Genomic DNA, 513,377 nt, shown 5'->3' with positions numbered 1-513,377 from the left:
TCTGCCTGTCCCTCTCTCTCTCTCTCTCTCTCTCTGCCTGTCCCTCTCTCTCTCTCTCTCTGCCTGTCCCTCTCTCTCTCTCTCTCTCTCTCTCTGCCTGTCCCTCTCTCTCTCTCTCTCTGCCTGTCCCTCTCTCTCTCTCTCTCTCTCTCTGCCTGTCCCTCTCTCTCTCTCTCTCTCTCTGCCTGTCCCTCTCTCTCTCTCTCTGCCTGTCCCTCTCTCTCTCTCTCTCTCTCTCTGCCTGTCCCTCTCTCTCTCTCTCTGCCTGTCCCTCTCTCTCTCTCTCTGCCTGTCCCTCTCTCTCTCTCTCTCTGCCTGTCCCTCTCTCTCTCTCTCTCTGCCTGTCCCTCTCTCTCTCTCTCTCTCTCTCTCTGCCTGTCCCTCTCTCTCTCTCTCTCTCTGCCTGTCCCTCTCTCTCTCTCTCTCTCTGCCTGTCCCTCTCTCTCTCTCTCTCTCTCTCTCTGCCTGTCCCTCTCTCTCTCTCTCTCTCTGCCTGTCCCTCTCTCTCTCTCTCTCTCTGCCTGTCCCTCTCTCTCTCTCTCTCTCTCTGCCTGTCCCTCTATCTATCTCTCTCTCTCTCTCTCTGCCTGCTCCCCCTCTCTCTCTCTCTGCCTGCCCCTCTCTCTCTCTCTCTCTCTCTGCCTGTCCCTCTCTCTCTCTCTCTCTCTCCCTCTCTCTCTGCCTGCCCCCTCTCTCTCTCTCTCTGCCTGCCCCCCTCTCTCTCTCTCTCTCTGCCTGCTCCCCCACTCTCTCTCTCTCTCTCTCTCTCTCTCTGCCTGCTCCCCCACTCTCTCTCTCTCTCTCTCTCTCTGCCTGCTCCCCTCTATCTCTCTCTCTCTCTGCCTGCTCCCCTCTATCTCTCTCTCTCTCTGCCTGCTCCCCTCTATCTCGCTCTCTCTCTGCCTGCCCCCCTCTATCTCTCTCTCTCTCTGCCTGCCCCCCTCTATCTCTCTCTCTCTCTCTCTGCCTGCCCCCCTCTATCTCTCTCTCTCTCTCTGCCTGCCCCCCTCTATCTCTCTCTCTCTCTCTGCCTGCCCCCCTCTCTCTCTCTCTCTGCCTGCCCCCCTCTATCTCTCTCTCTCTCTCTGCCTGCCCCCCTCTATCTCTCTCTCTCTCTCTGCCTGCCCCCCTCTATCTCTCTCTCTCTCTCTGCCTGCCCCCCTCTATCTCTCTCTCTCTCTCTCTCTCTGCCTGCCCCCCTCTATCTCTCTCTCTCTCTCTCTCTCTCTGCCTGCCCCCCTCTATCTCTCTCTCTCTCTCTGCCTGCCCCCCTCTATCTCTCTCTCTCTCTCTCTGCCTGCCCCCCTCTATCTCTCTCTCTCTCTCTCTCTCTGCCTGCCCCCCTCTATCTATCTCTCTCTCTCTCTGCCTGCCCCCCTCTATCTCTCTCTCTCTCTCTCTCTGCCTGCCCCCCTCTATCTCTCTCTCTCTCTCTCTCTCTCTCTGCCTGCCCCCCTCTATCTCTCTCTCTCTCTCTCTCTCTCTGCCTGCCCCCCTCTATCTCTCTCTCTCTCTCTCTCTCTCTGCCTGCCCCCCTCTATCTCTCTCTCTCACACAAGTTAATAGCTTGGTTGGTTGCCTGAAGAATTCGCTCCTTCATTATTCAGGGTCTAATTATCAGTGGTGAGTAACTGACCCCCCTGCAAGTATCTCACAAGCCTCACACCCAGTCCTGGCTGGTTTGCAGCGACGACGCGGGGACTGATTTTGTGGCTGATTAGATTTTCCACGAGCTGCCAGCTTTGCCTTTCCCAGGCCGATTTTGTTTGTTCAGGACACAGCCTGCCGGAAGCTCCCGTCCGAAATATTTTGGAAGCGAGCAGTTCCCCTGGAGACGGGCAGCGCAGTGTAAACACAGCTGGGGGCTGAGGTTTGCCAGGTGCCGAGGCTCAGGATTGGGCCCCTCTGCCCACCGAGCCTGCTGCAGCTCTGGGGGAGGCAGCACAGCGGTTAGCGCTGCTGCCTCGCAGCGCCAGGGAGCCGGGTTCGATTCCCAGCACGGGGCACTGTCTGTGCAGAGCCTGCACAATCTCCCCATGTCGGCGTGGGTTTCGTCCCACAGTCTGAAAGAGGTGCTGGTTAGGGTGCAAATTCTCCCGCGGTGTTACCCGAACAAGCACCGGAGTGTGGCGACTAGGGGCTTTTCACAGTAACTTCATTGCAGTGTTAATGTAAGCCTACTTGTGACTATGAATAACTTTTTTAAAATCCCTTAGTATTCAAAGATGTGCAGGTTAGGTGGATTGACCATGCTAAATTGTCCCTTAGTGTCCAAAGATGTGCAGGTTAGGTGGATTGACCATGCTAAATTGTCCCTTAGTGTCCAAAGATTGCAGGTTAGGTGGATTGGCCATGCTAAATTTCCCTTGGTATCCAAAGATGTGCAGGTTAGGTGGATTGGCCATGCTAAATTGCCCCTTAGCGTCCAAAGATGTGCAGGTTAGGTGGATTGGCCATGCTAAATTGCCCCTTAGTGTCCAAAGATGTGCAGGTTAGGTGGATTGGCCATGCTAAATTGCCCCTTGGTATCCAAAGATGTGCAGGTTAGGTGGATTGGCCATGCTAAATTGCCCCTTAGCGTCCAAAGACGTGATGGTTAGGTGGATTGGCCATGCTAAATTGCCCCTTAGCGTCCAAAGACGTGACGGTTAGGTGGATTGGCCATGCTAAATTGTCCCTTAGCATCCAAAGATGTGCAGGTTAGGTGGATTGGCCATGCTAAATTGTCCCTTAGTGTCCAAAGGTGTGCAGGTTAGGTGGATTGGCCATGCTAAATTGTCCCTTAGCGTCCAAAGGTGTGCAGGTCAGGTGGATTGGCCATGCTAAATTGTCCCTTAGCGTCCAAAGATGTGCAGGTTAGGTGGATTGGCCATGCTAAATTGTCCCTTAGTGTCCAAAGATGTGTAGGTTAGGTGGATTGGCCATGCTAAATTGTCCCTTAGTGTCCAAAGGTGTGCAGGTCAGGTGGATTGGCCATGCTAAATTGTCCCTTAGCGTCCAAAGATGTGCAGGTTAGATGGATTGGTCATGCTAAATTGCCTCTTAGTGGGATAATTGTCTGGGGGATAGGCAGGGGAGAGACCCTGGGTAAGATGCTTTGTCAGAGAGTCAGTACAGACTCGATGGGTCGATTGGCCTCTTCTGCACTGCGGGGATTGTATGAACCTTGGGTTTGAGAGAGTTGCCTGTGTACCATTCTCGCTGGTTGATGCTTGAACTCTGGTGGTTGGGAGGGTAGTTTGTGATACACTTTGAGACCCTTTCCCGACATTGGGGTACCCCAAAGCCCTTAAACTAACAAAGCCTTTCTGTTCAAGTGTAGCAAACAACACACAGCGAACCCCCACCAACATCCACAATGTCCACCCCGTCTGTTTTTCCCAGGAGATTTGGGGGATAAATATCATCCAGGGGAAAACTCAAACAGAAAATGCTGGAAAACCTAAGTGGGTCTCCATGGAGAGAGGAACGGAGTTAACACTTTGAGTTCAGAGAGGGTGAATTGTGGGCGGCACAGTGGGTTAGCACTGCTGCCTCACAGTTCCAGGGACCTGGGTTCGATTCCCGGCTTGGGTCACTGTTTCTGTGGAGCACATTCTCCTCCGTGTCTGCGTGAGTTTCCTCCGGGTGCTCTGTTTTTTTCCCCCAACGTTCGAAAGATGTGCGGGTTCGGTGGATTGGCTATGCTAAATTGCCCCTTAGTGTCGGGGGACTAGCTGGGGTAAATGCATGGGGATTGTGGCCGGTGCAGACTCGATGGGCTGAACGGTCGCCTTCTCCACTGTGAGATTCTAAGGTGGATTTTATTATTTGGAAGAAGAGGAGTTGACATTAAATTGAGGCTCGGTAATGGGCTGGAAGCTCGGGGGGGGGGAATGGACAGAGATGTCCTGGGTACGTAACAAAGGGAGTGTCAATGGCGGTGTTAAGGACTAAAGCTGGTATTAATAGCGGCACCTAAGTGAGCTGGCAGGACTGAAAAGACTGAGGGCAGGATGGTGAAATGAAGGGTGTACAGCCGACCTCTGCTCCTATTTTCTCTCTCGGTTAAGCTGTGCTGGGAGAAAGAATTCACTTGCGTGTCTGTTCTTGCACGGGGCAGGCTGATGTCCTGAGGAGAATGGTATTGTGTTGCACAAGTTTGGAGTGGAGTTCCCTGCCAAATCGATCGAACTTTGTTCCCTTTGCATTTTGCACGGAGAAAGTTTTATTCCAGGAAGTTACTTGTTCTTTTCTCCCCTCCTTTTGTTCATTATTTGGTCTCCTCCCACAGTCTGAAAGATATGCTGGTTAGGGTGTGTTGGTTGTGCTAAGTTCTCCCCACGGTGTGACCCGAACAGGCGCCAGAGTGTGGCGACGAGGGGATTTTCACAGTAACTTCATTGCAGTGTAAATGTCAGCCTACTTGTGACAAATAAATAAACTTTGAACTTTCAAACTTATTTAAAACTTTAATAAACCAATTTGAGTAACCCAGAGAGCCCATGAAAGGATAATTTTTGTTACAGTCTGATTTCTTCCCCTCCTGCAACACATCTCCTGAAATGTTGCTCCATCCCAGTTTTAGTAGCCTGACCCAGAGGTTTGATACACAGGGAGGGGGGGGCACTAAGAAAGAAATCCAAATTTGGTAGTTTCTGTGTATGAAGCAAGATTTTTCCCTTTTAATGAGGTCTCGGGGGCTTTTGTTCTGAGGTGCGTGTTCTAGTCATTCCCCACCCCCTGGGGTAGTGGACCAGAGGGTGACTAATTCCCTTGCAACACAATACCATGTATCCCGGACATTCTCTCTCCCATATTTTTGCGTCGGGAAAAAGATACAAAAGTCTGAGGTCACGTACCGACCGACTCAAGAACAGCTTCTTCCCTGCTGCCGTCAGACTTTTGAATGGACCCACCTCGCATTAAGTTGATCTTTCTCTGCACCCTCGCTATGACTGGAACATCACATTCTGCCACCCTCTCCTTTCCTTCTCTATGAACGGTATGCTTTGTCCGTATGGAGCGCCGGAAGCGATACTTTTTCACTGTATCTGTGTGGAATTTGCACATTCCCCTCGTGTCCACGTGGGTTTCCTCCGGGTGCTCCGGTTTCCTCCCACAGTCCAAAGATGTTAAAATTGCCCCTTTAGTGTACTAAGATGCTCAGGTTAGAGGGGTTAGCGGGTAGGGATGTAGGGGTAGGGCCTGGCTGGGATTGTGATCAGGGCAGATTTGATGGGCCAAGGGCCTGTTTCTGCACTGTAGGGTTCTATGATGATGACATGGGACAATAATAAATCAAATCCTTCTCCCCTACATACCCTATGAATGGTATGCTTTGTATAGCACGCAGGAAACAATACTTTTCACTGTATCCCAATACATGTGGCAATAATAAATCAAATCCTTCTCCCCTATATACTCTATGAACGGTATGCTTTGTCTGTATAGTGCGCAAGAAACAATACTTTTCACTGTATCCCGATACATGTGGCAATAATAAATCAATTCAAAGTCGTAAGGTCAAGTTGCAGTCCAGAGTTCGCGGTCTCCCACCCCCTGCACAATAGTGGTGGGTTTGGGTGGAGCCCGAATCAAAACTTCTTTGAATCCCTCCACTCATGTTCTGGGGACCCGGGTTCGAGTCCTGCCACGGCAGACGGTGGAATTTGAATTCAATAATAAAAAAATCTGGAATGAAGAATTTACTGATGACCATGAGACACAGATTATAGAATCCCTACACTGCAGAAGGAGGCTATTCAGCCCATCGAGTTTGCACCGACCACAATCCCATCCAGGCCCTATCCCCATAACCCCATACATTTAGCCTACCAGCCCCTGACACTAAGGGGCAATTTAGCATGGCCAATCCACCTAACCTGCGCATCTTTGGATACTAAAGGGGCAATTTAGCAAGGCCAATCCACCTAACCTGCACATCTTTGGATACTAAAGGGCAATTTAGCATGGCCAATCCACCTAACCTACACATCTTTGGATACTAAAGGGCAATTTAGAATGGCCAATCCACCTAACCTGCACATCTTTGGATACTAAAGGGCAATTTAGCATGGCCAATCCACCTAACCTGCACATCTTTGGATACTAAAGGGCAATTTAGCATGGCCAATCCACCTAACCTGCACATCTTTAGACACTAAGGGGCAATTTAGCATGGCCAATCCACCTAACCTGCACATCTTTAGACTGTGGGAGGAAACGCACACAGACGGTGACCCAAGCCAGGAATCGAACTTGGGTCCCTGGCGCTGAGAGGCAGCTGTGCTAACCATTGTGCCGCATGCTTTTAAAAAAAAAACTGTGGGGAAAAACCCATCTGGTTCACTACTGTCCCCTTTTTAGGGGAGGAAATCTGCCGTCCTTGCCTGGTCTGGTCTATATGAGCCGCAGCAATGTGGTTGACCCTCGCTTGTCTTCCAGGGGAACTGGGGGTAAGTAATAAATGCTGGCCCAGCAAGCAATGCCCATGTCCCAGGAAGGAAATAAAAGTTCCCTGTTTTGATGGGAAGGAGGAAGTTGAATTCTGCTTTCAACAACTGTTTGTTTAGGTTAAAAATAGGCTTGGATGGAGAAATAGCAGATAGAATTTAATCCGGACAAATGCGAGGTGGTGCATTTTGGAAGGTCTAATGCAGGCGGGGAGTAGACAGTAAATAAGTTTGTAAGATATGGGAGCAGAATTAGGCCATTCGGCCCATCGAGTCCCTTCCACTGCTGGGACGTGGCTGAGGTGCTCCTCATCCCCATTTTCCTGCCTTTTTCCTTCAACCCATTCCCAATTAAAAATCTGCCTAACTCCTCCTCAAATGTGCTCACTGTCCCAGCATCCACCACACTTTGGGGGAGTGAATTTCACAGATTCACAACCCCTTGGGAAAAATCCTTTCTCCTCAACTCTTTCCTAAATTTGCTACCCCTTATCCTAAGACTGTGACCTCTCTCTTCCTAGAATGTCCCACCAGAGGAAGCATCCACTTTATCCAGACCTTTTATCATCTTGTAAACCTCAATTTGATCTCCCCTCATTCTTCTACATTCCAGAGAGCGTAGGCCCAAACTGTTCAATCTCTCTTCATACGACCAACCCCCTCATCTCTGGAATCGATCTAGTGAACTTCCTCTGAACTGCCTCCAAGGGCACTGCATCTCCTCTCAAATAAGGGAACCAAAACTGTGCACAATACTCCCAGTGCGGCCTCACCATAGAACATAGAACATTACAGCGCAGAACAGGCCCTTTGGCCCACAATGTTGCGCCGACCAGTTTAAAAAAAAACAACAATGACCCACTAACCTAAACCAATCCCTTCTCGTCCATAAACCTATCCACGGATCTCTTAAACGCCCCCAAACTAGGCGCATTTACAACTGCAGCAGGCAGGGCATTCCAATCCCTCACCACCCTCTGGGTAAAGAACCTACCCCTGACATCCGTCCTATAACTACCCCCCCTTATTTAAAGCCATGCCCCCTCGTGCTAGATTTCTCCATCCGAGGAAAAAGGCTATTCCTATCCACCCTATCTAAACCTCTAATCATCTTGTATGTTTCAATAAGATCCCCTCTTAGCCGCCTTCTTTCCAGCGAAAACAACCCCAAATCCCTCAGCCTCTCCTCATAGGACCTCCCCTCCATAGCAGGCAACATCCTGGTAAACCTCCTCTGCACCCTCCCCAAAGCCTCCACATCCTTCCTATAATGTGGGGACCAGAACTGCACACAGTACTCCAAGTGCGGCCGCACCAGAGTTGTATACAGTTGCAACATGACGCTGCGACTCCTAAATTCCAATGCCTTGTATAGTTGCGAAAGTACTTCCTTATCTTTATATTCTATTCCTTTAGCTATCGATGCCAACATTTCATAAGCTTTCTTTATTATCTGCTGTAGCTGCATGCTAGTTTTCATGCAATCCAATGACAGAAGCCTTCGAAGTATTGACATGCAGAGGGATCTGGGCGTACAGGTCCACCATTCCTTGCAAGTGGCAGCACAAGTGGATAAGGTGGTCAAGAAGGCATATGGCGTTCTTGCCTTCATCAGTCAGGGCACAGAGTATAAAAATTGACAAGTTGCATCTGTATAGAACTTTAGTTAAGCCACATTTGGGATATTGCGTGCAGTTTCTGGCTCGCCACACTGCCAGAAGGACATGGAGGCTTTGGAGAGGGTACAGGATGTGGCTTGGTTTAGACCATAAGATATAGGAGCAGAATGCAGCCATTCGGCCCATTAAATGGCAGAGCAGACTCAATCATGTGCTGTTAAGTTTCTCATCCCCATTCTCCTGTCTTCTCCCCATAACCCCTGATCGCCTTGTTGCTCAAGAACCTATCTATCTTTACGACACTCAACAACTCGGCCTCCACAGCCCTCTGTGGCATGAATTCCATCGATTCATATCCTCTGGCTGAAGAAATTCCCCCTCCTCTCAGTAATAAGGGAGTGTCCCTCCCCTCTGAGGTTGTACCCTTGAGTTCCAGTAGTGGAAACGTCCTGTCTACATCCACTCTATCCAGACCTCTCAGTATTAGAACTGTAGAAAATTACATCTCAGAAAGAGGCCTTTTAAGAACATAAGAAATAGGAGCAGGAGTAGGCCATCCAGCCCTTCGAGCCTGCCCCGCCAGTCAATAAGATCATGGCTGATCTGTCGTGTCTCAGTTCCACATTCCCGCCCTCTCCCCATAACCCTTAATCCCCTCTCTTATCAAAAACCCATCAACCCGCGTCTTAAAAATATTTAGCGAGGCAGCCTCCACCACTTCAACGGGCAGAGAATTCCAGAGATTCACCACCCTTTGAGTGAAGAAGTTCCTCCTCAACTCCATTCTAAACCGCCCCCCCCCCCCCTTATCTTGAGGCTGTGCCCCCTAGTCCTACTGTCCTTTCTGAGCGGGAAGAGTCTCTCCACCTCTATCCTATCCATCCCATTCATCATCTTATACGTCTCAATGAGATCTCCCCTCATTCTTCTAAACTCTAACGAGTACAAGCCTAGTTTATTCAGCCTCTCCTCAGCTCAACCCCCTCAACTCTGGCATCAGCCTAGTAAACCTCCTCTGCACTCCCTCCAAGGCCAAAATATCTTTGCGCAGGTGCGGCGCCCAAAACTGCACACAGTACTCCAGCTGCGGCCTCACCAATGCCCTATACAGCTGCAGCAAGACCTCCCTACTTTTATATTCAATCCCCCTCGCTATGAAGGCCAGCATCCCATTCGCCTTCCTGACCACCTGCTGCACCTGCAAGCTGGGTTTTTGTGACTCATGCACAAGGACGCCCAGGTCCCTCTGCACCGTCGCCTGCTGCAGTTTTTCGCCCCGTAAGTAATAATCCTTCCTACCAAAGAGGCCTTTTGGCCCTTCTTGTCTGTGCTGAACCATTTTTTGTCTAGTCCCACTGACCTGCACTTGGACCATACCCCTCCACACCCCTCTCGTCCATGTACCTGTCCAAGTTTTTCTTAAATGTTAAAAGTGACCCTGCATTTACCACTTTATCCTCATTCCACACTCCCACCACTCTCTGCGTGAAGAAGCCCCCCCCTCTAATATTCCCTTTAAACTTTCCTCCTTTCACCCTTAACCCATGCCCTCTGTTTTTTTTTCTCCCCTAGCCTCAGTAGAAAAAGCCTGCTTGCATTCACTCTATCTATACCCATCTGTTCTCTAAATTACAATGAGATCCCTCCCCTCGTCCTTCTAAACTTCAGTGATGTACACCCACACTCCTCAAATGCTCCTCATATGACAAGCTCTTCATTCTAGGGTTCATTCTTATGAACATCCTCTGGACCCTTTCCAAGGCCAGTACACCCTTCCTTAGATACAGGGCCCAAAACTGCTCACAATGCTCCAAATGGGGTCTGCCCAGAGCCTTATACAGCCTCAGAAGTACATCCCTGCTCTTGTATTCTAGCCCTCTCGACATGAATGCTAACATTGCATTTGCCTTCCTAACTGCCCACTGAACCTGCACGTTAACCTCAAGAGAATCTTGAACCAGGATTCCCAAGTTCCTTTGGGTTTGATTTCTGAAGCCTTTCCCCATTGAGAAAATAATCTCCACCCATGTTCTTCCTCCCAAAGTGCATAACCTCGCACCTTCCCACATGGTATTCCCATCTGGTTTGGAGGGTATTAGCTGTGAGGAGAGATTGGACAATGGGATGGGATTTACCCTAGGGTTCTCTGGGAGGCTAGGGAGCAGCAATGTATAAGAGGCTTCTTGACAGATATGTGTATGGGCAGGGATTAGAAATATGAACAGTGTAGAGGCAAAAGGCCTTTAATTTAGAAAGACGTCATGTATTGGCACAGGCTTGGTGGGCTGAAGGGCCTGTCCTTCTGCTGTACTGTTCTTTGGAGGTGAGAAGGGTTCATCAAGTTTGCATTGACTCTCTCTGAAAGACTATCCCAGCCAGGCAGCACCTCTACCCTATCCCTGTAATCGCGTGCACTTAGCACGGCCAATCCACCTAACGTACCCACCTTTGGACACTAAGGGACAATTTAGCATGGCCGATCCACCTAACGTACCCACCTTTGGACACTAAGGGACAATTTAGCATGGCTAATCCACCTAACCTGCACATCTTTGGACACTAAGGGACAATTTAGCATGGCCAATCCACCTAACCCGCACATCTTTGGACACTAAGGGACAATTTAGCATGGCCAATCCACCTAACCCGCACATCTTTGGACACTAAGAGACAATTTAGCATGGCCAATCCACCTAACGTACCCACCTTTGGACACTAAGGGACAATTTAGCACGGCCAGTCTCCCTAACCTGCACATCTTTGGACACTTAGTGGCAATCTACCGTTGCCAATCCACTTAACCCACACATCTTTGGAGTTTGAAGTTTACTTAGTAGTGTCACAAGTAGGTTTACATTAACTCTGCAATAAAGTTACTGTGAAAATCCCCTCCGGCGCTTGTTCAGATAACACTGAGGGAGAATTTAGCGTGGCCGATGCGCCCTAACCAGCGCGTCTTTCGGACTGTGGGAGGAAACCGGAGCGCCCGGAGGAAACCCACGCAGACACGGGGAGAATGTGCAGACTCCACACAGACAGGGACCCGAGCCGGGAATCGAACCCGGATCCCTGGCGCCGTGAGGCAGCAGTGCTAACCCACTGTGGCGCCCCCATTGGCGTACTTCTGAAGTGTCATCACTGCATGGCTAATGGCACGCAGCAGTCAAAGGGAATTGGTAATTATTTTTGACAATTCTTTTTAGTGGGCGTGGGTTTCCGAATGTGGGAAACACAGTTCCCAATTGTGGCTTGACTCCATTATCCACACTTCCAGGGATTGTTGATAACCATCAGGAATTGCTCTCCACCTGGTTATTCCTGTCACTGTGCCAAGTAACAGCCCCACAAGGGCCCTAACTGGGTGTGGTCAAATCGCCGGGCCTTTCCATGAGGCTTTCACAACCTCAGGGTGGCAAATGCGGGGGTAATTGGGAAGCTTCGGAAGAGTCAATTTGTGCACAGCAAGCTCCCATAAACAAGCAGTGGATGAAGGAGCATAAAATCAATCTGTCGGTAGGTAGGTAGAGGGGTATAAATGCGACGGTGCAGAGGGACCTGGGCGTCCTTGTGCACGAGTTGCAAAAACCCAGCCTGCAGGTGCAGCAGGTGGTCAGGAAGGCGAATGGGATGCTGGCCTTCATAGAACATAGAACATTACAGCGTGGAACAGGCCCTTCGGCCCACAATGTTGCGCCGACCAGTCTTATTTTTTTAAAAAAAAACATTGACCCACTAATCTAAACCAATCCCTTTTCGTCCATAAACCTATCCACCAATCTCTTAAACGCCCCCAAACTAGGCGCATTTACAACTGCAGCAGGCAGGGCATTCCAGTCCCTCACCACCCTCTGGGTAAAGAACTGCCCCTGACATCCGTCCTATAACTACCCCCCCTTAATTTAAAGCCATAGCGAGGGGGATTGAATATAAAAGTAGGGAGGTCTTGCTGCAACTGTACAGGGCACTGGTGAGGCCGCAGCTGGAGTACTGTGTGCAGTTTTGGTCGCCGCACTTACGCAAGGATATTTTGGCCTTGGAGGGAGTGCAGAGGAGGTTTACTAGGCTGATACCGGAGCTGAGGGGGTTGAGCTATGAGGAGAGGCTGAATAAAGTAGGCTTGTACTCGTTAGAGTTTAGAAGAATGAGGGGAGATCTCATTGAACATAAGAACATAAGAAATAGGAGCAGGAGTAGGCCATCTAGCCCTTCGAGCCTGCCCCGCCATTCAATAAGATCATGGCTGATCTGAAGTGGATCAGTTTCACTTTCCCACTTTCTCCCCATAACCCTTAATTCCCTTGTCTATCAGAAATCTATCTACCTGTGACTTAAAGTTAGTGACATGTCCATTGACACAAATACCTGTCTTCCAGAATGTATACCTGGGGTCTTTGACGTATAAGATGATGAATGGGATGGATAGGATAGAGGTGGAGAGACTCTTCCCGCTCAGAAAGGACAGTAGGACTAGGGGGCACAGCCTCAAGATAAAGGGAGGGGGGGGCGGTTTAGAACGGAGTTGAGGAGGAACTTCTTCACTCAAAGGGTGGTGAATCTCTGGAATTCTCTGCCCGTTGAAGTGGTGGAGGCTGCCTCGCTCAATATTTTTAAGACGCGGGTTGATGGGTTTTTGATAAGAGAGGGGATTAAGGGTTATGGGGAGAGGGCGGGAATGTGGAACTGAGCCACGACAGATCAGCCATGATCTTATTGAATGGCGGGGCAGGCTCGAAGGGCTAGATGGCCGACTCCTGCTCCTATTTCTTATGTCCTTAAATAGCGGCCAGGACACCGAGGGGGTGGGTCAGCGTGGAGACGGAGGGAGCACTCCCGTTCAAAGCAGTGGGCAGAGAGGGCGAACGTTTGCCTAACAGGCCTCTGACTGTTCTGCACTATGGGGGACTGTGGGGGGAGCGCGCGAGGGAGTTTCCCATGTTCCATATTTAACCCTCAGTTTATTATTGCCAGAGGCACCCCTGCAGTGCCACGTGTAGGAACAGATGTGGCAACTCACGTGGAGGGATAGGAGCAGGAAGAGGCCATTCGGCCCTCTGAGTCTGTTTCTCCATTCGTTCTGATCACAGCGGATCATCAAATTCAAAATCCTGATCCCGTCTCTCTCAGTGGGCGGCACGGTGACTGCACCACAATGCCAGGGACCCGGATTCGATTCCCGGCTCGGGAATCACTGTCTTTGCGAAGGTTATACAGCCCCTCGCCCTGTGCCTGTGAGGGCTTCCTCCGGGTGCTCCGGTTTCATCCCACGGTCCAAAGATGCGCGGGTTAGGTGCATTGGCCATGCTAAATTGCCCCTTAGTATTCAAAGATAGAAACTGGAAGCAAGGGGAGGCCTTTTGAGCCTGCTTCACCATTCATTATAATCATGGCTGATCATCCAACCCAATATCCTGTTTTCCCCTCTCTCCCTTTCCCTCCCACATCTCTCGATCCCTTTAGCCCAAAGAGCTTTATCTAATTTATTCTTGAAATCAACCAACATAGGGCTAACGGGAGGACTTTGAATAGTGTGGATGAACAGAGGGATCTAGGTGTATGTGTACATAGATCCCTGAAAGTTGGGAATCAAGTAGATAAGGTTGTTAAGAAGGCGTACGGTGTCTTGGCGTTTATTGGCAGGGGGATTGAATTTAGGAGTCGCAGCGTCATGTTGCAACTGTACACAACTCTGGTGCGGCCGCACTTGGAGTACTGTGTGCAGTTCTGGTCCCCACATTACAAGAAGGATGTGGAGGCTTTGGAGAGGGTGCAGAGGAGGTTTACCAGGATGTTGCCTGGTATGGAGGGGAGGTCCTATGAGGAGAGACTGAGGGATTTAGGGTTGTTTTCGTTGGAAAGAAGGCGGCTAAGAGGGGATCTTATTGAAACATATAAGATGATTTAGAGGTTTAGATAGGGTGGATAGTGATAGCCTTTTTCCTCTGATGGAGAAATCTAGCACGAGGGGGCATGGCTTTAAATTAAGGGGGGGTAGCTACAGGACGGATGTCAGGGGTAGGTTCTTTACCCAGAGGGTGGTGAGGGATTGGAATGCCCTGCCTGCTGCAGTTGTAAATGCGCCTAGTTTGGCGGCGTTTAAGAGATCTATGGATAGGTTTATGGACGGAAAGGGATTGGTATAGGCTAGTGGGTCATTGTTTTTGTAACTGGTCAGCGCAACATCGTGGGCCGAAGGGCCTGTTCTGCGCTGTTATGTTCTATGTTCTATTTTCTCCTCAACTACTTTCTGTGGGAGTGAATTCCACACACCACCCTCTGGGTGAAGAAATTTCTCTCCACCTCAGTTCTAAAAGGTTTATCCCTTATCCTCAAACTCTGACCCCCTAGTTCTGGAGTCCCCCCACCAATGGGAACACTCTTTCTGAACCTAACCTTGTAAAAGTTTCTATGAAGTTCATTCTTCTAAACACAATCCTAACCAACTCGATCCCTCCTCCATAAGACAGACCTGCCATCTCAAGAATCAACCTGGTAAACATTTGCTGTACTCCCTGTATAGCAACGACATCCTTCCTCAGATAAGGACTCCAAAACTGTGTGCAAAGATACACAGGTTAGGTGGATTGGCCATGCTAAATTACCCCTTAGTGTCCAAAGATGTGCAGGTTAGGTGGATTGGCCATGCTAAATTACCCCTTAGTGTCCAAAGATGTGTAGGTTAGGTGGATTGGCCATGCTAAATTGTCCCTTAGTGTCCAAAGATGTGCAGGTTAGGTGGATTGGCCATGCTAAATTACCCCTTAGTGTCCAAAGATGTGTAGGTTAGGTGGATTGGCCATGCTAAATTGTCCCTTAGTGTCCAAAGACACAGGTTAGGTGGATTGGCCATGCTAAATTGCCCCTTAGTGTCCAAAGATGTGTAGGTTAGGTGGATTGGCCATGCTAAATTGTCCCTTAGTGTCCAAAGACACAGGTTAGGTGGATTGGCCATGCTAAATTGCCCCTTAGTGTCCAAAGATGTGTAGGTTAGGTGGATTGGCCATGCTAAATTGTCCCTTAGTGTCCAAAGATGTGTAGGTTAGGTGGATTGGCCATGCTAAATTGTCCCTTAGTGTCCAAAGACACAGGTTAGGTGGATTGACCATGCTAAATTACCCCTTAGTGTCCAAAGATGTGTAGGTTAGGTGGATTGACCATGCTAAATTGCCCTTAGTGTCCAAAGATGTGCAGGTTAGGTGGATTGGCCATGCTAAATTGCCCCTTAGTATCCAAAGATGTGTAGGTTAGGTGGATTGGCCGTGCTAAATTACCCCTTAGTATCCAAAGATGTGTAGGTTAGGTGGATTGGCCGTGCTAAATTGCCCCTTAGTGTCCAAAGATGTGCAGGTTAGGTGGATTGGCCGTGCTAAATTGCCCCTTAGTGTCCAAAGATGTGTGGGTTAGGTGGATTGGCCATGCTAAATTGCCCCTTTTGTACCTACAATTGAGTATGTCAGGGGGATTAGCAGGGTAAATACTTGGAGCTGCAGGGATGCGGCCTGGGTGAGGTGATCAGTTGGAGAGCTGGAGCTGACTCGGTGGGCCGAATGGCCTCTTCATGCACTAGAGGTCGTCTGTAGTTGACGTACCATCTGAAAGATGGCATCTCGGACCGCACAGCACTCCCTGGGGACTGACACTGGCAGTGCCAGCCTGGGTCATACCAGCCTCCAGAGTGGGATTGGAATCTCCAAGCCTCTGACTCTGAGGCCAGAGAGGGTGACCCATTGACTCGGTGCCCCGACTATGGGGTGAGGGGCAGCCGCAGGCCAGAGAGTTCTTTGCAAAAATGTTTTCCAATGCAGAGAAAAGCTGCTCGGATAGATTGGAGAATGAAAGAAGATTTAACTGGGAGAAAAGCCAGTTTAATCCCCCTCTTTGGCAGGATTACAATGTCTTTGCTACTTTCTGAGTACATTAGTCCCAGCCCAGCTGATAATCTGGAGAGATTTAACCCACCATTTGGACTCCTGGGAAAGGGCAATTTAGCATGGCTAATTCACCTAACCCACCCAGCTTTGGACTGTGAGGGGAACACAGTGAGAACATAGAACATTCCAGCGCAGTACAGGCCCTTTGGCCCTCGATGTTGCGCCGACCAGTGGAACCAATCTAATGACCCTCTAACCTAAACTATTCCAATGTTATCCATATGCCTATCCACTGACCATTTGAACGCCCTTAAAGTTGGCGAGTCCACAACTGCAGGGCATTCCACACCCTTACTACCCTCTGAGCAAAGAACCTACCTCTGACATCCGTCCTGTAATTACCACCCGTTAATTTAAAGCTATGCCCCCTCGTGTTAGCCATCACCATCCGAGGAAACACCATTCTTTGGAATGGTGTTTAACTTGGAACAATAGAGATAGCTAGCTGTTATATTTTGTATCTTGTAATTGGTAAAAGTTATGCTAATTTTCTTACTATACATGTTAACTGTATTTTTAAATAAACTTTGTCCACCCTGTCCAACCCTCTGATCATCTTCTATGCCTCAATTAGGTCACCTCTTAACCACTTTCTCTCTGATGAAAATAACCTCAAGTCCCTCAGCCTTTCCTCATAAGACCTTCCCACCATACCAGGCAACAGGTACCAGAGTGTGGTGACTGGGGGATTTTCACAATAACTTCATTGCAGTGTTAACGTGAGCCTACTTGTCTGCAGTGACTTTAATCAGGCAACTGAGGTGGGCCTGTTAGAATATGAGCTCCCTGATTAAGAGTCAAATTGATGGGCTAATAAGCCAATCTCTTGCTTTGTACTTAACCAGATGTGTCAGTTCCTCTGTGGCTCTTAGTGTAAGCTGCTAACTGAAAGCACTCTATGCTAAAGTCAGACTTGTAAATAAAGGAATTTTGGTGAATTCTGCCCTCCAAGGACTGATTACAGTGTAACTGATAAATAAACTTTAAATAAACGTTCAGTCTCAAAGGGTATATATCTTTGGAATGGTGTTTAACTTGGAACAATAGAGATAGCTAGCTGTTATATTTTGTATCTTGTAATTGGTAAAAGTTATGCTAATTTTCTTACTATACATGTTAACTGTATTTTTAAATAAACTTTGATAAAAGCTCCCTAGTGGGTCACTTGATTCATACCTGGAGTGAAACACTTAATGCTCACCCTAATGCCAAAATCAAATGTAGACACTAGGGTCTTGGCTAATTTCACAAAATCGCTTGGAGTTTCTCATCTGGTTCTTAACAGTTGCAACATAGAAATACTTGGTTTATTTTGTTGTTTAAAATCTCAAACTGTGAATCCTTCCCAAGTGGGCTTTGGTTCAGTGTTGGAATTTTTTTTGATTTATTACTGTCACATGTATTGGGATGCAGTGAAAAGTATTGTTTCTTGCGCGCTATACAGACAAAGCATACCGTTCATAGAGTACATAGGGGAGAAGGATTTGATTTATTATTGTCACATGTATTGGGATACAGTGAAAAGTATTATTTCTTGTGTGCTATACAGACAAAGCATACCGTTCATAGAGTACATAGGGGAGAAGGATTTGATTTATTAATGTCACGTATTAGGATACAGTGAAAAGTATTGTTTCTTGTGCACTATACAGACAAAGCATACCGCTCGTAGAGAAAGAAAGGAGAGTGCGCAGAATTTAGTGTTACAGTCACAGCGAGGGTGTAGAGAAAGATCAGCTTAGTGCGAGGTAGGTCCATTCAAAAGTCTGATGGCAGCAGGGAAGAAGCTGTTCTTGAGTCAGTTGGTACGTGACCTCAGACTTTTGTATCTTTTTCCCGATGGAAGAAGGTGGAAGAGAGAATGTCCGGGGTGTGTGGGGTCCTTGATTATGCTGGCTGCTTTTCCCCGAGGCAGTGGGAAGTGTAGACAGAGTCAATGGATGGGAGGCTGGTTTGTGTGATGGATTGGGCTACATTCACGACCTCTTGTAGTTTCTTGTGGTCTTGGGCAGAGCAGGAGCCCAGACCAAGCTGTGATACAACCCAGAAAGAATGGTGCACCTGTAAAATTTGGTGAGAGCCACAGCTAACGTGCCAAATTTCCTGACTCTTCTGAGAAAGTAGAGGCGTTGGTGAACTTTCTTAACTATGGTGTCGGCATGGGGGGGGACCAGGACAGGTTGGTGATCTGGGCATCAAAAACTTGAAGCTCTCGACCATTGACTCTATTGGTGTAGACAGGGCAAGATTATCTTTAGCTTCCTGAAGTCGATGCCAATTTCCTTCGTTTTGTTGACACTGAGGGAGAGATTATTGTTGCTGTACCAGTTCACCAGACTCTCTATCTCATTTGGATGATAAGCATTCCCTCTCTCTCTCCCTGCCTCTGTTAGGTCCCTTAATGAGCTGCATACGCTAAGGTGCGGAGAATGGCTCAGGAAGACACCCCTGTGTTGAGCTTGGAGCCCACGCCGTCGTTCGATCTGGAAGAGCTCCAGGAGTACGAGGATGAGATAGACCACATTGAGTGGGAGGATCATGAAGGTGAGCTGTGCAAACACCAGTAGGCAGCTGCTGGCAATGTGCACTTAACATCCTGGGGCATGTAACACACCAACAGAATCCATGTGGTACATGGCTGGCACAGTGGTTAGCACTGCTGCCTCACAGCGCCAGGGACCTGGGTTCCATTCCCAGTTTGGGTCATTGTCTGCACAGAGTTTGCACATTCTCCCCATGTCTATGTGGGTTTCCTCCGTACAGTACAGAAGTAGGCCATTCCGCCCATCTGTACCGAGCGCAATCCCACCCAGGCCCTATCCCCTTAACCCGCACTTTTACCTTGCTAATTTCCTGATGCTCGGGTCAATTTAGCATGGCCAATCCACCTAACCCACACATCTTTGGATGCCAAGGGGCAATTTAGCATGGCCAATCCACCTAACCCGCGCCTCTTTGGGGTGTGGGAGGAAACAGGAGCACCTGGAGGAAATCCACGCAGTTATGGGTAAGAACATGCCCACTCTGCACAGACAGTGACCAATGCCAGGAATCGAACCCGAGTCCCTGGTGCCGTGAGGCAGCAGTGCTAGCCACTGTGCCACCATGTCACCTGGGTGCTCCAGTTTCCTCCTACAGTCTGTAAGACGCGCTGTTTAGGTGCATTGACCAGGCTAAATTCTGCCTCAGTTACTGGAACAGGCGCCTGTGTGTGGCAACTAGGGGATTTTCACAGTAACTTCATTGCAGTGTGAATGTAAGCCTCCTAGTGATACTAACAAATAAACTTGAACTTTGCCACAGAGGGGGTGCAACCAAGGGTCACCAAGCTGGTTCCTGAAATGGCAGGATTGTTGTATGGGGAGAGATTGGGTCAACTGGTCCTGTTTAGAGGGGATTTGGTTTATTATTGCCACATTATAACGGGACAATAATAGTCAATGGATGGGAGGCTGGTTTGAGCGATGGACTGGGTTGCGTTCACAGTTCTTTGTAGTTTCCTGCGATGTTGGTCAGAGCAGGAGCCGTCCTAAGCTGTGATACATCCAGGAAGGGGTGACCTCCTGTTGGATACACCCTGACCGCCTCAGCCTTATAAACTGGCCAGCTTTCCCGAACGGAAAATCCTTATGGGTTGGCAAACCCTCTGTTAGCACCTCGAGGCCTAAACTCTAGAATTCTTGCACTTCTGTCGCGCGGCCCTCTGGACATGTGCTCTCTCCCTCGTAAAATTGGAGTTTAGAAGGATGAGGGGGGATCTTATAGAGACGTATAAGATAATGAAGGGGATGGATAGGGTAGAGGTAGAGAGATTCTTCCCGCTTAGAAAGGACAGTAGGACTAGAGGGCACAGCCTCAAGATAAAGGGGGGGCAGTTTAGATCGGAGTTGAGGAGGAACTTCTTCACTCAAAGGGTGGTGAATCTCTGGAATTCTTTGCCCGTTGAAGTGGTGGAGGCTACCTCGCTAAATATATTGAAGTCACGGGTAGATCGGTTTCTGATAGATAAGGGAATTGAGGGTTATGGGGAGAAAATGGAACTGATCCACTTCAGATCAGCCATGATCTTATTGAATGGCGGGGCAGGCTCGAGGGGCTAGATGGCCGACTCCTGCTCCTATTTCTTATGTTCTTAGAGCGCTTTTACCAAGCATTTTTTTTCTCCAAGCTTCTATACCCGATACCACCTCATATGGCCAGCTGTTGTCTGTCCATCAGTGGGTGGGAACTTCTGTTTTGCTGCTAAGCGGCGCTATGTGAATGCGAGATGTTAACTTTTTTTTTGTTTGTTTCTCCCTCCCGTCCTTCCAGAGGAGCTGCTCCCCAGCCCCTATCTCCTGGTCTACCACATTAAACCCTTCAAGGAGCGAAACCGCCAGGTGTTTCAGAGGGGCGTGCCGGTGACTGTCCACATTGAAGGCACAGAACGCCACCTGCGTGGGTTCAAGGTAAGAGCGCCCACCATTCCTCCTCCTCCTCTCACCCACCCTAATCCCTTCCACAACGCCACCGAGAGCAGTGGTAGGGAGAGTTACAGGACAAAGAGATCTCGGGGTACAGATTCATAGCTCTCCTGGAAAGCGGAGTCACAGGTGGACAGAGTGGTGAAGAAAGCATGCTGGGTTTCATTGGTCAGAACATTGAATACAGGAGTTGGGACGTCTTGTTGAAGTTGTACAACATAAGAAATAGGAGCAGGAGTAGGCCATCTAGCCCTTCGAGCCTGCCCCGCCATTCAATAAGATCATGGCTGATCTGTCGTGGCTCAGTTCCACATTCCTGCCCTCTCCCCATAACCCTTAATCCCCTCGCTTATCAAAAACCCATCAACCCACGTCTTAAATATATTTAGCGAGGCAGCCTCCACCACTTCAACGGGCAGAGAATTCCAGAGATTCACCACCCTTTGAGTGAAGAAGTTCCTCCTCAGCTCCAATCTAAACTGCACCCCCTTTATCTTGAGGCTGTGCCCCCTAGTCCTACTGTCCTTTCTGAGCGGGAAGAGTCTCTCCACCTCTATCCTATCCATCCCATTCATCATCTTATACGTCTCAATGAGATCTCCCCTCATTCTTCTAAACTCTAACGAGTACAAGCCTAGTTTAGACATTGGTAAGGCCACACTTGGAATATCCTGTACAGTTCTGCTCACCCTGTTATAGAACATAGAACATTACAGCGCAGTAAAGGCCCTCGATGTTGCGCCGACCAGTGGAACCAATCTAATGACCCTCTAACCTAAACTATTCCAATGTTATCCATATGCCCATCCACTGACCATTTGATCGCCCTTAAAGTTGGCGAGTCCACAACTGCTGCAGGCAGGGGCATTCCATGCCCTGACTACCCTCTGAGTAAAGAAAGAATATTCTTAAACTAGAAAGGGTGCAGAAAAGATTTACTAGGATGCTACCGGGACTTGATGGATTGAGTTATAAGGAGAGGCTGGATAGACTGGGACTTTTTTCTCTGGAGCGTTGGAGGCTGAGGGGTGATCTTATAGAGGTCTATAAAATAATGAGGGGCACAGATCAGCTAGATAGTCAATATCTTTTCCCCAAAGGTAGGGGAGTCTAAAACTAGAGGGCAGAGGTTTAAGGTGAGAGGGGAGAGATACAAAAGGGTCCAAGAGGGGCAATTTTTTTCACACAGAGGGTGGTGAGTGTCTGGAACGAGCTGCTAGAGGTAGTAGTAGAGGCGGGTACAATTTTGTCTTTTGAGAAGCATTTAGATAGTTACGTGGGTAAGATGGGTATAGAGGGATATGGGCCAAATGTGGGCAATTGGAATTAGCTTAGGGGTTTCCAAATAAAAAGGCAGCATGGAGAAGTTGAGCGAAGGGTCTGTTTCCATGCTGTAAACCTCTATGATTTCCTGACCTGGGAACTTAAAAACAAGCCATAGGCCCAGGATGCAAACTGGACGGTTTTGTAAATTTACCACCTCCCCGCCATCTCACTGCATCATTGGGCGACAGAGGAAAGGTGTCCACAGCAGCGCAAAGAGCATCATTGAAGTTTTTTTTTAACCGCAACACTGGGGGGAAAAGTCAGACTAACTTGGATTTTTTTTTGTTATTCATTCGTGGAACAGTGGTAATCACTGCTGCCTCACAGCACCAGGGATCTGGGTTCAATCCCGGCCTCCAGTCACTGTCTGTGTGGAGTTTGCACATTCTCCCCGGTGTCAGCGTGGGTTTCCTCCAGTTTCCTCCCACAGTCCAAAAGATGTGCAGGTTAAGTGGATTGGCCATGCTAAATTGTCCCTTAGTGTCCAAAGATGTGTAGGTTAGGCAGATTGGCTGTGCTAAATTGCCCCTTCATGTCCAAAGATGTGCAGGTTAGGTGGATTGGCCATGCTAAATTGCCCCTTCGTGTCCAAAGATGTGCAGGTTAGGTGGAACGGCCTAGCTAAATTGCCTCTTAGTGTCCAAAGATATATGGAGGTTAGGTGGATTGGCCATGCTAAATTACCTCTGTGTCCAAAGATGGGTTGGTTAGGTGGATTGGCCGTGCTAAATTGTCCCTTCGTGTCCAAAGATGTGCGGGTTAGGTGGATTGGCCATGCTAAATTGTCCCTTCGTGTCCAAAGATGTGCGGGTTAGGTGGATTGGCCATGCTAAATAGCCCCTTAGTGTCCAAAAATGTGAAGGTTAGGCAGATCAGCCATGCATACCTTTTTCCCTAATGGAAGAAAGTGCTTGGGGTTCTTGATTTCCCAGAGGCAGCGGGAAGTGTGGACGGAGTCAATGGATGGGAGGCTGGTTTGTGTGATGGATTGGGCTACATTCACAGCCTATTGTAGTTCCTTGCGGTCTTGGGCAGAGCAGGAGCCCATACCAAGCTGTGATACAACCCAGAAAGAATGCTTTCTACGGGGCACCTGTAAAAGTTGGTGAGAGTCGTAGCGGACATGCCAAATTTCCTCAGTCTCCTGATAAAGTAGAGGCGTTGGTGGGGCTTTCTTAACTATAGTGTTGGCATGGAGGGGGGGGACGAGGACAGGTTGTTGGTGACCTGGACACCTTGGAAATGGTTCTTGGTAGATTTTTTTTTTTCCCCTCTCTGTTTCTCTCTCTCTCGCCACACTCCCCCCTCCTGCTCCCTCCCCCCCACCGCTGTCACACCCAAGGTCCGTCCCAACACCGTGTACATGATAAGGATAACACACGGAGACTTCTCCTGGATGCTGAAGAAGAAATTCAAACACTTCGAGGAGCTCCATCGAGATCTTCTGAAGCACAAGTTCAAAATTCGGGTCATTCGCCCCTTAGCCAGGTGAGACCGCCTCCCTTCCTTTTTATGAAAGCCTAGGCTGCTTTTGTGGGATCTTGCTGTGTCTGGTGGGTGGCACGAATCCAGTTTTCTGAAGGCAGATCACAGCCGGAGTATCGCGTGTGTCCACCTCGGAGTGTGTCAGCCCTGGGGGCGATGTCTAATCCCTTTAAGGTGCATCAGGAACACACGTTGTTTGCTGTGAGCTGGAGGGCACTGCCTGAAAGCGTGGTGGGAGCAGGTTAGGACGGCACAGTGGGTTAGCACTGCTGCCTCACAGCGCCAGGGACCCAGGTTCAATTCCCCACCTCGGGTCAGTGTCCGTGTGGAGCCTGCACGTTCTCCCCATGTCTGCGTGGGTTTCCTCCCGCAGTACGAAAGACTTTTGCTGGTGAAGTGCAAAATTCTCCCTCGGTGTTACCCGAACAGGCGCAGGAGTGTGGCCACTGGGGGATTTTCGCAGTAACTTCATTGTGCTGTTAATGTAAGCCGACTTGTGACACTAATAAATACATTTTTGAAGACACTCCAAAGATGTATAGGATAGCTGGATTGACCAGGCTAAGTTGCCCCTTAGTGTACAAAGATGTGCAGGTTAGGTGTATTGGCCATGCTAAATTGCCCCTTAGTGTCCAAAGATGTGCAGTTTAGGTGGATTGGCCATGCTAAATTGCCCCTTAGTGTCAAAGATGTATAGGTCAGGTGGATTGGCCATGCTAAATTGTCCCTTAGTGTCAAAGATGTATAGGATAGGTGGATTGGTCATGCTAAATTGCCCCTTAGTGTCCAAAGATGTGTAGGTTAGGTGGATTGGCCATGCTAAATTGCCCCTTAGTGTCCAAAGATGTGTAGGTTAGGTGGATTGGCCATGCTAAATTGTCCCTTAGTGTCAAAGATGTGTAGGTTAGGTGGATTGGCCATGCTAAATTGCCCCTTAGTGTCCAAAGATGTGTAGGTTAGGTGGATTGGCCATGCTAAATTGTCCCTTAGTGTCAAAGATGTATAGGATAGGTGGATTGGTCATGCTAAATTGCCCCTTAGTGTCCAAAGATGTGTAGGTTAGGTGGATTGGCCATGCTAAATTGCCCCTTAGTGTCCAAAGATGTGTAGGTCAGGTGGATTGGCCATGCTAAATTGTCCCTTAGTGTCAAAGATGTATAGGATAGGTGGATTGGTCATGCTAAATTGCCCCTTAGTGTCCAAAGATGTGTAGGTTAGGTGGATTGGCCATGCTAAACGTGCGGTGTCACATTGATAGGCCAGCGGGGTGGGTCTGTTTTGGATGCTCTTTCGGAGAGTTGGTACAGGCTCGATGGGCCAAATGGCCTCCTTCTGCACTGGAGGGATTCTGTGGTTCGAAGAGGGGTGGGAGGGGGAGTCGGGCTAATTGGATGAATCTTTCAAAGGATGAGCAGGGGCAAGTTGGGCTGAATAGCTGTGTCCAGCACTGTTAGATTCTGTGCCCCTCTCACTTGTGCTCATTGCGATAGATCCAACCAGGAATTTGGGAGAAATCTCTATTGTCAGAAACAGTGCTTAGAACAGATTTAATCATCAATGGAAGGCTTGAATTGAGTAGAACAGATATGTTTAAGGATACAGACAAAGCATACCATTCATAGAGTACATAGGGGAGAAGGATTTGATTTATTATTGTCGCGTGTATTGGGATACAGTGAAAAGTATTGTTCCTTGCGTGCTATACAGACAAAGCATACCGTTCATAGAGTACGTAGGGGAGAAGGAAAAGAGAGGGTGCAGAATGTAGCGTTGCAATCATAGCTAGGGTGTAGAGAACGATCAGTTTAAGAGAGAATTCGTTTATAAAATCTATAGTGCACAAAGAGGCCATTTGGCCCGTCAAGCCCATACCGACACACCACCTGACACTGAGGGGCAATTTAGCATAGCCAGGAAAGGAAGGGTGGTGGGGGTCTTGACAGCACTGCCAAGTGAGGTGTTTGAGGCAGATACATTAGCGACATTTAAGACTTACTTTGATGGGCAAATGAATAGAGATATAAGCAGTTGGTTTAGATAGGCCAACATGATAGGAGCAGGCTCGGAGGGCCGAAGGGCCTGTTCCTTTGCAGTAATGTTCTCTGTTCTTTAATTCCTGGGATGGCAGGTCTGTCATATGAGGAGAGACTAAGTGGGTTTGGATTACATTCACTGGCGTTTAGAAGAGAGAGGGGATCTCATCGAAACTTATAAAATCCTAATAGGATTACGCAGGGTAGGCTCAGAAAGAATGTTTATTTTATTTATTATTAGTGTCACAATAATGACACAGTGAGTTAGCACTGCTGCTTCACGGCTCCAGGGTCCTGGGTTCGATTCCCGGCTTGGGTCGTTGTCTGTGTGGAGTTTGCACATTCTCCTCGTGTCTGTGTGGGTTTCCTCCGGGTGCTCTGGTTTCTTCCCACAGTCCAAAGATGTGTGGGGTTAGGGTGATTGGCCGTGCTAAGAAATTGCCCCTTAGTGTCCCGGGATGTGTAGGTTAGAGGGATTAGTGGGTATAATATGTAGGGATATGGGGGTAGGGCCTGGGTGGGATTGTGTTCAGTGCAGACTCGATGGGCCAAAGGGCCTCTTTCTGCACTGTAGGGTCTATGATTCTATGACAACTAGGCTTACATTAACACTGCAATGAAGTTACTGTGAAAATCCCCTAGTCGCCACACTCCGGCGCCTGTTCAGGTAACAGGGAGAACTTAGCACGGCCAATGCACCCTAACCAGCACGTCTTTCGGACTGTGGGAGGAAACCAGAGCACCCGGAGGAAACCCATGCAGACACTGGGAGAATGTACAGACTCTGCACAAGCCGGGAATCGAACCTGGGTCCCCGGTGCTGAGAGGCCGCAGTGCTAACCGCTGTGTCACCCCAATAGTCGGGCGGGGGGGGGTCATAGTTTGAGGATAAGGAGTAAACCTTTTAGTTGGGGAGAAATTTCTTCACCCAGAGGGTGGTGAATGTGTGGAGTTCACTCCCACAGAAAGCAGTGGAGGCCAAAACATTGTGTGATTTTCAAGAAGAAATTAGGTGTTGCTCTTGGGGCTAAAGGGATCGAGGGGAAGGGGGGAGGATCAAACTAAATGGCGGAGCAAGCTTGAAGGGCCCAACACCTCCTGCTTCTAGTTTCTACTATCTGGCCAATGGTTCACCCACTGCCTCCTCTCCCACTGTCCTGCAGGCTGGCGGCAACGCAGGGGCTCAGACGGGAGCCTGGCGTTACCATGACGATGCCCGCCCTCCCCCACCAGCCGGAGTGGGCCTCCATGAGACAAGCATCGAGCAAGCAGGTAAGACTAGGCCCCAGGCCTCGCTGCCAGGGGGGGGTCGCCTGGGAACATGTCGGGAGGCAGGATCGGGACGTTGGGTGGGTGAATCGCGCTTGGCACGACTGAGTCAGAAGATTATGGAGGAGGTGGGGGGGAGACGGGGAGGGGGGACTCCATTCCTGAGGCTGCGAGGCCTGAAACCAGGTCAACACTCCCAGCCAGGACCTGGGGTGGGCCAATCCACCTAACCTGCACATCTTTGGACACTAAGGGGCAATTTAGCATGGCCAATCCACCTAACCTACACATCTTTGGATACTAAGGGGCAATTTAGCATGGCCAATCCACCTAACCTACACATCTTTGGATACTAAGGGGCAATTTAGCATGGCCAATCCACCTAACCTACACATCTTTGGATACTAAGGGGCAATTTAGCATGGCCAATCCACCTAACCTACACATCTTTGGACACTAAGGGGCAATTTAGCATGGCCAATCCACCTAACCTGCACATCTTTGGATACTAAGGGGCAATTTAGCATGGCCAATCCACCTAACCTACACATCTTTGGACACTAAGGGGCAATTTAGCATGGCCAATCCACCTAACCTACACATCTTTGGATGCTAAGGGGCAATTTAGCATGGCCAATCCATCTAACCTGCGTATCTCTGGACACTGGAGCTGTCGACCCTTGCTTTGGACGGTAAACGCTTCCGCTATCAGGAGGGGGATGTTCCGGCAAGTGCCCTGGATCCAAAATCTATCCCCATTCGACGGCAGGAGCAGAATTTTCCTCGTCTTCCCACCTCAGACCTTGGGATTCATGTTTCTGCGGGATCCTGCTGTGCACTGACTGGCCACCAATGGCATCAGGCTTGGAAAGACCTGATGGGACGATCTGGGGTTGTAAATAGCGCCAAGGGAGAAGCGTTTTCGTTTAGTCGCTCAGTAATACAGATCTCGAATATTATCGAAAAGGGAGACGTGCTGCTGAAGTTTTTCCTCTGAGACTCATCAGAACAAACGCAAGAGTGTGGAATTTCAAATGCACCTTGCGTCCAAAGTTTGGGGTGTGCGTCATTTTTGGCAGGTATACATCGGCCACGTTACCAACTTGACCGCTTTATCTTCAGTTGGTTGCAGCTATTGGCTGGAAGTGAGATCTTCATACCCAAGGAGACATTGTCCACAAACAAGCAGAATATGCTCAAGACTAGCACATTTCTTTCGAGTTATAGAATCCCTACAGTACAGAATGAGGACATTCGGCCCATCAAGCCTCATTGACTCTCTGAAAGAGATTTTTACCCAGGCCCACAACATATCCCCATAGCCCCATACATTTAGCATGGCCAATCCACCTAATCTGTGCGTATTTGGACGCTAAGGGGAATTTAGCATGGCCAATCCACCTAACCCCATCTTTGGGCACTAAGGGGCAATTTAGCACGGCCAATCCACCTAACCCGCACAGCTTTGGACTGTGGGAGGAAACCCTCACAGACACGAGGTGAAAGTGTAAACTCCAGACAGGAAGTCGCTGAAGCCAGGAATTGAACCCAGGTCCTTGGCGCTGTGAGGCAGCAGTGCCAGCCACTGTGCCACCATGCCCACATCCGTAAGCTTGCAGAGTCTCAATTTCCCCATTTGCTTTCTCCCTGGCAACAGCTCGGCCGGTCTGAGTCAGCCCTGGCGACCAATCGGCACCCTACTTTCTTGCGGTAGAAATTGTTGTGAGAGTGTTTGAAATTTTGAGATTCTTGCGTTTGTCCTGATGAGCGCGAGGTGGGAAAGACTCTGGCGCGTGCGTCTCTCTTCAGCGACTGTCACGTAGGTTCTGTCAGGTAGTGGGGCGGGGGGGGGCGGCATTGATTTGTTTTTCAGAGTTGGGGAAGGGGGAAGATGGCGTGTAAAAATAAAGGAGATGAGAAAGGGAGCACACGTTGTGACAGGAGCCAGTGAGATGCTGAATAACAATCTTCCGCTCTTTCTACCTAAATCTCCAGAAACGCCTTGAGGAATACTTAAACAAGTTGCTCGAGAAATCCGTCTACCGTAACTACCACGGAATGGTAACTACAAACTTCTAAACTTCTCCTCCTGATCTCTGTCCTACAATCCCTTTGTGGGTGACTTTGAACATACTCATTTGATTTATTATTGTCACATGTATTGGGATACAGTGAAAAGTATTGTTTCTTGTGCACTATACAGACAAAGCATACCATTCATAGAGTACACAGGGGAGAAGGATTTGATTTATTATTGTCACATGTATTGGGATACAGTGAAAAGTATTGTTTCTTGCGCGCTATACAGACAAAGCATACCGTTCATAGAGTACATAGGGGAGAAGGATTTGATTTATTATTGTCACATGTATTGGGGTACAGTGAAAAGTCTTGTTTCTTGTGCACTATACAGACAAAGCATACCGTTCATTGAGAAGGAAAGGGGAGAGAGTGCAGAATGTAGTGTTACAGTCATAGCTAGGGTGTAGAGAAAGATGAACTTTATGAATAGTATGTTTTATATATTAAGTTCGTCTTCCTCTACACCCTAGCTATGACTGTAACACTACATTCTGCACTCTCTCCTCTTTCCTTCTCAATGAACAGTATGCTTTGTCTGTATAGCGCACAAGAAAATACTTTTCACTGTATCCCAATAGATGTGACAATAATAAATCAAATCCTTCTCCCCTATGTACTCTATGAATATTATGTTTTATATATTGAGTACATAGGGGAGAAGGATTTGATTTGATTTATTATTGTCACGTGTAATGGGATACAGTGAAAAATATTGTTTCTTGCGCGCTACACAAAGCATACCGTTCATAGAGTACAGGGAGAAGGATTTGATTTGGTTTACTACTATCACATATTGGGATACAGTGAAAAGTATTGCTTCTTGCGCACTATACAGACAAAGCATACCATTCATAGGGTACACGGGAGAAGGATTTGATTTGATTTATTATTGTCACATGTATTGGGACACGGTGAAAAGTATTGTTTCTTACGCGCTATACAGACAAAGCATACCGTTCATAGAGAAGGAAAGGAGAGGGTGCAGAATGTAGTGTTACAGTCATAGCTAGGGTGTAGAGAAAGATCAACTTAATGCGAGGTAGGTCCATTCAAAACTCTGATGGCAGCAGGGAAGAAGCTGTTCTTGAGTTGGTTAGTATGCATCCTCAGACTTTTGTATCCTTTTCCCAGTGGAAGAAGAGAGAATGTCCAGGATGCATGGGGTCCTTAATTATTCTGGCTGCTTTTTCCCGAGGCAGCGGGAAGTGTAGACAGAGTCAATGGATGGGAGGCTGGTTTGTGTGATGGATTGGGGCTACATTCACGACCCTTTGTAGTTCCTTGCGGTCTTGGGCAGAGCAGGAGCCCAGACCGAGCTGTGATACAACCAGAAAGAATGTATAGAATTGTACAGCACAGGAACAGGCTCATCATGTGTGCCGAACATGACTCCAAGTTAAACTAATCCTTTCTGCCTGTCCTTGCTCCCTATCCCTCTATATTTCTTGCATTTTCTTGTGCTTAAAATTGCCCCTTAGTGTCCAGGGATGTGTAGGTTAGAGGGATTAGTGGGTATAATATGTAGGGATATGGGGATAGGGCCTGGGTGGGATTGTGTTCAGTGCAGACTCGATGGGCCAAAGGGCCTCTTTCTGCACTGTAGGGTTTCTATGATACTATGAAGCTTATCTAAAAGCCCTTTAAATGCCCCTATCCTATCTTCTACTTCCACCTGCTCTCTCCCCCCCACTCCCTCTCCCTCAAGTGCATGTCCCCTACTCTGGGATAAAGGTTCTGATGTTAACCCTACCTGTGCCTCTCATCATTTAGAACATAGAACACTACAGCACAAACAGGCCCTTCAGCCCACAAGTTGCGCTGATCATATCCATACCTACCAAGCCATAGAACTATCTGTAACTCCCAATCCCATTAGATCCCATATACTCATCCAGAAGTCCCAGACCCCAGCGAGTTCACCACCAACGGCAGCCGATTCCACTCACTCACCACCCTCTGAGTGAAAAACTTACCCCTGACATCTCCTCTACCTGCTCCCCAGCACCTTAAACCTGTGTCCTCTCGTAGCGACCATTTCAGCCCTGGGAAATAGCCTCTGAGAATCCACCCTATCTATTCCTCTCAACGTCTTATAAACCTCTATCAGGTCGCCTCTCAACCTTCGTCTCTCCAGGGAGAAGAGTCCCAGCTCCCTCAACCTAACTTCATGAGGCATGCCTCCCAATCCAGGCAACATCCTTGTAAATCTCCTCTGCACCCTCTCAATAGCTTCCACATCCTTCCTGTAGTGAGGCGACCAGAACTGCGCACAGTACTCCAAGTGGAGTCTGACAAGGGTCTTATAAAGTTGCAGCATTACCTCCCGACTCCTAAACTCAATCCCTCGATTAATGAAGGCCAGTACACCATACGCCTTCTTGACCACATCCTCCACCTGCGAGGCCCATTTAAGAGTCCTGTGGACCCGGACCCCAAGCTCCTTCTGCTCTTCAACACAGCTAAGACTCCTGCCCTTGAAAGACTTCTACCAGGTCTCCCCTCAGCCTCCAGAGAAAACAAGCGTAGTCTATCCGGCCTCTCCTTTATAGCTCATCCCCTCTAATCCAGGCAGCTTCCGGGTAAAACCCTCCTGCGCCCTCTCCAAAGCCTCCACATCCTTCCCGTAATGTGGCGACTGGAACTGAACGCAATATCCTTTAAGTGTGGCCTAACCAAGACTTCCTCTTACTAAGTTTGCCGCTGCCCCCTCGCTCCTGTCTGTGTGCGAGTCTCTTTAAAAGATGCCGGGGCAAGAGCGAGGCGGGGGGGGGGGGGTCTTTATCCGGGAGGGAGGTCAGACCTGGAGTCTCTGCGGAGTTTGCCTGTTATATTCCAGCCTTTGTGACTCACAGGATTGGCGTCCCGCTCTCTGACTCCCTCCGCGTTATCCCTCAGTTGCGTCTGTTTTATTGACTCTCTCTGCACGATAATTGTCCATTAGACCGGCCGTGGGATCTGTAAATACCTCATTAGAGATGTTTTAACAGGGGTGAAGTGATTCATGTCCTGACCGCAAAGAGAACAGTCTGAACCGTGGGCAGCCACAGAGAGTGAATTCTTCACACAGATTTAAATGGCAGATGGTCAGGCTTTCTGCTCTCACCTTTCTCTAGCTCTTAATTCTCTCGATTTTTCTTTTTCTTTTTATTTCTTCTTTAGGTTTTGACTTTCCCTCAGCTCCTGCTCACTGCTTCTCTCCACTCAGCTTTTCCTCTCCCCTCACTCTTTTTCCCTCTTTTTTTCCCCCCCGTTCTATTTCCCTATTTCCCTCTTCCCCCCCCCCACTCTATTTCCCTTTTTTCCCCCCTCACTCTTTTTCCCTTTTTTCCCCCCTCACTCTATTTCCCTCTTTCCCCCCACTCTTTTTCCCTCTTTTTTCCCCCCTCACTCTATTTCCCTCTTTTCCCCCCTCACTCTATTTCCCTCTTTTCCCCCCTCACTCTATTTCCCTCTTTTCCCCCCTCACTCTATTTCCCTCTTTTCCCCCCTCACTCTATTTCCCTCTTTTTCCCCCCTCACTCTATTTCCCTTTTTCTCCCCCCTCACTCTATTTCCCTCTTTTCTCCCCCCTCACTCTATTTCCCTCTTTTCTCCCCCCTCACTCTATTTCCCTCTTTTCTCCCCCCTCACTCTATTTCCCCCTTTTCTCCCCCCTCACTCTATTTCCCCCTTTTCTCCCCCCTCACTCTATTTCCCTCTTTTCTCCCCCCTCACTCTATTTCCCTCTTTTCTCCCCCCTCACTCTATTTCCCTCTTTTCTCCCCCCTCACTCTATTTCCCTCTTTTCTCCCCCCTCACTCTATTTCCCTCTTTTCTCCCCCCTCACTCTATTTCCCTCTTTTCTCCCCCCTCACTCTATTTCCCTCTTTTCTCCCCCCTCACTCTATTTCCCTCTTTTCTCCCCCCTCACTCTATTTCCCTCTTTTCTCCCCCCTCACTCTATTTCCCTCTTTTCTCCCCCCTCACTCTATTTCCCTCTTTTCTCCCCCCTCACTCTATTTCCCTCTTTTCTCCCCCCTCACTCTATTTCCCTCTTTTCTCCCCCCTCACTCTATTTCCCTCTTTTCTCCCCCCTCACTCTATTTCCCTCTTTTTCTCCCCCCTCACTCTATTTCCCTCTTTTCTCCCCCCTCACTCTATTTCCCTCTTTTTTTCCCCCCTCACTCTATTTCCCTCTTTTTTTCCCCCCCTCACTCTATTTCCCCCTTTTCTCCCCCCTCACTCTATTTCCCCCTTTTCTCCCCCCTCACTCTATTTCCCTCTTTTCTCCCCCCTCACTCTATTTCCCTCTTTTCTCCCCCCTCACTCTATTTCCCTCTTTTCTCCCCCCTCACTCTATTTCCCTCTTTTTTTCCCCCCCTCACTCTATTTCCCTCTTTTTTTTCCCCCCCTCACTCTATTTCCCCCTTTTCTCCCCCCTCACTCTATTTCCCCGTCTAGTGCAATCCTGCCGACCAATGTAGCGACCAGAACTGCACACAATACTCTACTCTGTGGCCTCACCAGTGTTTTGTATAGCTCCATCATCACCTCCCTGATCTTATAGTTTATGTCTCGGCTAACAAAGGCAAGTATCCCGTGTGCCTTCGTAACCACCTTGGGCGGAATTACATGGCCTTGTTTGTCCCTAAGCGGTAATATCCCACCTGAGACCAACAGACCTTTGCATTTTCCATCCCTCGCCCACTCCGAACCCCGTGATGGGCAAGATGGTAAAATTCCAGCCTTGTCTACTGTCCTGCTGCCTTCAGGGATCTTTGGACATGCGCCCCGCTGTCCTGTTCTTCATTATGTATTCCCTTGCCTTGTTAATTCTTTCAAAAATGCAACACATCAGTTTTCAGGGTTAAATTCTATTTGCCACCGCTCTGCCCATCTGTATCATCCTGTAGTCTAAACCTTTGTTCCTCACTATTGACCACACCACCAAGTATTGTATCTCAGTGTCCTCTAACTAGTTGACTATTTGGTCTGTTAAAGATGTTTCATGTTGGTTCCTTTCCTTTGATTTGATTTATTATTGCCACATGTATTGGGATACAGTGAAAAGTATTGTTTCTTGCGCACTATACAGACAAAGCATACTGTTCATAGAGTACATAGGGGAGAAGGATTTGATTTATTATTGTCACATGTATTGGGATACAGTGAAAAGTATTGTTTGCGCACTATACAGACAGAGCATACCGTTCATAGAGTACATAGGGGAGAAGGATTTGATTTATTATTGTCACATGTATTGGGACACAGTGAAAAGTATTGTTTCTTGTGCACTATACAAACAGTATTGTCACAAGTAAGGCTTACATTAACACCGCAATGAAGTTACTGTGAAAATCCCCTACAGCCACAATCCAGTGCCTGTTCTGGAAACGCCGAGGCAGAAATCAGCACGGCCAATGTACCCTAACCAGCACATCTTTCGCACAGTGGGAGGAAACCAGAGCACCTGGAGGAAACCCACGCAGAGACGGGGAGAACATGCAGACTCTGCACAGACAGTGACCTGAGCCAGGAATCGAACCTGGGTCCCTGGCGCTGTGAGGCAGCAATGCTAACCACTGTGTTACCATGCTGCCCACACCATTCATAGAGTACATAGGAGAGAAGGAAAGGAGAGAGTGCAGAATGTAGTGTTACAGTCATAGCTAAGGTGTAGAGAAAGACAAACTTAATGGTGGGTTCATTCAAAAGTCTGACAGCAGCAGGGAAGAAGCTGTTCTTGAGTCGGTCGGTACGGGACCTCAGACTTTTGTATCTTTTTCCCGACGGAAGAAGGTGGAAGAGAGAATGTCCGGGGTGCGTGGGGTCCTTAATGCTGGCTGCTTTTCCCCGAGGCAGTGGGAAGTGTAGACAGAGTCAATGGATGGGAGGCTGGTTTGCGCGATGGATTGGGCTACATTCACAACCTTTGCAGTTTCTTGTGCCCTGGGACAGAGCAAGAGCCCACACCAAGCTGTGATACAACCAGAAAGGATGTTTTCCCTGGTGCATCAGTAAAAATAGGTGAAAATCGTAGCTCACATCCCAAATTTCCTTCACCTCCTGCCAAAGTAAAGGCATTGGAGGGCTTTCTTAACTGTAGTGTTGGCACTGGGGGACCAGAACAGTTTGGTGATCTGGACACGTAAAAACCTGAATCTCTTGACCCTTTCTACTTCATCCCCACTGATGTAGACAGGGGCATGATAAGAACATAAGAAATAGGAGCAGGAGTAGGCCACCTAGCCCTTCGAGCCTGCCCCGCCATTCAATAAGATCATGGCTGATCTGAAGTGGATCAGTTCCACTTTCCCGCCCTCTCCCCATAACCCTTAATTCCCTCGCCTACCAATAACCTATCAACCCGTGTCTTAAATATATTTAGCGAGGTAGCCTCCACCACTTCAACAGGCAGAGAATTCCAGAGATTCACCACCCTTTGAGTGAAGAAGTTCCTCCTCAACTCCGTTCTAAACCCCCCCCCCCCCCCCCCCCCCCCCCTTATTTTGAGGCTGTGCCCCCTAGTTCTGGTTTCCTTTCTAAGCGGGAAGAATCTCTCTACCTCTATCCTATCCATCCCGTTCATTATCTTGTAAGTCTCTATAAGATCCCCCCCTCAGCCTTCTAAACTCCAACGAGTACAGACCCAGTCTATTCAATCTCTCCTCATAGTCCAACCCCCTCATTTCCGGTATCAGCCTGGTGAACCTTCTCTGTACTCCCTCCAAGGCCAATATATCCTTACGCATCCTGATCTCCTTTACGCTTCTGGAAGTCGATGACAATCTCCCTCATTTTGCTGATATTAAGGGAGAGATTATTGGTGCTACTTGAGTGGAAATGCATTTTCCCAGTGATTTGTGTGATATAATTTAGAAGTGTACTGGTTACAAATTCTGAGCAATTGACCAGGAGCAAGATGGACAGTAACAACTCCCACCTGCTCTGCAAATATAATCTCGATGTTCGGAATTTGAGCTTTGATTTTAATCTCTCTCGAGGTTAATGAAGTTGTGTTTTATTTCAGATGGCCTTCCTGGATGTGAGTGAACTGTCCTTCATCCAAGACTTGGGTCCGAAAGGCTTGTAAGTGACTTGAATTCTTTGCTCATGATAATTAAAAAGCTGATTTAACAACTGGCCGGTGCAGTAAGTCAGTGCAGCAACATAGTGTCACGATGCGGAGATTGTTCCCCTTTAAAACATGACGCTGAATCGCCCAAAGAGGAATCCCTCGCCCCATAATCTGTTCAAAGTGAGCGGGAAGGTGTGATCTGCCCTTCAGTAATGTTCAATGGGTTACTAACACTCACTTGAAAAATAACTCTTAATTTAGTTATTTAACTAACCGGGAGCTTTAACCAAACAAGTAATATGTTGAATAAAATAAGATTCCTCTGGAATGCTGTTCAAATATTCATTCATTAATCAAAAAATATAACAACTGAATTCCATCATTCTGGGGGAAAAGAAAACACAACCAGGTTTTGTGACTTTCTGAAACGTTTGGAGTCCTTCTGTGGATTCCCTCTGAGTTCTTTCTGATTTGGTACCTTTCGCTAGTGAGATGGTGCGTTCTCTTAAGAGATACGTACGGCTGGCAGGGTGGAGACTTGCTCGCTCCCCCTCGACTTGAGAAGCAGCAGTTGCTAACTAGCTGTTTTTTTTCCCTCTTTGCACTGTTTTATACCTGCGATGGCCTATCAATTTTCCCACAATTGGATTGGGTCTGCTGTATTCAACAACATCGGATTCAAATCTTATAGGTTCTTGGTCGCTGAGTGCTTGCTTTCAATTGATTGGGCAAAATTCAAAAACATTCAAAAGCCTCAAGACTGTTACCTAGGCAACCCTGCTGCCTTGCTTTGGGTGCAAATGTTTCAGTTTGGGACTCTGTGTGTACTTTAAACCCCCAAAGCATTGAAACCAAACCAGCTTTTAAAGGGACCACACAATGTTTTGTCCCTCTGGAATTTTCTTTACATTCTTCACATCTTTATAAACTCAACTTTGCAACAATAGGCATATAGGAATTAGGAGCAGAAGGAGGCCATTTAGCCCTTTGAGCCTGCTCTGCCACTCAATCAGATCCCTGGTCTCAAATCCACCCCTCCACCTGTTCCCCATATCCCTTTAAGCCATTTATCATCAAAAATATATCTGTTTCCTCCTTGAACCCATTTAATGATTCAGACTCTACCGCTCCACGGGACAGAGAGTTCCACAAATACACCACCCTCAGCGAGAAGTAGTTCCTCCTCATCGCAGTTTTAAATCTACCGCCTCTCAACCTATACCTGTGTCCTCTTGTTCGAGATTACCCCACAAGAGGTAACATTTGGTCTGTATTTATCTATTCTTTTTAGTATTTTACTAAAATTAGATCCCCTTTCGTCCTTCTAAACTCCAGCGGTGTGCTGGTTAGGTGGATTGGCCGTGCTAAATTGCCCCTTAGTGTCCAAAGATGTGCAGGTTAGGTGGATTGGCCATGCTAAATTGCCCCTTAGTGTCCAAAGATGTGCAGGTTAGGTGGATTGGCCATGCTAAATTGCCCCTTAGTGTCTAAAGATGTGCAGGTTAGGTGGATTGGCTGTGCTAAATTGCCCCTTAGTGTCCAAAGATGTGCAGGTTAGGTGGATTGGCCATGCTAAATTGCCCCTTAGTGTCTAAAGATGTGTAGGTTAGGGGGATTGGCCATGCTAAATTGCCCCTTAGTGACCAAAGATGTGTAGGTTAGGTGGATTGGCCATGCTAAATTGCCCCTTAGTGTCTAAAGATGTGTAGGTTAGGTGGATTGGCCATGCTAAATTGCCCCTTAGTGTCTAAAGATGTGTAGGTTAGGTGGATTGGCCATGCTAAATTGCCCCTTAGTGTCCAAAGATGTGCAGGTTAGATGGATTGGCCAAGTTAAATTGCCCCTTGGTGTCAGGGGGATTAGCAGGGTTTTGGGGATAGAGCCTGGGTGGGATTGTTGTCGGTGCAGATTGGTGCGCTGTCGGGATTCTGTAAACGTAATGCGTCATCCATTTCCTTCAAACTCATGAGTTCAGAAGGATGAGAGGGGATCATATCGAGGTATATAAAATACTAAAAGGGATTGATAGAGTAAATGTAAACCAAATGTTTCCTCTTATGGGGCAATCTCGAACAAGTGGTTACAGGTATGGGTCAGAGGTGGTGGATTTTAACTGAGGTGAGAGGGAACTGCTTCTCACCATCATCAGGTTTGATATTAAGCACTAAAATTCCAACAGAGAGTGGTGAATTTGTGGAACCTGTTGTCCAGTAGCACAGTGGAGTCTGAATCCTTTATATGGGTTGAAGAAGGAGATAGATATATTCCTGGTTTTAAAAACGGGTTAAAGGGACATGGGGAGCAGCTGGGGAGATGGATTCGAGACCAGGGAGAGATCAGCCATGATCTGATTGAATGGCCACCTTCTGCTCCTCATTCCCACGATCCTGAGGAATGTCTCGAGGTTGCCAGGTAACTTGGGAGTTGGTAGCTGTTACCACCAAAGGAGCAAGTCCTGCCACGGGTTCTATTCATTCGGCATGGTGGTACAGTGGTTAGCACTGCTGCCTCACAGCGCCAGGGACCCGGGTTCGATTCCCAGCCTTGTGTCATTGTCTCTATGTTCTGCCCCCCATGTCTGTGTGGGTTACCTCTGGGTGCTCCGGTTTCCTCCCACAGTCTGAAAGATGTGCAGGTTAGGTGGATTGGCCATGCTAAATTGTCCCTTAGGTTAGGTGGATTGGCCATGCTAAATTGCCCCTTAGGTTAGGTGGATTGGCCATGCTAAATTGCCCCTTAGGTTAGGTGGATTGGCCATGCTAAATTGTCCCTTAGTGTCCAAAGATGTGTAGGTTAGGGTGGATTGACCGTGCTAAATTGTCCCTTAGTGTCCAAAGATGTGTAGGTTAGGTGGATTGACCATGCTAAATTGCCCCTTAGTGTCCAAAGATGTGCAGGTTAGGTGGATTGGCCATGCTAAATTGCCCCTTAGTGTCCAAAGATGTGCAGGTTAGGTGGATTGACCATGCTAAATTGCCCCTTAGTGTCCAAAGATGTGCAGGTTAGGTGGATTGGCCATGTTAAATTGTCCCTTAGTGTCCAAAGATGTGCAGGTTAGGTGGATTGGCCATGCTAAATTGTCCCTTAGTGTCCAAAGATGTGCGGGTTAGGTGGATTGGTCATGTTAAATTGCTTTTTAGTGTCAGGGGGACTAGCTAGGGTAAATGGGGATAGGGCCTGGGTGGGATTGTGGTTGGTGCAGACTCGATGGGCTGAATGACCTCACTCTGCATCATGGGGAATCTGTCATCCTATGGTAGCGATACCTGGGTGGTGGAGCTACATTGTGAGCCGGTGAGGGTGAAGGAACCTGTTTTCTTTTCCCCTGGAAGTGAGTTTCAATTGCATCGCTCTGTCTCCGCAGGGAGGGGATGATTGTGAAGAGATCGGGAGGGCATCGCATTCCGGGCTTGAACTGCTGTGGGCGAGACAACATCTGCTATCGCTGGTCCAAGAGGTCAGTGGGTGCCAGGGGACACGGTTTCCCACGCCGCGACTCGCTCCTGCTCTGTACGGGAGAATCGGCCCCCACCTGATGGACGTAACCCTGAGATTTCCACCTTTCCAGCCCTTCCAAATATCTCTGCACCCTCCCCACCCCAGCGCCACACCTACCCGCTCTCACATGGCGCTATCTCAGGCAGCCCTTTAGACAGTTTACACCCTGTGCCCGTTACCAAATTGGATTATTCTTCACCACTAATCTACCCACAATTCCCGGCTCGGGTCACTGTCTGTGTGGCGCCTGCGCATTCTCCTCGTGTCTGCGTGGGTTTCCTCAGAGTGCTCCGATTCCCTCCCACAGTCCAGAGGTGTACTGGTTAGGTGGATTGGCCGTGCTAAATTACCCCTTAGTGTCCAAAGATGTGTGGGTTAGGTGGATTGGCCATGCTAAATTGCTCCTTAGTATCCAAAGACGTGTACATTAGGTGGATTGGCCATGCTAAATTGCCCCTTAGTGTCCAAAGATGTGTAGGTTAGGTGGATTGGCCATGCTAAATTGCCCCTTAGCGTCCAAAGATGTGCAGGTTAGGTGGATTGGCCATGCTAAATTGCCCCTTAGTATCCAAAGATGTGCAGGTTAGGTGGATTGGCCATGCTAAATTGCCCCTTAGTATCCAAAGATGTGTAGGTTAGGTGGATTGGCCATGCTAAATTGCCCCTTAGTATCCAAAGATGTGTAGGTTAGGTGGATTGGCCATGCTAAATTGCCCCTTAGTATCCAAAGATGTGTAGGTTAGGTGGATTGGCCATGCTAAATTGCCCCTTAGTATCCAAAGATGTGTAGGTTAGGTGGATTGGCCATGCTAAATTGCCCCTTAGTATCCAAAGATGTGTAGGTTAGGTGGATTGGCCATGCTAAATTGCCCCTTAGTATCCAAAGATGTGCAGGTTAGGTGGATTGGCCATGCTAAATTGCCCCTTAGTATCCAAAGATGTGCAGGTTAGGTGGATTGGCCATGCTAAATTAACTTAGTGTTCGGGGGATTTGCAGGTTAAACCGCAGGGTTATGGGGATAGGATGGGATTGTGGTTGGTGCAGACTTGATGGGCCAAATGGCCGCCTCCTGCACTGTAGGGATTATATTCTACTCTCTTAGCCCTCAACATTTAAATTGATGGCCTAGTGGTATTAACCCTTGACAATTAATCCCGAAACACAGCCAATGTTCTGGAGGATCCGGGCTCGGATCCCGCCACAGCAGATGGTGGAATTTGAATAAAATAAAAAAAAATCTGGAGTTCAGAATCTGCTGTTGACCCATGAAACTATTGTCGGAAAAACCCCCTGGTTCACTGCTGCCCTTCAGGGATGGAAATCTGCTGTCCTTACCCAGTCTGGCCTACATGTGAGTCCAGAGCCATGGCAATGTAGCTCTCCTTGGGCACCTAGGGATGGGCAATAAACACAGGCCAGCAAGTGACATGCCAAGTGCTCATCCAGGTACTTCTTAAAGGATGTGAGGCAACCCGCCTCTCCCACCCTCCCAGACAGCGCATTCCAGACCGTCACCACCCTCTGGGTAAAAAGGTTTTTCTCCTCATGTTTTCCCCCACTAAACCTCCTGTCCCTCTCCTTGGTCTTACGTCCCCTCGTGACGGACCTTTCGAATAGAGAGAACAGCTGCTCCTTGTTCACTCCATCCTTTATGCCCCTCATAATCTTGTACATCTTAATCAGCTCACCCCTCGGTCTTCAACCCAAGCCTATCCAGCCTTTCCTTATAGCTTTGGTGCTCCATAAGAACATAAGAAATAGGAGCAGGAGTAGGCCATCCAGCCCTTCGAGCCTGCCCCGCCATTCAATAAGATCATGGCTGATCTGTCGTGGCTCAGTTCCACATTCCCGCCCTCTCCCCATAACCCTTAATCCCCTCGCTTATCAAGAACCCATCAACCCGCTTCTTAAATATATTTAGTGAGGCAGCCTCCACCACTTCAACGGGCAGAGAATTCCAGAGATTCACCACCCTTTGAGTGAAGAAGTTCCTCCTCAACTCCGTTCTAAACTGCCCCCGCTTTATCTTGAGGCTGTGCCCCCTAGTCCTACTGTCCTTTCTGAGCGGGAAGAGCCTCTCCACCTCTATCCTATCCATCCCATTCATCATCATATACGTCTCAATGAGATCTCCCCTCATTCTTCTAAACTCTAACGAGTACAAGCCTAGTTTATTCAGCCTCTCCTCATAGCTCAACCCCCTCAACTCTGGCATCAGCCTAGTAAACCTCCTCTGCACTCCCTCCAAGGCCAAAATATCCCTGCGTAAGTACGGCGCCCAAAACTGCACACAGTACTCCAGCTGCGGCCTCACCAATGCCCTATACAGCCGCAGCAAGACCTCCCTACTTTTCCCAGCCAGCATCCTGGTGGATCTCCCCTGCACCCCCTCCAGCGCCATCACACCCTTCCTATAATGTGGTGACCAGAACTGCGCACAGTACCCCAGCTGTGGCCTCACCCAAGTTCTACACAACTCCAACATGACCTCCCTGGCTTTGTAATCTAAGCCTTGACTGATAACAACAGCAAGCGTCCCTTTCTCGGCCAAAAACGGCCTTTTCCACCAACCGACTAACATAGCTTTCCGCCTTCAGAGATCTGTGGACAACCACGGCAAGGTCCCTTTGTTCCACAGAACTTGCTAGTGTCCTATCGTTCATAGATTACTTTCTTGTCAAATTACTCCTTCCATAGTGTATCACCTCACACTTTTTCAGGGTTAAATTCCACCTGCCACTTATCTGCCCATTTGATCGTTGTGTCCATATCTTCCTGTAACTCAAGACATTCCACCTCACTGTTAGGCACCCAGCTCATCTTTGTGCCATCCGCAAACTTACTGATTCTACCCACTCCCACCCCACGTGGTCATCTTTTGATTTGATTTATTATTGTCACGTTTTGGGATACAGTGAAAAGCATTGTTTCTTGCGCACCATACAAAGCATACTGTTCGTAGAGTACTTAAGGGAGAAGGATTTGATTTGATTTATTATTGCCATGTTTTGGGATACAGTGAAAAGTATTGTTTCTTGCGTGCCATACAAAGCATACTGTTCGTAGAGTACTTAGGGGAGAAGGATTTGATTTGATTTATTGTTGTCACATAGTGAAAAATATTGATTCTTGCACTATACAGACAAAGCATACCCTTCATAGAGAAGGAAAGGAGAGAGTGCAGAATGTAGTGTTACAGTCATAGCTAGGGTGTAGAGAAAGATCAACTTAATGCGAGGTAGGTCCATTCAAAAGTCTGACAGCAGCAGGGAAGAAGCTGTTCTTGAGTCGGTCGGTACGGGACCTCAGACTTTTGTATCTTTTTCCCGATGGAAGAAGGTGGAAGAGAGAATGTCCGGGGTGTGGGGGGGTCCTTGATTATGCCGGCTGCTTTTCCCCGAGGCAGCGGGAAGTGTAGACAGAGTCAATGGATGGGAGGCTGGTTTGTGTGATGGATTGGGCTACATTCACCACCCTTTTGTAGTTCCTTGCGGTCTTGGGCAGAGCAGGAGCCAAGACCGAGCTGTGATACAACCAGAAAGAATGCTTTCTATGGGGCATCTGTAAAAGTTGGTGAGAGTCGTAGCGGACATGCCCAAATTTCCTTAGTCTTCTGAGAAAGTAGAGGCGTGACTGGCCTTCTTAAATAGCGGAATCACATTAGCTTTCTCCAGTCTGGCATCTTATCCATGATGTGGCGATGCCGGCGCTGGACTGGGGTAAGCTCGGTAAGAAGTCTCGCAATACCAGGTTGAAGTCCAACAGGTTTATGTGGTAGCATAAGCTTGTTGGACTTTAACCGGGTGTTGTGGGACTTCTTCCTGACCTCGCTGTGGCCAGGGAGGAATTGAAAATTTGTGTCAGAGACTTATGTACCATTAAATTAAATACTATTAAATTGTACCATGTTGTGATCGCTATCACCAAAATGCTCCTCCGTCACCTCAAACTGGCTTCAATCCCCAGAATCAGGTCCAGCATCACTCCTCCTCTTGTTGAACCCTCCACGTGTTGAATTTAAAACGTTCTCCTGTACATAAATTCTCCTCCCTTGCTTCCCATAGCAAGCCTAGGGCACAATTCATCTGGACCTGGAGTTTTAGCCACTTCTAAGGCTGCCAATACCTTGTCCTTCCCTCTGTCAATTTGCTTAAGAGCCTCGCAGTTTCTCTCCCCGAATTCCATACCATTGCCCTCGTTCTCTTGGGTAAAGTCAGATATGAAACTCTCGTTCAACCAATGTCATCCGATTCCACCCACAGATTTCCCCCTTCGCCCCTAATAGGCCTGGTTATCCTCTTCCCATTGATATACTTAGAGAATATCTGAGGATTTTCCCTACTTTTACCAGCCAGAGCTGTCTCATATCCCCTCTTTTGCATCCCTAATTGCTTTCTTCAGCACCACCCTGCACTTTCTATACCTCACTGACGCCTCCACTGATTTACTCCCCTTTATACTTTTTTTTCCAAGGCCGTTCCTTTCCTTCTCATTGTATCCTCAACACCTCTGCTCGTCCGTGTCTTGTTATTCCTACCTCTCACCCGGGAATATGCTGGGCTTGCACCCTCCCCATTTCCTTTCCCCCCACTGCTCTGCCATAGCCATTCCCAGTCCATGTTGACCAGATCCTGTCTTATTTTACTGAAATCCGCCCTCCCCCAATCCAAAATTTTTTTTTTTTTACAGCTTGTCTATTTCCTTGTCCATGACGAGCTTAAATTGTACCATGTTGTGATCGCTATCACCAAAATGCTCCTCCATCACCTCAAACTGGCTTCATTCCCCAGAATCAGGTCCAGCATCACTCCTCCTCTTGTTGAACCCTCCACATGTTGAATTTAAAATGTTCTCCTGTACATATTTCAAGAAATCTACTCCATCCAAGTCCTTAACACTATGTACATTCCAATTAATGTTGGAAAAGTTGAAAGAACCTAATATAATAACCCTTCTCTTGTTGTATTTACACAGCTCCACAAACTGAGCACATCTTTGCTCCCCAATATTTGGAGGTCTATAACAAACACCTAGCAATGTAGCTGCCCCTTATTGCTAAGCCCTACACACACAGTTTCATTTGATGTCCCCTCCAAGGTATCATCTTTCCTTTACAGTAACTAACTCTTGAACTAATAATGCAATGCCTTCTCCTCTTTTACCTCCTTCCCAACTTCGAGTGAAGATTCTATATCCCAGAGTGTTGAGTTGTCAACCATGTCTCTGTGATGACTCCTATATTCCATGTGTTAATCATTGCCCTCAACTCATCCAGATGTGCAGGTTAGGTGTTAAATTGCCCCTTAGTGTCCAACGATGTGTAGCTTAGATGGATTGGCCACGCTAAATTGCCCCTTAGTGTCCAAAGATGTGCAGGTTAGATGGATTGGCCATGCTAAATTGCCCCTTAGTGTCCAAAGATGTGTAGGTTAGGTGGATTGGCCGTGCTAAATTGCCCCTTAGTGCCCAAAGATGTGTAGGTTAGGTGGATTGGCCGTGCTAAATTGCCCCTTAGTGCCCAAAGATGTGTGGGTTAGGTGGATTGGCCATGCTAAATTGCCCCTTAGTGTCCAAAGATGTGCAACTTAGGTTAATTTGCCCATGCTATATTGCCCCTTAGTGCCCAAAGATGTGCGGGTTAGATGGATTGGCCATGCTAAATTGCCCCTTAGTGCCCAAAGATGTGCAGGTTAGATGGATTGGCCGTGCTAAATTGCCCCTTAGTGCCCAAAGATGTGCAGGTTAGGTGGATTGGCCGTGCTAAATTGCCCCTTAGTGTCCAAAGATGTGCAGGTTAGATGGATTGGCCATGCTAAATTGCCCCTTAGTGTCCAAAGATGTGCCACTTAGGTTAATTTGCCCATGCTATATTGCCCCTTAGTGACAGAGGGATTAGCAGCGTAAATATGTAGGGTTATGGTGTCATAGCTCGGAGAGAAAGATTAACTCAGTGTAAGGTAGTCCATTCAAAAGCCTGATGGCAGCAGGGAAGACGCTTTTCTTGAGTTGGTAGGTACGTGACCTCAGATTTTCTCCCAGCGGAAGAGAGACTGTCTGAGGTGTGTGAGGTCCTTAATTATGCTGGCTGCTTTGCTGAGGGAAGTATAGACAGTATCAATGGATGGGAGGCTGGTTTGTGTGATTGATTGGGCTACATTCACAATCCTTTTGTAGTTCCTTGCGGTCTTGAGCAGAGCAGGAGCCCATACCAAGCTGTGATCCAACCAGAAAGAATGCTTTCTATGGGGCATCTGTAAAAGTTGGTGAGAGTCGTAGCGGACAAGCCAAATTTCCTTAGTCTTCTGAGAAAGTAGAGGCGTTGGGGGGGCTTTCTTAACTGTAGTGTCGGCATGGGGGGGGACCAGGACAGGTGGTTGGTGATCTGGAAACCTAGAAACATGAAGCTCTTGAACATTTCTACTTCATCCCCATTGATGTAGACGGGGACACGTTCTCCTTTTACGTGTCCTCAAGTCGATGACAATCTCCTTGGTTTTATTCTTCAGGTGGATGGTCATCAAGGATTCCTTCCTCCTCTACATGCGGCCTTCCAATGGCGTCATCTCCTTCGTGTTACTCTTCGACAAAGGCTTCAACGTCCAAGTTGGCAGCAAGGACACGGGCACCAAATACGGGGTGATGATCGAGAACCTTTCCAGGTTCGATCGCTCTCTGCCTCTCTCTCGCCTGCTTGTTTGTCTTTCCGAGGGGAAATGGGAACAGGAATCGGGAAGAGGCCCCCTTCGCCCCTGTTAGATATGTTTGTGGCCTCTTCGTAATTCCTGGTAAACATCTCCCAAAAATGCCTGACTAAAATCTGACTGGCGGTGCGGGGGTTAACCTCCAAGTCAGAACTCTCAGAATCGCACTCCGACCTGAAAAGATCCCTTTCGCTTTTATCCATCTCTCTCCGACAGACCTGTTGAGTGTTCCCAATGTTTTCTATTCTGGAATTTCCATCCTGAGATATTTTTGCTGTTTTTTAAATTAAAAAAAAAACTAGTTTTGATTTTCACATTTTCAATTGAGTCGGGAGGATGTGGGACTCGATCCCACGGGGGGAGTGGGGGAGAATGTGGGACTCGCTCCCACGGGGGGAGTGGGGGAGAATGTGGGACTCGCTCCCACGGGGGGAGTGGGGGAGAATGTGGGACTCACTCCCACGGGGGAGTGGGGGAGAATGTGGGACTCGCTCCCACGGGGGGAGTGGGGGAGAATGTGGGACTCGCTCCCACGGGGGGAGTGGGGGAGAATGTGGGACTCGCTCCCACGGGGGGAGTGGGGGAGAATGTGGGACTCGCTCCCACGGGGAGTGGGGGAGAATGTGGGACTCGCTCCCACGGGGGGAGTGGGGAGAATGTGGGACTCACTCCCACGGAGGGGGGACAGTGGGGGAGATGCTGGATAAATACACGAGGCTGGAAGAAATGGCAGGCTATGGGGATGGTGTGAGATGGAGAGGAGGTGGGATGAGACTGTGGTAGAACAGAAACACCAGCGCGGAGTAGATGGGCTGCAATTTGGGGGTCAGTTTGCACTGTGGAGATCTCCAGCGGGGAGGAAAGGATCTTTCAACGCAAACGCGTAATAATCGTTCCGATCGAGGCTCTCAGTCTCCCGCTAACCCTCTCCCTTTCGTTCCTTTCTGTCCAGGACTCTGATTATTAAGTGCAGCAGTTATCGGCAGGCCTGTTGGTGGAAACAGGAAATAACTAACTTGGCCGAGAGGCACGGGCAGGATTTCCTCACCGAGCATCGCTTCGATTCCTTTGTTCCAGCTCGCCACGACATCCTGGCCCGCTGGTAACTATCGAACCCGCTGCCCCCACCCCCAACCTCCCCTCCCTCCCTCCCTTAGACAACCTCCACTCCCTCTCCCACCCCCTTCACCACTCCACCTCCCCTCCCTCCCCCGACCACCTCCCCTCCCTCCATTCCCCCACCTCCCCTCCCTCCATTCCCCCACCTCCCCTCCCTCCCTCCCCCGACCACCTCCCCTCCCTCCCTCCCTCCATTCCCCCACCTCCCCTCCCTCCATTCCCCCACCTCCCCTCCCTCCCTCCCTCCCCCGACCACCTCCCCTCCCTCCCTCCCTCCATTCCCCCACCTCTTCTCCCTCCCTCCCTCCATTCCCCCACCTCTTCTCCCTCCCTCCTTCCATTCCCCCACCTCTTCTCCCGCCCTCCATGCCCTCCATGCCCTCCATGCCCTCCATGCCCTCCATGCCCTCCATGCCCTCCATGCCCTCCATGCCCTCCATGCCCTCCATGCCCTCCATGCCCTCCATGCCCTCCATGCCCTGGTCCGTCCATCCCTCCATTCCATTTGTCCATGAAAACCACGGGCCCCACCTCCTCACCCGATTTCTGAAAGTGGGGGGCGGGTAACGACATGGGTTGGCATGGGGCAAGGTCACGGCCTCCTCGTGCCTTTCTCGACAGCCCCCCCCCCCCTCAAATAGCACAGCCATCTTGTACTCACACTCAACTTTGGTAGTGGGGGGGGCAGGGTTTGGGGAGACCCATCAGTGCACAGCAAGGTCCCGCTATAAAGGGCTAAGTTGCCCCTTAGTGTCACGGATGTGTGGGGTTACTGGTATAGCGCCTGACTGGGATTGTTGTCGGTGCAGGCTCGATGGACTGAATGGCCTCCTTCTGCACTGTCGGGATTCTATGATCCCGCAGCAATGATGGGGACGGCCTAGTGGTATTATTGCCCCACTATTAATCCCGAAACTCAGCGGATGTTCTGGGGGGACCCGGGTTCGAATCCCGCCACCGCAGATGGTAGAATTTGGATTCAATAAAAAAAAAATCTGGGATTAAGAATCTACTGAGGACCCATTGTAGGAAAAACCCATCTGGTTCCCTTTAGGGAAGGAAATCTGCCATCCTTGCCCAGTCTGGCCAGTGTATGACTCCAGAGCTACAGCCAATGTGGTTGACTCTCAACTGCCCTCAAATGGTTGGGTGAGACACTCAGCTCAAGGGTAACTAGAGATGGGCAACAAATGTTGACCCAACCAACGATGCCCACGTCCCACCACTGAATACAAAAAAGATGTGGCAGAGATTCCTAAGAGCCTCTTTGGAAGACATTGATGGTTCAATACCAAATCCATCTACTTGGCCACCGGCGCATCCATTGGATGTGGGTAAAGGAGTGGGGGGGACGTGGTCTAAGCAGAGAGCTGGCACTCCCCAACCCGCTCCTTGGCAATGCGGCACTCTTGCAGTGCTAGGCGCACCAGCGGTCTCAGGGTGGGCTTGTGAAGTGGAACCGTGGACCCCCGTTGTTGACCCTTGACCCTATGGATCCCGATCAGCGCTGCTTTCGATGGGTGAAGTTGGAACATCTCGGCCTAAAGCCCAGATGGTTCTCTCGGCTTGGCCGCCCCATCCTGACGTCAGTCTCTCTCTCTCTCTGTCTCTCCGCAGGTTTGTAAATGGCAGTGGATATTTCTCTACCCTTGCCGAAGCTTTGGAACAAGCCAAGGAAGAGATCTTTATTGCTGATTGGTGGTGAGTCAACAGTTGTCTTAACTCTGGGCGATCGTACAGCACAGAAAGAGGCCATTTGCCCCATCCTGCCTGTGCTATCCCTTTTCCAAGAACTATCCCACTGCTCCCCAACTCTTTCCCTTACCCCCCACCCAACATCTTTCTCTACACCCTAGCTTTGACTGTAACGCAAGATCTACACTCTCTCATTTCCTTCTCTATGAACGGTATGCTTTGTCTGTATAGCGTGCAAGAAACAATACTTTTCACTGTATCCCAATACATGTGACAATAATAAATCAAATTAAATCTTTGTACAACTTTAACAGGACGCCCCAACTCCTGTATTCAATGTTCTGACCAATGTAACCAAGCATGCCGAATGCCGCCTTCACCACTCTGTCCACCTGTGACTCCACTTTCAGGGAGCTGTGAACGTGTACCCCTAGATCTCTTTGTTCTATAACTCTTCCCAATACCCTATCATTAACTGAGTAAGTCCTGCCCTGGTTCAGTCAACCAAAATGCATCACCTCCTTCACTGTCTACTATGCCACCAAGCACGTCATCTGCAAACTTACTAACCATGCCTACTAGATTTTCATCCGAATCATTAATATAAACAGCAATTCCTCCCAGGCCTTATCCCATTAACCTCGCGTATTTACCCTGCTAATCTCCTTGACCCTTGGGGCAATTTAGCATGGCCAATCCACCTAACCTGCACATCTTTGGATATTGAGTGACAATTTAGCATGGCCAATCCACCTAACCTACACATCTTTGGGTACTGAGTGACAATTTAGCATGGCCAATCCACCTAACCTGCACGTCTTTGGACACTAAGGGGCAATTTAGCATGGCCAATCCACCTAACCTGCACGTCTTTGGACACTAAGGGGCAATTTAGCATGGCCAATCCACCTAACCTACACATCTTTGGATACTGAGTGACAATTTAGCACGGCCAATCCACCTAACCTACACATCTTTGGATACTAAGGGACAATTTAGCATGGCCAATCCACCCTAACCTACACACCTTTGGAATGCAGGAGGACACCAGAGCATCTGAAGGTGGACCATTCTAGCTTCTTAACTGAGGTCCCTCATCCCGGGGACCGTTCCCGTGGTTCACATCCACACTCCAAAGGCTTCCAACATCCGTTGTGCAGGGTGTAGGTGAGGCCTCGCCTGGAATTCTGCGTACGGTTTTTGTCCCCTTACCTAAGAAAAGGATATAGTAACACTGGAGGCAGTGCAAAGGAGATTCACCAGGCTAATTCCTGGGATCAGAAGGTTGTCCTATCGAGAGAAACTAAATAGTCTGGCTCTATCGCTTGGGAGTGAGTATGAGGGGTGACCTTATTCAAAGGTGCAAGATGCTGAGGGGGTTATACAGGTGGCACAGATTGTGGACACTTGTGTACAATTTGAGGTTTGTGTAGCATCCTAACGATATAAGGAGTTGTGGGTTTTAAAGAAAATGTGTGCACGTGTAGATTCAAAGTAACATGCAACACATTTATTCTAGGAGATACTTTAAATTTTGTTTTGAAGTTTTTATTTATTAGTCGCAAGTAGGCTCATCTTTAAACTGCAACGGGGTGGCACAGTGATGGGCACTCTCAGCGCCGGGGACCCAGGTTCGATTCCGGGCTTGTGTCACTGCCTGTGTGGGATATGCACCTTCTCCCCGTGTTTACTCCGGGAGTTCCGGTTTCCTCCCACAGTCTGAAAGACGTGCTGGTTAGGCACATTAGCACGCTAAATTCTCCCTCAGTGTTACCCGAACAGGTGCCGAGTGGATTTTCACAGTAACTTTATTGCAGTGTCAGTGTAAGTCTACTTGTGACACTGTGTAAAGTTTTATTTAATTAATGAAGTTACTGTAAAAATCCCCCAGTCACCACACCCTGGCGCCTATTTGGGTAACGCTGAGGGAGAATTTAGCACTTAACTTAGGAGGAAACCCACACAGACACAGGGGAGAACGTGCAAACGCCACGCAATGACCCTATGCATCCCCGGTGCTGTGAGGCAGCAGCGCTAACCACTGCACCACCGTGCCACCACCACCAACCACCCCCCCCCCCCCCAGTACAGAGTGAAACTGAATCCTCTTCAAACACCCTAACAACACCATCACCATCAAACATTGTGATCGGTTCTCAAAGCAATCGCGCAACCATTTAAATATTGATTTATTTTCTGATGCTCGGCACTGAAGGGATTTGATTTCTTCTCAATTCTTGATAGGCTGAGCCCGGAGATACATCTGAAAAGACCAGCAAAGGACAACTACTGGAGGCTGGACGTCATACTGAAACGCAAAGCAGTGAGTCGCCCATACAGCTGTTAACATTTACTACTGCTGTCATTCCACTAGATTGTTACCTTGTGGGACAAGGCATCGTTGGCAAGACCAGTCCTAATTGCCCCTTGCTGCTTGAGTGTATCTATTGCCCATACATCCTGTGCACTGTGAGCTGGTTAATTAACCCATTAACTTGATCTAATAGTGAATGATAGAATCCTTACTATACAGAAGGTGGCCATTTCGCCCATCAAGTTTGTACTAACCCTCTGTCAGAGCATCTTACCCAGATCCTTCCTCCTGCCCTATCCCCATACACTTACCATGCCAATCCACCTGTGCCTGTGGACACTAAGGGGCAATTTAGCATGGCCAATCCATCTAACCTGCACATCTTTGGACACTAAGGAACAATTTAGCATGGCCAATCCATCTAACCTGCACATCTTTGGACACTAAGGGGCAATTTAGCATGGCCAATCCACCTAACCTGCACATCTTTGGACACTAAGGGACAATTTAGCATGGCCAATCCACCTAACCTGCACATCTTTGGGACACTAAGGGACAATTTAGCATGGCCAATCCCCCTAACCTGCACATCTTTGGACACTAAGGGACAATTTAGCATGGCCAATCCACCTAACCTGCACATCTTTGGACACTAAGGGACAATTTAGCATGGCCAATCCACCTAACCTGCACATCTTTGGGACACTAAGGGACAATTTAGCATGGCCAATCCCCCTAACCTGCACATCTTTGGACACTAAGGGACAATTTAGCATGGCCAATCCACCTAACCTGCACATCTTTGGACACTAAGGGACAATTTAGCATGGCCAATCCACCTAACCTACACATCTTTGGACACTAAGGGACAATTTAGCATGGCAAAACCTACATTGTTGCTGTGAAAATCCCCTAGTTGCCATACTCCAGTGCCTACTTGGGTAACACTGAGGGAGAATTTAGCACGGCCAATGCACCCTAACCAGCACATCTTTCGGAGTGTGGGAGGAAACCGGAGCACCCAGGGGAAACACGTGCAGAGTCCGCACGGACAGCAACCCGAGCCGGGAATCAAACCCGGCTCCCTGGTGCTGTAAGACAGCAGTGTTCACCAGCTGGCCACCACAACCAATTGTGTGATCGTTAACCCTTTCAGTCTTGTTCCAGCATTGAACCCACCTGAGACAATTTGAACTCTGAACCTTGGTCATGTCAGCTGACTAAATATCTTTCCTGCCCTCTGTGCCCCCAGGAACAAGGAGTGAGGATCTTTGTTCTGCTCTATAAAGAAGTGGAGCTTGCCTTGGGCATTAACAGTGAATACAGCAAGAGAACATTGACATCTCTTCATTCAAATATCACGGTACGATTACTGTTCCTGAAATATCCGTCTCTGTTTTTTTTGCCCCTTCCTGGTGAGCCTAACACCATATTTTTATTTCGAAAATTGAATCACAGAGGTTCTTTAATTTAATTTGTTGTCACGTGTTGGGATACAGTGAAAAGTATTGTTTCTTGCGCGCTATCCAGACAAAGCATACCGTTCATAGAGTACGTAGGGGAGAAGGATTTGATTTATTATTGTCACATGTATTGGGATACAGTGAAAAGTATTGTTTCTTGTGCGCTATCCAGACAAAGCATACCGTTCATAGAGTACATAGGGGAGAAGGATTTGATTTATTATTGTCACATGTATTGGGAGACAGTGAAAAGTATTGTTTCTTGCGCGCTATCCAGACAAAGCATACCATTCATAGAGTACATAGGGGAGAAGGATTTGATTTATTATTGTCACATGTATTGGGATACAGTGAAAAGTATTGTTTCTTGCGCGCTATCCAGACAAAGCATACCATTCATAGAGTATATAGGGGAGCAGGATTTGATTTGATTTATTATTGTCACATGTATTGGGATACAGTGAAAAGTATTGTTTCTTGTGCGCTATACAGGCTGATCATACCGTTCATAGAGAAGGAAAGGAGAGGGTGCGGAATGTAGTGTTACAGTCATAGCTAGGGTGTAGAGAAAGATCAACTTAACGCGAGGTAGGTCCATTCAAAATTCTGACAGCAGCAGGGAAGAAGCTGTTCTTGAGTCGGTCGGTACGTGACCTCAGACTTTTGTATCTTTTTCCCGATGGAAGAAGGTGGAAGAGAGAATGTCCGGGGTGTGTGGGGGGGTCCTTAATTACGCTGGCTGCTTTTCCCCGAGGCAGCGGGAAGTGTAGACAGAGTCAATGGATGGGAGGCTGGTTTGTGTGATGGGATTGGGCTGCATTCACCACCCTTTTGTAGTTCCTTGTGGTCTTGGGCAGAGCAGGAGCCCAGACCGAGCTGTGATACAACCCAGAAAGAATGCTTTCTATGGTGCATCTGTAGGTGGGGCGGGGGGTGGGGGTCGCAATTAGAGATGGGCAATAAATGCTGTGCCTGGCCAGCGATGCCCACATCACATCAATGAGTATAAACAGATGCCATCTTCTGCTTGTTGGACACAGTGGGCTGGATTTTTTGGCTACGCTCGCCTCGGAAAATCCCACCCGATGTCAATGGACCTTTGCATTGTCCGCTCCCCCGCCCACTACGATCACCGTGGGAGTGGGTTTGGGAAAACTCTCCCCTGTCTGTTGTTAGACCATAAGATTTGGGGGGAGGATTAGCCCATTGAGTCTGCCCTACCATTTGATCATGTCAGGATTATGTTCACTGGAGTTTAGCAGAGTGGGGAGGGGGACCTTGTAGAAACTTATACAATTCTAACAGGGTTAGACAAGGGTAGATTCAGAAAGAATGTTCCCGGTGGTGGGAGAGCCCAGAACTTGAGGGGGGGTCATAGTTTGAGAATAAGGGGGTAAACCTTTGAGGTGAGGAGAAATTTCTTCACCCAGAGGGTGGTGAGTGTGTGGAATTCACCCCCACAGAAAGTAGTTGAGGACAAAGTGTTGTGTGATTGTGAGAAGAAATTAGATGTCGATCTTGGGGCGAAAGGGATCGAGGGATATGGGGGGTGGGGGAAGGATTAGGATATTGAATTCGATCAGCCATGATCAGAATGAATGGCGGAGCAGGCTCAAAGGGCTGAATGGCCTCCTCCTCCTTCTAGTTTCTATGTTTCGACATGTTTCTTAACCCCATTCTCCCGCCTTTTCCCCATAACCTTTGATTCCCCTTCCCAGTTCAAGGTGGGGTGATTTTTTTTTATTTTGGAACCAATTCTGATAAAGGTTTCTCTCAGCTCCAAGCAGCTTCTGACAAACAAAACTACGCTGGAATTCTCTCAAGTGTTTGGCTGTCCCCAGATATGACCCGACCTGTCCATCACACCATCAAACTCTACTCTGCCATCCCAGGGAAACACTGAAACAACAGAACGCTGATTTTCACTAACTTCATTGTAGTGTTAATGTAAGCCGACTTGTGACGCTAATGAATAAACTTTACTGCATTAGTTCAGATTACAACCAACGTGATGTCAATTATATCATGTTGCTTGTAATCTGAACTAATGCAGTAAAAAGTTTATTTATTACTGTCACAAGTCGGCTTATATACTAACTTCATTAACACTGCAATGAAGTTAGTATGTAAGCCGACTTGTGACAGTAATAAGTAAACTTTACTGCATTAGTTCAGATTACAAGCAACATGATATAATTGACATCACGTTGGTTGTAATCTGAACTAACGCAGTAAAAAGTTTATTTATTAGTGTCACAAGTCGGCTTACATTAACACTGCAATGAAGTTAGTATGTAAGCCGACTTGTGACACTAATAAATAAACTTTACTGCGTTAGTTCAGATTACAACCAATGTGATGTCAATTATATCATGTTGCTTGTAATCTGAACTAATGCAATAATGTAACAATAGAGGACACCAGCTACAGACAACATGGCACCGACAATATTTTAAGGACTGCTAGGAACATCCAGCAGAGACTGTTCTTAAAGGCACAGTTTTGTCAGAAGCTGTTAAGGCTCATCGGCCTCTGAGATGAGATTTGGCTGATGTTCTTGATCTTGTTTTTGTTTTCCGATTTGGAAGCCACGTGACTTTCTCTCTCGCTTGCTGTGAGACAGGTGATGAGGCACCCGGATCATGTCTCGTCCACCGTGCTGCTCTGGGCTCACCACGAGAAGTTGGTCGTGATCGATCAGTCGGTGGCCTTCCTCGGAGGGCTGGACCTGGCCTACGGAAGATGGGATGACCAGGAGTACCGCCTGACGGACGTGGGCACCGCTCAGCTGGCCAATCACACCTCGGGACAGGTACGAGCAGCTGCCTCCGCTCTCCGCAGTGCTCGTTCGCTGGGGGGGGGGGGCGGAGCTGGCGGGGCCAAGATTGAGTTGGTAATCAAGGGTCGGATTGGGATCAGTTAGGGTGGCACAGTGGGTTAGCACTGCTGCCTCACAGCACTGAGGACCCGGGTTCAATTCCCGGTCTCGGGGTCACTGTGTGGAGTCTGCACATTCTCCCCGTGTCTGCGTGGGTTTCCTCCCACAGTCCAAAAAATGTGTAGGTTGGGTGGATTGACCGTGCTAAATTGTCCCTTAAGGCAATTGTCCTTAATGGCCACTTTATACCCATTTGACAGCGGGAAAATGTTGTAAGATGGGGTTGGACAGCAGTTACTGCAGTTGGCACTGCTTTTCGTGTCCAACCCAATTTTACGATGCCTGGATAGCCTTTTGACAGGAATGGGCGCGAGGCTGGCTCACTTATTCAGATATGGATTTCCACGTGTTTAGTGAACCTGGGGCAATTGGTCAGCCCTCCAGACTCACTTCCCTTTCTGGTCTCACAGAGAGAAGTCCTCTCTGGCAAGGAAAACATCTGCTCTCCGTGAACGGGGATCAATCGGGTTGGCCTCATCGTGGAACGTAGAACATTCCAGCGCAGTGCAGGCCCTTTGGCCCTCGATGTTGTGCCGACCAGTGGAACCAATCTAATGACCCTCTAACCTAAACTAAACTTCTGTGGATAGGTTTATGGACAAAATGGGATTGGTTTAGATTAGTGGGTTAGTGTTGTTTTTTTTTTAAAAGCTGGTCGGCGCAACATCGTGGGCCGAAGGGCCTGTTCTGCGCTGTAATGTTCTATGTTCTATGTATTCCAATGTTATCCATGTGCCTATCCACTGACCATTTGAACGCCCTTAAAGTTGGCGAGTCCACAACTGCTGCAGGCAGGGCATTCCACACCCTCTGAGTAAAGAACCTACCTCTGACATCTGTCCTATAATTACCACCCCTTAATTTAAAGCTATGCCCCCTCGTGTTAGCCATCACCATCTGAGGAAAAAGGCTCTCACTGCCCACCCTGTCTAACCCTCTGATCATCTTCTATGCCTCAATTAGGTCACCTCGTAACCTTCTTCTCTCTAACAAAAATAACCTCAAGTCCCTCAGCCTTTCCTCATAAGACCTTCCCACCATACCAGGCAACATCCTGGTAAACCTCCTCTGCACCCTCTCCAATGCCTCCACATCCTTCTTATAATGCAGCGACCAGAACTGCCGCACCAGAGTTTTGTACAGTTGTAACATGACCTCATGGCTCCGAAATTCAATCCCTCTACCAATAAAAGCTAACACACCTTCTTAACAACCTTATCAACCTGGGTGCCAACTTTCAGGGAGCTATGCCCACGTACCCCGAGATCTCTCTGCTCGTCAACACTACTAAGAGCCCTTCCATTAGCCCTATGGTGGCCCATCGGTGGAGCCAAAGGCCTTTGAGGCCTCCCCGGGGAGGCCATGTGGAAGGATTGTAATTAACTGAGGTGTTTAAATTGATCGGAGGAGCAGGACGGAACAGGTCCTCTTGATAAGTGGGCCCGAATTTAAAATTAACTTGGGGCTGCTAAAAGTTCCGTTTTGATATTGGTTTTGGAATAAATTTGTCACTGAAATAGTAGCCATGGGAAAGGAAAGGCCTGGTATGGGGTTAAAAGATGGCATGTCTGACAGTGCAGCACCCCCTGGGAGTGTCGGCCTAGATTATAGGCTCACGTGTCTGAGCCCTGACACAGAGGGGGGAGAGAGTCCAAAGAATTACAGCACAGATATAGGCCCTCCAAGCCTGCACCGACTGTGCTGCCTGTCTGAACTAAAACCCCCTTCCCTTCCGGGGACCGTATCCCTTCATTCCCATCCTATTCATCTATTTGTCTAGACGTCCCTTAAGAGTCACTGGTGTATCCGCTTCCACTACCTCCCCTGGCAGTGAGTTCCAGGCACCCACCACCCTCTGTGTATATAAAACAAAAACCGGCTTCATACATCTCTTAGCCCCTCACATCTTAAATCTATGTCCTCTAGAAATTGACTCTTCCACCCTGAGAAAAAGCTTCTGACTATCCACTCTGTCCATGCCACTCGTAATCTTGTAGACTTCTATCAGGTCGCTCCTCAACCTCCAGTGAGAACAAACCAAGTTTCTCCAACCTCTCCTCATAGCTAATGCCCTCCACACCAGGCAACATCCTGGTAAATCTTTTCTGTACCCTCTCCAAAGCCTCCACATCCTTCTGGTAGTGTGGTGACCAGAATTGAACACTATATTCCAAGTGCGGCCTAACTAAGGTTCTATAAAGCTGCAACATGACTTGCCAATTTTTAAACTCAATGCCCCGGCCGATGAAAGCAAGCATGCCGTATGCCTTCTTGACCACCTTCTCCACCTGCATTGCCACTTCCAGTGACCTGTGCATCTGTACACCCAGATCCCTCTGCCTATCAATACTCTTAAGGATTCTGCCATTTACTGTATATATCCTATTTGCAATAGACCTTCCGAAATGCATTACCACACATTTATCCGGAATGTTCCTCACAGAGCTCGGGATGACGCGCGCGGGAGCGCACTCGCGCACACACACACAAAGCAATATTGACAATCTTTTCCCCCTCAGGTGAGTAATCCCAATGAGGCGGAACTTCCGGAGAAACCTCCGGAGGACGGGGGTGCCTGGGTTGAGGAACGGAAGGAGTGCCCATCTCGCTGCCAGCTGGACACCACGGACTGCAACGCCACTGGACAAATCTGGCTGGGGAAAGACTATTGTAACTTCATTCAGAAGGACTGGGTGGAGTTGGACAAGCCTTTTGAAGGTAAAGTCAGCTTCCTATTGGCTCGCCTTTGACCATTCTCCCAGCATTCTTAGCAGTATTACCATAATGCCCCTTCTGTGCCACAGGCACTTGTTCCCTTAGGCTACCCACTGGATTCTGAGTCACCCACCTGTTTTTGTTTTTGTGGGATATGTCCTGGGTGGAACTTTCTCGGAGGAATTCTAAATGCGAAACGGTTTCTCTGGCCCATTTCTGTCAGTGTTGGGGACTGGGGGTAATTTACAGAACGCAGAGGCAGCAATCTAAATCTCACCAGTAGGGGGCGGGGGTGGCGGAGTATAGATTCAGCTCGCTGGGAAGCCGGCTGCTGAGCACTAGGGGCGTCAGTGCGCAGGCGCCTCGATCTTCAATTATACTGTGTACACCATATACTGGGACATCTGTCACTGTCCCCAGGGACATCGACCCCAACTCCCCACCGCATGGACAGCACACCCCCCTCCGATACATAAGAACATAAGAAATAGGAGCAGGAGTAGGCCATCTGGCCCTTCGAGCCTGCCCCGCCATTCAATAAGATCATGGCTGATCTGAAGTGGATCAGTTCCACACTCCCGCCCTCTCCCCATAACCCTTAATTCCCCTGTCTATCAGAAACCTACCTACCCGTGACTTAAATATACTTAGCGAGGTAGCCTCCACCACTTCAACGGGCAGAGAATTCCAGAGATTCACCACCCTTTAGTGAAAAAGTTCCTCCTCAACTCCGATCTAAACTGCCTCCCCTTTATCTTGAGGCTGTGCCCTCTAGTCCTGTTGTCCTTTCTAAGCGGGAAGAATCTCTCTACCTCTACCCTATCCATCCCCTTCATTATCTTATACGTCTCTGTAAGATCCCCCCTCATCCTTCTAAACTCCAACGAGTACAGACCCAGTCTATTTAGTCTCTCTTCATAGTCCAACCCCCTCATCTCCGGTATCAGCCTAGTGAACCTCCTCTGCACTCCCTCCTAGGCCAAAATATCCTTGCGCAAGTGCGGCGACCAAAACTGCACACAGTACTCCAGCTGCGGCCTCACCAGTGCCCTGTACGGTCGCAGCAAGACCTCCCTGCTTTTATATTCTATCCCTCTCGCTATGAAGGACAGCATCCCATTCGCCTTCCTGACCACCTGCTGCACCTGCAAGCTGGGTTTTTGCGACTCATGCACAAGGACGCCCAGGTCCCTCTGCACCGTAGCATGCTGCAGCTTTTCACCCTTTAAATAGTAATCCCTCCTACTATTATTCCTTCTCTCTCCTCAATCACCATTCCCACACCCCCCCCCCCCCCCCCCCCCATGATCAGACCCCACTGCTCGATGCCGAGCCCCCTCCCCTGCCCACCTACACACCTTCCCCTCGAACCACTCCCCCACTGATGAGTCGCCGCCCCCCCCCCCCCCAAATCAGACCCCACCCTCCGGATGCAAAGCTACCCGCACTTCTCTCCCTGCCAACGGACCTCCCCCTCAAACACTGCCACCCCCGCCCCTCTGGACCTGCCTGTGACCCCAATCAGGCCCTGCCCCCTTGGTGGTGCCTGGTGGGTGCAGCAGTGCCAGGGTGCCTGGTGGGCAATGCAGTGCCAGTGTGCCAGGCTGGCATTGCCCAAGAGGCTCGGTGCGCTCCTGTCCGCAACCACCCTGGGGGTGCTGCAATGGCTTCCATTCCCACCAGCAAGGCTGTCACATCTGGTCCCCATAGAGGGGGAGCGGCTGTGATCCTCAGCAACAGAGGCCCGGACTGGGGAGGTAGGAAAGGTGAGTGAGCCTGGACTATTACTCCCCAGGCTTGTCGATGACATGCTAATCGTATCATTAACATGAAAGGGAACGAGGCGAATTTCTCCGGCAGTGTGTGGCCGACAATATCGCGAGGGGCGACATTTTTCTCTCTCATATTTCCCGTCCCCTACACTACTCGAACAGCGCAGCAGAGCGGAAAACACCTGCCCCCTGCGTTCCTGTCATTTATCTGGTATTCCATATAGAAATGTGAAGAATGGGATACAGTGAGGGAAGGAGCTCAAGTCATTCCGGAGTACACTACGCCCAGTGGAGCATCACGGTGGTTAGCGCTGCTGCCTCACAGCGCCAGGGACCTGGGTTCGATTCCCGGCTCGGGTCACTGTCTGTCTGGAGTCTGTACGTTCTACCTGTATCTGTGTGGGTTTCCTCCAGTTTCTCCCACACTCCAAAAGACAGGCAGGTCAGGTTGATTGGCCGTGCTGAATTTGCCCTTTTAGTGTCAGGAGGACTAGCTAGTGTAAATGTATGGGGATTAAGCCTGGGGAGATTGTGTTCAGTGCAGGCTCGATGGGTTGAATGGCCTCCTACGTTGTAGGGATTCTATGATCAGTATGATCTTGGGATTGGACGTAGCTCGGCACAACATTAAGGGCCTGTACTGTGCTGTAATGTTCTATGTTTCTAAAGTTTTTTTAAAATGAATGATAAAGTAGGGTGGCACAGTGGGCGGGCAGCACAGTCATACAGTGGTTGGCACTGCTGCCTCTCAGTGCTAGGGACCCGGGTTCAATTCCTGTTTTGAGTCGCTGTCTGTGCGCACTCTGCATGTTCTCCCCATGTCTGCATGGGTTTCCTCCTGGTGCTCCGGTTTCCTCCCATACTATAAAGATGTGCAGGTTAGGTGGATTGGCCATGCTAAATTGCCCCTTAGTGCCCAAAGATGTGCAGGTTAGGTGGATTGGCTGTGCTAAATTGCCCCTTGGTGTCCAAAGCTGTGCAGGTTAGGTGGATTGGCCATGCTAAATTGCCCCTTGGTGTCCAAAGATGTGTAGGTTAGGTGGATTGGCCATGCTAAATTGTCCCTTGGTGTCCAAAGATGTGTAGGTTAGGTGGATTGGCCGTGCTAAATTGTCCCTTGGTGTCCAAAGATGTGTAGGTTAGGTGGATTGGCCATGCTAAATTGCCCCTTAGTGCCCAAAGATGTGTAGGTTAGGTGGATTGGCCATGCTAAATTGTCCCTTGGTGTCCAAAGATGTGCAGGTTAGGTGGATTGGCCATGCTAAACTGTCCCTTGGTGTCCAAAGATGTGCAGGTTAGGGTGGATTGGCCATGCTAAATTGCCCCTTAGTTCGGGGGGTTAGCAGGGTAGTAGAGGGTGGGATTGTGGTTGATGCAGACATGATGGGCCAAATGGCATCCTACTGCACTGTAGCGATTTCTATGAATGCACTCTTGTGAGCAAACAGGTTAGATAATTTGAGCATAGCAAGATCCCACAAATTGCAGCGAGGTCATAGAAACCCTACAGGGCAGAAAGAGGACATTCAGCCCATCGAGTCTGTACCGACCACAATCCCACCCAGGCCCTACCCCCCCCCATATCCCTGTACATTTACCCGCTAACCTGTGCATCTCAGGACACTAAGGGGCAATTTTTAGCATAGCCAATCAACCTAACCCACACATCTTCGGACTGGTCATCACCAGGCCACCTTTCTTTTTTCAAATCTCAGTATTGTTTGAGGGGTAAATTTTGACCACGCCGCTGAAAAAAAAAATCCTTCATTCTTCTACGAATAGGGCATCTTCTGTGCCAACTTACTGGAGCCTCAACCTGACATCCCGTTAGAGAGCCAGCACCGCTCGACAGTGCAGCACTCCCTCGGGGGTGGCACTGAGCCTGCGTGATGGCGCTCAGTTTACTCCGCTGGGACCCGACCCCCACCATCTTCAGACTGGGGACCGTAGCTGACCTTTGCAGTGACAGGCTAAGAACCGAGAAAGGGAATTTATTCGCAGAGTATGAGATTACGCGGAGCAAGTACCACTTCACGCCAGTAAAGAATTCTTTCTCCCTCCGCCTGCAGATTTCATCGACCGGAACGCAACCCCACGGATGCCGTGGCGTGACATTGGCGTGGTCGTCCACGGAGGGGCGGCGCGCGATGTGGCACGGCACTTCATCCAGCGATGGAACTTCACCAAGGTTCGGCAGCAGAAATGCCAAATATTTGTCGGGCGGTTTGCCATTGACTGTTTTGTGTCTCACTTGACTCTGAGCTTCCGTACCCTGCCCCCATTGCCCAGAGGGCATGCTTGCTTTTCTATAAAGTGTGCAGGTTAGGTGGGTTGGCCGTACTAAATTGCCCCTTAGTGTCCAAAGATGTGCAGGTTAGAGCATAGAACATTACAGCGCAGTACAGGCCCTTCGGCCCTCGATGTTGTGCCGACCAGTGGAACCAATCTAATGACTCTCTATTCCAATTATCCATGTGCCTATCCACTGACCATTTGAACGCCCTTAAAGTTGGCGAGTCCACAACTGCAGGGCATTCCACGCCCTTACTACCCTCTGAGTAAAGAATTGTGGTGAAGAGAGGTGAATTGACGGCACTAAATTGCCCCTTAGGGTCCAAAGATGTGTGGATTTGGTGGATTGGCTATGCTAAGTTGTCCCTTAGTGTCCAAAGATGTGCAGATTAGGTGGATTGGCCATGCTAAATTGTCCCCTTAGTGTCAGGGTGACCTGCTAGGGTAAATTGCATAGAGTTACAGGGATAGGGTCTAGGTGGGATTATGATCAGTGCAGTCACAATGGGCCGAATGGCCTCCTTTTGCACTGTAAGATTCTATGAATTCTCGGCTTGGGTCACTGTCTATGTGGAGTCTGTACGCCTCCCTGTGTCCATGCGGGTTTCCTCCGCGTGTTCCGGTTTCCTCCCACACTCCAAACATGTGCGGGTTAGGCGCATTGGTCAGCTAAATTGCCCCTTCGTGTTCCAAGGTGTGTAGGTGAGGTGGAGGGGGTGGCACGGTGGTTAGCACTGCCACCTCACAGCGCCAAGGATCCAGGTCCGATTCCCGGCTTGGGTGGCTGTGTGGAGTCTGCACATTCTTCCCGTGTCTGCGTGGGTTTCCTCTGGGTGCTCCGGTTTCCCCCCACAGTCTAAAAGATGCACTGGTTAGGTACTTTGACCTGAACAGGTTCTGGAGTGTGGCGACTAGGGGAATTTCACAGTAACTTCATTGCGGTGTTAATGTAAGCCTTACTTGTGACTAATAAAAAAAAACTTTAAGCTTTTAAATTGCCTGTTATTGTCCCAAGATGTGCAGGTTAGGTGCATTGGCCATGCTAAATTGCCCCTTAGTATCCAAAGATGTGTAGGTTAGGTGGATTGGCCATGCTAAATTGCCCCTTAATGTCCAAAGGTGTGTAGGTTTGGGGAATTGGCCATGCTAAATTGCCCATTAGTGTCCAAAGATGTGTAGGTTAGGTAGATTGGCCATGCTAAATTGCCCCTTAGTGTCCAAAAATGTGCAGGTTAGGTGGATTGGCCATGCTAAATTGCCCCTTAGTGTCCAAAGATGTGCAGGTTAGGTGGATTGACCACGCTAAATTGCCCCTTTCCTTGGTATATATATATATATATATATATATATATATACTTGGAGTACTGTGTGCAGTTCTGGTCCCCGCATTACAAGAAGGATGTGGAGGCGTTGGAGAGGGTGCAGAGGAGGTTTACTAGGATGTTGCCTGGTATGGTGGGGAGGTCCTACGAGGAGAGACTGAGGGATTTAGGGTTGTTTTCGTTGGAAAGAAGGCGGCTAAGAGGGGATCTTATTGAAACATATAAGATGATTAGAGGTTTAGATAGGGTGGATAGTGATAGCCTTTTTCCTCGGATGGAGAAAGCTAGCACGAGGGGGCATGGCTTTAAATTAAGGGGGGGTAGCTACAGGATGGATGTCAGGGGTAGGTTCTTTACCCAGCGGGTGGTGAGGGATTGGAATGCCCTGCCTGCTGCGGTTGTAAATGCGTCTAGTTTGGGGGCGTTTAAGAGATCTCTGGATAGGTTTATGGACGAAAAGGGATTGGTATAGGCTAGTGGGTCATTGTTTTTGTAGCTGGTCGGCGCAACATCGTGGGCCGAAGGGCCTGTTCTGCGCTGTAATGTTCTATGTTCTATGTTCTATGTAAAAGTACAGAGATGGCGATTGATATCAATTCAGTGTGCCTGGAGATGAAGATGTGCTTAAAACAAAAAAATTGGAAATGTTGTAACCCAAAATATTACTTTTTGATTTTTCAGACTGTGAAGCCCAAGTATAAGCCCGCGTGTTTCCCCTACCTGCTTCCAAAATCTCTCACCACCGCTGACCAGCTTCCCTTTGTCATTCCCGACTCCGTTCCCACTAATCTTCAGGTGAGTAGCGAAGACCCGGAACATCCATGAAGTTTACCTGCTGGTCCTGTGCTTTTTCTTTTAATTCATTTGTGGGACATGGGCATCGCTGGCTGGCCAGCATTTATTGCCCATCCCTGGTTGTCCTTGAGAAGGTGGCAGTGAGATGCCTTCTCGAGCGTCTTGCTCGGCTATTTCAGAGGGCATTTGAGGGTTATCCACATTGGCTCTGGAGTTGCATGTACGCCAGACCGGGTAAGGACGACAGATGCTTGGTTTCATTGGTCAGAACATTGAATACAGGAGTTTGGGACATCTTGTAGAAGACATTGGTAAGGCCACACTTGGAATACTGCGTACAGATCTGGTCACCCTATTATAGAAAGGATATTATTAAACTAGAAAGAGTGCAGAAGAGATTTACTAGGATGCTACTGGGACTTGATGTTTTGAGTTACAAAGACAGCCTAGATAGACTGGGGGCTTTTTTCCTCTGGAACGTAGGAGGCTGAGGGATGATCTTATAGAGGTCTATAAAATAATAAGGGGCACAGATCAGCTAGATAGTCAATATCTTTTCCCCAAAGGTAGGGGAGTCTAAAACTAGAGGGCAGAGGTTTAAGGTGAGAGGGGAGAGATACAAAAGGGTCCAGAGGGGCAATGCCCTCACACAGAGGGTGGCGAGTGTGTGGAACGAGCTGCCAGAGGTGGTAGTAGTAGAGGCGGGTACAAATTTGCCTTTTAAAAAGCATTGAGAGAGTTACATGGGTAAGATGGGTATGGAGGGATATGGGCCAAATGTGGGCAATTGGGACTAGCTTTGTAGTTTTAAAAACTGGGTGGCGTAGACAAGTTGGGCCAAAGGGCCTGGGGGTGGGGGGGGGGTTAGTCCAGAACAACATGCGAGCAGATCTCTTTAAAGTCCAAACCTGGCCATTCACTTCCAAACCTGCCCCCCCACAGCCCTTCTCACTGACCACAAAGAAATCTGCAGAGACGAAAGGAGGGTAATAAATGCTCAAGGCTTGAGATGGGTGGGGAGCGGGTTTAAGGATTATGTGATGGGTAGGTGGATTTGCGGCAGGGAATGGAAACGGCGTGGTGGAACAGCTTCCCGGGGCTCCTCCGAATGGATCCATCGGGATTGAGACACCGGGGGACTGATCCTCGCCAAAGAACAGATGGGATTTATCCTCCAGCTTTGGGAGTCCTCCCTTTGGCAGTGTTGGAATTAGAACATAAGAAATAGGAGCAGGAGTAGGCCATCTGGCCCTTCGAGCCTGCCCCGCCATTCAATAAGATCATGGCTGATCTGTCGTGGCTCAGTTCCACATTCCCGCCCTCTCCCCATAACCCTTAATCCCCTCTCTTATCAAGAACCCATCAACCCGCGTCTTAAAAATATTCAGCGAGGCAGCCTCCACCACTTCAACGGGCAGAGAATTCCAGAGATTCACCACCCTTTGAGTGAAGAAGTTCCTCCTCAACTCCGATCTAAACGGAGTTCTAATTCACGGCTGTTCACCCGATTCCGAAGGTCAGGGTCACTTCAGAACTGGATATTGAATCCTCCTTCCCCGTCTCCTCTTCCAGGTGCTCCGCTCAGTGGAATGTTGGTCTGCGGGATCGAGCGAACATTCCATCTACAATGCCTACCTTCACACCATCCGCGACAGCCAACATTTCGTGTACATTGAGGTAGAAACTATTTACAGCCATTTGATCGGTGAACTCGGGTCTCCCGCTGCGCAGAAATTAGCACGAGATTTGATTTATTATCGGGATAATAAATCAGTATTGTTGCACTGGTTTATTGTATTGTATTTTATATTGTATTTTTAAGAAGTATTGTTTCTTGTGTGCTATACAGACAAAGCATACCATTCATAGAGTACACAGGGGAGAAGGATTTGATTTATTATTGTCACATGTATTGGGATACAGTGAAAAGTATTGTTTCTTGCGCTATAAGACAAAGCATGCCATTCATAGAGTACACAGGGGAGAAGGATTTGATTTGATTTATTATTGTCACATGTATTGAGATACAGTGAAAAGTATTGTTTCTTGCACACTATACAGACAAAGCATACTGTTCATAGAGTACATAGGGGAGAAGGATTTGATTTGATTTATTATTGTCACATGTATTGAGATACAGTGAAAAGTGTTAAAATAGAAGCCCTACAGTGCAGAAGGGGGCCATTTGGCCCATCGAGTCTCGACCGGCCACAATCCCCACCAGGCCCTATCCCGATAACCCCATGCATTTACCGCAGCTACTTCCCTTGACGGTAAGTGGCAACTTAGCACGGCCAATCCACCTAACTCGCACAACTTTGGACTGTGGGAGGAAACTGCAGCACCCGGAGGAAACCCACGCAGTCACGGGGAGAAGGTGCAGACTCTGCACAGACAGTGACCCACGGCTGGGAATCGAACCCGGGTCCCTGGCGCTGTGAGGCAGCAGTGTGAACAACTGTGCCACCGTGCCACTATGTTTCTTGAGCGCCACGCAGAGAAAGCATACTGTTCATAGACTACATAGGGGAGAAGGATTTGATTTATTGTCACATGTATTGGGATACAGTAAAAAAAAATTGTTTCTTTGCGCGCTATACAGGCAAGGCATACCGTTCATAGAGTCCATAGGGGAGAAGGAAAGGGGAATGTAGTGTTACAGTCATAGCTAGGGTGCAGAGAAAGAGCGAATTAATACAAGGTAGGTCCATTCAAAAGTCTGATAGCAGGAAAGAAGCTGTTCTTGAGTTGGTTGGTGCGGGACCTCAGACTTTTGTATCTTTTTCCTGGTGGAAGAGAGAATGTCCGGGATGCGTGGGGTCCTTAATTGTGCTGGCTGCTTGGCTGAGGCAGCGGGAAAGGTAGACGGGGCCAATGGATGGGAGGGTGGTTTGTGTGATGGATTGGGCTACATTCACGACCCTTTGTAGTTTCTCTTGTGGTCTTGGGCAGAGCAGGAGCCCGTACCAAGCTGTGATACAACCAGAAAGAATGCTTTCTATGGTGCACCTGTAAAGGTTGGTGAAGCAGACATACTGAAATGTCTTAGCCTACTGAGAAATCAGAGGCGTTGGTGGGCTTTCTTAATTATAGCGTTGGCATGGAGGGGACAATTGGCAACAGGGACTGCGTTGGTTCAAGAAGGTGGCACCTCACCACCTTTTACAAGGAGCAATTAAGGATGGGCAATAAATGTTGGCCAAGCCAGCAACGCCTGCAGCCTGACAATGAAGGGGACGGCACGGTGGCACAGTGGTTAGCACTGCTGCCTCACGATGCCAGGGACCGGGGTTCGATTCCCAGCTTGGGTCACTGTCTGTCCGGACTCTGAGTGGGTTTACTCTCACAGTCCAAACGGCACGCTGGTTAGGTGCGTTAGAGAGGCCGTGGCTGAGTGGTATTATTGCTAGACTATTAATCCAGAAACTCAGCTAATGCTCCGGGGGACCCGGGTTCGAATCCCGCCACAGCAGATGGTGGAATTTGAATTCAATAAAAAAAAACCTCTGGAATTAAGAATCTACTGATGACCCATTGTCGGAAAAACCCGTCTGGTTCATTAATAGCCTTTAGGGAAGGAAATCGGCCATCCTTACCCCGGTCTGGCCTACGGGTGACTCTAGAGTCACAGCAATGTGGTTGCCTCCCAACTGCCCTCTGAACAAGGGCTACTAGGGATGGCTAATAAATGTTGGCCCAGCCACTGACGTTTGTGTCCCGTGAATTCATTTTTCAAAAATAATAATAAAATTTGGCTAAATTCTCCCTCAGTGTTACCCAAACGGGTACCGGAGTGTGACGACGAGAGGATTTTCACAGCAACTTCCTTGCAGTGTTAGTGTAAGCCTACTCGTAAATAAATTTTAAACCTGAGTAATTGAAACCAAATTGGGTTTGTATTCCATGAGGAATTGGGCTGTGGGGGTAGGGGTGAGCATGCGTGGAGGGTGGGGGAGGAAGTCTCTGTGGATTTTTTACCCCTGTTGACTTACTGCAGGCCCTTTTGCCTTGCCTGTGGTTCACCCCCTGCTGTGTGTCTCTCTATCTCTCTCTCTGCTTCCTCCCAGAATCAGTTCTTCATCACCTGCGCAGACGAAAGCAGCGTCTACAACCAGGTTGGAGACGCTATCGTGGAAAGAATTCTCAAAGCGCACAGGTGAGGTTTTTGACATTCCCTTTCCCTGCCGTTTCCCCCATCTCTCCCAGCAGCAGGGAGAAGCTGGCCTGGAGGACTTTCCATTGTCATGCATCGGATCGCTGAGGGCCGGGACATGGGAAGCTCCAATAGTCCCGGCTTTGAGGCTTAACACTGACACCAATTTAAAACCTAGTTTACTCTGCCTTGGGTCTGCCTACCTCCCTATCTCTGTAATTTCCTCCAGCTCCCACACCCCTCCTTCTCTCTGTAACCTCCTCCAGCCCCTGTAATCCTCCCTATCTCTGTAACCTCCTCCATCCCCACAACTTCCTATCTCTGTAACCTGCTGGAACCCTTCTATCTCTGTAACCTCCTCCAGCCCCTACGCCCCTCCCTATCTCTGTAACCTCCTCCAGCCTCTACGCCCCTCCCTATTCTGTAACCACCTCCAGCCTCTATGCCCCTCCCGATCTCTATAACCTCCTCCAGCCCCTACACCCCTCCCTATCTCTGTAACCTCCTCCAGCCTCCTACACCCCTCCCTATCTCTGTAACCTCCTCCAGCCTCCTACACCCCTCCCTATCTCTGTAACCTCCTCCAGTCCCTACACCCCTCCCTATCTCTGTAACCTCCTCCAGCCCCCTACACCCCTCCCTATCTCTGTAACCTCCTCCAGCCCCTAACACCCCTCCCTATCTCTGTAACCACCTCCAGCCTCTACGCCCCTCCCTATTCTGTAACCACCTCCAGCCTCTACGCCCCTCCCTATCTCTATAACCTCCTCCAGCCCCTACACCCCTCCCTATCTCTGTAACCTCCTCCAGCCTCCTACACCCCTCCCTATCTCTGTAACCTCCTCCAGCCTCCTACACCCCTCCCTATCTCTGTAACCTCCTCCAGCCCCTACACCCCTCCCTATTTCTGTAACCTCCTCCAGCCCCCTACACCCCTCCCTATCTCTGTAACATCCTCCAGCCCCAACACCCCTCCCTATCTCTGTAACCTCCTCCAGCCCCCTACAATCCGAGCTCACTAACCTGTCGGGGTTCTCCCCTTTCACAAGGGGCCATGAGGCAGGGGATAACAGATGCTGAGCAAGCTTCTTGGCTCCGACTGAAATCTCAGTATCAATGGGGTTGGTGTTGAGTTGAGGGTTCGGTGTATAGTTCCGAGGTAGTATCGTAGCACTGTCAATAATTTAGTTAGAGTTCTTGCTGCAAATGACCACCAACTTGTACATGTGTGTGTTTTTTTTCTGATTTCTACAGAGCAAAGAAGAGATACCGTGTCTACGTCGTGCTTCCACTGTTACCCGGATTCCAAGGGGATTTGTCGACTGGTGGGGGGAATGCTATCCAGACCATCCTACACTTCACATTCAGGTGAATGGAAAATCGATGGAGAATTAATCGTTCATTTACTTCCTTCGTGGGACGTGGGCATTGCTGGCTGGGTCAGCATTTATTACCCATCCCTTGTCGCCCTTGGAGGGCAGTTGAGAGTCAACCAATTGCTGTGGTGAAAAGTATTGTTTCTTGCACACCATACGGGCAAAGCATACCGTTCATAGAGTACATAGGGGAGAAGGATTTGATTTGATTTATTATTGTCACAAGTATTGGGATACGGTGAAAAGTATTGTTTCTTGTGCACTATACGTCTAGTTTGGGGGCGTTTAAGAGATCTCTGGATAGGTTTATGGACGAAATGGGATTGGTATAGGCTAGTGGGTCATTGTTTTTGTAACTGGTCGGCGCAACATCGTGGGCCGAAGGGCCTGTTCTGCGCTGTAATGTTCTATGTTCTATGTTCTATGTTCTATACAGACAAAGCATACCATTCATAGAGTACATAGGGGAGAAGGATTTGATTTGATTTATTATTGTCACGTGTATTGGGATACAGTGAAAAGTATTGTTTCTTGAACACCATATGGACAAAGATACCGTTCATAGAGTACATAGGGGAGAAGGATTTGATTTATTATTGTCACACGTATTGGGATTCAGTGAAAAGTATTGTTTCTTGTGCACTATACAGACAAAGCATACCGTTCATAGAGAAGGAAAGGAGAGAGTGCAGAATGTAGTGTTACAGTCATAGCTGGGGTGCCGAGAAAGATCAACTTAATGCGAGGCAGGTCCATTCAAAAGTCTGACAGCAGCAGGGAAGAAGCTGTTCTTGAGTCGGTCGGTACGTGACCTCAGACTTTTGTATCTTTTTCCCAGTAGAAGAGAGAATGTCCGGGGTCTGGGGGGGGTCCTTGATTATGACTAATTGGCCTTGCTTCAAATTCTATCACGGGCGGCATAGTGGCTAGCGCTGTTTTAGGCCTGGGTTTGGACCGCTAACTATTTGGAGTCTGTACGTTCTCCCTGTGTCTGCGTGGGTTTCGTCCGGGTGCTCCGGTTTCCTCCCACAGCCTGAAAGACGTGCTGGTTCGGGGGGGGGTGCATTGGCCACGCTAAGTTCTCCCTCAGTGTACCTGGAGTGTGGCGACTAGGGGATTTTCACAGTAACTTCATTGCCCTTTTGAGTGTAAGCCTACTTGAGACACTAATAAATAAACAAACTCAAATTAGTTGTGGCGGGATTTGAACCCAGATCCCCAGAACATGAGCTGAGTTTCTGGATTAATAGTGTAGCGATTATACCACTTGACCATCGTCCCCCTGTGTAGAGGTATAGACAGTAAAAAGTCTGACAACACTAGGTTTTAGTCCAACCTATTTATTTGATAATATACTCGCAAGCTTTCGGGGTTAGCCCCTTCGTCAGGTGAATGGAGACGAAGGGGCTAACCCCGAAAGCTTGCGAGTATATTATCAAATAAATAGGTTGGACTAAAACCTGGTGTTGTCAGACTTTTTACTGTGTTTACGCCAGTCCAACGCCGGCATACCCACATCATGACTACTAGAGGTATAGAGGCATAGGCCAGAATTTTATAGGCTCACGCGCCACGGGAATCGGAGCGGGCGAGGGCCGGAGCATGAGGTCTCTTGATCTCGGACAAGATATTGCGGGGTTTTGAGGTGAGCAAGGCCACGTTGAAAATATTACAATTCCGTTTCATTTCCTGAGTTTTATAATCCTTTTCTTTTCAATTTTCCGGCATTTAGGTCCATATGCCGAGGCGAATATTCCATAGTTGAACGTTTAAAGAAACACAGTAAGTACATCTTTGCCTCTGTTGTCTGTCGCTATGGCAATCTCGCCACGTCAGGCACAACTCTTGTAAAAAAAATCAGGAGAGGTACCTGGTGAGTGTCTAGCTGATCCCCAACAAGTTTCTTGAAGTCCAATGGGATGCAGGAGTACAATATCAAGGGTAAGAGCCTTAGCAGTGTTGAGGAACAGAAGGATCTTGGGGTCCGGGTCCGTAGGACTCTTAAATGGGCCTCGCAGGTGGAGGATGTGGTCAAGAAGGCGTATGGTGTACTGGCCTTCATTAATCGAGGGATTGAGTTTAGGAGTCAGGAGGTAATGCTGCAACTTTATAAGACCCTTGTCAGGCCCCACTTGGAGTACTGTGCGCAGTTCTGGTCGCCTCACTACAGGAAGGATGTGAAAGCTATTGAGAGGGTGCAGAGGAGATTTACAAGGATGTTGCCTGGATTGGGAGGCATGCCTTATGAGGATAGGTTGAGGGAGCTGGGACTCTTCTCCCTGGAGAGACGAAGGTTGAGAGGCGACCTGATAGAGGTTTATAAGATGTTGAGAGGAATAGATAGGGTGGATTCTCAGAGGCTATTTCCCAGGGCTGAAATGGTCGCTACGAGAGGACACAGGTTTAAGGTGCTGGGGAGCAAGTACAGAGGAGATGTTAGGGGTAAGTTTTTCACTCAGAGGGTGGTGAGTGAGTGGAATCGGCGGTGGTGGTAGAGGTGAACTCGCTGGGGTCTTTTAAGAGACTTCTGGATGAGTATATGGGATCTAATGGGATTGGAAGTTATAGATAGTTCTATGGCCTGGTAGGTATGGATATGATCGGTGCAACTTGTGGGCCAAAGGGCCTGTTTGTGCTGTTATGTTCTACATAAGTCTTCCAGGGGATGTGGGTGTCGCTGACTGGGATCCAGAATTTTTGCCCATCCCTAATTGCCCCTTGAACTGAGTGTCTCGATTTCAGAGGGCAGTTGAGAGCCAACCCCATTGCTGTGGCTCCAGAGTCACGTAAGTTTACTCGCACATAAGGCTTACATTAACACTGCAATGAAGTTACTGTGAAAATCCCCTAGTCGCCACGCTCTGGCGCCTGTTCAGGTAACACTGAGGGAGAACTTAGCGCGGCCGATGCACCCTAACCAGCACGTCTTTTGGACTGTGGGAGGAAACCCACACAGACTTGGGGAGAATGTGCAGACTCCACGCAGACAGTGACCCGAGCTGGGAGTCGAACCTGGGTCCCTGGTGCTGTGAGGCAGCAGTGCTAACCACTGCGCTACCGTGCTGCCCATGTAGGGTCTGTAAGGACGGCGGATCCCCTTCCCTACAGGGGACATGAGCGCACCAGATGGAGTTTTTTTCTGACGTAATTTATCCTTAGAGGCAGCATGATGGCCCAGTGGTTAGCACTGCTGCCTCACAGCACTGGGGCCGGGGTTCAATTCCCAGCTCGGGTCCCTGTCTGTGCGGAGTCTGCATGTTCTCTGCGTGGGTTTCCCCAGGATGCTCCGGTTTCCTCCCGCAGGATGTGCTGGTTAGATGTAACGGCCGTGCTAAATTCTCTATTTGGTTTGGTGAGGAGAGTGTTGGGTGCCCTTCAGCGTTTGATGAGGGAACTTTCCTGCAAACCATGTGAACTGGACGGAGGAATAAAGCAGGCAGCGTTAGATTGGGATCAGCCTTGTTTTCAGGAGGGTGAACGTCAAACCAAGTACAGGTAGAGGATCCCAAACCCCACCCGCCTCAGACCCAGAGCGGATTTTGAATAATGTCCGTTCGCATCAGGCAACCTGGTCAAGGGTCACTTGGAGCGTGAGATCTTGCGACAAGAGGACAATTAGTCTGTGGTCGCACCAATACGGCACTGGTTGAATGGCCCAGGTGATTATTATTATTATTATTCTATTACTTTTTGGACATTTTTACTTGAATTGAAATTGAGGTCAGGAATATCAGAAAAGTGTCCTCACTTGGAACGCTGCTGGGTATTTTTTTGGTGGCTGTATTTGTAACTGAACCTATCCACCAATCCCAAGTCTCCTGAGACTGTTCCGATCGGCTGTCTATGATTGCTTGAAATCTGCCCGCTTCGTGGAGGGCATTGCAAATTGGTCATTACGGTGCTGCTGTTTTTGGGAGCTTGCTGTGCGCGGGGGGGTGAATTCTCCTGCCTCTTGAACGTAAGCAGGCCCCTCACCTTGTCGCTTTCTCCTTCGCAGTGGGGGATGAGTGGGTGAATTACATCTCATTCGGCAGCCTGCGGACTCACGCGGAGCTCAGCGGCAACTTGGTCTCGGAGTTAATCTACATCCACAGCAAGATGATGATTGTAGATGACCGACAAGTCATCATAGGTGAGGAGCCAAGGGATGGTGCGTGCTTCCCCGCACCCCTTTAACCAATGTTTGGCATCAGTATTCACCCCAGCCAATAAAAAGAGAATGCTCGCTTTCCTGTGCGTAGGCCAAACATCTGTATCCAAATTGCATAGGCATATCTCTCGGAAGGAATGTGTTGTTGAAGCTTTTTCATTTTCACTCATCAGGACAATTGCCAAATTTCAAACACTCGCAATCGTGTCTACTGCACAAGAAAAGGGTGCTGCTTTGTTGGCCAATTGCCTCTTATTGGCTGAGTTATTGCCATAGAGAAAGCAATTACAGGCTCCCCAAGCTCCTCTGTAATTCAATTACGGCTGAATAAGGCAAGTATTTCCCTCCTTAACCATTTTATCCACCAATATACAGTTTAAATTGCCGTGATAGTCTGAAATTTTGCATTCTTGCAAGACCGCAAAAAAAAACTACAAAGGCTCATGAACGTAGCCCAGTCCTTCACGCAAACCAGCCTCACACCCGTTCGCTCTGTCCACACTTCCCGCTGCCTCGGGGAAAAGCAGCCAGCGTAATCAAGGACCCCACTCACCCCGGACATCCTCTCTTCCGTCGTCTTCCGTTGGGAACAAGATACAGAGGTCTGAGGTCACGTACCAACCCTGCTTCTTCCCTGCTGCTGTCAAACCTTTGAATGGACCTACCTCGCGTTAAGCTGACCTTTCTCTGCACCCTGGTTACGACTGTAGAACATTCTGCACCCTCTCTTTTCCTTCTCCCCTATGTACTCTATGAACAGTATGCTTTGTCTCTATAGCACGCAAGAAACGATACTTTTCACTGTAGCCCAATACATGCGACGATAATAGATCAATTCAATTGTCCTGATGAGTGCAAGACTAAAATCTTCTACAGCATGTCTTTTTTTCAATGAGATTTAACTTCTGTGCTATTGGGGGTAGGGTTATCCACTGGGCTTAGGCTGGTTACCTTGCTGGATAGTGGAAACCTGCAACTCTCTCCCTTAAAAGTATCATCAATTCTGGGGGTCAGTGATAGAGGTTAAGGGTCGGTTGATGAAATGCTGATAGATGTGGGTTCTAAGGGATGTGGAAATGAAGCGTGTTAAGATCATCCCTGACTGGATGGCAGAACGGGTTTGCGTGGCCACCTCAATATTTTTCTAAACTGACCCACAGAAGAGATTGGTGGGAGCAGGGTTGGGAGGATTTGTTGATGTGTGTTTGTACACGGTGCCACACTGGAATAGAATGGATAGGGGAGGTTTGGCAGACTAACTGGGTGGCAAGGCAGCACAACGGTTAGCACTGCTGCTTCCCAGTGCCCAGGTCCAATTCCAGTCACTGTCTGTGTGGAGTTTGCACATTCTCCCTTGCCTGTGTGGGATTCCTCTGGGTGCCCTGGTTTCCTCCCACAGTCCAAAGATGCGTCGGTGGATTGGCCATGCTAAATTGTCCCTTAGTATCCAAAGATGTGCAGGTTAGGTGGATTGGCCATGCTAAATTGTCCCTTAGTATCCAAAGATGTGTGGGTTAGGTGGATTGGCCATGCTAAATTATCCTTCAGTGTCCAGAGATTTGCAGGTTCGGTGGATTGGCCATGTTAAATTTCCCTTAATAGCCAAAGATGTATAGGTTAGGGTGGATTGGCCACGCTAAATTGTCCCTTAGTATCCAAAGATGTGCAGGTTAGATGGAATGGCCATGCTAAATTGCCCCTTAGTGTCCAAAGATTTGCAGGTTAGGTGGATTGGCCATGCTAAATTATCCTTCAGTGTCCAAAGATTTGCAGGTTAGGTGGATTGGCCATGCTAAATTGTCCCTTAGTGTCCAAAGATGTGCAGGTTAGGTGGATTGGCCATGCTAAATTGCCCCTTAGTGTCCAAAGATATGTGGGTTAGATGGGTTGACCATGGTAAAGGCGTGGGGTTCGTGGGATGAGGGGGCAATTGGGCCCAGGTAAGATGCTGTTTTGGAGGGTTGGTACAGGCTCGATGGGCCGAAGGACCTCCTTCTGCACTGTCGGGATTCTTTGGCTCTACTCTGTCTTCACACCCTTCGCCTTGCCATCCTTTGCCTTCTTGTGATCAGGTTCAGCAAACATCAATGACCGCAGCCTGCTGGGCAAACGGGACAGTGAGATGGCCATTCTGGTGGAAGATACTGAGATGGAGACGTCGGTAATGGATGGTGAAGAATACCAGGCAGGGAAATTCGCCCATCGTCTCCGGCTGCAATGTTTCAAGTACGTCTGTGAAATCTCTTGTTCCTCTGCAGGGTACAGGCATAGCTGGCTGGGGCAGGGTTTGTTCCCCGTCCCTAATTGCCCCTTAAGAAGGTGGAGGCACGTTGGAGAAGGGGGCAGGGAAATGGCTGGAATCAAACAACAACCTGTCAATCCACCGGGGACAAAACTCCCCACTGGCAGCTGGCTCACCTAACCCCCACGTTTCTAAACACTAAGGGGCAATTTAGCATGGCCAATCCACCTAACCTGCGCATCTCAAAACACTAAGGGACAATTTAGCATGGCCAATCCACCTAACCTGCGCATCTCAAAACACTAAGGGGCAATTTAGCATGGCCAATCCACCTAACCTGCGCATCTCAAAACACTAAGGGGCAATTTAGCATGGCCAATCCACCTAACCTGCACATCTTTGGACACCTAAGGGGCAATTTAGTATTGCCAATCCACCTAACCTGCACTTCTTTGGACACTAAGAGGCAATTTGGCATGGCCCATCCACCTAACCAGCACATCTTTGGACACTGGCCATGCTAAATAGCCCCTTAGTATCTAAAGGTGTGTGGGCTAGGTAGATGGCCAATTTTTCAACCTAGCCTGTGGAGTGTGGGAGGAAACCGGAGCACCTGGAGGAAACCCAAGCAGACACGGGGAGAATAAGTAGATTCCACACGGATAATCACTCAAGGTGGAGTTAAACCTGGGTCCCTGGCGCTGAGAGGTAGCAGTGCTAACCACTGTGCCACCAAAAGGTGTCCACCATCAGCCAGTGGTTGACCGTATGCACAGAAACACTGTGCCAATCAACAATATACACTTCCTGGAACTGTCAGATTCAATCATACTCTCTCATACTCTGTGTCTCTGCAGGATGCACCTTGGACTTACCGATGACCAGATGGATGATGTGGCGGACCCTGTTAGTGACCGATGTTTCCAGGAGATCTGGAATGCTATAGCGACCACCAATTCAACCATTTATGACCAGGTGAGTTCTATTCTGGGGTGTATCTGAGCACGGCAGCCATCTTGAAATGTTGGAGCTTGTGCATTGCAGTGCATGATGGTATAGCACCGTACTCCCGCACAAGGACACCCAATTATGCAGGAATCTCAAGGAGTTGGTTTGCAAGTACAGCAGGTCATTAAGAAGGCAAATGGAATTTTGCCCTTCATTGCCCAAGGGATGGAGTTTAAAAGCAGCAAGGTTATGTTGCAGCTGTATAAGGTGCTGGTGAGGCCACACTTGGAGTACCCTGTACAGTTTTGGTCTCCTTACTTGAGAAAGGATAGACTGGCACTGGGGAGGGGGCGCAGAGGAGACTCACTAGATTGATTCTGCGGTTGAGAGGGTTGGCTTGTGAGGAGAGACTGAGTAGACTGGGGCTATACTCATTGGAATGAGGGAAGAATCTTCTAGAAATATAGAAGATTATGAAGGGAATAGATAAGATAGAAGCAAGGAAGTTGTTTCCACTGGTGGGTGAGTATAGAACTAGGGGGCGTGGCCTCAAAATAAGGGGAAGCAGATTTAGGACTGAGTTGAGGAGGAACTTCTTCATACAAAGGGTTGTGAATCTGTGGAACTCCCTTCCCAGTGAAGCAGTTGAGGTTACCTCATTGAGTGCTTTTAAGGCGCGATAGATTTTTGAACAGTAAAGGTGGGTAAGTGGAGCTAAGTCCACAAAAAAATCAGCCATGATCTTATTGAATGGCGGAGCAGGCTCGAGGTGCCAGATGGCCTACTCCTGCTCCTACTTCTAATGTTCATGTTCTTGTTCTTGTTCTTGTGCTTTGTTCTCCAGTGTAGAATTGCCCTTTTGCAATGGGCCTGAATAAATCTGTCACTGCCTCTGACCAACTTTCTTGTTTCCTTTTCCCCCTCTCACCCCGCCTCAGGTTTTTAAATCCCTGCCCTCAAACTCAGCCCCGAGCCTGGTGGCATTGCGGGAGTTTGTGTCGACGCCCGGTCTGGTCTCCGAGGATCCCGAGGAAGCCCGGGAGAAACTGCAGGGGCTGCGCGGCATCCTGGTCCTGTTCCCCCTCTACTTCCTGTGCGAGGAACATCTCCTTCCCCCGCTCAGCAGCCGAGAAGGAATGGTTCCGATGGAGGTTTGGACTTGACGGGGGCAGAGAAGGGAGAGGAGACGCCACACGAGTTCTTGCCACCAGGAAGACTCTCATTCCCAAAGTTCCGACTTTGGGATTTCCGGAACTGCCTTGCCTCTCTGGCGACTCTGAATTCTCACTCAATGACGTTTGGGATGGCCCTTTTCCACAGCCAATTGGAAGATTGCTAATCGTTGACTGGATCACTAATTGGAGAGTCTTCCCTGATTGGAATTAAGAGAGATATTGAATGTCACACCCTTGCCAGCTCCCAATCACCAAGTTGTGCTTTATATTTCGAAACCGTGACCAGGTTGGCCCAGGCTGTTATCTGGAAAGTTCTGGAAAGACAATCCAATCCTCAAGATAAGAGATCATCACTGTCATCTCATCTTCTGATGTTTTGTTCTGCCTGCATTTTTATTTTTTGCTTTGCGTCATCACTTTTATAACACGCGTATGTCTTTTTTTTTAAAAAAGGAAAGAAATGTAACCTCTTATTCAATCTCACACACACACACACCTAAAGGTGAGGAGACGATCTTCGCCAGGAGCTCTTCATCCCGGTGGCAAGCGCTTGAGGATTCCGGGTGTTCCGGGGGCCTTGTCTCGGGAATCTCGGTGAAGGCCGGAGATTTATCGTCAGCCAACTCGAGAGTTAGTGTTTTCTCACAGGGAGATTCTGATCTTCCAAGCGCACTGTCTTCCACTCACGTCAATCACCTTGTGAGACCAAGACATCTCTGAGAGAGCGTTGTACTGGGCACTAAATCAGTTTGATGAGTTATCGGTTCTTCACACCAGCAGGAAGGGACACGCTCGTAGCCCATCTGTGGACACACATTTGTGTTCCATTTTAATCATGGATAATGTAGTTCCAGTTAGGACAAGATATTAATAAAACAGCTGGAGTTTATACTGACATGTACAGTTGACGTGTGTTGGCCTTTTCATTAGTCGCTGTGGGAAGGACTTGCATTTAAATAGCACTTCCACAAGGCTGTCCTTCCAACCCATGATGTGGAGATGCTGACGTTGGACTGGGGTAAACACAGTCAGCTGTCTCTCAACACCAGGTTAAAGTCCAACAGGTTTATTTGTTGGCAAAAGCCACTAGCTTTTGGAGCGCTGCCCCTTCGTCAGGTAAGTGGGAGTTCTGCTCGCAAACAGGGCATAGAAAGACACAAACTCAATTTACAAAATAATGGTTGGAATGCGAGTCTTTACAGGTAATCAAGTCTTAAAGGTACAGACAACGTGAGTGGAGAGAGCATTAAGCATGGGTTAAAGAGATGTGTATCGTCTCCGGACAGGACAGTTGGTGAGATTTTTCAAGCCCAGACGAGTGCTGGGGGTTACAGACAGTGCGACGTGAACCCAAGATCCCGGTTGAAGCCGTCCTCGTGTGATCCATCCCCACGACTCGCCTGGGGCTTGCAAAATCTCACTAACTGCCCTGTCCGGAGACAGTACACATTTCTTTAACCTGTGCTTAACACTCTCTCCACTCACATTGTCTGAGACTTGAGATTACCTGTAAAGACTCGCATTCCAACCATTATTTTGTAAATTGAGTTTGTGTCTTTATGTGCCCTACTTGAACGCAGAACTCCCATTTACCTGACAAAGGAGCAGCACTCCGAAAGCTAGTGGCTTTTGCTACCAAATAAACCTGTTGGACTTTAACCTGATGTTGTGAGACTGACTTCCAACCCATGGCAGGAACCTAAAAGAGGTCAACCCATGGCAGGGGGGTTTTTGAGCTATTCGGGAATCGGAACAAAAATTCATCCCAAAGAGGAGGAAACATGCTAAGGGGAGGACGAGGCATCCATGGCTGACGAGGGAAGTCAAGGACAGCATAAGAGCAAAAGAAGAAGCATACAAAGTGGTGAGGATTAGTGGGAAGGCAGAGGATTGGGAAAGCTTTAGAAGCGAGCAGAGGACAACTAAAAAAGCAATAAGTGGCTGGAAGGAAGATGAAATATGAGCGTAAGCTGGCTAGTAATGTAAAAGAAGATAGGAAAAGTTTTTTTTTGATTATATAAAAGGTAAGAGAGGCAAAAATAGCCATTGGACCTCTAGAAAATGAGGCTGGGGAAGGAGTAATAGGAAACAAAGGAATGGCAGAGGAACTGAATAGTTACTTTGCATCAGTCTCCACGGTGGAAGATGCCAGTAGATGCCAGAGTTTCAGGAGAGCCGGGGGCACAGAAGTGAGTGTAGTGACCATCACTAAGACAAGGTACTGGGCAAACTGGAAGGTCTGAAAGTGGATAAGTCATCTGGATCGGATGGATTCCACTGAGGCTAGGGGAGAAGAACATCAGACAGTGTAGGTTAAGGGTGAAAGGAGAAAAGTTTTTAAAGGGAATATTGGGGGAGGGGGGGCTTCTTCACGCAGAGAGTGGTGGGAGTGAGGGATGAGCTGCAGGATTAAGTGGTAAACGCGGGGTCACTTTTAAGGAAAAACTTGGGGAGTTTCGTGGATGAGAGGGGTGTGGAGGGATATGGTCCAAGTGCAGGTCAGTGGGAACTAGGCAAAAAAAGGTTTGGCACAGACAGACAGGGCCAAAAGGCCTGTTTCTGAGCTGTAATTTTCTATGGTTCTATTACAACCCAGAGTTCTAGAAGAACTGAGGAAATTGTGGAGACATTGGTGATCTTTCAGCAATCACTGGAGGCAGGGAGGGTCCCAGAGGACTAGAAAGTAGCTCATGTCACACCGCTGCTTAAGAAGGGATGGAGGCAGCGGACAGGGAAGTTATCGGCCAGTTAGCCTGACTTCAGTCATTGGCAAGGTTTTAGAGTCCATTATTAAAGATGAGATTGCGGAGAACTTGGAAGTGCCTGATAAAGTAGGACTGAGTCAGCACGGCTTTGTCAAGGGGAGGTCATGCCTGAAAAATCTGTTAAAGTTCCTTGAGCAGGTAACAAGGACGTTAGATAAAAGAGGACGTGATTTATTTAGATTTCCAGAAGTTCTTTGACAAGGTGCCGCATGGGAGGCTGTTAAATAAGTTAAGAGCCCATGGTGTTAAGGGTAAGATCCTGGCATGGATAAAGGACTGGTTGACTGGCAGAAGGCAGAGAGGTGGGGATAAAGGGTCTTTTGCAGTTAGGAAGGCAAATGTGATGTTAGCATGGCAGCCGGTGACTAGTGGTGTGCCTCAGGAGTCAGTGCTGGGACCACAACTTTTCATAATATACATTAACGATTTGGAGGATGGAACTGAAGGCACTGTCGCTAAGTTTGCAGATGATATAAAGATATGTAGAGGGACAGGTAGTATTGAGGAAGCGGGGTGGGGTTGCAGAAGGACTTGGACAGGTTAGGAGAGTGGGCCAAAAAGTGGCAGATGGAAGTATGAGATTATGGACTTTGGAAGGAGGAATGGAAGCATAGACCATTTACTAAATGGGAAAATGCTTAGGGAATCAGAAACGCAAAGGGACTTGGGAGTCATTGTTTGAATCTCATGGGGTCAAAGGTGAACTAGCTAGATGGGTACAGAACTGGCTTGGCCATAGAAGACAGAGGATATCAGTGGAGGGGTCTTTTTCTGATTGGAGGTCTGTGACTAGTGGTGTTCCGCAGGGCTCTGTACTGGGACCTTTCATATTGGAAGAAGATAGCTGGTCTAATTAGTAAGTTTGCAGACGACACAAAGATTGCTGGAGTTGCGGATAGTGATAAACATTGTCAGAGATTAAAGCAGGATATAGATGGGCTGGAAAATTGGGCGGAGAAATGGCAGATGGAATTTAATCCAGATAAATGCGAAGTGATGCATTTTGGTAGATCTAATGCATATAGACACAGAGGGATCTGGGTGCGCAAGTCCACAGATCCTTAAAGGTGGCAGCAGATGGAAAAGGCAGTGAAGAAGGCATATGGCATGCTTGCCTTTATTGGACGGGGCATAGATTATAAAAGTTGGCATATGGTGTTGCAGCTATATAGAACATTGGTTAGGCCAGTTCTGGACGCCACACTACCAGAAGGGCGCGGAGGCTTTGGAGAGAGTGCAGAAAAGGTTTACCAGGATGTTTGCTGGAATGGAGGGTCTTAGCTATGAGGTGAGATTGAGTAAATTAGGGTTGTTCTCCCTGGAAAGACAGAGGTTGAGGGGGCGACCTAATAGAAGTTTATAAAATTATGAAGAGCATAGACAGGGTGAACAGTTGGAAGCTTTTTCCCAGGTTAGAAATGACAAACACAAGGGGTCACAAGTTCAAGGTAAGGTGGGGGGGCAAGGTTCAATATAGATATGTTTTTTACACAAAGGGTGTTGGGAGTTTGGAATGTGTTACCAAGAAAGGTGTTTGAGGTGCACATGCTAGGGTCGTTTAAGACTTATCTAGATAGCCACATGAACAGATTGGGAATGCGTTTAAGACTTATCTAGATAGCCACATGAACAGATTGGGAATGGAGGGATACAAATGGATGGTCTAGTTAGGAACACATGATCGGTCCAGGCTTGGAAGGCCGAAGGGCCTGTTCCTGTGCTGTATTGTTCTTTGTTCTCTATTCTCTGAAGGCTAACATGCAGGTTCAGTCAGCAATTAGGAAGGCAAATGAAATGTTATCATTCGTGTCGAGAGGGCTAGAATACAAGAGCAGAGATGTAACTCTGAGGCTTGTAAAAGGCTCTGGTCAGACCCCCATTTGGAGAATTGTGAGCAGTTTTGGGCCCTGTATCTAAGGAAGGATGTGCCAGCCTTGGAAAGGGTCCAGAGGAGGTTCACAAGAGTGATCCCTGGAATGGAGAGCTTGTTATATGAGGAACGGTTGAGGACTCTGGGTCTGTACTTGTTGGAGTTTAGAAGGATGAGGGGGGGATCTTATTGAAACTTACAGGATACTGCGGGACCTGGATAGAGTGGACATAGAGAGGATGTTCCCACTAGTAGGAAAAACTAGAACCAGAGGGCACAACCTCAGGCTAAAGGGACGATCCTTTAAAAAAGATGAGGAGGAATTTCTTCAGCCAGAGAGTGGTGAATCTGTGGAACTCTTTGCTGCAGAAGGCTGTGGAAGCCAGGAGATAGGTTCTTGATTGATAAAGCAATCTATCAGGGTTATGGGGATGAGAAAAATATCAGCCATGATTGAATAGTGGAGCAGATTTGAATGGCCGAGTGGCCTAATTCTGCTTATGTCTTATGACGTATTTTCTCAAATGTAGACACTGTTACAATGTCAGCAGCACAGTGATGCAGTGGTTAGCACTGCTGCCTCACAGCACCAGGGACCTGGGTTTGATTCCTGGCTTGGGTCAATCCGTGTGGAGTTTCCCTGTGTCTGTGTGTGGGTTTCCTCCGGGTGCTCCAGTTTCCAGTGCAGGTTAGGTGGGTTGGCCATGCTAAATTGCTCCTTAGTATCCAAAGATGTGTGGGTTAGGTTGATTGGCCATGCTAAATTGCTCCTTAGTGTAGATTCAGAAAGAATGTTCCTGATGGTGGGGGAGTCTAGAACTAGGCCCCATTCCTTGAGGATAAGGGGTACACCATTTAGGATTGAGGTGAGGAGAAATTTGTTCACCCGGAGGATGGTGAATGTGTGGAATTCACTCCCACAGAAAGTAGCTGAGGCCAAAACATTGTGTGATTTCAAGAAGAAATTAGAGATAGCTCTTGGGGCTAAAGGGATCGAGGGATATGAGGGGGGGGGGCGGAAGGGAGAATCAAGAGACATGGGGAGAACAGGATATTGAATTTGATGATCTGCCATGATCATAATGAACAGAAGAGCAGGCTCAAACAGCCGAATAGCCTCCCCTTGCTTCTAGTTTCTAGTAGCTTTTGGGGGAGTGAGGTGGGTGAGAGACCTGTCTCAACACCAGGATCATTGGCAGCAAAGGGTTCAGTCAAAGTGAAAGCAGCAGCAATCGGATCAGTTCAGTTTTAACCCCTTGCTGCTCACCTCTCCCTCTTGGAGGAGAATGTTAATCAATGGCTTACACGTTACCACAGGGACTGGATACCAAAGCAAAGGGAAACTTGACACTGCAGGTGCGGACAGTGATTGTAAATATTCACCATTGAATCTCATTAAAAGAATATTTGCTCAGGAAATAATGGCCTTAAACAAGCCTCATTCTCACTCTGTGACTATCTCTCCCTCATCTCCCTCTCCGGCTCTTTGTTACTCAGCCCTCCCCAGTCTCTTTCCACCATTCCCCTCTCTCCTTCCATCTGTCCATTCTCTCTCTCTCTCTCTCCCTCCTTACAGATCTCTTCCCATCTCTCTCCTCCCTTTGTCTCTCCTCACTCTCCTGCTCTCTCTTTCTCTCTGTCTCTCTCTTTCACCCAGTCTTTCTTGCTGTTTTTCACTCTCTCCCGTTTCACTCTCTTTTTCATCCTGCTCTGTGTTTCACCCACTCTTTCTCTCCCTCTGTTTCACTCTCTCTCTCTCTGTTATTCACCCACTCTTTCTCTGTTATTCACCCACTCTTTCTCTGTTATTCACCCACTCTTTCTCTGTTATTCACCCACTCTTTCTCTGTTATTCACCCACTCTTTCTCTGTTATTCACCCACTCTTTCTCTGTTATTCACCCACTCTTTCTCTGTTATTCACCCACTCTTTCTCTGTTATTCACCCACTCTTTCTCTGTTATTCACCCACTCTTTCTCTGTTATTCACCCACTCTTTCTCTGTTATTCACCCACTCTTTCTCTGTTATTCACCCACTCTTTCTCTGTTATTCACCCACTCTTTCTCTGTTATTCACCCACTCTTTCTCTGTTATTCACCCACTCTTTCTCTGTTATTCACCCACTCTTTCTCTGTTATTCACCCACTCTTTCTCTGTTATTCACCCACTCTTTCTCTGTTATTCACCCACTCTTTTTCTCTCCCTCTCTCACTCTCTCCTTTTTCATCCTCCCTCTCTCCTCCTATCTCTGTGTTTCACTCTCACCCTCTGTTATTCACCCACCCTCTCTTCCCCTCTCTCAGCTTGGTGGTGCAATGGTTAGCACTCACTCTGTTTCATTCTCCCTCTCTCCTCCTCTCTCCCTCTTTGTAAGAAGTCTCACAACACCAGGTTAAAGTCTGACACGTTTACTTGGTAGCACGAGCTTTTGGAGCACTACTCCTTCAGGTAAGTGAAGAGTTGTGTTTCACAAACAGGACACAGACTCAATTACAAGATAATGGTTGGAATGTGAGTCTTAACAGCTAATCAAGTCTTTACTTTTTTCCTCTCTCTGTGATTCACTCACTCTCTCTTCCTGTTTTTCTCTCTCTCTCTCTCCCTCTTCTCCTCACTCTTTCCGTCAGGTTTCTCTCTTACGAGTGGGCATTAAATGTCCCAAAGCTCATTTGTAGGGCAGGGACCTCTCGCAATGTAAGCCCTGATCCCTTACCACCCATAAATATAGCCATGAACGATATTGACCAGTACCTCTGAGGGTGCACGGACAAATATCCCACACCAGTTGCTGTACTCAATGGTACACAGTACTTATTACAGTGACCCACTGCAGTGCAGTAGAGGGTGAAATTACACTGTTCCATCACCACTCTGCAACAACAACATCTCCGTGAGCAAGTTTCCGATCAGGAGACATACTGAGATTTATAAATAGGTTTGCAGCACGTTTATTTACTCTCTGTCTCGGTGGAAATGAGTCACTGTGACAGGAGCAGAGAATTGTTTGGTGGGAGGACTGGCAAAGACTGATGATCGCACTTGGAAATCTAAAGGGACTTGGGCTACTGATCAGAGACCCCAGGGTACATTTGATTTATTATTGTCACATGTATTTGTATACAGTGAAAAGTATTGTTTCTTGTGCGCTATACAGACAAAGCATACCGTTCATAGGGTACATAGGGGAGAAGGATTTGTTTTGATTTTTTATTATTGTCACGTGTTGGGATACAGTGAAAAGTATTGTTTCTCGTGCCACTATACAGAGAAAGCATACTGTTCATAGAGTACATAGGGGAGAAGGATTTGATTTGATTTATTATTGTCACGTGTATTGGGACACAGTGAAAAGTATTATTTCTTGTGTGCCATGCAGAGACAGCGTACCTTTTCCAGCATCTGTTGTATTCCTGCCAGACAAACTGACTGCTTATAACAAAACACTGCATCTTGAACCAGTCCCCCTTGATATCAAATACATTTAATGGCACTGTTCCACTTTCTCCCCACTGCCCATGGGAGCGAGCTGCATGTTCTCCCCCGCTCACCGTGTAAGCAAGTTCCACTTTCCACTTTCTCTCTGCTGTGGAAGCAAGTCCCACATTCTTCCCGCACCCCGCACACTCTCCCTCTGGAAGCGAGTCCCACGTTCTTCCAAGACCCTCCCACCACCCCCCCTCCCCCCCCCCCCCCTTCACTCCCGATGGAGTGAGTTCACATTCTCCCCCACACCACGTGATCAAGTTCCACGTTCTTGCCCACTCCCTGTGGGAACGAGTTCCACATTCTTGCCCACTCTCCGTATGAGCTAGTTCAACATCCTCCACACACCCCACGGGAGTGAGTCTCAAATTCTCCCTCATTCCCTGTGGGAGAGACTCCCACGTTTTCCGCTACATCTCGTGGGAGCCGGTCCCACATTCTCCCTGTGGGACCGACTCCCACGTTCTCCCCGCTCCCACGGGAGCTGGTCCCACGTTCTCCCCCGCAGCCCTCCCTCTGTAATCTCTTCCAGTCTCCACAGCCCTGCGAGAGCTCTGCGCTCCTTTGAAAGTCATAAAATTGTACCCGTCTCTACTACCTCCTCTGGCAGCTCGTTCCAGACACTCGCCACGCTCTGTATGAAAAAAAACTGTCCCTCTGGACGCTTTTGTATCTTTTCCCTCTCACCTTAGAGCAATATTGCCTAACTTTAGACTCCCCTACTTTTGGGAAAAGATATTGACTATCTAGCTAATCTGTGCCCCTCATTATCTTATAGATTTCTATAAGATTCCCTCAGCCTCCTACGCTCCAGAGAAAAAAGTCCCAGTCTATTCAGCCTCTCCTCATAACTCAATCCATCAAGTCCTGGTAGCATCCTAGTAAATCTCTGTCCCACTTCAACCGCAGCCATGTTACGAGGGATGCAAAGCAAGAAGTCCCGAGTGTCACATTTGACCTCAAGTTGAGCTCCCAGCACAGCGCCTGCGCCTCTTGGGAGGCCCTACCCCGATTCCCATCACAGTGTCACTGGTGGCTGTGCCTTCAACTAGCTGCCTGCTTAATAATAGTTTTGATTTATTATTGTCACATGTATTGGGATACAGTGAAAAGTATTGTTTCTTGCGCACTATACAGACAATGCATTACCATTCATAGAGTACATAGGGGAGAAGGATTTGATTTGATTTATTATTGTCACATGTAGTGGGATACAGTGAAAAGTATTGTTTCTTGCTTCATCATTTACAGACAAAGCATACTGTTCATAGAGAAGGGAATGAAAGCAGAATGTAGTGTTATAGTCATAGCTAAGGTAGATAAAGATCAGCTTAATGTGAGGTAAGTCCATTCAAAAGTCTGATGGCAGCAGGGAAGAAGCTGTTCTTGAGTCGGTCGGTACGGGACCTCAGACTTTTGTATCTTTTTCCTGGCGGAAGAAGGTGGAAGAGAGAATGTCCGGGGTGTGTGTGGGGGTCCTTGATTATGCCGGCTGCTTTTCCCCGAGGCAGCGGGAAGTGTAGACAGAGTCAATGGATGGGAGGCTGGTTTGCGTGATGGATTGGGCTACGTTCACGATCTTTTGTAGTTTCTTGCAGTCCTGGTCAGAGCAGGAGCCCATACCAAGCTGTGATACAACCAGAAAGAATGCTTTCTATGGTGCATCTGTAAACACAGTAAAAAGTCTGACAACACCAGGTTTTAGTCCAACCTATTTATTTGATAATATACTCACTAGCTTTCGGGGTTACCCCCTTCGTCAGGTGAATGGAGAGTTCTGGCCTCAGACAGAGCATATAAAGCACAGACAGTTTAGAGATTACTGATTAAAATGCGAATCCTTACACCTAACCTGCTGTTCAAGACCTGAAGTGGCTGATAATGTGAGTGGAAGGAGCACTGATCACAGTTTACAGAGATGTGTATTGTCTCCAGACAGTACAGTAAGTGAGGTTTTGCAAACCCAGGCAAGTCATGGGGGTTACAGATAGTGCGACATGAACCCAAGATCCCTGTTGAGACCATCCTCATGTGTGTGGAACTTGGCTATCAGTCTCTGCTCAGCGACTCTGCGCTGTCGTGTGTCGTGAAGGCCGCCTTGGAGAATGCTTACCCGAAGGTCAGAGGCTGAATGCCCGTGACCACTGAAGTGTTCGCCAACAGGAAGGGAACAGTCTTGCCTGGTGACTGTCGAGCGATGTTCATTCATCCGTTGTCGTAGCGTCTGCATGGTCTCCCCAATGTACCATGCTTCGGGACATCCTTTCTTGCAACGTATCAGGTAGACAATGTTGGCCGAGTTGCAAGAGTATTTACCATGTACCTGGTGGATGGTATTCTCACGTGTGATGATGGTATCCATGTCGATGATCCGGCATGTCTTGCAGAGGTTGCTGTGACAGGGTTGTGTGGTATTGTGGTCACTGTTCTCCTGAAGGCTGGGTAGTTTGCTGCGAACAATGGTCTGTTTGAGGTTGTGTGGTTGTCTGAAAGCAAGAAGTGGGGGTGTGGGGATAGCCCTGGCGAGATGTTCGTCTTCATCAATGATATGTTGAAGACTCCGGAGAAGATGTCGTAGCTTCTCCGCTCCGGGGAAGTACTGGACGACGAAGGGTACTCTGTCCACTGTGTCCTGTGTTTGCCTTCTGAGGAGATCGGTGCTCTGTGTGAGAACCTCTCCGGCTACGTCGAGGGCATCCTGAAACCCATTGTACAAAGAACCCCCAGCTTTTGTCGCGACACTACGGACTTCCTACTGAAACTCAGCACACACGGAGCAGTTGAACCAGGGACACTCCTCGTCACAATGGATGTCTCAGCACTCTACACCAACATCCCCCACAACGATGGCATTGCTGCGACTGCCTCAGTACTCAATGCTGACAACTGCCAGTTTCCAGATGCAATTTTACAACTCATCCGCTTTATCCTGGACCACAATGTCTTCACCTTCAACAACCAGTTTTTCATCCAGACACATGGAACAGCCATGGGGACCAAATTTGCACCTCAATATGCCAACATCTTCATGCACAGGTTCGAACAAGACTTCTTCACTGCACAGAATCTTCAACCGATGCTATACACTAGATACATCGATGACATTTTCTTCCTTTGGCCTCATGGTGAACAATCACTGAAACAACTATATGATGATATCAACAAATTCCACCCCACCATCAGACTCACCATGGACTATTCCCCAGAATCAGTTGCATTCTTGGACACACGCATCTCCATTAAGGACGGTCACCTCAGCACCTCACTGTACCGCAAGCCCACAGACAATCTCACAATGCTCCACTTCTCCAGTTTCCACCCTAAACATGTTAAAGAAGCCATTCCCTATGGACAAGCCCTCCGTATACACAGGATTTGCTCAGATGAGGAGGATCGTGACAGACACCTCCAGACCCTGAAAGATGCCCTCATAAGAACAGGATATGGTGCTCGACTCATAGATCGGCAGTTCCGATGCACCACAGCGAAAAACCGCACCGATCTCCTCAGAAGGCAAACACAGGACACAGTGGACAGAGTACCCTTCGTCGTCCAGTACTTCCCCGGAGCGGAGAAGCTACGACATCTTCTCCGGAGTCTTCAACATATCATTGATGAAGACGAACATCTCGCCAGGGCTATCCCCACACCCCCACTTCTTGCTTTCAGACAACCACACAACCTCAAACAGACCATTGTTCGCAGCAAACTACCCAGCCTTCAGGAGAACAGTGACCACAATACCACACAACCCTGTCACAGCAACCTCTGCAAGACATGCCGGATCATCGACATGGATACCATCATCACACGTGAGAATACCATCCACCAGGTACATGGTAAATACTCTTGCAACTCGGCCAACATTGTCTACCTGATACGTTGCAAGAAAGGATGTCCCGAAGCATGGTACATTGGGGAGACCATGCAGACGCTACGACAACGGATGAATGAACATCGCTCGACAGTCACCAGGCAAGACTGTTCCCTTCCTGTTGGCGAACACTTCAGTGGTCACGGGCATTCAGCCTCTGACCTTCGGGTAAGCATTCTCCAAGGCGGCCTTCACGACACACGACATCGCAGAGTCGCTGAGCAGAGACTGATAGCCAAGTTCCGCACACATGAGGACGGTCTCAACAGGGATCTTGGGTTCATGTCGCACTATCTGTAACCCCCATGACTTGCCTGGGTTTGCAAAACCTCACTTACTGTACTGTCTGGAGACAATACACATCTCTGTAAACTGTGATCAGTGCTCCTACCACTCACATTATCAGCCACTTCAGGTCTTGAACAGCAGGTTAGGTGTAAGGATTCGCATTTTAATCAGTAATCTCTAAACTGTCTGTGCTTTATATGCTCTGTCTGAGGCCAGAACTCTCCATTCACCTGACGAAGGGGGTAACCCCGAAAGCTAGTGAGTATATTATCAAATAAATAGGTTGGACTAAAACCTGGTGTTGTCAGACTTTTTACTGTGTTTACGCCAGTCCAACGCCGGCATACCCACATCATGACTACGCATCTGTAAACGACAGTGTCGTAGCGGACATGCCAAATCTCCTTAGTCTTCTGAGAAAGTAGAGGCATTGGTGGGTTTCTTAACTATAGTGTCGACATGGGGGGGGACCAGGACAGGTTGCTGGTGATTTGAGCACCTTGAAACTTGAAGCTCTCGACCATTTCTACTTCGTCCCCGTTGATGTAGACAGGGGCACGTTCTCTACAACGCTTCCTAAAGTCGATGGCTATCTCCTTCGTTTTGTTGACATTGAGGGAGAAATTATTGTTGCTGCTCCAATTCACCAGGTTCTGTATTTCTTTCCTGTACTCCGTCTCATTGTTTGAGATCTAACCGACAACAGTAGTGTCATCAACAAAGTTGAAAATCCTGGTGGTGGGTGCACAGTCTCAGGATGGGTGGTGTGGGGTGGGGGGTTAACTTAGGACTGAGATCAGGAGAAATTTCTTCACTCAAACGTTGTGATTCTCTGGAATTCTCTACCTCGGGGGAATGTGGCTGCTTCATCATTGAATACGTTTAAGGCAGCGGTAGACAAATTTTAGGATAATTAAGATATATGGGGTGCATGCAGGAAATAGAGTTAAAACCCCAATGTAAAGCATAATCCTATTGAATAATGGAGCCAGCTTGGGCGAAATGGTCTGCTCCTTCTCCTGTTTCTAGTGTTCTTCTGGTCACCCTACTGTTCCCTTCCATCTCCTCCCTATCAGCAGATCTTTCTATTCCTTTCTCCCTCATGTGTTTATCCAGCTACCCTCCTCCGCTCCCCCCCCCACCCTCCACCCCCCAACCTTAAATATCTATACTATTCACCTCAACCTCTCCCGTTGGCATCAAGTGCTACATATTCCCATGGGGAGCGAGTCCTACATTCTCCCCTCACCCCCCCCACCGTGGGAGCGAGTCCCACATTCTCCTCCACTTCTATTTTGGCATAAATCACATTTCTCTGTCATCCTTTTAGCTGCTCCTTTGTACCTACAGCTTTGACCGGGAACCTCTTATTCATATTTGTTAAATCAAATACTTGCCTTGTGCCAACATGCAGTGCCTTGCTGTCATATTAAAGGCACTGTATAAATGTAAGTTGTTTCATTCTATTCTCCTGCATGTGTTTATCCAGCTTTGAATGTTAATTCATCTCCATCATGCACAATTGGGGTGACTCATCATTGCCCTCTACAGTTCACATTCAAAAGTCTGAGGTCAAAAACAGCTTCTTCCCTGCTGCTATCAGCCTTTTGAATAGACCTATCTCACGTTAAGTTGATCTTTCTTGATACCCTAGCTATGACTGTAACACAACATTCTGCACTCTGCCCTTTACTTACTGTAGTCTCATCCTGCACTGCAGGGCTTCTATTCGCCCCATTGAGTCTGTACCGACCATAGTTTCACCCATAAACCCCATTAATTTACCCCAGCTAGACCTCCCCTGATACTAAGGATCAATTTACTGTGGCCAATCAATCTAACCCACACATCTTTGGATGGTGGGAGGGAACTGGAGCACCTGGAGTAAACCCACACAGACATGGGGAGAACGTACACAGACCGTGCCACCCAGTGACGCGAGGCCAGGATTGAACCGGGGTCCCTGGTGCTGTGAGGCAGCATTGTACCACCATGCCTTCTCTCCTATGTCCTCTATGGATGGTATGCTTTGCCTGTATAGCACAAGAAACCATATCTTTCATTGTAAAAAAATACATGTGACAATAATAAATCAAATCAAATCCTTATACCCTATCTACTCAAGAACAGTATACTTTGTCAAGCGCGCAAGAAACAATACTTTTTAGTGTATCCCAATAGCTGTGCCAATAATAAATCAAATCAAAAACAAGAGGAAAATAATGTGACACTAATCAATCAATTCAATAGAATTCAACAGACTGAATTAAATTCCGTCAATTCAATAAATCAATTGAATTAAATTTAATTCTTCCATATCAATCTACTGCATCCAAACAATTCTATTCAATTGAAAGCCTCTTGCAGTTCACTAGACTCGCCGCTAGAGGCTGTTCCCCGCGAAACGACCCGAGAACGCATGCGCGACCTCCGCCGCTGAGGACGCGGGTGGCGTGCGGGGGGGATCGGAGAGCGCAGGCGCGCAGGTGAGCGACCAGTCAGCTGGTCGTCACGTGGGGACAGATGGCCTGAGGGGAAGGAGTGGCGCAAGCGCGAGTGTTTGGTCAGCCAGAGGGGAGGGGCCGAGGCGGCGGGGCGGGCTCACCACAGGGAAAAACGAGGGTGGCGGGGAATGCGCAGGCGCATGGCGGAGCTGGTGGAGGGGAATGCGCAGGCGCGCGGCGGAGCTGCTGGAAAGGAGTGCGCATGCGCACTTCGGAGTGGTGGAAGGATGAGTCAAGGAGGCGGTCGGAGGGGGCGGGGCTTGATCGAGGGGGCGGTACCAAGGGGAAGACATCACCTTTGTGACGGGGGGGCGGGCAGAGGGAGGCCACATGGGGAGAGCACTCAGTCAGCCAAATTTGACGGGGGGGGGGGACGGGGAGTGTCGGGTGGGTGGAGTTGAATCAGGGAGAGTGCACAGAGGGGGGGCGAAGCAGGGAATTGTCAAATGGGCGAAAGTGTTGAAGTGCGCAGGTGCGACCACGAGGCTGTCAATCAGTTAGGGAAGAGGAGGAGCCAATGGGGTTGGGCGAGGGAAGCAGAGTGCGCACGCGCACAGGCGGCGAGTCGGTTCGTCAGTCAGAACAGAGGGCGGGAAGGATTGCGGGAGGCCATTCCACGTGAGGGGCGTGGCCAAGCGGGGGCTGGGTCACGTGGGCTAAGTGGGGGGAGAGGGAGTTGCGCAGCAGGGGCGAGAAACAGGACTTGTTGGGCAAATAAAAAGGCGGGGAAGAGAGCCAAGTGAAGGAGAGTGCGCAGGCGCAAGTGGAGGCCAAGCACTCAGCTGGTCAATGGGTCAGAGTGAAAGGGAGCGGCTCAGCTGGGACGTAGGGGGAGTGAGTGCGTGGTGACGTAACGCTGGGTGGAGCCGGACTAGCGGCGAGGTTACGCAGGCACGGGGACGTGACGCACGAGGGGAGGGGACGCAGAGGCACGCACAGGTTGGTGACGCCTGCACGCACGATACGAGGAAGTGACGCAGGCACGTTGAGCGGAAGCGCGGCAGAGTCACACACGAGGGGGGACGCAGGCGCACGCGCGGGGAGGTGACGGAGGCACGCACGTTCGGGGAGGTTACGAAGGGACACACGCTCGGGGACGTGACGCAGGCACGTACGAACGGGTCAGGGGCGCAGGCACGTTCGCACGGGGCAGGACGCATGCACGCAGGTTAGGGTCGGTGACGCAGCACGTACGCTCGGGGAGGCTGGGCAGGCAGCGTTGCTCCTGGTTACCGGGCGGACTGGTTGAGGGGGGCGGACGGGGCCGCCATTGATGTGCGCGCTGGAGCCGGGAATGGAGGCGGAGGAGCGGCAGCGGCGGTGTTGGCGGCTCCGGAGCAGCGGGCGGCGGCTGCTGCTGCCCTGAGTGTGTGTGAGAGAGAGAGAGAGTGTGCAGTGAGTGAGGAGAGTGCGGGGCCGGATCGCCCTCCCCTCCTTCCCCCGGAGCCCAGCCGCTTAACCCTTTCCTTCCCCACCACCCCCTTCACCAGCACCGCCGGCAGAAGATGGCGAGTGAGCCGCCGGCCCGCAGCCTGGATGATATCGACCTGTCTGCACTCCGGGTAAGGGCGAGTGTGAGAGGAACGGGCAGCGCGGCGGGGGAGGGAGGATAACAGTGTAAATCATCAAGTGTTAAACCACCCGGTGCCAGGGTGTAAACCACCCGGTGCCAGGGTGTGAACCACCCGGTGCCAGGGTGTAAACCACCCGGTGCCAGGGTGTGAATCGCCCGGTGCCAGGGTGTGAACCGCCCGGTGCCAGGGTGTGAACCGCCCGGTGCCAGGGTGTGAACCGCCCGGTGCCAGGGTGTGAACCGCCCGGTGCCAGGGTGTGAACCGCCCGGTGCCAGGGTGTGAACCGCCCGGTGCCAGGGTGTGAACCGCCCGGTGCCAGGGTGTGAACCGCCCGGTGCCAGGGTGTGAACCGCCCGGTGCCAGGGTGTGAACCGCCCGGTGCCAGGGTGTGAACCGCCCGGTGCCAGGGTGTGAATCGGCACTAGGTGATTTACACGCTCAATGATTCGCACCCCGGCACCGGGCGGTTCGCACCCCGGCACCGGGCGGTTCGCACCCCGGCACCGGGCGGTTCGCACCCCGGCACCGGGCGGTTCGCACCCCGGGTGTGAATCGCCCGGTGCCAGGGTGTAAACCACCCGGTGCCAGGGTGTGAATCGCCCGGTGCCAGGGTGTAAACCGCCCGGTGCCAGGGTGTGAATCGCCCGGTGCCAGGGTGTAAACCGCCCGGTGCCGGGGTGTGAATCGCCCGGTGCCAGGGTGTAAACCGCCCGGTGCTAGGGTGTGAACCGCCCGGTGCCGGGGTGCGAACCGCCCGGTGCCGGGGTGCGAACCGCCCGGTGCCGGGGTGCGAACCGCCCGGTGCCGGGGTGCGAACCGCCCGGTGCCGGGGTGCGAACCGCCCGGTGCCGGGGTGCGAATCATTGAGCGTGTAAATCACCTAGTGCCAGGGTGTGAACCACCCAGTGTGTAACTCATCAAGTGTGTGAACCACTTAGTGCCCAGGTGTGAATCACCCAGCGTGTAAATCACCCAGTGCCCACGTGCAAATCAGCCAGTGCTAATGTGTGAATCACCCAGCGCCAGGGTGTAAATCACCCAATGTGTAAATCACACAGTGCTAGGGTGTAAATCAATCGCCCAGCGTGTAAATCACTGGGTGTAAAGCACCCAGTGTGTAAATCATCCAGCGCCAGGATGCCAGTCGCCCGGTGCGCCAGGGTGCCACTTGCCCCTGGTACAGGTGTGTCAGTCACCCACTGCCGACTTGCAAATCACCTCTGGCGATGGGGCGCAGGTTGCTCCTGGTGCCGGTGTGTATATCCCAGCCCCCACTTCCCAGTGCCACTGTGTAAATTCCTTCGTTGCTAGTGTGTAAACCTGCCCAGTGCCTGCATGCAAATCCCCACACCCCCCACCCCCCTCGGGTACCGGTGTGTAAATCCCCTCCCCCTCTGGAGTTGATCTGTGGGTACCCACGCCCCCCCCCCCACCCCATTGCCAGCGTGTGGATCTCCCCCCCCCCCCCCCCCCAAGGTGCCAGTGCCTTGATCACCCCCACCCCTTGGCAACAGTGCATGGATCCCCCCCCCCCCGGCGCCAGCACCAGTGCATGAATCTCCCCGCACCTCCCCCTCCCCCCCCAGCACCAGTGCAGCCCCCCGCCTACCTGGCGCCAGTGCACGAATGCTCCTCCCGGATGCCAGTGTGTAAACACCCCCTCCCGGGTGCCAGTGCCCCTCCTGGGTGCCAGTGTGCCAGTGCCCCTCCCGGGTGCCAGTGTGCCAATGCCCCCGGGCGCCAGTAGCGCCTCCTGCCAGAGTGCCAGTGCTGCCCCCGGGCACCAGTGTGTAACCCCTCCCCCATGCCAGCGTACAAATCCTCTGCCCCAGTGCCGGTGTGAATCCCCGCCGCACCCACCCCCGAGTGCCAGTGAGCGAACCCGCGCCAGTGTGAACCCCCCCCGCCTATCTGGCGACAGTGCGCAAATTCCCCAGTTGTTAATGTGCCCACCCCTGGGCGCCAGTGTGTCAATGCCCCCCCGGGCACCAGTGTCAATGCCACCTGGGCGCCAGTGTGTCGATGCCCCCCGGGCGCCAGTGTGTCGATGCCCGCCCGGGCGCCAGTGTGTCGATGCCCACCCGGGCGCCAGTGTGTCGATGCCCGCCCGGGCGCCAGTGTGTCGATGCCCGCCCGGGCGCCAGTGTGTCGATGCCCGCCCGGGCGCCAGTGTGTCGATGCCCGCCCGGGCGCCAGTGTGTCGATGCCCGCCCGGGCGCCAGTGTGTCGATGCCCGCCCGGGCGCCAGTGTGTCGATGCCCGCCCGGGCGCCAGTGTGTCGATGCCCTCCCGCGCCAGTGTGTCAATGCCGCCCCCTCGGGTGCCAGTGTTTCAGTGTGCCCTGCCCTCCCCCCCCCACCGGGTACCAGAGTGCAAATCCCCCCTCACCTCGGCTCGAGTGTGCGGTTCCCCCCGGGCATCAGTGTGTCAGCGCCCCCCACCCAGGGTGCCAGTGTGTCAGCGCCCCGCTCCCCCCCCCGGGGTGCATGTGTGTCAGCCCCGCCCCCCCCGGGAGCCAGTGTGTCAGCGACCCCACCCCCTCCGGTGCCAGTGTGCGGGTTTGCCCCTCCCCCTGTGCCAGTGTGCGAATCCCTGCCCCTCCCCCGGTGCCAGTGTGCGAATCCCTGCCCCTCCCCCTGTGCCAGTGTGCGAATCCCTGCCCCTCCCCCTGTGCCAGTGTGCGAATCCCTGCCCCTCCCCCTGTGCCAGTGTGCGAATCCCTGCCCCTCCCCTGTGCCAGTGTGCGAATCCCTGCCCCTCCCCCTGTGCCAGTGTGCGAATCCCTGCCCCTCCCCCTGTGCCAGTGTGCGAATCCCTGCCCCTCCCCCTGTGCCAGTGTGCGAATCCCTGCCCCTCCCCCTGTGCCAGTGTGCGAATCCCTGCCCCTCCCCCTGTGCCAGTGTGCGAATCCCTGCCCCTCCCCCTGTGCCAGTGTGCGAATCCCTGCCCCTCCCCCTGTGCCAGTGTGCGAATCCCTGCCCCTCCCCCCGGTGCCAGTGAGCGAATCCCTGCCCCTCCCCCCGGTGCCAGTGAGCGAATCCCTGCCCCTCCCCCGGTGCCAGTGAGCGAATCCCTGCCCCTCCCCCGGTGCCAGTGTGCGAATCCCTGCCCCTCCCCCCGTGCCAGTGAGCGAATCCCTGCCCCTCCCCCGGTGCCAGTGTGCGAATCCCTGCCCCTCCCCCGGTGCCAGTGTGCGAATCCCTGCCCCTCCCCTGGTGCCAGTGTGCGAATCCCTGCCCCTCCCCCGGTGCCAGTGTGCGAATCCCTGCCCCTCCCCCCGGTGCCAGTGTGCGAATCCCTGCCCCTCCCCCGGTGCCAGTGAGCGAATGCCTGCCCCTCCCCTGGTGCCAGTGTGCGAATCCCTGCCCCTCCCCCGGTGCCAGTGAGCGAATCCCTGCCCCTCCCCCGGTGCCAGTGTGCGAATCCCTGCCCCTCCCCCGGTGCCAGTGTGCGAATCCCTGCCCCTCCCCCGGTGCCAGTGTGCGAATCCCTGCCCCTCCCCCGGTGCCAGTGTGCGAATCCCTGCCCCTCCCCCGGTGCCAGTGTGCGAATCCCTGCCCCTCCCCCGGTGCCAATGTGCCAAACCCTGCCCCTCCCCCGGTGCCAATGTGCCAAACCCTGCCCAATGCTAGTGTGCCAATGCCCTCCCCCGGGACCATTGTCCAATTGCCCCCCCTACCCCCCTACCCCCAATGTGAGTGTGTAAGCCAGTGTATTAATCTCCCTCCGCCAATGTGTAAATTTGTGTGTGCGTGTGTGTCAATCCTCCCCCCGCCTCTCTCTCTGTCTCTGTGTGCCTCTCTCTGTCTCTGTGTGCCTCTCTCTCTCTCTCTGTGCCTCTCCCTCTCTGTGTGCCTCTCCCTCTCTCTCTGTGTGCCTCTCCCTCTCTCTCTATCTGTGCCTCTCCCTCTCTCTCTCTCTCTGTGTGCCTCTCCCTCTCTCTCTCTCTGTGTGCCTCTCCCTCTCTCTCTCTCTGTGTGCCTCTCCCTCTCTCTCTCTCTGTGTGCCTCTCCCTCTCTCTCTCTCTCTCTGTGTGCCTCTCCCTCTCTCTCTGTGTGCCTCTCCCTCTCTCTCTCTGTGTGCCTCTCCCTCTCTCTCTGTGTGCCTCTCCCTCTCTCTCTCTCTCTCTGTGTGCCTCTCCCTCTCTCTCTCTCTCTGTGTGCCTCTCCCTCTCTCCCTCTCTCTTTGTGCCTCTCCCTCTCTCTCTCTCTCTGTGTGCCTCTCTCTCTCTCTCTGTGTGCCTCTCCCTCTCTCTCTCTCTCTGTGTGCCTCTCTCTCTCTGTGTGCCTCTCTCTCTCTGTGTGCCTCTCTCTCTCTGTGTGCCTCTCTCTCTCTGTGTGCCTCTCTCTCTCTGTGTGCCTCTCTCTCTCTCTGTGTGCCTCTCCCTCTCTCTCTCCCTGTGTGTGCCTCTCTCTCTCTGTGTGTGCCTCTCTCTCTCTGTGTGTGCCTCTCTCTCTCTGTGTGCCTCTCTCTCTGTGTGTGCCTCTCTCTCTCTGTGTGTGCCTCTCTCTCTCTGTGTGTGCCTCTCTCTCTCTGTGTGCCTCTCTCTCTCTGTGTGCCTCTCTCTCTCTGTGTGCCTCTCTCTCTGTGTGCCTCTCTCTCTGTGTGCCTCTCTCTCTGTGTGCCTCTCTCTCTGTGTGCCTCTCTCTCTGTGTGCCTCTCTCTCTGTGTGCCTCTCTCTCTCTGTGCCTCTCTCTCTGTGTGCCTCTCTCTCTCTGTGTGCCCCCCTCTCTCTCTCTGTGTGCCCCCCTCTCTCTCTCTGTGTGCCCCCCTCTCTCTCTCTGTGTGCCCCCCTCTCTCTCTCTGTGTGCCCCCCTCTCTCTCTCTGTGTGCCCCCCTCTCTCTCTCTGTGTGCCCCCCTCTCTCTCTCTGTGTGCCCCCCTCTCTCTCTCTGTGTGCCCCCCTCTCTCTCTCTGTGTGCCCCCCTCTCTCTCTCTGTGTGCCCCCCTCTCTCTCTCTGTGTGCCCCCCTCTCTCTCTCTGTGTGCCCCCCTCTCTCTCTCTGTGTGCCCCCCTCTCTCTCTCTGTGTGCCCCCCTCTCTCTCTCTGTGTGCCCCCCTCTCTCTCTCTGTGTGCCCCCCTCTCTCTCTCTGTGTGCCCCCCTCTCTCTCTCTGTGTGCCCCCCTCTCTCTCTCTGTGTGCCCCCCTCTCTCTCTCTGTGTGCCCCCCTCTCTCTCTCTGTGTGCCCCCCTCTCTCTCTCTGTGTGCCCCCCTCTCTCTCTCTGTGTGCCCCCCTCTCTCTCTCTGTGTGCCCCCCTCTCTCTCTCTGTGTGCCCCCCTCTCTCTCTCTGTGTGCCCCCCTCTCTCTCTCTGTGTGCCCCCCTCTCTCTCTCTGTGTGCCCCCCTCTCTCTCTCTGTGTGCCCCCCTCTCTCTCTCTGTGTGCCCCCCTCTCTCTCTCTGTGTGCCCCCCTCTCTCTCTCTGTGTGCCCCCCTCTCTCTCTCTGTGTGCCCCCCTCTCTCTCTCTGTGTGCCCCCCTCTCTCTCTCTGTGTGCCCCCCTCTCTCTCTCTGTGTGCCCCCCTCTCTCTCTCTGTGTGCCCCCCTCTCTCTCTCTGTGTGCCCCCCTCTCTCTCTCTGTGTGCCCCCCTCTCTCTCTCTGTGTGCCCCCCTCTCTCTCTCTGTGTGCCCCCCTCTCTCTCTCTGTGTGCCCCCCTCTCTCTCTCTGTGTGCCCCCCTCTCTCTCTCTGTGTGCCCCCCTCTCTCTCTCTGTGTGCCCCCCTCTCTCTCTCTGTGTGCCCCCCTCTCTCTCTCTGTGTGCCCCCCTCTCTCTCTCTGTGTGCCCCCCTCTCTCTCTCTGTGTGCCCCCCTCTCTCTCTCTGTGTGCCCCCCTCTCTCTCTCTGTGTGCCCCCCTCTCTCTCTCTGTGTGCCCCCCTCTCTCTCTCTGTGTGCCCCCCTCTCTCTCTCTGTGTGCCCCCCTCTCTCTCTCTGTGTGCCCCCCTCTCTCTCTCTGTGTGCCCCCCTCTCTCTCTCTGTGTGCCCCCCTCTCTCTCTCTGTGTGCCCCCCTCTCTCTCTCTGTGTGCCCCCCTCTCTCTCTCTGTGTGCCCCCCTCTCTCTCTCTGTGTGCCCCCCTCTCTCTCTCTGTGTGCCCCCCTCTCTCTCTCTGTGTGCCCCCCTCTCTCTCTCTGTGTGCCCCCCTCTCTCTCTCTGTGTGCCCCCCTCTCTCTCTCTGTGTGCCCCCCTCTCTCTCTCTGTGTGCCCCCCTCTCTCTCTCTGTGTGCCCCCCTCTCTCTCTCTGTGTGCCCCCCTCTCTCTCTCTGTGTGCCCCCCTCTCTCTCTCTGTGTGCCCCCCTCTCTCTCTCTGTGTGCCCCCCTCTCTCTCTCTGTGTGCCCCCCTCTCTCTCTCTGTGTGCCCCCCTCTCTCTCTCTGTGTGCCCCCCTCTCTCTCTCTGTGTGCCCCCCTCTCTCTCTCTGTGTGCCCCCCTCTCTCTCTCTGTGTGCCCCCCTCTCTCTCTCTGTGTGCCCCCCTCTCTCTCTCTGTGTGCCCCCCTCTCTCTCTCTGTGTGCCCCCCTCTCTCTCTCTGTGTGCCCCCCTCTCTCTCTCTGTGTGCCCCCCTCTCTCTCTCTGTGTGCCCCCCTCTCTCTCTCTCTGTGTGCCCCCCTCTCTCTCTCTCTGTGTGCCCCCCTCTCTCTCTCTGTGTGCCCCCCTCTCTCTCTCTGTGTGCCTCTCACTCTGTCTCTTCTCCGCCCGCCTGCCTGTCTGTCTGATTCTCTCCCCCCCTTCTCTGCCCGCCGCTCCCCCCATCATTTAAAGGGAGAGGCGGATAGAGATTGCGCAATTGTTTCTACAATTTATTAAATATGTTATGTTTACAATGTCTGGGTCACAAAGATAAATGTTTATTTGCAATTCTGTTAGTGTTAGGATCTTTCATTTAATAAATTGCATTTCCATGTTACAAGGGCATCTTGTATACTTTTGCATCAACTGCTGGCAAATGTTTTATACTGTTATATGTGTGAATGATTCATATGGATTCAGTGTCCCTTAGGGTTAGATCTATTACAATGAGGGGCACCCAACTCTTATTGTAACGTGGCTTATTACTTTTTTGCAATCGATTTTCATTCAGCGAAAATGTAAATTAGTTTTATTGTGTAAATAGCTGCCTTGATAGCTGACGCTGCATCCCCGGTGCTTTTTAAAAATTGGTTTGTGTGACATGGGTGTTGCTGGCTGGCCAGCATTTATTGCCCATCCTAAGTTGCCCCTTGAGAAGGTGGTGGTGAGCTGCCTTCTTGAATCGCTGCAGTCCATGTGCTGTGGGTTCACCCACAATGCCATTAGGGAGAGAATTCCAGGATTTTGACTCAGTGACTGGGAAGTAACGGCTGATATACTTCCAAGTTAGGATGGTGAGAGGCTCGGAGAGAAACTTGCAGGTGCTGGTGTTCCTATATCTGCTGCCCTTACCCTTCCGGATGGAGATGGTTATGGGTTTGGTAGGTGTTATCTAAGGATCTTTGGTGAATTGCTGCAGAACATTTGGTAGATAGTACATGCGGCTACTACTGAGAGCCGGTGGAGGGAGTGGATGTTTGTGGATGGCGTGCCAATCAAGTAGGCTGCTGTGTCCTAGGTAGTGTCAAACTTCTTGAGTGTTGATGGAGCTGCACCCATCCAGGCAAGTGGGGAGCATTCCATCACACTCCTGACTTGTGCCTTGTAGATGGTGGATAGGCTTTCGGGAGTCAGGAGGTGAGTTACTCGTCGCAGTATTCCCTGCCTCTGACCTGCTTTTGTAGCCACTATTTATATATGGTGAGCATGATGTGGAGATGACGACAGTAAGAAACCTCAAAATGCCAGGTTAAAGTCCAACATATGTGGTGAATCCAGTTGAGTTTCTGGTCAATGGTAGCCCCAAGGATATTGACGACGGGGAAATTCATTGATTGTGATTGAATGCCAAGGGGCGGTGGTTAGATCGCCTCTTGTTGGTGATAGTCATTGCCTGGTGTTTGTGTGGCGCGAATGTTGCTTTCTAGTTTATGTGCCATCAACTTTGTTTATATCCACTGCTGACGTGGACCAGATGGGCTGAATGGCCTATGCTGTATTGACTCTATCGAGGCACAGAGGCTCTTGGTAAGCCATTGGAAACATGATCTTCTGGAGATTTACATTTTCCATTGCACTGTGCTGCAGTTTGTCAGAAGTGCCACTTTTTGTTAGGAATTTCAGATAAATCAAATTCCATTTTTATTTACTAGGGTTTCCAAGATTTTTGTTGGCACTTGAGGAATCTCTGACCGCAGTCGGTTGATTTATATGTGCTGAAGTTGGCTTACAGCACTTGATTAAGATAACATTCTTTTAGTGTGCCTGGATTTTCCCAGGAATTTCATTGGGATTTGTATTTCTATCCACTTTTATCATTCGGCCTATGGGTAGCAATTTGCACCCTCCCCACCCACCCCGGGTCACCCTTTCTGACTATGTTAGCTGGTCTAATGGTTGTCTTTCCAGACTGACCCCTCTTCTCAGCTTTCAGCGCAACTCCTGACTCCCAAGGGGAAATACTGGCACCTTGCAAATTCGATGGAAGCAGGTGGAAGTGAGAATGTTCGGGGTGTATGGGGTCCTTGATTATGCTGGCTGCTTTTCCAAGGCAGCAGGAAACGTAGATGGAGTCAGTGGTTGGGAGGCTGGTTTGCATAATGGATTGGGCTTCGTTCACAAGCCTTTGTAGTTTTTTGCGGTCTTGGGCAGAGCAGGAGCCATGCCAAGTTTATAACCCCTCCCACCAGGCTTTCTACCCCTGCCCCAGCTCTGAGGTGCCCTTTATTGACTTCATCAGTGATGTCCAAACTGGCTGTAACCACAATCTACCAGATCCCATCCCCTGGACCTGTTTGCACCCTTTGATGTGTTTGACCAAACCATTCCCCTCTTATAATAAAAGCAAAATACTGCTGATGCTGGAATCTGAAGCAGAAAAAGCTGCTATTCCTCTCCTGCATTGTGGCACTGCCCAAACCAGATTACTGACAGTTGGTTGATCCTGCCCACCACCTTTTCCCACCATACCCATGGCGGTTCCTTAAGACTCCAGCCTCACTCCTCTTCTATTTCTCAGCTGCACGGTGTCCCTTGGTGAATCCTTTTGAAAACACGGCATCATTTTTCACACGTTTATAGTTGTCACTAACCTCCCCATCATAGTCTTCTCCCTCCCCTCCTCCCCATGCCTTTTGTTACCTCCTGTCCTGGTTCCTCTATGCTGACGCTATAGTTAAGAACGCCCACCAACACCTCTGTTTTCTCAGGAGGCTAAGGAAATTCAGCATGTCTGCTATGATTCTCGAATTTTTTACAGATACATCATAGAAAGCATTCTTTCTGGTTGTATCACAGCTTGGTATGGCTCCTGCTCTGGCCAAGACCACTAGGAACTACAAAGGGTTGTGAATTTAGTCCAATCCATCACGCAAACCAGTCTCCCATCCGTTGACTCTGTCTACACCTTCTGCTGCCTCGGAAAAGCAGCCAGCATAATCAAGGACCCCATGCACCCCGAACATACTTTCTTCCACCATCTTCCGTCGGGAAAAAGATATAAAAGTCTGAGGTCACATACCAACTGACTCAAGAACAGCTTCTTCCCTGCTGCTGTCAGACTTTTGAATGGATCTGCCTTACACTAAGTTGATCTTTCTCTACACCCTAGCTATGACTGTAATACTACCTTATGCACCCTCTCCTTTCCTTCTCTCCTATGTACTCCATGAATGGTATGCTTTGTCTGTATAGTGCGCAAGAAACAATACTTTCCCAATACATGTGATAATAATAAATCAAATCAAACCTCCAGACTGCACTTTTCCAGTGGTCTCCCATCTAGTCTCCAGCCCCCTTCGGCTTGAGCTCATTGGAAACTGTTCTGTCCGCAGCAAGTTCTGTCCACTTCGCACTCGTGCTTGCTGCTGTGTCTCAGTTTTGTCACTTTCATATCCCTCCATGGCCTTGCCTCCTGAGAAGTCTCAGCACCCCTCTAATCCTAACCTTTTTGCTGCTCCATTGGCAGCCATGAGCACTTGCAATTTGCTCCCTCGGTTCCTATGTCAGTCACCTGTCCTAATGTCTCCTTGTAATGCTTGGACTCTTGAGTTGACAGGAGGGCAAATGCAATGTTAGCATTCATTTCGAGAGGACTAGAATACAGAAACATGGATGTACTGCTGAGGCTTTATAAGGCTCTGGTCAGATCACATTTAGAATATTGTGAGCAATTTTGGGCCTCGTATCTAAGGAAGAATGTGCTAGCCTTGGAGATGATCCAGAAGAGGTTCACAAGAGTGACCTCTGGAATGAAGAGCTTGACATACAAGGAATATTTGAAGATTCTGGGTCTGTACTTGATGAAGTTTAGAAGGATGAGGAGGGGATATTATTGAAACTTATAGGATACTGCAAGGCCTGGATAGAGTGGACGTGGGGAAACTGTTTCGATTAGAAGAGACTAGGATCTGAGGGTACAGCGTCAGAGTAAAGGGACTACCCTTTCAAACCGAGATGAGGAGAAATATCTTCAGCCAGAGGGTGGTGAATCTGTGAAACTCTTTGCCACTGAAGGCTGTGGCGGTTGAGACATTGAGTGCATTTTTAAGACAGAGATGGATCGGTTCTTGATTGGCAAGGAGATCAAAGGTTATAGGGAAAAGGCAGGACAGTGGGGTTGAGAAACTTATCAGCAGTGATTGAATGGCAGAGCGAATCTGATGGGCTGAATAGCCTAATTCTGCTTCTATATGTTATGGGCTTATGGACTCCATTTTAAAAAAAAGTCACGTTGTTTGAAAGGCATCAGAAAAGGCCATTCAGTCCCTCTATGCCCATTCCACCACTCGGTGTGATTAATCTGTCACTTGATCACATCAAATCATCTTGGCAATGCATCTGCCAAGTTCCTTGGGTATTTTAGCCACATTGAAGGTGCTTTATGAATACAAGGCTTTGCTTCTCATGCTACAGGGTGAGACTTGCATGAGAAGAATAATGTTTGATTGCGACATCTCGTCTTCTTAACCTCAAGTGCAAAGTACATGGCGTGATCCGTGTGTGTCTGTCCAGAGGCGAGCAGTTTTTCTTTCAAATACCGAAGTGTTTAATTCAAAAAGAAAGCTGTGGTTAATTTTAACATACCAAGAGGAAACCAATCAAGAGACTTTCCTCCTGCTTACACAGTACTGAAACTGTTTGGTTATACAGGGAACAAATTCTGGACTTTGTATATTCCCTGTGCCTTTTACAAGCCGTTGCTTAGTTTGATAAGAAAGGTGTAATATTTATAATGCAATTCGGTTGCTTGTATTGTTCACCTGGGGCTTTCTGACTGACTAATTTTTAAAGCTTCTCTGTGTGATCGTTCAATAATAAGTGAAAGACTTCAGTTGTGTGCCGAATATTAGGGTGGAATTGCAAGCTTGAATCTGTTTGGAAAGTTTGGGCGATTTGCTTAGAGAACATGGGCGGCACAGTGGTTAGCACTGCTGCCTCATATCACCAGGGGCCTGGATTCAATTTTGACCTTGAATGATTGTGTGGAGTCTACACGTTTTCCCCCATGTCTGCATCTTCCAGCTTCCTGCCACCCTGCAAAGATGTGCGGGTTAGGTGGATTGACTATACTAAATTGTCCCTTGGTGACCAAAGATGTGCAGGTTAGGTGGATTGACTATGCTAAATTGCCCCTTGGTGACCAAAGATGTGCAGGTTAGGTGGATTGACTATGCTAAATTGCCCCTTGGTGACCAAAGGTGTTCAGGTTAGATAGATTGGCCATGCTGTGTTGCCCCTTAATGTCAGGGGAATTAACAGGGAAATATGTGGGGTTATGGGGATAGGGCCTGGGTGGGATTGTTGTTGGCGCAGGTTTGATGGGCCGAATAGCCTGCTGCACTGTGCGGATCCTATCAGGGATGAATTCTGCTGCCATGCCTCATTGAGAGTGGCTGAAACCAAGTGAAGGCCTCGTGACATATGCATTGAGAAACTGAATGGTGTGTCAGCAAATCTATTGGTGATGACGCTGTGGCACCTGTGACCTTTACAAACTGTGTTGAAGTTTCCCTGCTATTGGTATTTCATGTTGAAGGAAAGAACTGATTGGTAAAATGTGTGCTTGGCTCTCTGACAAGAGTTTCTGATTAAAAGTAGAGATATCGTTGATGTGTTCAGTATGATGCTTATGGGTGAATTAGATCTATATCTCACACACAGGTGTTGCGTTTGTGCCCAGTCTGCCACAGAGCCAGGCAGCAATGCGTCTATCTGTTAATTTGTGTAATATAAGTGTGGAGGGATTTTTAACTGACAATCTGGCACTCTAACCATGTGGGTGATGTGGTAGCTGTGTTTTTATATTCATTCATGGGAGTTGCTGACATTTATTGCCCGTCCCTAATTGCCCTGAAGAAGGTGGTAGTGAACCGCTTCTTGAAACACTGCAGTCTGTGTGCTGTAAGTACACTCACAGTGCAGTTAGGGAGGGGGGCGGAGAGTGATCCGTGGCTCGGGCGGGGCGTAAGAGGGGTGAAGAGTGTGTTCCGTGGCTCAGGGGGTGGGGGGAAGCATTCTGTGGCTCAGGCGGGGGCTAAGAGGGGTGAAGAGTGTGTTCTGTGGCTCAGGGGGTGGGGGGAAGCATTCTGTGGCTCAGGCGGGGGCTAAGAGGGGTGGAGAGTGTGTTCTGTGGCTCAGGGGGTGGGGGGAAGCATTCTGTGGCTCAGGCGGGGGCTAAGAGGGGCAGAGAGTGTGTTCCATGGCTCGGAGGGGTGGGGAGGAAGCATTCCGTGGCTCCAGGGGGCGGTGGGGAGAGTTTAGTGGTGCAGGGGGGGAGAAAAGTTCCATGGCTTGGCAGGGACACTCTGGGGCTCGGGTTGGGTGGGAGGCATCCATGGCTCGGAGGAGCAACTCGATGGGCCAAATGACCTCCTGCACTGTGCGGCTCCTATGAGGGATGAATTCTGCTGCCATGCCTCATTGAGAATGGCCGAAACCAAGTGAAGGCCTAGTGACATATGCATTGAGAAATTGAATGGTGTGTCAGCAAGTCTGTTGGCAATGACTGTGGCACCTGTGACCTTTACAAACATAGTTGAAGTTTCCCTGCTATTGGTCTTTTGGGGGGAGAGGAGTGCACTAAGGGACCTGCATTTGATTCCTGGTCTTAGGTCGTTGCCTGTGTGGAATCAGCAAGTTCTCCCCTAGTCTGTGTCGGTTTCCCCCGGGTGCTCGGGTTTCTTCCCATAGTCTGATGCATTCGCCAGGCTAAATTCTCCCTCAGTGTTACCCGAACAAGCGCCGGAGTGTGGCAACTAGGAGACTTTTCACAGTAGCTTCATTGCAGTGTTAATGTCAACCTACTTGTGACACTAATAAACTTTAACTTTCCTAGTATTCACTGAGGAAATTTCTACTGTGCTGTCACTGGGTGTCTGACAAGCCGTCCTTTGACAGCACCTTCCATACTCATTGGCGGGCGAGCACAGCTGTCGTGCAAGTTCCCCTCCAGGCCTCACACTGTCCTGATTTGAACTGTGTTGCCTTTTCTGTCATAAGATAATTACAGCAGGGAAGGAGGCTATTTGGCCTAGTGTGTCAATGCTAGCTCTCTAAAGGATCAATTCACCTGGTGCCACTCTGCTGCCTTTTCCCCGAAACCCTGCATGCTATTACTTTTCAGATAATCTCAATCCCTCCGAAAAGCCTTGATTGAATCTGCCTCCACCACAGTTTCAAGCAGTACATTCCCAATCCCAACCACTTCCTGAGTGGGAAAAACGATTTTTCTCTTGTTTTTGATTTAATGTATTATTGCCACATGTATTGGGATACAGTGAAAAGTATTGTTTCTTGCGTGCTATACAGACAAAGCATACCATTCATAGAGTACAAGGAGGGTAAGGAAAGGAGAGGCTGCAGAATGTAGTGCTACAGTCACAGCTAGGGTGCAAAGAAAGATCAGCTTAATGCGAGGTAGGTTCATTCAAAAGTCTGACAACGGGGAAGAAACTGTCTATAAAATAATGAGGGGCACAGGTCAGCAAGATAGTCAATATCTTTTCCCAAAGGTAGGGGAGTCTAAAGCTAGAGGGCACAGGTTTAAGGTGAGAGGGGAGAGATACAAAAGTGTCCAGAGGGGCATTTTTTTTCACAGAGGGTGGTGAGTGTCTGGAACAAGCTACCAGAAGTAGTACTAGAGGTGGATACAACTTTGACTTTTAAAAAGCATTTAGATAGTCACATGGATAAGATGGGTATAGAGGGATATGGGCCAAATGTGGGCAATTGGGATTAGCTTAGGGGTTTTAAAAAAAAGAGTGGTATGGACAAATTGGGCCGATGGGGCTGTTTCCATGCTGTAAACCTCTGTGACTGAACTGTTGAGTCGATTGGTATGTGACTTCAGACCTTTGTATCGTTTTCCTCACCCAAAAGTGGATTAATTTAAACCCAGTGTCAAAGGTTGGCCTTCATCTGAAGCCAAAAATTGATTTAAGTTTCAAGGCAAGGACCTAGCTTCCTGATCTGCAACACTAGCGGTGTTTCTCCTTCCACAGATGCTGCCTTGCCCGGTGGAGGTGTACGATGTTATGAGGGATTGAACCTAGAGTAGATGAGAAGAAATTTTTTCCCTAATTTGGGGGGTGGGGAGGTGGATGGTGGTGGTTGGTACCAAGGCACACAGATTTAAAGTATGGGAACAGGAGATTTAGAGAATTTGACGAAAGACCTTTTCAGTTGGAGGGTTGTGAGGATCTGGAACTCAACGCCTGAAAGTGGCAGAGGCGGGAACCCTCACAGCATTTGAGAATCACTTGAAATGCCACAGTTTATAAGGCTACCAACTAAACGCTACAAAATTGAATTCGAATAGACGCATGTTTGATGGTTGGTGCACAGAAGATGGGCCAAAGGGCTTCTCTTTGTGCTGTAAAACTCTGTAATGAAGGAGAGATGTTGAAGGACAGTGGTTTGGTCAGCTGAGTGAAAGCCCAGTTGAGAAGTATAAATAAACATTAACCACCATTTCCCCTCCCCTTCCCCGTCACTGTATAGTGGCCGCTTGCAAAACGCAGCAGACAAGATGCCTGTGGAGCTGACCAACAACTTAATTTTACAGACTTGATTCCTTTTTAAAGGAACCTTTTAACTGTACAGCACTTTGACCGTATTCTTGGAGCTCCCTGAGATGCTTCGCCAGCAACAAGTTATTTTTGAAGTGTGGCCACTGTTGTTGCAGCAAAGCAAAGCACCTCAAACTGCGCTACTGTGCTGAGCTGACAGACCCGTTCGTTGGAGCTGATGGTTTTAGCGGGTTTGGGGGGGGCGGCGGGAGATCGCAAATGTTGGTTAGGACATTCGGAGGCCGGACTGCTCATCCTTGACTTGTGGGTGTCATCTTCTGACACCCACCTGAAGGGCGAAATAAAAAGCGCTGGTTTACTCTGAAAGGTGATATCTCTGAAAAAAATATTGTTCTTTCAGTGCTGCACCAGGAGTTTCAGTACTCAGGTTTCTGCTATTATTCAATACAAAAGTGAATAAAAAAATGTTCTAAGTGCACTGTCCTTGTAGAATCATGGAATCCTGACAGTGCAGAAGGAGGATACTTGGCTCATCGAGCATGCATCAACAACAATCTCACCCAGGCCTCATCCCCATAACCCCATGTAATCCCCCTGACACAATGGGGCGACCCCACCCAGACCTGGTCCTCGTAACCCCAAGTATTTATCCCGCTAATCCCCCAACCTGCACATCTTGGACACTAAGGGGCAATTTAGCATGGACAGTCTACCTAATCTACACATCTTTGGAGTGTGGAAGGAAACTGGAGCACTGGAGGAAACACACGCAGACGCAGTGCGAAAACTCTGGACTACTATTCCGGTGAAGCAAATAACCAGAGAAGAAAATAACCTGATGGGTTTCACAGTGGTTAGCACTGCTGCCTCACAGCGCCAGGGACCCGGGTTTGATTCCCGGCTTGGGCCAGTGTCTGTGTGGAGTCTGCACGCTCTGTCTCCTGTCTGTGTCGGTTTCCTCCGGGTGCTCCGGTTTCCTTCCACAGTCTAAAAGGAGAGAATGTACAAACTCCACACGGACTTTCATCCAAGGCTGGAGTTGAACCAGGCCCCTGGGGCGATGAGGCAGCAGTGCTAACTACCATAAAGTTAAAGTCTATTTACTAGTTAAAAGGTTTACATGAATACTGCAATGGAGATACTGTGAAATTCCTCTAGTCGCCACACTCCGGCGCCTGTTCGGGTCAATGCACCTAGTCGGCACTGTGGGAGGAAACTGGAGCACCCGGAGGAAACCTGCACACGGGGAGAGAGCGTGCAGAGTCCACACAGACACTGACCCAAGCTGGGAATCGAACCCGGGTCCCTGGCACTGTGAGGCAGCAGTGCTAACCACTGTGCCACCATGTCACCCATCACGTTATTTTCTTCTCTGGTTATTTGCTTCACCAGGACTGTAGTTTTTGCATTGCATCTGTAAGATTAAGCATTAAAGGTGATTAAAACGTTAAAGGAGCAAATAAATGGGGTTGTCCTGCTCACTTTCTGTGTGATGTCCTCCTGGTTATTTATTTCTTCAATGTGCACCTATTGCACTGTGCAATTCAGTGAGCATTATGGCTGAGTCTTCCCCCCTCTATCAACCTTGCGTTGCTAAGCACAAAAGTCATGGGAGAACATGTTGTTACATGATCTTCAGTAACATTCGAGGGAACAAAAGATTTAGCTCGGTGTGAATAAGAGAGGCCTGCAGAAGGCCAGTCTCCACCTCTTCACTGACAAATGGCCACAGCATTGAATCCAATTAACTTCAATAACCTTATCATACTGAACCTGTAAAACGTGGTTAAATCGCTTTTTTAAGACAAGTTTTCAAGTGCAATATAAATCATGTGATGGAGGCAGCACAGTAGTTAGCAGTGCTGCCTCGCTGCACCAGGGACCCGCGTTTGATTCCCGGCTTGGGTACTGTCTATGTGGAGCCTGCACGTTCTCTCCATGTCTGTGTGGGTTCCCTCCGGGTGCTCCGATTTCCTCCCACAGTCTGAAAGATGTGCTGGTTAGGTGCATTGACCTGAACAGGGGCCCGAGTGTGGCGACTCGGGGAATTTCACAGTAACTTCATTGCAGTATTAATGTATGCCTTACTTGCAACTAATAAAGAAAGGACAAACAGTAGCATTATTTAAAGGTTTTGATTTGATTGATTATTGTCGCATATATTGGAATGCAGTGAAAAGTATTGTTTCTTGCGCGCTATACAGACAAAGCATACCGTTCATAGAATACACAGGGGAGAAGGATTTAATTTGATTTATTGTTACATGTATTGGGATACAGTGAAAAGTATTGTTTCTTGTGCACTACGTAGAAAAGTGTACGTTCATAGAGTACATAGGGGAGAAGGAAAGGAGAGGGTGCAGAATGTAGTGTTACAGTCACAGCTGGGTGTAGAGAAAGATCAGCTTAATGTTAGATAGGTCCATTCAAAAGTTTGATGGAAGAGTCGGTTCTTGAGTCGGTGGGTATGTGACCTCAGACTTTTGTATCTTTTTCCTGATGGACGAAGGTAGAAGAGAGAATGTCCGGGGTGCGTGGGGTCCTTGATTATGCTGGTTGCTTTCCCAAGGCAGCGGGAATTGTAGACAGAGTCAATGGATGGGAGACTGGTTTGGGGCTGGGACTACGTTTGCAACCCTTTGTGGTTTCTCGCGGTCTTGGTCAGGTTTTCAGAATATCTTGGGTGCACTTACATAAGGAATGCAAAACGTTAACGTGTGGGAAAGCAAGCAATTAGGAAGTCAAGCAGCATGTTGGCCTTTCTTGTAAAAGGACTGGAGCATTGTAATAAATATGTATTGCTGTGCGGCGTTTTAATGAGACCATGTGTGAAGTCCTGTGGTTTTGATCTCCACATTTAAGAAATATAACTCCCCGTGTATTGATTCAGCGAAGGTTTAATAAATTGGCCACCGAGATGAGGAGGTTCCTGTGATGAGAGACTGAAAAAATTGGGCCTACCTTCTCTGGAGTTGAGAGGAATGAGAGGCGATCGCATTGAAACGTACAAGCTTCTGAAGGCGTTTGACAGGGTGGTTGGACACTGGGAAATACTCCCTAGGCTGGGGAATCTAGAACAGGAGGTGGGGGCAACAGTTTCAGGATTGGGGTGGGAGGATGTGGTGGCGATCATTGAGAACTGAGATAAGGAGAAATTTCTTCACTCAAAGGGGTAAATCTTTGGGATTCTCTGCCCTGGAGGGATGTGGGTGCTCCATCATTGAATATGTGAAAGGCTGGGGTAGACAGATTTTTTTGGTGTCTCAAGGAATCAAGGGATGCAGGGAATGGGCAGAGTAGTGGGATTTAAATCCGAGGGCAGCCATGATTGTATTGAATGGTGGAGCTGTGTCAAAGGGTCTACACCTGCAACTGTTTCTTTCCCGTGTTCATTGACGAGGGACAACATAGTAAACTGGTCAGAAAACTAAAATCTCCAAAGGATCAAGTTGGACCCAAAGTTGGATGAGAGGCAGGAAGTCAAGGCTTATAGTTGTGGATACCTTTGTGACTGGAAGGTTGTTCCCAGTGGTTTTCACAGGGCTTTGGTACTTCATTATTTGTGGTATACATCAGTGATTTAAGCATAAACGTGGGGGGAGGGGGTGGGGGTGTGGAATTGGCATGTACCTGATCACGAGGAAGTGAAATGTAGACTGCACAAAGATTAGTTTTTGGTATTGTTAGTTTGTTGTTTTTTTTCACTTTTATTTTGGATTATTTGGACTGGGCAGGTGGGCGGCAAAGTAGCAAGTAGAGTTAAATTTGGAGACAATGTCCAAAATATCTGGGGAGAGCAAGCAAGGCAAGGATGGATGGCAAGATTCTGAGGAGCATAGAGAAATGTGTGGACCGTAAAGTGCATATTCATGAATTCCTGAAGGGAGTAGATGAATAAGGGATTAAGAAGGAATACTGGAATGTTTTTATTCATTTGTGGAACATGGGTGTCATTGGCTGACCAGCATATATTGCGCTTGGAGGGCAGTTGTGAGTCAACCACATTGCTGTGGCTCTGGAGTCACATGTAGGCCAGAACGGGTAAGGATGGCAGATTTCCGTCCCTAAAGGACATTAGTGAATCAGATGAGTTTTTCCGACAATCATTTTTTTCATGGTCATCAGTAGATTCTTAATTCCAGATTTTTTTTTATTGAACTCAAATTCAGCTGTCTGCCCTGGGAGGATTCGAACCCGGGTCCCCAGAACGTTAGCTGAGTTCTTGCAAGTCATGCTGCAGCTTTATAGAACCCTAGTTAGGCCGCACTTGCAATACAATGTTCAGTTCTAGTTGCCACCAGAAGGACATGGAGACTTTGGAGAGGGTACAGAAAAGGCTTACAGGATGTTACCTGATATGGAGGGCATTAGCTATGAGGAAAGGTTGGATAAACTTTGCTTGTTCTCAGTGGAACGACGGAGGTTGAGGGGTGACTTTATAGAAGTCTACAAAATTATGAGGGGCATGGACAGAGTGGATAGTCAGAAGCTTTTTCCCAGGGTGGAAGAGTCAATTACTAGGGGGCATAAGTTTAAGGTGCGAGGGGCAAGGTCTAAAGGAGATGTATGAGGCAAGTTTTTTACACAGAGGGTGGTGGTGCGTGGCACTCGCTGCCAGGGGAGGTAGTGGAAGCAGATACGATAGCGACTTTTAAGCGTTGTCTGGACAAATACGTGAATAGGATGGGAATAGAGGGATATGGTCCCTGGAAGGGTAGGGGGTTTTAGTTCAGTCAGGCAGCATGGTTGGTGCAGGCTTGGAGGGCCGAAGAAAGAGGTGGCAGAGAGAGAGAGAGAGGGAGCTGAGGGGGGGTGGCGGTGTCGATTGATGGACAGGGAGAGGCTGTGCAGCCACCGCCAGGCCTGCTCCGAGCACCACAAACACAGTTGGAAGGCAGCGGGGGAATCGGCAGTGGTCCTGGGAGCTGTGCGAGAGTGGGAGAGGCTGAGCGGAATATGAGGGGGGAAGGAATGTCTTTTGATGTAATGAGCTCTCGCTGATGCATTGATGTATGATGGAAAAAAAATTGTTCAATAGGAAATGAAGATAGAGGTACTGACAGCAGAAAAGGGTGATTAATACAAGGAGGAAGGGCCTGTTCCTGTGCTGTAGTTTTCTTTGTTCCTGGATTAATAGTCTAGTGATAAGCCAGTAAGCCATCACCTCCCAGTGCTGAATTGAGTGATTTTGTGTTCTGGCACTTCTCCCATTCCATAGTGAGTTGAGGATAACTTTACAATCCCAGCAGAGCTGTAACTTTCAAAAAGATATTTGCTTTCCTCTTGCCTAAGTGGAAGGATTTCAAATTTTAAGACTCTTACAGTAACAAACTCAAATCAATTTTGACTAAACACTATTTATCTGGGCAATTTAAAATTTAGATTACAGACGGGCTTCGCCCATTTAAATTTTGAGATGACTAAAAATCCCCAACGACGAATATGTATATGTACTCTGTCCTATATATTGATGCTTCATTCTCTGAACACCAGTTGAAAGCTACTCATCTCTCCAGAGATTGCTTCCTTTTCCCTTTTCCAGCCGACTGACTTCTGACCCCCCCCCCAAACTGACTGTCACTGTGAGGGTTCCTTGGAGATTTCTTCCTCTTGCCAAAGCTAGGTGAATCTTCCAGCTTTGTTTAAACCCTCAAGAGCTTATTTTTAAAAAAACTCTTTGATGGAATGTGGCCCATCGCTAATTGCCTTTGAGCTGTTTGTGGTCTCTTCGATGTGTGAGCTCCACCCATGTTTTGGATGGTGATTAGTAGAGATTGGCTGCCTCTATCTCCCTGCTCTCTCTCCAGGACTCTCCCAAGTTCATAGAATAGTATGGAATTCCTGTAGTGCAGAAGGAGGCCAATTGGCCCATCGAGCCTGCACTGACAGTAATCCCACCCAGGCCCTATCCCTGTAACCCCATATATTTAATCTCCCTAACACAAGGGGGGGGGGGGGCTGCAATTTAGCATGGGCAATCCACCTAATCTGCACATTTTTGGACACTAAGGAGCAATTTAGCATGGCCAATCCACCTAACCTGAACATCTTTGGACACCAAGGAGCAATTTAGTATGGCAAATCCACCTAACCTGCACATCTTTGGAGTGTGGAAGGAAATCGGAGCACCCTGAGGAAACCCGTGCAAACATGGGGAGAATGTGCAGACGCTACACAGACAGGAATCAAAGCCACGTCCCTGGTACTATGAGGCAGCGATGCGAACCACTGTGGTACCCAACTTCTCAAATTAAAAATGTGCATTCCTGTTTTCAAATCCCTCCATGACATTGCCCCATTCTATCTCTCTAGTTCTTTCCAGTGCTCAGCACCACGGCTCTCTTCAACTGTGGCCCCTGTGCAACCCTGACATCCTTTGCTATGCCATTTATTGGCAGTCATACCTTTGGTTATCCAGACCCCAAGTCTGGGGGGGTCCCTTCCTAAGTCGCTTTGCCTAGAGTTGCTGTGTAAATGTTTGTTCGTGCTAACTGGCTCAGTTATTTGGCACCCAGAATAGCATAAGTCAACATATCTGCTTGGTGAAAAGTTTCATTTTCAAAACATTGTCTTAAGGTACTTGAGAAAGCCCCACAGGGCCAACTGGCCGCAAGTAAAAGCCCATGGAATCGAAATGAAAATGGCAAGTTGATTCCAAAATTGGCTCAGTGGCAGGAAACAACGGACACTAACTGACAAATTTGCTGTGATTGGAAGCCTGCTTCCAGGTATATTCCATGGGCCACAGTACTAGGTCCCTTGCTTTTTCTGCTACAAATATCAATGGTTTAGATGCAGGGTGGCGCAGTGGGTAGCACTGCTGCCTCACAGTGCCAGGGACCCAGGTCTGATTCCCGGCTTGGGTCACTGTCTGTGCAGTTGCACATTCTCCCCGTGTATGCGTGGGTTTCCTCCCACAGTCCGAAAGACGTGTTGGTTAAGTGCATTGACAGTGCTAAATTCGCCCTCAGTTTTACCTGAACAAGCAACGGGGTCTGGCGACTCGGAGATTTTCACAGTAACATCATTGTAGTGTTAATGTAAGGCTACTTGTGACTAATAAATAAACTTAGAAAAAAGATATAAGGGCAGCACAGTGGTTAGTACTGCTGCCTCACAGCGTCAGGAACCCAGGTTCAATTTCCAGCTTGGGTCACGGTCTCTTCTCCCTGTGTCAGTGTGTGTTTCCTGCCACGGTTCGAAAGATGTGCTGGTTAGGTGCATTGGCCATGCTAAATTCTCCCTTAGTGTTTCCGAACAGGTGGCAAAGTGTGGTGACTAGAGGATTTTCACAGCAATTTCATTGCAGTGTTAATGTAAGCTTACTTGTGGCACTAATAAATAAACTTTAAAACTTTTGGTTACCAGTCCTAATATCTCCTTGTGTGTCCGAAGATCAAATTTTACGGGTTGCCGTGAAGTGCCTTGGGACATTTGACTGTGTTAACTGTGTAAAAGTTATTGAGTTGTTGTTATGTCATCTGTGTTCACACAGAGTATCTTAAGATTGTTGGCTGGCTTTGTGGTGTCAGAGGACAATTGCAGGAGAGTCATGGATAAATCTTTGGGATTTGGAAATATTGGTGAAAGTGTGGCATAAATAGTAGTACAGTTCACGACCTTGCCAGTGCGTGGTTTGATGCCAAGATGTGCCACACTTAAATATTTTAAGGATGTGTATCTAGTAGAACCATATTTATCCTACACTTTATTGAATTGAATTGATTTATTATTGTCATGTGTATAGATACAATGAAAAGCATTGTTTATTGCGACCTGTAACAGACAAAGCATACCGCTCATAGAGTACACGGAAGGGGGAAAGGAGAGGGTGCAGAATGTAATATTACAGTCACAGTTTGGATGTAGAGAAAAGATCAAGTTAATACAAGGTTGGTCCATTCAAAAGTCCAATGGCACAGCGAAGAAGCTGTTCTTGAATCGTTTGGTATGTGATCTCAGACTTTTGTATCCTTTTCCCAACGGAAGAAGGTGGAAGAGAGAATGTCGGAGTATGTGGGGTCCTTGATTAGGCTGGCTGCTTTTCCTGAGGCAATGGGAAGTGTAGACAGAGTTAATGGATGGGAGGCTGGTTTGTGTGATGGACTGGGCCATGTTCATAACCCTTTGTAGTTTCTTGCAGTTTTAGTGAAAGTAGGAGCCATACGAACCTGTGATACATTTGGAAAGGATGCTTTCTATGGTGCATCTGTAAAAATTGGTGATAGTAGTAGTGGACATACTGAATTTCCTTAGCCTCCTGAGAAAGTAGAGGCACTGGTGGGTTTTCTTAACTAAAGCGATGATATGGAGGATAGTCGTACTAATGGGGATAGACATACTGTGTTACTCTAATTGTGTTTACTTGAGCAAGTTGCTATTCCTGTTATTCTGCAAATTACCTCGAGCACTGGTAGATCTTACAGAGCCCTCTCCCAACTTCCATTTGTCCAACCCAACAAAATGGGTAGCACATTGGTTAGCACTGCTGCCTCACAGCGCAGGGACCCGGGTTCGATTCCCGGCTCGGGTCACTGTCTTTGCAGAGTCTGCACTTTCTTCCCCGTGCCTGCGTGGGTTTCCTCCAGGTGCTCCGGTTTTTGCCCACACTCCAAAAGACGTACGGATTAGAGCGCATTGGCTGTGCTAAATTCTCCTTCAGTGTTACCCAACAGGCGCCAGTAACTTCATTGCAGTGTTAATATAAGCCTACTTGTGACGCTAATAAATAATAAACTTTTTAAAACCCCTTCAAATATTCAGTCTCATTGGAGGTTAAGCAGTCATGGATGTGAATCCATTTCCTGTCGCAAACACTTATGTATATTTTTATTAATCATAGAAGATAATCATCATGCAGCTCAGGCTTGGGTTTTGTAACCATGGAAACCTATCGCTTTTGTACTCCAGGTTCCTTTTTAAAATGAGTGAAGCCTATTGTGTGGCATTCACTGATATTTTCTGCTTTGTTTTTTGGATCTGAGCTTTGTGTTTTTTTTTCCCCCTTCAATGCAAAGTGATATTAATAGATTTTATTTCATAAAAGCTCAGTTGAAAAATGTTTAAACTGAGCAGAGAAGTGCAAGCTAATTAACAAGATATCTGTTCAAAACTAAATATAGACTTATGTCATGGGAAACCAGGCACAGATGGAGATTGGGTGTACTGAAAGCAGCATCATTTTTAATATGGCTATATAAGGGAGATTGACAGGGCAAGTGTTGATCTTACTGTGCTGTAGAACTGTTTCAGTTGGAGCTGCTGATGTTTTGCCCTTATAGGGTACTGAAGAGCAGGCACTCGCTGTATATTTACTCAGCCTTGTTTCGTAGAATGTGTTAATCGGTAAAGAGCCAGGGTGTATGTCAGTGATGGATCTTCAGCAAAGGGGTGTTTATCCTTACGTATCTAACCAATCAGAAGGGAAAATGAGGAAAGTGTCTTTTCACCCCGAGATTTGTGGGGATCCAGCACGTACTGTCTGAAGAGAGTAGGAGAGGCAGGAACCCTCCACTCATTTCACAGGTGTCTAGACATGCACTGCAATGCCACAACCTGCAGGGCTATGGACCAAATGCTAGAAAGTGCGATCAGGCTGGGTGGCTTATTTTTCAGCTAGCGCAGATGTAATGGGCCAGATGGTCTCTTTCTGTGTTGCAGAAATGTTCTTTGATTCAATCTCGCTATGACTATCTTAACATGGTGGCACAGTGGTTAGCACTGCTTCCTCACAGCGCCAGAGACCCGACTTTGATTTCATCCTCAGCTGACTGTGTAGAGTTGCAAACTCTCCCTGTGTCTGTGTGGGTTTCTTCTGGGTGTTCTGGTTTCCTCCCACAGTCCAAAGATGTGCAAGTTCGATGGATTGGCCATGCTAAATTGCCCCTTAGTGTCCAATGATGTATAGGTTAGGTGAATTGACTATGCTAAATTGTCCCTTTGTGTCCAATAATATGTAGGTTAGGTTGATAGGTCATGATAAATTGCTCCTTAGTGTCCAGTGGTGTGTAAGCTAGGTGGATTGGCCATGCTAAATTGCTCTTTAGTGTCCAATGATGTGTAGGTTAGGGGGATTGGCCATGCTAAATCGCCCCTTAGTGTCCAATGATGTGTAGGTTAGGTTGATTATATACTAAGAGGCAATTTAGCATGGCCAATCCCTAGCCTACATACCATTGGACGCTAAGGAGCAATTTAACATGGCGAATGATATGCGAGTTAGGTTGATTGGCCATGATAAATTGCCCCTGAGTGTTAGGGGATTAGCGGGATAAATATGTGGGATTACAGGGATAGGGCCTGATGGGATTGCTGTTGGTGCAGGCTCGACGGGCCAAATGGCTTCCTTCTGCACTGCAGGGACTCTATGATGGGTTGAGTGGCCTCTTTGATTCTATCTCGCTGTGACTTATTTTAACTTCGACCGCACTGTGCTGAGGACCCACTTTATATGCTTTAACTGGAAGTGCTACTGTAATGGCATCCATTTTTCCCTCAAATGTGAAATGTGTAACATGTTTCAGTACTATATACCTTGAGTACCATGTAGTACAAGGGTGTTAGAATTCTAGTCCAGATGTCACATAGCAGCCTGGTGCATTAAATCTAGGAACTCTGTCGTATTTCCAACAACTGCATCTCTCGTTTCCATTTCTAGACCAGAGTCTCACCTTTTCACCACTTCCACTGTGACCTCATCCGTCATGATCTCCACAACCAGGTCCAGCCCGCCAATCTCTTCATTCCTCCACTCTTTTCCATCCTTGGTTTCCTCATTGTTCTGTATTTAAAAGTACTGGTTGCTATTTCTCCCTTTGTACCTAAGCTAAATGATATTCAGGTTGACAATTCAACCTGCCATCGAGGCTGAGTGCATTTGTTTAAGCAACACGATCTACTTGAGCTTTAGAACTCCTACAGTGCAGAAGGGGACCATTTGGTCCATTCTCTGAAAGAGCACCCCAGACAAACCTTCTCTACTCTATCCCCTTAACCCCCTACACGCTTACCATAGTCAATCCACCTAACCTGCACATCTTTTGAATACCAAGGGATAATTTACCATGGCCAATCCACCTAACCTGCACATCTTTAGACACTAAAGAGCAATTTACCATGGCCTATCCACCTAACCTGCATACCTTTGGGCTGGAGGAGGAAACTGGAGGAACCCATAGGGAGAATGTGCAAACTCCACACGTGACAGTGACCAAGGCCAGAATCTAACCTGCCTCCCAGCTGCTGTGAGAGGCAGCAGTACTAACCTTTGTGCTACCGTGCCACCTAGGCTACTTTAAAGAGAAATATTAATGCAAGAGTATAATGTATACTAAATTTTCTGTGCACTGTAACAATATGTGTATATCTTGCATGTGTCAGCAAGCGCACAGCTACTGGATAAATGAGTGCATTCATCTGTTAAATGGTTGGCAACCTTTAGTTTTGATGACTGACTGAGTGATTTGTGGTAACTGGTGCTGTTTAAATCTCAATTGCAGTCTGCTCTGTAACATCCGGATGTTGTGATAATTATGGGGCAGGATTCTCCCAGAGGGCCACTGAGGTTTTTCACCACCCAGCAACTTTGAGCGAGAGTGATGGGAGGGGGGACAAGATTCCTGGGCGAAGCATGGCCTGGATGTTCTTTTGAACATGTGGCTGTTACTTACTGATGCAAATTAATTTCGACGATCAGAATAACTTCACTACCTCAACTGTTGCCAAGAGTTTTAAGTGTTTATACTTCAATGTGGGGCCGCATGGTGGCACAGTGGTTACCACTGCTGCCTCACAGCGCTAGAGACCTGAATTCAATTCCGGCCTTGGGTGACTGTGTGGAGTTAGCACATTTTCCCCACGTCTGTGTGGGTTTCCACTGGGTGCTCTGGCTTCCTCCCACAGTCAAAGATATGTAGGTTAGGTGGATTGGCCGTGCTAAGCTGTCCCTTAGTGTCCAGAGATGTGTAAGTTAGGTGGATTGGCCCTGCTAAATTGCCCCTTAATGGCCAAAGATGTGCAGGTTAGGTGGCTTGTCCATGCTAAGCTGTCCCTTAGTGTCCAGAGCTGCGAGGCTTAGGTGGATTGGCCATGCTAAATTGTCCCTCAGTGTCCAACGATGGGTACATTAGATGGGTTGGCCGTGCTAACCCTTCCCTTAGTGCCCAAAGAGGTGCAGGTTAAGTGGATTGGCCATGCTAATTGCGTGGGGCTACATGAGTTGGTGGGGGAGTTGGCCTGGGTATGATGCCCTTCAGAGAGTCAGTGCAGACTTGTTGGGCCGAATGGCCTCTTACAGTAGAGGGATTCTGTGGTCCTGTGTATTTTAGCTTCATATCTTGAGATCTCACCTGCCATTTTTTTTTTGTTCAGTCATCTTTTCGCACATTCGTACTTGCCAATTTGTCCTATTCAGTGCCTTAAGATATTTCCAACATTAATGACAGTAAATTGGGCTATATTTGAGTTTCTTTTAGTTGCAGTCAAAAGGATATGGTAGCGATCTGAGCTGGAAGGCAACAGGAGCATACCCGTAATGCACTCTGTTAACATTTCATAGAACATAGAACATTCCAGCGCAGTGCAGGCCCTTCGGCCCTCGATGTTGCGCCGACCAATGGAACCAATCTAATGACCCTCGAACCTAAACTATTCCAATGTTATCCATATGCCTATCCACTGACCATTTGAATGCCCTTAAAGTTGGCGAGTCCACAACTGCTGCAGGCATGGCATTCCACGCCCTTACTACCTTCTGAGTAAAGAACTTACCTCTGACATCCGTCCTATAATTACCACCCCTTAATTTAAAGCTATGTCCCCTCGTGTTAGCCATCACCATCTGAGGAAAAAGGCTCTCACTGCCCACCCTATCCAATCCTTTGATCATCTTGTATGCCTCAATTAGGTCACCTCGTAACCTTCTCTTTAATGAAAATAACCTCAAGTCCCTCAGCCTTTCCTCATAAGACCGTCCCACCATACCAGGCAACATCCTGGTAAACTTCCTCTGCACCCTTTCCAATGCCTCCACATCTTTTTTATAAATTGGCGACCAGAACTGTACGTAATACTCCAAGTGCGGCTGCACCAGAGTTTTGTACAGTTGCAACATGACCTCACGGCTCTGAAGTTCAATCCCTCTACCAATAAAAGCTAACACACCGTACGCCTTCTTAACAACCTTATCAACCTGGATGCCAACTTTCAGAGAGCTATGCACATGTACCCCGAGATCTCTCTGCTCGTCAACGCTACTAAGAGTCCTTCCATTAGCCCTATGTTCTGTACTCCTGTTACTCTTACCAAAGTGAATCACCTTACATTTTTCCGTATTAAAGTCCATCTGCCACCTCTCGGCCCAGCTCTGCAGCTTATCTATGTCCCTCTGCAAACTGTAACATCCATCCTCACTGTCTACAACTCCTCCAACTTCGGTGTCATCAGCAAATTTACTAACCCATCCTTCTACACCCTCATCTAGGTCATTTATGAAAATGACAAACAACAGTGGCCCCAAAACAGATCCTTGAGGTACACCTCTTGTAACTGAACTCCAGGTTGAATATTCCCCAACAACCATCACCCTCTGTCTTCTATCAGCTAGCCAATTCCTGATCCAAACTGCTAAATCACCCTCAATCCCATGCATCTGCATTTTCTGCAGTAGCCTACCATGGGGAACCTTATCAAACGCTTTGCTAAAATCCATATACACCACGTCAACTGCCTTACCCTTATCCACCTCTTTGGTCACCTTTTCAAAAAACTTGATAAGGTTTGTGAGGCACGACCTACTCTTCTCAAAACCGTGTTGACTATCCCTAATCGATTTATTTCTCTCTGGATGATCATAAATCCTATCCCTTATAATTCTTTCCAAAACTTTGCCCACAACAGAAGTAAGGCTCACCGGTCTATAACTCCCGGTCTATAATTTCAGTTTGTCTTATTTGAACCATAGCTTTTATAAATTTCCTGAAGATGCTTCCCCCTCCCCCCTGCCTTGTTCTAAGCCAGCAGATGTGTGCCCAGACCTGACCTCTGTAATTTTCCACACCTGCTCGATGATAGGTTTAAAACTTGAATCCAAAACCAGGTTTGGGAGACAAATTGTAAACCATTCATTAGCATGGTGCAGCTGGGCAGGCAGGTAATTTATTTTAAAGAGGCGGTGGTTTTCCCGCTGCCAGCTTCTCCTTCACTTCAGCTGCATTCATCTTGAAAGGCAGAACAGACAGTCGTATAATTTATCTTGAAATAAAATCCAGGGATCATGGCATTAACTTTTGCCTCCTGAACGAATGGCAGCATAAAGCAGAGTTCAGTGCACCAATTATCCATGGTATGTAATAGTTTAAGTTCCAGAATCATACAATCGCTACAGTGCAAAAGGAGGTCGTTTGGCCCATCAGGCTTGCATTGACAACAATCCCACCTAGGCCCTATCCCTGTAACCCCACTTATTTTCCCTACTTATAAAGTTAGGCAGTGGCATAATTGTATTGTCGCTAGACTATCATTGCAGAAACTGTGGCATGTTGGCACAATGGTTAGCACTGCTGCCTCAGTGCCAGGGACCCTGGTTCCATTCCCTGAATGGACTGGCTTTTGGGTGGCATGGTAGCACAGTGGTTAGCTCTGCTGTCTCACAGCACCAGGGACTCAGGTTCGATTCTCACTGTCTGTGTGGAATCTGTATGTTCTCCTTGTGCCTACGTGAGTCTCTTCTGGATGCGCTGGTTTTCTCTCTGTCTGAAAGACATGCTGGTTAGGTGCATTGATCCGAACAGGCGCCAGAGTGTGGTGCCTAGGGGAATGTCACAGTAACTTCATTGCAGTGTTAATGTAAGCCTTACTTGTGACTAATAAATAAATTTACAGTTAATGTTCAGGGGACCCGGGTTCGAATTCCGCCACAGCAGATGGTGGCATTTGATTGCAATAAAAAAAATTCCGGAATTCAGAATCTACTGGTGACCATGAAACCATTGTCAATTGTTAGAAAAACTCACCTGGTTCACTAATGCCCTTTAGGGAAGGAAATCTGCTGTCCTTACCTGGTCTGGCCTACATGTGACTCTAGAGCCACAGCAATGTGACTGACTCTCAGCTGTGGTCGAGCAGCTAGGGATGGGCAATAAATGCTGGCCCAGCCAGTGATGCCATGTCCCAGGAGTGAATAAAAGAAATTGCCCTGACACTAAGGAGTAATTTAGCATGGCCAATCAACCTAACCTATAGATCTACAATTATATAAGGTTGTGTGAGTAATGATCAAGTAACCATCAAAAATGTTTCTAGGTATTAATTATTGTCACCTAATTGCGCTGCTGTGATGTACAGCTCCCTGGGGCTAATATCCTTGGAAAGATCTTTTTTTAGTTTCGCGGCTCTTTTCAGTTTAAAGAGTCAACACATTAATGAGATTTAACAGATTCGAGTCCCTTACTTTAAAGTTCACTTGATGAGACGTGGGCATCACTGGCTCGGCCAGCCTTTATTGCCCATTGCGAGTTGCCCTCGGGGAGATGACCTTCTCGAACTGCTGCAGTGTGGGTCACCATTGTGGCACATTGCTGCCTCATAGCTCCAGGGAGCCAGGTTTGATTCCTGGCTTGAGTCACTGTATGTGCGGGAGTCATAAGAACATAAGAAATAGGAGCAGGAGTGGGAGTCTGCACGTTCTGCCCTGTGTGGGTTTCCTCTGGGTGCTCCAGTTTCCCCCCACAGTCCGAAAGACATACTGGTTAGGGTGCATTGGCCATGCTGAATTCTCCCAACACTAATCTATGAACTTAAACACCCTCAGTGCTGTTCGGAGATCCATCGAGTTTCATTCTCTTTTGTTTTTTATGTAGTGATCGGCCATTTCAGAGGGTTTAAGAGTTTTAAGCTCATTAATGTCACAGGTAGGCTTACATTAACACTGCAATGAAGTTACTGTGAAAATCCCCTGGTCACCACACTCCGGCACCTGTTCAGGTAACACTGAGGAAGAATTTAGCATGGCCAATCCACCTAACCACGTCTTTCGCCTTTGGGTCTGGAGTCAGATGTAGGCCAGACCAGGTAAGGGCATTAGTGACGCAGATGGGTTTTTATGACAATTGCCATTGGTTTTATGGTCATCATTAGATTTTGAATTCCAGATTTTTAAAAATAATTTAAATTCCACCATCTGCTGTGGTGGGATTTGAACTTGGGTCCCCAGGGTACTACCCTGGGTCTCTGAACTGCCCATCCAGCAATACCACTGTGCCAACACCTCCCCACTCCACCTGTATTCTAGTTCCTTAACAATCAACGAAGTAGACAAAACCTTGGAGGCATTGGTGACTATTTTAGCCCTTGTTGAATTCTTGTTCAAGTTCTTTCTGTCTTTGACAGTTGCTGCAGTGCTGCTTTTCTTCTCTACCTGTTTATATTTTTCAAATTTTATTTGCCTTTTATTTGAATAATTTTTGGAGGTTTAAGCGCCAAGAAATGAAGAATCACAATACTGTTGGCTTTGAATTGAAGCCTAGTAGGGGCAGTGCAAAGCTCAACTAGACAATTTTCTTTTCACAAAGCACAAACAGATGAAGGGGGTACTCAGTGTGCATGTGCCCCAATCACAATTCCATTCAGGTCTATCCTCATAACCCCATGCATTTAATCTAGCTAGTCCCCAAGCACTAAGGGGAAATTTAGCACGGCCAATTCATTAACCTGCACATCTTTGTATACCTCTTAGCATGTCTTCATTGTGCTGTTTTAACTGAATATTCTTACAGTTATACAGCTCTTTCTTGAGGTTTTTCCCTGCCTGCTTGATACAATGTAACTGCAAAACTGAAAAAGTAAATCTTTTTAAGATCTTCCATCGCATCAAGGAGGCTTCAGGCTAATCCACATCCAACAGCCTGCTCTGAAAACTCTGCTCCCATCTTGACAGCTGTGACACATTCTGCCACAGCAGCAGAGGCAATCTACAACATTCTAAAACAACAACATGCTTTAGTTTTATAAATTCAGTTTGCCTGACCTTCCAATGTTAGCAGATGCTTTAAAACAAATTGTAGTGTCCGGATTCAGCCCTTCCTTGCACTGTATGACCATACCCTATCTGTGTTTTTTGTTTATTCGTGGGTTATGGGCGTCGCTGGCTGGCTGGCAATTATTTCCCATCCCTATAGTTGTCCGAGAGCAGTTGAGAGTCAGCCTCGTTACTGTGGCTCTGGAATTACATGTAGGCCAGACCGGGTAAGAACGGCAGATTTCCTTCCCTAAAGGACAAGCGAACCAGATGGGTTTTTCCAACAATCGACAATGGTTTCATGGTCATTAATAGATTCTTAATTTCAGATATTCTTTTTATTGAATTCAAATTCCACCATCTGCTATGCGGGATTTGAACCCTGTGTACCAAGCTTTGAGATCCAATTTTAGCTTTTGAGATATGTTATTTTCAAACAAAGAAAATGACTAATCACATTGCCTCTGCCCATCTTCAGTGGTGGAGGTATTGATCATTTGAATCGTTTGTATGACCTTGCTATGCTTGGGCACAGAGCAACAATGACTATATTCAGAGGTAATTTATTGGTGACTGAAGACTTTGGGGTGTTCTGAGTTAATGAGTGGGACTATCTAAATGCTAGGTCAACTCGAATATGCAGAGCTTGGTAAAATAATTAATTATTGCCATGACCTATGACAAAAGTAAATTACTGCGGATGCTGGAATCTAAAACCAAAAGAGAAAATGCTGGAAAATCTCAGCAGATCTAGCAGCATCTGTAAGGAGAGAAAAGAGCTGACGTTTCGAGTCCGGATGGCCCTTTGCCGCAACCACTTGAACGCTTCTTTGTTCCTTTATGTCAAGATTTAATAGTCTGTATCAATGTTTATAGAATACTGAAATGAAAAGGATGGTAATGCACAGACTGAGTTGCAAATCTTCATTTGCACTGTCTTGTTCCATTGCTTCTTTCACCAGCATGGTGGCACAGCGGTTAGCACTGCTGCTTCGCAGCGCCAGGGATCCGGTTTCGATTCCGGCCTTGGGTGACTGTTTGTGCAGTGTCTGCATGTTCTCTCCGTGTGTGCATAGGCTTCCTCCGGGTGCTCCAGTTTCCTCCCACAGTCCGAAAGATGTGCAGGTTAGGTGGATTGGCTATGCTAAAATTGCCCCTTAGTGTCCAAAGATGTGTAGGTTATGTGAATTGTCTGCACTAAATTGCTGCTTAGCGTCTAAAAATATGCAGGTTAGGTGGATTGGCCATGCTAAATTGCCCTTTAGTATCCAAAGATGTGCGGGTTAAGTGGATTGGCTGTGCTAAATTGCCTCTTAGTGCCCAAAGATGTGCAGGTTAAGGGGATTAACCATGGTAAATGTGCAGGGTTATGGTGATATGCAGGAAGGGTGGAATGGGCCTGGATAATTTGCCCCCTCGGTGAGTTGGTGCAGACTCGATGGGCAAACAGCCTCTTTATGCAATATAGGGGATTCTGTAATTTGGGTAGGAATATTGGCATTGCCAAGGCAAATGGAATTTCAGCACCCTAGACACTCACAGTCCAGTTTGACCACTGGTTGCAATATTTCACCGTTCTGTGGGCTGTAAGTAACAGTTATCAAATCAATTGGTCAACTGAAATGTTATACTTTTGCGCATCGCAACAAAATGCAACGATGTGGTCGTGTTATGTAACTCCTATTTGTTATTATACGCTGACTGAACACTGACCTGAAATGAACAACCCCTTCCTGGTGCCTCTGATTTTGCGGGGTGGGGTTGGGGTGGGGTGGAGATGGCAAACGAGTAAACTTTGTTTCCCAATTCTGTTGGGGAAATTGTCCCAAGGCATACACTTCGCTGACACGAGTTAAGAGCTCGAAGTAATGGTCAGTGTATGTATGGAAGCACAAAGTGTATAATCCTCTCAATTTATCTACTAGATTACATGCTGTGAGATATGATTGTCTTGTTTGAGGGCTTAATATTTAATCCTCTTAGTTCCTGGTACTCTGATTATGTTCAGAAAAGTGGGTAAATTTTACAATGTATGTTCTTTCTTGATGTGAGCCCAAACATGAGTCACTTTTAAAAGATTCTTGAACACCAAGCATGAGTTAGTCCAGATGTATATATACGCAAAGCAATTTAAAATAATGAACTTTTAATTTTTAAACATTGGTCTTCAATTTGAATATGGAGCTCGATAAACGCTGGGAAGTAAAGGCAATCATTTTTATTTGGTTGATAAACTAACTCAATCATTCTCTATAATGGGGGCAGCACAGTGATTGGCGACTCCATTTTGTTTCCTCCCATCACGTTTAACTCTGAATCTTATAGATGCAATGTGAAAATTCTGGACTATTGTCCCAGTGAAGCAAATAACCAGAGAAGAAAATAACATGATTGTGGCACGGTGATACAGTGGTTAGCACTGCTGCCTCTCAGAACCAGGAACCCAGGTTCAATTCCTCGCTTGGGTCACTGTCTGTGTGGGGTTTGCATGTTCTCCCCGTGTCTGCATGGGTTTCCTCCGGGTGCTCTGGTTTCCTCCCAATGATGTGCAGGTTAAGTGGATTGGCTGTGCTAAATTGCCTCTTCGTGTCCAAAGATGTGCAGGTTAAGGGGATTAACCATGGTAAATGTGCAGGGTTATGGTGATGTGGGGGAAGGGTGGGATGGGCCTGGATAAGATGCCCCCTCGGCGAGTTGGTGCAGACTCGATGGGCAAAGGCCCATCGAGTCCCAAAGGTGTGCATTGACCGTGCTAAATTCTCCCTCAGTGTTACCCAAACAGGCACTGGAGTATGGCAACTAGGGTTTTTTTTACAGTAACTTCATTGCAGTGTTAATATAAGCCTACCTGTGACACTAATAAATAAAACTTTAACTGAAATGGAGGGGGAATGATCAAGGTGTTCTCAGATGGACGCTGCACAGTGGTTAGCATTGCTGACACACAGTGCCAGGGACACAGCTTCAATTCCGGCCTTGGTGACACTGTGGAGTCTGCACGTTCTCCCTGTGTCTGCATGGGTTTCCTCCGGATGCTCTGTTTTCCTCCCATAGTCCAGAAATGTGCAGGTTAGGCTGATTGGCCATGCTAAATTCTCCCTTAGTGCCAGGGGGATTGGTAGAGTAAATACGTGGGGTTACATGGATAGGACCTGGATGGGGTCATTGTTGATGCAGGTTAGATGGGCCAAGTAGCCTCCTTGTGCACTGTAGGGATACTACCCATGCCTGCTGGGCATCTGCACAAACTTTCAATATCAGGCCACTGTGACTCCTCGGTAGCTTTTGATTTGATTTATTGTCACATGTATTGGGATACAGTGAAAAGTATTGTTTCTTGTGTGCCATACAGACAAAGCATACCATTCATAGAAAAGGAAAGGAGAATGCAGAATGTAGTGTTACAGTCATAGCTAGGGTGTAGAGAAAGATTAACTTAATGCAAAGTAGATTCATTCAAAAGTCTGATGGCAGCAGGGAAGAAGCTGTTCTTGACCTCACGTTAGTAAGTGACCTCAGACTTTTGTATCTTTTTCCTGATGGAAGAAGGTAGAAGAGAGAATGTCCAGGGTGCATGGGATCCTTAGTTATGCTAGCTGCTTTGCTGAGGCAGAGGGAAGTGTAGACAATGTTAATGGATGGGAGGCTGATTTGCTTGATGGATTGGGCTACATTCATGATCTTTTCATAGAAGTAGTTTTTTGTAGTTTCTTGCGGTCTTGGGCAGAGTAGGAGCCATGCCAGGCTGTGATACAACCAGAAAGTTGGTGTTGGAAGGCAAAGGTAGCCGGGAACTGGGAGAGGGTGGGGTGAGGGGGCTGGTGAGGATGGGGGGGGAGCAGTGATCGGAAACAGGAGAAGGGGGCGACAGAAATGGGGGTGACCAGTGCCCAACAGAAGCCGATTAATTTAAAATGCACTCCTCCAACTAGTGGCTTTGTGTCCAAGCAAGTATTTTTACCCTTCCAGTCGAGGCTGGCAATTGTCCCTTTGAAGACTGTTGCTCTGAGGCAAAACAGTAGCACAAAGGGAGCATAACCTAGGCATTGGACTGTCATTGGTGGAGAGAAAGACACAAGCCTAGGGTGTTTCTTTTCATGCCGATACTCATAGTCATGCAGATAGCCAGGTTTTAGATGATGTATCACTATAGAACCCCAACAGTGCAAAAAGAGGTCACTTGGCCCACTGAGTCTGCACCGACTACAATCCCACCCAGGCCCTATTCCCGCAAGCCCACTTATTTACCCAGCTGGTCCCCCTGCCACTAAGAGGCAATTACCACAGTCAAGGAACCTAACTCACACATCTTTGGACCCTAAGGGGCAACTTAGCATGGCCAATTCCCCTAACCGACACACCTTTTGGACTATGGGAGGAAATCGGAGCACCTGGAGGAAACCTACGCAGACATAGAGAGAACTCCGCACCGGCAGTCACCTGAGGCCAGAATTGAACCCAAGTTTCTGGTTGTGCGAGTGCTAACCACTGTGCCGCCCATCAGGTGAAATACAATACACCGTTGACATGTTTAATTTGCAAGATGTAACAAAGAATGAAATTTCTTCACCCAGGGAGTGGTGAATATGTGGAATTCATTACCACAGAAAGTAGTTGAGGGCAAAACATCGTGTGATTTCAAGAAGAAATTAGATGTAGCTCTTAGGACTAAAGGGATCAAGGGATATTGGGGTCGGGGTGAGGCGGGGGTGGGGGGTAATCAGGATATTGAATTTGATGATCGGTTATGATCATAATGAATGGCGGAGTAGGTTCGATGAGTCGAATAGTCTCCTCCTGCTTCTAAATTCTATATTTCTATGTATAATTACAGCAGCCGTTTCAGTAAATCAATATTTTCAGCCTCTGTGGAGCGAATGTTGGAACTGCTTGTTTGTATCTTTAGATATTGGTAAAATCTTAATGTGTCTGGAACCTGCAGCGCTAGAATCTCAGCTTTTGAGTGAAACGCAGGTTCGGGCGGGCGGTCGGTCTAGTTGTGAACAATTGGATTTCCTGCCAGTCCCTGTTGGGAGTGTTTCTGGCCCATCAGCATTTGGCTTACGGTCAGCTGTGCAGGTTTACAAACCTGACTAATAACCGGCGGTGCAAAGTGCCTTCAAACATCAGATTGGCAGGCACAGATGAATTTTTATTGTGCTTTATTGGGCGTTGGTCTTGGCTAGCTAACGCAGTTGTACGTTTACCTTGCAAATGGCTGGCTGTGTGAGACCTGTGCTTGGGATAAATTGGCATGGATAGAATGTCAGAAAAACTTTCAGTCTAAAGTAACTCTGCAAAACAAACCTTAAACATAGACTCTGCAGCTGTGAAAAATTGCCCCTTAGTGTCAGGGGGATTAGCAGGGAAAACAAGTGGGGTTACTGGAATAGAGCTGAGGTGGGATTGTGGTTGGTGCAGATTCAATGGACCGAATGGCCTCCTTCTGCACTGCAGGGATTCTGTGGTTCACACTCGTTAGGTGTCTTGTTTTTTCCCTATAGTGGTACATCAAAAGAGCCTTTTCTGTGCTGTTGACTTCTGATTACGGCAGAAGTTGTATCCGAGATTGCCCTTTGGATTGTTTGCTTAATCTCTGAGGGTTGATAACCTCTTGTCAGTCACGTGATTCTGTTCTGGCCACATGCGCCAGCTTTGCTAACTGTTGCTATTGCTGACCTTGCATTTTGAATAAGAGGAAGTCCCACCACCTCACTGTGCCAAAGCCTAACTATTAAAAGGAGCTGTGATTTGGTTTTAAATCACGTAAGGTCAGCAAAGGCTTACCGATCTGGGAGGCAGACTCTCTGATTTGGATTTTTTTTGTGTTGTTTGCTCGTTCATGGGACGCAATGACAGAATTTTATTGCCCATCTCTTAATTGCCCTCGAGTAGCTGTTGGTGAGTCAGTGCCTTGAACCACTGTGGTTCCACGTGGTTTCGGTGTACCAACAGTGCTGTTCCGGGGAAGGAGTTCCCAGATTTAGACCCAGTGCAGTGAAGGAGCAGCAGTATCATTCCGAATTGGGACGGCGTGTGACTCAAGGGTGCAGATTTTCAGCTTCTAGTGCTGCCTGCACCTGCTGCACTTGCTCTTGGTGGTAGGAGTCACAGCTTTGGAAGCTGCTGGTGAAAGAGCTCTCGCACATTGCTGCGGTGCACCTTGTACATGGTGCTGTATGCCAGTAATACAGGAAGTGAAGTGATGGATGGAGTTCCAATCATGTAGGCTTCTTTGCCCTGGAGTTTGGTTGGCACTACACACATCCTCGGCCAGTGGAGAACATTGCGTTGTACACCTGAATGATACTTTGCAGATGGTGGATAGTATTTGGGCATCAGGAGGAGAGTTGCTTGCTGCAAAGTGTGTCTCCAACCTGCTCATTTTAGCCGCTGTATTTCTATGCTTAGTTTGGAGATGCTGATGTTGGACTGGGGTAAACACAGTAAGAAGTCTCACAACACCAGGTTAAAGTCTAACAGCTTTATTTGGTAGTAAACGCCATTAGCTTTTGGAATGCTGTTCCTTTGTCAGGTGAGTGGCAAAGGAACAGCATTCCGAAAGCTAGTGGTGTTTACTACCAAATAAACCTGTTGGACTTTAACCTGGTGTTGTGAGATTTCTTACTGTGTTTCTATGTTTGATCCAGTTGAGTGTCTAGTTCATGATTTTGATTTGATTTATTACTGTCACGTGTTGGGATGTAGTGAAAAGTATTGTTTCTTGCACGCTATGCATGTAAAGCATACTGTTCATAGAAGAGGAAAAGAGACGGTGCAGGATGTAGTGTTACAATCATAGTTAAGGTGTAGAGAAAGATAAGAGTTAAAGAGTTTTAAAAGCATAGAACAAGAGTAAAAGATAGAATTAGAGATTATGCTGGGCATAGCTGGTATAAGAAGTAGCCATGCTGCGATGCCATCTTGGATTTACCACCTCCTCACCCCAGAATGGGTGGGGATTTTTGGTGATGAAAATACTTCTAACCATCAGGGGCTGTGGTTAGATATTCTTGTGTTGGAGACAAACCTTGACTTTCACTTCTGTAGCGTTACAGTTTATTTGCCACTCAGCAGCTCAACTTGAGTGTCGCCCAGGCCTGTTTGCGCCCAGGCAGGGGGCTGCTCTAGTGTCTAATAAGTCATGGAATCCCTTAAGTATAGGAGGAGGCTATGGAATCTAACCCTAATCCATCGAACTTGCACATCTTGGGACATTAAGGGGCAAATCGTTTGCTATGGCCAATCCGTCTAACTTGCACATTTTTGGAGTTGTGGATGAGTCGGGATATTATGCAACCTTCAAAGGCCATCCTCCCTTCTGACCTTACTCCAGAAGCAGTGGAAGATGAAACCAAAAAAGAAAATTCTGGAAAACCTCAGCAGGTCTGACAGCAGGTCTGACAGCATCTGTAAGGAAAGAAAAGAGCTAATGTTTCGAGTCCAGATGACCCTTTGTTAAAGCCTAAGATGGTTGAGTCTGTGACAGTCATAGAATCCTAGAATCCCTCCCGTGCAGAAGGAGGCCATCTAGCCCATCGAGCCTGCACCAATAACAGTCCCACCCAAGACCTATCCCCGAAACCCCATGCATTTACCCTGCTAATTTCCCCGACACTAAGGGGCAATTTAGCATTTCCAATCCACCTAATCTGCACACCTTTTGAACTGTGGGAGGAAATCGGAACACCTGGAGGAAACCCGTGCAGACACGGGGCGAGCGTGCAGACTCCACACAGACAGTGACTCAAGGCCGGAATTGAACCCGGGTCCTTGGTGCTGTGAGGCAGTGGTATTAAGCACTGGGCCACCGTGCTGTGCGTTGCTGATAGTGCCCTGAGGAACACATTCCCTGCAGCTGAAATGTTTGGCTTTAGTAACCACAACTCATCTTGCTTTGTGCTAGATATAATTTCCAATGTCGTGGGGCTTTTCCATCCTCATTCCCTTTGATTTGAATTTTGCTGGGGCACTGGGGTCAAGTGCTGGCTTGATGTTGTGGGAAGTCACCCTCACTTCACTTCTGGAATTCAGCTCAGTTTGTCCCACGTTTGGAGTAGCGCTATGGTGCCAAGCAGCTGGAACCCAAACTGGGCATCAACGAGCAGGTTATTGGTGACCAAGTGCCACTTGATAATGCTGTCAACGACACATTCCAGAACTTTGCTGATCATTGGTAACAGACTGGTGGGGCGTAATTGGCTGGATTTGTCCTGCCAATTGTGACAGGACTATCCTGGGCAGTTTTCTCACATTGCCATGTGGATGCCAGTGCTGTAGCTGCACCGGAACAGTTTGGCTAAATTGCCCCTTGGTGTTAGGGGGATTAGCAAAGCCAGAGTACTGGGTTCGATTCCCGGCTTGGGTCACTGTCTGTGTGGAGTCTGCATGTTCTCTCTGTATCTGTGTGGGTTTCCTCCAGGTGCTTCGGTTTCTTCCCACAGCCCAAAGATGTGTAGGTTAGGTGGATTGGCCATGCTGAATTGTCCCTTATTGTCAGGGGGATTAGCAGGGTAAATATGTGTAGTTCATAAGCTCATAAGGCATAGGAGCAGAATTAGGCCATTTGGCTCATCGTATCCACTCTGCCATTCGATCACGGCTGATGTGCCCCTCATCCCATTTTCCTGCCTTCTCCCCATAACCCTTTATCCCATTACCAATTAAAAATCTGTCTAACTCCTCAAATTTACTTATTATCCTGGCATCCACCGCATTTTGGTATAGCGAATTCCACAGATTCACAACCCTTTGGGAGAAGTTCTTTAGAACATAGAACATTACAGCGCGGAACAGGCCCTTCGGCCCACAATGTTGCGCCGACCAGTCTTATTTTTAAAAAAAAAAATTGACCCACTAATCTAAACCAATCCCTTTTCGTCCATAAACCTATCCACCAATCTCTTAAACGCCCCCAAACTAGGCGCATTTACAACTGCAGCAGGCAGGGCATTCCAGTCCCTCACCACCCTCTGGGTAAAGAACCTGCCCCTGACATCCGTCCTATAACTACCCCCCCTTAATTTAAAGCCATGCCCCCTCGTGCTAGCTTTCTCCATCCGAGGAAACAGGCTATCACCATCCACCCTATCTAAACCTCTAATCATCTTATATGTTTCTATAAGATCCCCTCTTAGCCGCCTTCTTTCCAGTGAAAACAACCCCAAATCCCTCAGTCTCTCCTCACAGGACCTCCCCTGCATACCAGGCAACATCCTGGTAAACCTCCTCTGCACCCTCTCCAAAGCCTCCACATCCTTCCTGTGATGTGGGGACCAGAACTGCACACAGTACTCCAAGTGCGGCCGCACCAGAGTTGTGTACAGTTGCAACATGACGCTGCGACTCCTAAATTCAATCCCCCTACCAATAAACGCCAAGACACCGTATGCCTTCTTAACAACCTTATCTACTTGATTCCCAACTTTCAGGGATCTATGTACACATACACCTAGACCCCTCTGCTCCTCCACTCTATTCAAAGTCCTCCCGTTAGCCCTATACTCAACACATCTGTTATTCCTACCGAAATGGATTACCTCACACTTCTCCGCATTAAACTCCATCCGCCACCTCGCGGCCCAGCTCTGCAACCTGTCCAAGTCACCCTGCAAACTTCGACACCCTTCCTCACAATCTACCACACCTCCGACTTTGGTGTCATCAGCAAACTTACTAATCCACCCAACTATACCCTCATCCAGATCATTAATAAAGATTACAAACAGCAGTGGCCCCAAAACAGATCCCTGAGGCACACCACTCGTAACCGAACTCCATGATGAATAATTACCATCAACCACCACCCTCTGTCTCCTATCTGCTAACCAATTCCTGATCCAAGTACCTAAATTACCACCAATCCCATACATCTGCATTTTCTGCAGAAGCATACCATGGTGAACCTTATCAAACGCCTTACTAAAATCCATATATACCACGTCTACTGCCTTACCCCTATCCACCTCTTTGGTCACCTTCTCAAAGAACTCAATAAGGTTAGTAAGGCACGACCTTCCCGCTACAAAACCATGCTGACTATCTCTAATCAATTCATTACTCTCCAAATAGCTATAAATCCTATCCCTAATAATTCTTTCTAAAACCTTGCCCACTACAGAAGTAAGACTCACTGGTCTATAATTCCCAGGGAAGTCTCTGTTCCCCTTTTCTCCTCAACTCTGTTTTAAATTTGCTACTCCTTATCCTAAGACTATGACCTGTCTCTTCCTAGAATGTCCCACCAGCAGAAGCATCTGTTCCATGTCTACTTTGTCTAGACCTTTTATCATCTTGTATACCTCAACGTGATTTCCCCTCATTCTTCTAAATTCCTGAGAGTATAGACCCAAACTGTTCAATCTCGCTTCATATGACAAACCCCTCAATCGCTGGAATCAATCTAGTGAATCTCCTCTGAACTGCTTCCAAGGCCGCTACATCTTTCCTCAAATACGAGGACCAAACTGTGCACATTTTTCCCAGTATGGCCTAACCAATGCCTGTATAGTTGCAACAGTACCTTTATATTATTTGATTTAATTTATTATTGTCACATGTTTAGCATGCAGTGAAAAGTATTGTTTCTTGTGAGCTATACAGACAGAGCATATTGTTCATAGAGAAGGAAATGAGAGAGTGCAGAATGTAGTGTTACAGTCATATTTAAGGTATGGAGAAAGATCAACTTAATGTCAGGTAGGTCCATTCAAAAGTCTGTTGGCAGGAGGGAAAAGGCTGTTTTTGAGTCCGTTGGTACGTGATGTCAGATTTTTCTATCTTTTTCCCAGTGGAAGAGAGAATGTCTGGGGTGTGTGGGGTCTTTAATTACGCTGGCTGCTTTTCTGAGATTGCAGGAAGTGCAGATAGAGTCAGTGGTTGGGAGGCTGGTTTGCATGATGGATTGGGCTACATTCACAACCTTTTGTAGTTCCTTGTGGCTTCGGACGGAGCAGTAGCCATACCAAGTTATGATGCAATGAGAAAGAATGCTTTATATGTGCATCTGTAAAAGTTGGTGAGAGTCGTAGCTGACATGCCAAATTTTCTTAGTCTTAGTAGAGGTGTTGGTGGGCTTTCTTAAGTATAGTCTTGGCATGGAGGGACCAGGACAGGTTGTTAGTGATCTGGACACCTAAAAATTTGAAGCTCTCAATACTTTCTGTTTCATCCCCGTTGATGTAGACAGGGGCTGTTTTCCTCTACACTTCCTCAAGTCAATGTCCTTCGTTTTGTTGACATTGAGGGAGAGATTATTGTCGCTGCACCAGTTCACCAGATCCTCTGTCTCATTCCTGTACTCCATCTAATCATTTTATTCCTTTAGCTATCAATGCCATCATTCCATTCACTTTCTTTATTATCTGTTATACCTGCATACTAGTTTGCTGTGACTCATGAACAAGGACACCAGATCCCTCTGCACCAGAGCACCCCGAAGTGTCTCCTCTTTTAGATAATAAGTCACCTTTCCATTTTTGCAACTAAAATGCATGACCCCACACTTATCCATGTTAAACTCCACTAGGTGCACAACATTCACACTGGTGTTTATGTTCCAAACCAGCTTCCTCCCAAACATACATCACATTTTGGCCCATTCTCTTGACCTATCTATATCCATTTGTAAGGTTTCTATTTCCTCATTGCAACTTACCATTTTTGTGTCCTCTGCAAATCTGGTTATAGAGTCTTTTATCCCTGTGTCCAGTTCATTACTATAGATTGTAAATAGCTGGGGCCCAGGGATCATCTTGCCATCCAGAAGAAAACCCATTTATCTCGACTGTCTTCTGTCCATCAGCCAATCACCTATCCAAACAAATAAATTACCCTAATCACATGTGATCTAACCTCGTGAATTAACCTTTAGTGCGATACCTTGGTAAATACACACGGTTATGGGTGGAATTGTTGTTGGTGCAGCCCCGATGGGCCGAATGGCCTCTTTCTGCACTGCAGCGATCCTATGATATCTTCCTGCAGTTTCCAGTTTTCTTTGTCACTCGTGATCACTGTATTAAAGTCAGCAAGCAACCCAGGTCTGAGCCCTGCAGAATGCCGCTGGAATCCGCTTTCCAGTCATAGAAAACACCCACTGACCCTTTGCTTCCTGCCACTGAGCTCATTTTTCGATCCAACTTGCTATTTTCCCTCTGATCCCATGAACTTATAATTTTCTAATCAGCTTTGCCAACCTTGGGGCCCTGGTCAAAAATCTTGGTAAAGTCTGTGAAACTACATCAAACCTGATCAACCGTCCTTGTTACCTCCTTAAAAAGTTGGCTTGAACGAGTTAAGACTGTTCCCTAACAAATCCATGCTGAAGTGTCCCTGATTAATCTGTGCCTGTCAAAATGACAAGTTGTAGCGTTTCTCAGAAATGCGGAACTCCTTACCACAGGAAGTAGTCGAGGCTAACTAACTTGGATACATTTTAGGGAAGCTAAAGGCAGAAAGGAACAGGAGGATGTGATGATAGGGTTAGATGATGTATGGTTGGGAGGAAGCTGGTTTGGAACGTAAACACCAGTGTGAATGTTGTGCACCTCGTGGATGTTTAAATGGTTCCCCTCCCCCTTTCCAAAATCAGTGCCAACAGCAATACAGTTGTGGTTGCAGACTTGGCTGTTTAGAGATTTGCACATGCATACGCTGTGTGTGTGTGCACATATGTAAGCATGCGCTGCCTCTCGCACGCCACCCCCCCCAACACGCACGCACGCACACACAAACACAAACACAAACACACACACACACACACACACACACACAGTTTTCATGCACAATCATCCCAATACAGTGATAATGCAGTGATAAATCAAATCAAAATATGGATGGTGTCTCACTCTCTCTCTTCCAACTCTAATCTTTGGTCCATATTCAGTATTCCTTTGTTTCTATATATCTTATTCAGCTGGAGTTTAAAATTCCTCTACACAGGCCTTGTTGGTTTTGTAGGTTTATTTGGTAGCATGAGCAATTCATCAATTGAGGATTCACCTGATGAAGGGGCAGCGCTCCGAAAGCTAGTGGCTTTTGCTACCAAGTAAACCTATTGGACTTTAACCTGGTGTTGTGAGATTTCTTACTGTGCATCTCCACACCTTGTTGGACTTGCTTTCAATCTTTGTGTGTGTGAGTAGTATGCGTGAGTGTGTATCTGATTTTTGCTGCCTCCTTTGTATTCTGCAGTTTTATACATTTTCTGAGATTATTGCAAACGCAAGAGCTTGGATTGCAGTTATTACGCTGAGTAAGAATCCATTTTTGGGATTGAAAAACAGATCGGCCTTTTGAAATGCTTCATTGGGTCTAAGAGATTGGGGGGTGTTTAGCAATAATGGTATTTGGAATAGATGCTTGTTTGAAGGCAAGATTAGAGGCATTTCTAACCTTTGGCCATTTTCCCTGAAGGCATCGCTTGCTTGCTGAGTGGGACATGGTTCCACAGGCACTTGCGTCACCCAAGTGGCAATTATTCGTGTGTGAACATTGACAGAGTGCCAGATGATATCCATTTGGAGAGTACATCACAGCCCTTATATTTTATATGCTCACACTAGCAGGGTCACTTGAGAGTGTCCAGCCACCAAAACCTTGGCATATTTCTGTGAACGTTGATGCTAGTTCTGTTGATCTTGCTGTTTGACTGCCACTGCCTAATGTTAAGAGGGGAGCCAGCATCACTGATCATTTTCTTGTTTAACCACCATTCTCCTCTTGTTTTGATTGGATTTGATTTATCATTGTCACATGTATTGGGATGCAGTGAAAAGTATTGTTTCTTGCGTACTATACAGACAAAGAGTACATTCGTAGAGTACGTAGGGGAGAAGGATTTGATTTATTATTGTCACATGTATTGGGATACAGTGAGAAGTATTGTTTTTGCGTGCTATACAGATAAAGCATACCGTTCATACAGAAGGAAAGGAGAGAGTGCAGAATGTAGTGTTACAGTGATGGCTAGGGTGTGAGAAAAATCAACTTAATCTGAGGTAGGTCCATTCAAAAATCTGACAGCAGCAAGGAAGAAGCTGCCCTCGAGTCAGTTGGTACATGACCTCAGACTTGTCCAGGGTGCGTGGCGTCCTTAATAATACTGGCTGCTTTGCCCATGCAGTGGGAAGTGTAGACAGAGTCAATTGACGGAGGCTGGTTTGCGTGATGGATTGGGCTACATTTACAGCCTTTTGTGGTTTCTTGCAGTCTTGGGCAGAGCAGGAGCCATACCAAGCTGTGATACAACCAGAAAGAATGCTTTCTATGGTGCATCTGTAAAAGTTGGTGAGAGTCATAGCTGACATGCCAAATTTCCTTAGTCTTCTGAGAAAGTAGAGGCATTGGTGGGCTTTCTTAACTATTGTGTCGGCATGGGGGAAACCAGGACAGGTTGTTGGTAATCTGGACACCTAAAAACGTGAAGCTCTGTGTTTGCAAAGCCGGTAACTTGGGAATATGTCTTGATAAGGCAGTTTATGAAAAGGTCCATAGTCAGATATTGGTAATAAATGCCCTGTCTATTCAGAAATGAAATCTGTTTTGTGCGCTGTCCATGCTTTTATTGAGCCAGAGTTTTGTTGCATTCCCCTCTCTCTCCCCCTGGTTTCACTTTGACCTTGTTCTAATTTCCGTAAATTGCCAGTACAGTAGTTGCATTGTGTTCACACAAGTTGTCTCCAACAGTGGACAGAATAATAGTGCAGTCGTTGCTTTATTCAGGAGGAAGAAAATTCCGGTGATCCGTGCAAACTAAAGGTTAAGGAAACCATTAATGAATTCTCCTATTGAAGAATTTACCTCTCTTTGTTTTGAGAGAAAACAATTTTCAAAGAATTCGATCAATGCATCCTGTCATACATTGACTGGGGAGACAATGGCTGAGTGGTGTTATCGCTAGACTATTAATCCAGAAACTCAGCTGATGTACTGGGGACAAAAACAGAAAACTGCTGGAAAATCTCAGCAGGTCTGACAGCATTGACATTGACTCTGTCTATACTTACCGCTGCCTCAGGAAAAGCAGCCAGCATAATTAAGGCCCCCAGACATTCTGTCTTCCACCATCTTCTGTTGGAAAAGGGATTCAAAAATCTGAGGTCACGTACCAACCAACTCAAGAGCAGCTTCTTCCCTGCTGCCGTCAGACTTTTGAATGCACCTACCTTGCATTAAGTTGATCTTTCTCTACACCCTATCTACGCTCATAAGACATAGGAACAGAATTAGGCTACTCAGTTCATTGAGTCTGCTCCGCCATTCAATCATGGCTGATATTTTTCTCATCCCCATTCTCCTGCCTTTTCCCCCTACCCCCAATCCCTTTATTAGTCAAGAACCAATTTATCTCTGTCTTAAAGACACTCAGTGATCTGGCCTCCACACAGACTTCTGCAGTAAAAAGTTCCACAGATTCACCACTCACCCGCTGAAGAAATTCCTCCTCATCTCTGTTTTAAAGGATCATCCCTTTAGCCTGAGGTTGTGCTCTTTGGTTGTAGCTTTTCCTACTAGTGGAAACGCCCTCTCCATGTCCACTCTATCCAGGCCTCGCAGTATCCTGTAAGTTTCAATAAGATCCCCCTACACTACATTCTGCACTCTTTGTTTCCTTCTCTATGAACAGTATGCTTTCCATAGCGCACAAGAAACAATACTTTTCACTGTATGCGACAGTAATAAATCAAATCAAAGCATCTGTGGAGAGAGAGTAGAGCCAACGTTTGGAGTCGAGGTGGCCCTTCGTCAGAGCTGAGGGGAAAGGGGAGTCAGCAGAGATTTACACCATGAGGGTAAGGAGGGGTGGTGGAATGGGACAAAGGGAAGGTGTTTAAAGTGCCCATTAAGTGATTGGAATGGCAAAACCAAGGTACAAAAGGACGGCCTGAGGAATGTGGCAGTTGGCTTGAAAGGGATGGGGGAGGGGTTGGTAGTGGTGGGAGTAAAGAAGGAGAGCGATAAAATGGAGAATGAGATGAAATAAACTGAAATGGGATGGAGGGGAGAGTTCGTGCTCTGAAATGATTGAACTCCAGCCGGACGGCTGTAAAGTGCCCAATCAGAAGATGAGGTGCTGTTCCCCAACCGTTGGGATTCGCTAGAACATTGCAACAGGCCAAGGACGGACATGTGGACAGGAGAGCAGGGTGGTATGTTGAAGAGGCAAGGAAGTTCTGGGCCCTGCTTATGGATGACCGATCTTACCTCAATATTCTGGGGACCCGGGTTCAAATCCCGCCACTGCAGTTGGTGGAATTTGACTTCAATAAAAAAAATCTGGAATTAGGAATTACTGAAGACCATGAAACCATTGTCGATTGTCAGAAAAGCACAAAAGAGAAAATGCCGGAGAATCTCAGCAGGTCTGGCAGCATCTGTAAGGAGAGAAAAGAGCTGATGTTTCGAGTCCAGATAACCCTGTGTGAAAGTGGCCGACAATTTAAGACTTGAACAGCAGGTTAGGTGTAAAGATTCGCATTCTAATCAGTAATCTGTAAACTGTCTGTGCTTTATATGTTCTGTCTGAGGCCAGAACTCTCCATTCACCTGACGAAGGGACTAACCCCGAAAGCTAGTGAGTGTACTGTCAAATAAATCGGTTGGACTTAAACCTGGTGTTGTCAGACTTTTTACTGTGTTTACCCCAGTCCAACGCCAACATATCCACATTATGGGAGGGGACCAGAGCACCCGGAGGAAACCCATGGAGATGTGGGGGAGAACGTGCAGACTCCAAACAGACAGTGACCCGAGGCTGGAATTGAACCCTGTGAGGCAGCAGTACTGACCACTGTGCCACCATGCTGCCTGTGCTGTTTCCAGTCAGGATGGCCCTTTGTCAGATCCCTGACGATAGCTCATCTAGACTTGAAATGTTGGCTCTATTCTCTCTCCACTGTTGATCTCAGACCTGCTGAGGTTTTTCAGCATTTTCTGCCTTTGTTTCAGATTTTAGCATCCTCAGCATTTTGCCTTTACCTATTTTTCTTTGTCTCCCTGTTCCCACTTTCTGTCATTTTCCGTTCTTCAGAAGGTGGGAGGGAGGCTTGCTTTGGGGCCTTGTTTGACTGTGGATGCTGCCCAGATGTCGAATATGTGTCTGAGGTAGCTGGGTGTGAGTTGCGATGATGAGTGCCGCAATGTACAGCACGCCTGCCGGGGAAAGGGCCAAAAGAGAGAAAAACGCGCGCTTAGTCAAGCCTGGTTCTGTCCTCCCACTTCCCAGCGGGGATCGGTGAATGTCTTTAAAACTAGTAACTATTTCTCTTTCTAAAAGAGAAAATGCTGGAGAATCTCAGCAGGTCTGCCAGCATCGGCAAGGAGAGAAAAGAGCTGATGTTACGAGTCCAGATGATCCTTTGTTAAAGCTTTGACACAGTTTCTCTCCTTACAGATGCTGCCAGACCTGCTGAGATTTTCCAGCATTTTTGATTCCAGCTTCCGCAGTATTTTGCTTTTAACTATTTCTCTTTCATCTCTTCTGCCTGAGCTGTCTGCGGAAAACTGCATCGTAGCTCTTCAGTCTTGCTCTGCTCTACGTTCCTCATCACTTGTACAAGTGCTGTTTCGCAGTAATACTCTCTTGCCATTTGCTGTGTTCACTTATCCCTTCTGTTTTGTGGCTTTGGGTTCTGAATGTGGACAATGGGCTTAATGGTGGTTGGTGATCAACACCACTGCCGCCGCCGGCCCCCGCCCCCCCCACCGGCATAGTGCAGAAGGGGCCATTCAGCCTATCAAGATTGCACCAACTCTCTGACAGAGTAACTTACCGAGGCCCCCCTCCTATCCCCGTAACCTCCACACGTTTTCCATGGCCAATACATCGAAATGCCACATCTCTGGACATTAAGGAGCAATTCAGCTTGGGCAGTCCGCCAAAGATACCTTTGGACCCGAAGGGGCAATTTAGCATGGCCAATCCACCTAACCTGCATTTCTTTGGACTAAGAGGCAATTTACCATGGCTAATCCACCTTAGCTGCACATCTTTGGACACTAAGGGGCAAATTAGCATGGCCAGTCCACCTAACCTGCACATCTTTGGACCATAAGCGTTAATTTAACATGGCCAATCCACCTAACCTGCACACCTTTGGACACTAAGGGGCAACTTACCATGGCTAATCCATCTTAGCTGCGCATCTTTGGACACTAAGGGGCAATTTTATACAGGCAATCCACCTAACCTACACATCTTTGGACCCTAAGGGGCAATTTAGCATGGCCAATCCACCTAACCAGCACATCTTTGGACCCTAAGGGGGAATTTACCATGGCCAATTCACCTAACCCACACATCTTTGGATTGTGGGGGGGAAAACCGGAACACCCGTAGAAAACCCACGCAAATACAGGGGAATGTGCAAACTGCACACAGTCCCTCAAGGCCAGAATTGAACCCTGGCCCCTGGGGCCGTGAGGCAGCAGTGCTAACCACTGTGCCACCATAGATGAAGTCCCGAATTGCCGTGAAGCTTTACTCCGGGAGTATGGGGAAGGAATGATTTAAAACTTTTCTCACTTGTTTTGTTGAAATGGAAACCTGTTGTGTGTAGAATTAAGGGTAAACATTCATCGTTGTGTTGCTCAGCCAGTGAGTCAGTACTGGGCGAAGGAGTTAAAGTCAATATACATTATTATTAACCCAGGGTGGTCCTGTTATTTTGACTGTGTGGTGTTAGTTTTAAGTTCAGCTTCCTGGCACTATCGCAGTAACTCGACCAGTTCCTTTGATGAAGTCATCAGTTTACATTGTTCTATTGGGAGATGCAACAAAAGGCTGTTAAAGTTTGTAATATTTCCACTCCCAAAAAAGGAATGCAACTGGTGAAGACACTATTGCTGTGGTTTCTGTATTCCATTCTGCGTTGATTTGTGTGTATAGAACATAGAACACTACAGCACAAACAGGCCCTTCGGCCCACGAGTTGCGCCGATCACATCAACACCTACCAATCCATAGACCTATCTATAACCCCCAATCCCATTAAACCCCATATACTCATCCAGAAGTCTTTTAAAAGACCCCAGCGAGTTCGCCTCCACCACCACTGATGGCAGCCGATTCTATTCACTCACCACCCTCTGAGTGAAAAACTTACCCCTAACATCACTTCTGTACTTGCCTCCCTGCGCCTTCAATCTGTGTCCTTTCGTAGCGACCATTTCAACCCGGGGAAATAGCCTCTGAGAATCCACCCTATCTATTCCTCTCAACATTTTATAAACTTCTATCAGGTCGCCTCTAAACCTTCGTCTCTCCAGGGAGAAGAGTCCCAGCTCCCTCAACCTAACTTCAAAAGGGATGCCTCCCAGTCCAGGCAACATCCTTGTAAATCTCCTCTGTACCCTTTCAATAGCTTCTACGTCCTTCCTATAGTGAGGCGACCAGAACTGCGCACAGTACTCCAAGTGAGGCCTGTCAAGGGTATACATCCCTCTAAACTGATTATTTAAAACACAAGTACCTCCAGGTGCCATATCCTGATCATGTATTTGAAGGCAGGATGATTTTTCAAGCTAAAGTTCAGTAATGATTTTCTGAGGGGCCTGCCTTACTCTTACAATGCATTTGATTACGTGAAGGCTGGCAGGTCATAGAATTATATAGCACGGAAATAGGCCTAGGTTGATTGGCTATGCAAAATTGCCCCTTAGTGTCCCCAGGATGTGTAGATTGGGGGGAATTAGTGAGGTAAATACACGGGGTTATGAGGATAGGGTCTGGGTAAGATGCTCTCTGTGACAGTTGGTCCAGATTCGATGGGCCGACTGGTCTGCTTCTGCACTATGAACTCGTCCATGCCAAACAGGTTTCCTGAATGGAACTAGTGCCATTTGTCTGCGTTTGGCCTATATCCCTCTAAATCTTTCCCATCTGTGTTCCTGTCCAAATGTATTTTAACTATTGTACTTGATGTCTCTGATCGAGTGTTCGAGATCCTTAAGGGGGAGGGCAACCAGCCCCAAGTCATGGTTCACGTAGGTACCCATGACGTAGGTAGGAAAAAGGCCGGGGATGTAAGGCAGAAATTCAGGGAGTTAGGGTGGAAGCTTGGGGCTAAAACAAATAGGGTTGTTACCTCTGGTTTGTTACCTGTGCCGCGGGATAGCATGGAGAAAAATAGAGAGAGAGAACATTTGAACTTGTGGCTAAAGGGATGGTGCAGGAAGGAGAGTTTCAGATACTTGGACAATTGGGGCTCATTCTGGGGAAGGTGGGACCTCTACAAAAGGGATGGCCTGCACCCGAACCAGAGGGGTACTAATATCTTGGGGGGGAAAATTTGCCAGTGCAATTCCGGGGTGGTGTTTAAAGTGATTCAGAGGGGGGATGGGAACCTGAATTGTAGCTCCAATGTACAGGAGGATGAGAATAGGGAGGACATGGATAAGTTTCTAGGTCGCAGCAGAGTATTGGCAGGCGGGAGGGTGGGTTGAAGTGTGTATACTTCAATGTGAGGAGCATACACAATAAGGTGGATGAACTTGCAGCCTGGATTGGTGCCTGGGACTTCGATGTTGTGGCCATTTCAGAGACATGGATAGAGCAGGGACAGGAATGGTTGTTGTAGGTTCCGGGGTTCAGATGTTTCAGTTAGAGCAGAGAAGGTGGTAGAAGAGGAGGAGGCGTGGCATTGTTAGTCAAGGACTGTATTACTGTGGCAGAAAGGACGTTTGATGTGGACCTGTCTATTGAGGTAGTATGGGCTGAGATTAGAAACAAGAGAGGAGAGGTCACCCTGCTGGGAGTTTTTTATAGGCCTCCAAAATGTTCCAGCGATGTAGAGGAAAGGATTGCAAAGATGATCCTGGATAGGTGCGAAAGTAACAGGGTAGTTGTTATGGGGGACTTTAACTTTACAAATATCGATTGGAAAAGCTATAGCTCAAGCACGTTCGAGGGGTCAGTTTTTGTCCAATGTGTGCAGGAAGGTTTCATGACACAGTATGTAGATAGGCCAACAAGAGGTGAAGCTACATTGGATTTGGTACTGGGTAATGAACTAGACTTGGAGGTAGGTGAGTACTTTGGTGATAGTGACCACAATTCGGTTATGTTTACCTTAGTGATGGAAAGGGATAGGTATATACCAAAGGGCAGCAGTTATAGCTGGGGGAAAGGTAATTATGAGGCTATAAGGCAAGATTTTGGATACGTAGGTTGGACTAGGAAACTGCAGGGGCTGGGAACAACTGAAATGTGGAGCTTATTCAAGAAGCAGCTACTGCGAGTCCTTGATAAATATGTACCTGTCAGGCAGGGAGGAAGTGGTCGAGCGAGGGAACCGTGGTGTACTAAGGAAGTTGAATCTCGAGTGAAGAGGAAGAAGGAGGCTTTTGTAAAAATGAGACATGAAGGCTCAGTTAGGGCATTGGAGAGTTACAAATTAGCTAGGAAGGAGCTAAAGAGAGTGTTCAGAAAAGCTAGAAGAGGACATGAGAAGATTTTGGCAGATAGGATCAAGGAGAACCCTAAAGCTTTCTATAGGTATGTCAAGAATAAAAGATTGGTTAGGACAAGATTAGGGCCAGTCAGAGACAGTAGTGGGAAGTAGTGGGTGGAGCCTGAAGAGATAGGAGAGGCACTAAATGAATATTTTTCGTCAGTATTCACGCAGGAAAAAGTCAGTGTAGTCAAGGAGAATACTGAGAGACAGGCTTTTAGACTCGATGGGATGAGGTACATAAGGAGGAGATGTTAGCAATTCTTGAGAGTATGAAAATAGATAAGTCCCCTGGGCCGGATGGGATTTACCCTAGGATTCTCTGGGAGGCTAGGGAGGAGATTGCAGAGCCTTTGGCTTTGATCTTCATGTCGTCATTGGCTACAGGTATAGTGCCGGAAGACTGGAAGATAGCAAATGTTGTCCCCTTGTTCAAGAAGAGGAGTAGAGACCATCCTGGGAATTATAGACTGGTGAGCCTTACTTCTGTTGTGGGCAAAGTTTTGGAAAGAATTATAAGGGATAGGATTTATAATCATCTAGAGAGAAATAAATTGATTAGGGATAGTCAACACGGTTTTGAAGGGTAGGTCGTGCCTCACAAACCTTATTGAGTTTTTTGAAAAGGTGACCAAAGAGGTGGATAAGGGTAAGGCAGTTGACGTGGTGTATATGGATTTTAGCAAAGCATTTGATAAGGTTCCCCATGGCAGGCTACTGCAGAAAATGCAGATGCGTGGGATTGAGGGTGATTTAGCAGTTTGGATCAGGAATTGGCTAGCTGATAGAAGACAGCGGGTAGTGGCTGATGGGAAATATTCAACCTGGAGTTCAGTTACAAGTGGTGTACCTCAAGGATCTGTTTTGCGGCCACTGCTGTTTGTCATTTTTATAAATGACCTAGATGAGGGTGTAGAAGGATGGGTTAGTAAATTTGCTGATGACACCAAAGTTGGAGGAGTTGTAGACAGTGAGGATGGATGTTACAGTTTGCAGAGGGACATAGATAAGCTACAGAGCTGGGCCGAGAGGTGGCAAATGGAGTTTAATACGGAAAAGTGTGAGGTGATTCACTTTGGTAAGAGTAACAGGAACACAGAATATAGGGCTAATGGAAGGAGTCTTAGTAGTGTCGACGAGCAGTGAGATCTTGGTGTACATGTGCATAGATCCCTGAAAGTTGGCACCCAGGCTGATAAGGTTGTTAAGAAGGTGTACGGTGTGTAGCTTTTATTGGTAGAGGGATTGAATTTCGGAGCTGTGAGGTCATGTTGCAAGTGTACAAAACTCTGGTGTGGCTGCACATGGAGTATTGTGTACAGTTCTGGTTGCCGCATTATAAGAAGGATGTGGAGGCATTGGAAAGGGTGCAGAGGAGGTTTACCAGGATGTTGCCTGGTATGGTGGGAAGGTCTTGTGAGGAAAGGCTGAGGGACTTGAGGTTATTTTCGTTAGAGAGAAGAAGGTTAAGAGGTGACCTAATTGAGGCATAGAAGATGATCAGAGGGTTAGACAGGGTGGACAGTGAGAGCCTTTTTCCTTGGATGGTGATGGCTAATACGAGGGGGCGTAGCTTTAAATTAAGGGGTGGTAATTATAGGACGGATGTCAGAGGTAGGTTCTTTACTCAGAGGGTAGTAAGGGCATGGAATGCCCTGCCTGCAGCAGTTGTGGACTCGCCAACTTTAAGGGCGTTCAAATGGTCAGTGGATAGGCACATGGATAACAATGGAATAGTTTAGGTTAGAAGCTCATTAGATTGATTCCACAGGTTGGCACAACATCGAGGGCCGAAGGGCCTGTACTGCGCTGTTATGTTTTATGTTTTACTTGTACCTGTCTCTACCACCTCCTTTGGCAGCTCATTCCATATACACACCTCTCTCTGTGTGAAAAGGTTACCTCTCAGGTCCCTTTTAACTCTTTCCCCTCTCACCTTAAACTTATGCCCTCTAGTTTTGGACTCCCCTACCCTGGGGAAAAGACCTTGGCTATTCACCTTTTAGGGGAAGTGATGGCCTAGTGGTGTAATCGCTACACTATTAATCCAGAAACTCAGCTAATGTTCTGGGGACCCAGATTCAAATCCCCACATGGCAGGTGGTGAAATTTGAATTCAATAAAAAATATCTGGAATTAAGAATCTGCTGATGACCATGAAGCCATTGTCGATTGTTGGGAAAACCCATTTGGTTCACGAATGTCCTTTAGGGAAGGAAATTTGCCGTACTTACCTGATCTGGCCTACAAGTGACTCCAGACCCATAGCAATGTGGTTGACTCTCAACTGCCTGTGGGAGACTAGGGATGGGCAATAAATGCTGACCCAGCCAGTGACTCCCATGTCCCATGAATGAATTAAAAAATCCTTATTTATGCCTTCTTAATTTTAACAACCTCTATAAAGTCATCCCCGATCCTCTTACGCCCTAGGGAAAAAAGTCCCAGCTTATCCAACCTTTCCTTATAATTCAAAGCTTCCAGTCCCGGTAACAGATTGGTAAATCTTTTTTGCACCCTTTCCAGTTTACTAACATCCCTTCTACACAGAATAACCAGAATTGTATGCAGTGCTCCAAATATGACCATACCAACGTGTTGTGAGAACGTGGATGTTAATAAATCGAGTTTGGAGACCGGTAGAGCTTCGTAAAATGTTTGCTTTAACATGTCCCTGTCTACCGGTTGCTGTGGAATCATGCACTGTTTTGATTTGGTGGGATGTGAAATTTTTGTCTGACCCTCCACTCTGAGAGTGAGGTATCTCTGGCAAAGGCTTGGCTTATAGTCCCATGGGTAGCGGCAGTACTGCAGTCTTATTTTCGTATTCCTGGGATATGGGTGCTTCGACCAGTATTTATTTCCCATCCAGTTCAGAGCATCTGAGAGTCAACCACAGTAAAATGTTAGAATCCGTCATCAAGGAGGAAATAGCGAGGCATCTTGAGGGGAATGGCTTGATAGGACGCAACATGGTTTCGTTCAGGGGAAGTCGTGTCTGACAAATTTATTGGAGTTCTATGAGGATGTGTCTAGGGCGGTGAATAGAGGAGAGCCGGTGGATGTGGTCTTTCTTGATTTTCAGAAGGCGTTTGACAAGGTGCCTCACAAGAGGTTAGTGCAGAAGGTAAGGGGGCACGGAGTTGGGGGTAGGGTGTTAGCGTGGATAAGGGATTGGTTGTCAAATAGGAGGCAGAGAGTGGGGGTTAATGGGTGCTATTCGGATTGGCGGTCGGTGACTAGTGGAGTGCCCCAGGGGTCGGTGCTGGGGCCTCAGCTATTTACCATTTATATAGATGATCTGGAGGAGGGAACTGAGTGTATGGTGTCGAAATTTGCTGATGACACCAAGATTGGTGGAACGGCAAATTGCGTGGAGGGTGTGGAGAGTCTGCAGAAGGATCTAGATAGGCTGGGCGAATGGGCCAGGAACTGGCAAATGGAATTTAATGTTGGCAAGTGCGAGGTGGTCCGCTTTGGTAGGAATAATGGTAGGAAGGACTATTACTTACGTGGCGAAAAACTGCAGCAGGCGACGGTGCAGAGGGACCTCGGGTCCTTGTGCATGAGTCGCAAAAACCCAGCCTGCAGGTGCAGCCGGTGGTCAGGAAGGCGAATGGGATGCTGGCCTTCATAGCGAGGGGAATTGAATATAAAAGTAGGGAGGTCTTGCTGCGGCTGTACAGGGCATTGGTGAGGGCGCAGCTGGAGTACTGTGTGCAGTTTTGGTCGCCGTACTTACGCAGGGATATTTTGGCCTTGGAGGGAGTGCAGAGGAGGTTTACTAGGCTGATACCGGAGTTGAGGGGGTTGAGCTGAGGAGAGGCTGGATAAACTAGGCTTGTACTCGTTAGAGTTTAGAAGAATGAGGGGAGATCTCATTGAGACGTATAAGATGATGAATGGGATGGATAGGATAGAGGTGGAGAGGCTCTTCCCGCTCAGAAAGGACAGTAGGACTAGGGGGCACAGCCTCAAGATAAAGGGGGGGCGATTTAGAACGGAGTTGAGGAGGAACTTCTTCACTCAAAGGGTGGTGAATCTCTGGAATTCTCTGCCCGTTGAAGTGGTGGAGGCTACCTCGCTAAATATATTTAAGACGCGGGTTGATGGGTTTATGATAAGCGAGGGGATTAAGGGTTATGGGGAGAGGGCAGGAATGTGGAACTGAGCCACGACAGATCAGCCATGATCTTATTGAATGGTGGGGCAGGCTCGAAGGGCTAGATGGCCTACTCCTGCTCCTATTTCTGATGTCAGCCAGACTGGATGAGGACGGCAGTTTTCCTTCTCTAAAGAACATCAGTGAACCAGATGGGTTTTACTGACAATCAACAATGGTTTCGTGGTTATCATCAGACTCTTATTTCCTGAATTTTATTGAATTCAAATTTCATCTTTTGCTGTGGTGGGATTTGAACCCGGGTCCCCAGATCTTGCCCTGGATCTCCGGATTACTAGTCCAGTGACAATACCACTATGCCACTGCCTCCCCATCATACTCAAGTAACAAGTAAGAATCATAGAAATTCTACAATATAGAAGGAGGCCTTTTGGTCCATCGAGCCTACACCCTGATAACAAACCCAACCAATCCTTGTAAACCACTGTATTTCTCCTTGGCACTAAGGGGCAATTTAGCATGGCCAATCCACCTAATCTGCACATCTTTGGACTTGGGCAATTTAGCATGGCCAATCCACCTAACCTACACATCTTTGGATACTAAGGGGCAATTTAACATGGCCAATCCACCTAACCTGCGCATCTTTGGATACTAAGGGCAATTTCGCATGGCCAATCCACCTAACCTGCACATCTGCACTGTGGGAGGAAACCGGAGCACCAAAGGAAACCCACGCTGGCATGAGGAGAACATGTAAACTCCATACAGTCACTCGAAGTGGAACTGAACCCAGGTCCCTGATGCTGCGAGGCAGCAATGCCAATCACTGTGCCACCCTATATGAATAGTCCCAACAGATAAAAACAGCAATGGAGAGGAGGAAGCCATTACATCCAATCTAAGTTGGCTTGTGTTCTCCACCGTGTAGAGAATCGCTGCATCAAGCTGCTTTAACCCACTGTTGCTCTTTGAAAGAGCTCCCCGAATAACCCCAATTCCCTGTTCATCCATTGCCCTGCAAATTTTCCAATTCCCTTTGAAAGTATCTATTGTTTCTGCTTTCACCTTCTCCTTCAGGCAGTGTGTGCTGCAGATTGGAACTTGCTGCACAAGTTGTTTCTTTATTTCACCTCTGATTGTTTTGCCAATTGCCGAGGATCTTTATCCTCCAGTTCCCAACACGTTTACCATGTTTGTCTTCACATCCTCTGATCAAAACCTCTCTCAGGTCTCCACTTAACCTTCTGTTTTGATTTTTGATTTGATTTATTATTGTCACGTGTATTGGGATACAGGGAAAAGAATTGTTTCCTGTGTGCTATATAGACAAAACATACCGTTCATTGAGTACATAAGGGAGAAGGATTTGATTTATTATTGACACACGTATTGGGATACAGTGAAAAATATTGTTTCTTGCCCGCTATGCAGACAAAGCATACTGGGTCATAGAGTACATAGGAGAGAAGGAAAGGAGAAAATGCAGTATGTAGTGTTGCGGTCACAGCTAGGGTGTTGAGAATGATTAGCTTAATATGTGTTAGGTCCATTCAAAAGTCTAACAGCAGCAAGAAAGAAGCTGTTCTTGAGTCAGTTGATACGTGTCCTCAGACTTCCATATCTTTTTCCCAATGGAAGAAGGCAGAAGGGAGAATGTCCAGGGTGTGTGGGGTCCTTAATTACACTGGCTGCTTTAATTATAGTGTAGATGTGGCAGGACCAGGACAAATTGTTGTTATGGGAAGATGATGGCCTAGTGATATTATCGCTGAACTGTTAGTCCAGAAACTCAGCTAATGTTCTGGGAGACGTAGGTTCGAATCCCGCCGTGGCAGATGGTGGAATTTGAATTCAATAAAAAGTATCTGGAATTCAGGATCTACTGATGATCATGAAACCATTGTCGTTTGTCAGAAAAACCCGCCTGGTTCACTGATGTCTTTTGGGAAACAAAATCTGCCATCCTTACCTGGTCTGGCCTACTGCACAGCCACAGCAACGTGGTTGACTGTCGACTACCCTCTGGAATGGCCTAGCAAGCCACTCAGTTTTATTAATCACTACAAAGTCAAGGGTGACTAGGGATGGACAATAAATGCTGGCCAGCCAGTAACACCCCTGCTTCATGAATGAATTTAAAAAAACTGAACACCAGAAACCTGAAACTCTCGACCATTTCTGTGATTGAAGGAGAAAAATTCCAGCTTCTCCAGCGTCTCCACGTAACTGAAGCTCTTGATGCCTAGTTCCGTCTTGTCATCGCTGGTCCCTCTCCAAGGCCTTGACGTTCGTCCTAAGTTGCGATGCACGGATTAACCTCCAACTTTGGTTGGGCCTAACCAGCGACCTCAATGCACTTTTTGGCAGCGGTCACTGACAGGCAATGTAGGGTTGAAAGTAAAGTATATAAAGTAAAGGCTTACATTAGTGGAAAGTGGAACTGAGCCACAACAGATCAGCCATGATCTTGTTGAATGGCGGGGCAGGCTCGAAGGGCTAGATGGCCTACTCCTGCTCCTATTTCTTATGTTCTTATTATCACTGCAATGAATTTACTGGGAAAATCTCCTAGTCACTACACTCCGGCGCCTGTTTGGTTACCACTGAGGGAGAATTTAGTACCCTAACCAGCACGTCTTTCAGACTGTTGGAGGAAACCCACACAGATAGCGAGGAAGTGCGAATTCCACACACAGTGATCCAAACCGGGAATCGAGCATGGTTCCCTGGTGCTGTGAGGCAGCAGTGCTCACTATGCTGCTCACAAGATAAGATCAGAGGATTATTAGTTCTCTCCTATCTCTGCACAAGCTCAGATATTGTGGTTGGTTTTAGCCTTTTCCTTTGCTGCTCTGACTGAGGTCAGCTCAGTCCAGCTAACAAGCCAGAACCTTGATGGTATGCATGGTTATTATTGTACATTACTGATGGAGGGGAGAAGGGGAGGAGACATTGGCGCAGTGGTAATGTCAATGGACTTGTAATCCGGAAGTCCAGGTTAATCCTCGGAAGCATGGGTTCAAATCCTACCACGGCAGCTGCTGGTGGTATTAAAATTGAATTCATACCATCAGGTATCGGAAACTCATCTCAGTAACGGTGACCATTGAAACTGTCATTGATTGTCACCCTTTGCCAGTCTGAAATGTGACTGCAATAAAAGCAGTCCTGGAATAAAAGCAGTAAATGATGGAAGAACTGAGCAAGTCTGGCAGTATCTGTAGAGAGAGAAACAGAGACTGAATGTGCTTGACTCTTAACTGTGCTCAGAGCAAAGGCAGTTAGGAATGGGCACTGGATGTTGGTCTTGTCAGTGATGGAGGCACAGTGGTTAGCATTGCTACCTCACAGCACCATGGACCCGGGGGTTTGCTTCCTGGCTTGGGTCACTGTCTGTGCGGAGTCTGCACGTTCTCCCAGTGTCTGTATTGATTTCCTCCGGATGCTCCAGTTTCCTCCCACAGTCCGAAAGACGTGCGGGTTAGATGCATTGGCCATGCTAAATTCTCCCCCAGTGTTACCCAAACAGGCACCGGAGAGTGGTAACTAGGGAATTTTCACAGTAACTTCTTTGCAGTGTTAAATTAAGCCTGCTTGTGACACTATGAAACTTAAACGTGGCATCCCTTAAATTAACAATTAAAAACATGCCAAGTATTTTACTCATTTTGCTATCAACAATGCATTTCCTCCTCCCATTAGCCATCACAATTTATGCTGATTCTAATTTATTTTATTCATTGATGGAATGTGGGCATCGCTGGTTAGGCCAGCATTTATTGCTCAACCCTGATTGCCCCCTGAGAAACTACTCTTTGAATTGCTGCCATCCGTGTGGTGTGTGTTGACCCACCAGTGATGTTAAGGTGGGAATTCCAGGATTTTGACCCAGTGACAATGAAGGAATGGTTGATGTATTTCCAAGTCAAGATGATTAGATGTTTGGACGGGAGCTTGCAGATGGTGGATTTCCCATCCACATGCTGATCTTGTCCTTCGAGATGGTAGTAGTCATGGGTTTGGAAGGTTTGTCAAGGTGAGTTGTTGCTGTATATCTTGTAGATGGTGCACACGGCTGCCACTGAGCATCAGTGGTGGAGGGAGTGAATGTTTGAGGGTGGGGTGCCAGGTAAACAGGCTGAAGTTTCCTGGATGGTGTCAAGCTTCCAGAGTGTTTTTGGAGCTGCACTTGTCCAGGCAAGTGGAGAATATTCTATCACACTCTTGACTTGTGCCTTGCAGATGGTGGACAGGCTTTGGAGAGTCAGGAGGTGAGTACTCTCCACAGGATTGCCAGCCTCTGACCAGTTTTGGTACCCACAGTATTCGTATCGAATCCCTGCAGTGCAGCAGAGACCATTTTGCCCATCAACACTGATTTTCCGACAGAGTCTCTTACCCAGGGCCATCCCACTCCCTTAACCCCACACATTTACCCAGCTAATCCCCCTAACCTACGCATATTCTGGAGCGATGGAACAATTTAGCATGGCCAACGCAACTAATCTGCACATCTTTGGACACTAAGGGGCAATTTAGCATGGCCAATCCACCTAAGCTGCATGTCTTCGAACTGTGGGAAGAAACAGGAGTACCCGGCAGAAACCCACGCTGACATGGGGAAAACGTGCAGATTCCACACAGTCACCGAAGACCAGAGTTGAACCCGGGTCCCTGGCACTGTGAGGCAGCAGTTTTAACCACTCTGCCGCCATGCTGCCCTTTCTGGCTATGTGAGGTTTCACCCACTTGTTGATGAAGCTGAAGAGTTCCTGTGAAGGTCTTGAGGTCGAGATGTGACTGGGAATTGAATCTGCTGTTTATGAGGGAACTTTGCTTCCATTATTCTCTTTGAAGATGAAGGGAAGCTGAATTAATGGCGAGCTTCAATTAGGTCTTGAAACAGAATCTAATGATGTATTCACATTGGATGTGTGCCTGTTTTTTTTTTGAATGCAGTCATATGTGTGGCATAGAGTTACTGAATGTGTGGTTGGTATTTCTGGCCAAGCCAAGGTAGTCTTTGTATTAGATGGCATGACAGGAATGCAGATCAGAGTGTTGGAATGTACTGACAACGCCAGCTTTGATAGCCAGTGTTCAGCTCCCTTGCTTCAGGGGTTTATTTTCAGGAAGGGTGATTTTTAATTGGCAAACTGGTAGGTAGCATGCGGAAGTGAAGGTGGATGCACTCGTCTGAGGCATTGGAGACAGACTGTTGGGAAGCTGTGCGCTGGGTGGTAACACCGTTTGGAAATGAGTGGGAAGGTTTTGAGCTCCACGGCATTGTAGAGGCGAAATACAAACGAGCAGAAATCAGCATGCGCAGGTTCAGCAAAAACTCTTCCCCAGAACAGAGTTGTGTGGATTTTGGGGGAGATAGTATGTCACATATTAGCCCACGTTGTTAACAATATTTTCATCCAGCACAGATTTACGCTAGCTACGTTTTTACCCTGTCATCCTGCATCTCAGGCTGAGGCTTTGTACTAGTGTAATCCTGACAAATCTTTCATCCGTTTATTAAATTCTACAAGGGCTTGTTTGGCAACCACTTTCAGCTTGCACACTTCAATAAAAGCTTGCATTCATCCACAAACCCTACAGTGCAGCAGGCCGTTCTGCCCATCATGTCTGGACCCTCCATAAGAGACCCATCTCCGTAACCCCACACATTTAGCATGGCCAATTCACCTAATCTACAAATCTTTGGACACTAAGCAGCAATTTAGCATGGCCAATGCACCTAACCTGCACACCTTTGGACGCTAAGGAGCAATTTAGCATGGCCAATGCACCTAACCTGCACATCTTTGGACACTAAGGAGCAATTTAGCATGGCCAATCAACCTAACCCGTACATCTTTGTGTTAAATGTGTTCAATCTGATTCATGGGGCCATGGTTAGTGAACAAGCCTGATTTCAATCTTGCAGTCCACTGAGATAAGAGAGAGCCTTGCATGCAGCCCACTCACTAGCCGAGGTTGCCTATCACTGCATTCATCTGCCTTTTGTCTCTCCAAGCCGTGGATTGATTGATGTGTATTCATGTTTTCCAAGATTTTCTGGTTTGCCTGTTCGTCTCCAAACAAGTTTCATTCACTTGCACATTAGCCCTCAGCAGCTGTCACTTTTCATGCACAGTGCTGTTCTGTTCTCACCTCCCCTAGACAGACTACTCCATGTAATACGTTTCCTCAGCAAAATGTTTATTCATAGCTGTTGTGCAGTAGAATGCTTAAATAAGATCTGTTTTTTGACCCAGTCACTGTTGCTGTGGATTTGTAGAGATTGCTTGCGGTGATGCTTTTTTTAAAGGACAGCTGTTCGCACGCGATGGGCTGAATGGCCTCTTTCTGAACTGCAGGGATTCTATGATTTACTTGTGTCCAAATACAGTGCACTAAAAAGTGTTTGTGTGATCATGTACTGTATGAAATTGGGAGGGAATTTAGAAATGCTTGTGACAGATGTGAATGAGAAAATTCCATTTCATAAATAGGAATTCACACAGAAGATTTGTTACATTCAGGCAAATGCGTGAATAACACTGATTCTGCTTTCCCTCTTGCCTTTACTTCTAAGCACCCCATAAGTTTATTTATTAGTGTCGCAAGTAGGCTTACATTGACACTGCAATGGAGTTGCTCTGAAAATCCCCTAATCGCCACACTCCGGCACTTGTTCGGGTAACACTGAGGGAGAATTTAGCCCAGCCAATGCATGTCTTTCAGACTGTGAGAGGAAACCAGGGCACCCAGAGGAAGCCCACACAGAGAACGTGCAGGCAGTGACCCAAGCTGGGAATCGAATCAGGGTCCCTGACGCTGTGAGGCAGCAGTGCGAAAAACTGTGCTGTGGTGTTTGTCTGTGCGAGCGCCTGCGCATAAGATGTTGGGAGGGAGCTTAGAAATTCTTGTGACAGAGATATGAATGATAACAAAATTCCACTTCGTTAACAGAAAAGATTTGTTACTTTAAGACAAATGTGTGAACGACGCTTAGTCTGTTTCCTGTTTGCCTTTGCTTTACTTTTTGAGCACCCCCTCCCCCACACCTTGGTATAAATTGCCCCTACGCACACGTGTTTTCAGTATTATACAATTAAAGGAAAAAACGTTGGTTCTGTTTGAATATTTCATGTTTGGTAATTAAATGTCTCTAGTTTGGAGTGCCCCAAAGATTTATTGGACAGCACTTGTGGGCAAACTACACAGCAGCTGTGGTACATCTTCACGGCCAGTGTAAATAAAACCAAAATATAGGTAGCCGTCTTTTTCTGTCTTAAATGTTGCAGGGCTAATGGCAGTTTTATATGTATTATTCACACCTCCGCCTTGCTGCTGCTTATCTCTGGTAGCTTAACTTGATGAAGGAAGCTTGGTTTTATTGTTCTGTAGGTCTTGTCTTACTGAAGCTGATGGCCGAATTTAAAAATGTGCTCTATATCTGGTATTTATTTGCCAGTTTTCCCCCACCTTGCAGCTTACTGGCTCCTGCTGCTGAAATAGCTCTGGCACCTGGCAGCCAGAATGCATTGTGTAACCTGAGAACATGTTGGTTTCTCTGCACGCAGCACGCGCCAATTTACGATGGGAATAAACGTTAGTTTTACCCATGTCCCAATGATGGAAATGTTCCACCGTGACCAGAAAGCAGAGTCAAACATGACAGCAACACCTCTACTTTCTCAGGAGACTAAGGAAATTTGGCATGGCCGCGCTGGCTTTAAAAAAAAAATTCCTACAGTGCAGAATGAGGCCATTCAACCCATTGAGTCTGCACTGACCACAATCCCATGAAAGCCCTATTCCCGTAACCCAATGTATTTACCCTGCTCATCTCCTTGATGCTAAGGCACAATTTAACACGGCCAGTGAATCTAACCCTCGCCATCGCATTAAGTTGACCTTTCTCTACACCCTAGCTATGATTGTAACACTACGTTCTGCACCCTCTCCTTTCCTTCTCTATGAATGGTATGCTTTGTCTGTATAGCGCATAAGAAACAGTACTTTTCACTGTATCCCAATACATGTTATAATAATAAATCAAATCAAATTCTTCTCCCCATGTACTCTATGAAAGGTATGCTTGTATAGTGCGCAAGAAACAATAGTTTTCACTATATCCCAATACATGTCACAATAATTAATAAAATCAAACCCTTCTCCCCTATGTACTTTATGAACAGTATGCTTTGTCTGTATAGTGCGCAAGAAACAATACTTTTCACTGTATCCCAATACACGTGACAGTAATAAATCAGATCAAATCAAAATCAAATCATTAGAATGTTGGGGGGAAACTGGAGCACCCAGAAGAAACCCATGCAGATATGGGGAGAGCGTGCAGACTCCATACAGACAGTGACTGAAGGACGATTCCAGTTCAGGCCCTGGCACAGAGCGAGCAGTGCTTACCATTTGTGCCTCCAATGTTTACAGGTGCACCACAGAAAGCATCCTTTCTGGATATATCACAGCTTGGTATGGCTCCTGCTCTGACCAAAAGACCATAGATCATAGGAAACAGGATCAGAATTATGCCATTCAGCCCATCAGGTCTGTTCTGTCATTCAAACATGGATGATATGATTCTCATCCTCATTCTTCTCCCTGGAACCCTGTGTACAAGGTGAAGGCATGTAAAATTGCTGGCTCCAACGCACCCCTCCCTGATGAGCTCAATGCATTCTAAGCCCATTTTGAGCAAGAAGATCAGCGAGAGCATGCCTTCCACCCTGGAAGCCCTGGATGAACCTGTATCTGGGGTCACCATTGCAGATGTCAGAGCAGCCTTCTTCATTGCTGGGATCATTCTTGTAAACCTCCTCTGGTCTCCCTCCAAGGCCAGCACATTCTTCCTTAGTTATGGGGCCCAAAACTGCTCACAGTGTTGAAAAGGGGATCTGACTAGAGCTTTTTCAGCCTCAGCAGGGCATCCTTGCTCTTGCATTCTAACCCTCTAGATTAATGCTAACATTGCATTTACCTTCCTAACTGCCAACTGAACCTGCATGTTAACCTTGGGAATCCTGAACCAGGAGTTCCAAGTCCGTAAGATTCTACAAAGGTCGTGAATCTAGCCCAATCCATCATGCAAGCCAGCCTCTCACCCATTGACTCTGTCTACACTTACCCCTGCCTCTGAAAAGCAGCCAGCATAATCAAGAGCCCCATGTACCCTGGACATACTCTCTTCAGCCTTTTAGGAAAAAGATATAAAAGTCTGAGGACGTGTACCGAACGACTCGAGCAGCTTCTTTCCTGCTGCCATCAGACTTTTGAATGGACCTACCATAGATTAAGTTGATCTTTCTCTATACCCTAGCTATGACTATAACACTGCATTCTGCACCCTCTCCTTTCCTTCTCCCCTAGATACTCTTATGTACAGTATGTCTTGCTGTGTAGCTGTTGATGTGGACTTACTTGCTTTCCAGTACAGAAATTGCACCATTGTAGTCATTTTGCCCAGCACAGTGGTTAGCACTGCTGCCTCACAGCATCAGGGATCCAGGTTCGATTCTGGTCTCGGGTAACTGCCTGCGTGGAGTTTGCACATTCTCCCTCTGCCTACATGGATTTCTTCGGGTACTCCAGTTTCCTCCTACAGACCAAGGTGTGTGGGTTAGGTTGCTTGGCATTGCTCAGTTGCTCCTTAATGTCTGGGAAATTAGCAGAATAAATATATAGAGTTGTGGGAATAGGGCTTGGGTGAGATTGTTGTCGGTGCCTGCTCAATGGACCAAATTTCCTCTTTCTGCACTGTCGGGATTCTGTGATTCTCCTCTATCTGGATGGCACAATGATTACTCCCTGTGTCTGCATGTGTTTTCCCCGGGTGTTCAGGTTTTCCCCCAAAGATGTGTAGGTTAGGTGGCTTGGCCATGCCAAATCGTCCATTAGTGTTGGGGGATTGGGGGGGTAAATGTGTGGTGTTACAGGAATAGTGCCCGAGTGGGATTGTTGTCTGTGTCGACTTGATGTGCCAAATGGCCTCTTTCTGCACTGTCAGGAGTCTGTGAGCCTCTGTACAAGGCGTGTCACTTTGAGAAGTCGAACAAACTAACTAGATCACTTCAGAAATGAATCTTTGCTTAATGATGAGCGAGCCCTGCTTTACCACCTACAAGGTGCATTGCAGCAAGGGTTCTGTGACAGCACTTTCCAACCTTCAGCACCAAGAGGAAGGGTACCAGGCTCATGGGAGCACCACCACCTTGCATGCTCATTTGCTAAGTGCACACTAGCCTGACTGAATCAGTCCTTAGAATAGGAACATAGGAATTAGGAGTGGGAGTAGGCAATTCAGCCCTTTTAGCCTGCTCTGCCATTCTATATGATCATGGCTGACCTCCATCCTACCTTAAGTCCACTTCCCTGCCTTTTCCCCATTGCCCTTTATTCCGCTTTTGATCAAATAATTATCTATCTCTTTCTTGAATCCACTGATTCTGCACCCACTACACTGGGGCAGTGAGTTCCGTAGATTCACAGCTCTCTGTGAGAAGTAGCTGGTCCTTATCTCTATCTTGAGCCTCCCCCCTCTTACTCTACAACTATGACTTCTTGTTCTAGACTGTTCTGGAAGGGGGAACATTTGGTTAACATTTATTTTATCAATCCTGTTGTGTGTTTTATATACCTCAATCAAATTCCCCCTCTCATTCTTCTGCGGTCCAGTGAGTACAAGCGCAAGCTACTCAACCACTCTTCGTACAACAGCCGTTTCAAACCTGGAATCAATAGCACTGTGGGTGTGTAACCACACTGCACTTAATCGCCCGGAGTCAAAAGATCAGCTCATCACCACCTTCTCCGGGGCATTTGGGGATCTGGAATGAATGCTGGCCTTGCCAGTAATACTTGCGTCCCAGGAATAAATTGAACACGGACATTTTTCTCTGCTAACTTTGCTGAATTTAGTGCCATGTTTCTGGTACAAAAGCAAACTTTGCCACCTTTGCTTGTTTTTTTCTTTCTGTGCAAAATCCACAGAGAGAGTTTGGTTTTAAATTCTGCTTGGTCTCCAAGCACTGCTGTTATTATTAGCGTGTTCAGTAATCACCAAGCCAGGCAATAGCTTCCACAGTGACGAAATGGAACTCCCCAAGCCCTCTGTTGAATGTTGCCGAGGGGACAGTCCTCAGTGACATGAGTCATTGATTGGGGTGCACCACAGCTGCAGTCCAGGATCCCCACAAGGCGCCACTTGTTGCTGATTTGCTACACAACACTGCAGAAACGGTTCATGTTGCTGTAGCAAGTTAAAGCCGGGTAGGTGTAGACAGAGCCAATGGATGGGAGGCTGGTTTGCGTGATGCGTTGGGCTACATTCACGAACCTTTGTAGTTTCTTGTGGCCTCGGTCAGAGCAGGAGCCATACCAAGCTGTGATACAACCAGAAAGAATGTGGTGCATCTGAAAAAGTTGGCGAGAGTCGCAGCGGACATGCCAAACTTCCTTAGTCTTCAGAGAAAGTAGAGGCATTGGCATGCTTTCTTAAATATAGTGTTGGCATGGGGGGACTTCCTTGTTACAATCTCCATCTTTATGTGAAGGGAGGCGTAAGGAGTTGGGGGTGGGGGGGGGGGGGGGCGGGGGGAGGGATGGAATGTTGCTTGGGATTGAGAGCCAGGGGAGTTGAGGTGATCAGAGGGCACCTAAATTCATTGTTGCGCTGAGCTGTGTATGACTAGTGTGGGATGAGTTGTCTTGTGCTGGCTCACAACACCCGACAGGTGAAAAGATAATGGCAGGAGCTGAGGTCCTTAAGTTTTGAGCATTTGCACCCCATGAAGAGTCAGCAAGTTTGCTGAGGAAGTTCTCTCACTTTGTTGCTGTCTTGCTGGGTGTTTTTTTTGTGTCAGGCACAGGTCAAGGGTAACAGTCAAGGTAAGCAAGGATTGTTCACTTTTCAGTCTCTTGCCATTCAAGGAGATGGAAGTTCCATCTTGACACTAGCATTGTGGAGATGGAATATAATTGAGACTGTTTTGTTGCTGTTGGGCTATAGCTACAGTACTTTGTAACGTTGATATTTAGTGCTGCCTCTAGTATAGCGACAGAAAGGTCTGGGTCCTTCTTGTGGACGGACACAGTACCAGATTGGTCCTTCCAGTCGCTTGCCACTTCAGCACATCCGCCCTGTGCTCCTGTCCACATGTCCACCCTTGGCCTTTTTCAGTGTTCCAGTGAACTCCAATGCAAACTGGAGGAACAGCACTTCATCTTCCAATTGGGCACTTTTACAGCCTCCCCGACTGAACATTGTGTTCAACAACTTCAGAGCATTAACTCTCCCCTCCACCGTCACCCCTTTTGTTTTGTTTTGTTTCATCTCATTCATTCATTTTATCATTCTTCTTTCTCACTTCCATCCTTCCATCCCCCCGCCTTTCAGGGCATCTGCCACGTTCTTCAGGCAGTCCCTTTGACAGTCTGTACCTCTGTTCTGCCTTCTGATCATGGACGCTTTCAGCACCCAATCCCAACGCCCCCACTCTCATAATATAAATCTCTACTGATTCTCTTTGCTCCCAGCTCTGATGAAGGGTCATCCAGACTCAAAACGTTGGCTCTATTCTCCCCCGACAGGTGCTGTCAGACCTGCTGAGATTTTCCAGCACCTTCTGTTTTTGTTTTAGATTCCAACATCCACAGTATTTTGCTTTTAATTGACTCTGTCCACACTTCCCGCTGCCTCGGGAAAGCAGCGAATATAATCACGGATCCCACGCACCCAGGGGCATTCTCTCTTCAACCTTCTTTCATCGGCATAAAGATACAAAAGTCAGAAAACATGTACCATTCGACTCAAGAACAGCTTCTTCCCTGCTGGCATCTGACTTTTAAATGGACCTTATATATATTAAGCTGATCTTTCTGTTCCCTATGACTGTAACACTACATTCTGCAGCCTATTCTTTTCCTTCTCCCCATGTTCTGTATGGACAGTATAATTTGTTTGTATAGCATGCAAGAATACTTTTCACTGTCTCCCAATACATGTGACAATAATAAATCAAATCCTTCTCCCCATGTACTCTGAACGGTATGCTTTGTCTGTATAGTGCACAAGAAACCATACTTTTCACTGTCTCCCAATACATGTGATAAATAATAAATCAAATCAAATCCTTCTCCTCTATGTACTCTATGAATGGTATGCTTTTCTGTATAATGCACAACAAAAAAAATTTTTCACTGTATTCCAATACTGTATTCCAATTCACTGTATTCCAATAAATCAAATCGAATTAGAATCCTCTCTCATTACTCTAAACTTTTATTTTTGTGATGTACGCTTTACCTCGGTAAGGATCGTCTGAGTATGCAGTTACACGATAGGTTCGCACAGTTAAAGGCAAAAGCATAGCAGGAAATTTGCAAAGAGTGTCTACCAGATGGGATAGTTTTCCCTTTTCTCACGTATTCTTGCTTCTTTTCCCCCTCCACAACAGTCAACTAACTGTCACCTTGCGACTCGTCCAAAACGAATCTCTGCCAAAGCTGAAGATTCGAACTGGAGTCTCTGGCACAAGGAGAGGGCAGCAGGGTCCTCATTTGGAGAGATTAGAGGTTGGACTGTATGATATTGGATGAACTGCTAAGGTTTTTTAAGGCTCTGGTCAGGCCACATTTGGAATATTGTGAGCAATTTTGGACCCCGTTTCTAAGGAAGGATGTGCTGGCTCTGGAGCGGGAACAGAGGAGGTTCATGAGTGATCCCTGGAGTGAAGAGCTTGTTGTATGAGGAACGGCTGAGGACTCTGGGTCTGCACTCATTGGAAGGATGAGGAGGAATCTTATTGAAACTTACAGGATACTACGAGGCCTGGATAGACTGGACGTGGAGAGGATGTTTCCAGTAGTAGGAGAGAGACTAGGATCCGAGGGCATAGCCTCAGAACTGAGATGAGAAGAAATGTCTTCAGCCAGAGAGTGGTGAATCTGTGGAATTGAAGGCTGTGGAGGCCGGGTCATTGGCTGTATTTAAGACAATACAGCCTTGATTGGTAAAGAGATCAAAGGTTACAGAGAAAAGATGGGAGAATGGAGTTGAGAAACTTATCAGCCATGATTGAATGGCGGGCCATACTCGATGGACCAAATGTACTGGTTCTGCTCCTATATCTTGTGGTCTTATGAACTATGTAGTTGTGCTGTGCAAGCTGCAGTCCGATGTTGTCTCAGTCTCGGGACAGAATGCAGCAAGTTGGTGGCTAGCAGAAAATTAATGATTATACCTCTGGGAGGTGGGTAGTTTGATGATTGCAGTGGTGGAAAGAGCAGCCATTATTCAGTTGTTTTTCTGCTTTTTTACTCCTGAGTGGACAGGGCAGCGAGCACATCACAGAGAATTGAGTGTCCATTTGCTTTATCTGCTTAAGTGCGGATAATTGGCTTTGGAGGCAAGCATTACCATTTGAGGAAGAGAATATCCATTCCATGATATTTTACCCTCAGTAACAGACTGGATGAAGCACTTATGTCTAAAATATTGTTAAACTGTTCCACCACAGAAGAAAAATAAATTGATTCAGATTTCTGTTGGGCCTTGGCTGTTTTTTTGTTAAAAGCACAAGGCATTCCTTGGCTATGTTGATCAGGGGTTTGGTAGCAGCAATTGTATTATAAAATTATGCTACTGCTCCCCTGTGCTGGGTTTGACTATCAGAATCATAGAATCTTTACAGTGCAGAAGGAGGCCATTTGCCCCATCGGTCCTGCACTGACATTCTGTCAGAGCATCTTACCCAGGCCTTCAATGCTGTGCTATTCCCATAACCCCATGTATTTTGCCCCACTAATGCCCCTAACCTACACGTTTTGGAACACTAAGGGGCAATTTAGCATGGCCAATCCACCTAACTTGTACATCTTTGGACACTAAGGGGCAATTTGGCATGGCCAATCCACCTAACTTGTACATCTTTGGACACTACGGGGCAATTTAGCATGGCCAATCCACCTAACTTGTACACCTTTGGATACTAAGGGAAAATTTAGCATGGCCAATCTACCTAACCTGCGCATCTTTGAACTCCAAGGGGCAATTTGGCATGGCCAGTCCACAGGAATGATGCAATGGCACAGTGGTTAGCACTGCTGCCTCACAATGCCAGGGGCCTGGGTTCAATTCCTGGCTGAGGTCACTGTCTGTGCGGAGACTGCACATCCTCCCCGTGTTGGACTGTGGTTTCCTCCCACAGTCCAAAAGACGTGCTGCTTAGGTGGATCGGCCGTGCTAAATTCTCCCTCAGTGTTACCCGAACAGGCGCCGGAGCGTGGCGACTGGGGGATTTTCACAGTAACTTCATTGCAGTGTCAATGTAAGCCTACCTGTGACTAATAAATAAACTGAGCTAACCAACAAGTCTCGACCTTTGCATAGTCTGTGTCCACCTGCTACGATTCCCGTGGTGGGCGGATGGGATGGGAAAATTCTGCCCATTGAGTCAAATCAAAGCAGCCATTACTGAAGTGGTGTTACTCTGGAAAGTGGTGGTGGTTTGAAAAAGTTGCAGATTTTAGACATAGTTGTGATACCCTGAAAAACTCTGCTTTACTCAATGTATGTTTTCTTTGCTCCCCTCCCCACAGGACCCTGCGGGTATATTTGAATTGGTGGAAGTTGTTGGAAATGGCACCTACGGGCAAGTCTACAAGGTAAAACAAACAAAGTAATCTTTGCTTTTATTTTTTGGAATAATTAGAATGTACCTATTCTGCCTTCGGTGGGCACAGATTTGGGCAATGCCTTCGCAAATTCTCTGATTTAACTTTAACTTCCCTTTTTTTTGTACCAGTGGCAGCTCATCACCAGGGCTAACAGCACCCTCTCCCACTGGAGCTGATAAAATGGCGCTTATCAGATGATGAGCGTCTCACCTCCCCATCACCTATACTCTTGGCTGATGTCAGCCTGTCCATGCTTCTAAGAGCGGATCCCATCTGCTATGAGTTAGAATCATAGAATCTTTACAGTGCAGAAGGAGGCCCACCGAGTCTGCACTGACCACAGTCTCATCCAGGCCCTATCCCCATGACCCCATGCATTTACCCGAGCTAATCCCCCTGACACTAAGGGGCAATTTAGCATGGCCAGTCCACCTAACTGTTAAAATGGCGGCGCGGGCTCGTTGGGCCGAAGGGCCTGTTTCCCGGGCTGTTTTTGTTCTTTGTTCTTTCTTTGTTCTTTAACCCGCACATCTTTGGCCACTGAGGAGCAATTTAACATGGCCAATCCACTTAACCTGCACATCTTTGCCCACTAAGGGGCAATTTAACATGACCAATCCCCCTAACCTGCACTAAGGTTGGATACTAAGGGGCAATTTAGCATGACCAATCCATCTAGCCCTACTATCTTGGAGTTTAGAGGGGGGAAATGGAGCACCAGGAGGAAACCCACGCAGACGTGGGGAGCACAAGCAAACTTCACACAAGTTACTGTGGCACAATGGTTAGTACCCCTGCCTCACAGCGCCAGGGACCTGGGTTTGACTCCTGGCGTGAGTCACACTCTGTGCAGAGTCTGCATGTTTTCCCATGTCTGTGTGGGTTTCCTCCCACAGTTCAAGAGATGTGTTGGATAGGGGGATCGGCCGTGCTTAAATTCTCCCTCAGTGTACCTGAACAGGCGCCAGAGTGTGGCGACTAGGGGATTTTCACAGTAACTTCATTGTAGTGTTAATGTAAGCCTATTTGTGACACTAATAAATAAATTAAAAACCCGAGGCCAGAATTGAACCTGGGTCCCTGGCATCGTGAGGCAGCAACGCTGACCACAATGCCAACACAGCACCTTTATTGTGAACTGAGGCACTTTGTTCTTTTCTTAAACAATCACTCTAAAAAAATGTGGAAGTTTGATAAGACGAGTAATTGTTTTTTTGTTTTACTATAATTGTGCAGTGAAATAGTCTTCATTAAACATTGCACTGGAGAAAACATTATCCAATAGTGCTGGTTTTAACTCTTGTTACTGTCAGTGGTTTTTCACTGATGAATATGTTTTTAAATTCTGTGTTCAAAAGTTCTCAAGGTGAGAACTAAATCAATAACTTACATAGAATCATAGAGTGTAGAAGAGGCCCTTCAGCCCGTCAAGCCTGCACCAACACAGTAGAAACACCTGAACTTCCACCTAATCCCATTTACCATCACTTGGCCCTGAGCCCTGAATGTTATGGCATCCCAAGCGCTCATGCAGGTCCTTGTTAAAGGATGTGAGGTGTCCCGCCTCTACCACCCTCCCAGGGAGCACATTCCAGACCATCACCACCCTCTGGGTAAAAAAAAACGTTTTTCCTCACGTCCTTCCTAAACCTCCTGCCGCTCACCTTGAACCTATGTCTCCTCATGACTGAACCTTCAACTAAAGGGAATAGCTGCTCCTTATCCACTCTGTCCATGTTTCTCATAATCAGGTTACCCCCCCCCCCCCCCCCCCCCCCCCCAGTCTTCAATACTCCAGCAAAACAACCCAAGAATGGTGAATCTGTGAAACTCTTTACCACTGAAGGCTGTGGAGGCCAGGTCATTGAGTATCTTTAAGACAGAAATAGATAGGTTCTTGATTAACAAGGGGATCAGCGGTTATGGAGAAAAGGTAGGAGAATGGGGATGAGAAAAATATCAGCCATGATTGAATGGCAGAGCAGACTTGATGGGTTGAATGGCCTAATTCTGCTCTTATGTCTTATGGTCTTATCCAACCTCTCTTCATAACTTAAATGTTCCATCCCAGGCAGCATTCTGATAAATCTCCTCTGTACCCCCTCCAGTGCAATCACACCCTTCCTATAATGTGGCAACCAGAACTGCACACGGTTCTCTAACTGTGGCCTCACCAAAGTTCTATACAACTCCATCATGAATTGCTTTTGTAATCTATGCCCCAATGGTGGGAAAATGTCGCTGGCTTACACAGGGTCTATACATTGCTCTGGAATATTAGTAATAAAGCCTGAACTGTGATTGAGAGGGAGAAACCGGATCTGAATTTGGCTGCGACTCCCAACAGGAGTAGGTTGTGTGAGGGAGTTTATTGAAGTGCTTTATGAGTTGTCTTAAATGGGAGGTGAGGGAACCCACAAGTGGGAGGGCAGTGTTGGATTTCTGCCTAATTGATGGGAGTAATAGACCAGGTGACATATGGAATCTACTTTAGAAAGCTCTTAGTTTTGGTTGTAATGAAAACAGAACAAAAATAGAAGCTTAAGACGTGGTTTTCATGGTGGTAGGGGGACAGACTTTAAATGAATGAAATGCTGAGAGTAAGGAATTAACTGAAAATAACTACCTAAAAAATGGAGATGGGAATGGATAAGGGATGACTATTTTGGACTGAAATTAGGAAAAGGGATGTTTTGCTGCACTTGTACGGGGCATTGGTGAGGTCACATCTGGATTATTGTGTGCAGCTTTGGTGTTCTTATCTGAGAAAGGATGTCCTTGCTAAAGAGGGAGTACAGCAATGGTTTACCAGGCTGATACTGGGATGGAAGGCCTGTCATATGAGGAGAGGCTAAATTGGTTAGGATTGTAGTCACTGGAGTTTAGAAGAATGAGAGGGGATCTCATAGCAACTTATAAAATTCTAACAGGGGTGAGACAGAGTGGTTTCAGAAAGAATAGTCCCTTTGGTGGGAGAATCCAGAACTAGGGGTCATAGTTTGAGGATACTCCATTCAGCACCCCAGACAGTGCTGAATGTGTGGAATTCACTACACAGGATGTAGTTGAAGTCTAATTTCAAGAAGAAATTAGATATAGCTCTTGGGGGTAAAGGGATCAAGAGATATGGCAGGGAGGAAGGCAGGATCAGGATATTGAGTTGAATGATAAGCTATGATCATAATCATAGAATCCCTACAATACAGTAGGAGGCCATTTGGCCCTTTGGGTCTGCACCAACAATAATCCCACCCAGGTCCTATCCTCGTAACTCCATGTATTTAAGCTCCTAATCCCCCTGACACTAAGGGGCAATTTTGCCTGGTTAGGTGCCAGTGCACTTAACCAGCACATCTTTGGACTGTGGGAGGAAACTGGAGCACCCGGAGGAAACCCACATACACACAGAAAGAACGGGCAGACTCTGCACAGTCAGTGACTCAAGCCAGGAATCGAATATGGGTCCCCGGCACTGTGAGGCAGCAGTGTTAATCACTGTGCCGCCCCAAATAATGAATGGTGGAGCGGCCCCAAATGGTCAAATGGCCTACTTCTGTTTCTCTTTTGAATATTTCTATGAAAGTAGGGGGTGGCAAATCTTTGGAATTATGTAGCTCAGGTGCTTAACTGTTGGGTATGATCAAGGAGTGATTGAAATATCTTTAACGCCTCAGGGATGCAGCAGTTGGCGGGAAAGTGGAGTTGAGGTCAAGGATTGCCAGTGGTTTCAGCAAATGGGGGAGTGGGTTTATGAGGCAGCACAGCCTACCCCTCCCCGTTTCTTACATTTCTCTTCGCAGGTGTAAGGCAGAACAGTCCAACAAGAAAACCCCAGGAAAGTAAAAGTGACAGGGATAGAAAAAGGGATGCCGTGAAATTGGGTAGCGAGTGGATGGGTTTTGGAGGTGGGGGGTGTTGTTAGAACGGGATGCAGAAGGCTATAAAATGGATCAGTGTTCGAGCACAGGTGAATGAGAGGAATGTAGCAGAATCCCTAATGGCATTCCTCCAGATTCTGGTGATCAGAAAAATGAATACAAGATGATTTGGGAAAATTGAACCATAACAGTGTGACGATGGAACTAAGTAAGTCCCAGTAACTTCATTGCATGTTCATGTATGCTTACTTGAGGCACTAATAAATAAACTTAAACTTAAACTCAAATACAAAGTGAATTTTGATTTTCTTTTCGTGTCACTAGTAGATTTACGTCTACACTGCAGTGAAGTTACTGTGAAATCCCCCAGTTGCTACACTCCGGCGCCTGTTTGGCTAACACTGAGAATTTAGCACAGCCAATGCACCTAACCTGTCCATCACCTGGAGGAAACCCACCCAAACAGGGGAGAACATGCAAACTCCGCACAGACAGTGACCCAAGATGGGAATCAAACCCGGATCCCTGACGTTGTGAGGCAGCAGTGCTAACCAGTGTGCCACCATGCTGACACTGAAGGAGAATTTAGCATGGCCAATGGCATCTAACTAGCACGTCTTTCAGATGGGAGGAAACTGGTGCACCCGGAGGAAACCCGTGCAGACCCCACACAGACAGAGGCCCAAGCTAGCAATTGAACCAGGGTCCCTGGCATTGTGAGGCAGCAATGTTAACCACTGTGCCACTGTGCCGCCCACTATGGGAAGGATGTGATTGCACTAGAAAGGGTGCAATTAGAAAGTGAAAGGCGTGTCAAAGATGCAGAGGAGTTTGACGGAAACTTTGAACCCCATTTGTGAAGCACCTGGTTGAAAAGTTTAGTCAGTTGAAGAGGGAGTTGGAGAGTTTTACAGCACAGAAAGAGCTTTTCGGCCAATTGTCTCTGTGCCAGCCATCAAACACTTATCTGTTCTAATCCCATTTTCCAGCACTTGGTCTATAATCTTGTATACTCCAGTGTTTCAATTGCTCATTGAAGTGAAGGTTCCTGCCTCTCTTACCCTTTCAGGCAGTGAGTTCCAGATTCCCGCCACCTTCTGTGTGAAAAAGATTTTCTTCAAATCCTCTCTAAATCTCTGTCTCTTACCTTAAATGTGTGTTCCCAGATTATCACCCCCTCTACTAAGGGGAAAGGTTACTTCCTATCCATCCTGTGTCCTTCATAATTTTCGATCACCTCAGCCTTCTTTGCTCTCAAGAAAACAACCCCTTCCTAACCAGCCTCTCTTCATAGGCGAAATACTCCAGCCCAGGGAATATCCTGGTGAATCTTCTTTGCACCCTTTCGAGTGCAATCACATCCTTCCTAGTGTGGAAATCAGACTGCACAGTGTACTCTAGCTGTAGTCTCACCAGCATTTTATACAACTCCATCATCACCTCCCTGCTCTTATATTCTATGCCTCGATTAATAAAGGCAAGTATCCCATACATCTTGGTAACCATCTTATCTACCTGCCCTGCTGTCTTTTGGGATCTTTGGACATGCACCCCAAGGTCCCCTAGTCCTCTGTACTTCCTGGCGTCCTACTCTTCATTATGTATTCCCTTGCCTTGTTAGTCCTTCCAAAATGCAACACCTCTCACCTTTTGGGGTTAAATTCCATTTGCCACCATTCTGCCCATCTGACTAGCCTGTCTATCATCCTGCAATCTAAAGCTTTCCACCTCGCTATTTACCACACCACCAATTTTCATATAATCTGTGAACTTAGTGGGTTATACTTCCTACTTTCACATCTAGATCATTAATGTACACTACAAACAGCAAGGGACCTAGCACCACTGGACACAGTCTAGTCACAAAAACAAACTTCAACCATTACCCTCTGCCTTCTGCCACTAATGTAAGAAGTCTCACAACACCAGGTTAAAGTCCAACCGTTTATTTGATAGCCCACAAGTTTTCGGAAACACTGTTCTTTCGTCAGGTGTAGCTACTTTTCGATCCAATTTGCCAAATTGGCCTGGAATCCATGGGCTGTTGCTTTCTTGATCAGTCTCCCTTGTGGGGTCTTGTCAAAAGTCTTACTGAAGCCCATGAAGACGACACTGCCCTCATCTGCACACCTAGACGCCTCCTCGAACACTTCAAATAAATTTGATAGGCATAATCTCCTGCAAAGCCATGCTAACTAACCTTGATTATTCCTTGCTTCTCCAAATAGAGATTAATTCTGCCCCTCAGAATTTGTTCCAATAATTTCCCTACCATTGATGATATCATAGAATCTACAATGTGGAATGAGGCCATTTGGCCCATTGGGCCTGCACAACAACAATCCTACCCAGGTCCTATTCCCATAACCCCACGTAGTTACCCTCCTAGTCCCCCTGACACTAAGGGGCAATTTATCATGGCCAGTCAATCTAATCTGTACATCTTTGGACCCATTGGCCTTTAATTACATGTATTTTTCCTACTTCCCCTGCTGGATAGTGGTACCATGCTAGTTGTCCTCCCTTCCTCTGGCACCTCTCCTGTAACCAGAGGGGATTTGAAAATTATCATCTGAGCCCCTGCAATCTCATCCTTTGCCTTCTACAGCAGCCTAGGATACATCTCGTCACGGCCTGGGGATTTATCCACTTTTAAGCTCGCTGAAACCACTAACACCACCATCTCCTCAATGTTAATCTGTTCAATTATTTCACAGTCCTCCTGTCTGTTTCCTGTACTTACATTGTCCTTCTCCATCGTAATGACCAATACTTGTACCTCACCTACATCATTCGGTTCTACACATTGCCAATTTGGTCCCAAATGGCCTTCCTCTTTTCCCAGTTATCCTCTAGTTCTTAATATTCTTTTAAAAGACACCTTGGCATTTTCATTTATTTTGCCTGCCAGTGTTTTCTCATGCCCTCTCTTCGCTCTCCTAATTTCTTTAAGTACCCCTCTGCATTAACTATGAAAGCTGCCAAAGTCCAGCGGTCCATAGGCTGCTCTTCCCTTTTTTCAGAGGGAGAGAGAGCCAATGATTTAACCTGATTTAATCTGAGTATCACCACACTTCAGGCGAGGGGCAAGGTTGAGAAGGTGGGACATTCACGGTAACCTCGACTGGTACAGGAATTGAACCCATGCCACTCTGCATCATGAATGTGCTTTCCAGCTAACTGACCCCCACCCCCTTGGCATTACTCCAGGACATCCACTGTTGTAAGCCCCCGAATCTACTATAAGCCTCCTTTTTTTTAACCTTTTATCGAACGCTGTATATCCTTGACACCTATGGTTTTCTGGACTTATTGGACCTATCCTTTACCTTTACGGGAGCATGTTGGCATTGCGCTCTTTCTATTTTCTTTTGGAATGACTCCGCTGCTCTGATGTAGATTTTCCTACACGTTTCCTACCAGTTCATTTTGGCCAGATCCTGTCTTATTAAAAATCAACCTCCCCCAAATTCAAATTTTATTTCCAGTCCAACTTTGCCCTTTTTTCAAAAATTGCCTTAAATCTTACCAAGTTGCCCCTTTCCGAAACTGCCTTAAATCTTAGCAAGTTATGGTCACTATCACCAAAATGCTCACCTGTGACCCATCTACCACCTGCCCAGCTTCATTAACTAAACTGGGAGGCACAGTGGTTAGCACTGCTGCTTCACAGCTCCAGGGTGCTGTGTTTGATTCCTGGCTCGGGTCACTGTGTGGAGTTTGCATGTTCTCCTCGTGTCTGCGTGGGTTTCCTCCAGGTACTCCGGTTTCCTCCCACATCCCAAAGATGTGCGGGTTAGGTTGATAGGCCATTCTAAGAAATTGCCCCTTAGTGTCTAGGGATGCATAGGTTAGAGGGATTAGTGGGTAAAATATGGAGGGATATGGGGTAGGGCCTGGGCAGGATTGTGTTCGGTGCAGACTCGGTGGGCCGAAGGGCCTCTTTCTGCACTGTAGGGTTCTATGATCTATAAACCATTTAACTGCTGGTGGAGGAGCCTGGAGGGAATGTAACTTTCTTCACCAATTTCTTTGAAAGCTCATTGAGAGATCCTACATATGCTTAGCCCTGTTTATTTCAGTCTATGCTAAGACTTGACATTAAGATATTTCTGCCTATGCAACTAACACTGCTAACTAGACTACATTTTAAAACTCAGGACAAAGGTTAGCCTGGTTTACTGCATTCCTGTCCGGTACACAATTTAGGCAAACCAGTTTCTCATAATGGCAGCTGCAAGTATTGTTTCTCTAAGTTGGAAATAGCCTGTGGAAAACATTTTCAGTAACGAGATAATGGTTGACATACAGTTTGGATTTTAGTGTGTGTTTTCAGTTTGTTTTAAGCTCAGTTCAGTGTGTCTAAGTCTCAGTACAGGGCTGACAGTAAAAGCCAGTCTTCCTGTTTGCTTTTCCTTTTCACTTCTGACATATTAAATTTTTAAAGTTCTGTTCAATAAAAGAAAATCATTTTAAAAATCTTATCAGTGCTGTCCCCTCATCTATTTGAACAAATTTGATTTTGATTTATTATTGTCACATGTCACACATGTCATTATTGTCACACTGAAAATTATTGTTTCTTGTGCGCTATACAGACAAAGCATAGCGTTCATAGAATATGTAGGGGAGGAGGATTTGATTTATTATTGTTACATGTATTGGGATACATTGAAAATTATTGTTTCTCGCTCACTATACAGACAAAACATACCATTCATAGAGTACATAGGAGAGAAGGATTTGATTTGATTTATTATTGTCACATGCATTCGAATACAGTGAAAAGTATTGTTTTTTGCGCTCTATACAGTCAAAGCGTACTCTATATAGAGAAAGAAAGGAAAGTGCAGAATATAGTGTTACAGTCACAGCTAGGGTATAAAGAAAGATCAACTTAATGTAAGGTAGGTCCATTCAAAAGTCTGATGGCAGCAGGGAAGATGCTATTCTTGAGTTGGTTGGTACGTGACCTCAGATGTTTGTATCTTTTTCCTGATGGAAGAAGGTGGAAGAGAAAATACCTGAGATCCATGGGTATGCTGACCGCTTTGCTGAGGCAGCGGGAAGTGTAGACAGTGTTGATGTATGGGAGGCTAGTTTGTATGATGGAATCAATGAATGGACCCAATGCTCATCAGGAACAAATGAATTACGACCAGGGGTAGGATATGCTGTTCCTCAAGCCTACTCCATCATTCTTTCAGATTATGGCTGATCCTTGACTTCAGCTTTACTTCCCTGCCAGATTCCCATGTACTTACATTCTCTTCGTGTCTGTTGGATTGGGTAAAGCCCCAATGAGTTGGAAAGGTGATGCCCATCACTTCAAACACAATGCAGGTCAGATAGCGAAAGCCCTGTTAACTGCTGGGTGTTTCAGTGTATGTGTACCTTTTAACCAGTGTTTCAAATGACCCAACAACAGGCAGGGTGGCACAGTGGTTAGTGCTGCTGCCTCACAGGGTCAGGGACCCAGGTTCGATTCTGTCCTTGGGTCACTGTCTGTGTGGAGTTTGCGTTCTCCCTGTGCCTGCGTGGGTTTCCTCCGGGTGCTCTGGTTTCCTCCCACAGTCCAAAAGGCGTGGGTCAGCCATGCTAAATTGCCCCTTAATGTCAGGGGGATTAGCAGGATAAATAAATATATGGGGTTATAGGGATAGGACCTGGGTGGGATTGTTGTCAGTGCAGGCTGCATAGGCCAAATGGCCTCCTGCGCTGTAGGGATTTTGTCATTCGCACATATTTACATTACCTGCTTTAAGAATGTATCGAATACTATGAAACACACCTTGTACTTGGGAGTGTGCATTTTGCAACTTGTCAGTGTGTCACTTGTGTGTGACTGATCACAAAATGACATGCTGCAACTCGTAATCAATGAGCCAGTGGGTAGGAAGTGGTGAGACATTGTGCTGTAATTCAGATTGACCTGTATTTGCAGAGTGTTAGTCACTCTGTTCCCAGAGTGTGAACGTGAGAAAAGATGGGGACTGAGTAGAACACCCTTGATGCTGAACTAACTTGTAATACTGAAATAATTCTGCAGTATCAAATCTAAAAACATTTGATGCCCTAGATGATGTTGTTCATGAAATGTATTTTCTACAAGTTACACCCACCCCCTTCACCTCTTCGTTCAGTTAGTGACTAGCGCACCATTTTGACTGAGAATGCTATGCTAACAGACTTGGCCAATGCTCTGAAGCAAGCCAGCAAGGAAGAGTGTGTGTTGTAGGTAAAATGTTAGAATCCGTCATCAAGGAGGAAATAGCAAGGCATCTTGAGGGGAATTGCTTGATAGAGCAGACGCAGCACGGTTTCGTTAAGGGGAAGTCGTGCCTGACAAATTTACTGGACTTCTATGAGGATGTGTCTAGGGCGGTGGATAGAGGAGAGCCGGTGGATGTGGTCTTTCTTGATTTTCAGAAGGCGTTTGACAAGGTACCTCACAAGAGGTTATTGCAGAAGGTCAGGGGACATGGAGTTGGGGGTAGGGTGTTAGCGTGGATAAGGGATTGGTTGTCAAATAGGAGGCAGAGAGTGGGGGTCAATGGGTGCTGTTCGGATTGGTGGTTGGTAACTAGTGGAGTGCCCCAGGGGTCGGTGCTGGGGCCTCAGCTATTTACCATTTATATAGATGATCTGGAGGAGGGAACCGAGTGTATGGTGTCGAAATTTGCTGATGACACCAAGATTGGTGGAACGGCAAATTGCGCGGAGGGTGTGGAGAGTCTGCAGAAGGATCTAGATAGGCTGGGCGAATGGGCCAGGAAATGGCAAATGGAATTTAATGTTGGCAAGTGCGAGGTGGTCCACTTTGGTAGGAATAATGGTAGGAAGGATTATTACTTACGTGGCGAAAAACTGCAGCAGACGACGGTGCAGAGGGACCTCGGGGTCCTTGTGCATGAGTCGCAAAAACCCTGCCTGCAGGTGCAGCGGGTGGTCAGGAAGGCGAATGGGATGCTGGCCTTCATAGCGAGGGGGATTGAATATAAAAGTAGGGAGGTCTTGCTGCGGCCGTATAGGGCATTGGTGAGGCCGCAGCTGGAGTACTGTGTGCAGTTTTGGGCGCCGTACTTACGCAAGGATATTTTGGCCTTGGAGGGAGTGCAGAGGAGGTTTACTAGGCTGATGCCAGAGTTGAAGGGGTTGAGCTATGAGGAGAGGCTGAATAAACTAGGCTTGTACTCGTTAAAGTTTAGAAGAATGAAGGGAGATCTCATTGAGACGTATAAGATGATGAATGGGATGGATAGGATAGAGGTGGAGAGACTCTTCCCACTCAGAAAGGACAGTAGGACTAGGGGGCACAGCCTCAAGATAAAGGGTGGGCGGTTTAGAACGGAGTTGAGGAAGAACTTCTTCACTCAAAGGGTGGTGAATCTCTGGAATTCTCTGCCCGTTGAAGTGGTGGAGGCTACCTTGCTAAATATTTTTAAGACGCGGGTTGATGGGTTTTTGATAAGCGAGGGGATTAAGGGTTATGGGGAGAGGGCGGGAATGTGGAACTGAGCCACGACAGATCAGCCATGATCTTATTGAATGGCGGGGCAGGCTCGAGGGGCTAGATGGCCTACTCCTGCTCCTATTTCTTATGTTCTTATGTTATTTTCCTAAAAGTGGTAATTGTTTTTCTTTCCTCCTGTTCATCTGACTTTTTAAGATGAAGAATTCGATGAATCAGCCCATTATTTCCCCATACCCTTGCATACATCATGGGGCAGCGCAGTGGTTAGCACCACTGCCTCACAGTGCCAGGAACACGGGTTCAATTCCCGATTTGGATCACTGTCTGTGCGGAGTCTGCACATTCTCCCCCGGTTTCCTCTGGGTGCTCTGGTTTCCTCCCACGGTCTGAAAGACGTGCTGGTTGGGTGGCTTGGCCATGCTAAACTCTCCCTCAGTATTACCCGAACAGGCGCCAGAGTATGATGACTAGGGGATTTTCACAGTAACTTCATTGAGGTTAATAAAAGCCTATTTGCGATGTTAATAATTTAACTTTAAGCTTTCTGCCACAAGGGTGAGATGCATTGATAATTATCTCAACTTTCAGTGTCTTATCATTCCGTAGCACGGTGCATTGAAGTGTTAGCCTGCTTGATCATGTGAAATTCTGTGTTGCTGTCTCCTGCGGTGTGACTCATGAATGCCAGCTTTCATTCAGACTGCATGACCCCATCACAATTTATCGTCTAAATGATTCTGAGTAGCATTATTATATTCCATAATGTTTTTATGATGCATCATCAGTTTTGGGGTGAATGACTTGTTTTCCAAAAAGGAACACAATAGGCTCTTTCATAACATCACAAGATGGATGCAGATTGAGGTCATCTCCATTCATCATCCAGAAAGTTTCTATCGATCTGCTCCTATATTTCTTATTCATTCGTGGGACATGGGCATTGTTGGCTGGCCATGACCTAGTGGTCTTGTTGCCAGACTATTTGTCCAGAAACTCAGCAAATGTTCTGGGGACCCAGGTTCGAATCCTGCCACGGCTAATGGTGGAACTTGAATTCAACAAAAAAAAATCTGGAATTAAGAATCTACTAATGACCAATAAACCATCGCCAATTGTCAGAAAATCCCATTTGGTTTGCTGGTGTCCTTCAGGGAAGGAAATGTGCCGTCCTTACCTGGTCTGGTCTACATGTGACCATGATGTGGAGTTGCCGGCATTGGACTGGGGTAAGCACAGTAAGAAGCCTCAACACCAAATTAAAGTCCAACAGGTTTATTTGGTAACACAAGCTTTCGGAGTGTCACTCCTTCAGGTGAGTGAGGAGTTGTGTTCACAAACAGGACATACACAGACACAAACTCAATTTACAAGATAATGGTTGGAATGCGATTAAGTTTGTGTCTATGTATGACGAGTTTGTGCCTATATATGCCCTGTTTGTGAAGACAACTGCTCACTCGCCTGAAGAAGGAGCTTGAGGCTCTGAAAGCTAGTGCTGCCAAATAAATCTTTTGGACTTTAACCTGGTGTTGTGAGACTTCTTACTATATGTGACTCCAGAGCCACAGCCGTGTTGACTGTCAACTGCCCCTGGGCAGCTAGGGTTGTGTAGCCAGTGATGCCCATGTTCCATGAATGAATAAAGAAAAAAATTATTGCCCATCCTGACTTGCCCTCGAGAAGGTGGTGGCGAGCTGCCTTCTTCAAATGCTGCAGTCCACATACTGTGGGTTGACCCACCATGCCATTAGAACCAGATGGTCCGTCCGGTCTCATTTCTTTGTTGAGACTTGGTAGCATTTGTTACGACCAAGTGTCTCCCTTGGCCATTTTAGAGGGCAGTTAAATTTAAACGATAGTGGAGAACATAATGGGATTGAAAATAGACAAACTGCAGGACCTGATGGTTTCCATCTCCGAGTACTGGAAGGAGTCAGTGAGGAAATTATAGACGCTCGGTTCAACCTCTTCCAAAACATTTTCATCATGCTGGATTGAGTTATAAGGAAAGGCTGAATAGACTGGGACTTTTTTCCCTGGAGCGTAGGAGGCTGAAGGGTGACCTTATTAGAAGTCTGTAAAATAATGAGGGGCATAGACAACATAGATAGTCAATATCTTTTCCCAAGAGGAGGGGAGTCTAAAACTAGAGATCATAGGTTTAAGGGGAGAGGTACAAAAATGCCCAGAGGGGCAACTTTTTCACACAGAGGGTGGTGAGTGTCTGGAACAAGTTGCCAGAGATAGTAGTAGAAGCTGGTACAATTTTATCTTTTAAAAAGCATTTAGATAGCTGCATGGGTACGATGGGTGTAGAGGGATATGAGTCAAATGCAGGCAATTGGGATTAGTTTAGGGATTTAAAATAAAAGGGCGGAATGGACAAGTTGGGTTGAAGGGCCTGCTTCCATGCTGTAAACCACGATGTCTTTCGCATCAGGAATTAGGCCTTCAGATTGGAAAATTGCCAACATCACTATACTGTTTGAAAGGTGACACAGTGGTTAGCAGTTCTGTGGATTCGATGGGCCAAATGGTCTCATCTGCACTGTAGGGATTCTATGGATGGGTAACAGAGATAAACAAGAGAATGAGGCACTTGTGTTTTGCACTCATTGCATGCATTGTGTTGGCGAGCACAGGTCAGAGACAGAATTCCTGCTGTAAGGCCACATTTGGAGTACTGCGTACAATTCTGGTCACCCTGTTAAAGGAAGGATGTTATTGAACTGGAAAGGGAGGGTGCAAAAAAGCTTTATAAGGATGTTACTGAGACTATGAGGTTTGAATTATAAGGAGAGGCTGGATAGGCTGGGACTTTTTTTCCCTGGAGTGTTAGAGGATGAGGGCTGATCTTATAGATAAAATCCTGAGGGGCAGAGATAAGTTGAATAGCTGAGGTCTTTTCCCAGGTTAGGGGAGGCCAAAACTAGAGGATGCACTAAGGTGAGAGAAGAAAGGGACCTGACGGGTAACTTTTTCCACACAGAGGGTGGTGCATGTATGGAATGAGCTGCCAGAGGAGGTGGTACAGCATTTAAAATACATTTGGACAGGGATGTGGATGAGGAAGGTTTAGAGGGATATAGGCCAAACTTAGGCAAATGGGACTGGTTCAGTTTAGGGAATCTGGTGAGCATGGCCGAGGGGCCTGTTTCCGTGCTGTGACTATAATTGGTGAACAAGGTGCAAGAATCTATTGAGCACAGTGACTGAACACTTGGGAAAACGTGAACTGAATAGGGGGAGCCAACGTGGATTTGTAATGGTTAAGTATTGCTCACTGAACCCAATTTGAGAGGATTACTGAGTATCTAGGCGTCCAGAAGCTATTGAGTAAGAATCCACACAAGAGACAGCCAACTAAAAAGGAGAGGCGCATGGAATTGGTTGCAATCTATTGGCAGGGGAAGTTGGACACCGAGACGAGGGATAATGGCTATGCACTCAACTTGGTAGTGTATGTGATCAACGTTCTTTCCCAAAGAGCCATACAGGGACCTCAACTTTCGACTCTATTTAAAAAGGATTAGAGAGCAGCGGATGCCAATTTGCTGATGTCTAGTTAGACGGCAGACTAAATAGGAATTCGGTATAGATCATAGAATCATAGAAATGAAAGAAATCCCTACAGTGCAGAGGGAGGCTATGTGGCTCATCGAGTCTGCACTGTCAACAATCCCACCCAGGCCTTACCCCTGCAACCCACATATTTGGCCCGCTAATCCCGCTAACCTACGTATCCCGGGACACTTAGCGACAATTTAGTACGGCCAATGCACCTAACCCCTTGCATCTTTGGACTGTGGGAGGAAACCGGAGCACTCGGAGGAAACTCACCCAGACACAGGGAGAATATGCAAACTTCGCATAGACGGTCACCCAAGCCGGGAATCAAACCCAGGCCCTTGGCACTGTGAGGCAGCAGTGCTAACCACTGTGCCACCATGCCCCATCTTCTAACTGCTGGAAAGTGATTGGAGTATTTTCTGAATGGCAAGAGGCTAAGAACTGTGGGAGATCAGAAAGCTACAAGAGGCTAACGTCAGCAATCACTAAAGGTGGTAGGTGGTGAAAGTAATTAAAAAGGCTAAGAAAATGTTGGCCTTTTCTGAAGGGGGCTGGAATAAATGATGCAAATGATGTAAATTGCATAAAGCTCTGAGATGCACAACTCTGAGCAGATATATTGGCTTTGGAGAAGATTCATGGCAAATTCATCAGAATAATGTCAGGCTCCTTGGCCTTGAGAGAATGGGTATGTGCCAATAAGAAGTCTGACAACACCAGGTTTGAGTCCAACCGATTTATTTGATAGTAGTTTACTATCAAATAAATCGGTTGGACTCAAACCTGGTGTTGTCAGACTTCTTACTGTGTTTACCCCAGCCCAACACTGGCACCTCCACGTCATGTGCCAGTAGGCCTCAGGAGTTACCTCTTCATAACCCTTGCCTGGACGGGCTATGCGTATTGTATATATGGGGGTTCTGGGTTGCCCAAGTGTCTGAACCCTCTTCTTGGAGTTTCTGGTGGAGTCCAGGAAGTGCAAAGCATGACGTTTGGCACCAGTTTGGTTGCAGCAGCTGCCCGAATATGCTTCTTTACCAGGCACCCACGCACGCTCATGGACACACGCAAGCACACGGACACATGCAAACACATGCACATACTGGAAACATGTCCATGGACACGAACACGCACAGCGACATATACATGCACAGTAACACATACACTGGAAACATACATGCTGAGGCAGCAACACTAACCACTTTGCCACTGTGTTGCCCAACCTCAGGCTAAATGGGTTAAATTGCAAGGGCAATTTGTATAAACTAGTCTTGTATTCTGATGAGGCATGGCCGATTAAGAGGTAATCTGATTGGTGTTGAAGATGATTTCGTTGAGTAGGTGAGGAAAGATCAAAGGTGAGGTGATCAGGAAGGCGAATGGGATGCTGGCCTTCATAGCGAGGGGGATTGAATATAAAAGTAGGGAGGTCTTGCTGCGGCTGTATAGGGCATTGGTGAGGCCGCAGCTGGAGTACTGTGTGCAGTTTTGGGCGCCGTACTTACGCAAGGATATTTTGGCCTTGGAGGGAGTGCAGAGGAGGTTTACTAGGCTGATGCCGGAGTTGAGGGGGTTGAGCTATGAGGAGAGGCTGAATAAACTAGGCTTGTACTCGTTAGAGTTTAGAAGAATGAGGGGAAATCTCATTGAGACATATAAGATGATGAATGGGATGGATAGGATAGAGGTGGAGAGACTCTTCCCGCTCAGAAAGGATAATAGGACTAGGGGGCACAGCCTCAAGATAAAGGGGGGGCGGTTTAGAACGGAGTTGAGGAGGAACTTCTTCACTCAAAGGGTGGTGAATCTCTGGAATTCTCTGCCCGTTGAAGTGGTGGAGGCTACCTCGCTAAATATTTTTAAGACGCAGGTTGATGGGTTTTTGATAAGAGAGGGGATTAAGGGTTATGGGGAGAGGGCGGGAATGTGGAACTGAGCCACGACAGATCAGCCATGATCTTATTGAATGGCGGGGCAGGCTCGAAGGGCTAGATGGCCTACTCCTGCTCCTATTTCTTATGTTCTTAAGATTATTTTATACATTAAAACTATTTTGACTGAGTGAGCCCAGAACAGGGGAATATGACCTTAAAATTCCAACTAGGCTGTCTTGCATTGATGTCAGGAAGCACATCCTCGCACAAAAGGTGGCGGAAATCTGGAACTCCTCCTGTCCAACATTTCTTCACCCGTCCGGTGGTACAGTGGTTAATTCTGTTGCCCCAAAGCGCCAGGGACCTGGAATGATTCCCAGCTTGGGTCACTGTCTGTGCAGAGTCTGCATGTTCTCCTCCAGTATCTGCGTGGGCTTCCTTCTGGTGCTCCGGTTTCCTCCCACAGTCCGAAAGATGTACTGGTTAGGGTGCATTGGCCGTGCTAAATTCTCCCTCGGTATGGCCACATGGGGATTTTCACAGAATCTTCATTGCAGTAATGTAAGCCTACTTGTGACACTAATGAATAAACTTTAACTAAAAAGGGCTAATGAGAGAGGGGTGGGGGAGGGCAGCTGAAAATATTGGGATTGATGGATTTTTGTTTTAGACAAAGGCATTCAGGGATATGGAGCCAATACAGGTCAGTGCAGATGGGATACAGATTAGCCTATGATCTAATTGAATATGAACAGGTTCGAGGACTGATTGACCTACTCTTGTTCTTAAATTGTTAGGTTCTCAAAAGTGGAGCAACTGAAAGAGGTCAACGGGTGTACTTATGTGGACATTTAATCATGGATTATAGGTAGAACAGCTCGTAAATGAGGCAAATTAGGCCTCGTATTTTATATAAGGATTATCAATTATAAAATAATTTCTTCCTTGTAAAAGGAAGAAACTGAAGCTAAATTGGTTTAACAAATTGGTGGGACCACTGGTTATTCTGTTATATTCAGTGGGGAGGCGATGGCCCAGTGGTATTATCACTCAATTATTAATCCAGAAGCTCGACTAATGTTTTGGGGGCCTGGGTTCGAATCCTGCCACGGCAGATGATGGAATTTGAATCCAATAAAAAAAATCTGGAATTAAGAATCTACTGATGACCATGAAACCATTGTCGATTGTTGGAAAAACTAATGTCCTTTGGGGAAGGAAATCTGCGTCCTTACCTGGGCTGGCCTGTGTGACTCTACAGAGCCACAGCAAAATGGTTGACTCTCAACTGCCCCTCTGAAATGGCCAAGCGAGACACTCAGTTCAAGGGCAATTAGGGATGGGCAATAAATGCTGGCCAGCCAGTGATGCCTATGTCCCACAAATGAATAAAAAAAAAGTTCTGATCATCACATAACAGGAAGGATGATCACTGGAATAATACCAGGAATGAGAGTTTAAAGTTTATTTATTAGTGTCACAAGTAGACTTACATTACATTAACACTGCAATGAAGTTACTGTGAAGATCCCCTAGTTGCCACACTCTGGCGCCTGTTTGGGTACGCTGAGGGAGAATTTAGCGCAGTCAATGCACCCTAACCAGCACGACCTTCGGACTATGGGAGGAAACCAGAACACGCAAAAGAAACCCATGCAGACACGTGGAGAACGTGCAGATTCTGCACAGACAGTGACCCAAGCCTGGAATCGAACCCCCGGATCCCTGGTGCCATGAGGCAGCATTGCTAGCCACTGTGCCACCATGCCGCCCCTGATAGAATAGGATTGCACTTAGTTAGCAGCACGTATGGCTGAATGATGGACAAATGGCATTAAAACAGAGTTCCAAATTAGGAGCTAGCAGTGGCATACGCATATTGGGCTCAATGGCCACTTATAGAGTCATAGAAGTTTACAGCATGGAAACAGGCCCTTCAACCCCACTTGTCCATGCTGCCCTAATCCAGTTGCCTTCATTTGGCCCATACCCCTCTATACCTGTCTTACCCATGTAACTTCATTGCATAGGAGAAGGAAGATGGTGCTGGGAAATACAACATGTCCACTATGGCTCTCATCAGTTTTTAGAGATACACCCTAGAAAGCATCGTTTCACAGCTTGGCATGGCTGCTGCTCTATCCAAACCCATAAGAAACTACAAAGGGTGGGGAATGTAGTCCAGTCCATTATGCAAACCAGTCTCCCATCCATTGACTCTTTACATTTCCCACTGCCTTGGAAAAGCAGCCAGCATAATTAAGGACCCCATGCACTCCAGACATTCTCGTTTCCACCTTCTTCCGTTGAGAAAAAGATACAGAAGTCTGAGGTCACGTAACGCCGGACTTGAGAACACTCCTTCCCTGCTGCCATCAGACTTTTGCATGGGCCTACCTTATATTACGTTGATCTTTCTCTGTACGCTAGCTATGCTGTACATTCTGCACTCTCTCTTTTCCTCTATGTACTCTATGAACAGTATTTGAACTGTATAGTGTGCAAGAAGCATAACTTTTCACTGTATCTCAATACATGTGACGATAATAAACCAAACCAAATCCTTATGTACTCTTTGAATGATATGCTTTGTCTCTATAGCATGTAAGAAACAATACTTTTCACTATCCCAATACATGTGATGATAAATCAAATCAAAATAACATTGCAGAGAAATATGCATCGTAAAAGATATGTAGCTGAGTATTTTACTTACAATTGAACTTTATTGATGTTTCTCGTTTCTGAATCTATAAAGTGCATATTCATAGATCAGTTTTTGCATTAACCTGGGTGGCACCGTGGTAAGCATTGCTGCCTCACAGCATCAGGGACCCGGGTTCCATTCCCGACTTGGGTCACTGTGCAGAGTTTGCGCATTCTCCCCCATGTCTGTGTGAGTTTCCTCCAGGTGCTCCGGTTTCCTCCCACAGTATAAAGATGTGCAGGTTAGGTGGATTGGCCATTGTAAATTGCTCCTTTTTGTCCAAAGATGTGTAGGTTAGATGGATTAGCCATGCTGAATGCCCCTTAGTGTCCAAGGATATGTAGATTAGGCAGATTGGCCATGCTAAGTTGCCTCTTAATGTCGAGGGATTAGTTAGGGTAAATGCATGGGGTTATGGGGATAGGGCCATTGTTGTTGGTGCAGACTTGATGGGCTGAACGGCCTCCTTCTGCACTGAAGGAGCCTATGAATTTAAATCTGTGAGTTAAAAAAAAAATCAATGTAATTAAGGTACAAATCCAGTTGGGCATTTTTAAACTTTAATCCCCTTCACCTTAAATTTGAGTTTGATTTTTCTTTAAATTTACAAACTCAAATACTTAACTTTTGAAAATCAATGGCGGACTCAACTCAGCTAAATGACAAATTTAACGATTCTAGAAAAATGAACAGGGGGATCAATGGAGGTCTGCACTGGGGTGCTTTCTATTAAAAACAGCCCAGGAAAAATCCATGCTCCCTGACCAGTCATGAACCTTTAAGTTTCAGTTTACTGCAGTCAACACCGATGACGAAATGTTGTTCGTTCCTCATAATCAGGAACGTTATTCTGCATTAATGAGCAGGGAAGGATACAGTTTGTTGTTGTTCCCATGCTATAAAGGATTCACTGTGGTTGTGTCTTAAGTGATGCTTGGTTCGCTGACCTTCCCTACCCCAACTCCAGTTCACTTCACGATAGCTCTGTAAGCACGGTGGCACAGTGGTTAGCATTGATGTTTCACAGCACCAGGGACCCGGGTTCGATTCCCAGCTCTATGTGGAGTCTGCACACTGTTCCCGTGTCTGCAGGAGTTTCCTCCGGGTGCTGCAGTTTCCTCCCACAGTCTGAAAGACGTGCTAGTTAGGTGCATTGACCGTGCTAAATTCTCCCTCAGTGTTACCCAAACAGGTGCCGGAGTGTGGCGACTAGGGGATTTTCACAGTAACTTCATTGCAGTGTTAATGTAAGCCTACTTAAGACACTAATAGATAGACTTTAAACAAGGTTCATTGCTGTATCGGTGTCACAGTTGACTCCGAGATAAGTTTACAACCTCACAGTCGTGTCATCACCAAGACCATCCATTACCATCTCCATACCATCACCTGACTCAGCCCCTGTCCCAGCCTGTCAACTGCTGAAGCCTTCATCCATGCCTTAGTAACCTCGAAACTTTTCCGTTGCACTCCTTGCTGCCCTCCCACATTATATCCTCTAACTTGACATCATCCAATGCTACTCTTGTTCTTACTTGGAATTAAGTTTTGTTCCCCCATAACCCAGATGCTTGCTGAGTCTTCTGGCTCAGGTTAAATGGTGCCTGGTTAAGCAACATCTTGACTTTAAAATTCTCATCCTTGTTCTCTCATTCCTCATGGCCTCAGCCCCCTCCCGAACCTCCTCCATCCCCACATCTCTCCCTATTTCTGTAACTTCCTCCAGCCCCTACAACCCTCCCTATCTGTGTAACCTAGTCCAACTCCTACAGCCCTCCCTATACCTGCAACCTTCTCCAGTTTCTACAACCCTCCCTACATCTGCAACCTCTTCCAGCCCCTACAACTCTGCCTATCTCTGTAACCTTCTCCAGCCCTGTTACCCTCCCTATCTCTGTAACCTCCTCCAGCTCCTATACCCTTCCTTTGTAACCTCTTCCAGTCTCAACAATCTAAGCTATTTCAAAGCTCCTGCGACCTGTCCTATTTCTGTAATCACCTCCAGCCCCAGAACCATCCCTGTGTGTGGAATCCATTGGAGGACCACATGCGACCCATCGGGGTTCTGAGTGCGGCCCCACACGACATTTTGTTGTCCCTTTCCCATGCGCAAGATTTCCACATTCTGCTGATTCTCATCCATGAAGTATTTTTTTCCTGCCGGTCTGACTGAAGTAATTTGCAGGTAAAGCAAGGACAAGTGAGGTGAGGTGCATGCTGATTGCTCACAATATTGGCTGTGAGAGTCGAGCTGTGTCCAAATTATCTTTTTTTAAACATTTGAAGTTGACACCGATTCTATTAATATATAAACAATTCAGCATTATCTATAACTATTTCTGAAAAATTTGGCTTGTATTAAATGTTACTCATGGTGTTATGGTTAGTGGACGAGCCCGATTTCAATCTTGATGCCCGCTGAGATAAGGGGGAGCCACTCATGCGGTCCACTCACCAGCCTAGGGAACCCACCATTGCTGTAATCTCTTCCAGCAACACAACCCTCCTTATCTCTGTGACCTCCAGCCACACAACCCTCTCTATCTCTGTAACATCCACCAAGCTCACACACTTCTCCATCTTTGACGTTTAAAATTTATTTATTAGTCACAAGTAGTTAACACCACAATGAAGTTACTGTGAAAATCCCCTAGTTGTCACACGCCTGTTTGGATAACACTGAGGAAGAATTTAGCACAGCAAATGCACCCTAACCAGCCCGTCTTTCGGAATGTGGGAGGAAACGGAGCACCCGGAGGAAAACCCACACAAATACAGGGAGAACGTGCAAAACCCAAGCCAGGAATCAAACCCGAGTCCCTGGTGTTGTGAGACAGCAGTGTTAATAACTCTGCCACCGTGCTGCCCCTTTGTAGTGTCATCTAGCTCCTACAACCGCCCCCCCCAATCCGGTAAACTTCTCCAGCTCATAACTTGAAACCTCCAGCTCGTAACCTTGAAACCTCCACTCCTCAATTCTAGGTTCTTCAGCATTCCCGACTGTATTTGTATCCAGCACTGGTGGCAATACCTTCAATGTTGAGGATGCTTTGGAACTCCCTCTGCGAACTCATATGCTTGTCTATCCTACTTTCAGGACACTTGAGGCTTCCCTTGCTCACCAAACTTCAGTGATCTGATCTAACAATCTGAAGTGGTTCATGTCAAATTTTGTTTTCTGACACCTTTGTGAAATGCCTTGTCTCTAAAGGCGCGATAGAAATACAGATTATCCTGGCAGCCTTTCTTGAAGTTGTCATGTGTCTGTTCACACGTATTATCTGAAGCCACTGTCTGTGTTGGTAGGGCGTGCCTGTGCATTGACGCTGCTCTGTGCTGAGGTCAGCCTAGGTGAAAGGGAGATTGGCTTGATGACTTTGCGGCACACCTCCGTGCAGCCTGATAGCGTGACGCTGAGCTTCCTGCTCCTTGTCATTCCAATTCTCCACCTTTCTCCCACTTCAACCTTTCTGATCACAGCCTGCTACAGCCTTTCACTGACTGTCAACACAAGCACCTCACCTGTCGACCGGACATTGAGTTAACAATTAAGATCGTAACCTCTGCCTTCACCCCTTTCCATTTTTTTTAACCATTTTGTTTTTTTCTTCACATGTTCGGACAGTTGCCATGCAGTCACTCACACCTCACTTGGACACATCTCTTGTTTCTTTTCTATTCCCAGATCTCCTCCTTTTCATTTTTGTCCAAAGATATGCAGGTTAGATGGATTGGCCATATTATGGGCGGTTTGGCCCAGTCGTTAGCACTGCTGCCTCACAGTGCCAGGGACCTGGGTTCGAATACTGTCTATGTGGAGTTTGCACATTCTCCCTGTGTCTGCATGGGTTTCCTCCGGGTGCTCTGATTTCCTCCCACAGTCCGAAAGACGTGTTGGTTAGGTGCATTGACTGTGCTAAGTCCTCCCTCAGTGTTACCCGAATAGGCACCGGAGTGTGGCGAGTAGGGGATTTTCACAGTAACTTCATTGCAGTGTTAATGTAAGCTGACTTCTGACACAAATAAATAAATATAAATTGACCCTTAGTGTCAGAGAGATTAGCAGGGTAAATATTTGGTGTTATGGGGATAGGGCCTGGGTGTTATTGTGGTTGGTGCAGACTCGATGGGTTGAATTACCTCATTCTGCACTGTAGGGATTCTATGAAACCTTTTGCCATCGAATCCATCCTGTTCTCCCCTCTCATTGCCTTCCCTTTTGTTCTTCCTTTCCCCCTTCAACCCTTCTGCCCACTCAAATCCTATTACATCTCTACCTATCCCTAGTTCTGACAAAGGTGTTGACTGCATTGCTTTTCGCAGATGTTGTCTGACCCGCTGAGTTTTTCCAGCATTTCCTGTTTCTATTGTAGGGTGAAAGGCTGGTTGACTGAGTTTAACACCCAGCAGAGTGCAGCAGGGCGTAGGTAGCTGGTGAGGAGGCCATTTAGTGACTCACTGAAAGAGCGGCTAAACTGCTGTTGGCTGTTTAAAAAAAAATTGCCCATCTCAAATATATAACCAATAACCTGAAACTGACTGCTACATTTGCTTTTGAAGGCAGCTCAATTATCATGACTCTCTAGAGTTTACAAAAAAAAAACCCCTCCCTCCCACCCCATCTCCCTTGTTTTTGTTTGCCAATTAGGATAAATCTCTGGTTAAGATTATAAGAAATAGGGACAGGAGTAGGCCATTCGGCCTGTCGAGCCTGCCCCATCATTCAATAGGATCATGGCTGGTTTGATTTATTGTTGTCACATGTATTGGGTGTATAGTGTGAAGTACTGTTTCTTGCGTGCTATACAGACAAAGCATACTGTTTGTAGAGTACATAGGGAAGAAGGATTTGATTTATTATTGTCACATGTATTGGGAGAAAGTGAAAAGTATTGTTTCTTGTGCGCTATACAGACAAAGCATACAGTTCATAGAGTACATAGGGGCGAAGGATTTGATTTGATTTATTATTACTAGGACTCTGCCCCCACAGCTCTCTGCAGCACGGAGTTCCAAAGACTCTCAGTCCTCAGAGGAGAAATTCCTCCTCATGTCAGTCTTAAGTTGGTGCCCCTTTATTCTGAGACTGTGGCCTCTGGTCCTAAACTCCCTTGTGAGGGGAGACATCCTCTCGGCATTTACCTATCAAACCCCTTAACAATCCAACATGAGATCATTTCTCATTCTTCTAAATTCCAATGAATAGAGCCCCATCTGTTTAACCTTTGCTCACAAGACAATCCTTCCATAATAGGGATCAATAAAATTACCAGCCTGACTGCCAGTGGAGACCATTTATCTTCATATTTAGTCTGTCAAAACTCCTCACAACTTTGAACATCTCCATTGCATTTCCACTTAACCTTCTCTGTTCTAAGGTAAACTATCCCTGGTACTCTGGTCTCTTTACGTGACTGAATTCCTTCATCCCTGGTACCATTTTAAATCCTGCCTTTAAGATTTCCTCAGGCCCTGATACCATTCCTAAAATGTGATGTTTGGAATTTTCCTGGTTTAGACCTCAGCTATTCACATGATTGCCATGCTTAATAGGAAGCAAATTTTTCTTGTGTGGGGAATGAGGAACTTTTGCTTTGCACTCATTGCATGCATTGTGTTGGCCAGCGCAGGTCAGAGACGGAGTTCCTGCTGTAAGGCCACATTTGGAGCACTGCAATCAATTCTGATCACCCTGCCATAGGAAGGATGGTATTAAACTGGAAAGGGTGCCAAAAAAAATTACAAGGGTGTCACTGGAAAGTTTGAATCATAAGGAGAAGTTGGGCGGAATCAGAAAATCTATGGCATGGAGACAGGCCCTTCAGCCCAAACTGGTCCATGCCGGCCAAAAGGCCTATCTAAGCTTGCTGTATTTGCCTGCATTTGACCCATATCCCTCTATTTTTTCCCATCCATGCATCTATCCAAATGCCTTTTAAATATTGTCAATGTCCCTGCCTCAATCACTTCCTCCAACAGCTCATTCCACATACCTACCACCCTCTGTAAAAAAGTTGTCCCTCAGGTACCCATTAATTCTTTCCCCTCTTAACTTAAACCTATGCGCTTGAGTTACCGATTCCCCAAAAGACTGAGTACATTCACCCTATCCATTCCTCTCATTATCTGATACATCTCTATAAGATCACTCCTCAGTCTCCTACGCTCCAAAGAAAAAAGTCTTATCCTGTCCAATCTCTCCCTGTAACTCAGTCCCTTGAGTTCTGGCAGTATCCATATAAGTCTGCTCAGTTTAATAACATCTTTCCTAGGCAACCAAAACTGAACACATCACTTCAGTTGCGACCTCACCAATGCCCTATACATAATTTCCGAACTTCTATACTCAGTGACCTGACTGATAAACTTCAGCATGCCAAAAGCTGCCTTCGCTGCTCTATCTACCTGTGACTCGATGGGCCAAATGAACTGAAGGGATTCTTTGATTCCATCCTATGGTCTTTGGACACTAAGGAGCAATTTAGCATAGCCAATCCACCACCAATATGCCTTTTGGACTGTGGGAGGAAACTGGAGCACCCAAAGGAAACCCACGCACACAAGGGGAGAATGTGCAAACTCCACACATACAGTCACCCAAGGCCAGACTCGAACTCAGGCCCCTAGCACTGTGAGGCAATGTGTGCTCACCAATGTGCCACCCCCTAGGATAGGCTGGGACATTTTTCCCTGGAATGTAGGAGGATGAGAACTGACGTTATAGAGGTTTGTAAAATCATGAAGGGCATAGATAAGGTGAATAGCTGAGGTCTTTTCCCCAAGGTAGGGGAGTCCAAAACTAGAGGGCATGGGTTTCAGGTGAGAGAGAAGAGGGACCCGAGGAGTAACTTTTTCACACAGAGGGTGGTGGGTGTTTGGAATGAGCTGCCAGAGGAAGTGGTAAAGACGGGTACAATTACAACATTTAAAAGACATTTGGACAGGGATGTAATTGGGAAAGGTTTAGAGGGATATGGGCCAAACGCAGGTAAATGGGACTAGTTCAGTTTAGGAAATTTGGTTGGTGTGGACGAGTTGGCCAAAGGGCCTATTTCCTATTTTCTACCTCTCTGTCTCTGTGCTGCTTTTCTGCAAAAGGCACCCCCATGCTTTGAGTTTTCAATTCTCTCAGTAGTCATTGGATGGAATAAGATTGGTTAGTTTGCCTAATTGATGCATGTATCTACTGGACACAGGATTAAAACCATCCAAAATCTAACTTCCCGAAGTAAACAGTGAGAGGAAAATCTTCTTGGGTAGTAATGTAATCTTTGGATGATGCAGACTTTAAATGTGCGGGGCTTGGGTATTCAATTGGCTGGAAGGTACTCCGAGAAGGCAGTCTTGTCCCTAAAACCTGGAGATTTTACTGAAATCTCTGACAAAACTTCTTTCCTGCCCTGGACGGGTGATTCATGCCATTTCCTACAGAACTGGTTGGCGTTATTGCTTGGAAAGTGAGTCACTTTTCTTGCAGCCTTCCAGGAACATAGTTTAGATTGAACAAACCTCACCATGCAGGATCTTAGAAACCTTATGCTTAAAATGCATATTTTAAATGACTGCAGAATATTGGGCATGTTTCTTCGATGCTGCGATTTGTTCTGGTGACATTTTGCGTACAAATCTTAGCAAATATGGCCTATTGCTGTCAGACAAAGACAAGTCATACGAACTTGAAAGGTGAACTCTTGTTTCCCTCCCCACAGATGCTGCCAGATCTTACTCATTCTTGGAACATGAGCGTCGGTGGCTGGCCAGCGTTTATTGCCCATCCCTAGTTGCCCTTGTTCAGAAGGCAGTTGAGAGTCAACCGCATTGTTGTGGCTTTCGAATCACATGTTGGCCAGACTGGATAAGGACATTAAATTTCCTTCTTTAAAGGACATTAGCGAACCAAATGGGTTTTTCCAGCAATCGACAATAGCTTCATGGTCACAAGTAGATTCTTAATTCCAGCTATTTTTTATTGGAATCAAATTCCACCACCAGAATTCAAACCCGGGTCCCCAGAACATTAGCTGGGTTTCTGGATTAATAGTCTCGTGATGATACCACTTGGCTTTTCGGCTCTCCTGCTGAGCTTTTCCGGCATTTTCTGCTTTTGTTTTGGAGTTGAGCTCGGCTGACATGTTCAGTGTTGTATGTCACCCTTGCTATGAATAATCAGCGCTACAGGGAAGGTGTTGGGGGAAGCTGGAGGCTTACCAAGCTCAGCAGCAACACAATCTGCATCTCGGGGGAACCTGGGGATGAGGGAGGGGATAGAAAACCTCAACTTACCGTAAACTTGGCATTGGTTTTAATTTTTTTGAAGTTCCCGCGATCCAAGGAAAATTCCATTAGACTGGAAAGTTAGCAAACGGAGCGCCTTTATTCAAAAGGGGTGGAAGCAGAAAGCAGGAAACAATCGGCCAGTTAACCTAACATTTGTCAGAGGAAAAATATTAGAAGCCATTCTTAAAAATGTTACAGCAGGGCTGATGGGGAGCTGATGGCCTAGTGGTATTATCACTTGACTATTAATCCAGAAACTCAGCTAATGTTCTGGGGGACCCGAGTTCGAATCCCACCACGGCAGATGGTGGAATTTGATTTCAGTAAAAAAATCTGGAATTAAGAATCTACTGATGAACATGAAACCATTGTCGATTGTTGGAAAAACCCATCTGGTTCACTAATGTCTCTTTAGGGAAGGAAATCTGCCGTCCTTATCTGGTCTGGCCTACATGTGACTCCAGAGCCACAGCAATGTGGTGCTGTCAGGGATAGACTGTAAATGCTGGCTCAGCCAGCGATGCCAACATCCCCCATGAACAAATAGATTTTAAAAAAGCTTTTTATGAGAGTTTGCTGTGCAAAAACTGGTTGCTAAATGACCTACATTACTACAGCAAGTACAGTTCACTGGCTGTAAATCATTTTGGGCTATCCGGAGGTCACAAGAGGTGCTATATGAATGCAAGCCTTCCTTTCCTTCATTACAGCCTTTGGCTCAGCTGTTAGGAGCTCTGACCTAAATCAAAAGGTTGGTGGCTCCAGCTCCATTCCAGAGGTTTTACTGAGTGTGTACAGATTACTGACACTCCAGGTACTTTGAATGAGAATCGTGGATGGAAAAGGTAATGTTTTACCGTCTGCTGTGGTGGGATTTGAACCCAGGCCCCCAGATGCTGCCCTGGGTCTCTGGATTATTAGTCCATTGACCAATGCGCCACTGCCTCCCCTTTATTGATAGATATTGACCAGAGCATCCCATGATACTATAAGATCTCTTATATTCATGTGTGAGATTCAACTCAACAACCACAGGGCTGCATTTCAGCTCCCTCAGTACTGCGCTAACTTGCCGACCTAGATTCTTGTGCTGAGGTGGAGCTGGAGTGGGATTTGAACCAAGGAGCTGAATCAGAGCAACTCACTGAGCCATGGCTGGTAATAGCAAATAGAATTTGCTCTATTCTTACTAACTTAAGTAATTGGATTTTGAGATAGAGGTAAATACTGTGGATGCTGGAATCTGAAACAAAAAGAGAGAATGCTGGAAAATCTCAGCAGGTCTGACAGCATCTGTGGAGAGAGAATGGAGTAAAAAGTCTGACAACACCAGGTTTTAGTCCAACCTATTTATTTGATAATATTCTCACAAGCTTTCGAGGGGACAGCCTCTTCGTCAGGTGAATGGAGAGTTCTGGCCTCAGACAGAGCATATAAAGCACAGACAGTTTAGAGATTACTGATTAAAATGCGAATCCTTACACCTAACCTGCTGTTCAAGACCTGAAGTGGCTGACAATGTGAGTGGTAGGAGCACTGATCACAGTTTAAAGAGATGTGTATTGTCTCCAGACAGTACAGTAAGTGAGGTTTTGCAAACCCAGGCAAGTCACGGGGGTTACAGATAGTGCGACATGAACCCAAGATCCCTGTTGAGACCGTCCTCATGTGTGCGGAACTTGGCTATCAGTCTCTGCTCAGCGACTCTGCGCTGTCGTGTGTCGTGAAGGCCGCCTTGGAGAATGCTTACCCGAAGGTCAGAGGCTGAATGCCCGTGACCACTGAAGACAATACACATCTCTTTAAACTGTGATCAGTGCTCCTACCACTCACATTGTCAGCCACTTCAGGTCTTGAACAGCAGGTTAGGTGTAAGGATTCGCATTTTAATCAGTAATCTCTAAACTGTCTGTGCTTTATATGCTCTGTCTGAGGCCAGAACTCTCCATTCACCTGACGAAGAGGCTGTCCCCTCGAAAGCTAGTGAGAATATTATCAAATAAATAGGTTGGACTAAAACCTGGTGTTGTCAGACTTTTTACTGTGTTTACGCCAGTCCAACGCCGGCATACCCACATCGAGAGAGAATGGAGCCAACGTTTCGAGTCTGGATGACCCTTCATCAGAGCTGAAGAGAAGGAAAATTGGCCAAGATTTATACTAGTGAGGGTGGGGAAGGGGGTGTGTAGTTGGGTGGCTATAATTGAGAGGATTGGTGTCAATAAAAAGAGACAGCGAATGTATGTGGTTAATATAAAGGCTGAGAATGGTGCTAACAGTGTCCATTAGGAGATTGGAATGTGCGAATGGCAGAACCAAGGTGCAGATTGTCAGAGGATAACCTGAGGAATGTGGCAGTGGACCCTGGTGGGGATGGGGAGGGGGGGTGGGGTTTAAAATCAAGACAGGAAATGAGATTTTAGAAGTGGAAAACTAAAAATAAGAATTTAAAGTAATAAAAATGATGAAAAAAAAAATAAATGGAAATGGGGTGAAGGTGGAGGAGAGAATTCATGCTGTTGAACTTGATTCAAGTGTGAATTATACAGTAAATGGCAGAACCCTTAGGAGCATTGACGTACAGCGGGATCTGGACGTACAAATCCACGGATCCATGAAAGTGGCAACACAGGTGGGTAAGGGGTCAAGAAGGCATACAGCATGTTTGCCTTAATCAGCCGGGGCATCGAGTATAAAAGTTGGCAAGTTATGTTACAGCTGCATAAAACTCTTCAGTTAGGCTGGTATTTGGAATATTGCACGCAATTTTGATTGCCACACGAACAGAAGGATGTGGATCCTTTGGAGAGAGTGCAAAAAATGTTCACCAGGATGTTGCCTGGTCTTGAGTCTTTTAGGGCCAAGGACAGATTGGGGAGACACAGATTGTTTTCATCGGAAAGATGGGCGCTGAGGGGGGGACCTGATAGAAGTCTACAAAATTATGAGGCATTGACAGACTGGATAGTCAGAGGCTTTTCCCAGGATGGAATGTTCGACTACAAGAGGGCACAGGTTTAAGGTGAGTGGGGGTAAGTTTAAGAGAGATGTGCAGAGAATGTTTGTCACGCAGAGAGTGGTGGGTGCCTGGGATGCGCTGTCAGAGGACGCAGTGGAAGCAGGCATCTTGGTAACACTTGGGAGATGTCTGGATGGGTAGATGAATCGGGAGGGAATAGAGACGTGGAAACTGTATCGGCGCAAGTTTAATGGTCCAAAGAGCCTGTTCCTGTGCTGTTGTGATCATTTGAATACATTGAAACACAGGTATTTTGTTTTAAAAAAAATCATTAAAGAGCGTGGTATATATATTTGAACTCAACTACATGAGGGTGTAGCGTGTGGGAAGCACAGTGTGTGATGAGGCCTGAATGCAAAGAGGTACAAGTGCTAACTTGGGAATTGGGTGCAAGAGGGAATCTTTGATAAGTTGTTCTTGAACTATAACTTAGATTAGCAATCAGATTCTGATTTTGAACATGCAAGCTAGTTAAGGAGCCAAGTTATAAAGAAATTGCTTGGTAGTGGCAGTTATCTGTCAATCAATTAAAATTGAATAGTTGTTTGATCAGCATAACTGGAGGTTGACCTAGCATTGCGATTAGAGGGGAGCCATTAGGTCTCCATAAAAGTAGACAGGTTTTGCGATTGCACAGTGTGATGAGATTGAGTGTTAGCTTGCAAGTGGGATGTTGGCCTTTATTGCAAAGGGATGCATTACCAAAGTCGGGAAATGTTGCTACAGCTGTACGGGGGATTGGTGTGATCGCGCCAGGAGTACTGTGCATTGTTTTGGTATCCCTGAATGGGGAGTATACCTGCATTGGAAGCAGTTCAGAGGAGATTCATGAGGCTGATTGTTGGGATGAGGCGTTTGTCTTGTTGCATCTGTCCAATTCAGACACTTCAATCAACTTCTTAATCAAAGTTTTACCCAGGTGCCTATATTTATGAGAAGAACAAAGTATGGACACAGGTCTTACACAACAAACTTTATTAAATATAGTTAACCATAAATGACTCACTGTGTAGACTAGGAAACACCCAGGATTTGGCTATACTACCTGTAAAGATGGCTTGGTAGGCTGTAGATCCGGCCTGTGAGTCCTTCTGGTTTGTCTTCACGAAGGTGATTCTTGCTGGCCATTTCTTCCTTGCTTCTTTCTTTCTCTGGTCTCGGTCATCTCCCGTCTCAAGTCTTCCGGTATCTGGAATGCCTATTTTTATCCCCTGGGGCCACTTTCCCTTGGCCTTCTGCTAATGGGGTCTCAGCATCCAATGATCCGGTTGACCACTTGTTGACAGGACACCTTGAGCCCGCCCTGGTTGCCTTGGAGTCTGGCCCCATCTAGGGTGCGAACAATAGGCCGGCACATGTCAAATAGGAGCGATGATCACCTGGACTATCGGGGCTGACCCAGACATCCTCGACAATCTGTCTCAGTTCTGTACATTAGAACTTGCCCCAGGTCCGATTTTCTGCAGGCAGTTTGTGGAAACTGACTATAGTTTAATTTAGAGTGCCCGATTCTTTAATTGTCCAATTTTATTTTAGACTCAGCACCACAGTCTTTTGAGAAAAGGCTGAGCAGCTTGTGCCTATGCCCATTGGAGTTCAGAAGAATGAGAAGTGATCATGTTGAAGCATATAGTATTCGGAGGGGGCTTGACAGTGCAAATTCTGGGAGGAGTTTCCCTCTTGAGGGGTATTTTAGAGCTTCGCCAGTTACAAGATGAAGGGGTCTCCCATTTAAGATGGAGATAGAAAGCATCAGAACTAGGAGCAGGAGGGGTAGGCCATTCAGTTTTTTGAGTCTGCTTTGCCACTTCGGTATGATCATGGCTGATCCTGTATCTCAATGCCACATTCTGGCTTCCTACCCAAATGTCCCAAGGCATGGTATATTGGGGAGATCATGCAGATGCTACGACAACGGATGAATGAACACCACTCGACAATCATCAGGCAAGACTGTTCTCTTCCTATTGGCGAACACTTCAACGGTCACGGGCATTCGGCCTCTAATCTTCGGGTAAACGTTCTCCAAGGCGGCCTTCACCACAGCGCAGAGTCACTGAGCAGAAACTGATAGCCAAGTTCCACACACATGAGGACGGCCTCAACCGGGATCTTGGGTTCATGTCACGCTATTTGTAACCCCCATGACTTGCCTGGGCTTGCAACATCTCACTAACTGTCCTGTCTGGAGACAATACACATCTCTTTACCTTACACTTAATGCTTTCTCTACTCACATTCTCTGCACCTTTAAGACTTGATTAGCTGTAAAGACACGCATTCTAATCAGTATTTTGTAAACTGAATGTGTGTCTTTATATGCCCTGTTTGTGATTAGAACTCCCCACTCACCTCACAAAGGGGCAAAGCCCTGAAAGCTAGTGGCGTTTGCTGCCAAATAAAACTGTTGGACTTTAACCTGCTGTTGTGAAACTTCTTACTGTGTTCCTCCCCAAATCCACTGATGTCATCAAAATCTAAAAAAAAATCTTTCTTGAATACATTGAGCGATTTGGCCTCCACAGCCTTCTGTGGTTGAGAATCCCACAGGTTCAGTACCCTTCCAGTGAAGATATTTCTCCTCATCTCCATCCTAAATGGTCCCTTGGTACCAGATTCCCCAGCCAGGGAAACCCGTCTCCCTGCATCCAGTCTGTCCAGCCCTGTTAGAATTTTATACTTTTCGATCAGGTCTCCTCTCATCTGTCAAAACTAATCTCTCCCTCAAAGTCAACAAAACAATAGTCATCGACAACGGGGACAAAATAGAAGTGGTCGAAAGCTTCAAGTTTATAGGTGTCCAGATCGCTAACAACCTGTCCTGGTCCTCCCATGCTGACACTATGGTTAAGAAAGCCCACCAGCACCTCTACTTTCAGATGACCAAGGAAATTTGGCTACGATTCTCACCAACTTTTACAGATGCACCACAGAAAGCATTCTTTCTGGTTGTATCACAGCTTGGTATGGCTCCTGCTCTGCCCATGACCGCAAGGAACTTCAAAGGTTGCAAATGAAACCCAGGCCATCACTTAAACCAGCCTCCGATCCATTGACTCTGTCTACACTTGCCGCTCCCCGGAAAATCAGCCAGCATAATTAAGGACCCCACTCTCCCCCGACATCCTCTCTTCCGCCTTCTTCCGTCAGAAAAAGGATACAAAAGTCTGAGGTTACGTACTAACAGTTGCTTCGCTGCTGCCATCAGACTTTTGAATGGGCCTACCTCGCATTAAGTTGATCTCTCTCTTGACTCTAGCTATGATTGTAATACTACATCCTGCTTCCGCTCTGTTTCTTTTTTATGAACGGTATGCTTGGCCTGTATAGCATGCAAGAAACAATCTTTTTCACTGTATGCCAATACATGTGACAAAACTAAATCAAATCTAATCTAATGAATACAGGCCCAATCAAACCAATCTCTCCTCAAGGGACAGGAGTAGACCACGTGGCTCATCCAGTCTGCTGTGCCACTCAGTACGAACATGGAAGGCCTTGGGCTTCAACTCCACTTTCCCTGCTTGCTCTCCATATCCCCGAGAGACCAAAAATCTCAACCTTAAATATATTGAACGATGGAACATCCACAACCCAATGGGGTAGAGAGTTCCAAACATTCAAACCTTTTGAAGCAATTTCTCCTAATTTCAGCCCTAAATGATCAATCTCCTCATCCTGAGGCCGTGCTCCCATGTTTTAGATTTACCGACTAGTGGGAACAGTCTCTCAGTTTCCGGCCTATCAAGCACCTTCAGAATTTTGTAGTTCTGTGAGATCACGTCTCAGTTTTCTCAACCTCAGAGGATGTAATTAGCACTGTAAGCACGTAGCTAGGTAATCAGTGGCTAGCACTGCTGTTTCACAGCACTGGGACCTGAGTTCAGTTCCGACCTCTGTGGTTTTGCATGTTCTCTGCCGTGTCTGTAAGTGTTTCCTCTGGGTACTCCCACAGTCTGAAGATGTGCAGGTTAGATGGATTGGCTGTGGTGAATTGCCCTTTAGTGTCAGGGGGACTAGGAGGGTAAATAGATGGACTTGGGTGGGATTGTTGTCGGTGCAGACTCAGTGAGCCAGATGGCCCTTCTCTTCACTGTAGGGATTCCAAGATGCTATCAATATAGATCTGATTCACTCAACCTCATCATCAGATAAGCTCCTCCTCCCAGGGACCATTCAAGTGAACCTTCGTCACACTGCCTCCAATCATTTTTTCTGTGTGGAGTTGCCAGTGGGTGTAGGGTAAACTTTTGTTTTATCAGTGGAACATCCAGTTGTTGCAATACTTTGTCCCCATTCAATTGCTGTTGCAATGCGGCAAATCATTTGCCTTACTGGGGATTAAAACTGTGAGAAGGTTCATCACAGTAAAACCTGGTGCAGTCCCCATCGATATTGGTAGATTGCATATGTCCTCACACTCACAGTCTCTCGAAGGGGTTCACTGGATTAGGCAGATTGGCTAGCTTGGCATAGGTCAAACCTGCAATTTTCTCTGGGCCTGGTAACTAGACGTCACGTTTCTGTAGGTGCACTACCCTACTGCAACTGCAACACAACAACAGTGGGTGTTTTAGCTATTCTGCTAACTGCGCCTTCATTTTCTCTTTCCTGAAGCCTTTGAGAATTGAGGGACAGTTTCGTCAAATTTGTTTTCATTGGTGGATAGGTGTAAAATGTCTGAGAGTAATGATACGGGCATCTGTTACAGTGATATTGCGACACTCTAAATTGTCCTGATGTTGCTAATTGGGCACTTATTAAGTGACTCCCCACTGATTATTCTGCTGAAAAACATGTTTGTGTAACCACAGTATTTGAAATAATAATGACCGCTCTGAAGTACACTGGGTGGCACGGTGGTTAGCAGTGCTGCCTCACAGCGCCAGGGATCTGGGTTCGATTCCCGGCTTGGGGGTCACTGTCTGCGTGGAGTCTGCGCATTCTCTCCACCACCATCACACACACACACACACACACACACACACACACACACACCGCCGCCGCCCCCCCCCCCCCCCCCCCCCGGTGACTGTGTGGGTTTCCTCTGGGTGCTCCGGTTTCCGCATGGTCCGAAAAACGTGTTGAATTCTCCCTCTGTGTTATCCGAACAGGCGCCAGAGTGTGGCGAGCAGGGGATTTTCGCAGTAACTTCATTGCAGCGTTAACGTAAACTGACTTGTGACTAATAAATAAATAAACAAACACATGGTCACAAAGGACAGTGGCAGGGATCTTTGAGAAATTCACTGGCCTTCCATGTTCAGGGTAGAGGGACGAAACAATAAAATCAGTAGCAGATCAGTGAGGCAAAAAAAATAAGTAAACTGTTTTCAGCTACGCAGGCCCAGGGCGGCAAAAATGGTTAGTGCTGCTGCCTCACAGCACCTGGGTTTGAATCTGGCCTCAGGTGACGCACTCTGTGTGGATTTTGCACATTCTCCCCGTGTCTGCGTGGATTTCCTACAGGTGTTCCGGTTTCCTCCCACACTCCAAAGGTGTGCAGGTTTGGTTGAGTGGTCATGATAAATTGCCCCTTAGTGTCAGGGGGATTAGCAGAGTAAATATGTGGGGTTACGGGGATAAGGCCTGGGTGGGATTGTTATTGGTTCAGGCTCGATGGGCCAAATGGCCTTTTTCTGCATTGTAGGGACCCTTTGAATCATAGAATCCATACTGTGCGGAAAGATGCCATTCGGCCCATTGAATCTGCTCCTACCACACTCCCACCTAAGCCCTATCCCCATAACCCCATGCATTTATTTTAACTCGTTCCTGACTCTAAGGGGCAATTTAGCATGGCCAATCCACCTAACCCACACGCCACTGGAGCGTGGGAGGAAACTGGAACATCCAGAGGAAACCTATGGAGACATGGGAGGAACGTGCAAACACCGCACAGACGGTGACCCAAGCCAGGTATCACACCTGGGTCGCTGGTACTGTGAGGCAGCAGTGCTAACCACTGTGTCACCCAAACTATGTGATTCTTTGATTCTGAAATTTTGGAATTTTGTCCCTAATCACTCTGCGCCTCTATTGCACTCCTTAAAACTTACCTCTTTGATCAATTCTTTAACAGCCTGCACTATTTCTCCTCGTGTTTTGTTGTCATATTTAATACTGCCCAACAATCTTCAACTGCTTCATCAATGATCTTTCCTCCATCCCGAGATCGGAAGTGAGGATGTTTGTAGGTGATTGCAGCTCCTCAGATACCGCAGCTGTCTGCATCCAGATGGAGCAAGACTTGGCTAGATAATTGGCAAATAATATTCACTTCACAGAAATGCCAGGCCATGCCTTTCTCCAACGAGAGAATCTAACCATCTCCCCACGACACTGAATGGCATTACCATTGCTGAATTCCCCCACTGTCAACATCCTGGGGGTTACCATTGGTTAGAAACTGAGCTGGACTAGTCACAAAAGTACTGTGGCTACAAGACCGGGTCAGAGGTGGGAAACCTACAACCAGCTGGTGAATTGCTGAGGCTCATCATGTCGATGGTGTACACTGCTGCCACTGTACTTCAGTGATGTAAGAGGTGTACCTCATTGCAGTGTCAATCAAGCGGTGCTGCTTTGTCTTGGATGATGTTGAGGGTTGTTGGAGCTGCACACATCCAGGCAAGTGGAGGGTATTCCATTACCTCTGACCCATCTCCTCCCTCCCTGCAAAGCCCATCCACCATCTATAAGGCACAAGTCAGGAGTGCAATGGAATACTTTCCAATTGCTTGTACGAGTGCAGTTCCAACAATACTCAAGAAACTCAACACCATCCAGAACCAAGCAGCCTGTTTGATTGGCACCATCTACCACTTTAAGCATTCAATCCCTCAATCACTGAAGAACAATGGTTAGCAGTGTGTCCAATTTACAAGAGCACTGCAGCAACTCACCAAGACTCCTTCGACAACACCCTCCAAATGCAAAATCTCTCACTGTCTAGAAGGGCAAGACAGTAGACCAACGTTCTGGAATTAAGAATCTACTGATGACCACGTAACCATTATAGGAAAAACCCATCTAGTTTACTCATGTCCTTTAGGGAAGGAAATCTGCCACTCTTACCCGGTCTGGCCTACATGTGACTTCAGAGCCACGGCAATGTGGTTGACTCTCAACTGCCCCCTGATCAAGGGCAATAAATGCTGGCCCATCCATGCCCCTCAAATGAATAATAAACCACACACCATCCTGACTTCGACCTGTATCGGCCATTCTTTAACCCTTGCTGGGTCAGAATCCTGGAACACCCTTCCTGAGGCACTGAGTGTGCACCTACACTACATAGATTGCAGCGATTCAAGAAGGTGGCCCAACCACCACTACCTCAAAAGGGCGGCTAAGGATAAGAAATAAATGCTGGCTTAGCTGGCAATGCCCACATCTGACAAAATAATAAAGTGGCAGAAACTCATTGGAACATTTCAGTTTTGTTAAGAGTGCTATACAAATGCATGTTATAGAAAACAACTCTTCACAAGACAAGGGGGACACAAATGTGGAGAACTTTCCCAAAAAGCAGTAGGTGCTGCCTCAATTAAAATTAAACCTCAGATCAATGGATTTTCAGGCTATTCGGCAATATGGGGCTAACGTGGGTCGACGGAGTTTGGGTCCACGCCAGTCACGTACTAATTGAAGGTGAAACGCTTTTTCCCTCGAGCGTGGTTGAAATCTAGAATGAACTTATCGGGAGGGTGATGGAGACACGTTTGATGGAGGCATTCAAAATAAATTGGACTGCTATCCAGAGAGAGAATATGCAACATTATAGGGATAAAGCAGAGGAGTGGCACTGGGTAGAATGCTCATTCAGGGAGCCAGTGCAGTCTTGATGGGCAGAATGGCTTTCTCCTGCACTGTAAGAGATTTGGTGACCAGGCTAGAGATGATGAAGAACTTGTTTGGCTATCCCACAGCTCATCACTTGTTAGCATTGCTGCCTAACAGTGCAATGGATCCTGGTTCTTTTCTGGTCTCCGCTGATTGTCTGTGCAGAGTCTGCACGTTCTCGCCTTGTCTGCCTGGGTTTCCTCCGGGTGCTCTGGTTTCATCCCACAGTCCAAAGGTTGCAGGTTAGGTGGATTGGCCATGCTAAATTGCCCCTTAGTATCCAAAGATGTGTAGGCTATGTGGATTGGCTATGCTAAATTGCCCCTTAGTGTCAAAAGATGTGCAGATTAGGTCAATTGGTCACGCTAAATTTCCCTGTAGTGAGCAAAGATGTGCAGGTTAGGTGGATTGGCCATGCTACATTACCCCTTAATGTCGGGGAGATTAGCAGGGTAAATACGTGGGTGGGATTGTTGGTGCAACTTGCTGGGTGAATGGCTTCCTCCTGTACTGTAGGGATTCTGTGATCTGTGTGCAGAAGGTCCAATTCCTGAATGCCATTTGGATGTTCAGACATATATCTGAACATATAAGCCACAAGTTCCTCAAGAACATGAAGGCGTAACTATTCTCTGCTCATCTCAAATATATAGAAAAGGTGAGATAGTTCCAGCCACTTGCCTGCTTGGAAGCTGTGTAGTATGGTGCATGGCCTATGGTATTTGAACAAGTTGCTCGTCTATCCTCATTTGCCCTTAGTCTTACAGGTCCAACAACGCTCCTTTGCAGTGCCTATCACATGTCCTACTCCCTGCTGGTTGCTCCACTGCTATCAGCATTCATTATTGAAATAAATCCCGAATGGAGCCAAGGGGAAGAAAATCTGTTACTCTGATTCTTCTTGTCCCTTTCATTCGTTTAAAAGGGATATTGATCACAAGTCCTTTGATGCTCAGTCCAAATGAGCACCCTCCAAATTGAACATTCATAATTTAAAACTCTGCCTTGTAGAATAATCCCATATTAAAATGTTGAAAGGTTTAAATTAATTTTCTTAATGGAGTGCTCATTAGCAGCTGCAGGTTTGTTGAGTCCAATTAGTATGACCAGTCCCCTTGAATTTGTGCATGAGAAATCTGCCAGGTTTGTCTAGGATGGTGAAAAATCCGTGTGCAGAAAGAAACCCTTTCCTTGAATGTCTGAAACTGAAATGGAGAACAAGATGATGACTTCCTGAACCCCAGACTCCTCCAATTAATGTCGCTTGCTGATGAGAGAGAATGTAATTTCTCCATTATGTTCCTTACATAAGGCTACAAATTATTACAACGATCTTTCCTTCAGGCGGCACAGTGGTTTAGCACTGCTGCCTCACAGTGCCAGGGACCCAGGTTCAATTTCTGGCTTGGGTCACTGTCTGTGCGGAGTCTGCACGTTCTCCCCCCCGCCATGTCTGCTTGGGTTTCCTCTGGATGCTCTGGTTTCCTCCCACAGTCTGAAGATGTGTAGGTTCGATGAATTGGCCATGCTAAGTTGGCCCTTAGTGTCCAAAGATGTGCAGGTTAGGTGGATTGGCCGTGCTAAATTGCCCTTTAGTGTTGGGGGACTAGCTATGGTAAATGCACGGAGCTATGGGGATACGGCCTGGATGGGATTGTGGTCGGTGCAAATCTGTGGGTTGAACCTTTCTGCACTGTAGGATTCTATGATTCATCCGTATGTCCTGCGCTTATAGAGCTCCTTAAGTGAAGTAAAAAAAAATCTCGAGGCACTTCGCAGGAGAATTCTGAAGCAAAGTTTGACAAGAAGCCTCATGAGATAGAATCCCTACAGTGCAGAGGAGGCTATTCGGCCCATCGAGCATGCGCTGACAACAATCCCACCCTAGCCCGTAACCCCGCGTATTTATCCTGCTGAACTCCTGACACGAAGGGACAACTTCTCATGGCCATTCAATGTATCGTGCACATCTTTGGAGTGTGGGAGGAAACTGGAGCCCATGCAGACACAGGGAGAATGTGTAGACGCCACACATTCAGTCACCCAAGGCCAGAATCCAACCACGTGCCTCCTAATTTTAGGACAGCTTTTTAAAGCTGACGATACAGATGATAAAGCTGAAGAGGAAATTCTGGAGTTTGGGACCCTGGCAGCTGATTGTGGAAAGTGAGGTGCACAAGGATCATAGAATCTCTACCGTGCAGAACGAGGCCATTTAGCCCATTGAGCCTGCACCAACAACAATCCCACCCAAACCCTATCCCTTGAATCCTATATATTTGCCTTTCTAAACCCCTGACACGAAGGGGAATTTTTCTTGACATGACCAATTAAACTAACCCACGCATCTTTGGATGTCAGAGCTGGAGGAACGCAAAGCTCTTGGATAGTCGTAGGGCTGGAGAAGGTCATGAGGTAGGGAAGGGTTAGGCCACGAAGGATTTGCAAACTAGGATGGGAATTTTAAAATTGAAGCTATGATGGTTGAGTCAGTGTAAGCCAGTGAGCAAATGGGCAGCGGTAGGATGGGACTTCAACAGTGAAAACCTGCATTGAAACCAGGTTTCACTTTGGACAGTGAAGAAAGTTATCTCCAATTGCAACGGGATCTTGATCAATTGGGCCAGTGGGCTGACGATTGGCAGATGGTGTTTTAATTTAGACAAATGCGAGGTGATGCATTTTGGTAGATTGAACCGGAGCAGGACTTATTTAGTTAATGGTAGGGCTTTGGGGAGAGTTACAGAACAAAGAGGTCTAGGGACACATGTTCATAGCTCCTTGAAAGTGAGGTCACAAGTGGACAAGGTGGTGAAGAAGGCATTTGGTATGCTTGGTTTCATCGGTCAGAACAGTGAATACAGGAGTTGGAATATCTTGTTAAAGTTGTACAAGATATTGAACCAGCCACACTTGGAATATTGTGTGCAATTCTGGTCACCCTATTATAGAAAGAGTTCAGAAAAGATTTACTAGGATGCTACCAGGACTTGATGTTTCGAGTTATAAGGAGAGGCTGGATAGACTGGGACTTCTTTCTCTGAAGCGTAGGAGGCTGAGGGGTGATATTATAGAGATTTATGAACTAATGAGGGGCACAGATCAGTTAGATAGTCAATATCTTTTTCCAATGGTGGGGGAGTCTAAATCTAGAGAGCATAGGTTTAAGTTGAGAGGGGAGATATACAAAAGTTCCAGAGGGGCAATTTTTTCACACAGGGTGGTGAGTGTCTGTAACAAGCTGCCAGAAGTAGTGGTAGAGGCGGGTACAATTTTGTCTTTCAAAAAGCAGTTAAGTAGTTACATGGGTAAGATGAGTATAGGGATAGGGACCAAATGCGGGTAATTGGGGAATAGCTTAGGGTTTTCTTAAAAAAAGGCAGCATGGACAAGTTGGGCCGAAGGGCCTGTTTCCATGCTGTAAACCTGTATGACTCTATGATGAGTTAGGATTTTTGATTTGATTTGGTTTATTGTCACGAGTTGGTATATAGTGAAAAGTATTGTTTCTTGCATGCTACGCAGACGAAGCACACCGAGGCAGCAGCAAGAGTAGACAGAGTCAATGGATAGGAGGCTGGCTTGTGTGATGGATTGGGATACATTCACAACCTTTTGTAGCTCCTTGCGGTCTTGGGCAGAGCAGGAGCCATACCAAGCTGTGATAGAACCAGAAAGAATGTTTACTATAGTGCATCTGTAAAAGTTGGTGAGAAACATAGCAGACATGGCAAATTTCCTCAGTCTTCTGAGAAAGTAGAGGTGTTGGTGTGGGCTTTCTTAACGATAGTGCGGCATGGATGGACCAGGACAGATTGTTGGTGATCTGGATCTCTAGAAACTTGAAGCTCTCGCCCTTTCTACTTTGTGCCTGTTGATGTAGACGGGGTATGGTCCCCCTACGCTTTCTGAAGCAAATGACAATCTCCTTCGTTTAGTTGACATCGAGGGAGAGATTATTGTCACTGCACCAGTTCACCAGATTCTCTATCTCATTCTGTACTCTGTCTTGTCATTGTTTGAGATCTGACCCACTATAGTGGTGTCATCAGCAAACTTGAAAATGGAGTTGGAGGGGAATTTGACCACACAGAAGTGTATGAGGAGTATAATGGGCGGCTGAGGCCACAGCCTTGTGGGGCACTAGTATTGAGGATGATCGTGGATGATATGTTCGACCTGGTTTTGAATGATGTCCGGTTTATAGAGGGCGCAAAGCGGAAACTGACCGGGACAATGTTGGAACATTTGAGTCTGGAGGTAACGAAGCATGGATGAGGTTTTCTGCAGCGGATGAGTTGAGGCGCATAAAGTGATAGTTGTTGGGACATCTGATGGAGGCAATGTTGGGTGAGGTATTGAGCTCAGGGACAGTTAGCATCCAGGGTTATAAACAGTCTGCTTCAGCCTGAAGCAGTGGACAGGTGAATTGGTGGGTGGGATAGCAGAGTGACAATCACATCAGCCTTCTCAATGTGTAATTGGAGGAAATTTCAGCTTGCCCAGGACATGGAAGACATGAGCGGCCTGACAAAAAAGCTGCTGTTGAAGGAGGGTAGAATAGAGTGTCAGCATGCATATGGAACTTAATGTGCTTTTGGCAGATTTTCATTTGATTTATTATTGTCACATGTATTGGGATACAGTGAAAAGTATTGTTTCTTGCATGCTGTCCAGATAAAGCATACCGTTCAAAGAGTACATAGGGGAGAAGGATTTGATTTATTATTGTCACATGTATTGGGATACAGTGAAAAGTATTATTTCTTATGCATTATAGAGACAAAGCATACCGTTCATAGAGTAAATAGGATAAAGGAGAGGATCTTTCTCTGCGCCCTAGTCATAGCTAGGGTGCAGAGAAAGATCAACTTAGTATGTGGTGGGTCCATTCAAAAGCCTGATGGCAGCAGGGAAGAAGCTGTTCTTGAAGCGGTTGGTACGTGACCTTTTGTCTCTTTTTCCCTTTGGAAGAAGGTGGAAGGGAGAATGTCTGATGTGCATGGGGTCCTTGATTATGCTGGCTGCTTTTCCTGAGGCAGCGGGCAGTGCAGACACAGTCAATGGACGGTTTGCTTGATGTACTGGGCTTTGGTGCTTTGGCTGACTTTATCAAGGTGATGAGTGTACATCTTCAGGGATCTCCTGAGGTAACAGTGGGAGCAGGAAAAGAAGGCATTGCAGTGGGTTCTGTAGCAACAACGAGGAAGATAGAAATGAAACCAGGCAAGGTTCCACACAGCTGGATTACTGAGGAGAAGCGTTGGAAGAGAGTGGTTTGGCCGCTTATGTCAAAGGCTACAGTCGGTTCGAGAAGGATGAGGAGGAAGCATTTACCATGTAGATAATCAAATGGGTTATCTTTCCTGAATGTCAACAGGATTGTTTCAGTACAATAACATGGGCTAAAATTTGATTTGAAGGGCTTCAAATATTTAGCTCCCATTGGATTACAATCTTAAATCTGAATTGATAAGATTTAAAAAATCATAGGACATGAAACCTTATCTGTTTTTCTTTCCAGGTGCTGATTGAGCTGCCAGCCAGCATCTTCTGTTTATAATTCAGATTCTTATCACCCACAGTATTTTACATATGTTCCAGCAAAAGGCATACTTAGGTTCCAAGATCAGTAATGACGTTGAAGTTTATTTATTAGTGTCTCGAGTAGGCTCACAACATTTGTAACGAAGTCACTGCGTAAATCCCCCAGTCGCCACACTCCTGAGGGAGAATTTAGCACGGCCAATGCACCCTAACCCACATCTTTCGGACTGTGGGAGGAAACTGGAACATCTGGAGGAAACCCTTGCAGACATGGGGAGAATGTGCAGACTCCATACAGACAGTGACCCAAGCCACGAATGGAACCTGGGTCCCTGGAGCTGTGAGGCAGCAGTGCTAACCACTGTGCCACCCAAATCCATTTGTAAAACATCTGTAGATCTGAACTTGTCTTCTGGGTTGGATGATAGAAGTAAAGGCTTTGATTTGTTCAGGCCATCGAAAGCATCTGGCGGTGGGAATGCAACAGGATGAAAATAGTAGACCTGTCCCATCATTGGTGTCTATGGTTTTGGTGCAATGATCCTATTCTAGTAATCAAATAGTTAAAGCAACGTGAAGAAAACAAACTGCAGCCTGATGCTGCACTGCAGTATTTTTAGATGCAGGTGTGATGTAGACAATTTTCTTTCCTGAAATGAGGACAGCACTACCAACAACACTACAAGAAGCTGAATGACTTGGAAGGGAACATTTACATAACACGCAATTTGAACAATTTTAGAAATGGAACCAAACTTGAAAGCGCTGCAACTTTTAAACCTGCTGTTAGAAGCGAATCGTAGAATCCCTACGGTGCGAAAGAGGCCATTCGGCCCATCAAGCCTCCACCAGCAACAATCTCACCTATCCCCATAACCCCAAGTATTTATTCTGCTAATCCACCTGACACTAAGGAGCAATTTAGCATGGCCAATCCACCTAACCTACACATCTTTGGATGGTAAGGGACAATTTAGCAGGGCCAATCCACCTAACCTGTGCATCCTTGGAGTGTGAGAGGAAACTGGAGCAGTCATGGGAAGAATGTGCAGACTCCACACAGCCAAGGCTGGAATTGAACCTGAGTCTCTGGTGCTGAGAGGCTGCAGCGCAAACCACTGTTGCTGCAAAATCTTTGGGATAAACATTTAAATAGAGGGACAGAAGCGAGTGTGCTTTTTTACACAACTTGAGATTCTCAAGATATGAATATAGTTGCTGAAACCAATTAAATTATATCCTTCTGACAATAAACCTGTTTTGGTACTTACTGAAAGGTAACAGTACAAAATCCCAGTTACACCTTCATCTCTCAACTTTTGCTGTCTGACTGCCAAGTTCCCAGTTATCTCCTCCATCATTGTCAGGCATCACAGCCTCACCTCAAACATCACAGCTGCCTTTGTCTGTGCCTGCCTTAATTTGGCTGTTGCTGAGTTGGGTTTTTTTTCCTGGCTAGTTTTGGTGTTACTGGAGCTTTTTTTTCCCCTTGTCGTGTTTTTGAACTGATGTGGGTGTCAAAGGCTGGACCAGCATTTGATGGCCAATCCTTACTTGTCCTTGAACCGAGTGGCTTGCTAGGCCATTTCACAGGGGCATTTAAGAGTCAATCACCTTGCTGATTTGATTTGATTTATTATTGTCACATGTATTTGGATACAGTGAAAAGTATTGTTTCTTGCGCGCTATACAGACAAAGCATACCATTCATAGAGAAGGAAAGGAGAGAGTGCAGAATGTAGTGTTACAGTCATAAGAACATAAGAAATAAGAAATAGGAGCAGGAGTAGGCCAACTAGCCCTTCGAGCCTGCCCCGCCATTCAATAAGATCATGGCTGATCTGTCGTGGCTCAGTTCCACATTCCCACCCTCTCCCCATAACCCTTAATCCCCTCTCTTATCAAAAACACATCAACCCGCGTCTTAAAAATATTTAGCGAGGTAGCCTCCACCACTTCAACGGGCAGAGAATTCCAGAGATTCACCACCCTTTGAGTGAAGAAGTTCCTCCTCAACTCTGTTCTAAACCGCACCCCCCCTTTACCTTGAGGCTGTGCCCCCTAGTCCTACTGTCCTTTCTGAGCGGGAAGAGTCTCTCCACCTCTATCCTATCCATCCCATTCATCATCTTATACGTCTCAATGAGATCTCCCTTCATTCTTCTAAACTCTAACGAGTACAAGCCTAATTTAGTCAGCCTCTCCTCATAGCTCAACCCCCTCAACTCCGGCATCAGCCTAGTAAACCTCCTCTGCACTCCCTCCAAGGCCAAAATATCCTTGCGTAAGCACGGCACCCAAACCTGCACACAGTACTCCAGCTGCGGCCTCACCAATGCCCTATACAGCCGCAGCAAGACCTCCCTACTTTTATATTCAATCCCCCTCGCGATGAAGGCCAGCATCCCATTCGCCTTCCTGACCACCTACTGCACCTGCAAGCTGGGTTTTTGCGACTCATGCACAAGGACCCCGAGGTCCCTCTGCACCGTCGCCTGCTGCAGTTTTTCTCCACATAAGTAATAATCCTTCCTACCATTATTCCTACCAAAGTGGACCACCTCACACTTGCCAACATTAAATTCCATTTGCCATTTAGATCAGCTTAATGCCAGGTAGTCCATTCAAAAATGACAGCAGTAGGGAAGAAGCTGTTCTTGAGTCGGTTGGCACGTGACCTCTTTCTCCCGACATAATGCCTGGGGTGGGTGGGATCCTTGATTATGCTGGCTGCTTTGCCGAGGCAGCAGGAATGTAGACAAAGTCAAGGAATGGGAGGCTGGTTCGTGTGATGGATTGGGCTACATTTGCGACCTTTTGTAGTTCCTTGTGGTCTCGGGCAGAGCAGTAAGTACCAAGCTGTGATACAGCCAGAAAGAATGCTTTCTATGGTGCATCTGTAAAAGTTGGTGAGAGTCACAGCTGACATGCCAAATTTCCTCAGTCTTCTGAGAAAGGAGAGGTGTTGGTGGACTTTTTTAACTATAGTGTTGGCATGTGGAGACCAGGATAGGGTGTTGGGTACGTGGACATGCTCGACCCTTTCTACTTCGTCCCCATTGATGTAGACAGGGATATGTTCTTCTTTACGCTTCCTGAAGTCTGTGACGGTCTCCTTCATTTTGTTGACTTGAAGGAGAGATTATTATTGTCTTGCCAGTTCACCAGATTCTATATCTCATCTTTGTATTCTGTCTCGTCATTGTTTGAGATCCGACCTATTATGGTGGTATCGTCAGCAAACTTGAAAATCAAATTGCGGGGGGTATTTGCCCACGTAGTCATAGCTGTATAAGGTGTATACGTGGCTTTGGAGTCACATGTAAGCCAGGCAGGTAAGGATGGCAGGTTTCCTCCCCTAAAGGACATCAGTGAACTAGATGGATTTTTAAGACATTCGGCAAGGCGGGCTGAAGTTAAACCGCGAAGGGCAAGAAATGGTCTTGAAAGTGTTACTGCATCGACAGCAATGATAGAATCCCTACAGTGCAGGCGGAGGCCAACTAGCCCATCAAGTCTGCACCGACTCCCAAGGGCAACTTATCACTCCCCCACCTAGCCCATAATCCTATTCATTTTACCATAGCCAATCCACCTAATTGTGATATATTTGTACCTAAAGGGCAATTTAGCATGGCCAATCCACCTGGAGGAAACCCATGCAGACATGGGGAGAATGTGCAGACTCCAAACCGACAGTGACCTAAGCTGGGAATCAGAGGAGGTTCACATGAATGATCCCTGGAATGAAGGGCTTGTCGTATGATGAACGGTTGAAGACTCTGGGACTGTAGGAGTTTAGAAGGATGGGGGGGGGGTTTGGGGGCGGGGGATCTTATTGAAAGTTACAGGATACTGCGAGGCCTGGATAGAGTGGACGTGGAGAGGATGTTTCCACTAGTAGGAAAAACTAGAACCAGAGGGGCACAACCTCAGGCTAAAGGGATGATCCTTTAAAAAAGATGAGGAGGAATTTCTTCTGTCAGAAAGTGGTGCATCTGTGGAACTGTTTGTTGCAGAAGGTTGTGGTGGTCAGATCATTGAGTGTCTTTAAGGCAGAGATAGATCGGTTCTGGATTAATAAGGGGATCAGGGGTTGTGGGAAAAAGGCAGGAGAATGGGGATGAGAAAAATATCAGCCATGATTGAATGGTGGAGCAGACTTGATGAGCCGACTGGCCTAATTCTGCTTCTATGTTTTATGGTCTTATGGTCCCTGGCACTGTGAGGCAGCAGTGCTAACCACTGTGCCACTGTTGTGTGATTTGCAGCTTGGCCTCCTCTCCAGTGTTTCAACTCCCCATCTTCTTGAGCATTATTCATCCCAACCACTGTCAAAGAACCCATCTAAGACCATCTGTGAATTTTATAACCAGTTCCATACTTTGGCATTTGGAATAAGCTTGTAAATTAGGTTGGCAAGCATCATGCTTTCTCATAGTGCCCTCGAGTGTCTGCATTGCCAGTACATGCACTAAAGTAACACAGCCTTCAGTAGCTGTATGTTTGGTAATATTAGAGTGGAACTGTCAGGAAGCTTTGCTGCATTCCTTGTTTCACTTGAGCCAGAAGCTGAAATGTCAAGATTCCTCTCTGCAGTCCATTTTTACTACCCTCCTTTTTCAAGTTCATTTATTAGTCACAAGTAAGGCTTACATTAACACTGCAATGAAGTTACTGTGAAATTCCCCTCGTCGCCACAGTCCGGCACTTGTTGGGTAACACTGAGGGAGAATTTAGCACAGCCAATGAACCCTAACCAGCACGTGTGGGAGTAAACTGGAGCACCCGGAGGAAACCCACGCAGACACAGGGGGGAAGAACATGCAGACAATCACCCAAACTAGGAATCGAACCCAAGTCCCTGGTGCTCTGAGACATCATTGTTAGCCACTGTGCCGCCCTCCTATCGCTGATGGTCTTGTGTTGCCTTGGTTTCACTCCTCCTCCCAAGTACATTTTTCCTTCACCTTACCAGTTGAAGCATTTGCTGCAGGACATGCCCAGAGTCCATTCCCTCAATCTTGCCAACACATTTTCCAGCCATTAAATATTTGGGGCTTTGGAGAGCTGCCAGTTAAAACATGTGAAGGTCGAATTTTTTTTTAACAGAAGTTATTCCATGAACAGCAATGAAGCAAGAGAAACAAAGCACTGGATTGGTTTTCACCACATTTAATACATATTTGAATGGTCAAATAAAAACCAGCTAAGCCATATGCCAGATGGATAGCTGTATACATAGTTGTAGCACAAATTCCAACTGCACTGCTTTAATCATCTGGCTTGTAACTTGCAAGACTGCGCTCCACAATTTTCTAATTTTGTGTTAATCTTCTTGTTGAACTATTGACACTAGTTATTAAGACCATAGATGATATTCATAGGGTCAGATCAACTCCACATAGTGCTCCTGAAACAACAAACGCAAAAAGCAATATGCTACAGTGCAGGAAATCTGAAATAAAATCAGAAAATGCCGGAAATACTTTCAGATTCTGGACATTGACACCTCTGCTCACATTCTGCTTGATCTTCTGAGTATTTTCAGCCCTTTCTTATTTTATTGAATATCGTGGCATTATAGAATCCCTCCAATGCAGCAGGAGGGCATTCAGCCCATCGAGCCTGCACCGAAAACAATCCCACCCAGCTCCTGTCCTCATAACCCCACATATTTACCCTCGTAATGCCCCTGACACTAAGGGGCAATTTAGTATGGCCAATCAACCTAACCTGCACGTCTTTGGAGTGTGTGAGGAAGCTGGAGCACCCGGAGGAAACCCACGCCGACAAGGGGAGAACCTGCAGACTCCACACACACGTTCACCCAAGACCAGGATCGAACCTGTGTCTCTGACACTGTGAGGTAGCAGTGCTAACCACCGCCCGGCCCTAATTTTATTTTATTAAATAATAATATTAAATATAAATATCATAATGGAATTCTGATTATATGACACTAAGGGACAATTTAGCATAGCCAATTTCCCCTCATCTACGAATCTTTGGACTGTGGGAGGAAATCAGAACGCCCAGAGGAAACCCACGCAGACACGGGGGGAATGCCCCAACTCCACACAGACCATGACCCGAGACTGGAATTGATCCCGGGTTCCTTGGCATTGTGCTGCCCCAAATTTTATTTTCTTGAAATTACATTTTTAATTTAATGTTATTTAATAGTATAATTTTATTAAAAATTATTTAATGGAAATAAAGTTAGAAGCTCTGTCATCACTACCTCCAGATGACAACATGCATGTTAAAGTGCATATTGTCACAGCTGCTCGAGTGATCTGTAACACACCACAACTCAGTGTGAAAATGTTGAGCTCAGATGCACAACCCCGATTAACACTTTTTTGAGAGCTTGCTGCGCCGTTAAAAACAGGCTTTCGGATGAGACGTTAAGTTAATGTTCAGATGGACAGAAAATACAAAGAAAAGGTTTCCCTGGAGGCATGATCAACCCTCATTGTCCAAAACCCTGTAACAGATTAGCTGCTCATTAATCTCAACATTGGTTTGGGGGATTAGCCAGGTAAATATATGGGGTTACAGGAAAGGGCCTGGGTGGGATCTTCTGTCAGAGAGTCAGTGCAGACTTGATGGTCCAAATGGCGTCTTTTGCACTGTAGGTATTCTATGATGCTCTCCTTTGTTGTTCCTCTCGTGTAACACTCTATGCATGTCGGAGTTCATATTCGAAAGTATTTCTCAACTGTCCTTCAAAATCAATGAGAAATCACAGTTTCTCGTGGAGGAAATAACTGCAAATAACTCTATCCAGTGATCCATTTTGCATTGTTTTTCTCCTGAATATGATATTCAGGAATTGATTCTGCAGTCAATGAGTGGCACAGTGGTTAGCACTGCTGCCTCACAATGCCGGGTTCAATTCCCAGCTTGGGTCACTGCACTTTCTCCCCGTGTCTGCGTGGGTTTCCTCCGGGTACTCTGGTTTCCTCCCACAGTCCAAAAGATTTACTGGTTAGGGTGCATTGGCCGTGCTATATTGCCCCGTAGTGTCAGGGGTCTAGCTGGGGTAAATGCATGGGGTTATCAGCATAAGAATTGGGTGAGATTTTTGTCAGTGCAGAATTGATGGGCCGAATGGCCTCTTTCTGTACTGTAGAGATTCTTTGATTCTATGAGCATATCAATAATATTTGGAAAATGCAATTGCTGAGGTGAATTAGAGTCAAAACGAGTCAGGGAAGCAGGTTGCAGACCCATTCCATTCAAGGGAGGTGCCTTTATTTGGTCAGAAAGCAAGTAATATGAACTCGGTGCTGGTACTGAGGTGTTTTTGCCAGCGACATTGTCCTCCAGACACAATGTAAACTGAGGGATCAGTGCTGGGACCTCTGCTGTTTGTAATATACGTAAATGACTCAGAAGAAAACATAGCTGGGCTGATTAGCAAGTTTGCGGATGATACCAAGATTGGCGGAATTGCAGATAGTGATGAAGATTGCCAGAGAGTACAGCGGGATATAGATAGACAGGAAAATTGGGCGGAGAAATGTCAGATGGAATTTAATCTGGACAAATGTGAGGTGGTGCATTTTGGTGGATACAATTCAGGCGGGAGCTATAAAATAAATAGTAGAACCATCAGGAGCAGAGGCACACAGAGATCTGGGAATACAGGTCCACAGATCATTACAACAGCAGCACAGGTGGTAAAGGTTGTGAAGAATGCATATGGGGTGCTTGCCTTCATTGGCCGGGCCAGCAAGTATAAAAGTTGGCAAATTATGTTACAGTTACATGAAATGTTAGTTCAGCCACATTTGGAATATTGTGTCCAATTCTGGTCACCACACCACCAGAAGGATGCGGAGGCTTTGGAGAGAGTGCAGAACAGATTTACCAGAATGTTGTCTGGTATGGAGGGTATTAGCTGTGAGGAGAGAATGAATAAACTGGGATTGTTCTCCCTGGAAAGACAGAGGCTGAGGGGGTGACCTGGCTGAAGTTTATAAATTTATGAGGGGTGTAGATAGTGTGAACAGTGGAAGCTTTTTCCCAGGGCGGAAATGACAATTACAAGAAGGCTCAAGTTCGAGATGAGGGGAGAAAGATTCAATGGAGGTGTGCGCGGGAAGTTTTCTTTTACACAGAGGGTGGTGTGGGCCTGGAATGCTGTCTCAAGTGAGGTGGTTGAGGTAGTTACGTTAGTGGCATTTAAGACTTATCTGGATAGGCACATGAACAGGCAGGGAATAGAGGGATACAGGCGGTTGGTCGAGATAGGACAGGGGTATCGGCTCAGGCTCAGAGGGAAGAAGGGCCTGTTCCTGTGCTGGACTATATATTTTGAGGCTCCTAATGCTTTTGCAGTTGTAAAGTTGACTGTTAGGTTATTTTAGAAAGCAGGGAACTAGTTTGATCACCTGGGCTCACTTTATTCACTTTGGATACGACCACAAGCAGCTTATCTGCTGTGGCTTGGACTCTGACGTTTTGTTTCATGTCCCCCGGCACACCTTAGGAGGTGTTTCTTCTCCCGCCCAATATGTTAGAGGAGCTCTATAAATGTAAGTGGCTGTAGTTGGTTGTTGTTGCACCTTTAGTTTATTAGTGTCACAGGTATGTGGGGCGGCAAAGTGGCACAATAGTTAGCACTGCTGCCTCACAGCACCAGGGACCCGTGTTCGGTTCCAGCTTCGGGTCACTGCCTGTATTGAGTCTGCACGTTCTCTCCTGTGCCTGCGTAGGTTTGCCCCTTAATGTAAGGGGGACAAATTAGGGTAAATGCATGGGGTTATGGGGATAGGGCCTGACCCGGATTGTGGTCGGTGCAGACTTGATGGACCAAATGGCCTCCGAATGTCGGTTCTATGATTAAGTGTTAGTTTGATGCATTGGTGGTGCTAAACTCTCCCTCAGTGTTATCCAAACAGATGCCGGAGTGTGACGACTTAGAACCTTAGAAAACCTTAGAACCTTAGAAAATTACAGCTCAGAAAGAGGCCTTTTGGCCCTTCTTGTTTGTGCCAAACCATTTTTTGCCTAGTCCCACTGACCTGCACTTGGACCATATCCCTCCACACCCCTCTCATCCATGAACCCGTCCCAGTTTTTCTTAAATGTTAAAAGTGACCCTGCATTTACCACTTTATCCGGCAGCTCATTCCACACTCCCACCACTCTCTGCGTGAAGAAGCCCCTCCCTAATATTCCCTTTAAACTTTTCTCCTTTCACCCTTAACCCATGCCCTCTGGTTTTTTCCTCCCCTAGCCTCAGTGGAAAAAGCCTGCTTGCATTCACTCTATCTATACCCATCAAAGTCTTGTACACCTCTATCAAATCTCCCCTCATTCTTCTATGCTCCAGGGAATAAAGTCCCAACCTATTCAATCTCTCTCTGTAACTCAGCTTCTCAAGTCCCAGCAACATCCTTGTGAACCTTCTCTGCACTCTTTCAACCTTATTTATATCCTTCCTGTAACTAGGTTCCTGTACACAATACTCTAAATTCGGCCTCACCAATGCGTTCTCCAACCTTACCATAACACTCCCAACTTTTATACTCGAAACTCCAATTTATAAAGGCCAATGTGCCAAAAGCGCTCTTTACGACCCTATCCACTTGTGATGCCACTTTTAGGGAATTCTGCACCTGTATTTCCAGATCCCTCTGTTCAACTGCACTCTTCAGAGTCCTCCCATTTACCCTGTACGTTCTACTTTGGTTTGTCCTTCCAAAGTGCAATACTCACACTTGTCTGCGTTAAATCCCATTTGCCATTTTTCAGCCCATTTTTCTAGTTGGTCCAAATCCCTCTGCAAGCTTTGAAAACCTTCCTCACAGTCCACTATACCTCCAATCATCAGCAAATTTGCTGATCCAATGGGGCATTTTCACAATAACTTCATTGCAGTGTTAATGTAAGCCTACTTGTAACACTAATAAATAGCTTTACATAGGCTTACATTAACAATGCAATGAAGTTACTGTGCAAATCGTCTAGTCACCACACCCCAGCGCTTATTCAGGTAATACTGAGGAAGAATTTAGCACGGCCAATGCACCTAACCAGCACGTCTTTCGGAGAGTGGAAGCAAACCGGAGTACCTGGAGGAAACCCACACAGACACAGGGAGAAAGTGGAGACTCCGCATAGACAGTGACCCAAGCCCGGAATCGATCCCGGGTTCCTCGCGCTGTATGGTAGCAGTGCTAACAGGGAGCCACCGTGCCCCTCCAACTGTGCACAAAGTGGCTGAAATGTCGCTGCCTTTCAAAGTAATTTATGCTCCAATAACTGGTCTAAGATTTCTGAGGAGTGCTACTTAAACTCAAGACTTTCAATGGTGTAGCACTGTAACAATCAAAGCGCTGGTCTGGCAACCCTGTGCCAAATATAATGAAGCGGCTGAATGATACGATAATGTCCTACAGAGAGAAGAACTTCCTGTCCTGATTAAAATCATCGACAACTCCACAGTTGGCATGCTATTTTATACTAATCTCCTCTTGTTATCACCTCTAGCCTTCTCCCCCTCATCAGCACTGACATACTTTGGCTCCCGTCCCAATAGTTTGAATTTACAATCCTCTTATCGCGTGAAATGCGTATTGTTGTGCGTATTGCATTTCTTGTGGATGGAAGCAGAAATGATTTTCCACACTGAATCAAAACCCTTGCGCACGTTTCCACCGGGTCCTCTGGTTTTCTCCCACAGTCCAGAGATGTGCAGGTTAGGTGGATTGGCCATGCTAAATTATCCTTTAGTGTCCAAAGATACACTGGTTAGATGAATTGGCTATGCTAAATCACCCCTTAGTGTCCAAAGATATGTAGGTTAGGTGGATTAACCATGCCAGTTGACTCCTAGTGTCCAAAGATGTGTGGGTTAGGTGGATTGGCCATGCTAAATTGACCCTTAGTGTCTAATGGTGTGTAGGTTCGGTGGATTGGCCATGCTAAATTGATCCTTCGTGTCAGGCAGATTAACAGGGTAATTATGTACCGTTATGGGAATAGGGCCTGGGTGGGATTGTTGTTGCAGACTTGATGAGCCAATGGCTTCCTCCCGAACTGTCAGGATGCTATTCTGTGATGTATTACAATTTGCTCTTCCTTTAATAATAGTATTCAGAATATTTTTTTTTGCAAAACTGAGTTTTACCTCTCAAGAAAACCTCACGATGTGTTCAGTCAAGGTAAAGTTTTCCTTAAACATTTTAAATCATTTGTAAGCATAGAAAAATGCTAAACTGTATCCCATTTTGGCTACCAGTTCTACAAGTAAATACCTCAAATTTTAAAAATCCAAATATTATAGAAAATGCTGGAAAATCTCAGCACATCTGACAGCATCTGTGGAAAGAGAATAGTGCCAGCTCTGATGAAGGGTCACCCTGACTTGAAACGTTGGCTCTATTCTCTCTCCACAGGTGCTGTCAGACCTGCTGAGATTTTCCAGCATTTTTTCTTTTTGTTTCCATTTCAGGAACCTGCAGTATTTTTTGCTTTCCATTTAATATATTAATTTTAAAATTTTAAAAACCTAAACATATTTGCATCCTTCTATGGACTTGCTTCTCCCTATCTCTGTAATCTGCCGCCAAAGAATTGTGCATTCCTCCAACTCAAGCCTAGTGTTCTGGGAACAATAGGTGGATTGGCCATGCTAAATTACCCCTTAATGTCCAAAGATATGCAGGTTAGGTTCATCAAGTATGTCCCCAGTTATCATTTATCGACTCAGATCAATTATCCAGGTCATCTAGACTTCTCCGATAAAGATGCTTCTTAATACTGACTTCTTTGGCTTTTTTGTCACCTGCCCCCACTAATACATTGTGACACTGTGTCAGATTTTGTCTGATAACATTTCAGTGAAGTGCCTCGGGAAGTTTTTGCATTAAAATCATTGTAAAATTGCAAGTTGTTGTACACACCCTTGCTCACATGAACTTGATATTGATATTAGTCTCTCTATTACCTGGCTTTGGCACATGCTTCCTTTACTATCAGGAATGACTGGTTCATGCATCCATCATTAATACATCTATGCCTACCATTGACTCGATAAATACTTACACAATTCAAAGATAGCGATCTGGCTCATCAGCTCATTCCTATCATATAGCGCAGCATGGCAACAGAGTGGTTAGCACTGCTGCCTCATAGTGCCAGGGGCCCGTGTTTGATTCCTGCCTTGGGTGACTGTATGGAGTTTGCACGTTCTGTCTGCGCCTGCGTGAGTTTCCTCCCACAGTTGGTTAGGTGCATTGGCCATGCTAAATTCTACCTCGGTCTAGCCAAACAGGCGCCAGAGTGTGGCAACTAGGGGATTTTCACTGTAACTTCTTTGCAGCGTTAATGTAAGCCTGCTTGCAACACTAATAAATAAACTTAGACAAAGGTGCGAGGTTAGGTGGATTGTCCCTTAGTGTCAGGGCGGTTAAATACATGGGTGGGTTGTTATTGGTGCAAGTTTGATGGGCTGAATGGCCTCTTTCTGCACTACAGGGATTTTGGAGAGGAGGAAGATGGGTGAACCTGGGGCCTCATTTACGTATGGTATAAAAATAGAATGGAAAATGAACTGGTGGTTGCACGTGCTTGATGTTTTTTATTTTGTGTTCTGAATCTCTGATTTATTTTCCAAACCTTCTTTGCTATCTTGTACTTTGACTTTTTGGTCTTATATTTACAAAATTAATGAATGTCTGCAGAGCACGTTGCAATGATAGAAAATAGTGGAGCGATTGTTAGACTTTCGAAGCAATAGATTGTCCAAGAAAGATTAGACGATTGTAATTGAAAGCAGGAGCCTTTTTTGAAAGTTATCATTGGGGAGGAATGTTACACGTGATCTGGGCAGCAGTTTCAAGTTTCCGAACTAGCCTGAGGTTGATGGTTGATTTGAGGGTATGTGGAAAAACATGGAACATAAAGGAGCATGAATTAGCCAGTTCCACTTTGAGAAAGCAGGAACAAAGTCCCAAGATGGATACTCTTGTTTAAGTTATCGTACTGACTACAAAGTCCAAATGATGGTTCTGTGGTCCAATCAAATCTTGTGCTCTCTCTGAGTATGCTTGGGAGTTGGGGGGGTTTATTCTGACCGGCTTACATGAAGAGGGGTAGAGGAAATTCGCGTGGAGCAAGCACTGCTCCTTGATATGCTTTAAATTCAATCTCATGTTTACATGTATACTTCATTCTGGTTCTTAACCTAGTGTTTGCCCAAGGAGCAGCACGGTGGCATAATGGTTAGCATTGCTGCTTCACAGTGCACAGGAACCTGATTTCGACTCTAGTCTTGGGAGACTGTGTGGAATGTTCACCTCCTCCCCATGTCTGCGTGGGTTTCTTCTGGGTGCTCCAGTTTCCTCCCACAGTCCAAGGATGTGCCAGTTAGGTGGATTGGCCATTGTAAACTGCCCCTTAGTGTCCAAAGATGTGCAGTTTAGGTGGATTGGCCATGCTAAATTTCCCCTTAGTGCCCAAAGATGTGCAGTTTCGGTGGATTGGCTATTCTAAATTGCCCCTTTGTTTCCAAAGTTCATCATAGAACCCTACAGTGCAGAAAGAGGCAATTTGGCCCATCAAGTCTGCACCTACCATAATCTCACCCAGGACACTACCCCCATATCCTGAGGTATTTTATCCACTACTCCCTCTAACTTACACATCTCAGGACACTAAGGGGCAATTTTAGCATGGCCAATCAACCTAACCTGCACATCTTTGGACTGTGGGAGGAAACCGGAGTGCCTGGAGGAAACCCACCGAGACACAAGGAGAATGTGCAAACTCCACACAGACAGTGACCCGAGCCAGCCATCGAACCCAGGTCTCTGGAGCTGTGAAGCAGCAGTGCTAACCACTGTGCTACCGTGCCACCTGTTGTGGAGCTTGGGGGCATTAGCGGGTAAATGAATGATGTTATAGAGATAGGGCGGGAGGTGGGCCTGAGTAAGATGCTGTCAGGGAGTCAGTGCTGACTTGAAGGGCAGAATAGCCTCCTTCTGCACTGTAGGGATTCTGTGATTGTATGACTCTATGAAGTGCTCATGAACCAGTCAGTAAACTAGACTTTAATTGCTCTAGTTAATTACCCACTTTGGCTCAAAGCTCTGAAATTACCTCCAGAAAGCGCTCAATATCCCCTTTCCCCTTTTCAGACCCCCTCTACTCAAAAATGGGGGTAGAGACTAAACAGAGAGCTGCAGGCCAGTTGGCCTGATACAAGCTGTAGGGAAAATTCTAGAATCTATCTTTAGAGCTGTGATAACAAGGTACTTCAAAAATCTGGAATGATTGGGCTCAGTCAAATATTTGTGAAAGGAAAATCACACTTAACTAATTTACTGGAGTATTTTGTTGTTGTAACTGGCAGGGTGGGTAAAGAGGGACCAGTGAGTATTGTATTTGGATTTTTGAAAAGCATTCGATAAGTTGCCTTATGAGGTTATTACATTAGTGCTCATGGGATTGGGTGAAATATATTAGCATCATTTGATAATTGGTTAATGGACAATGTTATAAAGTGGAGGTTGTCATCCCCTCCTCCCCCTCCGCCACCGCAGAACTAACACCGAAACCCCCAAACAGGAGTACCTCACTCTATAATATGTAAAAAGTGTGTGTGAAGCAGGTGTGACCTGCTCCTCAGCAACTTCCAGTGGTTAAATAACAGTAAATCCCTGACACTCGCTCTAAAGTCAACACTTAACAGTTTATTTATCTAATTAACAGTGAGCAATTAACTAAACTTAACAAAGCAAATAAATCTCCTCTAACTATTAACTATTCCCAAATAAAACAAGATAACAATGGTACGCTGTTCCAATAAGTACAGTTCCCACTCATTCACAAAATGTAATTTAGTCACTCAACAAATTACTACCAGGTTTTGTGCCTTCCGGAATATTCTGGGCCTCCTCTGTTGATTCTTCTGTCGAGAACTTCTTTCTTCTTTAGTACCGTTGCTATCTTGATGGTGCTTTCTCTCAAACATAGATGAAGCAATGAGAACCAGCGATTCTCTATCTCTCTCAAGAGTTGAGAGCTGATGGTTCTAGCAGGTGGCAGTTGCTCTACTCTTTGTTCCACTACCCCCTTCTTTTATACCCATGATGACATATCAATAGGACTGGTCCTAGGTTGTCAAAACCATCAGATTAAGTTTAGTAGGTTTTTGGTATCTAAGTACCTGATTCAGATTGATTTTTTAAAAATTCATTTGTGGGACATGGGTGTTGCTGGCTGGCCAGCATTTATTGCCCATTCCTCGTTGCCTTGGACAGTTGAGAGTCAACCATATGGATGTGGCTCTGGAGTCACCTGTAGGCCATACCTGGTAAGGACAGCAGATTTCCCTCCCTAAAGGGAACAAGATGAGTTTTTATGACAATCAACAATTGTTTCATGGTCATCAGTAACGTCTTAATTCCAGATTTTTTAAAAATTGAATTCACATTCCACCATCTGCTGTGATGGGATTCGAACCTGGGTCTCCAAAACATTAACTGAGTTTCTGGATTAGTAGTCTAACAATTAAGCCACTAGACCCTCGTTTCCCAGAATTGATTGGCTAAATTCAAAAGTCTGTTGTCTTGGTAAAACTGCTGCTTGGCCTTTTTAAATGTTTCATAGAAACACATAGTCATAGAGTCACATAGTCATAGAGGTTTACAGCATAGAAACAAGCCCTTCGATCCAACTTGTCCACGCTGCCCCTTTTTTAAATGCCTAAGCTAGTCCCAATCGCCTGCGTTTGTCCTATAATCTCTCCATACTCATCTTATCCATGTAACTGTTTAAATGCTTTTTAAAAGACAAAATTGTACCTGCCTCTACTGCTACCTCTGGCAACTTGTTCCAGAACTCACCACCCTCTGTGTGAAAAAATTGCCCCTCTTGGACCCTTTTGTATCTCACCCCTCTCAGCTTAAACCTATGCCTTCTAGTTTTAGACTCCCCTACTTTTAGGAAAAGATGATGACTATCTAGCTGATCTATGTCCCTCGTTATTTTCTAGACCTCTATAAGATCACCCCTCAGCCTTCTACGCTCCAGAGGAAAAAGTCCCAGCCTCTCAAGCCTCTCCTTATAACTCAAACCATCAAGTCCCAGTAGCATCCTAGTAAATCTTTTCTGCACTCTTTCTAGTTTAACAATATCCTTTTTATAATAAGTGACCAGAACCATACACAATATTCCAAGTGTGGCCTTACCAATGTCTCGTACAACTTCAACAAGATGTCCCAACTCCTGTATTCAATGTTCTGACCAATGAAACCAAGCATGCCGAACATCATCTTCACCGCCCTGTCCGCCTGTGACTCCACTTTCAAGGAGTTGTTCAGTTTTGAGCTCTCTGTGTACTTGCAGATTGAATCCCTAAACAGCCCTGGCATTTTACAATTACTCGACCCAACTTTGCAATGAAAACAGTGAGGACAATGTAATTTTTTGCGTTGGCAGATAGTTACTTAGAGTACAACAATATTCAGCACTTGGATCTCAGCTAGTTACAATCTACGTCAATGACTGGGTTTTGAAGTATAAATTTTATTTACATTAACACTGCAATGAGGTTAATCTGAAAACCCCCTAGTCGTCACACTCCGGCACCTGTTTGGGTAACACTGAGGGAGAACTTAGCACGGCCAATGCACCTATCCAGCACTTAGAATCATATAACCATACAGTGCAGAAGGAGGCCATTCAGCCCATCAAGTCTACACCGATCGCAATCTGAGCCAGGCCCTATCCCCACAACCCCATGCATTTACTGTAGCTAGTCCCCCTGACACTAAGGAGCAATTTAGCATGGTCAATCCACCCAACCCGCACACCTTGGGACTGTGGGAAGAAACCGGAGGAAACCCACGCAGGCACAGGGAGAATGTGCTAACTCTTGACAGGCAGTGACCCAAAGTCGGGAATTTAACCCATGTCCCTGACACTGTGAGACAGCAGTGTTGTGCCAATGACTTGGCTAAGGGGACGAGGCGCAATGAGTTCGTGAATGATAAAGTTAAGAGTGAAGTAAGCTGTGAGATGGATAGCAAGGGATATGGTCCAGTTAAATGAGCAAGAAAGAATATGGCAGGAATATAATGTGGAGAAGTTTGAAGTTAAAGTTATCGACTTTGGTCAGAAAAGTAGAACATATTTTTGTTTCTTAATGGCAAGGAGCAAAGGAACGTTGATATTCCAAGGGAACTGGGCATTCTTTTACCTAACTCACAGCAAGCTAACGTGCAGGTACAACAAGCAATTAGGAAAGCAAGCAGTATGTTAGCCTTTATTTGAAAGGATTGAAGCCTGAATAAAGAAGTCTTACTGCAATAAGTAGGGCCTGGCGACCACATCAGAGTACGGTGTACAGTTTTGGTTTCCTTACTAAAGGAAGGATGTATTTGCTTTAGAGTGAGTGCAACTGATATCCGCTGCTCAGGGGATTGTCTTGTGAGAAGAGATTGGGCTTATACTCCCTAGATAAAAGCAAAATACTATGGTTGCTGGAATCTGAAACAAAAACAGAAAATGCTGGATAATCTCAGCAGGCCTGACAGCATTTGTGGAGAGAGAACAGAGCCAACATTTAGAGTCTGGATGGCCCTTCGTCAGAGCTGAAAAGAAGGAAAATCAGACAAGATTTATACTTGGGTGGGGGGTAATTGGGGTTGCTGTAATTGTTAGGACAGGCATAGACAAAAAGACAAAGAGAATGTAAATGGGGATGGTGAAGGCTGAGAATGGTGCTGAGAGCGCCCATTAAGAGATTGGAATCGACAGATCAAAGGTGTAAAGTGTAGATGCTGTCAGCCAGCTGAGGTTTTATAGCATTTTCTATATTGCCTGGAATTTAGAAGGTTGAGAGGTGATTTTAAAACACAATTCTTCAGGGACTTGACTGTGTAGCTGCTGGATTGGTATTTTGCTTCGGTGTCTAGAACTAGGGGTCATAGTATCAGAATAAGGGGTCAATCATTTAGAATCAGCCTAGAAGTGCCACAGTGCAAAAGAGGCCCATTTGGCCCATCGAGACTGCATCGACTGTCCAACAGAGCATCCTGCCCAGGCCCGATCCCCGTAGCCCCACCTATTTATCCTACTAATCCCCCTAGCCTACATAACTTGGAACATAAAGGGGCATTTTAGCAAGACCAATGCACCTCATCGACGCATCTTTGGTCACTAAGGGGCAATTTAGCATGGCCAATCCACTAAACGGCATAACAACATCAGAAACCGCACAGTGCAGAAGGAGGCCATTCAGCCCATCGAGTCTGCAGCAACAACAATTCCATTGTTCTATTCCCGTAACCCCACATATTTACCCCGCTAATCCCTCTGACCTACGCATCCCGGGACAGTAAGGGGCAATTTAGGCAAGCCAGTGCACCTAACCCGCACATCTTTGGACTGTGGGAAGAAACCAGAGCACCCGGAGGACACCCACGTGGAGATGGGGAGAATGTGCAGACTCCACACAGACGGTCACCCAAGGCCAGAATTGAACCCCGGGCCCCTGGCACTGTGAGGCAGCAGCACTAACCACTGCACCTCACTGCTGCTCAGTGGACTGGGATGAGACGGAATTTCTCAAATCCAAGGTTTGTGGGATCTTTTGGAACTTTCCACTCAATAGAGTGTGAATACTGAGCCACTGAGTACGTTCAAGATAGAGATCAAGATAGTTTTGAGCACTTAATGAATCCTGAGGTATAGCGTTGGTGCAGGAAGGCAGAATTGAGGTGGATGGTCAGGCAGACCTCACTGAATGATACAGCAGGCTTGAAGAGCCAAATGGCCCACTTTTTCTTACATTCCTCAGAAAAAGTCAATTTGCAACCAAGCTTTGTCTGCCTATCATGACTCCTACCATTGATGGTGAGCCAAAGGAATGCAGTGTTACCGCCTTAGACTCTTGAGAGGTGCCTTGAGACATTTCGTTGCAGATGTTTGTGCTTTTCAGTCACTCATTGAAAAAAAAGAGAAAATCCTTAAACTGAAAGTTTATTGTACGTCCCTCTAAATCAGAGACCGGGTCATTCTCATCTCAGTGCTGCTTTGAGGAATGCCAGTTTTGGATTTGTGCCTTGCCGCTCTATAATGACGTTAAATTACGTGGAGATTCTATCAGATGATTGATTGCTCAGTTTTTCTGCAGTTTGGAGTGAAGATGAACGGACTGTAGTTCTCCTCCCTCGCCACGGGTGCATTTAGTTGATCCCGGACCTTTGAAAACGCTGCTTTGTAATTAGCTGCCAGGCGACCGGACCAGATTGATTCTCCCTCCTGACTTTGCTTTCATTTCTGCAGAAATGTTTGGGTGTGGATCAGCCAGTGGAAAGCTGTTTGCTATCTTTATCGTCCTTCATCACGATGCAGGAGTGATCTTGTCCAATTTAGAGGCTTGAAACCAGTCACTGATAATGTCTCATTCTGACTGTCGCCTAGCCAAGCTGCTCAGAACTTGATGGCACTTCTACCCAAAGATGCCAGCGATGGAGTACGGAAAGTTCTTATCACAAGATTGTACATGTGAAATGACAATCGAGTTTGACTGCACTACATTGCGGATTTTTTTTTGGAAGACTTTTCAGGCTACGTTGTTAGAATATCCTCTGCCACTTCCATCTAATTTTGATCTCCCTGAGTTAACTTCTCCTTCGCCAAAGATCTGTCCTGGTCCCTTCATGCTGACGCTATAGTTATGAAAGCCCAGCAACGCCTCTACTTCCTCAGAAGACTGAGGAAATTTGGCACGTCAGCAGCGACTCTCACCAACTCTTACAGATGCACCATAGAAAGCATTCTTTCTGGTTGTATCACAGCTTGGTATGGCTCCTGCTCTGCCCAAGACCACAAGAAACTACAAAGGATCATGAATGAAGCCCAGTCCATCATGTAAATCAGCCTCACATCCATTGACTCTGTCTACATTTGACTCAGTGTACACTTCCTGCAGATTTGGCAAAGCAACCAGCATAATTAAGGATCCCACGCAGCCCAGACATACATGGCCTAAAATGGCAAGCCACTGGAGGTGGGGGGGGGTAATGTGGGAGGGAGTCACATTTATTTGCAGACTGGCCGGAAGAGTTCCGTAAAGTGGTCATCTAGGTTGCAGTCTCGCCGGGGTAAAGGGATATGGGGAACAGATGGGGAGATGGATTTGGGACCAGGGAAGAGATCAGCCATGTCCTGGTCGAATGGCGGGGCAGGCTCGAAGGGCTGAATGGCCTACTTATACTCCTAATTCCTCTGATCCTAGAGGGCTGCGAATACATTGCATCCTGGTGACTGCAACAGGCCTCAAAAATTGGTCAACGTTCTTTGAAAATTATCTTGGAATTAATATTTTCTCCAGTTTCAGTTCATTCCACTGTTTGGCTGTTGCAATTCCCAAAATTTGAGCAATATGAATTGTGGTAATTTATTGTCTATAATTCACTCCCTGAATAAGTATTCTATTCATACTGGACCTAGCATGTACCTTTCTAAAGTAACCACCTGGATTAAATTTTCATGAGCATTTTATTGCTCTCAATGTAGAATGTTATTGGTCGTGGCTTGATGCTTAAGTCACTTCACTCTTTCGCCACCTTTCACTCTGTCCTAAGCCAAACCTTTCCCCACTTCCATCTTGACTCTTCCCCCATTATCAAGTCATGTGATGATTATGTTTGTGTGACATCCACAGTTAAATGAACAGAAATTTCTACAGCCAAACAAGAGTAATAACAAAGTTACCAATCACCCTTCCTCCACCACATACTCCTTACCCTTGACATTGGCACGGTGGTTAGCACTGCTGCCTCGCAGGGCCAGGGGGCCCAGGTTCAATTCCTGGCTTGGGTCACTATCTGTGTGGAGTCTGCACGTGCTCCCCCTCATGTCTGCATGAGTTTCCTCCGGGTGCTCTGGTTTCCTCCCACAGTCCGAAAGATGCGCTGGTTAGGTGTGTTGGCCGTACTAAATTCTCCCTCAGGCACCGGAGTGTAGCGACTAGGGGATTTTCAGAGGTTTGCAGTGTTAATGTAAGCCTACTTGTGACTTACAAGTAAAATAAAATTTCCTTGCATAGTTATTGTCTTAGTCTGAACCAGACACACCTCGTCTCTCAGCCCACTGACTTCCATCTCTAATGTCCTCTCCTTGCTGCTGAAAACCACATCCATGCATATTGTCATCTCCATAACCTGATTGTTCCACTGCTGTCTTGACCAGCCTCCTATTCCCCCCTCCATAAACTTCTGCTTCTTGCACATTATCCTGGAGATCGTCTTGTTCATCCTTCACCAATCGCATCTCTGACTGACATTGGCTCCTGGTCTCTAATACTGAGAAAATTTAAAATGTTCATAATGTTTAAATCTGTTCGATGCTTCATCTCAGCAATTGCACCTCCTACCAATTCATAGAATCCCAACAGTGCAAAAGGATGCCTTGTGGCCATCACATCTGAACTCCAACAGAATATCCTACTCAGGCTCTATTCCTGTAAACTCATGTATTTACTCTGCTAAGCCCCCTCACCTACGTAAATTAGGAACTAAGGGGTAATTTAGCATGGCCAATCCACCTAACCTGCACATCTTTAGATACTAAGGGGCAATTTAGCATGGCCAATCCACCCAACCTGCACATCTCTGGATACTAAGGGGCAATTTAGCATGGCCAATCCACCTAACCCGCACATCTTTAGATACTAAGGGGCAATTTAGCATGGTCAATCCACCTAACCTGCAAAGATGCATTTTTGGGAGGAAATCAGAGCACCTGGATAGAACCCCATGGAGACACAGGGACAACGTGCAGACTCCACACAATCACCTGAGACCGGAATCAAATGTAGGTCCCTGGCACTGTGAGGCAGCAGTACTAACCACTGTGCCAGAGTGCTTTCCAAGATAAGATCAGATGTTGCAAAAGTAGCAAAAAGACAGAATTAAAGGCTCTATATTTGAATGAGAACAGCATTCGTAGCAAATAAGATGACTTGTTAGCAGAGATAGAAACAAAAATGTACCACCTGACAACTATGAATGCAGAGTGACCAAAGCTAGGACCTGAATGATGAATGGTAAAGTTTTTTAAAAAGGTTTATTTATTATTGTCATGACTAGGCTTACATTAACGCTGCAATGAAGTTACTGTGAAAGCCCCCCAGTGGCCACACGCCTGCGTTTTTTCGGGTAACACTGAGGGAGAATTTAGCACAGCCAATGCACCCTAACCAGTATGTCTTTCAGACTGTGGGAGGAAACTCATGCAAACAAGGGGAATGTACAATCTCCACGCGCATTGAATTGAACCTAGGTCCCTGGCGCTGTGAGGCAGCAGTGCTAACCACTGTGCCACCCCCCAGTGTTTTATACATGAAAATATACACAAGATCCCACCGTATGTTTCATTCATGCATTCGCAGGCTAAGGGTGTTGCTGGCAAGGACACATTTATTACTCATCCCCCTAAGTGTTTTTGAGAAGGTGGTGGTGAGTCACTGCCTTAAGCCACAGCAGCCTGTGGTGAAGACACTACCACAACGCCGTCTGGGCAAAGAAACAGTGATCTATTATCAAGCTGGGATGGTGTGCAAGTTGAATGGGAACTTGACATTCTCAAATGCCTGCTTTCATGTCCTGCTAGGCAGTCGAAGTTGCAGGTTTGGGAGTCAGGGTGGAAGCAGCCTTGGCTACGGTGCACCTTGTAGATACATGTTGAAGCCATGTTGCACTGATGGAGGAAGTGAAGTTTAACATGATCAAAGGTTGCTGATTTAAGCTTACTTGTGGCACTAATAAATAAACTGTCACTTTCTAATCCTCACTGTTACAGATTGGGCAGTTCTCTCGGTCAAATTAGAAAGGGTGGCTAGAGAATTTAAAAAGATTGGGCAACCTTTCATCAAGGGATGGCCTCATGGTATTATCGCTAGGCTATTAATCCGGAAACCCATCTAGGGACCCGGGTTTGAGTCCCACCACGGCAGCTAGTGGAGTTTGAATTCCAATATAAAAAAATCTGGAATTTAGAATCTACTGGTGACCATGAAATCATGATCAATCGTTGGAAAAACCCATCTGGTTCACTAACATCCTTTAGGGAAGGAAATCTGCCGTCTTTACCCAGTCTGGCCGGCATGTGACTCCAGAGCCACAGCAATGTGGTTGACTCTCAACTGCCCTCTGAACAAGGGCAACTAGAAATGGGCAATAAATGCTGGCCAGCCAGCAATGGCAATGTCCCACGAATGAATAACAAAAGTGCAGGTGTTTATTGTCCATCCCTAATTACTGTCAAAGGTGTTACAAATGAAAGCAAGGGCATGGTCTGCAGTCGGCAGGGCAACATTCCTTACATTCCATTGGATGTACAATGCCATTGATTCCATCTCCAGCAAGAGGTTGGACTCCCACGAACAGTTTTGTGTCGCATTTAAGCTAAACAGTTCACGCATCACTGAACGCAGTGTAAATGTCGATAAAAATGGTCAGGGCACCAATGATACAGGTCTATTTACTGTAGCAAATTTACCAATATTACCTCACTCTGACATGGCAGGGTCATTATAATCAACAAATAACTAGACGCTGCGCCTAGTTCCAACCACAAAAATTGGGCCTGTCTGATTTGAATTCTGAGCAATACCTCAAAAGATACAACCTCAAACGATAACGTACAATGCTATTGTGAATAACTCGCACTTATAGCTTAAGGTGAACAACATCGTCAGACACCCTGGAGACAGAAAGGAAAAGAAAGTCAACATCTGCCAAAAGAGGAGTAATCCAAAGTTTGCTTGAAGGGATGGGTTTTCAGGATTATTGACAAAGTTTGCCTGCGTCCGCGTGCACGCATGTGTCCCTGCGTCTGTGTGCGTGCGTGGCACTGCAGGGAAACGAGGGGAATTGCAGGAAATATTGGAGTGGGTTAGAAATCATAGAAACCCTACAGTACAGAAAGAGGCCATTTGGCCCATTGTGTCTGCACCGACCACAATCCCACCCAGGCCCTACCCCCATATCCCCACATGTTTACCCACTAATCCCTCTAACCTACGCATCTCAGAACACTAAGGGCAATTTTTAGCATGGCCAATCAACCTAACCTGCACATCTTTGGACTGTGGGAGGAAACCGGAGCACCCGGAGGAAACCCACGCAGACACGAGGAGAATATGTAAACTCCACACAGACAGTGACCCAAGCCAGGAATTGAACCCACAGTGCTAACCACTGTGCTACCATGCCACTGGTTCTAGATGGCTAAAGACATAACTGTCAATGCCAGTGTGAATGGGAGGTTTTGCATAAGGGTAGAATTCCAGCTCAAAGAAAGCGACGTCCCTGCTGGGTGACATGGTAGTTAGCATTGCTGCCTGTCAGTACCAGGGACCCAGGTTCAATTCCCGGCTTGAGTCGCTGTCTGTGTGGAGTCTGCAAGTTCTCTTCGTATCTGCGTGGGTTTCCTCGGGGTGCTCCGGTTTCCTCTGGAGTCCAAAGAAGTGCTAGTTAGGTGGATTAGCCATGCTAAATTGTCCCTTAGTGTACAAAAATGTATAGGTTAGGTGGATTGACTGTGCTAAATTGCCCCTTAGTGTCCAAAGATGTGCAGGTTAGGTGGATTGTCCATGCTAAATTTCCCCTTAATGTCCAAAGATGTGTAGTTTAGGTGGATTGGCCAAGGCAAATATGCTGGTTTACGGGGATAAGGTAGGATGCTCTTTCAGAGAGTCAGGTCAGACTTTATGGGCTGGGAGCCCTCCTTCTGCACTGTAGAGATTCCATCAGCTGGTTCACTCTGCTGTTTGTAAGTTCTGACTCTTTCTGCCACACTCTGATAATCATTACCCAAATTGCTACCCTACTGTCGTGCCTTGCTGTTTCCTTTTGGTTTACTCTATCTCTCTCATGAACTCTTCACCCAGCCACGCATGATTTGGTTTAAAGTCCTCTCTACCACCCTAGTTATATGACCCATCAGTACAGGTAAAGTCCTTCCCACTTTTTCCAGTTCCCCATGAATAGAAGCTTATTTCTCCCATGCCAGTTTTTGAGCCACACCAACATCTTTCTAATTAATCTTAGTGACTCTGTGCCATGTTCCTCATGGCTCAGGTGACAATACAGGGATTATTAACTGCACATCATCCTGAAGCATTATCTCCTTCCTCGTCCAGTCTGTGTTGTTGGTACCAATCCGGGTCATGACTGTTAAATCCCTCCCATCCCATTACAAGTTCCTCTCCAGCCTGATCTTGAACCCTGCACTGGGCAAGAACACAGCCATCTGGTCTCTCGCCCTCAGCTGCGGAGATCTGTGTTAATCCCTCTGATTATACTGTTCCCTATATTCTTACTAATTTCCCCCCACTTGTTGGCTCCCTGGACCATGGTGGCCTGAGTAGTTTGCTCATCCACCTTGGTTTCATCTCCACAAGCTTCTGGAGTGTGACTGCTCCTAGAATGAAGTATCTGGATGACTTTCGCTCTCCTTTAGGCATCACAGCTCAACCTCCAACTCAATGAATTTGAGCCAAGGCTGCTCAATCTTTTGACATATGTTCCAGCCTTTTGCTGTGCATTACACTGAGCTCCCACATTCTGCGATTGCAACATATCCCATACCCTGTTATTATGTGTTGATTAATTTTTAAAATTTGTAGCTAATAAACAAGACTATCGGCAATGAACTTTAATGATTGTGAGCAAGCAGCTGCACTTAGTGATGAGCTGCTGCGTTTGTGCTGTCGAATTTCATCAGATCAGATTGTTTTCCAAATACTTCAGCTATGTCAGTACTTTAGTCTGTCCCCTCTGAGTCAGAAAGTGAGGAATTCAGATCACACCTCACAAAGGCTAGAGCACGTAATCCATGTTACTCTCCCAGTGCAGTTCTGAGCGAGTGCAGCACCGTCAGAGATACTGTCTTTTGGGTTCAATGTTGAACAAAATATCACCAGGTGGATGGAAAGGCATGGCACTATTAAAGGAGGAAAAAGGTCAGTTTCCTTGATGTCTGGCCTACATTTATGCCTCAACCAAACATCACAAAAACAGAGTTTTTTTTTCATTCATGGGACATGTCATCACTGGCTGGCCAGAATTTATTGCCCATCCCTAGTTGCCCTTAAGAATCGACTGATGACCATGAAACCATGGTCGATTGCCAGAAAATCCCATCTGGTTCACTAACGTCCTTCAGGGAAGGAAATCTGCTGTCCTTACCCGGTCTGGCACACATGTGACTCCAGGGACACAGCAATGTGGTTGACTCTCAATCACCTTCAGGCAACTAGGGATTGGCAATAAATGCTGCCCAGCCAGTAACACCCATGTTCCACAAATGAATAAAAAGGTGTTGGTGAGCTGACATCTTGAATCACTGCAGTCCACGTGCTGTGGGTTGACCCACAGTGCTGTTTGGGAGAGAGCTCCAGGATTTTGACCCATGCAGGAACAGCTGATTTATCTCAAAATCAGCATGGTGAGTTACTTGGAGGTGAACTTACATGTGATGGTGTTCCCATGTATATGCTGCCTATGTCTTTCTAGATGGAAGTGGTCCTGGGTTTGGAAGGTGCTGTCTAAGGACTTTGGTGAATTTCTGCAGTGCATCTTGTAGATAGTACACACTGCTGTTGCTGAGAGTTGGTGGTGGGGGGAGTGGATGTTTGTGGATGGAGTGCCAATCAAGTGCGGGATTGCTTTGCAGAAGGATAGACAGGAAGAAAAAGGAGGCGGGGTAGCTCTGTTAATTAAGGATGACACAGTAAAAAGTCTGACAGCGCCAGGTTTTAGTCCAAAATAGGTTGGACTAAAACCTGGTGTTGTCAGACTTTTTACTGTGTTTACGCCAGTCCAACGCCGGCATACCCACATCATGATTAAGGATGACATCAGGGCAGTAGTGAGAGACGATATAGGCTCTCGGGAGCAAAATGTGGAATTGATGTGGGTGGAGATAAGGAATGGTAAGGGGAGAAAGTCACTGGTGGGCGTGGTCTATAGGCCCCCAAATAATAACTTTGAGGTGGGGCGGGCTATAAACAACCAAATAACAGATGCGTGCAACAACGGAACAGCAATAATCGTGGGGGATTTTAACCTGCATATTGATTGGTTGACTCAAGTCGGATGCGGTGGACTTGAGGAAGAGTTTTTAGAATGCTGTCGGGATAGTATCTTCGAACAGTCTGTTACAGAACCTACAAGGGAGCGAGCTAACTTGGATCCGGTCCTCTGTATTGAGACAGATAAAATTAATGATCTTCTTGTGAGGGATCCTCTTGGAATGAGTGATCACAATATGGTTGAATTTCTAATACACATGGAGGGTGAGAAAGTAGGGTCCCAAACCAGTGTCGTCTGCTTGAACAAAGGGGAGTACAATAGGATGAGGGTGGAATTGGCTAGTGTAGACTGGGAGTGCAGACTAGTTGATAGGACAGCTGAGGAACAGTGGAGGATTTTTAAGGAGATTCTTCTCAGTACTCAGCAAAAATATATTCCGATGAAAAAGATGGAATGTAAGAAAAGGGATAACCAGCCGTGGATTACTAAGGAAATAAAGGAGAGTATCAAATTAAAAATCATTGCTTACAGAGTGGCCAAAATTAGTGGGGAACTAGAAGATTGGGAAAGCTTTAAAAAACAACAAACAACTACTAAGAAAGCGATAAAGAAAGGAAAGATAGATTATGAAGCTAAACATACAAAATATAAAAACTGATGGTGAAAGTTTTTACAAATATATAAGAAGGAAAAGAGTGGCTAAAGTAAATGTTGGACCCTTAGAAGACGAGAAGGGGGATTTAATAATGGGAAGCGAGGAAATGGCCAAGGCCTTAAAGTTTTTTGTGTCGGTCTTCATGGTAGAGGACACAAATAGCATACCAATAATTGACGGTCATGGGACTGTAAGGGGTGAGGACCTTAAAACGATTACTATTACTATAGAAAGGAAACAAGAACTAGAGGGCACAGCCTCAAAATAAGGGGGAGTTAATTTAGAACAGAGTTGAGGAGGAACTTTTTCTGTCAGAGGGTAGTGAATCTTTGGAATTCTCTGCCCATTGAAGCAGTGGAGACTACCTCGTTAAATGTGTTTAAGTCACAGGTAGATAAATTTCTGACCAATAAGGGAATTAAGGGTTATGGGGAGCAGGCGGGTAAGTGGAACAAATCAAATCAGCCATGATCTTATTAAATGGCTGGGCAGGCTTGAGGGGCTAGATGGCCTACTCTTGCTCCTATTTCTTATGTTCTTATGCTTTGTCCTGGTTGGCATCAAACTGTTGTTGGAGCCATACCCACCCAGGCAAGTGGAGAGTATTCCATCACATTCTTGACCAATCAGTTCCATGTTGCTGTCTGGGTGAGTTTGTTGCATGTAAAACTTGCTGCCTCGTTACAGCAGCAACTACATTGGTTGTGACAGGCGCTACGTAAATGCAAATTGTTCTTTCTACATATATTTGCAGCTCAATTTTTGTTCTGATGCGCAAGATCATTCTGTCTGCATATTTGCTGTAAATTTCCTGTTTTACAGTCAGACACAAATTGACGTTTCCCTAGGAATGCACAACCCATTCAGACATGCCAGTGCGCATGGGTCTGCATAAATCAGTTTGTATAACAGTAATAGAAAGACCAGTTCTGGATAGTGCTTAACAAAGCTTAATTTTGAACATGTTCGGGGCATCAAATCTATTTTTTTAATGTTTATTTATTAGTGTCACAAGTAGGCGTACATTAACATTGCAATGAAGTTACTGTGAAAATCCACTAGTCGCTACACTCTGGCACCTGTTCGGGTGGACTGAGGGAGAATTTAACATGGCCAGTGCACCTAACCAGCATGTCTTTCGGATTGTGGGAGGAAACCGGAGCACCTGGAGGAAACCCACGCAGACACGGGGAGAACATGCATTCTCCCCACAGACGGTGACCCAAGCTGGATATTGAACCCAGGTCCCTGGTGCTGTAAGGCAGCAGTGCTAACCACTGTGCCAAAATCTGTTTGAATTATGAGGATAAAAATGCCCGTTGTCAGTATTAGCCCAGCTTCCCCTATTATACTTCCTCTCATCTTGTACCATTCACTGAGATTATTTATTAGTGTCACAGTAGGCTTACATTAACACTGCAGTGAAGTTACTGTGAAAATCCCCTAGTTGCCACACTCTGGTGCCTGTTCAGGTACGCTGAGGGAGAATCCAGCGTGGCCAGTGCATCTGTTGTAGGAAAAATGTTAGAATCCGTCATCAAGGAGAAAATAGCGAGGCATCTTGAGGAGAATTGTTTGGTAGAGCAGACGCAGCACGGTTTCGTGAAGGGGAAGTCGTGTCTGACGAATTTATTGGAGTTCTATGAGGATGTGTCTAGGGCGGTGGATAGAGTAGAGCCGGTGGATGTGGTGTTTCTTGATTTTCAGAAGGCGTTTGACGAGGTGCCTCACAAGAGGTTATTACAGAAGGTCAGGGGGCATGGAGTTGGGGGTAGGGTGTTAGCGTGGATAGAGGATTGGCTGTCAAATAGGAGGCAGAGAGTGGGGGTCAATGGGTGCTATTCGGATTGGCGGTTGGTGACTAGTGGAGTGCCCCAGGGGTCGGTGCTGGGGCCTCAGCTATTTACTATTTATATAGATGATCTGGAGGAGGGAACCGAGTGTATGGTGTCGAAATTTGCTGATGACACCAAGATTGGTGGAACGGCAAATTGCACGGAGGGTGTGGAGAGTCTGCAGAAGGATCTAGATAGGCTGGGCGAATGGGCCAGGAACTGGCAAATGGAATTTAATGTTGGCAAATGTGAGGTTGTCCACTTTGGTAGGAATAATGGTAGGAAGGACTATTACTTACTTGGCGAAAAACTGCAGCATGCGACGGTGCAGAGGGACCTCGGGGTCCTTGTGCATGAGTGGCAAAAACCCAGCCTGCAGGTGCAGCAGGTGGTCAGGAAGGCTAATGGGATGCTGGCCTTCATAGCGAGGGGGATTGAATATAAAAGTAGGGAGGTCTTGCTGCAGCTGTATAGGGCACTGGTGAGGCCGCAGCTGGAGTACCGTGTGCAGTTTTGGTCGCCACACTTACGCAGGGATATTTTGGCCTTGGAGGGAGTGCAGAGGAGGTTTACTAGGCTGATTCCGGAGTTGAGGGGGTTGAGCTATGAGGAGAGGCTGAATAAACTAGGCTTGTACTCGTTAGAGTTTAGAAGAATGAGGGGAGATCTCATTGAGACATATAAGATGTTGAATGGGATGGATAGGATAGAGGTGGAGAGGCTCTTCCCGCTCAGAAAGGACAGTAGGACTAGGGGGCACAGCCTCAAGATAAAGGGGGGGTGGTTTAGAACGGAGTTGAGGAGGAACTTCTTCACTCAAAGGGTGGTGAATCTCTGGAATTCTCTGCCTGTTGAGGTGGTGGAGGCTGCCTCGCTCAATATTTTTAAGACGCGGGTTGATAGGTTTTTGATAGGCAATGGGATTAAGGGTTATGGGGAGAGGGCGGGAATGTGGAACTGAGCCACGACAGATCAGCCATGATCTTATTGAATGGCGGGGCAGGCTCGAGGGGCTAGATGGCCTACTCCTGCTCCTATTTCTTATGTTCTAACTGGCACGTCTTTTAAACTGAGATGAAACCAGAGCACCCAGAGGAAACTCACGCACGCACGGGAGAAAATGTGTAGACTCCACACAGTCAATGCCTCTATTTTCTCAGGAGGCTAAGGGAGTTTGGCATGTCTGCTATGATTCTCACCAACTTTTACATGTGTACCGTAGAAAGCATTCTTTTTGTAGTATCACAGCTTGGTATGGCTCCTGATGTGTCCAAGACTGGAAAAAAAGTAAAAAGGATTGTGAATGTCGCCCAAGCCATCATGCAAACCATCCTCCCATCCATTGATTCTGAATACACTTAACACTGCCTCGGAAAAACAGTCAGCATAATTAAGGAATTTCTCTCTTCCGCCGCCTTCCATCAGGAAAAAGGTACAAAAGTCTGAGGTCACACACCAACCGACTTAACAGCTTTTTCCCTGCTGCCATCAGACTTTTGAATGGATCTACTTCGTATTAAGTTGGTCTTTCTCTACACCCTAGCTATAGTGCTAAAACTACATTCTGCACTCTCTCCTTTCCTTCTCTATGAATGGCATGTTTTGTCTGTATAGCGCGCGAGAAACAGTACTTTTCACAGTGTACTTATACATGTGACAAGAATAAAATCAAATTCTTCACTCATATGCTTTGTCTGTATAGTGCACAAGAAACAATACTTTTCACTGTATCCCAATACATGTGACAATAATAAATCAAATCCTTCTCCCCTATGTACTCTATGAACGGTATGCTTTGTCTGTACAGTGCACAAGAAACAATACTTTTCACTGTATCCCAATACATGACAATAATAAGTCAAATTTTAAAAAAAAACAGGAACCAATCCCAGATCCCTGGCATTGAGGCAGCAGTACCAACCACCGTTTTCCTGTTTTCAGTCTTACAAAATATCTCCAGTGCTTGCGTTACAGTTTGCTATGGAGGTGCTGTAATGTATGTCAGAAACCTGATATCAAGATTTGGTAACTCTCCAGTCACGCTTGGAACAAGTATTATCTTCTAATTTATGCTCAGTACAGTAGAATTATTTTTAGTTTAACCAGTTTTAGAATATACCAGCGACCTACTTTAAAACAAAAACACCCGTTAATCTTACAGCCGCCTACAGTACATCAATACTGTGGGCTGTAAATACTTTCATTGATGCAATCTTATTAAAACAAAGGGTCAAAGATCAGCAAAACCAGTATGACTGGCAGCTCAAATTGTCCTTTGTGTCTGTACGTTTAAAGATCTGGTGTTGGGAAAGTAGTGTCAGAACTCTGCTCTTGTCAATTGACTTCAGAATCGGGTCACCTGTCTCTGCGTGAAGGAGCAACGAATGTGTGTGCAAAGACATTAATTAGGCAATTGAGGTGGGCCTGTTAAAATATGAACTCCGTGATTAAGGGCCAAATTGATGGGCCAATCAGGGAGCCATTTGCTTTGTATTTAACCAGGTGTGTCAGTTCTTCTGGGACTCCTAGTGTAAGCTGCTAACTGAGAGCACTCTGTATGCTGTTGTCAGATATGTGAATAAAGTATTCTGATGAGGGGGCTTCTGCCCTCTGAGGACTTATTACAGTGTGGCTTGGTTGGCATCACCTCACCAGTCAGCTGGCCTGAGGATTGACTTCCATTCTCACAGTACCAAGTGTGCGTGATGCCGTCACAACGTTACCACACCAGTGTGCAGCAGGACTATGGCCGCAAGTCGCTTTCGAATTGCTGAGGCCCCGTGAGAAATTGTTCTTCCTTGCAGACAGTCTAAACTACTCCAAATTTGCTGCATCCACTACCTGCAGGAGATCTGGACATCTGCCCATAACCAATCATAGCAAATAGAAACAGGGGTAGGCCAGTCAGCCCTTGGAGCCTGCTTGGAGCCTCCTGCACTCCAAAGATGTGCAGGTTAGATGAATTGGCCATGCTAAATTGTCCCTTAGTGTCCTAAGATGTGTAGGTTAAATGGATTGGCCATGCTAAGTTGCCTTGTAGTGTCCCAAAATGTGCAGGTTAGGTGGATTGGCCATGCTAAATTGCTCCTTAGTGTCCAAAGATGTTCAGGCTAGATAGATTGGCCATGCTAAATTGCCCCTTAGGGTCCAAAGATGTGCAGGTTAAGTGGATTGGCCAAGCTTATTCGCCCCTTCATGTCCAAAGATGTGTGGGTCAGGGGGGTTAAATACATGGAGTTATAGGGATAGGGTTTTGAGTAAGATGCTCTGTTGGAGAGTTGTTGTAGACATGATGGACTGTAGAGATTTTATAATTCCACTTAAGGTATTGGCATCGCAGTGAATGTATTCTGGTTTTCTGAAACTTGAGGTCAAGTGTAGATTGCTGTCGGCCATTTTACACACAGAATACAAGTTCATATCTTTCATGCATGTAAATGAACTGCTGTACAAAGTGTTAGTATGAGAAGGGTGTGGGATGAAAAAGGCAGGTCTTGATCGAATGCTAAGTTGGCTCCTGGTGCCACATTGTCAATGGTTTGGAAGTGCTGTGTGTTTGACAATATTGGAATACAGTAAAACGTCTGACAACACCAGGTTTTAGTCCAACCGATTTATTTGATAGTAAACGAAGGGACTAACCCCGAAAGCTTGTGTGTTTATTATCAAATAAATCGGTTGGACTAAAACCTGGTGTTGTTAGACTTTTTACTGTGTTTACGCCAGTCCAACGCCGGCATACCTACATCATGAATATTGGAATAATCAGACTATGGAGATACCAAATGTATGTGATGGTGTTCCCATGCAGCTGCAACCCTTGTCCTTCTCGGGAATGGCCTCTTTCTCCCCACACCCTTCTCATACTTTGTACAACAGTTAATTTACATGCTTGAAAGATATCATGAAAGCTCTGTGTGTAAAATGGCCAACAGCAATGTACACTTGACCTTAAACTTGGGGATCTGGTAGGGGGTTGCTAAAGAAGCCTTGTTGATTTGCTGCGCTGTTATTTTGTGAATGGCACAATGTGCAGCTTCAATAATCTGATCATTTGGATTGTTATTGTCACGTGTATTTGGACGTAGTGAAAAGTATTATTTTTTGCGTGCTATACAGGCAAAGCATACCATTCATAGAGTATATAGGAGAGAAGGATTAAATTTGATTTATTATTGTCACATGTATTGGGATGCACTGAAAAGCATTGTTTCTTGCGCGTTATACAGATAAAGCATACCGTTCATAGAATACATAGGGGAGAAGGGTTAAATTTGATTTATTATTGTCACAAACATTGTGATACAGTGAAAAGTATTGCTTTTTGCACGCTATACAGACAAAGCATACCGTTCGTAGAGTACATTGGGGACATGGAAAGGAGAGGGTGCAGAATGCAGTGTTACAGTCACGGCTAGGATGTAGAGAAAGATTAGCAGTTCCATTCAAGAATCTGATGGCAGCAGAGAAAAAGCTGTTCTTGAGTCATTTTCTCAAACTTTTGTATCTTTTTCCTGATAGAAAAAGATGTAAGAGAGAATGTTCAGGGTGCACGGAGTCCTTGATTGTGCTGGCTGCTTTTCCAAGGCAGCGGGAGATATAGACGGAGTCAATGGATGCCTGATGGACTGGGCTATCTTCACGACCCTTTGTAGTTTCTTTCGGTCTTGGGCAGAGCAGAGATGATGGAGGGAATGGATGTTTAAGGTGGTGGATAGGATGCCAATCAAGTGATTTATACATCATATAAATTAGGAGCAGGAGTAGGCCACTGTGTCTCTTGAGCCTGTTCCACAACTCAATAAGATCATGGCTGCTCTAATTTTAACCTCGACTTCACATTCCTGCTGACCTCTGGTAACCCTTCACTCCCTTGCTTATCAAGAATCAGCCAACTTCTGCCTTGAAGATATTCAGTGATTCTGCCTCACCTTCTGAAGAAGAGAATTTCAAAGTGTCTTGGCCATCTGAGAGAAAAAAAAATTCCTCATCCCCACCTTAAATGGGCTACCATTATTTTTAAGCAGTGACCACTAATTCTAGATTCTGTCATAGGAGGAAACATCCTCTCCACATCCACCCTGTTAGGATTTTACATGTTTCAATCATGTCGCCTCTTACTCACCTAAATGCCAGTAGATACAAGTCCAGCCTTTCCTCATAAAACACATTGCGCCCATTCTACTTATTAACCTAGTGGAACCTTCTCTGAACTGCTTCCAACGTATTTACTTGTTTCCTTAAACAAGGAGTCCACTACTGTACACAATAGTCTTGATGTGGCCTCCCCAATGCCCTGGAAAGCTGAAGCATAACTTCCCTATTCTTGTGTTCCATTTCCCTTGCAATAGATGATAATATTCTACTATCTTTGCTAATTATTTGATGTTTCTGCATACTAACCTTGTGCGATTCATATGATAGGACTCCTAGTTCCCTCTATATTCCAATCTCTCTCAACTCTCATGCTGCGATAATATGCTTTTTTATTTGTCCTGTCAAAGTAGTGAGTTTTGGAAAATTAAAACCGATACATCAGCTATCTCAGCAACCACTTCTTTAACGTCCCTAGGCTGAAATCCAGCAGGATCTGGGGACTTAGCAACCCACAGTTCCAGAATCGTAGAATCCCAACTATACAGAAGGAGGCTATTCAGCCCATTGGGCCTGAACCATCAACAATTTGCTAAGTACTGCTTCCTTGGTGGTGGTAGTTTTCTTTACTCAGGCTTCAGTCTCACTTATCGAGTGTTGTGGGCGCTATGGGTGGCACGGTGGCACTGCTTCTTCACAGCACCCAGGGACCTGGTTTCGATTCCTAGTTTGGGTTACAAGTCTGCACATTGTTCCTGTGTCTGCATTTGTTTCCTCCGGGTGCTCCAGTTTCCTCACACTGTCCGAAAGACTGGTGCATTGGCCGCGCTAAATTCTCCCTCAGTGTTACCCGAACAGGCACCGGAGTGTGGCGACTAGGGGATTTTCGCAATAACTTAATTGCATTGTTAACAGAAGCCTCTTTGTGACACAGATAAGTAAAATTAAACTTAAATTGACCTTTAGTATCGGGGGATTAGCAGAGTAAATATGTGGTGTTTTGCGGATAGGGCCTAGGTAGATTATTGTTGGTATAGCTGCGATTGAATGAATGGTCTCCTTCTGCAATGTAGGGATTCTACAGTGACACCAATAAATAAAGTCAAACTGAAATCCATCAAAACCTAGGAGCTTGTCAACCCACAGTTCCAACAAGTCGCTAAGTACCCCTTCCTCGGTGATGGCGAATTTCTTTATTCAGGATTCAGAGTCACTTGAGTGTTGTGGGTGCTACGATAGCGTTGGAGATTAGTCCCCCTAAGTTCTTGACTTTTTTTTGATTTGTCGTTTCCTCAGTTGCCAGAGGGAGTGCTGCCTTGTAAAGAATCCTCACTCTAACTTCCCCTCTGGAGTTCAGCTGAGATATTTTTGGTGAATGCGAGACAAGATTAGAAATTGAAACAAAGTTTAAAAATAACAACATGAAGGATTTTTGAAACTGTCAAGATCCTGATCTTAATGATGCATGGTACGGGTGGACTGATCTTATTTTGGGGAGGAGTACCATTTGGTAGCACAAATTAGTCCCATTATACTTTTTTTTAGAAAAGAACGAAGTTTTAAAAGCTTTAAATTGTTCTGTTCAGATGAGTGTCCCTCCACTGCTATCTCCTGTAACCACAGATAGGGCGGCACGGTGGCGCAGTGGTTAGCACTGCTGCCTCACAGCGCCCGGGAACCGAGTTCAATTCCCGGCTTGGGTCACTGTCCATGTGGAGTTTGCATGTTCTCCCCGTGCCTGGATGGATTTCCTCCGTAGGAAGCCTCACAACACCAGGTTAAAGTCCAGCCAGTTTATTTGATAGTATTTATTTGATTTCCTCCCACAGTCCAAAAGTTACAGTGCTGGTTAGGGTGTATTGGCCATGTTAAATTCTCCCTTAGTGTCACCCGAACAGGCGCCAGAGTGTGGCGACTAGGGTAACTTCATTGAGTGTTAATGTAAGCTTGAGATAACAATAAATAAACTTTAAAAAAAACTTGAAGTCCTTTCCAGTGATGTAAACCATGTTTAAAAATTCAAAATCTATAATTGTGCGGTTGAGTTATTTTCCCCCACTGCAGTTCATGAACTTATAAGGAACCATTCACAGTTGTCCTTGCACTTTACAGTCCCAGCGAAGGTGTTGCTTACATCTGCATTCTTAAGTGAAAGTAACTTTGCAGCACTTATTTTTATTTGGGTACACCCAATTGATATTTCTGGTTGCTTCTCCTCCGCTTGTTCCTTTCGACTTGCAAGTGTTCCATCTACACAGCGTTTCTCCTCCCTGTGTCTGCTGAGTTGAAACATAATTTGTCACAGTTCCAGGAACTGGAACCTCTTCTCAGCCTCGGCCCTTTCTTCCTCATACAATTTTCCAACTTTAAAGAAAAAGGCAAGACTGGTCTCAGTTCATGACCGTTTTCCTCTTTAACAGCATAGTGCCACAGTGGTTATCACTGCTGTCTCACTGTGCCAGAGACCCGGGTTCAATTCCAGCCTTGGGTCACTGTCTGTGTACAGTTTACACATTCGCCCCATGTCTGCGTGGGTTTTCTCTGGATGCTCTGGTTTCCTCCCACAGTCCAAAGGTGTGCAGGTTAGGTTCATTAATCATACCATGTTGTCCTTCAGTGTCCAAAGAGGTGCAGGTTAGGTGGATTAGCCATGCTAAATGGCCCCCTATTGTCCCAAGATATATACGTTAAGGGGATTAGCGGGGTTAATACATGAGGGGTTATTTGGTAAGATTCGGTACAGACGCGACGGGCTCAGTGGCCTCCTACTACACTGTACGGACTCTGTGATTCTATCATTTTTGGTACGTTCACTACGCTCGCTGCTTGAAATGTGTAGGTTAGGTGGGTTAGATAGTAAATGGGGGGAAGTGGGGCGGGAGGGAATTACTGAGATGTTGGTGGGGTGGGAGGTGGGGCGGTGTTAGCCTGGGTAAGATGGTCAGGGAAGGATGTTGGCATAGTGGATAACACTGCTGCTTCATAGCGCCCTGGTTCCGGGGGTTCCCGGAGGCTCAGCTCCGATTCCCGGCTCGGGTCACTGTCTGTGCGGAGTCTGCATGTTCTCCCCCCGTGTTGTGTGGGTTTCCTTTGATGCTCCGGTTTCTTCCCACAGTCCTAAAGACGTGCTGGTTAGGTGCATCGGCCATGCTAAATTCTCCCTCAGTGTCATCCAAATAGACGCTGGAGTGTGGCGACTGGGAGATTTTCACTGTAACTTCATTGCAGTGTGAACGTAAGCCTTTAGTACATTCCCTCCACCTTAGATGTGTAGGTCAGGTGGATTAGCCATAGTAAATACGTGAGGCAGTTACTGGGATCGGGAGGGAGTAGGCCTGAATAAGATTGTCTTTCGGAGAGTTGGTGCAGATTCAGTGGGCCAGATGGCCCCCTCCTGCACTGTTGGGATTCTATGGGAGAGGAAGCAAAAGAGATGTGTTCTTCGTGTACTCCAGTATGCTCATGAAGATCAGACTTATCACTTATGGCAGCTGGCGAAATATGAAAAGCTAAAAATGAGCAGCAAGGAGACCGATCCATCAAAGTGTTCTGCATGGGCAGCATCGAAAAGAACTAATTTGATTCAGGAGCTGTGATAAAATCTGTTTCACGGGATGTGCTTTCACGTTTACGTATTCTGTTTAAAAGCAAAGGGTGGGATGGTGGTGGTGGGCACTGAGGTGGAGTGCACCCATCCTGGACCTTTTCTTATTACTACCACTGAATAATTGTAATTTGCTAGGTGTATGAATCTTAAAATGGCATTTGTTCTTATAGAACACAGAACACTACAGCACAGACAGGCCCTTCGGCCCACAAGTTGCGCTGATCATATCCATACCTACCAGGCCATAGAGCTATCTGTAACTCCCAATCCCATTAAATCCCATGTACTCATCTTTTAAAAGACCACAGCGAGTTCGCCTCTACCACTACCGACGGCAGCTGATTGCACTCACTCACCACCCTCTGAGTGAAAAACTTACCCCAACATCTCCTCTGTACTTGCTCCCCAGCACCTTAAACCTGTGTTCTCTCGTAGCGACCGTTTCAGCCCTGGGAAATAGCCTCTGAGAATCCACCCTATCTATACCTCTCAACATCTTATAAACCTCTACCAGGTCGCCTCTCAACCTTCGTCTCTCCAGGGAGAAGAGACCGAGCTCCCTCAACCTATCTTCATAAGTCATGCCTCCTAATCCAGGCAACATCTTTGTAAATCTCCTCTGCACCCTCTCAATAGCTTCCACATCCTTCCTGTAGTGAGGCGACCAGAAGCGTGCACAGTACTCCAAGTGGGGTCTGACAAGGGTCTTATAAAGTTGCAGCATTACCTCCTGACTCCTAAACTCAATCCCTCGATTAATGAAGGCCAGTACACCATACGCCTTCTTGACCACAGCCTCTACCTGCAAGGCCGATCTCAGAGTCCTCCGGACCCGGACCCCAAGGTCCTTCTGATCCCCTACACTGCTAAGAGTCCTACCCTTGATATTGTATTCCTTCATCCCATTGGTCCTGCCAAAATGGACCATTACACATTTATCCACGTTGAAGTCAATCTGCCACTTCTCCGCCCAGTCTTGCATCCTATCTATGTCACGCTGCAACTTCTGACATCCCTCCAGACTATCCACAACACCACCAACCTTTGTATCGTTGGCGAATCTATGATTATGGAATCATAGAATCCTTACAGTGCAGAAGGAGCCTGTTCGGCCCATTAAACCTGCACCAACGACAATCCCATCCAGCCTCTATCCCAGTAATGCCATGTATTTACCCGGCTAATCCCACTGGCACCAAGGGCCAATCAACCCAACCCACTCATCTTTGGACACTTGGGGGCAATTTAGCATTTGTCAATCCACACAACCCACACATCTTTAGACACTAAGGGGCAGTTTAGCGTGGCTAATCCACCTAACCTGCACATCTTTGGACTGCGGGAGGAAACCAGAGCACCCGAAGGAAAACAGATACTGGGAGAACTTGCAGACTCCACGCAGACAGTAACCCAAGCCGGGAATCGATCCTGGGTCCTTGGTGCTTTGAGGCAGCAGTGCTAACTACCATGCCACTGCTCCTACATCTGCATCTAAACCATTGATATGTATGGCATGAAAAGCAAGGGGCCTAGTACTATGCCCATCGAACCTAACTGGTTCCTAACTGGAAACAGCCTTCCAGTCGCACAAAGGTTGTCAGTTAGTGTCCGTTGGTTCTGGCCACTGAGCCGATCTTGGAATCAACTTCCCATTTTCATTTCGATTCTACGGACTTTTACTTCTGTGGCCAGTTGACCCTATGGGCCTTTCTCAAGTACCTTAGACAATGTTTTGAAAACGGAACTCATCGCTAAGCAGATATGTTGACTTATGCTACTGCGGATGTCAAATAACTGAGTCAGTTAGCACAAACTAACATTCACACAGCATTTCTAGACAAAGCGATTTAGGGAGGGACCTCCAGGTTTGGGGTCTGGACAGCCAAAGATATGACTGCCAATAAATAGTGTGGCAAAGGATGTCAGGGTTGCACAGGGGGCCAGAGTTGAAGAGAGAAGTACTTCTGAGCACAGTGTCCTGCATTTGCCAGACTGCTATATTGGATTGTGAGAACTGGACTTACGCAAGTCTGGCTGGATGATGAACTTACAGCACAGCAATGGCTCTTTGGCCCATCAGTTCAACACTGAGAATGAATAGCTCTAAAGTCGCACTGATCCCGTTTTTCAGCACCTGTCCCTGATCCTTGAATGTTATATTTCAAGTGCTCACCCAAATAGTTTGTAAGGTTTCTAGCCTTCCCAGGCAGTGCATTCCAGATTCCTACCACCCTCTGCGTGAAAAAAATGTTTTCTCTAATCCCTTCTAAAACTACTGTTCCTCACCCTAAAACTAAGCCCCCTCGTGATTGACCCCTCAACCTAGGGGAACAGCTACTCTCTGCCCCTCCTAACCTTATATATCTCAATCATGTCCCCCCTCAGCCTTCTCCACTCTAGAGAAAACACTCCAAGCCTATCCCATCTCCCGTTATAGCTCAAATGTTCCATCCCATGTTTCCCGTGCTGTGTTGTTCTTTGTTCTTTGTTCTTTGTAACATCCTTGGAATGATGTGAGAGGATGAGGGTTTGCGGCCTGCACCATTTACCAGAAGCAGAGCCTGTTCCTGCAGAAGCTGCTGCTGTAGGATCTCTAACTGCCTTTGCTCCTCCTCTAATTGATGCCTTATGTACTCCTGGAGACAGAGAATGTAAAACGAAGCGCAGGTAAGGGACAGGAAACAATCAGAAAAACAAAAATAGCTCTTTCCATTAGGTACTTAAACAAGTCAACATTTCTGAAGTAAAACTTAAAGGAAGCAAAGGAGGGGGGAAGCTTAACTTGCAGTTTCAGTTCAATTTTTCTCACTCTCACCTTTTGAAGGGAAATTGTCACAGATGTTTCCCATACTAGGCTGGTGTAGTGGCCCGGTGGTTAGCTCTGCTGCCTCTCAGCGCCAGGGACCTGGGTTCGACTCCTGGCTTGGGTCACTGTCTGTGCAGAGTTTGCACATTCTCCCCCTTGTCTGCGTGGGTTTCCTCCGGTTTCCTCCCATAGTCTGAAAAGACGTGCCGCTTAGGTGCATTGGGCCATGTTAAATTGCCCCTCAGTGTTAACCGAGCAGGCGCTGGAGTGCGGCAACTAGGGAATTTTCACAGTAACTTTATTGCAGTGTTGATGTAAGCCAACTTGTGACTAATAAATACACATTGTTAAACATTGCTGCAAGCGACTGAGATCAATTTTACGTACATGGCTTTCATTATATGATTATTCCGCCCTTGCTTGGATTTGCTGCAGTGTTCACCCTGCTTTTTTTTTGAAAGAGATCTTGGTATAGGTTCAGTCATGAGTTCTGTATCCTTTTGTCAGGCCAGACTCTTTAATTTGACTCTGTAGACTGTTGGCTATAACATAGACAGCAGGCGGACGCATAGGTGTGAACAGACTGTCGGTTTCCAGCAGCTTTTTGTCCCATCCATATGATCACGATTTTTTGATTTATTATTGTCACATATATTAGTTATAATGAAAAGTATTCTTTCTTACACACTAAACAAAGCATACCATTCATAAAGTACATAGAGGAAAAGGATTTGATTTGATTTATTATTGTCATGTATTGGGATACAGTGAAAAGTATTGTTTCTTGTGTGCTATACAGACAAAAATACTGTTCATAGACTCCATTGGGGAGAAGGATTTGATTTGATTTATTATTGTCACATGTATGGGGAGAAACTGATATGTATTATTTGTGCATCACACAGACAAAGCATACCGTTCAATTTTTAAAAGTTCATTAATGGGACATAGGTGTCGTTGGCTGGGCCAGCATTTATTGTCCATCCCTAGTTGCCCTTGGAGAGCAGTTGAGAGTCAACCACATTGCTGAGGCTATGGAGTCACGTGTAGGTCAGACGGGGTAAGGATGGCAGATTTCCTTCCTTAAAGAACATTTGTGAACCAGCTAGGTTTTTCCAGCAGTTGACATTGGCTTCACGGTCACGAGTAGATTCTTAATTGCAGATATCTTTTTATTGAATTCAAATTCCACCATCTGCCGTGGCGGGATTGGAACCCGGGTCCCCCAGAACATTAGCTGAGTTTCTGGATTAATAGTCTAGCGGTAATACCATTCGGCCATCGCCTCCCCAAGAGACTGCCTCCTCATAGAGTACACAGGGGAGAAGGAAAGGAGAGGGTGCAGAATGTAGTGAGGGTGCAGTGATAGCAAGAGAAAGATCAACTTAATACGAGGTAGGTCCATTCAAAAGTCTAATGACAGCAGTGAAGAAGCTGTTCTTGATTCGGTTGATACGTGATCTCAACTTTTGTATCTGTTTCCCAACGGAAGAAGGTGGAAGAGAGAATGTCCGGGGTGCATGGGGTCCTTGATTATGCTGGTTGCGTTGCCAAGGCAGCAGGAAGTGTAGACAGAGTCAGCGGACGGGAGTTTCTCACTCCATTAATCAGGTCATTGGTGACTGTAGGTTTTTATCCTGAACCCTATTGACAAACGATATCGGAAAACTGTTCCTCTGCACAGGTAAGCTCAGTTATGAGAATGTATAGATCGTTCATTCCAGGATGACGTTTGTGTAAAGCCAAAAACTGATGTCTTTTATTTCCCGTTTCCCAGGGTCGTCATGTCAAAACGGGGCAGCTTGCAGCCATCAAAGTTATGGATGTCACTGAGGTATGGAGTGCCTTTGATTATGGCAATTATAGAAATAACTGCCTGTCTTTTCTGTTATCTCACCATGCAGCTTTGGCTGGTACTGAGAGAGATTTTTATTTTTAAATCTCTTCCAGCATTTTCAAGGAACATTTTTAAAAGATATTTATAATAGCAATTGCTAGATTATAAAAATGGCTGAGGTTCATCATATTTACTGGCTACCAGCCTAGTGGTCACAGATAGCAAGAATGGCGTTGACAAATCATAGTAATTGATCATTATCCCTTAGTCTGCAAAACTCCCAGGAGTTGAGAGAAACCAATGACGTGGGGCGGCACGGTGACCCAGTGGTTAGTGCTGCTGCCTCTCAGCGTCAGGGACCCAGGTTCGATTTCTGGCTTGGGTCACTGTCTGTGTGGAGTCTGCACATTCTCCCCGTGTCTCCATGGGTTTCCTCTGGGTGCTCTGGTTTCCTCCCACAGTCCGAAAGGCGTGCTGTTTAGGTGCATTAGCCGTGCTTAATTCTCCCTTACTGTACCCAAATAGGCGCTGGAGTGTGGCGACTAGGGGATTGTTACAGTAACTTCATTGCTGTGTTAATGTAAACCTACTTGTGCCACTAATAAATAAACTTCAAAAACTTTAAAGTTTTGGAATCTATAGATCCAAAAAGCAACTCCCCCCAAACATGCTCTACACACCATGTCATTGCCGCAAATTAATTATACTGCATCCCAAAGCTGTATTTTATGAAAGAAATCTATCATCTCGTATTTGAATGAATCAGTTCTATGGGGGAACTTGTATTATAGATTGACTGCGCAGAATCTGAAATAATGTTTTCACAGGACAGCTCTGCATTATTCCCTACTGCTCTCTTCTAGCACAGTTTCTGTGCTCTGTTTCTACAGTTCTTACTGCTGTTTCGCTGAGTCTTTTATGTGAGCAAGGGTTTGGGAGAGGAGCAACAAGCAGGAGGAAATAAGTGGAGTGCTAAATGGAGAGCACATGGATAGCAATCACACTAAAGTGCTGGTGTTACTTGGACAAGTTTCCCAAGTTTACTTTCGTATGTTTAGGGGTGGTACGGTGGCACATTGGGTAGCAATGCTGCCTCACAGCGCCAGGGACCCACGTTCGATTCCGGCCATGTCTGTGTGGAGTTTGCACATTCTCCCGTGTCTGAAGGGTTTCTTCCGGGTGCTGCGGTTTCTTTCCACAGTCCAAAAAACGTGGTGACAAGGCACGTTGACCATGCTAAATTGCCCCTTAGTGTCCAAAGATGTCTAGCTTAGTTGGATGGCCATACTAAATTGCCCTTTAGTGTCCAAAGATGTGCAAGTTAGGCTCATTGGCCATGCCAAATTGTCCCTTAGAGTGCAAAGATGTGCAAGTTTGGTGGATTGGCCATGCTAAATTGCCCATTAGTATCAGTGAGATTAGCAGGATAATGCTGCAACTTTATAAGACCCTTGTCAGACCCCACTTGGAGGACTGTGTGCAGGTCTGGTCGCCTCACTACAGGAAGGATGTGGAAGCTATTGAAAGGGTGCAGAGGAGATTTACAAGGATGTTGCCTGGATTGGGTGACATGCCTTATGAGGATAGGTTGAAGGAGCTAGGTCTTTTCTTCCTGGAGAGACAAAGGATGAGAGGCGACCTGATAAAGGTTTATAAGGTGTTGAGAGGTATAGATAGGGTGGATTCTCAGAGGCTATTTCCCAGGGTTGACATGGTCGCTACAAGATGATACAGGTTTAAGGTGCTGGGGAATAGGTACAGAGGAGATGTCAGGGGTAAGTTTTTCACTCAGAGGGTGGTGAGTGAGTGGAATCGGCTGCTATCAGTGGTGGTGGAGGCGAACTCGTTGGGTTCTTTTAAGAGACTTCTGGATGAGTACATGGGATTTAATGGGATTGAGGGTTATAGATAGGCCTGGTAGGTAGGGATATGATGGGCGCAACTTGTGGGCCGAAGGGCCTGTTTGTGCTGTAGTGTTCTATGTTTTATTTAAATACTTAGGGTTCCGGGATCAGCCTTGGGTGGGATTGTTGTTGGTGCATGCTCGATGGGCCCAATGGCCTCTGACAGCACTTCAGAGATTCTATGATTCTATGAATTGATCAGCAGCATTAAAATAAAAATTTGTAGAGTATATCTGGAGACAGTGACTTTTCTCTCCATGTTTTGAAGTTTTAGCCTTTGAGATTTTCTAGACTCTGACCGCCTTTTGTATTTTGTGCCCTGGACAAAAGATGAGGGAGGCCTTGTGGTGCAGTGGGTAGTGTCCCTGCTTCTGAGTCAGAAGCTCCGAGTTAGAACCCTACCCGAGGATGGGCAGAGAATGCGCGTTCATAACACGGCGAAACCCACCTGCAAAACCCTTCCAGCACACACCAACGGCAGACAGGAAGCGTGGAAAGAAATGTGGAGGAATTTCTTGAGCCAGAGAGTGGTGAATCTGTGGAACTCTTTGCTGCAGAAGGCTGTGGAGGCCAGATCATTAAGTGTCTTTAAGACAGAGATAGATAGAGTTCTTGATTAATAAGGGGATCAGGGGTTATGGGGATGAGAAAAATATCAGCCGTAATTGAATAGCGGAGCAGACTCAACAGGCCAAGTGGCCTAATTCTGCTCCTATGTCTTATAAGGGTTGCCGTGTGATGGAAAGAGCCTCTGTCATCACTATCCAAATATCTGGACTACAGCATTCATGTAGAAATGACTGTTGCCACAGCAACCCAGACTCCCTGAGTGCAATGTAACCACCCTTGCCACAAAGAAAACAAGGAGGTGCTGCAGCAGAGTAAACAGTGATCATGTTGGGTTTCTGTGTATTTTAACTTCCAGTTCTATTATTCCCTTCTACCAGAAATCAAATCCATCTGCTAATGTCAGCCTGATCGTACTGTGTCGTTCCATTGAAAGCAGGAGCTTCTGTAAGGAGATCTGATCATAGACAGCATCTTTTTTAAGAGTGTCAGTCATAGTTAGGTGGGTAGCGCAGCCACAGCTTGTGGGTTCATGTCCTGATCTAGTGATCTGAGCACACTGTTTAGGCTGACTCTTCGACTTGATTTGATTTACTATTGTCACACGTACTGAGATACAATGGAAAGTACTGCTTTGTGTGCTCTCCATACAAACACGATATTCTGCACCCTCTCCTCCCCTGTGAATGGTATGTTTTGTCTGTAACAGCTTGCAAGAAACAATACTATTCACAGTACCCCAATACGTGACAATAATAAATCAAATCATACCACACATAAGTGCATTGTGGTAATGGAAGAGAATGCAGAATATAGTGTTACAGTTACCGATAGGATATAAAGAAAGATGAGCTTAATGTGTGACAGGACTATTCGAACGCCTGACAGCAGCAGGAAAGAATGTGTTCTTGAGTCTGTTGGTATGTGATCTCCGACTTTTCTATCTTTTTCCTGACAGAAGAAGGTGGAAGAGAGAATGTCCAGGGTCGTGGGGTCCTTGATTATGCTGTCTGCTTTTCTGAGGCAGCAGGAAGTATAGACAGATTCAATGGATGGGAGACTGGTTTGCCTGATGGACTGGGCTATGTTCACAACCCTTTGTAGTTTCTTGCAGTCTTGTTCAGAGCAGGAGCCATACCAAGCTGTAATATATCTGGAAAGGATGCTTTCTATGGTGCATCTGTAAAGGTTGGTGAGAATTGTAGTGGACACGCTGAAGTTCCTTAGCCTCCTGAGAAAGTAGATGCATTGGTGGGCTTTCTGAACTATAGCATCAGCATTGGGGATACAAGGACAGGTTGTTGGACATCTAGAAGCTTGAAGCTCTCAACCATTTCCACTTCATCACTGTTGATGTAGACAGGGGCATGTCCTCCACTACACTCCCTAAAGTCGATGACTGTTTCCTTCGTTTTGGTGATATTGAGAGAGAGATTATTGTCTTCTCACCAGTTCTCAAGGATGCAAAGTCAGACTGAGACCTTGCACTCCTTGTGACTGAAGAAGAGTTCACTGTGTTAAAGAGGAGCAGGGGAATTCTGCACGGTGTCCCTGTCAACGTTTCTCTTGACCATCGTTGAAACCGGTTATCTAATCATTATCTTGCTGTTTGTAGGAATGTTGTGCTGAAATTGGCTGTCCTGTTTCCAACATTATAACCATAGTTACATTTCTAAAGTACTTGATGGACTGGAAAGCTCTTTGGGATACTCTTGGGTCCTGTAAGATTCTACATCAATTTAAGTTCTTCCCGCTCATCGGTTGAATTTAATATCCACATGGGAAATCTGTATAACTGATTCCATTGTTTTTGGAAGAGACTGCATACGAGGATGTTGTGTGGCCAGTTCATATTGGTTGCAAGGCAGTGTGCCATCTCCATCAACTCCATCCCCCAATATATTGAAATCGAATTCCTTACTATAGATCTTTTCTTAGTCTAAACTCACTTGTATCATAAACACTATAGCAGTATGTTCAGTGTTGCAGATTGCTTCCTCCAGCAGAGCCTTTCTCCTCTCTCAAACTCCAGCTCAATCCAAAGATGTGTAAGTTAGGTTGATTGGCTATGCTAACTTGATTCTAGCGTCAGGGGATTAGCAGGATAAATTCGTGTGGTTATGGGAATAGAGCTTGGGTGGGATTGTGGTCAGTGCAGACTCAATAGGCTGAATGGCTTCCTTCTGCACTGTAGGCATTCTGTGATCCTATGAATTTTCCACTTTACTCCCATTCAAGAGTTTCTGAAAATCCACTTTGTGCCTTTGATCAAGTCCTAACTTTTCCTTTTTTGAATTGATTTATTATTGTCACATGTATTGGGATACAGTGAAAAGTATTGCTTCTGGCACGCTATACAGACAAAACATACTGTTCATAAAGTACATAGGAGTGAAGAAAAGGAGAAGGTGCAGAATATAGTGTTGTAGCTATAACTAGGGTGTAGAGAAAGATCAACGTAGTGTGAGGTAGATCCATTCAAAACTCTGATGGCAGCAGGGAAGAAGCTATTCTTGAGTCAGTTGGTATGTGTCCTCACACATTTTGTAGCTTTTTCCTGACAGAAGAAGGTGGAAGAGAGAATATCCAGGGTGCATGGGGTCCTTGATTATGCTGACTGCTTTTCCGAAGCAGCGGGAGGTGTAGACAGAGTCAGTGGATGGGAGGATGGTTTGAGTGGACTGGGCTACATTCACAACCCTTTGTACTATGATGAGCCATCTAGATCTTACCCGACCGCTGTTTCCAAACCATGATGGTGCTCTACAGCATGGACCATGAACCTTCCTCTTGACATCTCAAACTTTAAAAAGTGACTGGTATTGCACCGGATGTGTGATTGCTTTGATAAATACGCTGAGATCAAAATGTGAAAGCAATTACATCCTTCAATTTCAGTGCACAGATCTCTATCTCTTCTCAGAAACTGTTAATATTTTAACAGGTTTAAACAGGGTAGATTTAGAAAGTGTGTTCCCAATGGTGGCAGAATCCAAAACGAGGGGTACATAGTTTGTGGGTAAGGGGTAAACCTTTCAGGACTGAGGCAAGAAGAAATCTCTTTACCCAGGGATATGAAGCAAATGGTATGTTGCGCCTTCAAAGCGAGAGGTCATGACTTTAGGAATGGGGATGTTTTGCTGCAATTGTAGCAGTGAGGCCACACCTGGAGTATTAGGTGCAGTTTTGGTGTCTTTATCTGAGGCAGGATGCCCTTGCTATAGAGGGAGCACAGCGAAGGTTTACCAGGCTGATTCCTGGCAGGTCTGTCATATGAGGACAGATTAAGTTGGATTGTATTCACTCGAGTTTATAAGAGTGAGAGGGGATCTCATAGAAACTTATAAAATTCTAACAGTGTGAGACAGGGTAAATTCAGAAAGAATGTTCCCAGTAGTGAGGGAGTCCAGAACTAAGGGGTCATAGTTTGAGGAGAAGGGGTAAACCTTTTAGAACTGAAGTGAGGAGAAATTTCTTCACCCAGAGGGTGGTGAATGTGTGGAATTCACTCCCACAGAAGGTAGTTGAGGCCAAAACATTGTGTGATTTCAAGAAGAAATTAGATATAACTCTTGGGACTAAAAGGATATGGGGAGAAGGGGGGGGATCAGGATATTGAATATGATGATCAGCCATGATCAAAATGGATGGTGGAGCAGGCTCGAAGGGCCAAATGGCCACCACCTGCTTCTAGTTTCTATGTGGTAAAATATCACCCTATGTTTCTAAAAGGAGACAATCTGATTGCCAAAATAAAATAAACTGCTCTGCATCTTCCGGCGGAAATCAAAGGCAGTCAGTCAGATAGCGAGTTTATTTATTGATTATACAGCCCATTGGTTTCTCCTTGTTGCTGCTTTTTTAGTGGTTTATGGATGGCAGCGTAGCTGCAGAAATCATCCGAACTTTGAAACATATGATTCACTGTGAGTGCATGCACAAGCACGCATGCACAAACCATGTACGCACGCACATACGCGCACACACTCTCGCACTCACGCACAGACACACACACACTCTCAGATGCACATGCACACACTCAAATGCACATGCACACTCACTCGCACGCGCGCACACACACACTCTCACTCACTTTCTCTCCCCTCACACTCTCTCCCCTCACACTCTCTCCCCCCATGCTCTCTCCCCCCCGCGCTCTCTCCCCCCCCGCGCTCTCTCCCCCCCCGCGCTCTCTCCCCCCCCGCGCTCTCTCCCCCCCCGCGCTCTCTCCCCCCCCGCGCTCTCTCCCCCCCCGCGCTCTCTCCCCCCCCGCGCTCTCTCCCCCCCCGCGCTCTCTCCCCCCCCGCGCTCTCTCCCCCCCGCGCTCTCTCCCCCCCCGCGCTCTCTCCCCCCCCGCGCTCTCTCCCCCCCCGCGCTCTCTCCCCCCCGCGCTCTCTCCCCCCCCGCGCTCTCTCCCCCCCCGCGCTCTCTCCCCCCCCGCGCTCTCTCCCCCCCCGCGCTCTCTCCCCCCCCGCGCTCTCTCCCCCCCCGCGCTCTCTCCCCCCCCGCGCTCTCTCCCCCCCCGCGCTCTCTCCCCCCCCGCGCTCTCTCCCCCCCCGCGCTCTCTCCCCCCCCGCGCTCTCTCCCCCCCCGCGCTCTCTCCCCCCCCGCGCTCTCTCCCCCCCCCACCCCACTTCCGTCCCTTCCATCCATCCATCCAACCCTGAGCCAGTTTATCACTGTTTGCACCATTTATCTTTTTCTGTGTGGTAATTATGACTGTACTCTCAACCAGTTCCAGCTCCTATGGCTGTGCGATGTTGCCCACCCTCTGTAAAACATGCTCTTCTGGCTTTACAAGTGCATGCTCGTTCAAGGCCCTTCAGTTTTGGTAGTTAATGCCCCGCTAATGTTTTTAATTAAACAAGGAGCAGACTTGAAAATAAAGTTAACCTTTTGATAGGATTGTTTGCTTTAAAAAAATGAAAGCAAATGAAATCCTGGTCTCTGATTCGCGCCCACGCATTGGGAGTGGTTGGACAGCAGTGAGCCATTGTGTGTGTGTGTGTGTGTGTGTGTGTGTGCACCATTTACTGATTCACCCCACTGCAGTATCTCAAGGGGTGCAAGTGGTGTTATCGACAAGATTTTTTTTAAAAAAGAGGCACTCACTCATATGCCTAGTGCTAATGCAAGCACCTGTCAGAGCCAAGAATATATCTGAAAAATAAGTTTTGCTGCGACTGTGCTGAGCGCCGTATTTTTCTGAACTGCTTTGCAAGCCTTCAGTTACCATCCATGCCAATTATAACAAAAAAAATGTTAGGAAAATCCTCCTCAGAGCTTTTACAGGACCAGAAATATCTGCGTTCTGAACAGAGACGTTTAACACTCAGGAGGGCACTTTCCAATTAAAAAATGTGTTCATGCAACTCCCATCAGTTTTGGTTTGTTTCTGATTGCTTTAGATGCTCCATACTGCTGAAGGCAACAAAATATTGCATGTGGGAACCTTGCATTTTAACCCTCTTATAATCCCTGTTTTCACATTAACCCTTAACGTACCACTGATTGGTTTACTCATTGGGTTTGCTAATCTTTCCGGAGGTGAGCCAGCCAAAATCTCAAGCGGTTCTCTTCTGTTCCTGTTTATTGAGCAAATGCAAATATCTGAATGTGTTGTGGATGGCACAGTGATTAGCACTGCTGCCTCTCAGCGCCAAGGACCCGGGTTTGATTTTGGTGACTGTCAGCGTGGAGTTTACACATTCTCCCTGTATCTGTGTGGGTTTCTTCAGGGTGCTCCGGTTTTCAAAGATGTGCAGGTTAGGTGGATTGGCCATGCTAAATCTTTGGACACCAAGGGGCAATTTAGCATGACCGACCAACCCACCTAACCTAGACATCTTTTGACACTAAGGGACAATTTAGCATGGACAATCCACTTAACCCGCACATCTTTCAGACTGTGGGAGGAAACCGGAGTATGCAGACACGGGGAGAACATGCAAATTCCACACAGGCAGCCATGCAAGGCCGAATTGACCCTGGTTCCTGGGTGCTGCAAGGCAGCAATGTGTCGCCCAATGTTGAAGAAGGATGGGCTGGAACTGAGCCCCTGTGGTGGCCCATCAGCCTGTCTTTTACATTAGCTTCACCCTTGCCCAAGATGGACTGTGAATTGCAAAGGAGGTTGCAATCTTTGGAAGCAGTATGGACAGCTTTAAGAGCAGGCCAGTGTGCCACACTGAGAAGCAGCTGTGAGGTCCAGTGACAACACATCTATCTTCAGATTCTAATAGAAGCTTTCCTTGATGTAGCTCACGAATGCTAGAACTTGATGATCTACGACACTTCGCACAAAAACACCTCGGTCAACAATAAGGATGGTCTGAAACGCCTGGAGAGTCAGATAAGATGTGTTGCTCGAAATAGGCTCAAATCGCAACTTTAGTTAGCACACCTTGTATTCCAGCATCTGTGTGTCCCAAAGCTCAATCAAGGTCTCTAATAGTGAAAACTGCCATCTTTCATGTAGAACATTGACACAACATGATCGTTCTCCTGTATCTCAGAGGGGAAGACCAGGCGTTCAGTATTGTCTTCAACAAGGCTTTTGGTACTCACTGCATTCCTCGGATCCAGACAAGTCCTGAAACCCCAGAGGGATCAGTCCTGATCTGTGCTTCCTTTCCTATTCACTGGTTGTGCCAATTTGAATTCTGATGAACTAACGAGGTGGAAAGAGCTGTTCTTCAAGCTGTTGCCTCACTGGTGAATAAATCCAACCAAAGTGGAATGCTAAAATCTACTGCTATCAATGGCTTGAAGTTGCTGACAATGGATTTAAACACTATCTGTGCTCCATCTCCCAGCTTCACCCAAGACAAAAGCTTGGGTCACCTTTGAGCATTTAATAAGGAGAATCCTGCATGTGGGGTAGTTGGAGGGAAGAGTTTTGCCAGACAATGCCCCCCATCCAATAAGCAAGAACCTAACCATCTTCCTCTAACATAGCATTACCATTGTATGAGTTACAGTGTATAGTTCACCTTGTTAAGGGAAATGCTATAAACATTTGACATAAATTGTCCTGTAGATATAAGAACATAAGAAATAGGTGTAGGCCATCTAGCCCCTCGAGCCTGCCCCGCCATTCAATAAGATCATGGTTGATCTGAAGTGGATCAAGTTCCACTTCCCCACTTCCTCCCCATAACCCTTAATTCCCCTGTCTATCAGAAACCTATCTACCCGTGACTTAAATATATTCAGCGAGGTAGCCTCCACTACTTCAGAGGGCAGAGAATTCCAGAGATTCACCACCCTTTGAGTGAAGAAGTTCCTCCTCAACTCTGATCTAACCCCTCCCCATGTTGAGGTTGTGCCCTGTAGTCCTGCTATCCTTTCTAAGTGGGAAGAATCTCTCTACCCTACCCTATCTGTCCCCTTCATTATCTTATACGTCTCCATAAGATCCCCCCTCAGCCTTCTAAACTCCAACGAGTACAGACCCAGTCTATTCAGTCTCTCTTCATAGGCTAACCCCCTCACCCCCAGTATCAGCCTGGTGAACCTTCTCTGCACTCCCTCCAAGGCCAATATATCCTTCCGCAAAAGCGGCGACCAAAACTGCACACAGTACTCCAGCTGCGGCCTCACCAATACCCTGTACAGTTGCAGCAAGACCTCCCTACTTTTATATTCTATCCCCCTCGCTATAAAGGCCAACATCCCATTCGCCTTCCTGACCACCTGCTGCACCTGCAGACTGGGTTTTTACGATTCGTGCACAAGGACACCCAGATCCCTCTGCACCGTAGATGCTGCAGCTTTTCGCCTTTTAAATAATAATCCCTCCTACTATTATTTCTACCAAAGTGGATAACCTCACACTTGCTAACATTATACTCCATCTGCCAGCTTGAATCTAATATTGATAGCTTGAACCTAAAAGACCAGTCTGGATTGATGCTTCCACCACAGCCACTTGTTGTGAGTAACAAACATCCTCGGAGATTACCATCGGTTACATGCACAAGTACATTCCTCTCTTCCCACCTCACCTTCCCCCACTCTCCTTCCCCCTCCTTTCCTTCCACCCCTCTCCTCCCCACCTCTCCTTTCCCCCCTCCCTCCTTCCACCCCTTCCCCCACCACCCTCCTTCCCCCCTTTCCCCCTCCCCCCCTCCCCTCCTCCCCCCATCCCTCCCTCCCCCCATCCCTCCCCCCTTCCCTCCTTCCCCTTCCCTCCTTCCCCCTCCCTCCTTACCCCCTCCCTCCTTACCCCCTCCCTCCTTACCCCCTCCCTCCTTACCCCCTCCCTCCTTACCCCCTCCCTCCTTACCCCCTCCCTCCTTACCCCCCTCCCTCCTTACCCCCCTCCCTCCTTACCCCCTCCCTCCTTACCCCCCCCCTCCTTACCCCCTCCCTCCTTACCCCCCTCCCTCCTTACCCCCTCCCTCCTTACCCCCCTCCCTCCTTACCCCCCTCCCTCCTTACCCCCCTCCCTCCTTACCCCCCTCCCTCCTTACCCCCCTCCCTCCTTACCCCCCCTCCCTCCTTACCCCCCTCCCTCCTTACCCCCCTCCCTCCTTACCCCCCTCCCTCCTTACCCCCTCTTCCCCCATCCCTTCCTCCCTCTTCCCCATCCCTCCCTCCCTCTTCCCCTCCCTCCCTCTTCCCCTCCCTCCCTCTTCCCCCCCATCCCTCTTCCCCCACCCCTCTTCCCCCACCCCTCTTCCCCCACCCCTCTTCCCCCACCCCTCTTCCCCCCACCCCTCTTCCCCCCACCCCTCTTCCCCCCACCCCTCTTCCCCCCACCCCTCTTCCCCCCACCCCTCTTCCCCCCACCCCTCTTCCCCCCACCCCTCTTCCCCCCACCCCTCTTCCCCACCCCTCTTCCCCCACCCCTCTTCCCCCCACCCCTCTTCCCCCCACCCCTCTTCCCCCACCCCTCTTCCCCCACCCCTCTTCCCCCCACCCCTCTTCCCCCCACCCCTCTTCCCCCCCACCCCTCTTCCCCCCACCCCTCTTCCCCCACCCCTCTTCCCCCACCCCTCTTCCCCCCACCCCTCTTCCCCCCACCCCTCTTCCCCCCACCCCTCTTCCCCCACCCCTCTTCCCCCCACCCCTCTTCCCCCCCACCCCTCTTCCCCCCATTCCTTTCCCCCATCCCTCTTTCCCCCCCATCCCTCTTTCCCCCCCCATCCCTCTTTCCCCCCCATTCCTCTTTCCCCCCCCATTCCTCTTTCCCCCCATTCCTCTTTCCCCCCCCATTCCTCTTCCCCCCCATCCCTCTTTCCCCCCCATTCCTCTTTCCCCCCCATCCCTCTTTCCCCCCCCATTCCTCTTTCCCCCCCATTCCTCTTTCCCCCCCCATTCCTCTTTCCCCCCCCATTCCTCTTTCCCCCCCCATTCCTCTTTCCCCCCCCATTCCTCTTTCCTCCCTGACTGCCACTTGTGCTCTCTTCCACTCGCTCACTCTGTCCCCCTTGGTCTCTCTCTCTCGTGCTCTCATTCACTTTCTCTCTCTCTCTCTTACTCGCTCTATATCTTAGTCGCATTCTCTCACTTGCTCGCTTTCTCTCTCTCTCTCCCTCTCCCCCCACTCCCCCCTCCCATGTGCTGTTTCTCTCTCGCTCTCGCTCTCTCTTGCTCTCTCTTTCACCCACACACACATCAAATCGCGCATATGTGCGCGCACACACACATACAAGACAGGAATTATGTGGTGAGTTAAAGCCTGGTTACGTTAAGATGAAACAAACATTCAAAGGAGAGAAATGCACAAATCTCTCCATTCTCAAGGTTGGGGGAGTGCAGCACATCTGTGCAAACGATGAGTTCTTCAGCCAGAAGTGCCAAATGGATGATCCATCGCTGCCTCCTCCTCAAATTCCCGGCATCACAGATACCAGTCTTCAGCCAATTTGATTTGCTCCATGTACTGTCACAAATGTTTGATCGATGACCACTAGATATGCCAAAAGAGGGAGGCAATGGCCTAGTGGTATTATCGCTAGATGATTAATCCAGAAACTCCGCTAATGTCCTGGGGGATCTGGGTTCAAATCCTGCCACATCAGATGGTGCAATTTGAATACAATTTAAAAATATCTGGAATTAAGAATCTACGGATGGCCATGAAACCATTGTCGACTGTCTGGAAAACCCATCTCGTTCACTAATTCCTTCAGGGAAGGAAATCTGCCATCCTTATCCGGTCTGGCCGACATATGACTCCAGAAACACAGCAGTTGACTCTCAACTGCTCTGAAATGGCCAAGGAGACACTCAGTTCAAGGGGCAGCTAGGGATTGGCAATAAATACTGGCCCAGCCATGTCCCACAATGCCCATGTCCCACAAATGAATAAAAAACATTCCTTACAACATCCTGCTGTGGTGCTGAAGACTCGCCCTCCAGAACTAGCCATGCTCTTGCGTTAAGCTATTCTCGTGGCATCTATCTGACAGTGTGGAAAATTGCCTTGTCCACCAAAAGCAGGGGAAATCCAATCAAACCCTTTAACGTTCAATTCCCACCAGTCTACACCGTCAACAGCAAAGTGATGGGATTGGAATTGACAGTGCCATCAGCATTTGTTCATGTAGACCAGATCGGGCAAGGGTGGCAGATTTCCTTCCCTGAAGGACATTAGTGAACCAGATGAGTTTTTCCGACAATCAGCAATGGTTTCACATCCTCTGTAGGTTCTTAATTCCAAATTTTTAAAAAAAGTTAAATTCAAATTCCTCCATCAGTCGTGGTGGGATTTGAACTTGGGTCTCCAGAACATTAGCTGAGTTTCTGGATAAATCATCCAGCAACAATACCACTAGGCCATCGCCTCCGTCGTTTGGCATATCACATTCATCAGTGCTTGATTGCAGTCTGCCAGGATTCCTCAACTTCAGACCTTGTCACAACCTTGGTCCACACATGAGCAGAAGAGCTCAATTCCAGAGGTGCCACTCTGGTGTCAGTTCTTGACACTGAGGCAGCAAATGACCATGTCCATCACGGATCCTTAAGACCGAAATCAATAGGGGAATTGGGGGGAAACTGAGGAAGTGTCACACAAAGGAAGAGGTTGTGAATGTGATGGTAATTGGAAGGGGAGTCCCAGAGACTGTACACTCTCAAGATTTCCAATTGAACTGTGTATTTGTTCTGTTAATATTGCTTTCTCTGCTTGTACGAATTAAGTGGGCTGCACAGTGGCACTGCTGATTAGCACTGGTACCTCACAGCGCCAGGGACCAGGGTTTGATTCCTGGCTTGGGTCACTGTCTGTGCAGAGTCTGCACAGACTGCCCACTTCCCTGTGTTTGCATGGGATTCCTCTGGGTGCATTGGTTTCCTCCCACAGTCCGAAAAACATGCAGGTTAATTGCATTGGCCATGTTAAATTCCCCCTCAGTGGAGAACGGACAGACGGACCTGCCTCAATATTCTAGCAACTAGAGTATTTTCACACTGAAATGATGTCGCCAACAAACAAACTTTAAACTTAAGCATTAGCACCTGATAATGCTTCCTAACGCACCAAAAATTAACAGTATACGATATCAGTGTACAATAAATAGTAGAAATAAGTATCAGATTTTTCTAAAGCATGAGTTTCAGACATAAACTAGACCTACCTGCCTGATTGCTGTCTGGACCTGCCTGACTTCTATCAGGACCTACCCTGACTTCTGCCTGGAACTGCACTGACTCGTGTCTGGACCTGCCCCCGCCCCGCGCCTGGACCTGCCCCCGTCCCGCGCCTGGACCTGCCCCCAACCCGCGCCTGGACCGAGCAAACATGCCTGTGATTTATGACTTCCCAGAGTGCCAATGCCTGCATGAGGGTTCCCATTCAGAAAGCATGAAACTCCATTTTTAGGAGATGATGAAATATTTGTGTACAGGTGACAAACTCTCAACTCCAAACCTTTACTTTGCTGCCTCCAGGGTACTAAATGGCACCAAGAATATTAAAGTGCTCTCGGGCATTTTTCTAAGTAAGGTATGAAGTTTCTGTTGGGACGGCAGCATCTGCAAAGGAAGAAATCATCAACATTTCGAGTCCAATGTGATTTTTCTTTGGAATGCCAGAGTTCCAAAGGAGAGTGAGGTTGGACTTAAGATGGTAACTCGGTTTCTCTCCACAGATGCTGCTGGGTTTTTCCAGCATCTTCTCTCTTGATTTCAGCATCTGCAGTGTTTTTGAAGAAGTTTGTGTTTGTGTTTCAATCCAGGATGAAGAGGAAGAAATCAAGCAGGAAATTAACATGTTGAAAAAGTACTCGCATCATAGGAACATTGCGACGTACTATGGTGCCTTCATCAAAAAGAGCCCTCCAGGCCATGATGACCAGCTCTGGGTGAGAAATCAAACATAATCGGGGTTAAACGCTGTCCTCCTCTTGTGAAAGTAACCTAGGATGATTCTCAAAACCACATGGCCCCATAACTCAATTTGCAGCAATGATGGAGTGGTACAGTGACACAGTGGTTAGAACCGATGCCTCACAGTGCCAGGGTTCAACTCCGGCCTCGGGTGACTATGCGGAGTCTGCACATTTTCCCCGCGTCTCCAAAGATGTGCAGGTTCGGTGGATTGGCCATGCTAAATTGCCTCTTCGTGTCCAAAGATGTGCAGGTTAGGTGGATTGGCCATGCTAAATTGCCCCTTAGTGTCAGGGGGACTAGCTAAGATAAGTACATGGGGTTGTGCGAATGGAGCCTGGGTGGGATTGTTATTGGTGCAGACACAATGGGCCAAATGGCCTCCTCCTGCACTGTTGGGATACTATGATCCTATAAAAAGTAATCTGAAGTTTTATGAAAATTGGAAGCAGTAACACAGCATTTATGTAACTGGAACAGTAAACCCAGCGAGTCAGACTAATGATCCACAGACGCAAATTTAAATCTCTCCCCTGGAATTTCAATCCAATTAATAATGTGAAGTAAAAGCTGTTGTCAGTAAGAGACCTGCAGCCTGTTACTCATTCCCCTTCAGGGCAAAAATCTTCCCTCCTTTCCCTGACCACAGCAATGTGGTTGACTCTTTCTTAATTGCCAAACAGGTCACTCCTTCACCATGACCACTGTCTCGAGGGAAATTAAGGATGGACAATAAATGGCGGCCTTGTCAGTGACATCCATATTCCTTGAATGAAAGAATACTTCAGAGTCCCTGGACAGCATTTATTGCCTATCCCTAATTGCATATTGAAGACGGTGCTGAGTTGCTGCCTTGATACACTGCAGTCCATGGGGTGTAGGTACACCCACTGTGCTGTTAGGGAGGGAGTTCCAGCATTTTGATCCAATGACAGTGAAGGAGCGGCCGATATATTTCCCAGTCGGGATGGTGAGTGAATCGGAGGGGATCCCCCAGGTGATGGTGTTCCCCAAGTATTTGCTTGTCCTTCTCGATGGTGGTGGTCGTGGGTTTGGAAGGTGCAGTGCATCTTGTAGATGGTACACAGTGCAGGCATTATGCATCGCTGGTGGAGGGAGTGGATGTTTGTGGATGGAGTGCCAATCATGCTTGCCTCTGGTGGTGTTGAGCTTCTTGAGTGTCATTGGGCATGCAACCAGAGGGAAACTGCATTCCACCTTGTCTATTTCCTTTTGTAAGTTTCAATGAGATCACCTCTCCCATTTGTCAGAACTCAAGAGAATGCAGGCCCAAGTTTGTCCACTTGTACATGGTGCACCTGTCTCTCTACAGGACAGTATTGCTGTGAAACTGTATGGTGGTGTCGTGGTACAGTGGTTAGCACTGCTGCCTCAGCACCAGGGACCTGAGTTCAATTCCAGTTCACTGTGTGGGAGTTTACACATTCTCCCCATGTCAGCATGGGTTTCCTCCGGTTTCCTTCCTTTGGACAGTGGGAGGTTTCCTCCAGGTTAGATGGATTGGTGATGTTAAATTGCCCCTTAGAATCATAGAACCCTACAGTGCAGAAAGAGGCCCTTCGGCCCATCGAGTCTGCACCCACCACACTCCCACCTAGGCCCTACCCCCATATTCCTACACATTTACCCACTAATCCCTCTAACCTACACATCCCAGCATACTAAGGGGCAATTTTAGCATGGCCAATCAACCTAACCCGCACATCTTTGAATGTGAATCCATTTTTGGACTTAGTGCCCAAAGATGTGCAAGTTAGGTGGATTGGCCACGCTAAATGCCCCTTAGTGTCCAAAAAATCATGGAATCCCTACAGTGCAGAAGGAGGCCATTCGACCCATTGAGTCTGCACTGACGACAATCCCACCCAAACCCTATCCCATAACCCCACGTATTTACCTGGCTAAACCCTTTAACCTATGCATCCCGGAACACTAAGGGGCAGTTTAGCATGGCCATTGCACCTAACCCACACATCTTTGGACTGTGGGAAGAAACCAGAGTACCCAGAAGAAACCCCCGTAGACACGGGAAGAACGTGCAAACTCTATATAGAAAGCGACCTAAGACGGGAATCGAACCCAGGTCCTGGAGCTGTGAGGCAGCAGTGCTAACCACTGTGCTGCTCCTAAATGAGTAAGTTAGGTGGATTGGCCATGCTAAATTGTCCCCTAATGTCAGGACGATTAGCAGGATAAATACATGTGGTTATGGGAATAGGGTGTGGCTGGGATTGTTGTCGATGTAGGCTTGATGGGCCAAATGGCCTCCTTTTGCAGTGTAGGAACCCTATGAATTGCTTGTGTTATATGTCGCAGATAAAATGTATACCTGTTTTGTTGGAATGAGAATTGTATGGATGTGTTTTTATGTTTATTAGTGTCAACTTATTATCTCCTTCCTGTCCTCCCTGCAATGTCCATAGTTAATGTTTTGGAAGCTAGGTTCTGATCCCAGGATTTTGCTTGCATCGAGCATTGTCTAGCTAGTTCTGTATAAATGCAAGAAATCTCCAGTGACACTTTTCCCCTCTCCACATGAGGGAAAGGGGGGAAGAGAAGCAGAACGTCTTCTTTTGTTCAAATTGTTGGTGTGTTGTTCTCCTCAGCTGGTTATGGAATTCTGTGGAGCTGGATCTGTCACAGACCTGGTCAAGAACACAAAGGGCAACGCGTTGAAGGAAGAGTGGATCGCCTACATTTGCAGGGAGATACTGCGGGTAATCACCATTTTCTGAATCCTACTATCCTTTCTGTTCCTCTCTGCCAGACGGTGTTGCAGTCATCATCATCATCACCTTCAGAGAAAAGATTTACATCACTACCTCACAGCACCAAGGACCCGGGTTCAATTCCTGGCTTGAGTCACTGTGTGGAATTTGCACGTTCTCCCCCTTATCTGCGTGGGTTTCCTCCTGGTGCTCCAGTTTGCTCCCACGGCCCAAAGGTGTGCAGATTAGGTGGGTTGGCCATGCTAAATTGGCATTAGCATCTAAAGATGTGTAGGTTAGGTGGATTGGCCGTGCTAAATTGCCTTTTAATGTCCAAAGATGTGCAGGTTAGGTTGATTGGCCATGCTAAATTGCCTCTTAGTTTCAGGGGGATTAGCTAGGGTAAATATGTGGGGTTACAGGAATAGGCCCAGTGTGGGATTATGCTCGGTGCAGACTTGATGGGCTGAATGGTCTCCTACGAGGAGAGACTGAGAGATTTGGGGTTGTTTTCGCTGGAAAGAAGGCGGCTAAGAGGGGACCTTATTGAAACATATAAGATGATTAGAGGTTTAGACAGGGTGGATAGTGATAGCCTTTTTCCTAGGATGGAGAAAGCTAGCACGAGGGGGCACGGCTTTAAATTAAGGGGGGGTAGTTATAGGACTGATGTCAGGGGTAGGTTCTTTACCCAGAGGGTGGTGAGGGACTGGAATGCCCTGCCTGCTGCAGTTGTAAATGCGCCTAGTTTGGGGGCGTTTAAGAGATGTGTGGATAGGTTTATGGACGAAATGGGATTGGTTTAGATTAGTGGGTTAGTGTTGTTTTTGTTTAAAAGCTGGTCGGCGCAACATCGTGGGCCGAAGGGCCTGTTCTGCGCTGTAATGTTCTATGTTCTATGTTCTGTACTGTGGGGATCCTATGAAGTGAAACCAGGCTTGAGTTGAATTTCCCTTCAAGGTATTAAATCTTAGCAGCATTGTTTAAAACATCCGATTTGAAAGTACATTTCCCCAGAGTTGGCTGCATGGACAGTTGTGTGAGTACAGTGTTAGGAAGCACTTGGCTCAAGTTTTGCCACACTGGAGGTCTTGACCTCCAGCAACCTGTGCATCCAAATTGGCTTCGGCTGCTGATCTTCACTGAAACTGAATGTGATTTCCCAGCTGGGTGGAGGCTGGAGGGGGAGAGCATTGTGGTTAGCCAGCATACTGGCACAGCGTTAAGTACTGCTGCCTCACAGTCCCAGGGATCCGGGTTCAAATCCAGCCTCGGGTGACTGTGCGGAGTTTGCACATTCTCCCCGTGTCTGTGTGGGTTTCCTCCGGGTGCTGTGGTTTCCTCTCACTCCAGAGATACTGAGGTTAGGTGAATTAGCCATGCTAAATTACCTTTCATGTCAGGGGGGGGTTAGCAGGGTAAATATGTGGGGCTGTGGAGGTAGGGCCTGAGTGGGATTGTGGTCGGTGCAGGTCCGATGGGCCCAGTGGCTTCCTTCTGCAATGCAATGATTCAATGTTTTTTATTATTGATTTGATTTGATTTATTGTCGCATGTATTAAGATACAGGGAAAAGTGTTGTTTCTTGTGCACTCTACAGACAAAACATACTGTTCACAGAGAAGGGAAGGAGAAGGTGCAGGATGTAGAATTACAGTTATAGCTAGGGTGTGGAGAAAGCTCAGCTTAAACTTTAAGGTAGGTCCATTCAAAAGTTTGGCAACAGGGAAGGAAGCTGTTCTTGAGTCGGTTGGCACGTATCCTCAGATTTTTGTATCTTTTTCCCAGTGGACGAAGGTGGAAGAGAGAATGTTCTGGGTGCGCCGGATTCTTAATTATGCTGGCTGCTTTTCCCAAAGCAGCAGGAAGTGTAGATGGAGTCAATGGATGAGAGGCTGGTTTATGTGATGGACTGGACTTCATTCATAACCCTTTGTAGTTTGCTGCAGTTTTGGGCAAAGCAGGATCCATACCAAGTTCTCCGAGAAGGTGACCAAAGAAGTGGATGAGGGTAAAGCAGTTGATGTGGTGTATATGGATTTCAGTAAAGCGTTTGATAAGGTTCCCCACGGTAAGCTATTGCAGAAGATACGGAGCATGTGATTGAGGGTGATTTAGCGGTTTGGATCAGAAATTGGCTAGCTGCAAGAAGGTGGTGGTTGGTGGGAAATGTTCATCCTGGAGTTCAGTTACTAGTGGTGTATCACAAGGATCTGTTTTGGGGCCACTGCTGTTTGTCATTTTTATAAATGACCTGGCTGAGGGTGTAGAAGGATGGGTTAGTAAATTTGCAGATGACACTGAAGGCGGTGGAGTTGTGGACAGTGCGGAAGGATGTTGCAGGTTACCGAGGGACATAGATAAGCTGCAGAGCTGGGCTGAGAGGTGGCAAATGGAGTTTAATGCGGAAAAGTGTGAAGTGATTCACTTTGGAAAGAGTAACAGGAATACAGAGTACTGGGCTAATGGTAAGTTACTTGGTAGTGTGGATGAGCAGGGTGATCTCGGTGTCCGTGTGAATAGATCCCAGAAAGTTGGCACCCAAGTTGATAGGGTTGTTAAGAAGGTGTGTGGTGTGTTAGCTTTTATTGGTAGAGGGATTGAGTTTAGGAGCCATGAGGTCATGTTGCAGCTGTACAAAACTCTGGTGCGGCCGCACTTTGGAGTTTGCGTATAGTTCTGGTCGCTGCATTGTAGGAAGGATGTGGGAGCATTGGAAAGGGTGCAGAGGAGGTGTACCAGGATGTTGCCTGGTATGATGGGAAGGTCTTATGAGGAAAGGCCGAGGGACTTAAAGCTGTTTTCGTTAGGGAGAAGAAGGTTAAGAGATGACTTAATAGAGGCGTACAAGATGATCAGAGGATTAGATAGGCTGGACAGTGTGAACCTTTTTTCTTGGATGGAGATGGCTAGCACGAGGGGAAATAGCTTTAAATTGAGGGGCGATAGATTTTGGACAGATATCAGAGGTAGGTTCTTTAATCAAGAGCGTAGTAAACGTGGAATTCCCTGCCTGCAACAGTAATGGATTCGTCAACATTAAGGGCATTTAAATTGTCATTGGATAAACATATGGATGATAACGGAATAGTGTGGGTTAGATGGGATTCACAGGTCGGCGCAACATTGAGGACTGAAGGCCTGTACTGTGCTGTAATATTCTATGTTCCATGTTCAAGTTGAGATGCATCTGAAAGGATGCTTTCTATGGTGCATCCTTATTGAGTATTATGTCAATGTTTCACATGATGGGTTGCATTTAATTCATGTGCTGAGTTATTTGCTTTGCAATGCTTTTCAGAGAATAGTTGTTTTTATTCAATTTTGGGACATGGGTGTCGCTAGCTGGCTAGCATTCATTGCCCATCTCTAGTTACCTCTTGACAAAGGTGGTGGTGAGTTGCTTCTTGAATCACTGCAGTCCACGTGCTGTGCGTTGACCCACAGTGCCGTTGGGGAGGGAATTCCAGGGTTTTGACCCAGCGACTGTGAAGGAACGGCCAATATATTTCCAAGTCAGGATGGTGAGTGGCTTGGCAGGAAGTGTCTGCTGCCCTTGTACTTCATATGACAATTCCTGGGATCATTCTTGTGGAAATGATCCTGGGTTTAGAAGATGCTGTCTTTGGTGAGCTTCTGCAGTGTAACTTGTAGATGGTATACACTGCTGCTACTTGCTGACAGATAGAAGAGATTGGGAATAAGGGGGTCCTTTTCATTACGGCAACCAGTGACTGGTGGTGTTCCACAGGGGTCAGCCTTGGGGCCACAACTTTTCACTATGTACACTAATGATCTGGAAGATGGAGCAGAGGGCATGGTTGCCAAATTTGCGGATGATACAGAGATATGTAGAGAGACAGGTAGTATTGAGGAAATGGGGAGGCTGGTGAATGACTTGGACAGGTTGGGAGAGTGGGCAAAGTGGCAGATGAAATATAATGTGGGAAAGTGTGAGGTTATGTACTTTGGAAGGAGGAATGGAGGCATAGACTATTTTCTAAATGGGGAAAAGCTTCAGGAATCTGAAGCACAAAGAGACTTGGGTGTCCTGAATAAGGACTCTCTTAAGGTTGACATGCAGGATCAATTGGCAGTTAGGAAGGCAAATTCAATGTTCATTTCTAGAGAGCTAGAATAAAAGAGCAGGGATGTACTGCTGAGACTTTATAAGGTTCTGGTCAGACCCCATTTGGAGTATTGTGAGCAGTTTTGGACTTTGTATCTAAGGAAGGTGTGCTGGCTTTGGAAAGGGGCCAGAGGAGGTTCACAAGAATGATCCCAGGAATGAAGGATTTGTCATATGAGGAGCAGTCGAGGACTCTGAATCTGTACTCCATGGAATTTAGAAGGATGGGAGGGGATCTAATTAAAACGTGCACAATACTGAAAGGCCTAGGTAGAGTGGACACGGAGAGGGTATTTCCATTAGTGGGAGAGACGGGAACTCGAGGGCACAACCTCAGAGTGAAGGGACGCACCTTTATAACTGAGATGAAGAAGAATTTTTTCAGCCGGAGGGTGTTGAATCTGTGGAATTCATTGCCACAGAAGGCTGTGGAGGCCAGATCATTGAATGTCTTTAAGACAGAGATAGATTTGTTCTTGATTAATAAGGGATCAGGGGTTATGAGGAGAAGCTAGGAGAATGAGTTTGAAAATCATATCAGCCATGATTAAATGGCAGAGCAGACTCGATGGACCGAATGGCCCAATTCTGCTCCTATATCTTATGGTCTTATGAGCGTTGGAGGAGGGAGTGGGCGTTTGTAGATGTGGTGCCAATTGAGCGGGGCTGCTTTGTCCTGAATGATGTCGAGCTTCTTGAGTGTTGTTGAAGCTGTGCCCATCCAGACAGATGGGGAGTATTACTTGTGCGATTTGCACCCAGTTTATGTAAGTGCAGGGAAAATGGTGAATGGGGGACTGTTGCATGTCAAGTACGTAGAATCCCTAAAGTACAGAAAAGGGCATGCAACCCATTGAGTCTGCACTGACTCCAAAAGTGCATCTTCCCCAGCACCTCCTTCACCCTATCCCCGTAACCCTGCACATTTAGCACAGCCAATCCACCTAACCTACATACCTTTGGACACGGAGGTTCAATTTAGCATGGCCAATCCACTTAACCTGCACATCTTTGGACATGGAGGTCCAATTTAATTTGGCCAATCCATCTAACCTGCACATCTTTGGACACTAAGGGGCAATTTAGCATGGCTAACCCCTCTATCGTACACTGGAGCACCTGGAGGAAACCCTCACAGACACAGGGAGAATGTGCAGAATCTGCACAGCAAGTGACCCAAGCCGGAAATCGAACCCGGGTCCGTGGCGCTGCGAGGCAGCAGCGCTAACGGTGTGTCACCGTGTCACTCACCGTTTCTGCAAAAATGGTTGAGATTCTTTCACCCTAGTCTGCAATCCAGTTCAGACATTGGATATTTTACAAATTGTGCCTGGGGCTGAAAGTGAGGAAAAGGCCCACTGAGTTCTTTCTCACTATTAGTCTCATTTCCACTGTAGTTAAAGTCGATCCGCCTTCCCCTCTTGTCATTGTTCTGTGAAAGCCTTTGCTTTTGGGCGCATGCCAGACTTCACTTGTGATCTAAATTTATCCCTGGGCATTAAGGCAGTCATTAAATTTGTGGGAGTTTTTTTGTGCACAAGTCCCACTGGGCAAATTATTTACCAAAATCGATCAGCAGAGCAATTAAGAGTCGTGGTTCTGTCCAAAGGCTAGGAAGGCAAAAGAGGCAAAGAAGATTCTTCGACATAATGCGCTGACGGATGTGTATCAGTGTCTGGAAACGTGAATGAAATTTGTACTGTGCCAGTGTGTTAACATGAGTCCATGAGTTGCAGACTCTCATTTCTCAGCTCAGCCCAACTCTCTGATCCTATCAAACACAATCACTGCTTTGAAATGATGTCGGGGGGAACGTTGGCACTGTGGTTAGCACTGCTGTCCCATGTGCCAGGGACCCGGGTGCAATTCCTGGCCTCGGGTGAATGCGCACAGTCTGCACGTTCTCCCCTGTGCCTGTGTGGGTTTCCCCTGGGTGCTCCAGTTTCCTCCCACAGTCCGAAAGACATGGTGTGGAGATGCCGGCATTAGACTGGGGCGGGCACGGCAAAAGGTCCCCCACACCAGGTTAAAGTTCAGCAGGTTTCTTTGGTAGCACGAGTTTTCACATGCCTCATCTGATCAAGGAGTGGCGTTCCGAAAGCTCGTGATTCCTCATAAACCTGTTGGACTTTAACCTGGTGTGGTGAGACTTCTAATGAGTCCGAAAGACGTACAGCAGAGTGACGCAGCAGAAGCATGCTGGGCCCATAACCCAGAGGTCGATGGATCAAAAGCAGTCTCTGCTATTTAGGGGAACCAATGGACTAGTGGTATTATTGCTAGACCATGAATCCACAAACACAGTGAACTCAGCTGGGGGCTCATGCTCGAATCCCACCATGGCAGATTCAGTTTTTGTTCTGTTTAATTACTTTTAAGGGGCGTCTTGACAAATACATGAACAGGATGGGAATAGAGGGATATGGTCCCCGGAAGGGTAAGGGGTTTTACTTCAGACCGACATCATTGTTGGCACAGGCTTAAGGGTCGAAGGGCCTGTTCCTGTGCTGTAATTTTCTTTGTTCTCTTTAGTGATGTGCAGGTTAGGTGTATTGGCTGTGCTAAGTTCTCCCTCAGTGTTACCCAGAATGTGGCGACTGGGGGTTTTCACAGTAACTTCGTTGCCGTGTTAATTTAAGCCTACTTCTTAGAACATACAGCACAAACAGGCCCTTCGGCCCACAAGTTGCACCGATCACATCTATACCTACCAAGCCATAGAACTATCTGTAACTTCCAATGCCATTAGATCCCATATACTCATCCAGAAGTCTTTTAAAAGACCCCAGTGAGTTTGCCTCTACCACCACCAACGGCAGCCAATTCCACTCACTCACCACCCTCTGAGTGAAAACATCTCCTCTGTACTTGCTTCCCAGCGCCTTAAGCCTGTGTCCACTCGTAGCGACCATTTCAGTCCTGGGAAATAGCCTCCGAAAATCCACCCTATCTATTCCTCTCAACACTTTATAAACCTCTATCAGGTCGCCTCTCAACCTTCGTCTCTCCAGGGAGAAGAGACCTAGCTCCCTCAACCTATCTTCATAAGGCATGCCTCCCAATCCAGGCAACATCCTTGTAAATCTCCTCTGCACCCTCTCAATAGCTTCCACATCCTTCCTGTAGTGAGGCGACCAGAACTGCACACAGTACTCCAAGTGGGGCCTGACAAGGGTCCTATAAAGTTGCAACATTACCTCCTGACTCCTAAACTCAATCCCTCGATTAATGAAGGCCAGTACACCATTCGCCTTCTTGACCACATCCTCCACCTGCGAGGCCGATTTATGAGTCCTATGGACCCGGACCCCAAGATCCTTCTGCTCTTCAACGCAGCTAAGACTCCTACCCTTGATATTGTACTCATGCATCCCGTTGGTCCTGCCAAAATGGACCACTACACATTTATCCGCGTTGAAGTCCACCTGCCACTTCTCCGCCCAGTCTTGCATCCTATCTATGTCACGCTGCAACTTCTGACATCCCTCCAAGACAATCCACAACACCACCAACCTTCGTATCGTCGGCGAACTTACTAACCCATCCCTCCACTTCCTCATCCAGGTCATTTATGAAAATGACAAACAGCAAGGGTCCTAGAACAGATCCCTGGGGCACTCCACTGGTGACTGACCTCCATGCAGAAAAAGACCCATCCACAACCAGTCTCTGCCTTCTGCAGGCAAGCCAGTTCTGGATCCACAAGGCCAAAGCCCCTTGAATCCCATGCCCTCTCACCTTCTCAAGAAGTCTTGCATGGGGGACCTTAACAAACACCTTGCTGAAGTCCATGTAAACCACATCCACCGCTCCTCCTTCGTCAATGTGTGCAGTCACATTTTCAAAGAACTCAACTAGGCTCGTAAGGCACGACCTGCCCTTGACAAAGCCGTGCTGACTATTCCTGATCATTCTAAACTTCTCTAAATGCTCATAAATCTTGTCCCTCAGAATCTTCTCCATCAACTTACCAACCACTGAGGTCAGACTTACCAGTCGGTAATTTTCTGGGCTATCCCTGTTCCCTTTCTTGAAAATGGGAACCACATCCGCAAACCTCCAATCCTCCAGAACCTCTCCTGTCTCCATCGACGATGCAAAGATCGTTGCCAGGGGCTCTGCAATCACTTCCCTCACCTCCCACAATAACCTGGGGTACATCCCATCCGGTCCTGCTGACTTATCTATCTTGATAGAATTTAAAAGTTCCAGCACATCCTCTCTCTTAATATCCACATACTCAATCTTTTCAGTCTGCCGCAAACCTGTAGTACAACCTCCCAGATCACTTTCCACCGTGAATACTGAGGCAAAGTACTCATTAAGCACCTCTGCCATTTCTTCCGGTTCCACACAGACTTTTCCCCCTTCACCTTTTATAGGTCCTATCCCTTCTTTTCTCATCCTTTTACTCTTCACATAATTGTAGAATGCCTTGGAATTCGCCTTAATTTTACCCGCCAAGGCCTTCTCATGTCCCCTTCTGGCTCTCCTAATTTCCTTTTTAAGCTCCTTTCTACAAGCCTTATACTCCTCTAGATCCTTAACATCTCCTAGCTCTCTGAACCTTTTGTACACCTTTCTTTTCTTCCTGACCAGGTTCACCACAACCTTCGTGCACCACGGCTCCCGCGACCTACCAAAACCTCCTTGTCTCATCGGAACGTTGTCGTGCAGAGCTCCAGTCAAACATTCCTTGAAAATCCGCCACCTTCCTTCAGTACTTTTCCCCAAGAACACCTCCTTCCAGTTTATTCGTCCAATTGTCTGCCTGATGTCATCATATTTCCCCTTACTCCAGACAAACACCTTCCTAGTCTGCCTGATCCTATCTCTTTCCAATGCTATCATGAAGGAGATAGAATTACGATCCCCATCCCCGAGATGCTCTCCCACCGAGAGATCCGTCACCTGTCCTGGGTCATTAGCCAGCACCAGGTCAAGTACAGCCTCTCCTCTCGTAGGCTTATCCACGTGCTGTGTCAGGAAACCCTCCTGAACACACCTAACAAACTCCTCCCCATCCAAACCCCTTACCCTAGGGATGTTCCAGTCGATGTTTGGGAAATTAAAGTCTCCCATCACGGCAACTCTGTTATTACTACATCTCTCCAGGATCTGTTTCCCTATCTGCACCTCAACTTCCCTGTCACTATTGGGCGGCCTATAGAAAACACCCAGCAAAGTTATCGACCCTTTGCTGTTCCTAACTTCCACCCACAGAGACTCCGTAGACAGTCCGTCTTGTGACAATAATAAATAACTTAAATGATTTTACGTTGAAAGATGAAATATAATCATAACTTGGAGCTATCATGAAATTGCAAAGGGGAACCATTGGCCCCCATGTGCCTGTTCTGGTACTCTTAGTCTGCTGTCTGTGCTCTTTCCCCATAACTCTGTGGATTACTCCTTTTTAACTTGGTTTCTGACTCCATCTGGAAAGCCGCTATCGAATCTTTTTGTTACCGCCCTTTCTGTGTGCCGCAGATTTCCCCTTAGTATCCCAGGATGTGTAGGATAGAGGGATTGACCATGCTAAATTGCCCCTTAGTGTCCTAGGATGTGTAGGTTAAAAGGATTGGTGAGGTAAATATATAGAGTTGTGGGATAGGACCTGGGTGGGATTGTTGTCAGTGCAGACTCGAAGGGCTGAATGGCCTCCTTCGACACTGTAGGGATTCTATGAAATCTGCTGGCGGGCAACTGTAAGATTCTGTCTGTTTAAACAAAAATCCTCCTCATTTCCCACCGTGGTGTTTACCAGCCATTTTGAATTACTCTGGTTAGGGCACAATTTCTCCCTGTCTACTCCATGGGTGTCATGATGTGGCGATGCCGGTGTTGGACGGGGATAAACACAGTAAGAAGTTCCACAACACTTTAACCTGGTGTTGTGAGACTTCTTACTCCATGGGTTCCCTAACCTACCTTATCGCATACATTGGCGAAACACCGTGGTTGCTAGAAATCAAAAGATCATTTGACCTGTGATGTTACTTGGAGGGCGCGGAAAGCCTGCAGAGGGATCTGGATAGGCTGAGTGAGTGGGCGAGGACCTGGCAGATAGAGCATAATGTGAGCAAATGTGAGGTTATCCACTTTGGTAGAAATAATAGTAGGAGGGATTATTATTTAAAGGGTGAAAAGCTGCAGCCTGCTACGGTGCAGAGGGACCTGGGGGTCCTTGTGCACGAATCGCAAAAACCCAGTCTGCAGGTGTTGGCCTTTTATCGCGAGGGGGATAGAATATAAAAGTAGGGAGGTCTTGCTGCAACTGTACAGGGCACTGGTGAGGCCGCAGCTGGAGTACTGTGTGCAGTTTTGGTCCCCTTATTTGCGGAAGGATATATTGGCCTTGGAGGGAGTACAGAGAAGATTCACCAGGCTGATACCGGAGATGAGGGGGTTAGCTTATGAAGAGAGATTGAATAGACTGGGCCTGTACTCGTTAGAGTTTAGAAGGCTGAGGGGGCATCTTATAAAGACTTACAAGATAATGAAGGGGCTAGAAAGGGTAGAGGTCGAGAGATTCTTCCAGCTTAGAAAGGAAAACAGAACTAGAGGGCACAGCCTGAAAATAAGGCAGGGTGGGGGGGGAGCAGTTTAGAACGGAGTTGAGGAGGAACTTCTTCACTCAAAGTGTGGTGAATCTCTGGAATTCTCTGCCCATTGAAGTGGTGGAGGCTAACTCATTGAATATATTTAAGTCACGGGTAGATAGATTTCTGATAGACAAGGAAATTAAGGGTTATGGGGAGAAAGCGGGAAAGTGGAACTGATCCACTTCAGATCAGCCATGATCTTATTGAATGGCGGGGCAGGCTCGAAGGGCTAGATGGCCCACTCCTGCTCCTATTTCTTATGTTCTTATGTTCTATTTCTCGCACTGGCTGCTGCCGGCTCTGAGTATTTCCAGCATCCTTTTTATTTCTTATCACATGTCCTTTCCAGATCTAGCAGCTGTCAGTATATTCCCATCAGCACACCAATTAAATATTGTAATCTGTCTCTCCTTAAGCTTTGTTTAAAAGGTTAAAGTTGTAATAACACAGGTGTAACCCAAACAATGTCTTAATATCGCTCATCATGACTGTGATGAATAAAGTTGTTTGTTCCAGTATAGGTGCTAATGTTTGGAGTTATAGATTATAGCCTGAGTCACAAAGCTTGGTGCACATTGGCCCCGCTCTCCCTTTAACCTCATCTCCAAGTTGGATCAATCTTTGCCTATTTGTAAGCCTTCTCCAAAGACATGTAGGTAAGGTGGATTGGCCATGCTAAATTTCCCCTTAGTGTCAGAGGGACTAGCTAAGGTAAATAAATGCATGGGGTTGTGGGGATAGGGCCTGGGTGGGATTGCAGTCACCACAGACCTGATGGACTGAATGGCCACCTCCTGCATTGCCAGGATTCTATGATACCCTTGAAGCCCATCTTTGTGGGTGAGGTATTTTATAATCAATCTCACCTTTTCTTGTAAGCTTACATTTGCGAGTTCTCTTGGGGGGTATTTTCTTGTTAAATGCACTTGCTGCATACATGCTTTTGTCTCGTGTTTAGGATCCTGTTTTGTTGGTACACAAGTACACTATGATTTCTCTTGATCCTATAAATATATATTTCTTTATAAATCAGCTGAATTTTCTTTGCATCGAGACAATAACAATTAAATGTTGGCACCATTGTGCTCACCTGTGCATGAACTTTGATATGACTTATTGTCACATGTGTTGGGATACAGTGAGAAGTATTGTTTCTTGCGCACTGTACAGACAAAGCATACCATTCATAGAGTACATAAGGGAGAAGGAAAGGAGTGTGTGCAGAATATAGTGTTATAATCATAACTAGGGTATAGAGAAAGACCAACTTAATTTGATTTGATTTATTGTCACATGCATTAAGATGCAGTGAAAAGCATTGTTTCTTGCGCACTACAGCCTACCTTATCTAAACCTGTCATACTCCTGTACACCTCTTTTCAAACATTTGCATTTGCAAACCTATTTAGGCCTCCTCTTCCCTCACACCTTTTAAAAATCTTCCATTTATTTTATACAGAACATAGAACAGCATAGGAACAGCTCTTCGATACACCATGTTGTGCTGAACATGACGTCAAATTAAGCTAGTCCCTTCTCCCTGCCCTTGATCCCTATCCCTCTATTCCTTGCATATTCATGTGCTTATCTAAAAGCCCGTTAAACATCCCTATCTTATCTGCCTGATCACCAACCCTGGCAGTGCATTCCAGACACCCACCACTCTGTAAAAAACCTTGCCCCTTACATTTCTTTAAACTTCCCCCTCCTCATCTTAAGTATTAGACATTTCAACTCCGGGATAAAGATACTGACTGTCAACCTTATCTCTTCCTCTCAGCATTTTACAAACTTACAGGCCTCCCCTCAGCCTCCGTTGCTCCAGAGAAAACAACTCTAGTTTGTCCAGCCTCTCCTTATAGCTCATATTCTGTAATTCAGGCAGCATCCTGGTAAACCTCTTCTGCACCTCTCTAAAACCTCCATATTCTTCCTATAACGTGGAGACCAGAATTGAATGCAGTATTCTAAGTGTGGCCTAACCAAAGTTTTATAAAGCTGTAATGTGACATCCTGACTCTTGTACTCAATGCCCCGACAAATAAAGGCAAGCATACCATACCCCTTCTTTACCACCCTGTCTACTTGTGTGGCCATGGCCATTCTCGTCAGTCTTCACTCTAACTTTTTTTTATTTTAGTTTTATTAGTGTCACAGGTAGGCTTACATTAACACTGCAATAAAATTATTGTGAAAATCCCCTAGCCACCACTCTGGCACTTGTTTGGGTAACACTGAGGGAGAATTTAGCACTGCCAATGCACCTATTCACACCAGTCTTTCGGACTGTGGGGGGAAACCGGAGCACCGGAGGAAACCCACACAGTCATGGGGAAAGTGCGCAAACTCTGCATGATAGCGACCTGAGTTGGGAATCGAACCCGGGCCCCTGGCGCTGTGAGGCAGCAGTGCTAACCACTAATTGAGTGAATTTATATCAGATCTAACAGTGCTCTTGTTCAACATTTTTGATCTCTCCTTGTCTTTCCCACAGGGCTTAACGCATCTTCACGCGCATAAGGTTATTCACAGAGACATCAAGGGACAGAATGTGCTACTGACAGAAAACGCGGAAGTGAAACTCGGTAAGGATGTGTGATTTTTGCCTTGGCTGATGGGGAAAATATTCCAGCTCAAAACCTACTTGTGGCATGTGTGTCGCGTGTTAAAAATGACATGGAAGGATGGTGGCAGACTTGGCATGTCTTCTCGTTGCTGACTTGTGGATCAGTTCTCTGACAGCAGCTGTTCCCTCGTTGGAATTTGAGAAGAAATATTAATTTCCCTTCAAGAGTGGCACACTCCAGGGCATTGGGCCCCCTGTGGCTGTTGAGGGCTGAGATTACCATTCTCCTATAAGGATAAATACATTTTCAAGCAAGGTGCTTATGGGCCCGTCAAAAGCAGAACTTTACTGTGGCTTATCTACCTAACCTATACGGTGGCATAGTGGTTAGCACTGCTACCTCACAGTGCCATGGACCCGAGGTCAATTCTGGCCTTGGGTCACTGACTTTGTAAAGTTTGCACATTCTCCCTGTGCCTGTATGTGTCTACCCCGGATAATCCGGTTTCCTTCCGCACTCCAAAGGTATGCACATTAGGTTGATTGGCCAGTTTGCCCCTTAGTGTCACGGGAATTAGCAAGTGGGGTTACAGAGATAGGAGCTGGATGGAATTGTTGTCAGTGCAGCTCAGTGGGCCAAATGGCCTCCTTCGGCTCTATAGGGATTCTACGATGCACATCTTTGGGCACTAAGGGGCAATTTAGCATGCCTAATCCTCCTGATCTGCACATCTTTGGACAATAAGGGACAATTTAGCATGACTAATTCCTCTAGCCTACACACACCATTGGACGTTAAGGGGAATTTTAGCACAGCCAATCCATCTAACCCGCACATTCTTGGACACGAAGGAGCAATTTAGCGTGGCCAAACTACCTAACCTATACATTCTTGGACACGAAGGAGCAATTTAACATGGTCAATCCACCTAACCTACACATCCTTGGACATTAAGGGGTAATTTAGCCCAGCTTATCCAACTAACCTGCACATCTTTGAACTGTGGGAGCAACTGGTGGAAACCCATTGAGACACGGGGTGAATGTGCAGACTCCAGACAAATAGTGATCCAAGCTGGGAATCGAACCTGGGTCCCAGGTGCTGAGACTATAGAACCGTAGAACCCTCGAGTGCAGAAAGAGGCCCTTCGGCCCATGGAGTCTGCACCAAACACAATCCCGCCCAGGCCCTACCCTCTATCCCTACATATTATACCCACTAATCCCTCTAACCTACGCATCCCTGGACGCTAAGGGGCAATTTTAGCATGGCTAATCAACCTAACCCGCACATCTTTGGACTGTGGGACAAAACTGGAGTACCTGGAGGAAACCCACGCAGACACAAGGAGAATGTGCAAACTCCACACGGACAGTGACCCGAGCCGGGAATCGAACCCAGGACCCTGGAGCTGTGAAGCAGCAGTGTTAACCACTGTGCTACCGTGCCGCCCTATCGGGAGAAAGGGTATGAGGCAAAATGTGAGTTAATTGGTTTGTCGAGTTCAGGTGAAACCATATTCAGACTGATGACTTGCAAGAGTGTGTGCGGGTGTTTACCAAAAAAAACCTGTGCGGCATCTCTCAGCAGTTGCCATGGCAATGTTACCCTGATCGCAGCAAGGTCAAATACATTTATTTAAAAGGGAGCTGCTGTCTATTTATTTCACAGCATGAGGGGAGAGGAAGAAGGAGTCGAGCAGCTTCTTCCCTGCTGCCATCACATCATACTTCTGAATGAACCTATCTTATAATAAGCTGATCTTTCTCTACATCATAGCTGTGACAGTAACACTACATTCTGTACTTTCTCTCATTTCCTTCTCCCCTATGTACTCTATGAATGGTATGCTTTGTCTGTATAGTGCACGAGAAACAATACTTTTCACTGTATCCCAATACCTTGATGTCCTCATGCATCAGTTGCTGAAAGTGAGCGTGCATGTACAGCAGGCAATAAAGAAAGCAAATGGTATGTTGCCCTTCATAATGGGAGGATTTCAGTATTGGGATCGGGATGTTTTGCTGCAATTGTATAGAATGTTTGGTGAGGACACATCTGAGTATTGTGACTAGTTTTGGTGTGCTTATTTGAGGAAGGGTGTCCTTGGTATAGAGGGGGTACAGCGAAGGTTTACCAGGCTGATTCTTGGGATGGCAGGTCTGTCATATGAGGAAAGACTAAATCAATTAGGATTATATTCACTGGAGTTTAGAAGAGTGAGAGGGGATCTCATAGAAACTTATAAAATTCTGACAGGGTAGATTCAGAAAGAATGTTCCCGATTGTGGGAGAGTCCAGAATTAGGGGGTCATAGTTTGAGGATAAGGGGGTAAACCTTTTAGAACTGAGGTGGGGAGAAATTTCTTCACCCGGAGGGTGGTGAATGTGTGGAATTCACTACCACAGAAAGTAGTTGAGGCCAAAACGCTGTGTGATTTTAAAAAAAAATTAGATACAGCTCTTGGGGCTAAAGGGATATGGGGGAAAAGGGGGCATCAGGATATTGAATTTGATGCTCAAGATGAATAGTGGAACAGAATTGAAGGACCGAATGGTCTACTCCTGCTTCTAGTTTCTGTGTGACAATAAATCAAACCAATTCAGCTCAAATAGTGGTAACGGGCAGGTGTATGAAAACACATGCTAGGATGGAGAGACGGATGAAGATGGCATGCAGCACCAGATGGAAAGAGTTGGAGTGGAAAAATGAGCAAAGTCTGTCTGGAACCTGTTTTCCGGTTTCTGTTTGTGAACAGAATGTGAGATCAACTGGTAGGAAGAATAAACAAATCAATTTGGGCATCCTGCATCAGCGACATGTATCTATCTGCCAGATCCCAATAACTTGCATTTATATAGAGCCTTTAAAGTCATAAAGCATTCTTGGGTGGAGTTGAGAAAATCTCAACACCACCCATGTTCTACACTTTGATTTGTGCCCAGCTAGCGCAGTTGGTAGAGCATGAGAATCTCAAGGTTGTGGGTTCGGGCCCCATACTGGGTGCCATTGTTCGGATGGCACAGTGATTAGCACTTGTGCCTCGCGGCGCCAGGGATCCGGGTTCCATTCCCAGCTTGAGTCACTGTCTGTGAGGATTTTGCACATTCTCCCATGTGTCTGCGTGGGTTCCCTCCAGGTGCTCCAGTTTCTACCCACACTCCAAAGGTGTGCAGGTTAGGTGGATTGGCCATGCTAAATGGTCCCTTAGTGTCCAAAGATGTGCATGTTAGATGGATTGGCCATGCTAAATTGACCCTAGTGTCAGGGGGATTAGCTAGGGTAAATGCATGAAGTTATGAGGTAATGGGGATAGAACTTGGGTGGGATTGTGGTCAGTGCACCCAAATGGCATCCTTCTGCTCTGTAGGATTCTAGGATTCCATGTGGTGATATCAGGACCATTGGTAAAGAGATCAGCTTGATGGAACGTTTTAAAGGTGGCATAGAAATGGAGAGATGGAAATTGGCAGGAAAATTCCATGGCTAAGGGTCTAAGCAGTTGAAGACATAATCAATAGTGATTGGCTGAAGAAACTGGAGGATTTCAAGAGGCCAGAATTAGAAGAGTGCTGAATGTTTAGAAGCCTTTAGCACTAGAGAATGGTGGGGAATGTAAGAACAGGCCTGGACCATTTAGCTATGTTTTACAGATGCACCATAGAAGGCATCCGTTCTGGATATGTCACAGTTTGGTCTGACTCCTGCTCTGTCCCAGACTGCCAGAAACTACAAAATGTTGTGAACAAAGCCCAGTACATCACGCAGACCAGCCTCCCATTCGCTGTCGCCATCTACACTTCCCACTGCCTTGGGAAAACAGCCAGAATATTCCAGGGGATTTTCACAGTAACTTCATTGCAGTGTTAATGTAAGCCTACTTGTGACAATAATCAAGGACCCCACGCATCCCAGACATTCTCTCCTCTGGTACGTGACCAAAGTTTGAGGTCGCGTACCAACCAACTCAAGAACAGCTTCTTCCCCGCTACCGTCAGACTTTTGAATGGCCCTAGCATCTGTGAAGTTGATCTTTCTGTACACTGTAGCTATGACTGTAACACTACATTCTGCACTCTCTCCTTCTCTTTGTGCTCTATGAATGGTATGCTTTGTCTGTATACTGTGCAAGAAACAATACTTTTCACTGTATCCCAGTACATGTGACAATAATAAATCAACTTCCCAACGGAAGAAGGTCGAAGAGACAAAGTCCAGGATGTGATGGGTCCTTGATTATGCTGGCTGCTTTTCCGAGGCAGCGGGAAGTGTAGATGGAGTTAATGAATGAGAGGTTGGTTTGTGTGACGGATGGGGCTATGTTTTGTTTCTTGCGGTCTTGGGCAGAGCAGGAACCATACCAAGCTGTGATACAACTAGAAAGGATGAATTCTGTGGGGCATCTGTAAAACAGCTGAGTGCTGTAGCGGATATGCTGAATTTCATTCGCCCCTTGAGAAAGTAGAGACGCTGGTGGGCTTTCTTAACTATTGCACCAGCGTGGAGAGACGAGGACATGTTGGCGATCTGGGACACCTAATAATAATGAAGCTCTCGACCATTTCCACTTCATCCCCGTTGATGTAGACAATGGCATGTTCTCCAATACGTTCCTGAAGTCGATGACTATCTCCTCTGTTTTACTGACCTTGATGGAGAGATTATTGTCATCGCACCATTTCACCAGTTGAAAAGTGAAACAGAGCTGATGCTTTTAAGTTAAAACAGACAATTCTATAAATGCTGTGCAGGTTACGGCAGCGCCTGTGAAGAGAAGCAGAGGCCCCTGACCTTCCATCATCTGCTGTTAAACCTGCTGTGTATTCTCAGCATTTTTCATTTTCGTTTCTGCTTTCTAGTCTCCACAATCATTTGCGTTTGAGTTGAGTCTGGAATTCACTTGCAAGGTTAATGATTGATATTGAATGTCTGTCAGTAGTTAAGATTCGGTTGATTAGGTGGCTGACATGGGTTGAGTTCAGAAAAGATTAGAATTGTTTGATCTCTTGCCGGGTGAATGCCGGCATGGGCTGATTGGAGGGGGGGAGGTGAGGTTGCAACTTCTGGGAGGTTCAGAGGGTGATTTGAGGAAAATCTTTTTCACCCAGAGAGTGGTGACGGCCTGGAATGCGCTGCCTGGGAGGGTTACCTCACATCCTTTAAAAAGCATCTGGATGAGTACTTGACAGACCATAACATTCAAGGCAATGGGCCAAGCGCTGGCAAGTGGGATTATGTGAGAGGTCGGAGCATTTCATGCATCGGTGCAGACTTGGTGGGCTGAAGGGCCTGTTCTGCACTGTAGTATTCTGTGAACTGTTTAAAATGACTTTTAAAACTTCAGTGCGAAAAGGGATCGATAGAGTAAAGAGAGACCAAATGTTTCCCCTTATGGGGCAATCTCAAACAAGAGGTTACAGGGATAGGTTGAGAGATGATAGATTTAAAACTGAGTTGAGGACGATCTACTTCTCGCAGAGGGCGGTGAATTTGTGGAACTCGCTGCCCCATTGCACAGGGGAGTCTGAATCACTGAATGGTTTCAAGAAGGAGATAGATATATTCCTGGTAAAAGAAAAAGGAATAAGAGAATATGGGGGAACAGGTGGGGAGGTGGATTTGAGACCAGGGAGAGATCAGCTATGATCTAATTGAATGGCAGAACAGTCTCAAAGGGCTAAATGGCCTGTTCCTGCTCCAAATTCCTTTGTTCCAATGAAAAGTAACTAAAAGGATTGTGGGTGGAAGCTTATTCAGATGGATCAGATTTACTTGATTTGATTTGCTTTACTATTGTCACATGTATTAGTATACAGTGAAAAGTATTGTTTCTTGCGTGCTATAGAGACAAAGCATACCATTCATAGAGTATAAAGGGGAGTAGGATTTGATTTATTATTGTCACATGTTTTGGGATAAAGTGAGAAGTATTGTTTCTTGCACGGTATACAAAGCGTACCGTTCATAGAGAAGGAAAGGAGAGGGTACAGAATGTACTGTTACAATCACAGCTAGGGTGTCGAGAAAAATCAGTTTAATACAGGGTAGGTCCATTCAAAAGTCTGATGGCAGCAGGAAAGAAGCTGTTCTTGAGTTGGTTGGTACGTGCCCTAAGACTTTTGTATCTTTTTCCCGACGGAAGAAGGTGGAAGAGAGAATGTCCGGGGCGTGAGGTCCTTCATTATGCTGGCTACTTTTCCAGAAGCAGCAGGAAGTGTAGACCGTGTCAATGGATGGGAGACTGGTTTGCGTGATGGACTGGGCTACGTTCATGGCCTTTTGTAGTTTCTTGCAGTCTTTCGCAGAGCAGGAGCCCATACCAAGCTGTGATCCAACCAGAAAGGATGCTTCTTATGGTGCATCTGTAAAGGTTGGTGAGAGTCGTAGCGGACATGCCACATTTCCTCAGTCTTCTGAGAAGGTAGAGGCGTTGGTGGGCTTTCTTAACTATAGCCTCGGCGTGGAGAGACCAGGACATGTCCAAATTTGTTGAACATTTCTGAATGGTAGCCGTTTCCCTTTCAGTTGATTTTGGCGTCAGTGCTCAGCTCGACAGGACTGTCGGACGAAGGAATACATTCATCGGCACCCCGTACTGGATGGCGCCCGAAGTCATCGCATGTGATGAAAACCCAGATGCCACCTACGATTATAGGGTAGGTACAAACCGATGCAGGGCAAGGCACTGGATCAGCCCTTGATAAAAAGGTAGCAATCATGCATGCCCCAGTGTTCTGACCAGTCATGCTCTGTCCCTTGCAGTTGGAAGCCTTGCCACAGGGTGGGCCGAGGTCAGTTAGAATGGGATAGAATATTTTCGATGGGTGAATGGCCTCGTTCGACCCATCGAACCTGCACCGACAACAATCCCACCCAAGCCCCATCCCCGTAACCCCCTGTATTTACCCTGCTAACTGCCCTGATACTAGGGCAATTTAGCATGGCGAATCCACCTAATCTTCACATCTTTGGACATTAGGGAGCAATTTAGCCAGGGTTTGGGGTATGGGAGGAAACCCCGGAGCACTTGCAGAGATAGGTAGAACATGCACACAGTGACCCCGAGGCCAGAATCGAACCCGGGCCCCTGATGCTGAGAGGCAGCAGAGCTCACCACTGTGCCATCAGTCCTTAATCTGAGAGTTGTCCAGGTGAAGTAGTCAGCATTACCCAAGTTTTTTTTCCCCAAATAAAAAGCCTTGTTGAAGACCCCATTGCCAGAAGTTGTAGGATGACACCTAAAAGGACAAAAAAGAAAATAATAAAAAAGTATTTTAATTTTTCAAAACACACTGGCTTTTTTTTATAGACCAAGCAAAGGAAATGTACCCTGGTTCCTCACATAGTTTGGGCCCTCAATTAATTGTACGTATACTTCAGTTCCTGTAATATGGCAATGTTTATAGTTTTTTTTTATTCTTTTGTGAGACATGGGCATCGCTGGCTGGGCCAGCATTTGTTACCCATCCCTACTTGCCCCTTGAATTGAGTGTCTTGCTCAGCTGTTTCAGAGGCAGTTGAGAGTCAACCACATTGCTGTGGCTCTGGAGTCACATGTAGGCCAGACTGGGTGAGGACCCCAGATTTCCTTCCGTAAGGGGCATTAGTGAACCAAGTATTTTTTTATTCAGTCGACAATGGTCATCATTACATCGAAATTCAGATTCTCTACAGTGCAGGAATAGGCAGCATGGTGGACAGTGGTTAGCACCGCTGCCTAACAGAGCCAGGGACGAAGATTCGATTTCTGGCTCAGGTCACTGTCTGCGCACAGACTGCACGTGCTTTGTGTCTGCGTGGGTTTCCTCCGGGTGCTCCGGTTTCCTCCAACAGTTTGAAAGACGGGTTAGTTAGGTGCATTAGACGTGCTAAATTCTCCCTCTGTGTACCCAAACAAGCGCTGGAGTGTGGTGGCTGGTGGATTTTCACAGCAACTTCATTGCAGCATTGTGAGCTGTAAGCCTACTTGTGACTAATAAATAAATTTTCAGAGAGGCCAGTCAGCCCATCAGATCCTCAGCAACAACAACCCCACCCAGGCCCTATCCCCCTGACCCCTTGTATTTACCCTGATAGTCCCTCTGACATTAGGACAATTTAGCATGGCCAATCCACCTAACCTGCACATCTTTGGACTGTGAGAAGAAACCAGAACCCACGCAGTCACGAGAAGAATGTGCAAACTCCACACAGATAGTGACCCAAGCCAGAAATCGAATCTGGGTCCCTGGCTGTATGGAGTGCGGGAGGAAACCCATGCAGACACGGAGAGAATGTGTAAACTCCACACAGTCAGCCAAGACTGAAATTGAACCCGACTCCCTGGTGTTGCGAGGCAACAGCGCTAACCACTGTGCCGCCCTGTGCTGGAATTAGATTTTTAATTCAGATTTTTCGATTGAATTCAAATTTCAGCATTTGCCATGGTGGAATTCGAGGCCTGGGTCCTCAGAGCATTACCCTGGGTTTCTGGATTACTAGTCCAGCGATAACACCACTGCCACCCCTCTATTTTAGAACAATTTCAATTCCATTCGCCCTTTTAACATCCTGTTCAACACTTCCCTGTTACCTGCCAAATTTGTTGGCTATTTTTGTTACTATACGATTGTTAACTATGTGTTAAACATAGTAACTGGAAGCAGGAGGAGGCCATTCGGCCTTCGTGCTTACTCTGCCTTTCAGTATGATCATGACTGATCAGTGAATTCAATATCCTGATACCCCCCTTCCCCCCACCATATCCCTTGATCCCTTTAGCCCCAAGAGCAATATCTAATTTCTTCTAGAAATCCCACAATGTTTGGCTTCTCGATTACTTTAGCCTTTATATGAATCTTTTGACGCAAGCAAATTCAGCCTTCGGGTTGCAACTGCGTTTCTCGAGTAAAACGCCTTTTAAAAGAAAATGAGTGGAAAAGCAGGAGGCCACGTGACGCCTCACGCTTGTGTGTGGATTAGTGCAGAAACCTTCTCTTCCCCCTCCACCCTAGGAGCTGTTTCCCACACCCCAAAACCCCCGCTGCTGTTGCTGCATTTCTCTGAACCTTTGCGAGAAGCCGTGATTTTGTTCTATTCCTCCAGATCGTTGCTGTGTGCTTGATTGTCAATGTGGGTGTTGAGTGTGCATCAGATTCCCAGGCAATGCGCCCACAGTTGGGCTTAGAGCCATGTTTTGCACTCCTGATTTTGAAGGCTCAAGTCTCCCTCTGATTAACCTAAATCAGAAGCAAAGATTCTCTCGAGAGTCTTGATTTTTTTTCTAGCACGAGCAGCAATGGAATTGAGTCATTCCACAATTTATTTTAATAACCTTAAAGGTGTAAGGCATCATATTGCCCTTCACCAGTTTTCAGTTTTTGATTTAATTCGTAACACCCACTACAAATTCATCTGTTCTGTGACGCTGTGGATCGCTGAAAATAGCACTACGGTATGCAGTGATGTCCCGCAGCACTATGCTGTATACTTCCTCCTCCTCCTCCTCGTTCAGACTACACTCACTCTGCTTTAATTTCTTTTCCATCTCCCTGGAATGCTTCTGCTGTGAGGAGATTGTGGGGAGTATCTGGTACATAAAAACTAGAAGCCGGAGTAGGCCATTCAGACCCTCCGAGCCTGTTCCACCATTCTTTTTGATCATGGCTGATCATTAAATTCAATATCCTGATTTCCCCCCCCTTCCCCTCATAATCCGGTAGCCCCAAGAGCGATATCTTATTTCTTCTTGAAATTACACAATGTTTTGCCCTCAGCTCCATCCTGTGTTCATGAATTCCACACATTCATCACTCTCCGAGTGAAGAAATTTCTCCCCACCTCAGTTCTAAAAGGTTTACCCCTTATCCTCAATCTATGACCCCTAGTTCTGGAATCCCCCATCATGGGGAACATTTTTTCTGGATCTACCCTGTCTAACTCTGTTAGAATTTTATAAGTTTCTATGCAATCCCCTCTCACTCTTCCAAACTCCAATGAATGCAATCCTAACCAGTTTAGTCTCTCCTCATATGACAGTCCTGCCACCCCAGGAGTCAGCTTGGTAAACCTTCGCAGTGTTAATGTTTCAAATCATATACTCTTTATTAGAACTGAAAAGAGGGAGAATGTGTCAGAAGTGTAGAAAGTGCAGCAAAAAGTACATTTCTGTCATGTCTTCCATAACCTGAGCATATCCCAGTGTGCACCACAGCCAATTCAACCCTTATTTAATCAGCGCAGGCAATCATTGCTACAGTGGCACAGTAGTTAGCACCGCAGGCTCACAGCACCAGGGACCCAGGTTCAGTTCCGACTTTGGATGGTTGTCTGTGTGGAGTTTACATGTTCTCTCCGTGTCTGCGTCGGTTTCCTCCGGGTGCTCCAGTTTCTTCCCACACTCCAAAAGATGTGCAGATTAGATTGATTGGCTGTGCTAAGTTGCCCCTCAGTGTCAGGGAGAATTAGCAGGGTAAATATATGGGGTTACAGGGCCAGGGTGGGATTGTTGATACTTCAGACCCAGATGGGCTGAATGGCCTCTTTCTACACTGTAGGGATTGTATGATTCTGTGATCAGTGATCCTGATCTATTTGTTTTTGAATCCTATTGGTTGTCGGATCGAAATTGGTCTTGGGAGATTTGGCTCGCTCTTTGAGGTGATGCCCTGGGTTGCTTGCCTTCTAGTGAGGAGGCGGACAAGAGTGCAGCAGCGCGTCAGCCAACACCATTGTTCAGTTCCTGCTCCAGAGGCTCAAGCACACAAAATCACAGTCATACAGCACAAAAGAGGCCCCTCAGCCAATCGAGTCTGCACCAATGCATTAGAAACACCTGAATTCCCACTTCATCCCGTCTGCTAGCACTTGGTCCATAGCCCTGAATGTTATGATGTGCCAAGTGCTCAGCCAGATACTTTTTAAAGGATATGAGGCAACCTGCCTGAACCGCCATCCCAGGCAGTGCATTCCAGACCGTCACCACCCTCTGAGTAAAAATGTTTTTACTCAAATTCCCCCTAAACCTCCCACCCCTCACTTTTAACTGCACCCCTACCCCCCCTCACCCCCCCTCAAGCTGACCCTTCAACTAAGGGGAACAGCTGCTGTCCATCCGCCCTGTCCATGCTCCTCATAATCTCATACACCTCAATCAGGTCACCCCTCAGTCTTCTCTGCTCCAACAAGAACAACCTAAGCCTATCCAACCTCTCTTCATAATTTAAATGTTCCATCCCAGGCAGCATCCTGGTGAATCTCCCCTGCACCCCCTCCAGTGCAATCACATCCTTGCTGTAATGTGGCGACCAGAACGGCACACAGCACTCCAGCTGTGGCCTTACCAAAGTTCTACACAACTCCTGATGACCTCCCTGGCTTTGTAATCTATGCCTCGATTGATAAAGGCAAGTGTCCCATATGCCTTTTTTCACCACCTTACTAACATAACCATCCGCTTTCAGAGATCTGAGGACAAATACGCCAAGGTCCCTTTGTTCCGCGGAACTTTCCGGTATCATGCTATTCATTGATTGCTTCCTTGTCAAATTACTCCTTCCAAAGTGTATCACCTCACGTTTTTCAGGGTTAAATTCCATCTGCCACTAATCAGCCCATTCAGCCATCTCGTCTATATATCCTTGTGGCCCAAGATACTCAAACCTATTGCAGTGTTACCCTTGTGTTTAATGACAAACACATTGCTGATGATGTTCATGCTGAATGATTTGAAGACTGTGGCACAAGTGTTGGGTGTTGGTCAAGCAGCATCGTACTGCCAGCACCAGGAGGTGAAATGTTCAGATATTTACTCCTTTAACTCTATCTAATGTGGTTTCCTTGCAGAGTGACATTTGGTCTTTGGGAATTACTGCAATCGAGATGGCCGAAGGAGCTCCACGTAAGTTTTTCTTTAAGCGGGGTTGATGAAGGAACTATTTCCTTTTGCTGAACTTTTCACTCAGCCAACCCAGCTTTTGTTAGCCTTTTTTTAAAAATCATTGAGCAACTAATGAAAATGATTGGCGCGATCGATTTGAGCTGTGGTTTTGCTCGTTAAAACTCAAACTCAGGAGCTGGTGAGATTGTTATTGGTCTGTCGACTCAATATTATTACTGCCGGACGTGGTGTGAGGTGGTGTGTCCCAAAGTTTTAAACTGTGGACAGGAGAGATCCCCGTTTTCCAGGGCCAGATGTTTGTGTTCTGCTTCTGGATGCAACTTAAAAATAACTAGCTGGGAAGTAATTTATTCCATTAAATCCCTACAGTGCAGAAGGAGGCCATTCGGCCCATCGAGTATGTTACCCAGACCCTATTTCCGTAACCCTGCTGATTTCCCCTAACCTGCTTTTCTTTGGACACTAAAGGGCAATTTAGCATGGCCAATCCATCTAACCAGCACATCTTTGGACACTAAGGGGCAATTTAGCATAGCAAATCCACCTAATCTGCATATCGTTGACACCAAGGAGCAATTTAGCAAGGCTAATCCACCTGACCTGCACATCTTTGGACACTAAGGGGCAATTTAGAATGGCCAATCCACCTAATCTATATATCTTTGGACACTAAGGGGCAATTTAGCATGGCCATTGCACCTAACCTATGCACCTCTGGACACTAAGTGGCAATTTAGCATTGCTAAACCACTAAACCTGCACATCTTTGGGATGCTAAGGGGCAATTTAGCATGGTCAATCCTCCTAACCAGCACATCTTTGGACTGTGGGAGGTAACTGGAGCAGCTGGAGGAAACCCATGCAGACACGGGGAGAATGCAAACTCAACACAGACAGTGACCCAAACCGGGAATCGAACCTGGATCCGTGGAACTGTGAGGCAGCAGTGCTAACCACTGTGCCACCGTGCCACCTGCCCTTGGTTTTCAAGTGTCTTTGAACCAAAGGCCAACATTTCACTAGAATCTTGAGCTGTCTTTGCAAAGTCAAAATCAATGACTACTGGACCCACAAGTCAATTGCAGAGTTCCAAACTGAGCAACATGCAATCAGCTGTGTCAGTCAGAATTAGAGGATATTCGAATACGACTGATGTCTTTGATGGATATAGTCACCGCTCAATGAGTGATGTGCTGTGTGATTAGTGGGTTTCTTACGCAGTTCATTATGTTCTGCAGCAAGCGTTTTCTGCATCCCAGTCGGGGTCGGGCACAAATTATGGGGTGCTTTAAGATTGTGACTGTCTTACTGGACCAGTAATGCAGAGCCCTGGACCTGGCAACATCAGCTCAAATTCCACCATGGATGCTGGGAAATTTAAAACAAATTCAGTGGATTGAATAAATGCAGAATAAAAGGCTCGTGGCAATGTTCGTGCTCTGAAACAAGGGCTTTGAATCCTTCCAATTCAAGCACATCCTTTAGGGAAAGGCCTCTATTGTCCTTACCCAAAGATGTGTACGTTAGGTTGATTCGCCATGCTAAATTGTCCCTTAGTGTCCAAAGATGTGTAGGTTAGGTGGATGTTAAATTGTCCTTATTATCCAAAGATGTGCAGATTAGGTCGATTAGCCATGGTAAATTGTCCCTTAATGTCCAATGATGCCCCTTAGTTTTTTTTAATGTTTATTTATTAGTCACAAGTAAGGCTTACACTGCAGTGAAGTTATATTGAAATTCCCCTCGTCGCCACACTCGAGCACTTGTTCGGGTCAATGCACCTAACCAGCACATCTTTCAGACTGTGGGAGGAAACCCATGCAGACACGGAGGAGAACATGAAAACTCCACACAGTCAGTGACCCAAACCGGGAATCGAACCCGGGTCCCTGGCGCTGTGAGGCAGCAGTGCTAACCACTGTGCCACCATTCTGCCTTTAGTGTCCAAAAATGTGTAGGTTAGGTGGATTGCCATGCTAAATTGCCCCTTAGTGTCCAAAGTTCTTTAGGTTTGAGGGATCAGCCATGCTTAATTGCTTATTAGTGTCCATAGATGTGGCCTACGTGTGACTCCAGAGCCATAGCAGTGCGGTAGCCTCAGTTAACTGCCTTCGAATTGATTTACCAAACTGCTTCATTGCACACAAGCAGGTGGCTCACCTTCAGCTTCTCGGGGACAGTCAGGGACAGATAATAAATACTGACCTGTTCTGTGCCAGGACAGCAAGGTGGCGCAGTGGTTAGCACTGCTGCCTCACAGTGCCAGGGACCTGGGTTCGATTCCCGGCTTGGGTCACTGACTGTGTGACGTCTGCACATTGCATATTTGCTGGCAGATCAATACACAAGCTATATCTCTCCAAAATGATGGATGGCTCTGCCATGGATTAAACTGGGAAATCGATGACATTGTATAAGGTGTTTTTTTTTAGGCATCAGTTTAATGATGTTCTTCATATTTCTTTTCACTTTTATTTTTATTTCTGTTTCACCTTAGCTCTCTGTGACATGCACCCAATGCGGGCCTTATTCCTTATTCCAAGAAACCCGCCTCCCAGGTTAAAATCAAAGAAATGGTGAGTGATTGCAGAGTGTGATGGTCAGTAATGGGAGGGAGGCTGGGTCCTGTGATGTGTTCACCATTTTAATAACCTATGGTGCCAGTCTGCCTTCAGCCCAGTTTCCCCGATGTGTTAGATGGAGTAACACCAAGGCAGGAAGGAAAGTGAAGGGAATCGAGACACAGTCGCTAGATGGTGCGCTATGGGATTAAAGGACACACTAAATACTGAGGAAAACTGAAATGCTGCACAGTTTTAGAAGCATAGAAAAAGGAAGGGTTGGGAGTCAGCAGACAAAGAATGAAACATTGAACATGGAAAGCAGCTGGATAAAGAGTTAAGGAGCAACGAGGTAAAGAGTTAAAGAGCAATGAGGTAACGTGTTAAGGAGCAGTGAGGTAAAGAGTTAAGGAGCGACGAGGTAAAGGGCTAAGGAACGGCGAGGTAAAGAGTTAAGGAGCAGCAATGTAAAGAGTTAAGGAGTAATGAGGTAAAGAGTTAAGGAGCGGCAAGGTAAAGGGTTAAGGAGCAACGAGGTAAAGGGTTAAGGAGCGACGAGGTAAAGGGTTAAGGAGCAACGAGGTAAAGGGTTAAGGAGCGACGAGGTAAAGGGTTAAGGAGCGACGAGGTAAAGAGTTAAGGAGCAACGAGGTAAAGAGTTAAGGAGCAGTGAGGTGAAGAGTTAAGGAGCAACGAGGTGAAGAGTTAAGGAGCAACGAGGTGAAGGGTTAAGGAGCAGTGAGGTGAAGAGTTAAGGAGCAACAAGGTAAAGAGTTAAGGAGCAACGAGGTGAAGAGTTAAGGAGCGGCGAGGTGAAGGGTTAAGGAGCAACGAGGTGAAGAGTTAAGGAGCGGCGAGGTGAAGAGTTAAGGAGCAACGAGGTGAAGAGTTAAGGAACGGCGAGGTAAAGAGCAGCGAGGTGAAGGGTTAAGGAGCAACGAGGTGAAGGGTTAAGGAGCAACGAGGTGAAGAGTTAAGGAGCAACGAGGTAAAGAGTTAAGGAGCGGCGAGGTGAAGAGTTAAGGAATGGCGAGGTAAAGAGCTAAGGAGGGGCGAGGTGAAGAGTTAAGGAACGGCGAGGTGAAGAGTTAAGGAGCGACGAGGTGAAGGGTTAAGGAGCGACGAGGTGAAGGGTTAAGGAGCGATGAGGTGAAGGGTTAAGGAGCAACGAGGTGAAGGGTTAAGGAGCGGCGAGGTGAAGGGTTAAGGAGCGGCGAGGTGAAGAGTTAAGGAGCGGCGAGGTGAAGAGTTAAGGAGCGGCGAGGTGAAGAGTTAAGGAGCGGCGAGGTGAAGAGTTAAGGAGCGGCGAGGTGAAGAGTTAAGGAGCGGCGAGGTGAAGAGTTAAGGAGCGGCGAGGTGAAGGGTTAAGGAGCGGCGAGGTGAAGAGTTAAGGAGCAGCGCAGCAGATTGCAAGAAACTGTGAAGAGTTTGAACGAAGCCCAGTCCATCAGGCAAACCAGTCTCCCATCTATTGACTCTGTCTACACTTCCTGTTGCCTCGGGAAGGCAGCCAGCATAATTAAGGACCCCATGCACCCCGGACAGACTCTCTTCCATCTTTTTCTGTCAGGAAAAAGATATAAAAGTCTACGGTCGTGTACAACCGACGCAAGAACAGCTTCTTCCCTGTTGCTGACAGACTTTTGAATGGACCTATCTTATATTAAGCTGATCTTTCTCTTATTGAATGGCGGGGCAGGCTCGAAGGGCTGGATGGCCTACTCCTGCTCCTATTTCTTATGTCTTATGTCTTATGGCTGTAAAACTAAATTCTCTATGAACAGTATGCTTTGTCTGTATAACATGCAAGAAACAATACTTTTCACGGTATCCCAATGTATGTAACAATAAATCAAATCAAATCCTTCTCCCCTGTGTACTCTATGAATAGTATGCTTTGCCTGTATAGTGCACAAAAATCAATACTTTTCACTGTATCCCAATACGTGACAATAATAAATCAAATCAAAAATCAATCCTGGTGCATGTTTCTTTTGATTGAGGTGCACTGGGATTCCGAAGCTAGTTGCATTTGAGGAAATACGCGGGTTGCATTTTTTTTTTGATTTATTATTGTCCCATTTATTGGGATACAGTGAAAAGTATTGTTTCTTGCGCACTATACAGACAAAGCATACCGTTCATAAAGTATATAGGGGAGAAGGAAAGGAGAGAGTGTGGAATGTAGTGTTACAGTCATAGCTAGGGTGTAGAGAAAGGTCAACTTAATATGTGATAGGTCCATTCAAAAGTCTGACAGCAGCAGGGAAGAAGCTGTTCTTGAGTCAGTTGGTACATGACCTCCGACTTTTATATCTTTTTCCCAACAGAAGAAGGTGGAAGTATGTGTGTGGGGGTGGGGTGGGGGGGCGGGGGGGGGGGCTTGATTATGCTGGCTGCTTTTCCGTGGCGGGAGACAATGTAGATGGAGTCAATGGATGCAGCTAAAGATGCTATTTCATCCCTTCTACCTGAAGGCTTGAGTGTTCTGCGCCTATGAAGCAAAGACCTGGGGCTTTAGGCAAACCTGTAAGAGAAAATGCTGGAAAATCTCAGTAGGTCTCGTAGCACTTGTAAGGGGAGAAAAGAGCTGACTTTTCAAGTCCGGATGACCCTTCGTCAAAGCCAAAAGGCACAATAAGAAGTCTCACAACACCTAATGAAGGAGCAGCACTCCGAAAGCTCATGATTCCAAATAAACCTGTTGGACTTCAACCTGGTGTTTGAGACTTCTTATTGTGCCCACCCAGTCCACTGCCGGCATCTCCACCTCATGGCTAAATGGAAGATGTTTATATTGTACAGGGAAAGACAAGTCATAGCCACAAAAATAAGGGTAAAGGCTAAGAGGTGCTAATGGCAGTCCATAGAGAGGATAAAGGCTGTGAATGGCCTAAGGGCAGAGAAGCTGAAATCAGAGGGTAAGTGTGACGGATGGAGATGTGAGGGAAGGAGGTGAATGGGTGGGAGAGAGGTAAAATTGAGAAAAGGGGAAGCAAAGGAGGAGAAAACATAGAACATAGAACACTACAGCACAAACAGGCCCTTTGGCCCACGAGTTGCACCGATCACATCAACACCTATCTATAACCCCCAATCCCATAAAACCCCATATACTCATCCAGAAGTCTTTTAAAAGACCCCAGCGAGTTCGCCTCCACCACCACTGATGGCAGCCGATTCCACTCACCACCCTCTGAGTGAAAAACTTACTCCTAACATCACTTCTGTACTTTCCTCCCCGCACCTTAAATCTGTGTCCTCTCGTAGTGACCATTTCAACCCGGGGAAATAGCCTCTGAGAATCCACCCTATCCATTCCTCTCAACATTTTATAAACCTCTATCAGGTCGCCTCTCAACCTTCGTCTCTCCAGGGAAAAGAGACCCAGCTCCCTCAACCTAACTTCATGAGGCATGCCTCCCAGTCCAGGCAACATCCTTGTAAATCTCCTCTGTACCCTTTCAATAGCTTCTACGTCTTTCCTATAGTGAGGCGACCAGAACTGCGCACAGTACTCCAAATGAGGCCTGACAAGGGTCTTATAAAGTTGCAGCATTACCTCCCGACTCCTAAACTCAATCCCTCGATTAATGAAGGCCAGTACACCCGGACCCCAAGATCCTTCTGCTCTTCAACACTACTAAGACTCCTGCCCTTGATAGTGTACTCGTTCATCCCGTTGGTTCTGCCAAAATGGACGACTACGCATTTATCCGCGTTGAAGTCCATCTGCCACTTCTCCGCCCAGTCCTGCATCCTATTTATGTCCTGCTGCAAAAGATAAGAAAAGGGGGATAAAATAGGGGGAAAGTGTGTGGGGAGGGAGAAAAGTAAAGAAAGGCAAAGGAAAAAAAGGTAGAGAAAGTGAAAGATGAAATGAAATGAAATGAAATGAAAGCAAAGAGGTGGAGGTGGGGTAGAGCAAATCATCTGAATGTGGAGACCAGAAGGCTGCAATGTGCCTAGCCGAAAGATGGGGTCCTGTTCCTCCAGTTTGTGTTGAGCTTCACTGGATCATTGCAGCAGGGCCAAGGACAGACATGTGGGCAAGGGAGCAGGATAGTGTGTTAAAATGGCAAGCATCCGCAGTAATTCACTTTTTAATCCAGTGTCTGCCGTGAATATTTGTGCAAATTGTCTGCGACTTGTGCAGTTTTTTTTCAACAAAAAAAAAGCATGCTACTATACACCCGTTTCTTTGATAGGTCGAGGAGGTTTATAGAGTTTATTGAGAATTGCCTGATAAAAAATTACACCCAGAGGCCGTCTACAGATCAGCTGCTGAAGCACGGTTTCATCCGAGACCAGCCAACTGAGAGGCAGGTACGCATCCAGCTGAAGGACCATATCGATCGCACCCGGAAGAAGCGAGGTGAAAAAGGTGAGGATGGAGTCACTTACTCAGCAGCAGCCGCTGCCCGTCTTATCACGTGCCGCGCAGATAATTTCACGTCTCATGTTGGGGGCATAGTAACAGGTTGTGTTTATCAAACAGAGGAGACAGAGTACGAATATAGCGGGAGTGAGGAGGAGGAGGACAATGTCGGTGAAGAAGGAGAACCCAGGTGTGTTTTTCGAGAAATAAAAAAGCTGCGTCTGTTTTGTTGAGAAGAGCCTCTTTCATAGAATCCCGACAGTGCAGGAGGTGGCCATTCGGCCCATTGAGCCTGCACTGACAGCAGTCCCATTCTGGCCCTGTCCTCATGCATTTATCCTGTTAATCTCAGTGTCAGTTTAGCATGGAGAAGCCACCTAACCTGCCCATCTTTGGATATTAAGGGGCAATTTAGCAAGGTCAATCCCCCAACTGCAGATCTTTGGACATTAAGGGGCAATTTAGCATGGTCAAGCCACCTAACCTGCACATCTTTGGATATTAAGGGGCAATTTAGCATGGCCAATCCACCTAACCTGCACATCTTTGGACATTAAGGGGCAATTTAGCATGGTCAATCCACCTAACTGCATATCTTTGGACACTCAGGGACAACTCAGCATGGTCAATCACCTGACTTGCACATCTTTGGACATTAAGGGGCAATTTAGCATGGCCAATCCACCTAACTGCACATCTTTGGACTGTGGGAGGAAACCCACGCAGACTCAGGGAGAACATGCAGACTTCACAGAGTGACCCAAGGCCGGAATTGAGCCCAGGTCCCTGACACTGTGAGGCAGCAGTGCTAGACATGTCAGGCAGCAGTGCTAACCACCACTGTCCTTGTTAGCCATTTCCCACTCTACAAATTTAATTTTGCTGCAGAATTGATAATGTAAGTGTAAGCATTGAGTACTGTGAACCTTAACATAAAGCACCAAAGTCAGCCAAGAGTGTACCTTTTATTTCTGCAGTCTCTTTTTCTGAGTGAGATTTTTTTCTTGGTAGTTTGAGGTGCCAAGTTCTGCTTTTTGTGCGTTAAGGTGAGTGGTGTTGGTGCTGGGGGGGATGGGCATTTCACCATCCTTCCTGTTCAAGCTCGCAAGACCAAATCACCTTTTTCAACTCTGCCTCAAACTCTGTGCCCAAACCACAGATTCCCTCACAGTCCCCAGCCACTGTTGCAGGGAGAAGCAAGGTGCTTGTAGCCTCATCACCCTGTTTGACAGCAAGCTGAGCTTCCAATCCCTTATTAACTCGATTCAGAAAGACCACCTGGTTCCTTGTAAAAAAAAAACCGGCGTTAGGATACTATCCCCTATTAATGAATTGTGCCCTTTAATTTTTTTAAATGAGATTTAAATAAAAAAAAGTTTGTTTATTAGTCACAAGTAAGGCTTACATTAGCAGTGCAATGAAGTTTCTGTGAAAATCCCCTAGTCGCTACACTCCGATACCTGTTCGGGTAATACAGAGGAGAGAATTTAGCATGGCCAATTCATCTAACCAGTACATCTTTTGGACAATGGGAGGAAACCGGAGCATCCGGAGGAAACACAGACAGTGACTCAAGCTGGAAATTGATCCCAGGTCCTAGCACTGTGAGGCAGCAATGCTAACCACTATGCTGCCCTACACGTAAGAACATAAGAAATAGGAGCAGGAGTAGGCCATCTAGCCCTTCAAGCCTGCCCCGCCATTCAATAAGATCATGGCTGATCTGAAGTGGCTCAGTTCCATTTTCCCGCTTTCTCCCCATAACCCTTAATTCCCTTGCCTACCAAAAACCTATCCACCCGTGTCTTAAATATATTTAGCGAGGTAGCCTCTACCACATCAACGGGCAGAGAATTCCAGAGATTCACCACCCTTTGAGTTCCTCCTCAACTCCGTTCTAAACTGCGCCCCCCCCCCCTTATCTTGAGGTTGTGCCCACTAGTCCTGCTGTCCTTTCTGAGCAGGAAGAATCTCTCTACCTCCACCCTATCCGTCCCCTTCATTATCTTATACGTCTCTATAAGATCCCCCCCTCATCCTTCTTAATTTCAACGAGTACTATACTTTGTTTCTCTCGGTGAACTAAGCAGTGGCACTTTCCTGATGACTGATGTCAGGTTCATAGACTTGTACTCTCCAGTTGTTCTTCTCTCTCCTTTTTTGACAAGAGGTGTTACATTCACCAACTTCAACCTTGCTGGTACTGTTCCCAGGGAAACTAGGGAATGTTACAAAATTCAGAGCCACCCCATCCACTTTCGATCCCTGGGATGTAGGCCGTCGGGTCCTGGTGATTTGCTGGATTTTTGTCCCGAGAGTTTCTTCATTAATCTGGAATTCACTACCTGATATCCATGGAATCCTGGCAGTGCAGAAGACCATTTACCATGGCCAATCCACAAACCTGCACATCGCTGTACACTAAGGGACAATTTAGCATGGCCAATCCACCTAACCTGCACATCTTTGAACACTAAGGAGCAATTTAGCTTGGTCAATCTACCTAACCTGCACATTGTAGGACACTAAGGGACAATTTAGCATGGCCAATCCACCTAACACACACATCTTGGGACAGTAGGAACAATTTAACATGGGCAGTCCACCTAACCAGCACGCCTTTTGGACTGTGGGAGGAAACCCACACACGCACGTGGTGAATGTGCAGACTCCACACAGTCACCCAAGGCCGGAATCGAACCTGGGTCCCTGGTGCTGAGAGGCAGCAGTGCTAATCACTGTGTCACTGTGCTGCCCATGGTTCCAATTCAACTTTCAAAAGAGTGGTGGATTAATGTCCACCCCACTTTCAGAAGAATGGGGGATAAACTGTCAGGACAATAGTGAACGAAGAGGGGAGTGGGACTTATTGGATAACTGCCCCGATCGGGACAGGCTGAATGGCAGCCTTCTGGGCTGTATGATTCTGAGCATTGTATGATTCTTGTGTACCTTTCTTCTTGCCCTCCCCAAATCCGCGGCAGCTCCATTGTGAATTTGCCGGGTGAATCGACGCTGAGGCGCGACTTCCTGCGTCTGCAGCAGGAGAACAAGGAGCGCTCAGAAGCTGTGAGGCGGCAGCAGCAGCAGCAGATCGTGCTGCCGCGCCGGGACCCCGAGGAGCTCAAGCGGCAGCTTATCTCCGAGCGGCACAAACGTGTGGAGGAGCAGAAAGAGCAGCGGCGCCGGTTGGAGGAGGTAGAATTCTCACACATGTTCTTCAGTACATTTGAAGCATAACTCAAACCATAGACGTGTTGATTTATAATGTCTGTATTTTGTGTGCATTCTGTGATCCCCAGCTAGAATTCCTCCAGTCCAGAAGGAGGCCATTTGGCTCATTGAGTCTGCACTGACTTTGTTCAAGCTCACTCCTATCCCCGCAACTCCATGCATTTACATTGCTAATCCCCCTCACCTGCAAATCTGTGGACACCAAAGGACAATTTATCATGGCCAATCCACCTAACCTGCATATCTTTGGACAATGAGGGGCAATTTAGCATGGCCAATCCTCCTAACCTGCATATCTTTGGACAATAAGGGGCAATTTAGCATGGCTAATCTATCGAACCTACACATCTTTGGACACTAAGGGGCATTTTAGCTTGGCCAATCCTAACCTGCCTTTCTTCGGAGTGTGGGAGGAAACCCACACAGACAGACATGGAGAGATTGTGCAAACTCCATACAGACAGTGACCTGAGGCTGGAATCGAACCTGGGTCCCTGGCGCTGTGATGCAGCAGCGCTAACCACATGCCACCCCAACAAGAATGAGCTTAGATGTTGCGGCCTCTTTGTATGTGTGCTGTTCGTGGAGGGGTTTTCCTGAGCAGAATAAAATTTGCTCATTTAATTTGCTGCATTCCTGTCCATGAGCTGATAATGTCATGGGAACTCGTTTCTGTGTACTTCTGAGTTCCTGAGCTTCCTTTCTCATTCCACATTTACAGTACTTTAATGCATGGACCTCATGACTTCTTCAATGAGATTTGAGTTAATATCACATCCGGTTCATTTAACAAGCAGTTGTATATTTGGAGGTGTTACTGTCTGCAGTCATATGCCGGTTAGGCGCATTGGCTATGCTAAGTTCTCCCTCAGTTGTACTCGAATAAGCGCTGCTGTGTGGCGACTAGGCAGTTTGCACAGTAACTTCGTTGCAGTGTTAATGTAAGCCTACTTAGAGTCATAGAGTTTTACAGCATGGAAACAGGCCCTTCAGCCCAACTTGTCCATGCCGCCTTTTTTTTAAAACTGCTAAACTAATCCCAATTGCCCGCATTTGGCCCATATTCATCTAAAACCATCATACCCATGTAACTAAATGCTTTTTAAATGTTAAAATTGTACCCGCATTACTACTGCGTCTGGCAGCTTGTTCCAGATGCTAACCCTCCCTTATGTGAAAAAGTTGCTCCTCTGGACACTTTTCTATCTCTCCCCTGTCACCTTAAACCTATGCTCTCTACTTTTAGACTCCCCTACCTTTGGGAAAAGATATAGACTATCTAGCTGATCTGTGCCCCTCATTATTTTATAGACCTCTATAAGATCATCCCTCAGCCTCCTACGTTCCAGAGGAAAAAGTCCCAGTCTATCCAGCCTCTCCTTATAACACAATCCATCAAGCCCTGGTAGCATCCTAGTAAATCTTTTCTGCACTCTTTCTAGTTTAATAATAAGCTTTCTATAATAGGGTGACCAGAATTGCACACAGTGTGGCCTTACTTGTGACACTAATAAATAAACTTAAACTTTCATGCAGATTTCCTTCCAACCCTGTTTCAGATCAGGCTACACTGACGAGAGGCATTCTCAGCCGAGGTCTGAGTTCAGCATCAGTCATGGAATGGCATGTAATACCACTAAGCGGGACTGATGTTAGAGGAGAGATTGACTAGATTAGGATTGTTTTCACTGGAGTTCAGACAAATGAAGGGAGATTTATAGAGACTTATAAAATTCGAACAGGAATAGATAGGGTAGATGCAGGGAGAATGTTCTCAATTGGTGGGGGGAGACCAAAACCAGGAGTCACAGTCTGAGGATTCAGGGTAGACCATTTAGGACGGAAGTGAAGAGACATTCCTTCACCCAAAGAGTGGTGTGCCTGTGGAATTCATTACCACAGGAAGTAGTTAATGCCAAAACATTGAATGTCCTCAAGGAGCAACTAGATATAGCATTTGCGGTGAATAGGATCAGAGGTTATAGGGAGAAAACAGAATTAGACTATTGAGTTGGATGATCAGCCATGATCGTAATGAATGGCAGAGCAAATGGCCTCCTCTGCTTCTGTCTTTATGTATCTATGTTGGATGCTGTGATTGGACAATACTTAGTGAACAATCCTGATTGTGCTAAGAATACACTAACAACCAATTTGAGATTACTATTTGGGCTCACAGTATGGCTCACGAATGCCTACTAGAAGCTACATATATTCACACAATAGTGCTATCTTTGCAAATAGTTTAGTTTTAAAGTTGATTTATTAGTATTACAAGTAGGCTTGCCTTAACACTGCATCATAGTTACCATAAAAATGCGCTTAGTTGCCACACTCTGGCGCAATTTGGGTACACTGAGGGGGGAATTTAACATGGCCAGTGCACCCTAACCAGCATGTCTTTCGGACTGTGGGAGGAAACCAGAGCACCCAGAGAAAACCCATGCAGACACGGGGAGAACATGCAGACTTCGCACAGACAGTGTCCCAAGCCAGGAATCAAACCCACTGTGCCACCCAAACAGAAAGAACGTTGTATCTTTTTGAACAAAAACAAATCTTGGTGGTAGGCGGGCAGCCGTTAACTGGTTCATTCCCCACAGTAAGGCCTTCACAGTCAATTTGCCTGGTTTGGATTTTAACAAGAAGCTTGGCAGTTAGCTGTTTCATTGGTGCATTCACCATGGCCATGCAACTACCAATCAAATTTCACTCTCATGTAGTATAAACTGTTGGTCCCTTTGAGATTTGCTGTTCTTGTGATTCTGTCCTGATGAGTGCAAGATGAAAAGCTTCGTCAGCATCTGTCCTTTTTTTCAGCGATGCTAAATTTCTGTGCTGTCAACTGACTAATTGACCTAGTATTAATTGCTGTTTGTGGAAGAGAGTTCTAAACCTCTGCCAACGTGTGTGAATACGATGTTTCATAATTCCACTACTCAAAGGTCCAACTGTAATTTTTACACTAGGCTGCTGAGGCATGGCCTCCCCAATTAACAGAAATAATTCCACACCTGGGCTGTTCCTTTAGAACCAGAGAATCCCTACAGTGAAGAAGGAGGCCATTCAGCCCATCAAGTCTATACTGACTCTGACAAAGTATCATCAGGCCCTCCACTCCACCCTATTCCCTATAACCCATATATTTTAACATGGCTTATCCACATAACCAGCACATCTTTGGACACTAAGGGGCAATTTAGCATGGCCAATCCACCAAACCTTCACATCCTCGGACACTAAGGGGCAATTTAACATGGCCAATCCACCTAACCTGCACATCTTTGGATACTAAGGGGCAATTTAGCATGGCCAATCCATCTAACCTGCACATCTTTAGATTGTAATAGGAAACTGGAGCACCAGGAGGACATGGAAGAATGTGCAGGCTCCACACAGACAGTCACCGAGGCTAGAATTGAACCCAGGTCCCTGGTGCTGTGAGGCAACAGTGTTAACCATTGTGCCACCGACTGGCTTGTAAACTTTGAACAGTTTACTCTTAATTTTCTAGATTTAATTTATTATTGTCACGTATTGGGATACGGTTTCTTGCATGTGATACAGACAAAATACAATGTTCATGGAGTCACAGGGGAGATGGAAAGGAGAGGGTGCAGAATGCAGTGTCACAGTCATAGCTAAGATGTAGAGAAAGGTCAACTCAATATATGATAGGTCCAGCTTGATATGGTTTTGCTCTGTCCAAGATCGCAAGAAAGTACAAAGGGTTGTGAACATAGCCCAGTCCATCAGGCAAACCAGCCTCCCATCCATTGACTCTGTCTACACCTCCCGCTGCCTAGGGAAAGACAGCATAATCAAGGACCCCACGCACCCCGTTGGAAAAAACATACAAAAGCCTGAGGTCATGTACCAACCGATTCAAGAACAGCTTTTTCCCTGCTGCCATCAGACTTTTGAATGGACCTTACATTAAGTTGATCTTTCTCTACACCCTAGTCATGACCGTGATACTACATTTTGCACTCTCTTTTCCTTCTCCCCTGTGTACTCTGAATGGTATGCTTTGTCTGTATTTTGTGCAAGAAACAATACTTTTTGCTGTATCTCTATATATGTTGCAATACTAAATCAAATCAAATTTTAAAAAGTTAACCCGTTATGAAACCGCATCCCGTGACCAGTGGAAACAATCTTTCAGTGCCTATCCTATTAGACCCTTCAGAATCTTAGAACATAAAACTAGAAGGAGCCGAGCTAGGCCATTCGGCCCACTGATTCTGCCCTGCTATTCAATCATGGCTGATAAGTTTCTCAACCCCATTCTCCCGCATTTTTTCCATAACCTTTGATTCCCGTACAATTCAAGAACCTGCCTGTCTCTCTCTCTCAAATACGCTCGATGACCCAGCCTCCACCACCTCTCTGGTAATGAATTCCACAGATTCATCACCCGCTGGCTGAAGAAATTTCTCTTCATCTAAGGGTGCCACCCCTTACTCTGAGGCTGTGCCCTCGAATCCTCATCTCTCCTACTAACGGAAACGTCTTTCCCACGTCCAGGCCTTTCTGTACTCTGTATATATAGCTCATATATTTCAATGTGATCGCTTCTCACTCTTCAAAACTCCCAAGAGAACGTAGACCTAATTTGCTCAACTGCTCATTAGCGGACCACCCCTTTTCTCCCAGGGACCTATTTAGTGTACGTTCGCCATCCAGTCTCCAGTGTAAAGTATAAGTGATCCGTTCCCCACTCTGAATTACTGATATGTCAACTCCCAGTAATCGGCATCACTCATAATTCATCAGTTTTGCATAAGCAGCGCTGAGCTGTGTTATGTCTCGTTGATTGTGACTGGAGGCACCGGCTTTTCTGTGAGGCCCCAGTCTGTTGCTGCACTTTGTCAAATTATCATCCAGTCACATTTCATCAGCCATCTCCTATAACTGTGTGAGGTTTTGTAATAAAAGGCACTGACAGTGGACCTGCTTGAATGGGTGCTGAAAGCGAAATCACTGTTGGATCTTTTTGCCACCGGCTTCTTCAGCGCCTTAAACATCGCGGCTTGGTTCACGCAGGAGAAGATGGGTGGCAAAGAATTGAGGCGAGGGGTTTATTCTTGATGTCAACCACATGACCGTAGATATCAGGGGAACGTTGGTGTTCAGTTCAGTTCTGTCCCCCCTCTCCTTTTTTATGTTACGTACTTGTGTTGTTCCCCGCCCCCCCCATGCGAGGCTCCCAAGCTGCTGCGCGGAGGGCAGGTTGCAATGCGTGTCAGCACCCCATGGTACCAGCTTGTTCCAGCTCCTGTGTTCAGCCTCACTGCCCTGCTCCCTGCTTGGGTGATTTTTAATTGGAGTTTTCAGATCCTTTCTTCGTGAAAAAGAGCTTCAGCGTCACCAGCAATCACCGTGCCCACTCGACCTTGCGAAATGTCTGTCTCAAGACACTGATAGACGAGCCATTTGGCAATAAATTGCCTTCGTGCAGCGCGTTAAATGCAGCAACAGTCCCCTGCACACACACAGCACAAAATGTGACACGGCTCCATGTAGGGGAGGCAATGGTCCAGTGGTATTATCGCTCGACTATTCACCAATTAATCTAGGGACATGTCTGTCCTGCACTCAGGAGGACAAATGCAAGAACACCAAATTTCAAGCGATCACAATTTATATTACAAGAGAAAAGGATGCTGATTGGTTGGCAAGTTGACTCTGGTTGAGGCGTTGCCACGGAGAAAGCCGCAGGGACCTATCAGCTCCGCAAAGCTGCTGGGTAATTCCAAAAAAGGTCAGTGTGAACATACATGCTTTTGTTAGCTAGGGGAGCCTCCCCTTGCTTTGCAATCAGCACCTTTTTCTCCTGTATGATAAATTAACTTTAAGTTTATTTATTAGTGCCACAAGTAGGCTTACATTAACGCCACAATGACACCGGAGAAAACACACGCAAGTTGATTACTCCTATTTTTTGTTCCTCGTTCAGCTTCTGTCGTCCTCTGTGGGGCTTCCAGCATATCATCCGTTCTCGCAGCTGTTATAGTTTCTTCAACAATGCTGTGACTCTCCTTTTATTTACTCCCCCTCCTCATTTCATGCACAAACTCTGTAACCAGGACTGTTGAGTTGCCATTCCTTTTCTCCTTTAAGCCACATCTTGGTTCAACAATGGTATCAGATTTCTACGTGTCTATCTGTACCCTCAGCTCATCTGCCTCATCGCTTTCATTGACGTATACACCACTAGTCACTTAAAATCTCCATGTTATCCATTTTCTAAATGTATGTTATTAATTTCCTATCTATTTCTGTGTTGATGTTTATGTTTTTTCCCCACCCCTCTCCATCAAACTTGAGGCGGTGTGGTAGTTTAGTGATTAACACAGCTACCTTACAGCGCACAAACCTGGGTTCAGTTCCCAGCTTGGGTCACTGTCTGTGCGAAATCTGCATGTTCTCTGCGTGTCTGCGTGGGTTTCCTCCCGAAGTCCAAAGATGTGAGGGTTAGGTGGATTGGCCATTCTAAATTGCCCCTTAATGTCCAAAGACGTGTCGATTAGGTGGACTGGCCATGCTAAATTGTTCTTTAGTGTCCCAAGATTAGGTGGATTACCGAAGTAAATATATGGGGTTATGGAGATAGGTCCTGGATAAGATGCTCTGTTGCAGAGTCAGTGTGGACTCAATGGGCTGAATGGCCTTTTAGGGGATTGTATGAAACCCTATCAACGTGGTTTAATTTAAATTAACATTCCTGATTTATCTTTCTATTCTTTTAATTATCTTTTATACCTATCAGAACGCCGCTCTGTCACTCTCCTTCCAAGCTGAAAGGCGCAAGTTTCTTCGGTTTTTTTATCATAACTCAAACTTGTACCAATAATAATTAGTCTCATGGCTCTACTGTCGGACAGTATTCTGCCTTTGCGCCTGGATCTAGGCGTAGTACTCATGGTGCAGTCTTAGTCGAAGCAAATTGTACTTGCACACGCTTTCTGTGATTTAATGTTGTCCTGTCCTAGCTTTGCAGTTCAGTGCTGTCGATGTAAGTGAAGTTTCGGTTACTGTTTGTATGTCCATAGCAAATGTAAGGCATCCAACTGCGATTCAGCGCTTAGAACGCTCCAAGGGTTGTGCTCTCAAACCTCATTTCGGTGGCCAAATGGGCACTCCCTGCACCAGTGCTGAGAGAGCGCTGCATTGCTGGAGATGCTGTCTTTGAGATGAAAGGCAGCACAGATGTTAGCGCTGCTGCCTCACAGCACCAAGGGCCTGCATTCGATTCCCAGCTTGGGTCACTGTCTGTGTGGAGTCTGCACGTTGTCCCTGTGTCTGTGTGGATTTCCTCCCGGTGCTCTGATTCCTCCCACACTCTGAAGGCGTGCTGGTTAGGTGCATTGGCTGTGCTAAATTCTCCCTCAGTGTACCCAAACAGCCGCTGGAGTGTGGTGACTAGGAGATTTTCACAGTAACTTCATTGCAGTGTTAATCCAGGCCTATTTGTGATACTAATAAATAAACTTTACTTTAGAAACCAAAAGAGCTTTGACGAAGGGTCAGCTGGACTCCAAACGACAGCTCTTTTCCCTCCTTATAGATGCAACCAGACCTGCTGAGATTTTCCAGCATTTTCTCTTTTGCTTTCAGATTCCAGCATCCAGAGTAATTTGCTTTAAACCTTACTTTAGATGTCCCTTTTTACTTGTTTGTGGGACGTGGGCTTCGCTGGCTGGCCAGCATTTATTGCCCATCCCCTAATTGCCCTTGTTCAGAGGGCAGTTGAGATTCAACTACATTACTGTGGCTCTGGAGTCACGTGTAGGCCAGATTGGGTAAAGGTGGCAGATTTCCTTCCCTAAAGGACATTAGTGAACCAGATGCGTTTTTCCAACAATGGTTTCATGGTCATCAGTAGATTCTTAATTCCAGATTATTTTTACTGAATTCAGTTCCACCATCTGCCGTGGCGGAATTCGAACCAGGGTCCCCCAGAACATTAGCTGAGTTTCTGGTCTAGCGATAATATCACTAGGCTATTGCCTTCCCATGTAGACCTCTGACTTGGATGTGAACACAGTGCTGGAGGAGCAGAGGAGCTAGCACTGTGTGTTGACCAATATTGATTGCTTGTCCATCACCCCTTAAAGAGACTAGCTGGTCATTGTCTCATTACTGATGGCTGCTACATTACTGTAGTGACTACACTGGCTTTGGAACATCCTGAGTTCATTCATGCAACTAAATATATGCACGTTCACTCCGCATCTGTAAGGAGGGAAAAGAGCTGCCGTTTCGAGTCCAGATGACCCTTTGTCAAAGCTCTTTTAGTTTCTAAAGTTTATTTATTAGTGTCACAAATCGGCTTACATTTTGTAGAGTCAAGTGCAAGTGGACTCCATTTGCTGGAGGCCCTGGTGTCCTAACTTCCCACTGTTTCTTAGACCATAAGATAGAGGAGCAGAATTCGGCCATATGGCCCATCGAACCCCTTATAACTGCACCCCCATTATTAGATTCCCTCACCACTGGAAACCATCTCTCAGAATCCACTCTGTTAGATCCTTCAAAATTTTAGACCATAAAACAATAAGATATAGGAGCCGAATTAGGCCATTCAGTTCATTGAGTCTGCTCCGCCGTTCAATCATGATAAGTTTCACCATCCCATTCTTCTTCGTTTTCCCCATGAACTTTGATCCCCTGACCAATCAAGAACCTAACTACCTCTATACACTTAATGACCTGGCCTTCACAGCCTTTGCTGGCAATGAATTTCATAGATTCACCACCCTCTGGCTGAAGAAATTCCTCCTCATCTTGGTTCTAAAGGGTCTCTCTTTACTCTGAGGCTGTGCCCTCGGATCCTAGTGGGAACACCTTACCCGCCCACGTCCACTCAATCAGTATTCTGTAAGTTTCAATGAGAACCTCCCTTCGTCCTTCTAAACTCCATCCAGTACAGACCCAGAGTCCTCAAACACTCCTCAGACTTGCTTTTACTTAACTTCCTTTCACAACCGCAGGACTTCACAAAAGTGCCTTACAGTGAATGAAATACTTCTGAGGTGTGACCATTGCTGAAACGCAGAAGAAAGTGGTTTTAAGAAGTAAAGGACCATGCTAAACTTTCACTGAGGTGGCTGCGGTAACGCAGCAATACGAATGAATCTGAGGCACAATCTCAACTCTTCACCCACTTTGTTTACCACTTTCACACACACACACTGCGCCCCCCCCCACCCCCCCCCCCGTCTTCCTAGCAGATTTGATGTTAATGCCTTCTTGTTCCTGCAGCATGAACGTGTTAAAGTAAAAGTTGCGATTTCGTGTTTTCTTTCCTCTCAAAGCAACAACGGCGCGAACGAGACCTACGCAAGCAGCAGGAGAAGGAGCACCAGCGGCAGTTAGACGAGATGCAGCAACTTCGGAGGGAGGAGGAGAGGAGACAAGCTGAGAGAGAGCAGGTACAAACCCTGGCTGCCCTGCAGCAAATACATTAACCTTTTACTTTGTGGTTAGGCAAGGGGTACCGGACGCTTCTTGTGCAACCCTTGGCGTTGGACTTCCCTCTAATTAAAATCCCTTCTGGCTGAAAGGTCCCATAGAATCCCTACAGTGCAGAAGGAGGCCTTTCGGCCCATCGAGCCTGCACTGACAACAGTCCCACCCAGGCCCTGGATCCATAACCCTATGTGTTTACCCTACTAATCCCTCCTCACAACTCTAAGGACCCAGGTTCCATTTCCAGTTTGGGTTACTGTCTGTGTGGAGTCTGCACGTTCTCCCTGTGTCTGCGTGGGTTTCCCTTGGGTGCTCCAGTTTCCTCCCACAGTCCAAAAGACTCGCTGGTTAGGGTGTATTGGCCGTGATGGATTCTCCCTCAGTGGTACCCGAACAGACGCCAGAGTGTGACGACAAGGGGATTTTTACAGCAACTTCATTTGCAGTGTTAATATAAGACTATTTGTGACAGGATGAATAAATAACTGTGACAGTAAAGGGTAATTTAGCATGGCCAATCCACCTAACCCACACATCTTTGGACACTGAGGGGTAATTTAGCATGGCCAATCCACCTAACCTGCACATTTTTGGACGCTAAAGGGCAATTTAGCATGACCAATCCACCTAACCTGCACATCTTTGTACACTAAAGGGCAATTTAGCATGGTCAATCCACCTAACCGACATATCTTTGGACTGTGGGAGGAAACCGGACCACCCAGAGGATACCCACGCAGTCAGGTTCTCCAGCTTATGCTGACCTTGCTCAGGTCAGCTTCTGTATCCCTGGGTGAGTGAGATGATGATTCAGCCAAAGTCCTCGCTCCCAATTGCCCAGTGATCCCAGCAGAAAGTGCAGACATGAGGGTGTCAGCCGAGGACCCCAGTAGTCATCTGCACCCTTGCTAATGAAGAATGATAGCTCTGCTGAGGAAGCAGAGGGCTGCTAATGCTAAGAAAACCATACTAAGTTGGGCCTTCCCTCCCTCCCCCCAGGGGCATAACCCCTTGATGCTTCATTAGAAGATGCTGTGACACAAAAAGGGTCTTACCCCCCTCATGCTCTGTTAATTTGACTTCATCCCCTTTACTTATGATGGTCACAAGACTCGACACAATCAAGCCCAGTGATCCGGCGATCCTTGTTGGCTGATCTGTGAGGTAGGCTTGCGAGACTTTGTCCCAACATAGAACATACATAGAACATTACAGCGCAGAACAGGCCCTTCGGCCCACGATGTTGCGCCGACCAGTTACAAAAACAATGACCCACTAGCCTATACCAATCCCTTTTCGTCCATAAACCTATCCAGAGATCTCTTAAACGCCCCCAAACTAGACGCATTTACAACTGCAGCAGGCATCAGTGGCCAAATATAATTGACATAAAAAATGAGATGCAGTCTTTTCACAGGTATCGCCATCATTACAATTCACAGAGGAGCCAAACTAGTGCCAGAAGAAAATGACCCAAATGGTAGAGTTATTTCAGTCAGCATCCATGCTACCCAATCTTTAGGATCCAGGCGGCACAGTGGTCACCAGTGCTGCCTTACAGCACCGGTTCAATTCCGGCCTTGGGTGACTGTCTCTGTGGAGTTTGTACGTTCTCTCTCTCTCTCTTCCACCCCCACCCCCACCCCTCCATCATTCCTCCCACCCCACTCTTTAAATGGTCTGGGACCGAGAGTCAGAGGTGAAAGCGCGCTATTATGTAATACAACGCAACAAACAGTCACGTCCATGCCTGCTCTTTGACCCAGGCATCAGTGTAGACTAGTTCCTCAGCTCCTTCCACACTTACATTTCCTTTTATCATTCATTCATGTGGGCATCACTGGCTGGGCCAGCATTTATTGCCCATCTCTGAGGAGCTAATGGACAGTATCTATCCTGCCAACATCCCTAAGACAGAACTCATTGCTGTTCAGAGAAGAACCTCTGAAGAAGTCTTCAGAGGTGGTGCCAGAGCTCTAGAGAATTGCAAATATGCTACAGTCCTGTTCACAAAAGGGTGTAAAGATAACCTTTGCATTGCTTTGGCTCTGGAGCAGGTCAGACTGATTGAGCACGGCAGATTTCCTTCCTGAAAGAACATGAGTGTGCCAGATGGGTTTTTCCGACAATGGTCATCATTGGACCAGATTTTTATTGAATTCAGATTTCACCATCTGCCATAGTGGGATTTGAAACGGTCACCACGACCCTGAATTACTAGTCCAGTGACAATACCACTGCCTCCCCTGCTCATCCACTTCCTCTGTGAACGTTTATCCTATTTCTTAATCTTTGAAGGTGAGGTTTATGCTGATAAAATGGCGTTAAGGCAATGGGTAGGATTTTGTATTTTTTAAATTTATTTATGGGACATGAACATTGCTGTTTGGTCAGTATATGGACTCCAGTTCCGTCATTCAAACCTTGCAGTGTTTAACTTCACCTGACTGCTCTCAATATCATCCATCCCAAGTTTTGTTTTTATGTATTAGTATCACAAATAGGCTTTCATTAACACTATAATGAAGTTACTGTGGAAATCCCCCAGTGGCCGCACTCTGTCACCTGTTTAGGTAACACTGAGGGAGAATTTAGCATGGCCGATGCATCTCATCAGCACATTTTGTGGACTTTGGGAGGAAACCGGAGCACCCGGCGGAAACCCACACAGACACGGGGGAGAACGTGCAAACTTCACACAGACGGTGACCCAAGGCTGGAATCTAACCTGAGCCCCTAGCACTGGGAGGCAGCAGCCCTAACCACTGTGCCACCATGCCGTCCTAGTGTGGAAATTTCTCTTCAAAAGATGGGAGTGACAAAAATTGAGCTAAAACTGCAAGTTAAGCTTCCCCCCACCTTTGCTTCCTGCAAATTTTACTTCAGAAATGTTGACTTGTTTAGTACCTAACAGAAAGGGCTATTTGTGAATTGTTTTTCTGACTATTTCCTTTCCTTTACCTGTGCTTCGTTTTACATTCTCTGTCTCCAGGAGTACATAAGGCATCAATTAGAGGAGGAGCAAAGGCAGTTAGAGATCCTTCAGCAGCAGCTTCTGCAGGAACAGGCTCTGCTTCTGGTAAATGGTGCAGGCCGCAAACCCTCATCCTCTCACATCATTCCAAGGTGTCTGCTCCCAACCCTTGGAGGGGTCATGCAACATTTTCACAGGAGTAATCAGGGTGCTTTCCTTTCTGACTCATCCTTTCCCCTTTTCTCCATGCCACTCCCCCCGTCCCCGTCTCAACGAAGTCTAGTCCTCTCCATTCACAAGGACCTTGGCCATGAACTGAGATAAGTGTGGGAGTTGCAATGTTCCTGGTATGTCCCAAGTGTAATGTTTAATCTTGGATGCGAGTTACCATAAGAAATTTGCAAAGAACAGATGGAGATGTCCATAAACAGTCGTCTGTTCTTGGCTGGTGGATGGGGGGTTGGGTAGTGAGGGGAGCACAACACTGGAAGACTGGCACCAGTGGCCATTTTGTTTCAGGCGAGATGCTGCTTGGTGAATGCCAAAGGTCGTGGTGAATGACCCCAGTGATAACTGAGTGCCCAATGCCCTCGGATTCACCTTGATCCCTCCATATTGTGAGCAGAGATCTGTGGGATAGTTATGTCCTCTTGCCTATTTAAGAATTTTTTTTTATTTTTCCCATTGTTAGGTTCTTATGTGGACAGGCTAACAGGCAAGGTATACTCAGGTTTGGACATTCTTAACCCCCCACACCTTCCCCAAACCCACCTCACCCTTCTTTGCCCAACCTTTCACTCTGCCCAGACCAGGAATACTCTACGTACTCTTGTAAAATAAATATTGAATGACCCTTCAACCCATTTCCATCTCAGTGCAAGTCCAATCCTTCTAATGTGCGTGTGTGTGTATGCGCCTCAATATCCTTTTGCAGATCCTCCTAGTACCCAGTACGCTATCAATCCTGTTTGCATTTAGGATCTTTTTGATTTGGTTCAATTTAAATCCAAATCAACAAGCTGTTTGCATTAAGGCATGGAGTGCAAATGGGGTGAATTTAATTTGGAGTGAGCCTGAAGTGAATACTTGTCCCCTCAGTGGTGGTGCGGCAGAATTAGTGCAGTAATCTCTACCCCCCCAACCCCCCCAGCTGAGGGATAGGAGAGTACCCTTCCCCTCTTGTGGTTTTACTCCCCATTTGCAATTTTGAGGGATTGTTTGAATAGAGGGAAGGAGAAAATGAATGGGAATGGGAAGAGCGTATTCCATCACTCCACCGTGCCTTTGGATGCAGAGCAATTTTGACGGAGATCTGGAGCCCTTGCCAGATGTGACTCTCCTGAGCAAGGAGCAGTGCTCCGAAAACTCGGGATTCCAAATAAACGTGTTGGACTTTAACCTGGTGTTACCTTGCCCACCCCAGTCCAACGCCGGCATCTGCACATCAAGGGTGCCTTCAGCCAGCCAGCAGTTGGGCAACATTGGAAGACCTAAAGTAGGGGAAGTATTATTTTCCAGTGAAGGATAGTCAAAAGGGGGGGGGAAAAGCTGCCACCTTGAAGGGATACTGGATTCACTCTGACTCTGAATTGAATTTGGATCAAGCATGTGTATCTGCCTCCATTCTGGAATTATGTGAGTGCATGCAGTTTTGCGAGAAGGTGCAATGTTTCCTGACCCCCCCACCCTCTCCCCCGGATGCTGTGGATGTTTACGAACTCTGGAGATTTTCCATCAGGAATGCTTTATGTAAGGCTATGCTGCTGTGTGCTTGTTGTGCTGACTTTAAGCCGTTAGCAGTGCACTCAACTGTGTGTTGCGTCACATTTCGAAATCTCTGATGACGTTTTCAAAGAGCAAGGACTTTGCTTGCCCCGAGTAAAGCCTCACGTGGATTTCAGGACAAATGAGTAAATGCACGTTGATTTGACCAATGATGGTGATTCGCACCAGTTGAATTGTAAGTCCTTCGTTTGCGAGCAGGTTTTAGCTCTGTTACCTGCCCCTCAGCGTTGATAAGACAATTCCACTCCGTGATTGTATGTCCACTGGATTTGCCAATTTCCTGAATTCTGGAGCACAAAAGCCATCAGGGCTGCCAGTGCAATGTGGTACATTTCTAATCCTTTAGTCATCACAAGGCCTTGTGATTTTGAATGTTTGATTTGATTTATTATTGTCACCTGCATTGGGATACAATGAAAACTGTCGTTTCTTGTGTGCTGTACAGACAAAACATACCGTTCGTAGAGGACATAGGGGAGAATGATTTGATTTAATTTGATTTATTATTGTCACATGTATTGGGATACAGTGAAAAGTATTGTTTCTTGTGTGCTGTACAGACAAAACATACCGTTCGTAGAAGACATAGGGGAGAATGATTTGATTTAATTTGATTTATTATTGTCACATGTATTGGGATACAGTGAAAAGTATTGTTTCTTGTGTGCTGTACAGACAAAACATACCGTTCGTAGAAGACATAGGGGAGAATGATTTGATTTAATTTGATTTCTTATTGTCACATGTATTGGGATACAGTGAAAAGTATTGTTTCTTGCTACAAAGTATACCATTCATAGAGTAAACAGGGGAGAAAGATTTGATTTGATTTATCATTGTCGCATGTATTGGGATACAGTGAAAAGTATTGTTTCTTGCGCGCGATACAGATAAGGCATACTGTTCGTAGAGAAGGAAAGGACAGAGTACAGAATGTGCTACAGTCATAGCTAGAGTGCAGCTTAATGCGAGGTAGATCCATTCAGAAGCTTGATGGCAGCAGGGAAGAAGCTGTTCTTGAGTAGGTTGGTACATGATCTCAGACTTTTGTATCTTTTTCCCAACGGTAGAATTTGATTTGATTTATTATTGTCACATGTATTAACATACAGTGAAAAGTATTGTTTCTTGCGTGCTATACAGACAAAGCATACTGTTCATAGAAAAGAAAACAAGAGAGTGCAGACCATAGTGTTACAGTCATAGCTAGGGTGTAGAGAAAGATCAACTTAATGCGAGGTAAGTCTATTCAAAAGCAGCAGGGAAGAAGTGCTATTCTTTGGTCGGTTGGTACGTGTCTTCAGACTTTCGTACCTTTTTCCCGAAGGAAGAAGATGGAAGAGAAAATGTCCAGGGTGCGCGAGATCCTGAATTATGCTGGCTGCTTTGTCGAGGCAGCGGGAAGTGTAGATAGAGTCAATGAATGGGAGGCTGGTTTGCATGATGGACTGGGCTGCATCCAAGACCTTTTGTAGTTTCTTGCGGTCTTGGGCAGAGAAGGAACCATAGCAAGCTGTGATACATCCAGAAAGAATGCTTTGTATGGTGCATCTGTAAAAGTTGTAAAAGCAAGATGGAAGAGAGAATGTCCGGGGTGTTTTGGGTCGTTAATTATGCTGGCTGCTTTGCCAAGGCAGTCGGAAGTGTAGACGGATTAAATGGATGGGAGGCTGGTTTGCATGATGGACTTCATTTACAATCCTTTGTATAGTTCCTTGCGGTCTTGGTCAGAGCAGGACCCATACCAAGCTATGAGGCAGGTTTGCACGATGGACTGAGCTTCATCAAAGCACTTTATGGGAGTATTTACTGAATCTCTGCTGGTAAGTATCAACTCAACCGCACCCCATCCTCCCGTCCCAAGCCAAGTCCAATGGCAGTGATCCAAGGTATGCAGATTGGGTAACCCAACAGTATAACTGGCAAGATAAAGCTACTTAAGCACTGATAAATTACTGATATCCAGACATCAACTGCCACTTGGTTATTGCTCAAACATGTTCAGGGAGCACGTGCTGAGGACATCTATTTATAGAATATCATTATTGCCTGAACTTGTATCACTACTTCTGCCTTCCTTGTATGTAATTAACACTTGGCTCAGCGCCAATTGTAAATCTAACCAACAAGATGAAGGCAAACAATTATTCATCTATTGATAGCGGCACAGTAGCTAACACTGCTGCCTGTCAGCGCAAGGGACCCAGGCTCGATTCCCGACTTGGTCTGTGTGGAGTTTGTACATTCTCCCCGTGCCTGCATGGGTTTCCTCTGGGTGTTGTGGTTTCCTTCCACAGTCCAAAGATGTGCTGGTTAGGTTGATTGGCCGTGTTAAATTGCCCTTTAGTGTCAGGGGGATTAGCAGGGTAAATATGTGGGGTTGCGGGGATAGGGCCTGGGTGAGATTGTGGTTGGTGCAGGTTTGATAGGCTGAATGGCCTCCTTCTGCACGGCAAGATAGTTACTTACCACCCTGTTCTGTGGGGTCAGAGTTACTTGGATTTGGCAATACATGTAACCAATATTAATTTATTCTAGAACGTTCCTGCCTACAATATGCACCTAAAGACCTGCTGACTACAGAGGAGAAAGATGTAAGAGGGATCTGAAGGGTAACCTTCTCACACAGAGGGTGGTGCGTGTAGGGAATGAGGTGCCAGAGGAGGTAGTAGAGGCGGGTACAATGACAACATTTAAAAGACATTTGAACGGGTATATGGATGGGAAAGGTTTAGAGTAACGTGGGCCAACTGCAGACAAATGGGACTAGTTCAGTTTAAGAAACCTGTGGGCATGGACAAAGGGCCTGTTTCCATGCTGTACATCTCTATGACACTCTGAGTAATGATTAGTGCTTGCATGGTGTCAGCAAACTTGAGTAGCCACATCTCACTGAGAAACTTGGGAACAACTTTGTAGATTAGTTTTCAAACTGGCTGATAGATTTTGTAGCTGAAGAATTCTCTCCTGATCCCCGCTGTTGCATTGCATAGTCCAGCAAGATTATTGACAGATTAGATTATCGCATCTAATTTTGCGTTTGTGTGAATTTGCCAAAAAAAGGCTGAATGAACAATTCTCCATATCTCATTCTAACTGTCTGCTAAATCAATCTATGCTTGACCAATCCCCCGTTCTCCCTCCAGCCTACAGTTCCCTGATTTCCATCTTCTCGAAACTTGGTGGTTCCAGTGCACTCCTGGCTGGTTACCCACACCTGGCACAGTGGCACTGTGGTTAGCACTCCTGCCTCACAGGACCCAGGTTCAATTCCAACCTCGGGTCACTGTCTGTGTGGAGTCTGCATCTTCTCCCCATGTCGGCACAGGTTTCCTCTGGGTGCTCTGGTTTCCTCCCACACTCCAAAGATCTGCAGGTTAGGTGGATTGACCGTGCCAAACTGCCCCTTGGTGCCTCAAGATGTGTCAGTTAAATAGATTAGTCATGGTGAATGTGTGGGGTTACAGGGATTGCAGGGAGGGGGTTGGTGGGGGGCTGTGAGCGAATCAGTGCAAGCTCGATGGACTGAATGGCCTCCTTCTGCACTGTAGGGATTCTATGAATTCTCACATCTGTGCTCCTTTACTCATGTCTTAACCGGCCCCACGACACTTTCCCCTGTCACTCTCTGCCTTAGCTGACCTACCCAGCTCCCAGTCAAACAACGGTTTGATTCCAGGATTCTCCTTCTTGCTTTTCGAGCTTACTGTCTTGTCCTTGCCCTTACCTACCCAAGTAATCTCCACCATCTCTTCAACCGTCTAGAGATATCTGCACTGCTCCAATTCTTGCCTCTTGTGCAAGGGAGGCAATGCCCTGGTGGAATTATCTACTAATCCAGAAACTCAGCCAATGTTATGGGGGACCTGGGTTCAAATCCCACCACGGCAGATGGTGGAATTTGAATTCAATAAAAACTATCTGGAATTAAAAATGTCTTTCATAGAGGCTTTACGTTTCATAGAATCCCTGCAACACAGAAGGAGGCCATTCGGCCCATCAAGTCTGTACCGGCCACAATCCCATCCAGGCCTTATTCCCATAACACCACGCATTTACCCTGCTAATCCCCCCTACACTAGGGTCAGTTTATCATGGCCAATCCATCTAACTGATGACCGTGAAACTATTGTTGGAAAAACCCATCTGGTTCACTAATGTCCTTCAGGAAGAAGATCTGCTATCCTTACCTGGTCTGGCCTATGTATGACTCCAGATCCACAGCAATATGGTTGACTCTCAACTGCCTTCCAAGGACAATTAGGGATGGGCAATAAATGCTGGCCCAGCCAGCGATGCCCACGTCCCACGAATGAATAAAAAAATTTCCCAACTTTAATCACTTCTCCATTGATAACCATGTCTTCGGTGGCCCAGACTCCAAGATCCAAAATACCCTTACTGTTTCTATTTCTTCTCTCCATTTCTCTAATTTGCTTTCTCCAAAGCTTTGGTCATCTGATTTAATATCCCATTATGTGAAGCAGTGTCGTACTTTGTTGTACAAAGTTCCTGCGTCACACCATTGCATTATCAGCAACTAGGTAGGGGAGTCTAAAACTAGAAGGTCTAAAACTAAAACTAGAAGACTATAGGTTTAAATGAGAGGGGAGAGGTTCAAAAGGGTCCAGAGCCATAGTGGTTAACAGCATGGAAACAGGCCCTTCGCCCCAACTTGTCCATGCCTCTTTTTTTTAGAAACCCCTAAAGCTAATCCCAGTTGCCCGCGTTGGCCCATATCCCTCTATACCCATTGTATCCATGTAACTATCTAAATGCTTTTTAAAAGATAAAATTGTACCCGCCTCTACTACTATCTCTGACAGCTTGTTCCAGACATTCACTACCCTCTGTGTGAAAAAATTGCCACCTGGACACTTTTGTATCTCTCGCCTCTCACCTTAAACCTATGTCCTCTAGTTTTAGACTCCCCTACCTTTGGGAAAAGATATTGACTATCTACCTTGTCTATGCCCCTCATTATTTTATAGACCTCTGTAAGATCACCCCTCAGCCTCCCACACTCCAGAGAAAAAAGTCCCAGTCTATTCAGCCTCTCCTTATAACTCAATCCATCAAGTCCTGCAGCATCCTAGTAAATCTTCTCTGCACTCTTTCTGGTTTAATAATATCCTTTCTATAATAGAGGGGCAATTTTTCTCACACAGGCTGGTGAGTGTCTGGAACGAGCTGCCAGAGGTGTTAGTAGAGGCAGGTATAATTTTGTCTTTTAAAAAGTGTTTAGACGTTACAAGGGGACTAGAACTTATGGGGCATGGTCTCAAAATAAGGGAGAGCAGATTTAGGACTGAGTTGAGGAGGAACCTCTTCACACAAAGGGTTGTGAAACTGGAATTCCCTACCCAGTGAAACATTTGAGGCTATCTCATTGAATGTTTTTAAGGCAAAGATAGATACATTTTTGAACGGTAAAGAAGTTAAAGGTTATGGTGAGCAGGTGGGTAAGTGAAGCTGAGTCCACTAAAAGATCAGCCGTGATCTTATTGAATGGAGGAGCAGGCTCGAGAAGCCAGATGGCCTTCTCCTGCTCCTAGATCTTATGTTCTTATAGGTAAAATGGGTATGGAGGAATTTGGACCAAATGCAGGCAATTGGAACTAGCTTAAAGGTTTTTTAAAAAGGGGCAGCATGGACAAGTTGGGCTGAAGGGCCTGTTTCCATGCTGTAAACCTCTATGACTCTACACTAATACATGTTGATGAACCTGCTTCCACCATCCTTTTAGGCAATGCCTTGCAGGCCAACATGACTGCATTCAAAACTACATCCCCTTCCTCTCCCCCTTCACTTTGTTCTCCCCTTTGTGAAATGCTGATTCTTGGCTGCTTCCACCCTCAGATTGGATATTTCCTTGACTACCAGGCAGGCTAATTCTGAGTGTGAATCCCTGAGCCCTTTTACCTCAGTGCTGAGCGATATTTATGGAACAAAAATGGCAGAAGTAAGCTGACCACCCTAGCGCCTGAGGAAGTGTTCCTGTGGAGGAGGAGCAGATGTTTGCTTTTTAAACGTGATGGATGAGAGGGAAATGTCAAGTGTATAAGCTCCTAGGTGGGGGATTGTTGTCACTATTTGGATTCAGAATCAGCCAGGTGGTGCAGGAGTGTGCACTGCCTGCTTTCTGATCACAGTTACAATTCCCATCAGTGTTAGATTCTCATAAGCCTGTCTCCCACAAGCCTTGTTTTAAAAATAGAGCTTGGTTTCATTGAACAAAACCGTCAAGCTTCAGCGAAACTTGACAAAAACTTCTTCTTGGACCACATCAGTTCAGTGCTTCCTGGATGGTAACTCAGAAAATGCCAAGCTCGTACGGGCGGCACAGCGGTTAGCACTGCTGTCTCACGCCGCTAGGGACTCGGGTTTGATTCACAGCTCGGGTCACTGTCTGTGCGGTTTGCACATCATCCTCGTGTCTGCATGGGTTTCCTCCAGTTGCTCCAGTTTCTTCCCACAGTCCAAAAGACATGCTGCTTAGGTGCATTGGCTGTACTAAATTCTCCCTCAGTGTACCCAAGCAGGTACTGGCTCGGGTAACCTAGCTCCTCACGTTTCTAATATGACTTGACTATGTGACCCTGTGCACCTAACGCATATTATCATAGAAGTCCTACAGTGCTGAAGGAAGCCGTTCAGCCCATAAATCTGCACCAATCACAATTCCAGCCAGGCCCTATCCCGTAACCCCACTTATTTATCCTGCTAATCCCTCCTGACACTAAGGTACAATTTACTGTGGCCAGTCCACCTAACCTGCACATCCTTGTACTGTGGGAGGAAACCCATGCAGACACAGAGAGAGCCTGCAGACGCCACACAGACAGTGATCCATCTTGGGAATCGAACCCGGGTCCCTGACGCTGTGCCACCGTGCTGCCCCCACCTTTCATTACCTCAATCAGAGAAATACCCCAAAGATCCTTTACTTCGGTGAAAAGCTCAAAAGTCCCTCTGCGAAATAAACATTTAGATGGCTCAAATGAATAATTGTCCTACTTTCCAGCATTTGCTGTATTCCTTCCAGACAAACTGACTGCTTGTAACATAAGATTGCATCGCGAGGTAATCCCTCTTAACATAAAATGTATTAATGGCACATAAGAATGGGCCAGTGCTACCAGTATCCTGAGTATGTTGTGTGATTACAAGAAGAAATTAGATATAGCTCTTGGGGCTAAAGGAAACAAAGGATGTGGGGGGAAGAGGGGGATCAGGATATTGAATTTGATGATCAGCCATGATCAAAATGAATGGTGAAATAGGCTTGAAGGGCTGAATGGCCTACTGCTTCTAGATTCTATGTTTTGAAATGATTTAGGCTTAGAGTACCTTCGTCTATTGCTTTATTGTCTCAAAACAGTGCTAGTCTGCAGGTTGCTAAAGATCTCGACAAACGCAGTTTTGGTCTTACGTCAGGGTGGCAGAAACGTGTGTTCCCGTTGCTGACGGCACTATCAGTATTGGTTTTACACATTCCCCTCAGTCAGCTCCCCCTTCAGTTTTCCTCAAGTACATGCCTAACACTGGGAATTGCTTCCTTGCGCAGGAATACAAGCGGAAACAGCTGGAGGAGCAGCGACAGTCGGAGCGACTCCAGAGGCAACTGCAGCAGGAGCACGCCTTCCTGATGTCACTGCAGCAGCAGCAACAGCAACAACAACTGCAGAAGCAGCAGCAGCAGCAGCAACAGCAACAACCGCAGGAAAAGAAACAGCTGTATTATTACAACAAAAATGTCAATCCGACTGACAAGCCAGCCTGGGCAAAGGAGGTAACCCTTCAGAAACTCACGTCTCTCTACACAGCAAAGGCTTTGAGGGGAAAGCATAGAACCTACGGCACGGAGGCAGGCCCTTCAGCCCAAACTGGTCCATGCTGACCAAAATGCTCATCTAAGCTGACCCCATTTGCTTGCATTTGGCCCATATCGCTCTAATTTTTCCTATCCAATTATACCTGTCCAAATGCCTTTTAAATGTTGCCTCAACCACTTCCTCTGGCAGCTCATTCCACATACCCACCATCTTCCGTGTAAAAAAGCTGCTCCTCAGGTTCTCATTAATTCTTTCCCCTCTTAACGTAACCACATGCCCTCTAGTTCTCAATTCCCCACGCCTGGAAAAAAGACTGAGTGCATTCACCCTATCCATTCTTCTCATGATTTGATACACCTCTATAACACCACCCCTCAGTCTCCTACACTCCAAAGAAAAACGTCCTAACCTGTCCAATCTTTCCCCATAACCCCATTCCTTGAGTCCTGGAAACACCCTTGTAAATCTCTTCTGCACTCTCTCCAGTTTAATAACATCTTTCCTTTGGCAATATGATGAAAACTGAACACAATAGCCCAGGTGCTGCATCACCAATCCCAATTTATGTACTCAGTGCTGATGAAGGCTAGTGTGCCAAAAGCCTTCTCCACTGCCCTATCGACCTGTGAGTTTGGAGAATCTTACACCTGAACTCCAAGGTCTCTCTGTTCCACGATACTCCCTAAGGTCCTACCATTCACCGTGAAAGTCCTATCTTGATTTGACTTTCCAAAATGCAACACCTTACACTTATCTGTATTGAACTCCATTTACCATTTCGCGGCCCACATCCTCAGCTGATCAAGACCCTGCTGCAATTTTTGATAACCTTCCTCACTTTCTACAATACAGCCTATCTTAGTGCCATCTGAAAACTTACTGATCATGCCTTGTAAAGTCTCATCCAAATTGTTGATATAGGTAACAAACAGCCATGGGCCCAGCACTGACCCCTGAGGCACACCACTCCTCACAGGCCTCCAGCCTGACAAGCATCTTTCCACCATAACCCAACGCTTCTTTACCATCAAACCAATTATATATCCAATTTGCCAGCTCTGCCTGGATTCCATGTGATCTAACCTTCCAGAGCAGCCTACCATGTGGAACCTTATCAAAGACCATCAAATGAAGTTGGTCTCAGTATAATGATGGACACGGGGAAGAGAGGAGATCATTCAGCCCCTTGAGCCTGTTTCACCATTCAGTTTCATCATTCAGTTAGGTTGCAGCAGACCAGTATTTGCAAGGTCTGGGTCCAAAGCTCCTGATGAAGATCTAACCATCTCCGTTCTGAGATTTCCAGTTGACCCTCAGTTCCACAGCTCCTTTGGAGGCAGATTTCCTTCACTAAAAGACATTAGTGAACCAGATGAATTTTTCCGAGAACGACAGTGGTTTCATGGTCATCAGTAGGTTCTTAATTCCAGATTTTTTTTTTAGTTATTGAATTCAAATTGCACCATCTGCTGTGGCAGGATTCGATGTGTGATTTACATTTAACCACAGTGATATACAGGAAACACTCTGGGCAGATTGTACTTGGCCAACCGTGTCCAGTGAGACCCAGAATCTGTATCACAGCTTTAGTTCTTCGCAGGATGAAAAGTCTTCTGCTCCTTGCAGCCAGCAGAGATTAAAGAACCAAATATTCAGCCAACCTGACTGGGCTGGAGTGTTTTCTCTAGACCTGGTGGCCTGTTCGTTGGCGCTGCTGTCTACCAGTGTCAGGGACCCAAGTTCAATTCTGGCCTCAGGTGACTGTGGGGAGTCTGCACGTTCTCCCTGTGTCTGTATGGGTTTCCTCTGGGTACTCCAGTTTCCTCCCACAGTCCAAAGATGTGTAGGTTAGGTGGATTGGCTATGTAAATTGCCCCTTAGTGTCCAAAGGTGTGCAGGTTGGGTTGATTGACCATACTAAATTGCCCCTTAGTGTCCAAAGGTGTGCAGGTTAGGTGGATTGGCCATGCTAAATTGCCCCTTGGTGCCTAAAGGTGTGCCAATTAGGTGGATTGGCCATGTTAAATTCCCCTTTGGTGCCCAAAGATGTGCAGGTTAGGTGGATCAGTCATGCTAAATTCCCCTTTAGTGTCGGGGGACTAGCAGGGTAAATACATGGGGTTACAGAGATAGGGCCTGGGTAGGATTGTTGTTGGTGCAGACCTGATGGGCTGAATGGCCCACGCACTGTCAGGATTCTATTCTATTCTATCTGAACAGGACAACAAGCATTTATCTTACTGGACTGTCCTTAAAGCTTGCTGTGTAAAGCCAAATTCAGGCACACAGGAGATATGGAAGAGGCTGAAGATCATATGGTGCATTCAGCACTGGCCAAGGCAACATGTCATCAGAATTAGAACAGAGTCAGACTGAGGGTGCCTGGAGGGAAAGACTTTATTACTTTGCAAAATCCAACAGTCTGTTCAGGATCACTGGCCTCCACAAATGTTTCACTGAGCGTCATTTAAGTATGACACATCTAGCTTGGGGCAAATAAAATATTAAGAATGGTGACACTGTTTACCCACATGTTTTGCATTAATCGGAACTTGCAGCATTACCAGACCAAGCCCAAGGATGTCTATAGCCTGCTTGCTTTATTTTGCTATTAAGTCACTTGGCTCATTTGAACTATCCCTCTCTGTCTGTGAAGGTCGAAGAACGCTCCAAAATGAACAGGCAGAACTCGCCAGGTGCGAAGCCGAAGATGGGGACCACGATATCGGATCCGTCGCTGCAGTCGCTCAGCGAATCGGTGCCCAACAGTGCCGCCCAAGCCTCCCAGACACCGCCCATGCACCGGCCCGTGGAGCCACAGGGAGCCCAGTCAAAGGTGCTTCTCCAACACAATTTCTTTGTTTCTTTTGGGTTGCAGTTTTCCCTTCTCGTTAGTAGCAGTACAGCAGTCCATCAAGTACTATGTACATTGTGGGCAGTACAGTGGCACAGTGGTTAGCACTGCTGCCTCATAGCGCCAGGGACCCAGGTTCAGTCCCTGGCTTGGGTCATTGTGTGGAGTTTATACGTTCTCCCCATGACTGCGTGGGTTTCCTCTGGGTGCTCTGGTCTCCTCCCACAGTCCGAAAGACGTGCTGGTTAGAATGCATTGGCCACAATAAATTCTCCTTCAGTGTATCTGAATAAGCGCCGGAGTGTGGCGACTAGGGGGTTTTCACAGTAACTTCATTGCTGTGTTAATATAAGCCTAAACCTTACTGTTAATTAAAGGAAGTTTACTGCCATCCCGGCCTACAAGCAAAGGACTAGTAGATACATCTATGAAAGGAAATTAGCAGACACACGTTAAGTTGGAATTACAGTAAAAATTCACTCTTGTTAGTTTCTGGAGCCCTAAGTTTCATCAGCAATTGCTTTTCCTGTGGCCCTCTCACTGCCTCTCCCTCCTGCCTGCCACTCCCCCCTCGACCTTCTCATTTGCTGCTTCCCTTAGGCCTTTTTCACCAAAAGGTATTTAAATCCCAGTACAAAAGATGACAGCACAAAGCAACGTGACATTTTGTAATCTTTTTCATTGCATTGTGTTGCTTTCTCCATTAGAAAAGTACTCTAATGCATGTGAGCAATTGGGCGGTGCTGGTTAATGTAAGGATCAGTTTACTAGATCCCTATGATGAATCACTGCATTGGAAACACATCTGGGTTACAGTACAGCACCGAATAGTGATACATGAAGGTGTGAAAACCTTTGAGAATGTTTCAGACTCCTCAGTAGCCTTCCCACTTTGTTCACAAACTCTCAAACCTGGTAGTCTGTTTGTTGATTGGTTTCTGGATCCCGGACAGAAATAAGCGTGCAGGAGAAAATCTAGTTGTTAACTCCCATTTAAAATGGGAGCTCGATCTCAGTGGGGGCGGGATGGGGAGGTGGTACGTTGATGCACTGTGGGCATTCCCAATCCACAAAAAAAAAGACCAGAAGAAAATGGTGTGGAGGTCGGGAACAGAGTGAAATCAAATTTCCTCCAAAACAAAATCAAGGTGTGACTGTCCATGCACCAAAACGTACTGCCTTCACCCTCAGATAGAAATTCAGCCTCTCTCTTTTGATCTTTGCCCTTGAGTTCTTTACAACAAACTTCTCTCCAGATTTGCAGAGATGCTTCACATCTGCCTGATCACATTTGTTAATGAGGAGAAATTGTCGGGCTTTCTTCCATAGGTGGCACAGTGGTTAGCATTACTGTCTCACAGCACTAGGGACCCGGGTCCGATTCCTGGCTTGGAGTCTGTGCGGAGTCTGCACGTTCTCCCAGTGTCGGCATGGGTTTTCTCCGAGCGCTCCGGTTTCCTCCCACAGTCCAAAAGACGTGCATTTGCCGTGCTAAATTACCCCTTAGTGTTACCCGAACAAGTGCCGAAGTGTAGCGACTAGGAGATTTTCACAGCAACATCATTGCAGTGTTAGTGTCAGCCTACTTGTGACACTAATGAATAAACTTAAAAATTTACTCATAGCAATATTAAATAAAGAAAACACTCAATAAGCTGAAAAAATAAAAGTTGCTTTTTCCAGATTTTCTGTCGGTTCAAAAAGCCTACCTCCTGAAGCTCTTTCAAATTTGAACTCCTCAGTATTGAAGCAGAAGACACTTGTCTTGAGTCAGTGCATGCCAATTCAACTTTCCTTCTGTCCAATTACTGAAAGACAAGTTACTATATCAAAACCAACAAATACCTTTTTCACACATGGCAGTGCAGTGGTATGGATGGAATATTGTGAGCAATTTTGGGCCGTAAGGAGAGGGTCCAGAGGAGACTCGCAAGAATGAAAGACTTGACATATGTCAACGGTCTGAGGACTCTGGGTCTGTATTTGATGGAATTTAGAAGTGTAAAGGGGGATCTAATTGAGACTTACAGAATAACGAAAGGCCTGGATAGAGTTGACATGGGGAAGATGCTTCCATCCGTAGGAGAGACTTGGATCCAAGGATACAGCCTCAAAGTTTAGAACCGAGATGAGGAGGAATTTCTTTAGCCAGAAGGTGGTGAACCTGTGAACTTCATCACTGCAGAAGGCTGTGGAGGCTGGGTCATTGAGCCTATTTAAGACAGAGATAAATTCTTGATTGGTAAGGGGACCAAAGCTTACGGGGAAAAGACAAGAGAATGGGATTGAAAAATATATCAGCCATGATTGAATGGCAGGCAGACTCAGTGGGCCAAATGGCCTAATTCTGCTCCTATACCTGACAGTCCTGTGGCACTGAACTTAAAGCCTAGAGTTTGTGAGTCCAAATGTCATAATGGTCAATTTAAAATTGAATTCAGTAAATTTGCTGATTTGTGGATTAATCTGTTACCATGCCGACAGCTAGCCTGGTGTTCTTTCTCCTTCCTTTTGTGTATATATATTATATATATATATTTTTACATAATTTCTCCTTGTTTCTTCTGGTGCTGTAACATCCACACATCACTGGTTTTGATGCAGATAAAATTCATTCCACAAATGGATGGGAAACATTAGAGGGAACATTGATGGGTAGAGAGCAGTGTCTTGTAGAAGCCTGAGATTGTTATGGCAACAAATTGTTCATGTGCTGAAGTAAACTGCAACCCCCCCCCCCCCCCCCAACCCGGATTCTGCCACTCACCACCCTCTCAAAGCTCAAAATGGATCTAATTTGGATATATTTTAGTGTGCCTTTTACGTATATTCATGTGAAGCTCGGATGGCACAGTGGTTAGCAAACTGCCTCGATTCCGGTCTTGACTCACTGTCAGTGCAGAGTTTGCACGTTCTCCCCCAGTGTCTGCGTGGATTTACTCCTGGTGCTCCAGTTTCCTCCCACAGTCCGAAAGACTTTTGATTTGATTTAGTTTATTATTGTCACAGTGAAAAGTATCATTTGTTGCGCGCTATACAGACAAAGCATACCGTTCATAAAGAACATAAGAAATAGGAGCAGGAGTAGGCCATCTAGCCCTTCGAGCCTGCCCCGCCATTCAATAAGATCATGGCTGATCTGTCGTGGCTCAGTTCCACATTCCCACCCTCTCCCCATAACCCCTAATCCCCCTGCCTATCAAAAACCTATCTATCCGCATCTTAAATATATTTAGCGAGGCAGCCTCCACCACTTCAACGGGCAGAGAATTCCAGAGATTCACCACCCTTTGAGTGAAGAAGTTCCTCCTCAACTCTGTTCTAAACTGCGCCCCCCTTTATCTTGAGGCTGTGCCCCCTAGTCCTACTGTCCTTTCTGAGTGGGAAGAGCCTCTCCACCTCTATCCTATCCATCCCATTCATCATCTTATATGTCTCAATGAGATCTCCCCTCATTCTTCTAAACTCTAACAAGTACAAGCCCAGTCTATTCAGCCTCTCCTCATAGTTCAACCCCCTCAACTCCGGTATCAGCCTAGTAAACCTCCTGCACTCCCTCCAAGGCCAAAATATCCTTGCATAAGTGCGGCGACCAAAACTGCACACAGCTGCAGCCTCACCAGTGCCCTGTACAGTTGCAGCAAGACCTCCCTACTTTTATATTCAATCCCCCTCGCTATGAAGGCCAGCATCCCATTCGCCTTCCTGACCACCTGCTGCACCTGCAGGCTGGGTTTTTGCCACTCATGCACAAGGACCCCGAGGTCCCTCTGCACCGTAGCACGCTGCAGTTTTTTGCCATGTAAGTAATAGTCCTTCCTACCATTATTCCTACCAAAGTGGACAACTTCACACTTGCCAACATTAAATTCCATTTGCCAGTTCCTGGCCCATTCGCCCAGCCTATCTAGATCCCTCTGCAGACTTTCCACACCCTCCGCACAATTTGCCGTTCCACCAATCTTGGTGTCATCAGCAAATTTCGACACCATACACTCGCTTCCCTCCTCCAGATCATCTATATAAATGGTAAATAGCTGAGGCTCCAGCACCGGTCCCTGGGGCACTCCACTAGTCACCAAATGCCAATCCGAATAGCACCCATTGACCCCCACTCTCTGCCTCCTATTTGACAGCCAATCCTCTATCCACGCTAACACCCTACCCCCAACTCCATGCCCCCTAACCTTCTGTAATAACATCTTGTGTGGCACCTTATCAAACGCCTTCTGAAAATCAAGAAACACCACATCTACCGGCTCTCCTCTATCCACCGCCCTAGACACATCCTCATAGAACTCCAATAAATTCAGACACGACTTCCCCTTAACGAAACCGTGCTGCGTCTGCTCTATCAAACAATTCTCCTCAAGATGGCTCGCTATTTTCTCTCGTCGGCTCCAGGAGAGGGTGCAGAATGTAGTGTTACAGACACAGCCAGGGTGCAGAGAAAGATCAACTTAGTGCGAGGGTAGGTGTTCTTGAGTCAGTTGTTGTGACCTCAGACTTTTGCAACTTTTTCCTGACGGGACAAGGTGGAAGAGATTACGGATTCGAGCATTTTACCTACAACAGACGTTAAACTAACCGGCCTGTAATTCCCTGCCTTTTGCCTGCTACCCTTCTTAAACAACGGCGTAACATTGGCCGTTTTCCAATCTTCCGGCACTTCCCTGGAATCCAGCGAGGTTTGGAAAATAATCATCAAGGCATCCACTATCACCTCCACCATTTCTTTCAGAACCCTTGGATGCATTCCATCCGGTCCTGGGGACTTGTCTACAATCAGCCCCTCCAGTCTGTCGAGCACTGCCTCTCTAGTAACAATAATGTCATTCAGGCCCTCCACTCCTACCATCTTTCCATCGCTAACATCTGGCAAACTATTCACGTCCTCCTCCGTGAAGACCGAAACAAAAAAGTTATTCAAGGCCTCAGCCATTTCCCCATCCCCTACCACTAAGTCCCCCCTCTCATCCTCTAAGGGTCCAACGTTCACCCTAGTCAGCCTCTTCCTTTTTATATATTTATAAAAACTTTTACTACCCTTTTTTATATTAAGCGCTAGCCCAGCTTCATAGTTTATCCGACCCTTCTTTATCAACTTCCTCGTCATCCTTTGTTGATATTTAAACCTCTCCCAATCCTCTTCTCGCCCACTACTCTTAGCTACTCTAAACACATCTGCTTTTAATTTAACACTCTCCTTTACCTCCTTCGTTATCCACGGCTGATTATCTCTCCTCCTATGATCCTTTTTAACCATCGGAATAAATTTCTGCTGAGCACCAAGAAAGATCTCCTTAAAGATCCTCCACTGTTCCTCAGCAGACCTACCTTCCAATGTGCCCCCCCAGTCAACATTTGCCAATTCCTCTCTCATCCTATCGTACTCCCCTCTGTTCAAACAAAGGACACGTGTCCGGGAACCCACTTTCTCCTCCTCCATCTGCATCAGAAACTCCACCATACAATGATCACTCTTCCCAAGAGGATCCTTCACCACAAGGTCCCTAATTCTACCTGCCTCATTACATAACACCAGATCCAAGATAGCTCGCTCCCTCGTCGGCTCCAGGAGAGGGTGCAGAATGTAGTGTTACAGACACAGCCAGGGTGCAGAGAAAGATTAACTTAGTGCGAGGGTAGGTGTTCTTGAGTCAGTTGTTGTGACCTCAGACTTTTGCAACTTTTTCCTGACGGGACAAGGTGGAAGAGAGTATGTCCGGGGTGCTTGAGTTAAGGGCATTAGCCATGCTAAATTCACCCTCTGTGTTACCCAAATGGGCACCGGAATGTGGCGACTCAGAGAATTTCACAGTAACTTTGTTGCGGTGTTAATGTAAGCTGACTAGTGACACTAATAAGTAAACTTAAAAATGTAAGCAGACTTGTCACACTAACAAAAAAAAACGTTAATGGCTATGCTGACTTTAATGAAACACAGATGTGTAGGAAATTAATTAATGTCAGCATCTTAAACCTTGAAGCATTCAACTGAGTAACTCCTGGCTAGCTCCCAACATTTCATAATGCGTAAAATAGGGTCTGCATACAATCTTGCTTGCATTTCATCCACAAGAACTATAATATACATTAGATTTACTGCAGGGGTACAGACTTTACAGTTCAGTTAATGTTTTTATGCTCTGCCAAAACCTCCTCCCATTTTACTTAATCTCAGCCTTCCTTCTATTCCCTTACCTTCCTGAGTTTATCTAGCTTCCCCAGAAATTTATCAATCTTACTCACCTCAACTACAGCATGTGATGTTCTTTAGTTGAAGGCAGCCTTTTAACATTGTCCAAAAATCCTCTTACCAACTAATAATAAGTTACCTCCTACGTGTCACTTGCTGCCTCCAGTCTGCAAACTCTCCTGACCCTGCCGCTCACTGTTTCCCTTTGCCATAATCTCATTAGGAGAGGGGGCTCTGGAGGGGAACATGTTTAAGCTTAGTTATTGGGGCGGCACGATAGCACAGTGGTTAGCACTGCTGCTTCACAGCTCCAGGGACCTGGGTTCAATTCCCGGCTCGGGTGATGTCTGTGTGGAGTTTGCACATTCTCCTTCTGTCTGTGTGGGTTTCCTCCGGGTGTTCCGGTTTCCTTCCATAGTCCAAAGATGTGCCGGTTAAGTTGATTGACCATGCTAAAATTGCCCCTTAGTGTCCCGAGATGTGTAGATTAGCGGGTAAAATATGTAGGGATGTGGGTGTAGGGTCTGGGTGGGATTGTGGTTGGTGCAGACTCGATGGGCCGAAGGACTAATAGAATTTAGAACTATTAGTGTTGCAAGTCAGCTCGCATTAACACTGCAATGAAGTTACTGTGAAAATCCCCTTGTTGCCACACTCTGGTGCCTGCCTGCATACACTGAGGGAGAATTTAGCACAGCCAATGCACCTAGCCAGCACGTCTTTTGGACTGTGGGAGGAAACCGGAGCACCTGGAGGAAGCCCACATAGACGTGCTGGAGAAGGTGCAGACTCCGCACAGACAGTGACCCAAGCTGGGAATCAAACCCGGATCCCTAGTGCTGTGAGGCAGCAGTGTCAACCAGTGTGCCACCCTGTTGCCACAGTGAGAGAGCAAGAATTGTGAATGTGAGGGAGTAATTGGGCGGGTCAGTGAGTGGGATGGTCAGGGAGGAAGGAGTCAAGTCAGAAGGTAGGTGTGGAAAGTGAAGATGGGGGAAAGAGAGGTAGGAACAGATCAATGCCGGCACGGATGGGTGTCAGTAAGTTGGGGATCGGAGGGCATAGTTGGGGGAGAGAGGCAGCTGGTTGTGTGGGGTCGACGAGTTCCTGGGCAAGTCGTGTGTCAGGGAGGAAAGGGGTGAGTCTTGGAGGGAGGGGGAGAGTTGTGAGGGGGTATCAGGTTTGAAAAGGTAAGTCTTGGAGGGAGAGTTGTGAGAGGAGTATCAGGGAGGGAAGGAGTGAGTCTTGGAGGGAGGGGGAGAGTTGTGTGGAAGTTGAGAGGGAGGGAGGGTCAATGTTGTGTGGGGGTTGTCAGGAAGGGAGGGGGAGAGTCTTGGAGGTAGGGGGAGAGTTGTGTGGGGGTTGTCAGGGAAGGAAAGGGTATGTTTTGGAGGGAGGAGGAGAGTTGTGTGGGGGTTGTCAGGGAGGGAAGGGGTGAGTCTTGGTGGGAGGGGAAGAGTTTTGTAGGGGTTGTCAGGGAGGGAGGGATGAATCGGGCTATAGTGGAGATCACGGGCAAGGTTGGGAGGAAGGCGGCTAGTTGTGGAGGGGGAGTTGAGGAGGGAGGCAGTGAAGGCAGGTGGCAGGTCAGTGGGGTCTAGGTGGGAGGGGATGAATTGTGGAAGGGGTATGCAAGTTAGCCCAAGTTTGTGTTTGCGTCCTCAGTAACTGAACCAGAATGAAAATGTGACGGTGCTGACAGTGCTAACTTACTTTGCAAAACTCAAAATGCCTTAGTAGAATATGCCTGTATTTTGCGATAAAACAGTTCATACTTGGCCATGAATCTTTGATATGTATATCAAGGTGTTAGAGGAAGGAGATAAATGACCTTAATGAAGACAGAATGCTGAAATACCCAACAGTCCAGGCATTATCAATACAGCAAGAAATGATTTACCTTTCATGTTGAGCTTTCAGTCATAAGGTATTGGAGCAGAAGTAGGCCATTCAGCCCGTCAAGTCTGCTCTGCCATTTCATAGAATCCCTCCAGTATAGAAAAGGCCATTTGGCCCATCGAGTCTGCTCTGCCCTTTCGTGGAATCCCTCAAGTGCAGAAGGAGGCCATTCGGCCCATTCAGTCTACACCGTCAACAATCCCACCCAGACCGTATCACCATAACCGCACCCCCCCCCCATATTTACCCTGTTAATTCTTCTAACCTACGCATCCTGGGGCAATTTAGCATGACCAATGAACCTAACCCACAAGTCTTTTAGACCGTAGGAGGAAACCAGAGCACCCGGAGGAAACCCGTGCAGACTACTGATAGTCACCCAAGCTGGGAATTGAACCCGGGTACCTGGTGCTGTGAGACATCAGTGCTAACCACTGCGCCACCATGCCACCCCTTTGATCATGGCTAATCAGTTTGTTAACCCCATTCTCCTGCCTTGTTCCGATAACCTTTGATCTCCTTACCAATCAAGATTCTATCTATCTCTGTCTTAAATACGCTCAGTGACTTGACCAACCATGCTGAGTCTGTGCATCCTTTTCTGTATTTATTTCAGATTTCCAACATTCACCGAATTTGATTATGTTTTGATTTGACGGTTCACTGATGATTGTGCGTATCATTTGGCCTTTGGTTTTCCAGCTACATCTTTGCGTTCGCACTTTAACCTTGTTGGAACCTTTCCTGGCAGTTTCAGGTGGCGCATCTGGTCGCACTGAAGCCATCGTCAGCGCCAGTGCCGAGGTCTCAGTCGCTCCAGGACCAGCCGACCAAGAATGTGGCTGCCTTCCCGACCCAGGAGCCCGTGCCGGTGAAACGCGGCGAGATGCTGCGGCAGAACTCGGACCCCACCTCTGAGACCCCTGTGCTACCTCCCCACGCCGCAAACAGAGACGACTCTGGGCCATGGGTGAAGATGGAAGATGAAGCACCTCCAAAGGTAACCAGGCCGAATCCAAAGCTTGTAGCGCAAGAAGAGGGAAAAGGCTGTTAAAAGCACCCTCAACCAAGTAGACAGTGGCTTCTGCTAACTTATTAATTGTCTGATTGATTTATTATTGTCACATGTATTGGGAGACAATGAAAAGTATTGTTTCTTGCGCGCTACACAGCCAAAGCATACCGTTCATCAATTATATAGCAGAGAAGGATTTGATTTGATTTATTATTGTCATATGTATTGGGATACAGTGAAAAGTATTGTTTCTTGCGCGCTAAACACACAAAGCATACTGTTGATAGCATTCATAGGGAGAAGGATTTGATTTGATTTATTATTGTCACATGTATTAGTATACAATGAAAAGTATTGTTTCTTGTTTGCTATTCGGACGAAGCATACCATTCATAGAGTATGTAGGGGAGAAGAGAAGGAGAGAGTGCAGAATGTAGTGTTACAGTTTTAGCTAGGGTGTAGAGAAAGATCAGCTTAATGTGAGGTACGTCCATTCAAAAGTCTGACGGCAGCAGGGAAGAAGCTGTTCTTGAGTCAGTCAGTGCATGACCTCAGACTTCTGTATCTTTTTCCCAACGGAAGAAGTGTGTTTTTATTCACATGAGAGAACGGTATGTTTTGACTGCGTAGCATGCAAGAAACAATACTTTTTACTGTATCCCAATACATGTGACAATAATAAATCAAATCAAATCAAATCCTGATGGAGGGACTGCAATACCGCCACTGGTCGGCGTGTGGAACTCAAGAGAATGACAATTCACCAAGCATTTTCCATAATAAATGTGGATTTGTGAATTTAGAATGACATTATTAAAGTTACGACATACTAAATGATTGTAAAGTGATAATGTAATTCCATATGACTGCATTAGCTCACTTATCACCTGCCCTCCAGGGGCAGCATGGAGGTCAACCTTGTTGCCTCACAGAGCCAGTGACCCAGCTTCGATTTCCAGCTCGGGTCATTGTCTTTGCAGAGCCTGTACATTCTCCTGATGTCTACATGGGTTTCCTCTGGGTGCTCCAGTTTCCTCCCGCAGTCTGAAAGACATGCTAGTTAGGTGCGTTGGGCATGCTAAATTCTCCCTTGGGATTTTCACAAAGTAAAGAAAAGTTCGTTTATTTGTCACAAGTAAGGCTTACATTAACACTGCAACAAAGTTACTGTGAAATTCCCCTAGCCACCACTGTCTGGTGCCTGTTCAGGTCAATGCACCTAAGCAGCACGTCATTCAGAATGTAGGAAGAAACCGGAGCACTCAGGGGAAACCCATGCAGATTCCACATAGACAGTGACCCAAGACTGGGAATCAAACCTGGATCCGTGGCGCTGTGAGGTAGCACTGCTAACCACTGTGCCACCATGCCGACCTAACTAACTTCACTGCAGTGTTAACATAAGCCAACTTGACACGCTAATAAATTAACGTTAAACTTTAAAACTTTAACTCTAACCCTGCAACTCCAACTCCCTTCTCTGCTGATCACGCTTGATCTGGACTTGCCGTGTGCAGCATTGGGATCTTGTGTGAAAGCTGTGGACTGAGCAGAAGTTCTCTCAATAGCGTTCAGGGAGAGATCTTGAGGCTGGTGATATCAGTAACACACATGGGTGGTTGTTTTAATTAAACACTTTGAAACACAGTTTGGTTCCACTTCTGAAGCTATTTCCAAGTGCTAATTTGATATGGGGATATGCAGTAATTTCTTGCCCCCCCCTGTCAGTTGTCTCCCTGTGAAAGTTTTCAGCTTATGAAGGGCACATTTATTTCTGCCTTCTTTGGACACTAACCTGCACATCTTTGGACACTAAGGGACAATTTAGCATGGCCAATCCATCTAACCTGCACACCTTTGGACGCTAAGGGGCAATTTAGCACGGCCAATCCACCTAACCTGCACATCTTTCAGACTGTGGGAGGAATCCAAACCACCCGGAGGAAACCCATATGCAGACACGGGAAGATTGTGCAGACTCCACACACACACTGACCCAAGGCCAAGAATCAAATCTGTGTACCTGGCGCTGCTAGGCAGCAATGCAAACCACTGTGCCACAGTGCTGCCCAATTTCAAAAAAACGCCTCCACTGCCACATTGTCACAATGTGAAGCTGCATTACTGAAATCTTTATCACTCATGTGAATAAAATCATAGATTCCCTACAGTGCAGAAGGAGGCCATTCGACACATCGAGTCTGTAACAATAGCAATCCCACCCAGGCCACACTCCTATAACTCCACTTATTTACCTTGCTAATCTGTCTGATATGGACAAATTACCATGACCAATGCGCCTAACCTGCACATGTTGGGACACTAAGGGGCAATTTAGCATGGCCAATCCACCTAACCCACAAATCTTTGGACTGTGGGAGGAAACCGGAGCACCTGGAGGAATCCCATGCAGATACGGGGAGAATGTGCAGGCTCTACACAGCCAATGACCCCAGCGCGAATCCAACCTGGCGTTGTGAGGCAGTAGTGCTAACTGTGCTACCGTGCTGTTTAAGCACTTTTTAAGTGAGATAGCATCATAGAATCCCTACAGTAGAGAAGGATGCCACTCAACCCATCGAGTCTGCTCCGACCACAATCCCACCCAGGCCTGGGCAATTTAGCATGGCCAACCCACCTAACCCACACATCTTTGGACTGTGGGAGGAAAATGGAGCACCCAGTGGAAACCCACACAGAGAGGGGGGAGAATGTACAAACTCCGCACAGGCGGTGATCCAAGCCAGGAATTGAACCCACATCCCTGATGCTGTGAGGCAGCAGTGCTAACCACTGTGCTACCGTTGTGATCGAGGGCCGAAGGGCCTGTACTGCGCTGTAATGTTCTATGTTCTATATGTTCTATGAATATTGATTGAAGAGTTTTTAAAAGTGCTGCAACAGACAATTGGAAGTTTCTTTTAATATCTCATAAGAAATGTGGCCCCTCTGACACTGTAACATTCCTATTGTACCACACTTGAGCGCAAGCCTACTTTTCTAATTCAAGTCCTGCGGTAATACTTTAACCCACAACCTTCTGACACAGAGGAGAACTTGTGAACAAATAACCCACTCAACGCTTCACCGTAGAGACACAGAACGCTCTTAAGCTAGATCCTTCAAATGTATATTGGACACCAGTGAGGTTCAGCCGATGCAATTCGAGTGTTTCATTCCAGGCCAGATCCTCTGAAAGCAACTAGATGCAAGCTCACAACAAGAAAGCCCCAATAACTGGAGACAGCCATTCATCCTCATCTAGCCTAACCCCCTATTAATTACACCAAGGCCGACCTGTACCTTGACTCCATTGACCTCTTTTGGTAACCCCAACTCGCATGCCGGTAACAATTATTATTTAACCTGGCCTCAGGTCACTGTCTGTGTGGAGTGTCCACGTTCTCCCTATGTCTGGGTGAGTTTCCTCCAGGTGCTCTGGTTTCCTCCCACAGTCTGAAAGACGTGTTGGTTAGGTGGATTGGCCTTGCCAAATTGCCCCTTACGTCCAAAGATGTGTAGGTTAGGAGGATTGACCATACTAATGTGACTCTTAGTGCTCAAAGATTTGTAGGTTAGGTGGGGTTAAATTGTAGGTCGGTGTCGGGGTTAAATTGCCCTTTGGTGTTCAAAGATGTGTAGGTTAGGTGGATTGGCCATGCAAAATGGCCCTTCGTGCCCAAAGATGCGTAGGTTAGGTGGATTGGCCATGCTAAATTGCACCTTACTGTCCAAAGATATGCAGGTTAGGTGGATTGGCCACGCTAAATTGCCCCATTGTGTCCTAAGATATGTAGGTTAGGTGGGATTGGCCATGCTAAATTGCACCTTTGTGTCCTAAGATATGTAGGTTAGGTGGGATTGGCCATGCTAAATTGCACCTTACTGTCCAAAGATGTGCAGGTTAGGTGGATTGGCCATGCTAAATTGCCCCTTTGTGTCCTAAGATATGTAGGTTAGGTGGGATTGGCCATGCTAAATTGCACCTTTGTGTCCTAAGATATGTAGGTTAGGTGGGATTGGCCATGCTAAATTGCACCTTACTGTCCAAAGATGTGCAGGTTAGGTGGATTGGCCATGATAAGCTGCCCCTTAGTGTCGAAAAATGTGCAGGTTAGGTGGATTAGCCAAACTAAATTCTCCCTCAGAATTACCCGAACAGCGCTGGAGTGTGGCAACTAGCGGATTTCCACAGTAACTTCATTGCAGTGTGAATGTAAGCCGACTTGTGACAAAGGTAATTAAACTTTAAAACCAACATTTCCACCTCGTACAATATTACAAAAACAAAATTAGCTGGTTATCTCAACACTTTTTGCACCGCTTTGGATCAAAATAACTGCCAGTTCCGCACCCAAACAAATGTGTTTTGGAGTCACTTGTTGCACTTGAACTCATGCGAGATGCATGTCGCTGTATAAGTGAAACTGTTTAACACCGTGGTATTAACTGCAGCTACCATTAGCAGTAACGGGGAGCACTTGCAATCCTTTTATAGATTGGCTGAAGAGCACTTTCAGTAACAGATGGAGTGTTGCACAGGTTAGCACTCAATCCGCTGTGGCTGGTGCTTATAATTAATTGGCCACTGTTCACAAAGCTGCAATCACTCACAGCCCTGCCACTTTGACCTTTCACATGAGAAACTGCTTGACAGACCAAAGCACGAAGTTCAAGGCGCGGTTGTTTATTTTTCTCGAATACAGCTGGACTGTCAAAAGCTCTGTGCCACTGCCAGGTCACAGTGGTCTCCCAAAAGAGGGATAGATCTGTCTGAGCGTGACTTGAAAGAAGCCAAAATCCATGTTTAATTCAGAACGGATTTATTGTTGGAATTGTGCACCAACAGATTGTGTTTCTCTTTTGGGTGCAGGTCCCTCAGAGAACGACCTCCATAGCTACGGCGCTGAACAGCAGTAGTGCTCTGATAAATCGAGCGGGGCAGGCACCGCGTGCGAGGTAATATAAAGCTTTCAACACTCTGATACTCTTATTCTCGCTTTGTCTATCCTTCCAGACAACAGGGTGATCAATCAGAACGCAAACGAACCAAAACAGAAGATGCTGGAGAGCACCCAGCCAGCTCATTAGAATAATTGTATGTTCAAGAACCGCTGATGGGGAGGCAATGGCCTAGTGGTATTATCGCTAGACTATTAATCCAGAAACTCAGCTAATGTTCTGGGGACCCGGGTTTGAATCTTGCCACGGCAGCTGGTGGAATTTGAATTCAATTTAAAAATATCTGGAATTAAGAATCTACTGATGACCGTGAAACCATTGCTGATTGTGAGAAAAACCCACTAATGTCCTTTAAGGAAGAAAATCTGCCACCCTTACCCAGTCTGGCCTACATGTGACCCCAGAGCCACAGCAATGTGGTCGACTCTCAACTGACAAATCTGTTAGACTTCTTTGAGGAGGTAACAAGGAAGTTAGATAGAAGAGCCAGTGGATGTGATTTATTTAGATTTCCAATAGGCCTTTGACAAGACGCCCAATAGGAGACTGTTAAATAAGTTAAGAGCCCATGATGTTAAGGGTAAGATCCTGGCATGGATAGAGGATTGGCTGACTGGCAGAAAGCAGAGAGTGGGGATAAAGGGCTTTTTCTCATGATGGCAGCCGGTGACTAATGGTGTGCCTCGGGTCAGTGCTGGGACCGCAACTTTTCACAATATACATTAACTATTTGGAGGAAGGAACTGAAGGCGCTGTTACTAAGTTTGCAGATGATACAAAGGAATGTAGAGGGACAGGTAGTATTGAGGAAGCGGGGTGGGGCGCAGAAGGAGTTGGACAGGTTAGGAGAGTGGGCAAAGAAGTGGTAGGTGAAAAACAATATGGAAAAGTATGAGATTATACACTGTAGAAGGGGGGTGGAGGCCTAGACTATGCTTAGGAAATCAGAAATACAAAGGGACTTGGGAGTCATTGTTCAAGATTCTCTTAAGGTTAACGTGCAGGTTCAGTCGGCAGTTAGGAAGGCAAATGCAATGTTAGCATTCATCTCGAGAGGGCTAGAATACAAGAGCAGGGATGTACTCCTGAGTCTGTATAAGGCTGTGGTCAGTCCCATTTGGAGTATTGTGAGCAGTTTGGGGCTCTATATGTAAGGAATGTTGTGCTGGCCTTGGAAAGGATCCATAGAAAGTTCGCAAGAATGATCCCTGGAATGAAGAGTTTGTTGTACGAGGAGCTGGGTCTGTACTTGTTGGAATTTAGAGAATGGGAGGGGGATCTTACTGAAACTTACAGGATACTGAGAGGCCTGGATAGAGTGGACATGGAGAGGCTGTTTCCACTAATGGGAAAAACTAGAATCAGAGCACAACCGCAGGCTAAAGGGGCAATCCTTTAAAACAGAGATGAGGAGGAATTTCTTCAGCCAGAGAGTGGTGAATCTGTAGAACTCTTTTCCACAGAAGGCTGTGGAGACCTGGTCATTGAGTGTCTTTAAGACAGAGATGGCTAGGTTCTTGATTAATAAGGAGATCAGGAGTTATGGGGAAAAGGCAGAAGAATGGGGATAAGAAAAATAATCAGCCATGACTGAATGGTGGAGCAGACGTGATAGTCTGAGTGGCCTTATTCTGGTCCTGTGTCTTATGGCCATATGGTCCTCGGGCACCTAAGGATTGGCCAGCCAGCGAGTGCCATGTCCCACCAATGAATGAAAAAAAGATATGTACCTTTCTTGCAGAAGTGAATAGGTTATGAAATTCCATATTTAAAAGCAAGGGTTAAAAGTCCAAGAATGGGCAGCATAGTGGCACTACTGCCTCACAGCGCCAGTGACTCCAGTTTGATTCCCAGCTTGGTTCACTGTCTGTGCAGAGTCTGCACATTCTCCCTGTATCTGCATGCGTTTCCTCCGGGTGTTCCGGTTTCCTCCCACACCCCGAAAGATGTGCTGGTTAGGTGGATTTGCCAGGATAAATTGTCCCGTACTGTCCAAAGATTTGTAGGTTTAGGGGGATTAGCCATGGCAAATATATGACGTTACGACGATAGGGCCTGGGTGGGATGTCCTGTCGGAGAGTAGGCGCAGACTCAACGGGCTGAATGGCCTCCTGCACTGTAGGGATTCTATCATTTGTTTTATAAAATTAGAAGCCCATTTAGCCAGTGACTATCACTTTAAATGACTTGGATCTCTTGGTGTGATTCCCAAAAGTGCCATATCATTGAATTTGCTTCAGTCGCACTAGCCCCATCTTTCCTGATAATATTTCTTTCTGACCTGGTCATTACTGTCTCTGCTTCTGCAGTTTTCACTTTGAGAATTGTGCCCATGCCCTATGATTTGAGCTTAGCCTGTTTACTGTGGGATGAAGGTGGTAAAACCCTAATAGCAGATGAGAGCTTTGTTTTAAATTGATTTGATTTGTTATTGTCACATGTGTTGGGATACAGTGAAAAGTATTGTTTCTTGCGCGCTATACAGACAAAGCATACTGTTCATAGAGAGGGAAAGGAGAGGATACAGAATGTAGTGTTACAGTCATAGCTAGGGTGTTGAGAAAGTTCAAGGTGAGTTCATTCAAAAGTCTGCAGCAGGGAAGAAGCTGTTCTTTTATATCTTATCCCGACGGAAAAAGGTGGAAGACAATATCCGTGGTTCGTAGGACCCTTGATTGTGCTGACTGCTTTTCCAAGGCAGCGGTAAGTGTAGACAAAGTCAGTGGATGGCAGGCTAGTTTGCATGATGGATTTGGTTACATTCATGACCCTTTGTAGTTTTCTGCAGTCTTGGCAGAGCAGGAGCCATACCAAGCTGTGATACATCCAGAAATAATACTTTCTATGGTGCATCTGTTCCAATTGAGGTGAACCTGTCAACACTTGGATCCTGCTATCCTTTTTCCCCATTCCAGTATCCTTGCTGATTAGGTCGATATAGAAGCGATTTCACTCTTTGCTCCATAGTTTCCTCAACAATATTTGAAGCAAATGCCAGAGTGGTTAACTAGTTGAGTTATTACTTAGCACACAGCCATCCTGTGCCCTGTGTTATCCCCTTCACCTCCAGACTTTTCTTTGGCTTCTCTCCAGGGATAAATTGACTTGCTAAATGTTGTGCTGCGGTTGAATGGCTGCAGGCATGAAGGTTGAAGTGGCAGATTATTAAAGAATAGAGAACAAAGAAAATTGCAGCACAGGAACAGACCCTTCAGCCCGCCAAGCCTGCACCAACAATGTTGCCTGACTGAACTGAATGTTCAGGTCCCCTTCTCTTCTGGGGACCATATCCCTGTATTCCCATCCTATTCATGTATTTGTCAAGACGCCCCTTAAAAGTCACGATCATATTTGCTTCTGCTACCTACCCCGGCAGCGAGTTCCAGGAACCCACCACCCTCTGTGTAAAACAACCTGCCTCGCACATCTCCTTTAAACCTTGCCCCTCGCACCTTAAACCTATAGCCCTAGTAATTGACTCTTCCATCCTGAATAAAAGCTTCTGACTATCCACTCTGTCCATGCCCCTCATAATCCTGTAAACTTCTATCAGATCGCCCCTCAACCTCCGTCGTTCCAGCAAGAACAAACCAAGTTTCTCCAACCTCTCCTCGTAGCCAATGACTATGAAACTCCCACTGCCCTCCAGTGAAGAATGTTTTCTCAAATGCCCTCTGAATCTCCTGCCCCTCACCCTAAAACTGTGCCTCCTCATGATTCACCCCTTAACCAAGGAAACAGCTGCTCCCTACTCACTCCTCATAATCTTATACATCTCACAGCCTTCTCTGCTCTAAAGGAAAACAATCTAAGTCTATCAAATCTCTCTTTATAACTCCATCCCAGTCCACATCCTGATGAATCTCCTCTAATGCAATCACACCACTTGGCTGCTTCTGAAGAGTATTGAAATATAGAAACACAGAAACTAGAAGCAAGAGTAGACCATTCGGCCCTTCAAGCCTCCTCTGCCATTCATTTTGATCACGGTTGATCATCCAATTCAATATCCTGATTTCCCCCCACTTCCTTCCATATCCCTCAATCCCGTTAGCCCCAAGAGCTGTATCTAAATTCTTCTTGAAATCAGACATTTTGGCTCAGCTACATTCTGTGGTAATGAATTCCATACATTCACCACCTGTTGGGTGAAGAAATTTGTCCTCATCTCAGTTATTCTTATCCCCAAACTATGACCCCTAGTTCTGGATTCTCCCATCATTGGGAACATTCTGAATCTACTTTGTCTAACCCTGTTAAAATTTTATAAGTTTCTATGAGATCCTCTCTCGCTCTTCTAAACTCCAATGAATGCAATCCTAAATTACTTAGTCTGTCCTCATATGACAGACCTGCCATCCCAGGAATCAGCCTAGTAAACCTTCACTGTACTCCCTGTCTAGCAAGGACATCCTTCCTCAGATAAGGAAAAAAATGTCCTGAGTTTCTTTTATTCATTTGTGGGACCTGGGCATTGCTGGCTGGGCCAGCATTTATTGCCCATCCCTAGTTATCCAAGGGCAGTTGAGAGTCAACTACAATTGCATGAATAGGTTGGGAATAGAGGGATATGGTCCCCGGGGGTAGGGGGTTTTAGTTCAGTCAGGCAGCATGGTCGATGCAGGCTTGGAGGCCCTGGAGTCACATGTAAGCCAGACCAGGTAAGGAACGCAGATTTCCTTCCCTTAAGGACACTAGTGAACCAGATGGGTTTTTCTGACAATTGACAATGGTTTCATGGTTATCAGTAAATTCCTAATTCCAAATAATTTTTTTATTGAAATCAAATTCCACCATCAGTCATGGTGGGATTCGAACCCGGGTCCCCAGAACATCGGCTGAGTTTCTGGATTAATAGTCTAGCGATAATACCACAAAGTCATCACCTCCTTGCCAGGTTGTGAAAGGTGCTATGTAAATATATCTGTATGTCTTTCATATTTGGCAGATGAATTAAGCTACTTCACGGGCGGCATGCTGGCACATTGGTTAGCACTGTTGCCTCAGCATCAGGGACGTGGGTTCAATTCCGCTCTCGAGTCCCAATGCGGAGTCTGCACGTTCTATCCGTGGCTGCGTGGGTTTCCTCTGGATGTTCCGGTTTCCTCCTACAGTCCAAAAATGGGTTAGGTGGATTGGCCATGCTAAATTGACCCTTAGTGTCAGCAGGGTAAATGTGTGGGGTTGTGGTAACAGGGCCTGGGTGGCGTTGTGGTCGGTACAGACTCGATGAGCCGAATGGGCCTCCTTCTGTAGTGTAGGGATTCTGTGATTCCATTCTCTAAAAATTAGCCACATGGTTACAAACAGCTGTGCGTTGCCCCCCTGAGGAGTTTGTGCCCTGTATAACCGAAACAGCGATCCAGTGTTACAAACCGTTGAGTGTCACACTCCAAAAATGCCCTCTTGACTCATGTGACTTGATTCGGTTCCAGCAATCCAGACCTACGTAGGATTGACCCAGGATGGGAGCGAGCAGACAGCCTCCCACTGATTGGCCCCCACCGAGTGCTTGGGACTGGTTCGATGGAGCGCAACAGAATTACAAGTAAGTCAGCTGATTCTAAGTTCCACTTCAGACTCTAAATATAATCAGGAACAACAGATTAGCTTATCTCCACACGAACAGATTTATGCAAGAAGTGTTGTGAGTGTGTGGTACCACAGGAAATCACTCAGGGAACTAGCACTGAGCAGAAAGCTTCATCACCTTATGAGGGAGGAAGGTTGATAGGGAAGATCAAGATGGAGAAGGCTCATGTAAAAGTAATGGTAGGTTTAACGGACTGTTTCTGTGCTGCAGGCTCAATAATACAGCTGTAGAATTTAATAATTGCCTCAGAGACTGTACACATGCAAAGGGCAGCATGGTGGCACAGTTAGTGTATGCTGCTTCCCAGTGCCAGGGATCTGAGTTCAATTCTAGCCTTGGGTCACAGTCTGTGTGGAGTTTGCACATTCTCTCCTTGTCCACGAGGGTTTCCTCCGGGTGCTCCAGTTTCCTCCCACACTCCAAAGATGTGCAGGCTTGGTGGATTGGCCATGCTAAGTTGCCCCTTAGTGTCTCAAGCTGTGTGGGTTAGATGGATTGGCCATTGTAAATTGCCCCTTAGTGTCCAAAGATGTGCAGGTTAGGTGGATTTGCCATGCTAAATTGTCCCTTAGTGTCCAAAGATGTGTAGGTTAGGTAGATTTGCCATGCTAAATTGTCCCTTAGTGTCCAAAGATGTGTAGGTTAGGTGGATTTGCCATGATCAATGCACGGGGCTGCAGGGATAGGGTGGGAAGTGGGCTGAGATAGAGTGCAGGGTCAGGCCAGATCTGATGAGCCGAATGGCCTCTCTGTGCAATATAGGCATTTTACAGATTCAAAGAATGCGGAAGGTATTGTCTGTGATAATTTTCCTCGGTCAATCACAAAACCCTCGTAAGGAGTTTGTGCTGTTTAGTTTTTGGAACCTGTGGACCAACGCATTCAACTGAAAGGATTGTTTTGAGAGATGAGTGAAGATTTAAACAAAAATATTAATGTTTAAAACCTAAAAAGATGCTCAGTTTGAGGTTATCGTTTTAGGATGACAATCGTCAATGACCTTATCCTGATTCAAATTAGCTGCTGACCTTGGTTTTGATTTGTAGGCTATTCATTTGATGCTTTCGCCTTTCCCATTTCTCCTCGCCTTCTCACTGCAGCTTCCTCTAAACCTGAAGGATCGCCAGTTCTCTCGCAGTTCCCAAGCCACGGGAAGTCGGAGGAGATACGCACCACCTCACGGCCTGGAAGACCTGCTGTAAGTGTCAGCAGTAACTAATGAAGGAGGCTTAACGAGTGCATCAGTCACACTGATATCTGGGGGCAAAGGGGTGACGTAACCTGGAAAGTAACTGCACAATCCTAAGTACCATGTGCCTCAGACAAGAGCCAGTATGGTGTCAATTGGGTGGCACCAGGGACCCGGGTTCGATTCCCAGCTTGGGTCACTGTCTGCATGTTCTCTTGCATGAGTTTCCTCCTGGTGCTCCAGTTTTCTCCCACAGTCCGAAAGACATGCTGGTTAGATGCATTGGCCATGCTAAATTCTCCCTCAGTGTTACCCAAACAGGCGCTGGAGTGTAGGGGATTTTCACAGTAACTTCATTGCAGTGTTAATGTAAGCCTACTTGTGGCACTAATAAATAAACTTAAACTTACTCTGAAAATCCAGAGGTACTGACTGTGCAGACTCCCAGTTTCCTCAAAGCTGTGTAATATATACGATCTTATCTTAAAACATGCAGCTTTTGCTCTGTACCCTATGACTCCCGGCTTTTATCATCTTCTCCAGTGCCTAACTTTCTGTCCTGAGTAATCATCTGTCAATTGTATGTCAAGAGTTGAAAAGAAAACTAAAAGGCAACACTGGAGGTTCTCAGCTCGTAGCAGAATTTGAAAGTTTTGACATGCTTTGATGAAAGACCTTAAGGTGTCAACTGCCCAGATAATAGGTGACCACTCCCATGTTTCCAGCATTTTCTGTGTTTGGCCAATTCCCAGGCTGTGGGGTTTGTGATCTGCTTGCCAAGCCTAGTTTAATGCCTTGTTAAATTAACATTCTTTGTGTGAACAATGTGTGAACAGGGAAGGCAGCAAGAATTACTCAACACTGCTTGTTTGATGCCCGCAAATATGGATTTCATTCAGGGAATGGAGTCCTGGCTGATATTTCCCTTCCTCACTATGTATGTTTTGGGCATACATAGAATCCTTACAGTGCAGAAGGAGCCATTCGGCCCATCAAGCCTGCACCAACCACAATCCCACCCAGGCCCTAATCCCATAGCCCCACACATCTATCCTGCTAATACCCCTGACACCAAAGGGCAATTTAGCATGGCCAATCAACCTAACCTGCACATCTTTTGGACTGTGGGGGGAAACCCATGCAGACAAGGGGAGAACGTGCAGTCTGCGCATAATCAGTGACCCGAGGCTGGAATTGAACTCGGGTCCCTGGCGCTGTGAGGCAGCAGTGCTAACCACTGTGCCATTATGCCGCCCCCAGAAAGAATACAAAGAAAGATACTGCACAAGTTCAGGCCCTTCGGCCCTCCAAGCCCATGCCATCATGATGCCCTAACTGAAGAAAAACCATAGAACCCTACAGTGCAGAAACTTCCTGCCCTTACTCAGTCTGTATCCCTCTATTCCCGCCCTATTCATGTACCCATCCAGCTGCCTCTGAAATGTTGCTAATGTCCTGTTTCCACCACTTCCTCTGGCAGCATGTTTCAGACATCCACCATTCTTTTGTGGAAAGTTTCCCCTACACACCTCCCTTAAACTTTCCCCCTCTCACCCTGAACCTATGCCCCCTTGTAATTGACACACATCCACCCTGGGAAAAAAGCCTCTGACTATCCACCTTGTCTACGCTTCTCATAATTTTGTAGAACTGTATCAGGTGTCCCCCTCCACCTTTCCAGTGAAAACAATCCCAGTTTATTCAACCTCTTGTCATGGCCAACACCCTCAAGACCAGGCGACATTCTGGTGAACTGTCTTTGCCCTCTCTCCAAAGCTTCCACGTCCTTCTGGTAGTGTGGCGACCAAGAGCTGCACGCAGTACTCCAAATACGGTCCAACCAAGGTTTTATTTAGCTGCAACATGATTTGCCAACTCTTGTGCATGTTTTGACAGATTATAGTGGCCCACGCTGACTTGAGGTGGGAATTTAACTTGGGGCCTTTCTAGTTTGTGTGACTTGGTTACTCATCCCCTTAGCTGATGGCGGGAAACTTACATCACAGCAGATACGCTGGAGTCTGCTGTTTTAGCACTTGACAACGCAAGATTTATTACCCAGCAACACCTACCCTCTCGACTTGCAGTAGTTCTTCTTGGCAAAAAGAAATCTTTCAGCCATTTGCCTTTCCTTTAATCAAGTCCTCACAGGTGAATTGCTGTGGTCCTGACTTTAAAAGCTGGCATTTGTCATGGCAGCTCCCACATTGCCATCGCCTGCCAACTCTCCCTTCCTTCCTCCAACCCTGCGGAGAAGCATCTTGCAATCTCGATGTCTGGCCAAACATCGGATGTGTTCCATCTCGGGCAGTTTCACTTGGTAATTAAATCAATGTGTTCAGCATTTCCCAGTGAAGGGTGGCACTGCTGCCTCACAGCATCAGGGACCTGGGTTCAATTCCCGGCTTGGTCACTGTTTCTGCAGAGTCTGCACATTCTCCCCCGTGATGTGTGGATTAGGTGGATTGGCCATGCTAACTTGCCGCTGAGTGTCAGGGGGACTAGCCAGGGTAAATGTGTGGGGTTGTGGGGATGAGGCCTGGGTGGGATTGTGGTCAGTGCAGACTCAATGGACCAAGTGACGTCCTTCTGCACTGTAGGATTCCATGATTCTGTAACTGCATTTCCCCTGTCTGCTCCAGGTTCCTCCCAAAGTCCAAAAATGTGCAGGTTAGATGGATTGCCCGTGCTAAATTGACCCTTGGTGTCAGGGGGATTAGTGGGGCAAGTACATGGGGTTACGGGTTGGGACCTGGGTGGGATTGTTCTTGGTACAGACTCAATTGGGCCACGTGCCAGATTAGGTGGATTGGCCATGCTAAATTGCCCCTTAGTGTCAGGAGGATTATTGGGGTAAATATGTAGGGTTAGGGGGATGGGCCACATGGCCTCCTTCTGCACTGTAAGGATTCTATGAAGTATTGGCATGCAGTTCAACCCAGTGATGCAAATCTCTCTCCTCAGTTGAGGTAAAAAAAACATCGTTTATTATGTCATTTAAGGCACACTACGTATCCTGTAACTATGAATTTGACTTGTAATTCTGTCTTGAAATTGTCGGATCCTTCTCTTTACATCACAGGTGTGACTTTGAGTATGTTATGATTGCAATATTGTATTTGAATTAACTTAACAATGTGATTTCCATTTGCTTTCTAATAACTTGTTGCCTTCTGCCTTTTTGCCTCCCAATCTTTGCAAACCCTCAGAGCTATAAGCGAGCAATAGGTGAGGTTAGTGTCATTCCGTATTACGCTGTAAGCTTGTTTCTGTCCTTGGAGATATCTATACATTGGATTGTGGTTGTCCTAAGTTGAGCCTGGCTTGACGTTCAGCTTTGCAAGTTGATTTGACGTCTCTCTCTCTCCTCGTTCACCTGCACTGAATTGCCACACTGGCCAGTGGGGCAAAAGTAGACCAGGATAATGATGAAAGAGAGTCTTGTTCAATGATCTAACCAATGCAGACAAGCAATCAGGCAAGCCAAGATGCGCAGATGGTTGAGAGAAAGATTAAACTCTGCAATGCTCTGGTTAGACCACTACTTGAATCCCACGTCCACCTCTGATTATCATGATACAGAATTGATTGACTGATTATTATTGTCACATGTATTAATAAACAGTGTTTCTTACGCACTATACAGACAAAATGTAGCTCATAGAGTACATAGGAGTGAAGGATTTGATTTGATTTGTTATTGTCACATGTACTGGGATACTGTGAAAAGTATTGTTTCTTGTGAGCTGTTACAGACGTAGCATACCTTTCATAGAGTACATCACGGAGAAGGAAAGGAGCAGGTGTAGGACTGGTGTTAAGTACAGGGGAGTGCAACTAATTGGGTAGCTCTTTCAAAGAGCTGGCAAAGCAGATGCAGAATATAGTGTTGCAGTAAAACATCGGGTGAAGAGAAGGATCAGCTTATTGTGTGATAGGACATCTTTAAATGGTATGTTGGTCTTTATAGCAAGAGGATTGAGTATGTGGATAGGGATGTTTTGCTGCAATTGTGTAGTGCGTTGGTGAGGCAGCACCTGATACATTGTGAGCAATTTTGGTGTCCTTATCTGAGGAAGAATGTGCTTGCTATAGAGGGAGTACAGCAAAGGTTTACCCGGCTGATTCCTGTGATAGCATATGAGGAGAAAGTAAATCGGTTAGGATTATATTCACTGGAGTTTAGAAGAGTGAGAGGGGATCTCATAGAAACTTATAAAACTCTAACAGGGTTAGACAGGGTAGATAAGAGGTAAACCTTTTGGAACTGAGGGGAGGAGAGATTTCTTCACTTAGAGGGTGGTGAATATGTGGAATTCACTCCCACAGAAAGTAGTTGAGGATAAAACATTGTGTGATTTCAAGGAGAAATTAGATATAGCCCTTGGGGCTAAAGGGATCAAGGCATATGGGGTGAAGGGGGGGGGGTGGCATCAGAATATTGAACTTGATGATGAGCCATGATCAAAAGGAATGGCGGAGCAGGCTTGAAGGGCCGAATGGCCTACTCCTGCTTCTAACTTCTATGCTTCTGAGCGCTGAAGGAAATGCAAAGAAAGCCTCATGAATTGTGAGGCAGCATGGAAAGAGGCCAATTAATCTGTCATGCTTCTGCCTGGTCTTTGAAAGAGCAATCCAATTAGTCACAGTCTCCTGCACTTAACACCAGTCCTGCAACTTTTTCCCAATTATTTAGGCTGTAAAAAAGGCAGATAGTGTATTCATAGCGAGACAATTCAAGTACAGGAGCAGGGCTGTCTTGCTGCAATTATACAGGGCCTTGGCGAGGCCACACCTAGAGTATTGTGTGCAGTTTTGTCCTCCTTATCTGAGGAAGAATGTTCTTGCTCCAGAGGGAGTGCAGTGAAGGTTTACCAGGCTGATTCCTTGGATAGCGAGACTGATGTATGAGGATAGATTGAGCTGATTTAAGTTTATATTTGCTGGAGTTTAGACGCATGAGGTGGGGGGATCTCAGAGAAACCTAGATAATTCTAACAGATCTGGATAGGATAGATGCACGAAGGATGTTCCCGATGGTCAGGTGTCCAGGACTAGGGATCACAGCCTGAGGATACAGAGTAGACGGTTTAGGACAGAGATGAGGAGAAATTTCTTCACCCAGAGAATGGTGAATATGTGGAATTTGCTATCGCAAAATGTAGTCAAGGACAAAACGTTGTGTGATTTCAAGAAGCAGTTAGATATAGCACTGGGGGCAAAGTAGATCAAAGGATATGAAGGGAAGCAGGGTCAGGCTATTGAGTTGAAAGATCAGCAGTGATCATAATGAATGGTGGAGCAGGCTCGAAGGGCCGAATGGCCTCCTCCAGCTCCTATTTTCGAGGTTTCTGTCCTAGTAAAGAAGTGTGGTCTTTTTAAAAGAAGCTCATTGGAAGATGGCTATACGAGGTGGGTCATGAATTTGGAAAGGACGTATTGGGGATATTGAAATCAAATCAAGAAGGGTAGACAGGTTCATGTGACATCAAAAAATTCAAGTCATCAATAAACAGTGAAGGCATATATTCCTGGATCTAAGATCAGATTTCATACTGCAAAAGACATCTTGTTGGATGGGCGAACTTTAAAAAAACTGGGCCTGTCTGCATTGGACTAACCATGTAAATCTTTTACATGGGGAGCAGGGGATGAAAGAAGCAATCAGATGGATGATTTTTACATGTGGCAACGCTGTTTCTCATCTTGGCATTGGGATCTTGTCAATTTGATTTTGGGATCTCAGTCGAGAAAAATATCATTTTTGCGATAAGGTTCAGATTCAGTTGTTCTTTTGGTAATTTATGGAAGATGCATAATTGTTTTTTCTTTTGCTTGGCATATTCACAGTAAGACACCTCTATCTCAAAACGTGTGCAAAATCTAGCAGTTGCCTTGCTTTATGGAAGGAACAGGTTCGCTGTGGCCACCTCGCGGTTGGTGTAGGTTTTTGCTGTTTTTGCTACCAAGTCGTAAGAGCTTTGATGTGTCTCTAAAGGACATGCTGAACCTGGGGAAAGAGATCCGGACGGATGAGCTGCCTAAGCCTCCAGTTAAAGTGATGGACTACTCTTCCTCAAGTGAGGATTCTGGAAGCAGCGATGACGAGGAGGAGGAAGGGGAAAATGACCACCAAGATGAGAATCTGTCCAGCTCTGATGGTTCCAGGTCAGGGTAGGTGGCTCCTGTTGTCCGGGCTGAGGTGGCTGTACTGTCCCTTTGGGACTGGCTAGTTGGCTGTAAAAGTGAGACCAGGCCACAAAATATGACAACGTTTGTGCGAAGAGTGCTTTGGATGCCAATTCATTGATGGCCTAGTGGTAGAATGGCCTGGGTGCACGGTGGCACAGTAGTTAGCACTGCTGCCTCACGGCGACAGGGACCTGGGTTCGATTCCTGGCTTGGCTAACTGTCTCCGTGTTCTCCTTGTGTCTGCGTGGGTTTCCTCCAGGTTCTCCGGTTTCCCCCCATATTCCAAAGATGTTTGTGTTAGGTGGATTGGCCCGTAAATTACCCCTTAGGGTCAGGAGGATTAGCAGGGTAAATGTATGGGGTTATGGGGATAGGTTCTCAGTGAGGTTGTGGTCGGTGCAAATGCAATGGGTGGAATAGCCTCCTTCTGCACCGTAGGGATTCTGTGGTATTATTGCCCAACTATTAATGCAGAAGCTCAGCAAATGCTCTGGGGACCCAGGTTCGTTCTTGTCAATTTAATGTTTGAATCCCAGCACAGCAGGTGGCAAGAGTTGAATAGAATAAAAATAAAACTGGAATTAAGGATCTACTGACGACTAATGAAACCACTGTCAGAAAAACCCATCTGGTTCACTAATGCCCTTTAGAGAAGGAAATCTGCAGCCCTTACCCAGTCTGGCCTACGTGTGACTCCAGAGTCACAGCAATGTGATTGGCTCTCAGCTGTTCTCTGGCAACTAAGGATGGGTAATAAATGCTGAATCCGTGAATGAATGAAAAAAACAATTAGGTGATCATTAAGTGATTTATGATTATCCAACCCAAATTTATTTCTCTCTTCCCTGAGGTAAAATTCTATTTGGCTTGTGCCTCAGTTAAGTGACCATTCTTCACATACAAGCATGGTCAAATATATCGCCCACACCCCAGCAACAGCACATGATGGCAAGTTACAGATTCATAGAGTTTTCCTGCGCAAAAAGAGGCCCTTCAGCCCATCGTGTCCATACTTTACAATCACCTATCTATCATCCCATTTTCCAGCACTTGTTCTATTGTCTTGTGTGCAACAGCGTTTCAAGTGCTCATCTTAAACACCTTTTAAATGAGGGTTGACACCTCCACCACCCTTTCAGGCAGAGAGTTCGACATTGTCATTATCCGATGACATAGTGATAACGTCACTGGGTGGTAATCCAAGGGGAAAGGACTTCATATCCCACCATGGAAGTGAATGGAATTTATACCCCATTAATAAATTCAATTAATCAAAATAAGTCTGTGGAATATAAAGCTAGTCTCACTATTAGTAACGTATTAGTGAATCTATTAATAATTGTCAGAAAAACATATCTGGTTCACTAATGTCCTTTTAGGTTATGATTGTATTTGCTGGAGTTTAGAAGAGTGAGAGGGGATAAGAACATAAGAAATAGGAGCAGGAGTAGGCCATCTAGCCCTTCGAGCCTGCCCCGCCATTCAATAAGATCATGGCTGATCTGAAGTGGATCAGTTCCACTTTCCCGCTTTCTCCCCATAACCCTTAATTCCCTTGTCTGTCAAAAACCTATCCACTTGTGACTTAAATATATTTAGCGAGGTAGCCTCCACCACTTCAACGGGTAGAGAACTCCAGAGATTCACCACCCTTCGAGTGAAGAAGTTTCTCCTCAACTCCGTCCTAAACTGCTTCCCCCCCCCCCATCTTGAGGCTGTGCCCTCTAGTCCTGCTGTCCTTTCTGAGCGGGAAGAATCTCTCTACCTCTACCCTATCCATCCCTTTCATTATCTTATACGTCTCTGTAAGATCCCCCCTCATCCTTCTAAACTCCAATGAGTACAGACCCAGTCTATTTAGTCTTTCTTCATAGTCCAATCCCCTCATCTCTGTTATCAGCCTAGTGAACCTCCTCTGCACTCCCTCCAAGGCCAAAATATCCTTGCGCAAGTGCAGCGACCAAAACTGCACACAGTACTCCAGCTGCGGCCTCACCAGTGCCCTATATAGTTGCAGCAAGACCTCCCTGCTTTTATATTCTATCCCCCTCGCTATAAAGGCCAGCATCCCATTCGCCTTCTTGATTACCTGCTGCACCTGCAGACTGGGTTTTTGCAACTCATGCACAAGGACCCCCAGGTCCCTCTGCACCGTAGCATGCTGCAGCTTTTCTCCCTTTAAATAGTAATCCCTCCTACTATTATTTCTGCCAAAGTGGATAACCTCACACTTGCTAACATTGTACTCCATCTGCCAGGTCCTCGCCCACTCGCTCAGCCTATCCAGATCCCTCTGCAGACTTTCCACACCCTCCGCACAATTTGCTTTTCCACTCATCTTTGTGTCATCAGCAAATTTCATTACCCTACGCTCAGCCCCCTCCTCCAGATCGTCTATATAAACGGTAAATAGCCGAGGGCCCAGCACCGATCCCTGCGGCACTCCACTAGTCACCAATTTTGTAGAAACTTGTAAAATTCTAACAGGGTAGATTCGGAAAGGATGTTCTCGATATTGGGGGAATCCAGAAATATGAGGATAAGGGGTAAACCTTTTAGAGCCGAAGTGAGGAGAATTTTCTTCACCCAGAGAATTCACTACCACAGAAAGTAGTTGAGGCCAAAACATTATGTGATTTCGAGAAGAAATTAGATATAGTTCTTGGGGCTAAAGGATCAAGGGATATGGGGGGAAGGGGGGTGATCAGGATATTGATTCACTGATCAGCCGCGATCAGAATGAATAGTGGAGCAGGCGAGAAGGGCCGAATGGCCTACTTCTGCTTCTAGGTTCTACGAAATCTTCCATCCTCACCCGGTCTGGCCTACGTGTGGTTGATCCTTAAATGCCCTTAAAGGGCAACACCCACATCCCATGAACAAATACATTTAAAAATAGCAAAAAACAGACAAGCGTGATGCCTGCAATTTTATCCTCATGGAGGAGGCTGCCTATCTTTGTAAAAATGACAGCTGCTTCAGCGTATTTGGTTCCGTACTTTGCAAGTAGCAGTGAAGGCGTATCGATGATCTGGGAGCTACTGAAAGGAAGCTCCTGGACCACCGCTGATTCACTCTCCTTTTGGCCTTCGTTCCTTAGACCAAGCCGTAACAAGGACGGTGACACAGACAGCATCAACACCATGGTGGTGCACGATGATGAAGAACCTCCAGCGGTTGAACCGTCTGGCAATTCATATGGAGATGGAACAATGATTGTACAGAGGGTAGGTGTGAGATATATTGTGCAGCGTGATTTGGTTTGGTTTATTATTGTCACATGTATTAGAATACAGTGAAAAGTATTGTTTCTTGTCCACTACACAGACAAAGCATGCCATTCATAGAGTACATAGGAGAAAAGGATTTGATTTGATTTATTATTGTCACATGTATTGGGATTCAGTGAAAAGTATTGTTTCTTGCGCACTATACAGACAAAGCATACCATTCATAGAGTACGTAGGGGAGAAGGATTTGATTTGATTTATTATTGTCACATGTATTGGGATTCAGTGAAAAGTATTGTTTCTTGTGCACTATACAGACAAAGCATACCGTTCATAGAGTACACCGGGGAGAAGGATTTGATTTGATTTATTATTGTCACATGTATTGGGATACAGTGAAAAGTATTGTTTCTTGCGCGCTATACAGACAAAACATATCGTTCATTATCTACATCAGGGAAAGGAGAGGGTGCAGAATGTAATGTTACAATCATAGCTAGAGTGTGGAGAAAGATCAGTTTGATATAAGGGAGGTCCATTCAGAAGTCTGACGGCAGCAGGGAAGAAGCTGTTCTTAAGTCGGTTGGCACATGATCTCAGACTTTTGTATCTTTTCCCTTACAGAAGAAGGTGGAAGAGAGAATGTCTGGGGTGCGTGGGGTCCTTAATTATGCTGGCTGCTTTTCCCGAGGCAGCGGGAAGTGTTGACATAGTCAGTGGGTAGGCGGCATGGTGGCGTAGCGGCCTCACAGTGCTAGGGACCCGGGTTCGATTCCCGGTTTGGATCACTGTCTGTAGGAGTTTGCACATTCTCCCTGTGTCTGCGTTGGTTTCTCCAGGGTGCTCCGTTTTCCTCCCACGTGCCAAAGATGGGCATGTTAGGTGGATTATCCATACTAAGTTGCCCTCTGTGTGGGGGGGACTAGCTTAGGTAAATTAATGGAGCTATGGGAATAGAGTCTGGATGGGATTGTGGTTGGTGCAATCTCGATGGGCCGAATGGCCTCCTGCATTATGGGATTATGTGATCTTCCTATATGATGGTACTGCTTTCACAACCCTTTGTAGTTTCTTGTGGCCTTGGTCAGAGTAGGAACCGTACCAAGATGTTATACATCTGGAAAGGATTGGCCATGCTAAATTGCCCCTTAGTGTCTAAACATGTGTAGATGGGCGGCATGGTAGCACAGTGGTTAGCACTGCTGCTTCACAGCTCCAGGGACCTGGGGTCGATTCCTGGCTTGGGTCACTGTCTGTGTGGAGTTTGCACATTCTCCTCGTGTCTGCGTGGGTTTCCTCCGGGTACTCCGGTTTCCTCCCACAGCCCAAAGATGTGCAGGTTAGGTCGATCGGCCGTGCTAAAATTGCCCCTTCATGTCCTGAGATGCGTAGGTTGGAAGGATTAGTGGGTAAATGTGTAGAGATATGGGGTAGGTCGGTGCAGACTCAATGGGCCAGATGTCTTCTTTCTGCACTATGAAGTTAGGTGGATTGGCCATGCCAAATTACCCTTTAGTGTCCAAGGATTTGCGGGTTATGTGGATTGACCGTGCTAAATTGCCCCTAAATAGTCAGCGAGATTAGCAGGGTAAATACGTGGGGTTACAGGGATTGGGTTTGGAAGGGATTGTTGCCAGTGCAATCTCGAGGGGCCGAATGGCTACCTCCTGCACTGTAGGGATTTTATGATTCTGCACTCTTGGCACCCGTGATGCTTAGTCCTCAGTCTATTTTCTGTGATGCAATGCAACCAACCCTGGTCACTTTAAATAATTTTTAACTTCACACAGTTTCTTCTCCCATATTTAATTATCTTATTAAGTGGAATAAGCAGTGGAAGAAAATTTAAGGTGTTACTTAGGCAACTCCTGGAATGATTATCAAACAACATTTTGCTTATCTGTGCCAGAGGTTCACGGAGAAGCACGAAGCAGGTGTGTGTGTGTGTCTGTGGGTGTGTGAGAGAGAGAGATGTGTAAATGTTGTCTCTTTCCGCAGACACCTGAGGAGGAACGAGGGGTCCACCTGCCAGATAGCAATGGTTTCACAAGTCACGTTAACCTGCCCGATTTGGTGCGGCAGAGTCATTCCCCGACTGATCCCAAAGGACCGAACTCTCAGCAGGACGATAACATGGCAGAGGTGAGTAAAACTGCAATCGGGTGGCACAGTGGTTAGCACCGCTACCTCACAGCACCAGGGACCTGACTTCAATTCCAGTCTCGGGTCACTGCCTGTGCAGAGTCTGCACATTCTCCCCCGTGTCTGTGTGGGTTTCCTCCGGGTGCTCCAGTTTCCTCCTATAGTCCAAAAGACATGCTGGTTAGGTGCATTGACCGTGCTAAATTCTCCCTCAGTGTCACCCGAACAGGTGCTGGAGTGTGGCGACGAGGGGATTTTCACAGTAGCTTCATTGCAGTGTTAATGAAAGCCTACCTGTGACTCTAATAAACAAACTTGAAAAAAATTCAAACTTTAATTAACCCATGTCTGTGTGGGGATTGCACATTCATATTCAACTCCCCTCCCCCCTCCCCCCAGTGTCTGTGTGGGTCCTCCAGTTTCACCCCCACTCCAAAGATATGCATGTTGGATGGATTAGCCATGCTAAATTGCTCTTAGTGTCCAAAGATGTGCAGGTTAGGTGGATTGGCCATGTCAAATTGCCCAGACAGAATCTCTCTGATCATAGTCCCAGTGCTCACAGCGTGGAGTCTGTGTGGAGTCTGCATGTTCACCTCATTTCTGCGTGGGTTTCCTCTGGGTGCTCCGGTTTCCTCACACAGTCCGAAAGATGTGCTGGCCAGGTGGATTGGCCGTGCTAAATTAGCCGGTTTTTCTGTGGTACTAAACAGATCAGACTTAAGAGAAATTGAATTAATAATTTTGAATGTGGCTGAAATGATGTTTCCTTCTGTGGCACTCGGACGTTTGAGGGAATATCATGAACCTGCGTGTCGCTGCTGCGCACCATGTTGCAATACTGCAGAACCAGGTTCTGTAGCCAACATTAAAACAGACGTCAAAGCATTAATTGGTCACGTGTCCTCAATTGGAAGTACTCCTTGGATACCCTGAGCCATCCATCTGCTGTCCTACATTTATGCAGTGATACCTTTCTCTGGATCAGCTGCTTCCCTCGCTGATTGTGTCGAGCATAAGATGCTTGTTAGTGAAATGATGGACGGTAGACTCCAGCTCCATAACATCCTGGGATTGATGGCCTTCAGGCTAAGGACTGATAATTATGTTCGTTCTGGAGACCTGGACCAGTGAGCAGATGAGAAATTTTGCCCTGTGACACTATCTCATGGCTCAAACGTTTCCTGGGCATTTCGTGGACAACTCAAGCAACCAATCCATGATAGCATCTGCTACTTTTGTTTGAACTTTGACCTGGCACTCTGTGTTTCCGAAGTGAGAGATGTATTTAAAATGCAGGGTAAGGAGAGGTGCAGATTTTGTAGAATTCCTGTTTCTGTAGGATTTCCTACAGTGCAGAAGGAAGCCACTTGGCCTTTGCAGTCTGCACCGACACTACAACAGAGCATCCCACCTGGGCCATATTCCCATAGCCCCAGGTATTTACCCCGCTAATCCCCCTAAACCTGCACATCTTTGGACACGAAGAGACAATTTAGCATAGCCAACCCTGCAAACCTACACATTTTTGGACACTAACGAGCAATTTAGCATGGCCAATCAACCTAACCTGCACATCTTTGGACACCAATGGGCAATTTAGCATGGCCAATCCATCTCAATCTATCACCAGAATGAAAGGGAATGGGATAGCTTGATCTTAGGTTCAGATATAGCTCGGCACAACATCGAGGGCCGAAGGGCCTGTACTGTGCTGTTACTGTTTACGTTCTATGTTCTCACCTTGCACATCCTTGGACATGAAGGGGCAATTCAGCTTGGCCAACCCACCTAACCTATATATCTTTGGACACTAAGGGGCAATCTAGCATGGCCAATTCACCTAACCTGCACGTCTTTCAGACTATAGGAGGAAACCAGAGCATCAGGATGAAACCCACCAGACATGGGGAGAATGTGCGACCTCCGCACAGACAGTGACCCAAGGTCGGGATTTGAATCCGGGTCGCTGGTGCTGTGAGGCAGCAATGCTAACCACTGTGCTGCTGCTATTTGCACAGTCATCTTGTGCAACATAGCTCATACCCCACTCCAATGTTGACAATGCTCAGCAAAGGAATTTCACCCTTCTTCTCCCACTCAATGCAATTATGGTTAATTTGTGACTGTCTCCTATCCCTTAATACTGCAGGCAACAAAGACTTCTAATTTATAATACCTAGTATGATTTGCCATTTGTGAAAAAGTTGAAAACTTCTACCACCCTTTTATGCATAGAAACTAGAAGCAGGAGGAGGCCATTTAGCACTTTGAGCCTGCTCCACCGTTCATTATAATCATGGCTGATCATCAAGTTCAATATCCTGATCCCTCCTTCCCCCGATATTCATTGATCCCTTTAGCCCCAAGAGCTATATCTAATTTCTACTTGAAATCACGCAACATTTTGGCTTCAACTACTTTCTGTGGTAGTGAATTCCACACATTCACCACTTTCTGGGTGAAGAAATATCTCCTCACCTCAATCCTAAGAGGCTTACCCCTTATCCTCAAACTAATGACCTCTAGTTCTGGACTGCCCCCACCATCGAGAACATTCTTTTTGAATCTACCCCCTCTAACCCTGTTAGAATTTTATAAGTTTCTATGAGCTCCCCTCTCACTCCTCTAAACTCCAAAGAATAATTCCTAACTTCACTTCAAAAAGGCCTTCCTATTAATTAGGCTGTGAGGCGTGGTGCAAAATTCCCCACCCACTGAAAATTGTTTCCATCAACCATGCCAGTTACCTCAGCTGAGTAATCTTTCACTGCTTTCTGAGGTACAGGAAACAGTTTTATGATTTTATGTGTTTTGTTTTGTTTTAAACTTGCTGGCCGGGCCCGGTATTTGTTGCCCATCCCGAATTATTCCTTGAGAAGGTGGTGATGAGCTGCCTTCTTGAACCCGCTGCATACTGTGTGATGTAGGTACACTCACAGCACTGTCAGGAGGACTCTGATGTGGAGATGCCAGCGTTGGACTGGGGTAAACACAGTTAAAAAGTCTGACAACACCAGGTTTAAGTCCAACCGGGGCAAACCCCGAAAGCTTGTGAGTTTACTATCAAATAAATCGGTTGGACTTAAACCTGGTGTTGTCAGACTTTTTACTAAGGAGGATTCTGACCCAGTGTCAGTGAAGGAACAGCTGATATCATTTCAAGCCAGGATGGAGTGTGGCTTAGAGGGGAACTTTCAAGTGGTTGTGTTCCCATGTGTCTGTACTGCAAATGTGTGGCCGGCAATCAGTGGGGCCATCGCCTGTAGGACATTGCCTGGAGCTTTCTTCAAATGGATATATTTTCCAAAGCTGTTTCATTTCTCTTACTCTGGGGAAGGGACAGTCCTGCTGGGCCGAGTGGCCTCCTGCGCTGTACTGTCCTCCAATTTGTATCTTACCGTGGCCAGTTTCGTGCAACAAGTGTGCCTTTTCATTTCAGTTCCAGTCGAGAGGCCTTGTGAAATCACCCGGCAAGTCGTCCTTTACGACCTTTGTTGATCTTGGAATGTACCAGATGGATGCTGGCGGGGAGACGTTACAAATCAGTGGTGAGTACTGAGACCCAGCAACTGAACCGAACCTGGTCTTTGTCACCGACATTGCCTACGTGGATTTTAGCAAGATACCGCATGGTTGCATGAGGTTAAATCTCACGGGATCCAGGGTGAGGTAGCCAAATGGATACAAAATTAACTTCACGACAGAAGACAGGGGGTTGTTGGAGGCCTGTGACCAGTGGTGTGCCTCAGGGATCGGTGCTGAGTCCTTTGTTATTTGTTAATTATATTAATGATTTGGATGAGAATATAGGAGGCATGGTTAGTAAGTTTGCAGATGACGCCAAGATTGGTGGCATAGTGGATAGTGAAGAAGGTTATCTAGGATTGCAACAGGATCTTGATCAATTGGGCCAAAGGGCTGACGAATGGTAGATGGAATTTAGTTTAGTTAAATGCGACGTGATGCATTTTGGAATGTTGAACCAGGGCAGGACTTACTCAGTTAATGTAGGATACTGGGGTGAGTTTTGGAATAAAGAGATCCAGGGTTCACGCTCATAGCACCTTGAAAGTGGAGTCTCAGGTGGACAGGGTGGTGAAGAAGGCATTCGGCATGCTTGGTTTCATTGATCAGAACGTTGAATATAGGAGTTAGGACTTCTCGTTGAAGTTGTACAAGACATTGGTAAGGCCACACTTGAAATGTTGTCTGTAGTTCTCATCACCCTAAACTAGAAAGGATATTATTAATTATTAAAAAAGTGCAGAAGAGATTTACCAGGATGCTACCGAGACTTGGTGGTTTGCGTTACAAGGAGAGGTTGGAGAGACTGGGACTTATTTTCCCTGGAGTGTAAGAGGCTTAGAGGTGATTATATAAATGTCTATAAAATAATGAGGGGCATAGATAAGTAGATAGTGAATATCTTTTCCCAAAGGTCCGGGAGTCTAAAACTAGAAGGCATTTGTTTAAGGTGAGAGGGGAGAGATACAAAAGAGTCCAGAGGGGCAATTTTTTTATTCAGAGGGTGGTGAGTGTCTGGAACGAGCTGCCAGATGTAGTAGTAGAGGTGGGTACAATTTTGTCTTATAAAAGGCATTTAGACAGTTACATGGATAAGATGGGTATAGAGGAATATATGGGCCAAACGTGGGCAATTGGGACTAGCTTAGTGGAAAAAACTGGGTTTAAATGTCAACAAAGATTGACAAAAAAGTTGATAAAGGAGGGTAGAAGAAGCTATGAAGCTGGGCTAGCGCTTAATATAAAAAAGGATAGCAAGAGTTTTTATAAATATATAAAAAGGAAGAGGCTGGCTAGGGTGAACGTTGGTCCCTTAGCGGATGAGAAAGGGGACCTAGTGGTAGGGGATGGGGATATGGCTAAGGTCTTGAATAACTTTTTTGTTTCTGTCTTCACGGAGGAGGACGTGAATAATTTGCCGGGTGTTAGCGATGGAAAGGTGGTAGGACTGGAGGGTCTTAATGACATTACTGTTACTAGAGAGGTGGTGCGCAACAGACTGGAGGGGCTGATTGTGGACAAGTCCCCAGGACCGGATGGAATGCATCCGAGGGTTCTGAAAGAAATGGCGGAGGTGATAGTGGATGCCTTGGTGGTTATTTTCCAGACGTCGCTGGATTCCGGGGAAGTGCCGGAGGATTGGAAAACGGCTAATGTTACGCCGTTGTTTAAGAAGGGTGCCAGGCAAAAGGCGGGGAATTACAGGCCGGTTAGTTTAACGTCTGTGGTAGGTAAAATGTTAGAATCCGTCATTAAGGAGGAAATTGCGAGGCATCTTGAAGGGAATTGCTTGATAGGGCAGACGCAACACGGTTTCATTAAAGGGAAGTCGTGTCTGACAAATTTACTGGAGTTCTATGAGGATGTGTCTAGGGCGGTGGATAGAGGAGAGCCGGTGGATGTGGTCTTTCTGGATTTTCAGAAGGCGTTTGATAAGGTACCTCACAAGAGGTTACTGCAGAAGGTCAGAGGACATGGAGTTGGGGGTAGGGTGTTAGCGTGGATAGAGGATTGGTTGTCAAATAGGAGGCAGAGAGTGGGGGTCAATGGGTGCTATTCGGATTGGCGGTTGGTGACTAGTGGAGTGCCCCAGGGGTCGGTGCTGGGGCCTCAGCTATTTACCATTTATATAGATGATCTGGAGGAGGGAACCGAGTGTAGGGTGTCGAAATTTGCTGATGACACCAAGATTGGGGGAAAGGCAAATTGTGCGGAGGGTGTGGAGAGTCTGCAGAAGGATCTAGATAGGCTGGGCGAATGGGCCAGGAAATGGCAAATGGAATTTAATGTTGGCAAGTGTGAGGTGGTCCACTTTGGTAGGAAGAATGGTAGGAAGGACTATTACTTACGTGGCGAAAAACTGCAGCAGGCGACGGTGCAGAGGGACCTCGGGGTCCTTGTGCATGAGTCGCAAAAACCCAGCCTGCAGGTGCAGCAGGTGGTCAGGAAGGCGAATGGGATGCTGGCCTTCATAGCGAGGGGGATTGAATATAAAAGTAGGGAGGTCTTGCTGCAGCTGTATAGGGCATTGGTGAGGCCGCAGCTGGAGTACTGTGTGCAGTTTTGGGCGCCGCACCTGCGCAAGGATATTTTGGCCTTGGAGGGAGTGCAGAGGAGGTTTACTAGGCTGATACCGGAGTTGAGGGGGTTGAGCTATGAGGAGAGGCTGAATAAACTAGGCTTGTACTCGTTAGAGTTTAGAAGAATGAGGGGAGATCTCATTGAGACGTATAAGATGATGAATGGGATGGATAGGATAGAGGTGGAAAGACTCTTCCCGCTCAAAAAAGACAGTAGGACTAGGGGGCACAGCCTCAAGATAAAGGGGGGGCGGTTCAGAACGGAGTTGAGGAGGAACTTCTTCACTCAAAGGGTGGTGAATCTCTGGAATTCTCTGCCCGTTGAAGTGGTGGAGGCTGCCTCGCTAAATATTTTTAAGAAGCGGGTTGATGGGTTTTTGATAAGAGAAGGGATTAAGGGTTATGGGGAGAGGGCGGGAAAGTGGAACTGAGCCACGACAGATCAGCCATGATCTTATTGAATGGCGGGGCAGGCTCGAAGGGCCAGATGGCCTACTCCTGCTCCTATTTCTTATGTTCTTATGTTCTTATGACATGGACAAGTTGGGCCACCTGTTTCCATGCTGTAAACCTCTATGACCTTGAAGGACAGCTAAGCTGACAGTATTCCATCGCTGCTTGTATTTCGCTTGCACGAATAATCTCTGCACACTTGTCGAATTTTCAAAATCCTCATCCTTGCTTTCAATTTGATTTGATTTATTATCATCGCATGTATTGGGATACAATGAAAAGTATTGTATTTTTATGCGCCATACAGACAAAGCATACCAATAATGGAGGACATAGGGGAGAAGGAGACGGTGCAAAATGTAGTGTTACAGTCATAGCCAGGGTACAGAGAAAGTTCAACTTAATATATGGTAGGTTTGATTTGATTTATTGTCACATGTATTGGGATACAATGAAAAGTATTGCTTCTTGCGCCATAGGGACAAAGCATACCGTTCGTAGAGAAGGAAAGGAGAGAGTGCAGAATGTAGTCTTACAGTCAAAGGCAGGGTGTACACAAAAATCAACTTAATGCAAGGGAGGTCCATTCAAAAGACTGATGGCAGCAGGGAAGAAGCTATTCTTGAGTCAGTGGGTATGTATCTCAGACTTTTATATCTTTTCCTAATGGAAGAAGGTAGAAGAGAGAATGTCAGATATGCGTAGGATCCTTGATTATGCAGGCAGCGGGAGAAGTTTAGACGGAGTCAAGGAATGGGAGGCTGGTTTGAGTGATAGATTGGGCAACATTCACAACCCTTTGTGGTTTCTTGCATTCTTGATCAGAGCCCCATTAACATAGCAAAACATCGCGAGGTGCTTCATGGGAGGGTTAGCACATGAAATTTGACACCCAGTCACATGTGACAATAGGACAAGTGAAACAAATGCATGATCAAAGAATTAGAAAAAGTATCTTCTCAATGGAGGAGAGAGCGAGAGATTGAGTTTGAAAGAAAGGGGGAAATTTGGGAAGGAAATGTGAGAGCTTTTTGGGCCTTGACATGGCCACATGAGGCTTTATAATTCTCTGGTCAGGCCACATTTGGAGTATTATGAACAATTTTAGGCCCTGCATCTAAGGAAAGGTGTGCTGGCCTGGAGAGGGCCCAGAAAGGGTTCACAAGCATGATCCTGGGAATGAAAAGCTTGACATATGAGGAGGTTCTGAGGACTCTGAATCTGTACTCGATGGAGTTTAGAAAGATGAGGGGGATCTCATTGAAACTTACAGATTACTGAAAAATCTGGATAGACTGGACGTGGGGATGATGTCTCCATTAGTAAGATTCTGGTTCACATTCTTCTCCATCTGCAGAGCTGTCTGCATTGCCTCTAGACCATTGCTCCACTCATCCTGCTCTGGCTTTTTGACATTCTCCAGGAGAGTTTGCCTCCATGTTTATTCTGGAATTCCATCAGTTTCTCAACGTGTACCCATTCGGTGTTCACGCAGGGGGACATGAATATAGCTGAGGAGGACATTGGGTTGCAGGGGTGTAAAATAGACAGTATTACGGTTGATAAAGGGGATGTGCTAGAAATTCTTGAGGGGCTGAAAATAGATAAGTCCCCTGGTCCGGATGGGATCTACCCTAGGATTCTCTGGGAGGCTAGAGAGGTGATTGCAGAGCCTCTGGCTCAGATCTTCAGGTCGTCATTGGTCTCTGGTGTAGTCCCGGAGGATTGGAGGATAGCGAATGTTGTCCCATTGTTTAAGAAGGGGAACAGAGACTTTGCCGGGAATTATAGACCGGTGAGTCTTACTTCTGTTGTGGGCAAGGTTTTAGAAAAAATTATTAGGGATAGGATTTATAGTTATTTGGAGTGTAATGAATTGATTAGAAATAGTCAGCATGGTTTTGTAGCGGGTAGGTCGTGCCTTACTAACCTTATTGAGTTTTTTGAGAAGGTGACCAAAGAGGTGGATGGGGGCAAGGCAGTTGACGTGGTATACATGGATTTTAGTAAGGCGTTCGATAAGGTTCACCATGGTAGGCTTCTTCAGAAAATGCAGATGTATGGGATTGTGGGTAATCTAGGAAGTTGGATCAGGAATTGGCTATCAGATAGGAGACAGAGGGTGGTGGTGGATGGTAAATATTCATCATGGAGTACAGTTACGAGTGGTGTGCCTCAGGGATCTGTTTTGGGGCCACTGTTGTTTGTAATTTTTATTAATGATCTGGATGAGGGTATAGTTGGGTGGATTAGTAAATTTGCTGATGACACCAAAATTGGAGGTGTGGTAGATTGTGAGGAAGGGTGTCATAGTCTGCAGGGAGACTTAGATAGGTTGCAGAGCTGGGCCGAGAGGTGGCGGATGGAATTTAATGCGGAGAAGTGTGAGGTAATTCACTTTGGTAGGAGCAACAGATGTGTCGAGTATAGGGCTAACGGGAGGACTTTGAATAGTGTGGATGAACAGAGGGATCTAGGTGTGTGTGTACATAGATCCCTGAAAGTTGGGAATCAAGTAGATAAGGTAGTTAAGAAGGCGTACGGTGTCTTGGCGTTTATTGGTAGGGGGATTGAATTTAGGAGTCGCAGTGTAATGTTGCAACTGTACACTACTCTAGTGCGGCCGCACTTGGAGTACTGTGTGCAGTTCTGGTCCCCGCATTACAAGAAGGATGTGGAGGCGTTGGAGAGGGTGCAGAGGAGGTTTACTAGGATGTTGCCTGGTATGGTGGGGAGGTCCTATGAGGAGAGACTGAGGGATTTAGGGTTGTTTTCGTTGGAAAGAAGGCGGCTAAGAGGGGATCTTATTGAAACATATAAGATGATTAGAGGTTTAGATAGGGTGGATAGTGATAGCCTTTTTCCTCGGATGGAGAAAGCTAGCACGAGGGGGCATGGCTTTAAATTAAGGGGGGGTAGCTACAGGACGGATGTCAGGGGTAGGTTCTTTACCCAGCGGGTGGTGAGGGATTGGAATGCCCTGCCTGCTGCAGTTGTAAATGCGTCTAGTTTGGGGGCGTTTAAGAGATCTCTGGATAGGTTTATGGACGAAAAGGGATTGGTATAGGCTAGTGGGTCATTGTTTTTGTAACTGGTCGGCGCAACATCGTGGGCCGAAGGGCCTGTTTTGCGCTGTAATGTTCTATGTTCTATGTTCTATGTTCTATTCCTCATGTGACTGCTCCTTGAAGAACTGGGGGATAGATAGAGTGGATGTGCAGAGACTATTTCTTCGGGTGGACGTAGCTGTTACTAGGGGACATAACTAGTTCATGGTAGAAGATACAGGAGGGATGTCCGAGGAAGATTCTTCACTCAGAGGGTGGTTGGGGTGTGGAATGGACTGCCTGCTGTGATAGTGGAGTCAGACACTTTAGGAAGTTTCAAGCGGTTATTGGATAGGCACATGGAGCATACCAGAATTATAGGAAGTGGGATAGCTTGATCTTGGATTTGGACATAACTCGACACAACATTGAGGGCCGAAGGGCCTGTACTGTGTTGTCCTGTTCTATGTTCTAGTAAGAGAGACTAGGATCCGAGGGCACAGCTTCAGAGTAAAGAGACGACCCTTTAGAACCAAGATGAGGAGGAATTTCTTCAGCCAGAGGATGGTGAATCTGTGGAATTCATTGCCACAGAAGACTATGGAGGCCAGGTTATTGAGTGTGATTTAGGACAGAGGTAGATTCTTGATTGGTAAGGGGATCAAAGGTTACGGGGGAAAGGCAGGAGAATGGGGTTGAGAAACATATCAGCCATGATTGATTGATGGAGCAGATCAGATGGGCCAAATTGTGTAATACTGCTCCTATGTCTTAGGGTCTTAATGCTAGCGGTGGACAGAAAATTAGAGGAATGTGCAAAAGGCATGAATTGGAGGAGCACAGAGGGAAGTATCAGAGGGTTGTCGGGCTAGTGGAGAGTTGTCAGGCTGGCGGAGGGTTGATGGGCTGGCACAGGGTTGTCAGTCTGACGGAGGCTGCAGATAGGCAAGTGCCGGGCAGTGGAGAGATTTGTAAAGAGTGAGGAGAATTTGAAAAGTGCGGCGTTGCTGGATCTGCCATGTTGCGGAGGGGTATTGGGGTGAGCAGAGGTGGTCTTTGGCAGTGAACAGGATCATGTTAGAATATGCTTATTTTGTTAAAGGTCTTTGGTAAAATTGTGTTTTTCAATAGAAGTTTCCAATCATGATGAATTCTATCAGTGAACACCTTGATCAATTCCTGCCAATATCAGAATAGGAAGCAAAAAGCAATGTTTGTTATTTTTCCCCACTCACGCATCCGCCTCAGTTCAGATATGCCACCTCACTGCTACTAGCCCCAAACCACTGCCAATGCAACATGTGGGAATGCATCAGGAAGCTTGGTCCCTGTCGCATTTTTAGTGACTGGCTGTTAGACAAGGGATTTAATGCACAGTCACCGGTAGACAGATGGTCCAGTCGTCTGGGGTAGTCCATAGATGACAGATAAAGTCTAGACATTGAGCAGTGATTTTTATCTGAAGACCACAGATTTCAATAGATATTTTGAGCCTGCAATTTTGTTACACTAACAAACAGAACAAGTTTTTTCTCAGACCTTAGTTAGAACATCCATCTGATAGTCATAGAATCCTATAGTGGAGAAAGAGGCCATTCAGCCCATCACACCTGCACTGACAACAATCTCACTCAGGTCCTATCCCTTCCACGTATTTACCATCTAATATCTCCCTGATACTAAGGGACAATTTAGCATGGCCAATCCACCTAACCTGCACATCTTTGAACACTAAGGAGCAATTTAATACAGCCAATCCATCTAACCTGCACATCTTCGGACACTGAAAGGCAATTTAGCATGGCCAATCCACCTAACCTGCACATCTTTAGCATTTGGGAGGAAACCATAGTAAGCCACTGACTTTTCTTTATTTTTCCATTTAAAGTTTGTTTATTAGTGTCACAAGTTGGCTTGCATTAGCCCTGCAATGAAGTTACTGTGAAAATCCCCTAGTCACCACACTCTAGCAGCTGTTCGGATACACTAAGGGAGAATTTAGCATGGCCAATGCACCTAACTTGCACATCTTTCAGAATGTGGGAGGAAACCGGAGCACCCGGAGGAAACCCATGTAGACACGGAGGAGAACGTACAGACTCCGCACTGACAGTCACCCCAAGCCGAGAATTGAACCTGGATCTCTGGCAGTGTGAGGCAGCAGTGCTAATCCCTGTGCTACCCTAGACAGTATCTGACGCATTGGAAATCTCAGTGCAAGAGTCCCATTCATAAACTTTTAAAGACTGCCCCTAAAGCGACACTAATGTCATATATGGATAAGATTGAAAGGTGGGGGTGGTAACTGGAATTTTAAATGGAGTGATTAGTAGTCTTCCCTAAATGCTTCAGTCATTGGGAGACTCACTGACCCTTGCTCACTTTACCTCCTTATCCCATTCCCCCTCTGGTGAGTGTTGGAACTGGCACTGGTCAAAATTGCCCATTAAGTCCCACAATAATAATACCTCAATGATGGATTATTATTGTAAAGTTACAGCACTTCAGTCCGCAGTGGATTGCTGGGGATTAATGCTGTAAAACAATTCGGGAGTCCCGTACACATTGCACACTAATTGGCACACATCAGAGTTTTTGATGGTTTTATAAAGCAGCGAGCTTCTGATGTGGCTCCCGGAGTAATTCAGCTTCTTGTGCTCCAGCCTTGTAAACTGCACCCGTCTCATGTTGATCCAGTGCATGTTGTGGTTGTTACAGTCTAATTAACACCAGGTTTAGTGGGAAGTTTAGAATCCTGGTGCATTATGGTTGGTGTGATAACTGTATGTGGTTACACAGTTCATGGTGCCATGATTGAGGGGCATCTCGGGTGAGCATGTTCTGTGCAAATAACGGAGACATAATAATCAGGGAATTCAAATTTCTTGTGAACCACAGAGTCATAGAAACCCTACAGTGACAAAGGAGCCGTCCGGTCCATCAAGTCTGCACTGACCACAATCCCACCCAGGCCCTATTCGCATAACCCCACATATTTAGTCTAGCTAGTCCTCCTGACAATAAGAGGCAATTTAGCATGGCCAATCAACATAACCCGCACATCTTTGGATTGTGGGAGGAAACTGGAGCACCTGGAGGAAGCACACACAGATACGGGCAGAACATGCAGACTCCACACAGACAGTCATCCGAGGCTGGAATCGAACCCTGGTCCTTGGCACTATGAGGCAGCAGTGCTAACCACTGTGCCACCGTGCCGCCGCAGATAATATCTTGATATTTTTTCTGCTTAATTTCCTCTATCCCCTGAAGCTGCTGACTTTTTATTTCTTCATTCTTTGATTGAAAGTTTGAAGTTGATCAAGTCACAAGTTGGCTTTCATTAACACTGCGTGAAGTTACTGTGAAAATCCCCTAGTCGCCACACTCCGGCGCCTGTTTGGGTAACGCTGAGAGAGAATGCACCATGGACAATGCACCTAACCAGCACGTCTTTCAGACTGTGGGAGGAAACCGGAGCACCTGGAGGAGACCCACTCAGACACGGGGAGTACGTGCAGACTCCACACACACAGTGACCAAAGTGAGGAATCGAACCTAGGCACTGTGAGGCTGCAGTGCTAACCACTGTGCTATGGTACCACCTGATGGGATGTGGGCACTGCTGACTGGACGGCATTTGTTGTCCATCCCTTATTGCCCCATGAACAGAAAATTAGTGTGGCCCTGGAGTCACGTGTAGGCCAGACTGGGATGGCAGATTTCCTTCCCGAAAGAACATTAGTGAACCATTGTTGAGATGGGTCTCTACAACAATTCATGGTTGTCATTAGACTTTTGATTTCCTTTTTATTGAATTCACATTTCATCATCTGCCATGGTGGGATTCGAACCAATGTCCTCAGAGCATTGCCTCAAATCTCTGGATTACAATCCAGCAACAATACCACTACGCCGGTGCTTTCTTATTGAAAGTAGCAAAGTGATAACTGACAGTAGCCTGACTTGAGGCTTCCTAGAATCCCTACAGAGCAGGAGGAGGCAATTTGGCCCATCGAGTCTGCACTGACCACAATCCCACCCGGGCCCTATCCCCTTAATCCTACCTATTTATCCTGCTAGCCCCTCCCGACACTAAGGGGCAATTTAGCATGGCCAATCCACCTAACCCACACATCTTTGGTCACTAAGGGGCAATTTAGCATGGCCATTCACCTAATCTACACATCTTTTGGACTATGGGAGGAAACTGGAACACCCAGAGGAAACCCACGCAGACATGGGGAGAACGTGCAAACTCCACACAGACAGTAACCCAAGCCAGGAATCTAACTGGGTCCTGGCACTGTGAGGCAGCAGTGCTAACCACTGTGCCGCTGCTGTGCCGTCCTCTTGATCTTCATTGTCCCGCTGCCAGGAAGTGACAATTGGAGAGTAATCACTCCCATGAACTTCTTCAGTTTCCCCCTCTCCAGCAAACAGCACCAAATTTCAGTGACAGAGTATTTGTTGCCCTCTTTGGAGAGTGTAAATGTAGTGGAGGTTGGTGCGGAGGTTTTGGAGAGGATTAGGTACGTTGACTCTGCAATGAACCCTGATGGTTGACTTGCTGTATTTTATTTTTGTTTGTTCCTAGGTTTAAGCATCAGTGACGTGAGTCGGCTAAACCAGCTGAAATACGAGGACAGGAAGTGCTCGGTGGTAAATGTCAATCCAGCCAACACGCGACCACACAGCGATACGCCAGAAATCCGCAAATACAAGAAGCGCTTTAATTCGGAAATACTTTGTGCTGCTTTGTGGGGTCAGTAACTGAAACCTTATTTGTTTAATGTACCTTTTGGCACTGCACTGGCGTCCACTTGGAATTGGCCCCTCTGCTGCGGCAGTTGTCAATTTCCATCGATTTACACAGATTCCTCAAGCTAAAACGTAAATGAAGAGGCACACTGCTAGAATAAGGTAATGAACGGTGTGAAAAAAATGGAAGCGTTGTTTCAAACTGGGATGAGGACACAAGGTTCTGACAAGTCACGTTGGAGTCAAAATGTTAACTCTGTTTCTCTCTCCACTGATGCTACCAGACCAGCTGAGCTTTTTTATTGACTTTAGCACTTTGCATTTTGATTTCCGACTTCCCGTGTTTTGCTCTCTTACAAGGATGTGTAACTGGGAAATGAAATAATTACAATCATATACAGCACGGAAACAGGCCCTTCAGCCCAACTGGTCCATGTGGCCTGCCCAGCTGGTCCCAATTGCCCCCGTTTGGCTCCATATCTTTCTAACTTTTTCCCATCCATGCGCGGTGGCACAGTGGTTAACACTGCTGCTCCACAGTACCAGGGACCCAGGTTCGATTCCTGGCTGGGTCACTGTCTGTGTGGAGTCTGCACACTCTTCCCCCGTGTCTGCATGGGTTTCTTCCAGGTGCTCCGGCTTCCTCCCATAATCCAAAAGACTTACTGGTTAGGGTGCATTGGTCATGCTAAAATTCTCCTGAAATGTAAATGTACCCGAACAGAATGTGGCGACTAGGGAATTTTCACAGTAACTTCATCGCAGTGTTAATGTAAGCTGACTTGTGACAGTAATAAATAAACTTAAACTTAAACTTTTGCTATTGAACCTGCCTCAACCACTTTCTCTGGCAGCTCTTTCCATACACACGCTACCCTCTGAGTGAAGAAGTTGCCCTGCAGGTCCCTATTAAATCTTTCCCCTCTTACTTTAAACCTATGCCTCTAGTTTTCAATTACCCTTCCCTGGGAAAAATGTGCGTTCATCCTATCTATACCCCTGATGATTTTACACATCTCGGTCAGGTCACCTATGTTCCAAGGAATAAAACCCTAGCCTGGCCAACCTCTCTCCATAACTCAGGCCCACTGGTCCTGGCAGCATCCTCATAAATCTTCTTTGCGCTCTTCCCAGTTTGTCAATGTCTTTCCTATGACAGGGTGACCAAACCTGTATCAGAATTGTGTGAGAGAAAAGAGCCTTCATGACAGTGATTGACGTATGAATCCACTTCCAACGGCAGAGTGGATCTGAAAACTCTGGAATCAATTAACAAACAATAAGGTGTCATTTTGGAAGGATTTAAGGGGATTTGCATGAAGTCTGCAGCACAGAATTTAGTCCATTCCAGCATAAATGTCCCAAGGGGGCCTCCTCCTACCCAATTATTAAGTTTAAAGTTGATGAAGTATTAGTGTTACAGGTAGTCTTCCATTAACACTGCAGTGAAGTTACTGTGAAAATCCCAGAGTTGCCACACTCCGGTGCCTGTTCGGGTAACACCGAGGGAGAATTTAGCATGGCCAATGCACCTAACCAGCACATCTTCCGGAGGGAACAGGAGCACCCATGCAGACTCCGTCTAGACAGTGTCCCAAGCCAGGAATTGAACCTGGGGTCCCTGGCGCTGTGAGGCAGCAGTGCTAACCACTGTGCCACCCTGCTGCTCAGTTTCTGTGTAAAAAAAAAACCTTGGCCCCCACATCTTTTTAACTTTTTCCCTCTCACCTTAAATGCATGCCTTGTAAGAAAGCAAATCTGCGTGGGTGATGGATTAAGATTGGCTGACTTCACCCTGAAATATCTCGTGATGACGGGTGTAATTCAGTAATGAGCAACTCTCCTGGGATTGAGGGAGAGCTGCTGGTTCCGCAGCTGTTTACGATAGGCTTGTTTTATGAGTTTAATTACATTCATATGTAGTGTTTGAAGGATTGGGTTGCCTCGTGGAACGATCCTGTAATTGTAACGCGGGCTTGTGCTAGATTTTCCTGTAGTTCATGTCAGTCACATATTTTTTCTTTTTTTTTCATACCTTGATTCAATTTACTCAGCAATATGAAGTCTCTTTCCGTTCCGCTGTCTGCTGCAGTAAGTCTCACAGCTGTAGCTCCTATACGACAGTTTGTGTCACACTTACAGTTGGCATGTTTCCAACGTACGGCCCAGCTGAGTATCTATTCCAAGCCGAGTACTCCACAACCCCTCGAATTCAAGTTGGCTGCACACAGGGACGTCACAAGTCATAGAATCAAGTCATACAGTGCAGAAGAGACCCTTCAGCCCATCAATTCTGCATCGACGTGGTTAGCAGTGCTGCCTCACAGCGCCAGGGACCGTAAAGTTAATTTATTAGTTACAAGTAAGCTTACATCAACACTGCAGTGAAGTTACTGTGAAGATCCCCTAGTCACCACACTCCAACGCCTGTTCAGGTACACTGAGGGAGAACTTAACACAGCCAATGCGCCTAACCAGCACGTTTTTCAGACTGTGGGAGGAAACCCACGCAGACACGGGAGAACATGCAGACTCCACACAGTCGGTGACCCCAAGCCGCGAATCGAATCCGGGTCCCTGGCGCTGTGAGGCAGCAGTGCTAACCACTATGACACCGTGCTGCCCTTTTGTTAGCCCATGTTGGCTTGTCCTGATCATTGGCACAGTGGTTAAGCACTGCTGCCTCACAGTGCCAGGGACCCAGGTTCAATTTGGCCCTCGTGACTGTCTGTGTGGAGTTTGCACATTCTCCCCGCCCCGTATCTGTGTGGGTTTCCTCCGGGTGCTCCGGTTTCCTCCCATAGTCCGAAAGACGAGCTCATTAGGTGCATTGGTCTTGCTAAATGCTCCCTCAGTGTTACCTGAACAGGTGCCAGAATGTGGCGACTAAGGGGTTTTCACAGTAACTTCATTGCGGTGTTAATGTAAGGTTTATGATGGATTTCCTCTGAGTGCTCTTGTTTCCTCCCACAGTCCAAAAGATGTGCAAGTAAACTGATTGGCCATGCCAAATTGCCTCCTAGTGTCAGGGGGATTAGCAGGGTGGAGTTACAGAGATAGAGTCTGGGTGGGATTGTTTGCAATGCAGACTGGATGTGTTGAACAGTCTTGTTCTCCACCGTAGGGATTCTATGATTGCAAGTTTTTTTTCACAGTGCTTTTTTAAGACTTCCTTAATCAATTCCTGCTGTCAGGCTAGCTGCCCTGTAGTTCCCTGTTTTCTCTCCCCCCTCCTTTCTTGAATAGTGGTTCTACATTTGCTAATTGCCGATAATTTTGTTTGCTGCAATTTGTTCAGGCTCCGTTTGCCCAAAGTTGCGCTGTGCCACAAACCCATGGCTGGCACAATGGTGCCAATGTTTACATGGGGAGACAATGGCCTAGTGATATTGATCCAGAAACTCAACTAATGTTCCGGGGAACCTGGGTTCGAATCCCACCACAGCAAATGGTGGGAGTTGAATTGAATAAAACCAATCTGGAATTAAGAATCTACTGATGACCATGAAACCATTGCCGGAAAATCCATCTGGTTGACTACTGTCCTTTAGGGAAAGAAATCTGCTGTCCTTACCCTGATCTGGCCTACCTGTGACTCCAGACCCACAGCAATGTGGTTGACTCTCAATCACCCTCCAGGGGCAACTAGGAATGGGCAATAAATCTGGCCAGCCAGCGACGGCCATGTCGCACAAATTAATTAAAAACAAACTAGTTATAGCTCTATATTTAAACAGTATCCATGTCGAAGTGTGTGTCTTTGAGTACTGACCAACATTCACCCAGAGTGTTCTGGGACTGAGAGAAAAAGAATCACCCTGCATTGTGAAGCACCATACTAATCTGAGCAGGGCACCAAGGGAGGAAGGAAAATGAGGTGAGAGCCAGCTGTTGAAGTTGGGAAGAAACACTGAAGCAAAAGAGCCGGTTAGGTTGATTAGCCATGTATACGTAGTGACGGAGATAGAGCCTGGGTGGGACTGTGGTCAATGTAGACTCGATGGGCCAAATGGCTCCTTCTTCACTGTAGGGATTCTATGATTAAGATTTGATTTGATTTACTATTATCACATGCATAGGGATACAGTATTGTTTCTTGTAAGCGACACAGACAAAGCATACCGTTCATAGAGAAATAAAGGAGAGAGTGCCGAATGTAGCATTACAGTCATAGCTAGGGTGTAGAGAAAGATCAACTTAGTGCAAGGTAGGTCCATTCAGAAGTCTGATGGCTGCAGGAAAGAAGCTGTTCTTGAGTCGGTTGGTACGTGTCCTCAGACTTTTGTATGTTTTTCCTGATGGAAGAAGGTGGTAGAGAGAATGTCCAGGGTGTGTGAGGTCCTTAATTATGCTGGCTGCTTTTCCTGAGGTAGCGGGAAACGTAGACAGGGTCAGTGGTTGGGAGGCTGGTTTGAGTGATGGACTAGCTATGTTCACAACCCTTTGTAGTTTCTTGCAGCCTTTGTCAGAGCAGGACCAAGAGGCAAATGTTTGAGCACAATCTCGATACGAAATGGAGTTGACCTAAAATATGTTATGATAAGTGCAGTCTGAAAAATATATGCCACCTGATTATAATAAGCAGGATTACACATTTATAGAGAGTGACAGAGGTTTTCAGCATGGAAACAGACCCTTTGGCCCAACTTGTCCATGCCACCCTTTTTGTTTAAACCAGTAAGGTAGTCCCAATTGCTTGCATTTGGCCCATTTCCCTCCATACCCAACGTATCCATGTAACTGTCTAAATGCTTTTTAAAAGACAAAATTGTTCCCACCTCTACTATTACCTCTGGCAGCTCGTTCCAGGCACTCACCACCCTCTGTGTGTAAAATGTGCCCCTCTGGATCTTTTTGTATCTCTCACCTTAAACCCATGCCCTCTAGTTTTAGACTCCCCTACCTTTGGTAAAAGATGTTGATTATCTAGCTGATCTGTGCCCTTCATTATTTGGTAGGCCTCGATGAGATCACCCCTCAGCCTCCTACGCTCCAGGGGAAAATGTCTCATCTATCCAGCCTCTCCTTATAACTCAATCCATCAAGTCCAGTTAGCATCCTAGTAAATCTTTTCTGCACTCTTTCTGGTTTAATAATATCCTTTCTATAATAGGGTGACTTGAACTATACACAGTATTCCAAGTGTGGCCTTATCAATGACTTGTACAGCTTCAATAAGACTTCATTTATTAAAATTAAAAGAGTCACACCCAGTCAAGTCACACCTCATAAGTTGAGACTCAGTGAGCAGTATCACAAAATATTTGTAGAGGAAGCCCATTTTACGCACTTGGGACACTCCAGTGTCCAGCTATCGCTTAAGCCATTCCAAAAATTCCAGTCATGCTTTTCAGTTTGAACCTCTCTCAGCCCCGGGACATGTCAAACCACATTCCAGCCCACAAAGTACTTTAGAGATCTGGTCACCATTGTAATCCAGGGCAGGATTCCTGCAATGTCGTAACGACCAGATAGCGCTGCTTTTCCCTTGTGATGTTGGTTGGCGGGAGGAGTGTAATTATTTAACCAGGACTCTGGGGAGAGCTGCCTCTTCAGAATGGTACCCAGGGAATAATGTACCCTCCTGAGAGGGGATGTAGGGCCCCTCATCCAAAACACAGCACCCCTTAGTCACTGCACAGGGAGGTTGCGCCTCGGATTTGTGCTCCGGTCTGTGGAGTGAGATAAATGTATTCCCTGCCTGAAAATTCTTGTTCCTTGCTTTTAAAAGCAGCAGAACGCTGCCAGCCACACTGGTAGATAAGGTTTCATTCCACTGTTGCCTCCAGCTGAATCTATAACATTGTCTTTGTACAGATGCTGGTGTACAATGAAGCTCGGTAATATGATGCAGGTGTAGCAATACTCTGCGGGGTGCTTCTTACATTAATTGCTCCATGTGTTGTGCTAAGATGATGAATGCCCCGTTTCTCTTGATTCTAATACCTCCCGTTCTGTAATTAACCGTAGTGGGTAAAACCTCTCAGGGAGCCCTGCTGCGCATTTGATGCAGGCACCGGGAATTGAGTCAAGCTCCGAAAGAGAAACAAAACGTCAGTCGACGACTATTGGAGAGTAGTGCGCACTCTGGGTGGAAGGCTCTGTACGCCCCCGTGCGTTAGTGCCGTGAATCACCCCACTTCCTGAGTCGTTGCCGAAGTCCCATCTCCATCGCGTTGACCAGTTCACAATGGCTGCTTGCCGTTCAGTGCGTAGACAGCAGTCCTGGCGTTGGAAAGAAAAATAAACCACGCTTGCGGAAAAACGAAGAACGTGACCTGATGGAGATACTGAAAATCTCAGGAGGCTCAGGACATTTGGCATGTCCACTCGAACTCATAGAATCCCCACAGTCTAGAAAGAGGCTGTTCGGCCCGTTGAGCCTGTACTGACAACAATCCCACCCAGGCCCTATCTCCATAACTCCATGTATTTACCCTGCTAATCCCTCTGTCACTAAGGGGCAACTTAGTATGATCAATCCACCTAACCTGTTCATTTTTGGACACTTAAGGGTCAATTTAGCATGGCCAAGCCACCTAACCTGCTCATTTTTGGACACTAAGGGTCAATTTAGCATGGCCAATCCACCTAACCTGCACATCTCTGGACTGTGGGAGAAAACCGGAGCACCCGGAGGAAGCCCATGCAGACACGGGGAGAACGTGCAAACTCCACACATACAGTTACCCAAACCAGGTCCCAAAAGCAGTGAGGTAGCAATGCTGCCACCACTGTGCCACCCTAAACCTCTCATCAATTGTTATAGATGCACCATAGAAAGCATCCTTTCCAGATATTTCACAGCTTGGTATGGCCCTTGCTCTGACCAAGACCGCAATAAACTACAAAGGGTTGTGAATGTAGCTCAGTCCATCACTCAAACCAACCTCCCACCCATTGACTCTCTCTACACTTGCCGCTGCCTCGGAAAAGCAGCCAGTGTAATTAAAGACCCCCACGCACCCCCAGACATTCTATCTTCCACCTACTTCTATTGGGAAAAAGATACAAAATTCTGAGAATGCACACCAGCCAACTCAAGGCTAGCTTTTCGCTGCTGCCGCTAATTTCTTCCTTGTGCCACTTCTTATGGTGTGGCTTAGGTCGTTGAGGTGAACGTTGAGGATTTGTGAAATGGTGGCTGATTCCTTTGAAAAACAAAATATTTTGAAAATTAAATCTCACGAAGGCAAAATCCTGCGGTTTTAAAGCGTACCAAGGTTTATTAACACATAGAACGTAGACAGACAAACAAGAACATAAAACAACAGCCAAAGGGAGACCCTCACATTACCAAGCAGTACAGAACACCTCAAAATCTTCCAAAGATCCCAACATTGTGCCAAAATTCAATACAATTGTACGTTTTTTCTTATCTTATCTCTACTAATTAGCTTAATTCAATTTCATTGCATTTGAAAATGTCAGTCTTTATCATGTCAAATGTCTCAGTTAATTGCAATCCACCACCCGACACAGTGACATTTTTACTGGTCCATCCCAATATCTGATTCCCAGCTATTTGGCACAATCTCAAGATGCCATTCCTTTATTGTATTATCTGTGGCAATTTTCCAAAGCATCCTGATAGCATAAAACCTCGGGCACAGAGATGTGACACTTTCCCATGCTTTGTCAACTAATCCAATTGTATTCCATGTATAATGTTACATTATTTGTTCTTTACTTGAAATGTTTGTGTTACATAGAAGATAGGAGCAGGAGGAGGCCATTTGGCCTTCTGAGCCTGCTCCGCCATTCATCACAATCATGGCTGATCGTCCAACTCAATAGCCTAATCCTTCTTTTTCTCTGCAGCCTTTGACCCCATTCGCCCCAAGTGCTATATCCAGCCGCCTCTTGAACATATTCAGTGTTTTAGCATCAACTACTTCCTGTGGGAATGAATTCCACAGGCTCACCGGGTGAAGAAATGTCTCCTCACCTCCGTCCCTAAATGAATCCTCATGATTCCGCCCTGAATCCTCAGGCTGTGACCCCTGGTTCTGAACTGCTCCACCAGTGGGAATATCCTCCCTGTCTAGTCCTGTTAGAATTTTGTAAGTCTTTATGCGATTCCACGTGCACACACAAACACAGCTCCCCCCCCCACCCCCATTCGTCTGAACTCCAGCGAAAACAATCCTGACCTAGTCAATACTCTTACATGAGTTCCACCATCCTTGGAATCAGCCTGGTAAACCTTCACTGCGCTCTCTTGCGAGCAAGAACATCCTTCCTCAGAGAAGGAGACCAAAACTGTGCGCAATACTCTAGGTGTGGCCTCACCAAGGCACTGTATAATTGGAACAGCACATCCCTGCTCCTGTACTCGAAACCTCTCACAATGAAGGCCAAAATGCCTGCTGCTGATCAAGTCATGGACATTTGGACCCATATCTGCAGCGTTTGCATAATAGACTGAAATACAAAGATTTATTTAAAATGTTTAAAGCACATTATTGCATTCTTTTTAATTTAAACATAAAACCTTCCACATTTAAAATCATGATTGATTTAAAAATATTAAGATACATTATAACATTCCATAAAACTTTTCATTATCAGTTAATAGCGTGTAATGAACTTCAGGAAGCATAGAGGAGAACATGCCCTATCTACATCAACAGGGACAAAGTAGAAAGGGTCGAGAGCTTCAAATTTATAGATGTCCAGATCACTAACAACCTGTCCCGGTCCCCAGCCCCCATGCCTCTACTTTCTTCGGGGTCTAAGGGAATTTGGCAAGTCCCCTACAACTCGCACCAACTTTTACAGATGCACCACGGAAAGCACTCTTTTCTGGTTGTATCACAACTTGGTATGGCTCCTGCTCTGTCAAAGACCGCAAGAATGTAGCCCAATCCAACACACAACCAGCCTCCAATCCATTGATTCTGTCTTACACTTCCTGCTGACGTGGGTGGCAAAGCAGCCAGCATAATTAAGGACCCCAGACATTCTCTCTTCACCTTCTTCCGTCAGGAAAAAGATACAAATTCTGATATCACATACCAACCAACTCAAGAACAACTTCTTCCCTGCTGCCATCAGACTTTTTAATGGACCTACCTCGCATTAAGTTTGATCTTTCTCTACACCCCAGCTATCTCGGTAACACTACATTCTGCACCATCTTTGCTTCTCTATGAGTAATATGCTTTGTCTGTGTAATGCGCAAGAACAATACTTTTCACTGTATACTAATACATGTGACAATAATAAATCAAATCAAATCCTCCTCCCCAGTACTCTATGAACAGTATGCTTTGTCTAGCGTGCAAGAAACAATACTTTTCACTGTATCCCATATATGTGACAATAATAAATCAAATCAAAATAGCATTCACACATGACCAAACTGTTTAACTTCACCATGTTGGGTGAAAATCACCTTAACCCTTTACTTTCTATTCTGGCTAATTTCAAATCCCCCCTCCAGAGTTGTGTTGTGAGATTCCAAAGCCGCCTTGTTGCTGGGGTTCATCTGGTTTTAAATAATTATGCAGACTACATCCAGGTGTAAACTTCAATGGTGGGGCCCTGGCAGGGTCACAATTGTATACAAAGATATTCAGTGCCCTACAGTGGAGCACCATGGTTGGGCTGACGCTGGTCACTTTTAACTTCGGCAGAGATGAGAATTCATCCTTGAAGCCAGTGCTCTCAGTGGAGTGCCGAGGGAGTGCTGCACTGTCTTTCAGTGTGGATGTTGAACTGACACACTAGCTGCCTGTTTGCGTGGGTGTAAAGATTTCTGGACTACTGGAAGAAGAGTGCAGAGATCTGTTAGAATTCGGCCATCGAGTCTGATGTGCCATTCAATTATGGCTGATAATTTTCTTAACCCCATTCTCCCGCCTTTCCTTGTAACTTTTGATTCCCTTACAAACCTCTCTCTCCGTTCACCCCCTCTCTCTCCGTTCCCCCCCTCTCTGTCCGTTCCCCCCTCTCCCCCCCCTCTCTGTCCGTTCCCCCCCTCTCTGTCCGTTCCCCCCCTCTCTGTCCGTTCCCCCCCTCTCTGTCCGTTCCCCCCCTCTCTGTCCGTTCCCCCCCTCTCTGTCCGTTCCCCCCCTCTCTGTCCGTTCCCCCCCTCTCTGTCCGTTCCCCCCCTCTCTGTCCGTTCCCCCCCTCTCTGTCCGTTCCCCCCCTCTCTGTCCGTTCCCCCCCTCTCTGTCCGTTCCCCCCCTCTCTCTCCGTTCCCCCCCTCTCTCTCCGTTCCCCCCCTCTCTCTCCGTTCCCCCCCTCTCTCTCCGTTCCCCCCCTCTCTCTCCGTTCCCCCCCTCTCTCTCGTTCCCCCCCTCTCTCTCCGTTCCCCCCCTCTCTCTCCGTTCCCCCCCTCTCTCTCTCCGTTCCCCCCCTCTCTCTCCGTTCCCCCCCTCTCTCTCCGTTCCCCCCCTCTCTCTCCGTTCCCCCCCTCTCTCTCCGTTTCCCCCCTCTCTCTCCGTTCCCCCCCCCTCTCCGTTCCCCCCCCCCTCTCCGTTCCCCCCCTCTCTCTCCGTTCCCCCCCTCCCTCTTCTGTTTCTCTCCTAAACTTTTAGTGATCAGTGGTCATTATTGTAAATTCAGTGGTCATTATTATAAATTAGTGGTCATTATTTTACAATCAATGGCCATTATTGTGTTGTCCATGTCCTTTTGCGGTTGCTCTGTGCCTTGTTAACTGTATTTTGTTCTTGTTCAAGGTGTGAATCTGCTGGTGGGGACAGAAAACGGGCTGATGCTGCTCGACCGCAGTGGACAGGGGAAAGTGTACAGCCTCATCAGTCGTCGACGCTTCCAGCAGATGGATGTTTTGGAAGGGTTGAACCTCCTCATCACGATATCAGGTGCATAAAGCTTTCAGGCTGAAGTTGAAGTGAGTGTTAAGTAGCACTGCCAGTCTGTGTGAGAGCTTCCCTTGTCTAGAAAGTGGTGATATCAAAAGAGTTTCAGTTCTGCTTAATTCTCACCTCACTTAACACCCAGACACAACACTTTCCATCAAGCCTCAATGGCAGGAGTTGGGAAAAGGAGTGTTTTCTGATGGGGTATTTTCCACCAGTTCAATTATCATTAGAATCATACAATACTGCAGCGCGGAAGGAGGCCATTTTGGACCATCGTGTCTACACTGACAATAGTCTCACCCAGGCCTTGTCACCATAAACCCATGTATTTACCCTAGCTAGTCCCCCTGACACTAAGGCGCAATTTAGCACAGCCAATCCTCCTAACCAACATATCTTTGGACTGTGGGAGGAAATCGGAGCACCCAGAGGAAACTCATGCAGACACAGGGAGAATATGCAAACTCCACACAGACATTGACAGGCAGGAATCAAACTCGGATCCCTGGTGCTGTGAGGCAACAGTGCTAACCACTGTGCCACCCAGATTCTGGACCTGGAGACCCTGAACGTCCACAGTGTGATGGGCATGCCAAATTGCCCCTTAGTGCCCAAAGATGTGCAGGTTAGGTGGATTGGCCAAGCTAAATTGAACTTAGTATCCAAAGATGTGCAAATTAGGTCGATTGGCCATGCTAAATTGCTCCTTAGTGTTCAAAGATATGCAGGTTCGATTGATTGGCCATGCCTTCATGTCCCAAGATTTGCAGGTTAGTGCATTGGCCGTGCTAAATTATCCCTTATTGTCTCAACATTTGCAGGTTATGTGGATTGGCCATGCTAAATTGTCCCTTATTGTCTCAAGATGTTCAGGTTAGGGAAGATTAGTTAGGTAACTGTGTTGCCTTACAGGGGATAGGGTGGGATGTGGGCTTGGGTTCTGTTGGAGAGTTGGTGCAGACTCAATGGGCTGAATGGCTTCATCCTGCACTGTAGGAATTCTACAACTGGCACCATTACGTTTGTTTCCCTCTGTATCCTCATAGTCCCAGGATCCCCAGTGAAGTTTCAGGAGAGGGCACGAAGGGAATGATAATCTTTCATTTGCCTCAAGAGTAACTGGCGTGTTTGATCGGCTGAATTCTGTTTCATTGATCGTACTTAGGTAAACGGAACAAGCTGCGTGTGTATTACCTGTCCTGGCTGCGGAACAAGATCTTGCACAATGACCCGGAAGTGGAGAAGAAGCAGGGCTGGACCACAGTCGGAGACATGGAGGGCTGCGTGCACTACAAAGTGGGTAAGTAAGAAGGTGAGAGTAAAGTGTGTCCGCACCGATTCCTCCGATGATGCTTGTGCTGCCTGGCGTTGGATCATTGGCCACTAGGAGACAGGTTTTCCAGATGGAAATACTCACCACAAACTTAACATTGCTTTTCATAAGAGCCCCTGGGCAGTCAAGAGTTTCACAGTTGTTGTTTGTCCATCGTCATCGATGAGGACCTCGATGCCGTTAGTCATTTTGAGGCTGGTTGCGGTGTGTCCGAAGATGACTGATCAGGGCCAATTCGGGCGTGGAATGTCCTGGCACATATTGGACGGACTCGTGTAGACACTGTAATTGTTGTGCTGGTGGCTGCGGACTTGCGCAGCTCGCGCTTAAGTTGTGCTTCAGCAATACACCTTGCTTCGTAAGCTTGACAGCCTTTGTAGATGAGGCAGCGCCAGGTAAGGTGTTTTTGTGCCAGTGTTTCCCAGGAGGTCGTGTCTATGTCAAGCGACTTCAGTGAGGCCTCGAATGTGTCTTTGAAACGTTTCTTCTGCCCTCCATGCGAGCTTCTTCCAGCAGAGAGTTCCCCAAAAAGGGGCTGCTTGGGTATGCGCTCGTCTAACATACGGACGACATGACCTGGTCACCCTGACATCCTGTCTGTTTTTTCTCCTGACAATGATATAGTCGATAAGATGCCATTGCTTAGAGCCGGGGTACATCCAGGAGGTCTTGTTGCGGGTAGGCAGACGGAAGATTGTGTTGGTGATGAGGAGGTCGTGTGTGCTGCACAGGTCTTCATTAAGAGTAGGCCATTACTGTTACACTTGTCCATTCCATGCCTCCCAATGACTCCCTGCTAGATTGCAGAGTCACACCCTACTCTTGCATTGAAATCGCCAAACAAGATCAGCTTGTCGGTACTGCTCACTGCTGATAGTAGGGCATCCAGTTCTTCGTAGAACTTGTCTTTCATCTCATCCGGGTTGTTCATTGTGGGGGCATAGGCGCTGATCAGAGTGGCTTGACTTCTGTTCTGTAGCGGAAGCCTGTAATGTCATAAGCCAGTCATTCACACCCTTGAATAGACTATCACGTTTCCAAAGAAGGTGACTCCTGACAGCGAATCCAACTCCAGCATCACGACGTTCATCGCTACCACGACCACTCCAGAAAAAAGTGTATCCACTTCCAGTTTCAGTCAACTGACCTACGTTGGCAAGACGAGTTTCACTCAGGGTTGCAATGTCAATGTTGTATCTTGCAAGCTCTCTGGCAACTAAGGCTGTTCTCTCTAGTCTGTCTGCTGTAGGATTGTCCAAAAGTGCGCACGTGTTCCAAATGCCAATGTGAGCGGTGTCACCTTGTGTTTTATTTTGTTTGTTCGACCGCAAGATGGGATCCCCGCCAGCCGCTGTAAACTGGCCAGGGTGTAGTGAAGCAGGCAATGTTTAGGGCACCTTTTCTAGCCCATTCTTCATTCTAGGGAGGTGAGCAGTGCGTTCCTGAAGAGGACTGCTCAGTCGCCAAGGTAGATGCTGAGTTTCACTGCTGCTTCAGTCAGCGGAAAGTGACCATTAGACCTGAGCCACCTGTGTGCAGGTCCATGACTACAGCTCCCAGTGTATCCACACCTGCTGCTTCATCACTCGCCCATCACCACAGGACTTCAAGGGTTGAACAGGACACTGATGACAATGATGGTGTCGAGACTTGCGCTTGATTTGGATTAAAGTGAGGGAGAGTTGCGCAGCGTCAGCCTCACTCTCTCTTCCCAATTCCCATCTAGATCCAGTGGCAAGACAAGAGTCAAGACGGCTGGAGATGAGACTAGGCGCAGTGGATGACCAGGATGTCATCTGTGTCTTGTCCTGCTCTTTGCGTTCCACGACACTTGCAGAGACTGCCTTCTTGACCTTTGGACCTTCCATTGGTCTCTTCGGCTCAATCCGCTGGAGTCTGCCTTCACGTGCTGGGATAGACATTTCCCAATCTCACCCAGGGCTGAGACCCGTCGGCTACCCTCACCTGGTTTAGCCGGCTTGTCGAAGTGTGGAGGCTGTTGCATGCAGACAGCTACAGGGAACCACAGGTGGTGAGAGCTGAATGCCAGGTGGGGACAAAGGGTGGACAAATTGCTCTGAAAGGACACGACATGTTCACCCACCAGAGGTGCTACCCCTCCCTAACATTTCATACACGCCCAAGTTTCTCAGTAAGAAGTGTCACAACACCAGGTTAAAGTCCAACAGGTTTATTTGGTAGTAAACACCACTAGCTTTCGGAACGCTGCTCCTTCGTCAGGTGAGTGGAGAGTTCTGATCACAAACAGGGCACACACAGTTTACAGAATACTGATTAGAATGCGAGTCTTCACAGCTAATCTGCTATTCAAACTGCGTGTGCCTTTATATGCCCTGTTTGTGATCAGAACTCTCCACTCACCTGACGAAGAAACAGCACTCCAAAAGCTAGTGGCATTTACTACCAAATAAACCTGTTGGACTTTAACCTAGTGTTGTGAGACTTCTTACTGTGTTTACCCCAGTCCAACGCCAGCATCTCCACATCAGTCAGAGTTTCAACAGACAGAGCCACTATTAAAGTTTATTTATTGGTCACAAGTAGGCTCACAGTCACACTGCAGTGAAGTTACTGTGAAAATGCCAAAGTCGCCACACTGCAGCACCAGTCGGGTAACACCAAGCGAGAACCTAGCATGGCCAATCCATCTAACCCGCACATCTTTGGACTGTGGGAGGAAACCGGAGCACCTGGAGGAAATCCACACAGACAGTGACCCAAGCTGGAAATCGAACCCAGCTCCCTGGCGCTGTGAGGCAGCAGTGCTAACCGCTGTGTCGCTGGGCCTGGATGGAGACGAGACAGGCCAAAATGCTTCCTTCTGCACCATAGGGATTCTGTGATTGTGTGAATCATCTACTAGATAAGGGCATGAAGGCCAAAGCATTAGCTCTCAAATATACAATGAATCAGGTACCGCAAGGGATGTTGTTAGTTCTAATGTGGCATGCATTTCATCTCACAAGACCATGCACTGGTCAGGCCTGTGTGCGAGCCATGGCCTTGTTGTGACTCAGAAGCCATGCTCCAGCATGGCAGTCTCTACCAGGTTAACTGCAGAGGGGCGACAGTGGGCTGAGGAGGTGCACGGTTCGCTGGCCTGTCTTTCCTCTGGGCCCTCATCTTGGCCAGCTGATCGTCCCTTTCTGCCATGTCCCTCCAAACAGCTGGCCTCCAGAGACCGCAGACGTCAGCATGGCAAATCCAAAGTCAGCATCTATCTTCCACTTGTCATGATCAATAACCAGTATCTTTATCTCGCTTGCAGGTGTCCTTGTGTAATCATAGAGTCCCTACAGTGCAAAATGAGGCCATTTGGCCTATCATGTCTCCACCAAATCTCCAACAGAGCATCCCCATAGCCCCACATATTTACCCCACTAATAACCCTAATCTTGGAACACTAGGGGCAATTTAGCACGGCCAATCCACCTAACCTACACATCTTTGGACACTAAGGGGCAATTTAGCATGGCCAATCCACTGAACCTGCACATCTTTCAGAGTGTGGGAGGAAATCCACGCAAACGTGGGACATTATAAGGCAAGAAGTGACTCTGGGAGAGACCAGAGGAAGAGTAACAGCGTCTCCTACTGGTCAGGAGAAGAAACAGCAGTAGGCACAGTCTCTCTATCTCCCTCTCTATCTCTCTCTCTCTCTCTCTCTCTATCTCTCGCTCTCTATCTCTATCTCTCTCTCTCTATCTCTGCCTCATTCTATCTCTCTTTCTTCCTTAGAGTCCAAAGATGTGCAGGTTAGGTGGATTAGCCATGCCAAATTTCTCCTTGGTGTCCAAAGATTTGCAGGTTAGGTGGATTTGCCTTGCTAAATTGCCCCTTTGTATGGGTTAGGGGATTAGCAGAATAAATACATGGGCTTTTAAAATGGGGCCTGGGTGGGATGCTCTGTCTGAGGGTCATGCAGACTCGATGGGATGAATGGCCTCCTTCTGCACTGTAGGGATTCTACGATCCCCCCTCCATTATTTTGAGCATTGATCTATTAACCTCTTCAGCCATGCGCAATAAAAAGCATTCCTCTCCAAAATGTGAAATATGCTCTGCTGACCTTTACTGAATGGTCTGGATTCATCCCGTCTCCTCCCCACTCCTGGAGATCGATGGATCCTGGCTAATTGAGAATCCAGGATGTTCCTGGCCACAAGAGTTCAGGTCTCACCTCATGGGAACTTGATGGAAGACAGTTAGTGTAACCTTTGCATTATGCTGTTTAATCCACAGTGAAATACGAGAGGATCAAGTTCCTGGTGATTGCTCTGAAGAATTCGGTTGAGGTCTACGCCTGGGCCCCGAAGCCTTACCACAAGTTCATGGCATTTAAGGTCGAGTTCTGTTTTGACGACGACTCCATAATCTTCACCGTAGTAGTCAAAGCGAATCAAGACACAGCTTGTTTATGTTGCAGAGAGGTGGGGGGGGCGAGTGTTTGCATGAAGGGATACATTCGACCATAGGATATAGGAGCTGAATTAGGCAATTTGACCCATCGGGTCTGCTCAGCCACTCAATCATAGCTGAAAAGTTTCTCAACCTCATTCTCCTAACTTTTCCCCATAACTTTGATCCCCTTACCAATCAATAACCTAACTATCTCTGTCTTAAATGCACTCAATGACCCAGCCTCCGCAGCCTTCTGTGCTAATGAATCCCATAGATTCGCCACCCTCTGGCTGAAGAAATTCGTCCTCATCTTGCTTACTCTGAGGCTGTGCCCTCAGATCCTCATCTTTCCTACTAATGGAAAGTCCATTCTCTCCAGGCCTTTCAGTATTCTATACATTTCATGAGATTCGCCCACCCCATCCTTCTAAACTCCATCGAGTACAGACCCAGAGTCCTCAGACGCTCCTCATACGTGAAGCTTTGCATTCCCGGGACTATTCTCGTGAACCTCCTCTGGACCCCCTTCAGGAATAGTACGCCCTTCTATTATATATGGGGCTCAAACTTACTCTCAATTATAGCCTGAGAAATAGAGAATGAGACACAGGGCCAAAGACAAGAACCATTTTGGCTGGAGAGAAGAAATAATTGAGGGGTTGTGTAGAGTCTTTAAGAAACTGTCAAATGTCGGGAACGAAATACAAAAGATTTGCAAAGAAACGATTGAGAATTACATGAGCATGGGAATAATGGAACGCTTTACCCCACTGGATAAAAAATTCAATGGTAATTTTTCAAAGGGGATTGGATAAATACAAGGAGAAGGAAGGAAAGTACAGGGCTATGAGGGAACAACGTGGGAGGCTAAGTGGATTGCTCTTCGAAAGAGCCAGCAGACTCGATGGGCCAAATGGCAGCCCCCTGTTCTCCAATGTTCTATAATTCCACTAACCCATTCAGATCATGGTAAAAGAATCAATTCAAGACCTGGCAAAAGGCCCACTATGTGACTCACTCCAGTTTACCTGGTGAGTGGGAGAGTGGAGAGAGAAGGAAAGATTTCATTTATAGATCACGTTTAAATGTTTTATAGCTAAAGACTTGCAAAGTCTAGTCACCCTAATTGTGTATGAAAGGTGACAAAGGACAGTACAGCACAGGAACAGGCCCTTCAGCCCTCGAAGCCTGTGCCGATCATGATGCCCTAACTAAACTAAAAAAAAAACCTTCTGCCCTTAATTGGTCCATATCTCTCCCCTCCCTATTCATCTACCCAACCAGATGCCTCTTAAATGTTGCTAATGTGCCTGCTTCCACCACCACCTCTGGCAGCGTGTTCTAGGTACCCACCACTCTGCATGAAAAGCTTTCTCCCTTAAACATTCCCCCTCTCACCTTGAACCTGTGCCCCCTTGTAATTGCTATTTTCACCCTGGGGAAAAAGCGTCTTGACTCTCCACCATGTCTGCGCCTCTCATCGTTTTGTAGACCTCAATCAGGTCTCCCCTCAGCCTCCATCTTTCCAGTGAAAACAACCCTAGTTTATTCAACCTCCTCTCATAGCCAATGCCCTCGAGACCAGGCAGCATCCTGGTGAACCTTTCTTTGCACTCTCTCCAAGCAATTGCAAAGTCTCAATAACAGCGAAATGACCAGATCATTTGTTTTTGATGTAAAATGGTTTATTGCTATGAAATAGCGTGGCGGGATCTTTTGGACACCCCCCCCATCACCTCCCCCACCTATTTTTCAAATAGTAATTTTAATATCACGATCATAGCTCCTTGAAAGTGGAGTCACAGGTGGACAGAGTGGTGAAGAAGGCATGCTTGGTTTCATTGGTCAGAACATTGAATGCAGAAGTTAGAACATCTTGTTGAAGTTGTACAAGACATTGGTAAGGCCACACTTGGAATACTGTGTACAGTTCTGGTCACCCTATTATAGACAGGATATTATTAAACTAGAAAAGATTTACTAGGATGCTTTTGGGACTTGATGGTTTGAGTTATAGGGAGAGGCTGGATAGACTGGAACTTTTCTCCCTGCAGTGTAAGAGGCTGAGGGGTGATCCTATAGAGGTCTATAAAATAATGAGGGGCGTAGATGAGCTAGATAGCCAATATCTTTTCCCAAAGGTAGGAGAGTCTAAAACTAGAGGGCATAGGTTTAAGGTGAGAGGGGAGAGACAGTATTCCAAGTGTGACCTTACCAGTGTCTTATACAATTTCATCGTTCCAACTCCGGTACTCAGTGTTCTGACCAATGAAACCAAGCATGACGAATGCCTTCTTCACCACTCTGTCCACCTGTGACTCCACTTTCAAGGAGCTGTGATCGTGATATTAAAATTACTATTTGAAAAATAGGTGGGGTGGGGGTTCCAAAAGATCCCGCCACGCTATTTCATAGCGATAAACCATTTTACATCAAAAACAAATGATCTGGTCCACGGGGACAGTTTCTTCACTGAGAGGGTGGTGAGTGTCTGGAACAAGCTGCCAGAGGTAGTCATAGAGGCGGGTACAATTTTGTCTTTTAAAAAGCATTTAGTTACATGGGTACGATGGATATGGAGGGATGTGGGCCAAACGCGGGCAATTGGGACTAGCTTGGTGGTTTAAAAAAAAGGAGCCATGGATAAGTTGGGCCGAAGAGCTTGTTCCCATGCTGTCAACCTCTATGATTATGACTCCATTAATAAATGTCCTTGTCTAAAACAAAAGCATTAACTGCTGAACAGGAAAGCGGGAGCGAGAATTTAAATTGTTCCCATTCCCTTCACAGTCGTTTTCGGATCTGCCTCACCGACCGACCTTGGTCGACTTGACTGTGGAAGAAGGTCAGAGGTTAAAGGTTATATACGGATCAAATACTGGCTTTCATGCTGTCGATGTGGATTCTGGAAACACCTATGATATTTACATCCCAGTGCACGTGAGTTTTAAGGAGCCTGATTCATTTGCAAACCCCAGTGCTGAACGGGGGCTTTCCGTAGATCACAGTGATGCCTCATCCGAGACTGGTTCCTCGGGTCCCTCCTTTGTTTGGAAGCACGGCTTTTTGCCACCGTTGCCGCGTCTTATCATGGACGCAGTGTGGGTAAAAGAGGTCCGCCTGCGCTGGAGGTGGTGCAGAGGAGATTCGCCAGGATGCAACATTTTAAGCTGCGAAGAGAGGTTGTACAGGCTTGGGTTGTGAATAACCTGAGCTGGTATGGGAATTGAACCCGCACAATTGGCATCGCTGTGCATCATAAACCAGCGGTCCAGCTAACTGAGCTAACTGACAGCATGGTCCAAAGGGCAGATTAGTGGCAGATGGAATTTAACCCTGAAAAGTGTGAGGTGATAACACTTTGGAAGGAATCGGTTGACAAGGAAGTATTCAATGAATGGCATGACAGAAAGATATTCTGTGGAACAAAGGGACCATGGGGTGTTTGTCCACAGATCTCTGAAGGCGGGAAGGGCATGTTAGTAGGGTGGTGAAAAAGGCACATGGGACACTTGCCGTTATCAACCGAGGCTTAGATTACAAAAGCAGCGAGGTCATGTTGGAGTTATATAGAACATTGGTGAGGCCACAGCTGGAGTACTGTGTGCAGCCCTGATCGCCACATTATAGGAAGGGTGTGATTGCACTGGAGGAGGTGCAGGGAAGATTCACCAGGATGCTGCCTGGGATGGAGCATTTAAGTTATGAAGAGAGATTGGGTAGGTTTGGGTTGTTTTCATTGGAGCGGAGAAGACTGAGGGGGACCTGAGGGTCGGTCACAAGGGGACATAGGTTCAAGGTGAAGGGCAGGGTTTAGGTGGGATATGAGGAAATACCTTTTTACCCAGAGGGTGGTAATGGTGTGGGATGTGAGGAGGGTTGCCTCAGTCCTTTAAAATGTATTGGATGAGCACTTGTCAAGTCAGAACATTCAAGGCCCAGTGCTGGTAAATGGGATTAGATGGGCGGTATTTCTTGTATGTCAGTGCAGACTCGATGGGCCGAAACGCCTCTTCTGCACTTCATGATTCTGTGAATGACAGTGACCGCTGTCTTGTGAGGACACACCTAACCCGCACATTTTTGGACACTAAGGGTCAATTTAGCATGGCCAATCAACCTAACCCACACATCTTTGGACTGTGGGAGGAAACACACAGACGCACGTTCAAATTCATGCCATACAAATTGTTGGTTGCACTTGACCCTAAGCACCCAGGCTCTGGTGAGAGCTGGCCTCTTGGAAAGAGGCTGCATGCTGTCTGGTCCCCATGGAATCATGCATCTGGAAGCTTGGAGGGGGTGAGGTGGTCTCCTGTGGGATAAGTGTTAAGAGTGGTGGAATTTTCGCTGGTGTCAGACTTTGACGATAGGTTGAAGAGGCAATCTGGCTGGCCGACAGAGAGAGATCCGGAATGCCACCTCAGCCTGCCACTGAGGAAGAGACAAACTAGCAGCTTTCCACTCATAATCATCAAATAGGAGTGGATCAAATGGCAAAACATTAGCTGTATATCTCAACGTAGCTGTCTCAGGCCAAATTGTGATATGATCTACAGAGGGGCAGTACTGCTGCCTCACAGTGTCCAGGGACCTGGGTTCGATTCCCAGCTTGGGTCACTGTCTGTGTGGAGTTTGCACATTCTCCCCATGTCTGCGTGGGTTTCCTCCGGGTGTTCTGATTTTCTCCCACAGTCCAAAGATGTGCAGAGTAGGTTGATTGGCCATGCTAAATTGACCCTTAATGTCTAAAAATGTGCGGGTTAGGTGGATTGGCCATGCTAAATTGTCCTTCAGTGACAGGGGGATTAAATCTGTGGGATGATGGGAATGAGGGCAAGGTGGGATTGTTGTCGGTGCAGATTTGATGGGCTGAAGGACCACCTTCTGCACTGTTGGGTTTCTGTGTTCAGGTCTGGCAAATAAATCCCAGGTGTGATGTCTTGGTCCTGGAGAGAGAGTACAGCAAAGGTTCAGAATGACACTGAAACATACAGTGTTGGTTGATGAGGGTAGATTGTGAAGATAAACTTGTGTTCCTTGAAACATAGAAAGGTGAGCAATAAAAACAGGCAGGGTCTCTGAAACATTATAAAAGCAAAATTTGGAAATCACCCCTTGCTGTGTATACTGGGCACCAATTGGAACTGATGGGTAAATAGATGGATGGATGGATTTCTGTTGGGTGTGGGACATGGATCAGAATGGGTAGATGAAATTGAGATGGATATCAGCTATTATCAAACAGTGGAAGGGGTTTAAGGCCTCCTGGTCCCGTGTGCACAGGTTGTACCTCTTAACCATTTGGTTTCTCCATCTAGATTCAGACCCATGTAGTGCCTCATGCCATTGTAATCTTACCCAACACTGCTGGAATGGAGATGCTTCTTTGCTATGAAGACGAGGGTGTCTACGTGAACACGTACGGTCGTATCACCAAGGACGTGGTGTTGCAATGGGGCGAGATGCCGACCTCCGTTGGTAAGTTGCTCGTGGTGTGACCTTTCTCCTTACTCTGTACTTTCCCTGTGACTGTCCCAACAGGTCTCAAAGAGGCGGCCTCCTTAATGAGGGGGTCATTGTCATATCGCAGAATCCCTACAGAGCAGAAGGAGGCCATTTGGTCCATCGAGTCTGCACTGAGCACAATCCCGCCCAGGCCCCACATATTTACCCTGCTAATTCCCCCCCTTCTCCGCCACGAGGGTCAATTTACCATGGCCAATCAACCTAAATCTTCGAGCGAGACCTTTGAGCGAGATTAGGTGAGTGTCAACCGGTTCTCAAACACAGGGCTGTCATTGACTAGTCCCAGGTCTATCCTCACTGGACTCTCCTGTGGAGCAGAACCTGCTGGATCGTAGAAGTGTTTAATATTTTATTCTCGTGCCCACCCTACAACCCTCCAAGATCTCTCCATTCCTCTCATTTCATCCTCTTGTGCATTCCCGATTTTCATTGCTCCACCATTGACAGACCTACCTTCAGTTACCTGACCTCTGGCATTCCCTCCCTAAATCCCATCATTACTCCCATCAAAACATTCCTTAAATCTTATCATTTTGACTCAGCTTTTGTTCATCTGTCCTAATACCTTACTGTGTGGCTCAGTGTCATAGGACTCCTGTGAAGTGCCCTTGTTATACTGAAGGTTCTTTATAATATATAATTATAATATTTATAACATAAATTGTTGCTATTGAATACTGACTGACCTGTGAGACCCTGTGAACAATCATTTTAAAGTCAGATATTCCTTGCTGAAGCTGGCTACCTCCTATGCTTCCTACGTAAGGGTTTGATTCCTGGCCCAGGTTATAGTCTGTGCGGTGTCTGCACGTTCTCCTCGTGTCTGCGCGGGTTTCCTCCGGGTGCTCCGGTTTGCTCCCACAGTCCGAAAGACGTGCTGGTTAGGGTGCGTTGGCCATGCTAAATTCTTCCTCCACGTACCCGAACAGGCACCGGAGTGTTTGCTGGAGCAGACGAGTGAAGGAGCAGAGAGAGAGCTAAGATTTTACCTGTTAAAAACCTGTTTAAAATAAGTTTAAAGCACTTTGTTCTTTGTAGAACTGTTTAAAGCATTTATTTATTGTATTTACTGCTTTAAGAATTCTGAGGGAGTGGTTAGCAGGCAGTTGTGGGCCATCAGATTTAAATATCAACTGACCACAAGGTGAAGCCTTCCATTGTTTGCTGGAGCAGACGAGTGAAGGAGCAGAGAGCTAAGATTTTACCTGTTAAAAACCTGTTTAAAATAAGTTTAAAGCACTTTGTTCTTTGTAGAACTGTTTAAAGCATTTATTTATTGTATTTACTGCTTTAAGAATTCTGAGGGAGTGGTTAACAGGCAGTTGTGGGCCATCAGCTTTAAATCAGCGCCAGGTTTAAAAGGAGGCCTGGTGTAGACAGCGGGCAGCGTCTGAGCGGGAAGCAGAGTGAGCTACTAGGGCTTAATATCAAAAAGGGCTGGAAGGAAAAAAGGCCAGGTGAGTTCGTTTGAAAAACAAAAAAAATTTTTTCAAAACTACTACAGTGAATAATGGAGGGGCATGTGATGTGTGGTTTCTGTATGATGTGGGAACTGGTGGACCCTAGGGTTCATCCCAGTGACCATGTCTGCAGTAAGTGCCGGTTGCTGGAGGAGCTCCAGCTCAGGGTAAATGAGCTGGCCTCTGAGCTACAGGCACTGAGGCTCATCAAGGGGAGAGAGGGTGCCATTGTCAATGGGGTGCAAGTGACATCCACCCCCCCTAGACTGGCTAACTCTAAGGGTCAGGGACAAGAGGGGGCTGCTAGGAGGAGGAAGGGGGGTGAGGAGCGGAGGCCTCAGCCTCTTAATCTGCATAACAGGTTTGAGGTTCTTGCTTCCAGGCTGGACGAGAACGAGGCAGGTGAGGTTGGTGAGCAAGCTGCACACGGTACAGTGCTGCAGCAGGACATAGGCAAAGAGAAAGGGAAAAGGAACGTAGTAGTTATTGGGGATAGTGGGGTGAAGGGTATTGACACTGTCCTTTGTCACAATGACAAAGTGCACAGAAGGGTGTGTTGTCTGCCTGGTGCTCGGGTCCGGGATGTCGCAGCTGGGCTGCAGAGGAACCTGGAGTGGGAGGGTGAGAATCCAGTCGTTGTGGTTCATGTGGGTGCCGGCGACGTAAGCAAAATGCAGACTGAGGATCTGGGGAGGGAGTGTGAAAAGCTGGGAATGGAATTAAAAAGTAGAACCGACAAGGTGGTTATCTCTGGGCTACTGCCTGAACCGTGTGCAGATGGGCGTAGGGTTGACAGGATTAAGGAAGTGAATGGGTGGCTCAGGGATTGGTCTGAACCGTGCTGGGACCAGAGTGCTGGCGAATCGAGTAAAGAGGACTGTAGACAGGGCTTTAAACTAATTGGGGGGGGGGGAGGGTGCGAGGGTAGGTGACCTTACGAGGTCTAAAGTTAAGGAGAGTGTACATGTAAGGGAAGAGGCCGAGGATGTCCCAATAATAGAGGGAGTAGGGGGCGTGAGTATAGTTGGTGGCGTTGCGGCAAATAGGGTCCAGGTGAAGGCTGGGATGAAAGCACTTTATCTGAATGCACGAAGCATTCGGAATAAAGTGGATGAGCTGATGGCGCAGATCGACACAAATGGATACGATCTGGTGGCCATTACAGAGATGTGGCTGCAGGGTGACAGGGACTGGGAGCTGAATGTACAGGGCTATCAAGTGTTTAGGAAGGATAGGCAGGAGGGAAAAGGGGGGGGCGTAGCTCTGCTGATTAAGGATAGCATCACGGTGGTAGCAAGGGATGATATTGGAGCCAAGGAGCAGAGGGTGGAATCGTTGTGGGTGGAGATTAGGAACAGCAAAGGGAGGAAGACGCTGGTGGGTGTCGTCTATAGGCCCCCGAATAATGATCTGGAGATGGGGCGGGCTGTTAACACGCAAATAAGTGCAGCGTGCAGGAATGGGACGGCCGTAGTTATGGGGGATTTCAATCTGCATATTGATTGGTCGACCCATGTTGGACGTGGGGGCTCGAGGAAGAGTTCTTGGAATGCTGCCGGGATAGTTTCCTCGAACAGTGTGTGTTGGAGCCAACGAGGGAGCGAGCTATCTTGGATCTGGTGCTATGTAATGAAGCGGGTAGAATTAGGGACCTTGTGGTGAAGGATCCTCTTGGGGAGAGTGATCATTGTATGGTGGAGTTTCTGGTGCAGATGGAGGAGGAGAAAGTGGGTTCCCGGACACGCGTCCTTTGTTTGAATAGAGGGGAATACGGTAGGATGAGAGAAGAATTGGCGAATGTGGACTGGGAGAGCGCGTTTGAGGGAGGGTCTGTTGAGGAGCAGTGGAGGATCTTTAAGGAGATCTTTCTTGGTGCTCAACGGAAATTTATTCCGATGGTCAAAAAGGATAGTAGGAGGAGAGGTAATAAGCCGTGGATAACGAAGGAGGTGAAGGGAAGTGTTAAACTAAAAGCGGAGGAATTTAGAGTAGCTAAGAGTAGTGGGCGAGAAGAGGATTGAGAGAGGTTTAAATGTCAGCAAAGATTGACAAAGAAGTTGATAAGGAAGGGTAGGAGAAACTATGAAGCTGGGCTAGCGCTTAATATAAAAAAGGATAGCAAGAGTTTTTATAAATATATAAAAAGGAAGAGGCTGGCTAGGGTGAATGTTGGTCCTTTAGAGGATGAGAAAGGGGACCTAGTGGTAGGGGATGGGGATATGGCTAAGGTATTGAATAACTTTTTTGTTTCTGTCTTCACGGAGGAGGACGTGAATAATTTGCCGGGTGTTAGCGATGGAAAGGTGGTAGGACTGGAGGGTCTTAATGACATTACTGTTACTAGAAAGGCGGTGCTCGACAGACTGGAGGGGCTGATTGTGGACAAGTCCCCAGGACCGGATGGAATGCATCCAAGGGTTCTGAAAGAAATGGCGGAGGTGATAGTGGATGCCTTGGTGGTTATTTTCCAAACGTCGCTGGATTCCGGGGAAGTGCCGGATGATTGGAAAACGGCTAATGTTACGCCGTTGTTTAAGAAGGGTGCCAGGCAAAAGGCGGGGAATTATAGGCTGGTTAGTTTAACGTCTGTGGTAGGTAAAATGTTAGAATCTGTCATTAAGGAGGAAATTGCGAGGCATCTTGAAGGGAATTGCTTGATAGAGCAGACGCAGCACGGTTTCATTAAAGGGAAGTCGTGTCTGACAAATTTACTGGAGTTCTATGAGGATGTGTCTAGGGCGGTGGATAGAGGAGAGCCGGTGGATGTGGTCTTTCTAGATTTTCAGAAGGCGTTTGACAAAGTGCCTCACAAGAGGTTATTGCAGAAGGTCGAGGGACATGGAGTTGGGGGTAGGGTGTTAGCGTGGATAGAGGATTGGTTGTCAAATAGGAGGCAGAGAGTGGGGGTCAACGGATGCTATTCGGATTGGTGGATGGTGACTAGTGGAGTGCCCCAGGGGTCGGTGCTGGGGCCTCAGCTTTTTACCATTTATATAGATGATCTGGAGGAGGGAACCGAGTGTAGAGTGTCAAAATTTGCTGATGACACCAAGATTGGGGGAACGGCAAATTGTGCGGAGGGTGTGGAGAGTCTGCAGAAGGATCTAGATAGGCTGGGCGAATGGGCCAGGAACTGGCAAATGGAATTTAATGTTGGCAAGTGTGAGGTGGTCCACTTTGGTAGGAAGAATGGTAGGAAGGACTATTACTTACGGGGCGAAAAACTGCAGCAGGCGACGGTGCAGAGGGACCTCGGGGTCCTTGTGCATGAGTCGCAAAAACCCAGCTTGCAGGTGCAGCAGGTGGTCAGGAAGGCGAATGGGATGCTGGCCTTCATAGCGAGGGGGATTGAATATAAAAGTAGGGAGGTCTTGCTGCGGCTGTATAGGGCATTGGTGAGGCCGCAACTGGAGTACTGTGTGCATTTTTGGGCGCCGCACCTGCGCAAAGATATTTTGGCCTTGGAGGGAGTGCAGAAGAGGTTTACGAGGCTGATACCGGAGTTGAGGGGGTTGAGCTATGAGGAGAGGCTGAATAAACTGGGCTTGTACTCGTTAGAGTTTAGAAGAATGAGAGGAGATCTCATTGAGACGTATAAGATGATGAATGGGATGGATAGGATAGAGGTGGAGAGACTCTTCCCGCTCAAAAAAGAGAATAGGACTAGGGGGCACAGCCTCAAGATAAAAGGGGGGGCGGTTTAGAACGGAGTTGAGGAGGAACTTCTTCACTCAAAGGGTGGTGAATCTCTGGAATTCTCTGCCCGTTGAAGTGGTGGAGGCTGCCTCGCTAAATATTTTTAAGACGCGGGTTGATGGGTTTTTGATAGGAGAGGAGATTAAGGGTTATGGAGAGAGGACGGGAAAGTGGAACTGAGCCGCGACAGATCAGCCATGATCTTATTGAATGGCGGGGCAGGCTCGAAGGGCTGGATGGCCTACTCCTGCTCCTATTTCTTATGTTCTTATGTGTGGCGACGAGGAGATTTTCAATGTAACTTCATTGCAGTGTTAATGTAAGCCTTGCTTGTGACGCCAATAAATAAACTTAAAAGTCAGCGAAAAAAAGAAGTGTGACCAACATGAATTGCAGCAAAACCTGGCACAAGCTCACATTACGATGACAAGATCACTCCATGAGGCAATGTAAGCCTACTTGTGATTCCACTAAAAAATTAGGTTAGGTGGATTGGCCATGCTAAATTTTCGCTCAGTGTCCAGAGTTGTGCAGGGTAGGTTGATTGGCCATTCTAGATTGCCCTTTATTGTGACGTCTAGGGAATTTTCACAGTAACTTTGTTTCAGTGTTCATAGAATCATAAAATCCCTGCAGTGCAGAAGGAGGCCATTTGGCCCATTGAGCCTGCACCTACAACAATCCTGTCTAGGCCCTGTCATCATAACCAATGTATTTACCCTGCTAATCTCCTTGACACCAAGGACAATTTAGCATGGCCGGTTCATCTAATCCACACATCTTTGGACACTAAGGGACAATTTATCATGGCCAATCCACCTAACCTGCAGATCTTTGGAGCGTGGGAGGAAACCGGAGCACCCGGAGGAAACCCAGGGAGAACATGCAGACGGATAATCCCCCAAGGCCAGAATTGGACCCGGTTCCCTGGTGCTGTGAGGCAGCAATGCTAATGTTAATGTTAGCCTACTTGTCACTAATAAATAAACTTTAACTGAGCTTTAATTGTGTATTTGTGCAGCGTACATCTGCTCGAACCAAATCATGGGTTGGGGCGAGAAGGCAATCGAAATCCGATCAGTGGAGACGGGTCACCTTGATGGAGTTTTCATGCATAAAAGAGCGCAGCGGCTAAAGTTCCTCTGTGAACGGAACGACAAGGTAACGTGCGATGTAGGGAACCACACACAGGCTGTGTGTAGAACTCGCAGTGTATAGTACCTCGGGTGAAGGTGGCGCATGTAACTGAGTCTTTACAAACCTTTCTCCTTCAACCCGACCCGTCCATCTCCCAGTGTACACACCTGGGCCTTCACAGGCTGAGGGGACAAGATAGGCGTGATTGAGGATAAGTATTCAGTTCGCAAAAGTTTGAGGGGAGAGAGAACAGCAACATTCTCTTGGACACAAACTCACACATTGACTCCTGGCCAACACATCGATGGTCGTGGAGGAGTTTATTTATCTCACTCTTACTGGATATTGCAGGGAGGTTGGGGGTTTGCTGGAATACCTCCTACGTGGACTTAAAATACATTTTGCTCCACCAATAATTTGATCTCCCTCTCTTATATTGACTCCCTTTGGCCCTACACCCATCATTAAAGACCCCAGGGGTGATCAGGCCCGACACCTATCACTGAAGGCCCCAGGCCTGATCCAGGGCCCTACACCCATCACTAAAGACCCCAGGGCTGATCAGGCCCTACACCCATCGCTAAAGTCCCCAGAGCTAATGCAGATCCTACACACATTGGTAAAGTCCCCGGAGCTGATCCAAACCGATTACCCATTGCTAAAGGCCCCAGGCCTGATCTCGGCCCCACACCCATCACTAAAGGCCCCAGGATTAATCCAGGCCCTGCACCCATCATTAAAGGCGCCTGGATTGATCCAGGCCCTGCATCCATCATCCAGCTTATCAGTGCAAGCAATGTTACTCCTACATGCAAGAACAGAGAATCATAGAATCGCTACAGTACCGAAGAGGCCATTTGGCCCATCAAGTCTGCACCATCCCTTTGGAAGAACACTCTATCTAGGCCCAATCCCACACCCAATCGGCGTAAGTCCCACACATTTTACCATGGCTAATTCACCTAATCTGCATATCTTTGGACACTAAGGGGCAGTTTAGCATGGCCAATCCACCTAACCTGCACAGTGGGCAGCACAGTGGCACAGTGCTTAGCACTCCTGTCTCAGTGCCAGGGACCCGGGTTCGATTCCCAGCTTGGGTCACTGTCTGTGCGGAGTTTGCACGTTCTCTCCGTGGCTGCGTGGGTTTCCTCTGGGTGCTCTGGCTTCCTCCCACAGTCCAAAGATGTGCAAGTTAGGTAGATTAGCCATGATAAATTTCCCCTGAGTGTCAGGGTGTCTAGGTAAATGTGTGGGGTTATGGGGATAGGGCCTGGGTGGGATTGTGGCCCGTGCAGATTCGATGGGCCAAATGGCCTCCTTCTGCACTGTAGAGATTCTATGATCTTTGGATGCTGAGGGGCAATTTAGCATGGCCAAAGATCAAAGGTTTAGGTGGATTGGCCATGCTAAATTGCCCCTTATTTTCAGGGGGAATTAGCAGGGTAAATACGTGGGGTTACAGGGATAGGGCCTGGGTGGGATTGTCGCTGGTGCGGGCCCGATGGACTGAATGGCCTCCTCCTCCACTGTAGGGATTTTATGAATAACCTCAACCAGTACAGGAACTGAACCCACTCTGTTCCCGTCGCTCCGCACCACTAACCAGCTTTCCAGCCACCGGAACTAAACCAGCTCCAACAACGGAGAATGAGTAAAAGCAGCCAAAGTGACAGGCGCAGCCTCTTGTTTGAGCGACACCTTTCTAGTGCCCCTCTCACTGCCACCCTTCTGATTTCCCACAGGTGTTTTTTGCCTCTGTCCGTTCAGGCGGGAGCAGTCAAGTTTACTTCATGACATTAAACAGGAACACAATCATGAACTGGTAAAGGGACAAGATGTCGGACTACTGAAGAGTTGGATCCTGTAAATAAGTAGGACGGTGCATTTTGTAGATCAGAGCTTCAAGGCCAGACTTAACCGGCCTCGGAAAGGTTTCTGTGGAACTCAAAGTGGATCTCGTGCCTCAAGACATTGTCGATGAAGCTGTTTTCTTTTATTCCATTTTAATGTTTCTTTTCCCACCGCCCCCCCCTCCTTTTCCAGAGAAGGAATTTGACAGCTTGGTGACCTACCTAGCCGGCATTACTTTCCCCTTGCAAAGGCCAGGCTGCTGCTTGTTGTTGGTGGCAGGTCGCGTGGACTGAGTGTGCGCACTGGTTGGGGTTGCGTTGTGGGAGGGTGCAAAAGGGAGTGGGGGTGGGTGGGTGTTGGATGGAGAGGAAGGAGTGGGGAGGGGGAACGGGATGAAGAATAATGGTGATCGTAAAATGAGCTGCTGTTCTAGTGTGGGGGGTAGGCAGCACCAATTACTCATGCCACCCAATCTGTGCCACCTCACACCAGGTTCCAGAAATGGACAGTTAGGGAGAACTTGGTTTGAGCCCAGACTGGCAGTTCGACTGTTTTGGGGTTGCTTTTTTTTTTGTGTTTTTGTTATTTTTCTTTGTCGTCGTTGTTGCTGTTTATTTTAGAGTAGAACTAACATTGGGGGGAAAATAATAGTTTGGCAAATTCCTTTTGTGAGTCCCCAACAAGTGACCAGTTGCGCAGAAAGCAATCAATTGTTGTTCAAGTCACGTGTTGTTGCGGGAAAGGTGTGGTTCGCTCCATTGCTGCTTTGACTTGATCATAGTCCACCCCAGGTAGGGTGGTTTTGGGGCGAGGGGGGAGAAAATAAGACGCAGAAGCACCACAGTGCACCATTTTTATTGAAGGGTCATCTTAAAATGTCCACACAAGATGTGTTTGATTGGCCTTATTAGCATCATAGATTCCCCACAGCGCAGGAGGAGGCCATTCGGCCCATCAAGCCTGCACTTACGATACCACCCAGGCCCTGTACCCGTAATCCCTGCTAACCCCAGACACTAAGGTGAAATTTAGCACGGCCAATCAACCTAACCCGCACACCTTTGGACTGTGGGAGGAAACCAGAGGAACCCAGTGGAAACCCACGCAGACACAAGGAGAATGTGCAGCCTTCGCACAGACATTGACCCCAGGCCGGAATTGAACCCGGGTCCCTGGCTGCATGAGGCAGCGGTGCTAACCACTGTGCCACCATTCTAGGCCTAACTGAAGAGATTCCAGACTGTTTCATGTATTCCAAGTGTCTGGTTAAGTCTACTCCTTCACTGTCTTGCCTGCAAAGATTTGTCCATGTACTATCAGTTAAATCTGATAAATCTCTCTCTCTCTCTCGGTTGGTTTTGATACCTGTTAGCACAGACGTGAGTGGCAAAATGTGAAGGGCACAGAATGACTTGAGTGGCCTCTCACTCCCTCATCATTTAGTCCAAATTATTCTCTCCGTGGGCTTAAAATGTTGAATAATTGTTTTTCCCAACAGCACTGGAGCACAGAATTCTCCCCCACCCCATGATTAACATATAGTGCACGAGTTGGGAAGGCGATGGCCCAGTGGTATTTTCACTAGACTAGTAATCCAGAAACTCAACCAATGCTTTGGGGACCCGGGTTCGAATCCCACCACGGCAGATGAATTCAATAAAAAAAAATTAAAAATAAATCTGGAATTAAGAATCTACTGATGACCATGAAGCCATTGTAGCAAAAACCCATCTGGTTCATTCGTGTCCTTTAGGGAAGGAAATCTGCCATCCTTACCCGGTCCGGCCTACATGTGACTCCAGAACTATAGCAATGTGGTTGACTCTCAGCTGCTCTCCAAGGGCAACTGGGGCAGGGCTATAAATGCTGGCCCAGCCAGTGACACCCATCTCCCAAGAATGAATAAAAAAAGTTACATTTCACCAATTGCAACCTGCCCATACCTTCCCTGCACCCCCCGCCCCCCAACCCCCTCTGGTACCACCCTCTATACCCTCCCTCTCTTTTCCCCCGCCCCTCCTCCTGGGCCACACACAGGATAAAAAGCGATCCCAGCCAGATGGAACAGCTGCTCTGAAATTCGCTTTTAAAATTGTTACCGTGGAAGCCCCCTAGACTACTCAAATCTCTCTGGCTGTCTCTTATAGGGCACCGTGTGCTGCCTGTGGTTTTAAAAGAAGTAATCAAGAAGATACATCCCATGATGTGTCTGCTCCACATTCCCTGTACTGTCTGCAGAGTTCCCTGTGCGCTGTTCAAACAGCGTGGCTCTCTGGTCGCGCAGGGACGGGGTGGGGTGGGCCGCCATCCAGTCTCTCAAACCTGCTCCTTCATTCTGGCTGATCTGTACGTCGAAACTAGAAGCAAGGGAGATCATAGAAAGAAACCATACAGTGCAGAGGAGGCCATTTGGCCCATCGAGACTGCACCAGCGCCAATCCCACCCAGACCCTATTCGCATAACCCCATATATTAACCCCGCTAATCCCTCTAACCTACTAAGGACACTAAGGGGTAATTTAGCATGGCCAATCCACCTAACGCGCACGTCTTTGGAGTGTGGGAGGAAACTGGAGCACCCGGAGGAAATCCTTGCAGACACTGGGATAACACGCAGACTCCACACAGACAGTGACCCGAGGCTAGAATTGAACCCAGGTCTCTGGCAGTGAGTCAGCGTGCTTGGACGCTGCCCTTTCCATTCAGTCAGAATGCGAAACGCCACACCTAATGATGATGCTGCTTCCATTTACAGTGCATCCGTTTGGAAAAGTTGCTGGGGAGGGTGGGGTGGGGGTGGGCTGATCCTTATTTAACGCCAGGGCCTCTTCACCACCACAGTCCTGATTCAATAGAGGACATCTTCCATTTCAAAGATAAACTTTCCTCCCTCCCCTCCGACTTAAGTAGGCTTCAGTGGTAATCTTATATTTTGGGATCAAAGTGTTGTGTGAACACAAGTTTTTTTTATAGGAGGAGGACAGGACGATGAAGATGAGGGTGGATGTTTAGATATTGTGTCTAGGTTCCACGCGCGTTTCAAAAGTAGGGCATTTGATGAGGGTGAATGATCGCCGGAACTCATATTTCCCTGAACTCTAAAGGGTCTGGCTGAAGGTGATCACATTTCCCTTAGAAATTATTTATCAAGGAGTAGGTGATGGGAACAAGTCTTTTACTCAGTTAATCATTGCTGTAACGCGCCCTTCTCACATGACATAGCTAATGGTGAGTATAAAGTTTATTTATTAGTGTCGCAAGTCAGCTTACATTAACACTGCAATGAAGTTACTGTGAAAATCCCCCTAGTCCCCACACTCTGGCGCCTGTTTGGGTAACACTGAGGGAGAATTTAGCATGGCCAGCGGACCCAAACCAGCACGTCTTTCAGACTGGGAGGAAACCGGAGCACCCGGAGGAAACCCACGCAGACACAGGGAGGAGAACGTGCAAATTCCACACAGACAGTGACCCAAGCCGGGAATCGAACCTGGGTCCCTGGTGCTGTGCTGACCTCCGTGTTCCCACCCCCAAATAACGCCACATCCCACCCGCCACGGAATTGGACCGGCGAGGGGCAGACAGTGGAAAAGTCCCGCCAAATTGACCCGGGTTTCCCCAAGCTAGGCAGGAAGGTAAAGGCGAGGAGTGGCGTTGGGCGCCTTTTCTCTCTCGGTCAGAGTTGAGAAGCTCAAAGGTGGAGCCAACTGCGCGATGGCTTTCCAAAGAATTAAACCTGCCACGATCGAGCATTTCCCGCTGAAGGTTAGCTTTCCATGGCAGCCAGATGAAGGCGAGAAAATGATCGAGTTCTTTGTTCTTGGGACAAGTGAGAAGGTAGCTTTCCTCCCCTATCCTGCCCTGTTTGTGCCTCTCCTCCCAAATCTTTCCAGAGTGGCTGTTTGTTTGGCATCCTTTGAATCTGCTTCTTTGACCATTGTGCCATATATATGGGGCGCTTTAAGCAGTTGGAAATTGCTTGTCAATTTGCAAGCCTTGCAAGTTTATCTGTGTGACTGTCATTACGTTTCTTATCAGTTAGTCATTGGGTTTCCTCGCCTACCCCAAGGCTCCATCCAGTCTTGGAGCCATAAACATTCCTGTATGGGCCTGGGTGTGAAGCAGTGACCATCACGCACCACCACCCTCCCCAGCCCTCCAGCCCTGATGGTGACAATTCTGCCTCCAGCCCAGTAGTCGAGAGGTTTCACCTCCATTATAGCAGCCAGGGGCCAAATGCAAGTCAATATTGAGAAGTCCAAAATCCTTAGATGGTTTCTGTTCCTGATGGATCACCGGAGAGATCCAGTGTGGACACTGGATCCAAATGGGATCCACTGTGGAGACTGGGTCGGGATGGGATGCACTGTGGAGACTGGGTCAAGATGGGATCCAGTGTGGAGACTGGGTCAAGATGGGACCCATTGAGGAGACTGGGTCGGGATGGGATGCACTGTGGAGACTGGGTCAAGATGGGATCCAGTGTGGAGACTGGGTCAAGATGGGACCCATTGAGGAGACTGGGTCGGGATGGGATGCACTGTGGAGACTGGGTCAAGATGGGATCCAGTGTGGAGACTGGGTCAAGATGGGACCCATTGAGGAGACTGGATGAAGACGGGATCCAATGTAGGCACTAGATCAAGATGGGATCCAGTGTAGAGACTGGGTCGAGATGAATAGACAGATTTTCCTGGGGTGGGGGGTTACTCTCCCAGAGTACACCTCCTTCATTCACAATGGCAAGGGCAGCACTGGGAGAGAAGAGATGGGCAGACGTTAGCTTTTGACTGATAGCGGAAATAAGGAAGTAATCTGTAAAGGGCTGAAACTTGAGAATCTCAAGCCTCCACCTGACTGCGTAACCAGTGAGCGTTTGATTCTGCGACTTGGCACTCATGTACGGCGAGTACAGAAAGTGGAACAACACTTACGGCCGCCCTTGACGTGCAATCTAACCTTGTGAAGTCTTGTTATTTTTCTCTCTTTTGTCAATTAGTTCCAATCAATGTTTGCAAAATAGAAGGACTGACAATCTTGTTTTTCTTTCCAAACGGAGTTTGAATGCTTTGATTTTTTTTTTTACGAGCCAGCGCAGCGTTAGCAGGGGGCTAATGACGCATCGTGGAGGGGGTGATTTGCATGCTGCAGAACCGCTCTTTTCTATTTTTGAGCTCCCAATACCAGTGGCGATACGGCTTCTTGTTTCTCCGATTTTCTTGGTGTCTTTTTGCAGTAAGTTAAACAAATTAATCTCGAACTGAAGCAAGCATTGCTCGGTGTCTGTACAGTATGTTGTACCCCGGGGAAGGGACTGGTACTGGGGGAACGGGGTGGGGGGGGGAGGGAAGGGGGTGGGGTGTTGTGTTTCCTGCCCTGGGCCTTGCTTTTGCTGGGGGATGGGTGGAGTGTTGCTCACACGGCAATGCTACTTAGGGACAAATCCTCACAATGTGGAGGGTCGTTTTCACTTGAGTATCCAGAGGGCAAATGTGTCTCGCCCACCCACACAGTGCCCGGTTGATGAATTGGGCCTTTTCTCCCATGACCCCGTCCCAGATTAATGGCGCGTCGCTCACGTTTTCATTGTACGTCAGGTATTATTGACGCCACTTGTCCATTGATGTATTTGATCAGGTGCCACTCTCCCAGATTTAACTCCACCCTCCCGTTCTGTTTTCACCTCCCTATCCCCCCATCTTTCACTTGGGTTGATTCCTCTTAAAACTAAACCAATCCCCGTTTGGGGTCTCCTCCCATTGGAGTGTCGCCCTCCCCCAACCACCTCCAAGGAAAGTTTGTGTCCCCACCATGCTTCCTAACACCGCAGCCTCTGCAACCTGCAGAGGCAATGGAGAGGACGCCAGGGCAGCCCCAGTGGCAATTTGAACCTGGCATCCAAAAAAAGCTGGACTCCACATCAGTGAGGCAGACAATTCCAGCAGTGCAGAAGGAGGCCATTCGGCCCATCGAGTCTGCATCGACCACAATCCTGCCCAGGCCCTATCCCCTTAACCCCACGTATTTACTCTGCTAATCCCCCTGACACTAGGAGACAATTTAGCATGGCCAATCTACCTAACCTATACATCTTGGTACACCAAGGGGCAATTTACCATGGCCAATCCACCTAACCTACATATCTTGGGACACTCTGGGGCAATTTAGCACAGCCAATCCACCTAACCTACACATCCTGGGGCACTCTGGGGCAATTTACCATGGCCAATCCACCTAACCTACACATCCTGGGGCACTCTGGGGCAATTTAGCATGGCCAGTCCACCTAACCTACATATCCTGGGGCACTCTGGGGCAATTTAGCACAGCCAATCCACCTAACCTACACATCCTGGGGCACTCTGGGGCAATTTAGCATGGCCAATCCACCTAACCTACATATCTTGGGACAGTCTGGGGCAATTTAGCACAGCCAATCCACCTAACCTACCATCCTGGGGCACTCTGGGGCAATTTAGCATGGCCAATCCACCTAACCAGCACATCTTTCGGACTGTGGGAGGAAACCAGAGCACAGAGGAAACTCACGCAGGGGAGAACATGCAAACTCCACACAGGCAGTCACCCAAGGGCGGAATTGAACCCGGGTCCCTGGTGCTGTGAGGCAGCAATGCTAACTACTGTGCCACCCTTATGAAACTGGAACTACCCCAAAGGGCTGCAGGGTTTGACTGACCTGAGAATTTGAAGACCGCGTGTTTGCACTGTGGGCTGAGAGGGCGTGGAAGGATGTTTGAGATCAGTGCCTTGTGTTGGTGAAGAGAGTTTCTCTGAGCCATCGTAATACGAGTTTAAATCAACAGGACATGTTGAACCTGGAGTGTAATTAACAAACTGGGTAACCTGACTATGAAATCAAAACTGGCACCAAGCTCACTTGATCTCTTCTTATCCTTCCACTCCCCCCTCCCTCCCACCTCCCTTTGTTCACTCGAAGAGCAAATCTTACCAATCGCATCCTCACAAAGTCATTTAATCACAACAATTGCCTCATTAAGATGGGGATTGCGATGCACCAGAGGGGACCCCCCCCACCCCGCTCCTTTGTTCGTCCACCACCCCCCCATCCGTAACAACGCAAGGCTCGGTCAGCTCATAGTACCAGTCCACTTCCCATTTTAACCTCCCTTCAAACTGTGGGTCAAATCCTACTCCCCCCTCACCCCCCCCCCCCCCCCCCCCCCCCCCCCCAAAAAATGTATTACTTGCCTTATGAGGGATTTTTAACTCTTTGCGTTGCTTTCGTACAGAGAATGAGCCACTCAACTTCAACTCCCATTTCTACAGTTCAGTCTGATCCATTCCCAGCTGGATGCAGGATTTGGGGAGTGCCGGGTGGTTGGTGAGCTGACCCTGTATTTCCAGCTCTGCACCTCCCCGTCCCCCACCCACATCCAGACTGGTACTGCACTGTAAAACTCCAGCTGAAGCCCACTCTGGGCATTGCCACATCGGCTGGTTTCAACTGATTCTGTCCCGGGTTTTGGGGCCCTTTCTGGTGAAGGGGCCTAGGAGCAACTGCCATAAGCCCACCCCCCACCCCATCTTCAAAACCCAGGAGAGTTAAGAATCCCATGTAAGACTTTTTTTGTCTTCAATGAATGAATGTATCTTGTTTGACATAATTTATGGTTGGAAAGTTTTCGTTTCTGTTGAGAAATAAAATTCTGCCCTCTGACATGCGCATTTCTGGGCTTCTTGATTCCATCTTGAAGATGTCCTTCAGGATTGAGTTGTCTCCACACACTCCTCCATGGTCATTTCCCCCATCTATCCTCCTGAACCAACCATACTCCACGCTCTATCCCCACTTCCCTCATCCACTGCCCTCCCTCCACTTCAGCCAACCGTCCCAATCTCCCTGTTCCTCTGATTCCAGCTCTCACAACTACTCGGCCTTCCAGTATCCCCTATCCCTATCTGAATCACGCCTCCCTAAGCCAAATCTCTCCACCTGCCGCCCGCATTTCTGTTTCAAATTCTGTTTCAAACTCTTCCCGGATCACAGCTTTCTTCGCAGCTCCCAAGTCAGAGGACCATAGAATCGCTCAGTGCAGAAGAGGACCTTTGGCCCATCAAGTCTGCACCTACATACGCGAAACCTCTGAACTCCCACCCAATCCCATTTACCAGCACTTGGTGCATAGCCTTGAATGTTATGATGTGCCAAGTGCTCGTCCAGGTACTTTTTAAAGGATGTGAGGCAACCGGCCTCTACCACCTTCCCAGACAGCGCATTCCAGACCGTCACCACCCTCTGAGTTTTTGCCTCAAATTCCGCCCCCCAAATCTCCTGCCCGCTCACCTTGAACCCATGTTCCCTCTTGACTGACTCTTCAACTAAGGGGAACAGCTGCTCCTTCTCCACTCTGTCCATGCCCCCTCATAATATTGTACACTTGATCAGGTTGCCCCCTCTTCTGCACTCCTTCAAAAACAACCCAAGCCTACCCGACCTCTCTCCGTAACTTAAATGTTCCATCCCAGGCAGCATCCTGGGGAATCTCCTCTGCATTCCCTCCATGCAATCACACCCTTATAGTGAGGCGACCAGAAATATACGTTTGCAAGGCATTTACCAACCACTTTCCATATACGCACACTAAGCTAGCCAGGAAGCTCCCTCTTTGACTCAGTGTCGCTCTCTCTCCCTCCTCTCCACCCCCTCTCCCAACCCCATCACCCAAAATGCTCACGATGTCTCTGATGTTCAGGGCACTATTGAATGTGCGGTTTTGGTGCAGAGTTGAAGGAGTAGCAAGATGAAAAGGGCGACAAGTGCAATCTTGGATCTTGGGGCCTTGGCAACTCAAGGTATGGCTAACCCCCGCTGGCCCAAGGAAGATGGGGATGCACAGGAGCTGGAGGGATGTGGAGGTTTCGAAGAGTTGGAGATGGTTAGAGATTTGGGTGGGGGTGCGGGGTGAAGCGGTGGGAGAGGGGAATCGTGGAAACCTTAGTGCAGAAGGAAGCCTTTCAGCCCATGCACTGACTCTCTGAAAGAGCATCTTACCCAGACCTTATTCGTATAAGTCCACGTATTTACCCCACATCGATCTAACCTGCACATCTTTGGACACTTAAGGGGAAGTTTAGCATGGCCAATCCACCTAACCTGCACATCTTTGTTCACTAAGGGACAATTTAGCACGGCCAATCCACCTAACCTACACATCTTTGTTCACTAAGGGACAATTTAGCATGGCCAATCCACCTAACCTGCACATCTTTAGCATGGCCAATCCACCTAACCTGCACATCTTTGTTCACGAAGGGACAATTCAGCATGGCCAATCCACCTAACCTGCACATCTTTGGACTGTGGGAGGAAACCCATGCACCCACCATGGGGAGAACATGCAAACTCTGCACAGTGACCTAAGACTGGAATTGAACCTTGCTACCTGGCACGGTGGGATAGCAGAGCCAACCATCGAGTCACTGTGGGGGAATTGAATGGAAGGATTTTAATACAGGTCCTCAGTGAATCAGAGAGGACAGGGGATGGTGAATGAACTTGGTACCAGGTTGGGTACAGGCAGTGGACCAGCTGATCTTTTTCGAGGCTGGGAGATGGTCACTGTTCGGCGTGGTAGCATTGGTGACTGTGGTTATCAGGGTACTTCAGCGTGGCACAGCCTGGCTGGAGGGTCCGAAGGTCGAGCAACAGCAAAGTTGGGCCTTGAGAGAGGGAATGGCTGACGGAGAGGGACTGGAAACAGGGTCTGCGCCCTATGCTCCCACTCTGCTGCTGGGCTGGGAATTTAGTGTCAATATGCCTAGCATAGGCTAAGGTAAGAATGAAGAACAACATGGGAAACAGGCCCTTCGGCCCAACGAGCCCGCGCCACCATTTTAACAATGTGCTTTTCCTCTTCCACCCTTGACCCATGTCTATGCTTATGGCGCCCACATTGGAAACCAGATTGAGGGGAGATTGAGTAAGGCAGAACCTATTGTGTCTGGACTGCAGTGGGAGTTTTTGCATAGCAATGCTCCTGCCTGAACACTGGGCTATTCCAACCGATTGACTGGACACTGCTTTTATTGTACATTGTGTGGCACTTCTCAATATCAGCCTGATGTCCTGTTAACCCAACTCCAGTTCATATATTACAGAATAAGCATGGCTTCTGATATTTTTCCACATTATTTCATTCATTCATTCATTAATGTCACAAGCAGGCTTACATTAACACTGCAATGAAGTAACTATGTCCCTAGATACCACATTCTGGCGCCTGTTTGGGTAACACCGAGGGAGAGTTTAGCATAGCCAATGCACCGAACCAGCACGTCTTTTGGACTGAGTAGGCATCGCTAGCTAGCCAGTATTTATTGCCCATCCCTAAATGCCCTTGAACAGAGTATCTTATTCAACCATTTCTGAAGGCAGTTAAGAATTGACCACATTGTTGTGGCTCTGGAGTCACGTGTCGGTCAGACAGGGTAAGGACAGCAGATTTCCTTCCCCAAAGGACATTTGTGAATCAGATGGGCTTTTATGACAATACATATAGTGTCATCAGCACTAAGAGATTTATAATTCCTGATTTAAGTTTAGTTATTAGTGTCACAAGTAGGCTCATATTAACACTGCAATGAAGTTACTGTGAAAATCCCCTAGTCGCCACATTCTGACACCTCTCTGGGTACACTGAGGGACAATTTAGCATGACCTATCCACCTAATCAGCAGGTCTTTCGGGACTGTGGGAAGAAACCAGAGCACCCAGAGGAAGCCACGCAGACATGGGGGAGATTGTGCAGAATCCGCACAGGCAGTGACCTAAGCTGGGGATCGAACCAGGTCCCTAGTGCTGTGAGCAGTAATGCTCACCACTGGGCCATGGAACTCAAATCCCACACACTGACACGGTGGGGAATAAACCCATTAACCCACCATCAATTAGCTGTGATTCTGAATAACGAATCTGCAGACATGAGCACTATGCCACACTCTCTCCTCTAATACGTCCCTCGGGGGAGGGAGGGGTGGGGGTAGCACTCTCTGTACCTCCCTTCAATCTGAAACAACTGCTAAGGACAGTATCTCCTCAGCCAGTTTCCTATCCTGCCACCACCCAGTGAAGACCATGAGCATCGATTATGAAACATCATCTCCTCCCTCAAAAAACATTGGTCCCAAACCTCTCTGTTCATACCATCCCATAGAAATTACCAGGACAAACAAAGCAAGGGTTATAGAAAAACTACAGCACAAACAGGCCCTTCGGCCCACAAAGTTGCACCGAACATGTCCCTACCTACTAAGCTTACCTATAACCCTCTATCTTACTAAGTCCCATGTACTCATCCAAAAGTCTCTTCAAAGACCCTAAGCTTACCTATAACCCTCTATCTTACTAAGTCCCATGTACTCATCCAAAAGTCTCTTCAAAGACCCTATTGAATCTGCTTCCACCACCACTGCCGGCAGCTGATTCCACGCACCCACCCTGACATCTCCTCTGTACCTTCCCCCCCCCAGCTCGCTAAACCTGTGTCCTCTTGCGGCAGCCATTTCAGCCCTGGGAAAAAGCGTCTGAGAATCCACCCAATCAATACTTCTCAACACCTTATACAACTCTATCAGGTCACCTCTCATCCTTCGTCTCTCTAAGGAGAAAAGACCGAGCTCTCTCAGCCTATCCTCATAAGGCATGCCACCCAATCCAGGCAGCATCCTTGTAAATCTCCTCTGCACCCTTTCAATAGCTTCCTTCCTGTAATGAGGCGACCAGAACTGAGCACAGTACTCCAAGTGGGGTCTGACCAGGGTCTTAGAAAGCTGCAGCATTATCTCCGGACTCCTAAACTCAACCCCTCGATTGATGAAGGCCAGTACACCATACGTCTTCTTAACCACATCCTCTACCTGCGCAGCTGATTTGAGCATCATATGCAGAGTAAAATCTGTCTGAACTCACCTGGGAAGTGTTTGTCAGGTAAAGTAATATTTATTTATTAATCAGAAGTAGGCTTACATTAACAATGCAATGAAGTCACTGTGCATTCCCCTAGTCGCCACAGTCCGGTGCCTGTACGGGTCAGCACACATAACCAGCACATCTTTCAGAATGTGGGAGGAAACCAACGCAGACACGGGGGGAGAAGGTGCAGACTCCCCGCAGATAGTGACCCAAGCTGGGAATCGAACTCGGGTCCCTGGCACTGTGAGGCAGTAGTGCTAACCACTGTGTTACCGTGCCACCCCGTGTCAGGTACTACAGAGCATTCGATACGGAGTGTCCTGTTTAAAGACGGTTTTACTTTTGTTAACTTTTTACAGACTGCATTTTACAATTGTTTATTTATTTATTAGTGTCACGAGTAGGCTTACATTAACACTGCAATGAAGTTACTGTGAAAATCCTCACATCGCCACACTCCAGTGCCTGTTTGGGTAACACTGAGAGAGAATTTAACATGGTCAATGCATCTAACCAGCATGTCTTTTGGACTGTGGGAGGAAACCAGAACACCTGGAGAAAACCCACACAGACACGAGGAGAATGTGCAAACTCCACACAGACAGTGACCTGAGGCTGGGAATCGAATCCAGGTCCCTGGCATTGTGAGGCAGCAGCGCTATGTGCTGCCCATAAACAATTATTAACTTCCAGAAGTGGCACAGTAGTTGGCACTCGAGTTGGATTCTCGGCTTGGGTCACTGTGGGGAGTCTGCACGTTTCCACCCCCACAACGTCTACTTGGGTTTTCTCCGGGTGCTATGGTGGGGGGGTTGAGGGGTGTGGGTGGGGATTGGGGGGTGATTGGGGGTGTGGGGGGGTGGTGGTGGTGGGGGGTGGTGCGTGGGGGTGGGGTGGGGGGGTGGGGGGTGTTGGGGAGGGGCATGGGGGTGGTGTTTGGGGGGGTGGGGGTGGTGTTGGGGTGGGGGTGGTGTTGGTGTGGGGGCGGTGGGGGTGGTGTTGGTGTGGGGGCGGTGGGGGTGGTGATGGTGTGGGGGGGGTGGGGGTGGTGATGGTGTGGGGGGGGGTGGGGGTGGTGTTGGTGTGGGGGGGGGTGGGGGTGGTGATGGTGTGGGGGGGGTGGGGGTGGTGTTGGTGTGGGGGGGGTGGGGGTGGTGTTGGTGTGGGGGGGGTGGGGGTGGTGTTGGTGTGGGGGGGGTGGGGGTGGTGTTGGTGTGGGGGGGGTGGGGGTGGTGTTGGTGTGGGGGGGGTGGGGGTGGTGTTGGTGTGGGGGGGGTGGGGGTGGTGTTGGTGTGGGGGGGGTGGGGGTGGTGTTGGTGTGGGGGGGGTGGGGGTGGTGTTGGTGTGGGGGGGGTGGGGGTGGTGTTGGTGTGGGGGGGGTGGGGGTGGTGTTGGTGTGGGGGGGGTGGGGGTGGTGTTGGTGTGGGGGGGGTGGGGGTGGTGTTGGTGTGGGGGGGGTGGGGGTGGTGTTGGTGTGGGGGGGGTGGGGGTGGTGTTGGTGTGGGGGGGGTGGGGGTGGTGTTGGTGTGGGGGGGGTGGGGGTGGTGTTGGTGTGGGGGGGGTGGGGGTGGTGTTGGTGTGGGGGGGGTGGGGGTGGTGTGGGGGGTGGGGGGGGTGGTGCGGTGGTGGGGGGGCTGGGGTGGGGGGTGTGTGGACTGAGCAGCGCGTCACTTTAACCACCAGATAAAGAAACAGGCTAGAAAGATACTGAGACACTTTGATTCTTTCTTTCACCTGCAGACAAGTTGTCTTCCACTGCTTCTGAGCTGACTCTGGCAAATGGGGTTTAATGTGGGGAGGTGTGAGGTCATGGATTTTGGTAGAAGTCAGGTTATTATCTAAATGGGAGAGAGACTTCAGGTTTTAGTTTTTATTTATCAGCATCAGAAGTAGGCTTGCATTAACACCTCAAGGAAGTTACTGTGAAAATCCCTGAGTCGCCGCACTCTGGCACCCGTTCAGGGAACACTGAGGGAGAACTGAGCAGACAATGCATCCTAACCCGCAGGTCTTTCGGCCTGTGGGAGGAAACCGGAGCACCCAGAGGAAACCCACGCAGACAATGTGCAGACTCCACATAGACAGTGACCCAAACTGGGAATCGAACCTGGGTCCTTGGGCGCTGAGATGCAGCAGTGAGTGATGTAGAGAGAAATCTAGGTGTTCCAGTGCATGCATCACAAAAAAGCTACCTGGCAGGTCTGGCAAGTAGTTAAGGAGGCAAATGACACTTTGACCTTCATAGCAATGGGGTCGGAGTTCAAAAATAGAGGGGTTTTGTTGCAATACTACAGAGTGCTGGTGAGGCCTCTGCTGGAATACTGTGCACAGTTCTGGTCCCCTTACCTTAAAAAGGGTGTAGTCACATTGGAGGCAATGCAAAGGAGATTCACCAGGCTAATTGCCGGGATGAGAGGGTTGTCCTATTGACAGAGATGTTCTCCCTGTGTCTGCATGGGTTTCTTCCGGATGCCCCGGTTTCCTCCCACACTTCATACATGTGCATGTTAGGGGAATTGGCCATGCCAAATTCCCCCAGTGTCCAAAAATGTGTAAATTAGGGGATTAGTCTGCTAAATTGCCCCTTTATGTCCAAAGATGTGTTTGTTAGGGGGATTGGCCATGCTAATTTGCCCCTTAGTGTCCAAAGAAGTGCAATTTAGGTGGATTGGCCAGGCTAAATTGTCCCTTAGTGTCCAAAGATGTGCAGGTTAGATGGATTGGCCAGGCTTAATATGTTTCCTTCCACAGTCTTAGTGCTTTGTTAAGAGTTCTTTCATTCTGGATTGCAGCATTATCCACATTCATTCTGGCCTGTCTAACTAGCCTGTCATTTTTAAAAACAAAAGAACATAAGAAATAGGAGCAGGAGTAGGCCATCTAGCCCTTCAAGCCTGCCCCGCCATTCAATAAGATCATGGCTGATCTGAAGTGGATCAGTTCCACTTTCCCGCTTTCTCCCCATAACCCTTAATTCCCCTGTCTATCAGAAACCTATCTACCCGTGACTTAAATATATTCAGCGAGGTAGCCTCCACCACTTCAATGGGCAGAGAATTCCAGAGATTCACCACCCTTTGAGTGAAGAAGTTCCTCCTCAACTCCGATCTAAACTGCTCCCCCCCTTATCTTGAGGCTGTGCCCTCTAGTCCTGCTGTCCTTTCTGAGTGGGAAGAATCTCTCTACCTCTACCCTATCCATCCCCTTCACTATCTTATACGTCTCTATAAGATCCCCCCTCATCCTTCTAAACTCCAACGAGTACAGACCCAGTCTATTCAATCTCTCTTCATAGTCCAACCCCCTCATCTCCGGTATCAGCCTAGTGAACCTCCTCTGCACTCCCTCCAAGGCCAATATATCCTTCCTCAAGTGCGGCGACCAAAACTGCACACAGTGCTCCAGCTGCGGCCTCACCAGTGCCCCGTACAGTTGCAGCAAGACCTCCCTACTTTTATATTCTATCCCCCTCGCTATAAAGGCCAACATTCCATTTGGCTTCTTGATCACCTGTTGCACCTGCAGACTGGGTTTTTGCGACTCGTGCACAAGGACCCCCAGGTCCCTCTGCACCATAGCGTGCCGCAGCTTTTCGCCCTTTAAATAATAATCCCTCCTACTATTATTTCTACCAAAGTGGATAACCTCACACTTGCTAACATTGTACTCCATCTGCCAGGTCCTCGCCCACTCGCTCAGCCTATCCTGATTCCTCTGCAGACTTTCCACACTCTCCACGCAATTTGCTTTTCCACTCATCTTTGTGTCATCAGCAAATTTCGTCAACCTACACAGCCCCCTCCTCCAGATCATCTATATAAATGGTAAATAGCTGAGGGCCCAGCACCGATCCCTGTGGCACTCCACTAGTCACCAACCACCAATCAGAATAGCACCCATTGATACCAACTCTCTGCTTCCTATTAGACAACCAATCCTCTATTCATGCTAACACCTTACCCCCAACTCTGTGCACCCTAACCTTCTGTAGCAACCTTTTATGAGGCACCTTATCAAAAGCCTTTGGAAATCTAAAAACACCACATCCACTGGTTCCCCTCTGTCTACTGCACTAGTCACATCCTCATAGAAATCAAATAAATTCGTCAAACACAACTTCCCCTTAACAAATCCGTGCTGCGTCTGCTCTATCAAACCATTCTTTTCTAGGTGCCTCACTATTTCTTCTTTGATGATGGATTCTAGCATTTTTCCAACTACAGACGTTAAACTAACCAGCCTATAATTCCATGCCTTTTGTCTGCTACCTTTTTTAAACAGCGGAGTAACATTAACCATTTTTCAACCTTCCGGCACTTCCCCGGAATCCAGCGAATTTTGGTAAATAATCACTAAGGCATCCACTATCACCTCTGCCATTTCTTTCAGAACCCTGGGATGCATTCCATCCGGTCCTGGGGACTTGTCCACCATCAGTCCCATTAGTCTATCAAGCACTACCTCTCTAGTGACAGTAATCGCATTCAGGCCCTCAACTCCTACCATCCTTCCATCTTTAATATCCAGCAAACTATTCATGTCCACCTCCGTAAAGACCGAGGCAAAAAACTTATTTAAAGCTTCAGCCATTTCCTCATCTCCCACCACTAAATTCCCCCTCTCATCCTCCAACATTCACTCTAGCCAGCCTCCTCTTCTTTATATATTTGTAAAAACTTTTACTGTCCTTTTCTATATTTAGAGCTAGTTTAGCTTCATACTCTGTCTTTCCTTTCTCTATCACCTTCTTAGTCATTCTTTGTTGATTTTTAAATTTTTCCCAATCTTCTAATCGCCCACTACTTTTAGCCACTCTGAACTCATCAGCTTTTAATTTAATACTCTCCTTTATTTCCTTCGATAACCATGGCTGGTTATCCCTTCTCCTACATTCCTTCTTTACCATCGGAATATATTTCTGCTGAGTACCGAAAAAGATCTCCTTAAAAATCCTCCACTGTTCCTCAGCCGTCCTACCAACCAATCTGTGCACCCAATCTACATTCGCCAATTCCACTCTCATCCTATCGTACTCCCCTCTGTTCAAACAGAGGACACAGGTTTGGGACCCTACTTTCTCATCCTCCATCTGCAACAAAAATTCAACTATACTATGATCACTCATCCCAAGAGGATCCCTCACAAGAAGATCCCTAATTCTACCTGCCCCATTACACAACACCAGATCTAAAATAGCTCGCTCCTTTTTCCTTTTCTGTTTTTTACCGTCCTGATTCTTGAACAGTGATATTCAATTTGTTAATATTCACCATCTTGGGGTCGCTGAGGAATCTATCAATTTGCAAAATCATCAGCCAAGCATTCATTACCTCTGGGCGACCTAAAGCTGTTACAGCCCTGGGGGACTGAATCTCAGCCGAGCATTCAGTATCTCTGGGCGATCTACCTCTGTTATAGCCCAGGGGGCAGAATCTCAGCCACTGGGAATTTGTTCATTTTTATTCACTGAAATTGGTCAATTTTTTGAAAATTTCTTCCTGGGAAATGGACGTCAGTGGCTGGGCACCATTTATTGCCCATCCCTAATTGCCCTTGAACTGAATGAGCGGCCAGAGGAGATGGTGGAGGCAGGTACAATTACAACATTTGGACAGGTATGTGGTTGGGAAAGGTTTAGAGGGAGATAGAACATAGAACATAACAGCGCAGAACAGGCCCTTCGGCCCACGATGTTGCGCCGACCAGTTAAAAAAAAACAACAATGACCCACTAACCTAAACCAATCCCTTTTCGTCCATAAACCTATCCACAGACCTCTTAAACGCCCCCAAACTAGGTGCATTTACAACTGCAGCAGGCAGGGCATTCCAATCCCTCACCATCCTCTGGGTAAAGAACCTACCCCTGACATCTGTCCTATAACTACCCCCCCTTAGTTTAAAGCCATGCCCCCTCGTGCTAGATTTTTCCATCAGAGGAAAAAGGCTATCACTATCCACCCTATCTAAACCTCTAATCATCTTATATGTTTCAATAAGATCCCCTCTTAGCCGCCTTCTTTCCAGCGAAAACAACTCCAAATCCCTCAGCCTCTCCTCATAGGACCTCCCCTGCATACCAGGCAACATCCTGGTAAACCTCCTCTGCACCCTCTCCAAAGCCTCCACATCCTTCCTGTAATGTGGGGACCAGAACTGCACACAATACTCCAAGTGCGGCCGCACCAGAGTTGTGTACAGTTGCAACATAACGCTACGACTCCTAAATTCAATCCCCCTACCAATAAACGCCAAGACACTGTATGCCTTCTTAACAACCTTATCTACTTGATTCCCAACTTTCAGGGATCTATGTACACATACACCTAGATCCCTCTGCTCCTCCACACTATTCAAAGTCTTCCCGTTAGCCCTATACTCAACACATCTGTTATTCCTACCAAAGTGAATTACCTCACATTTCTCTGCATTAAACTCCATCCGCCACCTCGCAGCCCAGCTCTGCAACCTGTCTAAGTCTTCCTGCAAACTATGACACCCTTCCTCACTATCTACCACACCTCATCAGCAAATTTGGTGTCATCAGCAAATTTACTGATCCACCCAACTATACCCTCATCTAGATCATTAATAAAAATCACAAACAGCAGTGGCCCCAACACAGATCCCTGAGGCACACCACTTGTAACCGAACTCCATGATGAATATTTACCGTCAACCACTACCCTCTGTCTCCTATCCGCTAGCCAATTCCTAATCCAGTTCCCTAGATCACCCCCAATCCCATACATCTGCATTTTGTGCAGAAGCCTACCATGGTGAATCTTATCAAACGCCTTACTAAAATCCATATACACCACGTCCACTGCCTTACCCCCATCCACCTCTTTGGTCACTTTCTCAAAAAACTCAATAAGGTTAGTAAGGCACGACCTACCCGCCACAAAACCATGCTGACTATCTCCAATCAACTCATTACTCTCCAAATAACTATAAATCCTATCCCTAATAATTTTTTCCAAAACCTTGCCCACAACAGAAGTGAGACTCACCGGTCTATAATTCCCGGGGAAGTCTCTGTTCCCCTTCTTAAACAATGGGACAGCATTCGCTAACCTCCAATCATCTGGTACTATACCAGAGGCCAACGACGACCTGAAGATCAGAGCCAGAGGCTCAGCAATCACTTCTCTTGCCTCCCAGAGAATCCTGGGGTAAATCCCATCCGGACCAGGGGACTTATCTATTTTCAGACCCTCCAGAATATCCTCCTTATCAACTGTAACACTATCAATTCTACGCCCCTGCAACCCAGTGTCCTCCTCAGCTATATCCATGTCCCCCTGCGTGAACACCGAAGAGAAATATTGGTTCAATGCTTCACCAATCTCCTCCGGTTCCACACATAACTTCCCTCTGCCGTCTATAACTGGCCCTAACCTTGCCCTAACCAACCTTCTGTTCTTGACATACCTATAGAACGCCTTAGGATTCTCCTTAACCCTATCAGCCAAAGTCTTCTCATGTCCTCTTTTAGCCCTTCTTAGCTCGCTCTTCAACTCCCTCCTAGCCAATCTAAAGCTCTCTAGTGCACTATCCGAGTGCTCACGTCTCATCCGAACATAAGCCTCCTTTTTCTTTTTAACCAACGAATCAACTTTTTTGGTGCACCACGGTTCCCTAGCCTTACCAATTCCTCCTTGCCTGACAGGGACATACCTATCACAGACTCGCAGTAGCTGCTCCTTGAAAAAACTCCACATTTCGGACGTTCCCAATCCCTGTAATCTCCTAGTCCAACCTATGTTTCCTAATTCTCTCCTAATAGCCTCATAATTACCCTTCCCCCAGCTAAAACCACTGGCCCGAGGTTCATGCCTATCCCTTTCCATCACTAAGGTGAACGTAACCGAATTGTGGTCACTATCACCAAAATGCACACCAACTTCCAAATCCAACACCTGATCTGGCTCATTTCCCAGCACCAAATCCAATATAGCCTCACCTCTAGTTGGCCTATCTACATACTGAGTCAAAAAACCTTCCTGCACACTTTGCACAAAAACTGACCCCTCTAACGAGCTAGAGCTATAACAATTCCAATCAATATTAGTAAAGTTAAAATCCCCCATAACAATTACCCTATTACTTTCACTCCTAACCAGGATCGTCTCCGCAATCCTTTCCTCAACCTCTCTAGAACTTTTAGGAGGTCTATAAAAGACTCCCAACAGGGTGACCTCTCCTCTCCTATTTCTAATCTCCGCCCATACTACCTCAACAGACAAGTCCTCATCAAACCTCCTCTCTGACACTGTGATACAATCCCTGACCAATAATGCTACCCCTCCCCCCCTTCTACCTCCTTCTCTACTTCGACTAAAACATTTAAACCCCGGGACCTGCAGCATCCATTCCTGCCCCTGCTCTATCCATGTCTCTGAAATGGCCACAACATCGAAGTCCCAGGTACTGATCCACGCTGCAAGTTCACCCACTTTATTGCGAATACTCCTCGCATTGAAGTATACACATTTCAAACCCTGCTCCACCCCACCCCTGCGATGCCATGCATTGCAGTCCCCATCCATGCACCCCTCACTTTCAACCCCTCTACTCAGGATCCCTCCCCCCCTCCGAATCAGTTTAAACTTCCCTGCATAGCCCTAGCAAACTTACCCCCCAGGATATTGGTCCCCTTCTGATTCAGGTGTAGACCATCCCTCTTATAGAGGTCCCACCTTCCCCAGAATGAGCCCCAATTGCTTAAGTACCTGAACCCCTCCCTCCTGCACCATCCTCTCAGCCACAAGTTCAAACTTTCCCTTTCTCTATTCCTCTCTAAACTATCTCGTGGCGCAGGCAAGAGTCCGGAGATAACCACTCTATCAGTCTTGGCCTTTAGTTTCCACCCCAACTCCATAAATCTCTGCTTAATATCCCCTTCCCTTAACCTCCCTATGTCATGTGTCCCCACATGAACAATAACTTGGGGTTGATCTCCCTCTCCTCTAAGAGTCCTGAATACCTTTTCAGATACATCCCGGACCCCAGCCCCCGGTAGGCAACACACCAGCCCTGAGTCCCTACCTTTACTTCCGACCCTCCTATCTGTCCCCTTAACCGTGGAGTCCCCAATCACGAGGCCCAATCGTTTACAGCCCCTAACCACCTGAGCTTTCACACTAGGCTCACCCCCAGAGACCTGCTCCCTTTGGCTATCCCCAGTTGTTTCCTCCTCAACTGTAGCCTCCAGGACCGAAAACCTATTTTGGAGGGGAACCGCCCCAGGGGATTGTCACCCCGATTGCTTCTTTCCCCTCTTCCTGGCAGTGACCCAAGACTCATTTTTAGGAGTGACTATCTCCTTATAACTCCTATCGATTTCCACCTCTGCCTCCCGAATTATGCGGAGTTCCTCTAATTCCACCTCCAGCTCCTTTACACGCTCCTCCAGAAGCTGCAATCTAACACACTTCCTACAAGTAAACTCCCCTGAAACACTACTAGATTCCCTCACCACATACATCCCACAGGAGATGCAGCTTACTGCCTGAACTGCCATCCCTGAAGCAATTACCAGCAGAAAAATAAATTAAACAACAAACAACAAACTTCCCCCACTCTTATAATTAGGTTAGAGGAGGTGGGAGGGTGGGATTCTCTACCAGTGTAGAGGATCGGGTATCCTCTCTACACTAATTTATAGGGTTAGGGGCCCAAGAAAAAAAAACTACAACTCCCGGCAAGCGTCCTAGTGACGATTTCCGGTTTCTAACTAATTTAAAAAAAAACCGCCGAAACTCGCGACTTTAAAACTATAAATAAAAAGTTAAACAATATAAACAGAAAAATGTACCTTATTTGCTGCCTCCTCTCACGCCCAAAAATCGCTGCCTCTCGATACTGCTCCTCAGGAACAATGAGGCCGAGTACACGGAGGTAGGTGCTTATAAACCCGAGAAAAAGATGGGCCAAATGAACAAAGAACAACACAGCACGAGAAACAGGCCCTTCAGCCCAACGAGCCCATGCCGCCATTTTAACATTGTCAGTTCCCTCTTCTACCTATGACCTTTGTCTACGGCTATTGGACTCCACAATAAATGAACCGTAACCAGATTGAGGGATGACTAATTTAGAGACAATTTGTGAACACCAATCAGCTTAAGAGCAAGTTTTTGGGGTGTCGGAGGAAACCGGAGTGCCTGGAAAAAACCCACGCAATCATGGGGAGAATGTGCAAACTCCCACAGACACTGGCCCAAATCCATGTATCTGCACAGCAAACAGTGATAGTCACTGAGCTGTCAAGTTGCCCGTCAGCTGGTCCAGTTTAAGCACACACTAATGACGTGAAGCACTCGGCAACTCTCGAAACAGCAACCAAGAGCAGCCCTCACATGATCCATCGCGTGTATGCCCCTTGTTGGACAACAAGGCGGACCGAATCACCTGTGGATTAAAAGAGAAAATGCAGGCAAATTGGCATTTTTCCAACAATTGACAATGGGTTCATGGTCATCAGTAGATTCTTAACTCCAGATAGTTTTTTAATTGAATTCAAGTTCCACCGTTGGCCGTGGCAGGATTCAAATTTGGGTCCCCTGATGGCACAATGTTTAGCATTGCTGCCTCACTGTGCCAGGTGCACGGGTTCGATTCCTGGCTTGGGTTACTGTCACTGCGGAGTTTGTATGTTCTCTCCATGTCTGTGTGGGTTTCCTCCAGATGCTCCACTTTCCTCCCACAGTCCACAGTGTTACCGAACTGGCGCCGGAGTGTGGCGAATGGGGGGTTTTCACAGAAACTTCATTGCAGTGTTAATGTAAGCTGTTTGTGTCAAATAAATAAACTTTTAGCTGAGTTTCTGGACTAATAGTCTAGCAATAATACCACTTGGCCATCGCCTCTCCATGTTTTTCTCCAATGATGCTGGATATTTAATGTTACCTTGTTATTATTTGTGTGTGAGATCTGTCCTACACAGTGAAGACAGAAACAAAATATTTGTTAATAGTTTGTCATTTCAACACACCAGCCTCATTGAAATACCCATCAACTGACAAATGTGTTGTTGAAACAAACTGTTTAGTTTCCAAAGAGCAACAGCCTGAGACTATGAAGTACTGATGATAACGTGTAACGGTCTCTCTGTACAGATACCTGAAACACTCAAGGGACAGATACAACACAGGGTAAGTTACTCAGTGAATCCACATCACAACCTTATAGAGCCAGAGACCCTGGTTTAATTCCGGCTCTGGTCACTGTCTGTGTGGAGTTTGCATGTTCTCCCTGTGCCTGCATGGGTTTCTTCCAGATGCCCCGGTTTCCTCCCACACATCATACATGCACATGGTAGGGGAATTGGCCATGCCAAATTGCCCCCAGTGTCCAAAAATGTGTAGATTACGGGATTAGTCTGCTAAATTACCCCTTCGTGTCCAATGACGTATAAATTAGGGGGATTGGCCATGCCAAATTAGTCCTTAGTATCCGAAGATGTGTTCGTTAGGGGAATTGGCCATGCCAAATTGCCCCCAGTGTCCAAAAATGTGTAGATTACGGGATTAGTCTGCTAAATTACCCCTTCGTGTCCAATGACGTATAAATTAGGGGGATTGGCCATGCCAAATTAGTCCTTAGTATCCGAAGATGTGTTTGTTAGGGGGATTGGCCATGCTAAATTGTCCCTTAGTGTCCAAAGAAGTGCAATTTAGGTGGATTGGCCATGCTAAATTGCCCCTTAGTGTCCAAAGATGTGCAATTTAGGTGGATTGGCCATGCCAGATTGCACGTTCATATCCAAAGAAGTGCAGGTCAGTTGGATTGGCCACGCTAAATTACCTCATTTTGTCCAAAGATACGCTGGTTAGGTGGATTGGGTACGCTAACTTGCCTCTTACTGTCCAGAGATGTAGAGGCTAGAGGGATTGGCCATGCTAAATTGACCCTCAGCATTCCAGAGTGTGAGAATAAGGGGGATTAGCTGCTAAATATGTAGGGTTAAGGACATTGGATCCGGATGAGATGGACTGCCAAAGAGTTGGTGCAGACTCCATTGGCTGAATGGCGTCCTTCTGCTCTGTTGGGAGTCTATGATAATATGGATTGGACGATTAGGTGATGCTCAGGATGGAAAGGTGGCGTTCGGAGAGTGAGCTGTAAACATTGGCATTCAAGGGAATTTAATCCTCATGGGCAATAAACACGGAAAGTTTTAAATTTATTTATTAGTGTCAAAAGTAGGCTTATATTAACACTGCAATGAAGCTACTGTGAAAATTCCCTTGTCGCCATACTCGGACAAAAGTTCAGATAACACTGAAGACAAATTTAGCAAGGCCAATGCACCCTCATTATCTTTGGACACAAAGGGGCAGTTTAGCATGGCCAATCCACCTAACCTGCGTATCTTTGGACACTAAGGTGCAATTTAACACAGTTGATCCACCTAACGTACACATCTTTCGGACTGTGGGAGGAAAATTGCCCCTAACACTATAAATTAGTGCAGAGAGGATTCCCGATTCTCTACACTGGTAGAGAATCCCACCCTTCCACCTCCTCTAACCTAATTATAAGTGTGAGGGAAGTTTTTTTTTATATATATTTTTACTTTTCTGCTGGTAATTGATTCAGGGATTCGCAATAAAGTGGATGAACTTGCAGCGTGGATCAGTACCTGGGACTTTGATGTTGTGGCCATTTCTGAGACTTGGATAGAGCAGGGTCAGGAATGGATGTTGCAGGTTCCGGGGTACAAATGCTTTAGTCGGAGTAGAGAAGAAGGTAGAAGGGGGGGTGGGGTAGCATTGCTAGTCAAGGACTGTATCACAGTGTCGGAGAGAAAGTTTGATGAGGACTTGTCAGTTGAGGTAGTATGGGCGGAGATTAGAAATAGGAGAGGAGAGGTCACCCTGTTGGGAGTCTTTTATAGACCTCCTAAAAGTTCTAGAGAGGTTGAGGAAAGGATTGCGGAGACAATCCTGGTTAGGAGTGAAAGCAATAGGGTAATTGTTATGGGGGACTTTAACTTTACGAATATTGATTGGAGTTGCTATAGTTCTAGCTCGCTAGAGGGGTCAGTGTTTGTACAAAGCGTGCAGGAAGGTTTTTTGTCTCAGTATGTAGACAGGCCAACTAGAGGTGAGGCTATATTGGATTTGGTGCTGGGAAATGAGCCAGACCAGGTGCTAGACTTGGAAGTTGGTGTGCATTTTGGTGATAGTGACCACAATTCGGTTACGTTCACCTTAGTGATGGGAAGAGATAGGCATGAACCTCGGGTCAGCAATTTTAGCTGGGGTAAGGGCGATTATGAGGCTATCAGGAGTGAATTAGGAAGCATGGATTGGATTAGGGGATTACAGGGACTGGGAACGTCTGAAATGTGGAGTTTTTTCAAGGAGCAGCTACTGCGAGTCCTTGATAGGTATGTCCCTGTCAGGCATGGTGGATTTGGTAGATCTAGGGAACCGTGGTGCACTAAAAGAGTTGAGTCGATGGTTAAAAAGAAAAAGGAGGCTTATGTTCGGATGAGATTGGAGGGCTCAGATAGTGCACTAGAAAGCTTTAGATTGGCTAGGAGGGAGTTGAAGAGTGAGTTGAGAAGGGCTAAAAGAGGACATGAGAAGACTTTGGCTGATAGGATTAAGGAGAATCCTAAGGCGTTCTATAGGTATGTCAAGAACAGAAGGTTGGTCAGGGCAAGATTAGGGCCAGTTACAGACAGCAGGGGGAAGTTGTGTGTGGAACCGGAGGAGATTGGAGAAGTATTGAACCAATATTTCTCTTCGGTGTTCACGCAGGGGGACATGAATATAGCTGAGGAGGACATTGGGTTGCAGGGGTGTAAAATAGACAGTATTACGCTTGATAAAGAGGATGTGCTGGAAATTCTTGAGGGGCTGAAAATAGATAAGTCCCCTGGTCCGGATGGGATCTACCCTAGGATTCTCTGGGAGGCTAGAGAGGTGATTGCAGAGCCTCTGGCTCAGATCTTCAGGTCGTCATTGGTCTCTGGTGTAGTCCCGGAGGATTGGAGGATAGCGAATGTTGTCCCATTGTTTAAGAAGGGGAACAGAGACTTTGCCGGGAATTATAGACCGGTGAGTCTTACTTCTGTTGTGGGCAAGGTTTTAGAAAAAATTATTAGGGATAGGATTTATAGTTATTTGGAGTGTAATGAATTGATTAGAAATAGTCAACATGGTTTTGTAGCGGGTAGGTCGTGCCTTACTAACCTTATTGAGTTTTTTGAGAAGGTGACCAAAGAGGTGGATGGGGGTAAGGCAGTTGACGTGGTATACATGGATTTTAGTAAGGCGTTCGATAAGGTTCACCATGGTAGGCTTCTGCAGAAAATGCAGATGTATGGGATTGTGGGTAATCTAGGAAGTTGGATCAGGAATTGGCTATCAGATAGGAGACAGAGGGTGGTGGTGGATGGTAAATATTCATCATGGAGTACAGTTACGAGTGGTGTGCCTCAGGGATCTGTTTTGGGGCCACTGTTGTTTGTAATTTTTATTAATGATCTGGATGAGGGTATAGTTGGGTGGATTAGTAAATTTGCTGATGACACCAAAATTGGAGGTGTGGTAGATTGTGAGGAAGGGTGTCATAGTCTGCAGGGAGACTTAGATAGGTTGCAGAGCTGGGCCGAGAGGTGGCGGATGGAATTTAATGCGGAGAAGTGTGAGGTAATTCACTTTGGTAGGAGCAACAGATGTGTCGAGTATAGGGCTAACGGGAGGACTTTGAATAGTGTGGATGAACAGAGGGATCTAGGTGTGTGTGTACATAGATCCCTGAAAGTTGGGAATCAAGTAGATAAGGTTGTTAAGAAGGCGTACGGTGTCTTGGCGTTTATTGGTAGGGGGATTGAATTTAGGAGTCGCAGTGTAATGTTGCAACTGTACACTACTCTAGTGCGGCCGCACTTGGAGTACTGTGTGCAGTTCTGGTCCCCGCATTACAAGAAGGATGTGGAGGCGTTGGAGAGGGTGCAGAGGAGGTTTACTAGGATGGTGCCTGGTATGGTGGGGAGGTCCTATGAGGAGAGACTGAGGGATTTAGGGTTGTTTTCGTTGGAAAGAAGGCGGCTAAGAGGGGATCTTATTGAAACATATAAGATGATTAGAGGTTTAGATAGGGTGGATAGTGATAGCCTTTTTCCTCGGATGGAGAAAGCTAGCACGAGGGGGCATGGCTTTAAATTAAGGGGGGGTAGCTACAGGACGGATGTCAGGGGTAGGTTCTTTACCCAGCGGGTGGTGAGGGATTGGAATGCCCTGCCTGCTGCAGTTGTAAATGCGTCTAGTTTGGGGGCGTTTAAGAGATCTCTGGATAGGTTTATGGACGAAAAGGGATTGGTATAGGCTAGTGGGCCATTGTTTCTGTAACTGGTCGGCGCAACATCGTGGGCCGAAGGGCCTGTTCTGCGCTGTAATGTTCTATGTTCTATGTTCTATGTTGGGATTCTATGATAGCATGGATTGGACAAATAGGTCATGCTGAGGATGGAAAGCTGGCGTTCGGAGGGTGAGGTGTGAAACATTGGCATTCAAGGGATTTTGATCCTCATGGGCACTAAACTTGGAAAGTTTTAAATTTATTTATTAGTGTCAAAAGCAGGCATTTATTAACACTACAATAAAATTAGTCGCCATACTCCGGGACTGCTCGTGCTACACTGAGAGAGAATTTAACATGGCCAATGCACCTAACCAGCATATCTTTTGGACTGTGGAAGGAAACCAGAGAACCCAGTGGAAACCTGCGCAGATGGAGAGAACGTGCAAACATCACACAATCGGTGTGCCACAGTGATTAGCACTGCTGCCTCACAGTGCCAGGGACCTGGTTATGATTCCCGGCTTGGGTCACTGTCTGTATGTACAAAGTTTGCATGTTCTCCCTGTCTCTGCGTTGGTTCCTCTGGGTGCTCCAGTCCCTCCCACACTCTGAAAGACATGATGCATAGGTGCAATGGCCATGCTAAATTGTCCCTCAGTCTACCCGAATAGACACCGGAGTGTGGTGACTAGGGATTTTCACAGTAACTTCATTGTAGTGTTAGTGTAAGCCGACACGTGACTAATAAATAATCTAAATTGTGATAGCTGACCAGTTACAGCTGTTGATCATTGTGGTACAATTTGTTTCAAAATAATTTGTTAGCAGTAGCACAGTGGTTAGCACTGCTGCCCCACAGTGCCAGGGAACTGGGCTCAATCCCCAGCTTGGGTCACTCACTGTGTGAACTTTGCACGTTCTCCCTGCGTGGGTTTCCTGCGGGTGCCCTGGTTTATTCTCACAGTCCAGAGATATGCGGGTTATGTGGATTGGCTAATGTTAACCACCTCTGAATGTCCAAAGATTTGCAGGTTAAGTGGTTTACCATGTTAAATTGCCCCTTAGTATCCAAAGAAGAGCAGGTTAAATGGCCTGGCCATATTAAATTGTCCCTTAGCATTCAAAGATGTGCAGATTAGGTGGATGGACCCGGGTTCAATTTCCAGTTTGGGTCACTGTCTGTGTGGAGTTTGCATGTTCTCCCCGTGTCTGTGTGGGTTTCCTTCCACAGTCCCAAGATGTGCAGGTTAGGTGGATTGGCCATGCTAAATTGCCCCTCAGTACCTAAAGATAGGTGGATTGGTCATGTTCAATTGTCCCTTAGTGTCAGGGGGACTAGCTAGCGTAAATACATAGGGTTATGGGGATAGGATCTGGATGGGATTGTGGTCACTGTTGACTCGATGGGCTGAATGACCTCCTTCTGCATTGTAGGATCCTATGATTTTATGAAATCCATGCTCACGAGCCCTGATCAATCCTTGCCTTTGTAGGTGCAGACATTTCTGTCCCTCAGAATTCTTTCTAGTAATTTCCCTGCCATTGAAGTGACTTCCTCAGGCATTTTATTGAATATAGAATCAGAGAGAGATAGAGCACAAAAACAGGATTTTTGGCCCAAGTCGTCCAGGTTTCCTACACTAAACCAGTCCCATTTGCCTGCATTTGCCCATATCCCTCTAAACCTTGCCCTATCCATGTACCTATCCAAATGTCATAGAGTCAAAGAACAAAGAACAAAAACAGCCCAGGAAACAGGCCCTTCGGCCCAATGAGCCCTCGCCGCCATCTTAACACCACCAGTCCCCCCCCCCCCCCCCCCCCCCCCCTCCACCCATGACCCTTGTCTAATGTTTTATGGCCATCCACATTGAGGGAAACTAATTTAGGGACAATTTATTACTGCCAATCAGCCTAACAGCACATCTTTGGGGTGTGGGAGGAAACCGGAGCACCCGGAGAAAACCCATGCAAGCACGGGGAGAATGCGCAAACTCCCACAGATACTGGCCCAAATCCATGTGTCTGCACAGCAATCAGCGATAGTCACTGAGCTGTCGTCTTGCCCAGTATCTGGTCCAGTTTAGGCACACACTAACGACATGAAGCACTAGGCCAATCTCGAACAACCAAGAGCAGCCCAAGTACAACCCATCGCGTGTGTGCCCCTCGTTGGACACAAGGTGGACCGATTTAAAACCTGTGAATGAAAAGAGAAAAAAAAACATTATTGTTGTACCATATCCGTTTGACTTACCAGGGACGCCCCAATGCTAATGACCCTTATTTAAAACAATCTCCTATATCCACCCATCTCCAACTCAGTCATGTGCCTGTCTAAGTTATTCTTAAACGACTCTAGCGTGTTTGCCTCCACCACCTTACTTGGCAGAGCATTCCATACCCCCACTACCCTCTGTGTGAAAAACCTCCCTCTAATATCTGTGTTATACCTCTCCCCCCTCACCTTAAGCCCATGGCCCCTAGTCCTAGAGGTTTAGTCATAGAGGTTTACAGCATGGAAACAGGCCCTTTGGCCCAACTTGTCCATGCTGCCCTTTCTTTTAAAAAACCCCTAAGCTAGTCCCAGTTGCCCACATTTGGCCCATATTCCCTCCATATCCATAATATCCATGTAACTATCTAAATGCTGTTTAAAAGATAAAATTGTACCCGCCTCTACTACTGCCTCTGGCAGCTCGTTCCAGACACCCTCTGGGTGAAAAAATTGCCCTTTGGACATTTTTGTATCTCTTGCCTCTCACCTTAAACCTACAGCCTCTAGTTTTAGACTCCCCTACCTTTGGGGAAAAGATATTGACTATCTAGCTGATCTGTGCCCCTCATTATTTTATAGACCTCTATAAGATCACCCCTCAGCCTCCTGTGCTCCAGAGGAAAAAGCCTTTCCTTATAACTCAATCAATCAAGTCCCAGTAGCATCCTAGTAAATCTTTTCTGCTCTCTTTCTAGTTTAATAATATCCTTTCTATAATAGGGTGACCAGAATTGCACACAGTATTCCAAGTGTGGCCTTACCAATGTCTTGTACAACTTCAACAAGATGTTCCAACTCCTGTATTCAATGTTCTGACTGATGAAACCAAGCATGCCGAATGCCTTCTTCACCACTCTGTCCACCTGTGACTCCACTTTCAAGGAGCTATGAACATGTACCCTGAGATCTCTTTGTTCTGTAACCCTCCCCAACGCCCTACCATTAACTGAGTAAGTCCTGCCCTGGTTCAATCTACCAAAATGCATCACCTCACATTTGTCTAAATTAAACTCCATCTGTCATTTGTCAGCCCACTGGACCAATTGATCAAGATCCTGTTGCAATTGGAGATAACTTTCTTCACTGTCCACTATGCCACCAATCTTGGTGTCATCTGCAAACTTACCAACTGTACCTCCTACATTCTTATCGAAATCATTAATATAAATGACAAATAACAGTGGACACAGAACTGATCCCCGAGGCACACAGCTCATCACAGGCCTCCCGTTTGAAAAATAACTCTCTACAACACCTTCTCTGGCTTCTGTCAAGAAGGCAATTTTGTATCCATATAGATACCTTTTAACCATGTAGATATCTTTAAATGCTGTAATTATACCCGCCTCTTCCACCTCCTCTGACAGCTCATTCCATACATGCACCATCCCCTCTGTGAAACAGTTACCCCTTGGGTCCCTTTCCTCTCGCACCTTAAACCTACACCCTCTAGTTTTGGACTCCCCTACCCTAGGGAAAAGATCTTGGCAAGTCACCTTATCTCTGCCCCTCATGATTTTATAAACCTCTATAAGGTCACCCCTCATCCTCCGGCACTCTCATAATTCAAAGCTTCCAGTCCTGGTAACATCCTTATAAATCCCTTTTTGTATCTTTTCCAGTCCGTCCTATAACAGGGCGACCAGAATTGTACGCAGTACTCCAAAGATGGCTTTACCAATGCTTTATACAGTTGTCAACTACATCCACTGTTTTCCTTTATCTATCCCGCAAATTATTTTTCCACAAAATCTCTGGTAAATTTGCCAAAGTTGATTTTCCGTATACATGTTGCCAGATTGAATTTTTCCTTTCTCAGTGCTTTGTTAAGTGTTCCTTCATTCAAGATTACAATATAACACACATTAATTCTAGCAGACTAACTGGTCCGTCAATTTTTAATTTTTCTTTTCTGTTATTCACCCTCCTGATTCTTGAACTGAGATAGTCAATTCACTAATCTCCACCCCCTTGGGACTGCTGAGGAATTCAGCAATTTGCAAATTCATCAGCAGAGAATTCATTACCTCTGGAGACCTATCTCTGTTCTAGCCCTGGGGTGTTGAATCTCAGCCGAGCATTCATTAACTCTGGGAGACCCACCTCTGTTCTAGCCCTGGGCGGTGAGGGGGGGGAGGGTAGAATCTTAGCCAAGCATTCATTACCTCCAGGTGACCTAACTCTGTTATAGCCCTGGGGGTAGAATTTCAGTTGTTAGGAATTTGTCCACTTTTACTCTCTGAAATTGGTCCATTTTTTTTCTAATTTATTTGTGGGATGTGGGCATTGCTGAAAGGCCAACGTTTATTGCCCAAACCTAGTTGCCCTTGAACTGAATGAGCTACCACAGGAGGTAGAGGAGGCAGGTACAATTACAACATTTGGGCAGGTACATGGACAGGGAAATGTTTAGAGGGAGAGAGGCCAAATCCAGGCAAAATATATTTAGGAAAGCTGGTTGGTATGGAAAAGTTGGGCCAAAGGGCCTGTTTATGTGTTGCATATCTGTATGACTCTAACAAAGTGTCAATCACCTCGCTGTGGCAACAGAGTCACATGTAGGCCCCGGCTGAGTAAAGATGGCAGATTTCCTTCCCTGAAGGGACATCAGTGAACCAGATGAGTTTTTTCACGACCAACAATGGTTTCATGGTCATCAGTAGATTCTTAATTCCAAATATGATGTGGAGATGTTAGTGTTAGACTGGGGTGGGCACAGTAAGAAATCTCACAACGCCAGGTCAAAATCCAATAGGTTTACAGAGCTCTAACAGATCACTCCTAAGTCTGTGAAGCCCTAAACACCAAGATGCTTGAGCTCATATGTATTGTTGCAGTCGTTTAAACCAGGAATTGTTCTCCCTTGCATCTTCTACAAGACCACTATTATCATCCACTACGTAGAAGAACTCAAAGCCAGGCACAGTATGGAGCAGAGGTCTTGATCAGGAGTGCTTCTCTTGGATATCAAAAGGAAGATTTACACCATTACACCCCACACCTCCCCCTCGCGCCTCCCCCACACACCACCTTGGACTTCTCCCATTCTCTCAGACCTTTCCAAAAGTCCCTTCTCCATATCTCCCTGCAACCTGCGGCTGCACCCCTTCCAGAAAGAGAGGAAATTGAGTGGCAGCGTGATGATCATGACTGGCAGCTAAAAAAAAAGCTCAGGCCTAATGCTACTATCCAGCAGGTTGGAAACTATCTGGTATCCGTGTCTGGTAAACCACTGGGAGTTATAATCAACTCCCTAATAATTAGTTATTGCTCTATTCCAGCTTCCTTTTTTAAATTTTCTAAACAATTTCTTTTATTCCAACACCATTTAAGACTAGTATTGGAAATCTTACACTCAGGGCATGATCCGATTTTCACAATAAAAAGATAAAAATAAAAGATTCCCATTTTATTTTGTGACCCAAATGGTATTTTCAGCCTGCATTGGCTTTGTTAAAGAAAGCATGCGTTGCTATAAGAATGCTGTCATTAAATTCAATGTGCAACATTGCTGGTGTGTCATCGGCAAAAAAAACAGACTGTTTTTCCTACACTTAATGTGATCAACATCTAACTGAAATTAATAATGTATTTTTGAAAGTTTTGCAGTATTGTATTGGTTACGTTTTGACGAAGACTCCATGCAATTTGTCTGTATAAACAATTTTAATTTGGCCTGATTATACAGCGTAGAAATAGAAGCCCGTTTGTTATGTAGCCTGTGTCTCACACAGGTTCAATTGGGCCTGTAATAGGATTATGTTATGCAGAACACTCCAAGCACATGATGGTTTCGGAGATGGTAAGATTGAGATAATGTGATAAACTGGAAGCTTTCAAAGGTGATTTTTTTGTTGTGTACATTCAGCACTTGAGAAAACCACATCAAAGAATGCATTTTAAAAAAGCTAACGTAAATTGAATTAAAATAATCATTTTAGTTTAGTAAAGGCAGTAATAGTATTTAAAGTGCAAACATGGTAGTTAATTTTACACTTGATTTCTATCTGCAGATATACAGAGGAATGAGACTGAGAGTCAGTGAAGTGAATAATATGCTTGCTCAATGAGATCATAAAAGAAATAGACAGATTCATAACTCATAAAAAGGAATCTAAACAGAAAAATGCTGGGATTGCTCAATAGGCCAGTCAGCACCTGTGCAGTGAAATCATTAATAAGTATTTCCAGCATTTTCAGTTCAAATTTCCAGCAACTGCAGATTTGGCCACATTGAGAAGAAAAAGATATGAAAAGTGGAAATTTGAAATAGAAGCAGGAAGTACAGCAGACATATTTGCTGGAATTTTAAGGCACCCCCCCCCCCCCCCCCCCACCACCCCCCACCACGGAATCAGAGCGGGTGAGGGGCGGACAATGGAAATGTCTGTTGACCTTGGGCAGGAATTTCCGATCTCACTCGAGCGAGACTGTAAAGTCCCACCCATTGTGACGAAAGTGAAAGATGTACTCATGTCATTAGCCATCAGGAGCTTTGTAACTAGGAAAGAGTTTGACTGATGTAGCCTTGACCTTCACAAACAATGGACCAATGTAATAGTTCCCATCCTCATTTCTCATTAAGTAACAATATATTGAACAGGGAGACAATGACAGTAAACTATTGATTTGGAGAATTAAATTGGAAATGAAGGTATCTCTTTTGATGATTGAATCTCGGCCTTAGCTCAATGGTAGCACACTTACTTCTGAGGCAGAAAGACGTAGATTCATGCCCCCAATTTTGCACATCATTGAGAACGACATGTTAGTCAAGCATGCATTGTCAGAAGTGCTATCTTTTGGGTGATGGGCTTAATTGAAGCCCTCTCATCAAAGATCTCATGAGTGGGATTTTCCAGCCAAAACTGGAAAATCCTGCCCAAGGTCAACAGGCCTTTGCATGATCTAAAAATCTCACCCAATGACTATGTGATGAAGAAAAGCCCCAGAGTTCTCCTAGTATCTGGCTAACTGTTATCCCACAGCTGATAGCATTAAAATAGATTGCAAATTTGCTGTTATTTTTCCCTATTTATAGCAGTGTCTGCACTTAAAAATCACATCACTCACTGTGAAGTGATCAGGGGTGTACCAAAGTTGAGAATCAGCATAAATGTTCAAATTATTTCCTTATTGTTATATGTTGTTAACTTGTACCAAGGGAACCAGCTACTAATCTCCTTAACTAACTCAGTGATTAAAAATGAGAGAGGTTACTGGCTGGGTCCCTGACCTGCGCTGAATTAAATGATCACAGTTGGAACATTATTGGAATGGTACACTATGAACTTAGAGCTCCAGAATTATAGAATCATACAGTGCTGAAGAGGCCCTTCGGTCCATCGAGTCCACACTGACGCATCACAAACACCTGAACTCCCATCTAATCCCACTGGCCAGTACTTGGCCCATAACCCTGAATGTTATGATGTGCCAAGTGCTCATCCAAATATTTTTAAAGGATGTAAGGCAACCTGCATCCACCACCCTCTCAGGCAGCACACTCCAGACCATCACCATTGAATCATCGAAACATAGAATCCCTACAATGCAAAAGGAGGCCATTTGACCCATCGAGCCTGCACTGACAACAATCCCATCCAGGCCCTATCCCCATAAACTCCACGCATTTACCCTGTTAATGCCTGACACTAAGGGGCAATTTATCATGGCCAATCCACCTAACCCACGTATCTTTGGACTGTGGGAGGAAACCCTTGCAGACACAGGGAGAATATGCAAACTCCACATAGACAGTGACCTGAGGCTGGAATTGAACCCAGGTCCCCGGTGCTGTGAGGCAGCAATGCTAACCACTGTACCACCGTGCCATTAAAAGGTTTTCTCTCACATCCCACCCTAAACCTTCTGCCCCTCACCCTAAACCTATGTCTCCTTGTGACTGACCTTTCAACTAAGGGAAACAGCTGCTCCTTATCCACTCTGTCCATGTTTCTCATAATCTTGTACACCTCATTCAGGTCACCCCTCAGTCTTCTCTGCTCCAATGAAAACATTCCAAACCTACGCAACCTCTCTTCATAAATTAAATGTTCTATCCCAGGCAGCATCCTGGTGTATCTCCAATACAATTATATCAGGAAAAGGGTAACCTGGGTTCATACTTTGACACTCCTGTCAAAACCTATGTTGGAAGTGCACAGTTGGGCATTAGGAGAGACAGCACTGTGTCATGTTGCCCATTGCCAAGTAGTCTGTTAACAGACATAGTTGAAACCCAACAGCTACATTGTCGAGTAAGTAGAAGCAACCAATACTTCTGAAACATTAACCCAATGATTCAGCAGCTTCAAGCAAGGAGGAGAAGAAATATAAGTAGATAATAATAAACAATACATTACTGCACTCATCAAGGAATAATAATGCCTTACCAGTAGCAATGAGAAACAAACCAAAAGAAAATGTAAGCAGATGTAATTTATTTAAAAAATCCCAAATGGAGTATGTGAATTTAGAAATACTTTTTAATTATTCGTTTTACTGTTACATTATCTGAATATCCCACTAGCTTCAAGAATGTCCATGGTAGAGGGTAGTTTGTGCTCAGACTGTAGTTTGTCACATATCTGTAGAGCATGAACTCAAGTGATGGACATTGGTAGGATGGTGATGGAACACAAAAGTCCAGAGCTTTGTTAACATTACAATTTATTTATTACATATTTTGATTCGGCAGCACACCAAGCTCATTAAACACACCAGATAAATATCCGCTTCAGCTCTTGGGAAAATTGGTGGAAATAAAGAAAGAATCAGTTTTAGCCACACATCATCATACAACTGGAATAGAGCAAGGGCAGGGCAGAGGAACTAGATTCTGTGAACTATAAAGATAGGTTAAAGGAGATTGAGATATTCTTCATAGGAAATTAAAGTGGGAACTTGAAACAAGTATATCAATTATTTTGAGAATTAATATAAATTACAGTCATCTTGATGCTTTATACAGACACAAAACAAGGGGACATGATTAGGAAGGTCAGATAAGCTCATTGCAATTTTCCTGACTGATAATAGTTTTATTTTAGTCTGTAGTAAACGGATCACTGATGTACCATAACCTGATTGCATGTGCGTACATGTGTGTGTGTACACGTACGTGTGTGTGTGCGCATGCGCACATGTGTGCACGTACGTATGTGTGCATGTGCCTGTGTGTGTGTGTGTGTGTGTGTGTGTGTGTGCGCGCGTACAGTGGCACAGTAGCCAGCACTGCTGCCTCACAGTACCAGGGACCCGGGTTCGATTCCGGCCTTGGGTCACTGTCTGTATGGAGTTTGCACATTCTCCCTGTGTCTGCGTGGGTTTTCTCTGGGTGCTCCGGTTTCCTCGCACAGTCCAAAGATGTGCAGGTTAGATGGACTGGCCATGATAAATTGCCACTTACTGTGCACAGCCTCAGGATAAAGGGGGGGGGGGGGGGGGCGGTTTAGAACGGAGTTGAGGAGGAACTTCTTCACTCAAAGGGTGGTGAATCTCTGGAATTCTCTGCCCGTTGAGGTGGTGGAGGCTGCCTCGCTAAATATTTTTAAGACACGGGTTGATAGGTTTTTGATAGGCAAGGGGATTAAGGGTTATTGGGAGAGGGCAGGAATGTGGAACTGAGCCACGACAGATCAGCCATGATCTTATTGAATGGCGGGGCAGGCTCAAAGGGCTAGATGGCCTACTCCTGCTCCGATTTCTTATGTTCTTATGTTCTTATTTGGTGTCACGAGCTTTCGCAGCACTGCTCCTTCATCAGGTGGGTCCTAATTCCAGATAGTCTTTTCATTGAATTCAAATTCCACCATGGGCTTTGGCTGGGTTCAAACCGGGGTCCCCAGAACATTAGGTAAGTTTCGAGACAAGCAGTGATAATACCACCAGGCGCTATGTCGTAAAGCTGGTTATTTAAAGTTGCCTCATTATTATTTGTGTGCGGGTGTGCCCTGTACAATGAAGATAGAAACAAGGTATTTGTTACAGTCTGTCAATTCACAATTTATCATTGTCAATCCCCCTAACCTGCACATTTTTGCACACTAAGGGGCAATTTAGCACGGTCAACCACAAACCTGCACATCTTTGCACGTTAAGGGGCAATTTAGCATGGTGAACCTATCTAGCCTGCACTGATCCCTGAGGAATGCTGCTCATCACAGCCCTCCATTCAGAAACGCACTCTTCCACTTCTACCCTCTGTCTTCTATGACCGAACCAGTTTTGTATCCACGTTACCAGCTCACCTCTGATCCTTTGCGACTTCACCTTCTGCACCAGTCTGCCATTTTGGTAATCACTTGTCTAACTCCCAGTATCTTTCCATAACGTCCCCTAACATAGCCCTCTATGGGAGGGTACGGAGGCATAATGGTTAGCACTGCGGCCTCACAGTGCCATGGATCTGCCTTTGATTCCTGGCTGTCCGTAGAAAGAAGTCTCACAACACCAGGTTAAGGTCCAACCAGTTTATTTGATGGTAAACCCACAGGCTTTCGGGGTTTGCCCCTTTGTCAGGTGAGTGGAGAGTTCTGGTCTCAAACAGAGCATATAAAAGGCACACACAGTTTACAGAATACTGATTAGAATGCGAATCTTTACAGCTAACCTGCTATTCAAGTCTTAAAGATGCAGACAATGTGAGTGGAGATAGCATCAGCACAGGCTAAAGAGATGTGTATTGTCTCCAGACATAGAACATAGAACATATAACATTACAGCGCAGAACAGGCCCTTCGGCCCACGATGTTGCGCCGACCAGTTACAAAAACAATGACCCACTAGCCTATACCAATCCCTTTTCGTCCATAAACCTATCCAGAGATCTCTTAAACGCCCCCAAACTAGACGCATTTACAACTGCAGCAGGCAGGGCATTCCAATCCCTCACCACCCGCTGGGTAAAGAACCTACCCCTGACATCCGTCCTGTAGCTACCCCCCCTTAATTTAAAGCCATGCCCCCTCGTGCTAGCTTTCTCCATCCGAGGAAAAAGGCTATCACTATCCACCCTATCTAAACCTCTAATCATCTTATATGTTTCAATAAGATCCCCTCTTAGCCGCCTTCTTTCCAACGAAAACAACCCTAAATCCCTCAGTCTCTCCTCATAGGACCTCCCCACCATACCAGGCAACATCCTAGTAAACCTCCTCTGCACCCTCTCCAACGCCTCCACATCCTTCTTGTAATGTGGAGACCAGAACTGCACACAGTACTCCAAGTGCGGCCGCACTAGAGTAGTGTACAGTTGCAACATGACGCTGCGACTCCTAAATTCAATCCCCCTACCAATAAACGCCAAGACACCGTACGCCTTCTTGACAACCTTATCTACTTGATTCCCAACTTTCAGGGATCTATGTACACATACACCTAGATCCCTCTGTTCATCCACACTATTCAAAGTCCTCCCGTTAGCCCTATACTCGACACATCTGTTGCTCCTACCAAAGTGAATTACCTCACACTTCTCCGCATTAAATTCCATCCGCCACCTCTCGGCCCAGCTCTGCAACCTATCTAAGTCTCCCTGCAGACTATGACACCCTTCCTCACAATCTACCACACCTCCAACTTTGGTGTCATCAGCAAATTTACTAATCCACCCAACTATACCCTCATCCAGATCATTAATAAAAATTACAAACAACAGTGGCCCCAAAACAGATCCCTGAGGCACACCACTCGTAACCGAACTCCATGATGAATATTTACCATCAACCACCACCCTCTGTCTCCTATCTGCCAGCCAATTCCTGATCCAACTTCCTAGATTACCCACAATCCCATACATCTGCATTTTCTGCAGAAGCCTACCATGGTGAACCTTATCGAACGCCTTACTAAAATCCATATATACCACGTCAACTGCCTTGCCCCCATCCACCTCTTTGGTCACCTTCTCAAAAAACTCAATAAGGTTAGTAAGGCACGACCTACCCGCTACAAAACCATGCTGACTATTTCTAATCAATTCATTACACTCCAAATAACTATAAATCCTATCCCTAATAATTTTTTCTAAAACCTTGCCCACAACAGAAGTGAGACTCACCGGTCTATAATTCCCGGCAAAGTCTCTGTTCCCCTTCTTAAACAATGGGACAACATTCGCTATCCTCCAATCCTCCGGGACTACACCAGAGACCAATGACGACCTGAAGATCAGAGCCAGAGGCTCTGCAATCACCTCTCTAGCCTCCCAGAGAATCCTAGGGTAGATCCCATCCGGACCAGGGGACTTATCTATTTTCAGCCCCTCAAGAATATCCAACACATCCCCCTTATCAACCGTAATACTGTCTATTTTACACCCCTGCAACCCAATGTCCTCCTCAGCTATATTCATGTCCCCCTGCGTGAACACCGAAGAGAAATATTGGTTCAATACTTCTCCAATCTCCTCCGGTTCCACACACAACTTCCCCCTGCTGTCTGTAACTGGCCCTAATCTTGCCCTGACCAACCTTCTGTTCTTGACATACCTATAGAACGCCTTAGGATTCTCCTTAATCCTATCAGCCAAAGTCTTCTCATGTCCTCTTTTAGCCCTTCTCAACTCATTCTTCAACTCCCTCCTAGCCAATCTAAAGCTTTCTAGTGCACTATCTGAGCCCTCCAATCTCATCCGAACATAAGCCTCCTTTTTCTTTTTAACCATCGACTCAACTCTTCTGGTGCACCACGGTTCCCTAGATCTACCAAATCCTCCATGCCTGACAGGGACATACCTATCAAGGACTCGCAGTAGCTGCTCCTTGAAAAAACTCCACATTTCGGACGTTCCCAGTCCCTGTAATCTCCTAGTCCAATCTATGCTTCCTAGATTAGATTAGTGGGTCAATGTTTTTTTTTTAGAAATAAGACTGGTCGGCGCAACATTGTGGGCCGAAGGGCCTGTTCCGCGCTGTAATGTTCTATGTTCTATGTTCTATGTTCTAATTCACTCCTAATAGCCTCATAATTGCCCTTACCCCAGCTAAAACTACTGACCCGAGGTTCATGCCTATCCCTTCCCATCACTAAGGTGAACGTAACCGAATTGTGGTCACTATCACCAAAATGCACACCAACTTCCAAGTCTAACACCTGGTCTGGCTCATTTCCCAGCACCAAATCCAATATAGCCTCACCTCTAGTTGGCCTATCTACATACTGAGTCAAAAAGCCTTCCTGCACGCTTTGTACAAACACTGACCCCTCTAGCGAGCTAGAACTATAGCAATTCCAATCAATATTAGTAAAGTTAAAGTCCCCCATAACAATTACCCTATTACTTTCACTCCTAACCAGGATCGTCTCCGCAATCCTTTCCTCAACCTCTCTAGAACTTTTAGGAGGTCTATAAAAGACTCCCAACAGGGTGACCTCTCCTCTCCTATTTCTAATCTCCGCCCATACTACCTCAACTGACAAGTCCTCATCAAACTTCCTCTCCGACACTGTGATACAGTCCTTGACTAGCAATGCTACCCCTCCCCCCCTTCTACCTTCATCTCTACTCCGACTAAAGCATTTGTACCCCGGAACCTGCAAAAACCATTCCTGCCCCTGCTCTATCCATGTCTCTGAAATGGCCACAACATCAAAGTCCCAGGTACTGATCCACGCTGCAAGTTCATCCACTTTATTGCGAGTACTCCTCGCATTAAAGTACACACATTTCAAACCCTGCTCCGCCCCACCCCCACTATGCCGTGCCTTGCATTCCCCAACTATGCCCCCCTCACTTTCACCCCCTTTCCTCACTATCCCTCCCCCCTTTCGAATCAGTTTAAACCTCCCTGCATCGCCTTTGCAAATTTACCCCCCAGGATATTGATTCCCCTCTGGTTCAGGTGTAGACCATCCCACTTATAGAGGTCCCACCTTCCCCAGAATGAGCCCCAATTGCTCAAGTACCTGAACCCCTCCCTCCTGCACCATCCCCTCAGCCACGAGTTCAAACTTTCCCTCTCTCTATTCCTCTCTAAACTATCCCGTGGCACAGGCAAGAGTCCAGATATAACTACTCTTTCAGACTTTGCCTTTAGTTTCCACCCCAACTCCATAAATCTTTGCTTAATCCCTTCCCTTAATCTCCCTATGTCATGTGTCCCCACATGAACTATAACTTGGGGTTGATCTCCCTCTCCCCTAAGAGTCCTGAATACTCTGTCCGATACATCCCGGACCCCAGCCCCTGGTAGGCAACACACCAGCCCTGAGTCCCTACCCTTACCTCCAACTCTCCTATCCGTCCCCATAACTGTGGAGTCCCCAATCACGAGGCCCAATCTCTTACCCCTAACCACCTGAGGCTTGCCAATAGGCTCACCCCCAGAGACCTGCTCCCTTTGGCTATCCCCAGTTGATTTCTCCTCAACTGTAGCCTCCAGGACCGAAAACCTATTTTGGAGGGGAACAGCCCCAGGGGATTGTCCCCCCAACTGCTTCTTTCCCCTCTTCCTGGCAGTGACCCAAGACTTATTTCTAGGAGTGACTAACTCCTTATAACTCCTATCTATGTCCTCCTCCACTTCCTGAATTATGCAGAGTTCCTCTAACTCCACCTCCAGCTCCTTTACACGCTCCTCCAGAAACTGCAATCTAACACACTTCCCACAAGTAAAATCACCTGAAACACTGCTGGAGTCTCTCACTACATACATCCCACAGGAGATGCAGCTTACAGCCTGAACTGCCATCCCTGAATCAATTACCAGCAGAAAAATAAAAATATAAATAAAAAAAAACTTCCTACACACTTATAATTAGGTTAGAGGAGGTGGAAGGGTGGGATTCTCTACCAGTGTAGAGGATCGGGTATCCTCTCTGCACTAATTTGTAGGGTTAGGGGCACGAGAAAAAAAAACTACAACTACCGGTAAGCGTCTTAGTGACGACTTCCGGTTTCTAACTAATTTAAAAAAAAACCGCCGAAACTCGCGACTTAGTACTAGAAATAAAAAAGTTAAACGGTATAAACAGAAAAATTTACCTTGTTTTTGCCTCCTCGCACGCCCAAAAATCGCTGCCTCTCGACTCTGCTCCACAGGAACAATGAGGCCGAGACACGGAGGTAGGTGCTTTTAAACCCGAAAAAAAAACTACAACTACCGGTAAGCGTCTTAGTGACGACTTCCGGTTTCTAACTAAGACAGGACAGTAAGTGAGATTTTACAAGTTCAGGCCATTCTCATGTGTGCGGAACTTGGCTATCAGTCTCTGCTCAGCGACTCTGCGCTGTCGTGTGTCGTGAAGGCCGCCTTGGAGAATGCTTACCCGAAGGTCAGAGGCCGAATGCCTGTGACCACTGAATCCCCGAAAGCTTGTGGGTTTACTATCAAATAAACTGGTTGGATTTTAACCTGGTGTTGTGAGACTTCTTACTGTGTTTACCCCAGTCCAACGCTGGTATCTCCACATTCCATAGAATCCATAGAACGTGGACAGTGCAGAAGAATGCTATTGGCAGGTTGGGTCGCTGTCTGTACAGAGTCTGCACGTTCTACCTGTATCTGTGTGGGTTTCCTCCAGGTGCTACACTTTCCTCCCAGAGTCCGAAAGACGTGCTGGTTAGGGTGCACTGGCCATGCTAAATTCTCCCTCAGCGTACTTGGACAGGCACCGGAATGTGGCGATTAGGGGATTTTCACAGTAACTTCATTGAAGTGTTAATGTAAGCCGACTTGTGACTAATAATTAATCTAAACGGTGATAGCTAACCAGTTACAACTGTTGACCGTTGTGGTACAATGTGGCTCAAAGTAATTTGTTAGGGTTACACAGTAGCAATGTGGTTAGCACTGCTGCCCCACAGCACCAGGGACCCAGCTTAGGTCACTCTCTGTGCAAAGTTTGCATGTTCTCCCCATGTCTGCATGGGTTTTCTCTGGGTGCTCCGGCTTCCACCCAGATGTGCGGGGTCAGGTTGATTGACCATGCTAAATTCTCCCTCAGTGTCGGAGTATTAACAGGGTAAATATGAGGATTTGCTGGAATAGGGCCTGGGTGGGTTTGTGGTCGGTGCAGGCTAGATAGACCGAATGGCCTCCTTCTGCACTATAGGGATTCGATGGACTCTAGGGACAGGGATACGAGCCAAGAATTGAAGGCAGATCCCTGGTACTGTGAGGCGATAGTGCTAACTGTGCCATTATGCCATCCCATAGAAGGCTGTATTAGGTGACCTTATGGAAAGATACTTTGAGAATTAGACTAATGATTACCGCGATGGTCACTGTCCAAGATAACACTGAGATGGGAGTACTTAGAACATAGAACATAGAACATTACAGCGCAGAACAGGCCCTTCGGCCCACGATGTTGTGCCGACCAATTAAGAGAAAAGCAATGACCCTCTAACCTAAACCAATCCCTTTCCATCCATAAACCTATCCACGGACCTCTTCCGTCCTATAACTACCAGCCCTTAATTTAAAGCTGTTCAGAGTCCTACCGTTAGCCCTATACTCGACACATCTGTTATTCCTGCCAAAGTGAATTACCTCACACTTTTCCGCATTAAACTCCAGCCGCCACCTCTCGGCCCAGCTCTGCAACTTGTCCAAGTCTCTCTGTAAACTATGATACCCCTCTTCACTATCTACCACTCCTCCGACTTTGGTGTCATCAGTAAATTTACTAATCCATCCTTCTATACCCTCATCCAGATCATTTATAAAAATTACAAACAGCAGTGGCCCCAAAACAGATCCCTGAGGCACACCACTCGTAACTGAACTCCATGACGAATACTTCCCATCAACCACCGCACTCTGTAATAATACTTATAATAATTATTAATAATAATTAATACTTAATCAGCAATTCTGACTCTTTGGAATTCCCTATCCCGGTGGGCTGTAATAATATAATCATGAGAGGTGATGGTCTAGTGGTATTAAAAAAAGACCATTAATCTAGAAACTCAGCCAATGTTTGGGGGACCTAGGTTCGAACCCCATCACGGCAGATGTTGGAATTTGAATTCAGTAAAAGAATATCTGGAATTAAGAATCTACTGATGACCATGAAACCATTGTTAATTGTCGGAAAAACCCATCTGGTTCACTACTGTCCTTTAGGGAAGGAAATCTGCCATCCTTACCCGGTCTGGCCTACGTGTGATTGCAGAGCCACAGCCAATGTGGTTGACTCTCAACTGCCCTCCAAGGGCAACTGGAGATGGGTAGTAAATGCTAGCCAGCCAGCATCGACCATACCCCACAAATTAATTTAAAAAAAAATCACCCTTGCAAATTTTATTTGCACCCTTCCCAGTTTAATAATATCCTTCTTATGTTAGGAGACCAGAATTGTACGCAGTGCACCAAATGTGATTTTACAGTCTTGTACAGTTGTAAGTAATTATTTGTGTGTGAGGTGTGCTCACACACAATGAAAACAGAAACAAGATATTTGTTCAAAGTCAGTTATTTCAACACGCCAGCCTCGTGGAAATACCCATCAACTGACAAATGTGTTGTTGAAACAAACTGTTTAGTTTCCAAAGAGCCACAGCCTGAAACTATGAAGTAACGATGATAACGTGTAATGTTCTCTCTTTTTGTGTATAGATACCTCAAACACTCAGGGGACAGATACAACACAGGGTAAGGTACTCAGTAAAGCCCCACCATGATTTCTGGATGGACAGTCACTGGACCATTCCAGCTCAGATTAAGTGCACTGTCAAAAAAGAACAATGATCAAAGAATAGTACAACACAGGAACAGGCCCTTCGGTCCTCCAGGACTGCACCTATCATGTTTACCTATCTAAACCAACCGCTTATATCCCTCTATTCCTTGTCTGTTCAAATGCCTATCAAGATAAGTCTTAAATGTCGTTACATATCTGCCTCAACCACCTCACTTGGCAGTGCATTAAAGGCCCCCACCACCCTCTGTAAGAAAACCTCCCCCGCACATCTCCACGGAACCTTTCTCCCATTATCTTGAACTTGTGCCTCCTTGTAATAGAACATAGAACCGTAGAACCCTACAGGGCAGAAACAGGCCCTTTGGTCCATCGAGTCTGCACTGACCACAATCCCACCCAGGCCCTACCGCCACACCCCTAACATATTATACCCACTAATCCCTCAAACCTACGCATCCCTGGACACTAAGAGGCAATTTCAGCACGGCCAATCAACCTAACCCACACACCTTTGGACTGTGGGAGGAAACTGGAGGACCCGGAAGAAACCCATGCAGACACAAGGAGAATGTGCAGACTCCACACAGACAGCGACCTGGGCCAGAAATTGAACCCAAGTCCCTGGAGCTGTGAAGCAGCAGTGCTAACTACTGTGCTACTGTGCCACCTGCTAATTGTCATTTCCATACCAAACTGCACATCTTTGAGTACCATGGGGCAATTTACGTGGCCAATCCACTTAACCTGCACAGCTTTGCACACTAAGGGGCAACTTGGCATGGCCAATCTACCTAACCTGAACACCTTTCAACTTAAACAGCAATTTAGCATGGCCAATCTGCCTAACCTGCACATCTTTGAACACTAAGGGGCAATTTAGTGTGGCCAATCCATCTAACGGCGCTTCTTTGGACACTATGGGCAATATAGCATGGTCAATCCAACAAATCTCCACATTCTGGATACTAAGGAACAATTCAACATGGCCAATCCACCGAACCTGCACATCCTAGGACTGCGAGAGGAAACCGGAGCACCCAGAGGAAACCTACACAGACATGGGGAGAATGCGCAAACTCCACACGTACAGTCACCACATGCCGGAATTGAACCCCAGTCTCTGGCACTGTGAGGCAGCTGTGCTAATGATTGTGCCAGCGTGCCACTCTGGATTGGCAAAATATTTCCAGGTCAGTATGGTGAATGGTGCTTCTAGGTACTTGCTACCACTGTTGTTCTGGGTGGCAGAGTTGTGAAGGTGCTGCCAAAGGAGCTTTGGTGAGTTGCTACAGTGCATCCTGCAGAGGGTACACACTGCTGCTACTGTGCATCGGTGGCAGAAGGGTAGAGTTTTTGTGGAAAGGGTGGCAATCAAGTGGGCTGCTTTGTCTTGAATGGTGTCCAGCTCCTTAAGTGTTGTTGGAGCTGCCCCCATCCAGGCAGGTGGAGAGTATGGGGAGGCATGGCAGCACACTGCTTCACAGTGCCAGGAACCAGGGTTTGATTCCTGGCTTGGGTCACGGTCTGTGTGGAGTTTGCACGTTCTCCCTGGGTCTGCATGGGTTTTCCCTGGGTTCTCTGGTTTCCTCCCACAGTCTCAAAGTCGTGCTGGTCAGGTGCATTGATCTGAACAGGTGCCGGAGTGTGGTGACTAGGGGAATTTCACAGTAACTTCATTCTGGTGTTACTGCAATGCGCACAAGCCTTACTTGTAACCAATAAATAAACTTTACTTTTTATTCCAACACACTCCTAACTTGTGCCTTGTAGATGGTGGACGGGCTTTATGGGGGATAGAAGTCCACGGTGTTGGAGATGTCTATAGACATAGATAAAGAATTGGCTAATGAAAGTGGAGAAGGTTGTGAAGAAAGCCTATGGTATGTTAGCCTTTATAGGAAGGGTATATAGAGTATAAGAGCTGGAGTCTAATGTTGCAGTTGTATAGAACGTTGGTTCGGCCGCATTTAGAGCACTGCGTCCAGTTCTGGTCGCCTTACTACCGGAAGGACGTGGAGACTCTGGAGAGGGTGCAGAGGAGGTTTACCAGGATGTTGCCTGGTATGGAAGGACTGGGTTATGAAGAAAGATTGAGCAAATTGGGGCTGTTTTCCCTTGAAAGACGGCGACTGAGGGGGGATCTAATAGAGGTATATAAGATTATGAAGGGTATAGGTAGAGTAAACAGAGGTAAGCTACTTCCTATGTTAGAGACACACAGTACGAGGGGCCATGGGCTTAAGGTGAGGGGGGAGAGGTATAACACAGATATTAGAGGGAGGTTTTTCACACAGAGGGTAGTGGGGGTATGGAATGCTCTGCCAAGTAAGGTGGTGGAGGCAGGCATGCTGGAGTTGTTTAAGAGTAACTTAGACAGGCACATGAGTGGGTTGGAGATGGGAGGATATAGGAGATTGTTTTAAATAAGGTTCATTAGCCTTGGGATGTCCCTGGTAATGAAAAAGGATGGTTTATGATAATAATGTTTTTTCTCTTTTAATTCACAGGTTTTAAGTCGGTCCGCCTTGTTGTCCAACGAGGGGTATACATGCGATGGGTCATACTGGGGCTGCTCTTGAATGTTCAAGAGTGGCCTAGTGCTTCACGTCGTTAGTATGTGCTTAAACTGGACCAGATGCTGGGCAACACGACAGCTCAGTGACTATCACTGATTGCTGTGCAGACACATGGATTTGGGCCGGTGTCTGTGGGAGTTTGTGCATTCTCCCCGTGCTTGTGTGGGTTTTCTCCGGGTGCTCCGGTTTCCTCCCACACCCCAAAGATGTGCTATTATCCTGATTGGAAGTAATAAATTGTCCCTAAATTAGTTTCCCTCAATGTGGATTGTCATACTCATAGATAAGGGTCATGGGTGGAGGGGAGGACTGGTAATGTTAAAATGGCAGCGCGGGGGCTCGTTGGGCCAAAGGGCCTGTTTCCCGGGCTGTTTTTGTTCTTTGTTCTTTGTTCTAACAAGAAACAGCGGGTCAGGATAAGGGGTTCGTCTTCAGTTGCAACCTATTACCATTGGGGTTCCACAATGATCAGAGCTGGGCTCACAACTGTTTACAATATATGTTAATGACTTGGAGGAAAGAGGTGAATGTCATATTGCCAAGTTTGCAGTTGACACAAAAATAGGTGGAAAAGCAAATTGGGAGAGAGATACAACAGCCTACAAAGAGATAGTGATAGGTTAAGTAAGTGGGCAGAAGGTTGGTAAAATTAACAATCTATCTATTTCAGCCTTAAATCTACACAAGGACTCTGCCCCCACAGGTCTCTGCGGCAAGAAGTTCCAAAGACTCTTAGCCCTCTAAGAGAAGACATTTCTCCTCATCTCAGCCTTAAGTTGGTGCTCCTTCATTCTGAGACGATGCCCTCTGGTCCTAGATTCTCCCATGAGGGGAAACATCCTCTTAGCCTTTACCCTGTCAAGCCCCTTAAGAATCTTTCATATTTCAATGAGATCACCTGTCATTCTTCTAAATTCCGATGAGTACGATCAAAGCCTGCGTAACTTTTTGTAGAATTCTACAGTGCAGAAGGAATGGCCATTCAGCCCATTGTGTCTGCACTGGCCACAATCCCACCCAGGCCCTATCTCCATAACCATATATATTTACCCTAGCTAGTCCTCCTGAGGCTAAGAGGGCAATTCAGCATTGCCAATCCACATCTTTGGACTGTGGGAAGAAACCGGAGCCCCCAGGGGAAATCCATTCAGACACAGGGAGAACATGTAAACTCCACACAGACACGTATCCCAAGCCAAGAATTGAACCTGAGACCCTGGCGCTGTGAGGCAGCAATGCTGGCCACTGTGCCACGTGCTATCTTCATAAAACAATCCCTGCATAACCGAGGATCATTCTAGTGAGCCTCCTCTGAACGGCCTCCAATCTTCCCTTTAATATGGGGACCAAAACTGCACTCAGTACTCCAGATATGGTCTCACCAGTACCCTGTGTAGTGGCAGTAAGACTTCCTGACTCTTATACGCCAGCTGCCTTGAAATAAAGGCCAACATCCCACTCGCCTTCCTGATTACATAAACATAAGAAATAGGAGCAGGAGTAGGCCATCTAGCCCTTCGAGCCTGCCCCGCCATTCAATAAGATCATGGCTGATCTGAAGTAGCTCAGTTCCACTTTCCCACTTTCTCCCCATAACCCTTAATCCCCCTGCCTACCAAAAACCTATCTACCCGCATCTTAAATATATTTAACGAGGCAGCCTCCACCACTTCAACTGGCAGAGAATTCCAGAGATTCACCACCCTTTGAGTGAAGAAGTTCCTCCTCAACTCCATTCTAAACCGCCCCCCCTTATCTTGAGGCTGTGCCCTCTAGTCCTACTGTCCTTTCTGAGCGGGAAGAACCTCTCAACCGCTACCCTATCCATCCCCTTCATCATCTTATACGTCTCAATAAGATCCTCCCTCATCCTTCTAAACTCCAACGAATACAAGCCCAGTCTATTCAGCCTCTCTTCAGAGATCAACCCCCTCAACTCCGGTATCAGCCTAGTGAACCTCCTCTCCACTCCCTCCAAGGCCAAAATATCCTTGCGCAAGTGCAGCGACCAAAACTGCACACAGTACTCCAGCTGCGGCCTCATCAGTGCCCTGTACAGTTGCAGCAAGACCTCCCTACTTTTATATTCAATCCCCCTCGCTATGAAGGCCCGCATCCCATTTGCCTTCCTGACCACCTGCTGCACCTGCAGGCTGGGTTTTTGCGACTCATGCACAAGGACCCCCAGGTCCCTCTGCACCGTATCCTGTACTTGTGTGCTAGCTTTCTGTGTTTCACGCACAAGTCCCCCCAAGTCTCTTTTTGTTGCAGCTTACTGCAGCTTTTCACCATTTCAATAATACTCTGTCCTTTTGTTCTCCCTTCCAAAATGAACAACACCACATTCTCTCCACATTGGACTGCATTTGCCAATTTTTTTGCCCACTTAATTAACCTATCAATATCTTCTCATACACTGTTTGTATCCCTCTCGCAGATTGCCTCTCCGCCTATTTTTGTGTTAATTTGGCTACAGTACATTCACTTCCTTTCTCCAGGTCGCGAATCTATATTGTAAACAGTTCCGGTCCCAGCACTGCTCCCTGTGGAACCCCACTGGTTACCGTTCGCCAACCTGAAAAAGAACCGCTGGTTACCATTCGCTGTTTCCCACCCATTAGCCAATTCCCTGTCCGTGCCAATATACAACCTCCAACACAGTGGACTCTTAACTTGTGTCTTAACCTTTTGTGAGGTACCTTCTTGAACGCCTTCTGGAAGTCTAATTGCAATACCTCCACTACTTCATCTCTGTCTGCTCTGTTTGAGACTTAGAACATAGAGCATAGAACATAGAAAAACTACAGCACAAACAAGCCCTTCGGCCCTCAAGTTGCGTCGATGATATCCCTACCTATAACCCTCAATCCTATTAAGTCCCATGTACTCATCCAGAAGTCTCTTAAAAGACCTTATTGAATTTGCCTCTACCACCACCGTCGTCAGCCGATTCCACTCACTCACCACCCTCTGAGTGAAAAACTTACCCCAGACATCTCCTCTGTACTTGCTCCCCAGCGCCTTAAACCTGTGTCCTCTCGTAGCGACCATTTCAGCCCTGGGAAATAGCCTCTGAGAATCCACCCTATCTATACCTCTCAACATCTTATACACTTCTATCAGGTCACCTCTCATCCTTCGTCTCTCCAAGGAGAAAAGACCAAGCTCTCTCAACCTATCCTCATAAGGCATGACACCCAATCCAGGCAACATCCTTGTAAATCTCCTCTGCACCCTCTCAATAGCTTCCACATCCTTCCTGTAGTGAGGCGACCAGAACTGAGCACAGTACTCCAAGAGGGGTCTGACAAGGGTCTTATGCAGCAGTAGCATTATCTCCCAACTCCTAAACTCAATCCCTTGATTGATGAAGACCAGTACACCATAAGCCTCCTTAGCCACATCCTCTACCTGCGAGGCCGATTTAAGAGTGCAGACACATGGATTTGGGCCGGTGTCTGTGGGAGTTTGTGCATTCTCCCCGTGCTTGCATGGGTTTTCTCCGGGTGCTCCAGTTTCCTCCCACACCCCAAGGATGTGCTGTTAGACTGATTGGAAGTAATAAATTGTCCCTAAATTAGTTTCCCTCAATGTGGATTCCCATAAAACAATAGATAAGGGTCATGGGTGGAGGGGGGGGCAACTGGTAATGTTAAAATGGCGGCACGGGCTTGTTGGGCCAAAGGGCCTTTTCCCGGGCTGTTTTTGTCCTTTGTTCTTTTTGTCCTATGGACCCAGACCCCAAGGTCCTTCTGATCCTCTACACAGCTAAGAGTCTTACCCTTGATATTATACTCTTTCATCCCATCTGACCTGCCAAAATGGACCACTACACATTTATCCGGGTTGAAGTTCATCTGCCACTTCTCCGCCCAGCCTTGCATCCTACATCGTTGTGGTACAATAGGTAGTGCATTTCTTTATTAAATCAGCAAAGTAACGACACAACATTATTTAGGTATGTTTTGTCCCTGGGCTTTCAAATAAAGAGGCCATATTCAATTAAATGGAGCTTTAAAGAGCCTTAACTTCATGAAGAACTAGTGGTGATTTTAACTGTTAAAAAAAAATTAAAAAGAAACAAAAAAAAAAGCTCATTGTTCCTGAGGAGCAGTATCGAGAGGCAGCGATTTTTGGGCGTGAGAGCAGGCAGCAAACAGGTGCATTTTTCTGTTTTTATTGTTTAACGTTTTATTTGTAGTTTCAAAGTTGCGAGTTTCAGCGGTTTTTTTTAAATTAGTTAGAAACAGGAAGTCGTCACTAGGACGCTTGCCGGTAGTTGTAGTTTTCTTTTCTCGGGCCCCTAACCCTATAAATTAGTGTAGAGAGGATACCCGATCCTCTACACTGGTAGAGAATCCCACCCTCCCACCTCCTCTAACCTAATTATAAGTGTGGGGGAAGTTTTTTTTTATTATATTTTTTATTTTTCTGCTGGTAATTGTTTCAGGGATGGCAGTTCAGGCAGTGTGCTGCATCTCCTGTGGGATGTATGTGGTGAGGGAATCTAGTAGTGTTTCAGGTGATTTTACTTGTAAGAAGTGTGTTCGATTGCAGCTTCTGGAGGAGCGTGTAAAGGAGCTGGAGGTGGAGTTAGAGGAACTCCGCATAATTCGGGAGGTGGAGGAGGACATTGATAGGAGTTATAAGGAGATTGTCACTCCTAGAAATGAGTCTTGGGTTACTGCCAAGAGGAGAGGAAAGAAGCAGGTGGGGGGACTATCCCCTGGGGCTGTTCCCCTCCAAAATAGGTTTTCGGTCCTGGAGGCTACAGTTGAGGAGGAATCAACTGGGGATAGCCAAAGGGAGCAGGTCTCTCGGGGAGAGCCTAGTGTGAAAGCTCAGGTGGTTAGGGGCTGTAAAAGATTGGGCCTCGTGATTGGGGACTCCACAGTTAAGGGGACAGATAGGAGAGTTGGAAGTAAAGGTAGGGACTCAGGGCTGGTGTGTTGCCTAACAGGGGCTGGGGTCCGGGATGTATCAGAAAGGATATTCAGGACTCTTAAGGGAGAGGGAGATCAACCCCAAGTTATAGTTCATGTGGGGACACATGACATAGGGAGGTTAAGGGAAGGGGATATTAAGCAGAGATTTATGGAGTTGGGGTGGAAACTAAAGGCCAAGTCAGAAAGAGTGGTTATCTCCGGACTCTTGCCTGTGCCACGGGATAGTTTAGAGAGGAATAGGGAGAGGGAAAGTTTGAACTCGTGGCTGAGGGGTTGGTGCAGGAGGGAGGGGTTCAGGTACTTGAGCAATTGGGGCTCATTCTGGGGAAGGTGGGACCTCTATAAGAGGGATGGTCTGCACCTGAATCAGAAGGGGACCAATATCCTGGGGGGTAAATTTGCTAAGGCTATGCAGGGAGGTTTAAACTGATTCGGAGGGGGGGTGGGATCCTGAGTAGAGGGGTTGAAAGTGAGGGGGGCATAGATGGGGACTGCAATGCACAGCATCGCAGGGGTGGGGTGGAGCAGGGTTTGAAATGTGTATACTTTAATGCGAGGAGTATTCGCAATAAAGTGGATGAACTTGCAGCGTGGATCAGTACCTGGGACTTCGATGTTGTGGCCATTTCAGAGACATGGATAGAGCAGGGTCAGGAATGGTTGCTGCAGGTCCCGGGGTTCAAATGCTTTAGTCGGAGTAGAGAAGGAGGTAGGAGGGGGGGAGGGGTAGCTTTATTGGTCAGGGATTGTATCACAGTGTCAGAGAGGAGGTTTGATGAGGACTTGTCTGTTGAGGTAGTATGGGCGGAGATTAGAAATAGGAGAGGAGAGGTCACCCTGTTGGGAGTCTGTTATAGACCTCCTAAAAGTTCTAGAGAGGTTGAGGAAAGGGTTGCGGAGATGATCCTGGTTAGGAGTGAAAGTAATAGGGTAATTGTTATGGGGGATTTTAACTTTACTAATATTGATTGGAATTGCTATAGCTCTAGCTCGTTAGAGGGGTCAGTGTTTGTACAAAGCGTGCAGGAAGGTTTTTTGACTCAGTATGTAGATAGGCCAACTAGAGGTGAGGCTATATTGGATTTGGTGCTGGGAAATGAGCCAGACCAGGTGCTAGACTTGGAAGTTGGTGTGCATTTTGGTGATAGTGACCACAATTCGGTTACGTTCACCTTAGTGATGGAAAGGGATAGGCATGAACCTCGGGTCAGTAGTTTTAGCTGGGGGAAGGGTAATTATGAGGCTATTAGGAGTGAATTAGGAAGCATAGATTGGACTAGGAGATTACAGGGACTGGGGACGTCCGAAATGTGGAGTTTTTTCAAGGAGCAGCTACTGCGAGTCCGTGATAGGTATGTCCCTGTCTGGCAAGGAGGAATTGGTAGGGCTAGGGAACCATGGTGCACTAAAAAAGCTTTTTCGTTGGTTAAAAGGAAAAAGGAGGCTTATGTTCGGATGAGACGTGAGGGCTCGGGTAGTGCACTAGAAAACTTTAGATTGGCTAGGAGGGAGTTGAAGAGTGAGCTAAGAAGGGCTAAAAGAGGACATGAGAAGACTTTGGCTGATAGGGTTAAGGAGAATCCTAAGGCGTTCTATAGGTATGTTAAGAACAGAAGGTTGGTTAGGGCAAGATTAGGGCCAGTTATAGACAGCAGAGGGAAGTTATGTGTGGAACCGGAGGAGATTGGAGAGGCATTGAACCAATATTTCTCTTTGGTGTTCACGCAGGGGGACATGGATATAGCTGAGGAGGACATTGGATTGCAGGGGAGTAGAATTGACAGTGTTGCAGTTGATAAGGAGGATGTGCTAGATATTCTGGAGGGTCTGAAAATAGATAAGTCCCCTGGTCCGGATGGGATTTACCCCAGGATTCTCTGGGAGAACATAAGAACATAAGAAATAGGAGCAGGAGTTGGCCATCCAGCCCTTCGAGCCTGCCCCGCCATTCAATAAGATCATGGCTGATCTGTCGTGTCTCAGTTCCACTTTCCCGCCCTCTCCCCATAACCCTTAATCCCCTCTCTTATCAAAAACCCATCAACCCGCGTCTTAAAAATATTTAACGAGGCAGCCTCCACCACTTCAACGGGCAGAGAATTCCAGAGATTCACCACCCTTTGAGTGAAGAAGTTCCTCCTCAACTCCGTTCTAAACCGCCCCCCCTTTTATCTTGAGGCTGTGCCCCCTAGTCCTATTCTCTTTTTTGAGCGGGAAGAGTCTCTCCACCTCTATCCTATCCATCCCATTCATCATCTTATACGTCTCAATGAGATCTCCTCTCATTCTTCTAAACTCTAACGAGTACAAGCCCAGTTTATTCAGCCTCTCCTCATAGCTCAACCCCCTCAACTCCGGTATCAGCCTAGTAAACCTCCTCTGCACTCCTTCCAAGGCCAAAATATCTTTGCGCAGGTGCGGCTCCCAAAAATGCACACAGTACTCCAGTTGCGGCCTCACCAATGCCCTATACAGCTGCAGCAAGACCTCCCTACTTTTATATTCAATCCCCCTCGCTATGAAGGCCAGCATCCCATTCGCCTTCCTGACCACCTGCTGCACCTGCAAGCTGGGTTTTTGCGACTCATGCACAAGGACCCCGAGGTCCCTCTGCACCGTCACCTGCTGCAGTTTTTCGCCTCGTAAGTAATAGTCCTTCCTACCATTTTTCCTACCAAAGTGGACCACCTCACACTTGCCAACATTAAATTCCATTTGCCATTTCCTGGCCCATTCGCCCAGCCTATCTAGATCCTTCTGCAGACTCTCCACACCCTCCGCACAATTTGCCGTTCCCCCAATCTTGGTGTCATCAGCAAATTTCGACACTCTACACTCGGTTCCCTCCTCCAGATCATCTATATAAATGGTAAAAAGCTGAGGCCCCAGCACCGACCCCTGGGGCACTCCACTAGTCACCATCCGCCAATCCGAATAGCACCCGTTGACCCCTACTCTCTGCCTCCTATTTGACAACCAATCCTCTATCCACGCTAACACCCTACCCCCAACTCCATGTCCCTCGACCTTCTGCAATAACCTCTTGTGAGGCACTTTGTCAAACGCCTTCTGAAAATCTAGAAAGACCACATCCACCTGCTCTCCTCTATCCACCGCCCTAGACATCCTCATAGAACTCCAGTAAATTTGTCAGACACGACTTCCCTTTAATGAAACCGTGCTGCGTCTGCTCTATCAAGCAATTCCCTTCAAGATGCTTTGCAATTTCCTCCTTAATGACAGATTCTAACATTTTACCTACCACAGACGTTAAACTAACCGGCCTATAATTCCCCGCCTTTTGCCTGGCACCCTTCTTAAACAACGGCGTAACATTAGCCGTTTTCCAATCATCCGGCACTTCCCCGGAATCCAGCGACGTTTGGAAAATAACCACCAAGGCATCCACTATCACCTCCGCCATTTCTTTCAGAACCCTCGGATGCATTCCATCCGGTCCTGGGGACTTGTCCACAATCAGCCCCTCCAGTCTGTCGAGCACCGCCTTTCTAGTAACAGTAATGTCATTAAGACCCTCCAGTCCTACCACCTTTCCATCGCTAACACCCGGCAAATTATTCACGTCCTCTTCCGTGAAGACAGAAACAAAAAAGTTATTCAATACCTTAGCCATATCCCCATCCCCTACCACTAGGTCCCCTTTCTCATCCTCTAAAGGACCAACATTCACCCTAGCCAGCCTCTTCCTTTTTATATATTTATAAAAACTCTTGCTATCCTTTTTTATATTAAGCGCTAGCCCAGCTTCATAGTTTCTCCTACCCTTCCTTATCAACTTCTTTGTCAATCTTTGTTGACATTTAAACCTCTCCCAATCCTCTTCTCGCCCATTACTCTTAGCTACTCTAAATTCCTCCGCTTTTAGTTTAACACTTTCCTTCATCTCCTTTGTTATCCACGGCTTATTACCTCTCCTCCTACTATCCTTTTTGACCATCCGAATAAATTTCCGTTGAGCACCAAGAAAGATCTCCTTAAAGATCCTCCACTGCTCCTCAACAGACCCTCCCTCCAACGCGCTCTCCCAGTCCACATTCGCCAATTCTTCTCTCATCCTACCGTATTCCCCTCTATTCAAACAAAGGACGCGTGTCCGGGAACCCACTTTCTCCTCCTCCATCAGCACCAGAAACTCCACCATACAATGATCACTCTCCCCAAGAGGATCCTTCACCACAAGGTCCCTAATTCTACCCGCTTCATTACATAGCACCAGATCCAAGATAGCTCGCTCCCTCGTCGGCTCCAACACACACTGTTCGAGGAAACTATCCCGGCAGCATTCCAAGAACTCTTCCTCGAGCCCCCCACGTCCAACATGGGTCGACCAATCAATATGCAGATTGAAATCCCCCATAACTATGGCCGTCCCGTTCCTGCACGCCGCACTTATTTGCGTGTTAACAGCCTGCCCCATCTCCAGATCATTATTCGGGGGCCTATAGACGACACCCACCAGCGTCTTCCTCCCTTTGCTGTTCCTAATCTCCACCCACAACGATTCGACCCTCTGCTCCTTGGCTCCAATATCATCCCTTGCTACCACCGTGATGCTATCCTTAATCAGTAGAGCTACGCCCCCCCCCTTTTCCCTCCTGCCTATCCTTCCTAAACACTTGATAGCCCTGTACATTCAGCTCCCAGTCCCTGTCACCCTTCAGCCACGTCTCTGTAATGGCCACCAGATCGTATCCATTTGTGTCGATCTGCGCCACCAGCTCATCCACTTTATTCCGAATGCTTCGTGCATTCAGATAAAGTGCTTTCATCCCAGCCTTCACCTGGACCCTATTTGCCGTAGCGCCACCAACTATACTCACGCCCCCTACTCCCTCTATTATTGGGACATCCTCGGCCTCTTCCCTTACATGTACACTCTCCTTAACTTTAGACCTCGTAAGGTCACCTACCCTCACACCCTCCCCCACCCTAATTAGTTTAAAGCCCTGTCTACAGTCCTCTTTACTCGATTCATAGAACATAGAACATAGAACATTACAGCGCAGAACAGGCCCTTCGGCCGCACCAGAGTAGTGTACAGTTGCAACATTACACTGCGACTCCTAAATTCAATCCCCCTACCAATAAACGCCAAGACACCGTACGCCTTCTTGACAACCTTATCTACTTGATTCCCAACTTTCAGGGATCTATGTACACACACACCTAGATCCCTCTGTTCATCCACACTATTCAAAGTCCTCCCGTTAGCCCTATACTCGACACATCTGTTGCTCCTACCAAAGTGAATTACCTCACACTTCTCCGCATTAAATTCCATCCGCCACCTCTCGGCCCAGCTCTGCAACCTATCTAAGTCTCCCTGCAGACTATGACACCCTTCCTCACAATCTACCACACCTCCAACTTTGGTGTCATCAGCAAATTTACTAATCCACCCAACACGGTTCAGACCAACCCCATCCCTCCCAAACAGGTCCCACCTACCCCAATACTGGTGCCAATGTCCCATAAATTCAAACCCATTCCTCCCACACCAATCCCTGAGCCACCCATTCACTTCCTTAATCCTGTCAACCCTACGCCCATCTGCACACGGTTCAGGCAGTAGCCCAGAGATAACCACCTTGTCGGTTCTACTTTTTAATTCCATTCCAAGCTTTTCATACTCCCTCCCCAGATCCTCAGTCTGCATTTTGCTTACGTCGCCGGCACCCACATGTACCACAACGACCGGATTCTCACCCTCCCACTCCAGGTTCCTCTGCAGCCCAGCTGCGACATCCCGTACCCGAGCACCAGGCAGACAACACACCCTTCTGTGCACTTTGTCATTGTGACAAAGGACAGTGTCAATACCCTTCACCCCACTATCCCCAATAACTACTACGTTCCTTTTCCCTTTCTCTTTGCCTATGTCCTGCTGCAGCACTGTACCGTGTGCAGCTTGCTCACCAACCTCACCTGCCTCGTTCTCGTCCAACTTGGAAGCAAGAACCTCAAACCTGTTATGCAGATTAAGAGGCTGAGGCCTCCGCTCCTCACCCCCCTTCCTCTTCCCAGTAGCCCCCTCTTGTCCCTGACCCTTAGAGTTAGCCAGTCTAGGGGGGGTGGATGTCACTTGCACCCCATTGACAATGGCACCCTCTCTCCCCTTGATGAGCCTCAGTGTCTGTAGCTCAGAGGCCAGCTCATTTACCCTGAGCTGGAGCTCCTCCAGCAACCTGCACTTACTGCAGACATGGTCACTGGGATGAACCCTAGGGTCCACCAGTTCCCACATCATACAGAAACCGCACATCACATGCCCCTCCATTATTCACTGTAGTAGTTTTGAAAAAATTGTTTTTTTTTGTTTTTCAAACGAACTCACCTGGCCTTTTTTCTTTCAAGCCCTTTTTGATATTAAGCCCAAGTAGCTCACTCTGCTTCCCTCTCACTCTGCTGCCCGCTCAGACGCCGCCCACTGTCTACACCAGGCCTCCTTTTAAACCTGGCGCTGATTTAAATCTGATGGCCCACAACTGCCTGTTAACCACTCCCTCAGAATTCTTAAAGCAGTAAATACAATAAATAAATGCTTTAAACAGTTCTACAAAAAACAAAGTGCTTTAAACTTATTTTAAACTGGTTTTTAACAGGTAAAATCTTAGCTCTCTCTCTGCTCCTTCACTCGTCTGCTCCAGCAAACAATGGAAGGCTTCACCTTGTGGTCAGTTGATATTTAAATCTGATGGACCACAACTGCCTGTTAACCACTCCCTCAGAATTCTTAAAGCAGTAAATACAATAAATAAATGCTTTAAACAGTTCTACAAAGAACAAAGTGCTTTAAACTTATTTTAAACTGGTTTTTAACAGGTAAAATCTTAGCTCTCTCTCTGCTCCTTCACTCGTCTGCTCCAGCAAACAATGGAGGCAAGAGAAGTGATTGCAGAGCCTCTGGCTCTGATCTTCAGGTCGTCGTTGGCCTCTGGTATAGTACCGGAAGATTGGAGGTTAGCGAATGTTGTCCCATTGTTTAAGAAGGGGAACAGAGACTTCCCCGGGAATTATAGACCGGTGAGTCTCACTTCTGTTGTGGGCAAGGTTTTAGAAAAAATTATTCGGGATAGGATTTATAGTTATTTGGAGAGTAAAGAATTGATTGGAGATAGTCAGCATGGTTTTGTGGCGGGTAGGTCGTGCCTTACTAACCTTATTGAGTTTTTTGAGAAAGTGACCAAAGAGGTGGACGGGGGTAAGGCAGTGGACGTGGTATATATGGATTTTAGTAAGGCATTTGATAAGGTTCACCATGGTAGGCTTCTGCAGAAAATGCAGATGTATGGGATTGGGTGTGATCTAGGGAATTGGATCAGGAATTGGCTAGCGGATAGGAGACAGAGGGTGGTGGTTGATGGTAAATATTCATCATGGAGTTCGGTTTCGAGTGGTGTGCCTCAGGGATCTGTTTTGGGGCCACTGCTGTTTGTAATTTTTATTAATGATCTGGATGAGGGTATAGTTGGGTGGATTAGTAAGTTTGCTGATGACACCAAAGTCGGAGGTGTGGTAGATAGTGATGAAGGGTGTCATAGAACATAGAACATAGAACATTACAGCGCGGAACAGGCCCTTCGGCCCACAATGTTGCGCCGACCAGTCTTATTTTTAAAAAAAAACATTGACCCACTAATCTAAACCAATCCCTTTTCGTCCATAAACCTATCCACCAATCTCTTAAACGCCCCCAAACTAGGCGCATTTACAACTGCAGCAGGCAGGGCATTCCAGTCCCTCACCACCCTCTGGGTAAAGAACCTGCCCCTGACATCCGTCCTATAACTACCCCCCTTTAATTTAAAGCCATGCCCCCTCGTGCTAGATTTCTCCATCCGTTTGCATAGTTTGCAGGAAGACTTAGACAGGTTGCAGAGCTGGGCCGAGAGGTGGCGGATGGAGTTTAATGTGGAGAAGTGTGAGGTAATTCACTTTGGTAGAAATAACAGATGTGTCGAGTATAGGGCTAACGGGAGGACTTTGAATAGTGTGGATGAGCAGAGGGATCTAGGTGTATGTGTACATAGATCCCTGAAAGTTGGGAGTCAAGTAGATAAGGTTGTTAAGAAGGCATACGGTGTCTTGGCGTTTATTGGTAGGGGGATTGAATTTAGGAGTCGCAGCGTCATGTTGCAACTGTACACAACTCTGGTGCGGCCGCACTTGGAGTACTGTGTGCAGTTCTGGTCCCCACATTATAGGAAGGATGTGGAGGCTTTGGAGAGGGTGCAGAGGAGGTTTACCAGGATGTTGCCTGGTATGGAGGGGAGGTCCTATGAGGAGAGGTTGAGGGATTTGGGGTTGTTTTCGCTGGAAAGAAGGCGGCTAAGAGGGGATCTTATTGAAACATATAAGATGATTAGAGGTTTAGATAGGGTGGATAGTGACAGCCTTTTTCCTCGGATGGAGAAATCTAGCACGAGGGGGCATGGCTTTAAATTAAGGGGTGGTAGTTATAGGACGGATGTCAGGGGTAGGTTCTTTACCCAGAGGGTGGTGAGGGATTGGAATGCCCTGCCTGCTGCAGTTGTAAATGCGCCTAGTTTGGGGGCGTTTAAGAGATCCGTGGATAGGTTTATGGACGAAAAGGGATTGGTTTAGGTTAGTGGGTCATTGTTTTGTAACTGGTCGGCGCAACATCGTGGGCCGAAGGGCCTGTTCTGCGCTGTAATGTTCTATGTTCTATGTTCTATCTATGTCACGCTGCAACTTCTGACATCCCTCCAAACTATCCACAACACCACCAACCTTCGTGTTGTCAGCGAACTTACTAACCCATCCCTCCACTTCCTCATCCAGGTCATTTATGAAAATTACAAACAGCAAGGATTCCAGAACAGATCCCTGGGGCACTCCACTGGTGACCAACCTCCATGCAGAAAAAGACCCATCCACAACCACTCCCTGCCTTTTGCAGGCAAGATGTGGATATGCCAGCATTGGACTGGGGTAAACACAGTAAAAAGTCTGACAACACCAGGTTGGTAATTTCCCGGGCTATCCCTATTCCCTTTCTTGAATATAGTAACTACATCCGCAATCCTCCAATCCTCCGGAACCTTTCCCGTCTCCATCAATGATGCAAAGATCGTTGCCAGAGGTTCTGCAATCTCTTCCCTGGCCTCCCACAGTAACCTGGGGTACATCCCATCCGGTCCCAGCGACTTATCTATCTTGATGCTATTCAAAATTTCCAACACATCCTCTTTCTTAATGTCCACATGCTCAATCTTTTCAGTCCGCTGCAAGCCTGCAGTACAACCATCCAGATCTTTTTCCACTGTGAATACCGAAGTGAAGTATTCATTAAGCACCTCTGCTATTTCTATCGGTTCTGTACAAACTTTCCCACCTTCACATTTTATAGTTCCTATCCCTTCACATCTCATCCTTTTGCTCTTCACATATTTGTAAAATGCCGTAGGGTTCTCCTAACCTACTTGCTCAAAAAACTCTGATGATTTCTCTTTCATGAACCTCTGGTGATTCTGTTTGGTCGGATAATGATTTTGCAAATGTGTCACGATTACTCCCTGAATTATTGATTCCCAATGTTTCTCCAACATGTTAAGCTTAACAACTTGCTTCCCACCTCCTTCCCATTTTGAAGAGGGGAGTCACATTGGCAGTTTTCCAATCCTCCTGTACTTCACCAGAATCCCAAGACTTTTGGAATGTTACAACCAATGCATCCACTATCTCTGTAGTTAATTCTTTGAGGATCCTAGGATGAAAGCCATCAGGGCAAGGGGATTAATCTGCTTTTAACCCCGTTAGTTTGTCTCTATTGATGGTGGTGGAACTTAACTCTGCTCCCCCCCAACATTCTTAAATATTAATTGGATGACTGACATCATTTTTTTATTCATCCATGGGACATGGACATCATTGGCTGGCCAGCATTTATTATGCATCCCTAGTTACCTGAGGGCAATTGAGAGTCAACAAAGGGGCATGGCTTTAAATTAAGGGGGGGTAGTTATAGGACGGATGTCAGGGGTAGGTTCTTTACCCAGAGGGTGGTGAGGGATTGGAATGCCCTGCCTGCTGCAGTTGTAAATGCGCCTAGTTTGGGGGCGTTTAAGAGATCCGTGGATAGGTTTATGGGCGAAAAGGGATTGGTTTAGGTTAGTGGGTCATTGTTTTTTAACCGGTCGGCGCAACATCGTGGGCCGAAGGGCCTGTTCTGCGCTGTAATGTTCTATGTTCTATGTTCAATGTTCTAACTGTATTGCTGTGGCTCTGGAGTCACATGTAGGCCAGGTCAGGTAAGGACAGTAGATTTCCTTCCCTGAAGGACATTAGTGAACCAGATGGGTTTTTCCGACAATCACCAATGGTTTCATAGTCATCAGTAGATTCTCAATTCTAGACTTTACTTTTATTCAATTCAAATTCCGCCATCTGCCGTAGCGGGATTCGAACCCGGGTCCCCCAGAACATTAGCTCAGTTTCTGGATTAAGAGTTCAGTAATACTACCACTAGGCAAATTACCTGTTTTACTCTTCTGCATTTTCCTTGCTCCCCATAACTATCTCGCCACAATGAAACATTTTCATTTATTGGATCTAGGTTAGCATTAGCAATTGTATGCTCCGTACTCTCTCTTCCTGTCTAAGTTTTAATTAGTGCTCCACTGGTGTTAATTACCCAATGGTCAGTGAGTTAACTAGTTAACAAGATGTGAGGAATATGAGTCAGAATGGGTTATACAGCTCCTTCAGCTTTCTTTGAGAGGAAATAGAAGACCCGGATAGAGTGGAGAAGATGTTTCCATTAGTAGGAGAGATGAGGATCCAAGCGTGCAGTCTCAGAAAAAAGAGGCGAGTGATCCTTTGGAACTGAGGAGAGGAGGAATTTCTTCAGCAAGAGGATGGTGTGGAATTGCATCTCAACCTGGCTCTGTGTTTACCGAGTACATAAAAGCACATTGGCATTTGCAACGAGACATTTGCGACTGGGGGGAGGAGAACTGGACTCATTTACTTCTCCAGGGCTCTGTGGATGCTGAGGCCAACTGTATCTCCCCATGACCCCAGAATGAGAGCAATAATTTCACCAGTCAATATCTGTGTGGTGCAATAACAGAGAGGATGCAATGTTGCCACACTGGATAATCACGCATTACAGCAGAAGTTGCGCCAAGGACATGCGCAATCCTTGCCCATTTAAGGTTGTCATGTACACAGGAGCGGGGCACGTTGCTCTTAAATACCAGTCAGATGTACCTCTCCCTTACTCACAGATATCCAGACACTGAAGACACAGTCAAAAGTGAAGGTAAGAGACAAATTCTCTTTGGATTTGTTCGTTCCTTCAACCATTTGACTCTGCATCATTTTCATTCCTATTCTTTCAGGTTACTCTCTCAGGTGAGCGCTTGTGCCTTCCAATTGGTGTGGAATCCAGGTAAAGAACAACTCATTCCATGACTAGCGAGCAGTTACGTTGGGATATATTTGATTTATTATTGTCATATGTGTTACGAAGGGAAGGTTGATTGCCCTCTGAGAACTAATACTCAACGACTCAAAGAGAAGTTTCATAATCTGTTAAACAGTTTGTGAGAAGGGAGATTATCTGCCTTGAATAGCTTTTAGTGGTTAAACCAGAATAACCACCTGAGAACCTCTATGTAAATATCAACCACTAACATAGAACATAGAACATAGAACATAGAACATAGAACACTACAGCGCAGAACAGGCCCTTCGGCCCACGATGTTGCGCCGACCAGTTACAAAAACAATGACCCACTAGCCTATACCAATCCCTTTTCGTCCATAAACCTATCCAGAGATCTCTTAAACGCCCCCAAACACTCTTCTTTTAACTAACAGTGGACAGGTTAACTAAGCTATTAACAAACTGAATATAACACTGTTCTAATGGAATGCCGTTTAGATCATTACAATTCCCACTCATTAACAAAAGAAAATAGAAGGTTTAATCACACTCAAAATGCAATCAGGTTTGTTGTCTTCCAGGTTGTTTTTCTTTGCTGATATCTTCTGCCTTCACTATATTCTGTTTTTCTGTCAAGATTGAGATGAGGCTCTCCTTTAAGACATCAATGTGGCCGCGACATTGGCAGAGGCAGTTACTGTCTATGTATCTCTCTCTAGCTGAGAGCTGTGATCTGTGGCAATCACTAGCAGGCATTTTCTTTTTGCAATTTTGAGCTGGGAGCTGGTTTTACAGTCCTGACAACATGTCAAAAACCCCCACAATTAGATTGGTTTACGAGTTATCAAAACATAAAATTCAAATCTGATAGGCTGCGGGTATTTCAAATTGATTGGTTAAAATTCAGAAACATGTTCTGATTCAGATACCTAAAGCCTGTTGTTTTTACCTCTGACGCATTGTTTCAGCCTGTACTGGATGCACCTGAACTTCCTCAGCACAGAAAAACACAAAACGGTTTTTAAAACAAAAAAATTTTACAACTCTTAGCGTCTTTAATTTTTTAAATAATCTTACAAACACTAACTTCAATACACATGTATTGGGTGGCATGTTGGCACAGAACATAGAACATAGAACATTACAGCGCAGAACAGGCCCTTCGGCCCACGATGTTGCGCCGACCAGTTACAAAACAATGACCCACTAACCTAAACCAATCCCTTTTCGTCCATAAACCTATCCACGGATCTCTTAAACGCCCCCAAACTAGGTGCATTTACAACCGCAGCTGGCAGGGCATTCCAATCCCTCACCACCCTCTGGGTAAAGAACCTACCCCTGACATCCGTCCTATAACTACCTCCCCTTAATTTAAAGCCATGCCCCCTCGTGCTAGATTTCTCCATCAGAGGAAAAAGGCTATTACTATCCACCCTATCTAAACCTCTAATCATCTTATATGTTTCAATAAGATCCCCTCTTAGCCGCCTTCTTTCCAGCAAAACAACCCCAAATCCCTCAGCCTCTCCTCATAGGACCTCCCCTCCATACCAGGCAACATCCTGGTAAACCTCCTCTGCACCCTCTCCAAAGCCTCCACATCCTTCCTGTAATGTGGGGAACAGAACTGCACACATTACTCCAAGTGCGGCCGCACCAGAGTTGTGTACAGTTGCAACATGACGCTGCGACTCCTAAATTCAATGCCCCTACCAATAAACGCCAAGACACCGTACGCCTTCTTAACAACCTTATCTACTTGACTCCCAACTTTCAGGGATCTATGTACACATACACCTAGATCCCTCTGCTCATCCACACTATTCAAAGTCCTCCCGTTAGCCCTATACTCGACACATCTGTTATTCCTACCAAAGTGAATTACCTCGCACTTCTCCGCATTAAACTCCATCCGCCACCTCTCGGCCCAGCTCTGCAACCTGTCTAAGTCTTCCTGCAAACTATGACACTGCTGCCTCACAGTACCAGGGATCTGGGTTCAATTCCCGCTTAGGTCCTGTCTGTGCAGAGTCTACGCGTTCTCCCTGTGTGTGCGTGGGTTTCCTCCAGGTGGTCCGATTTCCACCCACAGTCTGAAAGATGTGCTGGTTAGGTGCATTGGCCATGCTAAATTTTCCTTCAGTGTCGCATGAGCAGGTGCCAGAGTACGGTGACTAGGGGATTTTCACAGTAACTTCATTGCAGTGTTAATGTAAACCTACTTGTGACACTGGTAAATAAACTTCAACGGGGAACACAGTCTGCATCATTGTTGTCATCTCTTTCATGATGGATTATAGACAGTGGCTGTGTCCCCGTGATTATCTCTCTGAATGGGGACTGTGATCTAACGGGGCCCCGTGTACTAATTTGTACCTTTTTTTGTATGGACTATACTCAGAGCTCCATCAAAGTGAAATTGACCGCAGTCAGAGGTTGTGAGCCAGTGTCGATGTCTCTTTGAGTATGGAGGGGTGTATCTGGTACAGACGTCTCTGTGCTGTAGTCTCCCTGTAGGCAGGGACTGTGATCACAGGCCCATGTTTCCTGTGAGTGTGAGCTGTGGTCAGTCCATGTCTCAATGCAGTCCTCACTGTGAATGAACACTGTGTGGCTGGCAACCCCGTTTCACGTCTCCAACATGATCCCGAAGTCTTTCTGTTGCAGGGTGTGTTGAGCTGATCCGCCATGAAGTCTGTCTCCCTCCTCCTCCTGGTTTGCCTCTGCGAATTGGACGCAACTGAGCTAAAAGATGGTGTTTTGGAAAAAATTGTCAAAGAGTGAGTGCTTCATAATCCACTGTCTTCCTTCAAACAATCACATTGCCGCGATTATCCTACCTTATTCCAGCCAAATATGTAACCTCACAGTTATTGACAAAATAGTTGGACTCTGGGATGGTTCTGCAGTTTGGAAAACAGCAAATTTGATCCCACTGTTAAAAAAAAGGAGGTAGACAAAAGGCAGGTAATGATAGGCCAGTTAGCTTAACTTCTGTAGTAGGGAAAATGCTTGAAACTAACATCAAGGAAGAAATAGAGAGACATCTGAAGGTAAATTGGCCCTTTGGTAAGACGCAGCATAGGTTCATGAAGAGAAGATCATGTTTGACTAATTTGGTGGAAGCCTTTGAGAACATTACATGCACAGTGGACAATGGGGAACCTGTGGATGTGATATATCTAGATTTCCCAAAGTATTTGACAAGGTGTCATGGCAAAGACTACTCCATAAGATAAAGGTGCATGTATGGGCGACGTGGTAGCACAGTGGTTAGCACGGCTGCTTCATTGCTCCAGGGACCTGGGTTCGATTCCTGGCTCGGATCACTGTCTTTGTGGAGTTTGCACATTCTCCTCATGTCTGCTTGGGTTTCCTCCAAGTGCTCTGGTTTCCTCCCACAGTCCAAAGATGTGCAGGTTAGGTTGATTGGCAACACTAAAATTGCCTCTTAGTGTCTTGAGATGCGTAGGTTAGAAGGATTAGTGGGTAAAATATGGGGGTTGGGCCTGGGTGGGATTGTGGTCGGTGAGGACTCGATGGGCCGAATGGTCTATTTCTGTACTGTAGGGTTTCTATGATTTTCTATGTTACTGGTAATGTATCAGAACAAAGAACCAAAAAAAAACACAGGAAGAGGCCCTTCAGCCCTCCAAGCCTGCACTGACCATGCTGCCTGACTTAACTAAAACCCATTACCTTTCCGGCAACCATATCCCTCTATTCCCATCCTATTCATGTATTTGTCAAGACACCCCTCAAAAGTCACTACCGTATCTGCGTCCACTACCTTCCTCACAATGAGTTCCAGACACCCACTACTCTCTGTATAAAAAAATCTGCCTCATATATCTCCTTTAAACCATGCCCTTGCACCTTAAGCATATGCCCCCTAGTAATTTACTATTCCACTGTGGGGAAAAATGCTTCTGACTTTTCTATGGTTCTATGGTTCTCTGGACTGTTCATTCTGTCCATGCCTCTCATAATCTGATAGATTTCTATCAAGTCTCCCCTCAACCTCTGCCGTTCCAGTGAGAACAAGCCAAGTTTCTCCAAGCTCTCCTCATAGCTAATGCCCTCCATACCAGGCAACATCCTGGTAAATCTTTTCTGTGTCCTCTCCAAAGCCTCCACATCCTTCTGGTAGTGTGGCGACCAGAATTGATTCCAAATGCAGCCTAACTAAGGTTTTATAAAGCTGCAACATGTGCCAATTTTTAAACTCAATGTCCCAGCCAATGAAGGCAAGCATGCCGTATGCCTTCTTAACTACTCTCTCCACCTGCATTGCCACTTTCAGTGACCTGTGTACCTATACAACCAGATCCCTTTGCCTATCAATACGCTCAAGGGTTATGCCATTTACTGTGTAATTCCTATCTGTATTAGAACTTCCAAAATGCATTACCTCACATTTGACTGGATTAAACTCCATCTGCCATTCTCTGCCCAAGTATCCAACTGATCTATATCCTGCTGTATTCTCCGATGATTCTCATCGCTATCCACAAATCCACCAATCTTTGTGTCGCCTGCAAACTTACTAATCAAACCAGTTACATTTTTCTCCAAACCATTAAAATATATTATAATTATTAGCATGGATAATGGATTGGTTAACTAACAAGAAACAAAGAGTAGGGGTAAATGGGTGTTCTTCTGGTTGGTGATCAATGACTAGTGGTGTGCCTCAGGGATCAGTGTTGGGACTGCAATTGTTTACGATTTACATAGATGATTTGGAGTTGGCGTGCCAAGTGATGTGTGTCAAAAATCGCAGATGACACTAAGATGAGTGGCAGAGCTGAAATTCTGCAAAGGGATCTAGATAGTCTAGGTGCACTGGTGAGGGTCTGGCAGATGGAGTACAACATTGGTAAATGTGAGGTCATCCGTTTGGGAGGAATAATAGCAAAATGGACTATTATTTAAATGTTTTAAAAAAAAATGAAACATGCTGCTGTGCAGAGGGATCTGGGTGTCCTTGTGCAAGAATCACAAGGAGTTGGTTTGCAGGTGCAGCAGGTAACTAAGAAGGCAAATGGAATTTTGTCCTCATTGCTAGAGGGATGGAATTTAAAAAAGGCGAGGTTACATTGCAACTGTATTAGGTGCTGGTGAGTCCACACCTGGAGTACCTGTGTATAATTTTGGTCTCCTTGCTTGAGAATGGATATATTGACACTGGAGGGGGTGTGGAGGAGATTCACTAGGTTGATTCCAGAGTTGAGAGGGTTGGCTTATGAGGAGAGGCTGAGTAGACTCATTGGAATTCAGAAGAATGAGGGGAGTTGTTTCCATTGGCGGGTGAAACTAGAACTGGGGAGGCATGATGGCAATATAAGGGGAAGCAGATTTAGGACTGAGTTGAGGAAGAACTTCTCTACACAATGAGTTGTGAATCTGTGGAATTCCCTGCCCTGTGAAGCAGTTGAGGCTACCTCACTGACTGTTTTTAAGGCAAGGATAGATCAATTTTTGAATAGTAGAGGAATTAAGGGTTATGGTGAGCAGGCAGGTAAGTGGAGCTGAGACCATGCAAAGATCAGCCATGATCTTATTGAATGGCGGAGCAGACTCGAGGGGCCAGATGGCCTATTCCTGCTCCGAGTTCTTATGTTCTTATTCCAAATGTCTGGGTTAACACAGAGCTTAGAAAAGTACAGCACAGGGACAAGCCCTTAATGCACCATGTTGCGCCGAACATGATGCAGAATCAAACTAATCCTTTCTGCCTGCCCTTGGTCCATATCCCTCTGCTTTTTGCATATTCATGTGCTTATCTAAAAGATCTTAAATGCCCCTGTTATATCTGCCTCCACCATCACCCCTGTCAGCACGTTCCAGACACCTACCACTCTCTGCCCCTCACATCTCCTTTGAATTTCCCCCTCTCACCTTAAGTGCCTGCCCCCTCGGATTAGACATTTCAACTCTGGGGAACAAAGTTTCAGACTGTCAACCCTATTCATGTCTCTCATAATTCTATAAACACCTATCATGTTTCCTCTCAGCTTCCGCCACTCTAGAGAAAACAAGCCTAGATTATCCAGCCTCTCCTTATACATCACGTCCTCTAATCCACATAGCATCCTGGTAAACCTCTTCTGCACCCTGTCCAAAGCCTCCACATCCTTCCTGTAATGTGGCAACCAGAATTGAATGTAATACCAGAGTTTAATAAAGCTGCAACCTGGCATCCTGACTGTTGTACTCAACGCCCTGACCAATAAAGGCAAAAATGCCATACAGCTTCTTTCCCACCCTGTCAACTTGTGTGGACATTTTCAGGGAGCTATGGACTTGAACCCCAAGATCCCTCTCTACATTGATGCTGTTCGGGGTCCTGCCATGAACTGGTTCTTCAGGTATTTGGTACAGGGTGGGGGTGGGGGGGTTGTGTGAGTGGGGCAATATCTTGTGCCCACCACCTCTCAGTTGTGGAACCACTGAGACGCAAGATGCTGAGTACTCAAGGGCTTGGGTACACAAATTGCAATACATCACTGTGCCATCGTGCCACCTCATTAATAGGCAGTGGATGGATTCTTGTCAGCAGGTGCTCTGCCAAGCATTTCTTAACAGATATTCTTTATGCTTTTGAGGTGCAAGGCAAAAGAGATATTGTGGAATGGTGAAAGACAACTTAATTGACAAACTAGAGATGAATAACAGAATGAGTATTGTGATGATACTGTGCCTTTAAGATTTGTATTTGAATCATGTGTCTCTTCAGGATTTTGTTGGCACTGTATTGTCTGCAGCCAGTGTCCTCTAATTGTTACTGAAGCAATATAATGACCATCATGTTGATTTTAAGCTGAACTAATGCAAGGTCCTGAAGTTGTTAGTATCTTTTGGTATTGCTGAGTGGAGCTTGATTGAAGTGAATTGACAGGACAGGTCATATGCCTGGGTACAGCACTTTTTAAACAGAGCATTCCAAGTGTTTAGTTTTGTTTCAGTTGTTGCCAGGAGATGGTGGATGAAGACAGTGTCTCTGTCTCACTCTCTTTCTCTCTCTCCGGAGGCTTTTGAAAGTTCCAGGTCTGGGAAGGCTCAGAGTTTTAATCCAAAATTCAAAGGACAGTTCACAGCAGGTATTAAAAATGGCAAAATCCAGCATCAAGTGAGCACACTTGCTTCCTGTGCAAAGTCTGAAGAGCAATGTGTGCCTGTGAAATAATGTTTAACCTGGAACAACAGAGATAGCTAGCTGTTAGGGGTTTATACTGTGCCATGGTTAATTCTTGTAATTGGTAAAAGTCATGCTAATTATTTTTCTTATGTTATAACTGTGATCTTAAATATACTTTGATAAAAGCTCCCGAGTGGCTCACTTGAATCATACCTGGAGTGAAACACCTTCTGCTCACCCTAATGCCAAAATCAAATGTAAAACTTAAGCTGTGAAATTTTCCTGTCCCGTTCACCACAGGAATTGTAGCAGGCAGGAGACGGACCATAAAAAGGTTCATTTAACTCACACAGGGTTTTCTGGTCTTGTGGTGAACACGGCTGGAAAATCCCACCCAGGATCTAGATTATCTTCATAAAACACTTTGGAGTAGGTGTGTATGGCCAACATACCTAACCAGCAGTCTTTCAGACTGGGGAAGAAACAGATGCGGGCCAAACGTGCAGACATCACACAGACAGTGCCCCAAGTCGAGAATCGAACCCGGGTCCCTGGTGCTATGAGGCAGCAGTGCTAACCCACTGTGCCACCCTCCCAGTAGAAGGTAGTATGTCCAGGGTGTGTGGTGGTCCTTGATTATGCTGGCTGCTTTTCCCGAGGCAGTGGGAAGTGTGGACAGAGTCAATGGATGGGGGGCTGGTTTGCATGATCGATTGGGCTTTGTAATTTCTTCTGGTCTTGGGCAGGGCAGGAGCCAAACCAAGCTGTCTTACATCTGCAACTTTATAGGACCCTTGTCAGACCCCACTTGGAGTACTGTGTGCAGTTCTGGTCGCCTCACTATAGGAAGGACGTGGAAGCTATTGAGAGGGTACAGAGGAGATTTACAAGGATGTTGCCTGGATTGGGAGGCATGCCTTATGAAGATAGGTTGAGGGAGCTGGGACTCTTCTCCCTGGAGAGACGAAGATTGAGAGGCGACCTGATAGAGGTTTATAAGATGTTGAGAGGAATAGATAGGGTGGATTCTCGGAGGCTATTTCCCAGGGCTGAAATGGTTGCTATGAGAGGACACAGATTTAAGGTGCAGGGAAGCAAGTACAGAGGAGATGTTAGGGGTAAGTTTTTCACTCAGAGGGTGGTGAATGAATGGAATCGGCTGCCGTCGGTGGTGGTGGAGGCAAACTCACTGGGGTCTTTTAAGGGACTTCTGGATGAGTATATGGGATCTAATGGGATTGGGGGCTACAGATAGGTCTATGGCTTAGCAGGTATACAAGTGATCGGCGCAACTTGTGGGCCGAAGAGCCTGTTTGTGCTGTAGTGTTCTATGTTCTATGTTCTATCCAGAAAGGATGCTTTCTGTGCTGCATATGTAAAAGTTGATGAGAGTCATAGCCAAATTTCCTTAGCCTCCAGAGGAAGTAGAGGTATTGGTGGGCTTTCTGAACAATTGTGTCAGCATGGAGGAAGCAGGACAGGACAGGTTGTTGATGATCTGGACACTTAGAGACCTGAAGCTCCCGCCCATCTCCATTTCATCCCGTTGATATAGACAGGGGCATGTTCCCCACTACGCTTCCTGCAGTCGATGACTAGCTCCTCTTGATGGAGGTGGTTATTGTCTGGGGCATTTGTGTGGTACCAATGGTGCTTGTCACTTGTCAGCCCAAAGTGTGGGTATTGTCCAGGTCTTGCTGCATTTGGACACAGACTGCTCGAAAATTCACACTGGATGACCTTGCAGTTTTGGCTGCTTGATAATTTGGAAGGTGTAGGGCTGGGTGTGTGTCTGTGTGTGTGTGTGTGTGTGTGTGCGTGTGCGTGTGTGTGTGTGCGCGTGTGTGTGTGCGCGCGCGTGTGTGTGTGTGTGTGTCTATGGTGGTTGGGGGGGGATGCGGTGGGGGAGGTGGGCAGAATGACTAATTTTTGAATTCATCAGTTGGTTCAGATTCTTATTCTCCCACTGTCTCTCCTCTTCTAGTTTCCCAGGCCCTGGTCAATTCTCCTTTCTCATTGCCCTGAATCCTAAGCAATGCTCAAAAGAGGAGAAGGTGCTGTACCTGAGAAATGGTATCAGTACACCGAAACCATATATAAACATATCTCTCGATGAGTTTACTAATCATCTCAACTACCTGGCAGTGTACCCAGACAAACATACAAAGTGTTCGGAGTATAAGATATTATTTGAACGTCGGGATAACAAGCCGATGCCGGAGTGGTTTGCACGTAATATTGACGCGTTATCAGGGGGAGGCTGCGTGATATTCTACACCACAAACACGCCATGTACCGGTCATTGTTTCAGCGGGAAGCACGAGGAGGATATCTCTGCCCCTCTCCTGTCCAAACCATTCCAGGGCTGGAGATCTGAAGATCAGAATGCGATTCACAAATACTTTGTTTACTCACAAGTCTACAATTGCGACACAAATAACAAAACTGCGATCATTCACGGTTTTAAATGTCTAGATGAATCCGCATTCGACCCGAATGGTAGTTTCCTGTTCCGGAAATGTGAGAAGAACTTGCCCTGTGCAACATGTAACCGTCAGAATAATTATTGCGTGAATTGAAATGAATCAATCTCCTCCTGTCCCTGAATCTCCTCATTCCCCCCTCCCTCACCCTCCACACCACCCCCCACCCCCCCCCCCACCCCCACGCCCACACCCGTCCCACCTCCTGTCCCCCTCATCCATCATGCATTCTTTCCTGCTCTACCCTAATTCTGGGTAAGGGACACTCCCAATTTCACTCCCAATTTCACCTCAAACACCCACTCCCTCACAATCTACATTCTGCTGCTCAAAAGAGTCTCCAGTCTGCCCACAGCCACTCCCTTCTGTGAAGTACCCACACCCCGGGCTGCCCAGTTAACCTCCCCCCCCCCCCGCCCAGCCTCCCCCAACCCCAGTATGCACAGAGAAGTTTCTCCAGTCACACAATCTTTCCGCCACTTAGAACATAGAACATAGAACATTACAGCGCAGAACAGGCCCTTCGGCCCACGATGTTGCGCCGACCAGTTACAAAAACAATGACCCACTAGCCTATACCAATCCCTTTTCGTCCATAAACCTATCCAGAGATCTCTTAAACGCCCCCAAACTAGGCGCATTTACAACTGCAGCAGGCAGGGCATTCCAATCCCTCACCACCCGCTGGGTAAAGAACCTACCCCTGACATCCGTCCTGTAGCTACCCCCCCTTAATTTTTTTAATTTTTCTCCATCCGAGGAAAAAGGCTATCACTATCTACCCTATCTAAACCTCTAATCATCTTATATGTTTCAATAAGATCCCCTCTTAGCCGCCTTCTTTCCAACGAAAACAACCCTAAATCCTTCAGTCTCTCCTCATAGGACCTCCCCACCATACTTAGTATCGAACAGACAGACACACCCACACGCACACTTCCAACTCATCCTGCTCTCCATCCAGACTACCCCTGAATGCTCTAGCACTCAGAGAAACATCGAAACTAAAAGCCGGAGTAGGCCATTCAGCCCTTCGAGCCTGCTGCACCAGTCTTTTTGATCATGGCTGATTATCAAATTCAATATCCTGATCTTCGCCTGGCCCCCATCCCCCCCCCCACATCCCTCGATCCCTTTAGCCCCAAGAGCCATGTCTATTTTTTTCTTGCAATTATACAATGTTTTGGCCTCAACTACTTTCTGTAGTCGTGAATTCCACATATTCACCACTTCCTTGGTGAAGAAATTTTTTCTCACCTCAGTTGTAAAAGGTTTCTGTAAAGGATTGCCAATCATGCAGCCCTGCTTGATTGGCACCCCTTCCAGGAACATCCACTCCCTCCACCACTGACACACGGTGGCAGAAGTGTGTGCCATCTACAAGATGCACTGTAGCAACTCACCAAGGCTTCTTCAAAAGCACCTTCCAAATCCACGATCTCTACCATCTAGAAGGACAAGGGCAGCACCACCATCTGGAGGTTTCATCTCCAGGACACTCACCCTTATCCTCGGACTATGACCCATCATTCCAGACACACCCACCATTGGGAACATTCTTTCTGAATCTACCCCGTCTGACTCTGTTAGAATTTTATAAGTTTCTACAAGATCCCTCTCACTCTTCTAAACTCCGGTGGGTATAATCCTAACCGACTTAGTCTCTCTTCATATGACAGACCTGCCACCCCAGGGATCAGCCTGGTAAACCTTCACTGTACTCCCTCTATAGCAAGAACACCCTTCCTCAGATAAGTGTACCAAAAGTGCACACAATACTCAAGGTGTATCCTCACCAGTGCCCCGTATACTTAGTCCATCCGTGCACTTTGTTCCCTGATGAGCCCCCATCCCCAAAAACTCTGGCACAGTCCATTCCACATCCGAAAAGAAACTGGATGGAACGATGGCACAGTGGTTGGCACTGCTGCTTCACAGCGCCAGGGACCCGGGTTTGATTTCCAGCTTGGGCCACTGCCTGTGCGGTGTCTGCACGTTCTCCCCCGTGTCTGCATGGGTTTCCTCCGGCTACTCCAATTTTGTCCCCACAGTCTGAAGTCGGTGTGTGATGGCTAGGGGATTTTCACAGTAAATTCATTGCAGTGTTAATGTAGGCCTGCTTGTGACACTAATAAATAAACTTTAAAACTCTTCAATGGGCTCCCCATTCCAACATCTTCCGCCCCCATTTCCCATTCAAACAATCCCCCAAATCCCCCCCACTTCCCATTCAAACAATCCTGCTCAGTTTGCATTCAAACAATCCCTCCACCCGCCCCCCCCACCGCTACATTTAAACAATCCACTCCTTAAGTCTCTCTCTACTCCACACACTCCTCTCTTTCTAACTCTCGCAAACTCTCACACAATAACTGTTAATCGCTCCCCACCCCCTTGCATCCTTGCCAAGCACCACTCAGTCCACACACAGACCAGTCCAGCACCAATCCACACACACACACACACACACACAGGCCAATACAGCATCAATCCCCCACCCCACACCTCCCACACACACACGCATATTTCTTCCCTACATTCACTCCTGCCTCCCCAGACGTGACCTTTATTTCCACAGTCCTCACTCCGGGCGTTCTTCCTGGGCTCACACATCGCCACCTCCCAAAGCACCCCCACAATAATCTCACTTTCTCTTCCAGAGACCCTCACCCTGCTTCCCGATCTCCTGCAATGTAGATTGTGGCCGATGTGATCACGTGAACGCGTAACATTGCTGAACAATTTTGCTGAGACTCTGTGTTCGATTTGCAAAAGCTACAATCTATCAAATGTGGAAAGAAGCAACATTCAGTCCAGTGGGATTGTTTTTCCTTGCGTTACTCTCCGCTTGGCAATAAAGCTTGAGTTGCAATCTTGTTGAGTCCTGAGCATTCTTTTCCCCTATCAAACTGGGAGTTTAATTGCAAGACGTGAGGGAGAGGTGAGGCAATAAACAGACTGTTAGCGGGACACAAGAGGATCTCGGTGGCGTTGTGGGAAATTCTCCTCAGGGTGAATGACCACTTTATACCAAACCCCAGCACCAACGTTGATAGCTCTGATCTAACAGCACCAAACAAGGCACCAAGTTTGAAAGTGGGGCAGATGTGAAATTATCCATTTTGGCAGGAAGAATGAAATAATAAGCTTATAGGCTCATAGAGATGTACAACAGGGAAACAAGCCCTTCAGCACAACACATCCGAGATGACCAGGTTTCCAAGATTGAACTGGTCCCACTTACCACACATAGAAACACGGAGTACGTGGGTTAGTAAATTTGTGGATGACACTAAAGTCGGAGGAGTTGTAGACAGTGAAGATGGATATTACAATTTGCAAAGGGGCATAGATAAGCTGCAGAGCTGGGCCGAGAGGTAGCAAATGGAGTTTAATGCAGAAAAGTGTGAGGTGATTCACTTTGGTAAGAGTAATAAGAGTACAGAATATTGGGCTAATGGAAGGACTCTTGGTAGTGTTGACGAGCAGTGAGATCTTGGTGTACATGTGCAGAGATCCCTGAAAGTTGGCACCCAGGTTGATAAGGTTGTTAAGAAGGTGTACGGTGTGTAGCTTTTATTGGTAGAGGGATTGAATTTCGGAGCTGTGAGGTCATGTTGCAAGTGTACAAAACTCTGGTGCGGTCGCACTTGGAGTATTGCGTACAGTTCTGGTCACCGCATTATAAGAAAGATGTGGAAGCATTGGAAAGGGTGCAGAGGAGGTTTACCAGGATGTTGCCTGGTATGGTGGGAAGGTCTTATGAGGAAAGGTTGAGGGACTTGAGGTTGTTTTCGTTAGAGAGAAGAAGGTGACCTAATTGAGGCATACAAGATGATCAGAGGGTTAGATAGGGCGGACAGTGAGAGCCTTTTTCCTCAGATGGTGATGGCTAACATGAGAGGACGTAGCTTTAAGTTGAGGGGTGACAAATAGAGGACGGATGTCAGAGGTAGGTTCTTTACTCAGAGGGTAGTAAGGGCGTGGAATGCCCTGCCTGCAGCAGTTGTGGACTCGCCAACTTTAAGGGCGTTCAAATGGTCGGTGGATAGGCACATGGATAATATTGGAATAGTTTAGGTTAGAGGGTCATTAGATTGGTTCCACTGGTCGGCGCAACATCGAGGGCCGAAGATCTGTACTGCGCCGTTATGTTCTATGTCCTAGGTGTAGAAGCAGGAGTAGGCCATTTGGCCCTTCGAGCCTGCTTTGCCATTCATCTTGATCATAGCTGATTATCAAGTTCAGTGTCTTGATTCTCCCTTCCATCCCCACATTCCTGGATTATTGTGTGTAGTTTTTGTATCTGTTTCTAAGGAAGGGTGTCCTTGCTACAGAGGGAGTGCAGCAGAGGTTTACCCAGCTGATCCCTGGAATGGCAGATCTGTCATATGAGGAGATGCTAAGTCGGTTAGGATTATATTCAGTGGCGTTTAGAAGAGGGGATTTCATAGAAACTTATAAAATTTTACGAGACAGAATGGTGGAAAATCTCAGCAGGTCTGGCAGCATCTATAAGGAGAGAAAAGACATATCGAAACTTTGTCAAAGTTAAAAAGCAGAGAAAAGGGAGATATTTATACTGCTGGGTGAGGGAATGAAAGATGAGTCATAGCCACAGAAACCAGGGGAAAGGCTGCTAATGATGGAATGATGGTGACTGTCTACTTTATCTACGTCCCTTATTATTTTTTAAACTGCTACAAAATCACCCCCAAGTTTCCTATACTCAAGGGAAAAAAGTCTCAGTCTATCCTCTCCCTATATCTCAAGGGACCTGGGTGTGCAAGTCCACAGATCCTTGCAGGTGGCAGCACAGGTGGAGATGGTGGTGAAGAAGGAAAATGGCATGCTTGCCTTTATAGGTTGGAGTACAGAGCATAAAAACTGGAGCCTGATGTTACAACTGTATAGAATGTTGGTTAGGCCACATTTGGAGTACTGTGTCCAATTCTGGTTGTCGCACTACCAGAAGGACGTGGAGACTTTGAAGAGAGTGCAGAGGAAGTCTTACCAGGATGTTGCCTGGTATGGAGGGTCTTAGCTATGAGCAGTGATTGGGTAAACTGGGGTTGATCTCTCTGGAAGGATGGAGAATGAGGGAAGACCTAATAGAGGTGTATAAAATTATGAAGGGCATAGATAGGGTGAACAGTTGGAAGCTTTTTCCCAGGTTGGAGGTGACGAACACGAGGGGGTCACAGGTTCAAGGTGAGAGGGGCGAGGTTTAACTCAGATATCAGAAGGACATTTTTTTATACAGAGGGTGGTGGAGGCAGACATGCTGGGATCATTTAAGACTTATCTGGATAGTCACATGAGCAGACTGGGAATGGAGGGATACAAACGAATGGTCTAGTTGGACCAATGAGCGGCGCAGGCTTGGAGGGCCGAAGGGCCTGTTTCCTGTGCTGTACTCTTCTTTGTTCTTTAAATGATCAAGTCCCGTTAGCATCCTGGTAAATTTTTTCTGCACTCTTTCCAGTTTAATAATATCCTTTCTATAATCGAGTGAACAGAACTGTACACAGAATTCCAAGTGTGGCCTTACCAATGCCTTGTAGAACTTCAACAAGACGTCCCAACTCCTGTATTCAATGTCCTGACCAATGAAACCAAGCTTGCCTTCTTCACCACTCTGTCCACCTGTGACTCCACTTTCAAGGAGCTATGAACATGTACCCCGAGATCTCTTTGTTTTATAACTGTCCCCAACACCCTACCATTAACTGAATAGGTACTGCCGTGGTTCGATGTACGAAATTGCATCGCCTTGCATCTATCTAAATTAAACCCTGTCTGCCATTCGTCAGCCTACTAGCCCAGCTGATCAAGATCCCATCGCAATCCTAGATAACCTTCTTCACTGTCCACTAAGCCACCAATCTTGGTATCATCTGGGTGGCATGGTGTCACAATGGTTAGCACTGGTGCCTCACAGCTCCAGGGACCTGGGCTCGATTCCTGGCTCTGGTCACTGTCTGTGTGGAGTTTGCACATTCTCCTCATGACAGCGTGGGTTTCCTCCGGGTGCTCCGGTTTCCTCCCCCAGTCCAAAGATGAGCAGGTTAGGTTGATTGGCCATGCTAAAATTGCCCCTTAGTGTCCTGGGATGCTTAGGTTAGAGGGATTAGCGGGTAAAATATGTGGGGGTGTCGGGGTAGGGCCTGGGTGGGATTGTGGTCGGTATAGACTCGACGGGCCAAAGGGCCTCTTTCAGTACTTCAGGGATCTATGAATCTCACAGCACCAGAGATCTGCCTGTGTGGAGTCTGCACGTTCTCCCTGTGTCTGCGTGGGATTCCTCTGGGTGCTCTGGTTTCGTCCCACAATCCAAAGATGTGCTGGATAGGTGCATTGGCCTTGCTGAATTCTCCCTCAGTGTGGAACAGGCACTGGAGTGTGGCGACCAGGAGATTTTCACAGTAATGTCATTGCAATGTTAGTGTAAATGTAACTGTGACATTCATGAATAAACTTTAAAACTTTAAACTTACTAACCATCCCTCCTAAATTCTCATCCAAATCATTAATATAATTGACAAATAACAGCACTGATCCTTGAGGCACACTGTTGGTCACAGGCCTCCAGTTTGAGAAGCAACGCTCTACAACCGCCCTCTGTCTTCTGTCAAGAAGCCAGTTTTGCATCCAGTTGGCTCCCTCATCCGGGATCCTGTGAGATTGAATCTTATGCAACAACTTACCTCGCGATACCTTGTACAAGGCCTTGCCAAAATTCATGCAGACAATTTTGACTGCACTACCCTCATCTGCTTGCTTGGTTACTCCTTCAAAAAACTCAGTCACATTTGTGAGACATGGTTTTCCACTCACAAAGCCATGCTGGCTGTCCCTAATCAGTCCTTTCCTGTCGAAATGCCTGCAAATTCTGTCTGTCAAAATACCTTCCAACAGCTTACCCACTACAGACAATAGACTCACTGGCCTGTAGTTCCCAGGCTTTTCCCTGCAGCCCTTTTTAAACATATGCCACCCTCCCATCTTCAGGTGCCTCAGCTGTGGCTGTCAATGATTCAAATATGTCTACTAGGGGACTCGTAATTTTCTCCCTGGCCCCCCACATTATCACTAGACTATTAATCCAGAAATTCAGGTGCTATTCTAGGGAGCCAGGTTCCTTACCTCCTTAACGGTCAAGTCTACATGTGACTTCAGGGCCACAGCAAGTACCCTCTGAAATGACTATCTATGTGGAGTTTGCACATTCTCCCTCATATCTGCATGGGTTTCCTCTGGGTGGCCCAGTTTCTTCCCACAGCCTGAAAGATGTGTTAGTTAGGTGGATTAGCCATGTTAAATTGCTCCTTAGTGTCCCAAGTCTTACAGGTTAGGTGGATTGGATATGCTAAATTGCGACTTAGTGTCCAAAGATGTGCAGGTTAAGTGGATTAGCCATGCTAAATTGCCCCTTAGTGTCCAGGGATGTGCAGGTTAGGTGGTTTGGCCATGATAATTGCCCCTTAGTGTCCCAAGATGTAAAGATTATAAGATTGGCCATGCTAAATTGCCTCATTGTCCAAAGATGTGCAGGTTAGGTTCATTGGCCATGCTAAATTGCCCTTTAGTATCCAAAGATGTGCAGGTTAGGTGGATTGGCCATGCTAAATTGCCCTTTAATATCCAGAGATGTGCAGGTTAGGTGGATTGGCCATGATAAATTGCCCTTTAATATCCAGAGATGTGCAGGTTAGGTGGATTGGCCATGATAAATTGCCACTTGGTGCCCAAAGATGTGTGGATTAGATGGATTGACCATGCTAAATTGTCCTTTCGTGTCAGGGCCATTGGCAAGGTAAATATTGGGGTTATGGTGATAGGGTTTGGATGTGATTGTTGTTGGTGCAGGCTCGATGGGCTGAATGGCCTCTTTTCCCCTGCAGGGATTGTATGATTTTAGTGCATGCTGGTCAGCATTTATTGCCATTCCAAATAACCTTTATGACTGCAGTAGTGAGCTGCCTTCTGTAATTGTTGCAGCCCTGGTAGGTAAACCAATACTCCTACTAAGGAAGGATTCTAAGGATTTTGATACAGCAGCAGAGGAGGAAAAACAATATATTTTCAATGTAGGAAGATGCTTGTCTCCAAATGAACATAAGAACATAAACATAAGAACATAAGAAGTAGAAGCAGGAGTAGGCCATCCAGCCCCTCGAGCCTGCCCCGCCATTCAATAAGATCATGGCTGATCTGAAGTGGCTCAGTTCCACTTTCCCGCTTTCTCCCCATAACCCTTAATTCCCTTGCCTACCAAAAACCTATCTACCCAAAATGAAGAAAAAAAGTCATGAATTCTACAGACTATACAATGGAAAATGCATTGCTAAATTGTTGAGGCCTTCTTCTGAAATAATTTGCCCATCATTGTGAGAGGATATTTTACTCCATTTCTCAGCTCCTCTCTGAATTTCCTCTGGGTGATGGCATAAATAAAAGTGTTTGTACAGCAGCTCAAGAGCTGAAGCATGAAGCCTATTTCCCGAACAAATGTTGGGAGAGGAACTGGATAACCCAAGTAATCAAATCGTTTCAATACAGAGCACAGCATAAAGACCACCCACAGAAGTATGAAATTCCCTGATATAATAAACAGCAAAATCATGGATTTCCTTCTACTCCTCACCTCTGGGTCACTGGGATTCTCTGAACTGCTCTGACTCTGGAGTCTCCTGCGGGCTCTGTTGGCCACAATAATATTTCTCACGGTCAATGCATTGAACAGTAGGACCAAAACAAATGGAATAAAAGGAGTTAAGATATAATGCATCAATTCAATGATGGACCACGTCAATGAACGGAGTACGGCGAGTTTCACATGGCAAAACCATGGACTGTTGGAAAGTGAATATTCACCTGTATACATAAAATACCAGAAAATGTTCTTCAAACAACTCAGTGCAGTCACTGTCCCAAGGACCACAGAGGCCGTCTTTGTAGTACAGTACTTAGCCTTCAGTTTTTGAGAGCAGATAGCTACAAATCGATCAAAGGTGAAAGTGACAGTGAACCAGACAGAACAATCCGTGACGGCATAAAGCAGGACAGCGTGGAAATTGCAAAATCTGACATAGTACAGAAAAGTTGAATGTTCCCGATAGACAATAGGAATCTGCCTTAGTATCAAGTCGATGATAACAACCATTAGATCCATCACGGCCATTGCAACCAGGTAGCTGGTTACACATTTCGAGAGGCCACACTTGCCCCGACACATGATCACGATCGTCACAATGTTAACTGTAGGCACAAGGAGAGGGTAGAATTATTCACCATGAGGCTCTGGGAACTTGTCCACCTTAATGTTTCTCAGAAACCCCAATGCTTCCTTTTTGATCTCGAAATGACTCAAACCACCCACACACCCTTTCCAAGACTCATCATCGATTATGTCCTTCTTTGGTGAATACTGATGCAAAAGTACTCATTTAATACTTATCCCATTTCCTCTGGCTTCACACATAATTCCCTCCCCTGCCCTTGAGTGGGCCAACCCCCTCCCTGGCTACCCGCTTGCTCTTTATATGTATAAGAACATTGGGGCTTTCCTTAATCCTGAGGCCAATGATTTTTCATGATCTCCTTACTCCTTGATTAAGTTTCTTTGTACATTCCTTGTATTGCATACTTTGTGTGTTCCCAACCTCCTACCCTTGACAAATGCTTCCTTTTTCTCGTTGACTAGGCTCACGATATCTCTCATTATTCAAGGTTCCCAAAAAGTGCGATAATTATTCTTCATCCTCACAGGAATGTTCCAGTCCTGAATCCCTATTAGCTTATACTTGAAAGCCTCCCACGTGTTGACTTGTCCTCAAACGTCTGCCCCCAATCTACATTCTTGCCTAATATTGTTGTAATTAGCCTTCACCCAATTTAGCACCTTCACTTGAGGACTACACGTCTTTATCCATCAGTACCTTCAAGCTTACTGAACTGTGGTCACTGTTGAACAACTGAAACATCGACCACCTGGCCGGGCTTATCCCCCAATACCAGGCCCCTTCCCTAGTTGAACTGTCTACATACTGTTTCAAGAAGCCCTAGATGCTCCATACAAATTCTACCCCATTCATTCCCCTAGGTCTAACTGAGTCCCAGTCAATATAGGGGAAGTTAAAATCTCCCAAAACAGCAACACCTTGCCAAAATCTGCCTACATATCTGTTCCTCTATCTCCCACTGGCTGTTGGGTGGACAAAAGCAAACATTGTGACTGCAGCCGTCCTATTCCTGAGCTCTACCCATATTGTATGAGCCCTCCGAGGTGTCCTCCCCTAGTACAGCTGTGATATTCTCCTTAACCAGTAGTGCAATTCCTCCACCTCTTTCACATCCCCACCTATCTTGCCTGAAACAGCTGTATCTTAGAACATAAGAACATCAGAAATAGGAGCAGGAGTAGGCCATCTGGCCCTTCGAGCCTGCCCCGCCAATCAATAAGATCATGGCTGATCTGTTGTGGCTCAGTTCCACATTCCCGCCCTCTCCCCATAACCCTTAATCCCCTCTCTTATCAAAAACTTGGAATGTTAAGTTACCAATCCTATCTGTCCTTTAACCAAGTCTCTGTAAAAATCTTAGTTCCAAGTACTAATCCAAGCTCTAACCTGTTACACTTCTCGCATTGAAGCATATTCACTTCAACCCACCAGACCCTCTTTGATGAGCAACCATGTCCTGCTTGGTCTTTCTCTGAGTCTTACTGGCCCTACTCTCTGGCTAACCTTCTGTTAATTCACTTTTGCTTTGGTTGCCACCCTCTGATAAACTAATTTAAATCTTCCCGTGTGACACCAGGAAACCTCCTGGACAGAATATTTATGCCCTTCCAGTTTAGATGCAACTTGTCCTTCTTGTACAGGTCTCACCTGCCCCAATGGTCCAGATATCTGAAACCCTTCCTCCAACACCAGCTGTTTAGACATGAATTGAGTTTTGCTATCTTCCTATTTCTAGCCTCACTGATACTTGACGCATGGAGTAATCCTGACATAAAAAACACTAGATATCCTGCTTTTTAACTTTCAACCTAATCCCCTAAACTGATGCTGTAGGACCTTATCACTCTTCCTACCTACGTGGTTAGTACCTATTTGTATCACGACATCTGACTGCTTAAACGCCTAGTTTGGGGGCGTTTAAGAGATCCGTGGATAGGTTTATGGATGGAAAGGGTTTGGTTTAGGTTAGAGGGTCATTGCTTTTTAACTGGTCAGCGCAACATCGTGGGCCGAAGGGCCTGTCCTGCGCTGTAATGTTCTATGTTCTATGCTCACCCTCTCCTTTCAGAATGCTTTCTGCCCTGGCACCAGGGAGGAAACACATCATCCTGGGGTCTCTTTCATATCCACGGAAGCGGCTATCTGCACCTCTAATTATAGAGCCCCCTGTAGCTATTGCTCTAGTCCCTCGCTTGTCCCTGCTTAACAACGGAGGTAGCCATGATGCCACTGCTCTGGCTGCTGCTGCTGTTATCCTCTGATAGGTCCCTATAAGTATGCAGAGGGGAATGATCACAGGGGATTCCTACACTGACTGCCTGCCCCTTCTAGTGATCATCCATCTATCTGCCTACACCTTGGGCATTTGTAAAGCTCCTATTTATGACACTTTCCGCCACCTTCATGCTCCTAAGTGCATCCAACTGCTGTGTCAACCCATCCATGTGGTCTATAAGGAGCTGCAACTTTCTGCAGATGTAGTTGTCCGAGGGGTTGGAAATGTCACGGATCTCCCACGTCCCACAAGTGCAGCACTTAATCCCGTTGGCCAACATTTCTAGCACCAGTTAAGTTACTTAAGAACATTTATAAAACTCTTACCTTCACTGTCACCTTCTCGCAGTGGCCTTATTTTTGGTCGGAGGAGGAGGGAGGGAGGGAAATGCTAATGTGTTGAAAGATGTACAGTTTAGATGGATGGGCCATGCTAAATTGCCCCTTACTGATCAAATATCTGTACACTCGGGGAATCATTGGGGTAAACGCAAGAGGTGATAGGGCCTGGGTAACTTGCTCTGTTGGAGAGTTGTTGCATCCTCAATGGGTCAAAGGCTTCCTGCTGCAGTGAAGGGATTCTATAATTTGTATGACTTATTTTGCGAATTGCGATGTTTCCTACCCTACCTACAAAACACCACGTTAGATGTAAAATATTACAAAATACCACATTTCATCGTTGCAGATACTTGACAAATTTCAGTTCATTGTTGAAGAGTGTTCCTATGCATATTCATAGAATCTCTACCATGCAGAGGGAAGAATGAATGAAAAATAGAAAGAGAGGGAGAGAGAGAAAGCGTGAGTGAGACAGTGAACGACCGAAAGTGACTGTGAAAAGAAAAGAAAAAAGAAAGAGAGAAAGAAAAGGGAAAAGAGAGAGAAAGAAAGAAAGAAAAAAGTGAGAGTGAGAAAGAGAAAGAGTGAGGGCGAGAAAGAGAGAGAAAGAAAGAAAGAAAGAAGGAGAGAGAGAAGAGAGGAAGAAAGAAAGAAAGTAAGTTCAGTTCACATTGATCAATGCTCATAACACAATCTTGTCATTCCAAGATTCTTGATTGCCCTGGAGATAGGAAGTGACTTACCCGGGACCCCAATTGCAGCCAGGATGGGGAAGTAAATCTTTTCGACCTCATAAAGTGCCCGAAGGATTTTGAGCTTCATCAGAAAACTAAGAGGCATTTTGTCCTCTGTTCAGTCTGGCCGGTTTGGTATTTGTTGGAAGAATTTCTGTCTTGTATGTTTTACGAGGATCCCCTTATTTATGGGAATGAGAGACAAAGCAGGTCAGGAAAAGGGTCCCGTGATGCCTGGACTTACTTCCAGTCGGTGAACAAACAACGCTACAAGTTAATGCTACAAAACTCTGAACAATCACAGCAGAATTTCCAATTAGAAAATTCCCTGAAGACAAGGGAAGGGATTCTGTAATTTTGAGAGGAATTTTCACAGATGCTTTTCTTAATGTAGAAACATAGAAACCAGAAGCAGAAATAAGCTATTCGGATCTTTGAGCCTGCTCCACCATTCATTATGATCATGTCTGATTATTAAGTTCAATATTGGGATCCCCCTTTCCCCCATATCCTTTGATGCCATTAGCCCCAAGAGTTATATCTAATTTCTCCTTGAAATCACACGTTTTGGCCTCAAATACTTTCTGTAATAGCGAATTCTACACATTCACCATCCTCAAGATGAAGAAATCTCTCCTCACCTCAGTCCTAAAAGGTTTACCCCCTTATCCTCAAACTATGACCACCAATTCTGGACTCCCCCACCAGCCAAAAAATTCTTTCAACATCTACCCTATCGAATCCTGTTACAATTTTGTAAACTTACATGAGATCCCCTCTCAGTCTTCTAAACTCCAGCGACTATAACCCTAACCGACTTAATCTCTCTTCATATGACAGACCTGCCATCCGAGGAATCAGCCTGGTAAACCTTCGCTGTGCTCCCTCTATAGCAAGGACATCCTTCCCCAGATAAGGGTAGCAAAACTGCACACAGTACTCCAGGTGTGTCCTCACAAAGGCCCTGTACAATACTGCTTTACAACAGAATATAAATACAAAACTTTATGTGTAGTTTAGGGTGGATTAGCAGGGTAAATATGTGGGGTTACAAGGATTGGGCCTGAATAAGATACTCTATTGGAGGATTGGTGCAGACTTGATGGACCAAATGGCCTCCTACTGCACTGCAGGGATTCGAGGATCTTTTGTGACTCAGGGAAAAAACAGAGAAAGGAATTTCAAGATTTTAAATCTACCATTTTTTTGATAGCACGGCAACACAGTGGTTAGCACTGCTGCCTCACAGTGCCAGGGACCTAGGTTTGATTCCTGGCTCGGGTTACTGCCTGCGCAGAGTCTGCATGTTCTCTTCGTGCCTGCATGGGTTTCCTCCAGGTGTTCCAGTTTCCTCCCACAATGTGAAAGCCTGGTTGGGGGCATTGTCCATGCTAAATTCTCCCTCAGTGTTACCCGGACAGAGTCCAGAGTGTGGCGACTTGGGGATTTCCTGAGTAACTTCACTGCGCTGTTAATGTAAGCCTATGTATGACGTTGATCAATAAACTTTAAACCAATAGAAGGAACTCATGAAGCATGGGGGGGGGGGGCGTTGTTGTTTAAGATTTTGAGCAGGACAGCATGGCAGCACAGTGGTTAGCATCACTGTCTCACAGTGCCAGGGACCCAGGTTCAATTCTGCCTCGGGTGACCATCTGTGTGGAGTTTGTACATTCTCCCCGTGTCTGCATGGGCTTCCTCTGGGGGCTTTGGTTTCCTCCCACAGCCCAAGGGTGTGCAGATTAGGTGGATTGGCCATGCTAAATTGCCCCCGAGTGTTCAAAGGTGTGCGGGTTAGGTGGATTGGCCATGCTAAATTGCCCCTTAGTGTCCAAAGATGTGCAGGTTAGGTGGATTGACCGTGGCAAATTAATAAGAACTAGGAGTCGGCCATCTGGCCCCTCATGTCTGCTTTGCCATTCAATAAGATCATGGCTGATCTTTTTGTGGACTCAGCTCCACTTATCTGCCCACTCAGCATAACCTTAATTCCCTTACTGTTCAAAAATTTATCTATTCTTGCCTTAAAAACATTCAATGAGGCAGTCTCAACTGAATTACTGGGGAGGGAATTCCACAGATTCACAACCCTTTGTGTGAAGAAGTCCCTCCTCAACTCAGTCCTAAATCTGCTCCCCTTTATTTCGAGGCCATGCCCCCTAGTTCTAGTTTCACCTACCAGTGGAAATGACTTCTTTGCTTCTATCTCATATATTCCCTCATAATCTTATGTGTTCCTATGAAATCTCCCCTCATTCTTTCAAATTATTTGAAAATTACGTGAAAATTACCCCTTTGCATTCAAAGATAGAACATAGAACATAGAACATAGAACATTACAGCGCAGAACAGGCCCTTCGGCCCACGAAGTTGCGCCGACCAGTTACAAAAACAATGACCCACTAGCCTATACCAATCCCTTTTCGTCCATAAACCTATCCAGAGATCTCTTAAACGCCCCCAAACTAGACGCATCTACAACTGCAGCAGGCAGGGCATTCCAATCCCTCACCACCCGCTGGGTAAAGAACCTACCCCTGACATCCGTCCTGTAGCTACCCCCCCTTAATTTAAAGTCATGCCCCCTCGTGCTAGCTTTCTCCATCCGAGGAAAAAGGCTATCACTATCCACCCTATCTAAACCCCTAATCATCTTATATGTTTCAATAAGATCCCCTCTTAGCCGCCTTCTTCCCAACGAAAACAACCCTAGATCCCTCAGTCTCTCCTCATAGGACCTCCCCACCATACCAGGCAACATCCTAGTAAACCTCCTCTGCACCCTCTCCAACGCCTCCACATCCTTCTTGTAATGCGGGGACCAGAACTGCACACAGTACTCCAAGTGCGGCCGCACTAGAGTAGTGTACAGTTGCAACATTACACTGCGACTCCTAAATTCAATCCCCCTACCAATAAACGCCAAGACACCGTACGCCTTCTGTGCAGGTTAGATGCATTGAACAGGCTAAATTGCCCCTTAGTGTCCAAAAATGTGCAGATTAGATGATTTGGCTATGCCAAATTGACCCTTAGTGTCCAAGCATGTGCAGGTTAGGTGACTTGGTCATGCTAAATTGCCCCTTAGTGTCCAACGATGTCCAGGTTAGCTGAATTGGCCATACTAAATTGACACAGTGTCAGGGGAATTAGCTAGGATAAATATGTTGGGTTAGGGGGATAAGGCTTGGATGGGATAGTTGTCAGTGTACGCTCGATGGGCCAAATAGACTTGTACTACACTGTAGGGATTCGATGAACAGCCTGATTTAGCCTCAGTGAAGCTGAGCCCATGAAAAGGTCAGCCATGATCTTATTGAATGATGGAGCAGGCTCGAGGGGCCAGATGGCCAACTCCTGCTCCTAGTTCTTATGTTCTCAGCCAGTGGCGAGAGTGTGGGTGTGGATTCTGTGACTATTGGATGCAAGTTGCAACATGGCCAAAGTCAACAGTTACATTCTTCCCCAATTCTTCCCCTAACTTGAAGGAAGACCTTGGCTGAAATTCTCTGCCCGTTCATGCCAGTGGGTCCCACTGGCAGCACACTCCTGCCGTGGGTTCCCCACTGGTGTGGGGTGATGGCAGGAATTCCCAGTGGCAGTGGTGGGACCCAGGAATCCCGCTGTTAGCAAACATCATGCCTCTAGTGTTAGACACGTTAAATCTTGGGGAAAAAGGATTCTGATGGTCAACCCTATCTCTGCCTCTCATCATTTTAGAGGCTTCTATCAGGTCTCCCCTCAGCCTCCGTTGCTCCAGAGAAAACAACCCTAGTTTGTCCAGCCTCTCCTTATAGCTCATATCCTTTAATCCAGGCAGTATCCTGGTGAACTTCTTCTGCGCCATCTCCAAAGCCTTCACACCCTTCCTGGGATATGGCAACCAGAATTGGATACAAGTGCGGTCTAACCAAGGTTTTATCAAATTTGACATCCTGACTCATGCACTCAATGCCCCGACCAATAAGGCAAACATGTTATACACCTTCTTTCCCACCCTGTCTACTTGTGTGGCCACTTTCAGTGAGCTATGGATTTGAACCCCAAGATCACCCTGCACATCAGTGCTGTTCAGGGTCCTACCATTAATTGCAGACTTAACCTTAACATTTGATCTCCCAAAGAACAGCACCTCACTTGCCTGGGTTAAATCCCTTCTGCATAAAACTCCAGGAAAAAGATTCTGACTCTCAATCCTATCTATGCCTCCTATCATTTTATAGATTTCTATCAGGTGTCCCCTCAGTCTCTGCACTCCAGATAAAACAGCCTAGTTTGTCCAGCCTCTCCTTATAGCTCATATCCTCTAATGCTGGCAGCATGCTGGTAAACCTCTTCCACAGTAATAGGAAATAGGAACTCCTCCAAGAGTAATTCTGTGCACAACTCGAAAAAAAAGGAAGCACAATTGGCTTGCAAAAGGCTATTTAATCTGTAACATTGCGACAATTCTTGGGAATAATGGTTAACACGAAATAACGTCAAGTCATTCTCAAATATCAATACTGATGTAAAACAATGTTTAACCCTCCATTTAGAATACTGCATATTGCACTGGTCACAGCAACACAAGTGTGACATGGAGATACAACAAGGGTGCAGAATCATAAAATCCTTCGAGTGCAGAAGAGGCCATTCTTAGGGGAGACTGGGCCTCATGGTGTTATCGCAAGACTATTGATCAAGGAACTCAGCTAATGTTCTGGGGGCACGGGTTCGAATCCCACCACACCTGATGGTGGAATTTGGAATTCAGTAAAGAAGTTCTCGTTGGCCGGGGCATTGAGTTTAAAAATTGGCAAGTCATGTTGCAGCTTTATAGAACCTTAGTTAGGCCGCACTTGAATATAGTGTTCAATTCTGTTCACCACACTACAGAAGGATGCGGAGGCTTTGGAGAGGGTACAGAAAAGATTTACCAGGATGTTGCCTGCTACGGAGGGTGTTATCTATGAGGAGAGATTGGAGAAAACTTGGTTTGTTCTCATTGGAACGACGGAGGTTCAGGGGGCGACCTGATAGATGTTTGTAAGATTATGAGGGGCATGGACAAAGTGGCCAAGAATAGTGGGCGAGAAGAGGATTGGGAGAGGTTTAAATATCAACAAAGAATGACGAAGAAGTTGATAAAGAAGGGTAGGATAAACTATGAAGCTGGGCTAGCACTAAATATAAAAAAGGATAGTAAGAGTTTTTATAAATATATAAAAAGGAAGAGGCTGGCTAGGGTGAACGTTGGACCCTTAGATGATGAGAGGGGGGGCTTAGTGGTGGGGGATGAGGAAATGGCTGAGGCCTTGAATAACTTTTTTGTTTTGGCCTTCATGGAGGAGGACGTGAATAGTTTGCCGGGTGCTAACGATGGAAAGATGGTAGGAGTGGAGGGCCTGAACGACATTACTGTTACTAGAGAGGCAGTGCTAGACAGACTGGAGGGACTGACTGTGGACAAGTCCCCAGGACCGGATGGAATGCACCCAAGGGTTCTGAAAGAAATGGCGGAGGTGATAGTGGATGCCTTGATGATTATTTTCCAAACCTTGCTGGATTCCGGGGAAGAGCCGGAAGATTGGAAAACGGCTAATGTTACGCCGTTGTTTAAAAACGGTAGCAGGCAAAAGGCAGGGAATTGTAGGCCGGTTAATTTAACGTCTGTTGTAGGTAAAATGCTTGAATCCGTAATCAAGGAGAAAATAGCGAGGCATCTTGAGGAGAATTGCTTGATAGAGCAGACGCAGCTCGGTTTCGGTAAAGGGAAGTCGTGTCTGACGAATTTATTGGAATTCTATGAGGATGTGTCTAGTGCGGTGGACAGAGGAGAGCTGGTGGATGTGGTGTTTCTTGATTTTCAGAAAGCGTTTGACAAGGTGCCTCACAACAGGTTGTTACAGAAGTTTAGGGGGCATGGAGTTAGGGGTAGGGTGTTAGCATGGATAGGGGATTGGCTGTCAAATAGGAGGCAGAGAGTGGGGGTCAATGGGTGCTATTTGGATTGGCAGTTGGTGACTAGTGGAGTGCCCCAGGGATCGGTGCTGGGGCCTCAGCTATTTGCCATTTATATAGATGATCTGGAGGAGGGAACCGAGTGTAAGGTGTCAAAATTTGCTGATGACACAAAGGTTGGTGGAAAGGCAAATTGCGCGGAGGGTGTGGAAAGTCTGCAGAAGGATCTAGATAGGCTGGGCGAATGGGCCAGGAACTGGCAAATGGAATTTAATGTTGGCAAGTGTGAGGTGGTCCACTTTGGTAGGAATAATGGTAGGAAGGGCTATTACTTACGTGGCGAAAGGCTGCAGCAGGCGATGGTGCAGAGGGACCTCGGGGTCCTTGTGCATGAGTCGCAAAAACCCAGCCTGCAGGTGCAGCAGGTGGTCAGGAAGGCGAATGGGATGCTGGCCTTCATAGCGAGGGGGATTGAATATAAAAGTAGGGAGGTCTTGCTGCGGCTGTATAGGGCATTGGTGAGGCCGCAGCTGGAGTACTGTGTGCAGTTTTGATCGCCGTACTTATGCAAGGATATTTTGGCCTTGGAGGGAGTGCAGAGGAGGTTTACTAGGCTGATACTGGAGTTGAGGGGGTTGAACTACGAAGAGAGGCTGAATAGACTGGGATTGTACTCGCTGGAGTTTAGAAGGATGAGGGGGGATCTTATTGAGACGTATAAGATAATGAAGGGGATGAATAGGGTAGAGGTGGAGACGTTCTTCCCAGTCAGAAAGGACAGCAGGACTAGGGGGCACAGCCTCAAGATAAGGGGGGGGGAAGCAGTTTAGATCAGAGTTGAGGAGGAACTTCTTCACTCAAAGGGTGGTGAATCTCTGGAATTCTCTGCCCGTTGAAGTGGTGGAGGCTGCCTCACTAAATATATTTAAGAGGTTGGTAGATAGGTTTTTGGTAGGCAAGGGGATTAAGGGTAATGGGGAGAAAGCGGGAAAGTGGAACTGAGCCACTTCAGTAAGCCATGATCTTATTGAATGGCGGGGCAGGCTCGAAGGGCTAGATGGCCTACTCCTGCTCCTATTTCTTATGTTCTTATGTTCTTATGTACAGGGAGAACATGCAAACTCCACACAGACAGTGACCCGAGCCGGAATTAAACCTGTGACTCAGGCTCTATAATGTTGTGATGTGGCTTTACTGAGTGCCTTGGCCTGTGTTGTATCTGTCCCTTGAGTGTTTCAGGTATCTGTACAGAGAGAGCGTTACACATCATCATCATTACTTCATAGTCTCAGGCTGTTGCTCTTTGGAAACTAAACAGTTTGTTTCAACAACACATTTGTCAGTTGATGGATATTTTGATAAGGCTGGCGTGTTGAAATGACAGACTATTAACAAAAATCTTTTTTTCTGTCTTCACTGTGTAGGACAGATCTCACACACAAATAATAACAAGGTAACATTAAATATCCAGCATCATTGGAGAAAAACATGGCGAGGCGATGGCCAAGTGGTATTATTGCTAGACTATTCGTGCATAAACTCACAAGCAACTTGTGTTAACACTGCAATGAAGTTTCTGTGAAAATCCTCTAGTGGCCATACCCCGGCGCCAGTTCGGTAACACTGAGAGAGAATTTAGCATGGCCAATTCACCTAACCTGCCCTTCTGTGGACTGTGGGAGGAAACTGGTGCACTCAGAGGAAACCCACACAGATACGGGGAGAACATGCAAACTCCACAATGACAGTAACCCAAGCCAGGAATCGAACCCGTGCGTCTGGTGCAGTGAGGCAGCAATGCTAACCACTGTGCCATCAGGGGACCCAGATTTGAATCCTGCCATGGCCAGTGGTGGAACTTGAATTCAGTTTAAACACTATCTGGAGTTAAGAATCTACTGATGACCATGAACCCATTGTCAATTGTTGGAAACATCTCAGCCGATTTGCCTGCGTTTGACCCATCTCCCTCTAAACCTTTCCCAACCACATACCTGTCCAAATGTTGTAATTGTACCTGCCTCCACCTACCTCTGGCAGCTCATTCAGTTCAAGGGCAATTAGGGATGGGCAATAAATGCTGGCCAGCCACTGACACCCATATCTCAGGAATGAATTTTAAAAAACTTGACCAATTTCAGAGAGTAAAAATGAACGAATTCCCAGTGGCTGAGATTCTGCACCCTGGGCTATAACAGTGGTAGATCACCCAGAGATATTGAATGCTCGGCTGAGATTCAGTCCCCCAGGACTATAACAGAGGTAGGTCGCCCAGAGGTAACGAATGCTTGGCTGATGATTTTATACATTGATGGATTCCTCAGCAGCACCAAGATGGTGAATATTAACAAATTGAATATCACTGTTCAAGAATCAGGAAGGGAAAAAACAGAAAAGGAAAATGTTAAAAATGACAGGCTAGTTAGACAGGCCAGAATGAATGTGGATAATGCTGCAATCCAGAATGAAAGAACTGGAAACAAAGCACTAAGATTGTGGAAGGAAACATATTTAGCATGGCCAATCCACCTAACCTGCACATATTTAAGCAGTAAGAGACAATTTAGCATGGCCAATCCACCTAACCTGCACATATTTGGACACAAAGGGGCAATTTAGCATATTCAATCCATCTACCTGCACATCTTTGGAAACTAAAGGGCAATTCCAATCCTCCTAACCTGCAAATCTTTGAACACAAAGGGGCAATTTAGCATGGCCAATATATCTTTAGACACCAGGTGACAATATAGCATGCCCAATCCACCTAACTCAGATAGTGCACTAGAAAGCTTTAGATTGGCTAGGAGGGAGTTGAAGAGTGAGTTGAGAAGGGCTAAAAGAGGACATGAGAAGACTTTGGCTGATAGGATTAAGGAGAATCCTAAGGCGTTCTATAAGTATGTCAAGAACAGAAGGTTGGTCAGGGCAAGATTAGGGCCAGTTACAGACAGCAGGGGGAAGTTGTGTGTGGAACCGGAGGAGATTGGAGAAGTATTGAACCAATATTTCTCTTCGGTGTTCACGCAGGGGGACATGAATATAGCTGAGGAGGACATTGGGTCGCAGGGGTGTAAAATAGAAAGTATTACGGTTGATAAAGAGGATGTGCTGGAAATTCTTGAGGGGCTGAAAATAGATAAGTCCCCTGGTCCGGATGGGATCTACCCTAGGATTCTCTGGGAGGCTAGAGAGGTGATTGCAGAGCCTCTGGCTCAGATCTTCAGGTCGTCATTGGTCTCTGGTGTAGTCCCGGAGGATTGGAGGATAGCGAATGTTGTCCCATTGTTTAAGAAGGGGAACAGAGACTTTGCCGGGAATTATAGACCGGTGAGTCTTACTTCTGTTGTGGGCAAGGTTTTAGAAAAAATTATTAGGGATAGGATTTATAGTTATTTGGAGTGTAATGAATTGATTAGAAATAGTCAGCATGGTTTTGTAGCAGGTAGGTCGTGCCTTACTAACCTTATTGAGTTTTTTGAGAAGGTGACCAAAGAGGTGGATGGGGGTAAGGCAGTTGACTTTGAATAGTGTGGATGAACAGAGGGATCTAGGTGTGTGTGTACATAGATCCCTGAAAGTTGGGAATCAAGTAGATAAGGTTGTCAAGAAGGCGTACGGTGTCTTGGCGTTTATTGGTAGGGGGATTGAATTTAGGAGTCGCAGTGTAATGTTGCAACTGTACACTACTCTAGTGCGGCCGCACTTGGAGTACTGTGTGCAGTTCTGGTCCCCGCATTACAAGAAGGATGTGGAGGCGTTGGAGAGGGTGCAGAGGAGGTTTACTAGGATGTTGCCTGGTATGGTGGGGAGGTCCTATGAGGAGAGACTGAGGGATCTAGGGTTGTTTTCGTTGGGAAGAAGGCGGCTAAGAGGGGATCTTATTGAAACATATAAGATGATTAGGGGTTTAGATAGGGTGGATAGTGATAGCCTTTTTCCTCGGATGGAGAAAGCTAGCACGAGGGGGCATGACTTTAAATTAAGGGGGGGTAGCTACAGGACGGATGTCAGGGGTAGGTTCTTTACCCAGCGGGTGGTGAGGGATTGGAATGCCCTGCCTGCTGCAGTTGTAGATGCGTCTAGTTTGGGGGCGTTTAAGAGATCTCTGGATAGGTTTATGGACGAAAAGGGATTGGTATAGGCTAGTGGGTCATTGTTTTTGTAACTGGTCGGCGCAACATCGTGGGCCGAAGGGCCTGTTCTGCGCTGTAATGTTCTATGTTCTATGTTCTATGTTCTATGTTTAACCTGCTCATCTTTAGACATTAAGGGACAATTTAGCATGCCCAATCCATCTAACCTGCATATCTTTGGACACAAAGGGGTAAATTAGCAAGGTGAATCCACCTAATCTGCACATCTTTGGACACTAAAGGGCAATCTTGCATGGTCAATCTACCTAACCTGCTCATCTTAGGCATTAAGGGGCAATTTAGCATGGCCAATCCATCTAACCTTCATTTCTTTGAACACGAAGGATCAATTTACCATGCCCAATCCACCTAAACTCCTCATCTTTAGGCACTAAGGGGAAACATGGAATGGCCAATCTACCTAAACTGCACATCTTTGGACACTAAGGGGCAATCTGGCATGGTCAATCCGCCTAACCTGCTCACATTTAGACATTAAGGGGCAATTTACCATGGGCAATCCACCTAACCTTCTCAATTTTAAGCACTATGGGGCAATCTAGCATGGCCAATCCACCTATCCTGTATATCTAACACGAACTAAGGGCAATTTAGCATAGCCAGTTCATCTAACCCGCACACCTTTGGACACTAAGGGGCAATTTAGCAATTTAACCTGTGTTAGTGTGTGCCTAAACTGTTCAAGATACTGGGCAAGACGACAGCTCAGTGACTATCGCTGATTGCTGTGCAGACACATGGATTTGGGCCGGTGTCTGTGGGAGTTTGCGCATTCTCCCCGTGCTTGCGTGGGTTTTCTCCGGGTGCTCCGGTTTCCTCCCACACCCCAAAGATGTGCTGTTAGGCTGATTGGCAGGAATAAATTGTCCCGAAATCAGTTTCCCTCAATCTGGATGGCCATAAAACATTAGATAGGGGTCGTGGGGAGAGAGGGGGACTGGTGGTGTTGAGATGGCGGCGTGGGCTCATTGGGCCAAAGGGCCTGTTTCCCGGGCTGATTTTGTTCTTTGTTCTTTAACCTGCATATCTTTTGGACTGTGGGAAGAAATTGGAGAACCCAGAGGAAACAGGCTCACATAGAAAGTGCAAACTCCACACAGACAGAATTGAATTTGGGTCCCTGGCGCTGCAAGGCCTCAGTGCCCAGCACCATGCCGCCCTGCTGACCTCGACATTGGTGTTTGCCTTCAGAAAACTGAAATATTTTTGACCTAAAACTTTCTCTCTTATTTTGCCTGCTAGTCACAAGCACAATCTTCACGTATGGACCCAGGTATTGAATCTTTGTGAACTTTTGACCTACGGTAGGGGCTTTACACTTAACCGCTATGCAGAGGCACACTTCAGAGGCGTGTCTGTCGCAGGATGGATTAGGTTCATAGAGTCATAGAGTAATACAGCACAGGAACAGGACTTTTGGCGCCACTGGTCCATGCCCACCATGGTGCTCTCCTGGGTTGTTCCAATTGGCCCCAAGTTTGGTCCATTTCTGGACTGACTTTCCTACTCCACAACCCCGGTGGATACTGAGACCAACTCTACCCAGTCTGACCCCACCCTGAACGATTGGAGCAATTTTGCCAGCCGCTATCTGTGTGGTGCAGTCTTAAAGAGAATGCAGCATTGCCACACTGAATAATCAACCGGTTACATCTTGAATCTGTTACAAGGACATGTGCAACCGTTGTCCATTTAAGGCTATCCCACACACACCAGAGCACTGAACTGCTGTTAAATAGCGAGCAGGTCCACCCGTCTCCAATTCACAGACTATCCAACAGTGAAGACAATTGTATTCAAGAGGACAGGGTAGAGATAGAATATCTATTATTCTTTTTTCAGCTCCTGGACCCCTTTGACTCTTGGTCATTTTAATTTGTCTTTCAGATTACTTGTTTGGGTGAGTTGTCAAAAGATCTTTTCCACGCGCTGTGAGATCCAGGTAAAATATGATTTATTCCTTGATTTTGTTCTATTAAAGGACAGCTTAATATGGATACACTGGTGGATGTTGCGGGTCCTTCAGGAGTGGGGGAGATAGATATTTAATGGATAATATTGTCGAGAAGTATGGACTCAGGGCATATAAAGGTGGCACGGTGGGTTAGCACTGCTAAACTCACAGTGCCAGGGACCCTTGTTCGATTCCCAGCTTGGGTCACAGTCTGTGCAGAGTCTGCAGGCTAAATTGCCCCTTAGTGTGCAAGATACGCTAGTTGAGAGAGTGATCAAACATTCTTGAGCCCTTATTCATGACGCTGGATACAGAATCAGTGTTCCCAGCCCCCTCTGATCCTCTCTTTGTTTCTCTCTTTAATTATCTCTTCTTCCTCTTTCTCTTTGACTGCCTGCCTCTGTCTCTGACTGTCCCCCTCTGACTGGATATTTCTCTCCTTCTATCTCCATCATTATCTGTGTGGATTGGCTTTGCTAAATTGCCCTTTAGTGTCCAGACATGTACTGGTTAGATCGATTGGTCATGCTAAATTGTCCCTTAATGACCAAAGGTGTACAGGTTAGGTGGATTGGTTGTGCTAAATTGTCCCTTAGTGCACAAAGATGTTAGGTTAGGTGGACTGGCCATGCTAAATTGCCCCTTAATGTCCCAAAGGTGTGCAGGCTAGGTGGATTGGCCATGCTAAATTGTCCCTTAGTGTCATTAGATGTGTGCGTTAAGTGGATTGTCCATGCTAAACTGCCACTTAGTGTCCAAAGGCATGCATGTGAGATGGATTAACCATGCTAAACTACCCCTTAGTGTCCAATGGTGTGCAGATTAGGGTGGTTGGCCATGCTAAATTGCCCCAGAGTGATTCTCTCAGATTGTAGTCCCAGCTCAGGGCTTGTGATCAATATAGAGGCATGATCTCAGACTATGTGGGGTGGTGATGTCCCAGTGGTATTATCACTAGGCAATTATCCAAAAACTCCGCTAATATTCTGGGGGCCTGAGTTCGAATCCCGCCACAGCAGATGGTGGAATTTGAATTCAATAAAAAAAATCTGGAATTGAGAAGTCACTGATGACCACGAAAGCATTGTCAATTGTCGGAAAATCCCTTCTGGTTCACTAATGTCCTTAAGGGAAGGAAAATCTGCCATCCTTACCCAGTTTGGCCTACATATGACTCTCAGCTGCCCCTCTGAAATGACCAAGCGAGACATTCAGTTCAGGGGCAACTAGGGATGGGCAACAAATGCTGGCCCAGCCAGCGGTGTCCAACATCCCACTGGTTTGAGGGAGTGGATATCCCTCTCCAGTTCAAATGCTGATGTTTGAATAGCCCAGCCAATCTGATGAAGACCATAGCAATCTACTTCCTTCACAGTGCAACGTTACTTTGTACTGGAAACTGACATGTCAAAGGAAGTGAGTAAGCAATAACTCAAGACCCATAACAGACACAAAACATATTTGTGAAAGTACTTAGCTACAGTATGACAACTCCTCGCACATGAGGACATCACAAAAAGTATGTAAGTGAGCTGAATTTCAAATAACTTTCATAGAGAAAAGACACTTGTTTATTTTTTATTCATTCACGGGAGATGGGCATTGCTGGCTGGCCAGCACTGAGTGACCATCACTACTTGCCCTTGGATTGATTCAACTGAGTGGCTTGCTAGGCCATTTCAGAGGGCAGTTGACAGTCAACCACATTGGCGTGGATCTGGAGTCACATGTAGGCCAGACCAGGTAAGGATGGCAGATTCTTTTGATTTGATTTGATTTATTATTGTCACATGCATTAACATACAGTGAAAAGTATTGTTTTTTGCGTGCTGTACAGACAAAACATACCATTCATAGAGAAGGAAACGAGAGAGTGCAGAAATAGTGTTGCAGTTATAATTGAGTGTGGAGAAAGATCAAATTAATACAAGGCAAGTCCACTCAAAAGTCTGACAGCAGCAGGGAAGAAGCTGTTCTTGAGTCGGTTGGTATGTGACCTCAGACTTTTGTATCTTTATCCAGATGGAAAAAGGTGGAAGAGAGAATGTCCGGGGTGTGTGGGGTCCTTGATTACGCTGGCTGCTTTCCTTCCCTTAAGTGAAGCAATTGGGTTTTTCCGACAATCGACAATGGTTTCATGGTCATCAGTAGGTTATTCCAGATATTTTTTATTGAATTCAAATTCCACCGTCTGCCGTGGCAGGATTCGAACCCGGGTCCCCCAGAACGTTAGCTGAGTTTCCGGATTAATAGTCTAGCGATAATGCCATGAGGCTGCTGCCTCCCTTATATTATCTAAAATCAGGCCTCTGCACTGATTTCAAGCCCTGAGTCGGGCCTATAATCAGAGGTTCTGTCACAGCAATGATTTTCTGCAGAAATGGACCGCAGTCAGAGGTTGTGAGCCAGTGTCAATGTCTCTTTGAGTGTGGACGGGTGTAACTGGTACAGGCGTCTCTGTGCTGTAGTCTCCCTGTAGGCGGGGACTGTGATCACAGGTCCATGTTGAAGTAGCAGAGGCTGCCTCGCTAAATATTTTTAAGACGCGGGTTGATGGGTTTTTGATAAGAGAGGGGATTAAGGGTTATGGGGAGAGGGCGGGAAAGTGGAACTGAGCCACGACAGATCAGCCATGATCTTATTGAATGGCGGGGCAGGCTCGAGGGGCTAGATGGCCTACTCCTGCTCCTATTTCTTATGTTCTTATGTTCTTATGTTTCCTGTGAGTGTGAGCTGTGGTCAGTCCATGTCTCACTGCGAATGAACACTGTGTGGCTGGCAACCCCGTTTCATGTCTCCAACATGATCCTGACGTCTTTCTGTTGCAGGGTGTGTTGAGCTGATCCGCCATGAAGTCTGTCTCCCTCCTCCTCCTGGTTTGCCTCTGCGAATTGGACGCAACTGAGCTAAAAAATGAAGTTTTGCAAAAAATTGTCAAAGAGTGAGTGCTTCATAATTCAGTATCTTCTTTCAAACAATTGGCACCGGCGGCACAGTGTTTAGCACTGCTGCCTCACAGTGCCAGGGACCTGGGTTCAATTCCCAGCTTGGGTCACCATTTGTGTGGAGTTTGCACACCCTCCTCGTGTCTGTATGTGTTTCCCCCAGGTGTTCCAGGTTCCTCCCAGTCTGAAAGATGTGTGGGTTAGGTTGATTGGCCATAGTAAATTGCCCCTTAGTGTCAGGGGGATTAGCAGGGTAAATATGTGGGGCTACGGGGATAGGTGTGGGTGGGATTGTGGTTATAGCAGACTCGATGGGCTGAATAGCCTCTTTCTGCATTGTAGAGATCCTATGAATTCTATTCCAAATTAGGGTGGGGGGGGGGGGTGCGCAGGTGTTGTTCAAACATGGGGCAGTGCATGTAGCACTTTATTTTAAACCATGTTGCCGCAACTCACAAGGTTCTGAGTTCAGGTCTCAGCCAAGGGCCTGAAGCCAAAAATGGCAATCAAAGTTCGAAGATAAAAACCTTAAGAAAATAATCTTTGCTGGATGTAGCAGTACATAGAGAAATAGGAATTAGGAACTGAAGGAGGCCATTCAAGCCTGCTCTGCCATTCAATCAATGAACAAAGAACAAAATCAGCCCGGGAAACAGGCCCTTCAGCCCAACGAGCCCGCGCCGCCATCTCAACACCACCAGTCCCCCTCTCTACCCATGACCCCTATCTAACGTTTTATGGCCATCCAGATTGAGGGAAACTGATTTAGGGACAATTTATTCCTGCCAATCAGCCTAACAGCACATCTTTGGGGTGTGGGAGGAAACCGGAGCACCCGGAGAAAACCCACGCAAGCACGGGGAGAATGTGCAAACTCCCACAGACACCGGCCCAAACCCATGTGTCTGCACAGCAATCAGCGATAGTCACTGAGCTGTCGTCTTGCCCAGTATCTGGTCCAGTTTAGGCACACACTAACGACATGAAGCACTAGGCCAATCTCGAACAACCAAGAGCAGCCCCAGTACGACCCATCACGTGTATGCCCCTCGTTGGACACGAGGTGGACCGACTTAAAACTTGTGAATGAAAAGAGAAAAAACATTATTATCATACTATACCCATTTACATTACCAGGGACGCCCCAATGCTAATGACCCTTATTTAAAAGGATCTCCTATATCCACCCATCTCCAACCCAGTCATGTGCCTGTCTAAGTTACTCTTAAATGACTCTAGCGTGTTTGCCTCCACCAACTTACTTGGCAGAGCATTCCATACCCCCACTACCCTCTGTGTGAAAAACCTCCCTCTAATATCTGTGTTGTACCGCTCCCCCCTCACCTTAATCAGATCATGCCTGATCTCTCCCTGGTCTCAAATCCACTTCCCCACCTGTTCCTCGAATCCCTCTTCCCTTTTTATTAGACATATCTCTATCCCTTTCTTCAAATCATTCAACAAGTGCAGAGATTGTTTCCCTATGTTATAGCACTGACTATTCTCACAAACTGTTTTTTATTTACTCATCGAATCATAGAATCCCTACGGTGCAGAAAGAGGCTGTATGTGTGTATGCATGTGTATATCCATTGGAGTGTATATGTGTGTGTACATGTGCACGTGTGTCCGTATATGTGTGTGTGCCTGTGTAGGTGTGTGCCTGTCCATATGCCGAATCATAGAATCCCAACAGTGCAAAAGGAGGCCATTCAGTCCATCGAGCCTTCACTGACCACAATCCCACCCAGGCCCTATCCCTATAACCTCACACATTTACCCTGCTAATCCCACTGACCCTAAGAGGCCATTTAGCATGGCCTCACCTGCACCCTTTGGAGCACCCGGAGGAAACCCGCGCAGACACAGGGGCAGAATGTGCAAACTCCACATAGGCAGTTAGCCAAGGCTGGAATTGAACACGGGTCCCTGGCTCTGT

At 46.8% G+C, this 513,377-nt stretch overlaps 3 protein-coding genes across 6 annotated transcripts; 2 read left to right on the top strand and 1 right to left on the bottom strand.

Moving 5' to 3' along the window:
• Positions 1-18,379: 18,379 nt before the first annotated feature.
• Positions 18,380-79,253, top strand: LOC145338648 (phospholipase D2-like). Its single transcript, XM_080183035.1, has 24 exons — positions 18,380-18,525; positions 20,293-20,429; positions 23,113-23,258; positions 26,452-26,560; positions 28,553-28,618; positions 35,649-35,707; positions 39,061-39,153; positions 45,702-45,854; positions 46,849-46,998; positions 48,633-48,716; positions 50,955-51,033; positions 52,277-52,387; positions 55,111-55,299; positions 57,945-58,143; positions 61,982-62,100; positions 64,208-64,321; positions 65,894-65,998; positions 68,389-68,477; positions 69,729-69,842; positions 71,583-71,632; positions 73,848-73,982; positions 76,073-76,226; positions 77,100-77,217; positions 78,129-79,253. The coding sequence occupies exons 1-24, from the start codon at positions 18,411-18,413 to the stop codon at positions 78,351-78,353; spliced, it is 2,913 nt and encodes a 970-aa protein (XP_080039161.1). The 5' UTR covers positions 18,380-18,410; the 3' UTR covers positions 78,354-79,253.
• A 15,098-nt stretch (positions 79,254-94,351) lies between these two features.
• On the top strand, positions 94,352-410,415 carry LOC145338650 (misshapen-like kinase 1). Of its 4 annotated transcripts, XM_080183038.1 has the most exons (33): positions 94,352-94,712; positions 168,017-168,082; positions 255,131-255,187; positions 269,850-269,975; positions 272,628-272,738; positions 285,958-286,048; positions 292,557-292,687; positions 297,855-297,909; positions 300,407-300,485; positions 304,679-304,854; positions 304,969-305,038; positions 307,833-308,046; positions 317,403-317,519; positions 320,549-320,635; positions 329,883-330,107; positions 332,807-332,986; positions 341,854-342,102; positions 346,991-347,076; positions 352,515-352,627; positions 353,773-353,870; positions 357,071-357,094; positions 359,860-360,035; positions 363,154-363,280; positions 365,282-365,425; positions 368,868-368,976; positions 379,630-379,797; positions 390,482-390,625; positions 391,791-391,925; positions 396,222-396,322; positions 399,171-399,320; positions 401,702-401,861; positions 408,087-408,226; positions 409,948-410,415. In XM_080183038.1, the coding sequence occupies exons 1-33, from the start codon at positions 94,656-94,658 to the stop codon at positions 410,029-410,031; spliced, it is 4,050 nt and encodes a 1,349-aa protein (XP_080039164.1). In that variant the 5' UTR covers positions 94,352-94,655; the 3' UTR covers positions 410,032-410,415. The 4 variants fall into 4 exon arrangements, with proteins under 4 accessions (XP_080039164.1, XP_080039166.1, XP_080039165.1 ...); XM_080183040.1 differs by lacking the exon at positions 320,549-320,635 and having other exon boundaries at positions 94,353-94,712; positions 409,948-410,414; XM_080183039.1 differs by lacking the exon at positions 357,071-357,094 and having other exon boundaries at positions 94,353-94,712; positions 409,948-410,414.
• An 81,776-nt stretch (positions 410,416-492,191) lies between these two features.
• LOC145338649 (putative G-protein coupled receptor 139) lies at positions 492,192-496,545 on the bottom strand. Its single transcript, XM_080183037.1, has 2 exons — positions 496,449-496,545; positions 492,192-493,105 (listed from the first exon to the last, which is right to left on the bottom strand). Exons 1-2 carry the CDS (start codon positions 496,543-496,545, stop codon positions 492,192-492,194), a joined length of 1,011 nt encoding a protein of 336 aa, XP_080039163.1.
• Between the last annotated feature and the right edge of the window lie 16,832 nt (positions 496,546-513,377).

This window comes from Carcharhinus amblyrhynchos, unplaced genomic scaffold (assembly GCF_965287045.1).
Source record: "Carcharhinus amblyrhynchos unplaced genomic scaffold, sCarAmb.v2.hapA chromosome_128, whole genome shotgun sequence".
Classification (NCBI taxonomy): domain Eukaryota; kingdom Metazoa; phylum Chordata; class Chondrichthyes; order Carcharhiniformes; family Carcharhinidae; genus Carcharhinus; species Carcharhinus amblyrhynchos.
This window is presented reverse-complemented; position numbering and strand designations above follow the sequence as displayed.

Excerpts from the sequence above, each read along its gene's own strand:
- LOC145338648 (XM_080183035.1), top strand. The coding sequence starts at position 18,411 with ATGGCTCAGGAAGACACCCCTGTGTTGAGCTTGGAGCCCACGCCGTCG. Across the intron at positions 64,322-65,893 it reads CCGTTCCCACTAATCTTCAG|GTGCTCCGCTCAGTGGAATG; the intron begins GTGAGTAGCGAA and ends CTCCTCTTCCAG. Across the intron at positions 73,983-76,072 it reads TGACCGACAAGTCATCATAG|GTTCAGCAAACATCAATGAC; the intron begins GTGAGGAGCCAA and ends TCTTGTGATCAG.
- LOC145338650 (XM_080183038.1), top strand. The coding sequence starts at position 94,656 with ATGGCGAGTGAGCCGCCGGCCCGCAGCCTGGATGATATCGACCTGTCT. Across the intron at positions 272,739-285,957 it reads TTTGCAGGGAGATACTGCGG|GGCTTAACGCATCTTCACGC; the intron begins GTAATCACCATT and ends TCTTTCCCACAG. Across the intron at positions 305,039-307,832 it reads GGTGAAGAAGGAGAACCCAG|CTCCATTGTGAATTTGCCGG; the intron begins GTGTGTTTTTCG and ends AATCCGCGGCAG.
- LOC145338649 (XM_080183037.1), bottom strand. The coding sequence starts at position 496,545 with ATGCCTCTTAGTTTTCTGATGAAGCTCAAAATCCTTCGGGCACTTTAT. Across the intron at positions 493,106-496,448 it reads GGCTGCAATTGGGGTCCCGG|TTAACATTGTGACGATCGTG; the intron begins GTAAGTCACTTC and ends TTGTGCCTACAG.